At 38.2% G+C, this 576,716-nt stretch overlaps 1 protein-coding gene across 2 annotated transcripts; it reads right to left on the bottom strand.

Moving 5' to 3' along the window:
• Window positions 1-140,802: 140,802 nt before the first annotated feature.
• Window positions 140,803-495,564, bottom strand: FAM135B (family with sequence similarity 135 member B). 2 transcript variants are annotated; one of them, XM_055126148.1, is made up of 21 exons: window positions 495,487-495,564; window positions 428,958-429,100; window positions 367,140-367,235; window positions 323,124-323,203; window positions 258,488-258,627; window positions 249,953-250,023; window positions 241,803-241,976; window positions 234,323-234,449; window positions 195,126-195,279; window positions 192,243-192,292; window positions 179,765-179,920; window positions 178,905-178,978; window positions 170,570-170,724; window positions 164,924-166,883; window positions 162,447-162,613; window positions 159,755-159,846; window positions 157,607-157,704; window positions 156,127-156,278; window positions 152,019-152,129; window positions 150,468-150,581; window positions 140,803-147,712 (listed from the first exon to the last, which is right to left on the bottom strand). In XM_055126148.1, the coding sequence occupies exons 3-21, from the start codon at window positions 367,214-367,216 to the stop codon at window positions 147,507-147,509; spliced, it is 4,158 nt and encodes a 1,385-aa protein (XP_054982123.1). In that variant the 5' UTR covers window positions 367,217-367,235; window positions 428,958-429,100; window positions 495,487-495,564; the 3' UTR covers window positions 140,803-147,506. The 2 variants fall into 2 exon arrangements, with proteins under 2 accessions (XP_054982123.1, XP_054982122.1); XM_055126147.1 differs by having other exon boundaries at window positions 495,058-495,527.
• Window positions 495,565-576,716: the final 81,152 nt, after the last annotated feature.

Genomic DNA, 576,716 nt, shown 5'->3' with positions numbered 1-576,716 from the left:
TCTAAGAATGATATTATTTCTAACTTCTTAAAGTAAAAATTCTCACCATCAACTGTAGGTGTAACTCCCTATCTCTTCCTTTTATATTAAAACTTGGTCTCTTCTCATTCATTTTTTATTGTACTTCTGGGCTATGTGTTAAAAATACTAATTTAAAGATATGTACATGGATCCGTATTTATTTAAATATTATTTACAATAGCCAAGAACTAGAAATAATCTTTACTCTTAGCAATCATGAGTGAATGAAAAAACATAGTATATATGTCAAGTTGAATACTATGTGGTCACAAAGAAAGATGCATGTATTACACTCATAACAATATAGATTTATTCCATTTGGCACAATGCCCTAAAGTTCCATATATTTTTTTTTCTTAACCCCATTTATGATGAATTAACTAAGATAAATTAATTAAACTAGTTCAAACCAAAACCAATGAAGCATTAAATATAACTTATTCTGTCCTGAATTTCACATCTATTCATACCCACAGTAGCAATAAAAATTGGATAATGATAATAGTGATCTTCTCTATTTACATCAACTTTTTTAACAAATGTGGAATGTGCCTGTCTTTAAATTCTTTGGCCATCTTTCCAAGGATTATCCCATTAGTATCTCATTTTCCTTCAATCTAGTATGTAAACATTTCATGGTGTATAGGAAAACATGGATAAAGAAAGGAGTATAACATTTAGTAATCACGTTTTTTTTATAAGCTTATTTAGTTTCAAACCAGAATATTTTTCTGTACGTCCTGCACAAAATAAGCTCTGGCAAATATGAGAAAAAGAAAGATAATATTAAGATTACTGAGAGGAAACGGGTTGGTTTAAAACTTGAAGGCAGTTCTCACAAATAAATTCATGTAGGAAGTAATAATTCATTTGTAAGCATCACTGTATCACTGTCATACTATTGTTAATTGATTTACTTAAGTGGGCACCAGTAATGCTTCTATTCCTCCCAGCCCTGAGACTTTTGCAACCTCTCCTTACTGTCTTTCCCAATGATTGGAGGCTCTTTCAGGGTCAGGGAAATGAGACCTATCATTACTTTTTTTTTTAAATTTTATTGAGTCACTGTGAGATAGAGAGACTATCGTTACTATTTTGGCATATCAAATACACCACGAGTAGCTTGCTAGGCTCTACCCGTGCAGGTGGGATACTCTTGGTAGCTTGCCGGGCTCTCCAAGAAATATATATATGCATATATATATACACATATATATATACATGTATATGCATATATGCTGCATCTCGGCAGCAGGGCAAAGCCTGGCAAGCTACCTATGGTGTATTTGATATGTCAAAAAACAGTAACAAGTCTCACAATGGAGACGTTACTGGTGCCTGCTCAAGCAAATCGATGAGCAATGAGGTGACAGTAATGCAGCAATATATATATACACACACACACACACACACACATATATATATATTGCTGTATTACTCTCTATCACTTTCTATGATTTATTGCCTACTGTCTGAATCAAGTATGGTGTGGTAATTATGGAAAATGGGTAAAAAATGTCTTATAATGTGTGTGACCGGAAAGCGGCCTAGAGCATGGCGGTATTTGGGTAGTGGATGTTGGCTGCCAGGGCTGGGTCCCTTGGGGCAGGAAGGATTCCCACCCACCTCGTTCTGGGGCACCCCTAGTGAAAAAAGCCTGGTGTGGAGTCTGGTGGCATGGGTTTGAGGGCCACATTTTATACTCCCATCTGGGAGGAGCACCCTGAGATCTGGAGGGTGGCTGATGAGGACATTATCTGGTGCCAGCAGAGTGTGGTGGGGTGTGGCTTATGGGTGTGATACCTGGGTCACCAGAGATTGGAGGATAGCAGGCAGAGGATCTCTGCTTTCAATTCCATTGAGTCCAAAGTCCAAGGTCACAAATTTTTGCATTTTCTGAGTTCTGCGGGACTTCATTTATGCGTGAAGCTTGGCCGAAGCATCAGGAAAGTGGCCTGGATTGTGGCAGCGGTTGGGTAGTTGAGGTCGTCTGCTGGGTCCCTTGGGGCAGGGAGGGTTCCCGCATACATAAGCACACATAAGACATTTCAAGTAGCATCTGGCATTCCATACGAAATATGAAAGTGCTGGTAAATAAAATAACCAAATCAAGGCCCAGACCAGATGAGTTTGGAATTTGACATAAAAGAGATTGAAAGAGATTAAATACCTTTTTACTCATATGGCCAAAATCCTGGGGCAGTCTTTCTATCCCACTATAGATGACAATGCATCCCATCTCCTAGCATGTGGAACCATATGGGATGCTGGGAATCAGGGGACCATATGGGATGCTGGGAATCGAACCTGGGTCAGCCGCGTGCAAGGCAAATGCCCTACCTGCTTACCTGCTGTGCTATTGCTCCAGCCCCAGTACAGGAATCTTGATTGACATCCCAAGCAAGACTACATCTTTAGACTGTAGAGGTGATGTCCCAAGGTAAATTGGCAGTGCGTTTCTACATAGAGGATCTGAAATTTGTACAGTCTAAATGGTATTTTACATATGTTTTATATTCCAGTTCATTCACAGATACTAGGGACTAACAACAGATTTTGAAAGACAGCTCCCAATGAGGAAGACTGGTTTGTAATCATTATCATTATGTCACAGCATATGGGGTTTTAAATCATAAAATAAGAGATCAGAAAATAATCACCTTAGTGATTTGGAAATTGATTCCTAAAACAAAAGATGTTTAAAGCCAGTTAGAAATAACTGTAAGCATTCAATCAAAGTCAACTTTTTTAATTTGTCATGACTCTTTGGAAAAATTTTAACAATTTATTGAGTGTCAGTCCTCCCTCCTTAAAATAAAAGCAAAAACATATATCCTGCAGAATTGCAATAATGGTATTAGATATGTGAGGAGGAAAGTTTGTAACAAAGTATGCTTAATAAATTATATGAAAATAATTATCACCATAATTATTGACACATTATTAAAAAGGTCTAGCTCATTCATTTTATAGACTATTTTGTTGCCATTTAACTATATCTACAAATATGAATATTGGTTATAAATTGGAAAAGGCATGGATCGCACCCCTCTTACTTAATTGTACACATTGTAGTTTGCTTCTTCAAAGTGTCCTTTGGTATAATTGGTGGAAGAACACAGTTCTCACAGTGATCCCTAATCTGTCTTCCAAAATGTCCTCTAATGGGATTTGTTTTCAGAGAGGCATACTGAATTTTGACAGTGGCTGAATTTCTAGATTTCTAGATTCTTATAAGGAAGTATTCAGCAAAAGAGGTACAGTTCCCCACAGGTAAATGATGTTCTTCAATTCCACCACTGAAGTGTCAATAGAACTCAAATAATTAAAGATATTTGCAGCAGGTGTAGAAATCCAACAGCTATAAATTATCACTATATTGGCATCAAACAGAGCAGTATTTCTAAATAATTCTTTTATGCCTGTCATAAGGACTTGGCATGCAATTCTATGCTACAAATACATGTCATAAATACAATAATTTGTGGTTTGTTTCTACCAAGTAGCGCAAAGTGTCGTACTAAACTTGGGAACAAGCACAATTAGAACTATAATCAGTTGTGACATTTTTGAAATGTTTTTATTTAATTATTTTTTTTTACCGAAGACTGACATTAATAGCTCTTTTTTTCAAAGACAAATCATAATAATTATTGCAGAGAAATGACAAAGATAAATGAAATTTATGCAAAAGACAGGATTTATCCACAGACTATGGTTCACTAGGATAGAAGATGCAAGTTAGGGCATTTTAGTTTGTTCCGTGGTTCACGTTATTGAAAGTACAAACAGCAAGTTAAGATACTTAGTATCGAACTTCTCTTCATTCATTCACAACCTACATGTCTTCATGGCATGTAGTTTTCTGGATGGTAGAAACCCCGGGAAAGGAATACTTCACTAGCTAATGACTTTCTAACAATAAAACTGAAGGCTTGGGATTTCCACCTCTCTCCTTGTCTTACACAAATTTGTTAAGAACTGTTTGGGGTATTTTTAATACAATTTAAATATGCAATTAAGAAGCAAAAGTGTTTTTTAATGACCTGCAGAATCAAATCATTTGAATTCAGTAAGATATCTACTGACTACTTTTACTTAGACTCGTTAAATATGACTGAAGCAATTCTATGAAAAAATAATAATATGGGAGGTATCTCTTTCCACAACTTCAGGACAGACTCCGATTAGTGGAAAAAAATTAAATCTTGAGACAGAGTCTCAAGTACCTGGTTAATTCATCTTTAATATAAACAAAAATATGAAATGTAATAAGAAAATCCTCTCCAAAAATTGGTTCTGTGAAAACTGGTCAGTCACAGGCAAAAATCATAAATTCAGACCCCTCCCTAACACCAGGCACACAAGTCAAATCAAAACTATAGAAGGCTTGAATCCATTATATATTCTGAGAAAAAAGTAAACAGATCACTCTGCAACATTAAAATTGGAGATATTTTCAAGGAGTTAATGTCATTGACCAACTCCTTAAAAGCAAAGATAAACAGCTATGACTACATTAAAATAAGAAGCTTCTGCACTGCAATAGAAACAAGAAACAAAATTTAAAAGCATGCTATACTGGAAGAAAGTATTTGCCTACCACTCATTTGACAGAGGTTTAATATCCAAAACATATAATGCACTTGTAGAACTTTATACGAACAAAATAATCAACCCCATAAAAATGGGGGGAAGAGGTGAACATAAGACTCCTCAAGGGGCTGGAGCGATAGCACAGTGGGTAGGGCATTTGCCTTGCACGCAGCTGACCCATGTTAGATTCCCAGCATCCCATATGGTCCCCTGAGCACCGCTAGGGGTGATTTCTGAGCGAAGAGCCAGGAGTGATTCCTGTGCATCACCAGGTGTGATCCAAAAAGAAGAAAAAAAAAAAGACTCCACAAAAAAGTCATATAGATGGCATGTAGGCACATGAAAAAAAATGTTCTGCATCATTTAACATCAGAGGAATGAATAAACAGTAATAAGATTCATCTCACACTGGCTAGATTGACAAACATCGATGACAAAGAACAAAAACAATGAGTGTTGGCATGATGTGGGGAAATGGGGGGTCTCATTCAGTGTTAGAGGAAACGTCAACTGTCTAGTCTTTCCAGAAACAGTTGGACACTTCTCAGAAAAAAAAATGAGGAATTAAGCTTCCATATGACTTAGCAGTTTCACACATTGGAAAATACCCTAAGGAACAAAATACACAACACAATACAATACAATACACATTCACATTCCTATGCTCATTGCAGCACTATTCATAACGACCGAATTCTGGAAACAACCCAAGTGCCCAAGAACAGATGATTAGATATAGACACAATGGAAAATTGCTCAATCAAAAGAAAAGATAAGGGGGGTGGAACAATAGCACAGCAAGTAGGTTGTTTGCTTTGCATGCAGCCAGCCAGGGTTCAAATCCCAGCATCCCATATGGTCCCCTGAGCACCAACAGGAGTAATTCCTGAGTGCAGAGCCAGAAGTAACCCCTGTGCATTGTAAGGTGTAACCCTAAAAGAAAAATAAAAGATGAAATGATGCAATTTGCTACTATGTGAATGTATATGGAAAGTATCATGCTACTTGAAGTTATTCAGAGGGAGAGTAATGGGCACAGGATTTCTCTCAAATTCAGGCTATAAAGAAACATAGTAGATGAACAACAAATGCCCAGAGGTTGTATAAAGGATGAACACAGGAACTGGTCTTCAGTAGGTGACCTCTATTTAAGAGTGCATGCATTCTCTGCTCACAATCAGTACTTTGTCATACAGCATTTTTCATATCAGAACAAGCCTAAACAAATTCTGCAGAAATGTGCTAAGATCTTGACATCTTTTATGAAGACATAGTATTACCTCCAAATATATTTTTCTTTTATTTTACAAGCATAAACCCAAACACAAGCTACAATCACATACATACTCTCATATTTATATTCATTCTAGTATTCATACACTGGTGAACACATAGCACTAAAATCATTACACATTCACTGAAGAAAATAATAATTTTTCTTAAAATTTATCTTTGTTAGGATTCTCAAATACCTAAAGTAATAATCCCAAGGTGAAAACTATTTGCTTTTGGTCTTCTGGCTTTACTTCCAAGTCCATAGTAACAAATACCTCTGTGTTCACTATTCCTGGTAGCTGTGCTTGATCTTAGAATAAAAAGCTGTCAATTTCTAATGTTGTTTATAGTCACTGTTATTTCCCAAAAACCTATACTTTAAAAAAAACAATACGAACAGTAATAAACATTAGCTGTTTGTTTTGTGATTTTCTGTGTGTGAATACCAGTATTTTCACTGACAGTATTATGTTCTTCTTGAAATAATTCCGTTTCACACCTGAAAACTTAGACATGTGCTGATACTATTTATACAATACCATATAGTCAGTAAGTGAAATGTCTACATTAAGACAGAACATCCGAGCCACACTTATTATATTTTATTAACCCAAAGAACTAAGAATTCAGTCTGTTGGCTACAACCTCTCTCTATATATATATCTACAGATATATATTTTGATCTCAATATTGGATATATATATTGAGATCAAAATATATATCTATATACACTGAGATAAAAAAGTATATATATCTATATATAATATATTGATCAAGATGAAAATATATGGACTAGAATTTTAATACTTATTCCTGCATTTAAAAAGATATTGGGAGGAGGAGCTTGTACCAGGTAATGTAGTTCTTTTTTTTTTTTTTTTGCTTTTTGGGCCACACCCAGTGATGCACAGGGGTTATTCCTGGCTCTGCACTCAGGAAATATACCTGGAAGTGCTCGGGGAACCATATGGGATGCTTAGAATTGAACCCGGGTCAATTGCATGCAAGGCAAATGCCCTACCCACTGTATTATCACTCCAGCCCCTACAAGTTCATTTAAAATCTTACCAATATAAGGGATAACTAGCCATAGAGATAAAAAGGAAAAAAAAAGTACCTAGGGGCAGGAACAGTAAGACATAAAATGGGAAAAGTGGCCATACAATTGTCTCTGACACTTTTCTTGTGCCAGAACTAGGGCAGTGCCTCTTGGACTCCTCACCTACGTCTGGGACACAGAGCAGGATTATATCATTTCTCATCTATGTAGCCTGAGAAAAAGGAAGACCCAAAGACAAACAACTTCTGGGATAGAGACCTTGAGGGGCAGGTCAAGAAGCCAAGAAACAGGTTACAGAGCATCAGGAACAGGGGTGAACTTCGAGAGACAGAACTGGTGAGAGCCTAGTATGGATTCCGAGTAACAGAAGGAGCCAGACTGTCACATAAACTAAAGGACAGTGGGAGTAATTGAGGAACCAGTGTGAGGTTAAGCCAAAGAGCACTGGAGAATGCAACATTATCTTCTTGGAGCCGTTAAATGAAGTTCAAATGTATCAGGGGTTTTATATGTTAATATTACATACAAAATTCAAGGACCCATATAGGAAATAGGTACAATACTAAGTATGGTGTGTCAACTTGGTTGATTAAAAAGCAACAAAGGCCCTTGACCCACCCTCAGCGCCATCTTGCCACATTCAACAGAGAAGAAGCCAGGTGTTCTGGTGAGCAACGTGGCCGGAGAATGCTCCGGACCTGAGTCCGGGCAAGCAACACCAGGGATCCAGACGGAGGAGGTGCAGCCACCACACCCTCTCCAGATGGAGCCCTGGTGACACTGAGCAGCAAATAACATGGCTCTGGGATGCGGGACTGGGACAACTCCGAAGCGTGCGGCAGTCCTTTTCTAAGAACTGAAAACATACAATCTTTACAATCTTTTAATGGAAAACTAATTATCAAATGCTTCCTTGATAGTAGGGCTGTCTTTCTTGTGGGAAACTCCAACAATAGTGAGTTTTGTGTTGAAATATGGAACGTATGGCATTAGTTTAATTGGTCTGTTTATGAATCCATGACCTCAAAATGTTGTGAGGTATTGTACTTTTTTGTTTTCAGCCACTAATTTATAATTATTAGTTATAGTAAAGAGAGAAAAACATATTTCAGTTCCAAGCATACTCTTGTCCGGAATGAAGGAGTTTTAAGTCATGTTGTTCCAAAGGGAAGGGACCAAGGATCATTTAAAGTAGAATTTAATCTCATTCCCTTTTATTATGTATAAAACCTCATGAGACCAAGGGAAAAAATGTTGTAATATTTTTTGTACTTTAAATATTGTGCTTTATTTCCATTTTTAGGGAAAGATTTTATCTATTTTATATGGTGAAATAAAATGGGTGATTAGAGATTTAATGTGTGCTGCTGATTACTGTCCTGTATCTAATTTTGAATTATTTTATCTCATTAAGTGGTCTGATTTTTTTTAAAGAATATAATGTTCTGGTTTGTCTCAGTATCTTCATCAGCTTCTCCCAGTACCATTCTGTTACTTTTATTCTCATTCATTTTTATCTTCCGTGAATTTTTTTTTTTGGGGGGGGAAGCTGGTAGAGCTCTATCTATCCACAACTCTTTTCCAGAGTAAAAGGGGAAAGGGAAGTGGACAATCCAAGGACTGTAGGTCAAACAGCTTTCCAACCTTGTCTCCTATCCTATGCCATGGTGATGAGAGCTCTTCCCTGGCAAGCAATTAACATTTCAGGCTCATTTTCTCAACTTCAGAAAGCCTTTCACTCCCGATCTTTTATTTGGGCCATGTTTTACTTTTCATAATACATTTTTCATAATTTATCATTCATTTACATTTCAATTAAGGGCGCTAGCTGTTTGCAAAAGCCACCCTGATGGGGGAGTGTGAAATAAATTATTGAAGTTGCTATAATCTGCACTTCCATTACCACCTCATTTACCCTAATGACACTAAAAAGATTGTCGCCCTCAATATAGCTCATCCCAGTAATAGAAATCCCTTTGGCGTCCGGCACACACCACGGCTGTAGTTATTTCCATGCAGAGCTGGATATGTTAATGAGGATGTTGATGTTTGGACTTCACCCTAGGAATCTCCCCCCATCCAGGAGAGTTTCAAATTGAAATGAAACTATATCTCGAGTCTTTCAAAAAGATACCCATGAACTTGAATAATGAACATTTAACAAGTAAGCTATTCAATTACCACCATCATATCTGAATTCCCTGGTCTTTCTTAATACCCATTTTTACATATTATATTTTTAAATTGGGTATAGAACATAGAAAAGACACTAAAATATTGGTCTACTGAATGTTACGGATGATTTTTATGAGGACTTTAAATATATCAGCCCCCCACCACACACACACACATTTCAAAGTCAAGGAGGGGAAAGTGGCAATAATTAAAATACAAGGAAGGCACAAATTATAAAGGGGAACCGACAGAAGGTTAGAAATAGTTATTGAGGGCCTGGACCAATAGTACAGCAGGTAGGGCATTTGCTTTGTAAGCGGCCGACCCAGGCTCGATTCCCAGCATCCCTTGGTGTCCTGAGAACCGCCAGGAGTAATTCCTGAGTGCATGAGTGCAAAGCCAGGAGTAAATCCCTGTGCATCGCCGGGTGTGACCCAAAAAACAAATATATATATATATATATATATATATATATATATATATAGTTCTTTAATGTGTTTTATATAAACTTGTTTATATAAACTCATCTTTTTTCTATTAGCCCTTGCTTAACTGAACCCCTATATTTTATTAACAGTAGATATAAATTAGCAGCCTCTCCTTACTAAGGAGAGGCTGCTAAAATCTCAGGGCTGAGTGTAATAGAGATGTTACTGGTGCTCGCTCGAGTAAACTGATGAACAATGGGATGTCAGTGATACAGTAATACAGATACATATTATATATAATTGTCACTGCTAATGGAGCATGGATTGGAATGTCAGACGCTGTTGGTTGTCATCTTATATCATCTTGTCATCACCATGCCACTATAAAATGACCAATCTTGCAACTGTAGTTATTACTACATTTCTGTTGCCTATGTGATGTACATATTTAGTTACCAAAATCACTTGCCACTTGTCACTCAGAATAGTTTGCCCAACTGAATAACAAGACACACAATCAGTGTGGTTCTCCCCAACTAACATCTGACAGAAGGTGGTGGATAAATAACCTTTTCTTAATATCTCAGTAAAGCTAACCCTGATGCATATTCTATATGAACTAGATCAAGATCCCTTAATTAAAGTTAAATTCCATTTATATACAATATTAATAATATAGTAACTGACTTGGATCATATCAGTTATATCTCTGCCTTACTTATATTCAGTTGTAGGTACTTTGCTTTGTCACAAGTCAATAAATTATCTGATTGTCATTTATAGCTTTTAAACTAAGACAGGGGTGTAGGTTTGCTCTTTAGATATACTTCATGAAAAATTCAGTTCAGTGCATGAACTGAGACCCAAGATTCATGGTCTTAAGTTATATTCAGTCACACTATAAAAGTATTCTGTGAATAAAGTTCTGTTTTGTGTTTTATTTCTTTCAATATCAGCTTATTGTTTATACTTTCAGAATGCTAGAGAAAGTTGAATTCTGATCTCTCAGAGACTCTAACCAGAAATTCTAAATACAGCTTATTTATACAAATGAGTTTTGTAATACAATTATTGTAAAGAACTAGAAATACGATTTTCCTATATAATATTTAGGTCTAAACTTATATAGAAGCAAAAAATCTTGATACTCAGAGAGTAAAGTCACGTGTAGGCAGAGGCACAAATGAGAGTTATGTTGCCATATTAATAGGATTACTATGTCCCAGGATCACAATATATTTTGGGATAAGAATAGCAAGCACTTTATATTTGTTTGAGAATTTTAGTAGTTACGTGTCTAACAAAAACACATATAATGCTTACTAAGGGGCAATCACTTCTATTATTTAAAAATTGTCTTTATGATAAATTTGTCAGAAATGTATGATAATTACTGTCATTGTTACTGTTTTTGGCATATCAAGTACACCACAGGTATCTTGCCAGGCTCTGCTGTGTGGGCGGGATACTCTCTGTAGCTTAATGAGATTAATGTATTTGCCTGTGGATAAGGACTAGAATAAAAATGGGACTAAGGGTGGAGTTAGCTCAAAGGATTGGAGCTCATTCCCCTGATCCTGAAAGAACCCCCCATACACCATCAGGCTGCACTAGCATGCAACAGGGGCGAATGTAGACGATGTTACTGGTGCCAGCTTGAGCAAATCAATGAACAAGAGGATGACAGTGATACAGTGATACAGTACCATAATTGTCTCAATTTTAAAGATGAGAAAATCAAGGTTTAAGAAGTAATGTTTCAGAGTCACACAATTACAACTGGCAGAGTCTGTCTTCAAACACAGATTGCTCTCTAGTTCTAGATTTCAGGCATTTGTTTTGTTCCAAAATCACTCTCAGTGTTACTTCAGAAATATATTACAATAGCAAAGTGTTGAGTACTATCTCAGACTGATAATTCAACATTCAGAAAATGTGAGCCATCGACTAGAGTGATAATGAGTTCTGTGTGTAATCCTGTCATATGTGCAGGTATACATGCATGTATAAGGACCACTAGCTTTTAATTTGTTGCCTTTGCAAACACAAATACACACAACAAACCTGCTCCTTGCTAACCACCAAGTCATGCAGCAATTTACTCTATTTGAAAAAGAAATTTAATGATTTTATTAAATAAAATTTTCCACTTGAGTTAAATTGAGTTTCAAGAGAACAGAAAATAAGCCCTTTAAAAACACAAAGAACGGACCCACATACATGAGTCTTGGAACCGAGGGGCTTGCTGCAGAGATGCCTCCAGATTTTGCAATAGGCCACTTTAGCCAGGCCACTCCAGATGGGTACAGTGCCATCCCTCCCCCTGGCCCTTAGGAATCCCAGTGGCCTCCATTGTCTAGAACTCAACGAAAGCTCCAGGTACGTGATGGCAGATGGCCAGACCTTATGGAACAGGGGAGGAGCCTGTCCTTCTCCATCCCCCTCCCTGATGGGACTCTGAGATGATGCCCACTAACTGCCAGTGGCTACTTAAGCTCCCACACGACTATGATTCAGAGACACAACACACGAATCTCGAAACCAAGCAGGTCCTTGCAGAGATTTCTTCAGGCCCTAATTATTAAAATTCTAGAATCCCTAGACATTATTTTTTTATCCGTAACAAGCAATATAAAACAAGTTGTATAGCACTGCCTTTTCAGCCGATTTAAGTGGTAGTGGGACTGGTGTGAAAATATTGAATGTAACCAAAGTAGAGTCTCATGCCCGCATGCCTGGAAGTCTTCCCCAGGGCCCCTCGGAGGGGATGGGCTCCAGCTTCCCTCCCCTCTTTGGCATAAGACAGCCATAACCATGCTCAAGGCCCCTCTCCACACGTTCGGAAAAGCCTGACGCATGAAGGTTCCAGCAGGGGAACCCATGTATGTGTAATCCCATCAATGACCAACATTCAGAGACTTAAAAACAAGCTCCCAGAAGTGACATCTTATAACCTATTTCTCCTTCTGGGAGAACCTGGCAAGCTACCAAGAGTTTCCTACCCACATGGGAGAGCCTCTCAAGCTTTCCATGGTGTATTCATATGCTAAAGCCAGTAACAAGCTGGATCTCATTCCCCTGACCCTGAAAGAGCCTCCAATGCGGCATCGTTGGGATGGACGGGTGAAGAGAGGCTTCTAAAATCTCAGGATAGGATGTATGAAGAGGTTACTGAGACTGCTCAAGAAATTGTCGATCAATGGGATTTCGTGATTCGTGATTCGTGAACCAAAGTAGAGAGAGTATTGTCCAAATTGCCACACAGGCAGGGGAAGCAGTGGAATGGAAGGGATACTGGGGACTTTGGTGGTGGAAAATGTGCACTGGTGAAGGGGTGGGTGTTTGATGATTGTATGATTGAAGCTCAAACATGAAAGCTTTGTAACTGTATCTCACACTGAATCAATAAAAAGGGGGGGGACACAAAGAACTATACAAATAAAATGTCAATGCATTCTATATTTAAAGAATGAGACATGAAGATTTTGTAAATCACAATGTAACTGTAACCTGTACCATTAAACAAGCCTCCAACCACTTAACATTCAAGATAATATTAAAATTTAGTCCCTGAAATAAGACAGAAGGTATTCAAGGGGGACACATACTAGGAAGGCTGCGAAGGTAAATGGGGAAAAATGAAGAAAAAGTGAGTAAATAGAGCTTCTCCTTATGATGAATATAGTGCATATGAACAGTCTGGTGATAGAACAAATTCAGAGCATGTGGATCTGATATTTTCTGATAATATCTAATAGTTCACTTACAAATGGTTACTTACAATAATAACTTACAAAAATTAAGTGAACAAAACTTTCTTTTGTTCACTATCTTTTTCTCATTCTTATTAATACATCCATTTACCAATAGCTGCTCAATCAAAGTTTAGAAGGCTCTTAGCTAACTGGTCATTTTTATACTCCCCAGGGACAAAAACTGAAAAAAATACATCGAACATAAATATGTTTGTTAACTTTGCTGAAGAAATGAACCATAATAATGTAGTAACTTCTAGTTAGTAGTCATAATAGCTGAATGGCAATTTTCTCCATCCGCTTGTTTCATCAGAGCTCTTTAAAAATATCTATTTAGAAATCCCTGTCCTATCCTCAATTCTAGAACTCCTACCCGCACCATAGAGAGTATGACAATGTCACATATACTTCTTTTGACATGATAAGTCATCTTTCTCCACTCTCTTGGTATTTAATAACCTGGCGATTTCCTCTTTCCACTATATATGTATCCTTAACATTTCTTATACTTAACTCTAATAAGATCTTGACCCTTTCGATGTTTCTTCTCCTGTTTCATCAAATCATAAGACGTACTCCATACCAATTCTGATATCACATTTATAATGTAACTATTCTTTATCTTAGCATATCTGAGCATTAATTTTGAGTTATATTTCTTCCCACGTGTATGTTTTGGTCTTACAATATTTAAGAGCATGTTCAGTCATATAGTCAAATTATTTGTGTCTTGTTTATAGGTCTAATGTCCTGTTTTATGTGGATTTGAAAGAAAAATCTACTTCTATTGCTATCTCTGACAGATTACCTCTCAGTGTCTGTGTTGCAAGCTGTAATGCCCAAAATTAGAGAGGGAGTATGGGGAATATTGTCTGTCATGGAGGCAGGGGAGGGTAGAAAAGGGGGGATATACCGGGGATATTGGTGGTGGGGAATGTGCACTGGTGGAGGGATGGGTGTTGGATCATTGTGTGATCATAACCCAAACCTGAAAGCTTGTAATTACCTTATGGTGATTCCATAAAATTAAAACATAAATTAAAATAAGAGTTCAAGCCTATGAATTGAATGTGTTTAGGAAGAGTTACTGCTGAGACACAGCCCTACTTTTTACTTCAGATCCACAGACAACGGGGCTGTCTGCAGTTCACATTCAGAGAAGAACATTCCACACTTTGCTTGTGATTTATATATCTAATATTTTTAATGGTGTTCCCTCATCCTCATCCAAATGGCAGATTTGCTTTCTTTGCATTAAGTAAGTCAGAGGTGAAAGAAGCAAACAAGGGATATTTTTCAGCAGGTGGCTGAGATTCTGCAACTACATCATTGCTTATCTAGGAGACTAACATTTTTGTAACACAAGATAAGTATCAAATTATATGCAAATGGCACTTCAGAACACATAAACCGTAGTAGATTATCAGACATAAACTGAATTGTTTCTTTTTTGTAATTGTTGTTTCTTGGGATGTATAGCATTGACAGCAAACATTTGAAATATTTTACAAACAATACTCATTCAATCATTGCAATAACCAAAAATAAATTCTCATTCAGATACACCAGTAGAGAAAAATGTCATGTTAGTGTCATAATGTGTCAGAATTGGGGGGAAAGGACAAATTAGGGGCATGAAAGAAATGGATTCTAAACTACAAAACAATTATTAATTTGTAAAAGGAGTTTTAACAAGTAGCAATGCATCTCTCCCATAGTTGACAAACCTGGAAAATTGAACCAGCAAGCATTTACTACACACAGAATGTGAGAGTGGATGAAAAAAATCTATGAGTGGAAATAGTTAAGCACTCTTGATTTTATTAAAATTTCAAAGGGAATTAAGTGTTTCTCAAAACAAACTCAAGAATAGTAGTCATCCATAGCTTTTATAGTGTGACACTAGATATTTCAGAAAAGGTGATACTTCGGTGAAGCGAAGATGTGAGTGCCCTGTGCTTTTACAGGATGATTAGCCCTGCACTATTCCTTACCCCTTCCACTAGCAATCACACCTTCCCCAGTCATAGAAATTTAACCTAGAATATTAATTGACATTTCCAAATATTTCTGTGGAATTTCTTTTTCAAGAACACTTCAATTAGTTCCCATTGATTCTTTTTTTTTTTTTTTTTTTTTGCTTTTTGGGTCACCCAGCAATGCACAGGGATTACTCCTGGCTCATGCACTCAGAAATCACCCCTGGCGGTGCTCAGGGGACCATATGGGATGCTGGGATTTGAACCCGGGTCGACGGCGTGCAAGGCAAACGCCCTACCCGCTGTGCTATCACTCCAGTCCCAGTTCCCATTGATTCTGAAGCGTGGCTTTCAGCTCTTTAGGTATTATTCTTGATTTTTTTTTTTTTTTGCTTTTTGGGTTACACTCAGAGGTTATTCCTGGCTCTGAACTCAGGAATTACTCCTGGTGGTGATCAGGGGACCACATGGGATGCTGGGAATCAAACCCGGGTCAGCCATGTGCGAGGCAAACGCCCTGCCCACTGTACTTTCTCTCCAGCCCCTATTCTTGATTTTTAAAATATTAAAATTTAGTCATTCTCAGAAACAGGAATAGTACAGTGAATAAGAAAATTTGCCTTAAGTATGACAGACCCTGGTTAATCCTCCAGAACCTCATTCAATCCCCTGAGCACTGCTAGAAGTGATTCCTGAGTACAGAATCAAATTAAACCCTGAGCACAGCCAAGCATGGCCTTCCAAAAATGTAATCATTGGCAAGAATGCTAATAAAGAGTGATCAAACTTCTGTAGGACATGTGGAGAAATCAAAAGTCAAACTAATATTTAGAGTGAAGAAAAATTAAATGAAAACTAGACTACTAGAATTCTCATGCAGATTATGTTATCCCATTGAGTTTATACAATTAACTTAATTATTATTAATTTGTATGATTAAAAGATTAAGTAAAGTAGAAGAAAAGTGAACTAGATCATTTATTTTCCATCTTTATGGGGTCAAAAGACTGGAACATGTATTTAATGTACCTAGCCTCTGATCAATGCTAAAGCCATACTGAAAAATTCTTTCTATATGACTTTCAAAATAAATTTCTTTTCAAATAATGACCTCTTTACCTATTTTTCAAGAGACTGTGGTCCCTTTCTATATAAAATAATGAATGTGGACATTAAAAGGAATTTCAGATAGAAAGATAGATTTTTGATAGAAATATGATAGATAGATAGATAGATAGATAGATAGACAGATAGATGATAGATAATATCCCTGCACATCTTCTCTACTCCTTAGCTTGTTTTAGCATTTCTTTATTAAAATTTTTCCATGCCCACCATATTCAAGGGCCATTGCAGGTATACCCAGTAGTACTGGTGGGCCAAGTGGGACCAGGAATTAACCTAGGGGCTCACACATGCAAGAGATCTGATCTATTAGTTGAAATGCATTTGTTGACCCTATTATTTACTTTAACACTTCCAACACATCTTAACAATATATTGTGCTTATTTCTTTATTCCTCTGAATCTACTTATTGATAATCACTACTGTATAAATACACTCGCATTTTCCCAAGACGTTCCAAGCTTTCCTTCTCTTTACCAAGATATATATCAGGATTTGTTAATAAAATCTGAAAACTTTTATAGGCTTACAAATATTTTTCATCCTGAATTTTATGTAACTCTGGATTCCTGGCACACTCACACTCATGGGATAGTCCATAAAAATTTGGTTTTATAATAGCAAGTTTGCTTTACCTCTATTTTACCAAATTTATTGTTAGACGATTGCATTTAGACTAATGACCAAACCGCTCACCTAGTTTATCCTAATCTGGAAAGCTACCTTTTAACTATAACTATTTTCTCTGCCTTGAGATTGATTTGTAAATAATTTACATAAGTCAAAAAGAAGTGTTTTTAAATTTTATTTAAACATTTATAATGACTCTTATTTTCTAGAAATAAGAGTCAAACTTTAGCATAGCCAAATCTTTAGAATATGTTCTAATTTCTATAATCTAAATTTTGAAATTCTCAGATTGGTGAGACCAAATATTTGCATATTCTGTCATGCTGAGAGGCTTCCTACACTCATCTCCTACCATATCTTTCAGTGCTGTATATACAACAGGAATTATTTCAATAAAGTTCAGAAGAAAACTCAGACTCCTTTACTTACACCCTAGGATCCTTTCAGTGAAGAGCACCCATGTAGCATTTGTCTTGATGATTTTTATTTACCCATAAGGAGTTATTTCTTTCTAACTTAATGAAACATACCTTTCTAAGTTCTAGATAAATATTTTGTTTAAGTACTTTCATCACATTTATTTATTTTGCTTTTTGCGATGCACAGGGGTTACTCCTGGATTTGCACTGAGGAATTATACCTGGCAATGCTCAGGGGACCATATGGAATTCTGGGAATCGAACCTGGGTCGGCTGCATGCAAGGCAAATGCCCTACCTGCTGTGCTATTGCTCCAGCCCCAGGACTTTCATCACATTTTAAGAGGACATATATTTCAGAGAATAAACTGAGTTTGACTGAGTATGAATGTTAACCTTGTGGTGTCTCTGATCTGTAACCTGATTTTAAACAGACTTTCTTCTTATACCTCAAATTTCTCATCATAAAACATAGTTAACAATACTAGATGTTTTATAGACTTATTGTGAGGCAATTAGTTTATATGTGCACAAGACAAATAAACATTATTATCTAGATCTTCACACTTCTTTCAAGAACAAAAAGCGGTTCCTATTCTGAAATATTTGTATATTAACCTAAAATCAATAGGTAGCTGGGAGTGTATTTTAAGTATGTCTGTACTTAAAGATATAACCAAAAGCCCAAGTAAGAGAAACATATGGAGGCATTGTACTTATTAACTTTGAATTATACTATAAAACTATTATAATTAAAAACTCATAGCAGTAGAATATAGACCTGAAAAAAAAATGGAACAGAATTGAGAGTCCTTAGTTAGACTCTCCCCCTCCCCATTTTGTAGACTGTTCATCTAAAGAGCTAAATAAATGCAGTGAAGCCGAAAAAAATTCTTCAAATGATTGTGCTGGGTAAACTGGAGAACCACATGCAAAACAAACCAAACTACCTGGAACTGTACTTCACACTATTCACCAAATTAAATTAATGTGAATGAAATATTTTAATATTAGACCCAAATGTATAGAATACATTGCAGAAAACATTATAGAACTCTCTAGGAAATTAATTGCAAAGGTGTGTTCAATGAGATTACTGCTGTGGCAAACACAATAAAACAAACACATGGAACAGATAAAATTATAAAATTTTTGAACAGTAAATGAAATTGAAGCTCAAAAAGTGGCACTCTACTGAATGGAAGGAAATATTTCCATCATAAAAAAGGCTAACATTCTATATTTGTAATGTACTCACAAAACTCAACTGTAGGATAACATGGGGTTTGTCCTTTTAGCCTTGCCTTAGGGAACATAGTTTACCTTAAAGCAATGTCCTTTCTGTATGGACACAGGAAGACAATTAATATTGTACTTGTAACTTGGGAGTTGATTGAGTCCAATAATATTTACTCCTGAATGTCTGCTTTCTCAAATCAGTTGCCTTTAATTCCTAACACCCCTAAATCAGGGTCCCGATGAGGGACAAAATGGACCCAGGGCAAGCTGTGAGCTATCCTGGCATTGAAATGGGCCAGGGCAAAGCTCCATAATACTCAACTATAAGTTGAGATCATGGTCATAGACAAATGCTGTCATGATCCAAAAGTAACTACGAGACTAGGACTGTCCTGGGGTTAGGAAGATTAACCTGGACTGAGGACTGTGGTCTGGAATGTATTGTGAGATGTCCTCAGGAAGAACCAAACTTATATCTCTTACTGTGCTCATACAGAATGACATTGCTAGAAATATTAGAAGTAGATTTACTATAACTATTTAAGCAGATTACTAGCTCACACCCTGATTCACCCTTGTTTGGAATCACACCCTTGAGTGGATCTCCTTAGATAAAATTTCCTTAGATGAGATTTTGTTAATCTCCTCAAGAAATGGTCTTACCCTTCTTTGTTGATTTGTTGATGTTAAACCCAGCTTTGTGCTACTGCCGTATGTAATTTGCTATATAAACTAAGACTGTGGGGCACAGAGAGGAAGACAGAAAACAGGAGAGACAGAAGAAGGAGATATAAGAATATCCAGAGAGAGATCCAGAACCGGGAGAGAAGCAGAGAGAGACAACGAAACTAACTGATCGAGCAACCAGTTTGGCCTTCTTCCTTCCGTCGCCTGCCCTTGACAAACAGCCACATACAGAGGTTCCAGAACACCGAACATGGGCGGTGAGACAGAGCCACTCGGAGAGCCCGAGAGTGCACACGCCCGTCGGCATGCCTTAGTTTTTTACACTCAACAACAAAAAAATTCAATGACCCCCATCCATAAATGAGATGATCAGATGATCAGTCTTCCAAAGAAGGCACATGGATGATCAGTAGTTATATCAAAAAGTGTTCATTTCACTCATAATTAGAGAAATGCAAACCAAAATAACATTAAGATATCATCTCATTGGGGCCGGAGTGATAGTACAGAGGATAGGGTGATTGCCTTGCAGATGGCGGACTTGGGTTCAATCCCTGGTATCCCATATGGTCCCCCAGCACTGCCAGGAATAATTCCTGAGTGCAGAACCATGAGTTAACCCCTGAGCATCACTGGATGTGACCCCCCCAAAAAAAAGTTATCATCTTGTGCCAGTGATAATAGCATCTATCAAAAATTCTCGAAACAGCTAGAGTTGGTAGGATTGTGGTGAGAGAAGGAGCTTCATTCACTATTGTGAATATCTTCTGGTTCAGAGTCTATGGAAATAAATGTGAAGATGTGTAAAAAAAATAGAAATGTAATTCCCATATATTGAGTGATACTACTTCTTGTTATCTACCCTAAAACAGAAAATCATTACTTTGAAAGGATATAGGTGCAACTATGTTCATCACAGTACTTAGCATGATCGCTGAGATATGTAAACAACACCAATGCTCAACTACACACAAGTGTATTAAAAAGTTGCAGTATTTATACATAATGAAATACTTTTTATCCCTGAAAAAGAACAAAATCATGCAATTTGCCACAACATTGATGGAACTTGAGGATATCATGGTGAAGTAAGTGAATAAGGAATAAAGGATAGACAGGGAATGACTTCTCTCACACATTGGACTTAAAGATGAAGAGCAAGATAGCAACAAGGGGCAAATGGAGAATTGATCCACATAACTGAATTGGGGAAGGGGAGAAAGGAAGGGATGTGAGGGTTTCTGGGGCTAGGAGGTAGGAACACTGGCGAGAGGTGTTGGAATTATATGCATGGGAATCCATGATTGATAGTATTGTAATTGTAGAAACTTCAATCAATAAAAAAAGCTTTAAATGTAAAAAATGAAATAGGAAAAAATTATTAATAAGTAATTTATTAATAAAATTAATAAAGTATGTCTGATCTTGGAAGTCAAAGTGAAAAGACAGTAACATGAAAAAATTATTAAAAACCATGAGAAAAATCAAACTTTAGTAATCTTAAATATTTATCCTCCTAATTCCCTTCAGTAACAAAATACCACATTTGTGATCATTTATAAAAGAATGGCTAATTAATTTTTTGAAATTTATAAACAAGGCACAAAATCATGACTTGCTAATAAAATCAAGTTAGTTAAATTGCAATTTAATTAAAATCAAACAAAGTAATCAAATATGTATATAAATATATGTACATAGTACATATATGTATAAAACCTATTTTGGTGGTGAATTTTTATGTTATATGGTGTGTGAGAAAGACCAAAGTGGTGATCTGGTATGTCTTCCAGATAACAGCATATTGATAATGAGTTCATGCCCAAAGTTTTTATTTATATTCTTTCAGACTCAGTTTCCACATATGTTAACTTTGGAAAATATTTTTCCTACAAATTTCATTGGATTCTTAAAATAATAAGACAAGATAATGGATTCAGCACCACTCTGCAAAATGAAAAATATTATGCAAATGTGAGGGACTACTGTTAGAGAAAAATTGGAGTAAATTGTAGGAACTCTTGAACTCTGTATGTCTTAGGTCAAGAATGTATATGTTAAAGTTTTGAACCAAGGCAGTAGTGATTCATGGGTACAAAGCTTTCCCGTGTCTCACATTTTCTTTCATTTTTTTTCGTTCTTGTCTTGCAGAGCCTAACTAAGACAGTGCTGACAGGAAAAGAAATGCTTAACCCCTCCATTCCTCTGAATACAGATTGATGGCTAGAATCTAAGAATGACTTCAGCCGCTGGCAAGATCATTTCATACTGTTCAGAAACTGCTCTACCCCCTGCAGGGCAGAGGAAAAAATAGCTCTTTCTGTTTTTCCCTCAAGGTAAGAAATCATAAAATGAAGATAGAGACAGAATAGCACGACTGGAAAAATACAGCCAAGAGCTCAGGGAGTTTTAGGCTGTCAGTTTAGCTTTAGAAATGAAGTAGAGGAAAATGCTAAGGTCTGGGCTATCCCAGAGCAAAAGATGAACAGGTGTCTGTTGACAAAGTAGGGTGTCTGAAAACTCTAAAGTTTGTCCAAATGTGTTTTGCTTAGATTCAGTTAACATGCATTGTAATAGCTGCACAGCCTTGAATAGGATTTGGTGTGGGGGGGGAGGGGTGCGGTGGTGTATGGTAAGCTACAACCCACATTGATTCAGGCACTGTGCTTGCCCCAGTGGCATCCAGGATCAACCCGAGGTTGGGTAAACTACAGGGCAACACCTGTACTGTGTCTCCCATTTATTTCAGTATAGAATTTCTAATTCTGGAATTTACCATATTAGGTTGAGTCTTGTTGAAACAAGAGAATAGATAGCAATAATTAAAATACCAAAGGCCTTAAAGACTTTAATAATGGGTTATTTTACGCATTCAGCAAACATTTACTGGACATTGATTGATCAGGAATTATGGGAAGTGCTAGAGAATGTATAATTCAACATTAATAGCTCTATGATATAAAAAATACAAAGTTGGGGCTGGAACAATAGGACAGTGTATAGAGCACCTGCCTTGCTTGTGGCCCACCAAAGTTTCATACCTGACTTGCTATATGGATCCTTGAGCATTTCAGGAATGTTCCCTGAGAGCAAAGCCAGGAGTAAGCCAAGAGCACCTAAAGGTGTCCTCCCCCTGCTCAAAAAAAAAAACCTACCAAGTGTCCTGGGAAGTTTATTTTACATCCAACTGATGGTAATACAGTGGGAATAACAGTTAAGGTAGGTCAGAATGTACAAATTGAGTGGGAGGGTATATAACTTTCAAGGATGAGAAATGTATGTATGCATTCATAAGATCCTTCATGGAGAACCTAATCCAAAACAGTGCTGTTCAGAGATGGCAGATATACAAATGATCCCCAAACCATTTTCCCCAAATACTGCCCTTGTTGTTTCCAATTCAGGTAATGGTACTGTCATTCTGCTATCCAAAACCGAGTGTCACTGGGACGCCTTAAACCTGGATTCCTTTCTTCTGATGTATCCTGTATTAAAGAATAAATCTATAGTTTGGACCCCAGCAGAGACAGGTGATAGAAAGTGGAGGATGGTGTCTGTCTCAGAGAGTCATGGAGGGCGGGTTCTAAGTCAGGGTAATATGTAAATTTTAATCAAAGTTTGTTATTTTCTCTTATATGCACTCAGGATCCTCATCATATAGTCAACCTGACCAAAAGAATGTTTCAACTGCCAAGTCCTCCAGAACCTATCAGAAAGGAGAAAGTAAAGAAGAAACAAAAGTCTACAAAGATAATGGGAACAAAAGCAACGCATGAGAGTCTAGATTTTTATGTGTGACATTTTTTTTTGTATTTTAATGTATGGTATGCCTCTCAGCAGCCCTGGAAACAGATAATGTTGGTGTTTCATTTCACCTCCCCATATGTTTGGGGTCACTGACTGTCAAAGAACTTGGGCCTGAAAGACATAGATATCTATGTAATTCTCATCATACATTAAAATATATTCTCCAAGTATTATGTTAAGTGAAATGAGTCAGAAAGAGAGGGAAGACATAGAATGACTGCACTTATTTGTGGACTATAAAGCAACAAAATGGGAGACTAGCACCCAAGGATAGTAGCAATAAGGACCAGTAGGATTCCTGTACAGCTTGGAAGCCGGCCTCACATCTGGGGGAAAATGCAGCTGAAATAGAGAAGGGAACACTAGGCAAAGGGTAATTGGAGGGCTTGCTCAGAATGGGAGATGCATGCTGAAAGTAGACTATAGACGGAACATGATGGCCACTTAATACCTGCATTGCAAACCATAATACTCAAAAGGACAGAGAGAGAGAGAGAGAGAGAGAGAGAGAGAGCAACAGGGAATGTGCCTGCCACAGAGGCTGGAGGGGTGGGATGGGGGTAGTGAGAGGGATACTGGGAACACTGGTGGTGGAGAATGGGCACTCGGGATGGGTACTCGACTGCTGTATGACTGTAACGTAATCACAAAAGTGTGTAATTGTACCTCATGGTGTTTCATTTAAAAATAAATAAATAAATAAATAAATAAATAAAATAAAACATATTCTCCAGCTTCCTGATTTGCATCATTGCCTTAGAAGACATCATACCATCTACCATGTGTGAAAGCACTTGCAAAGAGTTTATTTTTGGTATACAAATAACAAATCCTTGATGCAATGCTCATTTGAAAATTAAGCAGAAAAGGAGAGGGAGCAGGATAGGATGAAACTTGAAGAGCTTGTAACTGCTTAAGCTTATACTTATGGTAGAACACAATGAATCCTGTGGTCTTAAACAATAAAGGATGCCACCAAGTAGTGCATAATATTAAGAACATCCTGTATCAACAATCCTATTATAGAGAACATGTGTCTACCAAAGTTTGCATTATAGCTGAATTTTGACCACTCATCTTCTATAGCTAAAGTATATTTGGAAACACAATGATGTAGTTTTAATTTTTTTTTTAAATCATCTTCCTAGCTTCCCTCTCTCAACAATCTGAATCATTCTGAATCTCAGTTTCTCGGTAAAGAAGAAGGTTGGTAAGTCCTTATTACTAGAATTGTCAAGATTAGATCACTATCACTATCACTATCACCCCGTTGATCATCGATTTGTTTGAGCAGGTCTAATAACATCTCCATTCATCCTAGCCCTCAGATTTTAGCAGGTTGACTATTGAATGAGGATCCTGAGTGTGTATAAGAGAAAATAGCAAACTTTGATTGGAATTTAGCATTAAAGCCTCTAATACGGCACCATTGGGAAGGATGAGTAAAGACAGGCTGCAAGATTAGATAAGATTGTATAAATTGTAGATTCATTATAGATTGTAGATTATATTAATATATGTAGATTACATTAGTGTAGGTAAAATATTCCAAATCACAGTGTACTTTTTAAAAATCATTTCCTTCCTCTCTTCTGAACTCCTTCCGTCCTTCACCCATCCTCCTCCCCTTCCTCCTATACTCCTCTCTCCTTCTTCCCTTCCTTCCTTCCTTCCTTCCATCCTCCTTCCCTTCCTTCCTTCCTTCCTTCCTTCCTTCCTTCCTTCCTTCCTTCCTTCCTTCCTTCCTTCCTTCCTTCCTTCCTTCCTCCCTTCTTTCTCTTTCTTTCTTTTTCTTTCTTTCTTTCTTTCTTTCTTTCTTTCTTTCTTTCTTTCTTTCTTTCTTTCTTTCTTTCTTTCTTTCTTTCTTTCTTTCTTTCTTTCTTTCTTTCTTTCTTTCTTTCTTTCTTTCTTTCTTTCTCTCTTTCTTTCTCTCTCTCTTTCTTTTTCTCTTTCTTTTTCTTTCTTTCCTTCTTTCTTTCCTTCTTTCTTTCTCTTCCATTCTTTCCTCATTTGTCCTTCATTCTTTTCTTTGTTTTGTTCTTTATTTTTCTTTCTTCCTTTCTTTCTCTCAGCATCCACATACATCTTTTTTTTCAGGATTGGAATCCAGACCCTCACACATGTAAATGCAAAGCATGTGCTTTACCATTATCTGACTTCCCCAGTCCCTGGCTTTGATTTCTACCCTTGTTACCCTGTTACACATTTTCTGTTAGAATTTTGCATAAGCAAATGCTTAGAAGGTAATTAATATGCATATATTAACATACATATTAATATGCCTGACTGGGAACACCTGTAAAGTTGATTAGAGGTCACCCCAAAAGCCTCCATTCCTTTTCGAGAACCCGGCAAGCTACCCGTGGCATACTCGATATGCCAAAAACAGTACCAATGATAGTCCTCTTTCCACTGACCCTGAAAGAGCCCCCAATTCGCCATTGGAATACACTAGCATGCAACAGGGGCAAATGGCGACATTACTGGTGCCCTCAAATCAATGAACAATGGGATGACAGTGATACAGTGATGCAGTGATATGTATATTATAGAATAGTAAAGAAATAGATTATATATATATATACACACACATGAGTATAAAACCAACATGTTACTTGGTAACAGTATCACTGTATCACTCTCATCCCATTGCTCACTGATTTGCTTGAGAAGGCACCAGTAACGTCTCCATTGTGAGGCTTGCTGTACTGTTATTGGCATATAAAATACGCCACAGATAACTTGCCAGGCTCTGCTGTGATGGCGGGATACTCTCGGTAGTTTGCCAGGCTCCCCGAAAGGGACGGAGGAATTGAACTGGGGTCAGCTGCGTGCAAGGCAAATGCCCTACCAGTTGTGCTATTGCTCTATCCCTTGGTAACAGTACATGTTAAAATTTGATATTTTTTATAATTAATTCAGAAATTCATTTTTCCTTTGATTAGATACCCCAAAATGTGTTAGCATTCTTTAGTGTTGTTTATACCTCTTACGTGTTGTTTATTATTAAACAATCAAATTATTAAATATAAGAAGCGATATTTTTTGTCAGTTAAAAACATTAAATTTTCAACTCACAAAATCAAAACCTACAATCATCAATTATGCATCTCACATTTAATATAACTGAAATGAAAGGCATAGAGTGATTTTTATTCATCTTTTCAGGCTGTAGGAAATAATATTATATCATAAAATTATAATTAAAAACTAAGAAGTACTTTTAACATTTGGTATCTGTTTCAAATATATTATTTTACCTTTCTCCTCAGAAGTAAACAAAAAAATTATGTGACATTATCTATTATCAAGGAGCAAAAATTCCTATCCAAACTTGGAGAACTATATTAAAATTCTGCAGGAGAAGAACCAAGACCTTCATATTTGAGACCTTTCCCTTTTTATGAGCATGCCTTTTCCCCCAGGCTTACTATTCAAAAGGCAAAAATAAAATACACAGCAGAGGAAGTAAAAGTGGGCAAAGTTTGCTAGTTCTCTGTCAATGTAAGATGTCCATGGATGAAGGGGGAACAGTTGAATGGGGAGTTAAGGAAAGGAAAGCATCAGAATCTGGAAATAAAATATTATTCATTGGGATTCATTTAGATCATCTTTACTGAAGATGTCTCATATGCCTGATTCTTGGGCTACAGAAGCAGAAACTCTTTTCTTTCAAGGAGTCCTCTTTTTGAATTCAAAGACAATTACAATGCATTGCAGAAAATTCAATCATGGGTCTGATTGGGCTGCCCCTGTTCAGTATTTAAGGATGATTAGGTTTTGTTAAGAAAAACTCAGTTTAAAAGACAATTCCAGAAAAAATAAAGTCATGACATTAAGAAACAGCTTAGTAAGAGAGAAACAAACTAGATTTTCACTGCTGAAAAAGTATATGGCAGAGAAAGTGATGCAAGAAAACTGAATATTAGGATTAAGCTTAACTACTACAAAATATTTCATTTGATTTTTTATAGTGTATTTTCTTCCTTGTTTCAATGCCCTTTTCTTAAATCCCTTTCTACATTAGTCTTTATATTTGGAATGCAGGTTGGCGGAGTTTGAGTCACACCTGGAAGTGTGCAGGAATAATTTCTATCTCTGTACTCAGTGATCACTCCTGGCCATGTTCAGTAGACATATGTGGTACTAAGAATCAAACTAGGCATGGTTGCATGCAAGGCAAAGGTCATAACATTTGTACTATATCTCTAGACCCTCTCAATTACAATTTTAGTGGAGAAATGAGAGACAGAATGAAAAGAATATAATTTCTTTCCAGTTCATTTCAGGAATCAACTGCTGAGTGCACAAAAATATGGACTTATAATAATTTTGACAAGAATTTTATTCTAGTTGAGTTGTCACATTCCACAGCTTCTGTGGAAGCCACACCTTGTAGATTAATAAAAAAATGACATCTGTTGCAGTTTTTACTTTCATTCTACACTTGGCTGCTGGCATCACTTCTAATATTTTATTCTAGTCACTTCAGAAATTACAAGATGTATTAAATTAAGGACAATTACTTTCTGCTTTTAGCTTCTAGGTTGCACTTTCCTTATTTTAAATGAAAATTACTGAACACTTTAATGAAAAATGTCCCAAATAACAGATTTGGTATATATATATATATATATATATATATATATATATATATATATATACTTAGAGCTGGCTAATTTGTGACAATCATCATTAAGTTTAAATTTTAAAACTTTAAACATTTGATCTTATATATTTTTGTATTTTGCAATGAAATTGAGAAGAGAAACTTGCATTTTTATTACTCTTGTTTTATTTTTTTCCCTTAGTGCTATTAAAAACAAAACTCAGCGACACAGTCTGTCTTAAGTAAAAGGTGTTTTGGATTTACTTTCATTTCACTCTTTTTTTTTTCAGAATCAGCCCCCACATTCATAACTGCCATATTCATTTCTCACCTCAACATTTGAAAAGTATCAGAGAATATCCACTACTTATTTCACACATAAAGTTGTTTATGGCAACAAGCCCTGCTGTTTCTTGGAACTTAGTTATGATTCACTCTTCTGAAAGTTATCCAAAAGTACTGAAAATATTCAAAAGTTATGGTCTAGAGTCGTTTAGGAATAGACCCACTATGGTATAACTGTGTTTGCTACCGTTATCAGGGTCAAACAGACTTTGAAATTCTGGGAGGAGGGGGCTTGTTTTTTTTCAATACTGTATTTTCTAAATCCAGATAGACTTTGAACTGTTATGTACTAACAAATACCTGTCAAGTGTTATACTTACATATCTTTCATCAGAGAAATCTGTCAACAGAGAAGAAGCCTGAATATCAAAGAGGGTACAGGATATTATTCTAAGCATTAGATCTATGAAGCTCTACCCAGGTAATTTACATTTGGCTCAGCTAGAAAATGTAGGAAACTCTCCTGTAGTTCCAGAAACCAAGGAAGAGATAGAAGAGAAGACGAAGGTCATGTTGTTGGTGAAATGTAGTGGGGGGTTACAGAGCAATAAGAAGAAAATAATGCCTGGTTCCTTTCAGTTCATAAACTTGACTGAAATATCTTTAATGGACTATATGGTGTTGATAATTCAATATTGAACAAAATGGAAGTCCCCTGAATTCTAGCATTTACATCATTTATGTTTAAATGGATCCATGACCAATGTGGCTTTGTATAATGTCTAAAGAAGAAAAAAATTGCTTGCTTATTGAAAATTTAGTGATTAAATTTATCTCTGTAGGTCTTGGACAGATGATACCAGCATACCCAAAGCTGTTAATTAATATCATGGGAGGGTTAACAAACCAAAAGATGTATAATTTGTGTAAAAATAAAACTCTCTGGGTAATACAGAGGTTAAAATTCTTCTCTTACATGCAGTCAACTTAGATTAAATTTCTGTCACTGTCTATGGTCCTCCATGCATAGCAAGGACTAATCCCTTAGCAAAGACTCAGACTTAACCTCTGAGCACAAATAGTGCCCATATCCCCACCCCCCCACCTCCATAAGGAAGAGCTTGACTTCTTCCTTTCCTATCCAAATACCCTTGATATTTTTTTAATACTTAAATGCTATGGCAAGTATTTCTAGTACTATATTGAATAGAAGTGTGAGAGTGGGCAACCTTGTCTTATTCCTGATCTTAGAGGGAAGACTTTTAGTTTTTCCCCATTGAGAATAATACTTGCTCTGAGCTTAATGGCTTTGACTATACTGAATACAGTTCCTTCAACTGCCATTTTGTTGAGAGTCTTTATCATAAATGGATGCTGGATCTTGTCAGATGATTTGTGTGCATCTACTGATATATATGATTATGTTTTTAATCTTTTATCTGTGTCTATTAATATGATTAAATGTTTTTTATCTTTCTTTTATTGAAATAGTATATTATGTTGATTGATTTGTTAGTGTTAAACCATTCATGTGTCTCCAGAATTAATCCTATTTGTTCATGCACGGTGTGTGATTTTTCTGATGAGTCTTTGGATTCTACTTGCTAGTATTTTGTTGAGGATCTTTGCATCTGTGTTCATCAAGGATATCAACCTGTAATTCTCTTTTTTTTGTGGTACCTCTGTCTGCTTTTGGCAACAAGATGACATTTGCCTCAAAGAAACTGTTCTGAAGTGTTTTTGCTTCTTCAATTTCCTGGAAAATATTGAACAGGATTGGGAGTAAGTCTTCTTTAAAGGTTTGGAAAAATTCATTGGTGAATCCATCTGGGCCAGACTTTTGTTTTGGGGAAGACTTTTTACTATTTCAATTTCCTCGATAGTGATATGTCTGTTCAGGTATTCCAAATCTTCTTGGATTAACCTTGGAAAACCTGTACAAAGAAAACTACAGAACATCAGGAAATAAAGCAATTAATATCATCAAAACGGCAATACTCCCCAAAACATTAGATTCAGTAATAGTCCCTATAAGATACCAATGGCATTTTTCAAAGAAACAGACAAAAGACTCCTCAATTTCATATGAAACAAAAACCCCTCACAAATAGCTAAAGCAATCCTGTAATTCTTGGGTAAAAGAAGATAGAAGGCATTACCTTCCCCAATGTCAAATCAGTAGGAAATAAAACAGCATGGTATTGGCATAGAGATAGACCCATAGACCAATGCAATAGAATTGAATATACTGGTACAGAACCTCAACTATATGATCACTTAATCTTTCACAAAAGAACAAGAAATGTAAAATGGAACAAGCAAAATCTCTTCAACAAATGGTGCTTGTAAAAATGTACAGCTACAAGCAAACAGACAAACTTGTTTGTGGGATATGGGAAAAAAAAACATAATATGATACTAATACTCAAGGGCAATAGAAACAAGGGCAGGATGAATGGTCCATGGTTAGAAGCCTGCCTCAAGAGCTGGGGGAGATGAGATAGAAAAGCGACCATTATGACAGAGCGCTCTGGATAGGAGGTGGTGCTGGAAGTGGTTAAAGGAACAAACGTGATGGCCTATCAATATCTGTATTACAATGCATAATGCCCAAAAGAAGAGAGAGATATGACAGAGAGAGAGGGAGAGAGAGAGAGAGAAAAGAGAGAAAAGAAAAGTGCCTACCATAGAGGCAGCTGGTGGAGAGAGTGGCTGGTGACTGGAGGGATATGGGTGTTATTGGTTATGGGAAATTTACACTGGCACAGGGATGGGTGTTGGAATATTGTATGACTGTAACCTGATCAAGAAAGCTTTGAAGCTCTATTTCATGGTGATTAAATTAAAAATAAAATAAAATTTAAGAAAAGAATGCCAAAATTGTCAACAGCCAGAAGGTTTTCCCCTTTCCTCAAATACAAACAATTGAAGGTGTTAAGAACACATAGAGATTTTGAAAAACATTGTGGATTTACTGGGATCTCTATAAGCTAACCTGGAAAGTGTGATGGGTAAATGATGTTCAAAGCATAATACCAGGTAGTCTAAATATATGTCAGCTCTCATTTTTTTTAAGAATCATTAAAATTAGTGTGGATAGGTTGAGCTATTCATCCTACTTTACAATCATAATTCTCTCGGTGAGTATTCTCTCTAAGAGATGGAAGAGACAGAAACCAATATTATAAAAGTGCTCTGAAGTGTTGAGAACATAGCCTGCACAAAAGTAACAGAATATACTATGTCTCACTTCTTTATGTTCTACTGTCTATCTTAAAAGATCCACAAACGATATGAATAAGTTCATTTTCTAAAGAAAATAAAATTTCTAATTGCATAAAGAAGATGCATTACTATAGATTAATAGTGCTTCAAAGCCATCAAAAGTTTAGAGAAATCAGAAAGAGACGACTTTGTACCAGGTAACAGTCTAACTGTCCTGTTTGGTTCCTTCTAGTCCAAATACCAATAACTATTTTCCTCTATGCAATGGAAACATAACGGCAGTGCTTATCTTTGGGATCACTAACTGGTTTTGCAGTGTATAAAAAGTATAAAATCTTTGACTTGCAATAAAAATGTAGCACTGTAGCACTGTAGTCCCATTGTTCATTGATTTGCTCCACGGGAGCCAGTAACGTCTCCATTGTGAAACTTGACGTTATTGTTTCTGGAATATCGAATACACCACAAGTAGCTTGCCAGGCTCTGACATGCAGGCCGAATACGCTAGGTAGCTTGCTGGGCTGTCCTAGAGGGGCGAAGGAATTGAACCTGGGTAGGCCTCGTGCAAGGCAAACACTCTACCTGCTGCTGTGATATCACTCCCAGCCCAATAAAAGTGCATTCACATCAAATTAAAATGAATGGAACTATTGTGTATATTCAACAACCACACAGTTTTTTTTAATTGAAACAACACTGGTATAAACGGCTCTATAGATTTTATAGTTTTTATTGAGATACCACTGTCATATAAGGCTCTATATACTTTAGGGCTAAATCCACCCCACTTCAAAATATTTTACAATACCACACATATACTCACAAAGTACCCTTCCACCATTATCACTTGATTTGTTTTTGTATTTTATTCTTTTGCTTTTTGGGTCATACCTGATGATGCACAGGGGTCACTCCTGGCTCTGAACTCAGGAATTACCCCTGGCAGTTCTCAGGAGACCATATGGGATGCTGGGAATTGAACGCCGGTTGGCCGAGTGCAAGGCAAACGCCCTACCCACTGTGCTATCGCTCCAGCCCCCCCACCCATTATCCCTTGAACCCTCTTCTCTCTTCACACATCTGTCCTACTACCCTTTTGACAATCCAAATTGTGCAAAAAAATCACAAGGTTTTTTTTTCTTTTATTTTGTTGGGGGGGGGGAGTTTATTTTATCTTCTCCTTTACTTTATTCTTAGGTGTTAGATCACACAACAGTCCAGTACATGAGGGAAGCACACCATCAGTACTCAGGACTCACTCCTTGTTCTGTAAATAGGGGTCACTCTTGGCAGGGTTAGGGGGACCAGATGTCATAAGAGGGATCAAACCCAGGTAAGGGAGAGATGGTACAGTGGGTAGGGCATTTGTATTGCATGTGGTCAATCCAGGTTTGGTCCTCAGCATCCCATATACTCCCCTGAGCACCACGAGGAGTACTTCCGTATGCAAAGCCATCAGTAATCTCTGAGTATTACCAGGTATCGCCTTAAAGCAAAACAAACAAAAACAGGTAGTTTCTTTCATATATGGCAAACAATCTAGCAACTGAACTATCTTTCTGGCCTTTGGACAGTATTTTAAGCATGTCAATCCTTTTCTTCTGTGTACACAACATGTATTTCTAACTTCTGTGTCTTTTCTATTTAAGTCCATTCAAGATGCAGGTCTTTCACCACCTTGGTTAAAACTATCCCTAGGTACTAACTTGTTATGACACCATTATAAATGGCTTTTAAAAATATATTCATTTTCTATTTTGCTTCTTACACATAGAAATGCAACTGATTTTTGTGCACTGATTGTGAGTCTATCGTCTTACTGTATTGTTTTTAACTTATTCTAATTAAAATATTCTGATCTGCAAATTATTATAGTTTTGTTTGTTTTCTAATTTGGATCCCTTTTGTTTTAATTGATTATTGTGAATAGGACTTTCAAAATCATGTTGAATGATAGTTTTGATGTTTACATACTCTTGTGACTCATCTCCTAGGAAAAAATATTTACTTTTAATTTTTGTTATTAAGTATGATATTGGACTGGAATGATAGCACAGCGGATAGGGTGTTTGCCTTGCATGAGGCCAACTCTGGTTTGATTCCCCCGTCCCTCTCGTAGATCCTGGCAAGCAATAAAGAGTATCCAGCCCATACGGCAGAGTGTGGCAAGCTACCTATGGCATATTCGATATGCCAAAACCAGTAACAACAAGGCTCACAATGGAGACGTTACTGGTGCCAGCTCAAGCAAATCGATGAACAACGGGGTGACAGTGACAGTGACAGTGAAGAATGATTATCAGCTTATGTATTCTACATATAGTGTTTACTCTCCTTTTAGCTTACACTTTATGTGTATGTATGTGTATAATTAAGGAATTTTTCTACCTCTAGCATCATTTTTTCCCCTAAATTTTATCGAAGTCTTATGTATCTCTCAAATGGTAGGTCCAGTAATGAAGGTTTTAGAATTACTATATGAAAAATTCTTTATGCCTTTATGAATGTAAGAAATAATCTAGTCATGCAGAGGGTCTTTTACATTCAGTTCTTGAGAACATCATGCTATTTTCTTCTGGTCTATAAACTTTCTAAGGATAACGCTGCTTGTCATAAAGCATTAATTTGACATGACTTTTTGCTTTCATCCTGATACTTTTAGGACCCTTTTTTTTTATTTTTCTTTCTATGCAAATTCCAATGTATTTTAAATTGTATACATCTGGGTGTATTTTGTCTAAAATTCTTTGTTTTCTGAATGTGAGCATCTAGTTACTTTCTCAATTTTTGGTTAATATTTCCTAAAGTAAGACATACTTAGCCATTTGCTCTTTTTTTGTTTTCTTTCTAGAACTCAATGTAAATGTCGTTTCCTTAATTGTGTCTAGTGAGGTTCCTATGTTGCATTTATTATTTTTGATTACTTCAGATTTGCTAGTGTTGAGCTTACTGATTCAACTTTTATGTCTTCCATTCTGCTCTTGAAATTCTGTGATGTATATATGTTTTTAGTTTAGAAAATAGTAGAAAATGGCATTTTTAGCTCAGTTTTGCATTTTGGACTTGCCGTAGCAAGTTCCTGGCACCAGCTATGACACTAAAGTTGGACCATCATGGGCAAAATTAGATTTTATGGTCAAGTGCTTGATATTTACTGTGGCACTAAATTACATTGGGTCTGGTCAAAACACAAGTGATTCATATTTGCAATTTGCATCACATGGTGCCAAATTAAAGTGGGCTTGGGAAGTACACAGGAGCTGATGCTTTTAAGTATCTGGTATCGGCTCAAGTACCACAGTCAGCAGGACTAGCCAATGAGCAGGGCACTCACAAAAATTAGTGTCTGGTCCTAGAGAGGTCAAATTGAGTTGGCCAACAGTCACAAGTTTTGCAATCATCAATGCCTGGCATATGCTCAAGTCCTGCCTTCCCAGAGACTTGGCAGTTACCAGGGAGCTTGTGCTGATGCAGTTCTTGTGGAGAACGGGGCCTCAGCTGAGGATGGAGGGTGAACTTGGGAGCTGACTGACAACAGTGTGTTCCACCAAAGCAGTGAGGGAGCACAGCGGGAGCCCGGGACGCTTTGTAGTCTGGCTACTCTTAGAAGAATTGTAAGATTGCTCCTAAAGTACCTCACTTTCCTGTTAGCATTTACACCAGAACTGGTAGAGGCAAGGTCTCTTTCTCTGCCAGGAGTATGTACTGTTGACAGTTGTCTCTCTGCCCCGAGCTTGCTCTAGTACTGGGTAGAGATAAGAGGAGCTCTCAGGAATTTGCCCTGGGGCTCAGTCTGGAGAGTGGGTTCCAGTATTACATTCTACAATGTCACTCTCAGCAAGGTCGTAGAGAGATCACATAATATGGTGCCTGCAGCAACTCCAAACCAGTTATACACTATAATTTCTTTTATTCTTTCCCTATTAGTAAGTAGCACTGTAGCACTGTCTTCCCGTTGCTCATCAATTTGCTCGAATGGGCACCAGTAACGTCTCCATTCTGAGACTTGTTACTGTTTTTGGCATATTGATATGCCACGGGTAGCTTGCTAGGCTCTGCCCACGTGGGCGGGATACTCTCAGTGGCCTGCCTTGCTCTCTGAGAGGGAGGAGGAATCGAACCTGGGTCAGCCGCGTGCAAAACAAAATGCCTTACCAACTGTGCTATTGCTCCAGTCCATTACTAAGTATCTATATAATTTCTTTTCTCCTACACCCACTAGTAAGTAGAAAGTGGTGAATCAGATGGCAGGTGTTTCACACAGAGTCCCTTGTTTGCTGGGATAAAGTTCCAGATATTAGTAGTGTTCCAGATGAAAATATGTGCCTCTTATAAAGATTGTCTTACTTGGTGAAGGCAACTTTGTGTGTTCTTTCTGTGTTTCCCTTATTTCCATGTTTTCCTTGCTATAGAATCTCTGTCTGTGCAGGTTTCAGGTTGGTTTCTATGCAAAACAAATGATAGTTGGGCATAGACTTGTTATGATCACAGGAGGTAGTTAATGCAGATTTTCTAATCTTTTGTCTTTTTTGTTTCCTTTTTCCTTCCTTCCTTCCTTCCTTCCTTCCTTCCTTCCTTCCTTCCTTCCTTCCTTCCTTCCTTCCTTCCTTCCTTCCTTCTCACCTTCCTTCCTTTCTTCCTTGCTTGCTTCCTTCCTTTTCCTCCTTCCTTCCTTCCTTCCTTCCTTCCTTCCTTCCTTCCTTCCTTCCTTCCTTCCTTCTCACCTTCCTTCCTTCCTTGCTTGCTTCCTTCCTCTTCCTCCTTCCTTCCTTCCCTCCTTTCTTCATTTCTTCCTTCTTTCATTTTTTCACTACCTGCTATACTTATGCTTCACTTCCAGTTTCCTTTTTCAGACATCATGGCCATGCCCTCTCTTTTTTATGAATTTTTAATGTAATGCTTTTTTTATTTTTGCTTTTTGGGTCACACCTAGGAATGCTCAGGGGTTAATCCTGGTTCTGCACTTAGGAATTATTCCTAACAGTGCTCAGGAGACCATATGGGATGCTGGGAATTGAACTGGAGTCCGCTGCATGCACGGAAAATGCCTTACCCGCTGTGCTATCACTCCAGCCCCCAATGTGTAATGATATTAAGATATGAAAGTCCCCCAAAATTATGTATTTTCAAAGAGTGGTGGTAATTGTATATCCTCAACTACAGTATACAGAGAAGAAAAAGTAAAAAAATAAAATTTATTACATTGAATTACATGCTTTGTATGAGAAAGTGTGTACAGGAATGGAGATATACTAGAAAAAAAGCATAGAGTTTGAACCTGGGCCCTACTATCTATTTAGTGTTTTGCCTCAAGAGGCAAACCTCCTAAACTACATTTTGTGCACCAGTATTAGTAAACATATTAACAATACAGAGACAAACTCTAAAAAACAAGACCAGCTAAGTACCTTCAGGGTGTTGATATAAATAATTTGTATTCAAATTGTACAACACAAATCAAATTAAGATATTATTTACTTATTTTTCTTTGATTAGATGTATAGTAGTTAATTTAATAGAATGGGCAAAAAATCTGGTATATGGTGAGCACTGAAAGGGTTGTGGATGATTTCACACACTTAATTGTACAGGCCATTTGTTCTTCCATAGAAATAGCTTGATGGAATATTTAACTTTTAATGACTAAGGAAACTTGATACTTTGAGGTGAAAACAATCACAAAAATATCAAATGTTATTAGACAGTTAGTTTCTGTGCTCAGCAGACGAGAAGCCAGAGTGACAACATGTCTTTTTCAACCCAATTTAGAACACTAAAAGTAAAACTGAAATATATTATGAGATCATGATGATTATTCAAATTGTTGTCATGAAATATTACTTCTGTTAACTTTTGCATCTTCTAAGGAATGTTTCCATCATCATTAGTTAAAGAGAATATAGACACATACTCATAAGGTGAGAAATAAATTTGATTCTTGAGTCTTACACAGTGGTTGTCATATAACTAGGGCTCGCAGTGTTAGTGCCATGCTTCTTCCAGGAATTCTCATTATTTTCCAGTTTGTGACAGAATGTTCATGAGTCCACACTCAGGAATGGAGTACATGCTATATATTCTCAAATTCTCTAGTACTTCAGAATGAGAAGAGGAGCCCTCTTTAATCTAGCAAGTTCTCCCTGTTGCATAGGACATTTCATCGGCATGGAAATACCACCACATCCAGAGTCACTTTAGTAGTAATGAGTAATGGGCAAAGTACAACAGCTGGTTACCTATTAATACTGACTCTGAGAGCAAGAAAGATTATTTATGGCAGGGAGCAGATGTGGAAAAGAGAGACTGTATTTCTTTCTTAAGAATTTTAAGCATAAAATTCTTCTTTTTTACCCTAAGTAAATGAATATGACGTGACCAGCTTTGAATTAAAGATAGCATATGCAAAAAACAGTAACAGGTCTCACAATGGAGATGTAACAAGTCTCACAATGGAAACGTTACTGGTGCCCACACAAGCACATCAATGAGCAAGGGGAGGACAGTGCTACAGTGCTATGCTTATAGAGTGAAACTATAATTTCTACAATTTAAGGTAGAGACGTAGACAATAAAAACTAGAAACTATATGCAATACATATCAGGTTGTTGGCATCATCTAACATGTTTCAACTTTTAGGTCATTTAACGAAATAATTCCATTTGAGCATGCCAGAAACAGTCTTGCAATGGATACATTACTGGTGCCTGCTCAAATAAATTGATGAACAACTGGACGACAGTGCTACTGTGCAGTGGTACTCTATGAGCATATGCATTTGTATATACTCCTAGATAATGGAAAATATGCATTTGAAGAGTGTTAAGTTTAAAGAAAGAGATAAATTTAAGAAGCAAACACTTAATGACCCATGTTTTGTTTTAGAGATCCACTTTGTTAAGATCTGTTGATCTCTGGAGTGTCTTTTCAGAATTAAATTTTCGATCCAAACTCTTCAACAACTCAATGAAAACCTATATTGTTTTATTAGCTAACAAAATAAAATAAAAAAGTAATGGAATATAATTTTTAATCTTGAGTTAAAACATATAGATTCAAATATTTTTGCGATATTTTTACAGAATATCACATTAATTTTGACCATGCTCTGGTCAATTGCATTCAGAATGTTCTTTCTGTATAAACAGAGCACCAAGTGAACCATAGTTTTTTAAATGAAACATTCATTTCATTAAGGCAAAGTGGAAACATAAAGTCACCTGGTAGTTAAGTTGAGGGTGTTATATATATTTTTTATCTAACTTATTGTCCCTCAATATTTTAAACAATGTCTACTTCAATAAATATTGAGTGCATTGTGTGTGTGTGTGTGTGTGTGTGTGCATGCATAGTACTTTTCAAATCAAATATTTAACTCTACAGCTTTTGGATAGCATTCAATTAACTTTCCCTAGAACATTAAAGCATTCCCAATTTTATGCTCACTTTTAACTAATTTACAGCATAATTAGATTACATCATAAGTTGTTGTTCAAACAAAATGGGCCCTGTTCACCGTGTGTCAGATATGTGAAAAAAACTTCAAACTTTAAGCAGTTATCAAAGTTAGGTTTCAAGTATGTGAAACATTATTTTCACAGAAAATGGCCATAAGCCTGTTTCATGATTCTTAAACCCCTTAAACATTTGGAGAGCATAAAACTATGCTTAAATATGGAGCAGGGAATTAGTCATTAGTCAGAAAATTAAGGCCTCTATGAATTTCCTATAATGCTGTCATAGCAACAAAACACAAGCTAGTTTACAAATCAGGATATCTGGTGTTCTGTATAATCTCTGGAGGCTAGCGACGGCCCGGGAAGCTCTCCCCCTTACCACTTGCGTTGGGTGGTCTCGGGCTGCTCCCCAACCCAGGGCGGCCCATGTCATGGAGGATACAAGGGCCAGGCTGGTTGGTGATCAGTTGTCGTTTATTCCATTCTCCCCATGCACCTGTTCCAGTCTCACTAACTCCCCATTCTAGTCTCACGCTGCCCCTCATTCCCGTCTGCTCCTGTCTCTCCTGCCCATCGTCTCTCCACGTGCCTGCTCCTGCATTCTTCCCCTACATTCTTCTCCCTCTGTCCCCCTTGCTAGTCTCTCCACTCCATCTTGCCGCCCTGCTCTCTCTCTCTCATCTCTCTCCAAGTCTCTCATTTCTCTCCAGCTTCCCAGCACTGGGGGTAGATGCTACAGGCAGTCTGTGGTAGGTAGCAAAATCAACGTAAGAAAGCTCTTCCTTGGGCTGGAGTGATAGCACAGCGGGTAGGGCATTTGCCTTGCACCGGGCCAACTGGGGTTCAAATCCCAGCATTCCATATGGTCCCCTGAGCACCGACAGGTGTGACCCAAAAAAGGAAAAAAAAAAAGCCCTTCCTTTGCTCATGGGCAAAATGCCATTTAAAGTGTTTTTCTCCTTTCCTTAGACCAATAACTTAAGTATCATCTTAACTCTACTTTTTAATATTAGTTATTTTGTATGGACACAGTAAGAGATAGATTGAGCTTGTAGGGTGGCTTTCCTGGGCACATCTTGCCACAGACTCTGACTGTGGTGCTCAAGCCAGATTAATCTTTTCTAATTTTAGCAGGGTCCGAATCTAGTTATTATTTTTTGAATCATGACAGAATTTGTCCATGACCATGCTCTTAACTTATATGGCGCTTTTGGCTTAACTTATTATGGCGCTTTGGCCAGGCCCATTTTGATGCCAGGGTAGCACAGAGCTCAGAGCTTGCCCTGGGTTCATCCAGTCCCTTGTAAGGACTGGCTTTTGTGGTGTTAGGAAGTAAGGCCAACTGAGGCTTGAGTTGAGAGAACAGATGTCCAGGAGGTAAATATCATTCAGAGTCAATTAACTGCCAAGCATAGCATTAACTGTCTTCTTGTTTCCATACCAAAAGGACATTGCTCTGAATTAACTATGCAAAGGACTTAAGGAGAAGAGAAAAGCAATTACAAAGAAAGCACAAAGCACAAAGAAAGAAGTCACAAATAAACACAGAGGAATCGGAGCACTGTGATGGGAATAGCCCAATCAACCTAAGCTCCCTGTGGCAAGGCGGAAAGGACAAACCAGTGTTATCCTACAGTGTTCTAGAACCTGATTTTGCAGTTAATGTTTGGTTCTTTCTGAAAGTTGTGAGAAAGGAGACAGATGGGTCTGAGAGGAAAAAAGAAGGTGAAAGAAGGAGGGGCATGGTTCTGTATGAGAGAACTTGATTGGTACTAAGACAGACTCATTTTTCTGGGCCAGAGTGCCTGCAGAAGAGAGGACCAGGAGAAAGTTGGGGAGGGAAAGACTCTAGCAGATTAAGCACCTATTCCAATATTTTGGGGGCATGGGGAACAGACAGGAGTCATCACGCGAGTCCAAATTTTTTTCATTTCCCCCACCACCTCCGGTAGCAGAAGTTGAGACGTGGGAGTGGGGAAATAGAAAGAAAGGGTGAAGAAGGGATCTAGACACCATCTGAACTAAGGCACATGGGAAACATTTAAATGCCAATCAAATTGTGACATAACCAACCTGTGTCTGTTACAAGTAGGAATAAATGAAAGACAGAAAATTTTAACCCAGACAAATTTAACCCCAAGTTTAGTTATTCTCAAATGCTGCTAAGTCTAGGTATTCTTTTTCTTTTATTTAAGGCAATTTCTGCTAGGACTTTGGTAAACTGTATGCTTTCTTCATAGGACTGACTTGATAATGGAAGCTTTATTGATAAGGCAAGGTTGTACCAAGATTACTATCCCATGTTCTTTATCATGGTGCTTCTCTCAGTATCACTAACTGACTTCATTCCTACTAGAGGTCTACTGAACTCTTTTCAACACGTTGTCTCACTATTGCAAAAATATTTCTATTATTTCATAATCCTAGTTGATAATGGTATAGAGTACTTATATTTAAATGAACAGAATATGTCATGGGGTGAAAAAATAAGAATATTCTACAATAACAAGAAAATGTTTTAAATAGCTATCAAAAGCCACTTAATCTTTCAATCAAGGAAGCATTCTTCTTTAATTTATTCAACCAATCAGTCATTTAGCAGTGTTTATTTGGCACATTAGCACAATAGACAGTGTTCTGGGGTGGTACTCATATATTTATCTTTTCAATTCTCTAAAGCAGGGAATAAGATAACAGGCAACCATAACATGAATGCCAAGTTAGAGGATGTAAAATAAATAAATTGCCACTTATGAGCAAGTTAAAGAATCATATACATATATAAAAATTATTTTACAAATATTTAAATGAACTTACATTTTAAATGTAGTTATATTTCCCAAGGAGTCAGATTAAATATTCATTTTCCAATGAGCTAAATGTGACCCAAACGATGAGCAGTGAGCAATATTTTTTCCTCATTCATATGCAAGCAATATAATCTCTTTTTCATGCCAACTCAAAGTGTTGTGATTGTTGTTTGCTTTTGATAGTGGTCCCAGAAACTGAACCCAGCATAAGCAAGACAGATACTCCACCACTGAACTATATCCCTTGGTACAATGTTAAGTCAAAAAAATTTTAAAGGAAATGTGATTTGCTTACACCCTGTTTGAAATTATAAAAAGTGCCTGGCTATAGAGAAATTATATCTTTTTTCAATTAATTAAAGTATGAAGGAGCACTATGAAACTTATAGAGTAGTGGAAATATTTTGTATTTGGGTTGAAATGGTGTGACAGGGTATGTTTGTCCAAATTCGTTAAATTTTCACCTATAAAAGTGAATTGGTTTAGTCTATTCCTTTATGGAGAGGTCTTTACTACCTCTTGTACATGTAATTTCCTCTACCCCTTTATAATTATCTAAATAAACTTACTTTACTAAGATATTTTCAAGGCCGAGTAAAATTCGAATTGATGTAGGTATATATATAGACTTTCCACTGTATTTATGCATATTTTCACTCTAGTTTCAAGGAAAAAAAGTAGGCTTTCAGGAAAAAAAGTAGGCTTTAAACTAGATCTTTCTGAATAACAATTGAAGAAACAGGGGGAAACTTTCAGGCTAAAAATCACAAAAGAATGAAGAAGGCTCTGAAGATGAGAAAACGCATGATCCGCAAAGATAGTAAGCAACCAATCCAGCAAGGGAATTGATATGAAGAAGGAGGTGATGAATACAGGAGAAATAATAATAATTTCAAAAGGCCAGAGTGACAGGAAAGTGGGCAGGGCATTTTCCTTGCTAGATGGCAGTCCTGGTTAAGATCCTGGGCATCACATATGGTCCCCTGAGCCCCACCAGGAGTAATACCTAAGTGCAAAGCCAGAAATAACCCCTAAGCATCACCAATGTGACCCAAAAGGCAAAAAAAAAAAAAAACCAATGATAGCTTTAAGACAGCACGTATCAGCCACCATCCCAAGCGCTTAACAGATGCTGACTAATTTTACTCTGGCACTATTCTTTGTTATTGTCCCTAATGTTTTTACGTGAAGGTGGTGAAGGTAATGTTTTTATGTGAAGCATTAGAGATATTCAGAAACTTGATTAATGTATATATGCCCTCTCTGCCCCCTGATGCAAGACCCAGGGTACAGAAACTCCACTTAATTTCAACCAGAAAGTGTCTAAGAGTAAAATACCTCACCATCTGGAAAGGTCTATGCTTTTTGCCTAACTTCCCTGAAGACTACACAGGATCAGCAGGAAGGCATTTGGACAGAAAACACCTTTGCACCAGCTAAACAATTGCAACCCAATGGTATTCAATCAAGTTTGCTTCCTTCCAGATGGACTGTACCCAAAATTCTCCAAGAAGCTGCTGGATCTGGCAGCAGGTAGGTGTTTGCAGTGCTAACACATTATTAGTAGCATTAGTGTCTTGTCATCTCTAACCTTTGCCACCTCAAGCACCACCTTTGCTCCCATGTCCTAATAATAATGAACCACCTATATCTAAAGGGTATAGCATCTTTGCACATTCACTACAGATTGATGGGAATGTAAGGACAGCTCAAAGTCAGCACAACCCCCTGACATCAAAATACTAGTTTGAAATAAACACAGGTACTTAGGACACAAAATTGTGTTGACTGATAGCATCTGCTTTTTTCTCTTCCTCAGTGATCTTATGCTTCTTTCCCTAAAATGAAAGGAGAACTTTGTTTTTGTTTGTTTTTTTTCTAATAGTATATCATTGCAGAGCATGACACCATGTGTATGTATAACCATTTTATTTATCATCATTATTACCAGAAAGAATTTCCAATTTTTAAGGAATATATTAAATATTAATATCTTATTTAATTTAAAGTGTGACATTGGGATAAATTTAGTAGGAAATAGTAAAAATTCTATTATTATGACATACTAGATATAGGATGAGGAAGGGACAAAGCAATTAAGAAAAAACTATCTTTAATAATTAGCTCAGCCATCTAATACTTTAAAAGAATACGTGTCTATATACAGATATAGATATATGCATATATATCATCTATTTAGGGTAGACTTTTCCTAGTACAAATGTTCTAGATAGTCTGCTTGCCTTGAATTTGATTTTACACAAATCCCTGTATGTATTTTCTGCTCTTTGAGATTATAAGTGCCTGAATATCAAAAATTGGGTCTTATTTGGTTCTACACCTTGTATTCAAATAAGGTTGGCCCCGTCTAGAAATTATACCTGCATTATTCATCATAACATGTGAGAAGTCATCCCAACACTTCAAGTGAATAATTTAACTTACCTCAAGTGGCTTGTTACTGTCCCAACTTTTACATATGGAGAAACACCCTCAGAAGGACAAAGTGAGGACTAGAAACCAGGCAATCTCCCTTAACCCAAGTTTCTACAGTACTGATGTCTACTAAGCTCAAGAAACATTTACTTGATAAAGAAAAGTTGGATCATCATTTCAATCTAAATGAAAACATAATTTGGTAGTGAGGGTGTGATGGAAAAAGAGTTGCCTCTGAAGGGTGACTTTACAGTGAAGGGATAAATTTAGATTTAATAAGCTGCTGGGAAATAAAAAAGAAAAGCTAATTAGTTCATCATCATCATCATCACCATCCCATTGACCATTAACTTTCTTGAGCGATCTCAGTAATGTCTCCATTCGTCCTAACCCTGAGATTTTAGAAGACTCTCTTTACTTGTCCTTTTCAACGGTGCCACATTGGAGGCTCTTTCAGGGTCAGGGGAATGAGATCTTTGGCATATGAATATGCCAGGGGGAGCTTACCAGGCTTTCCCATATGGGCAGGAAATTCTTGGTAGTTTGCCAGTTTCTCCAAAGGAGAGAATTAGGCTATAAGATGTTGCAAGGCCGAGAAACGGCCACGGCCACGCACTTCTGGGAGCTTGGTTTTATAGTCTCTGGATGTTGGCTGTTGATGGATTACACGTGTTGGGGCCAGTTTCTGGGTGTGTTCTTAGTTCTTTAGTGTGTGTTCATTAGTTCTTGGGGATACTAATTTTTCAAAAACAAAACAAAAATAAACTGCTGCAAGTCAGAAATGTCTATTAAACAATGAGTCAAGCAAGAAGTGTTGAAATGTATGATCCTGTAAACATCAGTACGATTTTGAAAGCAAACCTTGTCAGGTACCCTGCAGAGGCATTCACATCCCTGGAAGAGGTTGAAGAGAGGAACTCTGAGATTTTTAGGCAACCTACTTTGTCCCAATGTTCATGAACCTGCAGTCCCTTGATAAAGTCGCTATCTGCCCTGAATAGTCAGCTCCAGGACCACTTCATAGAAGAAATCTCCCTCCATGAAATTTCCAACCATGTACATGAACCCCATTTCCCCAAATTGCAGTTATCATAGGGGCTGTGTGTATTCTCAGAAAGCACATTGAGAACACCCCTAGAATATCTAGCAATGTGAATAACATAATAGCTTTCTAAAAAATATTTGATAAGCAAATACTGTTGAATGAATGAAGGAGTCTGATAAAATGATCAGATTGCATCCTCTAGGATTGGAAATTCTGAAATCTGTTCATATGTGGGGCTCTGCATTTTTCTAACTCTGATGACTTGTATTTCCAAAAAAGCCATTCATCAATGGCTGTGATAGAAATAACAATAGCTATGTTCATGACGGGTGCTGGGTATTTACTGAACCATTTGAGTTTTCTCTCTTCATTTAATATACAAGATAAAAGGAACCTGAGGTAGGGCACTGATCCAAGATAACATAACTAATAACTGGAGAATCAAAACCTAAAGTGACATTGTATCCACAGGTCTGTGCTTATACCCACTTCACTATAGAAATAAATGTTATGATTGATTAATCAGTTGCTTAATCAGTAGGAACTAGGCAAAATATTTTGAAAAAGCTGATATCTAATTGCCACATAAAACCTCTAAGATACATGGCATTTCACTGTCACTGTCATTGTCATCCCATTGCTTATCAATTTGCTTGAGCAGGCACCAGTAACGTCTCCATTGTGAGAATTGTAACTGTTTTTGGCATATCCAATACACCACGGGTAGCTTGCCAGGCTCTGCTGTGCGGGCAAGATACTCTCAGTAGCTTGCCTGGCACTCTGAGAGGGACGGAGAAATCGAACCCGGGTCAGCCGAGTGCAAGGCAAATGCCCTACCACTTCACTATCACTCACTCCAGTCCAAATGACATTTATTGAATCTAAAAGATTGAACATTCAAATGATTAGGCCAAATGAAATAATTAAAACCCCCTTCCAGGAGAACTTTCTTTTGTGTGATGTCCAAGCCTATTCCAATTCTTACTGTAACTAAGCATTTTGAAAAGCGGTCTTGGTTGTACATCAGTTTTACCCTCTCTGAGCTTTGTCAATATTTAATCCTGTCTACCTACCCCTAAAACCTCAAGTGAATAACACCATAAGTTAAAACTTTTAAATCCTTTTGTCAAATTTAAAATAGTTCTTTTTCTACCCCAGTAGACTATTTCATAATTTTAAAACTGTACTTACAGCTCTTTACGGAGTTTTTCCCAATGTATCCAAGCAGGTCGGATTTGTGTTTGCTTCTTCTGAAAACTTAGGACTTTCAGGGAAGAACTCTAATAGGTCATTTATTTTGCGTTCTTAACAAAGGATAGTACATAATGTGGTACCGGTCACACTGCAGATATTCAAAAATGTACCTGAATAAATCAATCTCTGCTAGTCCTGAAGGGAAGTCAGCTGCAAACAATTCATGGAGAAGTCATAACCTTTTGCTTAGGATAAATGTGTGTGTGTTTCTCCAATAACATAATTCTATAATTAACTCAGTTTCATTGTTCGAAGCTTTAGCATTTGAGTCAAACTTCCTGGAAAGCATTTTATGAGACTGTCATCTTATTCTGCTTACTACATATGCAGACCATTTCTTTTTATTTGTTTACATGATTCTTCAATTCTTCCTTTTCTAAGAAAAAGAAATCCATTGCCAAAATGTACAGATGATATATCTTCAGTATCTTAGCTTCAACAAGCCATAATTTTTCCTCTCCATTTGGACTCAAGCCAGTCTCTAGGTACAGGTGTGTGCTAGTGTTCATTTAAAATGTCATGGACCCTTTGGAAAAAAAAATAATACTGCTTACATATTTTGCATATATTTTGGGCATATAATTTCCAAGGGCTATAATATCCACTGTTTTTACTTATCACTTCACATTTGTTGCAAAATATTCTACAACATGGGTACTTGGTTATATGTTCCCAGGCCTCCCCAAATTATTAATTCATCAGTTTATTATAAGAATAGCTAACATTTATGGAATATTTGCCATCTGCCAGACATTGTGCTAAAAGCCTTACATATGGTAAATTATTTAATTCTCACTAGAGTGTTGTAAGGTAGATATCTTTATGGTGAGCAAACAGTCTCAAATTAATTTTAGAATTTTGTTAGATAGTAGGTTGAGGAAATTCAATTCTGAAGACTAGAACCAAAGATGCATGATTTTGTGTTTTATTCTTTTCTTTTTTTTTTCTTTTTCTTTTTAGAGTTTGAAAAGGAAAGTATGATTGAGTCAAACCTAACTGTGCTCAGGGCTTGCTCTTGTCTCTGAACTTATGGGTTGGGTTGGAGGGACCATAGGTGGTACCAGGAATCAAACTCAGATCAGTTATGTGCAAGGCAAAAGCCCTACCTGCTATACTCTTGATTCAACCTCTAGTGTTCATATTATTTTTTTTTATTTTTTAACATCTTAAAACTTTATTTTTGAGCAGTTTTGGGTTTACAGCAAAACTGAGGTAAAGCATAGAGATTTCCCATATATATTCTATATTGGACATGCATATCCACCCCCTCTACCAATATCTTCCATCACAGGGACATACTTTTTATAATTGATGAACCTACACTGATATAATCACCCAGAATTCTTATTTTTGCTTAGGATGCTCTCAGGTATCAATGATTTTATTTTTTTTAATTTTTTTTTAATTTTTATTAAATCACCATGTGGAAAGTTACAAAGTTCCCAGGTTTATATGTCAGTCACACAATATTCAAACACCCATCCCCTCACCAGTGCCCACAGTCCACCACCAGAAACCCCAGCATACCCCCCGCCCCCACCCCCTACCCCCTACTGTATAACTAATGAATTTCACTTCATTTTTTCTTTACCTTGATTACATTCCATAATTCAACACAAAACTCACTATAGTTGACATAACTCTCTCTCTCTTTTTTTTTCTTTTTCCTTTTCCCTTTTTTTTTTTTCTTTCTCCCCCTCATCCCCCTTCCTGCGCCTCACAGTATGGTGTACGCCACGCCACGTCGGCCAGCGTGGGGTTTTTGCTTAGTTCACAGTCCAGAGGTGGCTGCTATATTAAAAACCTTCAATATTTTCAACAAAAACTTACTGTTATTATTTGGAGTTTCCCCGCCAAGTCAGACCTGTTCAAATGGAACCGATTCACATTGCTGACAATTATAAAAGTTAAGTCGCGCGGACGCAGCAGCATCCGCGCGGTTTTGGATTTCTGTATAAAGTCCAGGGAAAATTCTGCCAGAAATTACATAGCCCAGCTCACAGTCCCAGTGCATTGCTGTAAGAAGTCTCTGAATTCAAAGTCTTTAGGCGCAGAGGGTCGGATTCGCGCTCAGTGGCTCCATGTTTATCTGGGCCGAGGGCGTGCCGGTTACGCCCCCTTCCCATGAGTTCCTGGGAGCCCCCAAAGTAAAATCCGAATACCTGTGGGTCTGGAGTTACAGAAGATGGCGCCTGCCACATGGTGCCGCCAGCCCGCCGCTTTCCATGCAGGAAGACAGGGTGGGGAGGAAAAAAAAATCCACCCCCAGCAGCACCGAGTTGTAGCCCAGTTTGGTGTCCCAGTGCATCGCTCTCGGGTGCTGCACTGGATGCCCGAATGTGTTACATCTTTGGAATCAAAGTCTTTAGGCGCAGAGGGTCCCTCAGGTATCAATGATTTTAATATCAGATAAAGTACTTTAGTCCTCAACAAGTCCTCTGAGCTTTGCCAAGATTTTCTTAAAAAAAAAAATTAATTACCATGAGATAGATACAGTTACAAAGCTCTTCATGATCAGGTTCCAGTTATACAATGTTCTATCACCCACTGATCCACCAGTGTACATTTCCCACAACTAATGTCCCCAGTATCCCTCTTATCAACCCTCACCTACCTCTATGGCTGCACTTTTGTTTTCCCTCTCTGCTCATATTCTTAAGTGGTACATAGTCTGTAACTATTTCTTTCTGTCTTTCTGTTTTATTTATTTATTTGTTTGTTTGTTTTTGCTTTTGGGTTTTTGTTTGTTTGTCTGCTTTTTGGGTCACACACCGAGATGCTCAGGGTTACTGAATTTTATTCATAAACTATAAGTGAATTATCAGAAATGTCTAGTAGGGTCAGAGAATTAGTACACAGGGTTAAGCACTTTTCTTATATGCAGTCACTCCCAACCATCCTAGTTCAATCACAGGCACCACAAATGGTACCCTAAGTACCACAATGCCATAGTGTCTGAGCATAATGCCAAAATTTAGCTTACAGTACTGCCAGATGTGGTCCAAACCCCTTGATTGCCCATAATAAATGTGTAGCATAGTTCCTGGTGTATGGTGGATTCGCAATCAAACTCATTTGTCATAATGCAACAGCAAAAACAAGTGAAAACATAAACAAATTGACCATGGTGATGGCGAAAAGTCACAGAAACTAAAATTCTTTGGAATCCAGTTTGCTATCCTGTAAGATTAAAACAAAATAAAGGGGATGGAGTGATAGCACAGAGGGTAGGGCAATTGCCTTGCATGCGAGTTTGATTCCCAGCATCCCATAAGATGCCCCAAGCACCGCTGGGAGTAATTCCTGATTAAGTCAGGAGTAACCAATTGCTGTGCATCCCTAGATGTGACACACAAAAAAGTGTGTATCACAGTTATCCCACTATTCATGGATTTGCTCGAGCAGGCACCAGTAACGTCTCCATTGTGAGACTTGTTGTTACTGCTTTTGGCGTATCAAATCTGCCACGGGTAGCTTGCAGAGCTCTCCAAGAGGAATGGAGGAATCAAACACAGGTCGGCCACATGAAAGTCAAATACCCTATCTCCTGTAAAAGGGAAAAAATTAAAATTAAATAAACATATAATTTGAAATTAACAAAAGACGTAATTGCAAAAATAAAATCTCTGATAGATATTGTTAATAATGTTGCTTTATCAAAAAATATTATTTGAGTAATCAATAGTTGACTGTTGATTCAAAATTATTTTTACCTTTTCGTTCTCCAAAGCACTAATTTCTATTGAACTCCAAACTTATCTACTAATATTTTATCTTAAGAAGGTGGGGATTTCATTAGCTACCTGGAACCATAAAAAGAGCCAATCCTTTTGTTCTCTCTCCTTTTGGGTTTTGTAGTTTGCAATAGAGGTATTGAGTGGCCTTCATGTTTGGTCTATAGTCTACTTTCAGTTTGCATCTTCCAACCCGAATGGGTCCTCCCAACATCCTCTACTTGGTGTTCCCTTCTCTATCTGAGCTGCCTTTTCCCCCAGCATGTGAGGCCAGTTTCCAAGCTGTGGGGCAGACCTCCTTGTCCTTATCTCTACTACTCTTGGATGTTAGTCTCCCACTCTGTTATTTTATATTCCACAGATGAGTGCACTCTTTCTATGTCTGTCTCTTTTTGTCTGACTCATTTCACTTAGCATGATACTTTCCATGTTGATCCACTTATATGCAAATTTCATGACTTCAACTTTTCTAATATCTGCATAGTATTCCATTGTGTAGATGTACCAAAGTTTCTTTAACCAGTCATCTGTTTTGGGGCACTCCATTTTTTCCAGAATTTGTTCGTTGTAAACAGTGCTGCAATGAACATACAAATGAAGATGTCATTTATACTACATGTTTTTGCCTCTCTGGGTTATATTCACTGTATGAGTGAAATGCAAACAAAAAGTTCCTAAGTTTGTAACTGTACATCACAGTGATTCTCTAATAAAAAATTAAAAAAAAAAAGAAAACTATTCTAAAAAAAAAGAGTCAATCCTAGTGTAGTAGCTCTCAAGGATGTATGGTTCCTTTTTATGCTCTGTATGGTCTTCTAAATATAAAACAAAACAGTTAATAAATAGGGGACATATACATCTTATGTATCACTCAGATTCTTATCATGACTTCTTCAACTTGCAGTGATTCTCTGTCTGTCTTAAAACAGGTCTCATTTCAATCTAAAAGAGATCATTCTTCTGCATGCTATCACTGTCACATTTAATCTTTTTGTCATGTGATTTTGTGATTCCGTGGAAAACCTTTAAGAAATTCAATGCAGTTTCTAATACAACATATGAGTCAAACAGTAAAACATCTGTCATCCCGTTGCTCATCGATTTGTTCGAGGGGGCACCAGTAATGTCTCTCATTGAGAAACTTATTGTTCCTGTTTTTGGCATATCCAGTACGCACAGGTAGCTTGCCAGGCTCTGCTGAGAGGGCTCAATACTCTCATAACTTGCTGGGCTCTCCGAGAGGGGCGGAGCAATCGAACTCCGGTCGGTCGCATAAAAGGCGAACGCCCAACCGCTGTGCTATCGCTCCAGCCCATCAAACAGCAAAAGACCACCAACTTCCTTCTCAAGCTCACGGATACTAAGTGAAAGAATTCAAATACTCCAGATCTTAATTTCATGAAGATTATTATTTGCATTCAAATGAACAAAGTCCAAACTTTTCCATTGACAAATATGTTAATTTTTCCCCCACCCCAACATGATGTTAATTTTCTAGTATGTAAAAAGAAAAATGTTTGACTTGGATATCATAGTACCTTGAGCTTCAGTGTATTGTAGGCCTTCAACAAGCTAGAATGTACTAATAAAATCATTATTTTTATTTTACTTATTTTATTCTTTTCCTCTCAGATTTAGTCCCTCTGCTTTAAATTTGAGATAATTACTGATTCTCACATATATAATAATGATTAATATTGATGGGTAAAGTCAGTATCTGTGTTACAAAAAATGATGTTAGGTATGGAACATAAGTCCACATAGTAGAAAAAAATCTGGAAAATAACATTGTAGGGCCCTGGTACATAACCGGACCAACGACATATACTTCTCACATCAGCTGCCCATGGCTTGTCTGCTATATTTTATGTCCCTCAAATGATGCTGTAAATATACAAATTACCCTTGGTCGAAAAAAGGTTTCTACCTCTAGATGACATAATAAATATTGACTGCTTGTCACTCCACTATGATTCTGTTCTATTCTTTCTGAATTTTGTACCCATTTAGCTTTCCTTTAGAATTTAGTTTGACTTTTAATTGGGACCATTCTGACATTATGTCTTCACTATTAGTATTTATAGAAGTGACCCATGTTATGTCACATAGTGAAAATTAACGACCATGAAGTTTTATTTTCTGGGGGGGAACACACCCAGCGATACACAGGGCTTACTCCTAGCTTTGCATTCAGGAATTACCCCTGGTGCTGCTCAGGGGACCATATGGGATGCTGGGAATCGAACCTGGGTCGGCCACATGCAAGGCAAATGCCCTACCTGCTTTGCTATTGCTCCAGCCCCAATGACCATGAGTTTTTAATGATAAAAGTCTAGGTTACAGTTGTTACTTCCATGGATACTTTCCATTTGTAAGTTCTTTAAAATCTGAAAAGTAAAAAGGTCAATAGTGATTTATTCAAGTGACAGCAAACTCAATGGCAATCTTGTACAAACAATCCTTCTGCCTTGACCTTCAGTAAGACTAATACTTCATACAACTAATTTCCTAAGGCACTGAATTACCTATTTTTTTTTGGTTAAAACATAAACCTATATTTTTAAAAAGTATATTCCCAAGGCCTTCCACCTAGCTGAAAATAGAAAATAGGAGCAGCATGAAATTAGTTGACAACTTTATTGATTACTCCATACCCCAGAATCTAGAGCACTGATGTATTTGTCTCTGAGCCATGTGAATGATCCACACACTAGAGCTTTATAATTATTTTGTAAATTGTAGGGAAAAATAAAATTAGAACATGAGAGACAGAACAGGAGTTAAAGGGCTGGCCTTGCATGAAGCCAATGCTGGTTTGATCCTCAGCACCATATGTGTTTTCTTGGACACTTCTATGAACGAACCTTGAGCAAAGAGCTAAGAGTAAGCCCTGATCACTTGCCAGGTGATCCAAAGCCCCCCTCCTCCTGAAAAAAATAAAAAGAATAAAACAAAATAGCTTGCAGTTAGTTAATTCATGTGACAATAGGTAGATGGTAGAACAGAAGATAAGCATTTCACCATTACAATGTAATGAGAAAGAAAGATGCTGATAAAAGGTGCATAGAGATTCAGTTACTGGCCTCACTTTCCAATTGTATGAAAGAAAAAGGCCGTGGTATTGAGCCAAGGGTTGGCTTCTTGGGTGTTATAGTTTGTAGTGATTACAGGCTAGATGAGAGATCTTTAAAGTGTTCTTCAAGCCCTTGTTCTCCATTGAACACTTACCTCACTTGCTCCTCTCTATGTCTGTTTGCTTGGCTATTTCTACTCTGGTAAGCCTGTTTTCTTTCAGACACACACATCTCTCTTTCTCTCTCCTCAGATGCTTCTAAATAAATTTCTATAAAAATTATCTAGCTTGACCAAAACAAAAAAAATTCAGCTTCAAACATAGATGTTCTCATAATCTTATGTAAGCTGACAAATGTTTTGTCTAACTAGTTCTTCTTTGAACTATTTTTTTTAGTTCAAACAAGAACTAGTTAGACACATGAAAATTTAACACACAAAAAAAGTGAGAAAAAATCAATTTGGCATTTGGAAGTTTGTTTCATCTCTCTTTCCCTCATCATTTTTCTCTACACGATAGAAACGTTCTTCCCTCTATCCCTCATTCTCTTATCTGTCATACTCTCCATTGCTGCTATTTCTTATTTGCTTTATTCTCTTATTGATTTCTCTTCTTTCATCTTTTTTTTCTTCTTCCTCTCCTCTCAACTCACTATTATTTTCTTATTACTTTAGTAATGTACATAGAATTCTACTAGCTATTAGGCATTGGGGAATATAATAGTAAACAAGGAACACATCTTCTATTATTTCAAAATTTCAAATTATAATGAGCTTATCAATGACAACAGGAGGAAGATAAATAGTATAAAATGAGCATAATAAGCAACACAAAGGAGATTGTGGCAGAGGACAATCAGAGTGAAAGTCACTTTCAATTAGACAGTCTAGCCAGATCTCTTTGAAAGTAATAATAACTGAACTAAGACTTAAAATATTGAAAATAACAAGTAACATAATAAGAAAGGAACTAAGATTATAGGTAGCACTGCACTGCACTGTCGTCCCATTGTTAATCAATTGCTCGAGTGGGCACTAGTAATGTCTCCATTGTGAGATTTGTTGTTACTGTTTTTGGCATATCAAATATGCCACGTATAGCTTCCCAGTGGATAAATATGGAAATTATCTTTAAAAAAGAAAATATTAAATTAAAATAAATTAATAATTAGGAACAAAATATTGAAGTAAATAAGACTATTCAAAACACAGATTGTGGGTCATATAACATTACACAATATCTTAGACCAGAGAAAAAAATACACCCATACAAAATCACTGTCACTGTCATTCCGTTGCTCATTGATTTGTTCCAGCGGGCACCAGTAACATCTCTCGTTGAGAGACTTATTGTTACTGTCTTTGGCATATCCAATACGCAAAAAGCCTTAATTTGAAAACATTGGCATATAGAAGTTATTAGGAAACAGAATGTTGATCATTTATGTCTTGTGTTTACTGCAGATTTGGGATTTTGCTACACAGTTAAGAATGAGAGAAGTAGATGCTAATAATGCGAGGAATTAATGAAAAGGAGCACAGTTCAGGTGAATACCCTCCCTCAGGCATCTGAAACAGAGCAGGATGAAAAAAATATGAGTCTAGGAGGAGCCATTTAAATAGGAGATATTCTAGAAAGAAGTAAATCAATGAATAGTTGTCCTGAGTATCTTATTGCTGGTGTCTGGCTAACAGAGACCAGGACAGATAAAGGTTATGCTCAGGTAGGAGGATGTTTGTTTAATTCCTAGTATTCAGCAATCCTAGATCACAACAGATTTTAAGGTGTAAGAAAGATACAATTTTAATACAAATCAAAGTAAAATGTTAGAATTGAGACTGTCAGAGAACTTAGAGGTAAAGCCAGAGGAACACATATGCCACATGTGTAGAGCAAAGATTCAAAAGGGTGTTCTCAGTCAGTGATGATGTCCTTTCATGGTTTGTTGAAGGAATATCTATGGAAGTAATATAGATAGAACCAGGCAACAATCTTTGGAATATATCATTTTGGGGGTGGTGAGTATTCCCTTAGCTCTTATGTATAAGTGTGCAGTGACAATTTCTTGTAGAAATGAATTTATACATCATTTTTTATAAATCTCAGTCTCAGTATTGAGACATGTACCTTTATTTCTTTTTTTTTTAAATTAATCAATTAAAGTCTTTTAGAGAATTTCCTGGTAGTCATTCCACTAGTTATTTACCCTGGTCCAGACTCTATAATTGAAAACTTATTTAGCTCCAACATTTGTCCATAGTACTAGTTTGTTAGGTATTCCATAATAAATTATCTTAAGTCCATTAAGTCCAAGGCAGAATCTCCTGCCCCCATGCTAGACTGTCTTCACCAGGACCCCTTAAAGGGGGGTGGGTTGAGTTTCCCTCCCCTCCCCAAGCAGAATCCCAGCAGCCAAAAACTTCCAGAACCCAACCACAGCCATGCCCAAGGCCTCTCTCTACATGTTCAGATGAGCCTCACACATGAAGGAACCAACAGAGGAACCCAGGTATGTGGGACCCATGGCTGAGATCTCAAAGCCTGCTCAGATTGGGATTGGGTTTTCTTTACCCAGATCCCCAGTTTTCCAGCAGCTTGGCAGTTATACCCACAAACTGTCCCTGGAGCCGTGTAATCTCATCAGCGGCCAAGATCCAGAAACTATAAAACAAAGCTCCCAGAAGAGAGTGATGCACAATCTTGCATGGCAGAGCCTGGCAAGCTACTCATGGCGTATTTGATATGCCAAAGGCAGTAACAATAATGCTCCTCATTCCTCTGGCCCTGAACGAGACAGTGACAAATGGAGAAGTTACTGGCATCTGCTCGAGAAAATCGATGAGCAACAGGAAGCCAGTGATATAGTGATACAGTGAAGTTCATTATATCTAAAATCAGAAATTTATATTCTCAAAGATCTAGAGATCTATTTCTCCTCAGGTTTATTTGACTTACAGTTGACCACTTTCTTGGCCTGGCAATTCTGACTTCATTCTGTTCCCATCATTTCTGGTATCCATTCATCTTTTTATTATATCAAAATGCTGTTTGATGTGGATATACATACTATGACTTCATTTAACTTTATCTCCCTAAAGGTTCTGTCTCTAAATGCTTTGGTAGTTAGGAATAAATCATGTAAATTTGCAAAGAGGAAAGAATTCAGCTCATGGTATGCAAGATTTAGACCTTCAATGATACCTTTAATTTGTTTATTTACTCATCCAATCTAGCAGGGGAGAAAATATATTAAGCATCTGATTAGCACAAGACACTGGACATGAAAATTGTATTGAATTATAAATAATCAAATACATATAAACAGTAAAAATGTAATGGATATTTCACTGTCCATAACATAAAAACTACCTTTTCAGATCCAAGTATTATTTTACTTCAACTGGCAACATAAATACTCTCTAGAAAAAAAGCCCTCTGTACCACGAGTCATTTCCCCCCCTCCCTTTATTATTTTTTGTTCCTGCGGTTGTTGTTATTATAATTGTTTGGGCTCTGGTCCTGGCTATGATCAGGGCTTATTTTTGACTCTGCTCAAGAATGATTCCTATCAGTGTTTCAGGAACCACATGCTGTGTGAGATTAAACCAGAATTTGTTGTATGCAAGATAAGTACCTTTATCCCTGTACTATCTCTCTGTCACCACTTTCTCTCTTTGAATCACATGCACCAAAAGCAAATACTCAATGCTAAATATATCAAAGCTGTATTCTGAAATTTCATGTGGGATTTAAAGTCTGTCACAGACGATACAATTGAAAACTTGTTCATGATAGAAGTAAAGGAAACGAGTTAAAACAATATTTTTTATTTTCACATTCATATAGTGGTGTTTATTTTTATTCATTTATTTTGGTTTGAGGGCCAAACCCAGTAGTGTTTGGGGCTTACTCCTAGATCTGTACTCAGGGATCATTTCTAGTGGGATTCTGGGAGCCATAGAGGCTGTCAGGAATTGACCTCAAGTCTGCCTCATGCAAGGCCCACTATACTCTCTCTCTGAGCCCAATCAGCTACCACTTACTTGTTTCTTATAGGAGATCACTGCATAATAGCTAAAGTGACTTTAATCTCATTAGCATTCCTGTATCTGTTTATATATGAGTGCTTTTCTCATTTCTAATAGGCTATTATAACCAGAATATTTTGAGGACATTTTCAAAGACTTTGAAAGCACTACATAAAATCTAATGGAACACAAATATTATCATCCATTGCTTACAAACCCAAACTGCAGTAATAAACTCAAGTATTATTTCCTCACCTCATTACCAATTAATTGAATTAAAGCTACATTTGTATTTATGCTGCATAATTAGGAATTACAGGTAAGGGACAAAAACGTTCTCGGCCATCTGTTTGTAAAGAAGTAGCAGGAGCAAAATTCTAAGGTTTTACAACAGAATGAATATTAGTGCTGAAAAAATAACCTTTCATTGTTTAAATTAAAATGTAATGGCATAATCGCTTCATAATAATATTATGAAGGCACAGAATCAGGTAGTAATAAACCTGGGCTAGAACCCTGTGTTACCAGCAACCTTACTTGAAATGTATTTTTTTGTCTCTAAAATTATTTCTTCACAGTACTCAAATAGATCTCTGTATATTTGGTGCACTCAGTAAATGACTTATAAGAGAGAAACCAGGGTGACTAAAATGATATGTGAACGTCAAAGAGGAACCAGAAAAACTGACTCATTACCAATTCCTTCTAGAGAATACCAATTATATAACTGGTCTTTCCAGGATCAAGTGGTTACCCAATTCTACTCAAAAAAAGCAAAACTTCTCTTTTGGTTGAGAAACATAGTATAGCAGGTAAGGCTCTTGCTTTGTATTTGGCTGGTCTGGTTCAATGCTGGTCACCCCATATGCTTCCCCAAACATTCCAGAATTGATTCCTGTACACAGAGCCAGTAGTAAACCTCGAATGCTGCCTGCCATATATGAACCCCACACAAACAATCTCTTCTTTGATGAACATTAAAAAACCTTTTCACTCCCTCTCTTATTTTTTCATCTTGACATTTTCCATGTTATTGGCATAGTATTACATAGCTATGATTATGTACTAATCATCAGATTAGCATCTCAGTGACTCCCCTTTATTAGTAATTGAGAAATGTAAACTTTTTAGGAGGCAAAAGAGTTGCTGAAGTTTTTTCCTAGAACTGAAATCCAACAAAGAGATAGGATCTTATGGACTCATGTTAACAGAACAAGAAATGTAAATAGGAATAAAAATCACTGTTTGGAAGCGTGGTGATAAGCTGTATCATCACAAGAAAGAGTCAATAAAATATTCCTATTACTATTCACCATTTCTTAATTGTATTTTAAACACCCAGAGTTTAAAGGCTTATTGGTAGACTTGAGCCCGTCAAGTGTTGTGATATTTGTGGAGTCAGAATGTGAGCTGCCCCTGCCCTGCTACCCATTCGTTAAGACCTTGGGTCAAATATTTAATATGCACAGGTTTTGTTCTCTGTCCCTGAAGAAAAAAAAATGATAATATTTACATTTTAGAATCACAGCGGTGATTACATTACTACAATATTTCACAAATTCATTGATGTCACATTTTTTAAAGAGGCCACTGTTTGCAATGTGTATAAAACCAATGTATATATTACATTAGTCAATGCATAAAGATGATTTATCATTATGCAAGCTAAAAATGTAAGCTTTATGATCTCAAGAAATATAATATTATAAGAGTGAAGCAGTGATGCCCATATATATAAGAAAATAACATGAAAATTGTCATTATAATTTTATTATCAATTTATTTTAATTCAATTATAATTATCATACTGTTAGGTTTGCTAGGATAATCCTGCCCCCACTCTTCTCAAGGAAGACAGAATTATATACCAGGCTGCATTCCATCTGCTCTCCCGTGAGTAAAGAAATGTCAGTCTAAAACCAAACCATCCTCTACCTCTCTCCTGCCAAAGAGCACACCTTCCTGCCAGAGAAAAAGAGCACTGTGACCCCTTTGTGCCAAAGGGACTTTAAAAAACCCTCTGAGTCTCTCCCAGGTGCAGCCTTGCCCAACCTCTCCAGAGGTGACTAGGGCCAAGAGTGCAGCCCAATAAATCTTTCTGTTTCTTAACCTAACTTGTCTCTGTCCTTCTATCTACACCAGGTAGGGTTCTCAGACCTTTTGTGATGGTGACGAAAACCTGCCCTTACTCTGTTCTTTACTTACGCAGGTCCAAGCATCAATAACTATGATTTCTCCGATTTTTGACTTGGTAAGTTTACCTTAATGGCCCTCCAAAATGACTGCCAGCACATTGACCAGTGGAGGTCTTCTCTTGTGCTTCTGCCCTTTTCTCTGGAAAACTTATCACGCCTTCCAAGTCTCTGCACCCTCTTCTGCCCTTCTGATCTTCCCTGCTTCCTCTCCCCACCCCTCCATCATCAAGCCCTTTCTCACTTTCCAAGTTTTCTTCACTTGTGACACTCTGGTTGCTGCCCACTCTCCACCCCCCCTCCCCGCTCACCACCACCCATACCACCCATCTCTCTGCTCCCTACCCACACCCTCCCATTGATGTCTTCTGTGGCAAATCCTTCCTAGACTGGGGTTTCTATCTAGGCTCTGGGATTGGAGTATTTTTAGGATAAATTACTTAAATTACATGTCATGAGAACACAAGAAAGAGGTCTGGAGCTATAGCACAGCGGGTACGGTGTTTGCCTTGCATACAGCCAACCCGGGTTCGATTCCTCCGCCTCTCTCTCGAAGAGCCCTACAATCTACTGAGAGTATCTCACCTGCCTGGCAGAGCCTGACAAGCTACCTGTAGCATATTCGATATGCCAAAAACAGAAACAACAAGTCTCACAATGGAGACATTACTGGTGCCCGCTCAAGGAAATCGATGGTCAACGGGATGACAGTGATTATTTGAAAAGCCTTTGAAAGATCTCAGGTAATATCCTGAAAGATACGTAGGATATTCATTGGCAGGGGACAGTTAAAGCAGGCAACAGGCATGAAATTTATTATAAACACAGGCAAAGGAATGAGAAACAAAGCCACAGGAATGAGAGGGTATTGACAAATTAACAAGACTCATTAGGACAGATTATGCATCAAAGGGGGTTGATGTTAAGTCTGGAGCAGGTCAGGTGCAGAACAGACATTCACTCCTGTTGACAGAGGCAAAAACCCTGTCTACCAGGCCTGCGGGTGAAACGGAGCATTGTTCACACACTTCATTTCCACCTCCATTCCTTTCCTGCAGTGGCAGCTGGCTAGAGGTAAATTGTGTTTGGGGTCCTGTGTCTCGTTTTTATGATTTATTCGAGAAGTCTTTCAGCAGGGTGAGAATATAAAGTGTGCTGGATGGCACATGCTTGGGGAATTTATGTTGCATAGCTAAACATCATGTCTGTCTATCTCTTCCCAGTAATCTCTGATAATACCCAAATGGGCTTTTTATTTTAAACATCTGGACAGCCTTATGGTGGTTGAGAATTAAGGTGCTGAGTGAAGAAAACAGCATAGTCATAAAGTCTGTCAGATAAACAAAGCTTTCTCTGGAACATTAACTCCTTTACTGAGAAATCTTCTCTTTTCCTCAAAATGCACTTAGTAACTTTACATCTGCATCTCCAGGTACCACTTTTCTCTTGCAAATACTCTCATGGCATTTAATGGGACCATTAAGGTAGGAACTAGGAGATATTTGCATAAAAAGAACATTTCCAGAAAAGAGATGCAAAAGCCTTAGCCTCACACTCATTCTTTCTCCAAGCTTTGCCTTTCCCTATTGTTTTATAACATTAGAGATTCCATTCGTGGGTGGTGGTAATTTTAGCAAAATAATAACTCTGTTGACACTGTCCTGAGTTGGCATAAGGTGTGTAAACTCAGAAATGAAAGGAAAAAAAAGGAGACTAATCAAGCATTTCTATTTATTCTTAGTATACACAACTATTAAAAATATAGGTTTTATGATTCCTTTGTCCATTCAGGGACCTGTATTTTCCTTTTTACCAGAAAGTGATAAAGAAATTCTGGAAGTCAGTCTTTGATAAGTGTGAGACTTTGCATATCTGCTTTGTTCAATGCCCTCACCATCGTGCAGTTTCTGGAAATCAACTTTTTTGCACACTCCATAGCTCAGTTGACAAAGTTTCTCTATAGCATCAGCCTGTCTGAACATACACAGCAGCACTAGATGCTCCCTTCTTGGGTTACCATCAAAATACCAATACTTCTAACGTAGTTTTGATGTAGGCAGATAGACAGCAAAAGGCTCTGAGCAATGAAATTTAGGTCAACAAAAATTCTAAGGCTGATCCACCCTGTGGATATGGAAAACAGACCTGTTAAGACCTTCAGCAGTGGACCCTGAGGAGATTGGACCCCTCCCAGTGAAATTCCTCAAACCCTCTGACCTCTCCCTTAATCCGATTAATTTTAGTGATTCAGCCCCAAGAAGACTCCAGAAGGTTCCTAACCAAGACAACCAAGAAGAGCCTATAAAAGCCACCTTGAACAAAGGAAGGGCAGGCATATGCTGCCCGAGCCCATGTGCTGCTTGTGCCCATGCGACCGAGTACAACTGGCACCCACGTCTCCCCTCTTGAGATGTGTACGTTCATGCTTTTGTGTCTAATGCTGGGGTGTGTGTATGGGCTCTCTCCGCCCTTGGAGAAGCCCACATTCCCTCTTGAGTGTGTTACTCTCTTTCTTTCACTCTCTGTCTCTTTCACTCTCTCTCTCTCTCTCTCTCTCTCTCTCTCTCTCTCTCTCTCTCTCTCTCTCTCTCTCTCTCTCTCTCTCTCTCTCTCTCTCTCTCTCTCTTTCTCAGTCTCTCCCCCACCACTCTTCAAAAATCCTCCAAACAGGGGCTGGAGAGATAGCACAGCGGGTAGGGTGTTTGCCTTGCATGTGGCCGACCCGGGTTCAAATCCCAGCATCCCATATGGTCCCCTGAGCACGGCCAGGGGTAATTCCTGAGTGCAGAGCCAGGAGTAACCCCTGTGCATCGCCAGGCGTGACCCAAAAAGCAAAAAAAAAAAAAAAAAAAAAAAAAAAAGTAAAAAAAAAAAAATCCTCCAAACAAAATCTATTTACTTCACTGCTTGTCTACTCCTGAAATTCCTTTTTTCGAGGCAAGGCAAGAACCTAGTAACCCTGGGTCCCGGATGGCAGAGGTGGATGGTGAGAAAGTGACCGTTCTCCTCCCCGCTCTACATAAGTCACCCATGGGGTCCACGGACATGAGTTTTGGCATTGAATTTACAAGTACAGGGCTCCTTAAGTGTCTATGAGAGACAAGGGCTGGAATATGTTGGGTGGGGATTCTTGAATTAATGGTCAGTGGTTTCTTTTCCACCGTACATGCTTAACACAGAATTATACATTAGCATGCTTGTATGTGTTTTTTTATAACATCATAAATTGCCATGCATTTTGATGTTTAAGGTTACACACATTACCCTTCAGTTTCTGTGATCAGGAATCCCAGCAGGCCTACGTGAGCCTTGCTATGATTTTCCAAATGTGTATTTTCTGGATTCTCATCAGAAGCCAAACTGGACAAGGTCCTTTTCCAAGCTTCCTCAGGTTATTGGCCAAATTCGTTCTCTGTAGCTTTAGGAATTGTAACAACTTTTGTCCTCAAATATGACAAAAAGAACAAGGCTCCAGAGCCTTATGTAACAGAGCAATCACAGAATGGCACCTCAGATCTTTATATATTCTATTGCTTAAAAGTAAGTCACGATTCTCACTTTTTGAAAGGAATCATTTCCAGGCAGAATACCACAAAGTACAAATGCAGAGATACCGTTATTATCTATTTCTATACATTTTTGGTGGAAGAAGCACACCCAGCAGAGCTCAGGACTTACTCCTGATTCTGCTCTCACGGAGAACTTTTGGTGGTGCTTGGGCAACCATATGGGGTGCTAGGCATCGATCTTTTACCCAACCTAGTGTACAATCACTTTGGAACTCACAGTGTTCTCATAAACCAAGCCCATGAGCTGAAATAATAATAGAGCAGGTAGAACTCTTGTCTTGAATCTGGCTGACCTGAGTTTGATCTCCAGTATCCCATATGGTTCCTGGACCACTGACAGGAGTAATTATTGAGCACAGAGCTGGGAATAAGCCTTGAACATCACTGAGTGTGTCCCCCAAACAAGACAAAACAAAACAAAAAAAACAAAACCACAAATATAACCAACAAACTGCTTCGTTTCCTGTGTTATGATGTTACAAACAGAAAGATGGAGGAAGGGTCTGGGAGAAAAGCACTATCAGTAACCTAAACTAGCCCAAAGGGATAAAGGTCTTTGAGTTGATGTACCCATCTGAGAAGATCCAGAAAGCCATTGACTTTAGAATTCCAGGACGGAGCTTGGTTGAAACACCTAAGGGTGGATAGGCTCTACTGATGAAACAATGGCCAAGCTAAGTATTAAAAAAGACATATCAGCAGCTCCAAACTCCCTCCAGTTGGCAACCACCTTAGCAATAGACTTTGGGAGGCACTTTTAGAAAACTATATAAAGGTATCTTGGCAAAGGAAAAGATACACATTTGCCCACATCTCCCTGAGATGTGTATTTTCTTTCTTTTACCTTATAGCACATTAGCCAGCACCTTCCTTTGAGAGGAACTTTCTTACCATATGGCTGTTTTGGCCTGCATACCCTATGTAATAATGTATGTTAGGGCACATTTCTGCAGAATGGATAAATGGTCCTCAATTGCCACAGATGTGTACTTTACTTTCCACTCTGAAGATGGCTGTTTTCTCTTGAATACCCCTTCTCTCTCTCTCTCAGTCCTGGCTCTCTCACTTTTTTTACTCTCCTGCTCTCTGTCTCTTCCTCAACACATTTTTTTTTTTGCCAAATAACACTAAAAGTGTTTTTACTTCACTTTTAATCTTCTAAAATTGATTTCTCTAGGGGAAGGTGATTTTGGATTGATTTTTCTTTCCTGTAAAGAGTATTTTCTTACTCCAAGCTGAGTTCTATGATTCCCTTAGAAAGCAGATGGCAAGATAATTTCACAAGTGGAATTCGGGTGAGATTTGAAGACCATCTCATGCATGATGCAGGTGCTTAAAGAAGACTTTTCTCTTTCTAAACAGGGAAGATTTACCACCAGCACAAGCTGGAAACAGCTTCAAAGAGAGGCAGTAAGGTGTCCTAGGGCTTGAATCAGGGTCAGTTGTGTGCAGGCCACATGTCTTACCCAGTCTACTATCTATATGGTCCATGGTCCCAAGAAAAAGCAATAAGTGAGAAACTGTGTTTAGCTATATAAGCTTTTCTGCTGCCCTCCTAATAGGTTCTTCTACAACAAGGTCTCTAAAACATCTTCCATTTGTGATCTTTATATGCCCAAGGAATGCAACACTGGCAATGTAGTCAGAACTTCCTCGTATCCATTACATGATTGATTGTGAGGTTTTGTTTTGTTGTGTGTTTTTTTTCCGGTTATCTAGCATTCAGAAAGCTTTTACTGTTGCCACATTTTTTATGATCCCAAATTCAGTTAGGTGACTACCCAAGGGGTCATGGAAAGAAACTAAACTCTAGAATACCATCATCTTCTTTAACTAATTTCCATATAGATACCAATGTCTTTTAATTGGCATTACGTTTTAAGTAAACGTATTTAAGTTCATGTGTGTAAAATATATACCATATACCAAGAAACAATAAGCCTGCAGTACCCTACAATACCAGATAAATTATACTTATGAAACAGAACATTAAGGGATAAGTTAAAAAGCTGTGTGAAAGAGGCAAGGGATAGCATCATCATCATATCTGTGTGATGATGAGAAAACTGAGAAATGCATAGATGAGTTTTATTTATTAATGTTATGAGCCATAGAGGCAGGCAAGGGGTGGGGGGCAGGGTGATGGGAGAGAACCTGTGGACACTGGTGCCTGGAAATGTGCGCTGGTAGAGGGATGGGTATTAGAATACAGTGTGGCTGAAACCCAGTCATGAATTACTTTGGAAGGGTCTATCTCAAGAGTGTTTTTCAATCATTTTTTAAAAATTTTATGAGTTAGAGAGTTAGCTCAATGGACTAGAACATATGATTCACATGAAATTGCCAAGGTTTGATCCACAAGACTACCTGATCCCCCACTTGTTATCAGGAATAACCACAAACATGGAGCAGGGAATAATTCGAGCGCACAAAACCAAAACAAAAAGAAGGCTGAACTAAGTTAAGGGAGCTAAGGTGATGGCTCAAATGTCAGAGTGTACATTTGTGGAATGTAAAATAACATGATATTAGACTAACAACCAAGGAGAACAGACATAAGGGTCAGGAAGAGAACTCCATGGTTGGAAGCCTGCCTCATGAGCTGGGCCAGAAGGCAACCGGGATAGAGAAGGGATCACTAATTCAATGATGGTTGGAGGGATAGCTTGGGAAGGAAGGTGTGTGCTAAAAGTAGGTAAAGGACCAAATATGAAGGTCTCTCAGCATCAGTATTGCAAACCATAAGGACCAAAAGTAGAGAGTAAGCAGGAAATTGTCTGCCGTAGAGGCAGGGGGTGGGGTGTGGTGGGGGTGACAGCAGGGATACTGGGGACATTGGTGGTAGAAAATGTACAATGGTGGAGGGATGGGTGTTCAATCATTATATGGCTGAATATCAATCATGAAAGCTTTGTAGCTACATATCATGGTGATTCATTAAAATTATTTTTTAAAAGTAGGAGTGTATTGGGGCTGGCGTGATAGCACAGCGGGTAGGGCGTTTGCCTTGCATGCGGCCGACCCGGGTTTGAATCCCAGCATCCCATATGGTCCCCTGAGCACCGCCAGGAGTAATTCCTGAGTGCAGAGCCAGGAGTAACCCCTGTGCATCGCCGGGTGTGACCCAAAAAGCAAAAAATAAAAAATAAATAAAAGTAGGAGTGTATTAACTATGTTCACTTGTTCAAATTCAGTCCCTCAGAATAGGGTTGGGAATTAACTACAGAGCACTAAACGGGAAACAGCCCAGGTGGACTTCCAGGTGGCATGACAGGTGGAAAATATAACATTAGAATGTTATATTCTAATATAACTAATGTTAAATTAAAAATGGAACGATATATCAGTGGTGGCCTAACTCCCAGTAGAAACCTAGAAGTTAACAGATAACTGGAAACTGCGTGTAACCAGATCTTAAGTATTGTGAATAGAGGACTCGTAATCTGTCTCCTCCATTTGATCATTTGATCATTGCTTCAGCATGGGAGCCTGCCTCCACACCTCTGTTTACCAGATCTATGTGTTCCTGTGTTTAGCAAATATATATGTTGCTTCATCCTGACATGCTTGAGAATATCGCTCACTCTGCCATGTGTAACCCTTGACCCTGCACATTTCCCACTCCAGCTACAAGTGCAGACCCCTACAAAAGTATGAAAAAAAGCTTCAAAAGGTGTTCAGCCTTCTTAGTGTAAACCCAGCTGAGCCCAGTGGCATAAAATAAGACCATTCTCTTTTCCATCTTCTCTAAGTGCCCTCTGGTTTCTTTTGGAGGTTCACTTTGCCACAGCAAAAGGCATGGTTAAACAAATAAATGGTTTACTAGTTTCCTGAAGTTAAATGATCTATCTTATACTTTTATAGTCTCTGTTCAAATTAGTGGTAATATACCACAATTGAATATTCAGTGAATTATCAGTGGCCAGGTCATAACAAATCAAATTAAATCAATTTTCCAAATTGACTTGCAAAGCATAATGTGAAAAAAAAATTCTAATATACCAATTTATGGGCACCTCTCTAAGGACTTCCTTCTTCTTAAAATGATACCCATTCAATCAGCCATATAGATACTGTAAACTTCTGTGTCTGCCAAGTGACATGCATACCATAGCCTCAGTTTACTTAGACTTGTGTTCATGGTACAAAAGGATTCTGGAGATTTCATTTATTCCTGGTTATTATACTAAAACAGGGCAAAAATCATTGTGTACCTGAAGATATATGTATAAAGTTCAAGTATTGTTTATTGCCATGAATCTCTAAATTTGATTTGAAACTTGCAGAAAGCTATTCAATAAAAACATAAAAAAAAATCAGGGGGACAAAAAAATTGAGCGAAGGAAAAGTATTTGAATGGGCTCAAGCCCCCAATCACATCTGATGGCTGAGATCTATCTGGATTCCCATTATTGGGTCCTATATAAACCTTGAATATTTTTCAAATGATACTCTTTTAGGGTTATGTTGATTGAAGCTGTTTATCATGCTAAAAATAAAAATGTTAACAAATACAATCAGTTGTGTTATCGTTTTTTGAAATCAGAATTGTCTCTCCTATATATAATCATTTTTAAATGCAAGATTATAAGAAAAACATTTTAAGCAACAGTGCACTGCATACTGCTGTCAGAGATATTTTGGGAGAAGGAAATAACTTTACATTATTTCTCAGATTTCACTGGGTTGCCAGCTGCCTGCTCCCTCTACACAGTAAGCAGTTTTGGTTTGGTGCATTGTTGGGTCTGTAGCAAAGATCCACAGCAGCAAAGGCGGTGCATCTTCCAATGATATGATCTACTGTTTCGTTAGTCACCCTACATTGGCTGCACCTGCCACCCAGCCTGCTTGCCTTCATTCTTACTTGCAAACACGCCATCTCCTGTATACAACACAATTGTGAACACATCTGAACCAGCCTTAATTTCATTAGTCTCAGTAGACAATGTCTCTTTTCAATAACATGTCTTTTAAGCACCCATTTTAACCATTTTACTAAGATTTTTGGATAGTGAGAGTGAATTACAAAACAGGAAATCTCTTTGTTAGCAGTGAGGTAGTGTACTTTACTCATGGAATATGAAAAGATAAGACTCCTTAATCCCTTCTCTTTATTGGGAGTTCTGGTATAGAAACTGTTGGGTTCAGGAGATGCTCAGTGTCTTGGATGAGTGAGGGAAGGTCCCTCAGCAATTGAGGGTCACTCTTTTCTCTCTAATGGTTTTGTTGGGGCTGATGGTCCTTGGGGTTCTTTCTTTATTTTTTTAATTTTTAAGTCACACCCGGTGATTCACAGGGGTCACTCCTGCATCAGGAACTACTCTTGGTGGTGCTCAGGGGACCATATGGGATTCTGGGAATTGAACCTGGGTGTGCCGCATGCAAGGCAAAAACTCCCTACTCTCTGTGCTATCACTCCAGGCCAAGGGTTCTTTCTTCTTAAGGACCAGGTAGACCATAAGGTCAAAGTCCCTATTATGTATGCAAACCCATTGATATACCAGGAACTTATCTTGATAATATAATCATTAAGGGCCAACAATCAAAGTGGAAGAGTAGGTTTCACTCATAATGTCTCATAAGACAACCTAGTTCACAGATGTATTCCAGGATGTCCTTTAAAGAGCTGGGCAATGCCTTCTTCACCAACTTTATGATATCATGGTATTTGGAAACACTCTCAAACCAATCAACACAGTAGGAGTAGGGGAGCAGAGAACATCAAGTCAGTCAGCTTCATTGTTTAGTTCAAGATGGCCATGCTCATGGCCTCGGCAGCTTTAATGCTAATAGCAATCATATTCGGGACCAACACTCAGTCATAGCTTTTCTTTTTTTTTTGACCAATTACATCTTTATTATTTTAAATTATTTTAAAAATTCACATAACATTTAAAATATAAGGCATTGCAATTTACATAGTTATGAGTTTTGGGTATATAATGTTCCTACAACATCCCCACCACCAGTGCCGGCTACCTGCTATGTCCCAGGTTCCCTCTTACCCCCAGCCGGCCCCCTTGACAAATATATTCTTAAGTTTGGTTGCTGCAGTTTGGTTCTCAGGCTTGCAGTATTGCTGGTTCTATAGTTTAGATCTATATGTATACCACATCTCTACGCTACCAATGTGCCCGAGGCCCCTGTCCCCTGCCTACATCTTCATTTTTAATTAAAAACCTCTGTGTGTGTGTGTGTTATTAGTGATTATACCCAGGTCTCTTGCATAAAAGGCATGTGTTCTACCAGTCACAGCCAGCTGCTAGACACATCGTTACAGGTGCACACAGCTCTAAACCTAGTGTTATATCTTTTTATTATTATTATTATTATTAGTGAATCACCGTGAGGTACAGTTACAGACTTACAAACTTCCATGCTTGCATTTCAGTCATACAATGGTAGGATATCCATCCTTCCACCAGTGCCCATTTTCCACCACCAACGGTCCCAGCATCCCTCCCACCACTCCCACCCCGTCACCCCCACCCCCCCACCTCTGTGGTGGGGCATTCCCTTTTGCTTTCTCTCTTATTTTGGGTGTTGTGGTTTGCAATAGAGGTATTAAGTGGCCATCATGTTTGGTCTAGAGTCTACCTTCAGCATGTGTCTTCCATCCCTAGCACCCTTTACTTGGTGGTCCCTTCTATATCCGGACTTCCTTCTCCCCCAGCATGTGAGGCCAGCTTCTAAGCTGTGGAGTAATCCTCCTGGTACTTATCTCTACTATTCTTGAGTGTCAATCTCCTATTCTGTTATTTTATATTCCACAAATGAGTGCAATCTTTTTATGTCTGTCTCTCTCTTTCTGACTCATTTCACTTAACATGATACTTTCCATGTTGATCCTAGTGTTATATCTTCCCGAGGGCTCTCCCAGGCTCCTGAGAGGATTTGAGCTCTAGCAGAGGTGGCACTCTGGGAGAAAAGTCAATTACACACCAGCAGCTACAAAAAAAAAAATGTGTGCTTTGAACTTGAAACAGCCTCGGGATACCGGGGCAGTCCCAACCGGGGCCAGTGCTTGGCTCCGGCCGGGTGCCCGTGCCTCTGCACAGCCGGTGGATGTGGAACGAGTGGGAACCAGAGACAGCTTTAGGATTTGGGGTTCCAGCAAGTGCTTGCACCCATGTATGGAGACTGTGAACTAAGCTTTTGCCCCACGCCGGCTAACGAGGAAATATCCTTCCTTCTTGGTCTCTCTCCCCTCAGGGAGAAGGCGTGGTGTCCAACATTTTGTGGGTCCTTTGAAAAGGTATGAACTTTTGGCGCGAAAAAAAAAAAATGTGTGCTTTGAACTTGAAACAGCCGCGGGATACCGGGGCAGTCCCAACCGGGGCAGGTGCTTGGCTCCGGCCGGGTGCCCGTGCCTCTGCACAGCCGGTGGATGTGGAACGAGCGGGAACCAGAGTCATAGCTTTTCACAGGGGCTGTCCACAGATGGCATGGACTGTGATATGGGACCCTCTAACATACTGAAAATGTGACAAAAGAAATTCACCATAGGAGATCAAGCAGTTTGTGGTTCGGGGGCGTTGAATATATTCTTGAAGGATGTGTAATATTTCTCATGCTTCATCATTATCATCACACAAATTAGAAGCCCCTTGGAATTTCTTATGGTAAAGTAAGATTAGCCAATGTCCCTCCTAATCCTCACCCAAGTAACAGTGATTTAATGCTGAAAACCTAGTTGTAAAACAAGACGAAGGATGAGAATAGCAAAGAAAAAAAAAAATTCACCAAATCTAAGCAAAGTACAATGTAAGCAAATGTAACTCCTTGATAAAAGGAAGTCTTCCTGGATTCTACACTTTCTGTAAGTAACTTATTTTACTGTAACAGGATAGTAAAAGAGCTTACAGAGGACTGAGGAGATAGTATAGCAGGGAAGGTGCTTACTTTGCATAAAGCGCATCCAAGTTTGATCCTGGCACCTCATATGATTCTGATAATATTGTGGAATAATCCCTGAGTTTAGAGCCAGAGGTAAATTCTTAACACAATTCTGTGCATCCCAAAAAACAAAATAAATAAAATAAAAGGAGCATGTGGGGTCCATACTGGTACTACAGGGATTAAGGCACTTGCCTTGCATGTAATTTATCCATTTATTCTATGACATCGCATATAGTTATCTGAGCACTACTAGGAGTGACCCCAAGCACAGAGCCAGGAGTAAAATGAGATCACAGAAGTAGGTGGACCAAAAAGAAAAAAGAGGAGCATTTTATTGCTATTTTCTGTTAAGAGGGTAGTACTGCACTGTAGCACTATTATCCCATTGTTCATCGATTTGCTTGAGCGGGCACCAGTAACTTCTCCATTATAAGACTTGTTGATACTGTTTTTTGGCATATTGAATATGCCACGGGTAGCTTGCCAGGCTCTGCCGTGTGGTGGGATACTCCCGGTAGCTTGCTGGGCTCTCCGAGAGGGACAGAGTTATTGAACCCGGGTTGTCTGCATGCAAAGCAAAGGCTCTACCCGCGGTGCTATCACTCCAGTCCTATTAAGAGGCTGTAGGAAGAGATATTTTGAAGCAAATCTCCAGATTATTGAATGTATTAGATAAAACATTTCTATTATTTATATGCCTATATATCTAACTAAATGGTTAGATTTAGTCAGTTATCTGGAACTCAGGTATGAGACCATTTGGAGAATGGGGGAGGGAAGGGAGCATATGTGATTTGGGGGGCATACTCAGCTGTGCCCAGAGATTACTTCTGGTTCTGTGCCAGGAAACTCCTGGCAGGACTCAGGAAACCATATGGAATGCTGGTAATAGAACTTTATATGGCTGCATGCAAGGCAAGAGCCCTACCGACTGTACTATCTCTCTGGTCTTTGCAGGTGATAGCAATTGCAGATTTATCAGCCTCTTTAGTATTTTGGATGAAAGGGTGGTGTTGGCTGTGCTCAGGTTTTAAGTCCTGGCTCTGTGCTCAGGAGTCATGTCCAGTGGTGATGCTTGGAAGACTTTATATACAGTGCCCAGTGGACCTATATGATAGCAGGGCTAGAAACAGGGCTAGCCATATATGCAAGGTAACACACCTACGCTGTGTATTCAATTGTCCTTTGTTTTTTCAAAGCCATGACATTGAATGAAATCACCAATTGAGTTAAAATTGATGGATAGGAGAAAGAAATTGTGATTTGACTTTCTAAGACACATCAAGGCTTGCATTGTATGCTTTATGAAGAGTCAGCAAAAAAGAATTATATAAATTGAAAACAAAATCTACGTTCCTTTAAAAGCAAACTTAAAAATAGTTTGATGTAGAATGATTAACAATATTCTTTCTATTTTGGGGGGGCACACATCCAGCAGTGCCCAGGTATTACTCCTGCCTCTGTGCTCAGCAATCACTTTTGGTGGAGCTCAGGGGACCATTTCTGATGCCAGGTATTGAAAGCAGATTAGACATGTGTAAGACAAGTACCCTTCCCACTGAACTCTTATTCCCAAATTATATTTCTTGTATCATTCAGGGTCCATGAGGAGAGAGAAATCTAACTAAAAGTTTAAAGGCAGTAAATTTTATACAGAAGCTCAATAAAGGTCATTTGATTAAAGATCATGAAACATTATTTGATATAAAAGGTCATTCACTGAAGGACATTTCAATTGAAATGGAAAATGAATTTCACTAATTAATCAAAGGGGCAGAAGTTGAGAAAGCTGTTGCCACTCCAGGATTGAGGCTAAAACAAGAATCTCAGGCATGAAGAACTTAACTGAGTAAAGTTGACTTATACATACTCAGGACACGGCTTTAGTGTGTTGAAGCTGGGTCCTTAACTAATTCATAAGTAACAGTGAACAGCTAAAGCTGGTACATTGAGAAGACATGATAAAGCTGACTGCAGTATTTACACGTACCATTTGGAATGATATTCTTACAAAATGAATGTCCATTGCCTAATGAATAAGAATTATTAGGTTGATCATAATAAGAATAAAGGCAAAAGTTGGCACAAAGAGCAAACAGCCAGGTGTTTTTCCTTTATCACTGTCTTTAAAATTTTTTTGACTGGTGAACTATATTACTTCTATCATGAGTACTGACTCCCTAACTTCAATCTGAAAGAAGTCAAAAATAGAAAAATGATAGTTCTGCACCACAACAAAGCTTTTCTTATCAATAATTAAATGACAAACTTTTATGTAATTTCAGAGAATTATAAACTATAATGCTCACTTTTTAGATCACTTAAAATTATGAAAAAGTTCTCATCTCACGGGACTGTAGGCAACAAGTAGGTTGTTCCTGTAGGAGTAATTTGATGATTCTATGTTTCCACTCCTGCCTATCTTTAGAATATGTGACAACCTGAAGATAATAAGACACAGGCATTACAATGTCCTATTAGAGGCAGAAAATATGAATAAGATTTTATAAGGATATGTGAAAATCCTCTGCACGTTCATGAATTTAGGGATTCTATGAAGGAAATAAAATATAAGAGCTCATAATGACTTAGAAACTGCTGAATGAGCCATAGATAAAACAAACAAAGAAATGATCAAGTAGTGAACTAGTATGCACACTAATTCTCACTCTGCAGGACAGGTGTTCTTGTTTGTGAATCACTGTGCTTTACTCTTCATATCCAGAAGTCTGTTGCTATTTTATGCAAACTGGCCAAAACAGCAGGTTGGAAATCATCATTTTCCTAGAGTTAACATTTTCAAACCTTCTCTGTCTTTTTAAATCAAGCTAATACTCGACGTGAAAGAAATCTGAGATGACAGAGAGGAAATATCCAAATCCTGATAGACAAAACACTATTTATCACGTCTGAGTTACTTTTTAAAAGAAACATCAGGAGGGCTTATACAAAATATAGAGAAAGAAATTGAACTATCCTGAAGAAATTAGTTTTTGGCCAATTGGGAACCTCTTGGACTCCTTGACTGATGTGATTTGGAATCTGAATGTACGTAGACCACATTCTTCAACACTGCACTTCAAATCAATTTAAAACCACTGTGACCCAGTAATATGATGCTTTAATCCCCCTCCCCAAACACAACACCCAGTTACCAGCACACACACACACACATACACACACAAATTCCCATTCTCCAAATTATATCAACAAAGAGGAATGTCAACATCAGCAACAAAGAAGAATAAAATAATTAAGGGTATCTAGGGTCTAGAGTGGAAACTCTGTGTCCAACTGAGATATGGTTCATTGGTACATATGACTCATTGGTAAAATGTACAAGCTACATTGGTACCTTGCCCATGTGAGAGCCTAATGTGTGAGGACCAATTCCCCTTCATCACAGGAGAATGGAGTGAAAGAAAGAGGAATGGTGTTGCAGAGGGGAGCAGGAGATAGCAATTGAGTGCAAAGGTTACTGGGAGAACTTTTCAAGAGTGATAGAAATGTTCTAAAGTTGATATTGCTGGTAACCAAACTCATCTGTTTGGAGAGACGGTACAAGGCTCAAGACACTTGCCTTGCATGTGGCTGACCCAATTCAAATACCACCATTGCCACAAAGGCCCCTGAGCAAGGAGCTGGGGGCAGGGAGGAGACTGCTTCTGCTACAGACCCCTGAAGAGGCCAGAAAGAGCATCCTGGGACTGTTAGTTGAGATTGCTGTGATGGCCAGAGTTCCCTAAAACAGCAGGAATGTGACTATAAGTGTGACTATAAGAAAGAGCTATGAGAACCACAAGACTGCTAAGGAGTAAAATGGGGGCTATATTTAAATGGCTGGATTGTGCAAGACTTTAGTGGAAAATGTTAGGTTCCCTATTGCCACCCCTCACTACTTACCGTCCACGGTTTTTTCCCCTCTGCTGAACCTCTTTAATTCCCCATGGCCTGAAACTGGATGTTAACAAGTGGTAAAGACAGAGCAGAACTCACTCAGTCCCTCGCACTGCTGAACGTGACCGTAAATTTGATCAAATCCTTCTCTTAAACTATATTGTTTAACCACTTGCATTAGACAAATATGATTTTGTTAGATTGCCATAAAATTTTTTCTCGATTTCAAAACTAGTCAATTAGTGTTTAATATAAAATGTTGCATTACCAGAGAGGACTGAGTCTATGTTTTTGTTTTTGTTTTTTTTTAAATCTTTTCTTTTCTCTTTTCTCTTTTATGGGTCATTCCTCACTGCACTCAGGAATTACTCCTGGTGGTGCTCAAGGGACCAAATAGGATGCCTGGGGTCAAACCCGGGTCCACCACATACAAGGCAAATTTCTTACCTGCTGTACTCCCTCTCAGGCTCCCTATAAGTTTTATTAATTTATTTAAACTTTTATCCAATGCTGTGAGATGACTAATGTGTCATTTTATTTTGTCACTAATGTGACATTTTATTATGTGTCTTTTATAGATGAAGGGAACTGAAACACTTGAAGGTTAAAGTTATATAGTAATTAATAAAAAAAAAACTGAGATACCAACCTTTTAGCACCTTGGAAAACTGTGATGTTCTGACTGCACTGTCAAATTACTGAATGGGCTTAGAGAGAGAAAGATTTTGTATCCATAATCTAAAACTCAGTGTTTAAAGTTTACTAATTGCTATCTGATTTTACATATGATAATAGTTTATTGTATTGACAGTTAGAAATTTTTTAAGTCACTCTATCACTATCATCCCATTGATCATCAATTTTCTTGAGCGGTCTCAGTAACATCTCCATTTGTCCTAGCCCTAAAATTTTAGAAGCCTCTCTTTACTCATCCTTCCCAACAGTGCCACATTGGAGGCTCTCAAAGGGTCAGGGGAATGAGACCCAGCATTGTTACTGGTTTTGGCATATGAATACACCATGGGGAGTTTGCGAGGTTCTCCCATGTGGGTAGGGAACTCTCGATAGCTTGCCAGGTTCTCCGAGAGAGAGAACTAGGCTACAAGATGTCACGCGGCCAAAAAATATTTTAAGGACATTCTAAACATAAAGTTTTAACAGAGAAGTTGATCTCTGCAATGTGAGACAGATTTTTGAAAAAAAAAGTAGCCAATAATTCTCCCATAGAGTATAATTTAATATGACAAAACAAGAGGCATGCCTTTGAAGAAGGTTTTGGAAAAATAATGAGATAGTTAGAGGAAGTACCCTTGGATCTCACTTTCCCCATATGCATCTAATTATAATCTCTCAATAATTACATATTTAAAAAAGCAAAGAAATTAGAATGGAAAATTTGATGATTTTCTGAAGAAAAGTTAGGTACTTTTTTAATTTTAAGAGAAAATATTACAAAGCAAAGTTGGTAGTTTTGAATACATAATGGTTTAAAATATTTCTTGAAAAAAATATAAACAAAATTTAAAAGACAAATGTGAAGCCTGGAGGTGATAAGGACATTGCCTTGCATGCAAGTGACAGAAGTTCCATCCTCCACTTACATATGGTCACCTGGGAACTGCTATAAGTGATCCCTGACTACTGCAGAGTATAAGCCATGGATCAAATAAACAAAAGTAAAACATGAACTGATAGTTTCTAGAAATAAATTTTCAAAGATAATAAATTTATTAAAATACCAAGCAGTAGCAAATAAATTAATAGACAAATATACAAATGTATCAATATTCATTTATGTATTTGTTAACTTTAATATTTTTAATGAATCACTGTGAGATACAGTTACAGACTTATAAACTTTCATGATTACCTTTCAGTCAGACAGTGGTCGAGTATTCATCCCTCCACCAGTGTCCATTCTCCTTCTCCACCAATATTCTTAGTATCCCTCCCATCACCCCCTCATTGCTCCCTCCTGCCTCTGTAGCAGGCACATTCCCCTTTACTCTCTCTCTCCTTTTGGATTTATGGTTTGCAATATAGGTAGTAAGTGGCCATCACATTTGCTCCATAGTCTACTTTCAGCACGTACCTCCCAGTATGAGCAAGCCTCCAAGCAGCATTCACTTAGTGATCCCTTCTCTATCCAAGCTGCATTTCCCCCCAGCATGTGAGGCCTGCTTCCAAGCCCTGAAGCAATCCTCCTTGCCCTTATCTCTATTATCCTTGGGTGCTAGTCTCCCATTCTGTTACTTTATATTCCACAAACGAGTTCAGTCATTCTATGTCTGCCCCTCTCTCTCTGACTTATATAACTTAGCATGATACTCTTCATGTTGATCCACTTATATGCGAATTTCATGATTTCATTTTTTTCTAACAGCTGCATAGTATTTCATTGTGTATATGTACCAAAGTTTGTTTAACCAGTCATCTGTTTTCACGTGTGGGATAACATATAACACAGCCTCTGTTAACCATAGTTAAGGTTTATTGGGTTGTTCCCATCATGGTGTTTCCTTTCCTCTGTGTTTATTTGCAACTTCTCTCTTTGTGCTCTGTTGACTTGTAAATATTGTTTTTCTCTTCTCCTTAAATTCTTTGTATAGAACTTGAGAGCAATGTCTTCTTGTATGGGCACAGGAAGGCAGTAGTAAATTGCTATGCTTTTGTTATGTGGAAATCATTTGACTCTAAATGATACTTTGCTCCTGGACTTCTGTTTTCTCAACCTAAACCTCAGCTGCCCTTACTTCCTAGCACCCCCAGAACAGGGTCCCAACGAGGAACTGTATGGACTCAGGGCAAGCAGTGAACTATGTTCTACCCTGGCATCGAGATGGGCTTGGTCAAAGTGCCTAATGCTTAACTATAAGTTAAGAGCTTGGTCATGGACAGATGCTGTCATGATTCAAAAAGTAATAACTAGATTCAGAAACTGCTAGGTTTAGGAATAATTGATCTGGCCTGAGCTCTGTAGTCTGAGTCTGTGGCAAGATGTTCCCAGGAGAGTTGCCCTACAAGTTTCAATGCATTTCTTATTGTTTCCATTCAAAAATAACTAAAAGAGACAAACACCTCAAGTGGTATTTTGCCAACGGCTGTCAGGAAGGACTTCCTTATGTTGTTTTTGCTTCCAGACCAGTAGTTTCTAAAGGCAATTGCAAAATGTATAAGAAAAATGAAATCATGAATCTTATATGTGAATGGTTAGTATTACCATGCCTAATTTTATTGTTTTTAGATTGGCAAGTCATCCGATGTCAATTATGATTTTTCTTTAAAAATAGATCATTCTAATTATGTAGTTAAAAATTTGAGCCCTGATAATTTATGTTCTCATATGGGCTAGAGCGATTGCACAGTGGGGAGGGCATTTGCCTTGCATGCGGCTGACCCAGATTCAATTCCCAGCATCCCATATGGTCCCCTGAGCACCGCCAGGAGTAATTCCTCGTGCAAAGCCAGGAGTAACTCCTGTGCATCAGAGGGTGTGACCCAAAAAGCCAAAACAAAAAATATGTTCTCAAAATGAGGAAGAGAAAAATAAACTCTATTGTAGTTTCTTATAGCCTTTATATCTTCCTGTTAATTTTAATCATACAACATGTTTGAAGGAGAACAAAAAAGAATAAATGTCCCTTAGTGTTGAAGCAGTTCAGATTTTCCACATATTTTCTTGTTTTAATTTCTTTAAGACTTTTTGTTCTCACATTTCCATTTCATCGGTTAAATTTCAAGTTCCAGTTATTATTAGCTATAAAATACTAGTCAGTGATTATTTAAGACACAATATTACAGATTAATCAATAACTGATTATTGTCAAAATTGATGTCCATAATATTTGAAGAATAAAAATTAATGTTTTAAGTCAATACAAATTAATTTAATTTAGTAGTTATTGCTAATTAGTTATTATTGTTAATTATTAGTACACTTATTAAGTAAATACATTTGTCGTTAAAATTAATAATTTAAGTTAGTACAGTAGAAGCTATAAAACTAACTTTAATATTCTGATCACATTTATCTTTGCAAACATTATACCAGTAATCTGCATGTTTATAAATACTTACTTCTGTATTAATAACTAAATTTAATAACCACTATTTAAAAAAATAGTGCAAGCTTTGATACATCTAATTTACATGTAATTTTTATTATTCTTATTTTAGAAGGGGCTATATTTACTCTTGATGAAGCTCTCTTTATATATTATTGTACCTACAGTGGACTATGTGTTTCATATCTCAGAAATTCATTGTCAAGAATTGAATGTCATTAGGTAACCGGTCCTGGGGCACCCCCCCCCCCCCGGTGGGAAAAAGTGCCGTCCCTCCACAGATTCTCCCTGGTGACTTGGTGGTCGCCATTTTCCAGAGGCCAATGAACAACCAGGTACGGGCCTGCAGTGAGGAGACACGCGGGGCCTCTTGGGTATGACGGTGGACCCAGCCCTTTCCTACCCTGCCCCAATGAGACCCCAAGTCGCAGCCCACGAATGGGCCCTCTGGCTACTGATCAAGTGACTTAAGCCATGATCCCAGAGACTCAGAAACAAATCTCAGAACCCAGTGGCTTTTGGCAGGAATCTCTCCAGATTTAATTATTAAAATTTCAGAATCCCAAAATCGCTAATCATATGCTATTCATAATCAGCAATAGAATACAAATTGTCTAATGTTGCCTTTTTGGCAGATCTTAAGTGCTGGGGTAAAAATCCCCAAAAATAATGGTGGGTCTGGTGTTGAAATATTGAATGTAATGAAAGTAAAGAGAGAGTAATGTGGAAATCATCTGCCACACAGGTAGGGGAGGGTGTGGGATGGTGGGTATACTGGGGTTTTTGGTGGTGGGAAATGTGCACTGGTGAAGGGACAGGTGTTTCATCATTATATGACCGAGACTTAAACCCGAAAGCTTTGTAACTGCTCTCCCAGTGATTCGATAAATAAACTTATTTTTTTTTTAAAGAATTGGATGTTGACTAAAAGTTTTCCATGACTAGAACATGAATTTTAAGGGAGCATAAAAGGGTAAAAAAACATATAAATAAAGATTAGTTGTCCATATCAAATACTTATAGCCAAACAATAGTTTAAGAACTATCACAGGCAGTTCACAAATCATCGTACCATTAATGGAATTGATCCTCTTTACTCATTCTCATTATAGACCTGATAAGGAAGTGTTAAATGTGATCTCAGATCCCACAAAAAAGATGTGTACAGAAAACCACAGGTGGAATAATGACTGGAATGCAAATTTGGGCCCTCAGGGCCAGTAATTCAACTTCTTAAACCTCAATTACAAGTCTTACACAAAATAGATAACCTTTGGTCAACTATCAGAGCTATGATAAATGTCAAATAACAAACTGAATAAAAAGTGCTTTGTAGAAATATTCAGCAAAACTAGTTTCCTCTTAATTTGGATACAGAATGGAAAGACCATTAGGAAAAATTCGTTGATTTGGTGCATACTAATCAAGTACTTTCTATTCTATGGAGACAATTCAAGGAACTTTAGATTAACTCTTACTTTTTGATATCTGAGAAGGAATTGTGTCTATGTATTCATTTGTGAAGGCAACCATTAAAATTTACCAGAGACTGTGTGTTTTAACAATAAGAATATATATTTCATCAAGTATCTGAGGTTAGACGTCTAAGATTAAGGTATGACTACTTGAGGACGTCCTCCTTTGTTTGCAGAAAGCCACCTTTTTGTTGTATCTTCAGATTGACTTTTCTTTGTGGAGGTGAAAGAGAGGGAGAGAAAGAGAGAGACAGAGACAGAGAGACAGACAGAGACAGACAGAGACAGAAAGGCTGAGACAGGAAGAAACAGAGAAACATATCAGGTGTGTGTTTTTCATCTTATGTAAAGAAAGTAAATTAGTCTCCATCCTGAACTCATTACTACCTATCTCCCTACCCTTAATACCTCCCTATTCCCATATAGGTAAAATAGATTTATTTATTCACATTGGAGATTAAGGATTCAACAGTGTTGATGACACAATTCATAAACAATGTAGGGGGCAAGTGACAAGGTATCTTAGAAGGAGTTCTGAGAATTAAGATTTGCAACAGACTAATATATCCAACTGCTATTAGAGACTTTAAAAAGTAGCTCCTTCCGCGCGGACGCTGCCGCGTCCACGTGACTTAACATTTATAATTGCCAGCAATGTGAAACGGTTCCTTTTGAACAGGTCTGACTTGAGGGGGAAACTCCAAATAATAACAGTAAGTTTTTGTTGAAATATTGAATGTTTTTAATGTAGCAGCCAGCTCTCTGGACTGTGAACTAAGCAAAAGCCCATGCTGGCCGACGCGGCGTGGCGTACACCATAGTATGAGGCGCTGGAAAGAGGATGAGGGGGAAAAAGGGAAAAAAAAAAGGGAAAAGGAAAAAGGGAAAAAAAGAGAGAGAGAGAGAGAGAGAGAGTTATGTACTTGTAGCAGTGGGGCTACATATCTCTTCATTTCCAGTAATGAAAAACTAATTATCAAATGTAGTAGGTCTGTCTCTCTTGCTTGGAAACTCTAACAACTATAGTGAGTTTTGTGTTGAATTATGGAATGTAATCCAGGTAAAGAAAAAATGAAGTGAAATTCATTAGTTATACAGTAGGGGGTAGGGGGTGGGGGCGGGGGGTATACTGGGGTTTCTGGTGGTGGAATATGGGCACTGGTGAAGGGATGGGTGTTTGAATATTGTATAACTGACATATAAACCTGCGAACTTTGTAACTTTCCACATGGTGATTTAATAAAAAGTTTTAAAAAAATAAAATAAAAAAAAATAAAAAGTAGCTCCTAAAACTGGTACTGTGGTAGCTTTTTCCTGATTTTTTTGCCAAAATTAAGCAGTATAGCACACATATCATTTACCCAATAGCAATTGCTCAATTTTTATTATTTTCTGAAGCGTATCTTCAAAGTGTGTTATTTTAAAATTACTGATCTTATATGAAGTAAATCTTACACATAATTTTAATGTTGTATCACTTGATTATATTTTTGAATCTAAAATAAAAAGGGTTGAGTTTCCTAGCAACAATTTAAAAGCCCAAATATATGTATTATATGTACAATTTTGTTTAAAAATAGGCTTTATATGCACAGTGAGAAAACTTTATTTTCAGAAATATGCATGGACTATTAAGTTTGTTATGACCTGAGATGTCATTTCTATTCTTTCAAGTATTCATCACTCCAATATTTTGACAGAGAATAGGTAGCAAAATACAGATGTGTTAATTTTGATAAAATATATACTCTTGCTTTCTGAGGGGGCAGTGTATTTTTGTTTATTCCCAAAGACTATATAATTAATTAAATTTTTCATTGCCAAGGTCTAATTGTTACTAATTTTAAAAAAAATGAATAGTTAACACAATGAATAAATGTAGACATTAATTTAAACTTAAATGATTTCATGACAAATCTATAAATATTATGGACAAAGATATTTTCAGTACTTTGAATATGTGTTGGAATGATGGGTCTTTAACAGCTTCACTAAAAGTAATAGTTGAAAATAGACGATATTAATAAATGAAAAATATTTTAAATTGGGACCTACCTGTTCACTAGATTACTGAGAACATTTATGGCTTACATGCAAGCAAGTGCTGTCCTAATTCATTTCAAGTTTGGTACAGACTGTTCTGATTCTATTCTGGCCACACTATCATTGAGTTTATTTCTGCTCAGCTGAAATCACTGTAGAGTTGGCAGGTGGGCTGTTAACTCCTCCTTCTCCCAGTTTGCATACTATTATGAGCAGAGAGAGACAAACATGGCCCTTCCCATATAAGAGATGAAAATCTCTCTAGATTCCTTCCCGACTCACCATGTTCCCAACATAGGCAGTGTGTCTCACTATAGTAGTATGTGTTAACACTCTGCCTAGATTTTGTTTTTTCACAATCTCTCCTTTTGGCCACAAAATAGAGAATATTCTTTTAAAAATATGTTTGATCCATAGGTACGAGAGGTACTTTAATATTTTCATCACTGTATCACTGTATCACTGTCATTCTATTCGTCTATTTACTTGAGCGGGCACCAGTAACATCTCTATTACACTCAGCCCTGAGATTTTAGCAGCCTCTCCTTACTCATCATTCCCAACTATTGGAAGCTCTTTCAGGGTCAGCGGAATGAGACCTATTATTACTGTGTATTATTATTATAATAATAATTATTGTCATAATATTTTCATGACATATCTAAAATAAGTACTGCCTTATATTCAATGGCATGATTGACAGATTTTTTATTTTTACAGTACATAAAATTATGGAATTTTTTGTACTTCATAAGAGTATTTCACGCTCTTAACTTATTGTAAGTTTTATGGCACTTGGCTTGTCCCGTTTTAATGCCAGAGTAGCTTACAGGTAGCTACAAGTAGCTTACATCTAGTTCCTTTGTTAAGATCATGCTTTTGGGGTGCTAGGCACTAAGGGCAACTGAGGCAAGATGAGTAAATATGACAAATGCCCAGTAATAAATATTACTCAGAGTCAATTAACTCCCAAGTTACAGAAGCATAGTATTAACCGTCTCCTTGTCTATACAAAAAGATATTGCTCTAAATTAATGCAAAAGACATACAGGAAAGAGAAAAGCAATATTACACTTAATTGTATCACTGTATCACTGTCATCCTGTTGTTCATCGATTTGCTATAGCAGGTGTCTCCATTTGCCCCAGCCCTAAGAGTTTAGCAGCCTCTCTTTACTCGTCCTACCCAATGGTGCCACATTGGAGGCTCTTTCAGGGTCAGGGGAATGAAACCCATCATTGTTACTGATTTTGCATGTTGAATATGCCATGGGGAGCTTGCCTGGCTCTGCCATGCAGGCAGGATATTCTCAGTAGCTTGCCAGGTTCTCTGAGAGGGAGAACTAGACAATAAGTCTTGGGAGCTTTGTTTTATAGTCTCTGTATCATGGCCGTTGACAGGATTACACAGCTGCTGGGGGCAGTTTGTGGGTGAGACTGCCTAGCTACTAGAAAATTAGGTATCTGGGTAGAGGAGGTCCAGTCCCTATCCGAGCAGTCTTGGAGGTCTCAGCCACGGGTCCCGTACACCTGGGTTCCTCTGTCTGTTCCTTCATGGGTGAGTGTCATTTGAGCATGTGGAGAGTGGCCTTGAGCACGGTTGTGGCTGGGTTCTGGAGGTCTTTGGCTGCTGGTGCTCTGCTCAGGATGGGTAGAGAAACTCAACCTGCCCCCCTCTGAGGGGCCCCAGTGAAGACAGCCAGGTGAAGGGGCAGGAGACTCTGCTGCCAATGTATTACACTTACAAATACAAAATTCAGAGTTCTTAGAAGGATCTGACCCTATAAGTTGCAGGATGTCATTTGGGGATATCGGTGATTAACAAGGGAAGCAGAGCTCAGAGAAGTCAAAGATAAAGTCAGAGGAATTGGAGTGCCTCAAGGGCTCTGTGTTGAGTGTAACCCAATAAACCTAAGCTCCCTGCAAAAAGGGAGAAAGGACAAAGCGATGTTATCCTATACTTTAGCATTAATTATCAAATGTGAATGGAAAAAATTCAGTTTTATAATACTTCAAAGCATTAAGCAAATAAATTATAAAGAAATAAAGATAAAAATCCTAGTAAATCTGCTTCCACTTGAGAATGACATTTTCCCCTTTCATTCAAGAAATATTATCTATTAATTTGGAGAAAATTAACCTATTTATGATAGTGGAACTTCTTAAAACACTTATTAATGAAAATAAACTGGTTTTCATTTCCTTAGTTTAGTGTTTCTCTGTTGAATTGGGCTACTGTATTTTGGTGGGATGGTCAATTTTTAATAAAAAATTCCTGGTAATTTATTGTATTCTTGTACCTTGAATTAAGGTACCAGCACTTCCAGTTATCATGACAACTTAATTGTCTTTCCATTTGTAGGATGTTATAACTAAAAATAATGTTGAGTATTATTTCACATTTTCTTTCTACATCTTTTAGTTTTGCTTCAATGAAGCTTTCAGTCTTGTTTGCTGTGACTAATAAGGAATTTTCATTTCATTTCCTTCCCTTTTAATTTTTAAATTGGCTTTTCTAGACTGAGTTCCAGTTATGTAAACTATGATCTTAGAAATTATATTACATTCTTTTATGAGATATAATTATTTATATGTCACTTGCAGAAATCATGAATACTTAGGGTAGTTTTTAATCTTTTCTTAAAATTTTTGTCTTATTTTAATGGCTTGGATTTATCAATAGAATTACCAATAAAATTGGTGACAATGGTCATTCTCAATATTACTGAATTTTAAAATATCAAAACATTATTTAAATGTCATGAATGAGGATCATGGATGAAGACCAGATTTTTTCAAATTATTTACCTACATATGTTGACATGATTACAAAATTGTCAGTTTAATATAGCTAGTTATGTTATTGCATTTTTGGAACACACTTGGCAGAGTTCAATACTTATCTTGGATCTGTGCTCAGAAATCACTTCTGGTGCAACTCAGGAGACCATATGTGATGCTGGATATTGAACCTGAGTCAGCTGTATGTACACAAGAACCCTACCTGTATATTGCTGTATTTTGCTATTTGGTCATACTGTGCATGTTTGTGTGTGTTTGTGTATTTCATACAGTTTTATATTTATTTTAATGATCACCTAGTAATTTCTATGACCTCTACTATTCATGGCCAGAAGCTAGAATGAATTATAGACAGTGTTCAGCCCTTATTTCTTCCATCCAAATGGGTACATCAATGATAGGCATCCTCAGTAACTTTGTACACAACACCAGATGCTTGAACACTGTTGTAGCTCTATCACCCAAACTATAATGATCTAAAAACTAAAGACACAAAAAGATGTGAGATACTGCAAAAAAATTCTTAAAAATGAAAAATGACCATACTTAAATATGAGTTTTACCAGGATACAGTTTTACAACTTAGATAATATTTGAGTAATAAATTCTAGGTTCTTTTTTTAATTTTTAGTGAGAGCAGCATTTTCAGTCATTACTACTGTACTATTATTAGTTACTAGTAAGAGAAGAAGCAAAAGAGCTCAGATGCACGTGCTGCCAGTAGTTGAGGTAGACTATTTAGTTTGTGCTCGTGATTTTCTTAATTGAACATTTTTTCTGTTTCCTGTCATCTCATGGGCCAAAATGATAAGCATATTTTACAAGATCAACGGTGGGGAAAGAATTTGGAAATAGAGATTCCTGATTTTCATGAAATGTGTCTGTAGTGCTGCTGGGTATACCCCTTGCAGTGCCTTAGTTTATCCCCTATTGCTTGCACCGCAGGCAGCACACAGGTAAACTGATCGTGTACTTCCCATGAATGTTGAAGTCACCTGATCACCGACTTTACCTTATTTAACTACGAGAAAAACAATAAAATGTGTTATCATCCCCACTCTATAGATGGGAACTCTGTGTTAGGATGTTGAGGAATTTACTAAATCTCACTTATATTCATAACGGTGGCGCTCCAACATGAATTCAGAGTCTACGTTTGATTCTAAAATTGATACATATTTCACCATAGCACATGCCTTTACGGGAGGAGCTTTAAAAGCAAAGGGATCTTAGAAGCAGTGCAACTTGCTCTGCTGCGGGGGAAAAAGAAGTGTAAAGCTGTGAAGTGACTTTCTTCACCCCAAGATCACGTAGACAAAAAGCGACAGAGCCAGGATGAGAACTCCGATGCCTTCTGAGGCCTCCTTCTGTGTGGCTGCTACTGCCACTGCGTTTTTCTCAGTGAGGTGGGTGAGGCTCTCCTTTGGAGCCAGCGAGCTCTTTCCTGTGAGCTCATTCCAGCACTCAGGTGACAGACTTCGCTTTTGATCTCGGGACCCCACGCAACCTGCCCAATAGCTGCGCTGAAGTGCATTGCCCCCTTCTTTTGAAAGGGTCGGTTTAAGTGGAGCAACTTGAAGCAAGGAGGTCAGGAAACGAACCACAAGGATTTTAGCAGCTCTTCAAATAGGACAGTGGAACTCCTGAAAGCTACAGAGCTCTCCACAGCAGCAAAGAAACAGCCTCAGTGAGAGGAAGAAAGCAGGACCAGGCCCGCTCTAGCTAGCAGGCGACACAGAGAAAACTGCTGCTCACCGCGAGGCTTTGAAGCACACGTGTCCTCTGAGGAGGGAGGTTGTGGGGCAGGGCCCCCTCCTCTGCATTGAGAGAGAGAATCAAATCACACTTTCTCGTTGTGTATCTCTTGTGGCATCACCAATAAGGCATTACTGGTTTTACTCCCCAGAGGAACAATGAACACGACCAGAACGAGATTCCATGTGTCTGCATTTTCCACCTTCACAGGTATTTTCCAAACCCAGGTGGACTCCATCTTCCTTGGTCAAGATTTCCTTTATTTATTTATTTATTTACTTTTCTCTTTGGGTCACACCTGGCAATGCACAGGAGTTACTCCTGGCTTAGGCACTCAGGAATCACTCCTGGTGCTCAGGAGACCATATGGGATGCTGGGGATCGAACCCGGGTTGGCCTCCTGCAAGGTAAACTCTCTACCTGCTGTGCTATGGCTCCAGCCCCTGGTAGGGATTTTCTTTGCTTCCTCTACTTGGTTGAACTTACTTTCACTCAAACACACCCTATTGGCCCCCAAACTCACTCATCAAGACATTTTCAATTCTCAAACATTTTTTCAATCTTTCCCATTTTTTCTATGTCCTTTTTATCAATACAAATAACACTTGTGAGAATAATATTTTTCAATTTATCTTCCTAAGAGTAATAGAAGATGTCATCTGGATACTACCTCAAATTCCTGCAACACTCAAAACACATAAATTTAAATCTAATCTTTTTTCTTTTTTTCTCTTTTTCTGTGATTTAGAGGTTTCCCTCCTGCTATCTTGATTAGTCTCTCATACTGGTCATAGTTTAGGCTCTTCCCCTTGATTTTCTTTCTGGGGCTTAAAGGACACAAAATGGAACCACTAGTTTCCCAAATTACTCCAAACCTAATTGTGTAGCTCCTTCTGAAATTGGTCCCTTACTATACTGCACAAAGTCTTTACATTAACAATCAAATCTAGCAAGTTAATTCTAAAGGGGAAAAAATAAAAAGGCTTGCCCTCCCTTCTCAGGCCTAGATTTCTGAGAATCTATAACAGTAGACGTGGATATGCTTCTGCAAGCCGGATACTGATGATTTAGGATGTGAAAGGAGGTTGTGGTTAGGGTTCTCTGCAGCCCGGTATCTCACAAATCTAAATTAGCAACTTGATCAAGGATAAATTTTCCTCAATAGGCTGTATTTTCTAGGTCCTGGAATACTCTACTTTAATAGGTCTTTTTTTAAAAAAAATCTATAAATTATTTTAAATTATTTTTGTAATATTTATTGCTGCTTGATCCTGAGTGAGCTTTATTACATGAAAAAAATTTTAAAATCCTCAGTTTATTCTTAACAATAATATATCAGAGTTGACAGGAGTTAAACATTTATTTTCCTGGGCAATATTTTACAGCTGGTATAAATTTACTTTATTTCACATTAAATGTACCAATAATGTATTAATTATCCCCATTGTATACATGAATAAATGAATGTTTACATAGCCAAAAAAAAGTTCAGTGGCAATGAGTGAAATGCCATTTTATAGATGAGAAAACTGAGCCCAAAGAAGTTTAAGCAGCTTCTCCAAATGCAAATGGAACAAGTGGAGGTTTAGTTAGCCTCTGTTTGGAACAGATACTTTTATTGGATGCATAATAAAGCTATCATTGCACCAACTCTCCAATATTGTGGTCAATTGCTAGGGGTTTGACTCAGTTAATTCAATTTCTTGAAGAAACAAATGCTAATGCAAGAGAAAGGTAATGCATGTGAAAAGACCCACAGGGTTGCAGCTGAGTCCAAAAGTCAAAATCTTGTAAGGAAAAAACATGTAGAAGAGGAAAAGAAGAGAAAGCGGTCCTTAGAAGAACTATTAGGAATATCAACTGGGGTTCTGACTGCTTTAGTTGGTAATTACTATATCAGGTTGGTTATGAATGAAACGAACAAGTTGGAGAATCCCACTATGGACAACTGAGAAAACCACAGGGGAAAAAAAAGGTTGAAATTTTGCTCTCAGAAATTATAACACAAATTTGAAATTTGCTTTTAAATGTGTCAACTTATTGAACCTTACTTTTATATCTGCTATACCAGGCAGTGCTCAGAAGTTACACTGGGATATGAACTCAGGAATTATACCTGGCTGGCTTGAGGGACAATAGGGGATGCCAAGGACTGAACCTGGGTCAGCTATGAGCAAGGCAAATGGCCCACCCAATGAACTAAACCTCAGGCTCAATGTACTAATTTTAAAGTAAATCACAATTCCTATAGCCTTTCTTCACTATATTAAATGTAAATTTGAAGGAAACAATTCAAGTCCTGAAATTGATAACCTCATCAGTAAAACTCTCAACAAACAAAAAATTTTTTGAACCTTGGTCTGCATATGTCAGATATTGTGGGATCACCTAGCTCTTCCCTTTTCAGTTAGCCTCAAGAGACTACCAACTCACAGAACTTACAATTCTATACTGGAAAAATAAGAACCACAAGCCAAGTGTTGAAACTGACAAGTTATGTTTGACAGATCATTTTATATTTCATAGAGTTCCTCCCACCCTTCGTAATCCCTACTCTTTCTACCAGCACAGTTTTGTATTCTGGTCTGCCTGTCTCATGGTCTTCAAATCAATCCTGATTTTTTGCTTGAAATGGAAACAAGAACAGAGGCTTTTGAAAAAGAGATTTTTAATATTTAAGTGTCCTCAAAGGTTCCGGAGCATATTTCAAAATAGAAACTGATAAATGATGGTAACTGGCAGGGATTTTTCATTCAGGGAAAGTATTAAATTTCCCTTGGTTTTTATGCTGGTCTCCAGCCAAGCATGGAACAGATGAGGACAATCACTGTCTTAGAAATGAGAATGTACTAAACTTTGTAGAAAATTTGTCCATCCCTCTGAAGAGAGGGGAATAATTTAAGTCATGGCAAGACAATTTTCATTTTAAAAACAATACTCTCTTATTATAAGCACCCTTGGAAAATTCCAGAGTGCACTCTGGGATAGCCAAATAATTATGCTTTTCTTTTTTATAGGAATAGCTGGGACTTAATGAGTGGATACATTGTGCCTCTGTTAGGTGGGTATAGCTCAGTATCCCTTGTATAAAGGTAGAGTGTACCTTTATTTCTCAATACCAGGAAAGCCATCAGCTTCTATCCCTCCCTCATCTCTATGGCAGTAATACAACTTTTGTTTTGTTTTATTTTTGGGTCACACTTGGCAATGCACAGGGGTTACTCCTGGCTCTGCACTCAGGAATTACCCATGGCAGTGCTCAGGGGACTATATGGGATGCTGGGATTCGAACCCGGGTTGGTCACATGCAAGGTAAACACCCTACCCACTGTGCTATCGCTCCAGCCCCAGTAATACAACTTTTTAATAGCATCATTCTGACTGTTGGCTTTATACTCAGGGTACAACACTTTCCCATTCACACACAAATCTCTGGGGGAAGCTTGGGAGATGTAGAATCCAAGGATGTTGGCGTAACTAAAGAGTTTGTCTTTGAGTCAAGTTGGATAGGCCAGGATGGATGTTGATGATATGAAGAAGTTTCTAATCAACAGTACATTTTTCAGAAAATGATAAACTAATTACTGGCACAAAGAGTTTTGAATTTTTATCTCATTGTAATCAAAGGGATCAGAGCACCATTTTTGCTTCAAGAGGGATGCCATGCTTCGTGTAGGGACAGTGCTTAAAGTGACCATCACATCTTATTCTACGGAACAGGCAAAGGAGAAGGATTTAGTTGTGTTTCCCTTAGGCATATTTCAGACATGGAGATATACTTTATAATTCCAGCTTAAATTTTATTTTCTCTATTTACTGGTATAACAAGGAAACCATTTTTCTTCTTTGACACAACCAAGCAGCCTATTATTCAGAAAGCAACTTTCAACAATGAAATAAACTGTGAGTTTCAAATATTAAAAAAAAGTTCAAACACTTAAAAACTAGAATGGAAATCTCCTCTAGTGAAATGACTCATTTATGATTCATCCTCTTTAGAACAGACATGTTTTACTGTCTAATTTTTAAGCCAACGTCTTCCATTTATGTTAAAATGCTAAGGGTTGGGAGTGGGGGGAAAAAGGACTCTGAATTTGTCATCTATGAAAAGACCACCTTGCTTGCTCATTTCTCTGCCTTTGGGGAATGTTATTATAGACTTGTATGTCAGACACTGGAAACTTCTTCAATAATCTTTCTGAAATTTCTGAAATTTGCTCCAATTAAATTGTCAGAGGAAGAGACATATCTGACAAATGTCTTCTAGTAGAAGATCTTTAGACAATATCACATTTATCATATCCACTTGCTTCTGGCTTTGGTAAGTAGAAGTAAAGGAAATAGGGAAAGAACCATCAGCCTTGATTAGCTAACTGATACATTCCTTGTGTCACCTCAGATGATCAAGAATATCCCCTCAACTCTCTGCAGACATCTAATCAGAGATATGGCAGTAAGGTAAGGACTATCTCTCATTCTCCTTTAGTTTGACTACCAAATACATGTATGATTAACCAGTGAAATGTAATGATTATAAGAATGGTCTTTTATTTTAAAGTACTGTTCTGTGAAATGGTTTAGGTCAGGGAAACTTGTGATGTTCCCTGCCCATAGTTCTCCTAGTTCTTAGTTCTCCCTAGCTGGAATGAACATGAATTGAGTGTTTCTTTTCATGTTATGTTCTTCTTTCTTCTACTCCTCCTCTTCTTTTTTCTTCTCTTCCTCCTCCTCTTTTTCTTCCTTATCCTTCTCCTCTTCCTCCTTCTCCTCCTCTTTCTTCTTCTCTTCTGTTTTATCCTCCTCTTCATCTTCCAACTAAATATGTTACTAAGAACTGAAATTTCTCTCTATAGGTGTGTGCCAAAGCCCAGGGTTATTGTGAGTTCTGAGATATCTCATTTTTAATTAAAATATATTTTCACATTAATAAAAATAATTGTATTTTGGTATAACTTTTTGGATCAAGCCACACCCACTCAAAACTTATGATCTGGGAGGAGACTGAAACATTAGACACCACCAGGCTTCCAGTTTATGTGTAAGAAGTATTAGATCAGTAAGATATCCAAGACTATCAACTTGTAAGTGAACAGAGCCCTCTAAAATTTTTTATTCTACAACTAAATTTGATTTATTTGCTCATTCTTCAGTCCACTTTAAAAAGTTCTGTTTCTCAGTCAAGCTACAAAAAATAATTTATTTTCATCAGATATCTATTTTGCCTTAATAATGAAATTACCTTGAAAGATATAGAGAAAAATATAACATATTTTCTGTCATCAGAGAAGATGAGGGTAAATATAAAGTGAAATGTCCTGAATCTAATACTCATAAACAATGTATTCATTGCTTGAGATTTTGTTTGACTGGAAAAGCTAAGGACTAGAAACAGTGGATATTTTTAGTAACATCAGTAGCAATGCCTCTGTCTAATAAGATTTGATAACTCTCTTTAGGCAGTAGTGTAACCAGAATGTACTCACAATAGGTCTAAGATTATAAATTTTGTGAGATAAAGTGTTTGATGCTTATCCATATGCTTTGAAAACTATTGCTACAGAGGGTACCAGAATAAATGAATTTTGGTCCAGGAATAAATATTCATATTAATATACATATTTACATATAGAGTATATAACATTTAAATGACTATATAAACTAACTATTGTAGAAGATAAATTGCATCTATCATGTGAGAAAATTGTCTATAATATACATCCTGTGTCTCTACTTCTGTTGTATGTATAGCTAAGATTAAGACTCAATAGTACATACTGTGGACTGGAGCGATAGCACAGCGGGTAGGGCATTTGCCTTGCGTATAGCCAATCCAGGTTCAATTCCTCCATCCCTCCCAGAGAGCCCGGCAAGCTTCTGAGAGTATCTCGCCTGCATGGCAGAGCTTGGCAAGCTACCTGTGGCATATTCTATATGCCAAAAACAGTAACAAGTCTCACAATGGAGATGTTACTGGTGACTGCTCGAGCAAATTGATGAGCAGTGGGATGACAGTGATACAGTGATACAGTATGTACAACACAGACATCTAGTCCTACTAGAGAGCTCCAAATGCCCTGAATTCAATTGTTCACTTTCATTTTCTCCCAGAGATAAACTCTACTAAACAAATACTATCCAGAAGAAAGAGATAAGGCACCATTCCTAACACCTGAGAAATTGGTTTTAATGCTCTGACAGCTTGAATAAGTTTTCAAGCAAAACAATCACATCTTCCAACAGGATAAAAAGGGCATGCTTTCTTGCTACCGAAAAGCCTGGTTCCTTCAGTCCATAATTGGCTGGGTTATCAAGTGCAAGCTTTGTGGCATGTGGTATGCCCTGGGTGGCACGCAGTGTTCTCATCCTGGCATGGGTTCATGCCATTAATAAGCTGCTATTGGTATCATCTGTCCCTTGCTGTGTATTATTGTTTGGCCATCTCTAAACACTGTAATTGGAAAATTTTCCTTAACAATGGAGCATATGGGAGGAACAAAAATTACAGCTCCTTGGTGGTTTTATTTTTCTGCATTTCATGAAATTCCCCGCTTCTAAAAATAATTACATTTTCTTTGTAAACCTGAATATCTGCTTGTTTAAAAGTCTGGAATCAGGAAAATTGAAAATAGGAATTTGTGCTTCAAAAATAAATATATGGCTATCCCTCATTGCCATAAGCCTGTTTGTTCATGTGAAACCAAAAGTATATGTTGGCAAATATGAGATATTTTAGTGTTGTACTGCTAACAGTTTTATTGTTATTAAAATATTTTTCAAAGACAATCAAATGTCTAGCATTTAATCTTTTAAAAAGAGCATGTTTTACCAATAATTTCACATAGTATTCTGCTGAAATTAGACTCTTTTTAACTAATCATTTTGAGATGGCAGGAAGCCCACTCCTTATTTTTCTAAATTAAGTAACAGAATCACAAAGTTACAGAGGTATTCCTATTTGAGTACTAAACATATGATATCCCAAAACCAATCACTTTGCCAGCGTCCACACCCCCCTCCGAGCCTGCCTCTGGCCAGCACCATTTCCCTCCACCAATTATTCTTGTGTTCCCTTTCATAGCTTCTGCCCCCTTACCTCACCCCATTAAGAAACTTTCTATGAAGATTACCTCACATGCTCTTCGTTTCCATTGTTCTGAAAAGTCCACATTTTATACCTGAGAGTTTCTTTCTCATATATAAAGTGTCGCTAAAATAAGTTTAATCTTTATTTCTACTGAAAACTAACATTTGACTAAACTAAAGAGTTTATTCGAACTTCTCAAGCATATTCGACTCTGATTTTTTCCCAAAAGTCCATAAGCCACCCATAACTCAATCTCGACAGAGCATAGTTTGAAATGAAAAAGGGTTAAGTGAGCTATTTCTAAGTAATGTGCCCCACCATCCTATTTATAAATATATTTACCTTCATATAGGCATTTTTATTTGTAGAAAAGTTTGACAGGGCCTATGGTATGTTAAAAATTCAATTTATCAAGAATAACAGCTAAGGATCACACAAGAAAAATAACTAATAATACTACCTTGAATTTGAGTGTGATTTAAAACGGTAACTGAGCCATCCCTGACATTTGCTTCTCATTGGTTGTCTTGGAGGATAACCTTAACCATCATATGATTCTCACCATTTGTTATGTTTATATATTTATTTAAATATATGTATTTAAGTAGCCACTACACATTTAATATGATTTTAATGGTGAAAAGTGTAGTAGTAGTGGCTGAGCAATAGTACAGCAGGCACTTGTCTGCCTTTCATGCAGCCAACCCTGGTTCAATTCTGACACTCCATACGGTCCCTTGACGACCACCAGAAGTAATCCTTGGGTTCAAAACCAGGAGTAATCCCTGAACACTACCAGGTGTTACCCATAAATAAAAAAAAAAAGTATTGAAATAACCAAAGTGTCCTTTTTATCACTTTTTGGTGTAGAATAAAGTTAGTGTTTTTATTTGTTTATTCAGTTGGTTGATTGATTTTTTTATATTTTTTTAACAATTTTGCTTTTTATAAAGAGACAAGACTTAATCTTTCCCAAAGCTAAAAAGTTTATTATTTATTTATTTATTTATTTTGTTCTGCAGGCTTCTTCCTCGAGCCTAAGGAATCTATGGAGCTTTACATTTTTTAAAAAATCATCTCATCAATTGCCTTAAAAATAGAGATGAATCAGTCTATAGAGCTATCACACTTTGGTTCCTGCTAAGTCTCCCAAGTCACCATTGTAAACATGAGAGTCTGATATTGATGTGAACGCCTTATACCATGTGTTGTGGCTTTATGTTTCCTCTGACACTTCTGTGGGCAAATAAATTATCTTACACCTCACCACTGTGTGCAATGAAGATTGACTTATGAATGTTATAAATAAAATTTTCCCATTGTCCACTTATTGAGGAAGATAATGCCTTAGTATTAGAAGGGGGGGAAAGTTTGAACTTTTGAATCTTCAGTCTTCCTTGCTTATACCTTTGAAATCTTAGGTATTTTCACCCTCTGTTACAAAGCTGGTAACTCTCAGTCCAAAATCTAGTCATCTCACTTGATTTGTTATCTGTACTTGGATTTTGGTGTTTTAGATCAGATAACATTTTTTCAAGAAACACTTGAGAGTCTCTTCCATGTCAGGGGGAAAAAAACAAACAAAAATAAATCATTATGTGTCCTCTGATTTATTGTCAGATTGTATAAATCTTTTGTGCTTTAAATGAACTTGGGCATGAATATCAGTTGGTTTGGCTTTGGAAGCTCTATCTCAATTAGGGATTCTAAATTTGGTTTCATGTCCTAAAATTTATGTCCAAAAATTCTTCAGAGCTCTGGTCATGACCCAACTGTCAGTAGGATAAAAATTTTCATCTTTTTCATCTTAAAATTCTTCAGTTTGCTTAAGAGCATGATACAAAGTGAGACTCATCAAATCTGAGATTCTCTGGACAACGCAGGGTTAAACTGCTTGAAAAAAATGCCTATCACTAGAAATCAAAACCAGTAATTTCTTCATTACCTTTATGAAAAAAAAAATTCACTCACTGAAACAAAAATCCCTCCAAATTGAGTTTTTTATAATGTGTATGATGAAAATACATAATAAAATCTGATCTACATGACAGAAATTTGTTGAAAACTTTTAAATCTATAGCATATTTAATGTTATTTAAAATATTTTTAAGTACAATCAACTCTTTGTACTTAAAGATATATTCGGTATTGTGTCTATTTTTGGCTAATTACATGATAAATATCAAAACCCAAGAAGCCCAACCTTTCATTTTTAGTATTTTTCTCTGTAGAATCTACTATATTAACTGCATTAGCCTGACTGACCTTTGGCAAATATTGATTGAATCAAATTAAATTGAAAGACAGCTTCAGTCCAAATGTGATTTTAGAATTAAAAACAGTGTCTACACAGTGAACTCGGGGGCACATTTCCAGGGATCAGTGTGCCAGTTTGAGAATGGTGGATTTCATCCATTTGCGGGTTTAGTAATTGAATAGCATTACTTATCTAGTAATGAAGGGATGTGAAGCAGAAGAGCACTATTTCCAGACACCACTCCCCAAGACATTAATGAGTGTCACTATTGACTTCATTTTATTAGAGTTCAGATATGATTTTTAATTGGGTATATCCATGTGTACACCCTGTAGACACATATTTCTCAGTGAGTTCAAGATGTGCTTTCTCTGTTGTCTTACCAAGTCTACACCCTCCTCCTTTCCTGGGGTTCATTCTGATTAATTGTCACTATTAACTCTTGCTCCTTCTGAGGCTTTCTTCTCCCTTACTGTATACTCATGTGCAGTGCATAATAGCACACCCCCGGTTTACCATGACAATAAGATGGTTTATGCCATCACTTCTAGATCCCTCATAAACAGCGCTCAGACTTCCTGATTAGTATCCTCTCCATCCCCTATATCAACACCAATTGTACGCATCTGCAGGCATTTCTATAAGGTCTCTGACACTTCTCTACGTTTGTACATGTTGATTTTTTTAGTGGATCGCCCAGTCCATGATTGTCTGCCAAAATTGATCTTTCACAGTGACAAAAAAATTAGTTACCTTGGGCAGTCACTTGTTTGATACCAGGCAGTAAAATACTGAAAAAAAAAAAACCTTACCTATAGTTTCTGCGTGGTGCTTATAACATTGCTGAACACTCCATTGAATGTGTTACAGTATGTATTGCTTTCCTGTTTGCCCTAGACGTATTAAAAGTGGTGATTTCAGGTTTCTTCTTGATCTTTTAAATTGTCTTGTGAGCTTTCACTGTACTGGGGGTCTGGTGTTTGGATCTTTTGTGCTTCATTTACCAACCAATGTTCCCCTCATTATGAATGCATCAGCTATTAATTAGAGAAGGCAAGTGACTTAACCTCTTTGAGTTCTGGCTTTCCCATCTCTTAAATGAAATTACTAATAACTTTCAGCATGTTATGATGAAATATAAAAATAAGTAACTAATAAATTTTCTACCACTCTTAAATTATAAATGCTTGCTATTTCATTATAATGTTCAACAAAAAGTTATTATCTGTATATTCCATTAAGGCAAATAAGACCCAGGTCATGAAATCATTAGATTTTAGCTTTCTGTAAGACATAATCAGCATTTATATAATTATAGCTACACACTACACATATATGCACAATTATAAAAGAGAGGCTGTCTTAGGTGTATAATTATAAAAAGGATGATCCAGACCCACATTTGGTTCAAACAAGACTTCTCCAGAGAATCTTATGGGTAACAAAAATATTCTAAAGGAACAGCCTAATAATGAGCACATTTCTCTTTTCTTTGGTTGTTATTTTCGTTTTTTTATAGTAAAGTAATATGTAAAATGGAAGGAGAAAGATAAATAAAAATATGTTATCCAGATAAACCACATGCTTCTCCAGAATACAGAAAGCCCAGCGTAGCATTTTGGGGAAGAATAAGTACAAGTATGGGTATTCTCTATAACCACCTTTGTCCTAACTAGGAGTTGATGGGGTTTCTCTTAGGAAAAATCATTGAACTTCTGGTGTTACATTCTTGATTTCCACCACAGTCTTCATTCATTCCTGTTACTCCTGGCAATTTCTTTCCCTTGCATTTCTAGGGCTTAGGCCTGGGATTCTACAGCTCACTAGTTATCAAGGCTCCTGAGTTAGGTCTTTTGTGAGAAAGGTCTCGATGCCTTTTGTCTGGTTTGGGTCTCATACACTAATTTCCCCAACATATATTACCAGGTGCCCCTATCTTCCTGGCAGCTGCAAACCCAACCTATATGTAACAATATGAGATTGCATACTATTTTAGTATGAATGGGCCCAGACAATGATTTATTGGGTTTTGGAGTTGTCAGTCAGAAAGAGAAAAGATGATTAGAACTAGAGATGTAAAAAGGTCTTTCCTCTGTCCTTGGGAGGGCAGAAGTTTTAACAAGACAATGGCTATAGCAGGAGTTTTGGTGTCCTTCTTTTGCCACTGGTAAATGTGTATTTTTTTTTAGTGGTAGTTACTGATTTCACTGTTTACTTGTAAAATCATGTTCACTTGAAAATCATGTTCAAAGACATAAATTTTTTATTCCTATTATTTTTCATGAAAACACATCAACATGTACACTCATGCAGCCTCTCTACCCAACTCTATCCAAACTAAGTTTGTAACAATAGCAGTTTTATATGTAGACTTTACAACAAACAATGCACAGTTCTTATTTTTCTTAAGATTCCTTTCTATATTAAAAAGTCTTAAATGTTAAGGCACCATGGTTCACATAGTTATCCATGGCTGAGTTTGAGGTATACAATGTTCTGCACGAATGCCGCCAGTGACAACTTCCTTCCACCATTATCTCTAGGTGTCCTCTCTTCTCAGTCTGCCTCTTTACAAGTGCATTTTTAAGCATGGTTGTTCTCGTTTGTAGGTTCCAGTGTTGCAGGTTCAGTGGCTTAGGCTTATACATATACCATATTTCTACAACACAGTTGTACTCAAGGCCCCTAACCTTATCCTGATCCTCGTCCATCTCATCTTACTCCCTACCCTTGCCTCCCCTGTCATTCTTGTATAAGTAATCTAGGGTCAAAGGTAATCTGAGTATCCCCTATTCATGCTTTGTGTTCCTTTTTATTAATCTTCTATATCCACATAAAAGTGAGATCATCTGCTATTTGTCCTTTTTTTTAAAAACTTCTCTTAACATGATTTTAAGTTCCATTCCAAGTTGCAGTGAATTGTGTGGTTTCATTTTTTCTTGCAGCGTCATAAGATTCCATTGTTTACATATACCACAATTTTACTATCCACTTTATTTGGGGGCAGCTAAACTGAGAATGCAGGGCTCTTTATGGTTATTGAGCCCCTGAAATCTGAATGGTGAGGGGTAGGATTGAAACTATTTAAAATTTATCTTAGTTAATTTTTACTTGAACTGAAATAGCAGCATGTAGCCAGTGACTACCATCGTAGACTGTGTTATTCCAAATTCTATATTCATATATTATCCCCAAGTCAACTTGATTCATGATGAATACACAAGCATATTAACTTAGGTCTGTTTGGAGAAATACACTGTCAGATAGTTGTCTTGGCATCTTTTATTCAGAGTGACAATGACATAGAAGATGCAAATAAATCCTAACTGATTCATCTTTCTGGAACAAGTTGTCATGCCAGAGGACAGGTTCATCCCTATGAAGCCTCAATAAGAAGCTAAAATATGCTATGATGCTTTACATTAAATAAATATTAAAGTTATTTTGAATAAAAAACAGAATTTTTGTGCTTAGATCATTAATATTTTCGTGGCTTTTGGTTTGGTCTTTGGGTCATACTCTGTGATGCTCAGGGATGGCTCCTGGCAGTGCTCAGGAAATCATATGGGGTGCCAGAATCTAATCCACTTTGGCTGTGTATGAGCTAAGGGCCCTACTGACTGTACTATCTCTCTGGCCCTTACTGTATTAAAATTATCAAGATTACAAAGGCAAACAACTAAACCAGAGATTGGATGAACTGTAACTAAGGAAATCTTCTGCAGTGACTACTTGGAAAGAATTATTCAGGAATTAGGAAGTGAATACATCATTTCCCTTGTTACAAATGTGTCACTCATCACCCCAAGAATTGTGCATCTTATGCTTGCTTCCAGAGTCCTGTGGAATTAAGTCTGATTTTTCAGTTTGATGACTCATCCATTTACACACTCCCTACTGACTGCCTCTCACCTATTGACTGATTCCCCTGATGTGATCACTCCCAACTCTTATAAGTGTTTCATAACTTACTTTGTGAATGTACCAGTGGAACGCAAATCCTTTTGGGGTTTTGCTTTGCAGTAGAATTTAGAATGACCCTACATTAATACCAGAATGACCTATTTCCATTGATGACTTAGGGCTGTTATCATAAATCATGGATGCTTTTACCAATTGTCCAACATGACTAAGTTTTATTTTGGATTGTGGTTTTGAGGTATTTTAAATAAGCAAAAATTATTTGAAAATATTGGGCACCATTGCATCCTTGGGCTTGAGGAGCCTTCAGAAAATACAACCATTTTCTAACCACTGGTAGGATTCAGACTAGCATATTCTACAAAAGTAAAACTCCAAAGAAATATATACCTGTCTTACACCTGTCTATATCACTATCATCCCGTTGCTCATCGATTTGCTCAAGCAGGCACCAGTAACATCTCCACTGAGAGACTTATTACTGTTTTTTGCATATCTAATACACCATGGGTAGCTTTCCAGGCTCTGCTGTGTGGGTGAGATACTCTCGTTAGCTTGCTAGGCTCTCCAAGAGGTGAACAACTTTATTATAAAAAACTAAAGCACACCGAGGGGTGCGTGCACTCTCGAGCTCTCCGGGCGGCTCTGTCTCACCGCCCGCGTTCGGTGCTCTGGAACCGCTGTGTAGGGGCTGGATTGGGATGGCCATTGGCCAAGGACAGGCGAAGGAAGAACAAGGACCAAGCTGGTTGCTGATTAGTTACCGTTTTTTCAATCTTTCATCTTTCTCATCTCCCGCACTCCCAGCTCAGTCCTCTCTCTCTCGATCTACTCCAGCCTCTCTCATCTCTCCTCCTACTTGTCTCTCCCACCTTTTCCTCTAGGCTACACCCAGCCAGGTAGTAAAATCAACATAAGAAAACCCTTCCTGAGGGCAGGGCATTCCAAAGCCCTTCCTGACTCTTAAGGTTTTTTTCCTTTCTTTAGTCCAAACACTTATTAACATCTTACTACTAGTTATTTTTGTATGGACATAGCAAGAGATACATTGAGGTTTGTGAGGCAGCTCTCCTGGCAGCATCTTGCCACAGGCTCAGACCACAGCACTCAGGCCAGATCAATAACTCCTAACACTAGCAGGGTCCAAATCCAGTTATCACTGTTTGGATCATGACAAGATTTGTCCATGATCATGTTCTTAACTTATAGTTAAGCATTAAGCACTTTGGCCAGGCCCATCTCGATACCAGGGTAGCACACAACTCACCGGCTTGCTCTGGGTCCGTCTCATCCCTCATCGGGACCCTGCTTTTGGGGGAGCTAGGAAGTAAGGGCAGCTGAGTCTTAGGTTGAGAGAACAGATGCCCAGGAGGAAAATATCATGTAGAGTCAAATGACTCCCAGGTATAAAAGCATAGCATTTGCTAAGTCTTCCTGTGTCCATACAAAAAGGTCATTGCTCTGAATAAACTATGCAAAGGACTCAAGGAGAAGAGAAAAACAGTATTTACAAGTCAACAGAACACTAAGAAAGAGCTACAAATAAACAAAGAGGAATGGGAGCACTGTGAGGGGAGTAACCCAATAAATCTAAACTACCTGAGGCTATGTTATCCTACATATTAACTACCTGAGGCTATGTTATCCTACACTTTATAGAAATAAAAGTCTTACACCAAACAGTGGTAAGTATGTTAAATATGGTTGCACTTATATATTGTATGATAAAATGTTTTAGATGCATGACAGCCACAGAATATATGAAATAAAATGAAGATGCATTTATCTGAAGAAAGATTGCATGGTCTCTGAGGTCAGCCTACAGGCACTCACCAATGACAGTTATGTTACAGAGCTGTGCTTCTCTTCCTGCCCTCTGATGCTACTTTATGATTCTTAGTGATCTGTTATTACTTTTTGCAGAAGGTCAGAGGAAGGAGTGGGTCACATTTAGAAGTAATAGTGGGCAATTCCTGGCTATGTACACTCTTTCTGTTTTTATTTCTTTTTTCATAGCCCAAACCTCAGAATCAATGTTGCATAATTCCATAAAGTATAAAAAAAATACATGAATAACACATTTTCTACAGAACTTGCTTAATCATTTTTAATAATCATTTTTAACAGATACTGAACACAAAGACTGCCAGCTTGAAAAATAATAAGAAGGGGACAGGGGCAGTAGTATAGAGATAGGGCATTTGATGTTGACCAGGGTTCAGTCCCCAGAACCACATATGTCCCCTGAGCCCAGCAGGAGGGATTCCTTAGTACAGAACCAGGAGTAAGTTCTGAGCACTGGTGAGTGTGACTCCAAAACATAGCTAAACAAGATAAATAAAAAATAAAAGAGAAAGAATGTGCCTCTTAAGAAGGAACTGTACTCATTTGTGGAGTATAGAATAACATCACATGAGGCTAACACCCAAGGACAGTAGATACAAGGACCAGGGGGATTGCCCCAGAGCTGGAAGCCTGCTTCATGAGCGAAGGGGAGAAGGCAGATGGAATAGAGAAGGGATCACTAAGAAAATGATGGCTGGAGGAATCTGTTGGGATGGGAGATGTGTGCCGAAAGTAGATAATGAACCAAACATGACGACCTTTCACTGTGTTGCAAGCTATAATTCCCAAAAGTAGAGAGAGAGTATTGGGAATATGGTCTGCCATGGAGGCACGAGGAGGGTGGGAAAGGGGGGATATTGGTGGTGGGGAATGTGCACTGGTGGTGGAATGGGTGTTAGATCATTGTGTGATTATTACCCAAACATGAAAGCTTATAACTATCTCACAGTATTTCAATAAAATTTAAAAAATATATAACCATTCGATGACTACTCTTAATGAATCTCTGAAACTACTTTTCTTCATACTTGAAAAACTCAACCTTGAAGGATAGAAGGAAAATTCAAAATCTTATTACCTAACCCCCAGATGAACAGAGGAGTTTCTTCCTAAGGGGTAGAACACTGTAATAAAGTTAATTCAAACCAAAGTAATATCCTGTGATTAATTATTTTTGCAGATTGATGGTGGATTCTGAATAAGATCTCAGCTCGTGTTATATCCAAATCATTTCTACTGAACCATGACATCATGCTCAGTAACTTGGGTTCTCCATTACTCTCTCTACTTCATGAATTGTATAATTAATCTTCTATTTGTGGTTGTCTAATTCCTCTTCAATTTGTCCCATGCAGAAAACTATTAAGTAATAGTACCTGCAAGTACTTGTCTATGTATACCTGACTTTTAACACAGTGACTGATGCAGAAACTTAAGTTATTTGTTGAATGAATTCAGAAATGATATGGAAGATACTTTTTTTGTCTCTCTCTCTTCCCACACCTTTTTGTTTCTTTCCTTCTCCCCTGCCTATTTTGTTTCCCATCTATTTTAACATAGTACACAAATTTTCTATCAAAATGCCTGAGTCAAGGAACATGTATGAACCTTTACTTATCAGAGAATACTGAAACCTCTCAGTTAGAACCCTATAATTAACTAGAAACTTTTCTGCCATTACATTTTTTTGCAACCTGGAATGAGAGAGATATTTGGTATCAAGAAATGACCTAAGAAAATATATAATAATTTTGAAACTTTTCTCCAAATATTCCCAAAAGCTGTGACTTCTACTGTGTCATTTTATTATCCCTGTTTGTGGGAAGAGAGTGTATTAATGGATTAAGATTGCTAATATAAAGCAAAGTAGAACAAATTCAGTGTGACCTTTTGTGTAATACACTTGCATAGTCAGGATAAATGAGCATTGCCATAATTCTTTGTTTAGTTCATTCATTTAGTTCAAAGAATATCCCTAACTAATGTATTTCACATTGGCTAGGGATTAATGTGTTCCTTTGATTCAAAATAAATCCAAAGAAAGCTGCACATAGATTTCAATAAAAACACCCAGTATGAGGATGATATGGAAGTAGAATTCCTGTCCCCACCAAACCCCCACCCCTGGTGTGCCATTTATAATTTTTGGACACCTCTGACATGTCACCATACACAACAAAAAGGAATTTATAGATGTGATTAAAATGAATAAACTTGTATGGAAAAACTTCAGAGGAGCCCATCTAATCACATGAACCCTCAAAAGCTAATCACCTTTTCTGGATGTGATCAGGAATAGAAGTAGACACAAAATCATAGTCAGAGTGATACAATGTTGGTGATTTTGAATATGGAAAAAGGTGTCATGACCAAAGAATAATACTTAAATTTGAAATTTGTGAGCCTGATTTGATAATAATCATCATTACTCTGTGTCTCAGGTGGGAGCGATAGCACAGTGGGTAGGGCACTTGCCTTGCATACAGCCAACCTGGGTTTGATTCTTCTGTCCCTCTCAGAGAGCCTGGCAGGCTACCGAGAGTATCCTGCCTGCATGGCAGAGCCTGGCAAGCTACCTGTGGTGTATTCAATATGCCAAAAATAGTAACAACAAATCTCACAATGGAGACGTTACTGGTGCCCACTCGAGCAAATCAATGAGCAACAGAAGTGCGAGTGAACCAAAGAATATACAAGTGACCTCTAGAAACACTGAAGGGCAAAGTAATGTTTCTCCTTCAGCCCATAACAATGAAGAGTCCCCTCAAACCACAGACTGTGAGAACTGTCCAACATCTAAACAGTTGCTGAATACACTGTGTCATTTTAGACTACTAAAATTTTGGCATTTTTTTAAATATAGCATCTTATAGAAAAGTAATACAGTGAAATAATGCAAAAAATAGAGTATACCTTTCACCATGACAAAGTATCCTGAAATTAGGCTGGAGAAGAGTCCTGGATTATAAGCGCCTATGATCACCCAGCTTATGTTAAAAACCATTTCACTGCCAGGATGTTCATCTCTAGGTTGTAACATAATTAAGCACCAGGAAGGAGGAATCCTGTTCACTTAACTGAACTCTCTAAGTTGAGGTCAGTGGCATAAGTAAATGTTTGGGTTTCATTTTAATGAATTATAATTATTTTGATAGTGCAGTTTACTGGTAAAAATGAAAATATAAAACTCTTAGTGGTCATGGACAAGCAATATCCTGACATTGTTATACTTGTTAATAAAAATCAAAGAATATTTACATCCAGAAAAAGGAACTAGCCTAACTTGTCACAAAATCAACATAAGGAAATTCTTCCAAAGTGTATGGTTTCTTGAAGTTATCTAGTAAAATATAGAGCAAAAAGGACAATGACAGTTCTCTAATTATTTGTCTACTCCTGTCTGCATTATCGTAATCTGCATAAAAATCTAAGAAATCTATTAATGAAATAGAAGCACAAACCTACACCTATGCATTGCATAGAATATTATTTAGAGCAACAAAATAGTAATTTCAATACATAAATCTACATGAACCAAGTTGTATATGATGAACATTTTACAGATTCTTCAGATAAATTTATGAGTTACTAACTCTATCCTCTACCTCCCATGCTATAAAAGTAAGACTCTTCAGGCAGCTGGCCTATTCGACAGGATAATTTCATTCTGTGAGAAGGTAAGGCATAGAATTTTGTTGATATCAGATAAACGTTTAAAGAGAACTGCAGACTTGGAATTTGGAAAAGATAATATCCGTATCTTGATTTGGCAGAATATTTATCAAAAGTAGGCAAGCTTTCACCAGTAGAATCACTCTCCGGAATCCTCAGTTTGTTCATTACAAAACAGGAATGCTATTTCATGTTTTGCAAAGTAATTGTAAAAATTTATTCATTCAGTAAACCATGAAATGAAATTATATAAATTCATGGGATGTCATATAGTATTCTGTAAAAACTGGTTCTCACTGAACTTTATTGAGTTTTCACTTACATATGAGAAGAATCCTTGACAAAACATTGTCATGTTTTGTTGTTAACATTAACATGTTAACAACATGTTAATTAACATGTTGTTCGAGAGGTCAGCTCTGTATGTGCTGCAGAGGGTCTAACCGTCTCACGTCCCCTCCTTCAAAGGTGCAGGTATGCCACCTAAAATGTCTCTAGTAGGGTCTCAGTCTGACTTTTTCTTTTCTAGAATTTCATTTTACTGAGATTGTGGACTCATGGCACCATCTTGTGGGCATCTGTGAACTATCTTTTTATGAACTGAAAAATCCTTCATTAAACGTATACTTCACTTCTGCTAGTTATGAGTATTTCAAGCAAAATCCTCCTTGAAATGATGTACATGACAACAGTAACTTAAAAGAGAAGCAGAAGTCCATGCAGTCTTCCATGAAAACCTCTCCAGGAGTATTTACAAAGTCTTTCAATGAGCATTTAACTCTGCTGAAGCTTTGATTTCAATAATTGCTTTATGTGCTAAAAGTCATTAAAAAAAAAAAACCTGACAGCATAGAGAGAAACCTGACATTTCCAAAAAAGTGAATGTCAGTTTTGGATTCCCAAATGTCCATTCCAAACTTGCCAATAAATGCTAATTATCACCCACAAGTTAAAAGTTTGCACTTCAAGTATGGAATACGGCTACATTGGAACCACATCCAAATTCCTTGCTTTATGCCTATAGAAAACTACTTTTGTCCAATTGAGACACAGCCATTCTTCAGGTTTATAAAAGTTCTCAATGATAATAGACAGTGACGTGATTGGGATCAGGTGGTTGGACATTTCAAGAGAAAGAAGTAGTTTGGGTGAAGTATGACATTCAATATTAAATGCAGCTGATTAAAATGTTGCCTGTAGGGTTTTTTTAAAAAGTTTTTGCACAATAAACTTAACTAGAACAAAACCAAAAAGTGTCATCTGGTAATTTGTTGATCATTGCACATCGTACTTTTAGGGATGGCAAATTTTTTGTGTGAGGACATAAGAACATGATAATGGAGATTGGAATGGAGAAGAGAAAGCACTGGAGCACTGGACAGCCCAGGAGCAAAGCTCCGAGTCTTGCATCAGTCCTAAATTACAGTAGGACTGTAATTTCACTAGATATTCTTCACTAGAAACTTCACTAGATATTTACGCCCCAACTCAAGATATCTCCTATTATTACAGCCAGGAGAAGCAAGCCAAGATCAATTCTGTGTGACCTCTAACTCATAATATGATTATAACATTTGAACATATAAAGATCATGTTCACTATCACCCTGGCAGTGCCATGACAATTACTGCAGAGATGGAGACAAAAGGGGAACAGGCGGCAAGAAATTTGAAATTTGGCCCTTACAACAAAGAGTCACCTGTTATGAAAGGTCACAGTGGAGGCCCAGGTGGTTCCTAATAATCTGGATGCCCAAAGTAAGGAGACCAGAAGGGAATCTTCTCAGTGTGGCCTCCACTTTGTTAATGGACTGCATTCTTCGAGCATGATAAAAAAAAATGCACCCCCCACTCACCTTGCTAGCTAGTTATAAAAAGGATTCCTTTCCTGGAATTCTGTTCTAGGCGATACATTCAGCAGTCTGGGATTGTCCTTGCCTTACTTTCCCTTCTTTTGTCTTTCCCTAACTAAAGTATTTTACTAAATTCTGCCACTTGCTCTTCAGTCACTTGTTTTCCTTTTTGACTGCTTGAGGACAGAAACCTGAATGTCATCGCCCACTTGTGCCCGTCTGTTGCTGCTGAGTGTTGAGCATATGTGTTGTCTGCATGTCCCCTCAAGACGTGTATTTTCATGCCATCATACTTTGATATTGAGATGTATACTAGGGCTCTCTCCACTCTGGAAAACTGAAGAAGCCTATGTTGTTGTTTTTTTGGTTGTTTTTGTTTTATTTTTTGTTTTTCTTTTTGGGTCACACTTGGCTATGCACAGGGGTTACTCCTGGCTCTGCACTTAGGAATTACTACTGGTGGTGCTCAGGGAACCACATGGGATGCTGGGAATCGAACCCGGGTCAGCCGTGTGCAAGGCAAACACCCTGCCCGCTGTGCTATTGCTCCAGCCCCAGCCTATGTTCTTTCTTGAGGGTCTCTCTTTCTGTTTTTACTCTCTCCCTTCCTCTCTCTGTCTCTGCCTCTGACTCTGTCTCTGTCTCTCTCTCTGTCTCTTCCCATCCCCCTCTCTCTTCTACAATCCTCAGAACTTCCCAATAAAACCTGATTTTACTTCACTGCTTGTCTCCTCCTTAAATTCTTTCCTGGGAGCTAAAGGCAAGAACTTAGAAGGCCTGAGTAAAAACTAGGACTAACTTTCTTTCAAGTAGCAAGGCTCATAGCAGAATCTTACCAGTTCTAGATTTCCCCAGCCATTCTCCAGTTTTTAGAGGCAAAAAGAGAGAAAACTTCAGATTCCCTTCTCAAGCAGCCACCTTTCTCCTCCCTACTTCACATAAGATACCTGGGAACCCCCACCCCATCAGCAGGAAACTATAAAAAGAGGTCCATTAAGCAAACAGACCTGGTGGCGTGGGAATGGGAAATAAGGGGAAAAATTAGGTACATGGACCAGCGGGACGCTGGTGATATCTCGAGCCGGAGCCGATATCAGCGCAAGAGCTTTGGTTCCAGAAACTGCTTCCAGACACTCTACTAGACTATCAACTAAGCCAGAGCCCCACACCGGCTGATGACGGGAAATAACCATCCTCTCCGGTTTTTTCCCTTTGTCAGACAGCGTGGCGATTACTAAACAGGCGTGAACTCGGTGGCGCGGGGCAAGGGGGAAAAAGAAAAGTTATGTAACAAACAGCAGGACTTAATATCTCTATATGCTTAGTAATGGAGAATTATCAAATGCCTCATTGGCAATAGGACTGTCTTTTTCTTTTTGGGGGGAAACCCCAGCAACGGTAGTGAGTTGTGTGTTGAAACATGGAATGTAATCGAGATAAGCGCAAATGAAGTGAAACTTATCACGTACAAGGGTGGGGACTAGGGAGGTGGGAGGGGGCGGCAGATATACTGGGGGGGTTGGGGATGGAAGATGGGCACTGGTGAAGGGAGGGGTGTTTGAATATTGTATAACTGACATAATCCTGAGAACTTTGTAACCCTCCACTTGGTGATTCAATAAAAAAAAAAAAAAGAGGTGAAATGAAGAAACACATGTGATATTTAAAAAACATAGTATGTGTTATACTCTTGAACCCTACGTCCCTCTGCTGGTGGTAGTGTTACTTCTCTTTATTAAGTCGAGCAATTTATCACAGCTGGGTGTAAGTTTCCTTCACTTGCTCTCTCTATATTTTTAAATAAATGCTTGCTTTAATTACTTTTTGCTTTCCATGAAATATTTCTTGGGGAGCACAAGAACCAGGGATCTGGTTTGTGTGTGCTGGGACTCTGGCCTTCCTCATCATTTATCAATATGTCTCAAAAGAGGGCAGTATGTAAACTATATAGATAACACAAATTTATAAAAATCAAGAAAGTTCATTTTAAAAATTGTTCAAATGTTCTATATCTACATTTCTTGAGAGGCTACAGACAGACCACAGGTACATTGAAAAGTAATTTACAGCATCACCTATTAAGAGAAACTAAAAACCATGAGGAGCTAGTAGAGTTTACCAGTGAGAATACCTATCATGCAAAAAACAAAACAAAACAAAACATGGAAGCTAGTATTCACAAAGATGTAGAAAACTGGTAAACTGTTGCTCTAAGTTTGTGTGGTCTCTATGAAAAGTATTTCTTCAAATCTCATATCTATTTCTTCACAATTAAAATAATGAAAATACCATGTGATGCATTAATACCAGCCCAAAATATTTACTTAAAGCATCCAAGCACAGTAATTTAAGATATTTATACCTTGATGTGTGTAGTAGCAGCTTTTTCTACAATATAGAATCAAACTAAATGATTATTGACAAATGACTGGATAACCTGTGGTAAGTATACTCAATGAAGGACTGCCAAGCCAAAATAATTTAACTGTGTATTTGAGAACAATATAGATAGAACTTAAGGTGATTATGCTAAACAAAATAAATAAGAATGTGAAGTACAGCTACCAGATGGTTTCATTCATAAGTGGGATGCAAGTGAATCACTAAAGCAAACACATTGGCATAATTTGACAAAGTCAACCTCTGTATTCTGTAAAAATAATTTGGATTTCTGAAAGAAAATCTGGTGTGAGGAACATGTAATTATTTTGGCAGTGAATGACACTAGAACTTCGGTGGTTATGAAGACATATTTCTGAAATTCTAGAGTATTCTATTTTAGCTTGTTGGGGCCTATATCTTGCTATACCTAGGGTTAAATTCTGGCTCTGCACTAGTTAACCACTCTGGGTCTATTCACGGGACCATATGAAGTGCTGAGAATCGAAATCTAAGACAAATGCCCTACCACTGTTCTATTGCTCCAGCCCCAATTCTATAGTATTTTCAAGGACAGATACACATATTAAAACAAAAAAGTGAGCAGAATAACATAAAGACTCAAAAATAAAAAGATGTAGTAATACTGAGAATGACAAGAGACCAAAAGTCATAGATTTCAAAGAATAAACAGAAAAAATATATAAATAACAAGTTTTAAATCATAATTAATTGGTGTTTACAATAAATATAAATAAATCAATTCAAGATAAAATTAATAATGCCAATAATATAAATAAGATGAATTGCTGAAACTAAGGAGATATATCAAAGGTCTGAGACACATGGCTTTTACCTGCAACAGAGCTGATCCTTGTACAGCATACTTTCCCCTCCCCACACACACACTCATACACCTGGGTACCACCTAATTTATCCCAAGAGTTCCTCAGAGCACCACAGACGTGATCCTGCTGACTTCCTGTGTTACTTGGTGTGAGCAATGTTTCACTGCTGGACCTAAGTGCTCAATTGTCTGATGTTGGTGCAAAGTTTCCTGAGCACTGTTTGGAAGGCTAACCCACCAAAAAGATAAATAAAGCAGTTTAATTTATATAATTTCTTTAAGAAACTCACTGATACACAGTAAGTATATTTGCAATAAAATATAGGAAATGTATACAATTATACAATGCAAATGCTAATCAAAAGAAATCTGGGGTATTTAAATATGAGATAAAGTAGGATTCAGAAAGCTTTCTAGAAATAATAAGGAATATTTACATAATAGTGGAAGGCTCAATATACAATGAAGACATATTATCACTAAATGTTTATGTACCTAAGAACAGAGCACTGAATACAGAAACAAAATTAAGAGAAAGTTACAGAATTGCAATTGTAATTTAATTATTTTTATATTGATAACCAAAGATTTAATAGGTAAAACAATAAAATGAATCTAAAAAGACTAAACAAAAGCAACAGCTGATTGACTCTAAATGAAATGTATTTAGATGTTCCACACAACAACAGTGAAAACCACATTAGTTTTTAACAGTGTTATTAAATTCACACACCATATGGCTCACAAATGTAAAGTGTATAATCCAATGACTTTTAGTATCCACATTGTTGTGCTATCATCATCTTCTAACTTTAGAGCAGTTTTTCCAATCCAAAAGATAGTAAAGCAACAACATTAAGTCAAAGAACAATTATCCTCATTTTTTTACAACCCCAAATATAGGTAATTAGTTTTACCAATTCTGAACATTTCATATAAATGGGATAATATGAATGTTTCTACTCTATTCTTCAATTTTAGATTTTTTCAAGTTTATTTACATTATACCTTGTAGTTGCATTTCATTAGTTACTGTTTTCCAGGGGGCTATACCCAGCTGTGCTCAGGGCATACTCCTGACTGCCCTCAGGGATCACTTCTGGTGGGCTGAGACTAATGGGGTACCAGGGATCGAACACAGATCTAGCACATATAAGTCAAGTGCCTATCTTGTCAACCCTTTGAGATTTTAAACCTATTTTCCAGATTTTACTTTATTATCACTAAAGCATAATGATTACAAACTCATGAGTTATCAAAATTCATCTTATATGATAAATGTTCTGACAAAGATGAATTGGTATTTCCTTCAAAAATGGACCTGAAAGTCATCCTCCCCCTCACTGAGAACAAACTGTTCCTAACAGCAGACTCCGGAGATAGGACAGAACAATCAAATGGAAGCCAGTTCCTCCAAGTACTCAGCCATGGAAGGTCTTGGTACACATAACGTGAAAAGTCTCTCATCCCCTTAGAGACATCCATTAGTCTGACATGAGAATAAAGAATACACCTTACAAAGCCTCATATAACCCCTGGAAGGAGCTCTGGGTGATCTGATACATCAGATAATCCAAAGACAAAAAATATCATTTAGATCTTTAAAATGTAAACAGTCATTGGAACCACTGATCACTATCACTATCACTATCATCCCATTGATCATTATTTTGCTCGAGCAGGCCCAGTAATGTCTCCATTCATCCTAGCCCTGAGATTTTAGCAGCCTCTCTTTACTCGTCCTTCCCAACGGTGCCATATTGGAGGCTTTTTCAGGGTCAGGAGAATGAGACCTATCATTGTCACTGTATTTGGCATATGAATACGCCACGAGGAGCTTGCCAGGCTCTCCTATGCAGGCAGGAAGCTCTTGGTAGCTTGCCAGGTTCTCCGAGAGGGAGAACTAGGCAAAAAGATGTCAGGAGCTTGATTTTATAGTCTCTGGATGTTGGCTGGAGAGTTCTGGAGGTCTTTGGCTGACGGGGCTCTGCTCGAGGTGGGGAGGGAGACTCAATCCACTTCCTCTGACGGGCCCCGGTGAAGACAGCCAGGAACAGGGATGAGACTCTGATCATCAAGGGGAATAGGAACCTGCTCAACACAGCTAAATATAATCACTTCTAAAATTTATTATTTATTATTATTTTAAATCATAAGTGGTAAAAAAACAAAGCAATCCAGAAAGCCAATTTAGACTAATAATGCAGAACCACTTTTCCTAGATTTTTCACTTAAATATAAATTCATCCCTTTACATGTAGCTCTGAGCAGCATAGAAATACTGTGAAGTGCAAATAAGTCCATATAACTTGAAACTTAAGTAACTTTGCAAAGGTAAGTTCTTATGTTTTCCTATAGATTTACATATTTCTACTTTTGTGGTGGTAAAATTAAATATGAACTACATTAGAATAAATATAAACACTAATGTATCATGTATCTAAACTACAATCTTAATAATAATGAAATAAAGATATATAATAAAAATAAAAATTAGAAAGACATTGACCAAATGAAATAAAAAAAGGTCTAAAGGGAAAAGAAATAATGGAGCATTTTGATAAATTACAAAATGTACTAAATGTACTATATTAATATGTTGATAGAACAGGGATCATTAAAGAAAAATAAGACCAAATCCTACGTAGAGTCTAGGATTTTGTGTAGGTTATTCTTTGTGTTTAGGTATACATATTTTCTAAAAAGCAACAAGAAGCTAGTCAAGATATTCATGTGTGTGTACAATTAATCTATTAAAAACAAGTGCATGGGGGCTGGAGCAATAGTAAAGTGGTAGGGCATTTGCCTTGTGTGCAGCCAACCTGGCTTAGATTCCCAGCATCCCATATGGTCCCCCATGCACTGCCAGGAGTAATTCCTGAGTACAAGGTAGGAGTAACCCCTGTGCATCGCCAGGCGTGATAAAAAAAAATGCATGAAGTTGAGCATACAACACCTCTACCAAAATGCCACAAACATAATTGTTTTCTTTTTAATGTAATATTTAATTTGGTTAGCTTAGTTTTTTTTTTTTTTGAGGGGATTGGAGTGATAGTACAGCATGCATGCGCCTGGCTTGGGTTTGATCCCTGGCATCCCATATGATCCATGAGCACCTCCAGGAGTAATTCCCAAGTACAGAGCCAGGAGCAACCTCTAAGAATAATAGGGTGTGACTCCAAAACCAAAGAAAAGAAAAAGAATTTATTTAAGGCTTTTTATATTTATGGTCATAAATTATATCTGCGAATAATATTTTGGTGATGTTTCTATAGCACATGGTTATCGTAGTAATGCTGCCCTTATAGATTCTATTTGGAACATTTTCTTTTTTAATTGTTTTGAATTTCTTAAGGAGAGTAGATAAAAGGCCATCTTTCATATTTTTCTAGAAAGTGTTAGAAAAACATGGATTTCTTTGGAGACCAAATCCAGCTGTGTGCAGGATTTTTTCCTAATCTGTGCTTAGGAATCACTCCTGGACATTACTTGAAGGGTGATATATGGTGCTAGGGATGGTGCTAGAGATCAAACATGCGTCAGTCTTATACAGGGCAAGAACCTTACTCAAGGTATTATCTCTCCAGTCCTGGTAGATTAAATATATATATATGTAACATATATAATATGCTATATTTAATATATATATTTATGTATGTGTGTATATATATATACAGCACTATAGCACTGTTGTCCCGTTGTTCATCGATTTGCTATAGCAGGCACCAAGAACATCTCCATTGTGAGACTTGTTGTTACTGTTCTTGGCATATCGAATACGCTACAGGTAGCTTGCCAGGCTCTGCTGTTCAGGCAGGATACTTTTGGTAGCTTGTCAATCTGTCTGAGAGGGACAGAGGAATCAAACCTGGGTCGGCCATGTGCAAGGCAAATGCCCTAAGCACTGTGCTATCTATAATTTCTTTTTTGGAAGAAGATTTTTGATCATTATTTCATCCACTCACTTACAATTGGCCTGTTCTTGTATTCTATTTTAACCTAACTTGAACTTGGCATATTGTAAGACTCACTCCTATAAATTCTTCAATTTAGCAGTATAGATTGCTTATCATTGTTTCTAAACATAATTGTATTTCTGTGGTATATTTTAAATGTCTTCCTATTTACTTATTATCTTTTTTAAGGTTTTCCTCATTTTTATGAATCTAGCTAAAAATATCTTTTTATTTCCTGATGTAAGCTTACATTTCTTTTGTTTCCTTTTACTTAAGGCTTTTGTTATGTCTGAGATGTTCTGATAGCTCAGGTCTTTGTTTTCATTTGTTTCCAGGATCTTTTAAATTCTCCTTTGATTTACTAATTAATAATGAACTTTACAGGAAGATATTTGTTTAGTCTCCAGATGTTCAAGTTTTCCCAGTTATCTTTTCAGGGTTAAGTTCAAACTTTATAGCACTGTGATGTGAATAGATATTGGATATAACTTTAGTCTTCTTGGTTATTTGTTTTGTGGACCAGTATGTAACCTATCCTGGTAAATGTCCACATGCAATAAAGAAGAATGTATATTTAGCTTCTGGAAGGTGGAAAAGCAAACCTAGGTCTATTAGTTTTAGTTCTTCTAATTCTTGTTTAAGGTTGTGTCTTCCTTATTAAGTTCCTGTTTAGAAGGCATAGGATCCTATACGGATCTATTAGTTTATGCACTACCAATTCTTATTTAAGGCTTTTAGTTCCACATTAGTTTTTTTTTCTTTTTGGGTCACACCCAGCAATGCACAGGGGTCACTCCTGGCTCATGCACTCAGGAACTACTCCTGGCGGTGCTCAGGGAACCATATGGGATGCTGGGAATTGAACCCAGGTCAGCTGCTTGCAAGGCAACCGCGCTACCCGCTGTGCTATTGGTCCAGCCCCTCAACATTAGTTTTGTTGTTGTTGTTGTTCCATTAATCTAACCAATGATAAAAATGGAGAGAAAATATCTCCTGTATGTTTTGATATTTAAAAAACATAGTATGTGGGAATGAGAGTAATAATGAGGTCCCTTTGAATCAACTCAAATTTTTGTCTAAATTAATTTACAGATAAGTCAGTGCCTGTAGAAGACCTCAAGGAACAATGCAAAGGATTATCTCTGAAATGAGCAAATCAATATAAGGAAACTTAACAAAGATAGAAAAAACATGGGACTATAAAAAAATCCAAGCAGAAATCAAATTAAATAATAAAGTATGCTAACATTAGAGAAGTAGAACAGACTCGAAGGCATAAGTCTTACATGTGGTCATCCCCAGATGAATCCTCAGCACCACATGATATTTCGAGTATCCCAGTGTACAATTCTGGACATTTCTGATTGCCACTGGGATGACCCAAATTACCCTGACACTGCGGGATTTACACTGCATTGCATTGAACTGCTCTGTTACTCACAGTGAACTGCTGACTTGGTTGGCTGAGGATGCCCTAGAGGGGAGGCCGAGGCCTTCTGAGCAACTTGAAGAAGTGCAAACCTATTTGAGCTGAAAAATTATAAAGGAAACTCAATAACAAATTCAATCATGAATTTGAAGATGTCATAGAGAAAATCATCACAAAAGAGAATATGGTAAGAAATAAAATTAAAAACAAATAAAATATAAGGTATTTATGGATAACGTCAAGGGGTACATCAGAGTGGTTCTACAAATAAACAAGAAATAAAGAAAGGGGAAAATGCATGGTTGAGAAATAACAGACAAGAATTCTCTGAGTCTATGCAAAGAGACATATACAGAAATACAAGGTGTGTAATGAGTTCCAAACACAATCCATTCAGATGAACACCAAAACACACTGTGATTAAAATTTTAAAAATTCAAAGATAGAAACAAAATCTGAAAAGCAGCTAGAAAAATTGCCATAATCACAGATAAGGCAACTTTTATAAGATCCATGGCATATTTCTCAATGGAAACTCTACAGGTCATTGGGAGGCAACAATAATATTTATCCAAAGCCCTGACTACCAAGAACTCTGGATAAAAATACTCTCCTAAGCTAACTTATATTTCAAATTTAAAGAAGTTATATAAATATATTTTCAGATAATCCAGAATTAAAAATTAATGGTAATTAAAAGAATCCTGTAAGAAATAATAAATGATTTATATGTTAAGGTTACTGTGGCATGAGTAGGGATTATGATACTATATAAACCTTTATGATCTTGGGATCTGTAAAGAAAGTACAGTGAGAAAAGAGTTTGCCTTTCATGCCATCAAAGCAGATTGAATTCATGGTACCCAAGTACTGCCAAAAGTGATCTTTCAGCACAGAAACAGGAGTGAACCCTGAGCACTTCCAGGACTGCCACAGACACTCAAAAACTTTTATGCTCTTATAAATCAAACTTATCTCAAAAATAACTTTAAAGATTGAATTATACATTTCTAAGAACCATGAAAAGATAATTCTATAATGAATAACCTTTGCTAATAGGGAAATTAATTCATTTCCAATAGCATTAGGGACAAAAACAGGAGGGCTAGAAATAGATTGTAGAAATTGACTACTAATTAAGCATGAGATTCTCAGGCAAACATTTCTGACAGGCTGGAATTTGTTTCTCTTTAATCTTATTCTTATTCTTTTAAGTCATGGTTAGAATTATCCTCTATATATTTTTAAACATATTATCTGTGACCTCCTGAAAATATACATAATAAAATTCAGCCTAAAGTATGTTCATATATGCACACACAGGAAGTTTTAAAATAAAGAAATAGGATGCAATATTTAATCTTTGAAACTCGGGTGCTATCGTTTATTCTCATTTATCTCATTCTCATTCTCATTCTATCCTTCTTCTGTGCACCAGAATTCCAGTGTGCTGAATTAAAAACAATGTTTGAAGCTAAACACACTTCATTATACACTGAACAGTATAATTTTTTATTCATAGCTTGAAGAATCCTGCTGAACGCAATACCCATATGCATTATGAACCTTAATCAGTGTGTGAGCTTTAAAACAACCTGCCAAGTGTGTTCCAGCTACTTCACTGCTTCTTTCAGAATAAATTGCTTCAGCTTTTGAGAATTTTGATATATTTATAAGGTGGCAGGGGAATAACTTTTCACATCTCCACTGGGATTTAGGATATTTTCTCCCACCAATAATTTTTTTCACTGATTTTCATATGATGAACACAATAAAGAAACACACTGCATATGCAATGATTATTTTTTTAAAAAGTCTGTATGCATAAAAACATTTTTCCCTTTTTTATAATGAAACAGTGAATTTGGGGGACATATAATTATTAGGACTCCATTATGTGTTTATTTGCCAGCATATCTCAAAACATGTTCTTTGGGAATAGAGACTCCCAGTTCGTGCATATCTACTATCATAAGAAAACAAGTTTTGTAGACAAATTGTTTTTGGAAACCCTGGACTACATAATAATAAAGTGGTTTATTTTATTGCAAAGCTTCTTCAAAATTTTATTAGGCTATATATACATTTATGTGTATTATTTCTTCTTTAAATTTTCCATATCTAATTTGAACTTTATCTGAATATTTAATAAGCATCTAGAGATTAACATGGAAAAACATAAATTTCTAATCTTCCTTCTCAATACTACATTTGAATTCTTCCTATATCATCAGTTTTAGATATTTAGGTAAAAATACTAATGTTATGGAGAACTGACTTCTTTCTGAGTCAGTTTTCTGAGTCAGTGATCAAAGCAATCACCAGTTTCTGCCAATGTGTAATTTATATAAACCTCAAGCTCATCTCAACTGTACCTGTTCAAGTCACCATTATATTTTGGTGTATTTTTCAACGCTGAATACAGCTTCCACCAGTGTCTGGACTGCAGAGGATGCCACTGACCTGTCTGTGGCCCAAGGACCTTACTCTACTGACCACTGGATCTAAAGGGACCCAGAGGCCACTCTGAGACATAACTCTTCTCCTCTCACTTTACTAACTCAGAGGGCTGGAGGTAGCTTCGGGTTCTGGTATTGTCCTGGAGTATCTCTTTAATAATGCTGATAAGGAAATTAAAATAACTAGAACTTCATTTGCTCAATCACTGAAATACCATCTCAAGAACACAGAACTTTTTAGAATAATAATCATAATAGTAGCTCCTTAGTGTAAAATAACAAATCAGATCAGAATTCAGTTTACTGGAAATCTAAAGGTCAACTGTGAGCATCCATAGAACTCTAAAAGCAATAGGGAAACAAATGAATTCACCTGCATTTGAAGGCATGGACAGATGTCTGGGAAAATCATTAAGCTCAAGGAAAAGTTCAAGCCTCTTGGTGTAAGATTTCAAATCAACCCTCCAGGAAATGTCATTGAAAAGAAGATAATCACTGGAAGAACTAATCCAAGGTAATCAATAGCCCATACAAACGGAAATGAAGCAGTTAAAGAATACAATAAGAAGCCACCAGAATTTTGCATGTGAGGGAGAACTTGGTTGAAGGCAAAATACAAGTCATTAATAATAATTAAGTAGTAAAAAGAAAGAGAAGTTAAAGAGTAAAGTATAAAAGAGATTGTTGGTGTGTGTGTGTGTGTAAAGTATAAAAGAGATTGTTGGTGTGTGTGTGTGTGTGTGTGTGTGTGTGTGTGTGTGTGTGTGTGTGTGTGTGTGTGTGTGTGTGTGTGTGTTTGGAGGAGTTGTGACCAATCCCTGTAGTCCTCAAACTTAATCCTGGCTCCGGGTTTAGGGATCAGTCCCGGTGAAGTTGGGGAACATATGTGGTGCCTGGGATTAAACCCAGGTTGGTTGTATGCAAGGCAAGTACTATTACTATAGTTCTGAGAATGTAAGATGCTAAAGGAATAATCTCCAAATTATAAGAAAAAGAAATGAATAGAGATAGAGTAAGAACAACTGGTATAAGAAATAATAACTGTGAACTTTGCCATTCTCTGGAAGGATGCTACTGCACAGATCCAAGAGGCAGAAAAAGTACCAAACAAAATAAAGTGGAGTCTTTTAAAATGTAAATCATCACAGAAGGTTTTATCTTTCTTTGATTGGAACTTTCCATTGTCTTATTTTTTATATTTGGTATGTATTACAACCAACTGTCTGGCCCAAACAATAATATAACTTTTAAAAAATGAAAATAAATAAAATAAAAAATATGTACTGTATTTAAAATTTACCTCTAAGTTCTTCAAAAACCATCAGCTGGACCCTAACTACTTTTCTCACATAATTTCCTATAGATTTTACTATAAGATATTCTTATAAAAGTTTAAGACATTATCATATGAGTCTACTTTTTGCATTATCTGAAATGACCTTATCCTCAGTCTAAGTCAATATACCCTGTATTCATTTATGTAAAATGCCCTAAGATAACACTATAAGCAAATAAAGCCCAATATCTTTTTTCTTTGTGTTGAGACAGTAATTTTCAAGAGTGTAAATGTTTATTTTAAGGTACAACATTTCCATACTGTACAATCACTAAGTAAACAATATCCTCCACTGCCACCCACAGCTTAGTTTGTTCAGCTAATACCTGATACAGTTTACATGTCTTTCTGTCTTATAGGGAAAACATATCAGGATGGATATTTATTATCAACTTTTATGTAATAAAGCATTTTCATAAGCACTTTACATTCATGATTCCCTGCAATTGTTACAAAAATCATAAAATTGTAGCAATGATTCATGTTTTAAAGATCAAGTAAGTGGGGCTCCTAAATTCTAATAAAATTGCTAAAATCTATCAGATTAATAAGTAGTAGATGGTGAATCAAAACTCAGATCAGTACTGAAGCTATCACCTGGTTATATACAAAACAGTCTCTAAATCACAGCTGATCTTTTGGAAAAGCATACCTTTTAAAACATTCTTACTGAAAATTTTAGATAAATTGTTGTAGACCATTTCCATATTTCACTATTTTTTTACTTACAATCTTATAAAGAGAGGAAAGAAATTCAGATAAATAAATATGATGCCTTTAAGACAGAACTTAATAGATAAATCACTTGGATCTTTGTACTGAGAATTATGCTTTTCCAATATATTTAATCATTCATTACCACATTGCTATAATTCTTGGTGGTCCCAAGCAGTTTCTCCACTTAGTTTGTATACTTCACACAAAAATTGAGGTCCCTTTTTATTAGCAAGCAGCAAAGAGAATCTAAATAAAGTTGCATTAGGGACAAAAGAACACATTTTTCTTTCTGAAGTTTAAGTTCCATTGTTCAGTCTTTACAGCACATATTCAATAGAATTGCAAGGCCTTTCAATAAACTGTATGCCCAAATCTTTTAGAAAAAGAGTGGTGTCCACCTTATGACCATCTTATATGGATGATGCATTTAGGAAAACCAAACCACGTTGATAAAGACTGTTTTCTTCTAATCTCTATAATTTTTATAACTTGTGAATAAAAGAAATTTAATAATCTGTAAAGGTTCTAGCTCATTTTAGGCGCTAGATAATCACTACACATTTTCTTTATCTTAAATCTATAAGGCAGAATAAAACACCCTTTTTGGGTATAAAATATATCTCCATATTTATTCACATATCTCAAATTGCTGCATAAATTGCAATATTTATTGTTCCTTCAAAAATGTTACTATTTAGCTTTTTGTTCTGACCAAACTTGTCTGAGACAAATGCATTGTAGCTCTAATACCTAAGTTACTAGCAAAAACACAAAGGTTAAGGGTTACCAAAACATTTCCTGAGAGCAAATCTGTCAGAGTAGGAATGTGTAGGATACTAAATGATTTAACACTCATACTCAACTGGAATATGGAAGAATGAAAGTTCAATTATTTTTCCCAGACTCCTTTGCAACTAGTGCTCAGGGATTTAGAATCAGAGACATTAAAACATACTTGAAGTTAGATTGGAATTGACTCCTGAGAAGATAGGTTATGAAAGCAAGTCATTATGTACCTGCAAGGAAAAGACAAAGAATCTGTAATTTTTTTATCATGAGGGTCAGGTGGTGCTTCAATATTTATCAATTTTATAACCTTTGCAATGGCAGTAGCTCCCTTTATAGCTTTATTCTTCATTAGATTTGGTAAGTTGTTCTATTACTCTCATGTTGAGCCCCTTTTTTTCAAACTTCCTGCTGATTCATAATTATATCTGCATTTTATTGATTTTTTTCTTTTTTTTTTCCTTTTTTTTTTTCGCATAGGAGCCTAAAGGGATTTATTTTATTCTGAACCTAAAAACCAAGTCTGGAACTTATGGTAAAGTCAATGACTAAATGCAGATTTTATTGATAAAGGAAAAATATATTTTACATAATAAATTGTAAGGAATTTGGATGCCATATTTTTATTTATTTTTTTATTTTACTTTGCTTTTTGGGTCACACCCGGCAATGCTCAGGTGTTACTCCTGGCTTTACACTCAGGAATCACTCCTGGCAGTGCTCAAGGGACCATGTGGGATGCTGGGAATTGAACCCATGTCAGTGGCCTGCAAGGCAAATGCCCTACCAGCTGTGCTACTGCTACAGCCCCATGGATGCCATATTTTTAATTAGACTTTTAGACTACAGGTAACTAGAGTTACATTTATCTCTACTGCTTGTGCACAAAGGAGAGAGCAATATAGATAGTAAACAATGGGCACATAAGACTCATTGAATTTGAGTCATATGGTAGATGAAAGCAAGCTAAGAGGGTTAAGTTATTCATTTGGGATATGGATATTCACATAAAGGCACAGAATTTTAACAAAACTTTGCAATAAAACCTTGCAAACAATATTCTATAAGTCAGGAAAAAATATACACTAATTATGGTGAGAAGAGCAGCTGTGGTGTTATAAATGCTTCAATAAAAAGAGTATTTTGGATATGAAGTTATAATAATGTAGAGAGTGTTTGCCTCACATGTGGCCAACTCAGCTTTGATTCCTGGCTTCACATTTGGTTCTTCAAATCCCACCAGGAGTAATCTCCGAGTTCAGTGAGAAGTAAACACTGTGAACCACTAAATGTGGCCTCAAAGTCTAACAATGATAATAATCTAATTTAATGACCAGAATCTAAAAACAGTTGAGATGGTCAAAAGTTAACGTGTGAATAAAGGAATTGTACTTCTGCACACAGTGTACTGATAGTTACTGGAAAATAAAGACATGCATTTTGCTGTGTCTGGTACTAAAGGCTGTCACGTTAAGTGAAATATGTTAGGAGAACACAAGTGCCACACAAGTGTATTCTATGTGCTATATAAAGAAAAAAAATGGGAGGAAATAGACAATATCCAATGAAAACACTTAATACTTTTTTTTTCCTTTTTGGGTCACAGCCAGCGATGCTCAGGAGTTCAGGAGTTGCTCCTGGTTTTGCACTCAAAAACTACCCCTGGCGGTGCTCGGGTGACCATGTGGGATGCTTGGAATCGAACCCGGATCGACCGCATGCAAGGCAAACACTCTACACGTTGTGCTATCGCTCCAGCCCCAGACATACTTAGACTCTTAAGAGGAACTGAGTTTACTAGAGAGTGAAGTTAATAGAAAAGACCCTTTGGTCAATGCTAAGGAGGCTATTTGCTCTTTGGCTGTTAAATGTGGTATGGTAGATGTGGTAAGGTAACACTCTTTTAAACAAAGCATTCTTATCACAGGTGGTGATGGGCATGGTGGAAATTGCATTAAAAAACAGACTATAAAAATAGTATGAGAAATAGTAGCGCTAGTAATTATTTTGGTTTATCATAAAATTGCATACACGTTGAGGCAAGTATAATGTGCTAGAGGGGCCAATTGTGGACCAATAACTCCAGGAGCACTGCTGGACACAACTGCAGCAGTTCAAAGTGACTTTGTATCCTTTTGTTGGTTTCCATACTATTTATCTGATTTCCTTAAAAGAGGACAGAATGCATTAGGAGAACTTGCCTTAACTCCTTTTCCAGTAAGACCAAATCAGAAGATCCTTTCATGTGAGAGCTCTTCAATAAATTAAAGATAATTTATTCTGTAGAATAAAACGATCTTTTTTTTCCCGTAAATCATTTAACACCCTTAAGAGTTAGTGTTAGCACATATAGAAACATCCCTGTTTTTCTACTTTCTATATATTTTACATTTGTAATTTTCTTTCAGAATAAGCTTTTGAAAAATATTTAGATTAGATTCGCATATTCCACTGAATCATACCAAAAGGGAGGAAGAAATATCAGCTCTGTTGCAAACAGTTCACATTGGACCTAGAACTTCATGGCTTTTCATACTTTTCCTCTTGTACTTCAGAGTTTCTGAGATAAGTATTGGTCTCTATTTCTTAAGCCTTATGCTGTTACAAAACACAGGAATCATTTGGTCTACCTGAATTCTGAAACTTTACAACTATATGAAAACATTTCTTATAATCTTGGAGGAGAAAATGGTATTACATAATGGAAATATTTAAAATGTACCAAGACAGTAGTCAATATCCTTTGAAAGACTATTAGTTCTTCACCTATTTTATTTTTCATTTTTCTTTATGGACTTCAAGCTACATTTCATTGGTCAAAGTCCCCCGTAGTTAGATATTACAACACATCAGAATTTTTTGTAGGCAGAAGAAATTTTTTCTATTTTAGGTCTTCTGTATATACTAAAGTCTCTGATTTTATCTAAGTTCTGCCTTGCTCCTTGATCCTGTTATCAATATGTAATGTGATGACAGAAGTCAAGCATTGAATATAGGGAAGATGTCATTATCCACAGTCCCTGAATAATGGAGAGGTGCTATGTTCCTCATCTTTATATTCTGTTGCATGAGAAACAAAATAAGTTTATTAACATGCTGGATCCCAATGTGTGATTATACTTCTCTATCATACTGTAAGTTGACTTTGTCAATGAAAAAAAAGACATTAAAATTTAGATTTTCACAAAGAAATATAAAGTCATTTAGGAAATAAGGATATATAAATATATTTTTACTAAAAAAACTGATTCTGGGGGATAGAGATAGTACAGTTAGTAAGGTACATGCCTTGAACACAACTGACCGGGTTTGATCCCCCACATCCCATATGATACCCTGAGCACTACTAGGAGTGATTCCAAAGTGCAGAGCAAGGAGTAATTCCTGAACGTTGCTGACTGTGACCCGAAAGCAAAACAAAAAGTGAGTTTAGGGTCGGAGGTATAGATAAAAGTGTTGAGTACTTGCTAAACATGCCAGAAGCCTAAGTTGAATCACTGACACCTTACAGTACATATACAGAAGCTCAAAACTGACAAACCCACACTCGTCATTAGATATCCTAATACTCCTTTCTCAATAATTAGAACAACAGGAAAGCATAAAGATATCAAAGTTAAACTTCCAGTAAATTTATAGTTTAGTTATAAAAATACAGTCACCATCTTGCTTTATTTGACAGTAAGAGTACATCTGACAATATTTTTTTCAGGTACAGAGATCATTCACAAATACATCTTCCGTGCATTTTAATACTCAGGGATCAGTTCTGGCAGAAAATGATTACGGTCAGAGGAATCATTTCCATATTCTGCATATTCTGGGAATGTTAGGAAGGAATAAATTTAAAATTATTTGGATACAAGGATCTATTTTTCATTCATTTAATTCAAGTTAGATAATATACCCCACAGCTATATTAATGTCATTGTTTTATGCTTACAAAACACTACAGCCTATGAGAGTGTCACTGTCCCTTCACCAATATCCTAAGGCTTCTTCTTCCCCACTTCTAGAGCTTCATGAATTTAATAAAAAATATAACAGTGAGGTCTGTAGGAGGAAAACCCCATCCAATATTTAGAAATCAATATATAAAATCAAATATATTTATTCAGAAGACTTTCTTAATGTAAGGAATTGAAAATACATCACCAAATATGTGGAGTAGCTACAGCTGAATAAAAAAGATATATATTACTAACTTATTGATATGTGAAAAGTTTGGTATCGTTATCAAGACCTTGCCTTAAGAAAACATGTATAAAGTAACTAAGAACAAAGTAAAGCAACAGACAGGAAATGATACAGTGCAAAAATCAATGAAACTTCTGTGGAAAAAAAATCAATGTGAAGTGAATCTCAGAAAAGATCAATGAAAATTATAGTTATGAACATCTTTTTGGTCTAAAACAGAATAAGGAAGATAAACCAGTGGTTCCTAATATCAGAAACATAGGTAATAGCACTGTAGCACTGTTGTCCTATTGTTCATCGATTTGTTCAAGTGGGCACCAGTAACATCTCCAATGTGAGATTTGTTACTGCTTTTTTTTAAATTTTAATTTTTTAAAACTGTCATTGAATCACCGTGAAATAAGTTACAAGCTTTCATGTTTGGTTACAGTCACACTATGATCAAACAGCCATCCCACCACCAGTGCACATTCCCCATCACCAATATCCCATGAAATTTGCTTATAAATGGGTAGACCTGGAGAATATCATGCTAAGGGAAATGAGTCAGAAAGAAAGGGACAAACATAGAAGGACAGCACTCATTTGTGGAGTATAGAATGACATTACATGAGGTTGTTGTTACTGTTTTTGGCATATCAAATACGCCACAGGTGGCTTGCCAGGCTCTGCCGTGCAATCTGAATACTCTCTGTAGCTTGCCAGGCTCTCCGAGAGTGACGGAGGAATCAAACCCAGGTCAGCCAGGTGCAAGGCAAATGCCCTACATGCTGTGCTATTGCTCCAGCCCAGTTAATATCTCAATAAATCCTTTAGAAACAAAAGATATGAAATAGTAAACCCAGAGTTACTAAACATTAAGTCACTGACACTGTCACTGTCAATCCATTGCTCATTGATTTGCTCGAGTGGGCATCAGTAACGTCTCCATTGTGAGACTTGTTACTGTTTTTGGCATATTAAACATTAAGTTATATATATAAAAGATAAAGTCTACAAAAGTTCAATCAAAAAAATAAAATCCTGAATAAATAAAATCCTTTAATAGATTTTAGTAAAATCTATTAAAATAATCAATTTTATACTCACTTTGTCTACATAAAATAAATGCAGAAGTATCAAAATCTAGCAGTATAGATATCAGTATAATTTGAAAAGAGGAGCCAACAAAATATATTCAAAGAAAACGGGGAAAAGAAAATATAAAAATAGGGCTGGAGCTATAGTACAGAGGGTAGGGCTTTTACCTTGCACACAGCCAACCTGAGTTCTATTCCCAGTATCCCATACAGTCCTCTGTGCAACGCCAGAAGTATTTCCTGAATGCAGAGCTAGGAGTAACCCCTGTGCATCACCAAGTGTGACCCAAAAAGCAATAAATAAATTAAAAAATGTCAAAATAGGAGCACAGTTAAAATAAATAGAAAATAATTTTCATCTATGAAAAACCAACATAGCATAGAGAAGGTTGTTGAAAAGTTCCATAAAATTGAATAATAATAATAGAATAGGCTTATTCTTTATAAGACTATTTTGATTTTTTCTTAAAATTACTTAATTCTACTCACCTCACTTCTTCTAAATTGTGTATTTATAGGACTATTTCATGTAAAATTTTAAGTATATTTGCATAGAATTATTGATACTTTTATTTTTTAATTTTTTAATAATATATTTCCGCTTATAAGGGAAGGACACCATTTAGACAAAAGTATCAACTTTTCACTGCTTTACAATTTTGTGGAATTTCAGGAGTTTAGATCTACTCAGCTATAAAATTCTCTTCTATATATGGAATATAAAGAAACATAAGAGAAAAACAAATGTACAAAGTCATAGGAACTGGACATTTTGTACATGGAGAAGTGATTTGGGGGAAGTGGTCCAGGAGGTTATTTTGGACACTGGTGTGGGAAAGCAACACTCTGGTGATGAGTGTAGCATCGAAGTGATGCATCCATGAATTAACTATTAAAAGAATGATTAAAAATATTGTAAATCTCAATGCCACAGTTTTAGAAAGTAAAATAAAGTTAAAAGTAAATAAAAATTAAAAAAAAATATCGAATGGTGTGGGCTAATTTTTCTTAAGAGTTTGTAGCTATAGGAAAAAGGACATGGATTGATATTCTACTTCTTCAAAATTATTGTTTATAACTATGGAAAGATAATTCTTACAAATATAGGAAACATTATTTGTGCTATTTGCTCATCATTTGTGATCAATCCCATACATATATTATGCTGTATGCAATCATTCTCTTTATTTGTCTGACGTCATATATACCCCACAAGTTTTAATGTCTGTTATACAATTATAATAACTATGACATGTAATCAATAATAACAGTCAATATTATGATGCTCTTTTAAAAATATTTTTATTAAGGAACAAAGATTTATAAAATTATTCATAATTTACCCTCAGGCATGCAATGTTCAAACACCAATCCCTTCACCAGTGTCAACTTCCCTTCACCTATTTTATTTTTAGTATCAGTAAAACTAATATATACATTAGTATAGCCTAGTTCCTAACAAATATATTTCCTTTTCTTGAAAAGATTTGTGCATTAATGTTTTAGAGGGACCCTGTGAATGTTTTAGAGGGACCCTGTGATTTCTCTAGATCTGTTTGTTTATTTTTTAACTATATGGTGTGTAGAAAATGGGAAAAATTAAAACAGCTCTCTTGTAATTATCTCTGAAGTACAGGAGCCATGTTGATAATAACTAAAAACTACAGTTGGAGGAATTTCCTCATAGTGCCTTTGGGAAACATCACCCTGGTTTCACTACAAGAGACTTTAGCCATTTTCAATCTGTGCCTTATTGGATAATAGTATGTGCAACCTATGGAGATATTTTAGAAATTAGCTCCTTAAAAAATAATCCTACTAATTCTTCCCAAATATTTCTAGTGGAAAGTGTCTTTTCTCCAATAGCCAAAGTACACAAAAAAGATTTTTGAGGCTGAGCCATTCCATATCTGAGACATGGCACACATTTTTTTAAAATTTAATTTGTGTTCTACTGGGAAAAATATAATAAGAGATACTTGCTATTTAATTAAATGATAAATTACTTATGAAGTTTTCTTGACCAGAAACGCAGATGACCCAAGACTTCTAATACCTGGAACAAATGCAAAATATTTCTCTTACCACTCACCTGCCCTTAATCTCTCTATGGCTTGGTTTAAGTTTCTAAAACATGAGAAAGGTCAAGTTTCTGCCTGGTCAGTTTTAAAGATTGAGTGAAACCTAGAGTCATCAGCTTTTCACATTTACCTCTTTAGGTTTGGACCCCAGGAATTTGCTCAACACACTATTAGCCTTTTCCAATTACATCATGTTTTGGCATAGTTCTCATTCAAATTCCTCAAGTCTCTACACTCCAGGTCTCTTTATTCAACAAATTATTCCTTCCAGATGTGAACATAATTCTGGACGGGAACATGGGAGTGAAGCACAGCTTTCTGAGTCAGGTTGAGTTATCTTGTTATCCCAGTTAGAATGAACCACATTTGAGTCCAGTTCTTCTCAGATAGTAGTATGGGCAATCTATGGAGATATTTTAGAAATTAGCTAAAATATCTAAAGTGTAGTAATAAAAAATGTAAAATAGCTAAAATGTAGTAATGAGAGGGTTATTTCTCCCACCATCCCAGGTAACATTTTGCAATACCTAGGAATATTTTTGACAGATTGGCATATCACCCTGAGGGTAGAGAAAAGTGGTGCTATTAAATGTTCTGCATGTGTAGGGTACTTTACCAAAGCAAACGCTGAACAAAATGTAACGTGACTAAGGCCTCCACTTTGCTGGAGTTTATTATCCCGGCATCTTTCTCCATCATAGATAGTGAGTTGGGAGGGACCCCGATAACATTTTATCTATTGTCTCCAATACCAATTTCAGGATCTGTCACTGTCCTCTGAATTTTAAAAAATACACCAAAAGTTTTGATTTTGTCTAATCAGTTTAATCAAACTAAATTCAGTTGGATTTAATTTGTATAGTCAAAATTCAACATCAGCTACTCCCTCCTCTCCCCCAGAATATTCTAGGTCCAGTTATATTAAAAGGATGAAAGAAGAGATGTCAGTGTAAAGTCCAGGTTGTTAAACTTAATTTTTCCTCACCCCCACCATAAAAATGCAATAATCTAAACAAAGAAAGCTGCATCAGCAAGAAGGGTGTGGTAACCCAAAGTTGATTGTTTCAGGAACATGATAATTACCAGATGGAGTTGTAGGTGATTGGTGGTAGGGAAGCAGTTATAAATATTGTGTTTCTTCAGAGTTAAATACATTTGGGGAACTGAATCTGGCTAACTGGACACAGGGAAGCATGAGAAAACATAGATGAAGTAAATCTGAAGAAAAGAGGACTAAGAATATATCTTAGAATATAGTCAGCTAGATATTTTGAAGTGCAGCAGTGTTTGATGACATGTGGACATTAGTTTCTTTTTTGAGATGGAGTTCTAACCTTCTATTACTAATGTTTTTTTGTGGTAATGAAAGGCTTAAGGGAGCTTAAGTCACCTATTTTCCAGGATTCATCTTTCCAGCTTGTTAAAGGGATAAAGAGTATATGGACTATTAACAGACATTTATGGGTGTTGCGTGAACGTTCATGCAATGGGAGGCGTGAGATAGGAACACGGAAGAAATGCATTGATTGGAGGACTAAGGCTCGCTCTGGCTCTTAGCAAAGGCAGAGGGCCTCGTGGACCTCCTTTTATTGATCATGGTAGCTCTAAAGGACGCAATATAGTGACTTCACCAAAGGCATCAAAAATTGTTACAGGGAGAACATTGAGACAATGGAAACATATTGTTTCCTTGTATGGGTAGGCCTATAGCCTCGGGAAAAGAATACAGAACTGAGAAGGAAAAGATACAAAACCGAAACTGAAACCTTCTACAGGCACCTGGATACAAAACCAAAACTGAAACCTTCAGGCACCTGGAATCTGCATCCCAAAGACTATGCTGGGCCAGAGCCTACAATTTACAATATCAAAGGTCAGGCCTGGCTAACACCACTGCCTGTCAAAGACCAGCCAGGCTTCTGTGAAAGAAGGAAAAACTGCTCTTTTCAGTATGCTGAAATTATTTTTCTGAAGGCAGCTTGAAGGGGGAAAATGTTCAGCTTCATCCAAACCAGTCAGGACACACGAGAAGTCTCGCCCATTTTCATGGGTCCCTATGTTCCTGTCCGTAGTACGGTACAGTCTACATGGGCTCGCCCTGGTAGCTCAGTCCAGCCCCAACATATGGGATGTTAAATGTAACAGTTAGTTGATTGGCAATCTCTTGTTATTTTAGAAGCAGTGGATGACCCTAAAGCAGTGCCATCAATCACTAGATATTTCACTTAAGAAGCACAATCCATAGCTAACTTTGTGCCATTTTATTCCTGTGCCTTTCAGGTTGTTGTTATATTTTACCTTTTTTTTGTGAAGAGAAAGCCGTAGCAATGAGTAATTGCTATAGCTTTTATGGACCTCTGAGAACACTGTAATGGGCATTAAGTCTTGGAAGTTCTATAAAATGCATCTGTAAAGTGTTTCTGCTTTTCATTTTTCTCTTATATATTCTGTTTGCCTTTGGAACATCTGTGAAACACCTTCCAAAGACAGCGAAAAACAGTGCTTTCTGACATAAATGTAAGGACTTGCATCTCTTCTGTTAGGTCAGATGTGATTTTGGCCACGGCCCCTACATCATCTTACCCACACCATCTCATATCTCAACAAAATGCATCACTTTCTAAGAATCAACAGAAATTGAGTCTGAAGATGTTTGCTTCTGAGAGGCCTGTGCTAACTATGGCAAATGTGGGAAATATAAGAGAAATGATGTCTTTCCCCAAAAGCATATATAGAACATTTGTAATTATTTGTGTGACAAATGTAGCTGTTTGCTAAGAAGGGTATTGGTATTTTTATGGAGTGGTATAGCATAATCCTATGTAGTAAACATCATTGTTCTTGCACTTGTTAAAACCCCTCACTGTATAACAGTTTTATCAGTTGGATACAATTTTGTCCTGATGTCAGTGTTTTTTAGCCAGGGGGCGTATGATTTCCTGTGGGGCCCTGGGGTTCTTATCACAAAGGGGCACAGGTGAAAAATTGCATACTTGTGTGTGTGGGGGATGTGTTTAATACAAGATTTGGGGCCAACCCTTAGAATTGCTTCTCTTAATGATATTCAGCAACATTTATAGATAGTTTTGCTTGTCATAATCAGAGGAATGTGTGATTGGCATTTAGTTGACAGAGGTCAGAAATGCTGCTAAAAATTTGCAGTGGAAAGCTGCAAGCTTGGACAGTTTTCACAGCAAGAAATTATTCAATCCGATGTCAATAGCACTGTGGTTTAGCAGCTTCATTTCTAACTGGCATCAAAACTCCCTAGCTGTCACTCAAATTTTCATATAATCTGGCTTTTGATATATCAACCCCATTTAATTGCCCCCACCCTCTCACATTTTAAAGACCTTTGATATATCCATGATTCCTAAAACAGTAGAGATATGAAAACCAATAGGATAATTAAAAAAATGGACCAGAATTTTTTTCTATATTATTCAACATTGCATCTTCTGGGCTAAATAAATGGATACCAAACAAGTGGGTAAAGTAAAATGTAATACAGTTAGTACCCCCCAGAGTCTTTCATGAGCTATTTCTTCTTCCTTGAATGTCTTTTTCCCTCTTTGCTCAAATGAGAACAAAGAATAGACATCATTCAACACTCCAGCATCACCTCCTCAAAATGATCCTCCTTGTCTGGAGAGTCTTCTACCTCCTTTAGCACTGTAGCACTGTCTTCAAACTGTTCATTGATTTGCTCGAGCAGGCACCAGTAACATCTCCATTGTGAGACTTGTTGTTACTGTTTTTAGCTTATCGAATACGCCACGGGTAGCTTGCCAGGCTCTGCCGTGCGGGCGGGATAGTCTCCGTAGCTTGCTGGGATCTCTGAGAGGGACAGAGGAATGGAACACAGGTCGGCTGAGTGCAAGGCAAATACCCTACCTGCTGTGCTATGGCTCCACCTCCTGACCCTTGTTAATTTAGAATGATGTTTGATATTTATATTTTGTTTTGATGAAACCTCTCTATAACTTACCACCCCTTGAATTATTGTTTCTAGCTCTCTGGTTTGTCAAGATAGAGCTCAATATTGTTTGAATGACCCCCACACACCATTTACACTATCCGATGCTGAGGAATTTCATAATACGTATGTCAGTAATTAGGAACTGAAAAGAAATCAGCTGGATTCTCACCATGTGATAGGATGATATGGGGATTATGGGTTCAACAGTCAGTTTAGCTCATTAACAAGTGGTAGCTCATTAGCTATTCTTCAGCACTCTTTTTAACAGATCTTCAAGATGCTCCTTAACACCAAGGAAGAAACAAAACCCTCCTGGATTGTATAAACTGCTAACTACTCTCTATTAGAGATGTAAGTTGGGTCTGTTAAAATATTAATGCAGCACTGCTGTCACTGTCATCCCATTGCTCATCGATTTGTTTGAGCGGGCACCAGTAACATCTCTCATTGTGAGACTTACTGTTACTGGTTTTTGGTATATCGAATACACCACAGGTAGCTTGCCAGGCTCTGTCGTGTGGGCGCGATACTCTCGGTAGCTTGCCAGGCTCTTTGAGAGCGGCAGAGGAACTGAACATGGGTCAGCCGCATGAAAGGTGAATGCCCTACCACTGTGCTATTGCTCCAGCCCAATGCAGCACTATATAAGGATTTATAAGAAAAAGGGATATAGAGGCCAGAACAGCAGGTAGAGTGCTAGCTTTGTAAACAGCTGACCCTGATTGCATTCCCAGGATCTAAATTACCCTCCAATTCCGAACCACCACCAGGATTGATCTCTGGACATGGAGTCAGGGGGAACTGAGCATTTTCAGGTGTTCCCCTGAACCAAAAATAAATAGACATGAAATAAAATTTAAAATTGAAGGTGTAATTCCACAGAGGGACATATGGACTAGGCTATGGAAAGATAAATATTTTGGTAGCCTTGCTCAAGGTCAAACCTGTTGGGAGTTTGAGTTATGTGAAACCTGTAAAATGTAGTGTGACTTAGCAATGATATAGAATAAAAACTGTTATTTTACACTCTTCTCTGCCAGGACAGAGGAACTTTACGTCCATGGGTTCTTGCAATGAGCTTTTTGGTGGTCAACCAAACATCCCTGGGAGTTGTACCCAGGTCACCCAGAAAACCTCTTGGGAAACCATCTCAAGAGCAAATATGCATCATCCTAATGATTTAGGGAGAGGAAAATTTATTAAGATTTTCTTAAAGTTCCAGGATAATATTAATAGACAACCACACTTAAGAACAATTTGACTAGGAAATAAGATACTTTTATATTTTGCTGCTATGACAGCAATTTGTAAAAAAAAAAATATTAAACAGAAAATGTTCATTTTTGGTTTTGAATAGGTTTGAATAGGTTGGTTTGGATAGGTTTTCAAGCGCTGGCAGGCAGGATGTCAACTTATATTAAACAATTTATTTCATGGATATTGAAAACCCGATCTGTATTCTTCTTTGTGTACTAAATGCTGTCTTGTATTGTTTAGGTTTTGTGCCCAGCCCTTTGAAAAAAAAATAATAAATAAAATGAATCAGTGAACTCTGCCCTCTTGTGGACAAATATAGTTGCAGAGACTGGCATACAGCACATTCCAGGGGAAAATCTGAATGGCCAAGGGAGTTGCCATCTAAAATTAGAAATGTTTGATCCTTTACCTGTTTTCAGCACTCAGTTCTTAGCCAGAATGATCATTTCCAACAGTTAAAGGAACAAACATGAGTATCTGCATTGCAAACTATAAAGCGTGAAGGGTAGAGAAAGACAGAGATAGAGAGACAAGGAAGGACAGTGCTTGCTATAGAGAGAGGCTAGGGGAAGGGTGGTGGGAGGGAAACCGGGGACATTGGTGATGGGAAATGTACAGTGGCTGGCGGAGGGATGGGTGTTGGAACACTGTATGAATGAAACCATGATCAGCTTTGTAACACTATAACTCACAATGGCTCAAAATTTTTTAAAAAATAATAATTTAAAAAGGTTAGAAATGGCTTCAGTGTTTTCTAAGTTGCTGCAGCATAAAGTGGAAGGATAAAATTGAGCCCCCAAATATCAAAGCATTGCCTAAGGACCACATTACAGAGACCCATAAACCCAGTATGAAGGACATTACTCTAGCTGAATGGTAAAAATCAAACAAACTCTTAAGAAGGAGAAAGTTGAAGTGGCACGACTTGAAATTACTTTGGGAGAATAGACAATGTTTTGGAATTTCAGCGGGAAAGGTGGGGGAATTGAAGAAGGCGTCGTTTTTAAAGTCATGCTAGTCTGAACTAGAGAGGACTCATGAAAAGGTTGTGAAGTGGTTACCTTTGGGAGATTTTTTGGTGGAACTATCATCAGTAATTTATAAAGTGATGACCAGGGAACAGTGAGCTAGAGAAATGTGAAAGATTATGCCTGAGTTTGAGATTAAACGTGTAAGTTTATGATGATGATTCCATTCACTCTAATGGTAAACACTAGAAGCAGAATAAGGAAGAATTCCAGAATTCTTATCGACAGAAATGGCATTCTATAAAGAAGTACAGAAGAAGTAAAACTAATATAGACAAGGAATATCATTCTACTAAACAATGCACTAGATACCTATTTACAATTTAATAAAGATATGGTTGTTGAGGGTGCCAGAGTTATCATAGCTAGTAGGATACTTAACTTAAATATGGCCAAAGGTTCAATAACTGGCATCCCATATAGTCCCCAAAGGCCTGCCAGAAGTGATCCCTGAGCACAGAGCAAGGAGTCAACCCTGAGCACTGACAGGTGTGCCCCCCCAAAGAAACACGTCATTTTATTTGAGATGTATCTCATATATATGATTGCAACTATTTGAAGTTGTATCTTATTTTTTTTCAACTTTTTTCACATTGGACCACAACCAGCTGTGCCCAGGAATCATTCCTGCAAGTACTTTAGGTACCATATACAATTCTTTGAATTAAACCAGACTGGACTCCAGTAAAGGAAGTGCCTTAACCTCTCCTTGTACTATCTCTATTGCCCTTGCAGTTGTCGGCATTATTGTGGAGTGAGGGTTCATTCCACGCTGTGCACGCCTGTGTAAAAAACAACTTTTATTATTTTTCTGGTCACAGAGATAGGAAAGTCCCTTGAATATATGCTTGCCTTCCCTTTGTTTTAAGGGAATATTCATCAGGTCAGAATAACAAAGAAGCATAGAAATTTCAACTCCATGACATTTATTGCTTCTGTCCATCTGTCTTGACAGAGGGACATTGAAGGAACCATACTTTATCTGGCTATAAGAATGTGAGAGTAGGAATGAAGGGGCTCCACTTGGTGATAAAATTACTTTGTCTTAATTTAAATTTGTACAAATAAAGAATTTCTTTGTTTGCTTTTGTACCACACCCAACAGTACTCAAGACTTACTCCTCGTTGTGCACTCAGGAATTGACTTTGATGGACTTGGGGATGCTCGAGACTTAATCTGGGTCAACCTAATATGAGGCAAGTACCCAACTCACTGTATTATTTTTCTTTGGCTCTCAGTGAAGGACATTTATACTTTCTCATTTACAAGTTACTTTTAGATGCTGAGGTTCAGGAAGGAGACACGTGGAAATGTTTCATAGAAGATATTTTGCCTAATGAGCCCCAGAGAATGGCTGGAAGGAAGGATTCTCGTCCTGCAACCCCATGCCTCCTCTGGAGCATTGGGTGACTTAGGACTAGACAGTCTTAGCTCCTTATCTGAATACAGATCAGCAGGGACCTCAGAGGGAAAACAACAAGGGAATCAGGTTAAGGGCATAGGATTAAAACCAATTAATTTGTTTTTCTGCAATCCTGTGAAGGATCCAACATTTACAGAGCTATGGCTGCTATCCTACAGATAAGAAAGTGTCTTTATTTTTACTTACAATATATGATAATCATTCTTTCCAGAAGATTCCAATATGATGGGGGTGGGGAAATTGTCAAATAACAAAGAGGCATCAATAATATTAGTAAATACTATAAATTTTATCATAAGTGGGTAAATGTTTCATATAAAGTGTGACTCAAAGAAGGATAGAAAACTCTAAGTAGTGGATATAATGGAATTGTTTCCAACTCTGGGCCATAGGGAAAACTTTGTGAGGAAGGTTGTAATAAACAAGTGTTCTCTTTCCTCATAGATTATGTTTTATTGAAGCTGCATGATTCTCTCATTAGGTGGAAGCTTCATTAAAACAGAGGTCTTATCTGTTTGGAGAGTTATTTCAGGTTCTTAAAAAAGAAAATGAATCATTGTATGTTCAATAAATATTGTAAAATGAGGACTGAAGTGTTCCCAGCAGCTTTCTAATGACTCCTTTGCTCTGAAGGCTTCATGAGCTTCTTTGATATGGGAATCTGGGCATCTCTCTATGAAAACAACTTTTTTGGCTAATAACTGAATATGCCAGAGCCATTAAAGAGAGCATTTCTTCTCACATTGATTTTTCCCATCATTTCTCCCATATACAGAATACTCTATGTTACATCATAATAGTCAGAGATTTTTTATCAACATATTTTTGCCAAAAAATAGTTGGCTATGACCATTAATAAATATTTTTTTCAAATCAATACATTTCTTTTCTTTATGACAGTGTAGCAAATGACTTTTGATACTTAAAAGGAAAGCAAACTGATCTTTTTCATTAGAGTTGAAATATCATCCTGGAGAAAGTTTACTGCAATATTGTGAAGTATGACTTACCAAATTAAATATTTGGTGTCCAAAGATTCTTCACTGCTACCCTTGTTTTTTTGTATGATCTACTGTTCTTATCATCATGCATATGATATCGTTTACTTTGTCATGACATAGAGCCTCATCTTTAGATCCATGTATGCACTCACTCTCTATGTCTTTGTGAACCTTTTGATAACTGCTTCATGTGACATAAGGTTCTAACTCTTAATTACCCACACCCATAGCAGTTTCAAGGATGGGCTCTTACTATTTCTAACAGTACAACCACCCATTTCACTGGCTGCAGAAACAGTGGAATTGGTCTTGAAAGGTTCTATTCATATACACTGACAACACACAAGAACTAAGGTTTCGAGGTTCACATCTGACAGTGGATTGCAAGAAATACGTGGACTTATATGTCATTTGATGAATACATTGCCACTTTATATTTTAAGCAGTGTGATGAACAGTATTATATCCTTTAACAATCAAATAATGAAAGGTTACAACCCATATGTACTGAGCCAGGGCCGGTGCTTGGCTCCGGCCGGCCGGGTTTTCGGCCCGGGTGCCCATGCCTCTGCAGAGCCGGTGGATGTGGAACGAGCGGAAACCAGAGACAGCTTTAGGAATTGGGGTTCCAGCAAGTGCTTGCACCCGCACCCATGTATGGAGACTGTGAACTAAGCTTTTGCCCCACGCCGGCTAACAGAGGAAATAATCTTCCTTCTTGGTCTCTCTCCCCTCCGGGAGAAGGCGTGGTGTCCGACATTTTGTGGGTCCATTGAGAAGGTATGAACTTGTGGCGCGAAAAAAAAAAAAAAAATGTGTGCTTTGAACTTGAAACAGCCGCGGGATACAGGGCCAGCCCCAGCCGGGGCCGGTGCTCGACTCCGGCCGGCCGGGTTTTCGGCCCGGGTGCCCATGCCTCTGCAGAGCCGGTGGATGTGGAACAAGCGGGAACCAGAGACAGCTTTAGGAATAGGGGTTCCAGCAAGTGCTTGCACCCATGTATGGAGACTGTGAACTAACTTTGGCTACATGCTGTTCCAGGAAGGGAAATGATTCATTTTCAAACTTAAATCTTCTCGGACTTAATTACTATAATACAGAAATTGTAAACCGCGGTAGCGGCCGCGCGACATTTTATCTCTTCATTCTCATCAGTGGAAAACTTATTATCAAATATTTCCTTGTTAATAGAGCTGTATTCTTAGGGGATAAATTCCAAAAAAAATAGTGAGTCTGTTTTGAAACTCTAACAACAATAGTGAGCTATGTGTTGAAATCTGGAATGTAATCAAGGTAAAGAGAAAAGGAAGTGAAATTATCACTCACGTACGGGGTGGGTTGGGGGGTGAGGGGTGGGGCGTATACTTTTTTTTTGTTGTTTGTTTGTTTTGTTTTTGCTTTTGTTTTTGTTTTTATTGGTGGTGGAATATGGGCACTGGTGAAGGGATGGGTGTTTGAGCATTGTGTAACTGAGATATAAGCCTGAGAACTTTGTAACTTTCCACTTGGTGATTCAATAAAATAAATTAAAAAAAATAAATAAAATGAAAAAAAAACAACCCATATGTACTGAAAACAGACAGTTATGCAGTAAAATATAGTGATGTGATTAAGTGCTCCTTTTATTTGGAGGGTGCACCTTTAGCAGTGCTTAGGGCTTATTTCTGCCTCTCCATTCTGGGATCACTCATGGTGATGCTCAGGGATCAACCCAGGTCTGGGGCATGCAAGTTAAATTTCCCTGTACATTGTATTTTTTTCTGACTCCTGGCACTTCTGAATTGAACTGGAATTTGTTCTTCTCTTACTTCCAGAAACAAATTCCACCTTTTATTTTTCTTGCTCAGATTTTAAGCAAACTCTTGGAAACAGGAGCTTCCGTCCCAGCTCTGTAGGTTGGCGGGCTTTGGAAACCTTCTGTAGCTTTTCTCTACTGCTTACTCACTACAAGCAAGTCAGAAAGAAGTCTATCCTACAAACTCAGCATCGCCTGCTTCTCCAGCAGAGGAGACCCTAATGGGGCACTTCAGAGGACTGATCCACTTGAACACAACTGGTAAAGAACGGCTCAGAAAAGTGACGTTATAGCAGAAGACATTCCAGCTAAGAATCGCATAAACCAATATCCATTCAGCCACTAGGATGAGTCAATGATCCATTCACTCGTTCACCAAAAATTTAGTTTAGTTTTGTTTTCTGCACCACACCTGGAGTTAGCCAGGGCTAATTCCTGGCTCCGTGCTCAGGGATCGCTTTTGGGGGAGAGGCAGTCAGGGGACCAGGTGTGGTGCTGGGGATCAAACTCAGGTCCGCTGTGTAGAAGGCAAATGCCTACCTGCTCTAGTACCATTTCAGTCCTCAAATAAAATAATTTTAGATCCTGTTCAAACTAATAGCTTCAACAGTTTTCATTCTGAGATTCACAATTTTGTACTCCCTTGCTCCAGATCCCTGAACCTGATTTGAAAGCAGAATGCCTGCTGTCTTATGCTGAGACACAGCGCTGACTTCCTGTGATCTCACAGAAACTTGAACTAAGAATTTAACAATTCTAGGAATTTAGTTACACTGTTTCCTCCTCTTCAATCAATCTCACTCTCACTTTTCCATGACAAAACAGCATGTATATTCTAAGCCTCTTTCTCTTCTACCTACTCAAAAGCTTGACGCTCACTATATTATCTTTGCCTCATTTTTGACATATTCTTGTTGACTAGCTAATTTTCTTCTTTTCTTCTATCAGAGGTCGCTGACCAATCCTCAATATTGTTTTTGACTCTTAATCATCCTTTTCCCTAGAAACTATGGCTAGTGGTATTAAGGTTCAGTGGTGTAGACATAATGCCATGCTATCTACACAATTCTCCTCCTGGAATATTTTTTTAAGCAAAGATTATGTCTATGGAAAGTTGATATTAGAAATAAACAGTGGGATTAGTTAGCCCTCATTACAACCAATCTGTTAATAGAGAAAACAATGAATACACAACCCCATAACATGCAACTTTGAATACTGCAGACATACTCAACTAACCTTCTCCTAGAGATCAAAAATAGCACCCACAGAGGCATTTGGAATGAGAAGCTACAGTACTAGCTGTTTAAGTAATTGGGAGTATATTAACTGAGGCATGAAGAACCACATCTTCTCTGCACTCAATGGCACATCCCGTTCCCTGATATAATCATCCTAGTATCAAGCTTAGAGTTCCCTCATAGAGTTCAGCCACCTGGGATAGCTTAGACATTTCCTGAATTTTATATCTTATGAATTACAATCACAACAGAGTTCTCAGAACAAATATAGACATCATCGTTCTTAAATGAATTTCTGATGAGTGGCTACTGAATAATCCATAAATAATTCCTGGTCCCAAAAAGGTCATATAATTTTTATTATTGTTATAATTTATATACAACACAAGCTACACAAAATGCCAACCAGAAAGCAAATGTAGAAAAATAGTAGAATTATATTGGCACTAATGACTTTGTTATACTAGTAATGTTGTTACAGACAATTGGTAAGGGTATGCAGGAGTTTGTAGTTATTGTATACAGATAATGTAACCAGAAATAATACACATTAGAGATTCACAGTGGTATCAAGCTATACATTCAGGTTCTTTTCAGAGAAGGGGATCATGCCAAAGACCCTCCTCTCTTTACCTACTACAATACAGTGGGTCACATTTAAAAAATAAATTAAATAAAGCTCAGAGCTCAGTGGTATGTGATAAATGCAACCTAAAGACTGAATTCTCTCTGACAAACCTGAGTGTGGTAAAACATGGATATTGTTGGTGTAACTTTTATGTATTAATGATTTTTTATCATCTACTAATTTTAAAAGAATACAAAAACTAATTGTGGGTATTATCCAAAACTTAGTTTTACAGATAGGTGATATGCCTGTGAAAGGGTGGTGCTTTTTCATAGTATGAACAATCAAAAGCATCATATAGTCTTTCCTTTTGAAAACTTCCTACCCTATACTGATGAGGGACTTGCAGTCACAAGACATTGTGACACCTTTACACTGTCACAGCTTGTATTCCTGTGACATGTTAACTGGGTTGCTCTTCTTCCCAACTGATAGGATTCTGAGATTCTCTGATCAAACTGTGGTTTAGTCTAACAAGTGCTGGGATAGTGAAATTTTCAGTGTCTTACAAATACCTTGTTCACAAGTCTATCTTTGTAGATATTGTACTATTTATGTGGGAGCCCATATCCTACGCTATATTTATGTTCTTTAAGGATGAGGATCCTTCTGACTAATGTATGCAACCATCAGGGCTTAACATGGAACCTGACAGTCTAAATAATATGTTTTAAAAATGCACTCAAGTCAAAGTTGTAGAAAAATTGTAACAAAACAACATCAAAGAACTCCAGATTAAGTTACATACAAAGACAGTTTGTGGGACATAGTGAGGTGCAAAAGCATATGCATAGGTTTTCTAATGTGTGTTCCTGGATTTTATTAAACATTTTTAGAGAAAAAGAATGAAGCAGGGGATTTTGCTATACATGGTAAGTTTAACCTTGGGCTAAAAGACATTTCAAGATACATTTACAATGTGATACAATAATAAAATTCTGAGTTACAGTTATAGAATTCAAACACCTTTATTGTATGCAATGATACTCGCATGTATGTGTTAAATTTAAGCCTGCTCTTAACTGTCGATAGTGTTTTACACCATACTGTGAGAAGTAAAATAGCTATATTACATAGTTCATCTAATCATGCACTGGGTGAAGCTTGGAACTTTCAGTTTGGGAGCTCTTGATATCCTAACAAACAGATCAAAATACTGAAATATTAAGTCAAGAGTTTTAGACAAGTTAATCTCCCTTAAATAACATAAAAAATACTTTAGAAAATTTCCTAAATTATTGAAAAGAAAATTTTGCATAAAAATTTGCTTTAAAATATTCCTTAGCTAGAACACCAAAAATTTAAGATCCCTATTGTATCCAGACACTATTATAGGCTCTGCTTTTCTTCAATCCATATTATACAACTGCTTTTCAAAGTGGACAATTACAATCTATTTTATAGATAAGAAAATTTTGTCCCTCATCGCTTTAAAGCATGTTCCAGGGAAGGAGTGACTGTTCTTTCTGCAGATAACTACCAGTATGATGTCCTCTCACAAATTCAGAAACTTAGTGGGTAATCAGAATATCAGTTTCTTTGGAGTATTATGGGTCTAGAGAAGAACTCATCAGTTTTCAAAGATCTCTCCATGAAGGCTCATAGTTTTACATTGTAGGTCCATTCCGTATAGTGTGAGGAATCAATCATTCCAATGTAAGAACAACAGAAAGTGATGTGTTAGTTATTTTTAAATTCATTACCTTAAAAACTGGTAGTATCCAATGGGAGGCAGGGAGATATCCCAAAGGCTGAAACACTTGGCTTGCATGTGTGAGGCCCTTAGTTTAATATCTGATATGTCATGGCCCTCTGAGCACTTCCGGAAGATAACTACCTCTATGATATCCTCTCACTAATTCAGAAACACATGCATCAGCAAGTGGCCCTAGGGATCCCCAGAAAGATTGGCCATGAATAGGATCACATACTTGAGACTGGTTAGGCCTTTAAGACTTCGCTAAGCGTATCACTTGGAATGTATCCTAAACATCCTGTGTGATTTTTCCAAATACCCAAATGGTAAGTCTATTTGATTGATTCTGTGCATGAAACAAAAAGAATGAAGAAAAATAGAGAAAAAGATCAATAAAAATATTAATAAAAATGGTACTGATAATTTAAAAAATGTGTTACTTCCTTGACTTGACTTGCTTTTGTGAACTTATCTATTTTAGATTTGAAGTCCAGTAGACACATATTGATAGGTTCCTTAGAGAGAAATGTCAAAGATTGTCATACAGAACTAATTCCAGTGATAGATGTAATAACATAAGGCTAAGGAATTGACCTATGGCCCTCTCCACTGATAATTTCCTTCTAATACAAACAATATTAATTGGTTCCCGATGTATAAGAAAGATCTGCACGGTGACTGGTTTTCATAATCCCTTTGTCACTTGTACCCATGCATAGTCTCCGTCTGCTTTTCTAGTATACCAAAGATTTTGATTTACTCTCACTCACCTGGAGCTTTTTCCTGTTTGTTCGTTTCTGTTTGTTTTTATTGTTTTTGTTTCTGTTTTTAGGACCAAAATCAGCTGCTGCGCTTAGGGATCACTGCTGTCAGCGCTAGTAAGACCGTATAGTACACCAGCATTAGAACCCAGGTTGATCACATGCAAGGCAAATGTCCTACCCACTTTACTATCTCTTCGCCCTCTTACTTAGAGTCTTTGAACTGGTCTATTCCCTCTAATCTGCACAAATAGCATTCAGACTTTGAACCTGGGCTTCAAGGGTTCCAGTCAATTCTTGTTGACCACATACTACCCATCATCAGCATAGATTGATGTCCTTTCACTGATACCCACAGTATCCCTACCACTTCCATGGTGCCTAGTGATTTTTTTAAAATATCTCTGATTGATTTTGCTCTTTGTTAGATAATATAAACCTTAAGTGTATCAATACATCTCTGCACAGAATAAGTCCTTAGTATTTGATGAAAAAATGCTTAAATAAAATTTATGGCTTGATTAGTGCACCTGAGAGTGATCGGATGTGCAAGGAAAAATCACTCAGTTCTCGATCTTTCATTCACGGTATCTTTCTCAGACTTCACTGAATAATGAAGACTGGGGTTCAAGTTGTGCAATCCATACCTCTTCAAATACAATATCATTACATCACATTAATTTAACAAGGTTGTGTTCCTTGAGTTTCTCAAGGACAAGGGTTTTGAATTTTATACCAGTTGTCCCATCTGGAATAAATGGTTCAATAAATATCTCTGGACTATAGAAATAAATGAAAGGCCCATTTCTCTGTAGTTTTCCTGTATCCATAGTACTCTAGGTACTTTTAACCTGTCATTGAGGTTTTCTCTTGTCCAAGAAAACTTTAGTTTCACACCTGCTTCATTGCATGTGTTTGACTTGGGAACAAGAAATTCCAATTAATTTCACTATTAGTAAGTTTTATTTCTAGCTAGTTCTGAAAATAGTGGGAAAAAAAACAAAGACAAAAATCCAAAAGTGTTGAGAGAATGAAGACATACTAGACCATTATCTTAGACAGGCATATTTTTATCTTTTTTATAATCATAGTAGAATTTCCCCATTTAACATTACATATTATATATATATATATATTTAGATATCTATACTTCAATATAAAGAGACATAAAAAAGCCTTTCAAATGAGGCATGATAGCAACACTTGACACCCTTATTTACAATATAAGATGTATTTTCTACATAATCATTAATAGATGTCCATAGGCCAGAGAGGGTTTACAAGGACATCAGAACACCTCTATGAAAAAGAAACGTATACTGTGTAGCTGGACATTTATTGCCATTAGTTCTCACTATGTCCAGACAACATATAGAAGTTAAAAATGGCATATAGTTATGGGAAAATACAATGTTGTTTGAATTCTCCCTGGCTCCATAAGTGCTGGCTACGCAGTCTATTCAGACAATGACACATGTTCTAATGGGAATTGAAACACAAAATTAAAAATGCTCATTGGAGATGCAGGGTTTATTATTTGGTGAGAAGGAGACATGGCTATAAATGTGTGGTCCTGCACAGAGCATGGACAGTTGTCTAGAACAGGAATACTGCATCCTGGTTGGCACTCCTAGGAATTAAACTCTTCTTGAGTCATACAGTAGATAGGTATGGTTCATGAGTAACCAGTGGTACAAGAGGATCCAGGAACGGCGATGGTCACTAGAGGAGTTACAATCCATGGTGTTAACACTGTTATACAATGACATTTTGGAGAAGATCAACAGAGAAATCCTACATTTAATGAGTGGAAATTGAACTCTGTAGAATCTTCAACTTCATCTCACCTGTTTTTTTTTTTATTATTATTCTTAAGAATTTCTTGTCACCTCACTCTCAGGCTCCCTATCTGCACTTATGCCCCATGACCTGCATTTGATTCCAAAGTCTTATTATTATTATTATGTGAGACATACATTTCTTTTAGATGAACCTGTGTATTTTCTTGGTGTGCTTACCATTGATCACTCAGAATCACAGTACAAGTGCTAGGACCAAGAATCCACTTCAAGATGAGCTTCTAAACGTCAGAAGGCAATTCTGAAGAAATAGAATATTTGGCCTTCAAGTGACTAGTTCTTGTATTAGACATACCAAGTGTCTTATTGTTTTTTTTTTGAACTATCGAGGGGAAGCATCTGACTGTGCTCAATCTTATTCCTGACTCTGGAATCAGGGGTTACAACTGGCAATGCTCAAGGGACAATACGGGTCTTACCAGCTGTACTACATCTCTACCCCACCACCCAAGTCATAATTCACGAACGCTTTAGTCCAGCTAAGTGAATCTTCAGTTTTCCTCTAGCCTACGCAGTACTACATCTTTGAGAGCATTTTGATTATCTTTTTTTTAATTGAATCACTGTGAGATATAGTTACAAATGTTTGCTGATTGAGTTTTAGTCATAAAATGAGAGAACATGCATCCCTCCACCAGTGTACATTTTCCATGACCTATGTCCCCGGTACACTTCCTGCCACCCCCACAACAAACCCATGCCCTGTCTCTATGGTAGGAAATTTACTTTCTACTCTCTCTCTACTTTGGGGCATTATGGCTTACAATACAGATACTGAGAAGCCATCATGTTCGGGCCTTCATCTACTTTCAGCACACATCACCCTCCTAAGCGATTCCCCCCAACCCTCATTGACTTGCTGGTCTCTTCTGTATCCCAGCTGCCTTTTTTGAACCACCCCCATTGAGTCATTTATCAATAACTATTTCACAAGAGTCTTCAATCTAGCTGCTCTTGCTATCTATTTTTGAAAAATAAATTATGACCTTTCCTAGCCCTTTATTTTCCTAAGGCAAAAAAGACATTTCTATTGAAAGATAACCAGCACCCTTCTTAGAGCTCCCCTGAGGTTTTTGTTTTATATCAAGAATTCCTCCATTTAGATGCCATTCTCCTTCCATGGAGATGAGCAGCTGGCTATATTAATGGTGGAGTTTTTTTTGTTTGTTTGTTTTCAATTGCATCAAATGCTAGCATAGCATTTCTTTGGAAGTGTGTCAGCAGGAGCACCTCACACATGCGCTTCAATCTCAATTTCCACTTCTGCTAGGTTTAGTCTATGTCAAGTTTCCTTACAACAGGCAGATTTAAGCAACCAGAAAAATAATTTGTGAATTATGTCTGTGCATAGAAAAAGTCTAACATAGTAGGTGGAGGAAGTCCACATACTTTCTATAGGTATTTGTCTTTATAATAAACATATTTACCAATAGCATCACCTCTATCCCCCTGCACTTTAAACACCTGGACCATTGCTGTTATAAAATAAACTTGGATTTATAAAGCATTCCTTTGTCCCTTACTGACAAAACATGAGGAGGGAATGAGAGAACGGGCATCACATAGTATTGAACAGGTGGTAGATTAGAATATATTAAGGGTTAATTTACACAAAATATGTTCCACTTCTGCACAGAGATTAACCTGAGATCTGAAATGCTTGTGTGCACTTAATTTAATCAAAATGATAAAGCTATAAGCTAGTCGCATACTGAACAAATCTAGTAAAATTAGAGCAATTTCTGTGAACCAGTGTTTTAAACTGCGGGCTCACTGACTCCAACTATTCTTCATGTGTATACATATATATATATATATGTATATATATATTTTTTATTTTTAGAAAATTTCTAGAGTGAGACTCCAGCTAGTTATACAGGTCAGGCAAAGTCTTTGTCATATTTTACACTATTGATACAGCTTTCTCTATTTTCAAAAATAAAAGCACCTCAAATGTCTGGTTCCATTCCTCTAGACCTTCCTTTTTGAGCTCCAACTTGGAATGGCTGAGGTCTAAAAAGAATGACCCAGCTAAGACTCTCAATAGATCTTCAACATTTCCAGCAAGCTACCATATCCTACACTGTCAAAGACACTATTTGAAGTAGTTGAGTCCTGCCACCAAGAAGAACTTCTCTAGGAAGAGTTCAGAATCCAGAACTGCAATGTGAGCTGCTCGGCCAATGAGGGTGTTGGCAGTGTTGGGCAAGGCATGGAACACATTGTGTCGGATTAAAGTGCAGTCCTTTGCTTCCACCAGAGGACGAAGAAGGTTGTCAATCATTTCTGCATACACCGGCCCTGCAAATAGGAATAAAAGAGTGTGAAGTTAGGCAGAATATAGCAGAGAATCCAGAGTGGTGGGGGAAACCTGGGTTTGCTTGGGATTACTATTCTTGGACACACCAATTATAAAACAATTTTCAAGATCTTCGTGACATTTGCAAAATGAAACTGAAGACAAGAAACTGAAGTTTTATTTTGTTCAGTTAGATAAGAAATAGTGAGGAGTGGTGATGGTGTTGGTGCTGGTAGCTTTGTTTTGAGTTTTCCTGCAGATGCCATAATGATCTATACTATGTGGATACCACTTCTACCAACACACATAAACCAGTCTGGTTTCCGTTCATCTATCTCAAGCATAATTTCTACACTTCTCCACATCCTTCATGTTTTCTCTTAGTCCTACTTCATTTAAAAACAAAGGCATAATAGACATCTTATTTCTAAACTTGGAAGCGAAATTCAGATGAGAAAAATAAATGAACAGAAAAGCAATTAAATGGAACTATTAGGCTTTCTGATCTGGTCTCAAAGCTGCAGAAAGGAAAGACCTGTAATAAGTGACATCCAGGATTTGAGTCTTTGTACCTCACCCAGTCATTTTCATTTTTTTGTAGTGGGGGCAAGCATGTTGAGACTTCCTTTAACTCAGAAGTCTTAATAAGAATTGCTTGCTTCTGCAATCAAGGAACAGGCAACTTTATGGAGGTATTTTGTGCCAGGGTGCAGGAAAAACTAGGAACAGCCAGGGATCCTGTTAAAGCCTGCACTTCATATAGGCTTCATAAAAACATCAAATATGACTTAGAGAGTTTTAGGACCACTGAGGCTCCAGGGCAGCTTGAAAGACACCAAAAGGTCTCCTGGATTCTATACATTCCACTTTGGCTTTGGGGCCTGTATACCAGAAGATTTGTAGAACTGGAGGTGAGGGGCAGGGACTCTAGATGATTATGTCTTTCAGCAAAGGGCAGAAAGGAAGAAAGACAAAAATCGGAAAGATCATCAGAAACTCAAGATCATTTCTGCAACTTGAAAATCTTCATATCTGATTTATATTTCATCCTCTCCTAGACTAGTTTACTTTTATGCAGCACTTTTTATCAGGGCGATTTTATTATATTTTACTTTATACCTCTGGAATGGTATGGTACTTCTGAGGTTAGAATAGCATATTTATTTATTTATTTTAATATATTAGCAGATGGTCAGCTGAGTTACTGAAAGATCTGTTTTAAATATTCAGGTCTGTATTTATGAAGCTGAAGTTTCTTCCAGTTCGGATGATGAGAACTCCTTTTAAGATAAACTTGCTGTTATTTTATTTTATTTTGGTTTGTTTTTTTATATTTTTATTATTTTATTTTACTTGGGGTCACATCAGTGATGTTCAGGGGTCACTTCTGGCTCTGCACTCAGGAATTACTCCTGGTGGTCCTCGAAGGACTACATAAGATACTAAAGATCTAATACAGAGTAGCTGTGTGTAAGGTAGACGCTCTACCCACGGTACTATTGCTCTGACCCCTGGCAACTTATTTATTACTTACACTGCTCTATTCACTGACCTAACCCACATAGTTCCCTTTCTCTAAAAACATCAACTTTTAGTATGAAGCTCCTATGGAACTACGATTTTCATGGGTGAAAAGAAGATGGATTCTCTCAATGCTAAAAACATATTTTCTTTCATTTTTTCCTTTTCATCCCTTCCTTCCTTCCTTCCTTCCTTCCTTCCTTCCTTCCTTCCTTCCTTCCTTCCTTCCTTCCTTCCTTCCTTCCTTCCTTCCTTCCTTTTTTCCTCCCTTTGTGGAATTATTCCTCAATGTAAAATATTATATTAATATTTTAATTTTGTAAAATATTATATTAATATTTTACATTGAGGAATAATTCCACAATGCTTAGACAAAATATACTTAAAAACTGTAACTTTAAAAATGACACACATATCAAAAAACTAGAAGCAAAATATGAAAAGTTAGTCAAATAAAGATCTAATATCCCCTGGTAGAATTGAGTATTTTTCAATCAGGAAAATGTATAATTTTGTAGTATGCATCATATTACTTTTCAGATACATAAATGGTAGTTAAAAGAGCAATGTATTTTGTGTATTAAAATGTGTTGAAAAATTTTAGGTTAGAAATTCAAAAATGCACATTTATTTATTAGTACTGACTGTTTAGACTTCAGATGGAACATTTTAAAATTAAATAAATTCAACAAAGATGTTATTTGATTGGAAAAAAATTTAAAATGCTTGATATAGAAATAGACTGATTAATGTAATAGTGTTAGATCATTTCCCTATCTAGGTTGCGAAAAAAAAACACTTGGCAAAAGATAAAAAAAAAATTCATTAAATCCTGGCTACAATGTGTTTATATCCACTAACATGCCATCTTCCTAGATTTTTTTTCCTTACTGTACCCTTTGCTCTTTCCATATCAGTGCTATCACAATGCATTATTTACTTTTCTATGATTTGAAAAATTGCAATGCACTATCAATTCTATGATTTTTCAGACCTGAATTAAACAATGCTTCTCTGGGGAGTAGAACATTCAGAATTCTATATGGCTTACATGAAATTGAATGAGGTTTCTATTGTCACATATACATCTCAGACCCTCCCATAACTCAGTAAAGGATGAAATAAAGCACTCTGCCCTGATGGGATCAGTTGCCTCAAATAGGCATAGTGAATTTCAGAAATTTACTTTTGCCGTATAACTTAAACTGATTAAAAATAAAGTTAAGTATGGCTCACCTGTGTGTCTGTCTTTGAGGGCCGTTTTACACATTTCAATCCTGGCTGAATGAAATGGCACATACCGGTCTTGGGGAGAAGCAACGAGCACAACATTTTTAAAATACTGCAGCCCTACAAGAACCCAGATGGACATTTTTCATGAAGACGGTTTCAGCTTCACTCTCTTACTTGCATGCATTTTATACAAGTTGCCCCAGAGAAAGGGGAAGTGTAATTGTGTCATTGCATGAAGAACTTTCAGCTTGAAACTTAGAAAGGAATCTACTACCCTGGGACTTTTGTATATTAGTAGAATACAGGCTGTTCTCAAGGACCACAGAAGCTAAGACACACAGTAAAATATTCTGAACTGTGAGAGGAGAGGTAAGCAACCTGGATGTGGCACGGGAATGGGACCAGAATATGAAGGAATCACAAAGGAAGTAATTCTAATGTTCTGTCCATCCCTCTGATACATGACTGCTATCTTTATTTCACCCTTCTAATCATCTGCTGCAGTGACGCATTCTTGGGACTCACCCCGCAGTTCTGACTCACTGAAGCCAGCATCCCAAACTGGCTTGGAGACAGAGCATCTCCCAGTGAAACCTCACTGTGTATTCCTGCAGCTTAAGAGTCAAACACCTCAAGTACTGCCCTTGTCTCAACCCAGTGTACCTGCAGGAGGCCTCCTCTGAGACAAATGCCTCATCTAAGACATCACTCTCATGCCAGACTATCTCAGACTTTTCACCCAGGGTGAACAAATGGAAAGGTAGAGACCATTACTTTCGCTACATTGAGACAAGCCCAGCTCCTGCATGTCACAGGGGTGCTACTTGCTGGGATTTCTGCATTGCAAGATGACTTCCCTCATTGTCTAATTCTGCTTCCTTCATTTTCCCATGGACTGGTACACTATAGCTCAATAGAACATACAGGGAGTTTGGTGGTAAAGGAAACTGCAAACAGTTATACATCAGTCTATTCACATGGCTTTCACACTCAGAGAGAGGTCTTAACAACAGCAGTGTTTATTGGCTGATGAAAGATAGACCTACAGTGCTTATATCGCTCAGTAGGATTGAGGAGGCCCATTTTTGCTTCCTCACTGGGTATAAACATCAGTGTAGCCCTTTCTGCTCAGTAAGTCCCCTTTACTCCGTAAGGATTATTGAGTGAAGACTTACTATATGGGATACATGAGAAAGACACCAAATTCTTACTGCCTTCTCAACAAAATTAACCTTTCCTTTCTGTAAGTAGACTGGCTAAAAGTCTGTGAGATCAGAACAGTAAAAGATTTGTGGGAAGAAGGGAATACATCTTTTTTGTATGAAGATGTTCTTCTACTCAAACTTAGTTTTCTACTCTGATATTGTAGAGAAGGTCATCCAGAAATGGTCAATTCCCCAGCTAGGTGTTGACCTTCCAATGCTGTGCATGCGGTATTTTTGGATTACGCCCTCTGTGATGTAATTGAGAGTCATGCTGATGCTAGTCTGTGCCACAATGGTTGGGTGTTCTGTCCACCTTTAGGATCAAAAGATGCCTGCTCAAAGAAGTCACCTGTTTTCTGACTGAGCTGGTAGAGGAAACATTTGCGCAGATCAGCATTATCCCTGAAGGTCAACTGTAAAAGGGATCCGGATTTCTTCAATTTTTGCATGAGCCACAGACCTACATGGACAGAACAAGGCTCAAGTCAAAATATGAGACTAAATTTACACATCTGTTAAAATTAAATTTTTGTTAATTTAAAAGCCTAAATGATTTTTAATAAAAGTTTGAAAAAAGTGAAGGGCAATTTTATATTAGTTTTCATAAATTCATTCTATATCATGATATATCTACAGTCTAAAGAGTCTTAAGGCCCTTTTCCCTCAACCCATTTAAATTGTTACAGTAAATTAACCTATGAAATCAATTCCATATAACAAAAACAAATGTAGGAACATTTCTAATAGTTTCATTTAGGATTTTTAAAAACAAATTAACCTTACATTTTGATGAGTTCATCCACTGATATGTTTATACAGACCCTAACAATGATAAAATATTCTGCCACAACAAAATATACATTTATAAAAATGCAGAAATAAATAAGCTATAGCAAATACACATTTATATTAGGTTATCATGGAAATTCATGAATGAAAAAAATAAGCAAAATGAATTAAAACATTACTCCTGATAATGTGCATTGCAAGAATAACAAGTAATAATTCTTTTCAAAAGTATTTTCTGATATTGCAAGTGTGAAACTGAAAAAACTTAAATGTGTTTTAAATAATTTGTTTCTGCACATTGATGGCTTTCCTGTTGTGTGAGGGAAAAAGGAGTGGCAAAAGAAAATATATACATTTGTATTGTACCAATGGGCTGGAGCGATAGCACAGCGGTAGGACGTTCTCCTTCCATGTAGTCAACCCGTGTCCAATTCCTTGTTCCCTCTCAGAGAGCCAGGCAAACTACCGAGAGTATTGCACCCGCACAGCAAAGCCTGGCAAGCTACCGGTGGCATATTGGATATGCCAAAAACAGTAACAATAAGTTTCACAATGAGAGACATTACTGGTGCCCACTTGAACAAATCAATGAGCAACGGGATGACAATGACAATGATAATGACAATTGTACCAATACATCAAATAACTCATGTTCACAAAAAATGTGCTGAAAGTAATAAAAATGAAAACAAACATGACTCATTGGAAGGAAAGCAAGCAATCCAGGTTATTCTGAAAGTATAGCTAATGTAGGGGAGGTGTAGTTGCAGAGGGTGGGCAGATAGACATAGAAGAAACGTCACTGTCACTGTCATCCCATTGCTCATCAATTTGCTCAATGGGCACCAGTAATGTCTCCATTGTGAGACTTGTTACTGTTTTTTGGCATATCAAATACACCATGGGTAGCTTGCCAGGCTCTGTTCTGCGGGTGGGATACTCTCGGTAGCTTGCTGGGCTCTTTTAGAGGGACCAAGAAATCGAACCTGGGTCGACTACGTGCAAGGCAAATGCCCTACCCTCTGTGTTATCACTCCAAGAAACTTATTAACTGTAACACAAAAACTCACAAAAAATATTGGGACTATCAGGGGCTATTTTATGACTAATTTGAGTGATCCTAAATCTTTCTAAGTTTTTGTGAATTTCTTTATAACCTACTTAAACTTGGAGTTGTCAGCAGTATCACAGGTTATTGAATAGTTTGAGGTTTTAGTGAATAATTTGTGTGAGGTTTTATTAATACTATATGTTTAGTAGGGGGCTGGAAAGATAGCACAGTGGGTAGGGTGTTTGCCTTGCATGCGGATGACTTGGGTTCGATTCCTCTGCCCCTTTGGAGAACCCAGTAAGCTACCAAGAGTATCTTACCAGCACATCAGATCCTGGCAAGCTCCCCGTGGCATATTCAATATGCCAAAAACAGTAACAACAAATCTCACAATGGAGATGTTACTGGTGCCCACTCGAGCAAACCGATGAGAAACAGAATGGCAGTGACAGTGATAAATGTATTTTACTAAATATCCCAATGGTCTTTTGGACTATTATATATCAGTTACGTCAATTTCACAGCTACAGTACAAATACTGTGGTATTTCTAAGGCCTCATTGTAAGCCTGACACCAAACACTACATTATCTGGTGTTATCTGATGAAGACACTAAATTACCTGGCTTGTTCTGAGAACTTTATCACTATCTTTTGCCTCTCTAGGTCATTCTACATTTCGGTCTTGTAGTGGACTGGAGCAATAGCACAGCAGGTAGGACTTGCCTTGCACGCGTTTGCCTTGCACATGGCCGACCTGGGTTCGATTCCTCTGTCCCTCTTTGAGAGTCCGGCAAGCTACCTCAGAGTATCCCACCCACACGACGGAGCCTTGCAAGCTACCTGTGGCATATTTGATATGCCAAAACAATAACAACAAGTCTCACAATGGATACAGCAGTGCAGAGCCATCTTCAGTTTGTTGATTGCACCATATCCATTGCTAACACATACACACACACACAACACACACACAGACACTATATTCTGCAATATAAATTAATCCTACTATTCATTCTGAAATTCTCTCTTGGAATTTTAAACTAAGATCCAATAATACATTTATTTATTTATTTATTTACTTATTTATTTATTTAAACACATATGATATGTCATTCCCCAACATAGAAAAAACCTAGAAATTCAATTATGGAGACTTTGTGTTCAATGTCCACCAAGTACAGAATTTAAATACAGCCATTCTTCCATTCATGACACTCAACTTCCATTTTTACATGCTTGTTTAATGTCAAACAGTTCTATGATACATACATGTACACACATAATAGAGACAACAGATTGATTCACGCATATATTCCTATTTATAAATGTACAGCTCTTATTGTCTAGTTCTCCCTCTCAGAGAACCCAGCAAGCTACTGAGAGTATCCTGCCCGCACAGCAGAACCTGGCAAGCTCCTAATGGCGGATTAGATATGTCAAACAGTAACAATGATAGGTCTCATTCCCTTGACCCTGAAAGAGGCTCCAATGTGGCACCACTGGGAAGGAAGAGTAAAGAGAGGTTGCTAAAATCTCAGGGCTAGGACAAATGGAGACGTTACTGTTGCCTGCTCAAGCAAATCAATGAACAATGGGATGACAGTGATACAGTGATAAATGTATACTATAAATTTACTAATGCAAATATGAAAATATACATCCCGCAGCTAATTCATTATAGACATTAGGAAAGTAAATAGAATAGACATTGAATGTCTTGGGGAGAGTCTTCCCTAAGGGTTTGACTTAGAACTTAACCATAATCCTGTTATAAAAGCATCCTTATTAAAAGCCTATAGATGGAGACTGAATGTTTGCATCCCTTTCAAACCCCTGTGTTGAAAGTTACACTCTACTCCATCCCAAATGTGATGATTTGGGGGGGATGAAATCCTTGTGAGAGGATTAGATCATGAATAGGGATCCATCACAAAGGGTATTAGTGCAGCTCTAAAAGAGACCCTGGAATATCCGAGTCTGCCCGCTTGCAAGAACACTGAAAAGATGATTATCTGTGAAGCAGAAAGTGGGCTCCTCTCAGACATCAATAGATCTGCTGCTACCTTCATCTTGGATTTACAGTTTCTATATCTATAAGATTTTTTTTAATTTTAGAGAGAGACAGGAGGTAAGGTGCTGTGGTGCATCTGGCTGATCCCAAATCTATCCTTGGACTTCCCCTAGTTTCCTGAGCAATTACAGGGGTCATTCATTAGCACAGAGCCAGGAATATCCCTTTAGTACTGGTGGATGTGACACATATAAGTCATTGAAAACCAAATGGAGTGCAATGTTAGTTAATACCCTCCTTACCATTAAGCTTCTTCAACCTTTCCACTGGGATGCTACTTATTAGAGTTTATACAACATTGTTTATTTAGTTTTCACAAAACACTAAAGCAAAAGTGATATTGGAATGCAGTACAACTTTTCGCAGTTCTCAGGGGCAAAAATTCATTTGTCTTTCTACTTTTATATAATTCAGCTATCTTTCTACCATTTTCTAATAAAAAAAAGTTGCACAAAAATGCCATTAAGAAGGAAGGTTGCCTCTGTATACATCTTCTCTAGTCAAAATGAATTCTGAGGATTGATGGAGCATAGAAAAGTCTTACCTGTACTAACCAGAGTGCTGTTGTTATACAAGGTCCCTAGGTGAGGCCCAGACAGTGACAAGAATGTGTGAAGTTTGTTGAGGTAATACCGGAATCGGGGCCTTGTGAGGACTGATCTTATGATGATGTTGCCAAGGGAATGACCAATAAAGCTGTTCAGAGACAAAAATGACAAAGGTGAGTGGCAGCTGCCAGCAAATGGTTGCATTGAGAGTAGCAGGTATCAGTCACTTTCCACATACAACTAAATCCAATATAATAGCAAAAACCTTTTTTAAAAATGTGTGCCACTAAGTCACTCTCATCGGGTTTCCAAACTCTGACCATATCAAGCATGAGTGTTATGAATGGGATCTTCTGTGCCTAATGTGGTCAGAAATGTAGGAACTTTCCCAGCATTGAATGTTTAGAGTGAATGATTAGAGTAGCTTCCCCAAATAACTCTGTGTACCCTCTTAGTACACCCGGGGGTCCTTTTGAATTATAGAGCTGGGCACTGAACTGTCATTATTACTCACAGGGTAAAATCCCAACTACCTATCCTGGCTTATAAGGCCTTTTGTAATAACTTTTGGCAACCTATCCACATATTTCATCACTAATCCATCCATTATTACTGAGTTGTCTGCTTTCAACCCACCCTGCACCTGATACACTCCTACATTCTCTATTCCAGTAGTATTGCTACTGAACTACGTATGAAGCCAAGAAACTCAAATTAAACAATCACTGATAAAATCCCTAGAGTTTCTAATGATATCATAAAACATGCAAAGGGAAAAAAATGTTATTTACAGAATTGCATTACCTGATACATATTGTTTCATTTTTACTTAATCTTTGTCCTCTGAATCCTCATTTGTGAAAAATGTGATAATCTGTTTCTGAGGCCTAAATAGAATAATTTATGCTAAATGGTTTACCACTATGCCTACATAATATAAGTGCACAAAAAATGTTAGTTATGTACTTACCAAGGTCATTTGAACACATAAATTACATTATATATTATAATGGAAAGATAGCATATGATTAGACATGATTAACATCTCTTTCTGGGTAGGCAATCAAGTCAATTAACAGAAAAAATTCAGAGATAGCCCACTTAATTCCTAGAGACATAGTATTATGAAAAATGCTCATGCTTATAAAATGTTACATAACAGCATGTAGATTCTAACATGAGTAGTATAAGAAGATTTCAAACCAAGATATTTTGTGTGTGTCTCATTCTCTTCCTCTAAGTTACATATGACTATTTTCCCACACTAAAACTATAACATATACATATATATACATATATATGTATAAACTATCATAATACTCATTTCTGATCAGAGAATAATATTCTCCACTTAAAACTATAAGTTGAATCCTCTCAGTAGTGTATGAAAAGCATTTGGATTTGAAATAATATACATAAAACAGTCAAAAATATCACCTTCTTCCCCTAGTATCAAGTACCTCTATTTTCTTTTACCTAATTCGAGATATGGAAAGGTTGTACAACTGAATGTGCTGAATGATTTCATCCAGTAACCTATCTGTCATGGTGTCAAAATCTGCAAATGTGTCCATCTGAAAGAAAAGAGAGGATATAGGAGTTGGGCAGTCATCACAAGAATAAGTTGGTGCATAATCTCATTTTCTTCCACTGTGCAGCATAAATAAATCTAGTGGTGTTTCTAATATTTATACAATGATAATATTATACATTGAGATACAAACTTAGGGGTAAAGGCTCATAAGCTGAGTCTCCCAACGAAGAAATTCAAGAACGTTTAAAAACCATACAAGGAATAATAACAAACTAAGAGAAGAGAAGATGGAGAAGTGTTAATTTGCAGTTGTGACTGCAATATTACATCCCAGGTGTCTTACACAGATCGTTGCTTGTCTACCACAGAAGATAAGTGAGTACTGAGCATTAAAGTAACACCTGACTCAGATTGACATCTATGCTCATCTGACTCAGAATTTGCTCATTCCTTAGCTTATTCTTAGCAATGTCCTTAATCTGGTCTTTTAGGCCCTATTCACAATGCCACAATGAATTGATTCTTGAATGAACCCCAAAGTCCTGAATCTCAAGAAAGAATGGTAGGGAGCTAGAGCAATAGCATAGTGGGTAGGGCGTTTGCCTTGCATGCGGGCAACCTGAGTTCAATTCTCCCCTGAGCACTGCCAGGGGTAATTCATAAATATAGAGCCAGGAGTAAACCCTGAGCATGGCCAGCTGTGACCCCAAAATAAAAAAAAAATAAAGAATGGTAGTTGAATTATGCAGGAGGATACAAGGAAGGAAACAGATATTGCACATATATGTGAGTACCTGAAAGGCAGACATGATGAATGTTAATTGTTTTAAATAATTTCAAAGATCAACATTTGGAAACATCTAAGAGCCATGGGGTTGGGGGTGTGTGTCATTTAAACATTAAAAGAATGTGTAATCTCATTTGTGGAATATAAAATAACATATGAGACTGACACCCAAGAACAATAGACACAAGGGCCAGGAATATTGCCCCATAGTTGGAAGACTATCTCATGAGCTGTAGGAGAAATCAGTTAGCACAGAGAAGGGATCACTAAGACAATGATGGTTGGAAAAATCTTCTGGGAAGCAAAATGTGTGCTGAAAGTAGATAAAGGACCAAATGTGATAACCTATCAGTATCTGTATTGAAAATCATAATGCCCAAAAGTGGAGAGAGAATATAGGGGTGAAATTGTCTGCCATGGAGGCAAGGGGAGGGTTGGAAAGGGGGAGTATACTGGGGACATTGATCGTGGAGAATGTGCACTGGTAGGGGGATGGGAGATTGATCATTGTATGATTGAAACTCAAACAATAAAGTTTGCAACTGTATCTCATGGTTATTCAATTAAAAAATGATTTAAAAAAATTTGCCACATAAGTCCTGAACTTTAGTCCATAAGTAAAAAAACTAGCAACTCAGCAGTATTCATAATGGTGGGAGAGAGGCATCACTTTCGATAGAAAGGAGAGGAAGAAATATCTAAGGTCACTGTCACTTGGCACTCAATCAACCTTAAGCAAGGGAGGATGAAACATAGGGTCAAATTATTGGCATTCATATAAGAAGAAAAAGCAATATTTGTGAGCCAGCACTCCTCTTATAGGATCTGAAATTGGATTTTTTCTTCAACAATCTGAACCTAAATCTGTCTTTTTAGAGAAAGATAATATAGCCTGAACATTGGGATTAATTTTTTAAATCAGACAAAATAAAAGAAACCCATCTAAGACAGATTCTGTGCTCATTACATTCTGAGAACCTTTTAGGCCATAAACCCACCTTATTAATTTTACTAATGATCACCTTTTACCCCATTGCAAATATGCAAATCATCATACTATAGATGTGCTGACCTGTCACTTCCCAACTATACTACATGATCATAAGTCACCTGCTATTCATTCTGACTTCTTACTATTTCACCAAAGAAAAGAATGAGGCTTTTCTCTATAGGCGAGGTGGCAAACTATTCTTTTTGATGAAAGTTCCCTTCTACTGTGTTTTCAAGAACCATCGTGGTGACTGTGGGAGGTGTCTAAGACGTAGCTTAAATTATTTCATTTCCAATAATTTTGTCATCATACCTGATTTTTCTCAGACATCAAAAAGTCCAGTTTTCCTCCAGGAAGACCCAGTTCTATAAATGTCTTTACCAGTCTTAGGTCTGCACTGTTCCCTAAAAATGATAGATAACCCCAAATCAGTTCCATAATTAATTTTTATTCAAAAACTGAACCAGATATATTCCCTGTGACCTGTGTATTTATAAATATTTATTCCCAAATCTTTCTTCCTTTCTCCCTCCTTTTTTTATTTTACTTCCTTCTTTTATATTTTTTATTAAGCAGATTTAAAAAATAATAAGCTAACTTGTGTGCTACTGTCCACATCAAAATCAGACTCTCTGCACAAAAATCAGATTCTTCTAGATAGTCCAACTCTTCAAAAATAAGCCCTAGTACAAAAGAATGGGGGGGGGAGAAAGAGAGAGAGAGAGAGAGAGAGAGGGGAAGAGAGGGAGAGAGAGAAAGAGAGAGATGGAAATAAAAGTATATGGCTTACAATCATTCTATACATAGAAACAAGTTGAAGGGAATTCCACCTTCCTCATTAATTTAATTTACTAAAGCAAATTTGCAAAGCATGCCTCTTAATGAATTTTACATCATGCCACAACACAATGTGTCATCGATACTTCTCTTAAATGTCTTCTTTGATAGAAATACTATGGAATTCTTATTTTTAGGCATAGATTTCATGAAAATTTGGGTTCCAATTATATCAGAATAAATTTAAACCTAACCTTCCTAGGCATCCCTTAGAGCTGAAGATTAGAAACTATTAATCTGGATATATAAGTCACATAGTTTAATGTAGTGTAAAAACTATAAGCAACATAGTTTATAATAAATTTGCATTATTCTTTGTGAAATTATGAAACTATTTAAATAGAGTGAAGCTACCACATGGCATTTGGTAAAAGTGAATATAGTTAAGAGAAAAAAATCCCTAAACTTTTAGAATGACCCAATATACCTAAACAGTACCCCTATTGGTGGCCTTTAATAACATATGTTCATATATTCAGGGTCAGAGCTACAAAATAGTCATTTTTTTAGGACATGTTTCTACTTTGTTAACAAATTTTATTTATTCACTATGTCATATTTGAAAATAAAATTGGCTTCTGCATTGCTTTTATTTTTTAAAGCTACCTATATTCCAGCGCCTAGCCTAAAATGGGTTTTCTGCTTAGCATAAAGTTCTAAATACCCACCTTCCACTCCTTAAATTGAGAGAAAGTGAAATTTATAGAACTTAAAGCATTATCAGGAAAAACAACTTGGTAAGATAGTACAGAGAACATTCAAAATAATCTAAATCTGAAGGCTTTATCACAACATGAAAATTATGTGAATTTTAATAAATTTTCTCCAGTTCTTCAGTTATCTATTAATACAAATATACCCTTAAAATTGAATTTGAACAAAGATATCCATAAAACTCTGCATATCTTACACATTTTTACCTTAAACTAGAGATGCTACCTTCAGTAGGAACATTAGCTGTTAATTGTCTTTTTTTTTCCCCCTGATGTTTTTATGGTCTGGTGAAAATATTCAAGCTCACAGCTTGGTTTTATGATCAAGTACAAACACTAGTGAAGACATCTGTACTTCTTTTTTCTCACATGTGTGATGGTAATTAAAATTTTGGAATGGCTAGATGTCTTATTATAACAAATAGTAAAAAGATTGATTCATTTTAATTTCATATCAGGTACGAAGTATACATGCTGGTCTTTCACAACATGAGCCTAATTTGTTCATAGGTCTTGTGTTACCACAAATTTATCATCAGAGTGAGAGAGTTATTCTTGATCTTGATATATTTTTATTAGAAACTTCAATTAAAAACAAGCATGTCTATATATGCTTAGTTTTTTTTTTTTAGAAGAGTGACAGAGAGGGGCTGGAGCGATAGCTCAGTGGTTAGGGCATTTGCCTTGCACTCGGCCGACCCGGGTTCAATCCCCGGCATCCCATATGGTCCCTCAAGCACCGCCAGGAGTAATTCCTGAGTGCAAAGCCAGGAGTAACCCCTGAGCATCGCTGGGTGTAACCCAAAAAGAAAAAAAAAATGAGTGACAGAGAGTCAGTCTTAGTTGACAGTCTACTGACAAAGGAACTGCCAAATTTAAATGCAATCATTTTATTTTTATGACAACTTCATTTAGCATTATTCTTTGTGTGTAACAAATGCCTCCAATACTTGATTTTTGATAGTGAAATGTGTTTTCTTTTCCTAAGCAAGTATTTTCAAATATTGTTGTTTCACTTTCTATGGAGACTGGGTCATTCTTCTGTCTGACTCAATTATATACACATGTACAATACCATTTAAGCAATCTTTATGCCAATTTACTGTTCTCATCTCTATGTCTCCCTGTTATACTATGAGCATTATAATAGAATAACTCTAGAAAAAACATATCTTTATGTAATTGTCAAACTGATTATTTTTATTGAAATAATGAACTTTTATTGAAATTGTATGTTGTGGTACTTGTGTAGAGTGAAATGGGATATTGATGTCAAGTGAACAGATAAAATTTAATAACAAGCACTGAAATCAATGTAGAAAAAGGAAATATCACTAGCTAAAAAGTCTGACATGGGTGAAGGCACAGTGAAACAACTTATTGTAAATGGATTCATAAATATTAGCAGAGGTTAAAAGTGTAGAATTTAAGGACAGAACATTTTAATAACTCACCATCCAGCCCATGGACACAGACAACCAGATGAATCCCATCTTCCAAATTTTCCTCCTCTTCCTCTGGTGGGAAATATGGTACATCAGAAGCCAGTACAGATAAGTCACTGTACAAAAATCCATCAATCTTCAGTTCTTTTTTAAATTTTTCTTTGGCCTGATAAAAACTGGAGAATAAACTAATTAATGGTAAACCAAGCTGCATATTCCATGTTGAATGGGAGATGAGCTGCTGAGATCGGATGTAGGAGTTGTGAGTATCTACACTAAAGTATCTGCTGAGAGCCTCAGGTTAAAAATGAGATCTCGGGGCTGGAGCAATAGCACAGCGGGTAGGGCGTTTGCCTTGCATGCGGCCGACCCGGGTTTGATTCCCAGCATCCCGTATGGTCCCCTGAGCACCGCCAGGAGTAATTCCTGAGTGCAGAGCCAGGAGTAGCCCCTGTGCATTGCCGGGTGTGACCGAAAAAGCAACAAAAGTAAAAAAATTTAAAAAATTAAAAAAATGAGATCTCAACAGGGTTGAGATCAGAACAAAGAGAAGCTTTGTTCTGAATAAAGATTCAAGATATCACTTGAGAAAACAAAAGACTAATGGTTTCATATGTACATATTTTCTATACGGCGCCTGCACTAAATAACACTTCAAATTCTATCCTACTAGCAGGATACATCCTGCTAGAAGGATACATCCTGCTAGAAGGATACATACACTCTTGAAAAGGTTTTCCCCAGAGAAAAAAATTCTGAACCTAGTTTATAAGGTCACATAGCTCACCTACACCTACTTCTCCAGTCTCCAAAAAGACACATTTCTCAAAGTTTCCTGCATGGCTTATGTTGCTTAACTTGTTAAAGCACTTGTGTTTATACGGGTTAGTTTGAATAAAATGTCATTGCCAAATAATTATTATGCCATTTGCCTGCTTATCTGCAGTGGTGAACCAATGAAGAAAATAAGTTCTATGTTCTCATCGCCAAAGTCAAAATATTATTTTTGGCAATTACTAACTCAAAGTCAACTTCTTAACCTCTCTGTCCTGAATTTACTCATCTGTAAAAGAAAAATAACACTACTGGGACTGGAGTGCTATAACATGCTTGCCTTGCATGTGACCAACCAGAATTCAATGCTGGGCATGCTAGATGGTTTCCTGAGCCCCATTACGAGTGATCCCTGAGAGTCAGGACATAAGCCGTGAGTACACTCGATGTGGCCCCCAAGCCCCATTTTATTGGTTCGTAACTTTTTTTGGTACTAAGTCATGTATTTGTGCAAAATTTATGAGACTAACATTTGAAAAACTACAAGTAAATTATCTTTTGTATGACAACATCATTATCATTGTCATCATGAGCATCTCTTTTATAATTTTTCCTCAGCCTAGGTATTATCACTAAAATATATCTGCTGTTCACCATCTCTATTCATGGTCACTTTCAATGGAGACTGGGTCACCCTTCTGTCTGACTCAATTATATACACATGTACAATCCCATTTAAGGAATCTTTATGCCAGTTTACTATCCTCATCTCTATGTCTCCCTGTTAGACTGTGAACATAATAATAGGATAAATGTAGAAAAAACCATATCTTTATATATTTGTTATACTGATGCTGGCAAGCTACCCGTGGCGTATTCGATATACCAAAAACAGTAAGAACAAGTCTCACAATAGAGATATTACTGGTGCCCGCTTGAGCAAGGGGAAGACAGTGCTACAGTGCTTTATTATAGAATATGGGAGTCAAATTTTTTAATGTCTGAAAAATTTCTGTTGAAGCATTATCAATATGTACTTCAACAGTTTTAAAAAAGTAAGAGTGATTGTTTTGAAAAATATAAATCAATACCGTGTTTTCTCAAATATTTAATTTATAGGCTATGCATAAATATGCCTATTAATTCAACACAGGGATGAAGGGCTGTATCCTGCCACTATAAGAGCAAAATTAAGTTATTAAACTTGATTTTAATATTAGACTTGATTAGAATGTGGCAATATAGTCACAAAAATATCTTAAGGGAACTTAAGGAATGGTTCTCTAAAAATGTGAGGGCTACAATATCATTCCTAAGTGACACAAAGATGAAATTGAAAGGTAAACTTAAATCATGATATATCTATATAATAAAACACTATTTAAATATTACAATAATAATGAAAAATAAACTTATACAATAGAAATTGTTCCTAGTATAGAAATTAAGACATTTTGTACAAAACAACACTATTTTTGCTAAAAATTTTAGGATACACATAAAAAGGTATTAAGAAGTTATTTGGAATATTATTTGCCCATATTTAAATGTAGGCTTATTTACTGATCTCATTTTTATGATATGAATACATTACATTATTTAAATTAGAAAATGACTAATATCTCACTTTTGAAATAGTCTACATGAGAGAAATATGTGGAGGAATGTAAAGATTGTGCTGGGTCAGGCAAGCCATCAATCAGTAAGCTCACCTAAACATCCGTTCACTGACTTCTTCCTCCAGCGAGCTAGAATGGGTAGAAACTACTCCAAAGGAACCCAAAGGTTGATGAGTGATGGGAAATGGGGTCTGTTTGGAAGAGAACCCAGCCCTGGCAGGAGTCTCCTTGGGTACAGATGAGAAAGGGAGACACGTGGCAGTGCAATACACAGATAAATTGATGACCTCCACGGTCTTCAGGCTGTCCAGAGTGAAGGTCTCTGAAGAGTTCTGCTGTGACACTGTGATGGAATTGCATGCCCTTGGCTCTTGGTTTTCCAAAACTTGGGAGGGGAGGGAAGGAGTCACAGTGGGGCACACAGTGCCTGCTTTAAGTCCAAGTTCCATGAAGGTGTCAGCTCTTCTGCTATAAGTGGTAGTAGCATCAACAGTGCCAGCTGAGCCATTTTTCACAACGGACTCAGCAGCTGACATACAGTTCAATTCAGGCACCTGGTGGTGGTTGGTTGCCTCATTTCCTATGATGGTGCTTTGGGACTGAGAACTATTCCCCGAATTCAAGTCTTTGGCCATGTCCTTTGGAATTTCCGTAAGTTCTCTAGTAACAGATCTGTTCATAGGGCTTCCAATTGCTATATTATGTGGTATTTCAAAATTGTGACCTTTGGCTTCAACACCTGGAGAATTTTCAGTCCTGTCATCGAGACAACAGGATGCTTGGAGGTCAAACTGGCTTTCTTTACTTTGGGGTATGTCTATATAACCGGGGTCTTGCTGATTGTCAGCATCTAAAATCACCTCTACAAAGGAATCTTCTGCCCCATTATCCTGGATTCTGGAGACTTTACAAAGTTGTGGGCAGTGTTCTGGGGAATCTTTGCTCTTGATATGTTCAACTGAAGCTTCAGTAACAATTTCATCTTGAAGTACCGCTTCTGTATCTTCAGAAGACTCCTCTGGGCTACTGATTTGGGGTGCAGATAAAGACTTGGTCAGTTTGGTGAGTGCCAACTCCTTCTCCTCCTCCTCAAAAGGCAAAGAGCTAATAGAGGTAAGTGATGCTTGAATGCCACTTGGCAAACTCGTGTTGCTCTCGGTGTGTCCACCCTCTAAGGAGTTTCTGTGCAGAGCATGTCGTCGAACCAGCTGGTGTAAGACTTCCCGATCATTAGGTGGCTCAAGGGCCCTGCTTCGAGCCTCAGACCAGGCAACTGAGCTTGGTTCACTCTCAATGCCTGAATCAGAGATGAGGGAAGAAGATCTCTTGATGACCCCAGAGAGCAGTGACATATCTTCCTGTTCTTTGTGAGGGTCCTTTGGGGAAGCCCTCGTGTCCAAAGGATCCCTTAGGGTAGAATTTACGGTGACGCAAGGTTCAGACGGCATGAGCTTCAGACTCAGTAGCACAAGTTTACCCTCCTGGTCAGCTCCTTTCCCTGTAACACGTAACTCATGCGGCATAGATTTTTCTGATGAGATGGCATTTTGATGACCTCTACCTACTTCCTCTTGGCTTATCACGGTTCCATCTGAGTCAGAGTTTGCTGCAGAGCACCCACTCTCATACTGAGTGCTAATGACCACTGTCGGCTCATTTCTGCAGGGGTTCTTATTGCTCGGTTTCACATCAATGTAAGTCAGTGTTGAGGCCTGGGCATCCTCTGGGCCTGGACTCCTTCTGGGCCAGTCCACTTCTGCAACAGAATGTGCTCCAACCTCAAACCTTTGGTCAGATTGTGACTCATCTTTAGGAAAATCTGTTTTGTTCTGGAATTCGCCAATTGTCAGATATACCTGAGATTCTGAGAGTTCGCCAGTATGATTTGGAGTGGTTGCAGTCTCATCTGGCTCTGAACACCTAATGAGCTCTCCAGAGTCCATTTGGGGTTGTTTTATGTTGGACAAAACAAGGTCTTCCCTGATAGATGGTTTTTTGTTTATAATATGGCCCTCTTCTTGAACTTTGAGATTCGTTATGGTGGTACCTGCCTCTGAAACAGCAAAATTAGGGTAAAAAGTTAAATTGTGCCCTAAAATAAAAAAGAAAATATAACATAATTTATAAATTTGTGTTCAAAATGTATTCATATGACTAATTTTATGTTAAAAACTTTGGTTAGCCTTTGTTTCTGGTTTCCAGTAGGTAATCTTTAAATTCTTGGAATTTCCCAAGTGAGATTAATGTGGTTTTGTTTGTTTGTGTGTGTGTGTGTGTGCGTGTGTGTGTGTTGTTTTGCTATTGGTTTTACTCAGGTTGACCATAATAGCTTGTACCAGATGTCTAAGGATGGTGACTTGCCATTACATTAAAACTAAAGATAAAATGTAGGTAGGGTGGAACTCTGAGCCCCAGGATACACAGCAAAATCTATGAGGAGGGGAGTAGAGAATTGGCTTTAGTATTGTGATCAGTGACTCAATCATAATTACTTTATAAATCTTCAATTAAAATCTCTGGTCACTGAGTCTCCAAGTCACCTTTAGTGCTGGGCAAACACACTGATTCATCAAGAGAGGCACTTCTGAAAGCATGGAAGCTCCAATGCATGGCATCCTTTAATATAATTCTTTTTTTCAGGGTTATTATTTATATGCTTAAATAGTGAATATATAATCATAAGCATAGCACCGCCCTGCATTTTGTGAATTATTCTAGCAAGTATTTAACCTGAGATGATGTGGATATCCCTTATTTGATAATCAGCTGGTCAGAATTGTAGGTGAACTGGAAACACCCAAGTCAGTGACTGTTATCTGAAGTGATGAAAGTCTTATCAGGGACAGTGACTTTAATTTCTGAAGTTTGGCCTAATACCAAGTAATTAATGTCAGACTTTCACTGAAGAAACATAAAGCTGCCAGATATAATTATTTTAAATTTATCTTTTACTAATCCAAATATCCTTACGTTTGCCCTGCACGCGGCCAACTCGAGTTCGATTCTTCTGTTCCTCTCGGACAGACTGGCAAGCTACCCATGGCATATTCGATATGCCAAATATAGTAACAAGTCCCACAATGGAGACGTTACTGGTGCCCACTTGAGCAAATCGATGAACCATAGGACGACTGTGCTAACAGTGCTAAATATCAAAAACAATTACCTATCTTACATGTACTGATTATAAAATCAAATGTGCTTCAGAATCAGGGAAACAATTTTTCTACCCTGATACTCTGACAGTTGTAAAATCATTGAAAGTTATGAAATGAAGCATTATTTTTACTTTTTAAATTTCTTTTCTTCAATCTCATCAACTCATAGTAGCCAGTGAGCCTCAGGGACATAGCTCATAACAGAGTAAAATGTTGCAAACAGGGAGAAATATTTCCCTTGTTAGGGAAAGGGAAAATGGAGTTAAACTATAGTAATGAATTAGTTCCTGATGTTAAGGAATTTTTAAAATCTTGGGAAACATTGCCACACACAGGCATCTCTAGGTTGCCTAGAAAAATAATAATGACTATATCCAGAATTGAGCTTCGTCAGGAGGAGAGTTAATGAATCAAATCAGGGAAGCTGCAAGAATAAAGCCCCAGGAGTTGACTTCACATTCTAGGTTCCACGATGGGGTTCAGATAAAAGAGGTCATTTAAAATACTTAATGCTCGAAAGAAAACGGCACATATTAATTGGGTGAGTAGGTTGCATAGTCACTAAAGAATCTTCTAATGTGTTTAGGACAGAAAAAATTAGAAGACAATCTAAAAAAATTTTTAACAGTCTAATATTGGGCACTTATTTTACATTTCCCTAATTCTTAAAATTTCATGTATCTAAATTAAATAACTCTAATCAATATAAACATGACTTTGTGCATGTGTGTGTGTGTGTGTGTGTGTATGTGTGGACACAGAGTCTCAATGCAATATTTTAGGTTTTATTGGCCAACTGGGTTGGTGCCATTTCTGTAGTTGGTACACATCTTAACTGTCATTCACTCTATTGACACTAGATGTCAGGGGACAACTGCGAATAAGCTAATAGTGTTTTTGCAAGGTGGCAGTGTCCTTGGAAATCATTAGGATTTGAAATAACATGAAAATCTCAGATTGCAGGAACTCTTGAATTTAAATAGACACTCATTTAAACCATAAGGGACATCAATCACAAAGAGATTGTAGGCAGACTATGGGATTGGGAGATGAAGTGAACTGTTTTTAAACATTGATTTGTATAAACTATATTGTGTATCACTGTATCACTGTCATCCCATTGCTCATCGATTTGCTCGAATGGGCACCAGTAATGTCTCCACTGTGAGACTTGTTGTTACTGATTTTGGCATATCTAATACACCATGGTTAGCTTGACCAGGCTCTACCATGGGGATGGGATACTCTGGGTAGCTTGCTGGGCTCTTCGAGAGGGACAGAGGAATTGAACCCAGGTCGGCTGTGTGCAAGGCAAATGCCTGACCACCTGTGCTATTGCTCCAGTCCAGAGAGAAAGTAAAAATGGAAATTTTCTGCCATAGAGGCAGGGGGTGGGGTGGTCTGGGAGTGGAGGGAGAGATACTGGGAACATTGGTACAAAATGTACACTGGTGGAGGGGTGGGTGTTTTATCATTTCATGACTGAAACTTGCCAGGTTCTCCAAGAGGAATAGAGGAATTGAACCCCAATCAGCAGTGTGCAAAGCAAATGCCCTACCCTCTGTGCTATCACTCCAGCCCTAACTATTTTGTGATCTTTAGTAAATTTACATTGGTCATTCCTCAAGTTCTAGCTGTAAAATCAAGTTTGTAAGATTTTTTTATTAGAGGAATAAAGCACTTAAAGATCAGTATAGGTCCTAAATTTTTGTTTTAAGCTATCATTCTAATAGCATGATAAGGGTTTTGAAAGGGCAAGAGAATTGACATTTTCTGAATGCCCAGTCAGAACCAGGTTCTTTCCAACTGATGTTTTGCTTCATTAACAAACTGTGCAGCACAAGCAAAACGCTGCAATCTGGGAATTACCCACAAACAAACATGCATGGATATGCTTCTTTTCTTCCCGAAATGAACCACTCATTCAAAAATCTATTTGTGTGATATACTTTTTTAAGCATTTTTCTGCATAATGGTAAAAAGTAGAAACTCCACAGAATTCTGAAATGAATGCCATTAAAGTTCAACTAGAAAATACCTTATATTTGAATTGCATATTTGATAAAAGAAAAAAATCACCATCACACTTGTATTCTGGTGACAGAGAGAATTTGATTTACATTTTTTAAAGTGAAAAAAATTGAGGCACTAAATACAGTTCTACCCATGGAGTCAGGACATTTATAAAATTGTACTCTTGGGGGCCGGAGCGACAGCACAGCGGGTAGGGCATTTGCCTTGCACGCGGCCGACCCGGGTTCGATCCCCAGCATCCCATATGGTCCCCCAAGCATCGCCAGGAGTAATTCCTGAGCGCAAAGCCAGGAGTAACCCCTGAGCATCGCTGGGTGTGACCCAAAAAGCAAAAAAAAAAAAATTGTACTCTTGTTATATTGATTTGTCAATGTCATGGAAATTATGTAACATTGATACATTTATTAACCTTAGTTCTTGCTTCTTTTCTATGATCTCACCAAATACTTCATTAATCTTATTCGGATGCCATTGTCATACATTCTGGACACCTGATGACCACTGATGAGCCTTATTCTTGAGTCTTTCTATAACAAAACAGACAAACCTGTAGCAGGGCAATCCACATATCTGTCCTCAAAGATAACTGGCAGTGTGTTCCAGTCACCATCAATTTCCAGGCACTCTGCTGGCAGTGGGGGCATGGTGGTGAGGTACTCTGAGTTTCTAACATCCAGAGACAGTTGACTGTGGGACTGGATCCTATGGAATACAAGGACCGGGTAAGAATCCAAAGATAAATATACGTATCTACATACATCAAATTCTGACAATTGCCATCCTCCTTTCAATTCTGCCCCATTTTCTACTTATCCCCAGGTGCCTAGAATGATTTGTATTGGAACTGGTCTGAATGCTGGAGTTAGAGAATATACATTGTTTGATTGGATGAAAACATTGAGAGATTCATGACATATGTTTGTAAATTGTTTGTTACTTGTGGCACACATTGGTGCTGAGATCTTAATTCTGGTGGGGCCCTGGAACCATATGAGGTGCCAGGAATTGAGAACTGGAAGATCATGTGCAAGATAAGCACCTTTCCCAATGTCAGATCGCTCCAGCACCATCACATACAATTTTAATGCAATTTGAGCTGAACTTCTAAATGGATGGAAATCTGATATTAGTACTTTTGAGGAATGATATATTACTAATGGTATATAGCTAAATGTGCATATATTTTATTTCAATGTCTTTAATTTGATGTAGTATTAAGGGTTCAAAGTTTATTTTGTTACATTTCCACTAAGAACCACATAAAATAGCTTCTTTATGATATATTACATGAGCACCAGTTTCCTTCATTAGGGGTAAAAACGTCTTCCTAACTTGGAACCATACTTTACTTTTTTTTTATTTTTTGTTTCATGATGGATAAACAAAAAAACTGGTCTCTTTTCAGGAGCTCATTCATTGCTTTTAATAATGAGAAAATCTAATTCCAACTAGGAAACAGAAATGTTTATTCCGTAATTCTCAGCCTATGCAAAAGGGATTTTTAATGCATGAAAATATCAATATTCATTAATTTTCTCCATGCCAACTGTCATCCTTTCATAAGGAAAGAAGAGGGACTTACTGGTCAGTGATTTGGGGAAAGAATTACATACTTAATGGTCAGTTTTTCTCTCTGATCATTGCTTAGTTTTTAGAAATCTGACTTCTGGAAGCTTCCACTTTAACTCCCTAACTATTAGCTCATCTACTTCTATAGGACAACTGTGTAACTGTAGAATTCAAAATAATAATGTCTCTAAATCTAGCATACTCAGTATCAAATATAAGTAAGTATATGTATAACAATTTTTGCATGTTTCATATTTCTACATATCTAGAAGTAATGAATGAACATTGGTAGAGGTTCTCAGACACAATGGTGATGGTATGTTATTGTGAGATAACAATGTATATCATGAGCATAAAGACTAACACTTCTGGATGAGAGAGGCAGTAGGGAGATTAGGACATTTGCCGTGCATGTGACCTACGCCAATTCTGTTTCTGGCAGCATATATGGTCCCCTGAGCACAGCCATAAGTGATCCCTAGCATTGAGCCAAATGTAAACCCTGAGAACAGCTAACTATGGCTCTCCCTGCTTCTTTACAAATTAAAAGAGTTTAATCATGCTACCTAGTCTTATTTATAGAATTTTGATTTAAATTATTAAAGAAGTAATTATTACATTATTGCTATATTATTATTGGGCTGGAGCAATAGCATAACAGTAGGGTGTTTGCCTTACACGTGACAGACCTGGGTTCAATTCCTCCGCCCGTCTTGGAGACCCTGGCAAGCTACCGAGAGTATCTCATCCACACTGCAGAGCTGGCAAGCTACCCATGGTGTATTATGCCAAAAACAGTAACAACAAGTCTCACAATGGAGACATTACTGATGCCTGCTTGAGCAAACCGATTAGCAATGGGATGACAGTGACATATTTCTACTAACAGGGTATTTTATATTCTGATTTATGAGTTATAGTTTAATAACACGTTTAGAGTTTGATAACGATAAAGAGAAAGGATGAAGAATTTATTCTCAGGGCTGGAAAGATCATATGATGGTAGGGTACTAGCCTTGCATGCACTGACCTGGGTTTGATCCCTGGCATCCCATTTGGTTCTCTAAGCTCTGCTAGAATTGATCTCTAAGCACAGAGCCAGGAGTAAACCCTGAACACAGCCTGGAGTGGCGTTAACCTGCCACACCCGAAGAAGAATTTATTCTCTTCCTCAAAGCCCTAAGATGGCTGCAATTCGCAGAACCTTACCTTAAGTATTTAAATGGATGTTTGTTGAAATTAATTCCACACTTATTTTTTTTTTTAATTTTTGGTTTTCAGCTGTACTCAGGAATAACATCTGGTGGAGTTTGGGGGACCAAATATGGTACCACTGTATGCAGCGCAAGAACCTTACCACTAAACTATCTCTCCAGCCTCAAATTCTACACTTCTTATGTGTTATCTGATCTTAAAACTTATGGTTCAGTTTATAACTGATTTTAAATGTATGTCTAAGCCTGAGGATGAGGTTTAATGTCTGCTTGTTATGCTTTTGAGACATGGACTTTGATGCTCAGCAAGGCTAATACGTCTGCAGTTAATACCATGCAGTTCAGACTCTGGTCTGATGCCACATGTTAATCTGTTGATTCTAAAACTATACAAATCTACTGCACATTGCTGGCACCGCAAGTCCATCTCTTAATCCTTGTCTCCTCTCTCTCTCTCTCTCTCTCTCTCTCTCTCTCTTTCTCTCTCACACATATACACACATGCACACAAACACATACACATTGTTGCAGCAGCAATATCTTGATTGAATTCCAAGATACTTAAGGACAATGTAGACAAATCATACTTCAAGCATTTGATTTCAGACTCAAGGAGTTTATAATGAATAAAGCATGTGATAAACAAAGTCGTTAATATATACAGGATAAAAGGAGCTAAAGTTTCATATCTAAATTATTTTATGCAGGCTGGTTTTACTCCTTGCTTAAATGTAGCTCCATGAGCTTAAGGGGCTTTTGGGTCAGAAAAAAATTACTTAAATCAGTGCTTCATATGATTTAAATTTTCTAAAAAATGTATTTTACATATACATACATAATGAGGTACCACTTTGTACCCGTTCAGATGCCTATTTCCAAGATAAAGAAAAGCAAGAAAAACCAAGGGAGGATGTAGAAAATTTGGAACCCTTGAACACCATTACTGTAAATGCAAAATTGTGCATTACTAAAGGAAACATCCTGAGTATTCCTCAAATTAATTAATCATAGGAATATTATATGATTCAGAAATCTCACTTCTGGATATTTATACTCAAAGTAGGCAAAATATGGAAACAAGTATAATGTCCATGGGTAGCTAAGTGGATAAGAAAATTTTGCTGCAATGGGAAATAATTAGTCTTAAAATTAAGAAAATTCTGTAATACATAACAGTGAAGAAATTTCAAGTAAAGTATCCTATGTGAAATAAAGGTAGTCATAAGAGGACAAATATTGAACAATTTCGCTTAAATTAAATATCTAAAATAGTACTAGAAACTAAAATTTCTAGTACTGAAAGTAGGAGTTGTGTTTCCCAGGAGGGAGGAGGGAAATGGGAACTGCTTACCAAAGTGCATAAAATTTTATTGATGCAAGAGGAGTAATTTTAAGAGAACTAACGTATAGTACAATTAGGCCCTAGTTATTGCCAATTTATTTTAATGTCAAATTTACCCTGACTGCAGGATTACATCCCAACAGCATATAGATATTACCCTATCCTACCTATCCTATCCTATCCTATCCTATCCTATCCTATCCTATCCTATCCTATCCTATCCTATCCTATCCTATCCTATCCTATCCTATCCTATCCTATCCTATCCTGTTTTATCCTGTCCTATCCTGTCCTATCCTATCCTATCCTATCCTATCCTATCCTATCCTATCCTATCCTATCCTATCCTATCCTATCCTATTCTATCCTATCCTATCCTATCCTACCCTATCCAATCCTATCCAATCCTATCCTACCTGTCATGTCATGTCATGTCATGTCCTGTCTATTCTATTCTGTCCTGTCCTGTCCTGTCCTGTCCTATCCTATCCTGTCTTATCCTACCCTACACTACCTTATCTTATTCTACCCTATCCTAGCCTACCTCATTCTATCCTTTTTCTAAAAGTGAGGTTCTGGAGCCACTACTGCTCCCACAGTCAACTAAATGACTGTGACTCACTGTTTAAGAAACACAATCTTGCTTGACCTTGAACAAGATGAGCCTTTACAGTTGACTACTACCTAAGACAATTTGCCTTTCCAAATGTCCATCCTAATTTCAGAGGGTTCTACTTCATATGTGAGCAGAATGTTATCACTGTAAACTTTTATCTTCTTTCGCCAGCCTTGATTTCCAAGTTATCATGTGTATTGCTGGTACTGCATAGTAACTGCCCATCATCTCAGTTGAAGATTCATTTGTGTGCACAGCACCTTGTTCCTTTTTAAATAGTAACTTTCTCAGCCAAAAATGAAACTCTCCTCTCTAGCTCAATAGTTCTTATTTTTAATGACTTAATTAAAGCTTACTTCCTCCCGAATCATATTATTTCTATTTTACTCTGGCCTTTATAGAATAGGTTACTGTCTACTTTAAGGTGAACAGTAGCCCATCTGCATAATCTCTATAATTAATGTGTGATAAAAATTATAATTCCCTAAATATGTACATGACTCAACCTCTCCCTTACTCTATATCTTTGTTAAAATGTATACTTGGGAATCCATTCTCTAGTAACTCAATAAAATACTCTTTTCATTTTACACTGATATATAATGTATTTTATATCTTATATATTAGTATATATTATATATTAGGATAATATTTATATGACTTCTAGTATTAAAAATATAAGGTCCATGGTTATTGAAGTTGCCTATTTTGTTCACTGCTGAATTTGCAACCCTCCAAGTGGTGTCTGGCTCATTGTTCACCCTAAACAGATACTAGATAAAAGAGGGGATCTCCTTATTACATTCATGTAGTAGTCCAGGAGACTAGTCAGTGGCTAGTTTAATGCATAAGCATTATGTTACAAAATTAATGTTTAAACTATGTATAGGAGATTTGAAATCTGTGATCTTTTAATGGCTTATTTGCCAGTTAAAACCAAAATCATTAATCATATCACAATACAAAGTAAAAATTATGTATATTAACCCGTAGAATTCCAAATATATTGAGCCCATTACTTCCTCTCTTGCTGCTCACTTAATTCTAATCAAACTTGATTTATTGCTATTCTTTAAACATTTTACACTCCCACAAGAACCTTTATAAACATAAGAACCTTTTCCATTTCTTCCATATCATGATATAGTCAAAGCTGTAGTGAGTCTTTCCCAAGCATCACATCTTTACATGACTTTCTCTTATCACTGAGAACAAAAATCTTCTTAGTTTATGGCCAGATTTGTGTTGATGCCAGTTAAGATGACTGACAAGATCTAACTGTGTATATCTCTTCCCAACTACTTGTTTAAGGATACCTCATTAGGATCTTGAAAGTTACCATTGTAGAAACACTCACACTATGAAAATCAGTCAGTGTAATAGATCGGCATTCTTGTTTGATTGTTTTTGTTGCTTTAAGAAATAATTGAACATTGATGATGATATTTTCCAGGATCTTGATAACTTTCCTTGTCCTTTCTTCAATTTGTTTTTTATTTACTTTCATTACCTAAAATTAAATCATTTACCTATTTATCCCATATAGAGACCCATGAGGATGCATCTTTTTGGAGATATAAAGGGTGATTGGGTCTATACCTATAAGTTCTCAGGGATGATTCCTAGTTCGGTGCTCAGAAAATCACTCTGGAAGGTATTTAGAGCAATATATGCAGCATCAGGATTGAACTGGGATCAGCTATATGCAAGGTGCTTACCTTAACCCCTGTACTATCTCTCTAGCCTGAGGGACAGTATTTTAGCTTTATTCTTCATTGTCCATTCAGAGCTGATATTTATGACACTTGTTGAACTATCAGCCAACATCTAACATTTTCTGAACATAATGTGTGGCTTATATTATGATTTCTGTGTATAAATATTCCTATTATTCTATCTATTTAATTCCTTAAAGACATGACAAAGCTAAAATTTATGCATGATATGCTTTCAACAACAGTACTGTACAACACAGTGACTGAGGAGGGAACAAATCAGCTACCACTCAGGGCAGTAGAGGTGAGAGGGAAACTGGGCACATTGGTTGGTGGAAGTCATCATGGGTAAAGGAACAGTGTTGGAACATCATACATACTGGATAACTTTACAATTGCTGGTGACGGAATTAATATTAAAAAAGAAGAAAACAATAGCATTGTAACTTTCTCAGGGAATCAATGCATCAGTGAAAGATTAGGATTGTGAATACAAGTTAGCTAAAAACCGTAGAATCTTTACTTTCCAGGTTGCTCATGCTTTGCCAAAATTGTTCAAGAGTATGTAAGTGTCTGCCATCTCATGCATTCATATTTCCTGAGAACATAGTATGTGAATATTTAAAGTATGACTTGTTGTGGTTCAAAATGCTACTTTCTCAAGTCATATGTTTTGCTCTATGGCAATTATGTCTATATAGGTCAGATAAACTCTTCTGATTTTAGTTTTAAAAATTATATTTTTGGAATGTCAATTTATTGATTTTTGAGGAATGCCTATATTGCTTTCCTAAAAGGCCGAACCAGCAGGCATTCCCACCAACAATGAATGAGAGTCCCTTTCTCCCCACATCTACATCAGCACTGGTTGTTCTTGTTCTTTTGGATGTGTGCCAGTCTCTGTGGTGTGAGATGATATCTCATTGCTGTTTTGATTTGCAACTCCCTGATGATTAGTGGTGTAGGTATTTTTTCATGTTTCTTTTGGCCATTTGCTTTTCTTTTTTGAGGAAGTTTCTGTTCGTTTCTTCTCCCCACTTTTTGATGGGGTTAGAGGTGTGTTTTTTTTCCCCATATATAGTTCTATTAAAGACTTGTATATCCTGGACAATAACCCATTAACTGATGGGTATTGGGTGAATAGTTTTTCCCATTCAATGGGATCTTTCTTTATTTTGGTCACTGTTTCTTTTGAGGTGCAGAAGTTTCTTAGTTGAATGTAGTCCAATTTGTTTATAGTTGGATAGTTGGAGGGAACATCAGGATGGGAGATCTGTGCTGAGAGTAGGCAAAGAACCAAACATGATGGTCTCTCGGTATCTGTATTGCAAACATAATGCTCCAAAGTACAGAGAAAGTAAAAAATGGAAATTTTCTGCCATAGAGGCAGGGAGTGGGGTGAGCTGGTGGTGAAGAGAGAGATACTGGGTACATTGGTGGTGGAAAATGTACATTGGTGGAGAAATGAGTGTTTTATCATTTTATGACTGAAACTCAATCATGAAAGCTTTGTAACTGCATCTCATAGTGATTGCTGGCTAAGATTGGTATAAATGAAATATTGAAATACCATATATTTCTACATAGGCTGTTTGAAAATTCAGATGTGTTCTAAAAGTGCCCTTCGCACTTTTAGAACCTATTAGGTGAACCATAAATGTCATTATGTTATCCAAACAGAATAAAGTATGGGGAGAAAATATGACAATGGGAATATTTTCTAGGTCTGTCTTTGACTGATGAATGAATCTTTAGAGTTTCACCTGCTAAACTTGCTAGGCGTTGCAAACACTACTCCACTGACTTAAATTTTATGAAACAAAAAGGAATCCTTGGATTTATGCAGCAAAGACCATAACCTCTTGTAGACAGCGTCCACTCACTAAGATATCCACTCACTCAGGACATCTATCACAGGGAACATCCTCCTCCTCTTTGGTTAACCTCTCACTTTTAATTTTTCCTAGAAGAAGAAAAACTTAGAAATTTATGTCTTCATAATTAAGCACTTGAGTCTAAATTCTTACGCTCAATGAATTTTGGAGCTCCTGTAACTCTCAGAGAAATGGTATTGCTGTTTTGTTGTTATTTCTGACATAGTTTACAGCCAACCCCAACTTGAAATTCTTTTTTCAAAGTGGACTCAGTAAAATTTGTCTTTGATAACCTGAGAAATTTCGATCCCATCAATACAACCATAATGACAATCAACAAAAGAAAACTTGGGTTATCGACCCTCTCTGCCACCTGCTAGTTTCTGCCTCTGCGATGTGTCTTACTTTCCTGCAGAGAAAATGCATCCTGAATGTGCAGGGGTGGCAAGCTTCTTTCCTTCACAGTCAGAACTGAAAGGAAGTGACTTTGTATTAGAATGTATTGGGTGGCTAATTTTAGGATATGACGTGGGCACACAATGAGTTACTTACAGATTTTCTTGAAAGGTCAGGACTGCAAGCTTTTGGTGCTCCATGTAAAAGAAAGCTTCAGAAAACCTTCGGACCTAATAATAACACATAAAATGGAATAACTTGTTTAGTGCATATCGTCTCAATTTTGAGTTAATTGAGATTCTTGTAGTTGTGATACTTATTAACAAGGCAGAATTGTTTTAATACTCAGGGGTTTGCGAACAATGTATTTCTACCCTTTTGTAGCTCCTTTCTCTCAGAAGGCTAGAAGGTAATATCTAGTTCCTCGAAACAATTTTATATGTTAATAAATCTGTCCTTGCACTGCTTTCTATTATTTTTTTCTAGTTAGTCTATTTCTCCTAGTCAAATATAAGATACTCAGACATAGAGTCATGATTAAATGTAGACAAAATGGAATTAGTAAAGTCAGTCATGAGTACTTTCTAAGCTCTTTATGGATTCAGATATTTTTGCCTTCTTGTTATAAATGTCAAGACCATCACTTTTTCATTGTGTTTTAACAACTAACAGCCTACACTCAAACTGATGACAAAGAAATATTCTAAACTTCATGGCTGACATAGACATGTAACTTTTAAAAACACTTTGAAGTCATTTATAATATACACCTTAAGATGGACTCTTTTAGCATCAGAGAAAAACAAGGTAGATACTGTACACAAATAGAGGAAAACTTTGGTAGGCTCCATAAGTTCATAAAAACATTAAAGTAGATTCATAGTAGAAAAAGAAATTTAACCCTCTCTACTAAAATCAATCTCAATCCCTATTTTTCTCACAGCATATAAACTGTTGTTAAGCTTCCTTGAGAAATTACTGGCATGTAATTAGAGAATTTATACCTAACCTCTTACCCGCAATGAGTGATGTTCCTGGGTGAGATAAGTGGTGACTTGAGAATGTAAAGTTACTGTATCTAGAAATTGGGTCCAAAGTGCCATAAGATGGGAGGTGAGCCAGGTAAGATCTTTACTTATGTGTTCCGCTATCTTCTCTGGATTGCTTAATATCTGGAGAGGCAAGAGATCAAAGTTACTAATACTCCATGAAGCACCGTAGCATTCTTCCTGAAGTCTTCTCTGATGGTTATGTTTTAAACAAGTCTTTTTCATGACTGAGTTTCAGTCATACTATGTTCCAACATCCATTTCTCCACCACTGTACCTGCACATTTCCCACCACCAATATCCCCTATAACCCTCCTGCCACTTCCCCGCACAGCATCTGCCTCTATGGCAGGCACTTCTCTCTCCCTCCCTCTCTCTCTCCCTCTCTCTCTCTCTCTCTCTCTCTCTCTCTCTCTCTTTCTCTCTCTCTCTCTCCTTTTGGGCATAATGGTTTGCAATACAGATACTGATCAGCTATTTTGCAAGTTTACCAGGACTGGAGCGATATCACAGAGGATAGGGCGTTTGCCTTGCACGCGGCTGACCCGAGTTCGATTCCTCTGTCCTTTTTGGAGAGCAAGGCAAGTTACCGAGAATATCCCGCCTGCATGGCAGAGCCTGGCATGCTACCCATGGTGTATTTGATATGCCAAAAACAGTAAAAAACAAGTATCACAATGGAGATCTTACTAGTGCCTGCTTGAACAAATCGATGAACAATGGGACTACAGTGCTACCAGGATTCTAATAACTAATGAGATCACTGGAAATGTTTTGAAACCTCAGATTAAACAAACTTGAACTCTTTTCTGGACTCATGATAGCCCCTTTCTGAAAAGGCCACTGATAACAAGCACTACAAATTGGAACCATCTGGTTATGTAAACTTACAGGAGGTCGGAAGGGAAAATAATGTCTGGAAAGAGACTAGAGGGTTAGTACAGTGGGTAGGGTGCTTGCCTTGCATGCGGACAACATGGGTTAGATCCCTGGTATCCCATATGGTCCCTTGTGCACTTCCAGGAGTAATTCCTGACTGTAGATCCAGGAGTAAGTAAGCTCTGAGCACGGCTGAAAGTAAGCACCTCCCCCAACTCCTTCAAAGAGTAAGGGTGGAAAATGTACACTAGTGGAGGGATGGGTGTTCGATCACTGTATAACTGAAACTGAAACATGAAAGTTTTGTAACTGTAGCTCACGGTGATACAGTAATAAAAAAAGTCTAGAATAAAAAAAAATGCGTGGAATTGAAAGTGAAATAAATGTCTAGAAGAAAATTCTTGTCTTAAGGTTTGAGTCTTACTGTTTTCTTTTCTTTACATTAAAATCATCTTTATTTATTTATTTATTTTAATGATAAAAAGTCCTTTTTATTTTTCTCATTTCAACAATACGTTCCATTGCATTTTAAACTTGGAACTCTGCAATCATTATAGCTTTTATTTTTTAAAATCTACTTGGTAGGTAGAAATTTTTAAATAGACTCTTCCTTTAAAATCCCTGCAATAACCATTTGCAGTTATTGTACTCTTTATTTAATGGAAAAATAAAATGAGACTCAGAGGGACTACATAGCAACATCAGTTAACACAGAGCGAGGAATCAGCTACAGGAATTCAGCCACAAAGCCACAGTACTATCTTCTACAAAGTAGGTGTTAGAAAAGCATCTAAGCGTTGTTGGTAAAGTTTGTACAAATTCATGGTAATTAACTAGTCAGATGGTTTCCTTATTCATTCAATTTTTTCTTAAAGAAATTTAAAATGTGACCTGGAACTTTACAAGGAAATCTTTAGATGGATTCAGGTTAGCCCTGGAGATATTTCTAGTGGCAAATAATTCTGGAAAATAAAATCAGAAAGATCAAATCTCTGAGGAAACATAGGGATACAGTTGTCAGAACCTGATAATTGATGTCTCGGCTTTATGGTTTATTCCACAAGCATCCAATAAGCATCTTCTATGTCCCAGACATATGGTTAGACTAGAAATATACCACTAAATAAAAGCGTATCTCTACCTCTTCCTAAAGGATCCTCATTCATTGTAGGGGATAGAAAGGTAAACAGTTGAAAGCTATAGGGGCCTCTGTCATGAATTAAGCAGAAGAATATATCATGTAAGTCATCCCTGCCAGAACTCTATGCATGATTCCTGACGGACATTGCTGGGTGTTTTGCAAGATTCAGACAGAATGGTGTTGGCGAGACATGGAGAAACCATGGCAGCGGCCACAGAGTTGCCGCCTGCCCGGACCCATCAATGTCAAGAAGATCAACCAGAGTCTGCAGATGTCCCTGGTGCTGCCCAGAGATGCAGGCAGGTGCGTGTATGTCAGTGTTCAGAAACTTTCAACATGCCAGTCGACCAAAAGCTTATATTGGGTAGACTGGAAACACGTGTAAAGGTGGTTAGACACCTCCCCAAAAGCCTCTGTTCATCTCAGAGAGCCCGACAAGCTACCGAGAGTATCCCGCCCGCACAGCAGAGACTGGCAAGCTACCCATGGCTTACTCAATATGCCAAAAACTGTAACAACGATGGTCCTCATTTCCCTGACCCTGAAAGAGCCCCCAATATGCCATCAGGCTACACTAACACGTGACAGGGACGAATGGAGACGTTACTGCCACCTGCTAGAGCAAATTGGTGAACAATGGGATGACAGTGATGCAGTGATACAGAAGTCATTTAAAACCCACCTCTCACTTCTCTTAATGCTATGCCTCCACTTATAAATCTGAAAAATCAGTATTCAAAATAAAAAAGAACATTTGTATATGCTCTGTGGTGCTTGTCTTGTCATTATGACATGATTCTTTGGCCAACAATAGACTGTGCATATATTAGTGATCCCTAAATCTGGCCTAGATAAGTAGGAGAGTGCAACATTTATGTTTGTATAAATTCACCTTGTGATGATTGCACACTGATAGCATCCCTGAAGGATGTGATAGGACATAACTAATATGTAGAACAAAGCAGGACTCTAATGGCTATTTTCCAGGTGCTGCACATTAGTCAGCTACAGCATCTATGGGCTGCTTTTCCCAAGAGGAAAGGTCAGTCTTTGATGACTGCATAAGGTATAAATCTCCATAGAGAACGAATGGCCTTTACTTCCTTTCAGTGAAAGTATTATTTCCAGCAGCAACTTTTTTGGAGATTCAAAAATAAAACAGGGGAAAGAAAGGTGTCCATTCAGTCCAGTTCAAAATCCAGGATGAAAAGGATTGAAAGAGAAAACTAAGAATTAGATTTGAGTACAGAGAATATGCTCAGCCAGAAGACAGCATACAGGATAGAGAATTTGGCTTTGTGTTTGACCAGAAACGACTAATCTTTAAATGAAGATCTATAGATTGCTTATCTATAGATAAACAGTTATCCTCACCAAAAATAAGTGTTAAACTCTTAAACTGAGCCCCAGTTCCATTCCGTAGCTCAAATCTCCAGACTTTTCTCTGACTACTTCACATTCTGTTCCAGTGCATATATACTATTCTAGGTATTTCTACTTTTCTCCAGTACACCTGCATTATTCTAGGCACTCTATGCTGGATAAAGGGATCTGGGTATGCCCAGTTCTTTCCAAGAACCATATTTTTGATCAGGCTACACGTTTCCTAAGGATATGTTTTCTCATTTTCGAATATCCATTATCCCTCTCTTCACCACGGTAGATTCGTCTGTTCTATCCTAGAGAATTGTTGAAATGCAGTGCCCAGGTTCACGATTCTTTGGAAATGTGTTTTCTGGTCTACAAGTCGAATCACCTCCTGGTCCTTGAACTGTTCTTGCTCTGTATAGCCCACTATCCTGGCTTCCCTGGTCAGGTGTTGCTTCCTTTTGCTCGAGGACTAACACCAAAGAATAGTAGAGATAAGGACCAGGAGGTCTAGTGGAATCCAGCCTCAAATGCTGCAGGGAAAAACAGCTCAGATAGAGAAGGGAATACCAAGTAACAGGTATTTGGAGGACCAACTCGGGTTGAGAGATGCAAGCCGAACATAGACTATAGATCAAACACAATGGCCATTCAATGCCTCTAGTGCAAACTATGACACCCAAAAGGAAAGAAAGAACAAAAGGGAATGCCCTGCCACAGAGGTGGTGTGGGGATGGGGGGGAAGTGGGGTGGTGGGAGGGATACTGGGATCACTGGTGGTGGAGAATGGGCACTGGTAGAGGGATGGGTACTCGATCATTGTATGACTGAAACGCAAGCACGAGAGTTTGTAAGTATGTAACTGTACGCCACAATGATTCACTAATAATTTTTTTTAATTTAAATTTTTTTTAAAAAAGAGTATCTTTGTCTTTAAAACTGTGCCTAGCATATGAAAAGGAATGGAAAATAAATGAAAAAACATCAAAGAAGTATGTAACTGTACGCCACAATGATTCACTAATAATTTTTTTAATTTAAATTTTTTTTAAAAAAGAGTATCTTTGTCTTTAAAACTGTGCCTAGCATATGAAAAGGAATGGAAAATAAATGAAAAAAACATCAAAGAAGTATACAGCTGTATTTTTTTAAAAAATGAAAATTCTACTACTAATGTCCTGGCTATGAAAATCATGAAATCAAGTGGAAAGTGTCATTCTTTACAATAAACATGTTTCTCCTCTAAAACAAAACAAAACAAACAAACAAACAACAAAAGAAACACCTCCTTTTCTGGCATTTTGAGATTCAGCCCTCTGTTGTTCCTTGTTTCCGAAATGTTTATTTTTTGTTTGCATATTTGTTTTATTTTCCTTTTCTGCCCCTTAATCCTTTCATGCAAGATTGTGAACTTAACTAAGAGTGGGCTTTCCCCTCCATTCAATTTATTTCATGACCAGGTAATTAGATAGTAATTATATGATTATTCAATAAATATTATAATTGTGTTAGTTGGATCTCTCAAAAATGTTTGGGAACATCAGGAAAGGGATTTTGCATGAAAAAAATCTGTTTCAATGTCTTTTTTAAAGAAGAAAACTGACAATTGTTTTCCAGATGGTGCCCAGCATGTGTCGAATGTGTTGAACCTGTTTGCTTCATTAAATCTTGTGGCTGAGTTTCATTAGAAACTTTCCATCCACAGCAGAGAACACGCTCCATCCCCATATCTGTCTTAATCAGGCATCACAGCAGGACCCTTTCCTCTGTTCCAATCCACTTTTACAGCTGTCCTCCTTCCCTCAGCCCACGCTAGCAGCTTCATTACCACTGGGATAGAACCATAGTGACCCCAAGTTCCCTGAATTGAATAGATTTCTACTCTGTTTTTTTTTTCCTGATTGTGTCTCCTTACCATCTGTCTTATTTCCATTCCTTCAAATAGAGCCCGATGCCCCCTACCTGTGTTTTCACAGCCCTAACCTTGCCCCTGCTAACAGCATCTACCTTGTGTGTGAACAAATCTGTTTCACAGGAGGCAAAGCTGCTAGACCCACAGAAGTCTCTTCCACCTTCAGATTACCAACAAAATGAAGAAGGGATGGCACATAATGGGTGCTTAATAATATTTGTAAGATTTACATGGAATAAGTACACACATTGGTAGCTCCTTTGAGGTAGTTTTCAGGCACATGCCCACCCTTTACTGGGTGTACACCCTGTCCACTGTGATTAGTCACTAGATGGCAATACGCTGCCTCTTTACCCATGTGAATCCATGGAGAAGCAATGGGTTGCTCTCTTACATTGGTGTCAAGGTCCAAATTGCAGGGATGGGCCCTGATTTGGAGAACTGTGTTGCCCTGGGCTTTATTTTGAATTAACCATATTAGTCAACTGTTTCAGAAGTGTGGTTAGGTAACAGAAGAGAGGGAGTGTGGGTATCTATTAGTTTTGTCCAGTTATTTGCTAGAGGGCTGACATGGCACCTCAAGAAACAAAACCCTGTCCTCAACGTCTTTAGCAAACAACTGGAGAAAGTCATTAGACACTGTTTCTTCATGGGATTTATTGATAGAGTCAATGTGGCCTGATTTCCCACCTGAAGTTAGAGTCACCAGGTATAACAACTTTGCAGGGAGCTGCTTGAAGACCCTGGAGTACACTCTTACTTATTCAAGGATTTTAAAATAAAAATTAATAGGGATTTTTGTTTTGATTAAATATTAAAACATTAAAACAACTCTGCACTCTTACTCTCTGGAGTCCTCTCCTGCATAGCTATTATAACACTGAGTTTTACACATTGCATAAGTAATATCATATAGTATTAAACTGTGCAGTATAAAGATTATAGTCATACTATATAACTTTTTAATTACTATACAAGTAAAGCCATACATCATTCTTCTTAATTGCCTAAAATAGAAATTCTTGACATAGTTGCACATTACAATTAACCTGGCATGCACTTTTTTCTGTTTTCTTTACTTACATATATATTGAAACACAAGAGGCCCATAATACTGCATTTTAGCTACACTTGATTTATTTTTAAGATATTTAAGGTATACTTGATTATTTTTGTTTCTATAACCTGGCAAGCTACCCATGCATATTTGATATGCCAAAAACAGTAACAGCAAGTCTCACAATGGAGACGTTACTGCTGCCCACTCAAGCAAATGGATGAGCAACGGGATGACAGTGCCAGTGATATTGTGATATGATAAATACCCTATTTACTTAATACTCATCTTGTAACGCTTTTTTTAATTACTGCACCATATTTGATGGGGTTCAAATATGGTGTGAACCATTGGAACACCTATAATGGCGATTGTAGACCACCCTAAAAGCCTCCAACCGTCTTGAAGAGCTTGGCAAGCTACCAAGAGTATCCCGCCTGCACAGCTGAGCCTGACTGTCTACCCGTGGTGTATTCAATATGCCAAAAACAGTACCAAAAATGGGTTTCATTCCCCTGACCCTGTTAGAGCCCCTAATATGGCAGCATTAAGAAGGACCAACAAGGAGAGGCTGATAAAATCTCAGGGCCAAACTCACCTGCCAAAACGAAGAAGGACTAAAATGACTGCACTTTTAATGCACGTACGCTGGCATCAAAAGCTTCCATCAAGGACTGGCTGGAGCAAGCACGAAAGAACAACTACAACATCATTGGATTGACCAAGATGAGAAGGCATCGAACACATGACGCCATTTTGACACTGGAAAAGAACTGTTCCTCGGAACATGCTACAGTAGAGGTGGCGGTGTTGTTGGTTTCCTTGTCAAGACAAACTTGGCCTTGAGCATTGACTCATTTGAATGCCTAACAACCCAAATTGGACACTTTGTTTAAATAGATGTGGCTCGTTGCCAGCAGTCTCTATCTTCGTCATCTATGCACCAACATCCAACTACGACAAAGAAGAAATTGAGAAGTTCTACATTGAGCTGGAGAAGATCTATAAAGAAGACCATACCTTCTACAAGTTCATTGTCGGAGATTTTAACACCAAGATAGGACCTAGAAGGTTACCCGAAGAACCTACGGTCTAGAATAGAACAAACCAGGTGAAAGACTGTCTGAGTTCATCATGTAGACCAAGACAATCATCCATGGTAAATTGCAGTTTCAGAAGGCTGAATCTAAACGCTGGACATGGGAGTCTCCTGGTGGACAGTTCCACAACAAAATCAACCACATCATATTTAATTCATGGTTTTGCCTGACTGAAGTTGCCTGTCTATGGAAACTCTTGAGCTCAATCCCCAGTGTGGTCTGGCACGAGCCTCAGGCAATCACAAGCTAATGTCTGAGCTCACAAAGATGTGCAGAGAAGCGATAAAGGAAGAGCTCAAAGAGAGAAGAGCAGCAGTGTTGGACGATGTGGCAGAAGTTGTAAAAGCATTGGCAACACCTGCCTGTCCTTCGCCAACTATAATACCAAGATGACTGCCTTCCAACTTCCTGATGGATCTATCACATCTTCCAGAAAGGCAATGGAAAAGGTTATCCACAACTTCTATCTCTTTGATAGCCATGTCCACTTGTCCACATATCAAATTCCGCAGGATAGATATGTCTTTCCCAGTGTTCTCCCTTCCAAAATCAAACACACCATTTCATCAGTAAAGAAGTGTACAGCATCTGGTCTAGACAAGGTCAGACCCGAACACCTGAAGAATCTGTGGACAGTACTCATCAATACACTGGCTCGGCTCTTCACATGCTACCTGTCTGAATGCAAGGTTCCATCCCAATGGAAAACCAGCAGGACCGTCCTGTTGTACAGGAAGGGAGACATCCACGACACCGGCAACTATTGTTCGATCTACCTATTGTCCGTCGTCTACAAGTTATTTACTCGAGTCATGCTGAATAGTATTGGCAGAACACTAGATGAAGGACAACAATTTGAGCAAGCTGGGTTTTGAAAAGGTTTCAGCACTATTGGACATATTCACAAGGTTACCAAGTTCATTGAGGTTTTGCAAGAGTTCACAATGCTGCTCTGTCTAACGTTCATTGATTTAAAGAAGCCCATTGATTATGTTGATACTGAAGTAGTCATCAAAGCCCTTGCCAAACAGGGTGTTCAAACTCAATACATCAGGATCCTTTGTGAGCTGTATTATGGATTCACCACCAGGATCTCACCATTCTACATCATCAATGTAAAGAGAGGGGTTCAGCAGGGTGACATCATTTCACTGACATTCTTCAGTGCCACCCTTGAGAACATCATGTCATGGCTAGAATGGGGAGGAATGGGACTGAAGATAGACGGCCAGCAACTTCACCACCTCCGCTTCACTGATGACATCGTTCTCATAACACCAAATATCAGCCAAGCAGCACAAATGTGGAAAGGTCGGACTACAGCTGAATCTCACAAAGACAATGCTCATGAGAAATGGACTAGTTCCTGATGTTCCATTTGACCTCAATGGAATGAACATCTCCAAATGCAGCAGTTATGTGTACCTAGGTCTAGAACTCAACATGACAAATGACCTGGTACCTGAACTGTGCAGGAGGAAGAGAGCAGCATGGAACGCCTTTCAGAGTGTTGAAGAAGTGGATAAGAGGATGAAGAACTTCCCATTCTGGGCACATCTTTTCGACTCTATCATTCTTACTGCACTAATATATGCCTCAGAGACCTGGGCCCTATGAAAACAGGATGAGAATGCTATTCAGGTCTCCCAAAGGGGAATCAAAAGAGCTATACTTGGAATATCACATTTCAATCAAGTGAAAGAAGGAATCTGGAGTTCTGACCTCCATCGATGATCAAGAATCACAGATGCTGTCTTGTTTGCCAAAGCATCAAAAATCATATGGGCCAGATATGTAATGTGATTTAGAGACGATTGCTGGACTAGAGCTGTTACTGACTGGATTCTACGGGACGTCAAAAGACAGCATGACTGCCCACCTACAACATGGTCAGACTTCTTCATCAGGACCCTGAATAAATGATTTGAGGCTCTTCGTGTTCCTGGAGTGAGCAGATGCCATTGGGCTACACTAGCACTTGACAGGGATGAATGGAGACGTTACTGGTGCCCGCTCAAACAAATCGACGAGCAACGGGATGACAAGTGATACAAGTGAATGCTTTTTTATTATAGTAAAGTTATAATGTTCTTGTTGCAATTAGAACTTTTAATAGTTACTATATTAGGAAACTTCCAATTTTTTCTAAAAAATATTAAAACACTTTGATTTACAAACATACATAGTTGAGTTTTAGACATATAATATTGCAGTGCTGATCCTGCTATCCATGAGTGGTAACTTCCCTCTACCAATGTTCCTAGGTTCTCTCCCATATCTGCCACCTGATCCTCACCCCAGCCTGTCCTTTTGACAGGCACATTTCTATGTTTGGTTGTTACAGTGTGTATCTCTCAATTTCAGTGTTGTTAATTCTGTGACCTGGATATTTGTTTCTATTATTCCTTAACCTCCGATATTTTTAATGTCACTATTCCATACATTACGTCCCCAGGATGTACTCATGGTATAACAGAAAGTTTGTTTGTACATTAAAATCACATATAATATCCCACTGACCATCACCCCTTATTGCAGGTAACCACCAATATATTCTCTTCCTTTATGAGTTTGTCATTTTGTATGGTTTTCAGATTCCATAAACAAGTGAGACAATGTAACATCTGTCTTTATCTGAATTATCTCCAGGGCATAAGGCCCTCAAGTCCTTTCCAATTTTTGCCCAAAACTGTAGAATTTGCTTTCTTTTTAAGATGGCACAAAAACCTATTCTACATAAATCACTGTCACTGTTACTGTCATTCCATTGTTCATTGATTTGCTTGAGCAGTTACCAGTAATGTCTCAATTGTGAGACTTGTTGTTACTGTTTTATTTATTTATTTATTTATTTATTTTGGCATATCGAATATGCCATGGGTAGCTTGCCATGCTCTGCCATGTGGGCGAGATACTCTCAGTAGTTTGCTGGACTCTCCAAGAGGGGCAGAGAAATCAAACCTGGGCTGGCCACGTGCAAGGCAAAGGCCTACGCACTGTGCTATCACTCCAGCATATTCTACTATATACATTTAAAAATTTATTTGTACATTTTAAATACTTACATCATTTTATGTGTTGGTTATTTTAATGAATGCTGCAATAAGTCTGGGAAGGCAGATATGTCATTACTTATTTTAATAATGACTTAATTTCATTCTAATATATATCTAGAAGTGATATTGCTGAATAATATGATGGATCAATTCTTAATATTTTGAGGAATTTCATGTTTTCCATAGTAGCTGATGTCATTCTTAAATATCAGTGCAAAACTATTTCCTCATCTGAGCATCCTCATCATGTCTTTTGTATTTCTGATTACAGTCACTCTAATATATGGAAAGTGAAAGCTAATTGTGGTTTTGATTGATCTGGGGAAATATTTGAATAGAGAGCTCCATTCCTGGATATTCTGTCAATCAAATAATGTGCAAACTAAAGAAAGGAACATCTTTAAAATTCCAAATGGGATTCTACGGTGGTACTAAAGTCATGAAACACTGGTGGGGAGGGTGGGTGGACAGCTTTCAATGATACCATATTTTTTTTGCTTTTAATTTTGTTTTTGTTTTGGAGAAAGACTCTTGCCCCCACTCCTGGCTGTCTTCACTGGGACCCCGTGGAGGGGATGGATTGAGTCTCCCTCCCTGCCCTGAACAGAGCCCCAACAGCTGAAGACCTCCAGAATCCAGCCACAGCCATGCTCAAGGCTACTCTCCACATGCTTGGATGAGCCTCACACATGAAAGAACCAGCAGAAGAACCCAGGTGTGCGGAACCTAGGGCTGAGATCTCCAAGCCTGCTTGGATTGGGACTGGGTCTCTTCCACCCACCCAGATAGTCACATCCACAAACTGCTCCTTCCCATTACCATCCCCCCGTGGCTCCCATCAATGGCCAACATCCAAAGACTATAAAACCAAGCTCCGAGAAGCGTGTGGCCACTTTGCAGCTATGCAACATCTAATAGCCTAGTTCTCCCTCTTGGAGAACCTGGCAAGCTACCAAGAGTTTCTTGCCTGCACAGGCAAGTTTTGCCAGCTCCCTGTGGTGTATTCATATGCCAAATACAGTGACAATGATGGGTCTCATTCTCCTGACCCTGAAAGAGCCTCTAATGTGGCATCATTGGGAAGGACAAGTAAAAAGAGACTGCCAAAATCTCAGGGCTAGGATGAATAGAGATGTTACTGGGCCCGCTTGAGCAAATCAACGATCAATGGGATGACAGTGATACAGTGACAGTGATTTTTTTCGGAACATACCCAGTGATGTTCAGGGATTATTCCTGGCCCTGCTACTCCGGAATCATTCTTGGCAGTGCTCAGAGGACTGTATGAGATGCCAGGGATCAAATCAGGGTTGACTGTATGCAAGGCAAGTGCCTTACCACTGTACCCTTTCTCTGGAACCCGAGATCATCTTTTAAGTGCTGCTCCTAGCAACAATTAGTTGTGTCTCAAACCCTGAACTGTTGACTGTCAAGTTTACTTGCATCTTTATTTACTGTTTTTATATAGGAAATATACAATGCAGCAGGATCCAAAAATTCTCCAAAGATTCTGAAAACAATAAAATGCAGTAGAAGTAATGTTGAAGCATGTCATCATACTGTTTTTCTTCATCATTTCTATCATTAATGTTACCTACCTGCCATGCCTGAGGTCATCTGAGCATAGATTCAAGGTCTCTATAATCTCTTTGTGGAACTTGTCGTCAGGGGTCAATAAAAAATTGCTTAATAGAGATAAATATAGTGTGAGATCTAGGGAAGATCCAAGATCTTACTTGCTTTGTTTTTCCAAAATGTAGACCACACATCTAGCCGTACAATAATGATTGACGGTAATAGAATATGAGTAGTTTCTTAGTTCAAATCTAGATTAGGGTGGTAAGTCCTGTCTTTCTATCTCTGATTTCCATATTGGTCTGTTTACCTATGTAAATACAGCTATTCAAGTTGGAGAATTTTGTTTCCACCTACCTGCAAATCTGAGCATAGCTGAGCAAGTGTTTCTTCGACAGCAAGGGACTCTGGGAACAAAAATATCCATATACAATTAGACATAAGTTGAAATAAAAGCCATTGCTAACTGAATCTAAGAAGCACAGGCGTCAAGTTGGCACTGAAGTCACAGAAAGGAACACGATTTTAGACTTTCCAATCTATTACAATGTGGGTGTTAGCAGACTATAAACTTGACTTTCAATCAAAGGCAAAAATTGTTTGATGGGTGAAATTCTGGAAATAGGTAATTCCACATTTGTATACAAACTTAAGTCTCTCAAATTAATTTCAAACTGTTTATGCTGAAAACTGCCCATGAACACACAATGCACATATATATGTAATATATGTATTACATATATATGTGTATATATAAATATACTTTCTCACACTTCCCTCTCTCTCCTCTTCCCCTTCTCTCTTTGTCTCCCTCTTTCCCTATCTCACACACAAAATTATATATATATTTATATGGAACATAAAAGTATAAATTTATATTACAGAAAAATGTGAGAATTCCTAGAAAATTAGAGCTAACTTCACAAACTCTGAATCCAATTAGTACTACAACACCCACACCATCAACAGAGGAACCAGAGAACTAATCATCTATAGCAACAACATCTATAGCAGCAACCAGGTGAATATCTAGCATTTTGTAATTTAGTCACAATTTTGCCTATTTTTGAACTCTTCCCTAATATAATAATCTCAATATTAGTTACTTGTACTTGTTATGTATTTTAATGAAAACATTGTTGCCTGGGCATATGGGGACCAACTTTCAGCAGTTAAATTAATCTCTCATGGTACAAGAGAAAAAAACCTATATTCTCAGATCTGTGGTCCCAATCACACATAATATATAGTTTTGTATTATCATGGTTAAATTCTTGGATTCTGATACCAGATATGATGCACACAGTGTAGCACTGTAGCACTGTTGTCCCGTTGTTCATGGATTTGCTTGAGTGGGCACCAGTAACATCTCCATTGTGACACTTGTTATTCTTTTTGGCATATCAAATACGCTATGGGTAGCTTTCTAGGCTCTGCCATGTTGGCGGAATACTCTTGGTAGCTTGCCGGGCTCTCCGAGAGGGATGGAGGAGTCGAACCTGGTTGGCTGTGTGCAAAACAAATGCCCTACCTGCGGTGGTATCACTCCAGGCCACACACAATGCGCTCTTAAGATATAATAATGAATGAAGGAGTAATAATTGCTACTGCATTGTGCCAATTCGCCATTATAAATGGATGTATAGCACTGTGGCACTGTCATCCCATTGTTCATCAATTTGTTCGAGCGGGCACCAGTAACATCTCCATTGTGAGACTTGTTACTGTTTTTGGCCTATCGAATACACCACAGGTAGTTTGCCAGGCTCTGCCGTGCAGGCAGGATACTCTCAGTAGCTTGCCAGGCTCTCTGAGAGGGGCGGAGGAATTGAACCTGGGTTTGCCGTATACAAGACAAACGCCCTACCTGCTGTGCTATTGCTCCAGCCCCGATGGATATAACAAATGGTTAAATTCTCTCCAAGTATTTATTGCATATGCAACGTATGGAACTGTTAAAAAACATCTTTATTACAATATTTTTCAGAGAAGCACCTGAAACACTTCTGGTAGTATTAGAGAAAATAAAATTAGATTATAAGATGCATCAGAATTGAGTTAGCTACAACTCTACTATAACTTCAGCCTATAAACCAGGCACTATACATGAGTAAAATGAGGAGACTGCTACATTAAGAACCCCAAATCTGTATTTCTTTAGTTTTATTTACTTTTTCAGTTTGGGCACAGCCTGAAGTTTTCAGGTATTACTTCTGGGTCTGTGGTATATGAAATGGAACCTCAGTCGGCTGTGTGCAAGACAAGTGATATATTGCTCCTATCTCTTATATTTCTTTGAGAAAGGATTTGTTCAAGACTTTTGCCAATTTGGGGGGCAAAACATAGAACCAAGCATATGTATGTTTCAATTAGGAGAAGTTTCTATTTAGATAAATGTAAATAAATATTTGTTATGAGATTTGTTCAGTGTGATAAAGTACAATGAATAAGGATCTAAATCTTACCAAAGCCATGATTACTTCAGTAGATGAGTTTCAGAGATATCAGGAAGAATGATAAGGTACCCAGCAGATTGCTATTAACCTTGAATATCAGGCTAAGGACTTGTTCTCTGTTCTAGAAGCAAAGGGGTTATGGCTAGAGAACTCTTAGCTGCAAGTAAGCATGGCATTATATACACAATCCTGCTCAAAAGTCACAATAGGATCCCCACGCTCTATCCACAGTTTTGTCAAACAGTGCAGCATAACCCTAAGCGATCATTTTACCTCTATGCACTCTGGATCCACCATCTATGTCTACCAAGGGACTCTCAGCTTCAATATGGCATTCCCAGCAGACAAAATATGATAGTTACTCAGAGACTTCTATGAGCACCAAGATGTTTAAATATATAATAAACATATTATATATGTTTAAACATAATTATATATAATTCTTAGTATGGTGTTACTTTCTAGTAAATTTGGAAACCTGCAGCTACAGCATTAGATAATATTTTGAAATCATATAGTAATAGCTCCAGGTGTGGCGTAGGTACTCCATAGAGGCTCAGTGGGTCAATGGCTGAGTGAGCAAATATGCCTGGGGATGTTCTTGGCTTCCCTCCATTCCTTTGCATATCCAGGACTGTCCTCTGCTACAAAGAACAGAATGCACAAAAACCTATGAGACAATTCGCCACTGTGGTGTTTACAAAAGCCTGCAGACTTCTCAGGAGCCCTGGTAAGGCAAAACGTGGGCTGCTGGGATATTGTTCCCCTGTGATCGGACTCTTACCTAGCTCTGTGTGAGGCAACTCCGGGATGTCCCTCATGATGACCAAGAAGTAGGCACGGAGTCCTCGGTAGGCATGCAAGAGCAGAAAGCACAGTTCCCGGTGCCACTTGTAAGCACGCTGCATGCAGTTTTCTGAGGGCACATAGAAACTCCCCTGCCGGAAAACAAAAAAATGTTGAAGATCACTCTGCAGACCCACCCCAGAAGAAAATAGGTTAAAGGAGAGTTTGAAACTTCCCCTGATATCTCTGGAAAACCCATAAAATCCACAAGTCTCATTGATTAACATAACAAAAATGATGACAATAATAATAAAAACAATGATGATTGTAAATGAAAAATATGACGTGAAGACACCACTGACTTCACAGGCTATGACAACTCAATCCTAACTATTTGTAAGACCCATTTGCATGTCTCTGCTTTTTCAGAGAAAGAGGCATATTGGAAATATCTTCATACTAGGTGACAAAAGTGCATTACTAAAAAGAAAAAAGTGCATTATTGTACAGTAGGAAGAATTTATGAGGTTAAACAGTCAATGTATACAGTTCACTTTTCCAAAAGTATCATAAATAAAATTTAAAAATAAATCAAGGGCCTTTTGTAAGATACTCTGAATTCCAGGATTAAGTGTCTGAATACATCTATTTTGTTTACAGTGCCATATGCATTAAAATGCACTAAATGATACATGCATGTTGTTTGTCCGATGAGGAAATGGGGGTGAATGTGACAATCCAGAGATTCAGACATTATGAAAATGGAGAAGGTGGTTCTGGTTTTGTTGCACAATCAAGAGAGAAGAATGTTATAGCATTGATTTCAGGAGATATTTGACTTGACAGTAGAGAAAGGAATCCCCTAAAAAAGAACTTGAGCAGAAGGAAGAGGGGGTTCTGACTACTGTACTGGGAAAGTCCATAGTCAGAGGAACTGCCTGTTTGCTACTCAGGTGTCTCCAATGACTGAAGCAAATAACTCTTGTAACCAACTGCTGTGTTTCAAAGTTGGTTAAAAAAAATTAAAGTAGTCCCATTTTATTTATCTCTGTTTTCACTTGCATGGCCAGTGGTGTGTCATCTTTGAAGATACTGTTGACTACAATGTCATGGCGGGTTTTGCCGACCTTGTCTTCAATGTACCTTAGGGATTCTGGTCTGATGTTGAGGTCTTTAATCCATTTTGATATGACTTTTGTACATTGTGATAGGTGGAGATCTGAGTCCAATTTTTTGCATATAGCTGTCCAGTTTTGCCAGCACAATTTGTTAAATATGTTTTCTTTGCTTCACTTCACATTTCTTACTCCCTTATCAAAGATTAGATGATCATATATTTGGGGGGGGGTGTCAGAATATTCAATACTCTTCCATTGGCCTGCGGCTCTGCCTTTGTTCCAGAACCATGCTGTTTTAATTACTACTGCTTTGTAGTAGAGTTTGAAGTTGGGGAGTTTGATTACTCCCATTTTCTTTTTCCCAAGAATTGATTTAGCTACTCGTGGGGGCTTATTGTTCCATATGAATTTCAGGAGCGCTTGCTCCATTTCTTTGTAGAATGTCAAGGGTATCCTTCGAGGGATCACATTGAATTTGTACAATGCTTTAAACTAAGACGCTTCTGCACCTCAAAAGATACAGTGACCAAAGTACAAAGAGAACCTACAGAATGGGAAAGGATATTTACCCAATACCCATCTGATAAGGGGTTGATATCAAGGATATACAAGGCACTGGTTGAACTCCACAAGAAGAAAACTGCCGACCGAATCAAAAAAATGGGGTGATGAAATGAACAGAAACTTCCCCAAAGAAGCAATACGAATGGCTGAGAGGCACATGAGAAAATGTCAACCATCACTAATCTTCAGGGAGATGCAGATCAAAACAACAATGAGATATCATCTCACACCACAGAGACTGGCTCACATCCAAAAAAACAAAAGCAACCAGTGTTGGCGTGAATGTGTGGAGAAAGGGACTCTTCTTCACTGCTGGTGGGAATGCCGATTGGTTCTGCCCTTTTGGAAAACAATATGGACGATTCTCAAAAAATTAGAAATTGAGCTCCCATTTGACCCAGTAATATCACTCCTGGGAATATATCCCGGAAAGGCAAAAAAGGCATAGTAAAAATGACATCTGAATTTCTATGCTTATTGCAGCACTATTTACAATAGCCAAAATCTGGAAAAAACCGGAGTGCCCATAAACAGATGACTGGTTAAAGAAACTTTGGTACATCTACACAATGGAATACTATGCAGCTGTTGGAAAAGATGAAGTCATGAAATTTTCATATAAGAGAATCAACATGGAAAATATCATGTTGGAGTGAAATGAGTCAGAAAGAAAGAAACAGGCATAGAAAGATTGCACTCATATGTGGAATATAAAGTAGCAGAGAGGTACGAGCTTGCAATGATGCAACTTTTGGCAGAAATTTCTCTGGACTTAGTTACTAAAATACTAAAATGCAGAAATCCAAAACCGCACAGCCGCTATTTTGGCCACACGACCTCATATCTCTTCATTCTTGGCAATGGAAAACAAATTATCAAATGCTTCCTTTCCAGCAGGTCCGACTTTGGGGAGTGGGGGAACTCCAAACAATAATAGTGAGAATTTTTGTTGAAATATTGAATGTAATCAAAGTAAATAGAAAGTAAAGTGAAATATGTCAGCTAAACAGGTGGGGTTGAGGGATGGGTGGTGGGGGGTGGGGGGAGGTATACTGTGGTTCTTGGTGGTGGAATATGTGCACTGGTGAAGGAATGGGTGTTCGAGCATTGTATAACTGAGACTTAAGCCTGAAAGCCTTGTAACTTTCCACATGGTGATTCAATAAAATAAATTTTTAAAAAACCCTACAGATAAAACTCCTGGTAAAATCTGAACCTTTTGGTCTTTTGTGAGTTTACTTGCAGAGCTGGTGATATGGCAGTTTGCTGTACATATATTCCTTTATTTTTGGTCTGGTTAAAGCAGGAGTATAAGGAGAAGAAAAGTTCCTGCCATAGAGTCTGGGGAGGGGGTGGAGGGTGGCAGGAGGGAATCTGGGGACAATGGTGGTGGGAAATGTACAGTGGTGATGAAGAGACAGGTGTTGGAACATGGTATGACTGAAACTGAATCATGAACAAATTTGTAACTGTGATACCATTAAAAAGAAAGGAAAAGAAAAGAGATGTAAGTGAGTAAATTTTTAAAAAGAAAGAAAAAGCACAGAAAATGGAATAAAAAGTATTGTATAATCTCCTAAATGCAAAAAAAAAGTTTCATTCCCAAGCACAGCCCTCAGCAATCTGGAAAAGAAAAACTCTTAAGTATGTAGTAATAGAGTAAGTATGAAGAAGCAGAGGCTATTTTGCACGGGTTCCACAAGTGATTTATAATAAATGGTACCATCATTTGTAAAGAGGTAATTGGTATGATGTGGCATCCTGGGTTGCTGCTAGGAATGAAACAAGTTAAACCAGTTAAAACTATGACCAAATTTATCCCAACGTAATGTTCGGCGCTCTAAAATAATCCTTTATTGATCCACGGCTTACTCTTTGATGACTTCTGTGAATATGTCCACAGATTATGCAATTCAAACATCAACAAGGATTAGCTTACTGAAAAATCTAAAAATAGAGATGACCCTAATTTAAATATTTTAGAAGGTCTGCTGGGACAGGATTTGGACACAGAATCTGAAGTCAAACAGGCCTGTTAACTTGCTTGTGAATGTGCTGCTAACTAGGTAGGTGATTGTGTTAGTCCCACAATCTCTGAAGTATGTGTGTGTAAGTTTCCTAACATAGAGTGTGAAGATAATAGTAAAATAAACTGCAAGTGGAGCACCTACTTTTACATTAAGTTCTTACTGTTAGGAAGCTGTGCTCTATATATCATTTATTACCTAATAGAGATATCTAAGCCTGTGAGCAACTGTTATATAGCTGCCTTTTGAAACTATATCCTTATTCTAATTTCTGCTCTGAGCTATAGGTCTTTTAGCCCTGATTGCTGATTGGAAAGGCAACCTACTATTGCAAAGACATCTTTGAAGGAGTTAATTATTATACCCTATCCCCGATTTTTCTCCATCCTCTGATCTGTGTAAATGAACCCACCTTTTTCAACACGCAAGAAAGCCAAGGAATTATCAGAAATCCAAAACATTTTTGTTCTCACCTCCCTAATGTCATAGTTGGAAGTTTCAGTCAGTAAAATGCTCTTGTCTCTGCCTTAGATGGAATCATCTTGGAGGCATGTTGAATACGTGAGTTGCTAAAACATCCTTCTAATCAGTAACAGTGCCTTGCCTTTAAATTTCACTAGAGTATTCAGGTGGGTTTATAGTATGTCCTGCAGTTTACAAGTCAAGTACAAATTCCTGCATGTGTAATTCAAAGCAGAAACCCTTACTTATATTTCCATCCCCTTGTTTCATTCCAAAGCTCTCAGTATTCCCTAAATACCTACATACCCCTTTGCTGACTGAAACTCACCACTAGATTCAAATGGATTCTCATCTGTGAAGATTCTCCAACGCTTTACCCTCTCCAGTTGCTCAAACAAACTGCTCTAGACTATAGCTATTTCTGTCTATTTTTATCAAAAGCCTAACACAGGAACATTGTGTATTTCTCTCTGTGCCTAAAAATGCATTTAATAACACAAAGAAGTTAAATTAATGTATGAATGAGTGAACTGCAGCATCTCCCATGATCTTAATGACATCCCCACAACATGGATTTGATGAAAACAGAGTTACATTAAGGATTCAATTTATACTCATTTGCTCCTTCTGTAGAAAGCCTATTGAACAATAAGAAATTAGGAATAGGTTTTGCTAGATTATCACAATTATCTTTATTCATATTTTAATACAGAGAATACATTTAGTTAAATTGAATATAAATATGCACTCAGTTTGCTTTTCTTTTGTTTGGTTTGTGGTAAGAATTGATGAATTTTCATTTAATTCAAATGTGCCCATAAAAGGACAAGTTTTTGTGTAGAAATATCAGTGTGTGTTTTTGTGTGTTATAATTATAGAGTATATAAATTGAATTGGCTTTTAATATTCTGGATGTTTATTTGAAGAAGGATGGCAAACTCAATCAAATCTCAAGGTCAAGAATTCTAATAGTAGCTACTGTTGATTAAATGCCAGCTGGTGTGCCTGGTTCTATATTTTGGTTGCTAAATTCATCCTCTTGGCAACTCACTGAATTTTGCATTATTAACCCTTTTTTGGACTGAAGTGATAGAACAGTGGGTAGGGCATTTGCCTTGCATGTGGCCGACCCGGGTTCGATTACTTTGTCCCTCTCAGAGAGCCTGGCAAACTACCATGGCATATTCGATATGCCAAAAACAGTAACAAGTCTCACAATGGAGATGTTACTGGTGCCCGCTCCAGCAAATTGATGAACAGCGGGACTACAGTGCCACAGTGCTACCCACTTTTACCAATAAGGGAAATTATAATAGCTACAGTAGCATCAATAAATAGCTCAGACACAGTATTTGAACTAAGGGTCAGGATTTTAAAAATGTGCATGTGGAAAATATTTAATGCTTTTCAGAATCCCTGGGTACACATCCAGGAAATCTTGATCCAGCAGTAGGGACCTGAGTACTTGGTGCTCAGGTCTGGTGATGTGGTAGTGAAGTACAGCAGTGGAGGGGTCGCCAAGACTACATTTAGTGGTACTTAAGACACAAGGATTATATATTAATGAGGTTTATGCCCACAGCTTGGCATAAACTGCAAAATGTTTTATCATTGACTCATGTCCCTGACCCTGAATGGCAGGCAGTTTTAAGAGCTTTGATGTGTTTCTAACATTTAGCACAGTGGCACAGTTTTTCCATTGTTCATCGATTTGCTCGTGCGGGCACCAGTAACATCTCACAATGGAGTTTTTAGACTTCTTGTCACTGTTTTTGGCATATGGAATATGCCACGAGTAGCTTGCCAGGCTCTGCTGTAGCGGAGGAGATACTCTCGGTAGCTTGCTGGGCTCTCCGAGAGGGGCGGAAGAATCGAACCCAGGTTGGCCGCGTGCAAGGCAAATGCCCTACCCACTGTGCCATTGCTTCAACCCTTTCTAACATTTATTGTGTTGAATTCAATGAAATGAATATAATAATTTTCTTCATATTAAAGACTGTTACACAAGCCTAGAGACAAGATAATGATAATCGTAATAAATCAATAATAATGATTATAATGACAATTGGCTTCCATGTCTGAAGGTAAGCAAGAGGAGAAAATATTCCAATATGGTTTAGTGCTTGGGAGTGTATACATTGTGTCCTAATTTTTATTTTAATCTCTGAACTGAGCTTCAAAAAATTCAAGTAATTCACCTATGTTTACACATATAGGTAGCAGAATAGTTAAACTTCTAATTCAGATTAAAGCCTAGATTATAAAAGATAACCAGTCCCAGAAACTATAAAAGGTATTGAAACCCTTATGTAGCCTAAGCTTTGAAGTTAGCTGTGAACTGTGATCAAGGAATTTTAACTTTGTGGATTTTCATTTTATTTTTAGCAGCAAATCATTGTTATTTTAGCAGTTTCAAAATGCTACATCCTAAGATATCAAGGGGTGATTAGCTATTGAGTTGAACTACAAGAACTTCTTGTCAAAACAAGTTAACCTACAGAACAACAATTTCAAATTAACGACTCAAATAAATTTCATTATTTTGGCCTTACTGATACCCCGCAGAGCTTATTTGAGCGGGAGATAAAATGGGTGAGCACTATTAGCATTCGACCAATGAGAGGGCAGGGTTGTTGTAAATAGAGGATGTAGCTAACAGTTTGAGGCCTAAATTATATTGCTTATGACTCTCTTTCTTCGTCTTTGCCTTCTTCTCTCTCTCTATATATATATATTTATAGAGAGAGATCTAAATATATATATATTCTTGCTATATATATATCTATATATTCAATATATAGAGATCTATATCTATCTATATAGAGAGAGTGATCTACATCTATTATATATAGAGAGAGAAAGAGAGAGAGAATGGACATAAAAGTGAATATGAGGTTCATAATACTTACATGTGACTAAAACTTTTTAAGTTTTATGAATCTTTTTCTCTACGTTTCCAGTCACCCACAACTTTGCTCCTAGAGATCAAGACTATAATATAATTCACTTTTAAATCCAGTTACTATTACAAAGTGGGCAATTCACTAATGTTGTTGACTAAATTAATAGACATGATAGAATATTCATGCAAAATGCTGGAACTGCCTTATCTAGAAATACAAGATATGGAGGGGAAGTAATGACTTTTTTGCTTAAGGACATAATAAGTGAAGCTAGATAAAAAAGAATGAAAGTTTTAGGAAGGTGAATGTCAGGTTAAAATACCACTTCTCAACACCTGAAGATGACTATGAAGCAGACACATCCCTTAATAATAGATATATTAAGGAAACAGCTTTGGATAAGAGAATGGACTCTTAACTATCATTCTTTCTTGGGATCAAGCCCAATGTAAATGAGTCAGAAAGAGAGGGACAGACTGCACTCATTTGTGGAGTATAGAATAACAACATGAGGCTGACACCCAAGGACAGGAGGATTGCCACATAGCTGGAAGACGACTTCATGAGCGGAGGGGAGAAGGCAAATGGAATAAAGAAGGGATCACTAAGAAAATGATGCCTGGAGGAACCAATTGGGATGGGAGATGTGTGCAGAAAGTAGAGAATGGACCAAACATAATGACCTATCAGTGTCTGTGCTGCAAGCCATATTGTCTGCCATGGAGGCAGGGGGAGGGTGGGAAAGGGAGGTAATCCAGAGATATTGGTGGTGGGGAATATGCACTGGTAGAGGAATGGGTGTTTGATCATTGTGTGATTGTAACCCAAACATGAAAGATTCTAACTATCTCATGGTAATACAATAAAATTTTTAAAAAAGAAATATATATCACCCTCCCCACAGTTCTCAGAAGTTAGTGCTTTACAAAGGAGGTCTACATTTATCCTGCATTGCTCAGGTAAGTGAATAGTTGAGTAAGTGAATAGTTCACTGTACAGTTCAACCTTTGGGAGTCTAAATTCATAAAATAAATGATTTTATGCCCTAACTCCGAACTGCTTCACTATTTGATTCTCATCTAATTAGTTCAATATGAAGGTGGGAAGAAACTATATTGTGAATCATTCCCCTTCACATCCTATAGTATAATTGATCACTAATAATAACATCATGATATTAATGCTGCTCAACTGCATAATATTGATCAGAAATACTATATTACATGATGTGTTGGGAGAAAATTATGTGAGTTATTCAATACTGCATAAAGTTAGAATAGACTAGAACATTTCAATCAATATTTTGAATATCTAAAGGGACAGGGTAGTTGAAGGTCCCACTTCAAGATATTTTCTTATGGTAATTTACATGATGGATACAAATGTTATGACTAACAAACACCACAAAATATTTTTTCATCCATTTATTCCTGAATCCCTATATTGTTTCCCTTATATCTAATTAGGAAAATGTTTAGATAGCCATATTTTATAAACTTGTTTCAAAAATAGTTTCAATATAGATTTTACCTCTGTAAGTAAAACAGAGATCTATAAAATAACAGTCAACTTATAATCACATAAATGACAAGTAGAAATGGGGTCAAATCTATAGTGTACTACTAACCTGCTTGAGCTCTTTGAAAAAGAGCCACAACATCCATCATTGAGAATAAAAAATAAAGAAGAGCCATGTTTTGTGAGCCATAAGCCTCAATGTTGTAGATATATAACTATATCATTAAACAATATTGTAAACCACAGTGCTTAAAACAGCAGAAATTGTAATTGTCCATTATTCTTATGATTCTTTTTGGTAGAAAACATATGTACAAATTCCCACTAATTAATTTAATGGAATTTTCTTTTGAAAAGCATTCCATTCCTACATTTTAAGATACTCTGACTTACTTAGAACCCTGTAGGAGATAAGCACTATAAGTTACATAACTATATATTTTGATTTTAAATGACTCATGACCATCTTCTAAATTATTTTAGTGACAATGATGCATTTTGATAAATGAGTGCATTATTTTTGTTCATCCAATTTACCTTAAGACATATATTTTTCTGTTATAAACAATATGATATAAAGTCCCATTCAGTACTTTATAATTTCTCCAGAAATTCAATGGGGTAAGTAAAATTCCGTTAAACAATGATGGTGCTAATTGTTTTATGTAATTAACAGTTCCTGTGTGCCTGTCACTATAGTGAATATCTGAGCTATAACTATTAATGTACACTATGCTTATTTGGAAAAAGCATTCAAGTACTATGACATCCAATGACATCAATACATGGTTGCAGTATAATACAGAAAGCACACCAGGGAAACATTAATAGGTTAGAGTGTGATGAAGCACAAACAGCCACTGGAAAGGTGTGTAAGGGATGTCCACTGCAGTTGAAACTTGAATAATGAGTAGAGAGAGAAGAAATAAAGGTAATAACAATCTCTATAACAGTTATAAAGGAAAACACAGAATCAATAAAATAATCAAGTAGAGGTTAATATAATAAGTGGTATGGTTATAAGGTAAATAAGATATGGGTAAATGAATCAGATGATGATGTAGATAGATAGGAGTCAAGTTACATAAAGTGAAAATACTTTGTCAACAATCAACTCCCAGAGGCAAACAAGAAATATGTCTATATGCCAATGTGTCTGCCAATGGGAGATTAGAAGTACATGTGGGAGATATCCCCAACTAGTAATCACATTTAGTTTTACAAACATTCATGCAACTTGAAGTCATGATGCATATTTACAAAACTAACATAATTTACAAGTAAATATGATGCATATTTACAAAACTAACATAATTTACAAGTAAATAGACCATATACCAGAATTACTAAGACACAGGTTAGAATTCCAAGATGCACAGAATTACTTGTTATCTCACATTAAGTAGTTGAGAATTCACCAGAATTAAAGTATTTCCAACTAGGGAAAGATATTAAAATAGGGCTAGTGAAAAAAATAGCCAGAATAAGAAAGTCTGGCCAGCAGATATACTGGATTAATTATGCAATGTTCAAAGGTCAGGAGATTATTATCCCACCCCAAGAGGTCATCCCAAGATCACAAACTCAGGGAAATTTGCAGAATAAGTGAGCTGTGAGTTCCAAGCTGTGGGGCATTGGGACCACTATAAAACTCTATTTTGGAAGCGGGAGAGGTTCATTATGGTGTTTTAAATATGTAACAGTTGAGCACGAATGGTTCCACTGGCTCCTGAATGGCCATAATCCCAGAGGCACACAAACCAATCTTGGAACCCAGAGACTTTTGGCAGAAATGCTCCTGGATTATGAATTAAAGTATGTCCACATGCCACCTGAGGTGGGAAAGGGCATTGTTCCTTCTGCCTTTCCCCCTGGGCGGCAGCATGGTGACAACCATCTTTCAGAGCATATTGGACAGAGGTATGAGCTTGCAGTGATGAGATGTGCGGGGCGTCTCCGGATGTGGGATGTAACCAGCCCCTCTCCCTGTCCTGACAAGACCCCAACCTGCTGCCTACAAATGGCTCTACCTGCTCTTGAATGGCCATGATCCCAGAGGCACACAAACCAATCTTGGAACCTAGCAGTTTTTCGCAGAAATCCCTCCAGATTTACTTACTTAAATACCAGAAATCCAAAATAATATGCTCTTTATTATCAGCAATAGAAAACAAATTGTCTAATGATGATTTTTTGGCAGGTTCAATTGTTGGGGGAAAATTCCAAATAATAATGGTGCATCTTCTGTCGAAAAATTGAATGCAACCAAAGTAGACAAAGTAGAGAGAGATTAAAGTGGAAATTATCTGCCACAGTGGCAGGGGAAGGGGTGGGATGGGGTGTACATTGGGCTACTTGGTGGTGGAACATGTGCACTGGTGAAGGGATGGGTGTTTGATCATTGTATGACCAAGACTTAAACCTGAAAGCTTTGTAACTGTTCTCACAGTGATTCAAAAAATATGTAACAGTTGATGCTTTTATAAATATGTTTGCTTTTGTAAATATAAATATGTATAAATATGTAACAGTTGATGCTATTGCAACTATAAAATGCATAAAATTTTCTCGACTGACTCTAGGGCAGACCTCAAGTCAGCATCTCTAATGAGAATTCTACTACAAGTGCTGAAATCTCTGGTAAGAATTTGTCATGCCTCTACCTGTGGAACTTCTGGTAGACTTTCTATCAAAGCTCACAAAGAACCTGGATAGTAGACCAGTATTTTCAATGGCAGACATATTCTGTGCTCTGACAGAGAGCATAAATGTTTTCATGTAGCTCTGTATAATCAGCCTGATGTGTACAACTCTCACAGCACTCACAATTATTTCTAGATAAAAGTGGTGGCCAGTAGTAACTCTTATCAAAATGTATAAATATGGACATGGGTATAACTTGAATGAGATGTGCCTAATATTAGACAGCACATTTCAATTCACTGCAAATTCCTGCCTCTCTATAGTAGATGATTAATGGGTATTGGCTCTCTTAGCCTCTACATAAAACAGATCAATCCGTACTGATATTAATGAAGCAATGGGAATCTACTACATTACATTGTCACATTAGGGAGTTCAGTTATATTAAAACTGAATAGAGTTCAAAGTCTGGTGTATGGGGGTATGGTGCCACCAACAGTTCAACCTGTACCTGTGGGGCAAGTGCATCAGCATCCTGATGGTGTTTTCAGGCTTCCTGATACCCCAAAATTGCCGCTGTGTCTTTGGCTAGACCCCAACAACTTGGGACCAAGTTTACCAAGAAATTAAATGGCCAAAAGTTAGGTATGTGGGAGCTACACCCACAAATCACTTTTGGCTTAGCTATACAAGCTCATGGGATGGGCTACCTACCCCCATTTCTCAATACACAAGGAAGCACTGGCAGTCACCCTCATGAACCAATTCCAGTGCTACCCTGTAAGCTCTACTACCACCTTGCTTCAAAGACCCCTAAATAAAGCTCGAAAGAGATCAAAAGCCACTGTTAAGCTTGGACCCATGTATGGCTGAACAGACCAAAGTAAGTTGGAGGGAGCGGGTTGGCCTGTGCCCGCCCAAGCAGAGTCACCGGCAGCCACTTGCTTCCACAATCTAAAATCACTGCCATACTCCGAGCCTGACTCCACAGTCTTTAAGATATATCTCACCATGATATAATCTGCTGAAAATTTTGTAATGTGGATCTTAACGCACCAACAGCCCTGTCCCAGAGACAGAGAGGCAAGTCCCGTAAGACATAACAGTGCCAGAGATCTTTCTTGGCCCCATACTGAGCCAATATCACCACCAGGGCACCCCAGATGGAGCAACTGCAGTCTCCCTGCCTACTCCAGATGGAATTTTGGTGACCAAGAGCTTCCACAATCAAGGCTCAGGTATGCGGGTTCTAGGACTAAATCTCCAGGTCACATGGTGGCAGAGGACCTGGGTTGTCCTTCCCCGGGTTCCCATCCACCCAGAAGATTGGCTGTCATGTCCACAATTTGCCTCTGGGCATCATTTTAGCATACCAACATATGGTCTCCTGAGTACCATCCGGAGTGATTTATCAATCAGAACCAATAGTAAACCTGGTTACTTATCATACCAGGCTTACTACTTGTTGTATTTGAATATGTCACCACCAGGTGTGATCCCTAAAAATAAACAAAAAGAAAAATAAGTAAAAATGTGTTTACAATGCATTGAAACTTTTCTTAATTGAGGCTAGATTATGACTTCTTCATAATGCTGGTATGCATTTTGACTACTGTTTGCTGACATTTTGTTAAACACAAAACTTTCTACAAAACAGACTACTAAACATGAATCTGTGGTTATTTATCTTCTCATACAAAAATTTTAAAAATAATGGAAATTACATCAAAGTATAGGAGCAACAAGAAGGGCTGTTAGGCACTTAGAAGACTATATATCATAGGATGAGCATTAGACAAACAAAAGACACATATGGGGATATAGAAAGAAGACATGCAAGCTAGTTTGCAAATATTCAAAGAGAGATTACCAAGTTCTATATTATAAAAGAAAGCAGGTCTGGGGCATTAGCAAATGGAGAGATGTTTCTGTAAACCATATTGTAAATTTCAACTATAAAGATTGGTTTAATTTTTTCTAGTTCAAAGAAATCCTGACACAGGAAAAATCAAGTGTTGTAGGGAGAATCCCATTTCCTCATCTTCCAAACAAATATATGCCTCCAAACAGAGATATTATTGTCATTACTGTAACAGAATCTTCAGCTGACATGAATGACCATTTCACGCCTATCTCTTGAGGAGTCTGTAGGCAGTATTTTTTTTTTTACACAGAGCTGGGACTGGGTTGGGAGGGGCATCCACAACAGAGTTCAGGACTGCTCCCAACAAAACTAATTCTGGCAATATGATGGTTCAGTACTGGGATTTAGAATTGCAGTAATACTAGGTCCCAGCAGTGCTGAAAATCTTCAGTGCCACCCCAGAAGTGCTCATGGGTCACTAGACTCATAACTGGTAGTGTTTGGGACACAATTTCCTGCAGTGTGAAAGAAGAGTCTTGAACATGCAAGGTAAGGACTCCAGCCCTTTGAATTAATTCCTGGCCGCTCTCTATATAGTGTCTTCTTTAATTAACAGACTAGATTCAATACATTAGTCTCAAAAACCCTTAATATTCTATAATTTTAAATGCTGACCATAGTAAAACATGTATAGCTTTCGCACTTTAACTTTCTAGTATTTTAATTCCATTTGTTCTTCATTAAAGGCAATTCCCTAAACTGTATGCAATGTTCAACAATTTTGTAAGCAGCTGGCAAATTGGATTCTTAATATTTAATCTAATTGAGAATATCATTACACAACTCAAAATGAACAAGCAATTTAGATTCAAATCATCATAGAACTCTAAACACCTTTCTGATGAATATCTTCATTTCTATAGTTTAATTTGATGGAAGACTTTAATTTAAATAAAAAATACTCTTAAATTCAATGAGAGAAATGTGTGCTTCTAAAATTACCATTCTTGGGGCTGGAGTGATAGCACAGCAGGTAGGGCGTTTGCCTTGCATGTGGTCAACCCGGGTTTGATGATTCCCAGCATCCCATATGGTCCCCGAGCACTGCCAGGAGTAATTCCTGAGTGCAGAGCCAGGAGTAACCACTGAACATCACCAGGTGTGACCCCAAAATCAAATATATATATATATATATATATATGTACATATATATAATTACCATTCTTATTTTGTGGGGTATAACAAAACATGAGAAGTCGTACAGTGTACAACAGTATACCTGTATTCCAATACTGGCTTCACAAATTGTAAATTCTGAGATCATAGGTAAGAAATGCAACACTGAAAGACATCAACCAACATGTAAAACACTTAAATTTATCTATTCAAAGCAATTTTTTGGTGGAATGAAGAGATAGTACAATGGGGAAGGTGATTTTTTTTGCACACACTAAACCTGGATTTTATCCCTAGCATCCATATTGCCCTCTGAACCTGCTAAGAGTAGTCTCTGAGCACAGATCCAGGAGTAAGCTCTGAGTACAGCAGGGTGAGGCCCAAACACAAAGAGGAAAAATCAGTCTGAGAATAAGACACCATCTATATAATATAATTACTGATATAATTCAGTGTATTATGATGTACCTGGTGGATATTGAATGTAGCATACAGTCATTACATTAATATAACCAAGTGAAAAATGATAACAATTACTCCTGATGTAAGTATATGTTTCAATATTCCTTTAGTGTTAGTAGAATGTCATATCAAAATTTTAATACTAATTTGATAATGGCTATGATTTAGCAGATAGAAAAAGAGGAGAGGCTGCAAAAACAGATGCCAGGTTAAAGAAACTCTGGTATATCTACACAATGGAATACTATGTAGCTGTCATAAAACATGAAGTCATGAAATTTGCATATAAGTGGATCAACATGGAGAGTGTCATGTTGAGTGAAATGAGTTAGAAAGAAAGAGACAGACATAGAAAGATTGCACTCATATGTGGAATATAAAGTAGCTGAGAGGTTCAAGCTTGCAATGATATAATTTCTGGCAGATATTTCTCTGGATTTAGTTACTAAAATACTAAAATACAGAAATCCAAAACCGTGTGGCTGATACTGTGGCCGCTTGACCTCATATCTGTTCATTCTCAGCAATGGAAAACAAATTATCAAATGCTTCCTTTTCAGCAAGTCTGACTTTAGGGGGAGAAACTCCAAATAATAATAGTGAGGGTTTTTTGTTGAAATATTGAATGTAATCAAAGTAAAGTGAAAGAAAAGTGAAATTTATCGGCTGGGAAGAGGTATAATATGATTCTTGGTGGTGGAATATGTGCACTGGTGAAGGGATGGGTGTTCAAGCATTGTATAACTGAGACTTAAACCTGAAAGTTTTATAACTTTCCACATGGTGATTCAATAAAAGAATAAATTAAAAAAATAAAAAATAAGAATAAAAAAATACAAAAAAAAGAAAAAGAGGAGAGGCTGTTAACCTCTCTGCATTGCTTTTAATTTCATTTTTTTTTTGCCATACTTGTTCTTGAGTAATTTAAACTTTGGCTTTCATCTCTCAGAATGCCTTTTGTGATGGTAGTCTAGCTTGTTGCACATTAAAAAAATGTTACCTCCCTTGAAAATTGGTATTTGTCTACTGAAGCAAGCAAAGAATGGACAGCAAAGTGAAAATAAAAGAAACTGAAATAGAGATGTGTCTAAGGAGGGGCATTCTCCAATTTTTTGTACAACACTGTAGAATTGAATTTTATGTAGAGATTGACACATTCAGTGACTGCAAAGAATAGAAAGGGCTGGTGGGTACAAGCAGCTCAACTTTTGTACATTTATTCTTCACATGAATCAGAGTCATGTGGACTCATTGTTTCCTTTTGGATACCCTGCTATTATAGAAACTAAAAGCTGGTATGTGGTTTCTCTGTGACTGACTTTAATTTACCCAATATCAATATTCTCTGACCTTAAAGACAGTTTCTCTTGACAACCTGCTGGTATATATGCTCATATATACTCCATGCTTTGCTCTGATCAAATTCATGTCACACATGATCCTGTGATAGACTCATGCTGTTCCTCAATCCCAGTAATTAATTTTTTCACACTTGACAGTGATTCTGTCATTTCTCTCAACTCAAAAGCTACCCTTAATAATACTTTTATACAAAAGCAATTAAAACTTTTTTCAAGGAAAGTTTTATTTAATTGTAATTATGGTTATTAATGTAAAGAGTAGCCATACTTTTATAATTCAGTAGAATAGACATGCACAAAAAGCTTGATATTTTACACAGGACACTTACTAAAGTGTTGTTAATTAAAGGATCATTTATTGGGTGTTCTTTATTGGCTGAGCACTAAGAAGAGTGAGAATAGGAAATTTTAAAAGTACATGATTTCATTATTCAACTTTCTTTTTTGAATTTCTAATATAGATTAATAAGTTCTATGAAGAATAAAAACAGTAATGAAAATGCAGCACAAAGAAGGTTTCTTTGTTATTCTTGAGCCAATCAAGAAAAATCACATAAGAAATAAAGCCATTTATTACTTATAAGTGAAATATTTCATTTATTTATGGTTTTAGACCACATCCACTGGGTTCAAGGTTTACTCCTGGGTCTGTGCTCAGAATTACTTCAGGTGGTGCTCAAAGGACAATATGAGATTCTGGGGATTGAAAGTGGGCTGGCTGCATGCAGAACAAGTGCCCTTTCCACTATACTATCACTCTGGCTCCTAAAAGTAATCAGTTTTTAAAGGAGTAAGAAAATAAAGTGGAGGATAAGCAAACAATCAAAGTTAAACAATTCTAGTATAGTACAAGTGTTGGGATAAGGTTCAAATAAACTTGGATTTAGAAGATAAGGCAGGCTGAATGGGGTTGGAGCAATAGCACAGCGGGTAGGGCATTTGCCTTGCACGTGGCCGACCCAGGTTCAATTCCCAGCATCTCATTTGGTCCCCTGAGCATCGCCAGGAGTAATTCCTGAGTGCAGAGCCAGGAATAACACCTGTGCATTGCCGGGAGTGACCCAAAAAGAAAAAAAAAAAAGGCAGGCTGAAGACTTCTTTGCTTTGTCATGATTATAAAGGCCCATCTTCTCAAATTAGCCTTATATAAGATGTAGCAGAAAGAAAAGAATCTGAATAAGTGGCAATCTTGAAAGATGTTCACTGTCTGGATAAAGAATGAAAGACATGTGATTTGTCATTAAAGAGGGAGTAGGAATGGCATATAAACAAGATATTTGTGCGTTGGAAGAATAAGTCACCAATGTGTATGTATAAGGCATACAGTTAGAAAAAGTTTGATGATTTACTTAACTTTTTGAGTATTTCCTGGGACTGAAGCAATAGTGCAGTGGGTAAGGCAAATGCCTTACACATCGCTAACCAGATTTTATCACTGACATCACATATGATACACTAAGCCCACCAGGAGTGACTACAGAGTGCAAAGCCAGGAGTAAGTTTATATATCTTATATTTATGTTATTGTGATATATGTAGAGTATAATTTAGAATAATTTAAATTTTGACCTTTATATCTGAAAGACATGTGTATGATGCATCCATACATATTAATTTATAATTATGAATACTACTAATATAGCATTTCTAAATTGATTTATACAGAAGTTTTAAAAGACATTTTTATAAAATTTTCCTTTGCAACTATTTTTTTTTATTTAACCATAATTTGAAATGTGGAGTTGCATTGCCTTCATCTAAATATATTCTAGATTAATGCATTTTTGTTTAATTTAGAAAAACTAACAGAGGAAAAAAAACAGGGGTCCAATGAAGGTGATTCTATCTAACTCAATATATTGAGTGAGTAGGATAAATGTTTTGAATCCAACTGCTTGGGTCAAAAATCCTAACATTATAATCAGTAATATACCATATCTTGGCCTATTTACTCATCTCTTTATGGCATTTTTCTTATCTAAGTGAATTATTTTAAATTTTTTATCCATTCATTCAAACAGAAAATAAACCAGATAATGTCTATAAGGACTTTGATTAGGGGCTAGAAATAAGGATTAGAGAGATTTTAGCTAATATCATATTATTAATTAAATGATTAAAGTTTGATCTGAACATTATCTATGGAACAACATTGCTTATATTTCCATGAGTTTTCTGCCTTAAACTGCAAAGTTAGCAGTTATGCTTCACATACAACACAGGGTTTGTCATCTTAAATCCAGCACCTAAGTTTATCAGATGCACTATGTCTGAAAGTCAACTGACGGTTGGTCTGCAAGCCTTGGGAACTCCTTCTACGAGAAATGCACAAATCATAGAGTATTTCCTGAGACCATAGAAATAGTACAGGGGTAGGCACTTGCCTTGCATGAAGCCAACCCAGATTTGGGATAGCATCACAGGGATACTATGATTATGGAATGAATAAGAGTGAAAGGACGTTATGATGGAGAAGTCTCTAACAGATATTCTGATAGCCAGGGGAATATTTCCCAATAGTTTCTTGGAAAGTTTAGTTAAGAAGAATGGAATTGATGTGGAACAGCATTCTCTGTTCTTCTCTAAGAAAGCTTCTGGTAGGAAAGATGATGGCAAAAGGAGAGAAATGTATCCCTTTCCAAAGTAGAACACGGAGCAGGCTATGGTAAAGTGAAAGATATGGTCAACAGACAATATACCAGTTGGGTCCAAAGAAATCATTCTCTCCCTGGGGGATTCTGAGGACATGATTCCAATAGTATTTCATTGTATATCAACTTTAGAAACGGGGTACTAAAAATATAATTGACTAAACTGCTTACCCCTAAACATGATTTGTAATGATGGGGTGATAGAATAGAATAGAATATGCCTTATAAATCCAGACTATTTTATATTTGGGACTCTGTGCCAGGCTGTTTTCACTCGGGGTGCCCCAGAGGGGGGCAGGCGAGAACCCTCCCTGCCCCCAGGGACCCAGCCCCAGTAGCCGACCTCCACTACCCAGTCTTCACCACACTCCAGGCAGTTTTCCATACTGAGCTTCCGCTTCCCAACAGCGTGACACTTCCTACACATTTTGTATAATTACCACACCATATTTGATGGAGTTCAGACATACCTCTTGGAGAGCCAGCCAAGATACTGAGAATATCCTGCCCGCACAGACAGAGCCTGACAAGCTACCCATGGTATATTCGATATGCCAAAAACAGTAACGATAGGTCGATAGGTCTCATTCCCCTGACCCTGAAAGAGCCTCCAATCGTTGGGAAAGACGAGTAAGGAGAGCTGCTAAAAATCTCAGGGCTGGCAGGAATAGAGACGTTACTGAAGCCCGCTGAAGTAAATCGATGAGCAATGGGATGACAGTGATACAGTGGCAGTGATTTTATATTTACCTTCAATAAATGCATAAGTATTGTGTCTTGTGCTTACACAGATAAAACTTACATGAGCAAGTGCAAAAAGGCACATAGACTCTTCACATGGAGTCCTCAATATGGTAGTGAATTCCAGTAAGATGGATGCTTCATCCATCCAAGAAGGGGAAAAGAGAGCAACACGGGTTTGTGTCTAGTCTGAACTGTCAGGTAAACACATCCTTAGAGAATAACATTCACTCTGAGTCCTGAATGATCAGGTGAAAATAAACAAAACCTAAAAATCTCTTTCCCCTTTCATGTTTGTGAACAAGAAGACACTTGAACATTTTTGTTATTTTTATAATAGCAGAAATAATAATGATGTAATAGATTATAGAGAGTAAGAATCAACTCCACTTATTCTGATCTTCTCACAGCATCCATTGATTTTGGATACTTCAGTGAGTATGTTCACAGAACAAAAAATCACACTTAAAAAACTTTCCAATTGTAATATTTTTATAAGGGAGAAATTTTTGTATAAGATCACATACTTGATAGGTTACAGAGCTTATACAGACACTTGGATAAGGCATCTACCAGTTTCTGAATTTCCAGTTGTATGAACCTGGGCAAGTAAATCCAGCCTTCCATGTGCCTTAGTGTTCTGAAGTGGATCATTGATATATTGATGGAGATTGCATCGGTATATTGGCTGTTAAATGATGCTACCTACTTAAGTACTTCATCAATATCACTAAGATTATAAAGATTGTCATCAATATGAAGTGTCTTAAAAATGGCAAATTAGGGGCCGGAGCGATAGCACAGCGGGTAGGCGTTTGCCTTGCACGCGGCTGACCCGGGTTCGATCCCCGGCATCCCATATGGTCCCCCAAGCACTTCCAGGAGTAATTCCTGAGTGCAGAACCAGGAGTAACCCCTGAGCATCGCTGGGTGTGACCCAAAAAGCAAAAAAAAAGGCAAATTAAGTCAATTCGAGAAAATATTTCCCAAAATATTTATCTATATAAATTATTACTAGGTAGAAATGTAAGCTTCGTTGCTATAATTGTCTATATAGGTCCAGATATTCCCATATGGACAAGAAAAGTCATCATTGAAGATATCTTAGTGAAGATTAAGAAAGAAATAATTTTGTAATAACAATACTATCATCTATAAAGAGGGAGTCTTTCCTCAGGAAGTGACATACACTCCCTCATTCATTCTTTTATACAACAATGATATATATTTTCTCATGCCAATGCATAATATTGAGCATTGTTTAAAAAATATTCCTCAGAATCTTTGTACTAATGGGGAATATATAAGAGGTAGAATGTGGCTATGAAATAATGATGAGAAGAGGAGTTCATTATTAAATCGGAGAAACTCCCATTTCTATCACCAAAATTCATGCAAACATCTTCAAGATTTTATTGGAGAACATGTTTGACTGTCACTACTCCATAGTTCATATAACTAATATACTTTCATTGGTAAATAGTGTGTTATAGAATATGTGATCCCATAATAGTTCCAAATATGTGTGAGATGAACTTTTGGTAGAAAATAAAACTGAATTCATGTGAATGAAGTTCTGAGTTTACCAAAGTTCCGCACATATCAGCAAAAAAGGTAATAGTAGGATATCATTGGTTTGTCCTTTCTCCCTTCCCATAGAGAGTTTAGGTTTATCTGGAAATAATCTCTAAACATTTTAAGACAACATTGGTATGTCCTGTTCCCCTTGCCACAAGGAGCTTAGGTTTATCGGGTCACACCCATCAAAGTGCTCCCGAGTCACTCCCATTCCTTTGTCTATCTGTAACCACTTCTCTATACTCTCTTCCCCAACCAGTTAATCAGCTTTCCCCCTAATCAGACTCTGTTAATTTGTGAGGTCAGACATGTCTAGGACACTGAACTTGTAAGTTAATATTGCCTTTCTCCTCTCCTTGTGTCTCTTGAATAGTTTAAAGCAATGTCCTTTTTGTATCGACAAAGAAAGACAGTTATTAATATGTTTTTGTAACATGGGATTTAATTGGCTTTGAATATTATTCATTCCTGGACATCTGCTTTATCAACTTAAGCCTCAGCTGCCCTTACTTCCTAGCACCTCCAAAAGCAGGGTCCCGATGAGGGATGGGACGGACCCAGGGCAAGTGATGACTTATGTGCTACAATAGCATTGAGATGGGCCTGGCCCAAGTGCTTAATGCTTAACTATAAGTTAAGAGCTTGATCATGGACAAATGCTGTCATGATACAAAAGTAATGACAAGACTAGGACCCTGCTAGGTATAGGAAAGACTAATCTGGCCTGAGCACTGTAGTCTGAGATTGAGATGACCCCAGGAGAGCAATTCTATAAGCTTAATGCATCTCTTGCTGTGTCCGTACAAAATTATTGATATTATGAATGCTTATATGGAGTTGGACAAGGAGATGAGAAACACACCCATGGGATTCTGCTCTTGGGCGGGTGTCCTGCTGAAAGAGAATCTGTCCTAGAAGCAGCATCCCTGAGGGAAAGAACTTTATTGATTGTGACCACACCTATGTGTAAGCCCCAACCCCTCATGCTGGGGAATTTAGCTAGGCTGTAAGAGTGGGCTGGGGGCCAGTGCGAGATCTGGAGAAGCCAATCGGGATCCAGATCCAGAGTAGAAGGAGAATGAAGTAGGATGGGGGAGAAAGAGGCAGGAGGAGAATCAGAGGAGAATGGAGATGGGAATGGAATAAACTGCAACTGAGACCAACCAGCCTGGTCCTCATTCCTTCCGTCACCTGCCTCATCATCGCCATCAACCTCCCCGGGGTGGGGGAAATGGCTTGAGACTACCGAACACGGGCGGTGAGAGAGATAGAGTGCCGCTGCCCTGTGCCCGGTGTGCTCCTTTTGTGTGTGTGTTTACACAGGTAATCACTCCATTTCTATTCCTTCTAAAAGCAGCAATGCTAAAAATAATAAAATAATAAGAGAAGTAGGATGAGTGCTACTACTTAGTCCATATGTATCATGTACCGGTCACTAAATATATTAACCATGAAAACAGTCCATGGAGCTAACATCATGTTCTGTTCAGAACCACAAATTAACAATAAAGTACATAAAAGCACAAACACTTCTGAATTATGTAGAGGTTGATTATAATTTCATTTTAATTCTTTTCCCATATGAAAGATGTGTGGCCCCCTCAGAGTCTTGGTCCTCCAAGTAACAGGAAGTGGAATTGACATTAGATGTGGATGTAACTCTTATTCCAACCATCTAAAAATTAAATATATAAGTTCTCCATACTTCTCAATATAGAGTGGTAGAAGTGGGAGAGACAATTGTATAAGCACTTCTATTTCTAATAAGGAAATGGGAAACTCATAGACTATGCCTTTAACAATTCTAAAATTCATCTGGATAGACAAAGTAAAGAATTTTTTCTAGGGTCAGAAAAGCATCTTGATTTGATATCAGATGAAACTTCTTCAATCCCTTTGGGTCTTAACCTAATCCTCTGGTTCCACCTTCTGGGAGGTTGAAAGGAATTGTAGGAAACAGAATTTCTTGAGGGAACAGGCGTCAACTAAAGCCTACCACTCTCTATATCGTCTTGGAGGCTCAAAGTTGATATAATCCCTGAGCAAAGACTTTTTTGGACTAATCAGCAAAATATGATCCTTAAAATATAGCTATATGTTGATATAACTAAAACCTGAGCCCCACTGGAGTGACTCTGGAGGTTCCGATCAGTTCCAGGCCCAAGCTCCTCGCCACACAGATCTGAGGCTGAGCGTCACTTTCTCCAGGACTCTATAGCAACTAAATGGAAGCATATCTGATACATCCTCTGTTGATATAAAAGAATTTTTGGAGGGACATAGGTCTGTTTGTCTCTAGTATCACTTTACTTAGCTGAGATTTTACTAGGTTTTAAATATGATTTTAGTAGTTTTTAAGACAAAGGTTTTATTGGATTTTGAGGTGGGAGGTTGGGGGCACAGCCAGCATTGCTCAGGGCTTATTCTTGACTCTGTACTGAGGGATCACAATTAGCAGTGCTCAGAGCACCAGATGGAATGCGGGTGAGCTCCATGCAAGGAAATTGCCCTGATGACCATACTATCATTCCAGCTCCCCATTTTTAATAATTGTAATGTTTGTTTTCAGAATAAAATTGGTTCTCCAACTCAGCTAGTTTCTGAATTCCTTCAGTCTGTGTCTGTTTAATTTAATGTCTGTGTGGAAGACATCAATTTCTTGTCTGAGCTTGCTGATTTCTCATAGAACATACAAATCACAACCATGAGTAGCAGACACAAACTGTTAAACTATTTTCCAACCTTTTCCTCGACGCAGTTGTGTTCTGTTTCCCAAGAGACATCTGTCTACGTAGAGAGATATTTTTTGCTGAACAAAGAGTGATACTTTCAACACGTTGGTCAAATCATTTAAGAAACCACTTCCAAGATTCCATTATCTCCCCTCATATAAGCTTGAAACACATGGTGGACCCACTCATATTCCAGGTAAGTAGCATGATACAAATACAAGGCAAGATAGTGATGCAATTTACAATTAATACTTATTAAATAAGCAAATATTGCAAGACCTCAATAGAGTTGTTCTTAGGATCCAAAATGTAAGAATTTTCTCCCCGTTACATCCATTATTTTGGCAATATTACCACATTGCTGATTCTTGAAATAGTGAGTGCTAAGTCCAAATGTGGAAGTAAATAATCCAACATGATGATACTGTGTGGAGGAAGAGAGCCTGGACCAACCCAGAAAAACAATCTCTGTCTCTGTCTCTGCCTTTGTCTCTTGTCTCTGTCTCTCTGTCTCTGTCTCTGTCTGTCTGTCTCTGTCTCTGTCATCTCTGTCTCTCTCTTTCTCCCCATATGATATATGAGAGTTCTATCTCTTTTCTTTTTCCTTAGGTCACACCCGGCAATGCACAGGGGTCACTCCTGGCTCAGGCACTCAGGAATCACTCCTGGTGGTACTCAGGGGTCCATATGGGATGCTAGGAATCGAACCTAGGTCGGCGGTGTGCAAGACAAATGCCCTACCCGCTGTGCTATCACTCCAGCCCAAGTTCTATTTATTTTTACCAATTAATTTTCCTAACACAAATTTGTATTTGACATGTCTGGCATCTACAGAGAGAGCAAATTTAGTTAACTGACAAAGAAGTCTATAAATTTGCTCCAGGGTTCCTAAGCCCTTGCCTTGTTAAACTTTGGTATCTGGCAAAATGTGTCCTTTATTTTTTCAAAAGGGCAACAGTGGTTCACCCTGGAAAAGGAAGCAAAAATGTCCTTGAATTGCTTTAATTGTGAACATTGAAATAAATGAATATGCCTCATGGAAGGCTTTCAAGGGGAACAAAGAGACCCATTAAATAATCATTATATTCATATAAGATCATGAAGCATGTCCCAAGTACAAATGTAGGACAGATAAAATAGTGACAGAGTACTCGAGGTGGTCAAAGAAGGCTTCACAGAAGAGGTGATGGCTGAAATATATATATATATATACATATATATATATATATATATATATATATATGCTTTTTGGGTCACACCCTGCATGCGATGACAGGGGTTACTCCTGGCCTCTTGGCTTATGCACTCAAGAATTACTCCTGACGGGGGCCGGAGCGATAGCACAGCGGGTAGGGCGTTTGCCTTGCACGCGGCCGACCCAGGTTCGATCCCCGGCATCCCATATGGTCCAAGCACCACCAGGAGTAATTCCTGAGTGCAAAGCCAGGAGTAACCCCTGAGCATCGCTGGGTGTGACCCAAAAAGCAAAAAAAAAAAAAAAAAAAGAATTACTCCTGACGGTGCTCAGGGTACCATATGGGATGCTGGGAATCGAACCCAGGTTGGCCGCGTGCAAGGCAAACGCTCTATGCACTGTGCTATCGCTCCAGCCCCTGAACTAGATTTGGAAGGATAAGTAGGAGAAATTTTTTGCATTCAAAGAGTAATGGATATCAGAGAAGGATATATCGGTCAGAGAAAATAGAACACTATACATTTCCTGCTTTGATTTATATGTTCATTTTTGAAAGGCAAATGGTTAAATTAGCCCCAAGTTAAACACTTAAGCCACTCACATTTTAGTGTAAATCATGTTTGTCAAATTCCCCTTATTAAAACATTTTTTATAGACAAACTCTTGGAAGAAAACTACCACATGCACTTAAGTTCTCAGTCCCACTTTATTTGAAAATCTAGCACCAATTTATATTACTCCTCTGTTTATCTCACCTCCCATTTGTCAAGACAACTACTTGGTTCTTCCTTGGACCATAGCAGTAGCCTTTCTCTTGGCCCTAGGCTCACTCAAGTTAAGTCAATTTTTTACATTAAAGTAAAAAAGGCAATGCTTAATAACATGACACTTTCATGCTTGACTTTTGTATGCATATGTGGTTTATAAGGCTTAACTGGCTTATAAAGTTCCTAATAATCAGCAACTGGTGACCTTCCCAGACACCTTTCATATATGCATGATGAAAGCCTGGAGCTCCAAATACACTGAACTCTCTCATCTTGCCCTTTTCCTATGAAGATGCTTTCTTCACCTCTTCTCTTTCCTTTTCCATCAATCATTATTTAGTTTGACTCATATTAGAGACCTTCATTCTGAAAATGCTTTTAGTCTGTGTTCAAGTATAGAACTGTCCCTCTTGTGCCTCACTAGAATTTTATATCAAATAACTTATCTTTTGAAATGTTAGCTTCTATCTCATGTTTATATCTCTAGGCTTTATTTTGCTTGTCTATATCGCAAGGATGATGAAAAGAGGTCGTCTATAAAACATGGTAGAATGAAATATAATTCTGCACGAAAAAGATATTTTCTCTAAAAACAAAACAGACTGAATAACCTTAAAAGTCTAGCTTTAAAAGATATACTAGTTCAAAGCAAGTGATGAATCTGAGTCCCATATTTTCCTGAATAAGGTTAATAATCTTCAGTTATTTTCCTCAGATATACCCTATCTCAGTGAACTCAATATGCGTAATAGCCATCTTATATATTCCAGCAGAATTTTAGCACTGGAAGCTATTCATAATTTTTACCTCAATTAAATTACTTCTTAAATAATTTCCTCTTTAAATTAAAAACCATATGGTAATAAATATGAGGAATACTTATTCATTATTACTTTACTCATCTCATGCTTAAATATTAAATATAACCATGCTTAAGTGAGGGTCTAAGGAATTACTTGGATAACATTCAGTTTAATTATGTGGATAAACTAAAAGAAAACTAATTCCATCAGTGGATTTTATTGAAGACTTTTATACCAGACTCTAAAATCCAAGGCTTTTATACGATTATTTCCGCTAATCTGCATAACCCTGGGAGGCAGTCACTAGTACAAGGTGAGAGAGGGCAGGAGTGGGTCTGGGAATAATTCCCACAGGACAGAATTGCTGACTAAGAGTTACAGAAAAAATTATTAGTTTCCTGCTGCTGATGACTGGGTGCGAGGCACTGAATGTAGTGAACTTGGCCCCATACTAACTGAGTGGATAAAAGCAGATGAGCATTTGAAATGTGATTCAAAGTACAAAGCAGGCTATGCTAGACACAGTAGGACCTGGTATTCTATCCCAGCTGCCAGACACCAGAAAATTTGTTGACATTATTTTCTCAACTCTGTGATGTGGATCTATTCAGGGAGTTGTGAACGAGCATATTAAAAATATCCAGGATAGAGTCTAACAAATCCAGAATACATCTAGCTGATCTAATTGTGTGTGAAGGTAAATGAGGGGTCAGAGCTGTAGTACAGCAGGTAACATGCTTGCCTTCACGGGGCAAACTGAGTTTGATGCTGGCATGCTCCATGGTCTACCAAGCACTGCCAGGACCAGAAGTATTTCTAAGCACAGCCAAGTATGGTCCATGACTATTCCCCACCAGAAGATCAATGAAACCAAGAGCTGGTTCTTCGAGAAAATAAACAAGATTGATCTTATTTTTAGATGATTGCTGGACACTTTGTACTACAACATCATTTGGTCACAAGGATACAATCCTGAGGAAAATACAACCAGACACCAAAGGCAGTGGAAATAAACTTTGCAGGCTATTGAGAGGTAATATTATACAATTTAATCCTGAAACTCAATCATATTTTGTTCTGAAAGCATTGCTTTGCAGTTATATTGAAAAGATTTATGTTATGATTCCCATGCTAAGAGATTTTCATTATTTCTTATATTTAATATATATATAATATACAATATATATTATATATTAATTTTACTGAATATATATATAAATTTTATTGAATCACCGTGAGATAGTTACAAGCTTTCATGTTTGGGTTACAATCATATAATGGTCAAATACCCATCCCTCCACCAGTGCATATTCCCCACCACCAATATTCCCAGTATACCCTGCCTTTCCCACCCTCTCCCTGACTCCATGGAAGAGAATATTCCCCATACTCTCTCTCTACTTTTGGGCATTATGGCATGCAACACATACACTGAGAGCTCATCATGTTTGGTCCATTATCTACTTTCTGCATGCATCTCCCATCCTGATTGATTCCTCCAGCCATCATTTCCTAATGATTTATAAAATCATAGCCATGCCGGAGCCCCACTTGCACTAACTTCTGACTCTGACCCTTCTGCTCTTACAGTCTTTGTTTATATAGCAATCACATAGGGTGGTGATACAAAAGTGGGTTAAACATTAACAAATCAACACAGAGGGGTAAGACCACTCCTCCAGGAGATTAATTTAAGGATAAAATCTCATCTAAGGAGATTACTCCAGATTACTAGGAGATCCGCTTAAGGGTGAGATCCCATCCAGAGTGTGTTGCTTTCTTTGCCCCTCAGCTAGTAATCCATTTAATTTACTGTATCACTGTATCATTATCATCTCATTGATCATTGATTTGCCTGAGAGGGCTCCAGTAATGTCTACATTCATCCTAGCCCTGAGATTTTAGCAACCCCTCTTTACTTCCCAGCGGTGCCACATTGGAGGCTCTTTCAGGGTAAGGGGAATGAGACCCATCATTGTTACTGTATTAGGCATATTGAATATGCCACAGAGAGTTTGCCAGGCTCTGTCGTGCGGGCAGGATGCTCTCGGTACCTTGCCAGATTCTATGAGAGAGAGAACTAGGCTATAAGAGGTCACGCAGCCTCCAGTGCAGCCGTGCACTTCTGGAAGCGTTGTTTTAGTCTCTGGATCTTGGCTGTTGATGGGATTACATGGTGCCAGGGGCAGTTTGTGGGTGTGGCTGCCAAGCTACTGGAAAATGGCAGGCCTGAATGGAGGAGGCCCAGTCCAAATCCGAGCAGGCTTGTAGATCTCAGCCCCAGGTCCCACACATCTGGGTTCCTCTGCCAGTTCCTTCATGCATGATGCTCGTCCAAACATATGGAGAGGGGCCTTGAACATGGCTGTGGCTGGGTTCTGGAGGTCTTCAGCTGCCAGGGCTCTGCTCGGGTGGGGAGGGAGATCTCAGTCCCAGATCACACACACCTGGCTTCTTCTGCCAGTTCCTTCACACCCACAAACTTCCCCCCACACCATGTAATCACAAGAATGGCCAAGATCCAGAGACTATAAAACAAGGCCCCTCTCCTCACGCATGAAGGAACCGGCAGAGGAACCCAGGTGTGCGGGACCCGGAGCTGAGATCTACAAGCCTGCTCGGATTGGGATTGGGCTTCCTTCACCAAGATCCCCCATTTTCCAGTAGTTTGGCAAGGACACCCACAAACTGCCCCTGGCGCCATGTAATTGCATCAATAGTCAAGATCCAGAGACTATAAAACAATACTCTTGGAAGAAAGCAACACAGAGTCTCTTGCCCCTGTGCCTGGCTATCTTCACTGGGGCCCCTGAGAGCAGAGCAAGTTGAGTTTCCCTCCCTGCCCTGAGCAGAGCCCCGGCAGCTGAAGACCTCCGGAACCTAGCCACAGCCATGCTCAAGGTCCCTCTCCACACGTTCGGACAAGCCTCACTCATGAATCCACTTAATTCATTGTAGTAAATCTACTTCAAGTATTTCTAGCAATTTCATTCTGTATGAGCACAGTAAGAGATATATCAAACTTAAAGTTTGGTTCTTCCTGAGGACATCTCACTATATATTCCAGACCACAGTCCTCAGGCCAGGTTAGTCCTCCTAGCCCCAGCAGGGTCCTAGTCTCGTCGTTACTTTTGGATCATGACAGCATTTGTCTACGACCATGCTCTCAACTTATAGTTGAGTATGGTGGCAGTTTGGCCTGGCCCATTTTGATGTCAGGGTAGCTCACAGCTCGCCCTGGGTCCATTCAGTCCCTAGTCAGGACTCTGCTTTAGGGGTGCTAAGAACTAAGGACAACTGAGTTGAGAAAGCAGATGCCAAGGAGTAAATATTATTGGAGTCAATCAACTCCCAAGTTACAAAGCATAATATTAACTGTCTCCCTGTATCTATACAGAAAGGACATTGCTTTAAGGTAAACTAAGTTCCCTGTGGCAAGGATGAAAAGACAAACCCCATGATATCCTACATATTGGCTCATTTTTTCTTCCTGAGGAATGCTCTTAGAGTTATAAAGTTTCCTTTTAACACAGCTTTTGTCATGTGCCATAAGATTTGGTAACTCATATATTCATTCTCCTTTGTTTCTAGGAATCCTTTGATTTCCTTTTGGATTTACTTTCTAAGCCACTCATTTTTCCATTGTGAGCTGTTTAAAACATGTTTGATTTGATTTTCTGTTTGTGTGCATGACTCACTTCTATTTTCAGTGCATCACAGTCTGAGAAGATTGTTGATACAATTGCTATCTTCTCAATTTCATGGAGGTATGTTTTGTGGCCTAGCGTGTGTCTGTTGTAGAGAAGGTCCCATGTGCACTTGAGAAGAATGTTCATTCAACTCTGGGGAGATGAAGTGTCCTGTATATATCTACTAAGCCCCTTTCTTCTATTTCTTCCTTCAATTAAAGTATGTCCTTACTAAGCTTGAGTCTGGCTGACCTATCCAAAGGTGATAAAGTCATGTTGAAATCTCCCACTCATATTGTGTTGTTATTGATGTTTTTCTCCAGGTCTATGAGTAGTTGTTTTAAGTATTTGGCTGGTCCCTCATTAAGCGCATATATATTTAGGGGTGTGAGTTCTTCCTGATGTACAGATCCCTTGATCAATAGGAAATGACCTTCACTATCTCCTGTGACCATTTTCAGTCTGAAATCAGTGTGGTCTGATATTAGAATGGCCAACTCGGCTTTTGTGAGGGAGTTGTTTGCCTGTATAATTCTTTTCGAGCCCTTGACTTTTATTTGTGTTTTCTCTGAAGGTTCAGATGTTTCTAGCAGGCAGCAGAATGCTGAGTTCAATTTTTCGATCCATCCTGCCACTCTGTGTCTTTTAATTGGTGTGTTTAGCCCATTGATGTTGAGAGAGATATTGTTATAGGGTTTTGTCCCAATGTTCTACCAAACTTTCTTGTATTGAGGGGCTTGTCCTGTCTTAAAGTAACCCATTTAGTTGTTCTTATCACCATGCTTTTCTTTCCCTAATTTTTCCTTTTTTTTATAATTTAATTAATTTATTTTTTAATTAGTGAGTCACCATGAGGGTACAGTTACAGATTTACACATTTTTATGCTTGTGTTTCCCTCATACAATGTTCGAGAGCCCATCCCTCCACCAGTGTCCATTCTCCACTACCAATGATTTTGAGTCTATAAAGTCTCCGAATTGTTGTTTGTCTGTGAAGCTGTGTGTTGTTCCTTCTTATATGCATGAGAGTCTAGCTGGGTAAAGTATTCTTGGTGAGGAGTTTATTTCATTGAGTTTTTTTTTTTTTTCCACTATATCTCACTACTGTCTTTGGGCCCTGAAGGTTTCATCAGATAACTCAGCTGTAAATCTTAAGGATGCTCCATTAAGGTAATTTCCTTCTTTGATCTTACTGCTTTCAGAATTTTCTCTTTGTTCATGTTTTTGTCATTCTGATCAGGATGTGTCTTGGAGTATTTTTATTTGGATTTCTTTTAGCCGGTACCCTTCCAGCCTCCTGAATCTGCTTGCATGTGCTCTTCAGCTCTGGGAACATCTCAGCAATGATGTCTTTGACAGTTTCTTCTTCATCAGAGTTTTCTTCCTGTCCCTCTGAGACTCCAGTGATTCTTACATTATTCCCCTTGGTTTCATCCCAATTTTCTCTTGACATCTGTCTGTTTATTTGGAGGCTCTTTTCCATTTCCTTCTATTGTCTAGAGATTCTCTGCACCTCCTATTGGAGCACACCGATTCTATCCTCAGCAGCTGTTACTCTGATGCTAAGGCCTCCCACTGAGTTTTTCAATTCACCTACCAGATTTTTCAGATCTTTCATTTCTGCTTGTAATTTTGTTTGCATTTTCCTTACTTCTTTTCTTAAAATCCTCTTGGTGCATTCCATTGCTTCTTTTAGCTCCCTATGCATCTTCAGAAACACTCTTCTAAATTCCTTGTCAGAGCTTTTATCTAACTCGCTATTACTGGATGGGTCTTCTGTGTTGTTTTACCATTGTAACCTGTGCAATTTGGACTTTTATGCTCGCTGTTACTATTGTGTTTTTGGTGTAATATTAATTGAAGTAGGGCTAGTGAATATTGGCCTAATATGTTTTTGATGGACAGACGGCCTTAGCAAAAGTTTCACATAAGAGGCTAATGTATGGTTCTTATGGGATATGGAGGGGGAGAAAAACTCATGGCCATATTAATGGCCATGGCTCCTTATACCAGACCACCAGGCCTCTTACCTGGATTAGGAGAGCTTAGGTCCTGAAGCTTAGGTCCTAGAGGTGGTGGCCACACCTACAATATAGTTGTAGCTCAAAAGGGCACAAAAATCTATTAAAATGATATCAAACAGGTGGGAATAAATCTGCCATTTCCAAAGTGTTGTGCACCTAACTCTTGGGCATGACTTATATAATGTCATTGCTCTTTATTACACATTTATTTGATTGCGAATGAACCAATGACCATGTATGTACATGTAGATCTGGATACCACTGGCCAGAGACATTAAATGATACGTCTGTTTATATCAATAATAAACAAATGCTTTTGTATTATAAGCATAATTTTCAATTCCATTAAAAGGAATTAAATGATCATGGTGAACAAGCAAGGGTATATAGTAAGTAAGTAATACAGTAAGAATGGAGTCAAAGGGTAAAATTAAGTGCATATCTGGGAAAACAAACATTACTATCTGAAAGTCATTCCTGTTCCTCAGCTTCTATGTCCTCAAAGCACATGTCAGATAGACACCACCTCTTTGGGAAGGAGGAAGTGTTGTGTTTGGAGACTCAGTATGGACATAAGTACCCTGCAGAATGCGGTATAAGCAACACTCCCTTCAAAGAAGATATTTTACAATTCTCTAAATGTGAATGAAAAGAAGATAACTCTGGAGTAGCAACCTGAAAGATAATCTTAAGGACATGGTCCTCAATCTCAGAAATCATGTTCAGAATCAAAGAGAGGACAGAGGAACTTCATCTTATTTGAAAACATAATTATTGCAAACAGATTTATCTAGTCCACAGAGCGTATTTCCCCATAGAGTAATCTATGTTATCTCCACAGATGAGAAAATGTACTGGGTGGTACACAGTAATGAATGGAGTGATGCCTAACATATAAAGACCTTTGTCATCTTTCATTTAGATTTTCTCACCTTGAATCATTTCTGACTCCCTTTAAAGGCTCATTGAATCATGCCGTGACCAAGTGCACAACTAAATAAATCAGACACAATGTGCCCTGCTCTGGCAGGAAGAGTCTCTCTCTCCCCTATAGGTAACCATTAACCTAGTGGGTAATGATGGGGGAAGAAAGATGGTTGAAAGTCAACTGAGTTAAAACTCCATTTTAGTTCATGCCAGCTGTGTGACTGCTGAGAAAATTTAACCTCTGTCTCAGTTTCAACACCTTAGGAAATATAAAACTGTAGCTTTGGGACTTAATATAGTGTGTATCAATGCTAATGATTTCATGGCACAGAGTATTTTTCAAAGACATGTTTTTTTTAATAATCACCATCTATAGATAGCTGTGTGTGCATCTCTGTGTGCGTGTGTGGGATGTGTGCATGCGTGGTTCTGCATGCATGCGTGCACATACATGTGTGTGTACAAATATACATATCTTGTCTGGGGAAACTGAACTAACACTATAAATATAAATCAGTGTTCCAAATATCACCAGCCAGTTTCAGGAATATGGCAGTTTAAAAGTATGAAAAGAAATCAGAATACTTCAAAAACTTGTCCAATCATCTTTCTGTGTGTTAGGAAACTGAGAGCCAGAGAGAGTGAGTGGCTGGCTCATAAGAGGAGACTGATGAGGCTCAAAATAAAAACAACTAAGACTTCACTCAGTTCGTTCTTTGTACTATTCATGAGAATAAACTCATGCTCGTTGAATAACACTCAGTTTAATTGTGTGCAAATACTGGCACTGTAGCACTGTCCTCCCATTGTTCATGGATTTGCTAGAGCGGGCACCAGTAACGTTTTAATTGTGAGACATCTTGTTACTGTTTTTGGCATATCGAATACACCATGGGTAGCTTACCATACTCTGACATAGGGGCAGGATACTCTTGGTAGCTTCCCGGGCTCTCCGAGAGGGACAGAGGAAACAAATCCGGGTCGGCTGCCTACAAGGCAAATGCATCTCTGTGTGCGTGTGTGGGATGTGTGCATGCGTGGTTCTGCATGCATGTGTGCACATACGTGTGTGTGTACAAATATACAGCTGTGCTATGGCTCCAGTCCAAGCATATACTGTAGGAAACTAATTCCAGCAGTGGATTTTATTGAAGACTTTCACACCACACTGTAAAATCAAGACATTTTTTAATATGACTATTTCCTCTTCTGTGCATAACCCCGTGAAACAGGCTTTAGTATCCTCTGTGACAGAGCAGCCACTAGTACAGGGTGAGGGGGGCCTGGAGTGGGTATGGCAATAATCCTGACAGGACAGAGTTGCTGGCTTGTGAAGAGAGAGTTCAAAAATGTGAGATCCCCCTAAAGTTAGGTCTGAAGCCTGCTGCAAAAGTGTGCTACAGGACAAAGGGTCTGGCTAACAAGATGGTACTATGGGTTGCAAGATCAACCCTCACCTGTTATGATTTGTCATGACCATCAGCTAATTTTTCTATGAAACTGGTTTATTCAAATGTCTCTGTAGGGAAAGGCTTATTTTGAAGGAAATAGCTGTTCTCAAATCCATCCAGTTGATGCTACAATCCGTGTGGATTCTGTAGTGCATTTACGAATGCACTGGACTTCAGGGGGCAGGGATGGGGGTTGGTGTACAATTCTCAGGGAAAGGAAGAGGAATGGATTTTATCCTTTGCTTGGCACCCCTTGCATGGTGAGAAGGCACAGGGTGGGTAAGCAGCACTGAGCCTGCATAATTGGCTGGGGCCCAAGTGAAAAATGCACAGGAAAAGAATCAGGTCCATAGAATAACCCACTGAGCTGAGATCTGTGAGCAAGTCCAATTCTAAGCATTGACAAATAAGTCAATTTTTCTGACTCTGATAAATGACAGGGATGCTTTCTTTCACACTCATCCCAAAAGTAGCCAACAAAAAAAAAAACAATATCAGGTCCTTGCTATGATTCTATTTCTGTACTTTCATAAATTTATTAACTTCTAAAATTTCCCCTAAGGATAGACATTTTCACATTTTATATTTGAGAAACTTTAATTATCACACATGTGAATACATTCTCTCAAGTCACATAGCACATATTAAAGCAGGTATTTGAAACCAAAATTTTCTCTGTTCTGCTTCACAATAGTCTCAGGGGTAAAGACTTCCTCAAACATCATAGAGTCAGGGGGCATACACACACACACATATGAAACTCAACATACATTTCTTGAGCACCTATCATGTGAACCAGGAAGGCTTCTTGGCCATGGGGGTGTACAGCCAATGAGATCCCCCTGTCCATAATCTATTAGAGGCCAATGGAGGAAAAGTAGAGATGCTGAGCTGAGACTTGACAGCAGATAAAGCATTTAGGAACAAGAATATTTTCTTAAGAACTAAGAAAGAGCTTCACAGATGTGCTGGCCTAATAATGAAAACTTGTAGGATTGCATCAGGAGCCACACATACTTTAGAGATCCTTCAGGACAAACATCATACCATAATCAAGCAATTGTGCTCTGTGGCACCAGCAGTGGGATAAAAGGTGAAATATTTTTAATTAACCTGTAACCTCCTCTATTCCCTAATATCCCATGCCAGGTTACTTGGAAAACCTAATCTAAGCAGGATATTCTTAAATCAGGAATGTACTGGGGAGTCTTATGAGACCAGCAAACAAGGTATGGTTGGGGGAAAGAAATGAGAAAAAAATCTATAATATGATCATAACAAAAGTTTCAATAGACCTACAGGGAGATTTCCCAGGAGTGACCCACAGCAAAAGGATCAGAGTAATGTAGGGGATGTACATAGCATCATCAAATGATGAGGACTCCATGTTTCCATGTTTGTCTTTGCTTTACAGAGGGAGCTAAAGTCCCTGACTACTAATTATTTATTTGGGAGGGAATTTGGAGCAGCACCTTGCTGTGCACAGGGATTTTTCCTGTTTCTGAACTTAGAAATCACTCTTGGAAGTGCTCAGTGATCACATGTGGGGCTTTAATTGAATAAGAGCTGACCATATGCAAGACTCAAATCCAAGTCTCTGATTTTTATCCATTCTCATTCCCATGTCAAAGTCCTGAAGCCATCCAGGGGCACAAGGTAATAAATAATCACCCATCAGCTTTGGTTGACTATCTTTCCAGTTTCAATTCTTTGACACAGTCAGGGACTGTGTCATCTCTAAAAACCTGAAGACTGAACCTTTTCAACCTCTTGCATTGAAAAGTCACTGGAATCCCTCTTTCAATTAATTTTCAGTTACACTAATGTCTGTTTATTCTTTGGCACAAGCCCCCACCATACATTCAGGTACCATGTCCTTTTTTCCCTAATGACATGCGCCGGGCACTGGGTTCCAGCTCGGGGTCTGGGGCCACATGGAGCAGTGCTGCGCCGGCCCATCTGGGTGCCCATGTGCCCGGTGTCCATCCCCTCATCCGGGGAGGTTCCAGAAGCAGAGGAAGCAGCTTATAAAGCGAGTGTAGGACGACCCAGCCAGCTCCCATTCCCCACTTGCCAACTCCTTACACGAGAACAGGATCGTAGGTTAGATTTATTGTTGACTTGAGTCAGAATGTTGGTAAAATGCTCATTTAGCCCTACAGATAAACAAAATCGGATTGTTTCCAAAGGATGGTTTTGGGGATGACTGTCCTAGTTATTTCCAGCCAAAGGACAAATAAGTAAGTGTAAAGGGGGGTGTGGGGTTCGGGGAAATAGTATAGGGAAAAATAATATTAAACAGGAAAGAAGATCTTTGGGAGGATCACGTCATTCGGGTTTTGTTAATTAGACTTTGTTTTTATATATGGTTCAAAGGGTTTTGACTATCATTCATATGGCATGTTTTCCCTGGGTTGCTGATAAGTTACTGTTTGTAGACTGGAGCGATAGCCCAGCAGGTAGAGCATTTGCCTTGCATGAGGCCAACCTGGATTCGATTCCTTCGTCCCTCTCGGAGAGCCGGGCAAGCTACCAGAGTATCCTGCCCGCACGGCAGAGCCTGGCAAGCTACCTTTGGCATATTCAATATGCCAAAACCAGTAACAACAAGTCTCACAATGAAGATGTTACTGGTGCCCGCTTCAGCAAATCGATGAACAATGGGATGACAGTACTACACTGTTATTGTTTAGGGGTTTCAGCAGCAATTATTAGCAGCTCCCACAAAATACATATAACACAGAAACCGAGACAAGACAGAGGCCAAACTTAGGCAGTTATGGAGGTCATATTCCTGACTGGGGCACAGAGTATGGGAAGTGGAAAGCATAGAAACACTAACCCACTGCATATAATGACTCTGTGGACCATCTGGGTGGGCATATTGCTCACCAGAAGATGCAAGCTTCTCCTTTGGCGGCTACTTGAGTACAGACAACCTTTCACACTTACACTGCCGGTTCTGTGATGGGTAATCATTAATGTCAAATTAACACAGAGTGCCCATATTATTAGTCAAACAGTACATGGTATGTCTATAACAGTGATTCTGGGTGATATTAACCTTTAAATTAAGATACTGGACAGAGCAAACTGCCCTCCTCACTTGGGTGAGCATCTTACACTATATTGAGGTCCTAGAAAGAACAAAACAAAAATAGAGAAATTTTTCCCTCTGGACCTGTCTTAAAACATATATATATATATATATATGTATATATATATATATATATACATTTCTTCCTGTCTTAAAATTCAGACTCAGGCTGGAATTTATATAACTACCTCTCCTAGGTTTCCAATTTGCAGATGACAGACTGTAAGGCTCATCAGTTTTCAGACTTATATGAGCTGAGTTCTTATGATTAATTTCTATGTCTATCTAACATGTATGTTTGTATATGCATATATTTACATATATAATCTCCAATTCATAAACAACATAAGAGTTAATAATGTTCCTGAGAGAAGTTGGAAACTGCATCATACTTTGACTCACAAAATTCAAGTTAATTACCCTAACTAGTTGGTAATTAGCTCCTAATTATACCATGCCTTCTGTTGACTAGAAGACTTGCCAACAACATATAGAGCTAATATATTCTTTCTGGTATTGGTACTGTGCTATATTCTAGAATAAAACAAGCCAAGCATAAAAAAAGTTTAATAAAATACAATAGCAGAGCATCACCCTTGTTATCTTCATGTTGAGTAGGCTCTGGAAGAGAGGGGAGAAAAGGAGCTAGAAAGAACTGAATGTAATTAATGTACAATTCATGATGTTCAAGGTCAATTATATGTTTCATATATAAAATCATACATATGCATACACATATCATCTATATCTTTAATAATCTATATAAAATTATCCAATCAATCAAAGCTATTGGTCAATTTATCTGATAAACCCCAAATACCATGAATTTGTTAGTTCTGAGTTAGTACCTAAAAAAGCAAATAATATATTTGGTCACTTTATATATAAACTGAGTAATTTCATGTTGGAAAACAACCTGGACATAGCAGAAGATTAATGATTCATGTTACTGGAGCAGATTTAACAAAAGGAAGGGCAAAGGATGCATGCTTATTGAGTACTTATTAAGTACCAGCTACTGGACTGAGCCTTTTCCACTGATCATAGTACTAAAATTACATACTGACCCATGAGAAATTTACATGTTAGTAATTGAGAGAGAAGGACAGAGAGAGTGAAAGAGAGAGAGGTTTTGGAGTTACCTTAACTATAATATGTTTTCAAAGATACCATGCTGAATGAACAGGTCTCTCAACATTCTCCAGAACCTTCAGTGAATCATACTTTTCATCAAACTAAATCTAAGAGGAACTATATTATATGTATCTAAGAACCTGTTTAATCACCCTAGAGGCAGATAAAAGAAAACTGGATAACTAGATAAGGGACACGCATATTAAAGAATCTCTAAATGAGGTATTTGAGAAAAGGAAGATTCTCAGCACACATATACCTTACAACGCAATTTTTATTTTGGTGCCCTTTTCCCAGGTAGAGATTACCTCTGAAGATGTTGGCTTGCAGTATCCAGCTCCAAAGACCAGATTCTCCAAAGAAAGGCTAGATTGTTCTGGTCCCAGTTCTGAGCCACCTTTACCAAGCCAGGAGCCTCTTCTTGGACGAGTAAAACTGAAATGAAGGAAATTAAAGTAGGATATAAGGGTGGGAAGTGAGGGTATTGTTATTGATTCAGCCATCTGGGGGATGTTATCAGTCACTTTATGAGTTATCATAGTAAAGAAGTAGTTCATATCCCTGAAAATTTTAGTTGGGGCATTTTTTTTAAATAATAAAAGTGACAAAACTGGCATATGAGCTTGGAAGCTAAACATGACAAACATCCAATACATTTACAAAAATATGCCCCTCGGTGCCTGAAAGATCTTTTCACACTGAGAGATCTTGACACAGCAGCCTCAAGAGGAGGACTGTCCTTAGGAGGATGGTCCTCTTACCAAGAATATAGACTGAATTCACCATGGTGTGGATCCTGCTTCTGCTCTTACAGGGGCTCAGTCAAGATTCAGCTTCCCCAATTCCTGTCCCTCCTTGAGCCTCTATGTGTTCTTATGTGAAGAAAACTTAAATATTATCTCACTTACCTATGCAGAAGTATAATATATTCCTGAACACTTACCTATGCAAAAGTCGAATAAGTTCCTGGCACTTTCATATCTAATATTATCATGGCAATGCTACCCGAGGCAATGCTCATCTGCTTAGTACCTATTCAGATCCTGTCCACTCTATGAGCTATCAAAAGAACAATGACAGAAATTGATTCCCTGGCAGAGTCTTGGCCTTATAATACAAATTGAAATATATAAATCAGTGGTAGCAGGAGATGGTTGGCAAAAAGGTAAGACTAGAGATGACACAGGGGTACTTCTGAGCACCTTGGTAGTGAGGAATTGTAGAAAACTTGTACTTTGACCCAATAAACTTTTATTGCAGTTACCTAAATTATAAAATAATAAATTTAGAGTCATAGTATTAATTCATCTTCTTTGGATTTTTATAACCTCTTTTACTAATTACCTCTGTCCATTGATATATCAGAAAAAATGTAATTAGATTTGCTTTACCTTTCTTTCAAATTTAGTCCATTACATAGACTGCCAGATTGTAAATATTTTATAGACTTAATTATTCCAAAGGCATTCAAAGTCTTTAATTACAAATATAGCTTATTGACAGAGAATGCCATAAGACATCATCTCTAAAAAGTAATGAAAAATTTCATCAATGACAAACAGGTTTGCTTTATTTATTGACAGAAATAAAGTTAGCATGACATTTTCAAATATTTTAATAGTTACATGACTCATGGACCTCACAGTGTGTAGGGCATTTGCCTTGCATGTGGCTGACCGGGTTCAATTTCTCTGCCCCTCTTGGAGAGCCTGACAAGCTACTGAGAGTACTTGCCCACACGGCAGATCCTGGCAAGCTACCTGTGGCATATTCGATATGCCAAAATCAGTAACAACAAGTCTCACAATGGAGATGTTACTGGTGCCCTTTCAAGCAAGTCGATGAGCAACAGGATGACAATGATACAGTGATTCATGACTCATGCCTGGCAGTACGCTAGTTTCTAGTGTGGGAATGTGGTTAACACACAGCTTGCACCTTGTTTTGGTCTAGAGATGGACACAGATATTCCAGATAAACATGAAATCTTCCACATAGCAGAAAAGAACAATGTATAAGTTAAACTGGCTGAATGAGATGAACAGTTTCAGGCAAAAGCAAGAAGAATATGGATAAATGGTTCAGTGGCACCAATAAAACCTATTTTCCAAGATTCATCTCCTGTCCCTGCCACCAGGTCAACACCTATAAACTCTATGACATGGAGAAATTTTTAACCTCCTAGTGCCTCTTTTCCCTCATATGTTAAAAAGACTGATATTAATTCTTTCAACCTGGGTTATGAGGATTCAATGAAATAAGTTGGGAATACCTTGAAGAAGAATAATTGGCAAGTAGCAATAATAATAAATGTCAGTGATCATTGTTGATGAAATCACAATATAATAAACTCAAGTTGCTTTTTAAATATAGCTATTAAAATAAAACCAAAATTCAAGCATAATATAATATCTATTCTCATTGGTTTTGATCTCAGAGCTGAAGCAATTCTAGGTTAGCTAGAAAAGGGATTCAGAATAATTGTAGATTTTGAGAATAGAGGTGCTTATCATGCATTCAGGATATGGACTGAAAATTAGTAAAGATAATATTTTGTTATTTGAATTAAGTGTGAAATTTATTAATAATTCGGGTGGATCTGAATATCAAGAGAAATTAAGTTAGATTTAGCTGAAGGTTAAAAGTTAGATTTCTCTTTTTAAGTCTGTTTTAGGATGGTGAAGGTTAAAATTAAATTTCACACTTGATTCTTCTAGGTTGGCTTTCAGTGATACAACAAAACCTATTTTTCTAGAAAACTAGAGCTTTCCTTAGTTGATGGGTATTTCCCATAGCTTTAAAGGATTTCCATTGTTTCTAGTCACTGTGAGCTAAGAAATTCTTCCTGCAAAATTCAGAGAACAGAAGACAGGACTATTTTTATCTCCATACCTGGGAGGCCCAGGTTCAAATTCTAAATTTCTAATTTTGCTGCTCTCTGGCAGGGTTGCTGCAGACAGATATATAAAAGACTGTTTCTAAAGGAACCTTATATTAAGAATTCCCAGATTTGGGTCCAGAGAGATAGAATAGCAGGCAGAGTGCTTGTCTTGCATGTGGCAGAACTAGGTTAAATTACAGTACCACGTATGGTCCTCCGAGAATGCTAGGAGTGATCTCTGTGCACAGAGCGAGGAGTAAGGCCCACAAATAGCTAGATGTGGGCCCCAAACAAACAAATAGCTACAAGAAAAGAATTTCTAGGTATAAATCATTAAAAATAGCAGCGATCCCAGTAAGAGCAGAAGTCATACCTATTTTCACCATTATGTCAAATCCTGGAAGTTGATTTCTAGTCTTTTAGTTGGACATTTTCCTCTGCTAACTAATCTTCCTGCTCCCAGTTTAACTTCCACTCTGATGCACTCACAGCTGCAAGAGTTACCCTTTCAAAATCATAGGTGTGCTCTACTCAAAGCCTTTACCACCTACTCCTTTCAACATAGATGCATTCTCAAGTCCTTAATGTGTTATTAGTTACACACATTGCTCAATAAGACTCAAATTCATCCCCCAATGTAATTTTCATTGTCATAATCACTTATCTCTGAGTCAACCTTATAAAGTTATTCCTTCTATAAACTCTCCCCTGATTTTACTTAAACAGAATTCCTTCTTTCCCATGATTAAAGTTATTTAGTGAGTAGTATGTGCTGTATCAAAGGCTAAGATAAGAGCATGGGATAGAAGGTGTTAAATAATTCATAACTGATTGACCCAGAGTTATATGAAAAATATCTAATTTAACTCTTTTACCAAACCTTCATAATGTACTCCATTAAAAGCTCAGAAAGCTTAATTTACACTCTCAGTCTAACAGGCTTATCCAGCAGAATGTTCAGAAAGGCAACCTGATTCCAGAGCCCACAGCTTTAACCCTGATCCTGCATCTTGTTTCCAGGGGAATTTGTACACCACATCAGAATTTACAACTCTTTTTTTATTTATTCCCTACTACACTAAGCCTTTCAGGGTCCTTATGAATTATTTTTGTAGCTTGAGCTTTTAGAAGAAAAGACTAAACTTTATACTAAACTTTATGCTAAAGTTTAGTGTCCTCTCCTATTAGATACCAAATGCTCACCAAATATATATAGACTATATTCTTCATCTCATTGAATCCTCACATTATCTATGTTGTTATACTACTACCATTCCCTTGTAATATCCATACACATATATATACATATATGTGTGTGATTATGTATTGGCCTACACATGCATAATATATGTTCTGAGAAGTTAGGGGAGTCATTGAATACTTCCTAGAAATTAAAAATTGGTCCTAGACATAACATATTTCTGATTCCAGGTGGTCCTCACCACCTGAGTCTCAGAAGCACAGAAATACTTGGTTTGGTTTTCTACCTAAGACTTTTTTTCAAGAGCAGCTAATTCTAGGTCCTAATCACTTGCCATCAATTCTTCCTTAATGATGAAAAAAGGTCATGTTCTCGATTGAAACCATGGTTTGCCAAGCCTCATAAGAAATACAACATAGCAAAGGAATATTGTGTTCAGGATCATAATTCTACTATTTCTGGATTCAATTTCTCATGCAACTCCCAAAGTTCAAGTCTGCTCTCTTTGATTTGTACATCTATAGATCTTTTAACATTTTCTGTCATACTCTGAGACAGTGTTTGATATTTTATAAATTGAAAATAAAAATTTGTGCATTCTACTCAATTTTGCACTTGAAGGAAAAGTAAATTCCAATACTTTTCAATCTCACAGTAGGTTATATTTTTCTTCCCCTAAGACTGCTGCATGAGTACAGCAGGCCTTTAATAAGAATCTGTTAAATGAAGGATACTCATGGTCTCATCGACAGTGTCTTTTGTATCTTACAACATAGTTGATAGTAGAGAATTGTAAAATGTAAATGTCCCAAAATCACAGAAAGCCATCATCTATGTGCTTCAACCTAGAACCCAGATTGGAGTTATGCCTTGCCAGCAATCACAATCCTCGTGGCCCTAATGTTCTTAGCCCTTTCAATATCATGTAACTTAACTTCTCATAGGATTTCTCTCTGTGAAATGCAGCTTTGTTCCAGACATTCCTGTATACCTTGCCAGTAATTTTTCATAAAAATCATCTCACCTGTGTCTTCAATCCCTCTTAGTTTTTAATCTCTGGAAGAAATATCTTAGGGTTTAAATTTTTATCACTGTCACTGTCATCTCATTGCTCATCGATTTGTTTGAGCGGGCACCAGTAACATTTCTCATTGAGAGACTTATTGTTACTGTTTTGGGCATATCCAATGTGCCATGGGTAGCTTGCCAGGCTCTGCCATGCGGGCACGATATTCTCGGTAGCTTGCCGGGCACTGCGAGAGGGGCAGAGGAATCGAACAGGAGTCAGCCGAGTGAAAGGCGAACACCCTACCACTCTGCTATCACTCCAGCCCTTAAATTTTTATAACATTCATTATTAAATATTTTGATCATTGATACTGTCACTTTCTAATATTTTCAGTCAATATTTTCAATAGGCCTACTTGCCAGTACTGCTGGAGCAGGTGGACTCAATGGGCATGGAAAGGCCTCTAGGAACATCTCATTGCATTGCGTGACCAAACTTGCATATTTCATTGCCTAACTACTGATGCCGGTGTGGAACTGAAACCATTAATACTATGTCTGAAAGTAAGGAGAAGTCTGAATTCCTTTGCATATGAACTTAAACTCCCAACACTGAGATATTGCCCTGAAAAGGAAGCTTTTCAAAAATTCCAGGTTGCAAGATTCTGTACACAGATACACATGATTTTGTAGTAATTTGATACACTTCACTGACCTTACTGAGTGCATGCATGAAAATGGTTCTGCACAGTATAATATGCTAAGTGTTGGTAGCATTTGCTTCTCCACCTACAGATTTCAAAAGTTCTCAGTGGTTCAGAATCCTTGGAGAAACTCTGCCACAATTCATTTAAAGGCACATAGGAGGCACAAAGATCATTCTGCTTTTCAGTAAATAGAAACTTAGGCTGGTAAGAGGAAACAGAGCCTCAGTTATAGGTCTAGATATAATCTTTATTTGGTAGTCACTAAAATATTATATCTACACTGTTTTCCTGTCTTAAAGATAAATGTTTCATTAGACCACAAACCATAAGGTACATTGAAGACAAGGTCGGCGAAACCCTCCACGATATTGAAGATAAAGGTATCTTCAAAGGTGACACGGAAGTAAGCAATCTAGTAAAAACAGAGATCAACAAATGGGACTACATTAAACTAAAAAGCTTCTGCACCGCAAGAGATACAGTGACCAGAATACAAAGACTATCCACAGAATGGGAAAGGATATTTACACAATACCCATCAGATAAGGGGTTGATATCAATGGTATATAAAGCACTGGTTGAACTCTACAAGAAGAAAACATCCAACCCCATCAAAAAATGGGGCGAAGAAATGAACAGAAACTTTACCAAGGAAGAAATACGAATGGCCAAAAGGCACATGAAAAAGTGCTCTGCATCACTAATCATCAGAGAGATGCAGATCAAAACAACTTTGAGATACCACCTCACACCACAGAGACTAGCACACATCCAAAAGAACAAAAGCAACCGCTGTTGGAGAGGATGTGGGGAGAAAGGGACCCTTCTTCACTGCTGGTGGGAATGCCGACTGGTTCAGCCCTTCTGGAAAACAATTTGGACGACTCTCAAAAAATTAGATATTGAATTCCCATTTGACCCAGCAATACCACTGCTGGGAATATATCCCAGAGAGGCAAAAAAGTACAATCGAAACAACATCTGCACATGTATGTTCATCGCAGCACTGTTTACAATAGCCAGAATCTGGAAAAAACCCGAATGCCCCAGAACGGATGACTGGTTGAGGAAACTTTGGTACATCTATACAATGGAATACTATGCAGCTGTTAGAAAAAAAGGAGGTCAAGAATTTTGTAGTCAAGTGGATGGGCATGAAAAGTTTCATGTTGAGTGAAATGAGTCAGAAAGAGAGAGACAGACATAGAAAGATTGCACTCATCTATGGTATATAGAATAACAGAGTGGGAGACTAACACCCAAGAACTGTAGAAATAAGTACCAGGAGGTTGACTCCATGGCTTCGAGGCTGGCCTCACGTTCCGGGGAAAGGGCAACTCAGAGAAGCGATCACCAACTACATTGTAGTCGAAGGCCATGTGGGGGAAGGGAGTTGCGGGCTGAATGAGGGCTAGAGACTGAGCACAGCGGCCACTCAACACCTTTATTGCAAACCACAACAGCTAATTAGAGAGAGAAAACAGAAGGGAATGCCTTGCCACAGTGGCAGGGTGGGGTGGGGGGGAGATGGGATTGGGGAGGGTGGGAGGGACACTGGGTTTACGGGTGGTGGAGAATGGGCACTGGTGAAGGGATGGGTTCCCAAACTTTGTATGAGGGAAGTATAAGCACAAAAATGTATAAATCTGTAACTGTACCCTCACGGTGATTCTCTAATTAAAAATAAATAAATTTAAAAAAAAGATAAATGTTTTATTCTGAGGAATGTGCTGTGAGTTTGCAAGTAAGGTAAACTAAGAAAAAAACTAAGAAAAATAGCCAAGTCAAAGTAGAAGTGTTCAGGTATAATCTATTGTGTGCAGAAGTTTAGTCCTGCATCTCTGTCAATTTTCCTTTTCTGAAACATAGAGCCTAACCCTTCAGTATAGAAGTCTTCTCTGATCTCTCCTGTGCTTCCGATCTGTGTATCTCGGCCACATCTGAGGTGAAAGTACAACAAATAAGGCAAAGTGATTCCCTACATCTCTTACCTGATCAAGGGCTGCTGCAGAGCAACCAGGGCTGCATGGATGGTCACAGAGATAACTGATAGGTGGAAGTAGTCAAACATCACTGGAACTTGATGGTGTAGTCCTCTTCGGGGATGGAAGTGAAGACCAAGGGTGCGACTGCTGATCATGGGTGCCCCAGCCACATCCCTCAGTCTGGAAGGCAAGAGTGAAATCATATGAGTCACAGTGGGTTGCACCTGCTATGCCTAGGGGACCCGACAACAGAGTACCATCTCATGTCAACCACCAAGCACATGTGTTCTACTGGAAAGAGAAATACTCTCTCCTGTAGAGATTTTTTGCTCCCAAAATTCCAGATGAAGAAATTCAGGTATGAAGTGAAAGAAGAACCCAGGATATATCGCATACTGCAATTGATAGATCTGGGACTCTTCACTCTTTTTTCACTGACACCAAGCCAACCTTCGCAATGGATCTATATCTACACTTCACAAGACTCACAACTTATTTGCCCTCTCTTCATTTCTCATTTTATTGACTTTTGTCCGGCCCAATGCTTCCTTATAAGTCTGTGATTCTACGAGATTTCCACTTCCTTATGGTAAAAATGTGCTAAAACATAGCTGCAACACTTAGCAAATATCTAGCACACTGTAGAAATTGATTAAATGCTCATTCTTAAAAAGAATAATTGATTGAATGGATGATTTCCAAAGCATTAAATAGTTATAATAATTTTTTAGAAAAGATGTATCTGCTTTATGATCTACTAATTTTCAGCTGATATATAGATACATATATAACTTATTTTCAAGACATAATTTACAAGGCAAAAACTAATAGATGCTTTGTTATAAAAGTGGAACAGCAACTGACAAACCAAGTGGAAAAAGAGGTAAACAAATGGGACTATATTAAACTAAGAAGATTCTGCACAGCAAAAGATGCAGTGACCAGAATACAAAGACAATCTACAGAATGGGAAAAGATATTCACCCAATACCCATCTGATAAGGGGTTGATATTAAGGATATATAAGGCACTGGTTGAACTCTACAAGAAGAAAACATCCAACCCCATCAGAAAATGAGGAGAAGAAATGAACAGAAATTTTCTCAAGGAAGAACATGAATGGCCAAAAGGCACATGAAAAAATGCTCTTCATCACTAATCATCAGGGAGATGCAGATCAAAATAACTATGAGATACCACCTCACACCACAGAGACTGGCACACATCCAAAAGAACAAAAGGAATCGGTGTTGGTGTGGAAGTGGGGAGAATGGCACCCTCCTACACTGCTGGTGGGAATGCCGACTGGTTCAGCCCTTTTGGAAAACAATACGGACGCTTCTAAAAAAAATTAGAAATTGAGCTCCAATTTGACCCAGCAATACCACTTCTGGGAACATATCCTGGAGAGGCAAAAAAGTATAGTAAAAGTGACATCTGCACTTTTATGTTCATTGAAGCACTGTTTACAATAGGCAGAATCTGGAAAAAACCCAAGTGCCCAAGAACAGATGACTGGTTACAGAAACTTTGGTACATCAACACAATGGAATGCTATACAGCTATTTGAAAAGATGAAGTCATGAACTTTGCATATAAGTGGATCAACATGGACAGTATCATGCTAAGTGAAATGTGTCAGAAAGAGAGAGACAGACATAGAAATATTGCACTCATCTGTGGAATATAAAATAACAAAATGGGAGACTAACACCCAAGAATAGTAGAAATAAGTACCAGGAGGTTTGCTCCACGACTTGGAAGCTGGCCTCACATGCTGGGGGAAAAGGCAGATCAGATAGAGAAGGGAACACCAAGGAAACTGTGATTGGAAGACCTGCTTAGAATAGGAGATGCGTGTTGAAAGTAGACTATAGATTGAATATGATCGCCACTCAATACCTCTATTGCAAACCACAACAGCCAAAAGGAGAGAGAGGAAAAAAGGGATTGCCCTGTCACAGAGGCAGGGTGGAGTGGGGGGGAATGGAGTGGGGGTGGGTGGGAGGGATACTGGGATCATTGGGGTGTAAATAAGCACTGTTGGAGGGATGGGTACTCGACCATTGTATGAGTGAAACATGAGAATGATAATATGTAAATCTGGTACTGTACACTCATGGCGATTCACTAATTAAAAAAAAAAGAAAAGAAAAGTGGGACAGATGGACTAAAAACACTTTACAGGAATAAAATATTTGCCTTGCAGGCTGCAGACACTGGTTTTATTCCCAGGATCAAAAACTGTCCCACAAACATAGCCAGGAAGGATTTCTGACCAGAGGGATTTCAGACCCAAGATAAAGTCCAGAAAACCATTTGGTATCTCCACAAAATAAAGTAGAACAAACAAAATAACAAGACTATTTTTTTGGAAATAAATGTATCAATGTTGGATTAAAATATTCTACATAATAATCCTACATTCTCAAAGTTCATCTGAACCAGAGCACTTAGAGGGACCTGGAGGAACCATTTTTTCACTGGCTGGAAAGAGTACTGAGAAGACTCAGAAGTGATGCCTATACTTTGTCCATGTATGAGAAAATGAGACACAGAACAATAAGAAATGGAGGGTGGGCCCTTGCAAGACAAAGTCCAGAGGGTTTTGCTTTCTTGAAATCCCTGTTGCTGAGACCTTGTACACAAAGAAAAAGTCTAATAAATGAGTTAAGTTTATCACTGGAGCAACTTTAACTCTTTATATTGACCGAAAATAATGGTGTCTTGTTTTTCCAAGAAGAACCTGATAGGGAAGGTAACAAAATCCTTCCCCTAAGCCTCAGAAACTTATTACCATTTATATTCGGTTAAATTCTTGCACTAATTTACTGAGACCTACCCATGAACTGAGCATGGTGCAATTTCCCTTAATCAGCATGGTCATTATATGAAGCTATATTAGAATTATGCTATTAATAGATGAGGAAGGAAGACTACCATGAGTTAATTAACTTGAAATAATGGGGACTGGATCGATAGCACAGCAAGTAGGGCATTTGCCTTGCATGAGGGCCACCTGGGGTTTGATTCCTCCTCCCCTCTCAGAGAGCCCAGCAAGCTACAGAGCGTATCCCGCCCTCATGGCGAGCCTGGCAAGCTACTCATGGCGTATTCAATATGCCAAAACCAGTAACAACTCTCACAATGGACACGTTACTGGTCTCCACTTGAGAAAATCGATGAATAACAGGACAACAGTGCAACAGTGCAAAAATAACAAGGCAAAGTGAAAAGTAGACCTAGATCAACTAGCACCAGAGTCTGTTTGCCCTGACTACACATTATCACCTTGAATCCACTCATGCACAATCTCTAGTGAATTATAAATATGCCCTTAGAACTAAACAATAGGTGGAGGAAGCACTTCAGGGAAACAAAGATGTTCAAACACTGACAAGAGTTTAAACCATTTTAATGGGAATGAAAACTTAAGAATGAAGTAGGGTATGGGGATTTCTCTGAAACACATATAATTAATGGAGATTAAGAACAACTTTGGGGGCTGGAGTGATAGCACAGTGAGTAGTGCGTTTGCCTTGCACGCAGCCGACCCGGGTTCGAATCCCAGCATCTCATATGGTCCCCTGAGCACTGCCAGGGGTAATTCCTGAGTGCATGAGCCAGGAATGACCCCAGTACATTGCTGGGTGTGACCCAAAAAGCAAAAAAAACAAAACAAAACAAAACGAACAACTTTGTTCTTGAGAGTAGGGATGTTTCAATTTACAAAAGAAAGAGAAAAACCTAATGCATAAATATGGTCCACAGAGAAAATGTCTCAGATGATTATAAATTAATAGTAAATATTAAACAAAATCATTTATCAAGTGCTGATGTTTATTTAGTTGGAGATGAAGAATTACTAAAAGTGTCCTTTTTTTCTGAACTTTAATCCAGTTTGAGAATGTTTCTGTGTATTTCACAGATTAAAGCTGAAGCCAATAATGGGTAGGCCTGGAACTCAATCATGTATAACTTTGTAAATTACAATGCCTCAATTAAAAAAATGGAAAAATATAACAAAGAATGACTGCTCTGTGAAGTAAAAAAGAGTTTACTAGCATGCTGAAGTTTTTGTAGTAGAGAATCACTGTCATCCCGTTGCTCATCGATTTGTTCGAGCGGGCACCACCAACATCTCTCATTGAGAGACTTATTGTTACCGTTTTTTGCATATCCAATACGAACCGGAAGCTTGCCAGGCTCTGCCGCGCGGGCTTGATACTCTCGGTAGCTTGCCGGGCTCTCCGAGAGGGGCAGAGGAATCGAACTCGGGTCAGCCTCATGAAAGGCGAACGCCCAACCGCTGTGCTATCGCTCCAGCCCGTGGTAGAGAATATAAGTGAAAATAGTGATGGCCCTGTACCTGTGAAGTTTTCAGGTAGAGACTATAAGAGAAAATAGCAATGGCCTTGTCTAGGATTATTAAGCTTTTTGTTGCTTCAGGAGTTGATGCACAGTCCAGATCAGGCACATCTAGGAATCCATGAAAAAGGAAGAACTACATTAACTTAGCAGGTATTTTTGATGTAGCAGGAATTTTCACACATTGTGTGTGTGTGTTTGTGCAAGTATATGTATGTGGTTTGAACACTGTAATTAGGCTGGAGAAATTGTACAGGGTAAAGGTGTCTCCCTTTCATGCTGCTGACTGTGATGTGAGCCTCTGTATCAAATATAATCTTCTAAACAACACCAGGAGTGTTCCCTGAGAACAAAGTCAGGAAGAAACCCTAAGCAAAGGGGAATATGGACCAAAAGCAAATAGGATAGTTTGAAGATTGGTAATATTCTTGACTGGATCTTTCAATATGCACAAAATAATAAATAAAATTAATTTATAATATATATGCATTATTAATTTTCAAAAAATCTTTGCGTTTGAGTTATAGTCTACAATAATGACTTCTTTCCAAAGTTACTGAAGTCTAGAAAAATGGAGGAAATTTGCCAGTATTTTAAGTTTAATTTGAGTGCTCTGTTGGAGTTTCTGTACTTTATATACTTCATTCACAGTGTCATCAATAACTACTATTTAATGATGATGAAATCCTATTTCCTATGTTAACTATGATATTTCATAAAATATCCCTAAAAGATGGTTTAAAAATAAATATTTGGCTGAGTTCTAGGAATCAATGATAAGCTTCTGTGATGAACTGCAATTGGGTACCATAAAGCTATAAACAAAATCTCTGAAGAAAATTAGAGGACACTACAGGGTTGGATTAATAGAAATATAAATGAATGATAAAAATACCCAGGTGCTTGTGTCATGTAAGAACAAAAGAGTAGCATTTATTTCTGATTTTATAAGTTTAGAAGAGCAACACCTTATAGGGGCCCTGAGGTTAATGTGGTTCTAGATCAAATCATGGGAGCGTATAATGCTGCTAACAATTCTCAAGCATCTACTAGCACATCAAGAGTTAAGTAGACATAACAACTTGGAGCAAGTGATCAAATGGATTAAGGGTCCAGATGAATAAGAGTGTGAACTTGAATATTGAGTCCAGACACCACAGCAAAGCTATTGATAGATATTCCTGCTACCCCAGAGATTACACATGACCTTCTACACATCACTCAATCCCCCTTCTCAGTGCGCAAACACTGTTATGTCTCTGGTACCCCAGTAGTGCTTTTCCTGTATTTCAGATTTCCTTCAAAAGAATTCTTCATGGTATAAAAACTCGTCAAAAAATACTGTATGCATATATAAATATACATATATATACAGTATTTTATATATATCTGAGTTCGATTCCTCCACCCTTCTTGGAGAGCCTGGCAAGCTACCGAGAGTATCGAGCCCGCATGGCAGAGCCTGGCATGCTACCCGTGCGTACTGGATATGCCAAAAAACAGTAACAATAAGTCTCTCAATGAGAGACATTACTGGTGCCCTCTTGAACAAATAGATGAGCAATGGGATTATATATATGTGTATATATATATATATATATATATATATATATATATATATATATGGTGGGGAAGTCTACAAGAAAGGGTACAAAGTTCTGAGAGGGTGTCTGAAGTCCGAAGAGATTAGAGAACCATTCTGCTAGCATTTGACTAATTATCTCCTAATTCTCTGTTCTCTAAAAATAGAAGGTGAAACACTAGATGAAGAGGTTGTAGAGACCAGAGTAAGAAATAATTTGGAGAGTGGTGAGTAAGCAATAAAATTATAACAGAACAAAGGAGAAAGAAGAGCCCCAAATTACCCTTAAACCTAATGAGGTGGGTCTGTAAGTGTGCTTTCTCCATTTCCTCTAGAATTATGAAACAGGTTCTTGTGTCTGTCTGATCATGTAGCAGCCCTCAGGACTTGATTCATCAAAATAACACAGAAGGCTTATCTAGCAACAACCACTTAGTTAACCCTCAGACAAGGACTTAATGTCCCCATGGTGAGATTCAACAATTTTCAGAAATTTAATGTTACTGATTTTCTTTTGATAAATTCATTAGCCATTTAGTAGTAATAATAAGCAATATAAAATAAACAATTGTGGGCCTGTCATAAGGTCAGGCTTGAGGGGTGATTGGGAAAATTGAGACAATGGTGGAGGGAAGGTGACAGTAGAGGTGAGACTGGTATTGGGTATGAATGACTGTTAAAAAAAAATCATCATGAACAACTTTGTAAACTATGGTGTTTAAATAACATGGGGAGAAAAGTATTGAACTTGGAAAAAAAATAAAAACAATATTCAGATAAGAAGCTTCAGCAATTTGATTGGCCAAAGGAACACTGAGAATCTTTGGAAGAAGGGTTTCTACCAGTAATGGGATATACACTACAATTCTCAGTGGCCAATGTAGGTTCTTTTTGTGAAGTATCTGCCAAAACATTTTCCGGCAAAGGGTGAATAACTTTAACAATAGAAAGTGCAATTAAGGCAAAGGACTTCAAGTGGGATGAGGAAGAAAGCCACTTAAGAAATATATCCCAAAGGATGCCCATAAAAGCTCCAAAACAAAATAATCTCTGATACAGAATCTGTATATGAAGAAATATTAAGATATAACCGTGCAACTGGAAATGTTGGCTATGACTTCCTGCCCCTCTGCCAACTCCTCCCTTCTCACTGATCTTGAGCTTAAAGACTTCTAATTGCAGTGGGGAAAGATGTGGTGAGAATCATAAAACAAGTCTCTGTACTTTTCTCCTACATTGATTTTTCCCAAGTGATAAATACTAGAAGTAGAGGTATATGGTAGAAAGGAGGCTGTAGAAAACGCAAAGGATTTACAAATATGAAATGAGCCTGGAATTTGATAATATACTTACTGGACCTCCTAATGCCTGAAAAAAAAAAGGATATTAATCATAAGAAAGAAAAGTAAGCTCTACCCTAGAAATTTAATAGTCTACCATAGAAGAGAAGGGTCACAGAATTTGATGATGGGAAGACTGAGGAAGACTTTACTCTTCTGAGGCCAGAGTACAGTGGATAGGGAACTTGCTTTACACTTGGCCAAGTGGGTTTGATTCTCAGCAACCCATATGGGTCCCCTGAGCCCACCAGGAGTAATTATGGAATACAGAGCCAGGAATAAACCCTGAGCATCACCAGGTGTGGCCCAAAGAAACAAAAGAAAAGAAAGAGAGAGACAGAGACAGAGATACAGAAACAGAGACAGAGAGAGACAGAGAGTTGACTCCTCTTACTTTACTGAGCAGGTTGCATATAGCTGTTTTTATTATTTTTTTCTTAATTTTGAGACCATTGGAGCTCAGAAGTAGATAGTTGAAAATTCTGAGCATAGATATATGAAAATTCTGGCAGAATTTCCTTTCAAATTTCAAAGTAATTGATCCAAATAGCTAAGTAATGTTATGCTGAAAATGTACAGAAGTGTCTGAAATGGTACGTGCAAAAATTAAAAAGCCAGAAAACAGTGAGTGAGCTTGCATGAGCAGCATTTGAGCAACCCGACTAAAGTTTTGGTAGTTGGTATTACCACACAGACATTTACCTACGCTGCAGGGAAAGGTGGGAGGGTGTTGGGACACTGCAGCTAATCAAAAGTTGGATTTCAAGATGATTTGAGGCTTGTTATCACGAGAATCCCAGAGTGGGAAAGGGCTGGGGTGGAAGAAAAGTCACACTATCGGAATTTACAAATCTCACAATACTTACTGTTGTTCGCTATCCGTAAAATGCAGGTCCACCTTGAGTTGAAAATCAATTTCACTTAGTGCCTCTTCCACCTACAAGAGAAGCGAAATTCTTGGGATTTCAGAGTTTAAATTTAGTCCACATAAAATATTTAACTAATTAATTACCAGAAAGTTAGATCTAAATAATTTCAAGAAAAATTAGAAACATTTGTACTTAAAGAATTTTCATGCATATTCTATCTACTTCTGGTTGAAGTCGTATCTGTGCAGAGAAAATAGGAAGGTTCTGTAGTAATATTTGGAGAAAGGCCAAATTGCATTAATAAATGTATAGCACATTTTCTATAGTCAGGGCTTTTGAGAAGCTTGTTTCCCAAACAGATTGGACCTGGAATTCATCTAAGCAGACAATCCTAGAAGGGGCTGGAGTGATAGCACAATAGGTAGGGCATTTGTCTTGCACTCAGCTGATCTGGGTTCAATCCTTGGCATGTCATATGGTCCCCCAAGCACTCTAAGGAGTAATTCCTGAGTGCAGAGCCAGGAGTAACCCCTGTGCATAGCCAGGAGTGTCCCAAAAAGAAAAAAAAAGAATCTACAAAACCTACTCTGGACAGGGAGGGACAGTGACTTGGATAGAGTGAGGGAGCAACGTGGATGACAGTAATGGTTTTTCTCCCCCACTCCTCAGGCATTCTCATACAAAGATGCACACTTTAGGTGTACAGGGAAAGAGCTCTGCTCAAAGATATGAAGCCATTTCCCAAGGTGGCTGTTTCCTCAGAATGAACGTTCTTCAGTTTTATCATGGGATCTGTTACACTTAACCATTTAGGCTTTATGACATTAGCATCTCATGTTTTTCATTTGGGATATTTTTATTCTTAGTCGTTAAAATAAAATGCTTTGCAATTTTTAGTCTTGTTCTCCATGCCAGTTTCTCACATATATTGAAAGAATAACCCTGTTTTGTTTTCTTTTGTTTTTCCTTTTCCAGTAAATTCAACCACTTCCATTACAAGGGCAGTCATCTATGAATGACAGATCATACCAAGGCCCTTCCTTAGCTCAGGGACTAAGTTAAGTACTCTGCACTGGTGCTACTCCCAGGCTAATAGAGTCTTTCTCCTTCGAAATCAACAAAACTCTATTTTTCCTATCTTAATATATAATGCTCACTATTTAAATTATCTCAGGTTTACACTCTTCAAATCTGTAAACTACATTTCACCTGCATACATAGTTTATTTGCTCATCAATAGCAGTTAACTTCTCAATTTCCCATTTCCATGACAAGTTTCCACATTTGGGGGAAAAATCTCTCGGTCTAGCTATAATAAATTACTTTATATAACTTGGATCAAACGATTGTTCTCCTGAGTGTAGTAGTACTCACTAAAGTCACTAAAATACTCCATTTGACCTGGACTAAAATAATTCCGTTGTGCAATTTCCTTTTTTCCTATGCTCTGTCACTGGTATCATTATGGAAGAGACTGGTCGGAATTAAATCTGGGTCCCCACTCCAAGCAGAGAGTTGCTGTGGAGAAACTACTAATACATCCTGAGGAATAACGGAACTTCTCAGTCCCTCCTGTTTGTTTTTGTTTTGTTTTTCTGTCTTTGTAAGAATGTCCTCATCCTGCAGAAACGGAAAGCTCTTATCCAAAGGGCTTTTTGTAAATATGTTTCTTGTTAAACATATCTCAGGGAGAGGCATATGGATCAAATTATCTTTAGGTCTCCAAGGTTTTAAAACTTTGTTTTTAAAAAAATGTTTAAATGTTAGCATTTTGATGAATCCAAGTGCCATGAATAATTTCCTCTTCTAGCTTTGTTTTGCATAATCATGGGCCTGCTTCATACACACAACCCAAGTATCACACAATCTTGTCACCAGTTCCTGGGACGTGAGAATGGCAAAATAAGCCCCCTAACTAGTTTTTTTTTTCCTGTGCATACACTTTTTCTGATGAATAAAAATTCACTGTAAGCTGTAGTTCGAAACTTGTTGCAGTTCCTTGGAACTAGCAGAGAAATCCTCAGCCAGAGTGAGATGAGGCTAGATAGAGTCTGGCTATGACTTCACTAAGCGTCTTAGCAAATCTTTCACTGAAATATACTTCAGAAGCAATTGACTTTTCTAGTAATTTGTTTCATCCCTACTGTTCTCTATCTCCCTTTTTCTACTCCAGATATAGATGTTTCTCTCCCAATGAGCATAGAGTACCATTTTCAAATCATTTCCCAATCTATTATCCATGCACAATCCTTAATTTAAACCCCATTTTAACTTTGCAACTATATTATATATGCAGCGGCTGTGCGAGCTCATAGAGTCTTCATTCTCAGCAATGAAAAGAAATTATTAAATGATGCCTTTTCAGCAGGCCTGATTGTTGGGAGGGAAATTCCAGATAATAATAGTGAGTTTTCTATTGAAATATTGAATGTATTCAAAGTATAGAGAGAATAAAGTGAAGAACATTAGCTACCTAGGTGGGGGATGGGGGGAGGGGGTATATTGGGATTCTTGGTGGTGGAACATGTGTACTGGTGAAGGGATGGGGGTTTAATAATTGTATGACTGAAACTTAAACCTGAATGCTTTGTATTTTTTTCATGGTGATTCAACAAAATAATTTTTTTAAATAGTGAAGTATATATAAATATATAACATATCACTGTATCACTGTCACTGTCATCCCCTTGCTCATTGATTTGCTCAAGTGGGCACCAGTAACGTCTCCATTGTGAGACTTCTTATTACTGTTTTTGGCATATTGAATACTCCACAGTTAGCTTGCCAGGCTCTGTCATGCGGGCGAGATACTCTTGGTAGCTTGTTGGGCTCTCCGAGATGAGATAGAATATATATATATATATATATATATATATATATATATATATATACACACACACATATATATATGTGTGTGTGTGACTGCATGTTATATATATACATATATATATATATATATATATATATTCCCATCTCCTATGCTTAACCTAGGCCAAGTTCTGTGGGTCACCCTATGCTGTACTGAAGCTCATCTTTGTCATTCCCACCACCATTAGTTCTGCAAATTAGCACAGCTGCCTACATGTGCTTAGATATTTTTAACTAAGTAGACATGTTTTCTATGATCTTCCTGTTAACTTCTATAAATCCCAAATTTCCCTCCTCCCTCTGACTTATTAAGGGACCCTTTAACTTCACAACCTAGAAAACCTGTGGTGATTTTCAGGACCTTCGTAGTTTGCAACTATGTCTTCACTATCCTTTCCAATGTGGCATCAAGACATCTATAGGAACTATACTCTCTCCACTAAATCTGTCTTTGATTTATTGCATCTCATTCCCTTTGCTATCTTCTATCTCAAAATTTCTTAACTACCTCCTGTATATATCCATGTAAACAAAATAAAAGCAAATAGTCTAAACTTATTCACATCTATTGCTCCACCACCTCCTACCCAAAGAAAAAATGTAACTCTTCCTGAAAACATACTAATTTGAAAGCAGACTTAAGAGCATACATATTTCCACTGAATCTTGATGTGAAACACTGAGGAATCACATTTTGTGAATTTCTTTCCTTTTTTGTTTATTTTTTGCTTTTGGGTTGCATGCAGCTATAACAAGTATTTCTCCTGGCTCTGTATTGAGAGCTTACTCCTGGTTCTGTGCTCAGGACTTACTACTATCTCTTTGCTCAGGAGTAATTTCTATAAGTGCTCAGAGGAGCATATGTGGTGCCAGGGATAGACACCAGGTTGGTAGTATATAAGGCAAATATCTTGTCTTCTTTATTTCTTCCTTTCAGAGCCTGGCAAGCTACCCGTGGCATAATTCAATATGCCAAAAACAGTAGCAAGTCTCACAATGAGACGTTACTAGTGCCTGCTTGAGCAAATCAATGAGCAATGAGACAGTGAGAGTGACAGTGGCAGAGTCTTGCCTTCTTTCTATCTCTTCCTTCCTGAGAAATCTTTTTCTTAAAACCATCTTGTCCACAAAATCTTTTTGATCTGATCTTCCCTCTCCTTTTCCTCCCCCATCTTTGCCTTGTCTTCTGAGAAGCTGTTAACTGAATTCTGAGTTATAATTATCCGGTATCTATAGCTCTCATTGTGCATTTTTAGTCTATTACATTTGTCCCATTTCTTGTAGTTTTACTTTACTCTGGATAATTTTATGGCCACTTTTCCTTTTGCTATTTTATGTATTTGTCAAATACCCGTTCTACTTCCATACTCACTTATTCCAGAAACCTATTAATATACCTGACCTTAAGCCTTTGATATTATTAGTTCTGTCTGTGGTCATCTTTAGTACTTACTTATACCCTCATTATAAGAATGGATCTGCCAAGGCATATGAAATAGCATAATTTATGTGTGATGTGTAGGATTGTATCAATATCTGTAGTTCACTATGATGGTGGTATGCATGCATGAGCATAAATTATGATTACCTAGGTATAAGAAAATATGGGGTTATCATAAGTAAACTAATATTGGATTGAAAAATGTTAATTTTATCCTTTCCACACATAAATATTTATATGCATATGCAATTGACTTTAATCATCCTAATTTTGCTGTAGTGATTATTATAACATTGTGCTGAGCAAATTTTCATTTTTTGTAAAAGTAATTACTTTCATATGCAGAAGGAAACAAAAGAAAACACTAAATCTAGGTGTTAGGGAAAATTGAACTTGAAAGTCTTCAGTCTTTAGGGAAAAATGTGAGACGCGTACGGAATTAAGATGTACTAATGATCAAGATATATGAGTTAATACCTCACCCAGTCTCCAATTATAACAACTTTACCAGAGGTGGTTTTTGACATCAACATACCAAAAGAATGACCCCCATTAGATCTAAAGACACGTTTTTTTATTAGGTTTTAGAGATGTTGACATTGAGCAAGCATTATTCCTACTCATTTCTCACCACTTAAACATCTGTAGGGTGTCTTTTTTAAAAGCAGCTACATCTAGCAGGGTCAAGGAAGAAGCAGATAATATATTTATAGTTATGAATCCAGGTAGAGTTCATTTAAAGGAATTTTTACTAAAGGTGTGAGGAGTATTTAGAGAAAACAAGGAATAAAGTACTCAACAGCTCTGGCACAGTAACCACAGCACTTCCTTAACAGCTGCAATCTGATTAATTAAGAAGAGGGAATGCTTATCTCACTGAAGACAGCACTATGAGGAATGAGCCCCTGATTTGAGTTGAAAGCCTGGTAGAAGCATATAGCCAGTGACATGCTGGCAAGTGCTTAACAACTGACTCTCTGAAGGAAAAAAAAAATTTAAATCCTGCTTTGTAGATTACTGACCCATCAAAATTGATTTCAAGTATCAATGTGGCATCACTAAATACAGAGTTGGAATCAGTCACGGTAACTCTCAAGAGCTACAGAAGCAAACCAGAGCCTCCTGCTAGACACTGCCAGCTCCCTCTAACCTGTCACTGAAGAATCTAGGAGATGCATATTCTCTAGGCCCAATTTCTCTCTTTCTGTTGTAACCAGCCATGCTTTTCATTGTTGAACACATATCAAACCCAAAGTTAGGATATGACACATATGGCATGCAGGGATACAAAGCTGATTTGGGAGGTTGAAATTAGTGTTAGGTAAGCAGTCAAGTGATAAGCCAACTTTACTAATATATTTTTTTTTGTTTTTAAATCTAGATCTTCTAAAACCTAGAAGCAGTTGAATAATTCATAGTCAGTATGATATCGTAAGAAAGACATGGATAAGTATAACTGAAACTAAGAAGTTATCTTAGTTAGTAGATAGCAAATTTTGTTGGCAAAGAAAGAATTACAAAAGTATAAAAAGAAAGGATTTCAAAACTCTTTTGTTTACTTATCAACTAAGTTACCTGCTTATTATTTTTGTTGTTTAGTACCTCAAATCTAATCTTACAGCAGGTAAAAATATGTCAAGTAGAAATAAGAAACACTATCATTGAGTTTGCAAATGAATAAGAGGGTGGTGAAATTGTATATATTTTTATAATCATATATGATGTCATTCTATCTTTCTCATAAAACATGATTTCTCATTAAGATTAAGTAAAAGATTGTTTACTCTGGCCCACACTGCTCTATAAATCTATTCCCATGTACTTCTCCAACTTTATCTCCTCTCATCCACTGGGGATGTCACCTTGACCTCCCGCTGCTATTTCTGTAATACAAGAACCTCATTATTGTTTTAGGCCTTTGTCTTTGTTGTACACTCTACCTGGGAAGCAGTCTTTAGCATATGGATCTCACTCAATGTAGACATCCCAGAAAGACCTCTCTTATCTATTATTTGCTCCCCAGAGAATATTCTCCATCTGTGTGAAGGTTGGGTTGAATTTGAGCTCTCATTATCTAAACATTCTCATTATGTAAACAACCAAAAGTCTTGCAGAGAGAACCTTACCTGAGATATATTTTCTCATTGAACCCGAAGGTAGGTTTTTTTTTTTGTGGTAACAAACTTTTATTTATTTATTTATTTATTTATTTTAATTTTAAAACTTTTATTGAATCACCGTGAGATAGTTACAAGCTTTTATGTTTGGGTTACAATCTCACAATGATCAAACGCCCATCCCTCCACCAGTGCACATTCCCTACCACCAATATCCCAGGTATACCCCCCCCTTTCCCACTCTCCCCCTGCCTCTAAGGCAGACAATATTCTCCATACTCTCTCTCTACTTTTGGGCATTATAGCTGGCTCAGCAGCAGAGTAACAGTTGCTGAGGACAGAATTAGTGAGCTCGAAGATGAAGTCCAGAGACTTGACCCTCTAGAAAACAACAGAAAATGGAGAAGAACCCGAATGTAGTTTTACAGAACCTATAAGAAGGTCAAACTCCTATTCTGATGATCTTTTAAAATGTCTCACATAGATGAGATACAGTGAGAAACAGCAATAGGAAGACTCAAAAATAAAATGTTTATCATTTACCTGTCTAATCACATTGTAATCTACTAAATTAATATTAAAGTATAAGAACCATGACATCGGGGATAATTTTGTTCACTAATCTTTAGTGTGTATTAGGTGCCTAGTGAGTGCTCAATAAATCTATATTGTATGGATGGATTAATGAGTGAATTAGTGATGGATTATGGATTTTCTCTTTAAGCAAAATGAAAATACAAAACCTCCCCAATACCTAGAATGTAAAAAATGAGATTAAAATTACTGAACTGGAAGGAGTTTGGGTAAGAGATAGACTGGAAATAACATAAAGTCATTGGTGGAGGGTATTGTATATGTTGGTGGTGGTGAATTGCAATAACTGTGTGGTACATCAAGACCTTAAATGTTGGGGCTGGAGCCATAGCACAGCAGGTAAGGCATCTGCCTTGCATGTGGCCAATCTGGGTTCCATTTCCAGAATCCCATATGGTCCCTCAAGCACCACCAGGAGTAATTCCTGAGTATAGAGCCAGGAGTAACCCCTGTGCATCGATGGGTATTACTCAAAAGGGAAAAAAAAAGACCTTAAATGTTATCACTATTATAATCACTGTGACAATGATAAAAGTGCATTTTTAAGAATGAGAATAAAAAGGCCTGAGGTATCAGAGAAAAACACTATCAGGTGGAAAGCAGAAGATGTTATGCCCACCATATGTGGATCTGAAGGAGAGATGTGCCTGTTCTTGTTTTTTTTTTTTTCTAAAAGAGGAAAACACTTTATATTCAAGGGTACACTAGCAGGAAATAATCTGCTGGAATGTGGCAAAGATCTGAGGTAAGACCAGATAAGGGTGAGCAATGACTTAGAGTTTTGATAGTCTTTTGACACATTTTAATCTGATGTATAGAGGATTTTAAATCCACTATCTTCAAGTGGAGTATATTTCTAAGACTGAGCTTTGACTCTTGCTGTTCTTCCTGCAAATCAGATCTTTCTTCTCTCTGTGTGATAAACTCCACAGCTACATCTCAAGGGCAAGTGTTCAGTGAAAGTATTCAGGCCCTTCAATAGAGTCATCTCTCCATTCTTCTGCTCATTTGTACATAGAGCTAGAATGCTGCATACCATCTAGCAGAGGGATGGATTTGTGTGTCTGTGCGTATGTGTTTTCTTGGTACATTATCAGTCTCTTTTGGTAGAGCCCTGCTCCAAGCCTCAGCTGTCCTTATTTAAAGATTCAACACAGAGATCTGTAGAGAACAGATTTTCAATTAACGTCTGTAAAGGTTATCAATGGTAGAATGGCTTCTAGATAAACAAATGAGAAAATGAGTTCAGAAGAGAATATTTTAGTCATTGGGAACTGTTTGAACATGGGCCGAGCAATTGTATGAGTGAAATAAGTGATAACCCATGTACGTAAACGAGTACACATGTTATCATTTAAATCATGATTCCCATTCATTCAGATTCCCTCTTATTTCTTTGAGATTTCTCAACAATTCTAGTTCTACTTTCACTCACTGTTTACCTAACAAGGCATACACAAAGCACAAAGAAGGAAGAGTAAACTTTGGTGGCAGGAATATCCCATGACTTACTTTTTCACCATCTAAGAGCAAGTGAACTCGAAAGAGCACAGCATCATTTATGGTCACCTCTTCATTCCTGTATAATATCTGAAAGACGCGGCTGTGCACGATGTTTTCGTGGACACACGCTGAATTCAAACTGCTGCTCTCTGTAAAAAAAAAGAACCAGTAGAGGCATATGAAAGCCAATGCTGTCCACTACCTACAGCCTGCTCCACTGCTAGTGTAGCTGAAGTCTAGTAGTGGCACAAACCATGACGATTTTCAAATAACAAAATAACAGATGAATAACATAAATACTTCTATTACAACAGTGTAAATACATCACGAAAATATAACTGGTAAGTAGATTGGACTGGCGAATCAGAAAAACCTTATTCAGTTTTGTACATGCCATCTGACCTTGGCTAAATCAATTGTCATGCTGGGAGCAGTGCTCTTTAGCTAGAAATCATGCTTACTATATCCCTCACCTACTTACGTGTTCCCTTCTCTTGACATATTCAATAATTCTCATATTCTGGTAGCAGAGTATTGAATAATGGAACTAAGAACAGTACTTTCCTTTACTTATACAAACACTCCCTAAGGTTCTCAATATTTTGGTAAAGTGGTACTTGTTCACATCACAAATGATATTTAGAATATTCTCAGGGCTGGAGCAATAGCACAATGTATAGGGAGTTTGTTTTGCACCTGGACGACCCAGGTTTGATTCCCAGCATCCCACATGATCCCCTGAGCACTGCCAGAGGTAATTCCTGAGTTCAGAGCCAGGAGTAACCTCTGTGCATCTACAGATGTGACCCAAAAAGCAAAACAAAAAGAATATTATAATATTCTATCTTGAGTTTTTAGTAAATGTGTTAACTCTAATTATACTAAAGCATTAGGTTTTTAAGGAAATTATTCTACTATCTGCCTCTCAAACATCCTAAGAAACCCATCATTTCTAAACATTGTTTTAAAATTAAGGTAACTCCAGGAATGCAAATAATTTAATGAAGTTTAGTTTGAATAGGTTTGTTTTTACTGGAACCAACAACCATGGTTATTATGGCTAACGAATATTAAACTTCTCAAAATTAATTATTATACCACTATACATTCAAAATACTACAGAAATATTCTAACATAGGTAATGTTAATATTTATGTGAGGCAAACATTACCTAATCAAAATAATGTTGAATAATACTGCAAATGAGCTTCCAAAGTGTTTTCCAATACATTACTTACCTTAATCCTTACAGAAAAATGATGTAGGCTAAAAGAATCAAAGGAGAGACACTATCCTGACATGTTCTATATGACAATATGTTGTGTACAGTTATACTAGCATCCATTTAACTATTGAATAAAGAAATGTTGAATAAATGAAACAAAACCAACGCTTAGCAAATGGTAGTTTCTTTGAAAGCACAACTGAAAGAATGAAATAGCAAGTTTGTAGAGGGAGTCACAAATGTAACAAGAATAATCAGTCTAACTAGCAAGAGAAAAGATAGCAAGTGCCTTTTTATTGTCCTCCAAGTATTGAGTGAGTCCCAGGAAATGGATGGAAACAAAGAATGACACTTAAACTAATATCTGACAGGCTTTGCTGAGTAGAAAGATAAAATGCAAAATCCTAAGTTATTTCCAAGACTGCTAATATGCACTTGCTCTAATTTTACTTCATTATGTAGAAAATAAATTTTCTGGTCTAATGCTGCCCTACTTTATAAACTTGTTGCATTCACATTGATATGATATTTAAATAGAGGTGTAGGTCCATTTCTGTTTTTTTGTTTAACACACCAGATATTTCTCTGTCACCGTGAAGGTTTGGCTCACCTATAAAGGAAACCGACAGCATAGTATGGAATACATGGAGTAAATTCTGCAAAAGTCAGTTCCACATTGAGCTCTCTGCAGTCTGGAGGGACAGTCAGCAAAACAGTTTAGTCACTCACTTCTTGGGTAAACTGACATCACCTTTTGTAATAGCAGTTTTTTGCTTGGAAAAAAATAGGTTTATCCACACTGACTTTCTTGGGGTCATTGAAGACATATTTATGTCTTTACACATTTTAGAATAACATTAATTAAGTTCTGAGCATCAGATAATAACTGACTATTCAATATTCCGTAGTGTATAATCTTTGGGTGGCTGGGGGAGCCCCGGTGCCTCTTCCCCTCGCTGTGTTGGGGGGGTCTCGGGCCCCTCGCCCAGACATGGTGGCCCAGGCCATGGGGCAGACAGAGGAGGAAACGAGGGCCAAGACTGTTGGTTGATCAGTTTCCATTTATTCTATTCTTCCCAAGGGACTTTTCCAGTCTCTCCGAGCCTCCCACTCTAGGCCCCTCATTCCGGTCTCCTCCTGTCTCTCCTGCTCATCTTGCTCCCTGCTCTCCCTCCCAGCTCCTCCAACTCCCTCTTCTCTCCACTCCCCAGCACTCTGGGCCTACACTACACCCAGTTGTTCAGCAAAATCAACATAAGAAAACCCTTCCTTTGCTCTAGGGCAAAATACCACTTAAGGTGTTTTTTTCCTTTCCACAGTCCAATAACTTAATTAACATTTTAATTAACATCTTAATTCTACTTCTTAATATAAGTTATTTTTGTATGGACACAATAAGAGATACAGTGAGGCTTGTAGGACAGCTCTCCTGAGAACAGCTTGCCACAGACTCAGACTACAGTGCTCAGGCAAGATTAATCTTTCCTAACCCTAGAAGGGTTAGAATCTAGTTATTGCTTTTTGGATGATGGCCAAGCTCTTAACTTATAGTTAAGCATTATGGTACTTTGGCCAGGCCCATTTCGATGTCAGGGTAGTACATAGCTCAACGCTTACCCTAGTTCCATCCATCCCTCATCGAAGCCCTGCTTTTGAGGGTGCTAGGAAGTTAGGGCAACTGAGGCTTAAGTCAACAGAACAGATGCCCAGGAGATAAATATCGCTGAGTTCATAAACTCCTAAGTCACAAAAGCATAGCATTAACTGTCTTCTTGTGCCCATAGGAAAAGGACATTGTTCTGTGTAGGATATCATTGGTTTGCCCTTTCTCCCTTGCCACAGATAGTTTAGGTTTATCTGGTAATAATCTCTAAACATTTTAAGACAACATTGGTATGTCCTGTTCCCCATGCGACAGGAATCTTAGGTTTATCACAGTGCTCCTGAGGCACTTCCATTCCACTACATTTATCTGTAAACTCCTCTCCATGCTTTCTTTGCCAACTGATCTATCACCTTTCCCCCCTAATCAGACTCTGTTAACTTGTAAGGTCAGATTCCTCAGAAATCTATTATTTTATATGTATGAGTGAAATATTGCCTTCCTCCTCTTCTTATGTCTTTCAAATAGTTTACTTTAAAGCAATGTCCTTTTTGTATGGACAAAGGAAAACAGTAAATATTATGCTTTATAACTTGGGATTTAATTGGCTTTGAATATTATTCATTCCTGGGCATCTGTTTTCTCAACTTAAGCCTCAGTTGCCCTTAGTTCCTAGCACCCCAAAAGTAGGGTCCTGGTGAGGGACTGAAAAGACCCAGGGCAAGCTGTGAGATACCCCGGTATTGATATGGGCCTGGCCAAAGTGCCATGATTCTTAACTATAAGTTAAAAGTTTGATCATGGACAAATGCTGTCATGATCCAAAACAACAACGAGACTAGGACCCTGCTCAGGATAGGAAAGACTAATCTGGCCTGAGCACTGTAGTCTGAGATCAAGATGGCCCCAGGAGAGCAATTCTATGAAGCTTAATGTATCTCTTACTGTGTCCATACAAAGTGATTAATATTATGAATGCTTGTATTTTAGTTAGACAAGGAGAAGAGAAACACACTCATGGGATTCCAGTCTTGGGTGGGTGTCCTGCTGAAAGAATCTGTCATAGAAGCAGCATCCCCTGAGGAAAAGAACTTTACCCCTATTTATTATGACCACATTTATGTGTAAGCCCCAACCCCTCACGCTTGGGGATTTTACTAAGCTGTAAGAGTAGGCTGGGGGTTTCAGTGCCGAATCCAGATCCAGATCCAGAGGAGAAGGAGAATGAAGTAGCATGGGGGAAGAAGAAGCAGGAGGAGAATCAGAGGAGAATGGATATGGGAATGGAATAAACTGCAACTGAGACCAACCATCCTGGCCCTCGTTACGTCCTTCGCCTCCTCATCACCATCAGCCTCCCCAGGGTGGGGGAAGCAGCATGAGACTATCTTACGTGAACGTGGGTGGTGGGAGAGAGATAGAGCACTGCTGCCCACTGCCCCCTTTTTTGTGTTTACACAGCTCTGAATTGACTATGCAAAGGACTTAAGGAGAAGATAAAAACAATATTTACAAGTTAGCAGAGCACAAAGAAAGAAATTACAAATAAACATAGAGGAATGGGAGCACTGTGATGAGAGTAACCCAAATAAATCTAAGCTCCCTGGGGCAAGGTAGAAAAGACAAATCAATGTTATCCTACACAGTGGGGTATTTTGTTTAGAAAGTGACCTGTTTCCAGCTAAGTACTTTACTTTTGGCCACATAACTATGAGAGATTATACTCTGATTTTGAGCAGAATAACAAAAAAGAGCAAATCTCAAGATACCTCATTAAGCTCAGTTTGAAGCATTTCACAAGCCCTATGGGACTTCCTGTGACATTTTCTCATCACCATTAAGTAAGGCACAATACAGGAGTCTTTTCAATGAAGGAACTTCACTGGTTGCTAGATATCATGTGGCCCGTGGTCAGTCCACCTGTTCTGTTTCCTTTGGGATTTTATTCTCTTTGCCAGTGCTGTACAATGGAAAGCCCTGTATATTTCACTTATTCTCTCTTCCTAACACTGTGAATAAAATCCTATGCTCTTTTTCTTGGCAAAATCACTCCATAAAATTGCCAGTTCTGCCTCTCCTGCCCATTTTTCAGTTCCCTTTGGTACACAGAAGGCATTTGCTCATATCACACACAGCCCTTCCTCCCTCTCTCTGTACACCACAGAAAAATGTTAATATTCTACCTATGCTAAGCGACCTAATTTATACTCTGGGATGTGAACCTTTCCTAGATTATCATTAAAGGGTTATGCTTAAATTTTGGAGACCAGATATCTACACAAGTGTTTAAAAGTGAAAATGTAAACTATCATCCTTCCTAATATCTCTTACTCAGCTGTTATGTATCAGTCATGTACATGTATCATGTATATGGTACATGTACATGTATGTATCATTCTCCGCTAGTTGGAACTCTTAGAAGAAAAAGAAAAAAGTCATTTGGAGTAGAAAAAACAACAGAATGGGGAAAACAAAATGGATACATAAAATAAAACAAATATTGGATGCTTTCCAATGTATTCCAGTGTCCAAAGAAAATATGCTAAAGGGCTTGTAATTTAAGTCCAGAAGACAAGGCAAATTGTTTTACAAATTCTACTGTTTCTTTTACCACTTTCAAATTAAGTGCTCTTTATTTTATATATTGATAGCTATGTTCCTATAAATGTTTATAACCTGAACATTGACCAGCCCAAAGATGAGAAATCCAGGGTGTATGCTGAAAGTGGATTATGAAGTATGGGTGCTGGTTTTATAGCAATGTCTTGCCCCAAAGTCCGAGCTGACAGCACTCTCACAGACATATCAATGTGCTTTGAACCCCACTTCCATTCCAGAAACATGACTATAGCTCTGCCTACATTCTAGATCTCTTGAGAAAACAGGTTTATACTAAACAACACAAACTTTGTAAGTCTGCCTCTAACCCTCCTTATCTGAAGACAGCTGAGTGAGATCTGGGCAGTTTGAAAAATAAATGATCCAAAAGAACAAAAGTGACCAGTGTTGGCGTGGATGTGGGGAAAAGGGGACTCTTCTTCACTGCTGGTGGGAATGCCGACTTGTTCAGCCCTTTTGGAAAACAGTATGGACGCTTCTCAAAAAATTAGATGTTGAGCTCCCATTTGACCCAGCAATACCACTTCTGGGAATATATCCCAGAGATACAAAAAAAGTATAGTAAAAGTGACATCTGCACCTATATCTTCATTGCAGCACTGTTCACAATAGCCAGAATCTGGAAAAAAAACGAGTGCCCGAGAACAGATGACTGGCTAAAGAAACTTTGGTACATCTACACAATGCAATACTATGCAGATGTTAGAAAAGATGAAGTCATGAAATTTGCATATAGGTAGATTAACATGGAAAGTTAATCATGTTAAGTGAAATGAGTCAGAAAGAGAGGGATAGACATAGAAAGATTGCACTCATTTGTGGAATATAAAGTAACAGAATGGGAGACTAACACCCAAGAATAGTAGAGATAAGTATCAAGAGGAGTACTCCACAGCTTGGAAGCTGACGTCACAAGCTAGGTGAAGAAGCAGCTCTGATAGAGAAGGGATCATGAGCAAAGAGTGCTAGGCGTGGTGAGCCTTCTAGGAAGACACAAGATGAATATAAAAGAATTTTCAGTGAGAAAACCTGGCACCATTTGACCAACATAATATTGACAATATTAATTAAAATACACAATAAAAACAAGCATCAACTCTGATAGAGAAGGGATCACCAAGCAAAGGGTGCTAGGCGGGCCCACTAGGGATGGGAGATACAGGCTGAAAATAGACTATAGACTGAACAAGATGCTTACTTAATACCTCTGCAGCAAACCACAACACGCAAAAAGAGAGAGTGAGCAAATTGGAATGCCCTACCACAGAGCTAGGGTGGGGTGAAGGGGATAGGATGGGGGTGGTGGAAGGGATGCTGGGACCATTGGTGGTGGAAAATGGGCACTGGTGGAGGGATGGGCACTCGATCATTGTATGACTGAAATGTAAGCATGAAAACCTGTAAGTCTGTAACTTTGTCTTACAGTGATTCACTAATAAAAAATAAAATAAATTTAAAAAAAGAAAAATAAGATGATGAGAAGCTAATATTGTATCCTGTAAACCTAGACCACATTCATATGAGAGAATTTTCTGACACAAATCAGAGATACAAAAATGAAAAACTTACATCAAATTGCAGTTTAGAAAAGGACCACATTCAGAAATAAAAGATATAGATGGTTTTTGCTATTCTCTCCGTGGAAGACCATGTATTTCTAGTTACATGAGGTAAGAATCATTTCCTGCCTAATTCCCTCACATAATGAATGTGAGACAAAAAAGAAAAAGAGAATTTGTTTAGCTGTAAAACTGGTAATGTCCAAACAAATTTCCTGGTAATAGGAAGCTAATAATGATGATGGTTCTTTATACCAGAACATTATCTTGATTATTTCTAGGAACAGGAAGGGCATACAGTCAACCAATAATAAATTTTACTATATTCTCCAATCATTTTAAAGAACATTCAGAGAAGAATGCAAATGGATGCATATGTTCAGTGTTTTAGCCACAAAGGAACATAATGACTTTCCAGTTCACAATAAATGTTATCTGGCTTGCAGAGACAATGAGCACTTTGCTGTCAAGTTAGTGAAGTAGGACATGACTTATGCAGCTCTATCAAAGATGATATTTTCCCTGGAGAAGCAATCACAAGAGTACACACGGATCAAAGCACTTGAGACAGAAGAAACTCCAGGGAGCAAAGTATCTAAGGTGTTGATAATATTTTCTGGAATTTAAAAGTCAAGAAAATCTGTGGACATTGATAAAATCTTCTTAGTAAAGAAGGTGTGAACACACTGTGTATCAACCAAAAACAAACTGTTCCCAAAATAGAGGTGACATGAGGAAAGCTGGAGCCCAGAACGATAGTGATATTCAGAAATAGAAGCTACATTTGGTGACATTTTCTTGGGTTCTGTGAATCCACTTAAAATGGTGCATAGGGCAGGGGTCTAAATGATAGTACAGTGGGTAGGGTATTTGCCTGGCTTGTGGCCAACTCAATTTCAATCCCCAGCATCGCATAGAGACCTAAGCACCACCAGGTGTAATTTCTGAGTGCAGAGCCAGGAACAACTCCTGAGAATGGCCAAGTATGACACCAAAAGCCAAATTTAAAAAGTCCAGGCATAATACAAAATAATGAAAAGGTTTTGTTTTGAATACAGTGACAAAATATTTTATATGAAGATTCCTAAATAGCCTGAAATCCCATACCATGGGACACTAAGTCCTGAGCAAATACATACATCAGAAACAATTTTATCATAGACAATATGAACCTTCTGGGAACTATACAATACCAACTCCAGCAGAACTAATTTTGTCCAGGAGAAGTCCCAGTAGCACAGAGCCAATCTGAGTCAATTCTCTCTAATCTACTAAGAAGAACAGGACCCGTTGATGTGTTATGAATCTTTGATTGTAGAAAATAGTTGAACTGCATTGGCATTTCTGTTAATAGAGCTTTTACATATACAAACACAAGTTTATGGAATATCTGAAGAGACAAAAAAGTGGTGGAGTCTTCAAATTTTCAAGCACATCAGGTTGGTAGCACATAAATAATAGACATTTTTTATCATTTTATTTATGTTTTGCATAATGTCATGCCTCTTATTTTGTATTCCATTATACTGGGAGTATTGAAAACTCTGCATTTTGCTTCCTGTGGCTCTGCCTGGGAGAGGGCTGAGAGCACTATGTCCAACTGTGAAGGAGGCAAGAAGAAGCCCCTATGAAACCCAAGAAGCAGGTGCAAGAGATGGATGAGGAAGATGGAGCATCAAGCAGAAACAGAAGACAGAGCAGAAGAAACTCGATAAATGAAAAGTCCACACCTTGGGGAGGGACTCCCTGGTTACTTGTGGAGTTAAGAAATTTGGAAAAAAGTAAACTATTCCTTGTGCTGAGGCAATTATGGGCTTTAATTATATTACTGGTTAAATATCTGGATTCCCTGAAGAGTCTATTTGCAGCAGTAGATAGAATGAAGTGTTTTGGAACTGTTTTACATTGGAAGAAGGAGGAGAAAAAGGAGAAGGAGGAGAAGGAGGAGAAGAAGAAGGAGGAAAAGGAAGAGGATGTTGCTTATTTCTAGGATCTCCACTTATTTTTCTTTTTTCCTTATTTTTGCTTTTTGGGTCACACCTGGCGATACACAGGGGTTACTCCTGGCTCTGCACTCAGGAATTACTCCTGGCGGTGCTTGGAGGACCATATGGGATACTGGGAATCGAACCTGGGTCGGCCGCGTGCAAGGCAAAAACCCTACCCTCTGTGCTATCGCTCCAGCCTGACTCCACTTATTTTTCTTAACCATAGCTGTCAGGTCAGTAAACCTAGGCAGAACCCTGAAAAAGTGCCCTCTCTCACCTGTTTGGTCTTACCATATTCTGTACCATATGGAATTAAACCTACTCATTTGAAACAAACAAAAAGAATTCTTTCCATTAATGCCAGATTGGCATGGTTTATGGAGTTTTCAATGAAATATTTTCATTACTTAATTAGATAATTACTAATTTGCTAAGTGTCATGTCCTTGTCAAAACCAAGACTCAATAATAAATAATCAGAAGGACACAGGCATTATGGAGTATGTCTACATCACAACTCTATTGTAGATTAGGAAATTATCCCATTGTTCATCTCCACAGATGCATCTTTATTGAAGGAATCTCTCATCTCTTCAAATACATTATATTATTTTCAGTGTCTTGTGCTTACTACAAAAACTATATTATTTAAGGTAGAAAATCTTGTAAGATTATTATTTAATCAACTTAAGAATAGAGTTTAGTTCTTAATTATGTGATTCAGAAAATTACTTCTCTATAATACATAATACAAAACTCTCACAATTCTTGAAAATTGTTTTGCAAAAATCAGGGATATTTGATACTTCACTCTGCACCCTTACAATCATTATGACTAATATGGCCATTGGTGTAAGAGTTTCCATTACATACATGAGGAAACATATCATAAAGGCTGTTTCCTTAGCATCAACTTAGGCAGAATGTGGATTTTAAATCTTATGTTTGTTTTTTCATTGTTTCTTTCTTCAGTACAGCAATTCATTTATTTTGGACCCAACGTTTACAGTCAATATGTTAGACATAATTATAGTTAATGGTGATGAAAAAACAATGACAAAGAGAGCAACACAGAATGTCCTGACCTCTCGCCAGGCTGTCTTCACCGGAGGGGGGCGGGTTGAGTTTCCTTCCCTGACCCAACCAGAACCCCAGCAGCTGAAAACCTCCAGAACTCAACTGCACCCATGCTCAAGACTGCTCTCCACAAGCTTGGACAAGCCTCTATCAGGTAACCTGCAGAAAAACCCAGGTATGCGGGACCAGTGACTGAGATCTCCAAGCTCAATCAAGTGAGACTGGGCCTCCTCAACCCAGCTCCCCAGTTTTCCAGTAGCTTGGCAGTCACACCCACAAACTCGCCCTGTCACTGTATAATCTCATCAACAGCCAAGATCCAGAGACTATGAAATAAAAGTCCCGGAAGAGAGTTTCAGTAACACAGAACAGCCTGGAGCACATGATAGGAACCTCCTACACTATAATCCACTGTATACATTTGTTTAACATATATGTTTGTAATCTCTTATATAAGGTCTTAAATGGCTCCAGGATGAAATACAACACTTTCCTTTCATGGTGGTGGGAAAGGTACATGATGATGGAATTGGTGTTTCAATATTATCTGTACTGAACTATTGTGAACAACTTTGTAAAAACAAAATATATGCACATGCATATGTATAAACAATGACAATGAGTATTCTATTCCTGGTCTAATATTACTACATTTTTTTCTCTCCTTGACACAATTATGTTTTTCACTTGTTATACAGAAAATGAATGAAAGTTCTGGAATCATAAAACTGCCAGCTTTGGATATGAAGGATATGAAATTTACACACTGATTCCCCGAGTCAGCAATCATTTATGAATGCAAGAGTAATGGGAATTTATTTGCATAAGTTTCCCAAAATTTTTGGTAGTTTTAGTGTCCAGAACATTGGACTTCTGTTCTAAACCACAGGACACAATTTATAAAGAAAATACCATGTCCTAGAAGAAATTCATATTTATTGCAGGAGGGCAAATGAACAAGCAATATAGGCCAAGGAAAAAATGTCATTTTCCTGCTGATATCAAACAAGTACTATTGCAACAATTCAATAGTGAACATTCTCCCATCAGCACCAAGTGGGTTTAATTACTTAATTATAAACCATTGTCACCTCCCTAGTAATGTGGCCCAGTAAGGCCAGCACTTGATAATCTTTTATCAACAAGTACTGTGCATTTGTGTATAATCTCAAAACTAAAAGGCCAGCATGGTACCATAGCCTACTCCAGTTCCCAGCAGTTCATCTGTGGGGCTTCAGATTCGTCCTAACTGCTCAGCAGTCTCAGGCATCTGAATTTGTTTTTCAGTTACAGAGCTCAGCGCATGGCCTTGCAGCTCATGCTTTTTTTTTTTTTAATTCTTTTATTGATTCACCATGTGGAAACTTACATAGCTTTCAGGTTAAAGTCTCAGTTATACAATGCTCAAACACCCATCCCTTCACCAGTGCACATATTCCACCACCAAGAATCACGATATACCTCCCCCCTTCCCCCCACCTCCCCAGCCCCCCACCCCGCATGTGTAACTGGTAAATTTCATTTTACTTTCACTTTCATTCTCAGCAATGGAAAACAAATTACCAAATGCTTTCTTTTCATCAGATCGACTTTAGGGGGGAGAAACTCCAAATAAATAATAGTGAATTTTTTTGTTTAAATATTGAATGTAATCAAAGTAAAGTGAAAGCAGCTCATGCTTTTGTAAGAACAAAAACAACAACAAATGGATCTCACTTAAAAGATGTGTACTTAATCTGGGCTTTGCTACTGTAATTGTTTATACTTGTGAAAAAGCATTTCACCTAGTCTGAATCTTGGTTTCCTTTACCTATGACCTGGTAAAGGCAGAAAATATCTGCTAATAGATTAAAAGATGTTAAAGGAGGGGATCATAGGAGTCCTATTCACAGAGCCTCACACTGAAAATGTGTCCAGAGAAATTACAGCAAATAAATATACTGCTGAGTATATATATATATATATATATATATATATATAAATATACTGAGTAGCAGTATATTTATTTGCTGAATAAATTATTTGAGGCTCTTCCTGTTCCTGGAGCAAGCAGATATCATTGGGCTGCACTAGCTCGCGACAGGGACAAATGGAGACGTTACTGTTGCCCGCTCGAGCAAATCGAAGATCAACGGCACTACAAGTGATACAAGTGAAATATACTGCTAGATAAACCGGCGTATGTAGCTAGTTGGTTATTAACATTACCACAGAATCATAGCATATATTAAGAGGGTGTGAGGCGGTATTCCTCAAACAATAACAGTGGTGCAAAACAATGTTGTCACTTGTATCACTTATCATCCCATTGATCTTTGATTTGCTCTAGTGGGCACCAGTAATGTCTCCATTTGTCCCTGTCACATGCGAGTGTAGCCCAACAATATCGCAAAACAATTTTACTTTGATAAAATAAAAAACTAATTAAAATTATATAGAAATAAATATATCCACCCCAGATTCTGCAAGTTACCTTTAAACTTCTCGATTCTCCTTCAGCACTGAGAGAGTAGGCTTTCAGCCAAGACAGTAGGTATAACTTGGAATGGCAGTGTATGCAGGAGGCCCTGCTTACTAGCTTGTAAGGTAGTTTAGGTATGACATTCTATATTCAATTTTTTCCCAGGCAAAAATTGCATTACCATGACACTATCAGATTGCAAGAGGATCCTTTTTTTCTATCTTGGTCTGTCAATGGAAAGAAATTCCTATGATGTCTTCTGTTTTTCTGTCATAGACTTTCCAAGAATGGGTCTATTCCTTTTTCTCCTTTAAAATATTTTCTCACTCTCCAAGGAACCCAAGATGTTTTCAATCATTTTTATACCATATTTAAGCTGAGAACTCTTTGCTGTACAGATATAACTCCCTTTCCCCTGGGGCAGGATTCTTCACCCACTAGACACTCTCTCTTTAATGTCAAATACATTCTTAAAAGCTTCTGCACCTCAAGAGAAACAGTGACCAAAGTACAAAGACAATCTACAGAATGGGAAAGGATATTTATGCAGTACCCAACTGATAAAGGGTTGATATCAAGGATATACAATGCACTGATTGAACTCCACAAGAAGAAAACTGCCAACCTGATCAAAAAATGAGGTGATGAAATGAACAGAAATTTTCCCAAAGAAGAAATCCGAATGGCTCAGAGGCACATGAGAAAATGTTCAACATCACTAATCATCAGGGAGATGCAGATCAAAACAACCATGAGATATCATCTCACACCACAGAGACTGGCCCATATCTCCAAAAACAAAAACAACCGGTGTTGGCGTGGATGTGGGAGAAAGGGACTCTTCTTCACTGCTGGTGGGAATGCCAACTCGTTCAGCCCTTTTGGAAAACAATATGGACAATTCTCAAAAAATTAGAAATTGAGCTTCCATTTGACCCAGCAATACCACTCGGGAATATATCCCGGAGATGCAAAAAGGTATAGTAGAGATGGCATCTGCACTTCTATGTTCATTACAGCACTGTTTACAATAGCCAGAATCTGGAAAAAACCAGAGTGCCCCAAAACAGATGACTGGTTAAAGAAACTCTGGTACATATACAAAATGGAATACTATGTAGCTGTCAGAAAACACGAAGTCATGAAATTTGCATATAAATGGATCAACATGGAAAGTATCATGTTGAGTGAAATGAGTCAGAAAGAAAGAGACAGACATAGAAAGATTGCACTCATATGTGGAATATAATATAATTGAGAAGTGCAAGTTTGTAGTGATGCAACTTCTGGCAGATATTTCTCTGGACTTAGTTACTAAAATACTAAAATACAAAAACCCCAAACCTGAGGCCACTACGTGCGTGTGGTCACTCGACCTCATACCTCTCCATTCTCAGCAATAGAAAACAAATTGCCAAATGCTTCCTTTTCAGCAGGTCTGACTTTAGGGGAGAGACTCTCCAAACTATAATAGTGAGTTTTGTTGAAATATTGAATGCAATCAAAGTGAAATTTATTAGTTACACAGGCAAGGGGGGGGCTAGGGGTGGTGGGAGTGCTAGGGGTGTGGGGGGACGGGGTGGAGATATACTGTGACTCTTGGTGATGGAATATGTGCACTGGTGAAGGGATGGGTGTTCGAGCATTGTATAAGTGAGACTTAAACCTGAAAACTTTGTAACTTTCCACGTGGTGACTCAATAAAAAAATTTTTAAAAAAACCAAATACATTCTTAAACTAAGAAATTCAGATTCATCAGTTAGAATTTTCAATCAGAACTCCCAAGTGTGTTCCTTCCTAAATGTCTTTTTTTTTCTAAATGTCTTAATAGTAAATTTTTCTTGACAATGCTTGATCTTTTCTTGCCCCTCACTCTTTTCCTGATCAGTCGAAAGAAAATCCTTTGGATTCACATTTAAAATGTTGTTCTTACTAATCTCACCATTTCTGTATGCTTCTAAAATTTTCCTCAAGAGTGATTATTGAAAACTTTTCATTCTGCCTCTACTATAACTATGCCTTAATCTTTTAATATAAAATAAAACTCAGATTTCAATGTACTTAGAATAAATAAATATTCAATACTGTCATTAGTTTGGAGTGGAATAATCAGTATGAAAGCTACAGTCAAGGTGATTTCTCAACACGGTGTGGGTACCTTGTGCAGAGTCCAGGTCAGGTAAATATTTATAGAACACTTGGCTGACCAAGGCTCCAAGTGACCGAAACACTGAAAAATTGGCTGCAGTGTTTAATAAACATTTGCGGATGTGAACTGCATTTCAGCTCAAGCAGCTAGCTTGCTGTGCCTGGCTCTGTTTCCTTCTGGGTCCTCACCATGGCTCAATACCTACACAGGTCCCTGTTCCCCTGCAAATAGTCAGCATGAAAGATGCTGGAAATGTACAAGATGGGATTTTCTGAGAAAGGAAACAACTGAGGCTCCATCTTCTAAACCTGAAAGTCGTTCTGTTAATAAATCATTAAGGGACACAGAAAATGGGAGGCAAAGAGGACTGTTTATGTGATTCAGATTTTTCTGAGCCATCTGCTTTAGCCATATGCTTCCCCAAAAGAACTAAGTATAGCATCAATTGCAGCTAATCAAATATTTGTAAGAGCAGCAGCATCCCTGCCCAATCACTCTCTCTAATATATTTCAAGGAGCCCAGAGGCAAAGTAACTCTCTAGTTTAAGGTAACCTTTAATTTAATGGGAGACTAGAGAATGTAGAATGAATTTGTGACTTTCTGCCAAAAAAATAAATAATTAGCCAGGAGATAGGGGCAGAAACACCGCCAAGTGAATGAGAATAGAGATTGCTCTACCCTAATTTTTCAGAAAGATGGGAGGTCTATATGGAGGGCCAGCTACACTGCTAATCAGGCTGAACTATCAGCAAGCAGAAACCATCAGCACCCACAGTACCATCCTCATTTAAGGGTTGACTTACCACCTGCCCTAATTTCTCAAGCCCAGAAGGAATATAGCTTTCACTTAGGACATTCTCATATGAACTGTCTTCTCCTAAATTTCCTTCTTCATCCATTTCACTCCACCTCCCTGTCCAGCAGGGCATATGCTGGACTGTCATTGTCACTGTCATCCGTTGCTCATCAATTTGTTCGAGCAGGCACCAGTAACGTCTCTTGATTGTGAGACTTATTTGTTACTGTTTTTGGCAAATCCAATACACCACGGGTAGCTTGCCAGGCTCTGCTGTGCAGGCTCAATACTCTTGGTAGTTTGCCAGGCTCTCCGAGGAGGGCAGAGGATTCGAACACAGGTCAGCCGTGTGAAAGGCAAAAGCCCTACCACTGTGCTATGCTGGACGGTATCTATAATTGAGAGAGGAGGCAAGGTATTCCAAGTGTGTGAGCACAGGTAACAACTAATCAGAATGCATGTCTGGCATGTTGATGAGCAGGATTCTTTAGGCCATCTGCTACAGTGGGTATAAACATCGTATTAGTGAATTGTAGGGAATGTGAGTATCTAGGGGATGGATTAGTGGGAGGAAGCCTTGGGAAGCTCATAGAAGTGACTACTATGACCATTGTTATTCTTTGGCTGTAGATTGCCTATACTTAAAATCTAAATGTCTGCAAATCACGTTCATGTCAATGCAGCCATCCTTACTAAGATGCATCTGCAGATAGGTTTTGTCTTAAATATAGTCCTCCCCTTTGTAAATTCCAAATATGACCCAGAGTGACCAAAACGTTCATCTTTCAGACACTTGACAGTTTATGGCTTACATTTTCCCCTCTACTCAACAGCTCCTCTTTTTTGTTTGTTTGATACATGTATCAAAGGATAAAGATGCAAGTTTTGTCATGAATGGACTAGGAAATGACTCTGGCCAGTTCCTCTCTCTTCCACTCAAATGTCCTTTATGTACTATGCTTCCAGGCTTTTCCATTTAAATTGAACATCTTAGGAGTCTCAGTTCAATTAGTGACCAGGGATCTGGATTCTTGTGAGTCATCATGAGCCAATAATGGTTCCACCACTGACTATTCTCTAGGATACTTCTCTATTTAAATTTTGCACCATTTCTTCATCCTACAATTACTCCAAGATTGGACATAAGTACATGAAAATACAATTCACTTGGAGCTAACTCACCAAGGAGTAGTATGTTATAAACCTGAGCCCATGTTTATGTGTTGTACCTTTCAACAAGATTTCTCTGACAGAGAGCTCACTGAATGGGAAAAATTATTTACCCAATACTTATCAGATATATACTGGTTAATATCTAGTATATTACCTCACATGCTGGGGGAAAAGGCAGCTCAGATAGAGGGAACACCAAGTAGAGGATGTGAGGAGAACCCATTTGGGTTGGAAGATGGGAGCTGAAAGTAGACTATAGACCAAACATGATGGCCACTACAACACCCAAAAGGAGAGAGAACAAATGGGAATGCCCTGCCACAGAGGCAGGGTGGGGTGGTGGGAGATGGGGTGGGGGTGGTGAGAGGGATACTGGGATCATTGGTGGAGAAGAATGGGCACTGGTGGAGGGATGGGTAAATGATCATTGTATGAGTAAAATGCAAACACAAACGTTCATAAGTATGTAAATGTACATCACAGTGATTCTCTAATAAAAAATTTTTAAAAAGACATTAGTAGAATTGTACAAAAAAAACAACTCCAATCCCATAAAAAATTGGGAGAAGAAATAAACAGAAACGTCCTTAAAAAAAAAGAAATACAAATAGTCTTGAGGGACATGAAAAAATGCTCTACATCCCTAACTGTAGGATATCATTGGGTTCTCCTTTCCCCCTTACTACAAGGAGCTTAGGTTTTGGGGTCACACCCATCACAGTGCTCCCAAGTCACTCCCATTCTTTTGTTTATCTGTAACCATTTCTCTATGCTCTCTTCACCAACCAGTTAATCAGCTTTCCCCCCTAATCAGACTCTGTTAATTTGCAAGGTTAGATCTTTGTAGGACACTAAACTTGTATTGTAAGTTAATATTGCCTTTTCCTTCTCCTATGTCTTTTGAACAGTTTACTTTAAAGCAATATACTTTTTGTATGGACAAAGAAAGACAATATTATGCTTTTGTAATTTGGGATTTAATTGGCTTCAAAAATTATTCATTCCTGGGCATCTGCTTTCTCAATGTAAGCCTCAGTTGCCCTTAGTTCCTAGCATCCCAAAAGCAGGGTCCTGACAAGGGACTGAAGTGACCCAGGGCAAGCTGTGAGCTACCCTGGCATCAATATGGGGGAGGCCAAAGTGCCATGATTCTTAACTATAAGTTAAGAGTTTGATCATGGACAAATGCTGTCATGATCCAAAAGTAAGGACGAGACTAGGTTCCTGCTAGGGATACGAAAGGCCAATCTGGCCTGAGCACTGTAGTCTGAGATCAAGATGGCCCCAGGAGAGCAATTCTATAATTTTAATGTATCTCTTATGTGTCCATACAAAATGATTAATATTATGAATGTTTATATGCTAGTTGGACAAGGAAAGGAGAAACGCACCCATGGGATTCTGCCCTTGGGTGGGTCATCCTGCTGAAAGAGAATCTTTCCCAGAAGCAGCATCCCCTGAGAGAAAGAACTTTACCCCTATTGATTGTGACCACACCTATGTGTAAGCCCCAACCCCTCATGCTGGGGGATTTAACTAAGCTGTGAGAGTGGGCAGGGGGTGTCCCAGATCTGGACAAGCCAAGTCCAGATCCAGTCCCAGAGTGAAAAGGAGAATGAAATAGCATGGGGGTGGAAGAAGCAGGAGGAGAATCAGAGGAGAATGGATACGGGAATGGAATAAACTTTAACTGAAACCAACCAGCCTGGCCCTCATTCCTTCCTCCACCTCCTCATCACCATCAACCTTCCCCAGGGTGGGGAAGTGGCTTGAGACTACGAACGTGGGTGGAGAGAGAGAGACAGAGCCCCATGGTCACCCTGTTTTGTATTTGCACACCTAACCCTCAGGGAGATGCAAATTAAAACAAGAATGAGATATAATCTAACAACACAGAGACTTGAACATATCAAAAAGAATAAGAACAACCCGTGTCTGCCCAGATGTAGGAAGAAAGGGGCTATTTTTCATTGTTGGTGGGAATGTCAACTGGTCTAGCATTTCTAGAAAGCAATATAGACATTCATAAAAAAAAAACAACTAGAAATTGTGCTTCCATATGACCCAGCAATACCAATTTTGGGAATATGTGCTGGGGGTACAAAAAGGCAGAGTATAAATGACATCTGCACCTGTATGTTCATTGCAACACTATTCACAATAGCCAGAATTTGGAAACAACCTGAGTGCCCCAAAACAGAGTGGTTAAAAAAACTATGGTACATCTTCACAATGAACTACTATGCAACTGTTAGTAAAGTTGAATTCATGAAATTTGCTTATAAGTGGGTGGACATGAAGAGTATTATGTTAAGTGAAATGAATCAGAAAGAGAGGGACAGGAAGAATGACTGCACTCATTTGTGGAATATAGAATGGCATAATATGATATTGACACCAAAGGACAGTAGAGACAAGGGCCAGGAAAATTGCTCCATGGTTGGAAGCCTCATAATCTGGGGAAGAAGGCAGCTGGGATAAAGATGGGATCACAATGTTCATCATGGAGGGATTTCTCGGGATTGGAGATGTGTGCTGAAAGTAGATGAGATACAAAATATGATGAACTCTCAGTATCTGTACTGCAAATCAAAATGCCCAAAAGTAGAGAGAAAGAAGAAAATTGTCTGCCATAGAGAAAGTGGGTGGGGTGGAGGTGGCAGGAGGAATACTAGGGACATTAGTGGTGGTAAGGGTACACTGGTGGAGGGATGGGTATTCAATCATTGTATGATTGAAATTGAAATTACATAAAAGCTTTGTAACTACCTCACAGTGATTCAATAAAAAAATAATTCTCCGACTGATGTAATTTTAATGAATTCTCATGTCACTTGATCTTATACATTATTCACTGATAAGCATTCAAAATAACCTGTTGATTGAACCTATATCCCCACTTACTCTTACCCTAATCATCCAACATTCTGAATATTTCAAGACTCACACAGATCTGTAGACTTAAGATAACCTTGCTTTTTAAAATCAAATCTCATTGTCATTCCTTTCAGCAAATAAATTATGTTATTTGCTGTAATACTGTTGAAATGTATACTTCTAACCTATAGCAGGTGATTAGAATAAGTTTTCTCGAATACACATATATGACAATATGATTTAAGGATATTACAGAAATTCTTAGGTCACTGAGATATAGAGAGGAAGTGAAAGCTTTGGGTTAGTGACTACATAGTATGGGGATAACAAATTATCAAAAAGAACAGAACCTGGAAACTAGTCTACAGAACCGACCTTACTGAGCATTGCATGCAGGGGGTAGATGAGAATACACCCTGAAAAAGTGGCAGATGTGGATACAGTGGAAGAGAATATGATGTGGAAAATCCTAAGAATGAAAGACAACAAAATGAACAGTATTTTAAATCATGGTGCCTCAAGTTAAAAAAAAGATATGTTCATTGAACTTCTTTGTATTCTCTAAAACAGAGGTACAATCTAAACTTCCAATGTTGCAATCAAATAAAATCAGATCATGGAAACTGGGTGTTTATGATTCACAATAAAAACTGATGTGCACTATATTAGTGTGTTTCATAATTTTTTCCTCAAAGGTGATTAGCTAATAGTGACTTAAACCATGCCAACTACAACTTAACTTTCTGATTTGACATCAATATTTATTGAATGCTTTCAGAGGTTCTTGAATAAGGCTTTTATAAAAATGAACAATACACCAGCCGCCCCAGCCCGTGTCCTCTGCGCCCCGGCTCCTCCCCGGGCCCCCTAACTGCGGCCGGCCCTCGCAGGTACCTTCCCGGACCCTCGGCCACGCCCTCCCGCGCCCCGCTTCCCGCCGCCTGGAGACCCCTAGACCTTCCAGCCGCCCCAGCCCGTGTCCTCTGCGCCCCGGCTCCTCCCCGGGCCCCCTAACTGCGGCCCGCCCTCGCAGGAAGACACTGGGGGCGTGTCCTGTATGTTAGTGGGCGTGGTCTAAAAGTGGGCGTGGCCTCCTCTCGGAGCGGCCAACGCTAACGCGGCCGCAGTTATTCTTTGTTACCTTAGCTCAATCAGTACTTGTATGTTTTTGAAAATTCACTTTTGCGATCTCTAACACACAAAATAGCCATTAGCTTAGTCTGACACTATAAAAGCTCTCAGTTAATAAGGGAAGTTTAGCACGATCAGAAAACCTTCTTTCCACAAGAAGGAAAAAGGAACAAATAACTACAGAGCTCCAACTCTATACTTCCGTAACAATATGAAGAAGCAGCGAAAATCCCCTCCACCAAGAGAGGGAGAAGAAAAAATTCCAGAAACATCAATGGGGGCTACTCACATCTATGACCTCTCAGATAAACAATTTAGAGAGGAGATCTGGAGGAGAGTCGACCTACTCCAAGCAACCATGGAACAGACATCCAATAAACTAAGGGAGGAGATGAATGGAGCGCTGGAACGGTCTACCAAGAAAATTCAGGAAGAAATGAGAGCAGAAATGAGAGCAGAAATTTCAAATCTTCGAACGGAAATCTCACAAATAAAGGAATCGGTAGATGAAATAAAAATCTCACTAGATGCCCTCAACAGTAGAATGACTACAGCTGAAGAAAGAATCAGCGACCTGGAAGATGAGCTGCAGAAAGCTTATAGACAACAACAAATCATGGCCAAAGACCTCAAAATGGCTATAGAGCGAATCAGAGCCCTGGGGGATGACTTCAAGAGAAACAACATAAGAATCATTGGAGTACCAGAACCACAGGGAAGTAACCCCAATGAAAAAAACACAGTCAAAGACATCATTGCTAAGAAATTCCCAGAGCTGGAGAAGGCAGGCATCCAGATACAAGGAGTCCGAAGAGTACCAGCAAAAAGAGACCCGAATAAAAAGACTCCAAGGCATATCATAGTCAGAATGACGGATGCTATGGATAGAGACACAATCCTGCAAGCAGCAAGGTCAAAGAAGGAAATTACATACAAAGGAGCACCCCTCAGATTTACAGCAGACCTGTCAGAGGAAACCCTCCGAGCCCGAAGACAATGGTGGGACATAGTGAAAAGACTTAACGAAATGAATGCCTCACCAAGAATACTTTATCCGGCTAAACTCTCACTCAAACTCGAAGGAACCATACACTACTTCTCGGATAAACAACAGCTCAGGTCCTTCATAGACTCAAAACCAAACTTGAAAGAAGGTCTAAAGGGGCTACTGTAAGACAAGGTGGAGCCACATAAAAACAACAAATACCACAGAAATATGACACAAAATCCTATCACAATAATCTCTCTCAACGTCAACGGCCTAAATGCACCCATCAAGAGACACAGAGTGGCAAAATGGATCCAGAAATTAAACCCATCATTCTGCTGCCTGCAAGAAACACACCTGAACAAACAGAGTAAACATAGACTCAAAGTCAAAGGATGGAAAACAATCCTGCAAGCAAGCAACCCCCGTAAAAAAGCTGGAGTGGCCATCCTAATATCCGACAACATAGATTTCAGGTTGAAAAAGATTAAAAGGGACAGCGAAGGTCATTTTCTGTTTATCAAGGGATGTGTTCAACAGGAAGAAATCACACTCTTAAACATATATGCACCTATTGAGCGACCAGCTAAATATTTAAAACAACTCCTAGCAGACTTCAAAGAGGACATCACTAACAGCACAATAGTAGTCGGAGACTTCAATATGGCCTTAGCGCCTCTAGATAGATCAACAAGAACAAAACTCAACAAGGAAACACTGACTCTGAAAGAAGAAATTGAAGAGAGAGGCCTAATAGACCTATACAGGGCCTTACACCCCAAAAAGAAAGAATACACATTCTTTTCCAGTGCACACGGAACATTTTCTAAAATAGACCATGTACTGGGCCCCAGAACATACCTCAATCGAATCGGAAAAATAGAAATTGTATCAACCATCTTTTCAGACCACGATGCGCTGAAGATAGAAGCTAACCACTCACTGACACGGAGAATCAAGTCAAACACTTGGAAATTAAACAATTCAATGTTGAACAATGAGTGGGTCAGGAAGGAAATCAAGGAAGAAATCAAAAAATACTTAGAAACAAATGAGAATGAAGACACGAGCTGCCAAAACCTATGGGACGCAGCTAAAGCCGTGTTAAGGGGAAAATTTATAGCTCTCCAAGCATTCCTCAGGAAGGAAGAAAGGGCCCACATAGACAGCTTGACTTCACGACTCAAGACCTTAGAAAAGGACCAGAAAAGGGAACCCAAACCAGATCGAAGGAAAGAAATAATAAAAATTAGAGCAGAAATTAATGACATGGAAACCAAAAAGACAATCCGAAAGATCAATGAAACAAAGAGCTGGTTCTTCGAGAAAATAAACAAGATTGATAAACTGCTAGCAAGACTCACAAAGAAAGAAAGAGAAAGAACCCTAATAAATCGAATCAGAAATGAAAAGGGGGACATCATAACAGAAACCAGTGAGATTCAAAAGATCATTAGAGACTACTTCGAAAGTCTATATGCCACAAAGCAGGAGAACCTAAAAGAAATGGATGGATTCCTCGATTCTTACAATCTCCCAAGACTGAAAAAAGAAGACTTGGAATACCTGAATAGACCCATCAATGTTAAGGAAATTGAAGCTGTGATCAAAAACCTCCCCAAAAACAAAAGCCCAGGCCCAGATGGCTTCACTGGCGAATTCTTCCAAACATTTAAAGAAGACCTGCTGCCTGTTTTCCTCAAACTTTTCCAGGAAATTGAAAAAACAGGAAATCTCCCAAACAGTTTCTATGAAGCACACATCTCCCTAATACCAAAAGCAAACAAAGACACCACTAAGAAAGAAAATTACAGACCAATATCCCTGATGAACACCGATGCGAAGATCCTCAACAAAATACTGGCAAATAGGATCCAACAACTCATCAAAAAGATCATACATCACGACCAAGTGGGATTCATCCCAGGGATGCAAGGATGGTTTAACATTCGGAAATCAATCAACATAATCCAGCATATCAACAAAAGTAAAGATAAAAACCATATGATCATATCAATAGATGCAGAGAAAGCATTTGACAAGATCCAACATCCTTTCATGATGAAAACCCTTGCCAAAATGGGGTTTGGAGGAACTTTCCTCAAGATAGTCGAAGCCATCTATCACAAGCCTACGGCAAGCATTATCCTCAACGGGGAAAAACTAAGGGCCTTTCCTCTGAGATCAGGCACAAGACAAGGATGCCCACTCTCACCACTCCTCTTCAATATAGTACTGGAAGTACTTGCGATAGCTATTAGACAAGAAAAAGAGATTAAGGGCATCCAGATAGGAAGGGAAGAAATCAAACTCTCACTATTTGCAGACGACATGATACTATATCTAGAGAAGCCTAAAACCTCTACTAAGAAACTCTTAGAAACAATAGACTTATACAGTAAAGTTGCAGGCTACAAAATCAATACCCAAAAATCCATGGCCTTCATATATGCAAACAATGAGGCAGAGGAAAGGGACATGAAAAAAGCAATCCCATTCACAATCGTGCCCCAGAAAATCAAGTACCTCGGAATCAGCTTAACCAAGGAAGTAAAAGACCTTTACAAAGAAAACTACATAACGCTACTCCATGAAATCAAAGAGGACATGAGGAAATGGAAACATATACCCTGCTCGTGGATAGGGAGAATCAATGTTGTCAAAATGGCAATACTCCCTAAAGCATTATACAGATTCAATGCGATCCCTATAAATATACCCATGACACTCTTCAAAGAAATGGATCAAGCAATCCTAAAATTCATATGGAATAACAAACGTCCAAGGATAGCTAAAACAATTCTTGGGAAAAAGATGATGGGAGGCATCACCATCCCCAACCTCAAACTTTACTACAATGCAGTAACAATTAAAACAGCATGGTACTGGAACAAAGGCAGAGCCGTAGACCAATGGAACAGGGTGGAATATCCCTACACACAACCCCAAATGTATGACCATCTAATCTTTGATAAGGGAGCAAGAGATGTGAAGTGGAGCAAGGAAAGCCTCTTTAACAAATGGTGCTGGCACAACTGGACAACCACATGCAAAAAAATGGGTTTAGACCTTGACCTGACACCATGCACAAAAGTCAGATCAAAATGGATTAAAGACCTCAACATTAGACCACAAACCATAAGGTACATTGAAGACAATATCAGCGAAACCCTCCACGATATTGAAGATAAAGGTATCTTCAAAGGTGGCACGGAACTAAGCAATCTAGTAAAAACAGAGATCAACAAATGGGACTACATTAAACTAAAAAGCTTCTGCACCGCAAGAGATACATTGACCAGAATCCAAAGACTATGCACAGAATGGGAAAGGATATTTACACAATACCCATCAGATAAGGGGTTGATATCAATGGTATATAAAGCACTGGTTGAACTCTACAAGAAGAAAACATCCAACCCCATCAAAAATGGGGCGAAGAAATGAACAGAAACTTTACCAAGGAAGAAATACGAATGGCCAAAAGGCACATGAAAAAGTGCTCTGCATCACTAATCATCAGAGAGATGCAGATCAAAACAACCATGAGATACCACCTCACACCACAGAGACTAGCACACATCCAAAAGAACAAAAGCAACCGCTGTTGGAGAGGATGTGGGGAGAAAGGGACCCTTCTTCACTGCTGGTGGGAATGCCGACTGGTTCAGCCCTTCTGGAAAACAATTTGGACGATTCTCAAAAAATTAGATATTGAATTCCCATTTGACCCAGCAATACCACTGCTGGGAATATATCCCAGAGAGGCAAAAAAGTACAATCGAAACAACATCTGCACATGTATGTTCATCGCAGCACTGTTTACAATAGCCAGAATCTGGAAAAAACCCGAATGCCCCAGAACGGATGACTGGTTGAGGAAACTTTGGTACATCTATACAATGGAATACTATGCAGCTGTTAGAAAAAAGGAGGTCAAGAATTTTGTAGTTAAGTGGATGGGCATGAAAAGTTTCATGCTGAGTGAAATGAGTCAGAAAGAGAGAGACAGACATAGAAAGATTGCACTCATCTATGGTATATAGAATAACAGAGTGGGAGACTATCACCCAAGAACTGTAGAAATAAGTACCAGGAGGTTGACTCCATGGCTTCGAGGCTGGCCTCACGTTCCGGGGAAAGGTCAACTCAGAGAAGCGATCACCAACTACATTGTAGTCGAAGGCCATGTGGGGGAAGGGAGTTGCGGGCTGAATGAGGGCTAGAGACTGAGCACAGCGGCCACTCATCACCTTTATTGCAAACCACAACAGCTAATTAGAGAGAGAGAACAGAAGGGAATGCGTTGCCACAGTGGCAGGGTGGGGTGGGGGGGAGATGGGATTGGGGAGGGTGGGAGGGACGCTGGGTTTACGGGTGGTGGAGAATGGACACTGGTGAAGGGATGGGTTCCCGAACTTTGTATGAGGGAAGTATAAGCACAAAAGTGTATAAATCTGTAACTGTACCCTCACGGTGATTCTCTAATTAAAAATAAATAAATTTAAAAATAATGAACAATACATAATTAGCTTTTAGTATTTTAGCATTTAGTGTTTAGTTTTACTATTCAGTTTTAGTTTTAGTATTTTTAGTACATTTAGTATTTTTAGTGTTTAGTTTTAGTATTTTCCTCTGACATTTTTTTCCTGATTAACTTCCTTCTTCTCAATCATGTCTTTTATGACTCCAGAGGGTGGCAAAATCACCCCCTATACCCAGGACTCTGCTACTTCTGTCCCTTCTGTCAAGAATCCAGGTAGAGCTCATTGTTCCCTCCTCTGTTCACAGAGCAGTTTGCACAACTTGCTTACAGCTCTTCTCATACAGTTTTAGTTATATATGCTTCTCTCTAACTGGAGAAATATATACTCTAAGCTTGCAGAATATATCACTCACTAATGTATTCTCAGATTCTATCAAGGTGTCTGGCATGGGAGGTGTAAAATTCATATTTTTTCATTTTATTTTATTTTATTTTATTTTGCTTTTTGGCTCACACCCAGCGATGCACAGGGTTACTCCTGGCTCTGCACTCAGGAATTACCCCTGGAGGTGCTCAGGGGACCATATGGGATGCTGAGAATCGAACCTGGGTCAGCCGCGTGCAAGGCAAATGCCCTACCTGCTGTGCTATTGCTCCAGCCCCAAATTCATATTTTTAAATGAATCAATTGGTAAGGCCTGAGCTCAAATCCCTGCTGGAGTCTCAGTGAGTGATCAAATAAAAATGTCCTGTGATGTATTTCCAAGCAGCATAGGTACTGGAATCAGGTCTGTATTCAAATCTGTATTTGTTTTTACTTGAAAATTGATTGCTAGTTTAATATTCTTCAACCACACTAATTATGATGATTTCACTTCTGAAAAGTCATATAAAAACTAGATAAGACAATTTCCGGTATTATTTTTATTACAAATAATCATCTATTTCCACTTTATTATATATCTTTACACCTTTGTAAATATAATTCACCTTTCTTTTTCTAATTTTGGAATCAGTTATACCCACCCATATACTTCTTCTCTCCTCTGTTGGTTCAATAAGCTCAAGATTCTAAGTCTCAGGCTTCACTTGACAACCGAAAGAAAATTGCATAATTCTTTTTTTTTGTTTGTTTTTGGGTCACACCCGGCGATGCACAGGATTACTCCTGGCTCTTCACTCAGGAATTACCCCTGGCGGTGCTCAGGGGACCATATGGGATGCTGGGATTAGAACCTGGGTCGGCTGCGTGCAAGGCAAATGCCCTACCCGCTGTGCTATTGCTCCAGACCCGAAAATTGCATAATTCTTTTAACGTATCTCAAATACATACACTAGGTGCTTGGAGTGATACACACACACACACACACACACACACACACACACACACACACACATATATATATATATATATATATATATATATATATATATATACACAGTCCTAGGAGAGAATCAACAGTGAAGCAGTGAAGTCCAAGTTCAATGCTACAGTAAGGGCTATTCCTCTTGCACAATGCTAAATTTAATACCAATGAAAGATTTTTCCAAGCCTCTTTCAATCACTTTATGTCATAACAAATTTTATAACTAACATCTGAAAGTCACAGTAGTACCTGGCTGCGGGTCAGCCAATGCAGTCATTTAGCTCCAAAATCAATGAATGCCAAGGCTTATATCCTCAGAATCAATACATAGATACCATCACCAGATGGCATGTTCTGCCAGGCTCATTTATCTTCACATCTCCACTTCATTCCAAGGAAATTATGCAAACTTACTTTATGAGGCCACTATGGTTTGGCTAATGTAAATTGTCATATTTGGGAGGTAGGAATTTGACACAGGTATAACCTTCCTGAAAAGACCAAACTTAGTGAGCTATACCCAACCTTTGGTCACCACAGCACATTGATATATATTTCTCAGGATTACATTTCTCAGGATTCCAATGATATGGTTCCTATCTTACATATGTTTCTTGTGGTTCAGTTATATATGCCTTATCTCAGTAGCCACTGGGACTGAGAACAAGTATTTTGATGATTTAGTACCTTTCCATGGTTTTCCTTTGTTTATTTTAAATACCTATCTTCTAAAGGTTTCCCACTGGTTTGTAATTGTTGTCAACTTTATCATTCATAAAACTTTATAGAATCCAAAAGTCTAAGAATCTCCAGATACTATCAATCTTCTTTCTTGCCTTTGTACTGATACCTATCCTAGGAATGTCTTTTCTATCCTTTCTCTATCCTTTTCAATTTTTCATCCACCCAAATATGTTTTTTGTGATGCAAGATAGTCTTTATTAAATGAAACTTGCCTAGAAAGATGTGAGAAGAAAGGGAGAGAGAGAGGAAAATGTTTTCCAAAAGAGAACACAGGCTTCTACATAGTGAAAAGCAAGCAAGGAAGAAACAAAGACAAGCAATTGAATCGTGTTCAAGAAAGAACATAGGCTTGAAGAACAAGTGAAAAATATGGTTTTTTGATCACCACCCTATCACCACCAGAAGAATTCTCATCAAGGTGACTCATGCCCAATATGTCACTAAAAACTCAAGGACATTTTGAATCTATGCAGGAGGCTACTAAAAATTATTTATTATTTCCAGTAATCTTCTGCAGTGTTTGCCAACCCCATTTTTTTAGATAGTCTCTTTACTGTAGTCTATGAAGTAAAGATACAATCATTTTCCTCTAGACTCTGGAATTTTTTTCTGCCTCCTTACTAAAGCCAGTTTTGTGCTAGTCAGCAAATCTCACAATAGTTTGTTTTCCTTCATAGCACACATTATTGCCGCGAGTATATTGATTGTCTTCTCTTTCAACCAGAACTTCAAACCGATGAGAGTAACACATTTTTGTGTTTTATGAATTCTCCAGGGCATGTGCACAAAACGGAACCTAGTAAATATTCACTAAATAAAAGTCATATATCTAACACTAACTTTGCATTTCCTCTCAACATATGTCATTTGCTTGAAATGTTCTGCATGTATTTTTAAAGACACCAAACATTTAACATGTTTAAATGTAACATACTCCCCCTTGCCACTATGGTGTATGGGTGGGCTGAAAGTCTGTTTATTTCTTCCAATATTTATTATTTTAATATTTCTTGCATAAGGCAGAACTATAAGATGTATACTCAATAAGTTCTCCCTCAGCCACCACATGTAATTATCCCTATAACGTGATCCCAGTCCTCTGTCTCTGGATGAATAAGAACCTAGACATGCTCTCATATATATATATATATATTATATATATATGAGTAAACTTAATTCAGTCCTTAAGAATGAGTATCCCTCCAACATCTGTTCTGTCTCAATTCAGGCTCTGTTCTCAGTCTTTTTCAGCCCACACAAAGCCCCAGTACCTCCTTCCTACATCACCTGTGTCCATGTTGTTCCTTCATCTCAAAGCAAATAAAATCTTATTTGCTTTTAATAGCAAATTAGCAAATAATAGCAAATAAAAGCTTATTTGCTATCCCTATAGGCCAAGTTGCTTCCTTCTCATCTTTCAGCTCCTAGCTCAGGAAACCATTTTCTAATCTCTACATGGTTACATCCATAACAAGTACTCAGAACATCATGCATCTCTCCCTGCATCATTATAGTAGTTGGTATAAAATGAGTGCATGATTATTTTAGTAATAACAACTGTCTCAGCCTTCTTCAAAAAATTAAGTTCTTTATGGTGCATCAGCTCTAATAAACTAGATAATGCCTAGTGGCTCAATATATATTTTGAGTATAGAATTAAAATTCATTATCTGAATAAAGTATAAGATAAAGTACAAAGTTAATACTTATTGATCATTTTTACCTATAAAGCATTCCCTTCTCATTTTATCATTAATATCATATTCATAAAAGAGAAGAAATCAGGTTTCTTTACTTGCTGAGACAAAATTAATAACTGAATTATAGTTCTAATTTAAAAAGTACCCAACTCATTAATTCTACTCAATTATGACATCAGAAATTAATTTATTGTTTTAAAAACTAGAATAGACATAATTTTACCTAAATATTCTTGTGAGTTTAAAATAATATTTTATAATACCTAACACAGTATGTTATGCTTAATTACACAACAAGAAATATTTGTAAGCACTATTGAAATCAAAACATGAAAATATGGGTCAACCATTGACATATTTTTCAGAATCTGAAGCTAAGTACATTTACTTCAGCAAAGATTAACAAAAACATTCGTTTTCAAAAATCAGATTTTGATTGTGCTTTAAACTTTAACAATATTGACCTGAACTGCTCTAAAAAAATGCAATCAATCTTGAGGAATATATGCACAGATGAAGCTTTCATGAAGGATTCAGGGGGAATGGAAAGAGTCTATTGAAGTCTGGAAGTTATGTGAAATTATTTTCGTTCATATCTTCCTCCTCTTACTACTTAACAATTCATATAAGCCACACCTAACAAATATGTGATGCCAATACTTCAGTTAATGGCAGTGAAAAGGATAAGAGTGTTTGTACTCAAAGATTTATGCGATCTGAAGAGAAGGCTGGAGCGATAGCAAAGCGGTTGGGCGTTCGCCTTTCATGAGGCGGACCTGAGTTCAATTCCTCCGCCCCTCTCGGAGAGCCCAGCAAGCTACCGAGAGTATGGAGCCCGCGCGGCAGAGCCTGGCAAGCTACCCGTGCGTATTGGATATGCCAGAAACAGTAACAATAAGTCTCTCAATGAGAGATGTTACTAGTGCCCACTCGGACAAATAGATGAGCAACAGGATGAGAGTGACAGTACTCAAAGAATTTATAATATCACATTAGATGGAGAAGGAAGAAAGGACTTTGGAGAGAACATATGTATATGTGTATATATATATATATATACATATATATATGCAGCTGTTTGTAGAGTTGCTATGAAGTCAGTCTTTATTAAGATCACTTCCAGCAGAAAAAAGAAAAGACGTGACTTTTTAATTCTACCACATAGCACCTACTCAAAGAAAATGATATGGATCCCCACAGTCTGGTAAACAGCAGACCTGTTCTGGTATATCTTCAGAAATTTAAAGCCACAATAGCCATCAGGATAGAGGTTAATTTATTGGAATTTTATAGAACTTATATTAGATAAGAAAAAGAGACATTCTTTTTTTAAATTTTTTATTGAGTCACCATGTGGAAAGTTACAAAGTTTTCAGGTTTAAATCTCAGTTATACAATGCTCGAATACCCATCCCTTCACCAGTGCTCATATTCCACCACCAAGAATCCCAGTATAGCTCCACCCCGCCCCCTCACACCCCTAACCCCCCCATGCCCCTAGCCCCTCCACCCTAAGCCCCCCCCGCCTGTGTAACTAATAAATTTCACTTTACTTTCACTTTGATTGCATACAATATTTCAACAAAACTCACTATTATTGTTTGGAGAGTCTCTCCCCTAAAGTCAGACATGCTGAAAAGGAAGCATTAGATAATTTGTTTTCCATTGCTGAGGATGAAGAGGTATGAGGTCGAGTGACCACACTTAGCGGCCTCTCAGTTTTGGGTTTCTGTAATTTAGTATTTTAGTAACTAAGTCCAGAGAGATATCTGCCAGAAGTTGCATCATTGCCAACTTGTACTTCTCAGTTACATTATATTCCACATATGAGTGCAATCTTTCTATGTCAAGAGACATTCTTTGTGTACCAGAGACAAGACAAGTTTGGGAAAGAGAGCCACCATGGTGCCATTTCCAGGTTAGTGCCAAAGTGTTATTTGGTGGATCAAGAATACACAAGGAGAAATCTGAGAAAATGATAGACATCAAAGAATGAGATGAGAAACACAATATACTGAATCAACAAATAGGGGGTTGCTAAGAGGTGATCCCAGGTCACATGACAATAGCACTAATAGAGCAATGGCAAAACAGAAAAATGAAAAAGGTGCCAAGCATATACAGGTGCAGACCTGAGTCCTGGCCTGTAACTTCTTAAGTCTTTATTTACTTAATAACGGGGATCATATTAATTTAAATCTCAAGTTCTTGGGATGAATAGATCCCTTATATACTAGGAAAGCACATATAAATCTAGTAGGCAAAGTGTGTTGATAAATTAGGCACCAAAATCTAACCACCCATATGACAAAAATAATTTTAGAAATGAATTATACTCTAAAGACTATAATATTACATTTTAAAGAATACCAAAAATATACTAGTCAGGTGTCTGGAAATATCACTACAGAGGGAATTATCTAAGCACAAAGAAACAAAGCTGTAAATTAGACATTTACAAAAGGGGGGAAATATATAAGCCATAAGTAAGTGAAAAACCCTTAGTAGTTAGGAAATGCAAACTGAAACAACATAATAGACATTACCCTTTGAGAATTAGGGGAGAGTTTCTCAAAATGTTCTGGGAATTTAAATTAGCATTTTTAAACCTACTTTAGTAGTCATTATTTTCAATGTAAATATTAATACTATATGACCGATTCAGCAAATTGGCTCCTTGTTAAAAACCCAAGAGAAGCTCAGCTCACATTTGCATATAGAGGCTTGCTGAGACATCATTTTTGACAACATCCCACAACTCCATTACCTCTTCCTCTCTCTGGTCCAGCGACTGGCACATGTTTTAACAACTGGCATTCTAAAACATACCTAGTTTATAGTGCATACTGATTTCCTGGAAGAAATGGTCCTATTCACGACAAATGTCAAGCTACAAAAGTGAAGTTCCTAAATCCAGGAAGAAATCTGCACAGTCAGCTCTCAGGGTTTGGTGCAAGCACAGGACTGACATAATTAAATATGTGAACAGATCTCTTAACAGTAAGAAAACAGAGAGTTGGTGGGGAGCATGACCCCCCACCAGGAGCAAGCAGCCACACCACAGTGTACTCAAAGAATCTCCTTAACTAATGTGCCCATTTGAGTACTTAGGCCAGAGGGGACCCCTGTGGATTTAGCAGTGTGCCAGAGGTAGAACTCTAACCCAGGACCAGCACCAATGTGGGCCCTTCCCCAAAGTACAGGGCTGGTGGGGTGGGTGGCCTATAACTGAGGGAGGGGGCTGGGCATGTTTCCCCTTTCATAGCACTTTGGACTCATATCTCAACCTCCGTTACCTAATTCAGACTCGGACAGACTGGCTATGCCAAACACATTAGGTGAATTGTCCACTAGCCGGTTCCAATCATAATACTCCCAAAACTCACCAAATAATGGTGAACACAAGAATCTGACTAAGGTTAATATCAAAGAACATATCCTGAAAGCTGCACTAGAGACCCCACATACATCACACAGGAGCACCAAAGAGGAAGTTAGTATTCTTGAAGGAGAAAAAGGAGACCATCATCAACCGAGCTCATTCAGAATCCTGCCTTACAGGAAGAGGAGGACACTGATAGTTAACTGGAGGGATCCACCTCCATCCTCCGAGAACAACAAGGGAAACAGCACAAATTCCCACCACGATTAGTGGATGAATAAAAGAGACCTAAAATCTCAACAGAAAAATACCCACATATACAATCTCTCTGATAAAGAATTCACAGTTGAAATGATTAGGATGGTCAATGAGCTCAAATAAATGGTGGAATGGACATCCAGTAATTTGAAGTAGGATATGAAAGAAACAGTGAAATGGACAGACAATAAAATGCAGAAAGAAATGAGAGCAGAATTAAGAAAGCTACAAACAGAAGTGACACTAATAAAGAATAGAGTAGATGAAATTAAAAAGTCAGTGGCTGACCTCAAAGAAGAATGACAATAGCCAAAGAAAGAATAAGTGAGCTTGGAGATAAGCTGCAGAAAGCATATAGGCAACTATAAATAATGGAAAAAGACCTCAAGATAGTGCAAGGGCAAATAAGAGAATAAGGGGATGAATTCCAGAGGAACAATATAAGAATAATCAGAGTACCAGAAGAATGAAAAGGCACCCCCAATGAAGGAATAACAGTAAAAGGTATCATTGCTGAGAAGTTCCCAGAGCTGGAGAATGCAGGTATCCAGATTCAAGGAGCCTAAGGGTACCAGCTAAAAGAGACTACAACCAGAAGTGACACTAATAAAGAATAGAATAGAAGAAATTAAAAAGTCAGTGGGTGACCTCAACAGAAGAATAACAACAGCCAAAGACAGAATCAGTGAGCTAAAAGAGACCCTAATAAAATGATTCCAAGACATATCATAATCAGAAAGCAAACACCTCAGATAGGGACACAGTACTGCAAGCAGCAAGATCAAAGAAGAAATTCACGTACAAAAGGAGTACCCCTTAGATTTATGCCAGACTTATCAGATGAAACCATTGGAGCCCAAACACAGTGGTGGGATAGAGTGAAAAAAGTCAATGAAATGAACACCGCACCAAGAATACCCTATCTGGCTTGATTCTTACTCAGACTCGAAAGAACGTTATTTCATGAAGAAACTACAGCTCAAGAACTTCATAGACTCAAAACAAACCTTTTAAAGGACTGCAGGGACTATTGTAAGACAAGACAAACCCCACAAGCACAATAAACCTCTACAGAAAAATGGCACAAACCCCATGACAATAATCTCTCTCAATGGCAATGGTCTAAATGCACCAATTAAGCGACAGAGTGGCAAAAATCTCAGAATACAACATTCTGTCGCCTAAAAGAAACACATCTGAACAGTAAGAGCAAACACAGACTCAAAGTCAAAGGATAAAAAACGATCCTTCAAACAGTTCCCTCAAAAAATCTGTCATGGCCATACTAGCATCCAATAACATAGATTTCAGGCTAAGAAAGATTAGAAGGGACAGTGAAGGCCAGTTTTTTAGTAATCAAGGGATATATACACTAGGAAGAAATGACTCCTAAACATACATGTACCCAATGAAGGATCAGCAAAATACATTTAAAAAAAAAAGCTAACAGACTTCAAGGAGGACATTGGTAGCAACAAATTAGTAGTCAGACTCTTCAACATTGCCGTATCACCTCTTGATAGATCAACAAGAGTAAACTAATCAAGGAAGTACTAGCTCTGAAGGAATAAATGGAAGAGAGAATGCTAATAGATGTATACAGGGATTTGCATCTACAAAGAACTGAATACACATTCATTTCCAGTGTACTTTGAACATTCTCCAAGATAGACCATATGCTGGCCACAAATCATAGCTCAATAGAATCAGAAAGACAGAAATTGTATCAACTATCTTTTCAGACCACAATGCACTGAAGATACAAGTTAATCACATACAGAAATTAAGAGAATCAGATCAAACACCTGGAAATTAAATAGCTTAATGTTGAACAATTAGTGGCTTAGAGAGGAAATCAAGCAAGAAATCAAAAGATTCCTGAAAACAAATGAGATTGAAGTCACGAGCTAGCTACCAGAACTTGTGGGACACAGTAAAACAGCATTAAGGGGAAAATATATAGCTCTGCAAGCATTTATCAGAAAGGAAAAAAGGACCCACATAAACAACTTGAGTTCACAGCATTAGATCTTAGAAAATGACCAACAAAAGGAGCCCAAACCAGAAGGAAAGAAATAATAAAACTTAGAGAAGAAATCAAAGAGCTGGATTCCCAAAAAACAATTTAAAAGAGCAATGAAACCAAGAGCTGGTTCTTGAAAAAAGTAAACAAGATTGATAAGCCACTAGCAAGACTCAAAAAGAAATAGAGAACTGTAACGTCAAATCAGAAATGAAAGGCGGGACATCACAACAGAAACCAGAGAATTTCAAAAGATCATCAGAGACTACACTGCAATTCTGTATGCCACAAAAGAAGAGAACCTAGAAGAAATGGATAAATTCCTGGATAATTATAATCTCCCAAGGCTGACCCAAGAAGATTTGGAATACCTGAGTAGACCTATGACTATCAAGGAAATTGAAACAGTAATCAAAATTCTTAAACCTAAATTTAAGTTTAAACGTAAAACAAAAGTCCCTGTCCAGATGGATTCACTAGTGAATTCTTTCAAACATTTAAAGAGGACTTATTGCATGTCCTCTTCAAGCATTTCCAGGAAATTGAAGAAACAGAAACACTTCTGAACATTTTCTAAGAGGCACATATTACCCTTATACTAAAGCAGGCAGAGACACCACAAAAAATAAAAATTACAGGCCAATATCTCTGATGAACATGTATGCTAAGATTCTCAACAAAATATTAGCAAATATAATACACCAACTCATCAAAAAGATCATACATCATGATCAAGTGGAATTCATTGCAGAATTGCAAATATGTTTAACATATGCAATTAAATCAACATAATTCTTCACATCAATAAAAGAAAAGATAAAAAATATGATGATATCAATAGACACAACTAAAGCACATGACAAGATGCAGCACCCATTTATGATGAAAACTTTCAGCAAAATGGGTATTGAAGGAACTTTCCTCAAAATAGTCAAAGCCATCTTCCACAAGTCCATGATAAGCTTTATGCTCAATAGGAAAAAAGTAAAAGCCTTCCCTTTATAATTAGGGACAAAACAAGGATGCCCATTCTTGCTACTTCTCTTCAATATAGTACTGGAAGCACTGGAAATAGCCATTAGACAAGAAAAAGATAGTAAGGGAATCCAGATAGGAAAGGAAGAAATCAAGCTCTCACTATTTGTAGATGATATGATACTATATTTAGAGAACTCTAAAGCTTCTATCAATCTATCAAGAACTCCTAGAAAAAAACAGACTTGTAAAGTAGCAGGCTGCAAAATCAATACGCAAAAGTCCATGTATTTCTGATATGCAAATAATGAAAGAGAAGAAAATTATATGAAAAGCAATCCCATTCACAATCCTGCCTCAAAATATCAAGTACCTCAGAATCAGCTTAACTAAGGAGGGAAAGGACCTGTACAAAGAAAACAACAAAAACGCTACTTCAAGAAATAAACTAGACATGAGGAAATAAAAACACTTCTCCTATTCAAGGATTGGGATAATTAATATTTTCAAAATGTCAATACTCTCCAAAGCAATATACAGATTCAATGCAGTCCCTCTAAAGATACCCATGACATTCTTCAACAAAGTTGACCAAGCACTCTTGAAATTCATCTAGAACAATAAGCCCCCACGAATAGCCAAAGCAATTCTTGTGGGGAAAAAAAAGATGGAAGACACCACTTCCCCAACTTCAGACTGTACTATAAAGTGGCAATATTTAAAACAGCATGGTATTGCAATAAAAACAGATCCACGACCAATGGAATAGGGTTGAAATCCTTGCATACACCTTCAAATATATGATTATTTCATCTTTCATAAGGCAGTAGGAACTATGAAGTGGAGCACAAAAAGTCTTTATAACAAGTGGTGCTGGCAAAATTGCTCAGCTATATGAAAAAAAAATCGACTCACACCTCTAATCACATGTAAAAAGTCAGATCAAAATGGATTAGACCTCAACATCATCCCATAATACATAAGGTACATTGAAAAAAAGGTTGGCAAAACGCTCTATGAGATTGAAGCTAAAGGTATCTTCAAAGATGAAATGCTACTGACCAAGCAACTGGAAGCAGAGATAAACAAATGGGACTATCTTAATTTAAGCTTCTGCACCTGAAAATAAACAGTGACCAGAATACAAAGACAGCTTGTGGATTGGTAAAGGATATTCACCCAATACCCTTCTGATAAGGGGTTAATATAAAAAATATACAAGGCACTGGTTGAAGTCTACAAGAAGATAACATTCAATTCCATCAGAAAATGGGGTGATGAAATGATGAAACTTTCTCAAAGAAGAGATTGGAATGACCAAGAGGCACAAGAAAATTGCTTTTCATCACTAATTACCAGAGAAATTCAGATCAAAACAATACCATCTCACACCAAAGAGACTGGCACACATCCTAAAGAACAAAAGCAACCAGGGTTAGCATGGATGTGGGAAGAAAGGGACTCTCCTTCACTGTTGGTGGGAATGCTGATTGGTCCAGCCTTTTGGGAAAACAACAAGGACATTTCTCAAAAAAACTAGAAATTGAATTCCCATTTGATTCAGCAATACTACTTTTGGAAATATACTCTTGGGCCCAAACATGGACAGCAAAAACACCCTCTGTACTCGCATGTTCATTGCACCACTATTCACCATAGCCAGAATCTGGAAACAACCCAAGTTCCCAAGAAATAACAAATGAATTAAAAAAAATAAGCAAGCAAACAAACAAAAAACTATGGCACATCTGTCACTGTCACTGTCATCCCATTGCTCATCGGTTTTGCTTGAGTGGGCACCAGTAATGTCTCTATGGTGAGACTTGTTGTTACTGTTTTTGGCATATCGGATACGCCATGGATAGCTTGCCAGGCTCTGCTGTGCAGGCAAGATACTCTCGGTAGCTTGCCGGGCTTTCCGAGAGGGGCAGAGGAATCGAACCCCGGGTGAACTGCGTGCAAGGCAAACACCCTACTGCTGTGCTATAGCTCCAGCTCACGGCACATCTACACAATGGAATACTATATAGCTGTCAGGAAAAATTAAGGCATGAAATTTGCCTATATATAAATGGACATGGAGAGTATCATGCTGAGTGAAATAAGTCAGAAGAGAGGGGCATATATAGAATGATTTTATTCACTTGTGGTATAGAAATATATATATATATATACATATATATAGTAGAATAATATCCATGGCCAAGGAAAACAGGGGATAGGAGGACTGGTCAATTGTGTGGGGAACTGAGGGCAGGTAAAATAGGGAAGAGGCCACTATGACAATAATAGCTGAGAATGATTACGCTGGACAAGATCTAAGGCTTAAATGTAGGTAAAGGGATATTCTTGATAAACTTTCAGTATCAATATTGCAAATCACAACAACCAAAATTAGAGAGACAGAGACAGAGAAAATCAGACAGACAGACAGACTGAGAGAAGAAAAGTGCCTGCCAAAGAGGTAGGCAAGAGGTGGGGTTGGGTTTTGACGGGAGGAAACCTGGGGACACTTGTGCTGGGAAATATGCATTGGTGGAGGGATGGGTGTTGGGATACTGTATGATTGAAATCTAATCATGTACCACTTTGTATGTGTCTACCTCACACTGAATCAATGAGAAAGTAAAAAAATAAAGGAGAGAGAGAGAGAGAGAGTGGGAAAACAGAGAATCTATGTATTACCTGGATAGGGACCATACAAATTAATTCAGAGAATATTTATCAAGAGTAGAAATTATTTGAGGAAATATGGGATCTTGCATTTGAATAGTAGTCGAAGAAACGTTTAAACTAAGTCTGGGTTAAGTTCATAGAAGTAAGATAAGGCTTCAGAGAAAAATAGTATTTCAATGCTAGTCAGCATCCTGAAGGTTCTGGAACCAAAACAAGCAGAGAAAGCAGAGCAAAGAGTAGAGAGAGGAGAAGCAATAACAGCATGAAGAAATATTACATCAAGGTGAAAAGTTATAAAAGTATGGGTTCTGAGAGAGTGGGGTAGAGATGGGGGTATCACTAGAGCTTGGAAGTATATATCAGGAACAAATGAAAAGTAAAATGCCTTTAAAACAATCTACCAAAACAGACAACTTCTTGAATAGATTTTCTACATAAGTCTAAGACTTTTCGCATTGTGGGACTTTTGCATCACATTAGATCTGCCATCTATATGAATTTCCTTCCTATTCCAGTACTCGTCTATACAGGCTGAAATAACATCTTCACTTGTATCACTTGTCATCCTGTTGATCTTTGATTTGCTCAAGCGGGGACCAGTAATGTCTCCATTTGTCCCTGACACGTGCGAGTGTAGCCCAATGATATCTGCTTGCTCCAGGAGCAAGAAGAGCCTCAAACCGTTCATTCAGAGTTTTGAAGAAGAAATCTGACCATCTCATTGGTAGGTGGCCACATGGTCTTTTCACGTCCCGTGGAATCCAGTCCATAACAGCTCTAGTCCAGTGGTCATCTCTGAATCGCGTTACGTGTCTGGGCGATTTGATTTTTGATGCCTTGGCAAATGAGACAGCATCCCTGATTCGTGATCATTGACAGAGGTGGGAACTCAGGATTCCCTCTCTCACTTGATTGAAACATGATACTCCTAGCATTGCTCTTTCGATTCCTCTTTGGGATACCTGAAAAGTGTTCTCATCCTGTTTACATAGGGCCCAGGTCTCTGAGGCATATGTTAGTGCAGGAAGAATGGTGGAGTCGAAAAGATGTGCCCGGAGTGGGAGGTTCTTCATCCTCTTAACCTCTTCTTTGATGCTCTTGATGGCTTTCTACTCTGCTCTCTTCCTCCTGTGCAGTTCCGGTGTCAAGTCATTACTCATGTTGTGGTCTCAACCCAGGTACACATAGCTATTGCATTCGGGATGTTTGTTCCGTTGAGAGCAAATGGAATGTCAGGGACTAGCTTGTTTTTCATAAACATCATTGAGAGTCAGCTGCACTCCAACCATTCCACACCCGAGGTCGAAGTCAGCCAGCATTTGTGCCGCTTGGCTAATGTGTGGCATTATGAGAACGATGTCATCAGCAAAGCAGAGCTGGTATAGTTGCCGGCTGTCTATCTTCACTCCCATTCCTTCCCATTCCAGTCATTGCATGATGTTCTCGAGAGGGCACTGAAGAGTTTCAGTGAAACGGTATCACCCTTCCTAACCCCTCTCTTTACATCAATGATCACTTCCTTGTAGAATGGTGAGATCCTGGTGGTGAATCCATAATACAGGTCGTGGGGGAACTTGATGTACTGAGTTTTAACACCCTGTTTGGCTAGGGCTTAGATGACCACTTCAGTCTCAACAGAATTGAAGGTCTTCTTTAAATCAATGAATGTTAGACAGAGCGGCATCTTGAGCTCTAGCGAAACTTCAATGAGTTTGGTCACTGTGTGTATATGGTCAATCGTGCTGAATCCTTTTCTGAACCCAGCTTACTGGCATAGTTGTCCTTCGTCTAGTGTCCTGCCTATTCTATTCAGGATGACTGGAGTGAACAACATGTGGACGACGGATAACAGGCAGATTGGACGACAGATGCCGATATGACATCTTAAGTACCGATTAATTATTTAAGGGGAAGATTGACTTGAGGGCAGCCACATGCAAGGCAAGTAACTTAGTATCTACACTCTTTCTGGCCCCCGAAATACCAATTCTTTATTAAAATAGTCATACGTGCATTTGTTCAACACCCCCCCACCACCATTTCTGCACTTTCTTTAAGTGTTCAGCTTTGTCCTTTTAAATATTATTTTTATCTTGACTTCAATAAACAGAATCTACTTAATAAATTCACTGATAAGGGCTAGAAAGATAGTACAAATAGTACAGAGGTTAAAGCACTTGTCTTGCACACACACACACACACACACACACACACACACGCACACACGTTGACTCCCAGAACTACATATGCTTCTAAGCACTGTCAGGAATAATCCCTGAGCTCTGAGCCAGGAGTAAGTCCTGAACAACATTAGGTATGACCCCAAAATTAAAAAGAAAAATATCAAAGTTGGTTAAGGAAACCCAATTTCATTTCTCTTTAATTAATTTGATTTTTCCTTTTCGTAGCTTGTATTTCCATTACAGAGGGTCCACTCAGAGCATAGGAAATCACTTCTGTTATTTCCAACAGGGGTCTCTCTGCAGTAATCGGGCTACAAAGCAAGCTACTGAAATTTAAAAAGATGGGGGCATGCATATACTGATGCAGATTTGTGAAAGAGTGAATTCGGGAGCTAATGCTAGTAGCTGGAAAATTTTCTAGGTCTACTTGTCCATTGGAAAATTTCTGCAAAGCTAGATGTGGGAGAAAACACTGTAGACATGTGTGGGACACCCTAGTGCCCCAAATGTGCAAGGCATCATTAGAAGTGACAGAGGAAACAAACATGTTGTTCCTTCTGTCTTCTGACTTCCGATCTTCTACCAGTGTCTTCCATAAATAGATGTGACTTTGATCATAGCTGGTAATGAAGACTTACACAACACAGGAACATATGCACATATGCAAGAACAGGGATGGAGCCCAGAGTCAACAGATAAAAACAAGGTGTATCCATGTGTTCGGAATATGGTCTCCGAGAGATTGCAGTTGGTTGACATTGGCTGTGGGAGTCTTGATGGTATGAACGTAGGATGTTCTCCTCCAGAAAGCATTGTGTGTGTTCCTGGTGAATGACTGTGGTTTCACTAAGTGGAATTTTTCTACTTCCCATTCAGTACTGGTGACTAACAGTGTGCGCAGGCCTGTAGGAGTTTGAAAGTCACCTACTCTGCCTAGGCCGCTCTCATTGGCAAAGTAATACTAAGAATTCTCAGAACTGCTTGTTTGTTACTGATACTTCTTGAAGTCATTGATTTCTCCCTTCTCACCTTTCCTCAACTGATTTGGGGAGAATAGTTTCCTTTCTTTGTTTCTGTAATATAGATGTTGACTGTGGCTTATCTGAGATCTTCTTGTATCATACCAGAAGGTGTTTATGAAATATTTAATCCTCTACACAAGATGTTCTATTTTTAGTTGAATGCACTAACTCTTATTTAGTTCAGATTTCCCAAGGAGTTTAGAGATCCAATCCTCTGCAGCTTGTTTCCCCTGCTCTTTCCACACATCTGCTTTATCCATAGCCAACATTCAGGTCAAGGTCCCTGATTCTCTAGGTCACGTTTCTCAGGGAAAAGTTACTAGCTCCAGAGCAAGGAGCACCCCTGAACTTCTCCATTTTCTAAGGATTTGGGGTTTTAGAGAATGTACTCAGGGACAAATTTAGCCTCTAACTAAACACTTTGATCTGACTTACCTGCTCTGAACATTTCTCATTTATGGGCATTTACATTGTGAGAGCCAGTTTCAGAGGAGTTTGACTATTTCACTTAGTCACCATAACTACAAGAAAAGTGTTCATCATTGGCGTTAGACAGAAATTGCATGAGGTGATTGATATTATTTTGGGAATACAGTTTCTGTCTTTGCTTTATTTTGAAAACACCACATGAACAGTTTTTATGATTCCTTGATTGGAAAACCAAGTGTGCAAATATTGTTTTTTTATCACTTAGCATCCCTAAGTATCAGACACTGTAGATCATTATCTGTATCTACTGTTAGATATGTGCAAGGCAACTAAAAGCTTGATACAACTCACAGTCAGTATTCAGGAATCCAAATGGCTCTGTCTCATCTTCCTTTATCTCAATAAATTAATAATTTTTAAATATCCTTAAAAGATTCATCAAGGAAATAGATTATGTAATTTACTGAAGCTCATGCCTTTCCTAGGACATGCACTTTTGTTAGCTTTTTTTCCTTTTCTCTCAAAGTTTCCAATACTTTGTCCTTTCATCAACCCCATGTACACTGGTTACTAACTTTTCTACTTTACAGAGAAAATGCATGGATGAGAGCAAAAACGTGGCTCTTTTAAACCTATCACTCTTGCTACCCTGAACTCTAAAATCAAATCAAAGGAAACAAATGTGCACAACTACTGGAGTTGAGCCACGATTTGAACTCAATATGCTGCCTCCACCCCATTTTTCATCACGCCATGCTGCATTGAAGAGGCAACAATCATTCAATCATTTAGGACATGTCAGACATCCACACCTTGGGTCTGTTCTCTATGTTCTAATGATCTTCAAATATATCAAATATCAGCTACTTTCTACTTGGAATTTTTCACAAAATGACAAGTGCAGAATCAACTGCCTTTACTTAAAATTAATCCAAACAAATAGCCTAAAAAACACCCTGGGTCAAGATAGCTCTATCTCTGAGGAGTTAAATTGAAACTTCTAAAGGTCATATATAGGTATACCTGTTATAGTAACGTTATACTTCTGAAAAAATTTCTAAGACTGCACACCTGGATCTGATGTTTATGAGAGTATCATTTAAAATGAATGGCTTGACACTAAGGGAAATAGTGCAAAGAGGTAGAATGCATGCCTTAAATGGGCAAGGTTCAAGTTCAATCGTTGGTTCTCTATGCCCTCCACCACCCCCAGTCACTGTGGGATATGGCCCTGATGATCTCCAACACCATCAGATCTGAGCAGCACTGCATGATCAAGCATTCAACTTTCAGCCTGAGGATCACCCACTCACCTATCATTGCTCCCCAGGCTCCTGACCAACAATTCATTGGGCTTACATAAAGTTTAGATAGCAACATCATTGAATTATTTTTATTTCTGTAATTTTTGTTTTAAAGTCATTGTGCATGCTTTTCTAATCAGATAAAACTCATCCAAAGAATTTGCCAGCCAAAGGAGAAGAAACAGAAGCACTGATGCAAAAATTCTGGTACTACTGCAGTCCCCCATGAAAAGTCTGAGAAATGAGCCCACACAGAAGCAGCATAGTAATGATTCCACAAATACCCCTTAACCTTGCCTCTGGGGAAGTGAAAGAAGCTGTTTGGTAAGTGAATTCATGCAAATTAAAAACCTTTGTAAATAAATTTAGCCTGAAGGAAGTCTGGCAGACCCTTATAAAAATTAAATCAGTGATTTTTAAATTAAGGTGAATGCTGAAAAATCATACAGCCTATAAAGACATTTACATTAAACTGAAGGGGCAGTTAGGTAATTATTATTTATTAAATATCTGCATATTTGCAAAAAAGCTCAACAGCCATTAAGTTCAACTCATTCTGTCTTTCACAAGAAACAGTATTTAGTTCAACTCATTCTGTCTTTCACAAGAAACAGTATTTCTGAAACCAACTCAATCATCAGCTAAGGATTAATTTATTGATTAAGAACCAAATAAACTTCAATATTTCTGGTTTTCCACTCTCTCACTCACTTTGATTTTTCTGTGAAGGAAAAAAAAATATTATAATAGAATGGTTACAGTGATATCAGAGCTTACAATCTAGAGCCCTCAATATTCCAAAGAATAGAGACAAAAAACAGGACACTGTTGCTTAAAAATAAATGAACAAAACAGAAGAAAAAAATCTAAATGTTAGAAATCAGCTTCTAGGACAGAGACCTTGAGCTATACTGGGAGCTCGTGACATTTGATTCGTTAGTACTTTTCTTTTTGTTTGGGGTCCATACCTGGCAGTGCTCAGGGCTTATTCCTGACTGCAATCAGGAATAAATTCTGGCAGCCTCCAAGGAACATATGATAAAGGATGTCAGGGACAAAAACAGGTCTGCTGCATCTAACATGAGTCCAAAATATGCAAGGTAAGCCTCTATCCACTGTGGGATTTTTTCTGCTCCTGATTCATTTATTTGAGTAACACAAGGCCTCTTCTTTTTCAGGGGTATTTGATTAAAAGCCAGGAATCTTAAACACATCTTAAACACTAGCATTGAAACCGAAAGAAATGCCTCCCTCATCACTGTATCACTGTCATCCCATTGCTCATCGATTTGCTTGAGCGGGCACCAGTAATGTCTCCATTGTGAGACTTGTTACTGTTATTGGCATATTGAATACACCACAGTAGCTTGCCAGGCTCTGCTGTGTGGGCAAGATACTCTTGGTAGCTTGCCCGGCTCTCCGAGAGGGGCAAAGGAATCGAACTCAGGTTGGCCTCGTGCAAGGCAAACGCCCTACTAACCATTAGGCTATCACTCCAGCCTCTCATCATTGAACTTAAAACAATTCAAGGTGAAAAGGTCAATCAGATTTCAAGCCTTCAACTAAAATATCAGTTTGCCATTGACCAGAAGTCAATGAAGGGCTATGAATGGTATGTTCACTTATTGACTAGGCCTGTGAGGTTTCAGCTTCCCCTTGTGAGTCAGTGTTGGTTTGGTTCAGTTTGTTGGCTTTACATCCCCATTGTGCTCAGGGCCTCAGCGCTCACTCCTATCTCTGCACTCAGGGATCTCTCAGGGGGTGAAAGAGGAAGCCTCAGTTTCTCTCTACCAGCTGCTGCAAGCAGCTGCAATGTAGCAGTCCTACATTTTAAAGCATTCCTGAAAATTCTTGGGCTCCTTCTGAAAATGAGTTTACAACTTCCTAGGAACATAAATTTTGCCAGACCTTGGCCTAGAAGGAGAGTAAGAGATGACAGGGACATTCCAGGACACAATGAAATATAGAACCTAAAAGGCCTTAAATAAACAGTCCCACCAATCAAAATGGGGATGAAATATTCGAATCTTAAACAACACAGGTGAGCTGTAACTTAAAAAGACATCTCTGGAAACCAAGAATCCTCTGAGTCTTTGATAACACAAAGACCCGGTTTTCCTGTAAAAATCCCACGAAAGAGTCATACAGAAGTACAAACTAAGTTGCTCCCTTGGTGGTGAATGTCTTTCTCTTCTACTTTCCAATAAATTTTTTCAACTTTATAAATCTGGATTAAAACCTGGAAACTGTGGGCAAACACAGAGACACAGTCACCACTCCTATATCAGCAGGACCTGGTGATATAAGTCCCTGGTCTGAGGACCATATGCTGTGCCAGGGATCAAACTTGGGTAGGCTGTGTGCAAGACAGGTGCCTTATCTGCTCTATTCTCCCTCTCCCTCTCTCTCTCCCACCCTCTCCCCTCTCTCTCTTTCTCTCTCTCTCTTTTGTAGGCTTGCGGTCGCTCTCATGCTCCTCGCTCTCTCTCTCCAGAAGAAAGTCTTTTTGTTTGTTTCATTGAGTTTTGTTTGAAAATCAACATTGTTCCTTTTACATTGTTTATAATATACATTATATTATAAACATTATACATTATATAACAATATAATAAGCATTGTTTTCTAGTTGTTGTTGTTTGCCTTAAAACTGCACTGTATAGAAACAAAGAGGTAGAGATAGTACTACGGTGAAAATGCCTGCCTTGCAACTGCTACAATCCCCATAAGCATATGGTCTTCCCATGCATCTCTGGACATGGTTCTGGATTATGTCAAGTACAATCACAGAGCCCAGGCAGTACAAAGTCTTCATGCCCTTGCACTGCACCTTGCACTCCCCCTGAGGCCATCACTGGAAACCCTTCCCCATCAATACCTCTTGAGCTTTTAAAGATAGTTCCCCCACATATGAGTGCAATCTTTCTATGTCTGTCTCTTTCTTTCTGACTCATTTCACTCAGCATGATACTTTCCATGTTGATCCACTTACATGAAAATTTTATGACTTCATGTTTTCTGATAGCTGCGTAGTATTCCATTGTATAGATATACCAGAGTTTCTTTTACCAGTCATCTGTTTTTGGGCACTCTGGTTTTTTCCATATTGTGGCTATTGTAAACAGTGTGGCAATGAATATAGAAATGCAGATGTCATCTCTACTATACCTTTTTGCCTCTCCGGGATAAATTCCCAGGAGTGGTATTGCTGGGTCAAATGGAAGCTCAATTCTAACTTTTTGAGAATCGTCCATATCAAATGCTTTCTTTTCAGCATGACTTTAGGGGGGAGAAACTCAAAATCAATAATAGTGAGTTTTTTGTTGAAATATTGAATGTAATCAAAGTAAAGTGAAAGTAAAGTAAAATTATCAGTCACACATGCAGGGTGGGGGGCTGGGGAGGTGGGGGGGAAGGGGGAGGTATACTGTGATTCTTGGTGGTGGAATATGTGCACTGGTGAAGGAATGGGTGTTCGAGCATTGTTTAACTGAGACTTAAACCTGAAAGCTTTGTAACTTTCCACATGATGATTCAATAAAAGAATAAATTTTAAAAAATAAAAATAAAGATAGTTCCCCCAAAATAAGTAAATAAAACTTCTGTACTCGGCATTTAAGTCTATTTATCTCCGGTTTCTATTTCAAATATGTGGAGCTAATTATCTTTAGAGACTTTTTTCAGTGAAAGTAAATTCAGGGCTTGAATCATAGCATAGTGGGTAGGGCATTTGCCTTGCAGACGACTGACCCGGGCTCGATTTCCAGCATCTCATATGGTTCCCCAAGCACTGTCAGGACTAATTCCTGAGTGCATGAGCGAGGAGTAACCTGTGCATCACCAGGTATGATACAAAAAGAAAAAATTAAATAGAAAAGGAAATTTAGAGTAAGATCATGATAGTTCCACTCTAAAATTCCTAATTGCATATGAATTCTTTAGCCTCATCTCACATGCACAAGTCTGAGGAGGAAGAGTACAAGATAGTCAATGCTCTCAGGGATGAGATGCTTGAGATAATGCTCCTAGCACAGGGCAAATAACATGTCCTTAGAGTAGGACACTGGTCTAGAGTTGGCATGCAGCTTCCATAGAGGCTTTGCCATGACTCAAAGTAGTATATTACTTTGGAGAGAGAGAAAAATAATAATAATAATAATAATAATAATAATAATTCTGTAGGAAACATGGTTGTAGCACTGTGAGTAGGGCGTTTGCCTTGCACGCGGCTGACCCAGGTTTGATTCCTTCATCCCTCTCGAAGAGCCCAGCAAGCTACCGAGAAATCTCTCGCCCACACTGTGGAGCCTGGCAAGCTACCCGTGGCATATTTGATATGCCAAAAACAGTAACAACAAGTCTCACAATGGAGACGTTACTGGTGCCCGCTCAAGGAAATCGATGAGCAACAGGATGACAGTGATAACAGTGATAGGAAATATGGTTGCTAGCTTAGGTTGGCGCCAGCAACACTGGGTGCTAGATCATATTTTAATGATTATAAGGATTACAAATATCAAGTTCCCTATCTTTAAAGATTATAAGATGAGAGCGAAGAATATATTTTTCCTCTCATAACCACATCTATGCAGTGATGAAAGGCAAAAAGTCAAGCCCCCTTGACTAGGTGGGATGGGGGAGTGTTTCCTAGGGAAAGTAACTTTTGAGCAAAGTTAGGAATGAGTTGGAATAAAGAGGAGAGTAGACAGAGTAGATACATATAAATGTCCCATCTTGTAGGTGTCACACCTTAGTGGTGATGTTAAGAATATACTATATTGCTCCACCCGGATGAGCTCTAGAGCAGCCGCACACGAAAATGCTCCTTAAAGACTATGATCCTAGAGGCTACTAACCACGTTTGGCACCCAGCGGCTTCTTATAGAAATGCATCTAGACTGTGAACTGAGCTACAACCCCATGCCCCCCTGGGAGGGGAAAGGTTTATCTCTTTCGGAAGGGGTGGCAGCAGTGGCAGCCGAGGCACCCACATGGTGACCGCCATCTTCTAGAACCCACTACCTAGAGGCACGAGGTTGCAGTGACATGGCGCGCAGGAGATCTTGGGATGGGGGGTGTTACCAGCACACTCTCTGCCCAGATGAGATCCAGAGCAGCCGCACGCGAAACTTTGAACTGAGCTAAAATATCAGAAATCCAAAACCACACGGCTGCTATTGCGGCCATGTGAGCTCATATATTCTTCATTCTCAGCAATGGAAAACAAATTATCAAATGATATCTTTTCTGCAGGATTGATTGTTGGGGGAAAATTCTAAATAATAATAGTTTTCTGTTGAAATATTGAATGTATTCAAAGTATAGAGAGAATAAAATGAAGACCATTAGCCATACAGGTCAGGGGATGAGAGGGGGGTATACTGGGGTTCTTGGTGGTGGAACATGTGTACTGGCGAAGGGATGGGGATCTGATCATTGAGTGACTGAGACTTGAACCTGAAAGCTTTGTAATTTTTCTCACGGTGATTCAATACAAAAATAAAAATTTAATAAATAAATAAATAAATAAAGAGAATATACTATACTAACACATAAAAATAATGATAATCATATAGGATGTGCAGATTAGATATTCTAGAAATATCATATGCTAGATTACTCATATGTGTTGTAAAAATATTTTGTATTAGTGAGTAAGAAAAATTGAGCCAGAGAATTTAATTCTCTAATAAGATGTAAATAACAAAAAAAAGAAAACAGAGTTGGTAAAGTACAGGTGGTGAGTGTCCTACAAGGAACAAAGAACTATTTTTATAAGAAATTATCTCAATTCAGGCTGAGCTCAAGGCATGTGCCAAAGAATACATAACTTGATGACTTTTATATCAAAAACCTTGAATACAATTGCTAGAAATATGATGTTTATGGATGATTTCCACTTTACATCATAAAGCTTTCCATGACTATTCATTTCATAGGCTGAGATTTCCTCTTTTTCTTTTTTGCTTTTTAGGTCACACCCAGCAATGCACAGGGGCTACTCCTGGCTCTGCACTCAGGAATTACCCCTGCGCTGCTCAGGGGACCATATGGGATGCTGGGAATCGAACTCGGGTCGGCCACGTGCAAGGCAAATGCCCTACCCGCTGTGCTATCACTCCAGCCCTGAGATTTCCTCTTTGAAATCCTCAAACATCCTTATCCTTTCGTCCCTTTAATTTTCTAGCTATACTCAGGTCTTCATGCATTTCTTCTCATCTGCCCACCTGGATGTCCACTGGACTCTGGCAGGTCTTGGTTGAATTATTTTCAAAATTCTCAGAATTCTCATGTTTAAACTTACCTCCAACAGTGACTTCATTACTGAGTATTTATTGGTTCATGACTATACTAACCTCAGCTCAGCTCTTCCTTGGAATCAGCTCTGACTTCCTCAGGCTGGTCAATTTATGTATTTCATCATAGTGAATTATGCTAAAGCAACTGACATTCTTCTTCCATCCAACAAAATTCTCCCAACCCAATCTTCTTCTATATAAGAATAATCTGTCTAAGGGCTATTTTTTTAGCATAACAAGTTTTTGTTTCAAATGTATAAAATTTGCATTTATAAAAATGTTTGAGTAAAATCAATGGGGAAAAAAAGACTATTCTGATTGACAATAGTTTTTTTTTTTTTTTTTTTTTTTGCTTTTTGGGTCACACACAGCAATGCTTGGGAGTTATTCCTGGCTTTGCACTCAGGAATTACTCCTGGCAATGCTCAGGGGACCATATGGGATGCCTGGGATCGAACCTGGGTCGGCCGAGTGCAAGGAAAACGCCCTACCCACTATGCTATCACTCCGGCCCCTTGACAATAGTTTTAAATCAAGAATTATGGGTCAAGAATATTTTTGTTTTTGCCACTCTTATACTACTGTTTGAGTCCTATTTTCATATTAACCAGGTTATCTACTTGCTATATAATTAAAGAGATCTGAAACTGATTTAAAAGAAAAAATTTTTCATCAACTTTTGTTTGAAAATTCTATCTCTAATTATATCTAACAAATGCTCACTTTCTTCTTTATGAATCTAAAAGTCACTTACAAAGCAGGGATCTTAGAGTAAGTGCAGAAATCACACTTAACACAGTATTCTCCTGACCTGGGATGCCATCTGTTCTCTTGTCCTTGCATAACTCTGTGCTGAGCAGATGCATCAGTCAGGCCTGGCATCAGGGCTCCTCGTGTGTGGGTGCCAAGGAAGGGCGTGCCTGCCTGTACAATGTCATGTGATTGGACATGTGCATGCTGGGAGTGAGATGAGGGCATATGCTAAGTCACTCCCACAATGGCATAAGTTCAATGATAAATAGAGAAGAGAAAATATCTAGAACAAGTTGATGATGGCGAGAATGAAGAGGAGAGCAACTGCCATTAGACTGCTATTGCTGCTTTGGAACTATGCATCGTATAAATGAATTTTGAACACAAACTTGTGAGATAGGTTCTGTTCTTTCTCTTTGTATTTGTCTAACAGAGAAAGCAGACATACTACTATTTTAAAGAGGTAGGTCAGAGTTTGAAACTTGCTTAACTCTAGAGTATATTAATATGCTCTTAAGTGGGTATTCAATGTGTAAAAAATATTTAGGGGAATTATATAAACATGTATGTTTTTGTTTAAAATTTAAAACACTTACATAGTGCAAATTGGGAGATGATATGTTTAATACTAAAAAATTACATCCATTAAACAAATTGGCATGAGGCTTCTGAGCATCGTCTTCAGCATCTTATTCTGACAGCATCCACTAATGAGGACTGGGCCTTAAAGCGAGAAGGGGTGGTTATGAGGCTAAGCCCAACAAAGAAGAGTGTGAGCTTGAATCAGAATGATGTCAATAGGAATTAATGATATAAAGAGACTGCATGTAAAGGAGACAGTTCTAAAGTATAGCAATTAATATGTAATTCTATGTAGTGAAGGTGTGTATAGGTTTCAAAAGGTTAGGTTCATCCTGCTAGACAAAATAAGTGACAGGGCCATTTATCAGCACATTCATTACTTTATTTGTTGCTTATCACTATATCTAGCACTGAGACTAGATGGCCTAGATTTCCCGAAGCCCTGAGGCTAGACTCATTGGTCTGAATAGTGATTCTTAACAGACTATCTGGAACATTGAACAAGACAATGAACCTCTAAGCTTAAATGGTCTCTTTATAACAATGCAAAATTTGTCAATTATGGAAAGCTGAGGTAATTTAAATATAGCCATACTCACAATGCATTTAAAATATTTATTTTATAAATATATTTAAACATTTCCACAATCACAATAGATTTAAAATAACAACATCCTATTTCTTAGAATACTGAAACCAGTCTGTTATTACATACAAAAAGTTATTATTACTAAAATTTAGGATACATATGATAGGAAAACCAGGAGACATCAGAAGGAAATTAAAGCAGAATGAGGATTTTACTGACAATGGAAATCTATTACTGAACATAGCCAGGATACCTCTTCGTGGAGGTAATATCTCAGAAGACAACTAAATTTGATGAGGATGCAAGCAAGCTAAGTAAAGATTAAGAGAGAAGTAATCATGTTCTAGGAAAGGTCTTCAAGTTAAAAAACTTTTAAGTGCCAATAATGATTATGGTACATTTATGAAAGTGTGACATGATAGATAAGATAGTAGAAAGTGAGTAGTAAATTCGAGCATCAGATCGTACAGGACCATTCAAGATATGCTAAGGAATTTACACATGGTTTAAGGAAAACAAGAAGCAATGCAGTGAAAGATAATTAAGCAGACTGACTAGGCCTGAATATTGATACCATCTCCTACTGGGTATGTCCCTCAATATCTTAAAATGTAAGATATGCATTATCATAGTACCTGTAGCGATACTATGAAAAGTAAGAATAGTCATTACTCATGAAGAGCTTACAACAGTAACTGTTGCATATTTGTGTTTATATAAACATGATCTATTTTTGCCATTATCATCATGGTCACATCATCACCAGAGAATTTTAATAGAGGTTCTTCAACATAATTTGCATTATCTGAAAGAAATATCACTCTCGCATCTGTAGAAGGTGACATAGGTTGGAATTGGTCAGCAGTGAACTAAAAGGAGTATACTTTAATAGGGGTTGAGAGCAATCAGTGAATTGGATGGGGAGTGAATAAACAAACTCCCCAGACTGAATCAGTATATCTAGACTTCAAGATTTCTCTGAGAATATGTGTGTGCTGTGCTCCATTAAGGTAGCACTGTATCACTGTTATCCCATTGTTCATCGATTTGCTTGAGCAGACACCAGTAACGGCTACATTGTGAGACTTATTACTGGTTTTGTTATATTGAATATATCATGTGTAGCTTGCCAGGCTCTGCTGTGCAGGCGGGATACTCTAATTAGCTTGCCGGGCTCTCCAAGAGTGATGGAAGAATTGGATCCAGGTCAGCCTTGTACAAGGCAAACTCCCTACCTGCTGTGTTATCTCTCTAGTCTCTAAAAATGCATTGCATACTTAATATGAAGAAGGAAGGAAGGAAAGAAAGAAGGAAGGAAGGAAGGAAGGAAGGAAGGAAGGAAGGAAGGAAGGAAGGAAGGAAGGAAGGAAGGAAGGAAGGAAGGAAGGAAGGAAGGAAGGAAGAAATCAAGGAAAGAAGGAAGGAGGGAGGGAGGGAGGGAGAGAGGGAGGGAGGGAGGGAGGGAGGGAGGGAGGGAGGGAGGGAGGGAGGGAGGGAGGGAGAAAAAGAATAAATTGCTATGTTCATACTTCAAGGCATTCAAAGTAAAAGCAATCTCTTCAATGATAATGTGTTCAAATGCTCCTCGGATGTATTCCTGAGTTTCAATTATTTATGACAAATAGAAATGGATTATGTTTCTGTAATTTTCCAAAAACAATATAGATAAAAAAATGGGCCTTTTCGGTTAATTTTGTTATATTGCATTAGTTTTCATGTAAACCTATCCTTTTATTTCTGGTTGTCATTGGGAAGAATTATTTGACAGATTCAATGACAGTCAGTATATGAATATTCTGAGTTAGTAAACTGATACTCCAGCACAACAAAATATGGTTCAATATACACTTTGTTTAGGGTTCCAGACTTAGTAAATGCACCCAAGCTAGCTTTAATTTCTGGAAGCACCTGGTCTGCTGAGCATTACTGGCTGTAGCTCTGGAAGGGCCCAGTACTATTGGGTTATCCCAAGGATGCCACATAGCATCCTCTGACCCTTGTGTTTAACTGCTGGCCTGCTTACAGCAGAATCATTGTCGGGGAGCCCAGGTCTTCTGAGAAATGCCTCAGAGTTCCAAAAATAAACAAAGTATTTTTTACTAGGTCAGAGTGATAGTACAATAGGCAAGATGCTTGATAGCACCCTATTTGATCCCCTGAGCCTCTAGTATTGATCAGTGAGCACAGAGTCAGAAGTAAGCCCTTGAGCACAGAGAGGAATGAGACAAAAACCAAAAGACAAAAACAATAAATGCACATTTTATGTAAAAACAAATTGGGTTATTCATCAACAATTTTCTGACCATGAGTCCCATCCCCTTGCTTCTTTCCTATGCCCTGAACCCCTATCCTACCATCTGCCCCCCTACTCTGTGTCAGGAACCCAAATTAATGGGACTTTTTCACCTTGCCCTCCTTGGAATATAAATACAACCCAGTTTAGAAAAACTGAATTAGACCATTCTTGTGAAATATGGTTAGAGAAATTGGTCTGCAAGTGTGTGTATATATACATTCCAAGACATGTACATTCCAGTGTGACAGATAATCTATTAAATACTCATATACAATACCTTAGACCCCCAACAAACTGAAGCAATGACTTCTTACTATCACAATTTCTTCCATGTACAGAGGGTATCAAAGAACCTTACACTGTCAAAGATCTCAACCAGAACCCATCATCTTTATGGACATAAGAGCAAACCAAAATTGAATCACAGCTGATCTAGTACTGTTTGGAGTCTTCACACTAAAATTTCAAATATTTTGCAAACAGAAGAATAAATGAAAGTGACTGGAGTAATAGCACAGTAGGTAGGGTGTTTGCCTTGCACGTGGCTGACCTGAGTTTGATTCCCAGCATCCCATATGGTCCCCCGAGCACGGCCAGGATTCCTGAGTGCATGAGCCAGGAGTAATCCCTATGCATCGATGGGTGTGGCTCAAAAGAAGAAGAAGAAGAAGGAGAAGGAGGAGGAGGAGGAGGGAGGAAGAAGAAGAAGAAGAAGAAGAAGAAGAAGAAGAAGAAGAAGAAGAAGAAGAAGAAGAAGAAGAAGAAGAAGAAGAAGAAGAAGAAGAGGAAGAAGAAGAGGAAGAAGAAGAAGAAGAAGAAGAAGAAGAAGAAGAAGAAGAAGAAGAAGAAGAAGAAGAAGAAGAAGAAGAAGAAGAAGAAGAAGAAGAAGAAGAAGAAGAAGAAGAAGAAGAAGAAGAAGAAGAAGAAGAAGAAGAAGAAGAAGAAGAAGAAGAAGAAGAAGAAGAAGAAGAAGAAGAAGAAGAAGAAGAAGAAGAAGAAGAAGAAGAAGAAGAAGAAGAAGAAGAAGAAGAAGAAGAAGATGTTAAAGATACAAAATCAGACTGAGCCTTTATCATCAAAGACCTACCTGAAAAGGGAAGTGAATCCATGATATTTAAACCCCAGTTTCCAGAAGAAGAGATTAACAGGTCAGATACGAAATAAAAAAAGATTTCTTAATGTTCACATAACACTAGGATAGTAGACTGCTGATGAACAAACTCACTCTATTTTGTAAGATGTCTAAAAATATTTACTGCAATCTCCCCTCAGTATGTACAGAATATAGTATCTTGACACCAGAGCCCAATGTTCAGAGCAGCTCTCTGAAAGAGATCCGGAGATTCCTTGGAGGTTTAGTCATAAACTGAGTGACAATCAAAGCAAATGTGTTCAGTTGAGAAGGGTTAAAATAAAGCACAAAGGTTGCTGGCTTAAAGCCCCAAGAAATTCAGATGAACTCAAGTCTGCCTCACTTCTAACCAAACTGGGTCATAACCAACTGCTACAACATTTCTAGGGCTTCTGAATACAGAAAATAAAAGAGTAGATCCCTGGCTAGGACCCTGAGTGTGAGCAATTTATGATGATGTGTTCTGAATGAGAGCAGCACGGGGTAACGAGCACAGATGAGGAAAATCAAGGAAGACAGACCTGGGCACATTCCAATAGAGCTTCCTGAGAAAGAGAGTTGCATGACGGTACATGGGGCTCTGGGCCAAGAGTTACATTTCAGCTGGCTTCATCCCAAAACAAGAATCTTGTTATCTGCACCGCTGCTCTCATAATACTGATGCATAGCAGAGGGTGGGGCCTGACGTAGGACAGAGAGGCTCAAATTTGAATGTAGAATCAAATCTGGGACCAAGTGCTTCCAAGAGTCTCCGAAGCAGAGTTCTCTGCTGACCCCAGAGATATAGCCGGAGCTTGCTAACTGCAATGCTTTACCTGTTACGTATTCTCCACAGAAAGAGACATATTTAATATTTAGGTATACATTAATAAACCCTGAAAAGAAACTAAATTGATTCATTTGATTGCTTGTTTGTTTGTTTTTGCTTTTTGGGTCACACCCGGCGATGCTCAGGGGTTACTCCTGGCTCTGCACTCAGGAAGTACTCCTGGCGGTGCTCAGGGGACCATATGGGATGCTGGGAATCGAACCCAGGTTGGCCACATGCGAGGCAAACGCCCTACCCGCTGTGCTATCACTCCAGCCCCTAAATTGGTTCATTTGAAAGATAGATGTCTCTCCCCACACTGTACATGGTGAAACTCTTAAATGCTTCCACTTAATGAAACAAGGAATTTCCTCTCAAAACATTACTAAAACTAATCACCGCTATATATATGTATATTATATATGTGTGTATGTATGTATATATGTACATATATATATATATTCACAGTTGCCTGTGCTATCTTTTCTCTTGTTTTGACTAACAGATGCCTGTTTTGTGTCCTAATCATTTAGCACAACCTATGCATGTCTTAATGATTCCCATTCTAATCCCAAATATGACTTAATTGATCAACCCCCTTAGGGAAAATAAAATTATTTAACTTCTCCATGTAGGAAAATACTACTATATCTATTAATAATTTAATTTTGGTAGAAGAAAAAAGCCACATCTAAGTATACTTGACATTTATTCAAAGTGTATGCAGCCAATTACTCATAACTCTAACATCAGGAGGAAAAACAAATAAGTTTTGAGAGCTGAGTAATGTAAATAAATCTTTTTAGCAATTCCAATTACATTTTCTATTTTTTAATGTGTTACTTCTGGTTCCTTTTCCTGGAGTGCCTTCACCCCCATATTTAACTATCTTTCATTCTTTATCACTCAAGATCTATGTGACATGATGATTTATAAAAAGAAACATATTTTTGGTTTTTATCCCATTTCCTGACACCCCTAGAATTTCCTCAGTGATAAGAGGAGAAAACGTGTCTTTTGTTAAGTTAATGAGATGACTTCTGGAAAATCCCTAGTTAACCTGAGGATGAGGGCTGGTTGCCAGGGGAACACAAACAGTCTAGAAGTTCTCATAGGATTGGGATATTCAACTGCATCCTTGAATTTCAGAGGAGGAGAGTAAGGAATAAGGTCTATTTAATCACTATTGACCAGTAACTTGACCAATTATGCCAACATAATAAAATTTCCATACTATAAAACTAAAAAAGCAAAATTAGGGACTGGTGAGCTAGTAAAGCAGGTAGGGCACAGCCTTGGAAGCAGTCAACATGGGTTCAAACTCTGCTACTGCATCCTTCTCCTGAGCACCACCAGGAGTGTTCCATGAGTGCAAGAGCTGGAGTGAGCCCTGAGCACTTCAGGGTGAGGCACAAATAGCAGCAACAACAACAACAACAAAATAGATTTGAAAACTAAACAGAAATACAGGGTTCAGGAGATTCTGGATTGATGAATGCCTAGAGACAGGAAGACAATTGTGTCTGGAGAGAGCTAGCTTCTCTGCCTTTTGCACAATGCCCTCTCTACTTCTTCCTCTGTCCTATGATCAAGTTAAGTAAATGTTTCCTGAATTCTGTGAGCTTCTCTACCAAGTGAATTGGAGCAAAGAAGGGCTCTCAGGTGAACTTGCCCTCGATAGTCAGTCCACTAAAAAAGCAGGTGTGGACTTAGATATTCAACTGTTGTCCAAAGGGGGGACGGGGCCACTGCAGCAGAACTAAGCCCATAGCTTACAGATGCCGACGCTACCTCCAGGTAGACAATCTCAAACCCCACTGAACTATAGGACATCCAGAGGTTTTAGGGAACTGCTTGATGGCACTACGTTGAAAAAAAAAATCACTACAAAATTAGTGTCTGAATTAGTGTCTGAAAATTAGTGTCTGAATTTTATCTAAACTCTTTGGCTCATATACAGTCTCTAAAAAAGTTTAGTGAACCAACATTAAAGAAATGTAAAATGCATTTGATGCTTTGTTACAGTGCTGTAGGTTCTAAAAAATAGAGTTATTAGGGTCATGCTTCATGCATGTGGGCAGCCAGCACCAGGATTAAACTTAGTCTCTTGGTTGCAAAGCAGGTAGATTAGTCACTAAGCCATCCCAGTCTGGTAAGTACATCAATTCTACAAGTTCATTCATGTGGTCTCTCTCTTTCTCTCTCTCTGTCTCTCTCTGTCTCTGTCTCTCTCTCTCTCTCAAAAATGGTAAGGTTTATCTTATCATGATTTACAACTCTGGCTAATATTTTCAAATCTTTTAAGGCGCAGACTATGACAAGCCTTTTAAAAGTTGTGCTGTTCCTTAAGGCTGAAGGGCTCACGGGCACTGTCAAACCCAGGTATTTTTTTGGGGGGTCACATGCGGTGATGCACAGGGGTTACTCCTGGCTCATGCACTCAGGAACTATTCCTGGTGGTGCTCCGGGGAAGACATGCGATACTGGGAATTAAACCTGGGTCAGCAGCGTGCAAGGCAGATGCCCTACCCGCTGTGCTATCACTCCAGCCCCCCTGTCAAACCCAGGGAACAGCAACCTCTGCTGCTCCCCGCATTGGCCCTGGCCAGATCACTCAGCCAGTCAGGTCTCCCAATCTCTGGCTTCCATTAGTGTCCATCTCTCATTACACCTTCAGACAATGTGCAAAGAGCCCTTTCACTCAGCCTCAACTTCCCTTGTTCATTCCTTGGGGGTTCTGTTTTCTGGAGTATGTTAAATCACCATGTGTAAGCCTGTGAACCCTCTGGACAAGTGCTCATCTGTAGGACACTTCATATATTGGCTTCATTTGTGGAGGGTTGGTGGGGATGTTGCAATTGTGCCACACTCAGTGGCGCTCGGAGGATATTCCTGTATTCCTGGTTCTGTCCATAGGAATAACCCCAGTAGTGCTCAGGCCACAATATGTGGTGCCTGGGATTCAAATCAGTGTCAATGGACTGCAAAGCAGACACTTGAACCTAATGCACTTGGCTCCATTTATAATTTGAGGAAAAACAAGGGCTTCAGCCTTAAGCCCTCAACTCCCAACAACCATACCTAAAGATACTAATGATTCCACAAAAGTGAATGACAGACTATGACAAGCCTTTTAAAAGTTGTGTTGTTCCAGGCTCAAAGTTCAAAATATTGCCTGAAAACTTCTAAAATGGACAGTTGTTGCTTTCATTTAATTATCCGATTCCGGGGACCAACTTTCCACAGGGCCTGCTTCCCTGATAACTAGATTACTCAATCTAGCACTGCCCTAGTTTCCTCTGAAGTTGCAGTGGAACAAAAGGAAGACACCACAGGTATTTTCTTTTACTTTTACATTGTAGAACTACTGAAAGATATTTTGGCCTCCGTGACTCATTAGAAAATTATCTGCAATTTATGCTTTGTTATTTTTGGTAATGACAAAAGCCCTGTGCCCTTTAGTTTTATACTGAGCATAAGGCAGAACCCATTCTCCACGTACTGTCTCTGTTTCCATCTGTGCCCTGTACTCAGGTTCACAAACAGATCTGAAACTCTCAAGATGGAAGCTCAGGTGCTCATTCCTTCCATAGTTCTGAGATCTTTAAAATGCCCAGGGGGAGTATTGTTCCAAATAGGTTTAAACTCAAAGCCTGTCAAAGTCTTTTCTGAGATACACAAGCTAACTCAGGCAAGACAAAAATCTTTATTTTTATCCCCAGAGAAGCCATCCTCTCAATTTAGAAGGTATTGGATAAAGAAAATAGAATAAAATCTAGGTTATAGCTACATGTCAAACTCATAAGATTATTTTTACTTACCCATTCCAGGATATGCCCATCTTAGAAAATTCAACAATAAATTGTTCATATATCTTTAGGCCATACAGCAGTCATCTAAATAGCTGAAATGTGTTTCAATATAATATGGGCACCAAATAATGGATACATTTTTAAATGAACAAAACTGCCTAATTATGTACCATAATTTATGAAGAAACATCTTGTGCTTGAACAGCATTGGATTTATGGCATCAAAGTGCTTTGATTTCATCTGCCTGTGCCTTTGAAACAAAATCAATCTGCTCAATATGGCATAACAGGGCCTCTAAATCTGGTAACAGTAAGTTCACTTATTCCCTTTGTCTGGATTTTGGAACCTGCATGCCAGATTTCTCCTTAACCCCAAAATTACCTATTCTCTTCAGGTCCCAGGAAAAGGGAAAGAAAATATTTGGTTATGTGTACTTAAATGTTCTTTCTTGTCTTTGTGGTCCTTCTAATTTCCAGCTCATTAATCCAGGTCAAATCTGACACACCATCTCTAATATATTTGTGTCCTGTCTGTCATTCTTCCCATGAGAATATTCTAGTCCATGGCAGAAAGGCAGCATGGAACCCTAGGAGCTGTGTTCTTTGGGAACATAATACTATTAAGAAAATAGCTGGAAATAGCAACAATTATTCTACCTAAAGTTTCTTATTATATCTTATGCACTATTGGAATAATTTACTTGCATAATTCTCTTTATCCTAACTGCAAACCTACCAGGTCGGTACCGCCCACATTTTTATAGATGAAAAACCCCTCCTGCGCTCTCCGCACCTAGTGCTGGCTAAGTAAGTTTTCTAAATGCACATGTGTTTGAAGCAGGATTTTAACCTAGAAATTCTAGACTCTACTATTCCTGGCACCACTGAATACTCTAACTAGAGAGTAAAAACTGTGTTTTTTATTATTTAGAAAGAAATACAACAAGAGCAAACAAATATTTTATCACACACACACTCAATTGATACATGTTAGTCATCCCTTAGATTCCAAATTTTCTCATACTTTTATTTTATTCAATATACCATATTTCAATATTTAAACTCTTTTTTCAACCAGAAATTCACGTTGAAAGTAGGAAATGTCCCTGACTTATTGAAAAAACTTATCTTCTAAAAACTTCTTCCCTCTGCAATATACACAAAGGTCTCAGTAAAAGATTCGAGTTTGTTGCCCATAGAAACAATGTTCGCTGTGCCCCTGGCCTTTAAAATAGAATGTCAGGAGAAGATTTTGTGTCACTATAAGGACCCTGGAATCTTTCATTGTCTCTCTAGAGGATGAGCCAGCATAAGAGCATTCAGTTCAGGGCTAGAGAGACAATATAATGGTCTGGGTTCCTTGCCTTGCAATTGGCTAACCTGAGTTTGGTCCCAGCTGTGCATCTGGTCCCCTGAGGATGGCCAGTAGTGATTTTTGAGCACAGAGCCAGAATTGCACTACTGAGTTTGCCCCCGAATACCTCCCTATTAAGAAAACATTTTAAAAGCCATCAGTCTGCTCAATTACAGATATATGCTCAGCCTCAAATGGAAACACAAACTCAGCCATCTCTTTACACTGAAAATAACACCCAATTGCAAGAGGAAACAGAAGTGAAGTCGTGTCTTAAGTCAGAATCTCCACTATGCCATCCTGTGCTGAGATCTTAGATGAAAGCAGTGCATATAGGAGCTAGCTAAATGCTGTCAGCTCTAAATATAAAGAGAGAACAAACCATCACTTTAAGCCAGTAACTTTTAAAGCGCTTCCACAATTGCTAACTGAAAAAATGACATGTCTGGGAAACTCACCTTGAGAGAACAATCACCAACTGATCTACTCTTCCTCATGGTGAAATTCTTATTATAATTATTGCTGGCTTCTGCATTAGCAACTTGTTCTAAATATTATGACCATGTAAAACTCAAGGGCACACCAAGTGCATCATAATTAACCCTGCATCAAAGGAGACCAAAGAAGAAATTGGCTTTTTAAAATAATTTGCATTTGATTTTTCTTTGCTTTGTCTCAGCATGATACCATCACAAGTCCTGCTTCTTAGAGCTAAATCCAGGTATCGGATGCCCTACAATCCACTCTGCCATGTAGTGTAGCAGTCAACTCTGACAGGAGGCTCAACAAACATCATCATGAATGTCATGGGTCTTACTATTATCTCGGTGACAACTTCTATTAGAGGAGAGTCCACTATATTTTTTTTGGCCCAATCATACAAAACCTCACACAAAAGATTCATTGTACACTCACTGTGTAAAAGATCCAGTATGTTAAGCCAGATAAGCTTATACAAAATCTATCTTATTTAACAACAATCTTAAAACAACAATATACAGAGGATGAATGTTTGCTTTTTTCTTTTTTTCATTTTATCATTTGATTTTTCAGGTGAAGAAATGAAGCTAAAACTGTCAATGCCAGATGTCATATGTGAGTTTGTACCCTGCCAGGATTCAAATATCCTCCCTCTCTCACCTCCATGAACCTGCATGAAATCAGGATAGGGTGGGCACAGGTGGTATTAAAGTACCTTTTCTTTTTGCATGAGAGAGTAGATAGGAAGAGATGATGGTAGCATTATGGTAGTATAGAAAATTCATTAATAAAACTTAATACTGGTCAGAGTCGGAGGACAGCAAACAGCCAGTAGCATCTTTATTTCTCAATTCACAAGCTTCAGACAACCTCTATTTTTATTTTTTAACAATAGCTATTGACTTCTCTGTCATGTCCTCATACAGGTTCTGAGCAGCCTTCTCTGTCCCCTGCTCTTCACATCTCCACCCCAGCAGAGTTAAGCATACTACAACAGCTACACTTATAGCTTGTGAATATTCAATTGTGAATTGCATTCAATTTCACTTACCATAAAATCATTGCCAGCAATATACTGCCCTTATTGCCAGGGTTGTTCAAATGAATTTAAAAGATTAGCTATCCCCATGACACAAAATTTACAGCTGTGCAACACATCATCAGAGGAAACTCAGAGAGCCCGGCAAGTTAATGAGAGTATCCTGCCTGCACGGTAGAGCTGGCAAGCTCCCCATGGCATACTCAAATGCTAAAAACAGTAACAATGACAGGTTTCATTCCCCTGGCCCTGAAAGAAGCTCCAATCATTGGGAAAAACGAGTAAGGAGAGTCTGCTAAAATCTCAGGGCTGGGACAAATGAAGAGGGCTGGGACGAGTGGAGACATTACTGGTGCCCACATGAGTAAATCGATGAACAATGGGATGAAGTGATCAGTGAATATTTCTGGATACCTCCATTTGTGTAGTTCACGTCTAACTGATTTACAAAAAATTATGTTTTCTTAACATATCTCTCTACATCTTCTTTCTAAGACCTGTCTTAGCTACACTCTCTTCCAAATGTACACATTTTACTGATCAATTTACATGGCTCTATTTCTTATGAAATACATCATACGTTTCTGACTCATTATTATATTTCACTGAATACCTGCTCTGGCTACCGACTAATCTTCTAACTTTTAGCTCTGGCTACCGACTAATCTTCTAACTTCCTCAAGTTCAGAACTGACGTGCTGGATTGATCCGGCAGTTGATAGGGCACTTGTCTTATATGTGGCTGACCCAGATTTAATCCTTAGCATCCAGCCACCTGTGCTACACCTGGTATCATCCCTGAGTGCACAGCCAAGAGTAAGCCTTGAGTATAGCTGGATGTGTTCTTAAAACAAAAATAGATCAGAACTGAGCTATACTGGGTCGTCCTTCCTTTAAAGCACCAGTGCTACATTTGGTTCTTCATTGTGCATAAAAAGTGATACCCTTGTTCCTTATTTATCTGGTCTGTTACACCTTACTTATTATCACAATTACAAGAAAATTTCTCAGCCTAATTGTTGGATGACATTTCCAATACCTTTCTTCCTTGACTTGATTGTGGCAAATTCCCCACAGCTATGTTTGTCACAAGTACTGGTTAGAGAGTCATTTTTATTGGCAAATTCTCCTTGTAACAATAAACACTCCAGTCAGTCAGTCTCCTCCTCATCATCATCATCCAACATTTAACAACTATCTGTTTGGTGAGTACCTTTCTGTACGTGGCACTATGTTATGCCCTGACATCAGAGATAAATGAAGGAATTAGAAGTGGAAACAAGTATCCACTGCCACTCTCATGCTCACCTGTTTGTCCGACGATGGAGGCACTCAGCCTGTGGGGAATCCGCGAGGACACCTTCAAGGTCACTCGGATTTGGTAATACCTAGGAAAGACCAAAGGATAGCTTGCTGACAATCATCCTTCTTGTTTGGGTGTATTGAAGAATACTGAGATTCAATCTTGAATGCCAAGAAATTTCTATGCAGCATGCATTAGTATCTTAAAACAAAAATAAATGTATTCCAAGGCCAGAGAGATAGTGTATAGGGGGTAAGACACTTGCCTTACAAGCTACCAACACAGGTTTGTCTCTGGCACTGCACGTGGTCTCCTTAGCATCACCAGGAGTGATCCCTGAAGACAGAGTCAGGAATCAGCCCTGAAAACAGCTGGGTATGGCACAACCCCATATATCTCTCTGAGGAGGGGAGGCAGCATTTTGCAAGAAAAACAGGAAGTGGCATGATGGGGTCAAGTTGGATAAAAGAAAATCTCACTTGAGATTGTACAAGAATGATATAAGCTGTTGGTGACAAAAATAGAGAAAAAGAATAGATGAACCTTGGGACACAGATATATTTCAGGTGTGATTTTCCTTTTCAGAAAAGTGCATTTTTACAAAATAGGAGCTTCACCCATTTGACCCAGCACTACCACTGCTGGGAATATATCCCAGAAAAGCCAAAAAGCATAGTCGAAATGACATCTGCACTTATATGTTCATCGCAGCACTGTTTACAATAGCCAGAATCTGGAAAAAACCCGAGTGCCCTAGAACAGATGACTGGTTGAAGAAACTCTGGTACATCTATACAATGGAATACTATGCAGCTGTTAGAAAGAATGAGGTCATGACATTTGCATATAAGTGGATCAGCATGGAAAGTATTATGCTAAGTGAAATGAGTCAGAAAGAGAGAGACAGACATAGAAAGATTGCACTCATCTGTGGAATATAGAATAATAGACTATAAGACTAACACCCAAGAATAGTGGAAATAAGTACCAGGAGGTTGTCACCATGGCTTGGAGGCTGGTCTCTCATTCTGGGCAACTCAGAGAAGGGAACACCAAGTAAAATGTGGTTGGAGGTCATGTGGGGGAAAGATGATGGATGCGTGCCGAATATAGACTAGAGACTGAACACAATGGCCACTCAACACCTTTATTGCAAACCACAACACCTAATCAGAGAGAGAGAACAAAAGGGAATACCCTGCCATAGTGGCAGTGTGGGGTGGGGGGAGACGGGACTGGGGAGGGGGGGAGGGATGTTGGGTTTACTGGTGGTGGAGAATGGGCACTGGTGAAGGGATGGGTGATCAAACTTTGTAAGGGAGAAACATGAGCACAAAAATGTATAAATCTGTAACTGTGCCCTCACGTTGACTCACTAATTAAAAATAAACTATTAATTAAAAAAATAAAAAATATATAATAAATTAAAAAAAAACAAAATAGGAGCTTCAATGGTAGAAATTAAATCCTATGTTTATTTCTGATGCTGTCACAAAGAATTTCTTTAAAAAAAAGCAATGGAGTTTCTACTTCTGGTTGTACTGTCACTTTTCCTAGTTTATATCTGTAGCCTTATTTCAATATTTTGCTCCATTCCTATATTCCATAAGTTTGAGACATTATGAATAGTTCAACACTATCAGTAACACTCTGATCTGTCCTCTTTTGCCACAGGTACACCGGTAAACTTCGAAATTCTATGACTTGCATTAAATGGCCCCTTTTACTTGCAAGCACTTGGGAATAATTATAGATCATAATTGTTCTCTGTTTCCATTGTGAAATGAAATGTGACTAAATTGATTCAGACTGAAGTAAAATGGGCTTGAAATATGTCAGTATCCCATAGCTCACTGGGTACACAGTGGGGGTTTCTCTGGTACTGAGTCCATTGCACTATACATATGATCACAGGACATTTTTTTTTAAATATTGAGAATATGAGTCTATGGTGAACTAAAACGTAGTGCAAAAACACAGACATTATTCGTAAAGTTGTAGCTTACATGACAGCTTTTGAGAGTTGTGTGGACCACAGCTTTGGACCACATCATGCAAATTCTTCCAACTGCTTTTATTATTATTTTGATATTTTATTATTATTATTATTTTTTTTTTAATTTATTTATTTTTAATTAGAGAATCACCGTGAGGGTACAGTTACAGATTTATACACTTCTGTGCTCACACTTCCCTCATACAAAGTTTGGGAACCCATCCCTTCACCAGTGCCCATTCTCCACCACCCGTAAACCCAGTGTCCCTCCCACCCTCCCCAATCCCATCTCCCCCCCACCCCACCCTGCCACTGTGGCAAGGCATTCCCTTCTGCTTTCTCTCTCTAATTAGCTGTTGTGGTTTGCAACAAAGGTGTTGAGTGGCCGCTGTGCTCAGTCTCTAGCCCTCATTCAGCCCGCAACTCCCTTCCCCCACATGGCCTTCGACTGCAATGTAGTTGGTGATCACTTCTCTGAGTTGACCTTTCCCCGGAACGTGAGGCCAGCCTCGAAGCCATGGAGTCAACCTCCTGGTACTTATTTCTACAGTTCTTGGGTGTTAGTCTCCCACTCTGTTATTCTATATACCATAGATGAGTGCAATCTTTCTATGTCTGTCTCTCTCTTTCTGACTCATTTCACTCAGCATGAAACTTTTCATGCCCATCCACTTAACTACAAAATTCTTGACCTCCTTTTTTCTAACAGCTGCATAGTATTCCATTGTATAGATGTGCCAAAGTTTCCTCAACCAGTCATCCATTCTGGGGCATTCGGGTTTTTTCCAGATTCTGGCTATTGTAAACAGTGCTGCGATGAACATACATGTGCAGATGTTGTTTCGATTGTACTTTTTTGATTCTCTGGGATATATTCCCAGCAGTGGTATTGCTGGGTCAAATGGGAATTCAATATCTAATTTTTTGAGAGTCGTCCAAATTGTTTTCCAGAAGGGCTGAACCAGTCGGCATTCCCACCAGCAGTGAAGAAGGGTCCCTTTCTCCCCACATCCTCTCCAACAGCGGTTGCTTTTGTTCTTTTGGATGTGTGCTAGTCTCTGTGGTGTGAGGTGGTATCTCATGGTTGTTTTGATCTGCATCTCTCTGATGATTAGTGATGTAGAGCACTTTTTCATGTGCCTTTTGGCCATTCGTATTTCTTCCTTGGTAAAGTTTCTGTTCATTTCTAAGCCCCATTTTTTGATGGGGTTGGATGTTTTCTTCTTGTAGAGCTCAACCAGTGCTTTATATACCATTGATATCAACCCCTTATCTGATGGGTATTGTGTAAATATCCTTTCCCATTCTGTGGATAGTCTTTGGATTCTGGTCAATGTATCTCTTGCGGTGCAGAAGCTTTTTAGTTTAATGTAGTCCCATTTGTTGATCTCTGTTTTTACTAGATTGCTTAGTTCCGTGTCACCTTTGAAGATACCCTTATCTTCAATATCGTGGAGGGTTTCGCCGACCTTGTCTTCAATGTACCTTATGGTTTGTGGTCTAATGTTGAGGTCTTTAATCCATTTTGATCTGACTTTTGTGCATGGTGTCAGGTCAAGGTCTAAACCCATTTTTTTGCATGTGGTTGTCCAGTTGTGCCAGCACCATTTGTTAAAGAGGCTTTCCTTGCTCCACTTCACTTCTCTTGCTCCCTTATCAAAGATTAGATGGTCATACATTTGGGGTTGTGTGTAGGGATATTCCACCCTGTTCCATTGGTCTACGGCTCTGCCTTTGTTCCAGTACCATGCTGTTTTAATTGTTACTGCTTTGTAGTAAAGTTTGAGGTTGGGGATGGTGATGCCTCCCATCATCTTTTTCCCAAGAATTGTTTTAGCTATCCTTGGACGTTTGTTATTCCATATGAATTTTAGGATTGCTTGATCCATTTCTTTGAAGAATGTCATGGGTATATTTATAGGGATCGCATTGAATCTGTATAATGCTTTAGGGAGTATTGCCATTTTGACAACATTGATTCTCCCTATCCACGAGCAGGGTATATGTTTCCATTTCCTCATGTCCTCTTTGATTTCATGGAGTAGCGTTATGTAGTTTTCTTTGTAAAGGTCTTTTACTTCCTTGGTTAAGCTGATTCCGAGGTACCTGATTTTCTGGGGCACGATTGTGAATGGGATTGCTTTTTTCATGTCCCTTTCCTCTGCCTCATTGTTTGCATATATGAAGGCCATGGATTTTTGGGTATTGATTTTGTAGCCTGCAACTTTACTGTATAAGTCTATTGTTTCTAAGAGTTTCTTAGTAGAGGTTTTAGGCTTCTCTAGATATAGTATCATGTCGTCTGCAAATAGTGAGAGTTTGATTTCTTCCCTTCCTATCTGGATGCCCTTAATCTCTTTTTCTTGTCTAATAGCTATCGCAAGTACTTCCAGTACTATATTGAAGAGGAGTGGTGAGAGTGGGCATCCTTGTCTTGTGCCTGATCTCAGAGGAAAGGCCCTTAGTTTTTCCCCGTTGAGGATAATGCTTGCCGTAGGCTTGTGATAGATGGCTTCGACTATCTTGAGGAAAGTTCCTCCTTATTATTATTATTTAATGAAGATTTTAAAATAAATTAAGAAGAACAACAAAACAAAGGTAACTTTCTTGATATCTGCCTCCAAAAAAACATAATGTATATTTACTTCTTTTAGTCTTCCCACTAAATAGAATGGAAAAGACTCAACTGTATGTATGAAACCAACATGGTTAAAGGTCTTCTTTCTTTCTTTCTTTCTTTCTTTCTTTCTTTCTTTCTTTCTTTCTTTCTTTCTTTCTTTCTTTCTTTCTTTCCTTTCTTATTGACTCACCTCCAATCAAATATTATGGAAAATGAGCAGGGAGTGTCTTATGATGTCTTGCACGGCCACTTTCGTGGCCGCACAATTTAGGAATATGTTCACTCATATGTGAAGCTCAGCCCGAGCATGTGGAAAGCTGCCTGGAGCGTGGCGACGATTGGGTTGTGAGGGTCGGCTGCCGTGGCTTTACTGGATAAAACTGCGTGGGTGGTTGTGCAAGAGCACCAGCAATTCTGAACCCCTCACACTCTCCCAAACCTGGCTCACCATCTCACCTTAGAAAACACGTGGCTCAGCACGCCAGGCATGGAACTCTATGCGTGACCCCTGCTGGAACTCTACACATGATTCCTGATGGACATTGCCAGCTGTTTTGCAAGATTCAGACAGAATGGCATCGGCGGGGCACGAAGAAACCATGGCAGTGGCCACAGCATCACCACCTGCCCTGGACGTGCAGTCGCAGCACCATCAGACATAGAGCCATGGCGGCAGTGCACGCAGTGGCTCATCCACTGTGGGGTGCTGTCTGCCAACCCCCAGGTGACCTGGGATTCTGCACAGGTGTTCAACCTGGCACAGACCCTCCGAGATAGGGTCTTGCTCTGCCAACTGCTCAACAACCTCAGGGCACACTCCATTAACCACAAGGAGATAAACCCGAGGCCACAGACGTCCCAGTTGCTGCCCAGAGATGTAGGCAGGTGCATATTTGTCAGTGTGTAGATCATTACAACATGCCAGTTGACCAAAAGCTTACATTCAGTAGACTGGGAACACCCATAAGACGTTTCTGGCTTTGGAGACATTACTGCACCCGCTCGAGCAAATCGATGAACAACGGGATGACAATGATACAGTGATTGACTCACCATGAGGCACACAGTTACAAAGTTTTCCATAATTGGGTTTAGTCACAGAATGTTCCAGTACTCATCCCTTCACTAGTGTACATTTCCCACCAATGTCCCCAGTTTCCTTCCTGCCACTCTCTCTGCCTCACACCTGAATGCCTATGCCCCATTTTGCCTGTATGGCAGGGACTGTCTGTCTGTCTGTCTGTCTCTCTTTCTCGTCCCCCCAAAAAAGAAGTTCCTCAATGCAAAGAACATTAGCAGATAGGGACCTCAGGATCTAAAGAATGACAGGGATGGTGATTTTATAGTTTTTTGATGACTTTTTGCCTCATATACCTCAGACACAAGAAGTCAATAAACCAGAAATGTTAAAGGCTAACAAAACAAGCAGACAAACAAAAGAAATGGCTTTCTCTAGCCAAGGGATAGATAGAAGCAACCTAGCAAAGAGAATAACATTCCATTCCAGCCAACTGATACAGAAAAAAAAACAACAATAAAACCAGCCTCAGCTCCAGCAATGTTTGTAAGTTCAAGGGAGAGAGCATTGATATATATCTACGTTGCCAAAAAATGATCTAACACAGTATGTTTTACATGTTCTCAGTGTTACTGAATCTAACTTCAAGTACTATGTAATCATTTTGAATTTATATATATATATATTCATATATAAGAATATGCTGGGATTGGGGATGGAGTGATAGCACAGTGGGTAGGGCATTTGCCTTGCATGCGGCCGGCCCGAGTTTGATTGCCAGCATCCCATATGATCCCCTGAGCACCGCCAGGAGTAATTGTAATTCTTGAGTGCAAATCCAGGAATGACCCCTCCTGTGCATCACCAGGTGTGACCCAAAAAGAAAAAAAAATAATATGCTGGGAAAAATTTTCACTTACGTTTCATTTTGTCCTAATTAAACAGAAAACTTAAACTTAACCTTTACTAATTCCCTTCTCTGACACAAAATTTTGGCTAGATCCCAAATTAAAATCTAAAATATATTGCAGGAACGTGGCATCTGGAACAGCAAGCTGAGCAGGCAGCTGCGGGGAAATGGAACATCTCCTCCTTGACCAAGGTGCCCGAATGAGCACCTAAACCAGAGGGTACCCCTGTGGGTTTAGAAGTGCGCCTGACATAGAATAATAATCCAGGATCTGAAGCAATGCCGCCCCCACGGGTACAGCAGCAGTGAGGGGTATGTCCCCTTTCCCAGCATGTTGGACTCATATCTCCATTTTCTCCATTACCTAATTTTTACGAGGACAGCCTGGCTATCCCAAACACATCAGCCAAATAGTCCACTAGCCTATTCCAATCAAAATATTCCCCAAACTCACCAAAATAACAGAGAACATATGAATCTGACCTATTCTAATATCAAAGAACACATCCCCTGAAGCTGCACTAAAGGCCCCACATAAGACACAGAGGAGCATGAAAAAGGAAGTTTGTATTCTACAAGAGTAAAAAGGAGATCAGCATCATCCGAGCTCATCCAGAATCCTCCCTCACAGAAAGAGTGGGACACTAATAATGAACTGGAAGGGATCCACCTCCATCCTATGAGAACAAGGGAAACACCACAAATTCCCACCATGAGGAATGGATGAAGAAAAAAAGGCCTGAAGTTTCAACAGGGAATACCCACATCTACAATATTTCTGATAAAGAATTCAGAGATGAAATGTTGAAGGTAGTCAATGAGCTCAAAAAAACAATGGAATGGACATCCAGGATGAAGGAACCGGCAGAGGAACCCAGGTATGCAGGACCGGGGGCTGAGATCTCCATGCCTGCTCAAATCGAGACTGGGCCTCCTCCACCCAAAACCCCCATTTTCCAGTAGCTAGGCAGTCACACCCACAAACTGCCCCCAGTGCCGTGTAATCCATCAATGGCCAAGATCCAGAGACTATAAAACCAAGCTCCCAGAAGCACGTGGCCGCATTTGCAGCTGTGCAACCTCTTATAGCCTAGTTCTCCCTCTTGGAGAACCTGGCAAGCTACTGAGAGTTTCCTGCCCGCAAGGGAGAGCCTGGTAAGCTCCCCATGGCATGTTCATATGCCAAAAACAGTAACAATGATGGGTCTCATTCCCCTGACCCTGAAAGAGCCTCTAATGCAGCACCGTTGGGAAGGATGAGTAAAGAGAGGCTGCCAAAATCTCAGGGCTAGGATGAACAGAGACATTACTGGGCCTGCTCGAGCAAATCAACAATCAACAGGATGACAGTTATACATATGTGTGTGTAAAAATATTTCCATCTAAGACTGGTTACCTCCTACTTTAAACCCTATTAAATGTGGTACTGTACTTTTGGAGTATGGGTGGTGTGAGGTATGAGTGTGGCCTTGGGTCCAGGAATTCACTTGTGGGTAAAGCTTGGCCCAAGCTTTTGGACAGTGCCCTTGAGCATGCTGGCAGTTGATTTTTGGAGGTTTTCAGCTGACGGGGGTGGGTTCTTTGGGGTGGGGAGTGGCCTTATCCACCTCCCTCCCGGGTGCACTGGATGAAACCACCTGGCATGTGGTCTGGCAGCATGGTTATGAAGTAGTCTTTTGTAGTTTTCTTTGTATATGTCCTTTACCTCCTCAATAAATCTGCTGTAAGTATAAGAATTGCTCCTTTGTATGTGATTTCCTTCTTTGACCTTGTTGCTTGCAGTATTGTGTCTCTATCTGTTGTATTCGTCATTCTAATTATGATATATCTTGGAGTCATTTTATTAGGAAATAAAATGTAAATTAAAGGAGGTTATGAAAGAAACAGTGGAATGGACAACCAATAAAATACAGGAAGAAATGAGAGCAGAAATAAGAAAGCTACAAACAAAAGTGATACTAATAAAGAATTCAGTGAATGAAGTGGTTTGTAGCTGAAACAACCTCCACAGGAAAGAAAACTGGAGTGCTTGCTCATCCAACAAAAGAACAGACTCCCAAACTTGAAGCCTACTGTCCCATCAACCCTGAACAGGGTTCAAGTATAAATTCACAGGTGGAAAGGAGGGTGCAATCAAATCTCAGGGAGTTAACAGCTGGTACACACCCAGAAAAGTACTGAGATGCTTGTGGCATTAGTAGTTCATTTTAAAAAAAAGAAATTTACTTTCAGCACACGAACATGATGGCCACTCAATACCTCTATCGCAAACCACAACACCCCAAAAAAGACAGAGAACAAAATGGAATACCCTGCCACAGAGGCGGGGTGGGGTGGGGGGACGAAATTGGAGGGTGGGAGGGATACTGGGTTCATTGGTGGTGGAGAATGGACACTGGTGGAGGGATGGGTTCTTGAATATTGTATGAGGGAAACACAAGCATGAAGATGGGTAAATTTGTAACTGTATCCTCAGGGAGACTCACTAATTAAAAAAATAAATAAAATTAAAAAAAATAAAAAAGCAAACACAAATAAACAAGAACGCACGTTAAACCATTATTTAAAAAAAAAGAAATGGCAAAATTCAATTTGTGACATGTTAATGTTATATAATGGTGTCCACATGAGTGGAAATTAATATCACCCCTTTGCCTCTAAGGCAATATAGTATAGGAGATAAAAATCTGAATTTTGAAATTTAACCTATAGGTACATGACCCTGAAAATATTCTAATATCCATGAACTTGATTTCCTCATACATAAATCAGATGATCACTGTCATCCCTTTGCTTATCGATTTGCTGGAGAGGGTACCAGTAACATCCCCATTGTGAAACTCGTTGTTACTGTTTTTGGCATATTGAATATGCCATGGTAGCTTGCCAGGCTCTGCCATGGGGGTGAGATACTCCCCATAGCTTGCTGGGCACTCTGAGAGGGGTGGAAGAATTGAACCTAGACCGGCCGCATGCAAGGCGAACAACATACTCACTGTGCTGTCGATCCAGCCCAAATCAGATAATAGTAAGACTAATGTACATCAGACACTTGTGATGATAGTCAAGTGACTACAAATATGTTGCTTATGTGTTGGAGTATGGATCAATTGTGGAGTACATGCAAATGTGTAGCTTATATGTTGGAGTATGGGTCAATTGTAGAGTACATGCCTTGCAAGTATGTCAATCTGTGTTCAAACCCTGACACCACACACACACACACACACACACACACACAGAGTAAAATGAAAAATAAGTAAACCAATCAGTCTTACAGTTCTCAAAGACATGTAAAGAGTTTAATGTTTGTTTGTTCTTAATATGTGCAAGATGGGGCTGGAGCAATAGGACAGCTGCTAGGATGTTTTCTTTGCATGAGGCAGACTCAAATTAAACCTCTAGCATCTTGTTTAGTCACCAGACCCACCGCCAGTAACTTCTGAGTGCAGACCCAGGAGTAAACCCTGAGCATCACCAGGTGTGGCACAAAAACAAAAACAAAAACAAAGACAAAATGGAGCCACATTTTGTGGGGGTGGAGAGATAGTACTGAAGGGAAGGCACTTGCCTTACACACAGCTGATGTGGGTTTAATCATTGACGTCCCATATAGTCCCCTGAGCCCTCCAGGAATGACTGTTGAGTGTCGAGTGAGGAGTAAACCTTAAGCACCACCAGAGAAAGTAACATAATAATATTATTGATATATATATATATTGATTTGGAGGTCATATATACATAACTATGATATATGTGTATATGCATGTGAAACATTTGTAATGTGCATGCCAAATATTAAGTATAAGTGCATGTTTTAAATGAAAATAACAATGATGAAGGTAATCATTGAAAGTAATGAAAGCAATAATTTAATCATGAAAGAATCAAAATCATGATAATAACGTGATAATGATGATGATGCCTTGGGCACTTTGGTTACTCATTTAAGAAAATAATTTACCTATCAAACTCATTCTCTTTTTCATGTAGATATCTAAGGAGCCAATAAACTGGTTGCTTCCTTTTATCTCAGGTAATCCTCAAGAATTCAATACTTTAAGGACAGCCAAAATTACAAAGATGAAGGGATGCTTAGGTCCTTCAGTATATGGGATTACCCCGGCCACCCCAATAGTGCTGGGTCTCCAGGGTTACACAAGTCTAGCTCAGAAACCTCTGTGAATGGGACCAGTGATCCAGTCAAGTATCATACCGGGCTTTGTCACCTGCAAGGCATGTGATTTATCTTCTATACTATTTTCCACTATCTCTTTTTAGAAGAAACATAACATGAATGTGAAAACAACTTTATTGCAAACAATTGATATAAAACATTCAGTAATGCATAGAGGGGGGTCATTATTTTTAGCTGCATAAGTTTTGTAATTTAAAACTCAAAATAGGTTGCTATGTCCTCAGCTGTCAAGTGGAGTTATGAGAGCATAATTAAGAACACATAGCAAATTAGAAATGGTCTAAGGACTTCTAAGGAATTCACCAAACTCAACAACAAATAATAAATAAGTTCATCAAAAGTGGGAAATAACATGGTGATATTTTTTAAAAAAACCTTAAATAGATGATGAACAAAAACATAAAAAATGTTCAATTATCACTTGAAGTTGAATTATCACTAGGGAAATTCATATCAAAACAGTGACGAGGTATCACTTTATACCAGTGAGGGCAACATATAAAAAATCTAAAAGTAAATGCTGTTAAGAATGTAGAGAAAAGGAACTCTTATTCACTGTTGGTAGAAAACTAAATTTAACCAGTCTTATGAAAAACAGTATTGAGATTTCTTAAAATTCTGAAAATAGAATTAGCATATGACCTAGCAATTTCACTTCTAAGTATCTATCTAGACACAAAAATATCGATTCAAAAGGATAAGAAGATACCTATGTTCATTGCAAAATCATTTACAAATAGCCAAGAATTGAAAACAAATGAAATGTTCAACAACAGATGAGCAAATAAAGATATAGTCTATATATGAAATGGCATATATAAGAAAGTTGAAATAGGGGCGGAAAGTGTATGGGGGCGGAAAGTGTATAGGTCGGGGAGAGTGTATAGAGAGAAGATTGGAATAAACTGCAAGTGAGACCAAAAAAAAAAAGTTGAAATATATGTGTGGGCTATAAGAAAAGAAGAAATATCTCCTTTTTTGCATAACATAGACATGATTGGAGACAGACAAGCTAAGTGAGAAAAGGCAGGACAAAGACAAATACTGAATGATTTCACTCACACGTAGTATATAAAGAATCAAACAAGGGAAACGACTGACTAATACAAACAAATTCTAGGAACTTTCTAAAAATCTTGTATTACCAAGGTGGAAGGTAGCTGAAAGGGTCCAATAAATTCTGGTGGAGGAATATTGGCACTTGATAGTGACTGTAGTATGATAACATTGTACCCCTAAGACCTCTATATAAAATTTACACTCATGTAAACCACTAGTATGTCAGTAAAAAAAATTAAAAATAGAAGATTCCTAGGGTTGGAGGAGGGAATTTTCTTCTCTCACCCATTAAAATAAGAAATCTAATTATCTTAGTCAACTCTTTCATTAGCTTGTTTGGCACTCAAAGTTTCTAAAGTGAGCTCAGAAAAGCTTTTTTCAAATATTGTTGATTCTTTCCTTAGCTCACTTTAGTCTTGATCCTGGAAACTATTGCAGAAGTGGAAAAAATATAAAGGACTATTGTTTTCCAGTTTATTGAGATGTATTTGAATTAAACAAAGTGTGAGTTGAAGGTACATAATGAAGTGGTATATAATGTAGTAAATTTATACATACATATGTTGTGAAATTAGGCAATTTTTTACTCTACCACACCATTGTTAACTGTTCTTTATTTAACTTGACTTTGACATGTTTTAATATTGTTTTGTTTGCAAGTCTAAATCACTGTCCACCTGCATGGCAAAGCCTGGCAAGCTATCCATGGCATACTCAATATGCCCAAAACAGTAACAACAAGTCTCACAATGGAGGCGTTACTGGTGCCCGCTCAAACAAATCGATGAACAACGGGATGACAGTGTTACAGTGCTACAGTCCATATAATCACTGGTGGTGCTCAGGATTACTCCTGGCTCTGCACTCAGGGATCACTCCTAGAGGAGTTCAGGGGACTACACGTGGCATCAGGGATCAAACTCAAGTTCAGCATGCAAGAGAAGCACCCAACCCTCTGCACTCTCTCTCCACCCCCTCGTTTGTTTCTTTTCTTTTTTTCTTTTTAGTTTAATGTTGCAAGAGCTAATTGCAACATTATGATATTCATAATCACTGTATCACTGTATCACTAACATCCTGCTGTTCATTGATTTGCTCGAGCGGGCACCAGTAACATCTCCAGATATTCAGAAAAGTTTTATAAATACGGAATGGCAGAATAATGTGAGTAAAGCTAATCATATGTAACATACACTTCACTTCCATTCTATCACAAATTTTGATTTGCTTGTATCTCAGCTAGGGAGCTTTCCTACTGCCTTTTCCAGCAGGCCACCTGGCACTCTATGGAACTTTCAACTTATAACTGGTTTACTTTGAAAGTGAGAACCTGTTGCCCTTGGGTAAAACTCTCTAGCCTCACTGGGAAAGCAATCAATCATGCTAGTTTAAAAAAAATGGTGTGTCGAAAAAAATCTGAAAAAAAAAAAAACAAAGGAAAACCTACAAGGGGAAAAAGAAATAGTTGACACTTTTTAGTATTCATACTAAACTGAATTATCTTTCTGTTAATTTCCATCCACCCAAACAGGAATACAAACCATCGTTTGTGTACAAAACATTGTACAGTGGGTCGGTTACTTTTCTGGCATGTGGCTGACCTCGATTAGATACCTGGCATCCCATAAGGTCCCCCCAGGCACCCAGGATTGATTCTTAAGTGCAGATCCAGGAGTATCTCCTGAACACCAGAAAGTGTTGTTCCAAAACAAACAAAATAATAGTATATAATGCCACATTCCTTGATCTCAAGTTAGTATCTTCAAATTAGCCACAGTAGGTGTATTTACAACATGAAAGTCAACAAATGCTATGCATTAATTTTATCAAGAAACAGTTTGAAAACATTTATCAGGACATCATGGCTCCCTCAATACCATCTCTCAATACCTTCACTCGGTACATCAACTCCATTCTTTTACAAAAGGGGAATCTAAAACTCAGGCAGAATACACTAATGCACATTCTGAAACAAGTTTAAAAAGCCACTGTTATATGGGGCTTTGAAGAAAATATTTTTATTGCTCAGAAATACCTCATTGAATTATATCTTAATTATACTCATGGAATACCTTTTTACAAGCTGTAGGGAACGGTAATTCTCTACTACACATTTAGAAAACAGATGGAGAAATATTTTTTTGTTTGTTTTTTTGCTTTTTGGGCTCAGGGGTTACTCATGGCTCTGTACTCAGGAATTACTCCTGGCGGTGCTCAGGAGACCATACGGGATGCTGGAAATCGAACCTGGGTCTGCCGCATGCAAGGCAAATGCTCTACCCTCTGTACTTTCGCTCCAGCGCCAAGAGATCTATTTTAAAAAGAATAACATTCACTTGAAAACATTAAGGAAAACTTCAGCAGAACTAATAACAATATGCTTTGGGGAACAATTTTTACTCTTTAATTTCTGAATAAACATTTTCTCATTTGTAAGAACCATATTAATTACCTCAGGGACAGATATAAAATAAATCAAAATCAATGTGCAGGAGAATATCTGGCTTCAATAAATGATGGTCGTAATTGTTGGCTTTTTAATTTCAGGTCTCATTTTATATTTCAACGCCAATATGGTAGTAATAAAGCACCCCTATTTATATAAGCAGGCACCTTAAGGAACTCAGGTAAGCAAAACAAATCGTGACATTGGAAATGCTATCTATTAAAATGCAAGTTGTCAAGGTGATTAAGTACTAAAAAGAACCTCCCCATCTCTGCTTCTCCCCCTGAAATTTTTATTGCACTGGCAGGTGGACCTGTTGTTCCCATATAATGAGTCAGTCCAGATGGCGTTTTAATTTATTTGATTGGCCATGCATCTATTTTGCTAAAAAATGGTGGTCACACCAGTCTCAATATCACTTAGAAATATTTCAAGTAAAATGAAATATTTTTCCTCTAAAAAAAAAACACAAAAAATCGGCACAGTACAAATCCCTTAGAAGATATGTGGTGTATAGTGCATACCCAACAGGTATCTATTCACTTTCTATTCATTGTAATAATTTTTAATTTTCTTTGCATTTGTGTTGCTTAATTAAGTGAATCTAAATTAAGGCAGATCATTCAAGCTCTCACACTGCTTTAAATGGCAAAATAATTTAAAATCTCAGACCAGAAATTATGCTATGTAGTATCACACTGTGAAAGGACTTCTGCAGAAAAACTGTTCTAATTGGCAAGTCCAAATCCAGCAGTAGGTCTGAGCAATCAAGGTTGGGGACTGGGCTGGAGAGCAAATCAACTCAAAGGTCTTTATGAACAGCAATAAAAATTATGACATAAATGTATCCAAGAGTTCTGGACTTCATCTCAGACAGGAGGGTGCTAAGTAGTGGGTTTGTAACTTGCTAGTATTATGCTACTGTGAGCAATTCATTTTACATCTCTGAGAATTATCATAGATATCAGATGCTAGCAGAAATAAATGGGAAACTATACATACAGCAAATGGCATGAAACAGTGTAAGCAATATAGTTTAGTACTATAATATATTACATATAGGTATAAAAATAGGTAAATAATTGGGAATCACTATTACATATTACAAATTTATTTTTCAATAACTATAATTACACTAATCATTGTCACTGTCACTGTCCCTGTCATCCCATTGCTCATCGATTTGCTCTAGCAGGCACCAGTAATGTCTCCATTGTAAGACTTGTTGTTACTGTTTTGGGCATATTGAAAATGCCACAGGTAGCTTGCCAGGCTCTGTCATGCAGGTGAGATACTCTTGGTAGCTTGCCGGGTTCTCCAAGAGGGATGGAGGAATCAAACCCAGGTCAGTTGCGTACAAGGCAAATGCCCTACCCACTGTGCTATCGCTCCAGCCCCTACTCATCATCATATTTACTTATTTTCATATATTACTTACGGGTGGTAAACATAGGAAAAAGGAAGAAGATTCCAAAGGATACTCTACTGATCTAGTTTACATGATAATCCACTGCTCCTTCTGATTCATTATCTAATCTATAGTAACACTATTTTAGGCATAATTTAATTTTAATAAATTATTATTACTATTGAAAAATTAGAAAGACCATTAACAATTAAGGCAATACATCATTGTACTGTTGCTTTTATATAATGCATGTATATCAATGAAAACAACCATACTGTCAGAATAAGTCACCATACTAGGCATTTTACAAGCAGCATCATATTCTACCTGCAAAACGTTCATAAAATATGAAAATAACCTTCTCCTTTCTTCCTTTATATGAATTTCAAAAAAAGAGCATCTTGGAAAGAGACTTATGGCTTATAAGCAGATAGAATATAAGCTCATTTCAATGAAGCTCAAAACTTACCAAAAGTATTCTTAAAATTGAGGTCAACTCAGACAACCATAAAATGTTACTAGCTACAGAGGGTGGAGTGATAGTGTTGTGGGCAGGGCACTTGTCTCACACATGACTGACCTGAGTTCTTTCTAGGCAACCCATACAGTGCCTTGAGCCTGCCAGGAGTGACCCCTGAGTGCAAAACTAGGAGTAAGACCTGAGCACCACTGGGTGTGGCCAAAACCCAAAAAATGTGGCTAGGGAGAGTCTGATCAGCCTTGTGCAGGTCCTTGTGCAGCTTTTTATCTCTTTTAAGATTTATTTATGGGATTCTGAAGCAAGGCTGAAAAATGAGCTTATATAGTTGAGCCGGAGTCGATTTGTGAGCATGACTCCCAGATACCTAACTTTTGGCAATTAAATTTCTCAGGAAATTTGGCAGCACTGTACCCCATAATGTCAACCATTTTTAGCAGTGCATTATGATATGTTGGCCAGAGTGGACAAAACTGGCATCTATCTATACTTCCCAAAGAATCACTGAACTTTTCCAGTATTCAAGTGCACACTTTGAGCCGGGATATGATGCTGTGTAATGAAATTTTGTGCATGTTATCTATTGCTGTACATGATTACACTCGCCTTTCTCAGTGTTTGACCCATTTTCAAATGCCAGCAAGTATTGTTGAAGTCTACATGTCATGCTGACTCACTACACTCTGAAAAAGAAAATGCTCTTAGTCACGTTAGGAAAGAAGAAAAAGCATTCAAGTTGGGAGAACATCTCAGAATACATAATGTCATAGCCTGGTGAGTGTGTGAAGGCGGATGGGGAGTTGAATTTAATAGAAGTCCAGGACAAAAAAATCAGAAGCTACAGATAAATATGTATTTCTGTAATCTTTATTCTAGCATCTGCTACTATAAAAACAAATGGGTCAAGTGCCCCCTTCATGGTATAAGTTTAATTGTTAAAAGCAGCAACTAGAAAACGAGTAGGGTTTAAATAACTATATACATCAACACCTTGCAAATTAATACTAGTGCAAGCACATAGCACCAACTAGAGGCAACAATTTTTTTTAATTGAGTTTGCTAAGGAAATGGGCAGAGGGAGGAAGGGAAACTTGGGTCATTGGTGGAAGGATGCTGGTGTTGGTGTGTTTGGAGTTGGAACACTGAATGCTAAAACTATGATATTGACACTTTTTTAATCACATGAATAAAATATAATAGTAAATACATGGGGCTGGAGCGATAGCACAGTGGTTGGGCGTTCGCCTTTCACTCGGCCAACCCGTGTTTGATTCCTCCGCCCCTCTCGGAGAGCCCGGCAAGCTACCGAGAGTATCGAGCCTGCAGGGCAGAGCCTGGCAAGCTACCCGTAGCGTATTGGATATGCCAAAAACAGTAACAATAAGTCTCTCAATGAGAGACATTACTGGTGGCTGCTCGAACAAATTGATGAGCAATGGGATGACAGTGACAGTGATTAAATACATGCAAGAACCATCATCTCCCTGCTAAGTGAGCTTTTCTGAAACATGATCGATTTTAAAATACAAGTTCTTTTTTTGGAGTATGTATAGAAACAATGAGTACCACTAATACAGTTAAGTGAGGGTGACATTAAGAAGTTTTGAATTATTTTAAATTATGTATTGTTATGTGAATCCTAATAAAGTCTTCATGTGAGGCACTAGACTACATCGATCTGTTAAACAGGTTTAGTAATAATCACCTATATCAAAGGGTGAAATATGCCTATAAATTATAGACGCTTTTCCCCAAAGCTTGTGGTATTTTAAATGTTACTTATAATTTCCCTTTATATACAAACAAAAAACATGAGTGTGATGTAGTGTGCATGGTGTGTTATGAATAACAATTACTTGTTAAGAGGTAGGGGAAACCACTTCTGAAACACTTAATATTATTAACTTCAATTTAAAAATACGCTAATAGCAAGGACCATTTTTTTCCAAAAATAATAAGTAAAACACTATACTGAATTAATTATTTTTGTTTTACTAAATATGATTTCTAGTATATTGAACAATGCCTTCAATAAAAATGAAAATTATAAAACTAATTCATTTTAAATTACTTTATTTTAAAGTCTTCTATTTCAACATTATTTTTTAAATGAAATAAGTAGAAAATAACATTGAAACTCTAAGGAATTATAGTTCATGCATGAGGCTTGATGATAGGCAGGTTAATAACTTTGTATTAAAATCAGACTGATATATGGTATATATATTATATAATGCAATATATGTATATATATTATATAATGCAAATAGATGACATAAATGAGAGTGAAACAAAACACAACTGCCAAAGGTTCTGTCAAGAGAAGAATTACTAATTTTTTTCCCTTCCATCAGATGTCTTCTTTCAGAAGAAACTCTTTCCTACCCTAAGTAATTTATGGAAGACTTGCAAGCAGCACTCAGGAGACTCAGGAACCTCTTGGGAGTTTTGGTCAACCTGGTGGACAGATCAGTGAGGACACAATACTACTCGGGACCTGTGTGGTTCTGGCAGTGCTCAAGGACTTCCGGCCCTGCGCCCAACAATGCTGTAAGATTCCATAATGCCAAAACTTACATCTGAGTTGGGTGTATGCATAACATGCGCCCCAAAACCCTGTTATCTCTCTGGCTCCTATTGATCATATTTTGATAAAGAAACTACTAGAAACTTAAAGTTAATCTGATTATTTCAAGATATTTCTTTGTGCAAAAATTCTCATTGCCTTGTAAATCAGATATTTATCTCTTCCAAACTGTGCTGACAGAAAAACAGTAATCCCTTTGCTCTACTAAAAGCTGCAGTCTGTAGTTAGAGTGGGAAAGCGTGACTAAACCCAAATGATCACTATATGAGAGAAATCATTTTTGTATAATGTCTCCCCTGCTGCCATGGCTGAAGTGAGAGGCAGGGAAGAGAGCAAGAATCTGAGGTCAGAGGGACTTGGCGAGGCAGACAGCAGCTATGCTGAGTCCTAGACTCAACGTGAGCAGAGCTGAATCATAGTTTCACAGATCAATGACACTATCTACATGGCAAGTGAATTTAAAGTGAAGGAAGAAAGAAAAAATTCCTGACTCTGAGTGAAAAATTCAGACTATTTACAAAGCGTTGTTGAATTGACTAAAGAGGGCCCTCTTAAATCTCAGTATGGCCCCCACCAGGGTCAGTAGGAAGTTGACGGGCTTGAGTTTTACTCAAAATACTCCTGAATCAAATCAGTATATTTGAGTTCCTTCTTCCACCTCTCTTTTTAAATTTCTTATTTTTTTTTGTTACAAAGATGTTCACAATTGGATTTTAGTCATATAGTATTCCAACACTCATTACTTCACCAGTGCACATATCACATCACCAGTGTCCCCCCCGGTTATCTTTCTATCACTCCTCACCTCGTTCCTAGCCCCTATGACTGGCACTTTTCTTCTCTCTCTTTCTCTGTTTGTCTCTGTCTGTCTGCCTGTCTGTCTGTCTGTCTGTCTGTCTCTCCTTTTGGGCATTGTGATTTGCAATATTGATACTGAAAGGTTATCAAGAATATCCCTTACCTAATTTTAATCCCCAGATCTTGTCCAGCATGATCATTCCTAGGTATTACTGTCATATTATTGTCTCTTCTCTATCTTACCTAACCTCAGCTCCACACATGCTTGTGATTAGTTCCAACCATTGACCAGTCCTCGCAGCCCCTGTTTTCCCTGGCTATGGATAAGATTTTCCTAGTATACATATATACTCTCCATGATACTCTCTGTGTCCATCCATTTATAGGCAAATTTCATGACTTCATTTTTCCTGACAGCATAATATTCCATCATGTAGATATGCCATATTTTCTTTATCCATTCATCTGTTCCTGGGTACTCATGTTGTTTCCAGATTCTGGCTATGTTGAATAGTGCTACAATATACGTAATAGTGCAGATGGTATTTCTGATGGTGTTTTTTGGGGGCCCCAGTGTATATTCCTGGAAGTGATATTGCTAGGTCAAATGGGAGTGCAATTTCTAGTTTTTTGAGAAACGTCCATATCGTTTTCCAAAAAGGCTGGAGGAGTCGGCATTCCCAGCCTTTTTGGAGAGTCCCTCTCTCCCCACATCCACGCCAACACTGGGTGATTTTGTTCTTTTGGATGTGCGCCAGTCTCTCCCCTCACACACACTTATACACACACACACACACACACACACACACACATGCATATACATATACTTCTTTTCATAAAGCCAGGGAATCTGATCTCATTTCTGTAGAGCTCTTATGCTCCTCATATATTATCATCAGTCACTTTTAAAATATATATTTCTTAATCTGTAATCAAGGTGCCCTGAATATAGAACTGCTTTAAATAGCTTAGAAAAGTGGCAGTTAATAGCAACAGTTCACTAATTTTTACCCCAGCCCACTTGGCTGTGTTCTCATTCTAGGCTACTGGACCCAACCCCTAACTATCACTTTTACTAAGGCACTGCCTGGAGCTTCAGACATTTGCGCATCCATAGAGCAGAAACAAGTACAGGAGAATACCACCAAATGAAAATAATTTCATATTTTAATGCTCAAAAATCCCAAGATATTCAATAAAATACAAGTACCAGCTATCATGCATTGCTCCTGCTTTGTGTTCTTTCTCATTCCAGGAGGTTATGTTTTGTTCCAGGTCACAGTAAAACTTCTAAATATGGTTATATTCATTTTCATAATAACTGACTTAAGACCTCTGAGGTTTAAGTGGCTTTCCCCAGGCTCTTTGCTGCTAATTAGGCCAGCAGGAATTCCAAGAAGCTCTATCCAGCCTCTAATAACCCTCACACGTACTGTTCTAAACAGGCTTCACATCCTGCAAACTCTCTCCACTTTTGGTAATCTACTAGAGGGTAATCTATCAAATGTTTCTTAGATAAATTTGTCATTTTTATTACTGTTACTGTCATGGCACACATAGTAGGAGGTAGGAAATATTTCCTGACTTTAATGTGGAGTCTTCGAGAGATAAGTGCCTAATAATAAATGAATGAAACTATGACTGATCTATATTTAAAAAAAGAAATATAAATATACTTTACCTTCTTTTGTACACATTTTGTCATTAACTCAGGCAAATAAGGATTGAATGAGGGTCACTGGATCATTTTATATCACATGTACCACAAAAACCACAAAAAAAATCAGCTACAGTAGTTGGAAAGATATTGCATCACATAGGGCACTGGCCTTGCATGAGACCAATTCGAATTTGAACCCTAGTCCCACATATGGTCCCTCAAGAACACCTGGAGTGATCCCTGAGTGCCGAGTCAGGAGTAAACCCTGAGCACTGCTAGTGTGGCCCAGAAATAAACATAAAAATAGAAAGAAAGATATTTAATAATTGAATGAACATATGAAGATTAGACCACCACAGTCACTCAATGAAGATGGCACCTTATTGCAAGTCCATCCCAATTCTATTTCACTTTCCTCTGAATAAACTGGGTACCCACCTCCTATCTCTGTCTTCTTTCTGCTCCCAAAGGATAAATATGTCTTAGTCCTGTATTTAAGCTTTTTTTCTGCAGAAAGCTTATTGATATTTTCAAGGAAACAATGGAAATCTGGGCTTGATCCCCAATATCCCACATGGTTCCCCTGAGCCCACCAGGAGTGATCCCTGAGTGCAGAGCCAGGAGTAAACCTGAGCACTTCCAATTGTATCCTCAAAACAAAAAACAATCAAAAAAGAAAAACTGATTTATATACACCAAGAAACAGTTGTGCTAAGATGTCCAAATTGTTTTATCTTTTGATCACTGCAAAAAAAAGGATTTAGATTAAATGAGATGAATTAAGCAAGTCTACTTAGGCAGAGTCACATTTCAATGCCAGACCAATGACAAGGGTACTGATTTGATGCACAACAAATAGTGAAAGTGTGAGTCAAAGAATTCTGTCTGAGAAATTGAGGACCTATCTCAGAATTTCCTTACACCCTGGGAATCCAAGATTACTTTGATTTGATCAGGGTGGTTGGGATGGGGCAGACCAAAGATGACCAGGGAGGGTAGTAAAGAATTTTTGGAACTTTGGTGTTGGTCAAATTTCTTCTCTTCTATGAATAGAGACATGAGGATTAAACTATAACACTATACTGAGGAAGAATATTCTACATCGGTGTTTCAAAACTAAGGAATACTATTTCCCAGCGGACAGTGCAACTATCTAGGGGAGGCAGAAATAGCTGGAAGGGGGCAATTGGAGAGTGCTTTTTGCTTATTGACTTAAAGAAGGTACAGTTTGAGGGGGAGGGGAGGCTGGGTGATTTTTAAAGAGCATTGTAAACCGAATAAAATATATCTGGTGGCTTCTGTCTAGATGGAGGGAGACGTTCCCAAAGACTCAAAGAGGTATGTTTTGTGGAAGAGAGTTATGTTAGAGGAACAGGCATTTTGGGTGGTTAGAATATCAGGAAAGTTAGAATAAAACTGTGTAAAAGCAATCACAGGCATCCTGTGAATAACGACCATGATTCAGATTGGGAGGGCAGCTATGAAAGTGGAGTAAGGAGTAACTGAGCGTACGTTATCATGTGAATGCAAATTAAAGGTATTGTCTCAGCAATAAAAACTGAGTAATGGACATCACAAGAAAAGTGCCAATAACTCTGGGCTCAACAGGACCCGGGAACAGACATCCTCTGCCTCTTTCCCCAGTCTCTAGCAGCCCAGGAATCATACTCATAAGCCACCTCCTGCTGGTGCCAGATAATCTCCTCATTGGCCACCCTCCAGAACTCTCGGCTGCTTCTCCCAAAAGGGAGCATAAAATGAAGGCCCTATAACCACGCCACTGGACTTCACTTTGCGCCAGGCTGTTTTCACTTTGGACACCCAAGAGAGCCCTCCCCGCCCCAAGGGACCCAGCCCCGGCAGCCGATCTCCACAACTCAACTGCCACCACACTCCAGGATGCTTTCCATACGTCAAGACTCACATATGTGTGAACCTATTGTTGGATACATCATAAGACACTCCTTACTCATTTTCCATAATTACCATATTTGATGGGGTTCAAACAGTAGGCAACAAATCAACAGGGAAATATATGTATATATATGTACATATATATATACATGTGCTTATATACATATTTTCAGAAATATATACCAAAACTCACATCACCCACATTTTAACAACATGTTAGTGATATCCTATAGAATGTCTTAATGGCTCCTGCCAAAATAGAACAATTTTCACACTGTTTTCCATATGAACACTCTTTTGTAAGCATGTTCAGCAGTTCTACATAACAAACAATACAAAATATATTCTTTTGTTTGTGTTTTGGGACAGGGGTTGGGGCTTTGGATAGAAACATCCCGAATTTGGTGATGGGAAGGTGTAATGGTGGTGGGATTGGTGTTTGAATATTAATTGCAATCAAATATTGTGAAGTAACTTATAAAAGCCATTAATTAATTAAAAAGAAAAATGCCAATAATAAATCTGAAGTTTGGTGCTGCATGGCTTCCCATAATTCTCAAAGGTAGGCTGTGAAATCAGCACAGTGCAAATACCTCAGTAAAATATCAAAACATAGTCTTGCACTAATTCCCTTTTCCAAGTTAACAGTGGTTTGACTTTATTTTCTGGAATAAGCTTTTTCTGTCTGGGGACTCATGTTGCCCTTCCTTCAACCTCTTTCTTCCTACTTGAACTTAGCTATTTTTAATTAACCTTCAAATCTCCTCTTAAATGTTACTTCCTACAATAAATCTTTCCTGAGCCCTCAATCTAAATTAGGAGTCTCCTGTCATGTTTCCTAAGGCCTCTGCACTTTATGTCAGAGCATGAATTTCAAAAACAATTATCTGCTGTAAAAAGGAGTTTTGGTCTCTCCCACTGGACTATCATCACTCTTTGACAGCAGGCGGTGTTCTGCTTGGAACATAACAATGAAAGTTGCATAAAGAAAAGGTCATGTACACAATAGACACTCAATAAATATGGCTCTATTGTTCAATAAATGGATGAGGTCCATCAAAATACTTGCACCCAAGTTATCCACACATCAACAAGCTGGTGGGAGTTCCAAATTGCAAGCCTGATGACAGCAATGGATGAGGCCTTTGTAGTTATTGTGGAGGTGGGTAGCATAAGGTACAGAACAAAGCAAATCTAGAAGAGGAGGCTCTTGACCCAGACAAGTCAACAAAGCATTTCCTGTGATAAGTGACATCTTAGAAGAGAACAAACACTTGAAACGAGTGAGTGAAAGAACACTGCCAATGGAGAAGTTGCTCATAGCAGAATTAGGGACAGGAGCAAAGCTTAAAGGAAAGAGAATATTTACGCCTTATGTCGTTTTGATAGATCATGGTCGATGGTGACTGAGCAACCTGAATCATCAGGTGAATCTGTGGTTGAAATAGTAGGACCCCTAACTTAGTCGTCTAAGTCCCTTGGTGTGGCCTTAAAGACTTGAAGAACTTCAATCTAGTCACATGTCTGTATCGATCTGGTACCACGCCTTGTACCAGACCATCAAGTCGTTGTATTGCAGCATGATATATACACCAAAAGACAAACACAACTCTGATTTGCCTCTCAGCATGGTCAAATTCTGCACAATCTCTATGGACACAGATCCCTCATTCCAGAATGCAAGTTTCTCAGTTTCTGTAACTATAAAGTGAGACCATATAAAGGACTTACCAGAGACCCAAACAAACAATAAAAGGTTGCAAATATTTAAAGTGATCACATGAGAAAGTGTGTCTGTTTCTTCCACAGATTCAGTAAACACACGAAAAGGATCTTGTGCTTGTTGCTTCTGGGTCCCTCGTATCCAGAACACTGACCATCTGAATGGTATCACTGACCATCTGAATGGTATGGCATATATTTTGAAGAATTAGTAAGAAAATGCTTAAAATAATGAATGAAGGGGGTAAAGGCAACTCTTCAGTAGGAAGATGTCTTCTATAAGAAGACGTGACTGATAACTTGAGACATGGGATCTTTCAGAACAAGCACCCTCCAATACAGTCCAGACAGATGACCAGAAGTGAGGTTCAGCTATAAAGTAACAGAGTGGGAGACTAACACCCAAGAGTAGTAGAGATAATGACCAGGAGGTCTGCCACACAGCTTGGAAACTGGCCTCACATGCTGGGGGAAAAGGCATCTGAGAGAGAGAATGGAACACCAAGTAAAGGATGGTGGGAGGACCCATTTGGGTTGAAAGATGTGTGCCAAAAGTAGACTATATACCGAACATGATTAGTCAATACTTCTATTGCAAACTACAACACCTAAAAGGAGAGAGAACAAAAGGGAATGCCCTGCCACAGAGGCAGGGTGGAGTGGTGGGGGATGGGGTGAGGGTGGTGAGAGGGATACTGGGACCATTGGTGGAGAAGAATGGGCACTGGTGGAGGGATGCGTAAATGATCATTGTATGACTGAAATGCAAACACTAAAGTTCCTAAGTTTGTAACTGTACCTCACGGTGATTCACTAATAAACTTTTTTTTAAAAAAAGAAATGAGATTTCTGTGCTACTGAAGATATATAAGCCCACAATTGACTTGGCCTCAAAATGAGCGAACAATATGATGATATAGTTATAGAAATCTGAAGTGCTGTCTCCCTACACCAGAAATCACCACTAATACACCTAGAAGTTTCAGGAGTATTCTCTACATGAGCTTAGGGCATAAAAGACCATGCATTCAATAGATTATAACTGTGTGTATGCAAAGAAATGTGCCATTAAGATTACACTGATGAAAAGTGGCAGCCACAGAGGAAAAGTCTTCTTGCACTCTCCTGAGATTTTTTTGTTCGAGTTTTTTGGAGATACCTGCTAGTGCTCAGTGCTTACTCCTGTCTCTATAGGAGTAAGCATTTTAGGGATCCCTCCTGGAAAGCTTGGGTAAACATAGATGATTCTGGAGATTGAACCTGGAGAACCGGCTGGAGATCTTATTTGCATGAGAAGTAAGTGTTGTACTATCTCTCCAGCCCCATCTCCTGAGATTGTTTAATTTCAGTGTCCAATCAGCAGCATTTTATCATTCATACATGTTTTTCTTGTACTTCTTCAGGAATTGGCTAGTCAGAACTTGGTCCCAAAACACCTAATTTGGAGGACATAACAATTGGCACAATCTTAGAGATTTTATCTAATGAGTTGTAACCCACAGCTCTACCTCACACTATTGATGTTATTGGTGTTATCTTCAATGAGTCATGTAGCATGTGAGGACTAAGAGCCTTCCTTCTTCATGCTGGAGATAGAATCACAGTGGTGACCTTCATAAGGTTGTTTAAAAAATTAAATTACATCATTAACATGGAGCCAATCAATTTAAATAATTATTCATAGCAAATTAGAGAACTATTGGGGAATTAGAACACAGGACCATCATCACTTATGCTTTTGTGTCAAAAAGTCTATTGGGATTTTGTTTTGTGAGGACCAAGGTATGAGTAAGGACAGCATTGAATAAACCAGATATGGGAAACAGCTAAGGCATTAATATAGGATATAATGGTGACTGGAACTGAAGAAGTTTTAATAGAAATGATAACTGCCATATTATGGACACATTTTTCAAAATAGAATCAACAGTAGTTTCAGTTAACTCGATGTGAGTTGTGAGACAGAGAAGTCAAGAATTGTTGGCCTCAACAAACAGAAGGATGAAAGTTTCATGGAGACATTGACTGAGATGGAGATGCTTATGGGAGAAGTTTGGGGGGTAGGAGATGAAGTTTTGAAGTTTTAAATTTGGATACATCAAATTTAAAATGACTTTTAGGAAGAAAGTTGACAATTAGTCATATCCCTACTAGATAAGTATAAATTTATAAGAGAGGCTGAGTTAAATATATAAATTGAGAAGTTAATGGCACATTGATGACATGCAAATGATAGTACTGTGAGACCAGGATATCAGTGTAGAGTGAATCTCTGCTGATTTTATTGGTTAAAATCTGAGTTCACAGTCACTGTATCACTGTCACCCCTTTGCTTATTGATTTGCTTGAGTGGGCACCAGTAACATTTCCATTGAGACCTGTTGTTACTGTTTTTTGGCACACTGAATAAGTCATGGGTAGCTTGGCATTCTCTGCCGTGAGGGCAAGATACTCTCCATAGCTTGTCGGGCTCTCTGAGAGGGGTGGAGGTATTGAACCTGGGTCGGCCACGTGCAAGGCAAATGCCCTACCCACTGTGCTATCGCTCCAGCCCAATTTTAAGAATAGACTGGGTTGCTCTGCATTAAATACCATTTATATGGCTTCTAGCTTCATTTTATTACTTGCATTCAATAAGTACAGATCAACTGATTTACTCAGATACCCTACTGAGCCCCAGGTAGCCATTCATCTCTCTTTCCATCTTCCTTTTTTAAACATTTGAGTATAAAGTTTTATTTTTATTCCTTTGATACTTTATATATTTGGTGTGGGAAGAAACAGGGAAAATTCCATTTTGGCATTCTTTCAAATGTATACTATTTATTGTACAATTTATCTCATCTGCACTCTAGTACTAAGTGCATTACAAACTTCCCTAACTACAAATAAGTACATTGGTTTTAATTTTATTTATTTTTCTTATGGTTTTATAATTCACTGCATTATGAAATAAAAATATGAGAGGTGGAATATGAAATGTACAGAAAATATACATCAATAGGAATTGGGGAACAATAAGAAAATTGTTACACTGCCCAGTAGATGTTTTCAGCAATACCATCCATTAACATCAGGAAGCACAGCTGATGACTATTAATTTAAATATGTGTGTAAAAACCATCTACTTTAGTAAAGCACTGCTCTCCATGAGAAATTCCATATACACACTTCCAAATAATTTGCAACCAAGTCTTTATTCCCCTATTTAAAGCATCCCATATTGCATGGCCACACAGATAGTACAGCAGACAGGATGCTTGCTTAGAATTGAAGCCCCGTTCAATTCTAGGTGTTACCCAGAGCCCCACAAGAGTGATCACTAAGTGAAGAGCCAGGAGTAAGCCTTGAACACTGCTGGGTGTGGCTCAAAAGATAAGCAAACAAAATAGGATCCCAGAATCACCCCTACACTACCACCCTGAGGAGAACACTGTTTAATAGTCCTTGGTATGCTCTTCTGTATCACTCTTCCTCTCTAGAAATATAAGTTTTCAGTTATAAATTGTAATTAAGTGTGAAGGATGGTGTCCCTTAACTCTGCTTTGACCAATTATAGTGAGAACAAAATCCAATTCTAATTATTTAAAACTGATTAGCAAAATTCTTCAAGGTCCTCTGTAGGAAAAGTTCACATTGTAATTTTCAATCCAGAGTCCCTGACTCCTTAGTGTCATCATAAAGGCAAATTACTTTTGACAAAATCTACTTCTGCCCACCTGAGGCCAAATGCAATATAATTTGAGGTTCTAATAGTTTTAATAATTTTGCCTTATTTCTACTGGGGATGATGTAACCTTCAGGCTCTCATATATCTTTCTTAATTTCTGTTTTAATCTTCTATTTCATGATGCTTCTAGAAACTACTCCTGCAAATCTAGTGTAAAAAACTGGTCCATGAATATCCAACCTCATATGTATTTAAATCATGAATCTATTCCTTATCAAAATCTATTCTTGTCAGCAAAATAAAGAAAAATATTGAAAATACTGGCTTTGTGGAAGCCATTAATTCAATTAGCCATTAATTCAAACTTGACTCTGCAGTGGAATATCTACGATTCTCTGGGCCTGTTTACCCATGTACATAATGTAAACAAGATCCAGCTCTTAGGCCTTGAAATAATAGATCCTTTATTTTTAAATAGACGTAACGAAGGTCTTGGGACATCATTTGAGCTCACAAAGTGTCTCATATATCACAGAGTAATTTCAGGCAGGCCAATTTTTCCCATGAGCCAATGAATCTCAGTCTGTATTATATGGCCTCTGGATTCAAGATACTCCATAGCCTGCTCATCTCTAGACTTACATTATCTCCTCAATAAACTGCTTGAGGAATAGCTCAAGCAATTTATTCCTCCTCTCCAGAGCCTAGATTTGCTAACTTACTCGAAAGAACAAATGATGATCACTACCGTTGTTCTTTACCCTTCAACCTTAGGTAAAATCACAATACCTGAGTTGTTTATTAACTACTATCTCATCATTTTTCCCACTCCACTAATTGCTACTATAGTGTCTATATTTCTACAATATATAATCAAGTAATCACAGACTTAGATAATTTAGCCTTTCTTTATCTACCAGGTGAAATTCTAGTTCCAGAAAACAAAACCAAAAAAAAAAAAAAAACAAAAAACCCTTCAAACTTGATAATTAACCTCACTGAAATATGACTAGTCCCATCTCTCCTATTAATCAAAAATGTCATCTGAATGCCGCATTCAGAACACCATGGCTGCTCAGGGAGTCCCATGCTCATCTTCATTTCCAGGTATGTTATTATCAATGCCTGAGATTATCTTTCAGCCTTAACTTTCAATTAACTTCTCTTGATACCTCTCAGGAAAGGAAGTGGCTCACTACATCCTTCTTTTTACCCTGTTCTTGCTTCCGCTTTTCAATTACTGACATCAATTTTTTACTATTTTGTCCCGAATTCCTTGCACAGAGCATGTAAGAATAAGATCTCCATATTTCCCAAATCAGCAAATAAATACAAGTAAATATGAAGACATGTACTCTTATAAACCAAAATTCACTCAATCACTGTATCACTGTCATCACTGTCATCCTGTTGTTTGTTGATTTACTCAAGCAGGCACCAGTAACGTCTCTATTCCTCCCAGCCCTGAGATTTTGGCAGCCTCTTCTTACTCGTCTTTTGCAATGATTGGAGGCTCGTTCAGGGTCAGGAGAATGAGACCTATTGTTAACTGTTTTTGGCATACCGAATACACCATGGGTAGCTTGTCAGGCTCTATCCCTGTGGGTAGGATACTCTCGGTATATATTATACTATATTATATATTATATAATTTATATAATTATGTATATAATTACTCTCTATGATTTATTGCCTACTGTCTGAACTCCATCAAACTTAGTGTGGTGATTATGGAAAGTGGGCAGGAAGTGTTCAGAAAGTGGCCTGAAGCATGGTGGGGGTTGGGTCATGGACATGGGCTTCCAGGTCTGGGTCCCTTGGGGCAGGAAGGACTCTCACCTGCTCCCCTCTGGAGAGCCCTGAGTGAAAACAGCCTGGTGCGAAGTCCTGTATTCACTCATTAAACATTTAAAATATTATTTTGAGTAATATATGGTAATATAAATGAATAGAACTAATACAAATAAATAATAATACAATTAAATAATATAAATAAATAATACAAATAAATGGGCTGGAGCGATAGCACAGCGGTAGGGCATTTGCTTTGCATGCGACTGACCAGCATTTGATTCCTCTGCCCCTCTTGGAGAACCTGGCAAGCTATGGAGAATATCTCATCCTCACGGCAGAGCCTGGCAAGCTACCCATGGCATATTCGATATGCCAAAAACAGTAACAAGTCTCACAATGGAGACATTACTGGTGCCCACTAGAGCAAATCGATGAGCAACAGGATGATGGTGATACAGACAGTGATATAAATAAAATAAAGGCAGTTCAGTACTTCATTTATAACTTTTATTTGCTTCTGTTTTAATTTTGGGGCCACATCCAAATGCACTCAGGCCCTATCTCTGGCTTTGTAGTCAGATATCATTCTGATGAAAGAGAGATCAGAGGGGGTGCTGGGGAATTGAATGCTGTGCAGAAGCATTCAAAGCAAGGGCCTTATTCTCTTTACTATTTTTCTATCCCCCTATTTTTATTTTGCTTATAAAAAATAATTAGGCCACATTCATAGGGACTTAGCGCTTACTCCTAGCTCTGTGCTTAGGGATCTCTCCTGGAAGTGCTCAAGGGGCCATTTGTGGTGTCAAGGATCCAACAGGCAGGGATCAGTCACATACAAAAGGATAACACCTTATCCAATTTTTAAATTTTTCTCTGGCCTCTTTTATACTTTGTACACCTACTCAAGGCACACTGAAACAATCTTTTACAAAGAAAAAAATATTGTTGCATAGTATAACTCTGTTGACTATATTTTAGTAGTGTCTCTACAACTAATTGAAAGTCTATTATAATAAAATTATTATAAATAAATTTATAAAGGTGCTAAGAAAGTGCATCTCAAAAGTCCTTACCACAATAAACAGGAACAATTTAAGATAAATGTGTTAACTAATCTTACTGTTATCTAGTATCGATATGAAACATTGAATCTTTATATTCTATACCTAAGCTTATACAATATAATATACAGCTATATCACAATAACAGGGGGAAAGAAATATGCATACTTTAAAAAACTTTTCTTGCAATGCTGACAATTAATCTCTGAACCTCATACTTGCACGTAAGCAAAATAAGTACTAAACCACTGAGATCTACCACTGGCCTCAAAGGGTAGAAAGCTTTTCTGTACTATTTGTTGTTGTATCTCTGAAATCAGGCCAAGGTCTAATACATGTAGGTATCTGGTAAGTATATGTGTGTGGATAATTCTGTTTCCTTAACACTGTTTTAAACCATGTCACCTCAATAATAAAATGTTGTAAGGTCAGACAGATTACACAGCAGGTAAGGCATTTATGTTGTATATGGTTTAATCCTCAGTACTGCAAATGGTCCCCTGAGCACTGCCATGAGTAATCACTGAACATGGGGGGGGTCAGAAATAAGCCCTAAGGAGAGGCAGGTATGACTCCAATGTCAAATAATGAAAACAATAATGATATATTGTGAAGAAAGATGGTATTTTCACTTTGAAGATTTGAAATCTGAGATAACAAAAATTGGGATTCACCCCCTTGAAATCCAACAGAAATCAAGCATAGAGTCTATTAGATTCCAGGTGGCAAATAGAGAATATATTCCTAGGGAATTAGGAATGGTGCATAGAAAATCCCAGTTTATACATGAAAGCATGGGATTAACAGTCTGTTCTAGCAGTCAAACTAGCTGAGGACAATTCAGCCAGAGTTATAATTGTAATTAATAGGAAAAACAGACTGCAGTGGGCTTAGGCAATCTGGTTATAATTAGTGTCTGGCCCTTTATTTAATAGGTGACTAAAATATTACCACAGCTAATAGCAATCCTTCAAAACAAGGAGGGAAAATGATCCTAGAGGGTTCTTAACTTGTCCAGTTAATCAGCTGATGGTAGAAGGAACAAATTAGAATTAAAATGAATGCTTCTAACCATAATGCCCAAAAAAGGCAGAGGGGGGAGGGAGGGACAGAAAGAGGGAGAGGGAGAGAGAGAGAAGGAGAGGGACAGAGAGAGAGGGAGGAAGAGAGAGGGAGGGAGAGAGAGAGGGAGGGAGAGAGAGAGAGAGAGGGAGGGAGAGAGAGGGAAAGAGAGAGAGGCGCTGGTGAGTGTGGGCGGCAGAAGAGAAACTGGGGACATTGGTGGTGGGAAATGGTTGAGGGATGGGGTTTAGAACATTATGTTACTGAAATACGACCATGAACATCTTTGTAACTGTGTATATCATGGCAATTCAATTAAAAATAAAAACAAATAAAATGAATGCTTCTTAGATGGCCGCCTAATCCGTTCTTCCCATATTACTGTCTTCATGGCAACCTGCCCTCTTTCACTCTCCTTGAGAAGGCTGAATGGGAATCATATTTGCACACAACACTAAAAGGACCAGGCTCTCCATTATCATTCTTTGATTCCATCAGGATGTAATTTACCCTGTGGGTGGTTCTGAGCTTCTGTGAGGCATTTAAAATCTCTGCAGGGCAATGTTCAACCCCCTGGAAGGGTCTTTTCTCTACATCTTTCTGTGGACTCCTGAGCCAGGGATTAAGAGGATAAAAGTATTAAAGCAACAGGCTCAAACAAGTTGTAGATTCAAAGGTAAGAGAAAACATGGTAGCAGGCAATTGTTAATAGGAATGTGAATTCGCTAGGAAAATGTTACAGACATTTGCATTCATATTTACATAAGAACTCTTCACATGAACAAGTACAAAAAAACATTTTATAGGGAGTAGTGACATTTCTGTTAAAGTAGTAATTATGGACTATTAGAGACACTCAAAATGATCAGTGAACCTAAAAGCACTCCTTATAATTGATGGTATTCTTGAATACAAGTGATAAAATTCCTAAATCAAATCTACTAAAATAAAATTAAAGAAAAGATATTGTCTGCAAAAAGCATAAAGTCATAACTAAAACACTGAATTAGACCCATGGCTCTTGTACTATTTTTTATTTAAAATTTTTACTTTTATTTATTTATTTTTTTAAAATTCTTTTATTTATACACCATGTGGAAAGTTACAAAGTTTTCAGGTTTAAGTCTCAGTTATACAATGCTCAAACACCCATCCCTTCACCAGTGCACATATTCCACCACCAAAAAACACCCCCTCCCCCCCACCTCCCCAGCCCCCACCCCGCATGTGTAACTGGTAAATTTCACATTACTTTCACTTTACTTTGATTACATTCAATATTTAAACAAAAAAATTCACTATCATTGATTTGGAGTTTCTCCCCCCTAAAGTCAATCTGCTGAAAAGAAAGCATTTGGTAATTTGTTTTCCATTGCTGAGAATGAAGAGATATGAGGTCAGGAGGCCCCACTAGCAGCAGCATAGTTTTGGATTTCTGTATTTTAGTATTTTAGTAACTAAGTCCAGAGAAATGTCTGCCAGGAACCGCAACATTGTAAGCTTGTACCTCTCAGCTACTTTATATTCCACATCTTGTACTATTTAAACCATACTCCCTGACCATCCATCCATCAGGGTGGATACTTTTTCTGTGTTGCAAGCCATGATGACCCAAAGTAGAGAGAAAGTATGGGGAATCTTGTCTCTCATGGAAGCAGGGGGATGGTGGGAAAGGGGGAGTATACTGGGAAGATTGGTGGTGGGGAATGTGCACTGGTGGAGGGATTGGTGTTTGATCATTGTGTGATTGTAACTCAAACATGAAAGCTTGTAACTATCTCATGGTGATTCAATAAAATTTAAAAAAATATATAAACAAATTAAAAAATAAAGTCTCTCTAAAACCCTCGTGGAGTCCTCCCTTCATAGATTCACCTCTACCTTGATCTTCACCTTTAGCTACCATGCTCTTTAGCTTCTTTACTATGAAACGGTGAACAATCAATGGGCTCTCAAATATGTATCATTTCCTTCCCTTTTCAAAAGCATAGGAATGAGTGGAAATGAATTTAACATATTTTAATAAGCAAAGTGAATAGAAAATGATTGTTCCTCCCAAAAGGAGAGAGAGCAAAAGGGAATGCTCTACTACAGAGGCGGGGTGTGGGGGGGAACGGGTTGGGGATGGTGGGAGGGATGCTGGGACCATTGGTGGTGGAAAATGGGCATTGGTGGAGGGATGGTACTTGACCATTGTATGACTGAAATGTAAACACGGAAGTTTATAAATCTGTAACTGTACCTCACACTGATAAAAAATAAAATAAAATAAAATAAAATAAAAAATATTCTATTGAGAAAAAAAAGAAAGAAAAGGATTGTTCCTGATAGAATCATACAAATCAATTAACTGTAACCTGTCAAGCAACAATAATTTTATTTCTGAATCTATTAAGGCACACCAGGGCTGGTTAGCTCATTTCAAGGGAGCCAAATGTTGCCAGGCATTATTCTATGTTAGGGAATGTCAGAGCATGAGGGCAAGATGACATTTCACTCTAATAGAGAAAACGAAGGTGATTTTTTTCAAAGGGATTTCAATTCTACCATTTCCATGAATATTGAAACTTTTTCATTAGATCTGATAATACTGAGCCTTAGATATTTTGTTTGTTATTTGTTTCTATACTATTAGGAAATAATTTATTGATAAAAATTATCTAAAATTTCTGGGTAAAAAATCTTCAAAATTATATAGTAAATAATAGAGAAAAAGAGGAGTAAAAACAACAGGTTAATCTAAAAATTAAACCATGGAAATTAATTAAATGGAGAACCTTGTCTCTATTAAGTTTGAAAATAAAATTTAAATATTTTCCAAAAAAAATTTACTCAATTCAGCTAAAATATTAAAAAGTAATGCCCATGCTCTCATAAGTGTATATAAATATTATTTTGTCAAAGGATAAATAACAGTATAGTAAGTTTTAGATGTGTTTGATTATTTCCTTATGAGGAGATTATAGAAATGAGATAAAAGTGTCTCTTTGTTTTTTTCATGCTCAGAATTTATATGAGAAAGTTATAGGATCTCTATAGATTCTTGAACTGCATGCAATTATGGAGGGTTGTATGACCCGGTCTCATTAGAGACTAGATCACACATTTCTATTATGAGAAACAATATGGTGGGTATAGTTTTTCTTATGATAAAAATGGTTATCAAAGAAAGCAGAGGTTACACGGCATGTGGAATTTTTTCTAATTCAGTCATTGTAACCTTGTAAGAGTGTGGGAACATTTAGAATGTGCTGATGCCGGGCTCCCATCTCAGACATTATTTTTCCTTAATTGGTTTAGAAGGTGGATGTTTTTTCAGCTCTCACACTATTCTAGTACACAGCCTAGGATGATATTTCCAGTCATCTCTCAAAAAAAGTGCTTCCTGTGCTTTTAAAACAAAACATCTTCTGGAAAACTTGTTAAAAATATGGTTTTCTGATTCTGACCCAACAGGTCTAAGAAACCAAGAATTTGAGTGTCTATAGTTTCCCAGATAATTCTAATTCTGTCTTTTCAAAGCTACAATTTGAACAAAAGTATTGGTTTAAATAGTATGTAGCAAAATTGACAACAATGTTCCTTTTTAGTATTATGACTTCATAATAATCCAGTTGGCCACCATATGGATTTCAAAAACGTTTTCAAAGCTGGAGATTCAGCCTAATAAAACTATTGAGCTCCTGGAAATGCACCAGTCTCTACACAGTGCCAGTCTCAACTTTAAGGATTATAAATACACTGGAAAAGAAAGCAAAGCTACATATGATATTTCATTCATTACCATTTGCAACCCAGCTCTCAACAAATAAATGTAACTTTTGCAATCTGAGAAAACCTGGGACAGTCAGTATTAACATTTTTTCATAATCACAAGACTAATGGAAGATACAATATGACTCCTAGGGTCCTCCAGTCTCTTTCCCATTTTTGCTCTTGACTCTGAGTCAGTCTTCTAGCTGGGTTCTATTCCTAAAACTATTGATCCACCTGGGCCATTGTTGGGAATAAAGTTTTAGGATAGGATAAGGAGAAAGGCAGAAGGGTGAGAAACTGGAAACTGCTATCTGGAAAACTTAAACCAATGCAGAAAACCATTGAGCAAGGGCCCTGTGTCTGCTCAATCTCTTCCTAAAGGAAACACCCCTTAAAGAAGCCCACTTTATAGGAGTTTGGTGCCATGAGTAGATCAACTTGTACCTGAGGTGTAAGTGCATCTAAAGGATGATGGTGCCTTCAGGCTTTCTGATATCCCAAAATTGTTGCTGTGCCTTTGGCCAGACCTCAACAGCTTGGGGCCACATTTACAAGAAATTAGATGGCCAAAAGTTAGGTATATGAGAACCATGCCCACAAACTACCTCTGGCTCAGCTGTACAAGGTCATTTAATGGCCTTGCCTCAGAGACCTACAAACAAATCTCTACAGAGATCAAAAGTCAAAGTTAATCTTGGACCTGCATAAGGCTGAACAGACCAGGGAAAATAGAGGGGGCAGGTTGACCTGGTGCCTGCCCCAGCAGAGCCCCCAGTAGCTGCTTGCTCCCACAATGCAAAATTACTGCCATCCCCCCAGCCTGACTTCACCATCCCAGGATGGATCTCAACAAGACAGAATCTACTGAAAATTTTTGGCATGCGGCTTTTGTGACTGAAATCCCCAGGCTTCTTCAGGGCCAAAATGGGCTACCTCCTCCCACCTCTCTGTACTTCTAGAAGCCTCAGCAGTCACAGTCATACACCAAAGCTACCACCCAATTAAAAAGCTACTTCAGTCTTACTATCCTGATAAAAATACTGAACACCCTGAACAAATATCATGACCTCTTAGCATCTATATTGCAAACCGTAATGCACAGAAGGAAAAGGGGAGTGCAAGAAGAAAAGTACCTCCCATAGAGGGAAGATAGGGGTAGGGAGTGGGATGTTATAGTGGATGGTGGTAGTTAAAATTGGTGGTGGGAAAAATACACTGGTGCAGTGATGGGTTCTGGACTATTGTATGACTGAAACCAAATTATGAACAACTTTGTAATGGTTTATCTCACAGGTGTTCAATTAAAAAAGTTTAAATATAATGTAGAGTTCATGCCCAATTCAATCAGCCTAGTCAATGGCTGATTAAATAGCAGTACTCCTACACTAAAATTTAAAAGTATATTAAATTAAAAAAATTCTAAGGCCCACTTTAGAGACTTTTATCCTGATATGAAAAGATCCTTTGATATGTAAAACATCAGACCTTTTTGATAAGCAGAGTCAATTGACTCTAGATACCTCCCTAATTCTTCTAATGATTGTTGATTTAAAACAGCTGTTAGAAAATATGAAGTCATGAAATTTGCATACAGGTGGCTAAACATGGGAAGTATAATGTTAAGTGAAATGAGTTAGAAAGAGAGGGACAGACAGAAAGATTGCACTCATTTGTGGAATATAAAGTAACAGAATGGGAGACTTACATCCAAGAATAGTAGAGATAAGTACCAGGAGGATTACTCCACAGCTTAGAAGCCGCCTCACATGCTGGGGGAAGAGGCAGCTCAGATAGAGAAGAGACCACCAAGTAAAGAGTGCTAGGAAGGCCTGCTTGGGATGGGAGATTGTGTCTGAAAGTAGACTATAGACTGAACATGATAACCACTTAATACCTGTATTGCAAACCACAACACCCAAAAATAGAGAGAGAGCAAAAGGGAATGCCCTGCCACACAGGCGGGGTAGGGTGGAGGGGACGGGGTGAGGGTGGTGGGAGCGATGCTGGGACCATTGGTAGTGGAATATGGGCACTGGTGGAGGGATGGGTACTCAATCGTTGTATGACTGAAACACAAGCATAAAAATTTGTAAGTCTGTACCTGTACCTCACAGTTTTTCGCTAATAAAAATTTAAATAAATAAATACATAAAACAATATTTAGTTCTCTGACCCCATGATTTTTTTCTTATTTCTCTTTCATTGTCTTATTTTTTCTTATTTCTCTTTCATTGTCTTATATGTGGACCCTGCTTGTACTCTTGTTTCCCTGGGCTAGTTCCCTGAACTTCCTACCTTTACAGGTCCTGGGCACAGCAAACGCCTACCCACGTTCTAAATGATTGCTAGTACATTGCTAGTACTATCTCTTCCCAGGCAGCATTCTCTGATATATAGATTGAATCTTCCCAACCTGTCTTTGTTCTAGACTATATCAGACATCATAGTCATTTTCCATCTGTGTCATTAGCTGGCTAACAGTTTTGGACAGTTTGTTCCATCTTTGCATTTCTAGAGCCTAAGGCAATAACATATGCCTGTCGGTGTTTATAGTAATAAACATGTGAATCAGCCACAGGACAAGCCATATAAGAGATACACTTTAGAATTATGGAAAATAGAAATTTACAAATTCCACCAGAATTCAATAGATAAATTTTAATATACTAAGATGTTTTGGAGAGGAAGTTATAATTGGAGAGGGGATCATATAGGTAGGATTTTTGTCAGCAGACAGATCTAGGAAGTATAATGGTTAGAAAACGTCTGAGCAAAGCACTACACTGTAGCACTGTCCTCCTGATGTTCATCGATTTGCTCAAGCAGGCACCAGAAACGTCTCAATTGTGAGGCTTGTTACTGTTTTTGGCATATTGAATACACCCCGGGTAGCTTGCCAGGCTCTGCCATGCAGGCTATATACTCTCGGTAGCTTACCAGGCTCTCAGAGAAGGACAGAGGAATCAAACCCGGGTCGGACACATGCAAGGCAAATGCCCTACCTGCTGTGCTATCACTCTAGCTCATCTGAGCAACGAGAAATAGAGAACATTTAAAGTTAAAATAGATCTATGAGAGAGAAAGACTCTACAGAGAGATCAGGGAAACAATCCAGTATAACGAAACTTTTTGAGTAATAACTCTACTAATGCTAAAAAGATTGGAAATAAGAATTCAGTAGTAGTGATATAATAGTGACAACTGAAATGGTGTCTATTTATATCAGCTACATGATAGTTTCTCTGTATTAACTTCAACCAATGGCATACTTTTCAAACAAAAAATTGAAGACTTTGTCATCATTATCATAAGTGATGATTCCAAGGACTTTAAACAGACATACTTATGTCCCTGCATTTATAAGTAGCAGGGTCTAATTTAAATTTTAGTTTTGCCACAAACTAGACTCTCCAGTCTGCTCCTACTTTTTGGGAAAGATAAAGCTTGCTGCCATGTATGAGGGTGACCATTCACGAAACTAATTGACAGGTTGGGGGAGATGCTTTTCCTTTGAAAATTTACCTCAGGAAATATACACTTTGGATAAATTCAGGTTAACTATTTGTTCAAAGCAAATATCCCCAAAAGGCAATTTGTATGCTTACGCTAGAAAAATCCACCCATGAATATGAATGTGCTGAAAGCTTTAACAAAGGCAAATTCTTGTGCATTAAGTTCTATATCAAAGTTCTATATCTAAGTTCTATATCTACATGGTTCTGCTATAACTACTCTTGGTAAATCAAGAGGTAAGTTCTCTCTGGCCTCACTGATTATTTATAAACTTAGACATATGAATTAAGATATAATGAGTATATTTATCACCAACTGTGACACGAATTGCAGCTTACGTGAGCCCCAGTCAAACTTGGTCTGAGGAAGAATGAACACTCTCCTAATTTGCAATTCCAACTCCAATATCTAGCATATCTCACACTCTATTTACAAATATCCTCACATCAAAATATGAGCCATCCTACCAAAATTCTACTTTTCTGCTCTTTGATGACATTAGAAAATCAGCTATTATCGCCCGAAACCACTGTGTCCACTAGTCTCTGGGTTTAAGCATCATTTCCCCAGAGAGGACTTGTTAAGAAGACAAATTCTATTTTATGATAAACTTTGCTCCTGTGGAATCAGGGTAGAAAATTCCTCAGGACTTATACATCATTAACTGTGACTATAGCAATTTCCCTGGAAGATGCAGAATCTCTTATCGAACATTGCATTTACCTTTGTAGAGCTTACTTTTACAAATGAGATCCCAGGAACTCAATAATAATCCCCCAGTTCATCTCTAAGAGGTCCATTCTGCAATGACACAGCTGTCATAAAACTTACCTTCAAGAATGGTAGATAGTGAGAGTAAACTTTTGGAGCTAGAGAAATAGTAATGTGGTTGGGTGCTGGCCTTGTATGCAGCAACCAAAGTTCATTCTCCAACACCACATATGGTCTCCTGAGCATCACTAGGAGAATTTTTTGAGTGGAGGGCCCAGAGTCTTTCCTGAGCATCACTGGGTGTGTCTGCCACCCCACCCCCCAAAAAGAAAGAAAAAGTAGGCCCTCATATGTATTAGTATATGTCTAAATGTCCACACTTCACAACACCAAGAAATATTAACTTTTAGAAGATAGTTGTAAGGGTCCTGTTCTATTTGTTCTGCTAAGTGGAACAGTCTCTAACCATTAATGATTTGATATTTAGCAGGAGAAAACATGTTTTCACATGCAGTATGTGTGAAACAATTGGACATTTTCACTTTAAAACATGCATATATACAATTCTGCGTAACTGCAGTATGCACCATACAGAGAAACTATTTTGAAAGAATAAGGAATATAATAATCATGCTTTAAAATAATTTATGTATTCATAAAGCATATTTTGTTATGTTTATATATGTCATATACATATATATCTTTTCCTTTCAATATAATTTACATCTATAGCTTTATCTACATCTATGTTTATATTTAACAGTGATTTGAAGTTTTGCTTTAAGTTTAGTTCAGTATTAGACTATAGTGAGCAACTGTATAAGTAAGATGCGTCACAAGACCACGTAGATATAAAAGAAATGTCAGAGGCTTGCTAAGGAAGTCACAGGTTCTATACCAATTTTCAATGTCCTTAGTGTTTTAGATGTGTCATGGAAAATAACTTGATTCCTCACACAAATTTTCATCAATATCAGATCCCCAATTATACAGTTAGGATGAGGCATACTATGAATAATTAGGGTAGCAAATCCATACATCATATAGCTTTTAAAGTAAGTTTAAATTCTTCAGCCTACTTATTGTTGATTCTATTAATTTGTATTTCATTTCAGTGTGGACAGCAATGGCTATATAAGAGAGAAGTATGGGTTAGAATTTCTTGATATTTGTTGTACTTTAATGTTAAATTCACCTTAAATTAATGAAATTTCAGCATTGAAGACAAATTAATCTTAATAATACTAGTGCAAGAGCTGAATATGCCTGGACAGTTACAACTATATTATTTCATAAAATGAAGATGATCCTCTTAAGCTATATGGCACTCTCTTTTATTCTGATAGCTGAGTTGCTGTTTATTATGCAAAGCTGCATGGAAAATTGAATATAATTAGTTTTCTAGGTAAATCTTATTTTCAATTATTAATGAATATTAGTTATTTCTTCTTTTAGGTTAAAACAATTGTCAACAAAATTGTTATAATTGTCTTCCTTTATCTAATGGGTTATGTTATAAGGTCCTTGAAGAATGAAGCTAACCTCAGAGACCATTCTTGCATAAAAGAATAAGAAAACAAACTAGAAGAATCAAAAAGATCCTGGATTGCATTACTTCATTCTGCTAGGTTAAGCTGTGTATTTCTTTAGTTCCTTAATCCCCAAATCAAGATAGCACTTTTATGATTGGTTATAAAAATTCAGAAGATTGTAAATTCTATATTTAATGCTATAACTAATACTATTACAAACATGAGTATGTGATATTGATATTATAATAAATGATTTTTTATATAAATGTGGTTTCTGAGGCATCGAACTGAGTAAACCCTTGGATAAAAGGTAACTTCAAGGAATGAAGACAAAGTTAGGAAATAAGAGTTCACAAGTCTGGGCTCTTTACACTCAAATTATAATTTAGTGACATAGGATAGATCAAGGATTAAAGGGTACCTAGGGTTTGCACATATACACTAATACACAGCCCAGAATCCTGAAGTCTTCAGGTGCTTCCTCATGTTCTTTGAAAAACACTTTTGGTCCCTAATCAGTCCCATTTTCCCTATCTATTACAAACCACTGATCAAGATGAATCACCCCACTAAATTTCATGTTTTGTAAGAAAGTGCCAAAATTACGAGTCATTTAACCATTACTTTGAAACTGGAGAGTAATATTGAGTGACTTATAAAATAAATTACTTATAAAATAAGTCACTCAAAAATTGTTTCTCTTTTGTCAAGAGATTGCACCTTTTTCTCTAACTTGAATCTAGATGGTGTTTGTACTGACTAATTAGCTAGTAGAAGACGAGGAAAATAACTTTTGCCTAGGTCTGCTAGGTCTGAAGTTCAGAAGCAAGAGGATTTGTTTATTTCCACTCTTGCTCTTGGGTTCTAGATTCAAAGTTGCAGATCTACTGCCATAGATCCAGTCTATTGAATTTAGTTTCAGTGGCTATCTTCACAACCCAGAGCTAAATTAGAAGTTAGTGAAAAAATCCTAAATTCTATGGCACCAGATGCAAACCAGTCGGTACTTATTTTATGCAATATTAGCTGAACACATTATAGTTTCTATGAACTTGGGTTACCTCATCCATAACATGTGAAGGGAATTGTTTTTACTATGAGTACATATACTCTTTTTTGGTCTTTAGATATTTTACATAATCACTTTATATCTTTATTATTTCCAGTGACTCTAAGAGATAATTATCAAGAGATCAAATTTATAAAATGTGAAATTAAAAACTACCTCCTCAATATCAGGAGGAAGCTATATTTTAATTATGCATTTAAATAAGATATTATACATTTTTATTTTTAACACCTTTGGCATAGACTGTGTGTATGTGCATGCGTGTGTGTGTGTGTGCATGTGTTTCTGTGTTTCACATGGAGTAGTGCTCAGGGCTTATTCCTGACTCTTGTTCAGGTATCACTTCTGGGTAGGCTTGGCGTACCAAATGAGGTTCCATGGATAAAGCCAATTACTTATGCTAGTTAAGTAACCTACATGTTATAGTATCTCTCTGTTATTTAGGCATTGATTATTTTTGATGTGTTTTTTGGGAAATAGTCTCTACAGTTATAGCTTTTAATCAGAGATATACACACAAGTTTCATTCCCAATAAATTTACATTTCTTAAAAACTGACTGACATATTTAATGAAAAGAGCAACTAAGGAAACAGCGGATAGCAGAGGGTACAGAACAGAAATGAACACTTTCTAGTCTTTTACTACATATGGTTCTTCTTTAAATACACTAAAGGTTCTGGTTTATCTACTTGATGGGGAAAGTGATAAAAATCCTCTCTTCAGGAGCCAGAGAGCTACCACAGTCAGTTGGGCACTTGTGGTGCACACGGTAGACCAAGTTTGATTTCTAGCACCTCACATGGTCTCCTGAGCACTGCCAGGAGTGATCCACAAACACAGACCCAGGAGTAAACCCTGAGTAGAGGCAGGTTTGGTTTGCCCAAAATATAAAACAAAATAAAAAAACTTTAATAAAGAGAAACTAATGTTTCTATAATCTGTCCTTACCACCTTCACCCACACACATACACACACATACACACACACACATACACACACACATACACACACACTCACAAAGAGAAATGTGTACTTACCCTCTCTGAAAGAGATCCACATTATAAAACTTGTGTAGCTCTATAGAAAACTCAACAGTTCCTTGTACTTCAGTCATGATCCTTTTGGTGCATTACCTGAAAAATAAATCAATACTTTTAAATCATACCAGAAAAATACAGAGTATAGTCACTAAACAGGAAATCCGATTTGTGCTAACTTAAATGGACAAGAGTGTCTGAACAACCAAGTCCAAGATGTGCTTGGGGAATGTCATTACTCAAGAATTCCTTTTTGAGGGTGGGACTGGGCTACTCCCAGCAAAGCTTGGAGTTACAACACTCACGTATTGCTCCTGGCAGAGCCAGGCGGACCTCAGATTAGCCACATGCAAGATTACTGCCCTATAACTATAGTATCTCTCCAGCTCCCAATTTAGGGATTCCTTTAACAGAAAAAGACTCAGGGAGATGAGATTGTTTCATTCATCTCGCGCTGAAATAACTTGGACTTTGATCCAGATATCCTTTTTGTGAATCTGGGCTAGGCTACTGTCCTACCTTATTTGTCAGTAATAAAGAAACAATAGCATCTCAATTATTGAAAGTGGTTTATGGAAAATTTACTAAGAATCCCTTCCCCTTTATGCCTGTGTGACTTTGGGTGGGAAAAGTGGGAGGAGGGAAAAATCAAGACAGTCCAAGTATAGAATGAGATGCAAACCAAAAGGGAGATTCAAGACAGATTGGATTTGTCTAAGGAAATGAAATTATATAGTGGGAGCCAGAGACATAGTACAGTAATCCAAGAGTGTTCCTTGCATACTGATATCCAGATAAAATCCCCAGCACCTCCTATGGCTCCCCGAGATCTGCCAGGAGATATTTCTAACCACAGAACAAGGAGTAATCCTTGAGCACTGTGAATGGCCCCCAAACAACTAAACAAACAAAAAACAAAATAAAAGTATAACAATATCAGGGCTTGAAGGGAAAGAAAATAAATCATTTTATTTTACCACCTTTTATATTCACTGTCACTGTCACTGTCATCCCGTTGCTCATCATTTTGAGGGCACCAGTAATGTCTCTCATTGAGAGACTTATTGTTACTGTTTTTGGCATATCCAATATGCATGGGTAGCTTGCCAGGCTCTGCCGTGCGGGTATTTTATATAAGCTCATTGAGTTTGCCCAAAAAGAATTTCAAAGTAAGGGTCCTGGACCATGTTGAACATCAGCGAAATAAATGATTAGAGAAGCTCTGAACAGAAACAATTTTCTGACTCCATGATATTCTCATAGCATGTACTTTGTTAAGTATGTCTCCTTACTTTCTCCAAATTTTGGTGTACTTCTCTGAGTAATAGTAGGTTCTCGTTAGGAGGCAGGTAAAATAATGAGGTGTGGAGTGATGGGGAGAAGAGAAGGGCAGGAGAAAAGACAAAAAAATTGGTGATTGGAATGTAGGGTTCCTTTAAACCTTTTACATTCTCCTCAATAAGATTCCTCAAGGGCCCAGCCCTCATCCCAGTGGTTCAGAACTCAGTCTTACTTGTCATTTATGGAATCAGACTAGACTAATTCCCAAAATAAGAGCATAGGTATTTACACTCTTATCAGGCTTCAATTCTGCTTCTCAGTGAAATATAAATGTCAATCAGAGAAACATTTCTGATGACAAAAAATTCCAAAAACTAAATCACAATGTAACAAGTCCTAGGACCCATTTGCTATAAATTCTGCACCTTAGAATTTCAGACTGAGTAGCTTAGAAAGCAAGATTCACAAAATGTGCTGAAACTCTGTTTCTTTAATGGAATGTATCCTGCCCAACACACAAGTCAATCAAGGTCAGAATCCGATGTTCAGATGAATTTCAAGGCATTTTAAGAAAATGCTAGATGGAAGGGACAAGCAAATAGTGCCATTCTGCATTTCATTTTGTTGTCACATTAAATATGACAGCTGCATCTTCCACACTTTCTGATCAACCCATTCAAAATATTTCAGAGTCAACAAAGCCACCGGATTCTTTGCTTATGGTTTTCTGCTTCAATATTTTCTACACTATCTGCTTCTGGAGGGAAATTATATAAATATGGAAGAAATGAAGAGGCATTTAATATCCTAACCTACTTACATGCCATGCAATGTTCAGGGAATTCCACAAACTATTTCATGCACAACTTGAAACTCTCTGAGATCAGAAGTACTTACTTCAGTTAACACAAGATCCTTAAATGTCCATCCAGGGGATTGATAACAACCAACAGTTCCAAATATGTGACTTTCATCTTACTGTCAGATGTACTTTACTGGTACTTACTGTCAGATGTACTAGACTAAGAACTATGCTTTATAAGGATGTTAACATTGAAAAGAAAATATTTAATGTCTTTCTTCTCAGAAGATACACCCTGCCTTCCTGTCACTGTCACTGTCACTGTCATCCCATTGCTCATCTATTTGCTCAAGCAGGCACCAGTAACATCTCCATTTTGAGACTGGTTGTTACTGTTTTTGGCATATTGAATACGCCAGGGGTAACTTGCCAGGCTCTGCCATGCGGGCGAGATACTCTTGGTAGCTTGCCGGGCTCTCCAAGAGGGGCGGAGGAATCAAACCCGGGTCAGCAGCGTGCAAGGTCAATGCCCTGCCGCTGTGCTATCGATGTTATTGAGTTAATATAGAATGGAAGTTTGGAACTGGCATATACAAACACAACTGACTGAGAAACTGCCTTTTCTTCTTTAACACCACATGATTCATTATAATTAAACAACTTATTCAATGAGGAAGATGATGTCAAACCTAGAATACCAGTAATGCTATATTCATTTTGCTGAAAAACATACTCAGTTTAACTTATATGAATTTCAGGAATCTTTAGGACTTCAAAACCATAGACTTTGCTACAAGTCATTCATACCCTCTCTGTTAGTTGTCAATTTTTGTCATCATTACCTCCTCAAATATCTCCTCTCCATAGTCAGTTACCACCTAGTTCTCTATTGCTGAACAATACCGACTTCTAGACATAAGGACTTATGCTCTCCTTCTATGCCAGAGCTGATCTGAACCCATTCTCCTTTGAGCTCACAATGAAATTCTGGGAGATTGTCTCTCGACAGGCATGGGGGAGACATCAGCATATCTCTGTGGTACTAGGGATTAAAGAGTTTTACTGGCATGAAGATTACAGATATTAGCCAGCAAACTGTCAATAGTCATCAGCAGTGGCAGTTGTTTTTATAATTTGCCTGCACTGCTGTTGACAGAAAAATTTAAAATGTCATTTATGCAATCCTTAAAGGGCTAGTATTCTCTTTTGGATGTTAAAGGTTCCAGGCCCCTGGAGGCCCAGCTGTCATGGCAGTTAACACTGAGGATTTGCACTTCCCATGGCAATGTTTCTAAACTATTTAATTAGTTATTTACATTTTTTAAATATTACACAAATTCTTAGTGTATGGTTAGAAAATTTGTTAAAAATATTGACCTATTCAAATTCTGGAATGCTTTCCCAAAAGCATTTCTTAAAAACTAAGCATTGAGCTTGTATGAAATCCAACAATTCCACTTCCCAATATCTACCCAAAGGGCCAAAAGGATAATTTGAAAAAAACTTCTCCATGTGTATGCCTGCTAAAATAATATTTAGAAGAAAATTGTGACAGTATATCAACAGCATTACATTTTGAGCTGGAGTCAAAATTGAAAATGTAACATATGTTTTTTGATCTTGTCCTTTCCCTCCAAAACCTCAAGGAAGACCTTGATAATATATATTGGGAAAAACATTGACCAAAACTTAAATAATCCAACCCAAAGGCATGAAGGCCTTTTACACAAAAGACTCATCTCAGCAGCCCTAAAACCATTGAGATATTAAAATGCACATAGTTTATCTACATTTTTCCTCCCTTCCTTTATTTCTAAAATAAACTTGCATAATTTACTAAAAAAATAAAAAAAAGGGAAAAAATTATGCCCCTATTTTCATTACAGCACTCTTTAATGAAGTCAAACTGGAAACAAATCAAGTGCCCCAAAATAGGTGAGTGTATAAAGAATTTCTTACACACACACACACACACACACACACACACACACACACACAGTGGAATACTACTCAGCTAAATCCTTCAATTTTCTATTAAAGGGACTGGTTTGGAGAGTATCATGCTGATAAGTCTGTTAGAGAGAGACAAGTGTAGAATGTCGAATGATCTCTCACATAAGTAGGCTATAAAGGAACACAATAAGAGAGCAACAAATAGTTTATGGCAACAGAACTATTGAGTTTTCTTACAGAACTGAATTTACTTGGGTGGTAGAGTGGTAGAAGTTTTCCTAAGGACATTGGTGGAGGGAGGCAGACACTTAGGTACCAGGAGGGGGTGTGGTATTAGAATGATATATGCATGAAACAAGCATTGGCAGACTTATAAATCACAGGACCTCAATAAAAGTGAGAGAAAATATTAATATCATTTTGATGGAAAAGCTACAATTCTCTCATTAGATAGTGCATGGATATAAATCCTTTCACAAACACATTTTCCTTTAAACACTATTTTACTTTTAAAGCATCATGCCTGTGGCCTTTGAAAGATTAAGTGAAAATAAAATCAAATAAAAAAACCAACAACATACACTGATCTTAATACAAGCCAGCATTTACTTTATGAAAAGGGCATGTAAAGTTGATTTGCTATAAAGATTATAGGCCATAGAATTGCTATATATACAATGAGGAGAGTGTAAGAAAGGGCCTCTCACACTAAAGAGGAGAATGGTAAGGGGAATGGAGAAAGGATTCCAGAATAAAAAGAGAAAGCTCAAATGTGAGTCACACAACCCTTAATTCAATACCAAACTCTCTTCCCCACCGCCAGTAATCTCTCTGATCAGCTAAGGCTACTTTTAGTAGAAGTCTTTACACTAGTATTCTTCCCCTGTGTATTTGCTTTAAGTAGTCACTCTTCTGACTCCTTTATATATGCTCAGAAAGGAGATAGTTATGATGTACTTGAGGAAAATAGGTCCTATTACCAAAAACCTGTGTTCCTTTACCAAGGAGGGAAGGTCACCTAACAGCAGTATTTGTGGAATGGCGACTGTGTCTCATCTGCATTAGTCAAAACACTGGGCCTACCCTCTGGATGGCACCTTGGGCAAATCATGGAACATTTCTGATGCTCAACATTCACAGATGGGATATGAAACAACAAAACTGCAGTCTAGGCAGTTGTGAAGGGGCTATGATGGAGAGATTCTTTCAAAACATTGGGAGCATTCACAGAGAATAATCAAATCACCAATAGAGAAAATTTAGTCACCAAACTTCATATCATTGCACACCCATCAGAAAGGAAACAGTGAGGGTGCAGTCATTGATCACAGAAATAAATCCTGTGATATCATGATCCACAGAGAAGGCAAGATTGTCCCGGCTTAATGTCACTGGCCCACCAGAGCAACCTGTCAGTCAGGACACTCTGAGGGATACGTAGTGCAGACACTTAGCAGCTGTATCACCTCAGACAAAATCTCCTGTACTTTTCCCCAACTGAAAATTGGAGCCTAATATATAAGAAGCTAATAAGTATAAGCTTTTAGAACAAGCAAGAAGAACCGAAACGTAATCATGTGAATATGATGTGATTCACAGGAGAGAACTGCTGACTCATTTCATTTTTGATTTGTCAAAACACAAGAGAGGATGAACTTCCCCATGGTCTCGGGCTGGTACAGTCCAAATATAATTTGTTTGACTCTCACTCTTCATAAAAAATGAAGATCCAGATAATTTCCTTCCTGATACTTAAAGCACTTTTCCTAAAACCTCTAACCCCATCAAAAAATGGGGAGAAGAATCAAACAGAAACTTCCTCAAAAAAAGAAATTCAAGAGGTCAAAAGGCACATGAAAAAAATGCTCTACATCACTAATCATCAGGAAGGTGTAAATCAAAACAACAATGAGGTATCATCTAACAGCACGGAACCTATCACACATCAATAAGAACAAGAACAACCAGTGCTGGTGCAGATACAGGGAGAAAGGGACTCTCATTGTTGGTGGAAATGCTGAATGGTCCAGTCTTTTTAGAAAACAATATGGAAATTCCTCCAAAAATTAAAAATTGAGCTTCCATATGACCCAGCAACACCACACCTGGGAATATATCCCGGAGATTTAAAAAAAAACAATAAAAATGACATCTGTATTTGTATGTTTGTTACAGCACTCTTTGCAACAGCTAGAATTTAGGATAAAAAGGAGTGCCTGAGAACAGATGACTGGTTAAAGAAACTCTCGTACATCTAAACAATGGGACACTATACAGCCGTTAGAAGAGATTAAATCATTAAATTTGCATATAAGTCGATGGACATGGAGTGTAGCATGCTAAGTGAAATTAGTCAGAAAGAGAAGGACAGATATAGAATGACTGCACTCATGTGGAATATAAAGTAACATAATATGAGACTAACACCTAAGGACAGTAGAGAAGGACAGTAGATATAAGTATAAGAGCCAGGAGGATCATGCCAAGGTTTGGAAGCTAGCCCCACATGCTGGGGGAAAAGGCAGTTGGGATGTAGAAGGAACCACTAAGTAAACAATGATTGGAGGGATCGCCTTGGATGGGAGATATGTGCTGAAAATAGACCAAGGACCAAACATGATGGTTTATTTGTATCTGTACTGCAAATCATAATGCCCCAAATTAGAGAGAGAGTAAGACAGACTGTACCTGCCACAGAGGCAGGGAGTGAGATGGGGTGAGGGGTGGGGGGAGAGACACTGAGAACAATGGTGGTGGAAAATGTGCACTGGTGGAGGAATGGGTGCCTGAGCACTGTATGACTGAAAAATAATCATGCAAGTTTGTTACTGCACCATATGGTGATCCAATAAAATTTATTTTTTTAAATAAAGCATTTTTCTCTTTATCATAGATATCAAAACGGGTTTATGTTTGTTTATATTTTTCCATACCTAAAAGCAGTGTAAATAGAAGCATCCCATCCAATGCCAAGTCCTAGCTTTCCTCCCCTTATCACCAAAGCTGGACGCTCCAGGGCAGCACTCAGAAAGTAAGCATGCATGTGGTGGGTGGCGATCTATATCTCCTTCCAGCTATAAACTGCATAGAAACCAACACCTAAGTACACACACACACACACACACACACACACACACACACTTTATCTTTTGATGAAACCTCTAGCACAGATAGCACAAAATCTGAAAGACAAGCAGCTTTAGTTCTCCCAAATATGGGACACACTCTGGCTATTTTAGGATTATCTGGGTTATGTTAGACCAGATTTAGCCCTCCGAGCCTCCACTTTTGTGAAGACACTGTAACACAATAGTAGCTTCTACCTTGCAAGGATTTTTAAAAACAGAATGACACTAATGGATACTTTCAGTAACATTATGAATGTTCAGCAAATAGCAGATGATTCTAAAATTAGAATACTAATAATAAAGTTACAAGGAAAAAGATTACAGATAGCAAATTTGAACTTATATACCCTAAAAACTCCAAACTGGAGGGCTGGGACGAGCAGAAGACCTTGGCTTGTACCAGGAAAATAATAGCATTAATGAGCCACACAAAGACCCTAACAGCGTCCAGTTACCTATGCCCAAAGCAGCTTCAGAAGCTGAAGAGGGGGATTCCTATTTGGAGAGCAAGCATGGAGTAGGGTCTGTGCAGCCTAGCATCTCAGATCTAAGCATATCACAGCATCTAACGCTGCGGTCCTGCTTTCATCATGTTTCTAAAAGTATTTGTTTTCTAAATGACAATTCATCCTATTCAGGTCAAGTCACATGAAGACCCCAGTAGTCTTAACATCTTGGTATAATCCTTTGAGGTCATAAGCATTATATGGTATTAATACCTCATTTGACAAAACATAACAATTCTAGGGCCAGAGAGATAAGACAGAGGGTAAAGCACTTGTCTTGCAATTGGTTGCCCTAGGTTTGAGATCCCCAATATTACATATGATTCCCTAATCACCACCAGGTAAATTCGTGAGCACAGTTTAAGGTAGTGAAAATTAAAGAACCAAAAAGATCCCAGTGAGATCCGGAGCTGCCGCTCGTGAAATGGACCCTCTGCTCCTAAAGACTATGATCCGAGAGGTCTTCTAACCCATTTTGGCACCCAGAGCGGCTTATTACAAAAATGTATCTAAACTTTTAGCTGAGCTAAAATATCAGAAATCCAAAACCTCATATAGTCTTCATTCTCAGCAATGAAATTATTAAATGATGCCTTTTCAACAGGCCTGATTGTTAGGGGAAAATTCCAAACAATAATAGTGAGTTCTCTATTGAAATATTGAATGTATTCAAAGTATAGGGAGAATAAAGTGAAGATCATTAGCTATTTAGACTGGGGGTGGATGGGAGGGGCTATATTGGGGTTCTTGGCGGTGGAACATGTGCACTGGTGAAGGGATGGGGGGTTAATCATTATATGACTGAGACTTAAACCTGAAAGCTTTGTATTTTTTTCTCACGGTGATTCAATAAAATAAAAACTTAAAAAAAAAAGAGCCCAGCGATAGGGTGGGCCCTATAATAGTATTGCCTACCCTTCATAACACAGTTCTAAATGCCTAGGGAGGGAAGTGACTTGCCTGCTCTTCCCAAGTAAGCATCCTCAGGACCCCATGTCTTGATTTCTAGTTCAGAGATTATGACATTCCTGATGGTCAAAGTTTTTGCATTCTCAACTGAGTCATAATATAGTAGGTACGGCGCTGACCTTGCACATGGTTAATCCAGATTTGATCCCCAACACACCATATGGTCCCATGAGCCCTGCCAGGAATGATCCTTGAGTATAGAGTGACGAGTAAATCTAAGCATTGCAGAATGTGACCCCCAATTTATTTATTTTTAATTGAATCACCTTGAGGTACAGAGTTATAAAGCTGTTCATGATCAGGTTTCAGTCCTACAATGTTCCAACACTCATCCCTCCATCAGTGTACATTCCCTGTCACCCCAGTATGCCTCTAACCACCCCACTACCCCGTCAGCCTGACTCTATGGCAGGCACTTTTCTCATTGCTTTTTCTCTCTACTTTTGGATACTAAATTTACAGGTTAGAGAACCTGTGGGAGGAGCTTCCTGAATGGCCATGAGTTATTCCCCCTAACACCACATCCTATAAGAACCATAAATTAGCCTTCTACAGAACTGGCACTGTGGCAGCCTGACTACCCCAACCACTTTAGACCAATAGTCCATTAGCTCCTACTCCAAGTAAGGTTTTCCAATTTGTTTAATCTGCATTGCTGATCATCAAATGTGCCCCAAGATAAATAGAACAGATGTGGCATTCCTAACATCTGTATGGGAAGAGGAGAGGAAGTGGATGTAACCAACATTCACTAGAATCTCAGAAGTTTAGAAAAACATCAAAGATCACAACTAGCTTACATGACAAAGTAAGAAATCTGTGTCACTTCAGGGATGTGAGAGTCATAGCCGCCTGAGACAGAAAAAAAAATACAAAAAAGAAAAAAAGGACCGGTTCCCAGATTTCCAGATTCTTAAGTGAAGTAATCTAAAATTTTGCAGAAAGCTTCCTCTGCTAAAGGGACTTCCAACTGGTATGGATTTAACCTCAGCACATCCAAATTCTTAGCAGTAAAACAGGTGCTTCAAACCCTGGGTCACCCCTGTCTTACTGTCCATCTTCTCTTACTATATCTCTCCCAGCCCAACCAGAATTCTGCATAAATAAACTGATTGAAATCTTTGATCTCCTCTGAAAATAGCTTATCGCTGCTCAAGCTATAAATCTACTGGAAAGTTCCAGCTTTCACCTGTGTGCCTGTTGAACTTTCCCTGCTTAACAAGACTTCCCCAGGAAGCCCTTTTGAATGACCACTTTGAATCACATTTTCAAAACACAAGTACTCCATCTCACTATAGGCATGTAAAAATGGCCACGCATTGTTCATATGTCTATCACTAACTTCACAAGTGCCACAATGACTGATTCCCACAATGACTACAAGACACGTGAGCCCTCACCTTCTACCTACTCACATATCCATGGCCTGCCACGCTCCTATCCAACCTTCTATTTAAAATACAGAGATGAGTAGGGCAAAGGTAAGGGAGACCTTAACAACACTATGAGACAATGTTTTCTATAGTCCCCAGGGTGCCAAAAGGAATGGAAAATCTCTCCACCCTTTGTTCTGTGGAGATTAGGCAGATGTTGAGGCTTTATCTTCTCCAGCTCCACAGGGTCCTCCAGATGTAGAAGACCCCACTGGATTTTGCCTCTCTTGAGGCCCCAGCTGTGGTCTCACAGACTCACCATCCTAGCAGCAGGGGTGAGTAAACTTCCCTCCCTCTGTATAAAGAGGAGCAGTGAGACCACAAGATTTAGAGAGGCAGCTGGAGGAAAGAAATCACATAATTTGATACCAAATGCTGTGGCTATTAATCCTGTCTTTATTTGTTCCTGATTTGTGAGCGGTGTCTTTGTTCTTCTCATTCAAAATTATCTCTTCTATAAAGAGGGGGAGCATTCACACCTGCTTATAGTCTCATTCTTTCTCTTGGAGAACCAGACAAGCTATCGAGAGTATGACCGCACGGCAGAGCCTGGAAAGCTCCCAGTGACATACTAGATATGACCAAAACAGTAACAATAATGGGTCTCATTCCCCTGATCCTGAAAGAGCCTCCAATGTGGCACAGTTGGGAAGTATGAGTTAAGAGAAGCTACTAAAGTCTCAGGTCCACAGAGAGGTACGAGCTAACAATGATGTAACTTCTGGCAGAAATTTCTCTGGATTTAGTTACTAAACTACAAAACTATAGAAATCCAAAACCTCGCGGCTGCTATTGTGCCCACACGACCTCATATCTCTTCATTCTCAGCAATGGAAAACAAATTATCAAATGCTTCCTTTCCAGCAGGTCCAACTATGCAGGGGGAAACTCCAAACAATAATAGTGAGTTCTTTGTTGAAATATTGAATGTAATCAAAATAAAGAGAAAGCAAAGTGAAATTTATCAGCTACAGAGGCGGGGTGGGGGGCTGGGGGGGGGGCGGGGGGATTTACTGTGGTTCTTGGTGGTGGAATATGTGCATTGGTGAAGGGATGGGTGTTAGAGCATTGTGTAACTGAGACTTAAGCTTGAAAGCTTTGTAACTTTCCACATGGTGATTCAATAAAAAAAAATAGAAAAAGAAAAAAATAAAATAAAATCTCAGGTCCAGGACGAATGGAGATGTTACTGGCGCCCGCTCGAGCAAATTGATGAACATGGGATGACAATGATACAGTAATAAAGAGGGGGATAGTAATACCTTCTAAGAGGGTTAGTGTGAGAAATTGAAAATTGTATGTGTAAATTACAGAGCACAGCACCTAATAAACAGAAAGCTCTTGAAGTAGTTTCCACTTTTATTGAAATCTTTTTTTTGGGGGGGGGTCACGCCCGGCAATGCACAGAGGTCACTCCTGGCTCTGCACTCAGGAATTACCCCTGGGGGTATTGGGGGACCTTATGGGATGCTGGGAATCGAACCCGGGTCGGTCGCATGCAAGGCAAACACCCTACCCGCTGTGCTATCACTCCATCCCCTTAAAATCATTTTAGGGGTTTAACGAGTACTCAATGATGTGTAATTTTGTAGAACAATAATTTTATTTAAGGTTGGAAATGTGTTATTTTTAAATAAATGGAGAGGCTTCATTTTATGTTTAATAACCCCCCAACTTTACAACCTTGAACTAGCAAGAAGTTATTCCTGGTTGATAGGAACACTGCAAGAGGAGACCTAGTGGATATAGAGAATAAACATAAATTCTAATCTGGCTTGGAGATATCCACTCCAAGACAGCTCATGAAAGAGCAAAATTGGCAAATTTCATTTGTGGAATTACCTCAACAAGAATCTTCACTTCTCCTAACAATAAAAGTTTGCCTTCTTGCCAGTGATTTGCTCATCTTAATGACAATGAAGCAGATGGTCTTCAGAAATGACCAAAACTTAGAGATAGGAGCCCTAAGACCAGAGATATACCAAATTCATTGTGCCATGTGAACTTTCTGCTAGGGAACTTTAAATCAGATATCCTTGTTCAGATTTCAATTTGAACATGTATTTTTATGTAACGCTATGGCCAGTGACTTAATATTGTAGGACTTGGCTTCCTTCTTGGATGAAGAGTAGAGATTATTCTATTGTCACAGTTATTTACATAACTATGAGACTAGGTGTATTAAAGAAGAAAGTAATTACAAATGCAAAAATGCTTGAGCACACCATCCTAAGGATATATATATATTTCTCTTTTTTTCATTTTTATTTTCATAGAGTTGTTTATAGTAATTGATTACATGCAATATTTCAACACAAATCTCACCACCATTACACCTACCTACCACCATTATCTTAAATTTTCCCAACCACCACCCAAGCCTGCCCTGAAGGCAGATGCGAAACAATTAATTTTGTATTGTTTATTATGAATAATTGACTGGGTCCAAAAAGTTTTGCTTAGAGGAAATTGTATGAAAATTGTTATATTTCATCTGGGAGCCATTAATCCCCTGTACTAGAGATCAATAACATGTTGTGTATAGCCTTGTATAGACATTTCCTTAATTTAATCTGCAAAAATCAATATAACAGTTCATCAAAATAATGATTTTGATATTTTAGTTTTAGTTATTTGGTGGTAATTATGCCTATAGGAAGGCAACTATAGTGACATTTACCTCCATAAAAACTGATATGTGTTTTGGGGCTGGAGCAAGAGCACAGTGGGTAGGGCATTTGCCTTGCACGCAGCAGATCCGGATTCGATTCCCAGCATCCCATATGGTCGCCCGAGCACCACCAGGAGTAATTCCTGAGTGCATGAGCCAGGAGTAACCTCTGTGCATCACTGGGTGACCCAAAAAGCCAAAACAAAAAAAAAACACAAAAACTAATATGTGTTTGTCAGTTTGTTTTCTGTGTTAAGTTGTCCACTATTTATTTCTATGAACATTTTTCCAGTTGAGGTAGGATCCTTGTGTATCAAAGAAAACTTGATGGTGACCCTTTGCTTTGGTGCCCATTATTTTGTCACAAACTTCCTGCCTCTTCATCTCTTTCCAGGCATCTGGAGAGCTGTTTTTCTCATTAGCCTTCACACTTTTCTATAGCTCAATTTCTCCTTCCTTGTTTTATCTTCATTTATTTATTCTTTAACCAGTACATGCACTTGTACAGAATACCCCAGGCACTGCACTGTACTAATGAACTAAGACACAGAAGTGAGTTACGTGGCTACTATCTCAGGCTTCAAGTTGTCTGTGGGTTTGACTCACAACACTATCTATCTACACTAGCACTAATATCTGCCATAGATCTTGGTTCATGTCTGACTCAAACTGGGTTAATTCTGCAAACTGTAAAGGGTATTGGTGACCAATAACCTCTTATTTCTTTCCCATTGGGAAGACTTGACTGCCTAATGATTACACATGCATTTATTTAGTTTTGTTGAATATCTGTACTGTGAATGGACTATGCACCATACTTTTAGTATGCTATGTAGCCAACCAATTCAGAGAAAATAAATTCTAATCACCAGCCTCACATAGCTCTCAGTCCTGTGAGGAAACCAGACATGCAAAGGCACTGAGACGCCTGTACAATGGAGGGTGATCTCCTCGTACTGCACACCCAATGACTTGAGAGACTTAATTCTTTGAGGTCGCGTCTGTTTCTCTTTTACTTATTTAATTTTTTTAAAACTCCACACTGGTACCCCTCCTCTTTTCCTATTCCCTTGATCCAGTTGTCCTTTCTTTATTCATTAGAACAAGCAATGAATTACTTTCTAGAAAGTAATTTTGACCAGACCAGGTTCTAATGATTTCCTATCATCTTAGGTGAAGCCTATACTTTCGCCACAACCTAGGAAGAACCAGAAGACAGCGCATGCCTCTGTGCGTGGTGCTGGAAGTATGTGCATGTGAAACCATCATTAACAGTACTGTAAATCACAAAATCTCAGCGAATAAAATAGAACACTCATTGCGCATAAATTGCAGAAGGAGAATTAAAATAAATTCATTTGTTAAATTTAGTAACAGTTTATAACAGTTTCCATATGATTATGTTAAATTTGCAGTGCTTTTTCCCCACACTCTCGACCATACAGTCAGCAACCCACCACCACTGCCCAGACAGCCCACCACCTACTCTAGTTGTTGCCACAGATCACTGTTCTGTTGACACTATTTTAAACATTGTTTTTATGGAAACTGTAGCCCAGGGGCAAAGAGGAAAACCTAAATGAAATCTAAATAAAAGCTTCATAAATCTTGCTTCTGTTTTCTTATTATGATCCTTGTTATTCCATACATACATGTGTTTTTCTTATTGTTTTCCTTATTATTCTGTATATAGAATAATATATTCTCTATATATAATAATAATTATATAATAATAATATATATTCTCTATATATAATAATAATATATAGAGAGTTTCTTGCTCACATGCCTGGCTGTCTTCCCTGGGGCCCCTCGGAGGGGATGGGCTCCAACTTCCCTCTCCAACCCGAGCAGAGCTCCCAACGGCTGAAGACCACCAGAACCTAGCCACAGCCATGCTCGAGGCCCCTCTCCACACGTTCAAACAGGCTTCATGCATGAAGGTACCGGCAGAGGAACCCAGGTGTTTGTAATCCCATCAGCGGCCAAGATCTAGAGACTTAAAAGCAAGCTCCCAGAAGTGTGCAGCTGTTTTTCATGGCCGCGCAATGTCTTGTAGCCTATTTCTCCCTCTGGGAGAAACTGGCAGGCTTCTGGGAGTTTCCTGCCCACATGGGACAGGTTTGCAAGCTTCCCATGGTGTATTCATATGCTAAATCCAGTAATAAGCTGGATCTCATTCCCCTGACCCTGAAAGAGCATCCAGTGTGACATCATTGGGAGGGCCGAGTCTAGAGACTTCTAAGATCCTAGGGAAAGGATGAATGAGAGGTTACTGAGCCCACTCGAGAAATTGACGATTAATGGGATTTCGTGATTATTCTGTATATATATATATATTTCAACATATGGGATGATTATATATATGCATATATAAAAGAAGTAATACAGAGGATGGTCACTAGTTGATTCTCTACCCCTGCCTCCCCAAGTCTCAGTGAAGGACAAGACTCCACATGGGTGCCCTTCCTTCCTTTTTGTTCCCTTGATCCAGTGTTCTTTCTTCACTCAGCACAATGAGTAACATATATCTTTCTAGAAAGTAACTCTGATCATGTGAGGTTCTAATGTCTTCCTATCTTCTTAGGTGAAAACTATCCCCTCACCATAGCCTAGGGGGAATGGGGGGACAGGTACATGTCTGTGAGTATGGTGTTGGAATTACTTTGCATTTTAAACCATCATTAGCAGTACTGCAAGTCACAGGATCTCGATGAATGAAACAGAATACTCCTCATGCAGAAATTGCAGAAGGAGAAGTGAAATTAGGTGAGCACGATGGAAAAATCTGCTTTTATTTTTATCTCCATCCGCAACACCCGCTAGTATTGCTAGAAATAGAGATAAGTACTGAAGATAACAAGCAATTTCGGAGCCTTTACCCTTCAGAAATTTGCAGTTTGAGGGTATGAATATGGAAATAACTATAGGAAGAACCAGGGCACTGCAAAGGCTGCCCGTGGAAGGAGAAGCCCTTCTGGACTCAGGGAGGATACAGTGACTTTCCAAGGAGAGAGATTCCCCAGCAGAGAGTTGGAAGAGTCAGACTGTATGTAGCAACATACAAAAGGGCTGCTGCCTCCCAGGCTGCAGAAGTCTCCATTCCTGCCTATGTCCCCAAACCCTCCCTGGGGTCCTGCAGCTCTTTCTTGTGTTCTTGTTGATCTTGATGCTTTAAGATGGTCAAAATGCCAGCCCAACAGTCCCTTTTCATTTATAGGGGCCTACCTGTGAGAGTCCTTCTCCCCATTTGATGCGTGAAGACCCAGACCACAAGATTGGCATGCTGCTATCAACCACCAGTTCTGTTCCCACTCATCAACAACTCTCGACTGAGAGAGAGCACTCCAGAGAGAGCCCACTGGTTTTCAGTACATTCAGGCCACTTATAAGTCTCACATGCTTAGCTCTGCACAAAGGATTCCTGGGCCTTGACTTGACATTTCCAACCGAGCAATCTCCCCCTTTTCAACTCAAATGTAAATTCACATGCTAACTGCCCAGAATGCCAAGAAGATATGATCTTTAGCACTCTAGGATAACATTGGTTTGTCCTTTCGGCCTTGTCTCAGGGACCTTAGGTTTATTTGGTTACTCCGATCACAGTGCTCTCATTCCTGTGTTTATTTGTAACTTCTTTCTTTGTGCTCTATTTCTTCAACCTATCAATTACCTTTGTCTCTGATCAGAGTCTGTTGACTTGTAAATATTGTTTTTCTCTTCTCCTTTGCATAGTTAATTCAAAGCAATGTACTTTTTGTATGGACACAGGAAGACAGTTAATGCTATGCATTTGTAACTTGGGAGTTAATTGACTCCAGAAAATATTACCTCCGGGACATCTGTTCTGTTGACCTAAGTCTCAATTGCCCTTACTTCCTAGCACCCCAAAATCAGGGTCCTGACGAGGGACTGGATGGACCCAGGGCAAGCCGTGAGCTACCCTGGCATTGAAATGGGCCTGGCCAAAGCGCCATAATGCTTAACTATAAGTTAAGAGCATGGTCATGGACAAACTCTGTCATGATCCAAAGAGTAAGAACTAGATTCAGGCCTTGCTAGGGTTTGAAAGGATTAATCTGCTCTGAGCATTGTAGTCTGAATCTGTGGCAAGATGTCCCCAGGAGAGCCACCCTACAACTCAATGTATCTCCTACTGTGTCCATACAAAATTACTAATATTAAGAAGTAGAATTAAGTTTTAATTAAGTTATTAGACAAAGGAAAGGAACAAAGGAAGGGCTTTTGATATGTTGATTTCGTTGATTTTGATATGTTAATGGGGTGTGGTCACTCATACCCCCCCCCCCATACACACACACCCCATAGGGGGAGTTGGAGAGAGATGGGAGAGAGACCTGGGCAGCAAGATGGAGCATGGAGAAACTAGCAAGGGGGACAGAAGGAGAAGAATGTAGGGGAAGAATGCAGGAGCAGGCGTGTGGAGAGACAAGAGACACAGAAAGATGAGCAGAAGAGACAGGAGGAGATGGGAATGAGGGGCAGTGTGAGACTAGAATGGGGAGCTTAGTGAGACTGACACAGACACGTGGGGAGAATGGAAAAAACAGCAACTAATCATCAACCAGCCCGACCCTCCTCTCCTCCTTTGTCAGCCCATGGCATTGGCCTTTCCGGGTGGGTGAGTGGCCTGAGTTCACTGAATGCGGGTGGCAAGAGGGAGAGTTGGTGGGGTTCTCCTAGCTGCCCATAGAATACACACCCCAGTACCTGTCCCATAAGTCAAATCTGCTCCTAGTCAATACCCTTGTCCTGTTCTCCTGAAATGATCACTTTAGTACCTGTAAGCACTCCATGTGTCTGAGGCCCCAACCACAGGCTTTTCTATAATTATTGTCATGCTCTCAACAATTCTCAAAGAGAATAGAAGATGCCACCCAAAAATATGACTGTGGCTTAAGGATAATGGTGTATTCATTATTAAGAAATAATACTAGAGGTGCTCTAAAAGCGGCCCCTTTCATAAGAGATGATCTTATTTATAAGACCTATCTCTATTTAGAAGTTTATGTCTCTCACTGAACCAGGAAGAAAACAGCAAAATATCTAGAAATTCTTATAAATGGAAAAGAAATTGTCTTAAGTCTGCATTGGCAAGGCCCAAAGAGGTGGCTAAAAGGATTGGGGTAAATGCATTTCATGAGTGAGGCCCTGAATCCAATCCCTGTACCAAATAGCCGCTGGAGCATAGCCAAGTGTAGCCCTGGAGGCCTTTGAACTGCTGCATCGCCACATCACTGCCCCACTGGGCCTAGCACTGAACCACCAAGCCCATACTATCCATCATATTGTCACTGGAATTGACCCCCAGCCCCCAGGACTGTTGGGAGATGTCCCCCAAATATCTGAACAGCAATTGTCTGCTGTGTGTGTTTATTCCCCCACAATCTTATTTAAGTGGTCTTCTAATTTGCAGTTTTGTGTACCCTACACATATTACCTTCCTTTATCCATAGCTAGAAGTGGTATTTAGAGTCATTCCTGGAATGACTTGTTTCCCTGGGATGCACCATTTAGTCAGGGGGCATACCTGTTTGCAAACAGATTAGTTTTTCTCCTGTCACTATCTTTCCTTAAGAGGATGCTAGTCAAGAACCCGAGGGGGTAGAGGGCCAGAGGAGTAGTAGAGCCGGTGGGGCATTTGCCTTGCATGCTCCTGCCCTGAATTCCATCCTGCCACCCTATATGGTCCTCCACACCAACCAGGTGCAAGTTCTGAACACTGATGTGTGTGGGAAAAAAATATATAAAAGGGTCACTGTCACTGTCCTCCTGTTGCTCATCGATTTGTTCGAGCAGGCACCAGTTAAGTCTCTCATTGAGAGACTTATTGTTACTGTTTTTGGCATATCCAATATGCACGGGTAGCTTGCCAGGCTCTGCCGCACGGGCTCGATACTCTAGGTAGCTTGCAGGGCTCTCCGAGAGGGGCAGAGGAATAGAACTCGGGTCAGCCAAGTGAAAGGCAAATACCAAACCACTGTGCTATCGCTCCAGCCCCCCATATAAAAGGGTGAAAAGGTAAATTAGAATTACTCCTCTGCAACTTCGTGTGTTAAATGCCTTTATTACGCTTTGATTATCATTTCCATCTGTCAGAAGAGGCAACATAAGTTAAGTTACACAGGGATATTAGCAGCAAACCCAGACTAGAGGCAAAGTAATGTGGCAGTGGGCTGTCAAATGGCCTTCCTCCTGCAGGCCTTGGGGACATGCACAGGGAGGAAGATTTCCCTGTCTCACCTCTCCAGCACCTAGCCCAGGAGGTAGCACAGGGTGTGAGATAAATAACTCTGGGTATTAATTTGTTAATTGAAAGGAACTGGAAAACAGAGAAAACACCTTGCATACTAAATGTCTCACATGCAAATAAGGTTTGTCATGTAACCACCTCATCTGAATATATGCTTGCCTTTCTTGTCTTTGCAATCTGTTCTTTCACCCTCTCCTTGCTTGTCCAAGAGCTTCTCCACCCATCTTGTCTGTGCTTCCTTCTCTCCTACTTCAGGAAATGCTTTAGACTAGAATAAGTAGAACTGTGCTGCATATGCAACACATTAACTAATAAAAGCAATTCACACTAAAGTGTGAATGAAGCTAGCAGTTAGAGCCTGGGGAATGCATTTGAGAGCATGAGCTGTGTAAGTCCTATATTTGTTGCACAAGCCTTGTTTTTTCTAGCACTCAGGTGCACATTCCCAATCCAGTTTTCCTTTATTTCATTCCCTCTTTCATCTCACAGAGCCAAACTCCTCTGCTGTTCACCAGCATTTTATTTTCTAATTCAAAACGAGTAGAAAAAGAGTACTCTGAAACTTCTTCATTTTCTAGATTTCTGATGACAGGGAAAGTCACTTAGTGTCATCAGAACTTTAAGGCTGTAATCCATAAAGTGGACTTGGGGGTGTTAGATTAATTTAACACAATTCCTTCACTATCAGGAAACTGTGCTAGGAATTAGTTCTCTCTTTCAGCACAAAAACCTCTTTCTTTCTCGTCTGTCTCAGGAAAGGAGAAAAGAATTGAAATTACTTCCTACCTGGGTCATGAAAGTGTTTTGGATTTTGCTCTTTTTCCTGATGCTGATGCTGTGTTCTTTGGGGTGGGAGTTGCCCTACACTCTACTGTGCTCAGGGGCTTAGGGCTTAGGGATTAGGGGTCACTCCGGACAGTGGCACAGGACTGGATGTCATGCCAGAGACGAAACCTGGGTTAACCACAAGTAAGAGAGTGATTTCCTAATCCTTCAATTAGCTCTCTGGGCCCTGTAAATGTTTAATAGATGTCGCTCCCCCTCCAAAATATCTTAGACATATAAGTTTGGTGGTAACCAAATTAAACAAGCTTAACCTTTGATCCTTATATGATTTGTCAGACTTACCCATAATTTAACATACTTTAGCATTTCAACATTTGATGAATCTCTAAGGAATGAATACTCTCTCACCCTCAGGATGGAAAGTTATTCCAAATCATACATTTTAAGAGTGTGCTGTATGTCATTATCAGTGCATTTCTATGGATAATAAACTCAGTTCCAGAAATTGAGTTTCCTCCAGGCTTGAAAGGCAGATGCAATATCAGAAAAATCCAATTTTGCCAAAAAGAGTGATGTGGTGGGGAGTGGGGCATGGAGAGGTATCTCCATAGACGTGTCGTCACAAACTACACTTCATACAGGTGGAGCCTTCATACAGGTAAACTTCATGACACACAGCAACCACGTGTTTAACACTCCGTTTGCATCCTAGTCTTTGTTCCTTTCATTCTCTCTTTGTGTGTCTCTCTGGGAGATTCTAGAGACCTGGCAACGGGTTCCTGTCTCATAAAATACTAATTGTTGAATAGATTGATGGGGGCATAGGTGAATGGATGGTCAGACAGACAAGAAGAATGATATAAGAACCAAGTTTATTTAAGTGCTATTGTGTAACCAAACCTTCTACAGACATTACAACTAGCTATGAAACTAGCTATGAACCCTCTGGCCATCATATTCTCCATTTATATTAAGGAGGCTTAAGATGAATCAGGGTCACAGAGGTGACATTTATGAGATATTAAAGTTTGTGAGTCATGTGATGAAGCCTAGAACAGCCTCAGTAACCTTGGAACTCTAAAGCATAGCAAATCTAGAGTTTCCAGATCCACTGTAGTACTATAGCACTGTAGCAATGAAGTCCTGTTGTTCATCAATTTGTTCGAGCAGGCACCAGTAACGTCTCCATTGTGAGACTTGTTGTTACTGTTTTTGGCATATCGAATACACCACGGGTAGCTTGCCAGGCTCTGCCGGGGTCTACTGTAGAGGTTGATAAATTTTCAACCTAAGATGAGATGGTGTTTTGCTTTGTAGGTTAAATCTCCCAGTATCAGTAGAAGAAAATGAATTTGCTACACTTCCAAACCCATTGCAACACTCCCCTCCTCAATAAAAAGCATACTCATGGAGAATGTTTGTCCCAAAGGCCACTAACTAAGGAGCTGAGGTCCAAAATAAGCTGGTATTGATTCAGTTGTCATGCATCAAGAATCAGGCTCTGAATTTTGTCATGTAAGTTTCATTAAAAAATCCCACTGATTCTGAGAGTAAAGGCTGTTACTATTCCCATTTTGCAGATTAAGCAATAAAGGTTCTGGAGGGTATTTCTGTTATCAGAGGACAGAGTTGAAGTTGCTTGACCTTGAAGAAACTGTTTCTACAAGTATCCTGATTTTTACAGTTCCAATCATAGCCCAAGTCCCTCTAAGGGGTTTTCACTTTACCTCAGAGACTCCTTCTGAGGCGTACTCTCTCCTAATACTGAAGGAGTCACTCAGTTTCAGACTGACTAGCTCCTCCACACCCAGCTCCACTGACTGGGGAGACGGAAGTTAAGTCAGGTCTATGTTACTACAATCAGCAGATTGGCATTAGACTGCCTGCTGTGTAGCTTCAACAAAGCTCATACTTCAGGCAATCTTCAAGGATATTTTGGCGTGTGGAGAGATAGCATAGCAATAGGGCATTCGCCTTGCATGCGGCCAACCTGTATTCGATTCCTCCGCCCCTCTCAGAGAGCCTGGGAAGCTACCGAAAGTATTGCGCTCGCACGGCAGAGCCTGGCAAGCCACCCATGATGTATTTGATATGCCAAAAACAGTAGCAATAAGTCTCACAATGAGAGACGTTACTGGTGCTCGTTCGAGCAAATCGATGAGCAATGGGATGACAGTGACAGTGACAGGGGAGAGATAGAGTATGCCTAACAATGCAAGGTAGTTCAACAGGTATACGCACAACTAGGTCAACTGTATCTAGTCTCAAGACCCTGATTTGACATTGTCTGCCCTTCTCCAGATGCACATTTTAAGGGCATCTTTTGTTGACCTAGCAGGATGTTTCTGATGTAATGAGTTAATGCCTTTGCTTCTCTCTATGCTGTTTGTGCCTATAAGGGAACATGCTCCGAATCCCAAGTGTTATTTATCTAATAAGACTGCAGTTACATTAATTATATTTAAATCTCGCCACTTGTACAATAAATATGCCTGCACAGCTCTACCATTATCTCTGCTCTCTAGCCCCCCTCATGGTCTCTGGCTTCTCGGAGGAATTCCCAGCAGAACTGCCAACCCCAAAATAGAATGAGCAGGGCGATGCTGCACCTGCTTCGTAAGCATTAGCACAGAAGGTCTTCTAGTTTGCATTGCAGATGTTGCCACTCTGAGTCTCACAGAGAGCACTGAAAAGACAGTGCAGCGGTAAAGGGAGTGGAACACTGAGGTCAAATGCACCTGCTTTCACTTTAAGACACTACCACTATCATCTGGGTGTTATTTTTTAGACCATAGGATTGAGATCTGGGCATGAAGGAGGATGAATCTCATACTCCTGGGTCTCAGGCGAGTTGCCATGGGAAAATGTCCCTTTTTTGCTGTCAACATTTACTGAGCATGTATTTAGTGCCAAATAGCATACATGGTTCTTGGCATTCAAATATAAAAATGAATTGTCGACCTTTGTGTTATGGGGGAAGAAAGCAGAAAAAATATGGACTCAAAAACCCCAGTTTAGGGAGATACAGTAGGTATGGCGTTTGACTTGCACCTGGGTTCCATTCCCAGCATCCCATATCATTCCCCGAGCACTGCCAGGAGTAATTCCTGAGTTGCAAAGCCAGGAATAAGCCCTGTGCATTGCCAGGTGTGATCAAAAAAAAAAGTCTGAAACACATTTTTACAGCTTAATGAGGATTATGGAAAGATTATTAACTCTATGATCTCACTTTAGTTATCTGCTAAATGTGAATTGTAGGTATTTTTCTCATCCATCTTTGATGATTCAGTTCATATATACTAAACCTCTCTAATAGTCTCTGGGTCATAGATTAATGCAGTCACTACATTTATGTCCTAGGAACAGGGAATCAGGATTGTCAAATTATCTGTACTGGTATGAATTTATGTCACATGTTTTCCTGTTTATGAAACTGATTTTATCAAAGAAAGGGCAAGTCTGCCTCCAGTAAAGATCTTTGTAGTCTGTCTTGAAGACTTGTGACTGGTGTGACCTCAGATTATAAATTTTTAAGTGCTCTTTTTCTGTGGCCCCCACTATCCTGCCCCACCCCCACACAGGTACAAAGCCCATACACAAGCCCAAGTCCTTGCCCATGTAGACATGAAAGAAGCATGGGGTCTACGTGTGTAGATCTCCTATAAGTTTCAAGGCAAACAGATAGGAAAGGCTGGAGAGAGAAGTCTGCCGGCCTCACCACAGCTTTGCTGTGAAGACCATACGAAATATCAAATAATCTTGATTGTACTTAGGCTCACTTGATGCTCTGAGTCTTCACGAGTGATGGATGGGGTTAGAAAGAATGAAGTACAAGCATCCAGCATAATTCATTATATACTAATAGTGATAACTAGTGAATATATGCAGTATTTCATTTAGTCAAATATGATGACAACTGAGCTATTAGAAATATCTATTACAATAATTATTTACAATAGTGGACAAATTGTCACTATTACTGTCACTGTCATCCATTTGCTCAAGCGGCACCAGTAACATCTCCATCCTGAGACCTGTTGTTACTGTTTTTTTTTTTTTTTTGGCATATTGAATACGACACAGGTAGCTCGCCAGGTTTTGCCATGTGAGCGAGATATTCTCGGTAGCTTGCCGGGCTCTCTGAGAGGGGCAGAGGAATTGAACCCGGGTCAGTTGCATGCAAGGCAAACTCCCTACCGCTGTGCTATGGCTCCAGCCCGGAGAAATTGAGGCTATGGAAATTGAGGCTATGGAAATTGAAGTTATGGAGATTGGGACACAGGTCTCCCAAAGCTTCCATGTACATAAAATACTTGTCCATGTGCATAAAATACTCATCCCAAGCTCCAGAGCACCTGGCGCTGACTCTGCAGGCCTCCTAGTCAAAGCAGCTGTGACTCAGGACAGGAGACTCTCCAGGTGTTCTTTCCCTGGATCGACACTTTGTGGTTTCCAAAACCAGGAAGTTAAGAGTGAGTGATTCCTTACTGACATGAGCTTTCCTTTTTGATGATGACAAAGTAATAGGTCTCAGTTAAGATGATGGTAGTGCATACTGTGAATGGTCGAAATGTCAATGAATTGAACTAAAAGTTAAATTGTTTGTGCATTTCATCAGAATAAAAAAAATTTCAACATCACAACTTTGTATCACATTAGTTAGATATTCCATAGCTCAGGTAAAAATACTTTCATTAAAAAAAAAACAAACTTTTTATTTGATTCCATTTTACAGCTCAGAACTAACTCCAAGTTTCATGTCACCCCATTGCACCCACTTCTTGGCTGATACTTCCCAGACTGATTTCTTGTATTACAAAAATAAAGCTCCAGGAGTGGCATCAAAATGCATATCCCAGAAACACTTCCTTTGAAAATTGCACATGCTTGTCCTTTAACCATACAGGGGAAGGATGCTCTGACACCCTTGCCAATAGAAGTTCTGACATAGCTAGAAAACAGGCCTACTGGTCCTCTGAGAATTACTATCTTTCCCATCTGTGTCTATTGCTGTAGCTTAAGGAAGTGCAGTGCACACTAGCTTCCAGCCTTTCGCATATCTTTAGCAAAGGTAGTGGAATTCTCCTGAATGTAAAGTCAAGTTCACTTCTCTGCATTAGCTCACAAGCAGTGCAGATACAGAGCAGGCTATGGTTCTCTCTGGAAGATGCGTCACCCATCACTGCTCCATCTCAAAGGAGCTGCACCACAGCTGAGACATTCTCTGCCAGAGTGCCTGATGCCACGTGGGGCTCTTATGTTCCTCACAGATTAGGGGACGCAAAGCAGAGGAGATATGGGCTGGATTTCCAAAGGTGTGATGGTGCTTATATAGCCAAAAGGATGCTATTTTAAAAAGCATTTCTTTTATGAATATATCTTATTACTCCCTAAATTTATGTTTTGAACCTCTACTACTTTCTTCCCCCAGTCCTGCAGGCTGCAACAGGAAACAGATGTAACAAGGCATGAAAAAAATTAGCAGAAACTCTTGTGTGTTTAATAGAAATCAGCCAAAATCAGAGACCCCAAAAGGTTAGAATCTGGCTCATCAATGACAAACTATCCTCATGGTCTAGAATGATAGACTGAGCTGTGGATAACACAGACATTAGAGGTTTCTGAATAGGAAAAGAAAGGGTTCATGTCAGGAGCAGAGAATGGGTGGAGAATATTCCTTCACAGTGGCTATCTTTCATTAATTTTATAGCAGTAACTTGACACACAATTTTAAGCTTCAGATAAAAAATAATGGAAGCAGCCATAAGAACACACAACTAAAGCATCAGTAGACATCAGTAGACAGACTCCATAGTAAGTGTTAAGAATGTACCTTTTTTTTTTTTTTTTTTTTTTGCTTTTTGGGTCACACCCAGCGATGCTCAGGGGTTACTCCTGGCTCTGCACTCAGGAATCACTCCTGGCAGTGCTCAGGGAGTCAGAGACCATATGGGATGCTGGGAATCGAACCCGGGTCGACCACGTGCAAGGCAAATGCCCTACCTGCTGTGCTATCGCTCCAGCGCCCAAGAACGTACCTTTTCATTCATTCAAATAATATGAATTCTGCCCCCCACACAATATTAGACTCACAATATTAGACTGACCTCCTCTCTTTCTCTCTCTCTCTCCCTTTCCCTCTATCTCTCTCTCTTTCTTTCTGTCCCTTATACTTTACTTATCTATGTGTTTAATGTGACAATTCAAAAATTCAAAATCTGGTAAATGACTTTGCAGACTCTTACACAAAAATCAATATAAGTATATATATTTGTAATTATGAATTCCCCTAGTCCTCCAAACCAGTTTACTATAGCACCTTATTTAATAATATTTTAAATCTTCTCATTAATGAATCAATAAAAGGAACAGCAATATCCGTATTCAAAGACCAATGGAGTGGGAGCCAGAGTGATAATAGAGCCAAGGCACAGTGCTCCACTCTGCATGGTGTCAGCTCTGGTTGAACCCCAGTACCGCGTGGCCCAACTCAGCAGAAAATAAAATTTAAAAGATGCTAATTTATGATCTCTACCTATGCATTTTATCTAATGCAATTTAGTTCATGTTCTTTCATCTCCAGAGTATGAGAAAAGCATTAGGATCCAAGAACAGAGCACAGGAAAAAGTAAAGGTTGAGGTGCAGAGATTCTACAGCAAGAGCAATCCCTTCTACATATTTTTAGGAAGAGGGAATCTTTAGAATTTCTTGAAAAAGAAAATAAAAGTATTAAATGTTTAACAAACTGGTAAATGAGTTAATGAAAGCATTTTCGTTATGGACTGGAGTGACAGCACAGCAGGTAGGGTGTTTGCCTTGCATGTGGCCAACCCAGGTTCGATTCCTCTGTCTCTTTAAGAGAGCCCAGCAAGCGAATGAGAGCTACCTGGCAAGCTACCCATAGCATATTTGATATGCCAAAAACAGTAACAACAAGTCTCACAATGGAGACATTACTGGTGCCCGCTCAAGCAAATCAACAAACAAGGGGATGACAGTGCTACAGCGCTATAGCGCTACAGTGCTACCTATTAAAGTGCCAGGCTGATAGTAACTTTGAATATTACTGACAAAGTTTTCTGGTGATCAAATTTACTCACAGCACATTTCACTACCAAAGTATTCATGTCAGAACCATCAACATCAGCCTGAGTATAAGGGGGCGTAACATGGAAGTACAATAAATACTCCGAGTCATGGGAGGAGTTGTTGAACTTACAGTCTTGAAGGTAAACAGCTGTACCCTTGGTCAGGATATAAAGAGAAACTACCAGTGTATATTATCATCATCATGTAATGAAATTCTCTAGCAGCCACATGCTTTTTATATTCTATCAATGGGCTTTTAATTAGCTTGTCTTTTTTTCTGAACCCTCACTGTGTGTGTACATCCAGTGCATAGATACTTCTTCATTAACTTGATTTTATTTTCTTTAGTGCCAGAACGCTCAGAAATTCTTATTCCTATCTATTCACCATGGTCCCTAACAGAGAACTTAATACTATATAAAGACTCAATTAGCATCTAATAGATGAATGGATAGGTCTAGGGTGAAGACGTCCTTTTTGCTAGGGATTTCTTAAACCTGGGTTCTGGGTGTTATGAAGCACAACAGTGCTTGACTGACATCTGGCTGGGGAGGTGTGTGTGTGTGTGTGTGTGTGTGTGTGTGAGTGTGTGTGTTTGTGTGTGTGTGTGGGGGGGGGGTTAGGAATCCCTGTTCCTGCTGGAGCTAGAGCCCAGCCCAGCTACAATGGAAAAACGTGAGGGTACTAGAGCAGGAGACTTGAAGCAAATATCTCTGCCACTCACCCAAGCCCAGTATGAAATGACATGAGACAATACTAATTTCTTGAATGGCTGAGTAGTATAGTGCAGCACCAGGCACTAAGAAGAGGTGATAGACAGAAGCCTGGCCATTCCCATAAGCTGGTGTGTCAGTGTCTACCCAGGTTTATCCCAGTCTCACCTTCTACCCACTGACTTTGGATAGAAGCAAGAAGAAGGTAAGAATGAGAGGAGGAGGACTCAGAGAGATGAGTCAGGGAAAAGTAGGTCAGCCACCTACACCCCAGCAAAACCCCAAATGTGGAAGCACTGCCTGATGTAACCTGAGGAATCCCACTTAATTCTTCAGCACACTGTTAAAATTGCTTGGCACTTGTTTAATCCCATACGAAATGAAAGAATGACTTTTTTCTAGGCAGCCGCAACCTTCAAATCAGTGGGTTACTTGCCTATAGCCTCACTCCACTCTTTCCGGAAGTGATATTTCCCCTAAATTTAGACAATTCTGACCCCAAAGTAATATGCCCAATTCTATAGGGCTGTGTTTCACTAAATTGGCATGTTTGATAATTATATTCTTAGACAAAGAATTAAAACACTCATTTTTTTGCTATTTATTTTATAACAATTAAGGACTTTGAAGAAACAAAGTCATCAACCATTCTAATATCTCTGAAATATTTTACAGAATAAAAAGCTTAAAATGCAACTAAAAATTTCAGAAAGGAAAAAAATATTTGGCATTGAATGGGAGAGTTCTTAAAAACAGTCTATTTGATAAATTATTTTCAAAATTATGAAACTGGATTTTTTAATATCAAACACTAACTGGTACAGAGCAAAGGAAGATTTTAATTTAAGTGAATTTGGGGAGAATTGTGTTGAAGGATTTGAGAATGCAAAAGTTCTCAAGTCCCTCAATACAATAATCTTCACTCTGAAACTTCACTCAGATTAGTGTAGAATATCTCTCTGCCTCCCCTGATTGTTACAGAAGTTTTAATATGTGGGTTATTAGGTGGACCAACAGACTATGACCACTATTCAAGAAAAGTTCGTCGAACAGAATAACTTCTACCACACGTGAGATTTAAAGATACACAGCAAGGTAGCAACAGAGACTCAAAGGCATTATAATGAGAGAACTGAGTCACATAACTGAGTTAAGAAGGCTGGCGGCAGGGGCTTCAGGGTCTTTGGGAAAGGTGGGAATTACACTGGTGATGGGTGTGGTGTTGGTGTTATATGCATGAGGAATTAACATTAATATCATAATAACTAAAGAAAACACACACACACAAAGTAAAAATAACTGATCATGTCCTAGTAAATGATGTCATCCCATTAACCATGTCCAGAACCTTGAAACATCATCGAAACTTTATAAACCTTGGTTCCTTCTTTACCTTTTCCACCTCACAGCTGAAGACAGAAGTGGTCTAACTGCGGAAATATTGTGTGAGGATACAGAAAAGTAGGTTCCTTCAGCCTGGAATAATTCCGTTTTCTCTCATCTACTTGCAGCCCCACCCAAATGCCTCTGTGTCCACACAAATATTGTTCAGTTTGTGAAGCTTTTGTGACCACCTTTCTATTTGTTAGGTGCGATACTTCCTCTTTCATAAATTTTTTGATGAAGCAAATTAAATCTTTAAAGCTAGCTTGTCAGAGTTCTGTTAAGAATAACACAGTTTAAACTGAAGTCCATGGAGACAGGAGAAAATATTTCCATCTCTCATATTATCATTCAGCAAAACTTAATGATGATACTATGAAAAATCTCCGTAAGTTTTCTTTGTCAGCAAGATCAATCATTTTCCTTCCCCACTCAATCTGCTAAAGATTGAGACAGATGTCTTTCACTTCAAATGAAAAACTAGGTTAGCAGAAGCAATTTTTACCTCCTGGAAGACTGACCTGGAAATCACTCATAATCAGAGGCCCAGCAAGTTGTTGACTCAACAATAAAACCCATTGCTTTTAGATAAAGTCTGCTGCAATTAAAATAGTTTATTTTGTTATACAATTATTATTTGATGTAATTCTTATAACAAACTAAAAACAGGTATTTAAAAATTAGCGATAGCAAAGCGGGTAATGTATTTGCCTTGTACATGGCCGGCCCAGGTTCAATTCCCAGCATCCCATATGGTCTCCCTGAGCACTGCCAGGAGTAATTCCTGAGTGCAGAGCCAGGAGTAACCCCTGTGCATTGGCAGGTGTGACCCAAAAAGAAAATAATTAAATAAACAAAAATTTAAAAATATATGTGAACTGTGGGGGCCAGATAAGCAGTATAGAGGTTAAGATGTTTTCTGATTCTGGGGCTGGAGCAATAGCACAGCAGGTAGGGCATTTGCCTTGCACACGGCCGACCTGGGTTCAATTCCCAGCATTCCATGTGGTACCCTGAGCACTGCTAGCGGTAATTCCTGAGTGCAGGGCCAGGAGTGACCCCTGAGCATCGCCGGGTGTGACCCAAAAAGCAAAAAAAAAAAATGTTTTCTGATTATGGGTTTGGCCCCATTTTAACTCTAGCCACTATGTATGGTTCTGAGCATTACCAGGAGTAGCCTCTAAGCACAGAGCTAAGAGTAATCTCTGAGCACCAATGGATGTAGCCCAATCACAAAGGAAAACAATTGATACAATTGATTAAGTACGTATCTGTCCTATGGAAGAGAAAACTGAATTCCCAGTGAGTTCACCAGCATCCAATACCAATAGAAGTAGTATGGACCTCAACCATGCATTCAAAGCACTGTGACCTTGAAATTGTGCCCCCTTAAAGTCATTCCTCACACTCTTCTGGGACTCTAATCATTCCCTTCTCTGAGGCCATACACCACTCAACAATTAATCAGTCATATCCAACAACAACCACTTGTTGAACTTTTGAAATTGTGATTGGTACAGAGCAGGTATTGTCAACCAGGGCATGCATTTTTGAAATAACTGGAGTCATTTTTGGTCTTCACAGCTGTCATCCAGTTGTTCATCGATTGCTCGAGCAGGCCCCAGTAACGTCTCCATTGTGAGACTTGTTACCTTTTTTTGGCATATTGAATATACCACGGGGAGCTTGCCAGGCTCTGCCCTGCAGGTGGGATACTCTTGATAACTTGCCGGGCTCTCGGAGAGGAACAGAGGAATCAAACCTGGGTGGTCTGCATGCAGGGCAAATGCCCTACCTGCTGCGCTATCACTCCAGTTCATTTAAAAAATACTTAGATAAAAACAGAAATTCATTTCCAAGGAGCGAGAGCAGAGGCTCTGCTGAGAGCAACCGTGGGTGGGGCTGAATGGACCCTCCTAGGCCCTGCCATGCATGGGGCCACTGTGGGGGGCTGTCCCAGCAGAGGGTGCTCCAGTGGACTCACAGGTGGTGCTCTTCAGAGAACACTGCTTTGTGGCCCTGGACTTCGGGTTTCTCAGGTCGGCCAGTGAAGGACTCCGGCTCACTCAGCTGAAAACATAGTGGCCTTGTTCAGAAAGATGACTACTTTCTCTGCCATCACAGTAAGTCCTGGACCCAAAGGGTCATGACAATCACTAGCCTACCGCCCTCGGCACCCATGCCAGGCAGCAATCACAGGAGGCCTGGTGATGCCGTTCACTACATTTTTACTAAAGAAGTAGGACTTGTTCCCCAAGTCTGATTAGAGCTTTATCAAATGAACTGCAGTTAATTCTAAAGGGGACTGCAGCCTATGGGAATGCATTTGCATTTGGATTACATTTAGTGGCAGCCTGGGCAGGTCATTTGGTTAAGTTACACAGGGATGCCTGACCCACTGGCACCACGAGATTCTAAATATGGCGTTAAGCTGATAACCTTTGAGGGAATCTGTAACACAGCATACACAACTGCCAGAGTAGGCTGTTGTTTTATAAGGACCTACTCAGATCTTTTGGATTTTATCTGACTTTGATCCCAGTTGTTCCAGAGGTTACTCCTTCTGCATGGGCTTCCAGACCACCGTAAAAGAGTTGCATACTATAAGTTTCCCCCATCTCCTTAACAACCACACATGTCCAATTTGAAAGCATGGGTAATCAACTTCCTGTGAACCTAGATCTGATCAAGGGGGACAGTGACAATACAATCAATGATCTCCCCATTTTTACCACAGGATAGATATCTGCCATGCATTTTGTGCTGCTTCTGAGGTGTTGTGTTATGGCACCTCTATTTGATCTCTGCGAGGAGTAACTGGTGTCACTGAAGTTGGGCAGCTAGAAATTCTAAATATACAACTACAGAGATGGTCTTGGGGTCACAATTGAATCATCTCACTTTCTTTCTTGGTCTTTTCTCTTGACCTAGGACTACATCCTCTGCACAGATAGGTCTCCGTCTTAATAAGCTATTTTCTGAACCAGATAACACTGGTATAAATGATTTTCTACATCAGTGATACTCAGTCCATGGCAAATATGAAATCTTTACCTCTATCTGGGTGATACCAACCATTTAAAATATATGTTCTTGGGTCTGGAGTGATAGTATAGGAATAGGGCATTTGACTTGCATGTGGCAAACCAGATAACCTCCAGGAGTAATTTTTTTTTTCTTTTTGGGTCACACCTGGCGATGCACAGGGGTTATTCCTGGCTCATGCACTCAGGAATTACTCCTGGAAGTGCTCAGGAGACCATATGGAATACTGGGAATCGAATTCGGGTTAGGTCGCATGCAAGGTAAACGCCCTATCCACTGTGCTATCACACCAGCCCCTCCAGGAGTAATTTTTGAGTGCAGAAGCAGGAGTGCTGAGCATTGCTGAGTGTGATCCGAAAAGCCAAAATAAAATAAAAAATGAAATAAAAAAATAAACTCTATGTTCTTACAGTTAAAAAAATAATAACTACTCTTTGTAAACTTTGTGCTCACAGTGTTCATCAAGATAAATAGCAAAAAATAACACAAAACACAAAATAACAATGACAATGTGTGAACTAGAGTCACAATGACAATGTGTGAACTAGAAATGGCATAAGAACTATGTTGGAGAGTCTGCAATCTCGGTTTTTATGGAAGTGCAGTGAATTCATATCTGAGTGTACAAACAGTAACACTCTTGTCACCATGCTACTCAATGACAATAACATCTTTTTTTAAGTTTTGTCTCAACTCTCTTCTGTATTTATAATGTCTTCTACCACTCCCTCCCTCTACTTCCACCCTTGTTGATACTTTAGCCTAGGTTTTCCCCATCTCACCATCTGTTGTTATATATTTTCAAGACTGTGCTCTTCTTTTTCTTCCCCCTTGAACAGCCTCTCTCCTACTTTCTTTCTAGTTGACTGAACATTCTTAGTACAACACTTTAAAGTTCACCTTATTTAGTGATCTTGAAAGTCTTCTCCAAAGATTACTGCTTTATTCAAATGCTATATGCATATACTATCATCTTAATATTGTAAGTAATATGGTATAGTATAGTTAGACTATACTATACCAAATCCATATTTTGATTGTTGCTATTATATTGGTTTTGGGATAACAATGGCTATACTCAGGGCTTACTACTTGTTCTGTGCTGAGGAATCATTCCTCCTGGTGCTTGGGAAGACCATTTTTAGTACCAAAGATCGAACTGGGTCGGCTCAGTTCAAGAAAATTGCCTTACCCAACTGTAGAATCTTTCTAGCTCTAGGTCATTATTTGATCTAAATGCTCTTTCTCCATGAATTTGGAAACTCCTTGAGCATAAATCTGGTTTAAAGTATCGTTCTTTTCTTAAACAGAATGGATGTTTGTTCACACCTGAATATGCTCAGGATTTAGTCCTGGTTCTACTGGTGGTGCTTGAGGATATATGATACCATGGAGAAAACTGGTTTCTTTCATATGCAAGGCAAATGCCTTACTCCTTGGACTATTTTTCCCATTACAAAATTGGTTTTCACTTTTTTTGCAAAATAAACACAGCAAGTATAACTTGTATGGAAATGACAGTTTTTCAATGGGTACATAACTGCTTCACTAACCTACTGAATGGACACATAAAGGTATGACAAAAGTAAGTTTTCTCTTGAACAATACATAACACAGACAATTTCAGTGCAAGCCTTAAAGCTACTCATTTGTTTTTCTTAAGAGGCTTTAGAATGGTTATATGTATGCATATATATGGATCTCCAAGGAGTGTATTCGAGTGTTTTTGAAATAACAAGATAAAACACAGAGGGAAAATTATGAAAGAAAGAAGACAAGCATATTTCAACTCATTTTCACTTCAGATTGATCACCAACCCTCACTTTCCAACACTCCTCCTTCAAAGCTGATTTGATTTTCAAGAGTATGATCACAAAGTATCCAAAGTTTTAATTCTGAGAAATGTGTCTAGAAATTATGAAGGAACATCTTTAATAAGTGAATAATCAGGCTAGGTGAAATGTTTAGGCACAGAAATATGTACGCACAGAAATGAGTATGCACACCTCAGTATGAGTACACACACATAAGATGGAAAGTTCATTACCACATGAGAGGGATCATTAAGTTTCCACCTAGGTAATGAATAGAGAGGATTTTTATAGTTCTGTTCTAGCATTGTAATCTATAGTTAGTAACCTAGCTACTGGATCTCAGTTTCCTCATCAAAACCATATGGACTGGTATAGATTTACACAAAATGATGGTTGTGACAAGGACAGAAAATAACATATATTTTAAAACTCTAACATGTAAATAGATATGTGTATGTGACCCTTTACTACATTCCACTGGAAATAAGAAGGCTTTCTGCATCCCCAAATCCAGAAGAAAAATGATACATTAGAACTGCAGAGATAAAAAAAAGAGAAAAATACTATTTATTTGTATTAAATGAATTGGAAAGTTTGTAAGTTTACAGCAAAAACCCAAAAGTCTAGCAAATTGTAAAACAATGAAAGTCTTAAAGTATTACCTGATCGATCCTTCTCTTGATAATCTGAAATTACATAAAATGTTATCAGATTAGGGTTGTTCAATCTTATGAACAGAGATGTTAAGAGTTCCTGACGTTCTTCCCCAACCTCAAAAACAGATGAATGTCTTTCTTCTAATGAGAGAAGTAGAATTCCTCAGATAATAATGATGAATCTGTGAAGAGGATGCCTTTGTCCCTATGTTGAGCTTGGCTACATAGCCATCGTGCTCTATGAGCCAACAGGTGTTCCAATCAGGAAACGTAAGTATCTATTCCAAGCAGATGTAAAATAGGTAGGTATTGCTAATGTTGAACTAAACCTGACATTCCTGAAATTCTTCTTGGCCCCAATATAGCTCGTTTCTAGAGATTTTGAGAATGAATGCCATCTTAGAATATTTGTTTACGAGGGGAATATGCCAGGAAAACCTCTCAACATAGTTTGAGAACTGAAACTCACAAAGCTGAAGAACCATACTGACACAGCAGCACATATGCAACTGAGATCTGAGTCTCACCAGTTCATGCCAGAACCCTTTCCATTTCCCATGAAGCTTTTCAGAAACAAAGTTGCCAATGACACTGAAGAAGATCATCAGTGATTTAAATGATTGAAGACAAAAGGAATAGAGATGGTTAATTTAATGCCATGTGCCAATTAAAAGAACTTCCCTCAAGGGGAATCCGATTACTCTCCAGAGTCTGAGAATGAAAGACAATAAAACAGTAACTTGATGTAATCCTTCAGATGCTTTCAGGTTCTTTTTGTATTACAGGGTTGTATCTGCATACCCTTTATTAAATATCCCCATCGTTTTCCCCACCTCTGACAACTAGTTTAGATCATTGGTATAACAATCAAGCCCCTCTCTTATTCAGTTCACCATTCTTTCTTATCCTTATCACTCATTTTTTCCTATCCTTGGTGTCTATCTCTTGCCCAGATTATACCACTTCCACTCTTTTTCCATGCCAGAACACACCAAAATTCAAACGATAGACAATAGTTAGAAAGCACATTCTACCTCCCAGGAAAAAATGAATCTTTCTCTATGTCTTGAAAATGTACAGCTAAGAGGAGTAGCAGAGCAGTGGAAAAATTCCAGCAGAGGAGATTAAGTGAGATTATTGAGACACACTACTTGCTTCATAGTTTTGTGATCTTAACTTTCCTGAATCTTTATTTTGTAAATAAGATATTAATGTAAATACCTTCTAAGGACAAGTGGTTTTATATAATACATATTGCTATAGCAATGCTCAGGACAATATCTCGTATACGTTTTGTTCCATGCACTCTTATAAAGTAAGATATAATATTCATAATCACATTTTAATGTCACCTGTTTTAATTTTCTAACATCACTGCTTTGTCTCTTTTTTCATTATCCTTAATATAAATTTTTTTTTTAGTATAAGTTTGCAGGCAGAGAGTTTCTTGCCCACGGGTCTGGCTGTCTTCCCCGAGGGCCTCCTCAGAGGGGATGGGCTCCAGCTTCCCTCCCCACCCTGAGCAGAGCTCCCAGTGGCCGAAGACCTCTGGAGCCTAGCCACAGCCATGCTCAAGGCCCCTCTCCACATGTTCGGACAAGCCTCACGCATGAAGGAACCGGCAGAGGAACCCAGGTGTGTTGGCACCCGGGGCTGAGACCTCCAAGGCTGCTCAGATAGGGACTGGGCCTCCTCTGCCCAAAAATCCCATCTCCCAGTAGCTAGGTGGTCACACCCAGGGATTGCCCCCAGCGCCATGTAATCCTGTCAACAGCCAGCATCCAGAGACTTAAAAACCAGCTCCCGGAAGCACTCGGCCTCAAAGCAGCCACTCAATATCTTATAGCCTACTTCTCCCTCTGGGAGAACCTGGCAAGCTACTGGGAGTTTCCTGCCCACATGGGAAAGCCTGGCAAGGTGCCCGTGGTGTATTAATATGCCAAAACCAGTAACAAACTGGGTCTCATTCCTCTGACCCTGAAAGAACCTCCAGTACAGCATTCTTGGAAGGACGAGTAGAGAGAGGCTTCTAAAATCTCAGGGCTTGGATAAATGGAGATATTACTGAGACTGCTTGAGAAATTCGACAATCAACAGAATAATGATCAGGATGATGATGATGATGATGATGATGATGATGATGATAATGATAAATTTGCAGGACAACCACTGATGTAACAAGCTTTGGGGGGCACAATTAGGGATTTGGGTTAGAAACATTCAAAATATGGTAGTGGGAAGGTGCAATGGTGGTGGGATTGGTGTTTGAATATTAAATTTAATGAAATATTGTGAAGAATCATAAAAATTTTTAGATTAAAATAAATAAGTAAATTTGCAGGATAATCATATCTTATTTTCTACATGTACTCATTCAAATATCAGTTATTAAGCATCATTCTATATCAGATGTTCTTCTATGCACCAGAATATTTTTCTGAAAAAGAAAAAAAATAACATATGTTCCTAAGGATTGTAGTAATAAGGAAAGAAAGATATGTTGATGTGTTCAATCTTGATACCTTTTTAGACTAGCACATTGACTTATACAAAAATGTATTTAAAAATAGCTTTCTTTCAATAAATTACTTTAATTCCCAGTGGTAAATATGACAGACTATGTATTAGAAGGGCCACTGTTCAGACATTATCCTTTCATTTGGAATGACTCTGGCATAGTGGAAAAAGAAAGATGAACACAGCATGAAATTGCCTTCTTTGTGTTTGATAATTTATTTATTCATTTAATTTGTATCATTCTATACATACATAGTGCTTGGGACAGAACCTGGGGTTACACAAATATAAGAGATGCTCTACCACTGAGCTACATCCCAAATCTTTATTTTCTCTCTTTAAAGGTGATAAAACATTTTGTTTGGCACTGTCTTTGTATGCTGAAGTTATACAAAGAATGTGGCTCAAAAAAAAAATACATGGCTCACTTTATTCTATCTAAGAATTCACAGAAATTGAAGACTGTACCATGGAGTAAGCAGAGCAAGAAAGAAAATAATGCTCAAATTACTCATTAAAATATTGTTTACAAAGACTAATATTCATATGTAGAGATGTTCAATTTAACTTACAATCTTATAACTGCAAGTAAAATTCATAATATGATCAGAATACACAATGGTCAGAATGGTCAACATTTTTGAAGTGGAAGATGATAAGTATGTGAGAATGTAAAACAACTGAAGTCTTTGAGTATTGCTGTCATACATGTGAAATTATATAAACACTAGTGAAAGCTACTCAGAAGCATCCATTAAAAGTAAACATGCATATATATCCTAAAACATACATATGCTATTATTAATAATAAACTAAAACTTCATGGTACAAAAATTGGGGCGGTGGCACAGGTGGGGGTGCTTAGAGACTACTCCTAGTTCTGTACGCAAAAACGTCATGTGTAGTGCTCAGGGGATATCAGCAGTACCAGGGAATAAATCTGGGTCAGCTGCATGAAAGGCATGTATCTTCCTTCTGATATTACCTTATTAGCCCCAAGAATATTTTTATAATATTTATAATCTTGTAACACCTGAAAATATATAAATATTAATGAGTAAATGACATATTAGGTACAAAATGACAATGAGTTGCAAATGACAACAATTAAACTTAAATATTTATCTGTCAAGAACTCAAGGTGGGATAGAGGAAGGAAACATAGAATACGGCTGGAGGGATCGGGTCATAGGTTAGAGGTGATGGGAGCATTTTATGTCTGAAACCCTCTCATAAACAACTTTGTAAATAATTGTTTCTAAATATTGTTAAATAAATAAATGAAATATAAAACAAAATTTCCAAGTTCTACAGAAAAAGAGTTATTGTTCTTGTTCCTCGGCAATTATATTTTGGGGTGGAGGATTCACAAGCATAGCTTATATTTCCAATCTTGGCTGGGTTTATGAATGACAATTAAGGATATATTTAATAGTGAAGCACTGGGTCTTGTCTGGAGGTGGTAGAAGACATTCAGTTCTTCAGGCAGAGTTCATTAACCTGGAAATTCGCACTTTCTGTGTTTGCACTCATTGCACTATAATTTACTGTTCTGTTCTCATTATAATCCATGAGCAATCTTAGGATAGGACCATGTCTATTTATACCTTGATCCCACACTCTAAATGACTCACATGACCAGTTCAAAGAAATGAATTGACAGCTCTCTTCAATTGGTTGTTATTTCATTACCATTATTTTTGCAATCTTTTTTTGTCTAGATGTAAACATTGTTGGTAAAAAGATTTTAAAAGCTGTCTCAGTAAATGGAAGCTCCATGTGATGAACTTCATTTCAATTGTAATTTTTTTCACACCTAAATGAAAAAAAGTAAAAATTTGTTGATGATGAAATGAAAGGCTGACTAACTTATCCATTTCTCTGGAATGCTAATGTGTGTTCTGAGTCTCCTGTCCGGCTCCTTTGCATCACAAATACAAGTCTGGAATAGAGGCAGCTTTCTATAAGAAGCTATTTGCAAACCACATGTGATAGCTGTGTTTTTGGTGAAGATTGGCTAGATAGAGAGATAACTTCAGGCCAGAGAAGAGATTTCAGAGGCAGTTATGTTATGAGAGAAGATTTGTCCCTAGACACTTTAAATAATTAAGCTGTGTTTTTATATGCTTGTTTTTACATCTTGAAACCCCCCTTCCAACAATCCCCTTCAATCACTATAAATGGGCAGAGATGGACACCCTAGAAGATAAATTTCAGTACATACAGAAAGCAAGAGACAAAACAGAAAACTGGGTCCTTGTCAGTAAATTTGTAATCAATATTTTATTTGTTTTATTTTCTTTTTCATTTTTTTTGTTTGCTTTGGTTTTGATTTTAGGGCCACACTTTGCTCTGCTCAGGGTTTACTCCTGACTCAGCACTAAGGGATCACTCCAGACTGGGCTCAGGGGAGCACCTGGGATGCTGGTGATAAACTACAGGTTGAATATTTGTAAAGCAAGTGCCATGTTACACACATACCTCCTGTACTATCTCCCTGGCTGACTGGTATGCAAGATGCCTCCTGCTGTGGTTACTCTTTTTTTACTTCTGTACTTCATGGATAATTTGAATATTTTTTAATTTAAGAATACTGAATAGGACATTCATCCTATTAACAGAAATTTAAGTGTATAATACAGAACTGTCAATACTGATAGGAAGTCGTAGAGCAACACACTTTTAAAGTTTTCATCTAGTACAACTGAAATGTTATATCCATTGCACCTAAGTCACTTTCCAGAGAAGAGAGGTTATGTACACTGCACATTCAGTCTAAATGTTTCGCTATTGCATGGAGTCCCTCCAATCCCTTTGCTGCCCCACACACCGCATTTACCAAATGCTGATCTTTGTTTCACATCTTTTTTTCACATAAGCAAATCTACTTTCACCACTGAAAGAAAATCTTCATATTTTACGTCTGAGTCACATCAATTAAGACACATAACCCTTCTACTAATGCTTCTAGTGCTCTGAAGAAAGTTGCAAGAACACGTAGATGAGTTTGGGATCTTTGAAGCATAACAAAGTCATAATTATGCTCACTGAGATACACCACAGATGATTTTGTCTCAAATTCTCTGAATCAGTGATGGTAGCACACAGCTAAGCTAAACACACTACATATCCAGAACTGGGAGTTCACAGTTGTAGCTAGAATGTTCAAAAGGGTGCCTGATCTCTCTAGACTTGGTCCTTCTCCTTTAGAGCAGTTTTAACACAAGTTAGTGCTGGTTCCAGGACTTAAAAAAATTTCAGATTTTTAAAAGTTGAACTTCCATTGATTTACCAAAATGTCCATAATGGTGTTTCATGTACAGTCTTGGAAGGCAAACAAACAACATTTCATTCACAATCTAATTTGTCAAGGCATATGAGGAGACAGGCCTTGGTTCCAGGAGAAAGAATTCTGTCTCTCCCCAAGTGGGAGTTGTTAGGTCATTGTGCAAACGGGCATGTGGGGTGGTATAGGGACCATCATTACAGTAATCTCTGGAAACATATCGGATTGTATTTCACGATGTTGTTTGTTGCTTGTCAAGGCATACAAGGAGACCAGCTGTGCTTTCAAGAGAAAGACATCCACCTAAATTTAATGTCATCATTAACCTTTGAAATAGGGGGCCAGAGAGATCCTTCAGGGCTAGTTAAGGCACACACTTTGCATGCTGTTTATGTAAATTGGTATAATTTCAGCCATGACATGGTTGCCATGTATTGCCAGGTACAGCCCTGGCGTGATTTGGCACTGCCAGGATAGATCACATGATCCCCAACACTTTAGGGGGCAAGCAGCACCACATCCTTGAACCTTTATATTTAACTATGGACCCTGTTGGTTGAGACTTGCAGGGAGTGGCCTCCAGGCACACGGAGCAGGCCCCCAAGTGGAATAAAAACAAACAAAAATCATTGGAAATGGGGGAAATCAAACTCAAACAGAAACTTAAATAAATAAATTTAATAATGACTCAAGAGTAAGAGGGAATGAGTCTGTCACAGAGGCAAGGGGAGGAAAGGGATGGGATGGCGAGAGGGACACTGGGCACAATGGTGGTGGAGAAAGGGCACTGGTGGAGGGATAAGTACTTGAACATTGAACACTGTTTGATTGAAGCGTAATCATGAAAATTTGTAAGTCTGTAACTATCTCATGGTGATTAACTAAAATAAAAAATAAGTAAAATAAAATAAAATAAAAGAATGACTCTCAAAACCTGAAGATACACAGGAAGATGCTGTCAGGTACCAGTCACTGCACAGTACCAGTCACTGTACCAGTCACTGCTCTCAGATAGGTGTTGGGCTCCTCTCCTGTTTTCCTTCAGTGGATTCCATTCATGTCATGGATTTACACATGACTGAATATCTTAAGCAGCTTCATGCACTTCAGCATTACATTGGCATGATATTAAGGTGAAAGGAGACATCGCTTTGAAAATTTACTGCTAATTATGATTTCATGTCTACATAATTCCAACAATGCGCCCATCATGAGAGTGCCCAACACTCTACACCAAGATCCCCACATTCCCTCCCATTCAACCACCCACCATCCCCTGCAAATTCAGTTCTGTCTTATTCTGTTACCTTTGGACCTTGTTTCTTCCTTTCTGACTAACTTTTACTACTACATATGAGGGAGAACATTCTATATCTGATCATTTCCTTCTGATTGACTTCACTCAGCATGATATCCTCTAGTTCTAGTTATGATCTTCAAAAAGCTATGGTTTCTGATGAAATCATAGTAGTTCATAAACAGATTCTGAAATCATGGTCTTCCTGGAAATTGTTGATCACACACTTCTGGTGAGTAGTTATTTCTTCTTTATTCAACTGCTCACTGCAATCAATCTTAGTATATTCCTCTTTCTCCTTGGCATATTCTTAAATGTGGATTATCTTTTCTTTCTCTGCTGTTACAATGTCAACTTCTTCAGGCCAGTAACTATATCTGAGTCAAATCTGTGTCTGCCATAGTAGTAGCTGACCCTAAACTCACCCAAGAACACAGAGTAAATTCTGAATGAATGTCCACTCATTTAGGCCCAGTTGTGTAATTATGATAATGTATTTCTATATATAGAATATGAATGTTCCCTGAAGACCTCAATTTTCTTGAAACAGCTTAGGTACCCAATCAAATGCACATAGGAAGGAAAGATAATAAAGTGCTAACCTGGGGCTGGAGCGATAGCACAGTGGGTAGGGTGTTTGCCTTGCATGCGGCCAACCCGAGTTCGACTCCCAGCATCCCATATGGTTCCCTGAGCGCCGTCAGGAGTAATTCCTGAGTGCAGAGCCAGGAGTAACCCCTGTGCATCACCAGGTGTGACCCAAAAAGAAAATATACCAAGGGGATGGAGGGGAGAGTATAGTGAAAAAAACTGTTTAGTGGAAACACAGTGGGTAGGGCATTTGCCTTGCATGTGGCCGACCTGGATTAAATTCCCAGTATCCCATATGGTCCCCCAAGCACTGCCCGGAGTAATTTCTGAGTGCAGAACCAGGAATAATCCCTGAGCACCGCTGGGTGTGACCCAAAAATAAAAAAGAAAAAAAAAGTGTTAACCTATGTAATCATAAATGACTGAAAGATTATAATGGCAAAAAAGAACGAGGAAGTAGCATGCTATGTCAGAGTGGAGAATGGAGTAGGAAACACAAGAAGACCTCGTATGCCAATTTTTTTTAAATGGTATGATCGTTCATCCATAAATAGTCACTAAAAAGTAGAGAAAATCTACTTATCACCTATTGCATATCAGGAACTATGTAATCTATCATAGGTACATTTAATCATCATATAGAGACTACATGCAATTTCCATTTATAGATAAAATTCATGCTCATCAAGGCTAGGGGCCTGAGTGCAAAATATTGTGAAAATGTCGAATTCTGAGGTTTCTGAACTTCACAGCTACATAGTGGCCACATTTAAGAATTCACTTGAGTAACAACAGAGATAAAACATCAGCTGAAAAGGTGTAGATATTATAGATTGAGACACACATTAGGAGCTATTATAATAATTGATAATGGAGAGGATAATCCCTGGCATTGTTATAAAGAAAATCAATATTTGGAAACTAAGTAAAAGGGAGTATCTACAGATTATACAAATGTGTCTTTTGGGGAAATAGGAAATGAGATAACAACTATTTTGTTGTTTTTGTCTATGTGTACTCTATTGTTAAACCAAAGCAGTAGCATGATTGCCCTTGGGGTTCTTTGCTCCAACTCTGGGTTAAGACAGTCTAAGCTTAGACAGCTTTAGTCACAAGGACAAAGTATTATTAGTTTAGCTGTGTTTTAGCTCCAGCTTTCTCTATGAATCATGTGTGCATGAATCATAATCACCATGTTTCACATTTTAGAATAGATAGATTTTCTTATCCAAGGAAATAAATCAATTTCTGCCTAAATACAATTTTAATGTTATTGCTGAAGCTCTTGGATTTATTCATTCTGACCCTTCATTTTCTTTAGTACTGAAAATAATCACAATAACTATAAGAAAGAAAACAACAAAAGGTAAGATTATCTACACTGTGGCTCTGTTCTGATTTCAGAGAAAAGGCAGATATAAACCTATTTCATAGATAAATATTAAAAAATTATATAAGAAATTATTGAATCAATATCACATAATAAGACTCCCAAGTCTAGTATTCTAATTAAACTGTTAACACTAAGTACCATACTTCCGATGCTCTGACCCCATCAGTCTAAGAGCTTATGGTAGAAGCATCAAATAATTTCTTATACCCAGAGCCCAAAACTTACCGGGTTTCATTCCTCCGTTCCTCTCAGAGAGCCCGACAAGCTACCAAGAGTGTCCCACCCGCACACGGCAGAGCCTGGTAAGCTACCCGTGGCATATTCAATATGCCAAAAACAGTAACAACAAGTCTCATAATGAAGACGGTACTGGTGCCTGCTCGAGCAAATAAATGAACAATGGGATGACAGTGCTACAGTGCTACTACAGGATTGACTCAATATGACATTTATTTTGGAAATGATATTCCAAGTGTTTTCTTCTAATGACTATGAAGTGTTTTTCTACCATATCAGTACAAACACTAGCGGTTGGAAAGTAGATCTTTGCATCAGCTGACTTTACACGGCACAGTGATAGTGACCAAGGCAAATTCTTACAACTGACATAAAAGGCAAAATCTATATTGGGGTGAGGGATCTCTATGCCTGTCCCGCATAATTACCAAATAGTGGTGCCAGTCAGACTTTTGGCCTCTCAGTTCCTGACCATGTCCTAAGCAATCCAACCCTGCCTACACCAGCTATAAGTCTCAGCAACAAAATCCATAGACTTCTAGTCTTCCAAGCCTGGCTGCAACCATATGCCAGATCTCAGACTTGTAGTCCCATTATTGTCATCCAATCTCACACAAAGCTTATGACATTTCTATTTAATAGATATACATTTGCATCCCCACTGAACTAAAATTTAAGATATATCTGCATATTACTTGAAATGTTCAATAACAGCATTGCTATTTTAAGAAACACCAAGCAAAATGTCCTATAAAATAAAAGTATCTATAAAATTAATGAAGTTTTATATTATCTTATCAGGTTTTTAATTTTCTCACAATAAATTCTGCAATAAGCATTTCTGAATAAACACATTCAAGTGCATCAATGCACATTGCTGAAGGTCATTAACATCTGATAGGTTAACAACATTATCTTTATAAATCAGTTTTGACCACTGCATCCCTTTCATTTAAAATTTCAGTTTTATGATAATTATCATAAATAAATAATAAATTTAATCATTTATAATTAAAAAAACTCACATACTTCAAATGGGATTCTCTATTGAAATACATATAAAATTTTATAAAACATACCTCATTTATTTAGTCGAAAGCAAGAGGTCTGGATTCAGAAGATATTTCAAAATCACCTTTTTTTGCATTGCTTGTGGACCAAGAGTATTTCAGCTTACTAACAACTTATATTTCCTGACCTTTGCACTCTATTAACCGGGATACCTAGCTATGCTGCCAGAGCAGATTTTGTCCTATTTACAGTGCTGTTAATATGATGACTCTGGATTTCTCCTTTAACACTGTGATATACAAGGAGGATTTAGTTGAATTTGAATCTCAGATGTGGCAGTTGGGTGTTTTGGCAACAATGACTCTAAAAAACACAATGACTAGAGCACCTGAATTCACAACATGAGAAACATATAGGTATGATTAGTGGGACCAATATAACTTCATTCTCTTCAGTTTTGGTAAAAAGATCACACTAATGCAGTCATTTCTTCCCATTTATTGGAAGGAGCCCTATGTTGTCTTTCATGTGAAGTGCAGTGTGAGTAAATTGAATAAAGTCCTTGCTCAAAAAGCAGTGGCTCACTTCATAAAAACACATGGTAAATACATCCACTTGAGTTCAACAACAGACGTCAAAATACTTGACTGTTTTTTCCAAAGAATACCATGACTGAAATAGTCTTCTGTAAAATGTAAAAGAAAGCAAGGCCTTTGCTCCTATTACATAAACCTGTTCTTTATGGAATCCAAGACTTATGTGTATGAAGTGTCTTGGCATATCAACTATTTTATGAACAATACAGAAATAACGACAGCAAAAGAACACTTCTATTTTATCTCTGGATAAGTTTTCCATCCACATAAGCATGTTAGTAAGGGTAGGATGGAGAGAGAACTTTTGTATTTTGCTGTTATGGCTGTCTGGAAATCATAATAGTCTCTGAATGGAAACTCATTCATCTGGAGAAGAGAAGTCATGTTTTACACAGATGGAATATATATAAGTGAGATTAATATGATTATACAATGATTCCTTAAAACATGAAAGAGTTTTAGAAACATGTCTCAGAATTAAACATACTGTTTTCTATGTGATTTATGTGATCTACGTCATATGTGAACTGTGGCATACCACATATAACCTTAGACACAATGTTTTACTTTCTGTTCTTTTAAAAAAGATAACTATAACATATTTACTAAGTGTCTGCCCATACTGCATGTTCAAGTAAATAGAAGTCTTCAATCATTTGCTTCTGGAACTGCTGATGGATTTGTGCATATTAACATCAGCAGCAGAGATACTGAATACTCCAATATAGCGTTCAAATACCTTAGCTTATTTCACAGTTCTAAGCTTGTGCCTCACATTTGGTTTTGGTAACACACTTTCACCCTAATGCCTTGAAAATATATTTTCCGTTTACTTGGTTCTTTTCTAGGATGCATCTTTCTTGTGGTACCATATAAACAATACTCTGGGCACTTGTGTATGACTCCTTGTGATACTTTGCCATCTGGGCCAGGAAATTCAATGCAAGATCCTGAGGATGTGGAAAATCTGTCCTAATCTTCATCTGTTCTAACCTTCATGAACAGTTTGTCTTCATCTACTCTAATTTTGAGTATTATAATCCCATTTGAAGTCAGGTGTGTGATGTTTTTCAATTTTTCACAAGAATGTGTTACATATTAGAAATTGAGAGTGAGAAAGAGGTAATGATATCTTGATTACAAGAAAGAGGCATGGGATAGAAACATATTAGTTCCCAAGACCCCAACTCTACTAATTTGTGATGAAGAACCTATTATAAGCCATTTAAGTACTTTGAATCCAGTTTACTAGGCCACAAAATGAAGGCAAAGTACATCTTAGAGGGATCTGAGATATAGCTTATATGTCAGTGCCTTAGTCTCAGTGATTAGGGTTCTTTCTTTGTATGCACCAGAACATGAATTTGAACCCTAATCCCACCTATCTTCCTGAGAAACACTGGGTGTAGCTCTGGAATCCCTTGCCGACCACAAGGTTTAGCCTTGGATGTCTTTAGCAGACTTCTATACCACAGGCCCTGAGATTCTCCAAATCTTCAGGATCTTGCATTGAAATTCCTGGCCCAGATGGCAAAGTATCAAAAGGAGTGGTCCACAAGTGCTCAGAGCATTGTTTATATGGTACCACAAGAAAGATGCTAGAGCAACACCAAGGAAGTGGAAAATATATTTTCAAAGTCATTGGGAGGAAACTGTGCTACCAAAAACCAAATGTGAGGCACAGTGCTTGGATTATTATAACAATTTGATAAATAGTATCACAAATATTCTTTAGTAAACACCAATATCTGTGAGTCAATCAGCCAAATTTCATCAGCAAAATTGGCAATAATGATTGATCTGTTCCAGCTGAATTCACCTATTCTGAGAGCATCATGATTTTACTCCATTAAAAAACTTAACTGAATTCACTCACTTGTAAAAAAAAAGACCCCAAAGTACGAAAACTGCTACCTTCTTTGTGTGGAAAATCTGCTCATTTTAATTAACCTAAAAGGTTTCTAGCAATTCATGTTTGTGAAGCACTTTGACATCCTAAGAATAAGAGGTAATTTAAATGCAAAGTTTTACTATAATATCCTTTTATGAATATTACCCCAGGGGCTCTCAAGAAAGGAGTTCCTTGAATCTCAAACCACACTTGGGAGAAGATATGCCATCATCTACTGCAGGGCCTAGGATCCCTTGGATTTGCCAAGAGTTCCGAGGAATTAAGAACAGTTGGGGAGAGCATATTTTCTATGCAGGGTAGAAATATATCAAATGATAGTTAAAAGATGGGGAATTTGAGTGCCTCAGGCACTCCTTAAAATCTCACTTCTTCTAAATGCAGAAGCCAAGCTCAAACTGCACTCCTATTTTAATTCCAATGTTCTAATTAGGCTTTCTGCATTAGTTGCCACACCTATAAAAGTATATATATATATATATATGTGTGTGTGTGTATATATATTTATATATATGTGTGTGTTATATAAAGTATATATGGATATGTATATATGCATATATACCCATACTTTATATATATAACACATATATATACCCATACTTTATATATATTACATATATATATATATATACATAGTTTTTTTGGCCCACAGGACAGAGGACAGAATTCAGAGTAGTTTAAGTCTTTGGAAAGTGTAAGGCAAACCTAAAGTGAAACAGAAATGGAAGTTACACATTCTGTGTATACAATCTAACCCAATATTTGTCTCTACCACCAACTAAAGAGTGCAGTAAACTCTTAAAAGCCAGACTGAGGAAACAAGGACTAAACTGAGATTTGAACTAATGTCCAAAGAGCAGAAGTGAAGCGTGAATTAAACCAAATTAGTTGTCCAAGAAAAAAAGCAACAAATAACAAAAACAATAATATGAACATCAAAATATAAATAGTTAAAGTATAGAATCTAGAGAATCTATAACATTTACAAATCCAGGAGAGTGTCCAAAAATTTTCAATGAGAGATTTGAATATATGACCCATATTTGAAAAAAAATGAAGAATAAACTCCATGATCATCCAGATGCTGAAATTAGTAGACATAAATATTCCCAATAACATAATAGAAAATATGCTCAAATTAGATGCAAATTAATCAGTGGAGGGGAATATGCACTGGTGGAAGGATGGGTGTCTAACCATTGTGAGATTGTTTTTTTGTTTTTGTTTTTGTTTTTGTTTTGCTGTTTGGGCCATACCCAGCGACGCACAGGGGTCACTCCTGGCTCTGCACTCAGGAATTACCCCTGGCGGTGCTCAGGGGACCATGTGGGATGCTGGGAATGGAACCCGGGTCAGCCTCGTGAAAGGCAAACACCCCACCCGCTGTGCTATCACTCCAGCCCCAATCATTGTGAGATTGTAACCCAAATATGAAAGCTTGTAACTATCTCATGATGATTCAATAAAATCTTAAAAATGTAAAAAAAAAGCACTTAATCATGCATATTCCACAAACTTCAGATTAAAAAAATGAATTCAAAGACTTATCTCACAAAGATAATTTTTGAAAAGTTAGTATTTTTCTCCTGGACTCAGTGAAAATGCTGATGATTACTGGTGGGAATGGGGGTGGGGGGGGCGGGAGGATGGAACAGAGCGGTATTTTGGTGGTCAGAGTGGAACAATCACATCCAGGGGAGGTTTCAAAATAACCCCCTGAAAATCCAAAAGTAAGTCAGTTTAACGATGAACCAGGGGCGGGGGGCAAAAGGCTGGATCACATGCTTGGCTTGTGGTGGCCTCAGGGTCAATTCTGTGCTTTGCACAGACACCTTAGTCTTGTTGGGGTGGCCCTGATGTAGCCAGGCTACTAATTATAAAGATTATGGGGTTCAATACTACCTGGAGTGGCCCAAGTCCCTTCTGCTTAATATGCTTTGGAAGACCCCCTAACCACTCACCAATAGAAAAAACAAAATAATAATAAAAGAAAATCTGAGTATAAATTTTTGACTTCCCCCAAATATGTTACTGACAAAAAAACTTACAGTCCACATGTGTGCAAATTTATTTTGATAAATTTTAACTCTTTTAATTTTTTTTTTTAATTTTTGGTGTGGGCCACAATCTGGCAATGCTCAGGGGGTTACTCCCGGCATTACTCAGGGGACCATATGGGATACTGGGGATTGAATCTGCATCAGCTACATGCAAAGCAAGTGCAATGCCTTACCTGCATCTCTGGTTCCAAATTTTAATTTTTAAAATATATTTATGTACATATATTTTATGCATTTGTGTAAATATGTAATATTTTCCTAACGTTATACATACCTGTATATCTGTATCTGCCTCCAGTGGTACCAAGGTTTTCCTTTTGCCTCTGTGCTCAGGATTCAGTCCTGGCACTGTTTGGGGGACCATACAGGTACCAGGGATTGAACCAGGGTGAGCAATGTGCAAGACAAGCACCTAACTGCTGTATTATCTCCCTGCCCCCCACTTTTTAATTATGTCTAGGCATGGTCTAGACATAATGCATCTACAATATGCAGTTTTTAAAAATTGTTGCAACTCTTCAAAAATTTCCCAACTCTAGGACTGAAGCAATAGCACAGAAGGTAAGGTGTTTGACTTGCACGCAGGCCAACCAGGGTTCGATTCCTCCATCCCTCTTGGAGAGCCCAGCAAGTTACCGAGAGTACCCTGCCTGCAAGGCAGAACCTGGCAAGCTACCTGTGGCACATTTGATATGCCAAAAACAGTAACAAGTCTAACAATGGAGACATTACTGGTGCCCGCTCGAGCAAATCGATGAACAAAGGAACGGCAGTGCTACAGTACTAGTATTTTCCTGGGGACAAGATATTTGGCTAGGCACATTCAAGAGTTTATAAACTTGATATAATCATTAATTTATTTGCTAATTAGGTAACTTTTAACACATTCTGGTTTCTCAAGTGGTTATAAGATCAGTTGATGTGAGTCATCACTTTCCTTACATTTGTTTTGCTCCATATTTATTACTGTATATATTGTGAGAGGAAATGAGAGGAAGGAAAGAAGGGGATGGGAGGGGAAGAGAAGATGGAGAGAGAGAGAGAGAGGAACAGGAAGAAGAGGGAGAGGCAAAAGGGAGGCGGAGGGAGAGAAAGAAAGGAGGGGAGGGGAGCAGAAAGGAGAGGAGACAAGAAAGTTATTTTGAATACTGATAAGAGATATGAAGATAAATAAAAGAAGAAAGTGCCCAGGGTAATGGGGGGGATAAATTTCTTGCTTTCATCTATATTTATATTCCACAAATATTCACTTTATTTAGACAGATATGAATAAATAAAGATACTGAATAAAAGTTAACCCCTCCAAATAATTCTCATTATGCTGAGTACAAATAAATCGACAAACAAGGGGGATGACAGTGAGACAGTGATGCTGAGTACGCATATGGGGCTCGAGACCACATGCTGCTTGTGCTGAGGTGGTCAAACACATGTGTTGCCCACATCTCCCCTCCTGATATGTGGACTTTCATGCTGTCCTGTTTAATGCTGGGATGTGTGGAGGGGCTCTCTCCGCCCTTGGAGAAGCCTGGGTTCACTCCTGAGCACATTACTTTCCACACTCTCCACTTTCTGTCCCTTCTTGCCTTCAAAGCCTCCAAATAAAATATGTTTAACTTCAAAAAAAATTAAAAATATCACTCGTCATTTGTCATCCGGTTGATCTTTGATTTGCTCCAGCGGGTGCCAGTAACATCTCCATTTGTTCCTGTCGCATGCTAGTGTAGCCCAATGGCCAATGGCATCTGCTCGCTCCAGGAACACGAAGAGCCTCAAACCATTCATTCAGGGTTTTGATGAAGAGGTCTGACCATCTCATAGGTGGCCGGCCACATGGTCTTTTGACTTCCTGTGAGATCCAGTCGGTAACAGCTCTAGTCCAGCGGTCATCTCTAAATTGCATTACATGTCCAGCCCATCTGATTTTTGACACCTTGGCAAATGAGACAGCATCCCTGATTCTTGATCATCGACGGAGGTCGGAACTCTGGATTCCTTCTCTCACTGTGTGAAATGTGATATTCCAAACATAGCTCTTTCCATTCCTTTTTGGGATACCCAAATATCATTCTTGTCCTTTTTTCCTAGGGCCAGAGTCTCTCAGGTGTATGTTAGTGCAGGAAGAATGGTAAACGGTGGAGTCGAAAAGATGTGCCCAGAGCCGAGGTTCTTCATCTTCTTAACAACTTCTTTGACGCTCCTTAAGGCATTCCACATACTCTCCTCATTTTGTGCAGTTCTGGCACCAAGTCATTCCTCATGTTGAGTTCTAGAACCAGGTACACATAGCTGCTGCATTCAGAGATGTTCTTTCCATTGAGAGTAAATGGAGCTTCAGGGACCAGTTCATTTTTCATGAACATTGTCTTGATGAGATTCAGTTGCAGTCCGAACTTTCTACAATCACGGTTGAAGTCGGTCAGCATTTGTGCCACTTGGCTAATATTTAGTGTTATTAGAATGATGTCAATCAGCGAAGTGGAGGTGGTGTAGTGGCTGTCTATCTTCACTCCCATTCCTTCCCATTCCAGTTGTCACATGACGTTCTTGAGGGTGACACTGAAGAGTTTCAATGAAATGGAAACCTCTCTTTACGTCAATGATCACTTCCTTGTAGAATGGCAAGATCCTGATGGTGAATCCGTAATACAGCTCACGGAGGATCCTGATGTAATGAGTTTGAATGTAATGAGTTTGAATGCCCTGTTTGGCTAGGGCTTCAACAGAATCAAAGGCCTTCTTTGAATCCATGAATGTTATACAGAGTGGCAATTTGAACTCTGGCAAAACTTCAATGAGCATGGTAACTGTGTGGATATGGTCGATCATGCTGAATCATTTTCAGAACCTGACTTGCTCACATGGTTGTCCTTCATCTAGTGTTCTGCCAATCCTATTCAGGATGACTTGAGTGAATAACTTATATACGACAGACAACAGGCAGATGAGGTGATAGTTACCAATGTCATGAATGTCTCCCTTCTTGTACAACAGAATGGTCCTGCTGGTTTTCCACTGAGACTGAATCTTGCATCCAGACAGATACCGTGTGAAGAGCCAAGCCAGTGTATTGATGAGTACTGGTGGCAGATTCTTTAGGTGTTTGGGCCTGACCTTGTCTGGACTGGGTACTGTACACGTTTTTATGATGAAATGGCATGTCAGATTTCAGAAGGGAGGACATTGGGAACTACATATCCATCCTGTGGAATTTGGTGGTCAGGTAGACGTGGCTATTGAAGAGATCCAAGTAGAAGTCATGAATTATCCTCTCCATTGCCCTTCTGGAAGATGTGATAGATCCATCAGGACGTCGGAGGGCAGTCATCTTGGTCTTGTAGTTGGCGAAGAACAGGTGAGCTTTGTGAATACTTTTCCAGGCTTCTGCCGCATTGGTCAACACTGCTGCCCTTCTCTCTTTGAGGTCTTCCTTTATCGCTTCTCTGCACAGCTTTGTGAGCTCTGATGTTAGCTTGCAGTTGCCTGAGGCTCGTGCCAAATCATATTGGTGAATGAGCTTGAGAGTTTCTGAAGACCAAAATATGTTTGTGGCTTTCCTACTCTCGGCATTTCTCATGCAGTCATGGAGGTGCTTAACCAATTGATCATATCCCTCATCGATGTTTTCAACACTGCATCTTCCAAGTTGCCGCAATAGTGCCAAAGAGCTCCCATTTTCGGCCATTCTGGGAGTTCTCTTCTTAAACTTAAACTGTGCAGTCCTTTCTTCCCGCTCTGTGAAGTAGAATTTTGCACGAAGGAGCTGTTGGTTCAATCCCGTTGGGAATTTTGGGACAACAGCAACATCGGTAAGGCAAAACTGTCGATTGAATATGATGTGGTCAATTTCATTGTGGAACTGTCCACCGGGAGACTCCATGTCCAAAGTTTAGATTTGGCCTTCTGGAACTGTGAGTTACCATGGATGGTCTTGGTCAACATGATGAAATCAGACAGTCTCTCACCCTGTTCTTTACATTGTAGGCCATGGAACCCAATGTGGAGTTCTTCAGTCGACCTTCTTGGGTCCTATCTTGGCATTAAAATCACTGACAATGACCTTATGGAAGGTGTGGTCTTCTTTATAGTACTTCCCAGCTCCATGTAGAACTTCTCAACTTCTTCGACGTAGTTGGATGTTGGTGCATAGACGATGGAGATAGGAAATGCCGGCAGTGAGCCACATCTATTCAAGCATAATCATCTGATTCAGGTTGTTAGACATTTGAATGAATCAATGCTCATGGCCAAGTTCTTGTTGACAAGGACACCTACGCCACCGATGCCTCTGTTGTCATATGTTCTGAGAAACAGTTCTTCTCCAGTGTCAAAAATGGTGTGATGTGATTGATGCCTTCTTATCAAGGTCAGACCAATGATATTGTACTTGATCTTCTGCGCTTGCACCATCAGGTCCTCGAATGATACTTCTGATGCCAGTGTACGTGCAATGAAAATACAGACAGTCATTTTGGTCTATCTTCGTTTTAGCAGTCTAGTTTGCCCCTGAGATTTTATCAGTCTCTCCTTGCTCATCCTTCTTAACGCTGCCATATTAGGGGCTCTTTCAGTGTCAGGGGAATGAAACCCATTGTTATTACTGGTTTTGGCATATCAAATATACCATGAGTAGCTTGCCAGGCTTTGCCATGTGGATGGGATACTCGGTAGTTTGTCGGGCTGTCTGAGAGGGATGGATGGAGGCTTTTAGGGCGGCCTCTAATAGCTCTTACAGGTGTTCCCATGGTTCACATCATATTTGATCTTCATCATATATGCTGCGGTAATCATGAAAAATGGGTATTAAGTATCTTATGATGCCTGTGGCTGTGTGGTCTGGAAAGCAGCCTGGAGCATGGCAGTGGCTGGGTAGTGGAGATAGTGGAGGCCGGCCGATGAGGTATTTATATGCTGACCTCCACTACCCAGTCACCTTCACACTCCAGGCTGCTCTCCAGACACGTGGGCCAAGCCTCACACATGATTGAAGCCCCACAGAACCAGATAAAGCAGAACTTTGTGACCTTGAACTCCAGGCTTAACGGGACCTGGAAACAGAGATCCTCTGCCTGCTTCCCCCAATCTCTGGTGCCTCCGGTATCACACCGAGACGACTCACCCTACCGGCACCTCAATAAATACCTCATTGGCCAAAAAATAATAAGTGAATAAATAAATAATGTCTCAGCCTTCACCAAGCAAAATTTGTATTGAACCATAGCCTCTATTATTCACTGACCCTTTAAATTAAAATACAACCCTCAACCCTACACACACACACACACACACACACACACACACACACACACACACACACACAATACCACCACAAGAAATGGCACTTCCTCTGGGCATGATGCTCACAACTTTTCCAAGAGACCGTTTAATCTGATGCAGAGTAGTCCTAAGCCAATACCACTTAGGCTGCTTAATAATATTTTTCAATAAATATAACCTAGCTTCCTAGTGGTTTTATTGTGTTCTGAGTTTTCTGTCTCTCAGTTTGATGATCCACTCTCCTTATAATGCCCTGAAGACTTTGTGGTGGTGTGTGAAAGGCTAGTGTGCCTGTAGCTTAATGGTGACAGTGACAGATGTGATTTCTGTTAAATAATTGGCACCTGAGAAAACAAGAGGGTCATCACATTAGCTTGACTCAGGATGTCTCTCATTAGACTATTAGCCTTTAGAAAATACAGATCTTAATTAACTTCCATGAAAATTAGATTATTTCCTTCCCATTCAATGGTCTTCATTTATCCACCAAGCCTTACCAGAAAAAAGTTCCAGTGCAAGTGTCCATAGAAATCTTTGCTGAAAGTCAGCACAATGATACTATTCCAAGTTACAAAATATGCTCACCTGGACATTATTTCCTAATAATTCTATATGATCAGTATGCTTGGGAGTCAGATATATTACTATTGGGCTGAGCCCAGGAAGGCCAAATCATAAACACCAGGGTCACTCTATTGTACCATGACTCCAGTAGACCTGAGGTAGCAAGTGACCATCTCATTTTCAATGCTAAAGGAAATGGTTCAGAAAAAAAAAAAAGATAAGCATAACATTCAATGGAGACAACATCTTGGGGGTAAAAGCTTTCTATTGATTGGAAGTCAACAAAAGATATTTCTTATATGATGAATGGGGCACAGCATATTAACACAAAGTGAATTTACTTTTGTTCAAATTTGCCATTCTTCACAGTCATTCTAAAATTATATCCTCACTCTGCTGATAGCTATAGATTAATTTGCTTCAACTATACTGTCTCCAAGGAATAGCACTGACAACAAAGTTCATCAAGTACAAGGAATGCATTCTTTCTCCTAAAACTATGTTTACATTTTTAAATCTGTTTTGTGGTAAACACTGTCATAGGATTTGTAGAACTTTGACAATAAACTTTCTCTTGACTTCAAAAGAATTAGGTTCTCATAAGAATTAAATTTGTTTACAGTCAAATGAAATATACAGCAATTTTTTAAAACACACACTTCTCTTAGAAATAAATAAAATTCAAAACAAAAGGAAGAGAAATTAATGAATTTTCTATTTCTATTCTTTTTAGTGGGGGGGGGTCACATCCAGCAATGCTCAGGGGTTACTCCTGGATCTACACTTAAATTACTCCTTGGAAGTGCCTGGGGTACCATATGGAATGCCAGGGATCAACCCCGGGTTGACCAAACTCAAGACAAGCATTCTAAACCCTATGCTATCTCTCTGGAGGAATTCTGATATTTTTAATTATAAAAACATTGTTTCATTTCAGAAGTAGTGATTTATTCTATTTTTATATTTTAACACCTCAGATTATTTTCAATTTTAAATCCTTTTGAAAATGTTTATCCTTGAGATATTACAGCAACAATAATGTTCACAATAATCCTCTTGTACAATTTTATTGAAACTTCATCCACCAGTGCCAAAGACCCATGTCCACTGTCCTTACAAAGTGATGTTTGTACATTTAATGTACATTGTTTTACAATGCTTATGAAATAATTTCATTATTTTACCTAATGACCCAATGAGTCATCAATGGCGTTTTACTTATTAGATGAAGCACTTGGGATTCAATGTCTTTAGGTAACTATAAAAAATTAATTTAATGGGACTGAAGTTATAGCACAGCGGGTAGGGCATTTGCCTTGCATTTGGTCAACCCAGGTTTGATTCCCAGCATCCCATGTGGTCCCCTGAGCACCACCAGGGGTAATTCCTGAGTGTAAAGCCAGGAGTAACCCCTGTGCATCACTGGTGTGACCCCCCAAAAAATTTAATTTAATGTTTAATGGTTAAACCTTTAATCAAGTCTCAAAACTATCCAACACCAAAATATACGTTATTTTCCTTCCAACTACATATAAAGTATATTTATTTTTTAAAATGAGGTCAGAACAGAAATACTTTCCTTATGAAATATGCCTTGTATACATATACATTGGACAGGAGCCATAGCACATTGTGTAGGGCTTTTGCCTTGCACGTGGCTGACCCGGGTTTGAATCCTCCATCTCTCTCAGAGAGCCCAGCAAGCTACGGTGAGTATCCCACCCGCATAGCAGAGCCTGGCAAGCTACCTGTGGTGTATTTGATATGCCAAAAACTGTAACAATAAGTCTTACAGTGGAAACATTACTGGTGCTCTCTCGAGCAAATCTATGAACAAAAGGACGGCAGTGCTCCAGTGAAGTGCCACATAAACATTGAGTTGAAAATGAAAAATAAGATAACGTAGGGATTTACAGAAGAGGTGGAATTGATGAGACTTTCATGTATATGGATTATGCACAGACACCGAGGGACAAGGTATAACATAAGTCCATGCAAATGTGAGAGCATGTATAATAGCAAGGACACATATGAGCAATATGTAAGAATAAATTAAGTTGATAAATGAGCATGTAATTCAATGCAAATGAAGATTAGATTTATCCTAAATGTCATGGCAATTCATTAAATAGGCATAGCTGAAGGAAGAATGCAATTCTGGGGAAGAATTGCTATCTGGAAGCTATATAATATACTTGAAATGAAGTCCATCAGGGAAGTTCAACAGTAATAAAAGTGAAATAATTTTGAACTTAATGGAGGCAAAGAAATCAACTGACAAAATATTCCAGTGATAACTACCCAGACTTGATAAGATTAATTGAGAATGAAGAAGATAAAATAAAATAATAGCAGTTAAATGAGATTAGGCTGGTAAGAACATACACTTAAGAAAATCAATTAAAATGAGAATTATGAGTTTGTGTCATGATAATTATTACTATGTAACATATCTATATGCTTCCTAGTATTCAGCAGACATTTTGGGATGAAATGGCATAAAGTTTGCTTTTCTGCTCCTCTTTTGGCATCACTTCTGTTTTCTCTTACGAGTTTGAATCTGTCTCATTATGGAAAGCCATTTTAAAGCTGGAACTCTGCAAACCACATTACAGACTCACAAACAAGTTGATTTCTGTTAGATATTTATTAAAAATAGAATATACACAGAATAAGAATTGGAAATCAAGGCAAACAGGTTTCTTCCACCTTTTCAGTTTCTGTCTGGGCATTCTAGAAACAAAGAACACACAGCTCCACTTCAAACATGAGTTTCCCTCCCCCTCAAAGCAACAAAAAATGCATTTTCCTGTTCATCAAGATATCCCCTAGAAGAGCTCCTCAGTGGGCCGAGCAATAGCTTTGCAGCTAGCAGCTTTTCAGATTCAAGCACTTCTACCTGAAGTTTTTCCCCAAAGATGTTAGCTTTTAAAACGAAGTGATTGCAATTTATCTTTTCACTTCACCTAGACCTAAAAATTATTTCTCTTCTTTCAATGATGAGAAATAACTTTTGAAAACTATTTATTGAGTAACCAATAAGCATTATTAAATATCAAAGATTAATACTTGTTGAATCATCTCAACATCCCCTTCTTTCTCTGCCAAGCTTCTAGCATATCTATAATCAAGTTCCTACATTAAATACTCTCTTTTAAATACTTTATGTTAATTCAGACTGACTGGAGCTGGAGCTATAGCACAGGGGGTAGGGCATTTGCCTTGCACGTGGCCAACCTGGGTTTGATTCCTCCATCTCTCTCAGAGAGCCCAGCAAGCTACGGTGAGTATCCCACCCGCATAGCAGAGCCTGGCAAGCTACCTGTGGTGTATTTGATATGCCAAAAACAGTAACAATAAGTCTCACGATGAAGACATTACTGGTGACCGTTTGAGCAAATCGACAAACAATGGGATGACAGTGCTACAGTGCTATAGTTCTGACTAGGCTTTAAGACACCGTTTTGGTAGCTGGTACCAGATGCACACTCAGAAACAATCAAAGATACAATTCAAAGACTGTTTCTGTCTTTGAAGATAAATGCATGCTGAGATCTTTGACAGTATAAAATTGAATTCTAATAATCTATGAAAAGAAACAGGGGCTGGAGCGATAGCAGAGTAGGTAGGGCCTTGCACATGGCCGACCCAGATTTGATTCCCAACATCCCATATGGCTCCCCAGCACCTCCAAAGGTAATTCTTGAGCGTAGAGCTAGAAGTAACCCCTGAACAATGCTGGGTGTGACCCAAAAAGGGAAAAAAAAAGAAATAGTGGACTCTCATGTTAAGGGAAATGCAAATCAGTACAACAATGATATTATCATCTCATACCTATGAAAACTACACAAACCAAAATGTCTGGAAACAGTCAGTACTGGCAGGGTTGTGATGAGAAATGAACCTTCATCCATTGTTGCTGGAGATGTCATATGATTCAGAATTCTATGGAAATCAATATGGATTTGCATCCTAAAAAACAGAAATAGAACTACCATATGACCCAGTAATACCACATCTTGGTATCTGCTGCCAGAAGAAAAAAAAGCATTAATTTGAAAGGATATAAGCAAACCTATGCTCATTGCCACACGTGGAACAATAGCCAATATATGAAAAAAAAACACCAAATATCCAAATACAGATAAATGAATCAAGAAGCTATGGTGAGGGTCAGCGTCAGGGTTAAGGTCATTCACACATATAAAGGAATACTGTGCATCTTTAAGAAAGAAGAAATTTGTGCTATTTCAGAAACATGGATGGAATAAGAGAATATCTCGCTAAATGAACTCAGAAGGAAAGTACTAGATACAGAATGACCATGATCATATGTTGGACTTAAAATACACAGCCAAGTAGCAGCAAAGGAAAAATGTAGCATAATAGGAAAACTGAACCAGTCAATTGAGCTGGCAGGTGGTGCTGGAAAAGGAAGTCACAATGGACTTTACTGCTATAGATGTGGTTGGATTAATGAAAATAAATCATCATTATTAACGGTATTGTAAGTCACAAAAAATCAATAAATAAATGTTTCTTCAAAACATTAAAGATGGAGCCAAAGTGGCAATACAGTGGGTAGGATGCTTGCCTTGCATGTAGCCCATCCAAGTTCAATCCCTGGCATCCCGTTTGGTCCCCTTAGATCTACCAAGAGTGATTCCTGATCACAGGACCAGGAATAATATCTGACCACTGTTGAATGTGGTTAAATATTAAAAAATATATATTTTTAAGGGAACAGTGTGGCAAATAATTAATGTATTGCTCATGTATTCTTAATTATAAGTTGTCCTTTTAGTTAGAATTTCTGAGGATCAAGTGGCTGATAAATGAGTTCACGATTTCAGTGATGATTGACAAAGTGGAAGAATGCTTCTTACTGCATTGCAAAGACAATGGGGAAAAATATCAGGTTCTTAAACAGACATATCAACTCAAATATAATTAAAACACATACAAACAAGAGTGTTATTGGAGTAGCATTAAGCAGATTCTTAGGATATGCCTACAAAGGTACTTAGAACATAACTTAAAAGGCTAGAGCATTTTCTTTGCATGTGGGATCCTCACCTCCATATAGAGCCCACACCCTGCCCAAAAAAGACCTCTAGGAGTTGCATGCATTCTGAGCACCAAGCTAGGAACCATTTCCAAGTTCTGCCAAATGTAGAAGTAAATGCCAAATCTATATGCAGGTCACATAGTCACAGAAAAAGTAAAGTCCCACACTTATAAAGTCTCTTCTATGAACTTTATGCTATTAACTGTGAAAAAGTAAGAAACTGACACTTTATAAGACAACATGCTTGGTTTCAAACCAAACTGAAATCTGTTATTATTCAGTAAAGGTAAACAAAGTATTTAGTAGGGTATGAAACACTATTTACTTTATTCTTTAAATAAATTTTTATCTCTACTAGTTAATGTATCCTTTGACAACAAAAATATTTTTCTAAAATGGTACCTTCACAAAATAAATACTGAATAATGATAAACAAGGAAGAGAAAGATAAACCAAGGGAGATGAAAGTAAGATGAGAAATAAGGAGAATTCTGGGAAAATATATGTGATGACATATGTATGTGTATGTGTATGTGTTGTTAGAGAGAGAGTATATGGAGACTAAAATGAATCTGCAAAGCATATAAATATAATTAAAATGGTATATAAATTCCAATTGAATAAATATCTTCTTACAATGGAAAATATTGATAAAATGATTTAATTATCCCCTCCTTCCATTTTACAGATGAGAAAATAATGTCCTAAAAATATGGCATAACTTATAAGATGCACAAACAAGCAAATCTAGAATCCATCTTTGCTTTAGTTTCTTTAGTTTACAAAAGATAAAAATTAAGAAGTAAAATATGGTACTTATGAAAACTCTGAGAGGTGAGTTATAGGTATAGGTAGTATAATTATAGCTGTTGTCATAGTATATATAATATGTAATATATGTATGCTATTTCTTTGTTCATTGCTTCATTTGCTCAACACATATTTACTGAGTGTATACTAGTGTGAGGTATATACAACATGTATTTAGCATACTATTTCAACAGATTTAACATCTAAATGACAGTTTGTAGCTGCCACTCAGATTTTTCCTCTCATACACCTAATTTATACATATTTGCACTCTGTTATCTCTACTTAATGTCTACCACTAAATAGAAAGCAAATTAAAGTAAAGATTAAAAAAATTTGGAAACACAAAGGCAATCACAAAGATTCTGAGAGTAGCCAGAATATAATGCCAAATATACCCTAAAATGTAATTTTTTAAAAAAAAGAAATAGATTTTTACTTCACCAAGTCCACTGAGAAATGAATTCTAAGCAAACCATATTGTGTCAAAGGGCTTTCCTGTGTACAGAAGTTCACACTTGCAAAGTGAAGGGCTGCAGCTAGATCTCTAATTTGATAAGAAAAGAACAGCACTGCAGTTTGTGAAATGGATCGATTTTAATGCAATGCCACTGACAAACCAGAAAGAACTAAAAACAGTTCTCAAGAGAAAAGTGTCATCTGTGTCCTCTCATGGTTTAACTTGAGGATCCTTTACCTTTTATAAAATAAGTGGATTACAATCAGTTGGCAGCTTCTTCTTTGGGCAGCTTCCCAGGACTCTTCCTAGGCATTCATTAAGCAGATCAAAACAAATCCACGAGGCTCTTTCTCCAGACAGAACTGATTGTTTGCTGAATTCTGTGTGAGACAAAAAGAGTTCATGTTCTACTACAATGCCGTGTTCTACTACAATGCAGTAAACGCCTAAATTTTCATTGTATTGGGGTTAAGTAGACTCTGTCAATTCCAAATAATAGAACAGAAAACAAATGTTACAGAACCGCAAGAGACTCAGACAGTCTAGAATTTAGTATTTTTGACTCAAATTGATATACTTAATTTATCATACTTCAAATAGATAGCCAAGATCAAGAAGGGAAATGGGACAGGAGTTTTATTTTATTGAAATAAGCATAGGGATTCCAATGGGTCATGGAACTCCAAAGCACTGGATAATTATATAAAACTGAGGTTGCATTTATACTCTAAAACTGCATTTGAAAGTGAAAGTTGGGTAATGTAAAATCAACTAGGACTACCTTGTCTACAGTTTAAAAGCATTTTGAAAGCATGTTTCCCACATATCCTGATGAGAATCAGGACATAACTGCAAGCCATACATCAAGAGGATAATAGTTTCTTTACATAGCTCAGGGTTAGAATAAACATATTCTATTATTTAGCACAGAGTTATTTGATCAGCACAGATAAGCCATACATCCTAGGAACTTGATACTTTCAAGCCTTTAACCTTTAACTGAGCTGGCAGCATGCGGGTGATGCTGTTAACAAGTTTAATCACACTTGGCATGTAACTAGTCTAACATATTGACATGCAACAAATTCATCTTTCATTTTAATGCTAGGTTTCATATTTTTTCCAAAGAAATTCTTTAAAAAGGATCTAGAAAACAAACTCTCAATAAAATCAGTTCTACACAGTGTCCACCTCAGCACCTAAGGCTTTTAGTATAAAGAACACAAATAGGAGAAAAAGAAATAAATAAAACTGTATGATCTTCTAAAATCTTAACTCAAATCAGGGGCCACAAAAATAAAACTATTATTTAGGGGCTGGAGCGATAGCATAGCGGGTAGGGCGTTTGTCTTGCACGTGGGCAACCTGGGATCCATTTCCAGGATCCCATATGGTCCCCTGAGCACCACCAGGAGTAATTCCTGAGTGCAGAGTCAGGAGTAACTCCTGTGCATTGCGAGGTGTGACCCAAAAAGCAAAAAATAAAATAAAATAAAATAAAACTATTATTTAATGTGATTACTTTTTATATTAAAAAAAATTCATCTTATTTTTTATTGTTGTTGAGAGAGCCACACTCAGAGTGCTTGAGAATATCCGGTATTCAGTACGCAGGAACATATGTGATGATGGGGATTAAGAATAGGGCTTCTTTTTTTTCCCTGGAAGGGAGCATAACATGAAGCCTGCGATAGCCATGCCACCGGACTCTGCACCAGGCTGTTTCACTCTAGGCACCCCAGAAGGGGCAGGTGAGAGCCCTCCCAGTCCCAAGGACCCAGCCCCGGCAGCTGAAAAACTCCAGATCCCAACAGCCACCACGCTCAAGGCTGCTCCCCACACACTCAGGCCAAGCCTCACACATAAGTGAATATATTCTTGGACCCTTCAGCCGCATTCGCAACTGTGCAACACATCATAAGACACTCCCTACCCATTCTTCATAAGTACCACACCGCATTTGATGGAGTTCAGATACTAGGCAACAAATCATAGAGGGATATATATATACATATATATATGTACACATACATATTTTCACATATATAGATGAACGTTCACATCATTCAACATTTAATAACATGTTAGCGATATCCTAAAGAATGTCTTAATGGCCCATTGCCCAAATAGAAAAATCTTCACACTGTTTCCTATATGAATACTTTTTTATAAGCATTTTCAGCCGTTCTTCATAACAAACAATACAAAATATATTATTTCAGTTGTGCTTTGGGACAAGGATTGTGGCTTGAGTTGGAAACATCCCAAATTTGGTGATGGGAAGGTGTAATGGTGGTGGAATTGGTGTTTTAATACTAAATGTAATCAAATAATGTGAACTACCTTATAAAATTAAAAAAGAAATAAAGGAATGGGGCTTCAAATGTACCAAGAATATACTTTACACCTTGAGTCAGAATCCCAGTGCTAGGGACATTAATTTATTACATTAAGTCATGGAATAATTATTTACTAAACACTGACAACAGAAAAATTTAAGTCACTAGAAGTTGACAGAAGGAGCATAAAAACCAAGTGGGGAGAAATATAGCAACAGTAACCAAAGCACAGCTGAGAAATCTATTGCGAGTCAGGTAATAACATCCAGGTTATATAAAGAACAGGGAACAGAAAACAGGAAATGCTATTCAGAACATCAGTCATCACAGAGCACATTCAGTATTGTAAGGCTGTCTCCCTCCCTTTCTTCCTGCCTCGCCTGAGGTGAAACTATATTTATTGAAGAGTGTACTCCTGTGTACTATGTTGTTCATCAATTTGCTCAAGCAGGCACCAGTAATATCTCCATTGTGAGACTTGCTGTTACTCTTTTTGGCATATCAAATATACCACGGGTAGCTTGCCAAGCTGTGCCACGTGGGCGGGATACTCTTGGTAGCTTACCGGGCTCTTTGAGAGGGATGGAGGAATAAAACCTGGGGCGGCCGCGTGCAAAGCAAATGCCCTACCCGCTGTGCTATCGCTCCAGCCCACAGGTGCAGTGGTGCAGTCAGTTAGCATGCTATGTATTGGGCTGAATTAGACTCCTGGATATTCAATACAGAAGATAAAAATCAGAGCAGAAAAATAATATAATAAATGGCATAATTTGGGGAGGGAGACCAGAGGTGTGAAAACTACTTGAGGCATATGTCAAAATGGTTTAAGGAATGGAGGAACTAGGAATCTGAGAGCAAACTCTTGAGACACAGACACAGTTCATATGGAGATCACTGAGTTGAGCAGGGAGGAAATAAGGATTTTAAATAGAGTTCCTTATACTTTAAAGAGATCATTCCTTTTGATGCACTCATTCTAATTCGGGGATCTTTACTCAAGAAATTAAATACAATAGGGAACATTATGTAGAGAGTAATGGGCACTAGTTAAGGGTTTGGTATTGGGACAATAAACACCTGAAACTCAATAAAACAGATGTTTATAACTGTAACTCAATATTCAATTCAATAAAAGGGGAAATAAATTAATCAATTTATACCTATGTTAATTTGTTTCATTTTGTTTTGGGCATTGATCCATTAACATTTATTTTAAAAAATAATCTAATATAATTATTCTGAATAAATTGTGGCTGTATGAGAACCCACTTTATTCAAAGGACAAAGTTATATTGGTTCTCAAAGGATATATTATATACAAAAGTTTACAATCTAATGGGTCAAAGGATAGTCTTCACATAAAAATTTAACTCACCCAATAAAAATTGTGTAGAATAAAACAAATGTAAGCCACTACATTTGAGGATCTACATTGGGACAATGAATATAATTTAGAGGGTCACTAAGGGACTTAGTGTAGGTAGTAAGGGACCAATGATTGACCTAGATTAATACTGCCATTAGGGGAAAGGTGAAGATAAAGGCGCATTCTAGAGAGACCAGAGAGATTGTACAGCAGTGCAGGGACATTCATACATGTACCCAAACCTGGTTCAATCCTCCATCTCCAAGCATTTCAGGATGCAGTCCTGAGGCCCCAAAACAACATCCAGGTAAAATCTAGCAGCACTGGGTCTGAGCAGCACTACATGCTTAGGTCCTCAAATTAAGCCACTGTATGTATGACTAAGAATTAATGGGTTGCAGGAGGAAAGGAGATACTGGACTTCCTGAGCACTGTTGGAGAGACACCCTTCACCCACTCCCCATAAAAGATCAGTCTAGAAACTTATGTCAGAGAAGAAAAATCTCTGAGGCAGAATGGAGCCTGACTTCATCAAAGGGAATGACAGTGGTGGGAATGTGAAGGGGGCTTGGAAAATTGGAAGCCATCTGAATTATAGACTTCAGGGTCAAGGGCACATCAAAATGTCAAAAATTTAACTGCACTAGAAATTAGTGACTGCTTAAGTTTGAAGACATCTGGTAAAACACCTGATTAGAATTATAGTTTCTAAATATTATGTCATTTAAACACAATGCCTATATTTGAGAACATAAATATGATCGTGACAAAGATGAGTATATAGGGAACTGTAAGGAAGCACCAACAGTCTTCTTTCTGGGTAAATAATAACAGTGATTTAGAGCACTGATATACTGTATAAAATGGTATTGTGTAAAAACTACAGTCAAGTGGACATATGTTGGAAATATGTAGATGGAGAGTGGACAAGATTCAATGGATAAACATGAAGGTTAAAGAGGGAAAGTGCATGTATGATGTTTGGGTATCTATAAGTGAAATATGAACAACCAGAGTCTTTAAATACTAATTAGAAAATAATTACACATATTTACTAACAGTTTACCACGTACCTTATCTCTATAACATCCTGGAAAGAAGCACTGTGCCAACATCTTGAAATGAAAAAAAATGGCATCTAAGTAGTTACATACCATTTATTGGTAGAACTATATTATGTGATATCAAATGTATATATCCTTGACTCCCAGTCTGTGTTTGTTCTCATTGTCCATGATCACTAAGGCATTATACTAAATTTATCCATCTTCACATTAAAACATTTTCAAAATTTATCACTCCATCCTTTTTTCCAAAGTTAGTGCTCTTCAGTTCTACTCAATTTTCTGCTCGGACTGTTATAAATACACTTAAATTAATATCACTCTCTTTTATCCTTTAGTCTTCTAGTGTGGTTCCATGGGCCTCAATTTTATTTTTCAAATATTCAAAGCATTTTTCTTACATTGAAGTACAATTATCAAGTGATTTTATATTACTTATGTTGTCATATCTAAATTCTCCAAAACTGACTTTGAGTGACTCAATTTACTTTTACTAAGTGCTACCACTTTACTAACTTGATTCTTTCATGAGTTCAGCCAACTCTGCCATTCATCATAATCCAGGGAGAAGCAGGTACATTCACTATTGAAAATAGCAAAGTAACACCATGTCAGACAGAGGGAGGAAATTGCTTTTTAAAATTTAAAGTTATAGAATGCCAGTGCTGAACATCAAAAGTAGAGAAACAGTTCACATTTTTTATTTGGATGCTAACAAGAAAAGTTTCATCCCTAATCTCCATTTTGAAGATTATTTTCTTGTTCAAAGTCCTAATTGAATTGAACACATTACTTCCTTTCCACTAAGGACACCAAAATTCTTACTCCTTCCAAATTTACACTTGCATATTAGCAGTTTACCTAGATTCAGTCATCATTGTAAATTTTGGAGGTGATATAATATTTTTTTAATTTCATTTTATTTTTATAAAGTTCTTCACACAAATTTTTTATATTTAATATTCCAACACCAATTCCACTACCATTTCACCTACCCACCACCATATTTCGAATGTTTACACCCTGCCCTCCAAACCCTGCACTCAAAGCAGGCTGTAAATTATTTTGTATTGCTTGTTATGAATAATCCACTAAAAATTATGTCCAAAAGATTTCCATAGAGAAAAGTGTGTGAAGAGTGTTGTTTTTAACCCTGGAGCCAGTAAGCCCTTGTATAAGAGATTACTAACATGTTTGTTAAAGGCCGAGACTTGTGTACTTATACAGATATATATTTTTTTCTCCCGGAGAGGTGTTGCCTTGTACTTTACACCCCATCAAATGTGGTGTAGTACTCTTGCTACATCTGTGGTGTAGAGTATGAATTGATGCTTCAGGAATGAAGGTTAACTTAATTTTTTTTAACTGGATGGTGACTTCGGGGTCTGGAGGCATCTCTATGGCATATCATCCTGTGTTTCTCACTTCTGGGAGATTTATTTGGGAGTCTCTGGATCATGGCCACTAATGAGCTTTTATGGCACCAGAGGCAGCTCCTGGGCATGACTGCCAGGCTACTGGAAACACAGGGAGATGTGGGGGGGAGGTCACCCATTCCCAACTCTGTGTGAGCCTGGAGATTTCAGTCACAAGTCCTACATACCTGGATTTTTCAGCAATTTTACTCATGGATGAGCCTCCCCCAAGCCTGTGGGAGATTGGATGGGAGCATGGCAGCAATTGAGTTCTGAAGTTTTTCAGCTGCCAGGGCTCTGTTGGAGCAGGGAGGAGAACTCACCCGCCCCGCCCCCCATAAGGTGTGCCTGGGTGAGACAGTCTGGCACGGTGTCCAGAGGCATCTCTATGGTGTGCTGTTCTGTGTTGCTGTCTTCTGAGAGATTTATTTGGGAGTCTCTGGATCATGGCCATTATTGAGCATATATGGTATGGCTGCCAAGCTATTGGAAACACAGGGAGACTGGGGGGAGGTTGCCCACTCCTGACTCCATGCAACCCTGGAAATTTCAGTTCACAAGTCCTGCATATCTGGTATAATAACTATTTTTTAAAGCTGATATTTCTGGAGTACTTTCTATGTGCTAGACACTAAGTGAAATCATCATGTGGGTTTATCTTCTTTGTTATGCACTTCACCTGATGAAATGTGTACTGTTATTAGCACTTCTGCACACTTTCTGAAATAAGGTATATAATAACGTTTAAGTAACAAGACAAGTATCACAAACAAATGAGAACTACTGCAATTAAACCCAGAATGTTTGGCTTCAGGATAAGCCCTCTAGATCACCCTACTCTACTACCTATAAAAAGAGAGATCAGAATCATGAATAAATCATACTTGTCTCAAGGAATGAAAATTACCAGGAGCTCTGCTCTCAATCCTGGGGGCTATATGGATTTTGTTCATTTGGGGGAATAATTGTCTACCTTTTAATCAATAATTCTGCAAAAACATTTCAATTCATTCCATTTTTTAGTTAAGAGAGCCAGAATATGTTTTTTTTGCCTTCTACTGGTATCTTAAGTGATAAAAATACCCATATATACCTCTATCGTTATTATAGCATTAGTTTACATTCTAGTAGATTAAAGGAAACTTATAACGGCATTAAGAAAATGCTTGCATGGAGAAGGTATTGAAAGATGAAAAGGGGGAAAAGAAGATACAAGTTTTGAGTTATTTGGGGATGTTTAGCATAAAGGTCCAAGTCCCAGATGAAGTAGTATTTCCTACATCTTGAATGGTAAAAAATCTATGAAATCAAACAAACACAGAGACTCGGGTTATATAATACACAGAAAATTAACTTCTTCATCGCCTAAGTGGATAATTTGACTGTCAGTATCATTGAATATCATATAATAGTGTCTTTTTTGTCTTGAACTATGTATGCTGTCCCTGCACACAAATAATCCACACAGAGAGTCACTGTAACCCTGAATTACTAAAAAATGCCTGCTAAATATATAAACTGTTAACTATATTTAAAAAATAATTGATGGAAGAATGGACTGACACATAGATGAAAAATAATTATCTACTATTATTATTCATTACTATATAGTAATGACAGTAATGAATTATGTTTCAGAACATCTGGTACAGAATTAGAGATTTTATACCTTATGAATATTAAGACGTATGCCCTTATTTTGTCCTCTATTATTTTTCATATTATCCATATTTTTACAATTAGCATAAATAGCATGTAAGCAGGTAGCAATGCTATTTTAAATTAAGTCAATTGCTTTGTGGACATAATGCTATAAATTCTATCATGATATATTCCACTATTTTTTATTTTATCCACTCAATATATTTTAAAGAAGAGATAACCATTACTGTAAATTAAAGAAGAGGACAAAGACGCCCAAGAGTATTAAATGTGACTATAACCAAGAAAAAAGTGACAATATAGTTTTCTTTTGATTAGAAATTCTAGTTTTTTGCCATGCCAATATAGAAAATGGCATTGTATGTGACCAATCTTGCATAACAAATTTTCTCAAGACCACCTTGTAAGTAACTATAACTTCCACCGATTCATATACAGAAATCCAAAACAGTTTGGCTAGATTGCCCTAACTCTGGATCTCCCAAGAGGTCATACTTATGATGATAATTTGGTATACAGCCAAGTGAAGGCTCAACTGAAGCTGAAAAATCCATGTCCAAGATAGCATAATCATAATTTCTGCATTATTAGATTTGACTGTTTACAGAGGACCCTGATTATTTTCACTACTGGTACATCTACAGGAATATTTAAGTGTCTTCTTAATATTAGTTGTCTTTTACAGAGTACATTATTAAAAAACACAATAAGGCAACTTAAATATATTCTAAAATCTACCATACCCTTAGAAGCAAAGCTCTATCATTTCTGCCATATCCCACTTGCTCCATGTATCAGTGCAGTGTAGAAGACTCATAAATACATGAATGAACTATCAGCAAGTAAGAATCATTAGGGACCATCAAGGAACCTGGATACCAAATAACTGCATTATAAAAATAAGTTTTGAAATGAGATGATGAATTATATAAGTCTGCCAAATAGGACGTCAATAAACTCCCAGAACTAAATCCCATAACATCTTTCCCCATCATGGTGCATGATATTCCTTCACTCATGTTTAGAATCCTACATATAGGAAGTCTAAATTAGGAATACAGACATCAGGTATATAACATAATACATGTGTTACATAGTCAATATATGATATACACATCTATACATATCTGCATATGTGATTCTAATTATTCCTATTTCCTACCTTTTCATTTTCTATTTAGATGAAAGTGGAAAAAATTAGAAGTAGCATTATGTTCTTCATTTATCCCTTATTCTCTGTGGTGTCCAGACCCTTTATTTTGTTTTCAATAGTAGCACTGAACTGTTGTCCCATTGTTCATTGATTTGCTTGAGCGGGCACCAGTAACATCTCCATTGTGTGAGACTTGTTTTACTGTTTTTTGCATATAGAATATACCATGGGTAGCTTGCCAGGCTCTCCTGTGCAGGCGGGATACTCTCGGTAGCTTAACAGGCTCTCTGAGAGGGACGAAGGAATCAAAACCCGGGTCAGCCATGTGTAAGGCAAACACCCTAACCACTGTGCAATCGCTTCAGTAATTCCTTCTGTGGTTTTGGATTTAGACAGTTATCCAAATGGTTAAGGTTATGTTAGAAAATGGATTAGGAACAATATGAAGACAGGGGTTGGAGTCCATAGTCAAGTTATTCCACTTCAAATAAAAAAATCCAAAAAAAAATCCATGCATTTCTCTTCTTTCCCCACTTAGAAGCAGTGGAGTGTGATTGTCCAGACCTGATGAGGACCGCCTTGGACCAGCTGCCAGTATTCCATGTATAAACCTAGTGAAATCAGCCAACCAGCCTCAATTTTAGTGCAGTGGAGATAAAATAAATTTTATAATAAATAATGGGATTTTTTGTACTCTTGTCAATCTTACACACAAAATCAAAGAAAAACTTTACCCCCAAAGTAGGGTAGGTGTTTCTTAGCCATGGTGATTAAGATGGTAGAGGGAAACTATAAATTCATGTATTTTAACAAGTGTGGAAAAGGCACTGAATGATTCCAGACAGCTAACAGAAGAGAAAGATAAGTCTGATCTTCAGTAGAAAAGGAAATTGCTTGAATGAGAGTTCCTTTTAACAACATTGACTTGGAAATTGCAAAGAATATCTTTTAAGTTTATTTTGCAAGAAGCTTAAGTATTTAAGTCACGGACTTGGCCAAGGTTCTCTCCAAAGGCTAATTCTCAGGGTTGAAAAATAGGCTCAACTTGAAATGAAATGGATTACTGGCACATAGCCATGCTCCAGTGCCTCATATTCTCCATAATCTATTAAATGGAAAATAACTTCCCTCAATTTATCCCTTGAATGATGATATTTGAGATATGTATAATTTTAGTGTAACTGACAACGGTTATAAAATGACTGTCAAGTTAAGCATCTTTATACCAAGGTACCAGTTTATGTATCTCAACCATCTCATTAAAAGGAGGAAGAAACAAAGAACAGATATAAATCTGTCTTGATATTAGCAAGCTAACATTATATTAGGAAAAGTTCTAGACAAATTGCATTTATTTTTGCTCTCTTGCTCAATACTTAATTACAGTAATAATAAATAAACAAAAAGTTTCTTGTAGCCATAGATATAGTATATATTCATCAGACAAGCTTACATCGATGTAGTTTTATCCACATCACAGAAAACATTATTGAATTTGGACTAGCTATTTGTCAGTTACTCTGCTATGTGACACATACATAGCCTGTGTTGTCCACAGACTATAGAGTCCATGATAAATATGATTTAATCCTCAGCCAAAGGCTTGGTACATAACAGGAATTCAACAAAAATATCAACTTAATGAACGATCTCAATTAAAATTTTAAGAAATGAGATGAAACCTGTGTTATAAATGAGAAAATGGATTAGGCACAATTACAGGTAATAATTTGCCCAATTTTTTCAGTGTGCAAATGTAAAAATGAGAACTAAGTATATGGCATTCAAAAAGGAATTCCTTAGGAGAATGGTTTATCACATTATTATTATTATTATTATTATCATTATTATTATTGTCATTAAGGTAACTTGTTTATATGGGGGAGTATTTTAATATAGAAATAATATTGTGTTTAATTTAAGGAATGCATTATTGTCAGTTCTAAGTTCCTTTTGAAGCATTTAAGAAGCTAAAATGTTTACCAATAACACTCTTTTTTGCATGTTTGCTGAGCAAATTATTTAATCACAGATAGGAGTAAAGTAAACAGCAGTGGGACCTCTATCTGTGATGCTCAAATACACTTCAAAGCCTAAAGTAACCAGATTGACTCATATTTCATATGGTTGTTCCAAGAGCATCTCAGTAAATTCTATCCCACTATGTAAGGTTAAACATTATATAGCTTAAATAGTAATAACAGCAATAGCAATAATAACTATTACTATTAATGGAGAAAATTTTGACCTTTACATGTTCCAAAAGCCTTAAATGTTTTACCTAATATAATCTTTGCTGAAAGAAAAAACACTAGCAGATAAGTTGTTATCATTGCTATCATAATCTCTATTTTATAGGTGGGGAAACTGAGGAAGAATCATATCCAAGTGCAAAACACCCACTACATCTAATTAATGATAATTTTTTTTTATTGTCTGTTATTATGCTCTTTGCAAATAGGGGGAAAAGTCAGTACATAGAACATGATAGACAGATGGATAAATAAGGGAATGGAGGGACCCAGCCTGCTCCGCGGCCCTGAGCACCCCGCGCTTCCCTCCCCTGCGGACTGCCAGCCGAGTGGCCGGTACGCCGACTCCAAGCGCCGCCGCCATTCTGTCTTCCGGCAAAGGTCTGTGACGCTCCCTTGAGCCGCCCTTCCGGACCCAGCCTGCTCCGAGGCCCTGAGCACCCCGCCGCTGCCGGGTCGTGGGAAAGGGGCGTGGCCTAATAGTCAGGGCGTGTCTTAATGAAAGTGGGCGTGGCATCATTATGGTGGCCAAAGCTCACGCGGCAGCAGATAGTTTCCTCAACGTCCTATCCAAGACTAACATCCTAGCTATTCGCAAGCAGTAGGACAATAAAACACAAGACTTCACATAAGAATTGAAGGAAACATCTCAGTAGGAGACCAGGTTCTACAACCGGCAAGTAAAAAGCCATCCACTATTAACTGAGACTATCCACAATCCTTTTTCGCAACAAAAGGAAACAGGGCCCTCTTTCATACCACAACAACAACATGAAGAAACAGCGAAAATCCCCACTGCAAGCAGAGGACGATCAAAGGAGTCCGGAAACCTCAATGGGTGTTTCCTACAAACTTGACCTCTCTGAGAAAGAATTCAGAGTTGAAATCCTCAACATGTCAATGAACTCAATGCAAAGATGGACAACTTCAAGGAAGACCTGGCAGAAACAATACATCAGACAGCCGACAAAATACGGGAAGAAATGAGAGCAGAAATAAAAAACCTTCAAAAAGAAATGAAGGATTCGGTACATGAACTCAAAAACTCTCTGACTGCCCTCAACAATAGGATGACTGCAGCCGAAGACAGAATCAGTATGCTTGAAGATGAGCTGCGAGAAGCCTACAGGCAACAACAAACCATGGCAAGAGACCTCAAAATAGCTCTAGCCAGAATCAGAGTCCTAGGGGATGATTTCAAGAGGAACAACATTATAATCACTGAACTACCAGAAACACACGGAACCAACCCCAACGAAAAAGACACAGTCAAACAAATCATTGCGGAAAACTTCCCACAGCTAGACAATGTGGACATCCAGATTCAAGGCGCCCGAAGGGTGCCAGCTAAAAGAGATTCTAACAGAAAAACCCCAAGACATATCATAGTTACAATGATGGACATCGTTCAGAGAGACACAATACTGCAAACAGCAAGGTCCAAGAAGGAAATTGCATACAAAGGAGCACCCCTTAGACTCACAGCAGACCTATCAGAGGAAACCCTCCAAGCTCAAAGGCAATGGTGGGATATAGTGAAAAAACTCAATGAAATCAATGCTTCACCAAGAATACTTTATCCGGCTAAACTCTCATTCAAACTAGAAGGAATCATACACTACTTTGGGGATAAACAACAGCTCAGGAACTTCATAGACTCAAAACCAAACCAAAAAGAAGCACTAAAGGGGCTACTGTAAGACAAGAACAACCCCTACAAGCACAACAAACCCTTGCACAAAGATGGCACAAAATCCCATAACAATAATCTCCCTTAATGTCAATGGTCTGAATTCACCAATTAAGAGACACAGACTGGCAAAATGGATTCAGAGACTCAACCCAACATTCTGCTGCCTGCAAGAAACACATCTGAATAGCCAGAACAAACACAGACTCAAAGTCAAAGGATGGAAACCAAACCTGTAGGCAAACAACTCCCTCAAGAAAGCTGGGGTGGCGTTACTAGTATCAGACAACATAGACTTCAGGTTGAAAAAGATTAGAAGGGATAGTGAAGGCCACTTTTTATTAATCACGGGATGTGTACATCAGGAAGAAATCACACTCCTAAATGTCTACTCACCCAATGAGGGACCAGCTAAATACCTACAACAGCTGCTAAGAGACCTTAAGAAGGACATATCAAGCAACACAATAGTAGTTGGAGACTTCAACACTGCACTGTCTCCTCTGGGCAGATCAAGAAGATTAAAACTCACCAAGGAAATACTGGCTTTGAAGGAAGAAATAGAAGAGAGAGGACTAATAGATCTATATAGGGCTTTATATCCCCCAAAAAAGGAATACACATTCTTTTCCAGTGCACATGGAACATTTTCCAGAATAGACCATGTGCTAGGCCACACAGCATACCTCAACAGAATCAAAAAGATAGACATTGTACCAGCTATCTTTTCAGACCATGATGCACTGAAGATAAAATTTAATCATGGACAGATGCAGAAAACCAAATCAAACACCTGGAAATTAAATAGCTCGATATTGAACAATGAGTGGGTCAGGAAGGAAATCAAGGAAGAAATCAAGAGGTACCTGGAAACAAATGAGAATGAAGACACGAGCTACCAGAACCTGTGGGATGCAACTAAAGCCGTTTTAAGGGGAAAATGTATAGCTCTGCAAGCATATCTCAGGAAGGAAGAAAGGGCCCACATAAATAACTTGACTTCACAGCTCAAGACCTTAGAAAAAGACCAACAAAAGGTGCCCAAACCAAGCAGAAGGAAAGAGATAATAAAACTTAGAGCAGAAATTAACGACATGGAGACCCAAAAGACAATCTGAAAGATCAATGAAACCAAGAGCTGGTTCTTCGAGAAAATAAACAAGATTGATAAACCACTAGCAAGACTCACAAAGAAAGAGAGAGAGAGAACCTTTATAAGCCGAATCAGAAATGAAAAGGGGGACATCACAACAGAAACCAATGAAATTCAAAAGATCATCAGAGACTACTTTGAAAATCTCTATGCCACTAAACAAGAGAACCTAGAAGAAATGGATAAATTCCTTGACTCCTATAATCTCCCAAGGCTGAACCAAGAAGACCTGGAGTACCTGAATAGTCCAATTAACATCAAGGAAATTGAAATGGTAATCAAAAGTCTTCCCCAAAACAAAAGCCCAGGTCCAGACAGATTCACTAGCGAGTTGTGAGGGAACTATAGAATATGGAGGCCTGCTTCTTTCTGTCCTTTCTGTGACCCCCTGTGCCTACGTGCCAGCTGGCAGGGAAGCTGGAAAGCTTCCCGTGTACATTGACTCAAGGAATCCGGGAGGCGTCCTTGGAGGAGATGTCGCCAAAGTACATCTGAAGAAGGAGAAACAGATATCTCGTAGTACGTCAGAAGAAGGAATTCTTCTGACTACTGTGAGACCAGATAAGAGACAGAACAGACCCTCCTCTGTAATCCCTCGTGCCTTCCCCCCCTAAGCACAACCGACATACCACAGAAATTTATGACTAACCTTCTCGGGCTAAGATAACAGTGCCTACGTGACTAGCTATGTATATAAACCCCTTGCTAACTGAATAAAGTTGCCTTCAGCCCTCAAGCCGCAAGCTTGCTGTTGGCCCCTCAGAACTCCTGTCTCGGCTGCATTCTTGGGGGGCTGGACCCCGACAGCGAGTTCTTCCAAACATTTAAAGAGGACCTTTTGCCAGTCCTTCTCAAGCTCTTCCAGGAAATTGAAGAAACAGAAACCCTCCCTAACAGTTTCTATGAGGCTCATATCTCCCTAATACCAAAAGCAAACAAAGACACCACAAAAAAAGAAAACTACAGGCCAATATCCCTGATGAACACAGATGCGAAGATCCTCAACAAAATATTAGCAAATAGAATTCAACAACTCATCAAAAAGATCATACACCACGACCAAGTGGGATTCATCCCGGGGATGCAAGGATGGTTTAACATCCGGAAATCAATCAACATAATCCAGCATATCAACAAAAGAAAACATAAAAATCATATAATCATATCAATAGATGCAGTGAAAGCATTTGACAAAATCCAGCATCCGTTTATGATGAAAACACTCGCCAAAATGGGTATAGAAGGGACCTTCCTCAATATAGTCAAAGCCATTTATCACAAGCCAATGGCAAGCATTGTTCTCAATGGGGAAAAACTAAGAGCCTTCCCTCTGAGAACAGGGACGAGACAAGGATGCCCACTCTCTCCACTTCTGTTCAATATAGTACTGGAAGTACTTGCAACAGCGATTAGGCAAGAAAAAGATATTAAGGGCATTCAGGTAGGAAAGGAAGAAATCAAGTTCTCACTATTCACAGATGATATGATACTATACCTAGAGAACCCTAAAACCTCTACCAAGAAACTCCTAGAAACAATAGACTCGTATAGTAAAGTTGTAGGCTATAGAATCAATACTCAAAAGTCCATGGCTTTCCTATATGCAAATAATGAGAGAGAAGAAAGTGACCTGAGAAAAGCAATCCCATTCACAATTGCACCTCAAAAAATCAAGTACCTCAGAATCAGCTTAACAAAGGAGGTAAAGGACTTGTATAATGAAAACTATAAAACACTACTTCAGGAAATAAAAGCGTCACGAGGAAATGGAAAGACATCCCTTGCTCATGGATTGGGAGAATTAATATTGTCAAAATGGCAATTTTCCCCAAAGCATTGTACAAATTCAATGCGATCCCTATAGGAATACCCTTGACATTCTTCAAAGAAATGGAGCAAGCGCTCCTGAAATTCATATGGAACAATAAGCCCCCATGAATAGCTAAAGCAATCCTTGGGAAAAAGAAAATGGGAGGAATCAAACTCCCCAACTTCCAACTCTAATACAAAGCGGTTGTCATTAAAACAGCATGGTATTGGAACAAAGGCAGAGCTGCAGACCAATGGAATAGGGTTGAATACTCTGACATACACCCCCAAATATATGATCATCTAATCTTTGATAAGGGAGCAAGAAATGTGAAGTGGAGCAAGGAAAGCATGTTTAACAAATTGTGCTGGCAAAACTGGACGGCTACATGCAAAAAAATGGGCTTAGACCTCCATCTATCACCATGTACAAAAATCAGATCAAACTGGATTAAAGACCTCAACATCAGACCAGAATCCCTAAGGTACATTGAAGATAAGGTCGGCAAAACCCTCCACGACATTGAAGCCAAAGGTATCTTCAAAGCTGACACGCCACTGGCTAAGCTAGTGAAAACAAAGATAAATAAATGGGACTATCTCAAACTAAGAAGCTTTTGCAACTCAAAAGAAACAGTGACCAAAATACAAAGACAATCTACAGAATGGGAAAGGATATTTATGCAGTACCCATCTGATAAAGGGTTGATAACAAGGATATACAATGCACTGGTTGAACTCCACAAGAAGAAAACTGCCAACCCGATCAAAAAATGGGGTGATGAAATGAACAGAAACTTTTCCAAAGAAGAAATTCGAATGGCTGAGAGGCACATGAGAAAATGTTCAACATCACTAATTATCAGGGAGATGCAGATCAAAACAATGAGATATCATCTCACACCACAGAGACTGGCCCACATCCCAAAGAACAAAAGCAACCGGTGTTGGCGTGGATGTGGGGAGAAAGGGACTCTCCTTCACTGCTGGTGGGAATGCCAACTGGTTCAGCCCTTTTGGAAAACAATATGGACGATTCTCAGAAAGTTAGAAATTGAGCTCCCATTTGACCCAGCAATACCACTCCTGGGAATATATCCCGGAGAGGCAAAAAGGTATAGTAGAGATGACATCTGCATTTCCATGTTCGTTGCCGCTCTGTTTACTATAGCCACAATATGGAAAAAACCAGAGTGCCCAAAAACAGATGATTGGCTAAAGAAACTCTGGTATATTTACACAATGGAATACTACGTAGCTGTCAGAAAACATGAAGTCATGAAATTTGCATATAAGTGGATCAACATGGAAAGTATCATGCTGAGTGAAATGAGTCAGAAAGAAAGAGACAGACATAGAAAGATCGCACTCATATGTAGAATATAAAGTAGCTGAGAGGTACAAGCTTACAATGTTGCGATTCCTGGCAGACATTTCTCTGGACATAGTTACTAAAATACTAAAATACAGAAATCCAAAACTAAAAAAAAAAGTCAATCTTCCCATTTTTCCCATCTAAAAGATTAAAAGAACTGCTAAGTAGTAAAAAAATAAATAAATAAATAGATAAATAAAGGAATGGAAAGGTACACAGAACACAACTAAGAAGTATCAGTTTTGTAAATATGCAGTCTTTCAATGGCCAACTTTTTTCATAATTCACAGTGTGAATAAATTGTTCGGATGAGTCATGCTGGAATTGCTGGGGAAGCTAAGAATGATAATGATTATATGTGGAGCCTTGGAAGTAAGATGTACCCATTTCTATGTCAATTCCACAATTGATGATGCTTATTCTGGAAAATAACTTCTCTGATACATAACTCCATAAAATATAGAAAATAAAATATCTGCTCAAAATATTGTAACAGGTACATTATCACTATACATTATTCTTGCACATAGTAGGTACACCATAAATACAAATAAAAAATGACTAAGTGGTTAAAAAACACTGTCATCCTACATATGAAAACTATTTTAATTTAAAGCAGGCTTCAGAGTCTCCCTTATATATTATTTGAGTTTTTTTGAAAATTATTTGTGACTGTGTAAAGGAAAAAAAATAAAAGAAAACCCAAATGCAAGAAAACTGCAAAAAATCTCAAGATTCATGTTTTAAACCCTCATACATACTATTAGACATGTAGTCAAATGTTCTGTATTCATTTACATTTAAGTTACCAAAGTGAATTAACTTTCTATTGTAATCCACAAAGATTTTTTGTCATTAAGATACAGATATCTATTTTGCCAAAAATAAGTGCATCTTTAAAGAAAGTTATGGGAGTGGTAAATGACATTTTAGTTTCAGTCACTTATATATATATATGTATGTGTATATATATATGTGTGTGTGTGTGTATGTGTGTGTGTGTATTTACTTTTTGGGTCACACCCCGCAATGAACAGGGATTACTCCTGGCTCTACACTCAGTAATCACCCCTGGCGGTGCTCAGGGGACCATATGGGATGCTGGGAATCGAACCCGGATTGCCTTTGTGCAAGGTAAACACCCTACCTGCTGTGCTATTGATCCAACCTCACTATATATATTCTTTGGGTTTGCTACTTCTATTTCATTCATGTACCCAGGGCATCAACAAGAAGCTTCCTGTTTTCAAGGTCATAGAGATTGTGAGTGGTGGATTTCTCATGAGCAGCTTCACTAGCACCAAGGTAATGATTATGTACCAAGCTAGAAAGTAAAGATCTTTGAAATTTTTCTTTGCCTTCATCTTCACTAGAATATACACCAAAAGATGGTTTCCCCAAAGTTCCTTGGAACTCTTTAGAAGCACATCTCTCCATATCAAAGGGAGGATGAAAAGAGTGTTGATGTTGTAAGAGTGAAAGAAAAGGACTCAGCACAGAGCTTCACATAGATCAGTACTTAGCAAGATGAAGAGGAAACTGAATGTTGTAGATGAACCACTTTCCCTTCCACAAATCATCCTCCCATGTCTCTCATTTCTGACATGGCAAGATGAAATAAATGAAAGGTCAGAAAAATTATCCTGGGTACTTTTGGGGAGAATAAAATTGAGACACAATGGCAATGTTCAAAATTAAAATAAAAGGAACAAAAAGAAAGCTATAATATAGAATTTTAAGTGGCATACTGAAAGAATAATCAAAATCTCTGTAAAATAGAGAAGAAAGTACAACTAAATCTCCATGTTAGAATTAGGGAGGTGACTGGAAATTAGACAAAGGGGAGAAAGGCACAGAGTGTGTAAATGTGTGCTGATGTAAGAAGGGACACTAGAATTTGGAAATCTGAGTGGGAGCAAGACAATACGGTTAGCCCTATTACTATACAGGTCTACATCACTGCAGAACAAAGGAAAAACACTTCCGGGTCTGGACAGACCACAGAGGGTGCTGTGAACCATACCTGAGCTTGCCATATTCTTTATGTCAGTTACCCAAAGTATGACACTGACACCAAATATCTCATCAACCCTAAGAGACGGTCAATCAAACATCATATCCTGAGTTCTTTCTAAGCTATAATGGGATGAATGGGCTTGCAATGGATTGTGCCACCTACCCCATTTATATATTAAAATCTTAACTTAATATGATGTTATTTTGAAGTGGGGCCTGTGGAACGTAATTATGTATGGAGTGAGTAAAGGGTACAGAGATCTTTCAGTGTAGCGATACAATGACAAATCAACCACCTGCAATTTGACAGAGAGCATTCACATAACCTTGACTGTGTTGTTACTATGAGCATGACCTTCTGTTGTCCTGACTTGTCAGCAATAAACTTTCCAGACAGACGACCACTACACTTGTAAAATTTTGTAATAGCAATCGAATCTGAAATGGATATTCATCCATAATTCTTAGGCTAATGATTTAGTGACAGAATATGACAGTATTCTAAGATCTGGTATTTATAAAGGCAATTAAGCTAAAATTAAGTTAGTAGCGCCTTGATATAACCTTATTGATAGCTGTATAAGAATAAATTTTGATATGCATGGGCTGGAAATATAGTAGACAATAGGGTGCTATCCTTGCATATGGCTGACCTGAGTTTAAGCCCTTTCCTCCATATGGACTCCTGAGCATGACCAGGAGAGATGCTTGAGCACAGAGTTATGAGTGATCCCTAAGCACAGTTGGTGTGGCCCAAGCCCCCACCCCAATAAAAAAGAAAGGAAAATAACTTTTATATACAACGTGATACAAGGGGTACATTCACACTAAGGAAAGATCATATGTAAAAACTGGGTGAAGAAAAGAAGGCAGAAATCTGTGAGTTAAGATTAAAACTAAATTAAACCAAAACTGTTTAAACCCTGATAAAGAAATATTTTTTACAACTGAGAAAAAAAATACATTGCATTTTCAAACCAGTCTGTGGTGCTTTTCTATCGTGCTACCAAAGTAGACTTAAATCAACACGGGAGAGCACAGATGAGCAGCTCTGATGCTACCAAAGAATAACATCCCTGAGTCTTGTTGGCATTAAATCATGGCTTTCTATCAAATAGTTAGGAACTAATTGAATACTTAAGCAATGCCTTTACATTGAATTTTCTGTCTGTAATAGCTATTGTCTTCTATTCAGCTATTTTAGATTTATATCAATTAATTACAAAAATAAATGACATAGTTTTGCAAGCAAAAAGTGGCTGGCAAGTATGTTTCCTTAGAAGCTCTATGAAGGGTCATTTTCTGTTTATTCCTGAAGACTAGGCAGTAAGCACAACATCAGCTTTTCCTCATTGGCTATCAATGAATAAATGAAACTATGCAGAAAGAATACACTCTGGGGGCTGGAGTAATAGCACAGCGAGTAGGGCATTTGCCTTGTACGCGGCCAATCCAGGTTCGATTCCCAGCATCCCATATGGTCCCCTGAGTACGTACTGCCAGAAGTAATTCCTGACTGCAGAGCCAGGAGTAACCCATGTGCATTGCCGGGTGTGACCAAAAAAATGCAAAAAAAAACCCCCAAAAAACCAAGAATACAGTCTGACAGAAATTTGGCTGATAGATTAGAACAGAACTTTCTATCATTATTTGGCCTATGGAAACTTTTTCAGAAAGAAAAAAATCACTCAATTATCTACAGAAAATCTACCTTCTTTAAGCAAATAGAAAGTGTCTCACCACCCAACTGTGTCCAAAGTTCCTACTAATCCCTGAATCACTAGAGTACCCATGGTGTGTGTGTGTGTGTGTGTGTGTGTGTGTGTGTGTGTGTGTGCATATGGCGGGTCAGGGGTGTGAAACTCATTTTGGGAAGCACTGAATTAGAACATGTGGGTCAGAAACAACATAGGTAAATCTTAGGTAATCTATATGAGAAGGCTATAAACTAAAAAATAACGGCCAAAGTCAATATAAAATAATTTTTTAAAATGTCCTGTATCTGAGAATGAGAATTATATATTTTTTCCTGGCACCAAACTTACTACTAAAAGTTTTGTTGTAGCACAGTTATTAAGTACATATTGTCTATAACTCTTATCTCGCACCAGAACATAACTGAATGGTTTTCACAAAGACTAAATGTCTCAAAAAATCTACAATATTTCCTTTCAATCTAGTTTCTTACAGAAAATTTTTCCTGACCCCATATTTGGGGGCACACATAATGCTTTGCTATTTTAGGACTTATACCAAGATCAGAGAAAGCTATTAAAATGACTTTGTTTTCTAGCACAGTGGTGAATTTAAGCAGAGGAAAATTAAAACAAGATTTTTTTTTTTGACTTGCAAAATTGTCAGTGAAATGCTGACAAAACCCAACTGTGTCCAAGGTTCCTACTAATCCCTTACAGCACATAAGTGTGGAAATTCCTTATACAGAGAGGCCAGGTAAATTCAAACTTTTGAATCTGCAACACCCCTCCTCACACACACATACACACACACACACACACACACACACACACAGTCATGCACAAATATTTACGATTTTACGATTTGCACGGCTCTAACGAAACAGGAAAGTCGTGATTCTATTAGCTCTAAATGTGTGTGATAAAGAAAATCAACAAGGACTCTGCAGAAATAGTTAACTGTAGGAACAAAGACAAAAAGACATTATGGCAATCAAGCTACTTCACCACTAGTATCTGCAGGTTCCAAAAGCTCCGTTTCTCTGGAGTTAAGGCTATTTGTTGATCTTGTTTTTGAAGTGCTTCTCACAGTTGCCCAAAATGTTAAAGGGGTTAAAAAACAGATAAACAAACAAACAAAAAAAAACAGATAAACATGGGACAATGAGCAGGGGAGTGTGGGCAGGATGACAGGCACACGGCTGGGCAGTCAGGACCAGCTGTCAACCTCCAAGACTACAAATGAAGGAATCAGAAAGGTGAAAGGGAATTAAAAAAACAAAAAACAAAAAAAACCCTTCAATTTCTTTTCCAGTCTGTAATCGCACAGGGCGGCCCTCATATTATAAACAGTTATCACATGTCTTAATGTCTATTACTGTCCTTTAGGACAGACCATAGCCAGATAAAATGTGCTGATAAAATACTACAGTTTGGGGGACAGTGATAAAGATCAGTGTCACTGTATCCCATTTTCTTCAAGATTAATCCTATCTGCTTTGGCAAATGAAATGAAGGATATTTAGACTAAGGGTGGATTTTTCTCTTTCTGTTGAAAAAGAATGGACATGGAAGTAAAGTGGCAATGACTGCAACGTCCCTTCCTGTATGCGCTGAATATAGATGTGATGTCTGGAATGGTGTTCGTCATTTTGTTACTGCGAGTCAACAAGTAAATAGTTAGGATGGCAAAAACACAAAATGAAGCAAAGCAAAATAAGAAAACAACATTTGAAAAATACAGTTGATTCTTTCTTATTAATAACTGTGAGGGAAGAAAATCAGAAAACTGATAACCCATAAGTGAACAATGAAGCCATTATTGGTCCATTGTATTATATCTTAGAAGTGAAAACCTAAGGCAGTTCTGATCTACAGAAACATTAAGAATTTATCACAATCTGGGAAATGAACTAAACATCAGGAATGATGTTTAATTTCTTGGGGAAGAACTGTTTCTTGGGGAAGAATTCATCATGTGGGAAACTAATTCTAATCATTGAAAAAGGAAGTGCTATTCAGTTTGCATTTTTTATGATATTTTTGTAATGAAGAACTGCTGAAGTTGTGACATGATAATGGCAGACAAACTACACAACTATTTACCAGAAAAATTTACTTAAAGTGGAATCAGAATCAAAACACTATTCACTCTTGGGTTTTGAATTTATGTAATGATATATAAATAAACTATTAGCAAGTACCCCAGTTTTTCAGGCTACCATATTTAGGCTTTTTGCAGGTATGTCACTTAATCCTTATGAGAATATACTCATTAAATGAGTATAATTATTACCCTGGCTGATCAGTACAATTGGTTAGAGCAAGGTGCTGATAAGCATAAGATTAAAATACAAAATGCTTATGACTGCTTGTGTTCCTAACTGATGGCCTGTATTACTCAAACACAATTATAAAAATTAAAATACTTTAAGATATAAATTTCAGACTTCAGAGGTCCAAGTCAGTCTGAAACCTCAGCCAATGTTGGAATCTAAGACAGACCTGATTCCCTTTATAATTCTTGTACACAATGGCACTAGACTCTGATTCTTCTGAAAACCAGCACATACTCAAAAAAGAAAAAAAGATGATCTTCTCTCCATTCATTGCATTCAATCCACCAGGGTGGGCGAGAGAGCTGCTAATAACCACCCACCTAGAGGAGCATGACTCATGTGGTCGTCATCCTGCTGGGATGACACAGATGCTATTATCATTCCACTGGGCTCCTCACAGGAGCCTGAGTAAGCTCCACGACCAGCTGACTACCCAAGGTTAACCTGACAGATGCAAATAATAATTGCAATAAAAATAGTAATAATAAATTTATCAAATGTGAATGCTTTCAGAATCAAATAAAAATTATATACTATTTCATCTGCCATTCCTTCTTTTCTAGCAATAGATATATCATAGACCCAAGGCCATCTAAGGATAACACATATTGTTGCATTTCTCCGTGTTTATTTATTTTTTGGTAGCTTTGCAGAATACTTTACTATTGGATAGGACAAGTCACATTTAAGTTTTTTTCAAGGATTTAAGAGGGTAGGGTTAAGTTCCCAGTGTTCTGTTGTAAAGTCAGTCATCTCTAGTGGAGGCAGTTTGATGGCTGAGCACATACTTGCAAAGAGAAGCAAGAACAAACTAAACAGCTCTTTGTTCCACCCTTCCTGTAAGTGCTTGTGGAGATAGGATGCCTCCCTAAGACATGGGGGAAATCGGACATTTTAAAAGCCAAGGTAAAAGAGAGGGGCTCTGGAACCCTTTCTCCCCTACACCCAGAATTCAATCAGAAGACCTATACAAGTCTAATGTCTATACAGAGCCTTTTTTTTTCAGCCTCAGTTGAAAAATAGGGAGCTGGTACCTTCTTGTAAATGTAAAAAAGAGAAATGCTAGGGAGGTATCACTTTAGCAAGAACCAGCATGAGATGGCAAAAAAAGTGGGTCCAGACGCAGAAGCAAGTGGACAATTTTAAGGGACTAGACCAGAGGTCCACCCTCAGCCTCTCAGTGGCTCTGAGGAGCCAACAACTATATTTTGCACAACATACTCAACAAAAATTAATGAGCAGTAGACTGTTTTCATTGCATCTCTAAAATAATTTAGGGTAAGCATAATAATAAATTGTATGTTTTTGAAAATAACTCATTTCATATAAACTAGCCCATAAACACCTAACTCTAGGTTAAAATTGAATATCTAATATTTCTGTTTGGTTCTGAGAGGAAATTTTTTTTTCTGCATTTGTTTTGTTTGTTTGTCAGCTTAACTTCACTTATTTAACATGTGCTTTATCAAGCTCTGTTGCTAAGTGGATTGGAAGAAAGAGCAAGAAAAAAGGTAATCATTGGTTTTAAATTCCTTCTAATTGAGTGGGATTGAAAAGGTCAACTATCTAATAACTGTAAGTCAAGGCAGAATACAATTGGAAAGAACTGTGAGAGAAACAAAACATACATAAATCCAGGTAGGAGTGAGAACAGGGAGACACAGTGAAAACAGAGAATCCAAGTAGGTTAGAAGTGAACTGTGAGAGGGGCAAGAGAACTGAGATTCTCGGGTAGAACAAAATCCCTTCATAACAACTTTGTCACAATAAAACAAGATTAATATACACCTTCTCTAGCTCTAGTAATTCCTTGTTGTATGATCTGTACCTCATCTCCATGAACACTGTGTAATGATACCTCTATGTGTTATAAGAATACAGAGGCAAGTTTTCTTACAAGTCTATACCAATAGACAAGCTATGACTCAGAATTATAAGAATAAAAAAGTAGCAGGGATGAGCACCTCTATTTTTTGAAAATGTAGGAGTACTGCTATTTATTCACCCATTGATTAAGCTGATAAGGGCATGAACACCACATTACTTATATTTTTAATTTAAAAAATATCAATTGAACATCCATGAAATATACCATTACAAAGCTGTCCATAATTTGGTTTCAGTCATACAATGATCCAGCACCCATCCCTATCCTAGTGCACATTTTCCACCGCCAATGTTCCCTGTTCCCCAACCACCATCCCCCAACACCCCATTCTCACCCCCAGCCTTCCTCTATGGGAAATACTGTCCTTCTTGCTCTCTCTCTCCTTTTCCATTTGGATGAACACCTCTTTAATGGAGTGAGTTAGCAAAGATAAAGAGAAATATGAAGAAAATCAAAGTATCAAAGTGGCAGCAGAATAGAGAGAAGTATCAGGAAGAAGAAACTCAATAATATAGCAATAGAATAGACATAGTGCACGTGGCGTGCCTTGCACATGGCTGACCCAAGTTTGAACCACAACACCCAATACAACTCCCTGATCATGCCAAGAGTGGCCTCTGAGAGGAGAGCCATGAATAAGCACAAAGCATAACTGAGTGTGACCCAAAAATAAAACAAAAAGAGAAATTTGAGTATAACTCCTCCAAAATTCTGAGCAGCAGGACCCAGAAAACTAAAATGTTAAATGTAAAGTAAGGAAAAAGTAAATGGAAAGCTAAAAAGAATTTCTTATTGGCTAAGAAATTCTGTGAAGGATGAGAAGACCATGATGATAATAATAATAGCCACAACACTTACTTCACACAAAAAAGTAACAATTTTTAATTTATTTTTAATGAATCATCGTGAGGTACAGTTACAGACCTACAACGCTTTGTGATTATTTTCAGTCATATAATGATCGAGTATCCCTCCACCAGTGCCCATTCTCCACCACCAGTTCTCACTACTCACCTCGAGTTCCCAGTACTCACCCCGAGTCCGCACCCACCTCCCGCCTCTGTGGCATGCACAATCCCTTTTACTCTTTCTCTCCTTTTAGGTGTTATAATTTACAATAAGGGTACTAAGTGGTCATCATGTTTGGTCCATAGTCTACTTTCAGCACACACATCTCCCATTCTGGAAACAACCCGAGTGCCTGAGAACAGATGACTGATTAAAGAAACTTGGTACATCTACACAATGGAATACTATGCAGCTGTTAGAAAAGATGAAGTCATGAAACTTGCATATAAGTGGATCAACATGGAGAGTATCGTGCTAAGTGAAATGAGTCAAAGAGAGAGGGATAGACATAGAATGGCTTCATTCATTTGTGAAATATAAAGTAACAGAACGGGAGACTAACACCCAAGGATAGTAGAGATAAGGGCCAGGAGGAAGTAATAACTTTTTTAACCTTTTGTCCTCTTGTGGTTGTGATGACCACATGGTCACTCTTGGCTGCCTGCTTGCACAGTTTTAGCTGCAGTACTCATAAACATCTGGATGTGGCACATCACAGATCATGTAGTCTGTGGTGCCAGGGGTCACAGATGACAGTGCTCCTGAGATCATATTCTACATGTGCAATGGCATTGGAGATCAAACTTGCAGCCTCGTTAACTTTTCCCTGGGTCAACCGATGACATAAGTCTTATGCTCTCCTTGCTCAGTTGTATGGTCTCACTTAATTTGTTCTAAAATTAAATGAAGCATTGTCACTACGGCTATAAGAGCTTGTGTGTGTGAGTGTATGTGTGTGTGTGTGTGTGTGTGTGCGTGCACATATGCATGCGTGCATGCATGTATATTTGAATAGTGGTCACTCCTAGAAGAGCTGTGGGAGGACCCTGTAGCACTCCATGCTATGCTTAGTTTAGAGGCACTTGCCTGACAGCTCATTGCTCAGGCATGGCAATGCAGCTATTCTGCTCAGGCCTGGTGATGCTGGGAGCCACAAGACCCAGAAGTATTTGGGATCAAACTTAGGGCTCGCACATACAAAGCATGTTCTCTACTGCTTCAGCTCTTTTTCCATCCTTTCATCAGATATTTTTTGAAATCAATTTCTTTTTCAGGCACTGTTAGATAACACAAAAAATCATGAAGAATTAGAATGGATGGCAACCTTGACATCAAGCAATTGAGCATGGCAGGGAGACGGGTAGCTAAGATGCCATGAGCTAAGTAAACCAGATTGATGTTGAAGTTGGAAGTGATAATCCAGAGGGTTCTTCACGACCAGAAGAGAATTTCTCAAAAGCTTTCCACATATTGTCCATAGTGTCATTTCCACATAGTGTCCATAGTGTCAGCAGAAAGGAGCAAGTTGCAACCTCATTAGACTATGAGTACTATTTGCATCCCTAAGTCCTCATCCCTCTGGAGCATCCAACCAATTCAGCATGTTTTGAACTCACAGAGACTTAGGTTTAGAATTCTGATTAAGGAGAATGTTCTAAGAGATGAGGGAAATAAAAAGGGAAATTTCAGAAATTACAGTGTGATTCTGAGATGGAAAAACACAGAATGGAAGGCTTTCAAGATTTTCTGCCTCATTCCAAGAGATCTTCAGGACTGGGTGGCCTGCTGCCCAGATGCTAGCAACACAAGTCAATGCACAGACTTGTCATGGAAAATGTATCCAAACATTCTATAACACAGCACAACGTGTCTACATGGCACCATATTCTGTTCTAGGTTCAGCTGTATGAGAACTAAATTGAGAGCAACCTCTTTCTCTACCTTGACACATAGAATTTTCCGGTCACCGTTTAATGCTTTGGCAAATTCAGAAAAACACATTCAGAAGTTGTTGGGGGGAAATTATGGATTGTACTCATTGTTTAAAGAACAATTAATGAGAAAACAGCAACATGCTGGAATCATATGCTTGAGGGCAATTTTGTAATTAAGAAAATTAGAGGCTGTGGTTTCAGGAGACAAACTGTCAAGTGGAAAGTGGAAACAGAAAAGGGTACCCAGACTGAGCCTGACTCTCACAGTCTCCATAGAAACATTGGGGCAATATTTGGGTAGTCTTGAAAGAGAGAGATGAGAACACCATTTATTGATGTTGATATAAAATATTTTATGTTCCAAATGCCATCTGACCATTACTCTTCATGACCCTTTCTTACTGGCTATTTATGAGGTACGATTTCTACACTAGCCCTATACTACATAACTCAGACACATTCCCCCATGTGATAGTTTGCTTCCTCTGATGAACTAATCCCATCACCAATTAACACCGGACAACCCTAAGCCCAAACCTTTGTCTTAAGTTAATACAGTAAAGAATAAGCAGGATTACAAGGGGGTGGGGGGCAGTTCTAGAAACTTCATTATTTTACATGTATTTATTCTTGCACTCTATCTCATGGCTTCACTGAAACCCTGCATTTTGCTCATGGATTTATTCCAACAACCAACAAATGCCACTGTGATTCTTCTTCCTGTCTTATTATTGTCACCAGGTGTGACTGTCCAACCACTCTTCACTTCAACAGCCACAGGAAAAGCCATGGAAAGTTCCAGGAGCCCAGGTTTAGACCTTTCTTCTCTATTTTGAAGCTAGCTTTGTTCATAACGTTCCCACATCCCTAAATTAATCTGAATAGTGGAGGCTAAAGTCTATTACAAGAGGGAAAATTCTTGTGGGCCCCTGCACATGTCACTCTGAGAAAGTGAACTGTACTATGACCCAATTAAAATGAGTGGGTCAGAATCTCGGTCAGGAGTGAGAAATAGGTCAGTGTCAGGCTGAGAGGGAAGAGAGACAGAAGAAAAATGCAATAAAATTCTTCTTGTAAGAGCTGAACATAATATATGAGACAGGGCAACATGACCGGGTTGGTAATTAGGTGGAAAATTTGTGTAAGTGTTGCAGAGTGGGAGCCATTAAAATGTTCAAATCTGATGCTTTTGTGCAAGAGCAGAAATGTGGCTCTATAATCTGTCCATTAATGTTTGATCTAAGAAAAAATGACTAACAAAATAAAAATTAAAAAGAAAAAAATGATACTTAAGGGATAAGTAGTAAAGGCAGATTAATAGAGGAGAGAATAAAGAGTAACTTAATGAAAATCTCTTTATTTGGAAAAATCCCAGTTCACATTTCACAGGGATGTGATGTTCTGTTTAATTTAATTCTTGTCTAATTCAAGAGGTGAGAGACATCACTTTTACTTCATCTTCCTTGCTAACATTTTTTTTATTTCTTTAATACGCATGGCATGGTAATTTTATGTAAGTCCTGCTTTGATGATTCAGGTTCAGGCAGTTGTGTCATCAATGACACACTGCCTATTAGTACTAAATGTGTATTAAGGAGGTGTGACAAAGTGGGAAGAACAGAAGCACGTCCCAGAACTTATATATACACACATATATACATATATATACATATATACATATATATAACCTTCCTGAATGTTTTCAATAATTTGTCTCTTTGGGCTGGAGCGATAGCACAGTGGGTAGGGCATGTGCCTTGCACACGGCCGCCGACCCGGGTTCAATTTCCAGCCCAAATCACATATGATCCCCTGAGCACTGCCAGGGGTGATTCCTGAGTGCAGAGCCAGAAGTAACCCCTGTGTATTGCCAGGTGTGACACCCTCAAAGTAATAATAATAATAATAATAATAATAATAATAATGATAATTTGTCTCTTCTCTCAAAAATAAATTACAAATAATCCCTTGATTATAAAGGTTCTGGTTTTCACCAAATATTGATCAAAGAGTTCATCCAGACTGGTGCAATAGTAGAGCAGATAGAGCACTTGCTGTATGCAGTGAAACCTGGCCCAATCCCTGGCACCCCACAAGGCCCCTAGAGAACTTCCAGGAGTGATCTCTAAGTACATAGCAAGAAGTAAGCCCTGAGCACTGCTAAGGTGAACCACAAAAAAAAAAATAGTTCACCCAGCTTATGCTATAAAACCTGTGAAAAAATAAAGAACACAGCCTGTGATTGACTCTGCTACCTTAGAGAATGATGGATTTAATGGTATCTTTATCACAGGGTGAGAAAAATAAAATGCTAAAAAATCAACCAAAATCTGACAGAGTATTCAATATATGAAACACACTTTTAAAACTTAACAACAGAAACAATCTCATTAAAAAATGGAGAGAAGAGTTGAATAGACACTTTCTCAAATAACAAGTCCAGAGGGCCAATATGTATATGGAAAAATTATCTCCATCTCTTCTCATGAGGGAAATGATAATCTAAAACAATAATAAGATATCACTCACACCAGTGAGATAGGGACACATCCAAAAAACAAAGAACAACCAGTGTTTGTTGGTGTAGATATGGGGCCATTGCTGGTAGGAATGTCCATTGGTTCAAACCCTTTGGAAAACAACATGAAAACTTTTCAAAAAAAGGATAGAGTTTTCATCAACCCAGAAATTTAATTTTTTGACAACTACCCTAAGAGCTTGCAAACTCCATTTCCAAAAAGCATCTATGCTCTTATGTACACTGCAGCTCTATTTATGGCAGTCAAAATCTTGAGCAATAGTACAGCAGATAAGGCATTTGTTTGCTGACCCCAGTTTGATCCTCGGCATCTCATATGGTTTCTTGAGCACTGCCAGGAGTAATTCCTGAGTGGAGGACAAGGATTAATCCCTGAGCATTGCTGGGTGTGACCCCAAAATCCAAGAAATAAGATATCTGGAAATGACTCAAGAGTCCAAGAACAGATGACTGGATAAAGAATCTATGGCATATATACATATATACATTATTGAATACTACTCAGCTATAAGAAAATGTGAAATCGTGAAATTTACTGCTACGTGGATGGAACTGGAGAGTATTGTGCTGAGAGAAATCAGTAAAGGAGACAGATATATAGAACTATCTCTCACATATATGGAACATAAAGAAACATAATAATAGGGTGTGTTAGAGAAATAGTACAGTGGAGTTGATGCTTGCTTGCATTGTGTGCTGATGACTCCAGTTTGATCCTCCACCAAGAGAAGATCCCCAGACAGAGCCAGGAGTAATAGCTGAGCACAGCCCAATATGACCTAAACACACAAATAAAGTAAATAAAAATAAACAGAAACAAAATAACAGGAGTCCAAATAAAATAAAGAAAAAGAATAAAACTGAGCTTACCAATGGAGAAATGTAGGGAGGGGATATAAATGGACACTGGAGGAGGTGTGTGTTAAAATTTGTGTGCATGAAACCCTAACACTATCAGTCTTGTAAATCAAGAAACCTGAAATATAAATAAACAACTGAAAAAAAAAACACCAGCTCTGAGACATCATTACTGCTGGCAGATTGTTATCTCTGGCCACAGCAACCAATAATTGGAAGCAAATGAAAAGTAGAATTTAAGTAGATTTTTTTTTAGGAAATAAATGGAAAATTCCAAAATTGGAAGGTGTCTCAGAATACAGAATAGGGTACCGTGGTAGGGGAAGAGATCACTTTTCCTTTTCATAGCTTCCTAGGTAGAGAAGTGAACCAACATATTTTTATCTTCTCTTTAATCCTAAATGCAACCCAGTCTCCTATACTCAGGTCCCTCTCACTTTGATGTCAAAACACAGGCAGAATGTAAAGGTGATGCTCATCTGGCCATCTGGAACATTAGCTCTAGCCTTGTCACATTTCATTAACTCTATCCTTTCCCCTTGTCTTATCCCACCTGGTTCCCCTATTTCAACATAATTGTTGAGTACTGAATCTGGCACAGCAGGTAGGGTGTTTGCCTTGCATAGGGCCGACCCGAGTTTGATTCCTCCTCTCCTCTCAGAGAGCCCGGCACGCTGCCAAGAGTATCCAGCCCACATGGCATAGACTGGCAAGCTACTCATGGCGTATTCGATATGCTAAAAACAGTAACAACAAGTCGCACAATGGAGACGTTACTGGTGCCCGCTCAAGCAAATCGATGAACAACTGGATGACAGTGACAGTGACTGAATCAGTCTTAATTCACATCCCTACATAATGGCACTCACTATTATGGTCATTATATACATGTGATTACTTAGTTAAAGTGAAAAAGCTATGTATTTTATTGTAGCACTGCACTGTAGCACTGTCGTCCCGTTGTTCATCAATTTGCTCAAGCGGGCACCAATAATGTCTTCATTGTAAGACTTGTTGTTACTGTTTCTGGCATATTGAATACATCACGGGTAGCTTGCCAGGCTCTGCCGTGCAGGCTGGATACTCTCAGTAGCTTGCCAGGCTCTCCGAGAGCGGTGGAGGAATCAAACCCGGTCAGCCGTGTGCAAGGCAAATGTCCTACCTGCTGTGCTATCGTTCCAGTTATGTCAGAGTATATACAGTATATTTCTATCACCACAAAAAGTCATATAGACCTTTATTTTAAACCAAATTTCTTAGTGCTTATGGAAATCAAAGAAAGAGATCTAAGGTCAGTAACATGATAAAAAAGCAACCAGACAAAACTTATGTGTGACCTATGCTTTCAGTCAATGTTATGGTGAAATGTTGAGAGAAAAGCTTCAGGGAAGAAAAGCTTCATTCATACTAGCCATACGTGTATCAATGTCAAGTTTAGAATCAAACTATATGGTATAACTTGTTAGTATCAAGAAGAGGTGTCACTCCCTGTGAGTTGATATTACAATCTCTCATAGAGAGAAAAAAACTGTGTGTCAGAGGCAGGCTAGAGGTTGGGTTGGGGTGGCAGGAGGGAAACTGGGATCATTGGTGGTCGGAAATATAGACTGGGGGAGGTATGGGTGTTGGAATATTGTATGAACATCATGAATATCTTTGTAACTGAGTATATCATGAGGACTCCATAACATTTTTTGAAAAATTAAATTAAAAATTCTTCAATAAAGTGGTATGTGAACTACAATCTTGATTTTTCTTTTTTTTAAATAGTCTGATGTTTTATAATTTTTTTAACTTGAAACACAAAATAGTTTGTTGCTAGTACTCATGTGCTGTCTTATACCACAATTTTTACATAGCCACCACTAAAACACTTTTGGCTTGTGTTGCTTGGGGCTACACCTGTTAGCACTCAGGGATTACTCCTGACTCTGTGCTTAGGAGTGACTTACAGTATCACAGCGGGACCATATGCAGTGCTTGGGGTCAAATTAGACTTGATTGTGTACAAGGCTGACACTCCAGCCCTTGGTCTGACTCTTGAACTTCCACCATTGGGCCACTTTCATTTTTAATTTCAGAATTTCATTCAGCAAGAAAAATTGAGTTGAGTATCCAGTATTGTCAATCATCTGTTTCCAACCAGTTAATTGATTCACTTTTCCATCATACTACCATATTTGAGTTACAATGAAATAATATTTAAGGAGAAATTGAAATTGTTTGTTACCCTTATTGCACTGCTTAGTATAAATGAGTAAAATTAATTAGCTAATACTGAATGTAATATAGGTAAGACAAATACATAGAATGAACTAGACACATTTCTTTAGTCTATTTGAGGAGTATTTTGTTAGTTAGCTATTGGTGACTTGTTTAATCCTGAATCACTGTATCACTGTCATCCCGTAGCTCATCCATTTGCTCGAGTGGGCACCAGTAACGTCTCCACTGTGAGACTTGTTACTGTTTTTCTCTCGTCGACAATGCCACAGGGAGCTTGCCAGGCTCTTCCGTGGCGAGATACTCTCAGTAGTTTGCGGGTTCTCCGAGAGGGCCAAGGAATTGAACCCAGGTCTGCCGGGTGCAAGGCAAACACCCTACCCGCTGTGCTATCACTCCAACCCATTTAACACAGCGGGTAGGATGTTTGCCTTACACGCAGACAATCCGGGTTTGTACACTGGTGAAGGGATGGGTGTCAGAACATTAATCCTGAATGAAAAGAATAAATTAAAAATCTCTCATATGGGTTCAAAATGATGGTACAGTGAGTAGGGTTTTGGCCTTTCATGCGGCCAATCTGGGTTTGAACCTCAGATCCTATACTGTCAGGAACAAATCATGAGTGCAGAGCCAGGAGTAACCCCTGAGCATTGCTGGGTATGACCCGCCATACAAAAAAAACACAAAAATCTCTCACTGCTGGTAAAATATTACTGAAGATAGTATACATACATTTTGAAGTACTATAATAAATAAGATAGATGTTTATAAAGTTATAGTTTTTTTAAAAATAGCAGTAAAATGTTTCAGTGGACTTGTAACAATTTTATAGTCATACATTACCTTATGATATAGCCTTTTTCAGACTAGCAATCAAAAGATTAAAAGACTAGACAACTTATCTCTTCCCAACTAAAATAAAATTTTTATAGAGAAGGAATCAGAAACACTGGGGAAAAAATCAATGAGACCAAATCTAGTTCTTTGGAAAAATCAATAAATTCTTCAAGCCTCTAGCCAAGCTAAGAGAAAAAGAGGACAAAAGTTAATAATATGAGAAATGAAAGCATGAATCACTCCACATTCCAAAGACATAAAATATATAGTAAAGGAACTTATGAACAATCCTATGCCCACAAATCCAAGAACCTAGTTCAAATGAAGCTAGGTATATACAGTGAAAGACACAATCTTAAAAAAAAAAAGTCAGAGTTAAAAAAAAAAATACAGGATTTCCATGTCTATTAAAGATATTGACTCAGTAACCAGTAAAGTTCATGTCAGAAAGCTAGGTTCAGTTTTGTTTACAGGTGAATTTTAACAAAATATTTTAGAAAAGAATAAAGGACAGACTACTTCCTTGAGATTATCTACTCATTTATTGTTAAACAAAAACCCAAACAAGAAAGGTAAATTTAAGCAAAATAACTGACTCTCTTGCCCCTGCACCTGGCTGTCTTCACCTGGGCCTCTCGGAGGGAGGCGGGTTGAGTTTCCCTCCCCATCCTGAGCAAAGCCCCAGCAGCCTAAGACCTCCAGAATCCAGCCACAGCCATGCTCAAGTCCCCTCTCCACATGTTCAGACGAGCCTCAGACATGAAGGAACTGGCAGAGGAACCCAGGTGTGCGGGACCCGGGACTGAGATCTCTGACTATAAAATAAAGCTCCAAAAGCGCCTGCAATGTGGCTGGACAGCCTCTTATTGTCTAGTTCTCCCTCTTGGAGAACCTGACCAGCTACCGAGAATATCCTTCCCACATAGCAGAGCCTCGCAAGCTCCCCGTGGCATACTCGATATGCCAAAACAGTAACAATGATGGGTCTCATTCCCCAGACCCTGAAAGATCTCCAATGCAGCACTGTTGAGAAGGAAGGGTAAAGAGAGGCCACTAAAATCTCAAGGCTAGGACGAATAGAGATGTTACTGGACACACTCGAGCAAACTGATGAACAATGGGATGACAGTGATACAATGATACTATGAACTGACTCTATAAATATTTAAATATATACATATTTATTTTTATGTATTCATAAACTAATATACCACCATCAAGCAGAATTTATCCCTGTTTGCAAGGCTGGTTCAACATTTGGAAATTAATTAATGTAATCCATCACCAAGGTAACAAAAAAATCGCAGATATATATCTATAGATGCATAAAAACTACTTGATAATATCTGGTATCTATTGATGAAAATGAAAACTCAGTAAGCTAATAATACAAGATAATTCCCTTAACAAAACTATCTATGCTCACACACAAAAATTCATCATACTTTCTTGATTAGGAAGAGGCTATCAATTAACCATTAATTAAAATTGTTCAATTTTCGAGTTTATACTTAAAGTCCTGGACTGGAGTGATAGCACAGTGGGTAGGGCGTTTGCCTTGCACGCGGCCAACCCGAGTTCGATTCCTCCATCCTTCTCGGAGAGCCCGGCAACTACCGAGAGTATCCCGCCTGCACGGCAGAGCCTGGCAAGCTACCTGTGGTGTATTCAATATGCCAAAAACTGCAACGAGTCTTACAATGGAGACATTACTGGTGCCCAATGGAGCAAATCAATAAACAATGGGATGACAGTGCTGCGGTGCTACAGTGCTACTTAAAGTCCTAAGAACACAAAAAGACAAGGAAATAAAATGTAAAGTACATTAGGTCCTTAAATATCATTTTGTTCAAGCTTTCTTGTTATAAAATTGAAAACATTATAACATTGCAGCATTAAAATAGGGAATTTTTGTTTTTGTTATAAGAATTTGTTTAAAATTACAATGTACATAAATCTCTCCAAAATGTCAAGTTAAAAATCAATGCACATGAATTTATAATGATGTCTTTGTTTTCAAATATGATTTTGCTTACAGATAATACCATTATCTATGTAAAAGTTTAGAAGTAACTGACAAAAAACATTTATGAATCTACTAAGCTTTTATATAGTAAAGCTGTAGGTTATAATGCTGACATAAAAGGTCATTTCCCACTTAAACTAGCAATAAACACCTGAAATTTAAACCATAATATATTTTAGCACTGCTAAAATCAAATATTTAGGTACAAATTTAACAAAATCTGTAAAATATCTGTAAAATGTTTTACTCTATAGAGTAAAATATCTCTATATAGTATATTTCTATAGTATTATACTATAAAATACTATAGAAAGAAATTCAAAAAACCAAAATTCACTATTCAAGGATACTAATATTGCTAACTACAGAATATTATAAATTTGCCTAGTCAATATACCCAACGACTAGAATAAACCCTATTAAAAGTGATAAATTTAAAGTGATAAAGATGTATTCATTTTGTTTCATCAAGTATAAAACACACTCCACTGTAGTGAGGGATGTTGGTTATTGAGGAGGCTAAGGATGTGGAAAGCAGGTGGTCTGGATGAAATCTCTCTACCGTCTCTTACTTTGTTCATACCTAACACTTCTCTAAACCTGGAGTTTATTTTGTAAACGAATGTACACACGTTGATTAGGTTCTGTTTCAAAAGGTATTAGCAGCTTCCTTGAATAATGGAGACATGGGTATGAGCATGTATACTGAATGGTATTATGGATAATACAAACATTTCAAAGTGTTCATAATTATTATATCTACATAGAGGGAATATCAGCATTCATTACACCTTTCTTCAAATTTTATGGATGATTGAATATTTCTATAATACATTTTTTGCAATATAACTTCCCTATGAAATTTATAGAATCTGACATATGTCAAAACTTTAAAGCATTTTGTATTTGAAAGCCTTTTTGTTTTCTTTACTTGACAATAAACTATTTCCGTTCCTCTAATAATGTTTAATTTACATGTGTTAAGAAGATCAAATGAGAGTAAAACCTGTAGTATGTCTTCTGACTCACCAGCTTTTAGCTTTCCGTGACTCATTATCCATGAAAAGAAGAAAGCCTGCACATTTTACTGACAATAAATTGTCAATATGTTTCTTTCAGTTCCAAAGAAACTGATTTTATTAAGTTTCCACATCATTTCCTTTTCCTTTCTCTACTCCTGCCTCTTTCATTTTAATAGGTTATTGAAATTTTCATGGAACATTTACATTTACCTATTAAATATAACACACTTCACTTCCTTTTCATCTATCACAATTCACTTTTGATGCATCCAGTTCTAAAAGAAAGCCTTGTCTAAATTCCAAAATTTGAAGTAAAAATTTGAAATAGTAAATAAAATATATCAATTGCAAATGAGAAGAATTTTCCTCATTACAGGAAGCAAAGAGGAAAACAAAGGAAAGATTTGAAGGTGATGAACACAATAGCATCCGGGTACTAGAATATGTAGAACGTAAAAAGATAAAATAAATGTTTTAAGTTTTATTGTGATTTAGATAACATAGTGACAGCATTGTTAGCATGTATAGTTTTGATGTGCTGTCACTATATTTTCACTGTCACCAAAATGCTAGACACTCTCACCATCACTTCTAGTTCTTTGCTTCTCCTTTCTTCACTATTTCTTGGTTATCTAACTTTCACCATCAAATGTCAAGGATTTGCAAATTCAGTGCTATCTGTTTTGCTGTCTTATTTCTCTATGTATCACAGATGAGTGAGAGGAACTGGTGTTTGTCCTTCTCCTTTGACTTACTACATTTAATATGCTACCCTCCAGTTCCATCCAAGTTGCCTCAAAAAACAATATTTAACTTTTTATTTTAGCTGCATATTATTCATTTTGGATATATGCAACAATACTTTATAAATTTATCTGTTGTTGGACACTTGGGTAGTTTCATACCCTGACTAAAATGACTATAAGTGTATGCATATTATGCATATCTTTTTGAGTTAATTTTTAGGGGGAGAATATCATTAAGTGAAATTGCTAGACTATATGGGAGATACAAGATCTTCTTCATGAGAACATTATGATATATTTTCATATATTTTTGAGGTAATGTATCATGGTAGGATAAAATATCCAAAAAATATGTATATGATTATTTGGATCTTCACAATAATGTCTTCCAATACAATTGTGGAAAGGGTCAGAGAAATTTTTCATACACTTATTAAATGACTTTGGTGTTAGTTTTTAGCAGCATCCTAAGCCTATCTTATAAGTTAAAAGATTGCACTGCACTGTAGCACTGTCATCCCATTGTTCATTGATTTGCTCGAGCGGGTACCAGTAACATCTCCATTATGAGACTTGTTATTACTGTTTTTGGCATATCAAATGCGCCACGGGTAGCATGCCAGGCTCTGCTGTGCAGGCGGGATACTCTTGGTAGCTTGCCAGGCTCTCCAAAAGGGAAGGAGGAATGAGCCCAGGTTGGCCGTGTGTAAGGGAAACACTCTACCCACTGAGCTATATATTCATAATATCTGGTAAGTACAACTTAATTATTAATTCACTTGTTATGAATTAAACATTCAGGATGTGGTCATCAGCACATTATTGGTAATAATGTCAAAGGCTACAATTAATAGACATTGTTTCTTCTACATGGAATATGTTCCTAGATAAGGAATAATGGAATAATTATAGACACAAATGTAAGTTTTCAAATAAGGATAACTGCTATGAAAAATATAATATTTCAACAGAACTGTGAAAGGCCTATGTGGGGAGCTGTCAGCTGTACCTCAGGCAAAAGTCATAAGAAAATAAAAATCATAGTGTTTTTAATATTCAAGAATTGACATCAAATAAGAAGACAACACATGTACAAATGTGCAAAAGTGTATTTAATACTCATGTATATGCAGTACAAATATATCAAAAAATGTATCAAATCTATAGGCTCAAACTTTTTTTGGATATACTTATCAATATTTTGAATAAACCTGATAATATTTTGATTGCTATATTACCTTGTTGGATCATTTATTTAACTTTTAGTTTCTTTTAATTATTAGTAGTGTCTTAAATCTGTGCTTTCCTCTCATATTTTTAAGTTACTTGTTGATTTTGTGTGGGCCACTTAATTAAAACTGACACAATAGTCTACAAATGTGACTGAACCCTGTAGAAGACGTACTGTCACAATGAAAGAAATACGAAAGGGCAAATAGAACAGCACTCCAAATATGTAATTATTACTCTGCCTCTCTCGTAAAGTCAGCCATGCAATCTGTGACCCTCTTGTAGGTAATTCCAAAGACTTTCAGAATACTAAAAAAATATGTTTTGACTTTAATATGCAAATAAATGCTAAAACCCTAGCTTTCTCCATATACACTGAAAAGAATTTTGATAAGCACAACCTGAATTGTTTATCTCTTACTAGGAAACACTGCATTGAGAAACTGAAAAGAGTAAATTAAAAGTGGGGCTACAAGTAGAAGGAGAGTCATAGGCACGATGTTGAAGCATGAGTCCCTTTGAAGGATTCCTAGTAAGCAATGGGAAGGAAGATTTCACATCTGCATTTTGAAAATTTTATATGGTTCTTTACCATGGGATAGAGTGTGGCTGGCATCATGGGGAAATCAAATAAGAGTCAAGCACTGAAATTCAACCAAAAGATGGAACTGAACCGCCAGAATCATGACAAAGAAAGATATAGGAGGATAGAGACGGACAATTAATGAGGTGGTGATTGGAAGCATACCCTAGTCAGGTGAATATCTTCTTCTGGTTCAGGAAAGTCAATGGACAAAGGTACCCTTTATCAATTGAGAGGGAACCATGAATATGGTAGAGGAAAATGAAAGTCTGGAGTAAATTCTGTGCTTGGTGGCTTTAAGGTACTTTTAAATCATGTTCTTGGAGAGGTTTACCAGGACATATGGTTGTGTAGAAAGTGATCAAGCAGGGCCTGGAGAGACTGGAGTAACCCCTGAGCATTGCTATGTGTGACACAAAGAGAAAAAAGAAAAAAAGAAGAGAAAAAGAAAGTGAACAAGCAAAATCTGAGTCATATTTCTTATAGACTGCAATTGGATCTTTTAAAATAGAGGACATTCAGGATCTGGGTTTATCATAAAATATCAGAACACCAATTGTTCTGCCAGAAAGGTAAATGGCATTTATGGAGTAACTTATACCACATGGAAAACTGAACTATTGAGAAAGAGGTAGCAAGAAAATATTGGTGTTAGAGCTGAGTAAAGTCACATTAAAAAGACTGAGGGGAACTGTCACTGTTACTGTCATCCCGTTGCTCATCAATTTGTTCGAACGGGCACCAGTAACGTCTCTCATTGTGAGACTTGTTCTTACTGTTTTTGGCATATTGAATACACCACGGGTAGCTTTCCAGGGGAACTAACTCACAAAAAATAAATAGAAGGTGAAGTTGGTCAAAAGTATCTCCTTCCAAGAACTTAAGAGGTGACATGTTTCCAATAAGTATGTCAATAAAAAGACTAGTAATTTTCAATGCAATAGTATAAAAAAGAGTATTTGAGAAATGAGGAATGGTGACAATGAGTCAGACTACCTCATAAAGATTGGCTGGCATAGGAGTCAGAGAGAGAGAGAGAGAGAGAGAAAAGGTGGACAGGAATAGGGACTTTATAATTGTGTGTGCATGTGTGTGTGAATACATACTTCCTTTTTGAGAAATAAGTGCATATATTTTAAAAAGAAGGGATCTTTCAGTTATGGACACATGTAAATAAGATAATTGACAAAGAAGGATCAGAAGAGAGGAGGAGGATGACTAAAGTAAGAAAGAAAGAATACCTAAAAGAAGAAGGATATGTGTGTGTGTGTGTGTGGAGAGAGAGAGAGAGAGAGAGAGAGAGAGAGAGAGAAGAAAAGTGCCTGCAATGGGGGGGAGGGGGTTGTAACTGGGGACTCTGGTGGTGGGAAGTGGGAAATGTGCATTGGTGTTGGAACATTGTATGACGGAAACCCAATCATGAACAACCTTGTAACTGTGTATCTCACTGTGATTCAATTTAAAAAAACAATAAAAAGTTAAAAAAAAAATAAATAAAAGGAAGCTCATTATTTCTAGGAAATAATGTGTGGAAATAGAGTGATTTTTGACTAAAGGAGGATTCATTAGGAAATTTCAGCTTGTTCCTGTTTCTTAACAAGTTGGTAGTTATTTGTGGATACTTTTTATTTTAGTCTACTAAAATAGAGAGAGGGAGGGAAGGAGAGAAAAAAAAGATAGAGAAATAAAGGGTCAAGTGATAGTCCTGAAGGTGGGCATTTGCCTTGTAAGCAAATAACTCGGGTTGGATCTCTGGCATCCACATGGTCCCCTTAGCCTACCAGGAATGATCACTGAGCACAAAGCGAGGGGTAAGTCCCAAGCTAGACAGAGATAGAGACAGAGGGCAGAGAAGCAAAAAAAAAAAAAAACACACACACACCTTTCTATTCAATTTTAACTATATTATCTTAGTTTAGTCCGAGCATTGTATAAACGAGCATAGAACTATAGGCAGAGCTCCTTCAACCTCAAACAACAAGCTGCCTCTGGGGATTACTGCACAACAAACAGTTCCCTGGGATAAATTTGTTATGCACATTATATAAAGATCAGTATTTCAAAATTTATTTGACGTGGAAAAAACCTTAAACTTGCCTTGGACAAAACCTTATATGGATTCAGCGATTCTAAGCTTTGCAAAGCATTGTAGAGTCAGCCAATCAACAGAAAACAAATATAGTTCTGGTCCCTTCCTTCTAGTGCATAGAGAGCTAAAGTCCCCACCTGCAGACCCTTACCCCTCACCACCCTGCAGGAATTGCATAGTGGACAGTGTTGCCGGGGCTATTTGTTCATGGTGGTATACAAAGCTGAACAAAGAGTAAGGACTGTGAAACCACGCAGGCTTTCAGTTACATTCTATTCATTAGCCATGTAACCTTGATAAAATTATTCTCTAAACTGTAGTTCATCTTCCAGAAAATTAGAATAGTGCTACCTATCCTATATGCCAATTGGAAAATATGTCGAGTGGTAAGAACAAAGATCATCACGTATGAGAACTCAACCATAGATTCCTATTTTTTGTGCTAGCTTTCCTGTGCTAGCTTTCAACTACATTGAGGATTTGGGTATGACCCTGAATATGTCACTGTGTCAGTAAATGTCCTTTGCACAGGCAGAAAGCTTGTATCCTCTCTTCATTTAGATCTTTGTTCAGATACCCTAATACCACAGAGAATATTTCTGAATATTGTGTCACAAAGAGAAAGTCTCTGCTTTATTTTACTATGTTTTTTTTTCTGAAGTATTTTTATTACATTCATTCATTCACTTTTTAGTTTACTTATTGTTTGACTTCTTCAATTAGATCTGAGGTCCTGTTACAGTGGATATTTGATCTGGATTATTTGTTTTCTATTCAAAATGTATTGAGAGGTGTTCATCCTTCTAGCCATAAAAGTATGAAATGAACTTAGTCACATATTACTAATTATGCATACCATGTTGATTCCAACTATATGCTATTATGGAAGAATCAAAATTATGGAGGCACTAAAAAAGGTCAGTAGGCTGCTCTCCACCCAGATGTGACCGAAAGCACACACGAACGGCTCCTCCATCCCTGAACGCCCATGATCCCGGAGGCCCACTAACTACTTTTGGCACCCAGCGGCTTCTTGATGAAATGCCTCTAGTCTGTGAACTAAGCTACGGCCCCATGCTGCCCCGGGAGGGGAAAGGTTTTCTCTCTCAGCCTTTCCTTTTGCCTGTGGCATGACAACCACCATCTTATAAGGCCCACTAAACAGAGGTAGGAACTTGCAATGACACAACTTCTGGCAGAAATTTGGCTGGGCTTAGTTACTAAAATACCAGAAATCCAAAACCTCATATGATTTTCATTCTCAGCAATGGAAAACAAATTATCAAATGATACCTTTTTGGCAGGTCTGATTATTAGGGGGGAAATCCAAATAATAATAGTGAGTTTTCTGTTGAAATATTGAATGTAATCAAAGTAAAGAGAAAGTAAAGTGAAAATCATCAGCCACACATGTGGGGGTGGAGGGCGGTGGCGGAAGTTGGGATGGGAGGTATACTGGGGTTCTTGGTTGTGGAACATGTGCACTGGTTAAGGGATGGGTGTTTGGTCATTGTATGATTGAGACTTAAACTTGAAAGCTTTGTAACTTTTCACAAGGTGATTCAATAAAAAAAATTATTATTTTTTAAAAAGGTCAGTAGTAGCCAAGGGTTGGTGAAGAGATGAATGTAAACTTGGAACATGAAGAATTTTTAGGGTAATAAAATTAGTCTGCTAAATAAAATGGTAGATCCATACCTTTATAAATTTGTTTAAACCCACATTTCTGGGAGACAACCTTAACATAAATGGCAGGCTTTCTGTGATAATAATGTCAGTTCAAGTTGATCATTTTCACATATGCACCTGTGGTACAAGTTTTTGAAAGTGGGAGAGTTTGCGTAAGGTGGTGGGGAGACAGGTACTATGTGGAAACTCTCTGCATTTTCTCATTAAATTTTTTGACAAATATAAAATGCCTCTTAAATGTAAATACTATTAAAAATAAATAATTACAAACAGGCAAAACAGAGAGACTCAAACATATTTTTGTGGGCCTATCATGTCCTATATAGTTAGCCCACAGGTGAATCTTGGATATATTATTAAATAAAAATATGATAGTTATCCCACAACCAAAACTAATCCTCATGCTTTTTTCAATAGGCTACAAGTTAAAAGAATAACACTGCAACACTGTCGTCCCATTGTTCGATTTGCTCTAGTGGACACCAGTAACGTCTACATTGTGAGACTTATTACTGTTTTTGGCATATCAAATACGCCACGCATAGCTTGCCAGGCTCTGCCATGTGGACAGGATACTCTTGGTAGCTTGCCAGGCTCTCTGAGAGGGATAGAGGAATCAAACCCTGGTTGGCCAGGTGCAAGGCAAACGCTCTACCCGCTGTGCTATCACTCCAGTCTGTGCTATCATTCCAGGATAAAAATTAAAAGAATATGGAAAATATTTTAGCAAACAACATTTCCTGTATCAAATATCAAATACCACTATAGCTGAAGAGATAACTCAATGGGATAATTGCATGTAGGAGATGATTTAATCCCAATCACCCTATGGTCCCAGAGATCCAGGAGGAGTGACTTCCGAGCACAAAACTTATAGTCCTGAGCCCTGCTGGTTGCAGCCTAACAACAACAAAAAATGATCTTGCCATTGTATAAAGTCTGAATGTCTATTTCCTAGAAACATTAATAATGATATGTAATTCCTTTAGAAAGATAAAATATTCACAGTCCTATAATTATTTTAGAAAAATAAAACATTTGAACTCTATCACTTAAAAGAACTGTCATTACTATTTATTGACCAATGGCCCCATTCCATGGACTTTATCTGAACTAGAAAATCTAATCTATGAATAGTTATGCAGGTGCCTGACTTTGAACTTAGCAGAATGTGGAGACTGGGTGCAGTGCATGTGCCTTCAAGGCTCTGAGAGCCAGTGGAATTTTACAAGTAGAAATGATGCAAGGAAGACTTAAGGCACTTAACGAGTAGTGGAAACTGCACTACCCATTTTTTTCTCTGTGCCTGAGCTATGTAGTAGATGACTATTACAAAAATTCCTGATGAAGAGAAAGGAATGAGCTCCTGAGGGTAGGGAGGTGCAGGTGTGATCTCCGGTTATCCTATGAATCTGAATGTCTCGTTTAGATTATGAAGGCCCCTGATTGGTCACTGACACTCTCCCGAGCCTCATATCCCTTCAGCATTTTCAATTTTACTCTACTTAAATTAATCACTTATGTTTGCCAGCAAAAATTTCAAGGAGTGCTCAGGAAGACTAGGGGCCACTCTGGCTATACGCAGCCAGTTGCATTGACAATTCAACAATAAGAACTTGTGGATGCATAACTGCTCAGCTCCTGGGTTCCAGGGATTGACAGAATCACATCAGTTGTGCTTGTGAAATTTTAGGGCTACACCTAGCAGTGCCCCAGGGACCCATATGGTCTGAGGATTTTAATTAAGGTCCTATTGCATAGAGAACAGGTGCCCCTGGCCACTGAGGTATTTCCCTATCAGTCCAAAACCATGCATTTAAATAGAAGCTGAGCATGTCCTTCACTATGGCAGGCACTGTTAGCTTTTAATATAGCATATAACCTTCCTCTCTTATGAATCATAATTCTGATTTGATCTGGAAGAGACAGATCTCCACTAAGGCATCTTCTCCAGAATCACTGGCAGTCATGAAACCAAATTCTGAGCAGTGGTGAATTACTGAGGTATACTTTGTGGGAATAGTATAGAGAAAGCTATTATTTTTATGATCAAGAATATAAATCTGGCTCATACAAGCCTTTTGTTCTTAATTCTCTCTGGCTTCTGTACATCTGGAGTATGGATCCCCAGTCTAATCAACCTGATATATTAAAGAGATCGCAAAACCATCAATTTCTACATGCTAGTGGTGAAAGTATAGAAAGTATAGAAAGATAAACAGAATTCTTAATAACTTCCTGCAAACAACATAATATCCAGCCCTGTAATTACTTTAGAAAAAATAAAACTCAATTTGGGTAAATCATTATTGACACAACTAAACATAAGTATTTTCCAACAAGGTAAATTTAAATCCATTTTCATGATAACTCTATTGTGGAGCATGATGCATTATCACTCTTACATCATACCACTTCCTTTCTTGAAGCAATCTCAGTACAACTGAAATATTAAAATTCCCCCAAAAATCATTTTTCTACAAGTCCCTATATTTTCATTTATTCTTATTCTGCATTCAAAAGAATTCTGCCCACAAATTTCACCCACGGACATTTAACTGGTCTATCAAGGTAGGAATGCATCATCTTTTCTGTGAAGTCTTTCTAAATCACAAACTTCATCTTTCTCTGTGAACTTTCACAAAGTATCTATGGCTGTTCTCACAAGTAATGATTTATCTTTTAAATCTGTTTAATCATCTGCCTGCTTCTCCACATTTTGAAACCCAGAAAGCAGTGATTTTGTTTTTTCAGGCATTCAATAATGTTTAAGCAAATTTCTAAATCTACTACTCTGACTTATTAAAGTTGTGACCTTTATATACTCCATTTATTTGTAAAATACAAACAACTGCAGGGATGAACTCACTAAATTCCATAAAATATCATAGTATAGTCTTTGACAAACAAGTCTCCTACTGTGAGGTATTGCAGAGAGTAATGGTGTCCATGGAGTTGATCACCTTAGTTATGGTCATTAATTCAGACTTTAACATAATTCCTGTTAAAATATTAAACATTCGATAGGTGAGCTTATAATATTATACTCTGGAACAGCTTATTACTTATTTTCTGCACTAAATTTGGTCCAAATTATGAGTTCAGTAATACCTTTAGATGACTAAACTGAATTTGAAATTTTTTGTTGTTATTCATGGCTCTACATTATAGATCACTTTAAAGTGACATAAAATCAAATTGCACCCCAGTGTACCTAATTTTCTCACCAAAATAATTCCTGTTTTTTTATCCCCCAAAGCTTAGCCTATTAGACCGTCTCCATTCCTACTTGAGACAGTCTGTTCCTGAGTATAGTGAAACCCTGGAGCAGGAATTCTGAGAAGGTTCTCAGTGGGACTAATCATGTGGGCATGACTAGGAGAAAAATAAAGGAGGCAAACGGTGTGGTGCTAGTTTGATCTGAATACACACGGACTTCTGGGAACTTAGTGCTGGGTGTATAATTCTTGAACAAATGAAATTGTATGCAGTTTCCATAGGGTTTATTTGGTTCACAAGAATGGGGTAAAATGAGAAACTACTGACAACCTCATGCTCAGCTAGGGGAACTGGTTTGTATGAAATTTCCAGCCTATTCCAAATATCTGAAGGAAAAGATTCAAAGTCTCAGTAATTTTGATCAAATTAGGTCCCAAGCCTTGGAGGTCTCAGCCCCGGGTCTCATACACCTGGGTTCCTCTGCGGGTTCCTGAAGCTCCTCCGAATGTGTGGAGAGGGGCCTTGAGCATGGCTGTGGCTAGACTCCAGAGGTCTTCGGTTGCCGGGATCTCTGCTTGGGGTGGGGAGGAAGCTGGAGCCCATCCCTTCAGAGGAGGCCCCGGGGGGAAGACAGCCAGGCACGCAGGCAAGAGACTGTCAGCATCACGCTCTCTTCCCAGAGCTAGCTTTTAAGTCTCTGGATGCTGGCCATTGACGGGATTATATGGCGCTGGGGGCAGTCCCTGGGTATGACCGCCTAGCTACTGAGAGATGGGAAATCTGGGCAGAGGAGGCCCAGACCCGATATCGTATAGCCTACTTCTCCCTCTGGGAGAACCTGGCAAACTACTGGGATTTTCCTGCCCACATGGGAGAGCCTGGCAATAACAAGCTGGGTCTCATTCCTCTGACCCTGAAAAAGCCTCCAGTACAGCATCGTTGTAAGGACGAGTAGAGGGAGGCTTCTAAAGTCTCAGGGCTTGGACGAATGGAGATGTTCCTGAGACTGCTCAGGAAATTTGACGATCAACAGGATGATGATGATGATGAGGAGGAGGAGGATGATGATGATGATGATGATGATGATAGGTCCCAAACCTCTGTACCTTGAAATAATGGAGAAACCTAGTTTCTGTGGGGTTGTCATATTCATATTATTATTATAATCAAGACTAAACTGGATAATTGTGGCACTGTAGCACTGTTGTCCCATTGTTCAGCAATTATCTCAAGTGGGCAGCAGTAACATCTCAATTGTGACACTTGTTACTGTTTTTTACATATCAAATACACCACGGGTAGCTTGCCAGACTCTGCCGAGTGGGCGGGATACTCTGGGTAGCTTGCCTGGCTCTCCAAGAGGGACGAAGGAGTGGAGCCAGAGTCAGCCGCATTCAGCATGCAAAGCAAACACCCTACCCACTGTGCTATCACTCCAATTATTACACAATTAAGTTATAGTGTGCATATATAATATGAGCATGTTTTAGATAAACTTGGAGAATAAAATAGACTCAGTCTTCAAATTGTCTACATTTTAACAGGAAACATTTATTCTGTATATGCTTCTTCTGATAAATAAAAAAGAGAATGGGGAGAATGAAAGAGAAGGGACATATTTAGATGTAAGAGAAATAATTTATAAATATATGATGGTCAAGCAAAAAGAATGCTAGTTTATCAATCCATCCCCTTTGAATTTTGAAAATAAAGGAGGTCATGATTATCATGGAGGCCATGGAGTGCTTTGGGGGGATGGCTAGACCAGCAAGAAGTTAACAATTTCCAACGCTTATAAGTGTAAATTAAGGCTCCGATTCTCTTAACCGCCAGGCCACTCTTTCCTCCTGCAGCTCAGGAGAGGGGCTGTTCCCTACAAGTTCTTGGAATGTCCTCTGGTCCTTGTGTTCTCCCAGTGCTTTTCTCCCTTCCATAGTTTCCTGTCCCCCCCCCCCTCAAATCTAGCTGGATTGCAGAGTTGTTTGTGATTATAAAATAAAAAGTAGGTAAAAAAAAAAAAAAGAAAATGGGATACAGTCTAATAAAAGCAAGTAAACTTCTGCAATTTCACACTGTCATATTGTTTCATGAACACTCTGAGTACATCTTAGTATTTTAATTTGGTGCATGAAAGAGCTTTGGGATCAGATGGCCCCGTGTTGGAATGTGCTTCTGAGACTTATTATCTGTGTGATTTTTTGCAAGATTTTCAATCTTTATGAGCTTTTGTATCTTCACTGTGAAAAAAGATTAAGAAGGAACACTTTGGTCTCATAAAACTGCTGTGAAGATTATACGAGAAAATCCAAGTCAAGTAAACTGGCTTGGAGAAATAGTTCAAATATTTGCTGAATTAATATACATATGCATGTATCATAAATAAATAAAGGGATATTGGAATGTATGAATTAATGAAGGGATGATTATGTAAATGGTTTCTGTATTAATCAATGATTATTAAATTACCTGGAAGATGAATAAAAGAGAAACTACTTCATGTTATTTCTGGCTCCTCCCTACTTTACAGAAATATATAAATTTAGTATACAACCAAATTCATCTTTATATTGTTAACTTCTTAAGAAATGGCATAAACTTTGGCACATAATATCTACTTTTACGAATGAAATCAATATTTTTCTCTTTGGGTACTTTATAAGTACTGTGCACAGGTAGGTATGTCACATATTTAAAAACAAAATGTGGTCTATCTATTATCCCTACTTTACAAATGAAGACCAAAGAACAGATCCACAAAATAAATTATAAGGATTTTTAAAATCAGAACTAGGGAGTAGGAAATTAGAAAGTCATATACTTGATTGATATAAATATTTTCCTTATATTCTTTACGTAAATTTGTTTTCAACTGAGTATGTCAGTGAGGTGTTAAACAATGATGTCAGTCCGCATGACAGGAGTCAGTCTGATAACATTTTGTTTGATGAACCAGTACCTAGACTGGGTGTACTTACAAATAGCTACATTTCATCATTCAAGGTTACTTCCACACAGCCTACCAGGCAGTACATTTTTAACTTCGCAGTCTATGTTGATGTGCTATTCAAAGTTGAATAGTAGTTCCTCCACTATTTTTCAACCTCTCTTTTCATAACGTGGTTATGCTTTAGATGAACAAAATTACTGCATCTTAACCAACACTAAAGTCCCAAAACATTAACTGCTGACATAATTTTATGAAAAAGGCCCTAACCAGACATGACTTTACAAGTACATAGCATAGGCAAGTAGTAAGTTTCTTCACTATGCAATATTTTTAGCTTTCTGCATCTACCCACTATCCAACCTTCCATCTACTTCCCATGAACCTGTTATCTATCCATTAATCCCACAGCCACCCACCAAATCATCAGCACGTGTCCTGGGGGTGGGAGGGAGGATGGAGACACATATTTGGGCTACACATCTTCTATTCCTATGCCCATTTACCTACTGACCTAGTCGTCCACTCATTCCATCCAGCCATTCCATCACATACTTCCATTTTCCTGCCAAACCATTCTAACCAGTACCTGGATAGATACTGTTTACGTTTGGTTCAGTAAGCTAATAACAATGTGCTTCGCTTTCCATAAATAAATACTTAATTACCATTGATGGGTCTATTCGGGTATTCCAGGTCTTCTTTCTTCAGTGTTGGGAGATTGTAGGAATCAAGGAATCCATCCATTTATTTTAGGTTCTCCTTTTTTGTGGCGTAAAGACCTTCAAAGTAGTCTCTAATGATCTTTTGAATCTCACTGGTTTCTGTTATGATGTCCCCCTTTTCATCCATGAAATCAAAGAGGACATGAGGAAATGGAAACATATACCCTGCTCGTGGATAGGGAGAATCAATGTTGTCAAAATGGCAATACTCCCTAAAGCATTATACAGATTCAATGCGATCCCTATAAGTATACCCATGACATTCTTCAAAGAAATGGATCAAGCAATCCTAAAATTCATATGGAATAACAAACGTCCAAGGATAGCTAAAACAATTCTTGGGAAAAAGATGATGGGAGGCATCACCCTCCCCAACCTTAATCTTTACTACAAAGCAGTAACAGTTAAAACAGCATGGTACTGGAACAAAGGCAGAGCCGTAGACCAATGGAACAGGGTGGAATATCCCTACACACAACCCCAAATGTATGATCATCTAATCTTTGATAAGGGAGCAAGAGATGTGAAGTGGAGCAAGGAAAGCCTCTTTAACAAATGGTGCTGGCACAACTGGACAACCACATGCAAAAAAATGGGTTTAGACCTTGACCTGACACCATGCACAAAAGTCAGATCAAAATGGATGAAAGACCTCAACATTAGACCACAAACCATAAGGTACATTGAAGACAAGGTCGGCGAAACCCTCCACGATATTGAAGATAAAGGTATCTTCAAAGGTGACATGGAACTAAGCAATCTAGTAAAAACAGAGATAAACAAATGGGACTACATTAAACTAAAAAGCTTCTGCACCACAAGAGATACAGTGACCAGAATCCAAAGACTATCCACAGAATGGGAAAGGATATTTACACAATACCCATCAGATAAGGGGTTGATATCAATGGTATATAAAGCACTGGTTGAACTCTACAAGAAGAAAACATCCAACCCCATCAAAAAATGGGGAGAAGAAATGAACAGAAACTTTACCAAGGAAGAAATACGAATGGCCAAAAGGCACATGAAAAAGTGCTCTGCATCACTAATCATCAGAGAGATGCAGATCAAAACAACCATGAGATACCACCTCACACCACAGAGACTGGCACACATCCAAAAGAACAAAAGCAACCGCTGTTGGAGAGGATGTGGGGAGAAAGGGACCCTTCTACACTGCTGGTGGGAATGCCGGCTAGTTCAGCCCTTTTGGAAAACAATTTGGACGATTCTCAGAAAACTAGAGGTTGAGCTCCCATTTGACCCAGCAATACCACTGCTGGGAATATATCCCAGAGAATCAAAAAAGTACAATCGAAACAACATCTGCACATGTATGTTCATCGCAGCACTGTTTACAATAGCCAGAATCTGGAAAAAACCCGAATGCCCCAAAACGGATGACTGGTTGAGGAAACTTTGGTACATCTATACAATGGAATACTATGCAGCTGTTAGAAAAAAGGAAGTCAAGAATTTTGTAGTTAAGTGGATGGGCATGAAAAGTTTCATGCTGAGTGAAATGAGTCAGAAAGAGAGAGACAGACATAGAAAGACTGCACTCATCTATGGTATATAGAATATCAGAGTGGGAGACTAATACCCAAGAACCGTACAAATAAGTACCAGGAGGTTGACCCCATGGCTTCGCGGCTGGCCTCACGTTCCGGGGAAAGGGCAACTCAGAGAAGCGATCACCAACTACATTGTAGTTGAAGGCCATGTGGGGGAAGGGAGTTGCGGGCTGAATGAGGGCTAGAGACTGAGCACAGCGGCCACACAACACCTTTATTGCAAACCACAACAGCTAATTAGAGAGAGAGAACAGAAGGGAATTCCCTGCCACAGTGGCAGGGTGGGGTGGGGGGGAGATGGGAGTGGGGAGGGTGGGAGGGACGCCGGGTTTACGGGTGGTGGAGAATGGGCACTGGTGAAGGGATGGGTTCCCGAACTTTGTATGAGGGAAGTATAAGCACAAAAGTGTATAAATCTGTAACTGTACCCTCACGGTGATTCTCTAATTAAAAATAAATAAATTATAAAAAAAAATACTTAATTACCCAAGAAAAGACAGGAAAGGACTTAAATGAATGTTATGGGAGACTCAATTTATTGCATCTTACTCTCTTCCACTCACCATTCACATCTTTTCACTTGTATTTGTTCTTCAATCCTCAAAACTCCACTGATAACATTATTTTAAAGAGAATTTTATAAATAATTAATTGAACTTCAGAACAATTGAAGTGACCATGAGCACACAGACACATAAGTGGCTGGTAGAAAAGTGGACTTGGAGAAAATCATAATAACCCTCACCCTCAGTACTTCAATAATTATAATCTTCATACACAATTGCTTCAATAATAATATACACTATTAATCCTTTCTTCAACACATGACAAATCATATTATATACCATTAGGTGCCAACTAAAACTCAGTTTTTACTTAAAATGAGATATATCTAAAAGTAACATATTTATTTTAAGTTTAAATGTATATAATATGTTACATGAATATCCCAGAAGTTTTAACACATATTAATCACTGAAATTGAATAATATACAGAAAACTCATTTAAAATGTATACACAGCAAAAGGCAGATAGGCTATTGCAATAGCACATTTACTTTCATTTCAGTTCAAGATAGTCAAAAAGATTAATACTTAAATTCTGACAGTTTATCAATACAACTAAGAAGCACAGAAACATAAATTTAACATAAGTAGGCTATTAATGGAATAAGCTGTTTTTCCAACATGCTTGAAACTCTATGGGATGTATTCCAGAATTAAAAGTTGTTGGAAGCAGACCTAAAATTGGGGATCCTCAAACAATCCCCTTATATATACCCTTCATATTCCTAGTCAAACAAAAGTTACATTAATTTCTCAGAATTCAAAAAATAACCTGAGAAGTTATATTTCAAATATTTTAACTGGTGAGTTTCTAAATTTTGTTTGTAACGTGTTGCTTTAGTTTATGAATTTTAAACACTTTTCTTAGGTTATCTTAAAAAAAACACAGAACCAAACCAATTTAAATGGTCAGAAAATGAGATTTGCTTATTCTGCTAGCTATGTGACTGTGAATAAATTATTTTTCCTCATCAGGCTTCTATCTTAAAAAAAGTTAGGGACAGCTCTGGTAATAATAAATAAAATTTCACCAGGAAAATTATTTACTAGTCACCATCACCACCTTAATAGATGTTTTGCAAAAACCTCCTTTTCCTCTCATTTCTACTATCAACATAAATCCAATCTGTCATCTAAAGATAATGTGTGATAAATTGCATTTCCAATATTCATAAGATTTTGGAAAGAAAAAAGGAGATGAATGAAAATAAGTAAATCTTATTTTATTGTTCAAATGTAATTATAATAATTTCATTTTATTCTCACAATAGGCCAACATAAGTCAACATGTTGCACTGCAGAGTTTGATAAATTCTACCTTGGGCACAAGACTATGAAGATAATCTTATCTTCAAACATTCCCTATAAATAAACTAAAATGGCAATTTATTCTTCAGCACATTTCATATTCTGATTTAAAATCAATTAGAGTTCACAAAGCTACCAGTTCAGATTCCCTTTGCTTTCATAGCAGTAATCTCAGCTAAGATGATGTGTTCCCATATATTAATTTTCCAGATAACTTATACTAAGTATTTTAATCACAAAACACTTTCATATTTAACTTTAACAATTTGTGATGTAACTCATTTTAGAAATTATACTCCTCTGCCTTATTTAAGCAGTTTATAGACTCTAATTTAGTTTTTCTTTGATGACTCACTGTCACAGTTCTTAGCATAAGTTATTGATTAGTGCAATGACAACTCTGTGACCTCAAAAACTTCTAATGCATGACTATTCCAAAATTTTCTTCAGTCAGTATTCCAAGGTTCAATAAATGGATGCTCCTGCATCCACCTTATAGAGGTGAGCTCCATTCCAGGTTCCTTCACTGAAATAATAAAACAAAATTTACCATACTTCTTTTTGGTAATAAAACAAACAAATTAGATTTTAGATGGAATAAGAACTAATTAATCACCTACTGTGTGTATCATTTCAAATATTTTATTTTGTTTTATTTTCCATCTAATGATCATTAAAATACCTGTGTGTTTCCTATTATCGTTTTAGAGTTAAAAAAACTATGGTCAATACAATTAAAGTAACATGCACATTCTCAAAAATTTATGATCAAGTTATTGCAAAGAGTATTATATATCATAGATCCAAAGTTGAATAAGTGGGAAGTTACAGGAATCTAAGAGACCAATAAATTAGGAAAAATATAGGATATTATTGACCATCAGTAGGGTTAATGGCCTTTGTCAAAACCCTGAATGAACTATTTGAGGCTCTTCCTCTTCCTGGAGAGAGCAGATATCATTGGCTACACTCAAATGTGACAGGGACAAATGGAGACGTTACTGGTGCTCGCTCGAGCAAATAAGAGATCAACGGGATGACAAGTGATACAAGTGATTATTGGCCATAAGTTTGCATAACATTAAAGTAAAATAATAATATAATAATTAGAAAGCAAACTAGGACAGGAGATTGTGTTTAATAGATTATTTGGCATTCAGTAGACTATCCTTATGTGCAGTTCCCTACCATTTTAGTCATACAAGCTCAACTACATTTCAAAAATATTATGTACACTAAATATTTTGAAATGCATAGCACATTGTATAAGCTTTGCTACAGTGCATTGTTATGCACACATATATTATTTTGTTATAATCTATGATTGTATTTAACTTAAAAATCAAACTGTCACAGGTATGTGTGCATAGGGGAATAAAACATATAAATATGGTCTTGTGCTGTACACATTTGTAGGCCTCTATGGCAGGTCTTAGAGTGTACTTTCCTATCATTAAAGGGGGAATATTACATTTTTGCAGTGTATTACTTGACTTTCTTTTTTAATTTATTGAGATTCTGTGGCTTACAATGTTATCAATGGTGGTTTCTCATGAACATAATTCCAACACCACACCCATCACTAATATTACTTACAAATTTATAAATAACAAGTATTATTAGCATGTGGACTACTTAATCAAAGTAGAAAACAGCCTATCCAAGCATAAAAGGTACAGTCTCAGTAGTCACTGGGCAGGCTTTAGGATACTAACAGAAACCAAGATTTGGGTGCCAGAACGATGAGTGACTAAGAGTAGTGTTTGAACGAGACTAGCAGATGACGAGACTTTTCACATACCAGAGTAGCTAACATTACACTAAAATTTGCCCTGACCTTTTAATATGTCCTTAAGATGATGTATTTAAGAGATAAATAGGTCCATAGAGAGGTAGTGTACATGTTACAGCACTTTACTTGCCCGATATATCCAAACCACCTCAATCTCTGGTACTGCATATGATTTCCCGTGCATCACAAAGAGTAATCCCTGACACAGAGCCAGTAGTGGGTCCTTAGTATCTCTGGGTATGACCCATATATCAACCCCTCCAAAACGAGCAGAAGACGAGCAGAAGAAGCTAGAGAAATGACTCAAGGGTTGGAGTGGAAGTTTTTCACATGGGCGTCCCAAGTTTGATCCCTTAACCCTGTATTATTTTCAGAGAGAAGAGAGAGAGAGAGAAACAGAAGGAGGTGTAACTAAAGCATGAAGAGCATCCATGGGAGAGATTCTTGTGCTGTGAGCATTGTTAATTTAGAGGTATACTTTACACTATGATTTGACTCCTTCAGGACGAAGTCATTCTGACAGAACCAAAGGGTAATTATGGCTGAATTTCACAAGCCAAGGAAGCGCAGTTCCGTGTACATTTGTTTGTCTTAAAAGAAGGTGTGTGTGTGTGTCTGTGTGTCTGTGTGTGTCTGTGTCTGTGTCTGTGTGTGGTGGGGGGGGTAGGGAAGCTAGGGGAAAGGTTCTTATTAAACTATCAATTATTGGTGTTTGTTCGAGGTACTTAATCCTGAACCCCTACTTCAGACTAGTGTGCCCATCACTCAGGTTTTGTGTTGGCTGATAACATCTGTAGAACTCCCAAGACTTTTCCTCATATGACTGAATTTTCTCAGAAAGAGCTGTATATGTCTCCTATATTTGAACTCATGGAAATGACTTTGCTTTAAGATTTAAAACATCATAGGGCCCTGTTTGATCAGGCTGAAATGAAGTGAGACTACACACATATCAATGGCTTTTCCCCTCAAACTTATTTATCTCTCTCATTACATTTAAAGTGTCAATTGAGAAAGATTCTCCAACTACAGGTATGTTAGCTATGTTAGGGCCCATATTTCACGATGCAAATATAGACCTCAAGCAGAAAATAGCTGGGGCCATTTCACTGAAATCAAATAACTGTCCACTGTCATCTTACAGCACAAGTCAGAAATAAGAGAACCAACCAACTTTACAATTGCAGGAATAGGAGCATCCTTGAAATACAAACCTTTGGGGTTTCAAATTGGAATAATTCTAGGGAAAAACAAACAACTCGGTCACTAATCAGAGTGAAGCTTCAAAGCCAAGTCTGCATCTCTCTGATATGTGTCTCACTCCGGAAAACTTTCTCTCATTTGCATGGGCACCTGTTGTGCCCGAGTTCACCAAGGAATACACTGCAATGTGATATCAAGGAAGTTTTCAAGTTTCAAGAAGTCTTGAAACAATTTCTTTTGTCTGTAGTCCATGGGAGGACTTTTGTTCCATAACTCCAGATAGTGTTGGGATTCCTTTCCCTCACACTGAGAATGAGGATAGTTCCTCAGATATTCAAAGTACTCCCCACATGATTGAGATTATGAGCAAGAGCCTGAGAACACAGTGTTCCCAGTGTTTGTCTCTCCAGATTAAGTTAAACAGTAGGTGCTGCATTTCTGTCTCCTACTTAGTGGCCTCAAGCAGAAATCTTTTTTAGTAAATAGTTCAACACTAATCTCTGCATTTACTAAGAAATAATGGGGAAGATATCCTCTACATTCTTCAAATGTTCCTTGTTCTAGTGTGTTGGTGCAGGTGTGGGGAGAAAGGGACTCTCCTTCACTGTTGGTGGGAATGCCGACTGGTTCAGTCCTTTTGGAAAACAATATGGACGATTCTCAAAACATTAGAAATTGAGCTCCCCTTTGATCCAGCAATACCACTCCTGGGAATATATCCCAGAGAGGCAAAAAGGTAGATTAGAAATGACATCTGCATTTGTATGTTCTTTGCAGCACTGTTTACAATAGCCAAAATCTGGAAAAAAACGGAGTGCCCCAAAACAGATGACCGGTTAAAGAAACTTTGGTACATCTACACAATGGAATACTATGCAGCTGTTAGAAAAGATGAAGTCATGAAATTTGCATATAAGTGGATCAACATGGAAAGTATCATGTTAAGTGAAATGAGTCATAAAGAGAGAGATAGACATAGAAAGATTGCATTCATCTGTGGAATATAAAGTAACAGAATGGGAGACTAACACCCAAGAGCAGTAGAGATAAGAACCAGGAGGTCTGCCTCACAGCTTGGAAACTGGCCTCACATGCTGGGGGAAAAGGCAGCTGAGATAGAGAAGGGAACATCAAGTAAAGGATGTTGGGAGAACCCACTCGGGTTGAAAGATGCGTGCCGAAAGTAGACTGTAGACTGAACATGATGGCCACTCAATAACTCTATTGCAAACTACAACACCCTAAAGGAGAGAGAACAAAAGGGAACGCCCTGCTGCAGAGGCAGGGTGAGGTGGTGGGAGATGGGGTGGGGTGGGTGTAGGGATACTGGGATCATTGGTGGTGTAGAATGGGCACTGGTGGGTTAACAATCACTGTATGACTGAAATGCAAACACGAAAGTTCCTAACTTTGTAACTGTACCTCACGATGATTCACTAATAATAATTTTAATAAAGACTTTATGTTCAAAAAAAAGGAAATTTAGCTTTCATTTACACTAACAAAAACTGTCAGGGTAAACTCAGGAGAAGCACCAGCAGTGGCAAAGTAGCAGGCTTCAGTGCACCTCAACTAAAGGTCTACATGGGCCAGGAGTTCTAAATCACATGGATCTTTAGGTTAGCAGTCTTATTTTAATTAAAACGTATAATTCCATTTTATAAGATTTCTGGTAATAATCTTCTAAATGTTTCCTGTTACATGTTAGTTCCATGCTAGTTTCCAGGAACTGTTCTAAGTGATCAGAGCAGCAATAAACATGCTATATCATGACATTTAGCATCTTGCAGAGAATGCTGTGAATAAAACGTAAATCACTCACTGCATCTATAATAATGTTTTAAACAATTATTAATGCTTTGAATAAAAGTGAAACACTTTCTTTGACTAGAAACAATAATGGAATATTTGACTAGGGTGGTCTCGATACACTTAGTAAAGACTTTGGGGCTATAGGTACAATAGGTAGGGCATTTGCCTTGCACGTGGGCTAGCAATGTTTGATCTCTGGCACTCCATATGATCCCCTGAGGCCTATCAGGAGTGCTCCCTGAGCACAGAGCCAGAAGTAAGCTCTGAGAATCACCACTGGGTTGGCCTCAAAAACAACAGCAACAAAAAATTTAATAAAAATTAAAAAGTAGTAGGGCTGGAACTATAGCACAGCGGTTGAGTGTTCGCCCTTCACGCGGTAGACCCATGTTCAATTCCTCTGCCCCTCTCGGAGAGCCCGGCAAGCTACCAAGAGTATTGAGCCTGCACGGCAGAGCCTGGCAAGCTACCTGTGCATATTGGATATGCCAAAAACAATAACAATAAGTCTCTCAATGAGAGACGTTACTGGTGCCCGCTCGGACAAATCAATGAGCAACAGGAAATTCTACCATAAAATAAAAAAAAATAAAATAATTTAAAAATAAAATAAAATAAAATAAAATAGAAAGTAACAGGAGTTAGTGAGAATTTGAGAAAAAATAGGGATTCTGGACCACAGAGAATAAAAATGTAAATCAGTATACTGATTATAAAAAAACAAAATAAAAGTTTCTCCAAAAACTAAGAATAGAATTACTATGATTCAGCAACCCCCACTTCCAGGTATATGTCAAAAAATTTAAAATTATAAATATATCCTATGTTAACTGCAGTGTTAGTCACAATAGACAAAATACAGAAATGACTTAACTGTTTATCTTTCAATAGGTTTAGAAAATGTGTATATAATTAAAAAAAACTATTATTTAGTTTCAAGAAATAAAGAGGGTCAGAGAGATGGTATGTGAGTACTATGCTTACTTTACATGCAGCTGGCCTGGGTTCAATCTCTGGCATGACATTTGGTCCCCAGAACCCCACCACAAGTGATCTCTGAGTGCAGAGCCAGAAGTAAGCCCTGAGCACAGTAGGATGCAACACAAAAACCAAACAAAGCAAGATAGAACAAAAGGGAGAAAAAAGGAATGAAAGAATACTCCTGAACTGTGACAAGCAGATATCATGCCAAGTGAAATTCAGAACAGAAAAAAAATGCCAATCTCAATTGACTCTCATAAAATGAGAGAGCACACTGATAGTTTATCCAATGCTAGGTCCTAGCAGAGACAAACATCTTGGTCAAACAGTACAGAAGGTAAATTATACAGGATGCATAAATTCTGAAGGTCTGTGCATAGCATTGCTACTATAGATATTGCAAAATTTACTAAAAGGTAGATCTTAAGAGTTCTCATTACATGATTTTATAAATATCTGAATGGTTGTTGTGTGCAGCAAAGTAGTTCAATGGAACCAGAGATGGAGGTAGAGGCATCAGTTTAGTGTTTAACGTAAGAGCCCAGGTGAGTGATCAAGGAGGCCTGAAAACCAGAGAGATTATTGTAAGGATGAAAATGAACCTGAGTGTTATAACCATTCTTCCATTTGACTTGATCAATGGTGAAAAACTCTAGGATATTCCACTGATACTCCATTTGCTCACTCATCTGACTTCTCCCTCTCTTTCCCTCCCTTTTATTATACCACTTACAATATCCAGTCTACAGCTCCTTTTGATCCAGTCAATGTCAGAATTTAAGCATTTTTGACACTCTGTGAAGTCTTGGTGAGGTCTTCTGATCTGAGAATACATCATAATTAGTAATTGATCCTAACCCTTTACTCTGAAGACAGGGAGGATGTTCTTATAAAATTCAAACTTCATGGCTTTAATGACCTGCACCCTGAAGAAGAAATGTTAGTTTCTTTAGTCTTGCTGACAAGACATCAAAGATATGGCATTTATCTATTTGCTTGAAGAGACACCATTTTATCCCCGATATTTCACCCCTGTCCATTCATTTTCCTATTTTGCTACCAACACTTCCAGGACTTTGCATGTTACTTTTTCTTTTGATTGCCCTTGTCTCCCTTGCCCATTTATAAGTTCATTCAGAGCTCAGTTTAGATGTTGTATCTTCTGCAAAGCCTTCCTTGACAGCCCCTCATAGGAAATGTGTTGCAAAACACCTCTTTGATCTTATAGAGCACCTTATTGTCTGGTTTATTCTTGTCTCTTTCCGTCCTGATCTCTGACCGCGCAGCATAGGTTCTTGTCCTTGTTCCCAGTTGACTCCAAGGCCAGGCATATTGAGTGGCACATGAAAGGCTATGGTGCAGATACAATGTTCTAGGCACACCACAGAGTCTCCCATCTGGACCAACACGCAAAGACCTATTGGAAAGAGTCCCGCCCCATAGTTGTGGTTATCTTTGTGTTGCTAAAAAATCTTCCATAAGAATTCATTCCGAGGGCCCAAAAAATAGGACAGTGGGCAGGGTACTTTCTTTGCAATGCAGCTGACCTGGGTTTGATCTCTGGCACTCCATATGGTCCTCTGAAGCCCACCAGAACTGATTCCTAAATGGAGTCAGGAATAAGTCCTGAGCACCACTTGTGCCACCTCCCACTGCCATAAATAGATAAATAAATAAACAAATAAATAAATAAATAAATAGTTTCTCAGATCGGCGTGTATACATCTGGAAACATTTCTTATTGTTGAACATCCATTATCTGGGAAAATAACAATATTACAGACAAGCTGCAAATACCCATACCTCAACATTCTCAGGTAAAATATGCTTCATATATAAAGGTTTTATAGCATTTTAAATCAAGTTATTTGGGAAATAACAGAACAGTGGAGCATTCTTCCTAATGTCATATAAAAATTAGACTGAAATGAACAAGTGATGACCTTGGGGATACGTAACAATTTGCTTAGTCCCAGAATTATTTTGCCTATTCTAAAGTTTTAGACTAGGGAAAATTGTGAAGGAATAAAATATCATAGGAATAGAGTTCATTTAAATGTATGCTTGAGATAAGAGATACACTTGAACAAAAAGATACAAAACTAATCATGATGAGAAGAAACTTACATTTGTATACATAAATACTAAAATAAGCTAAAGGAGGCCACTGAAATCACCCAGGAAATTTATAGATGAAGAAACTGATGCATGAGGGTGAAAAAGTAAGGTCAGTAGATCCAGAACAGTGTCAGATCTGGAATAAGAATACAGTTTTTAAATCTAATAAATTTAATTTTTAACTTATTTTTCTCACTCTCCTCCACCTTCCTCTTCCTCTCTTCTTTCTCTCTCCTTTCCTTTTTTTCTACTCTCCCACTCCCCTCTCTCTTTCTCTGCACACACAAACATACATGCATATGAATGTAGGTGAAACAGAAAAATATAATGCACTGAGACATTTCATAAAATTCTGAAACTTGTGATTCACAATTACATGGATCATTTGATAGCTACAAATAATATTAAATTCCACGCATTACTTTTTTGAAACCATATAGCTGCCATTGGTCATTGTAAATGGGTGTCACTGTCACTGTCACTGTCATCCCATTGCTCATGGATTTGCTCTAGTGGGCACCAGTAATGTCTCCATTGTGAGTCTTGTTGTTATTGTTTTTGACATATCGAATAGACCACAGGTAGCTTGCCAGGCTCTGTCATTTGGGCAGAGATACTCTCGGTAGCTGGCTGCCGGGCTCTCCAAGAGAGGTGGAGGAACTGAACCTGGGTCAGCAGTGTGCAAGGCAAATGTCCTATTCGCTGTGCTACCATGGGTGTAGTTATGGAAAGTGGCTAGGAGGTTATAACAAGATCACTCAGAGCTGATATACTCAAAAGTAGGATTTAAAGCCTATTTTTTTCTGATGCATTGTAGACATGGGGCTATTGCTCATTTTCCAGAAGCAAAGGGTGGGGGAGGGGGAAAGTAGAGAATTAACTATTGAGTATTTTATATTTATCAAATGCTTTTGATTCACAGCATTCATTTATCCCAAGGATCCAGGATATATGTATACTACTATTTTATATGAGACTTCATATTACTGTTTGGCATATCGAATACACCTGAGTAGTTTGCCCGGCTCTGCCATGTGGGTGGGATACTCTTGGCAGTTTGCTGGGCTCTCCGAGAGGGCTGGAGGAATTGAAGCTGGGTTGGGTGCGTGCAAAGCAAACACCCTACCCGCTGTGCTATCACTCCAGCCCACTTTGGTACCGAAAGTATCTCTCCCCCACGGAAGAGCCTGGCAAACTCTTCGTGGTATATTTGATATGCCAAGAACTGTAACAAGTCTCACAATGGAGACGTTACTGGTGCCCGCTCGAGCAAATCAATGAAGAACGGGACGACAGTGCTACAGACTATTCTATATCAAATATCTGATATGTTTTACAAATGAGTGACTGAGGCCCATGAGAATCAAATGTCTGCTGCTTTCTCTCTTAGAACTAAGATTCAAATATCTGCACTTTTTCAGGATATTAGAAATAAAATTTGAGAAGATAAATACATTTTGATTTAAAATATGCAATAAATTTTCATCATATACACATTCATTTATATATTATAGTTATTCTAAAGTATCCACTTGAAAAAAATGAATTATCTTGAGGCAAAATATGTGTTTCTGTTCTCCTTCACTCTGCTCCAATGTGCTCCTTCTAAATAATGCGCAATAAATCAGTGAGTAGCCTTAAGTCTTGCTGCATATATTAAGATTGTGAAGGCAAATAGAGTCTCTGTGGCAGCCTTTTCCTGTGGTGTGTTAGATATGGCTGCATCATTCCTTCAACAACCACTCACCATGGTCATCACCATGCTGAGCACTGTGACCAAAAGATTATAGAACAGAGAAAGTTCTTTCCTTCAAGGATTATTGAAACTACAAATGGAAGCAGAAATATGTGTAGAAGTGATCAGTTGACATAGCACAGCTTGCATGATGCAAGTGCCAAATGCTATTAAGACGTAAGGGTGAGAGTCGAGGAAGATGGGTTAAGGAGCATTTTTTACCTGAGTTAAAAAGGGAAGAGGAATGTATGATGTAGATGCTAGAGACACTAGTATGAGAAAAATCAGATATATAAAATAATAGTAAATAGAATAAAGCAAGCATTTTGTTTTGTTTTAGAAACTGGAAATCCTGCCAATTTCTTTTGAGATATTCTACTAATTCAATTGGGCTGCAAATATTCAGGACAGATATTTGGTAAAAATCCTGCATTATTAAGAAGCGAGATATATGCAGGTGAATATTTCCCATAATGAGCTCACAATGTGTCCAATGCAATGTGATTACAAACATTTAAATTAGTTCCATTGTGTGAAAATTCTTATTTACACTATAAATGCAAAATTCAATACTGTTGGACAAAACTTAATTTTCCCAAACTAGATGACTAGTGTGTTTAATGGCAAGGTCCTTCACCTTCAGTTGTCATAAGCAAGAATGGATGACATTTTCTGTTTACACCCATAAAGCCCTCCTTGTGTTTATCTGAGTGTGTTTTAGACCAGGTTACAGTATTTTAATTGTGAGTCACAGACCAATGTTTCTAAGTGCATTTTCATAGTTGATGCTTTTTAATGATTTCTTAATTAGAGAAGATGCATTTCTTTAGAAAATGATCATTTTATTTTCATGGCATGTTAGTGTCTTTTATTTCTGTTTTTCAGTGCAATTTATAAAACCCAGGTCTTCACATGGAAGGAAAGTACTCTATGACTGAACTATATCACAAGCCCCATGCTACATTTTTAAAAATACTTCCCCACCCAACCTTTAGATAACCCCACTCTATTGTCACGAGAGTCTGGTATGGTGCAAGAACTACAGGCATTCCATTCTACAGATGAGAAAAGGGAGTTTCAGAAAATTGAATCAATTCAAGGTCACACCACACTGTAAGTATATGATGAAATAAAAGCTTGAATTTGTTTTCTTACTCCCAATTCAAACCCTTTACTTCTCCATCCATTACCATCTGCATGGAATACAGTAATATCATCCTCATTATTACACAAATCCCAGATAAAATGCTGGTCAAATCACATTCCCTCGGGCAACATAAATACAGCATAAATTAAAAGCCCAATTAAATAGAATAGTCTTTTAACTGGGACTTACTATTGTCCCCTGAGGTCAGGGTAAGAGACAGCCCTTCAAAAGTCAATGACTTCCCATCCTGGAAATTATCCAGAGACCCACTTACCCACATGCAAAAGCCTTCAGAACCAAATTATTCATATGACTTTTTCTTATTTCCTTATGGCCTTCCAGAGCCCTGGCTCCCACTCAATTGGGAACTGGGTTTGGAACCATGCCCCAGTCTCTGTACCTCTGGCCTGCAAACTTGATTTTCAGAGTATCACTCCGTGTGCACATCCTGAGTGCCTTATAGCTCTTACGATGGCAAATAGTGCCTCATAGTTCAAACTAATGATTCAAAACAAAATTTTCTAGTTATCTCAAATTGGGATTATTTGCTAGTAAATAGGGCCATTGTGATGACCGAGAGGATACAAGGTGTCAGACTTGATAGAGTCTTGTTTTGTTCAGAGAGGGGAGTTAGGCAGGTAGATAGTAGGTGAAGAGACATTCTTGATTACACACTTTCTTTTTTAGTCTATTCCTACCACCTATCCCCAGTAGTCAATAGCAACAATATAATAAATTCCACAGATACCTCTGGGTCCCCAAATGTTAATAACTACTGTACCATATCGCCCTTATTCCAACCAACCCCCCACCCCCACTTTTAGTTGCCAGATCAGAGCCCGACTTTAGAGATCAAGAGCTGTTGTGTGCTCTGGTTCTTTCCCATGTCGTAGCTCAGCCGCAGTACTGCCCCCACCCCTATTCCCAGCCAAGTCACAACAAGAATGGGTCTCTAGGTCAACCTGGGTCACAGGCAAATGGTTACCGCGATCCTGCTCACCCCGACACAGCCTTCTCACCAACCTGCCTGGGTTTACTTCCTCAGAGGGTCGGACTGCACAAGGATCTGGACGTGCTTCTTCAGCTTCCTTCTGGGACTTCTGCAAAGACCACCTTCTTGACCCAGTATCTCCCCACCAATTCCATCATAACTCCCTTCTTGCCTTCCCAAAGAACTACCCAAATATGCCACGAGCCCAGAGGGCATAGAGATTGGGGGAACCCAAGGAGAAAACCCCATTCCGTGGTGGAATCCCTGTTAAGTAATAGAAAGCTATCCAACTACCAAGCCCGCTCCCTGGCTTCCAAAAAACGTCACCACCACCCAGGAGTTTTGCAGCTGCCGACCCCGAGTTCTCTCTCCTACCTGTCTCTCACTGCAGGGCTCCCCTCTTTCACCTCCTGGGCACACAGCTCCTGGGTCCCTGGCTTTCCTCTCCTTCTCTGGCCGCCTGACACTTGCAGCGGCGGTGGGCGGACCTCGGAGTCGGGGCACCTGCAAGCTGGCTCTCAGGTCCCCTCGGCGATGAAGCCTGGAGGAGGAGCGAGAGGGTGCTGCCCTCACCGCCGCCGCCGCCGCCGCCGCCGCCGCCGCGGTACTGATGAGGTTGCTATGGTTATGGGACTCCGCAGCTGCCCCCCTCTCCGCGCAACAGCTGCCCCGCCGCGGCCTCCGGGCAGCCCCGGCAAGCGGGCGCCAGGAGACGAGGTAGCAAATGCGCTACCGGGAATCGGCCGCCAGCCCCGTGTGCCCGCGCGCCGGCCTCGAGGCTCGCGTCCCCGGAGCTCCGCTCACCTCTGCGCCCTTGCTCCTCCTGCCCGCGCCGGGACGCGGAGAGCCCGCCCCGCCGCCCGCGGCTGGCCCGGCGCCCGCACCACTGCGCAGCGCCCAGCGGCTGCGCGGCGGGCTGCGGGGCGCGGCGCACGCTCGCCAACCGCTGGGCCTCTGCGGGGAGGCTCGGAGCCCGAGCGCGGCGCTGGACGCGCTGATCCGAGGCCGGAGCCCGCCCCCGCGCGCCCGCCAGCCGGTGGAGGGCGCCGGCTGCTGGACCCACCAGCCTCGCAGCCGGCCGGGCCGCGAGCATGCTCAGTCCCCGCCCCGCCGCGGAGTTCCCATCCCGAACTGACTGCACGATTGGGGTTTAGGGGAGAGAAGGGGGTCTCATCCAGATTCCCAGGAGAAAGCGGACCGAGGAACGGCGGGGCTGGGGGAGTAACCCTGCAAGAGGGCACCAGGGACATCCAAACCTTGCATGACCCCAGTAAAAGCAACGGTGGTGTCAACCAAGCAACTAGCCTAACACTAGCTGGTGGTCTCCTTCACACTGGAAGTTCGCAGATCTGTAGGTTGGGCGCAAGGAAGAATAGTGACCAGGGTTGAGCCAATTTATCTCTGCTGTTAGGAGACATTACACTTGGGGAGTCGCCAAGTTTTGCACGTAAGAGATGGAGGCCAGAGAGAACTTTGAAGACCAATCCTCCCTCCATTACTCTGCGATCCACTACTGTGCAAGTCTCAAATGGCCTAGAGATTGGATTATAATCAAATGATTACAACCCGCGTCACTGGGTGCTGACTCTTTTGGGTTGAAAGATGAAACAGGTAGTCAGAGAAAGAAACCCGGGGGAAAGACGGGGACAAAAACAAGAAGGTGGAGCAGTTCGTGGAAGAATGTACCTTTCCAAAAGAAACAAAAATAAATGAGTGTGATGTGGGGATCTATGCTGCTAGAAGGAGGTCTCTGAGCGCAAAATACCTAGATGTGAGACAACATAACTGGTTTCTGATCCACTCCAGGGATCCACTAGAGTTGAAGCAGAACAATCAGAACAGATTGGACATGTAATGAGACTGGAAAAGCAACACTTCACATCAAGACCTTAGATCCTAATAAAGGACTTTGAATTTGACCTTGGTGACAACAGGAACCACTGAGGAGTGGGAAACATACTGATCAACACTAGGGGGAAGGTTGCCTTGATTGAGGTCTGTGTTTTAGAAACTGGTGGGTAATAAGACAAGAAGAAGGGGCTCTGTGAAGAGGGTGTTTCTACAGCTTATCTGGACAGTAGCAGACTGTGTGTCCCCTTAAGCTACTAACAGCACCTGCCAATTCATGGACACAACCTGTGTGTCAGCTCATGCTTGGTTAGTGTTAAATAAATTAACACTTGAGTTTTCCAAAGAGAAAAATGGATGTCTCCCTTACAAGTTTTGCCACAGTGTATAAAAATTGTGTGCTGTTGGGGCTGGAGTGATAGCACAGCGGGTAGGGCGTTTGCCTTGCACGCAGCCGACCTGGGTTTGATTCCCAGCATCCCATATGGTCCCCCGAGCACGGCCAGAAGTAACTCCTGAGTGCATGAGCCAGGAGTAACCCTTGTGCACTGCTGGGTGTGACCCAAAAAGCAAAAAAATAAATAAATAAAAATTGTGTGCTGTTATTTTTTGCTGACATTACATTTTATGCCATTTTTATTTTTGGAGTGTCAATGTAAGTCATCAACATTTTGTCCTACAGTTGCTTTTCCCCAGTAATACAGGTAAGCTTGTAGTATAGAATTTGATGTATTCAGATGTATTTTGGTTGCCTAAATAAGAGCTATACAGGTCAAATTGTCAAATAAAAGGGCAAAGCTAGTTTCAAGAGGATAGTTCTGAAAGTATTGAAACAAGTTTTTGTTTTCTTGCACTGGCATAGAAAATACTAAAAGGATCATGTAAGAAAATTGTGGTGAAATGGACTATTAGCTACAGGAGAGGGGTGGAGTAGAGAAATGTGTAACAAACTATGGTCATTATGTGATGTAAAATACACATTTTTACAAAGCATTTTCATTTCAAACCGAAAATAAACTACATCCTTATGTATGCTCATGTAATATACACATTATATATGTATAGAGATATCTACATAGATATTTATACTCATAGTATGCATTATACATACACTGTAGCACTGTAGCACTGTCGTTCCATTGTTTATCAATTTGCTTAAGCAGGCACCACTAAAGTCTCCATTGTGAGACTTGTTGTTACTGTTTTTGGCATATCGAATATACCATGGGTAGCTTGGCAGACTCTGCCTTGCAGGCAGGATACTCTCGGTAGCTTGCCGAGTTCTCCAAGAGGGACAGAGGACTCAAACCCGGGTTGGCAGTATGCAAGGCAAATACCCTGCCCACTGTGCTATCTCTCTAGTCCATTATACATACAAAGCACTATAATTTGCAATTAGGATGTAATAAATCGTGAGATAATTGAGATAATGCCAAATGTGAAAGTGACCTGCCCCAGTTGGACATTTTCCATGATCTCTAATTCCTACATGCAAATAAGTGCTAATACTTATCACTGAATCTTCTTCCTTCAGAACATTCTGCAAGTTGGAGATGAGGAGAGAGGTAGGGGTATTGTGTAGGAGCTGAGACCTTTGGGAGTCTAGAAGTACCATGGTGAGCACCAGCATGAGAAAACTTTGATATTTAACCTATGTGTCAGGACCCAGGATTCTTCCATATGGCAAGAGTTACTTGTTTATAGCGGCCAGCAGGACCTCTATAGGTTATCCAGCTATAATGATAAACCCCAGAAGTTTCCTCGCCCAACACCCTTCTCTTGGAATCCACCAGGAAATGCCCCACATCACACTGATGCCTGCTTATACCCACAAGCAAGACTCAATAGTGAAGGGTTTCTCAAGGTGTGCAAGAGAAGAACAGTTCCTGCCCCAGTGGTCCCAGGCAGAACTAGTTGAAAAGCAGAAAGATAAATAAAAGCCTTCAAGCTCTTCAAGCTCCTGCCCTTTCCCAGAAAATGACTCACTGCCCATCACACACAGGAGCCAGAAGCGAAGTCACCCTTGCTTGGCTTTTGATCTTTCTGTCCCATTCTCTCTATGTCCCTGTCTCCTACACCTCCAATTATATGCCCATTACTGTCAAGTCCAACATATCAATTAGTTCTCAAAGTCATTTATAACAGGTACAACAAAGGAACTTTTAGAATAATTTTTTAACAAAATGCTATAAATTATGGTACAAAATAAATGGATCTAATCTTACCTTTAAGTTTCAAGGTGTGCGTGCAACTGTAGATTGAACAGGGAGCAGAAAGAAACTGGAGGGCTCTGATGCAGCAGAAGAATGATGATTCATTTGGAAGAGCTTAGCACAGAGACACAGCTAAGCAATTGGTATTTCTCACTGATTACAGTTCTCAGGGATCTTGAGCCCCTTCTCAGGATAGGCAATGAGTCACAGCAGGTGGACCAACATCCCCAAAGGCTGTGGTAGAAGGCAGGTTTTCAGTGGTGACATCATTGGCAACAAGAAGAATCTGTCATGAAATGTGGATTCAATTGCTGGTTCCACATGATGGAGACGAAGAAGGATGAGAAAGTCTTCCATAGGGACTGTGAAAACCCTCTTTGTTTTAGAAGAGCATTAAGATGGAAAGAGAGAAAGTGAACCTCAGTTTCCTGCTAACAGAACACAAATGACAGTGGCTTGCAAATAGACACCTGGATTCATTACTCTAGTACTGTGTGTCCTTCAATACCGTGTTTCATTTCTATAAAATGAGGACTATAATAAAATATACCTCATATGTTTGTTAGATGACTACATGATTTATATGAATTTAAATTTTTTAAATCCCAGAACTCTACTTCATGTGTGGGCTCTTTGTAGATGCATTATTTGTAGTTGCTGAAATATTACTCTCTCTCTCTTATGACCCTTTAGAAGGGATTCTCCCCTTTCAGAATAAGCTCCATGTTCCATTGTATGACTTTCAGAGTCAAATAAATTCTAATTCCTGCTCAACATAAATTTTGTGCCATTTGGTCAAATGGCATAAGCCACTTGTGCTTCCTAGAAAGTCCAGCTATGCAGCACATCCATAAATACTTCCCCATCTGAAACTAGAGATATTCCATCCTCAACTCTGTTTAGATATTTGAGTTAACCACCTCCTTGAGCATCCTTTACTAATGCTCTCAGAGCATATGGCATGACTATTTATATAATATGTATATTCTACAGTATACTGATAACTCTTTTACTATTATCTTCCTTTACCCAACCTATCCCCTTATCGGCCACCCTCCAGAATTCACAGTTGCTTCTCCTGGAAGGGAGCATAAAATGAGGCCCCCATAACCATACCACCGGACTCGTCACAAGGGTTGTCCCAGAGGGGGTCCAGTTAGAGCCCTTCCCTCCCCAAGGGACCCAGTCCCAGCAGTCAAACTCAACTATCCCACCGCCACCCCGCTCCAGGCCACTTTCCACATGCTCAGGCCGAGCCTCACACATGAGTAAACATATTCCTGGACACATCATCATAAAGGGAAATATATCTGTGTGTGTATCTATGTACCTCTTGGAGAGCCCGGCAAGCTACAGAGGCTATCCCGCCCACACAGAAGAACCTGACAAGTTTCCTGTGGCATACTCGATATGCCAAATACAGTAACAGTAACAACAGGTCTCATTCCTCTGACCCAAAGAGCCTCCAATCAATGGGAAAAACGAGTAAGGGAGAGGCTGCTAAAATCTCAGGGCTGGGACAAATGAAGACATTACTAATGCCTGCTCGAGTAATCAATGAACAACAGGATGACAGTTATATAGTGATACAGTGATACCCAACCTATGGGATAGTATCTACAACATATAGAAAACTCTGGCATGGAACAGGATTTTTAAACTTAATTTAAATTAATTTTATTAATTAATTTGACTTTATACTCAAGAATTTATTTGTCATATCCTATGTACCCAAATCCAAAGTTTGCACTCATCATCATTCTTAAATGTCTATAGTCAGTTTAAGTAACTAATAAAGTGATGTATACTGAAGACAGTTTGATTGGTGCAAGAAGAGACATAGGGAAAGGCAACTTTATTGTGCATTAAAATGGCTCTTCAAGAGAAAGACTTCCCAGAAGCACAGCAGTTTCTCACAGATGTCTTTACACTGCATTTTTATCATTCTCCATAATTGCTTAATATATAACAACATCAGGAGCAAGCATTTATGCTATTTAATCCTTATGAGGAACATGTTGCTATTATAGACAATATTTAGTATTTAGTTTCACCCATACAAAATCTCTGTGGTGACCTCCTAGGAAAAAACAGAAGCAAATTTAGAAAACTTGATAAACTCATATAATAAGAATAATGATTAAATTTCTATTGGACACAACCCAAGCTGTTTACTGTGTCTGGAGTCTGTTGTGAGCAGGGCTTCCATTCTCTGTGCAGTTTATAATTGCACACTTTATTTGGATCTTATATGGTAAGAACAAGACTCAATACACTTAGCACTATGACATAGGAGGGCAAATAATTCTTTGTCCTGAGTACTATCCTCTGCATTATGGGAGCTTCAGTAGCATTTCCAAGTTGTGCTATAAGTAGCACCACCATCCAAACACAAGACCAAATGTTTATGGACACAGATAAATGATCCTTGGGAAGAAAAACTCCAGCCTGGGAAATGCTTATCCAAAATAAGATTTAATACAAATTTTTGCAGCACATAATAATGAGTGGAAGGTCAATCTACAGAGAAGTATCTTTGTTTTAAGTAGGCTGGTGCTTTATTTTATTTTATAAGCATTATAAAAATATAATCAACATTATTTTATCTTGGATACTGATGTAACAGCTTTCTTCTTCTAGGAAAGATACTTGCTTAATCCATTTTCCTCCTTCACTTATGTTTTTAAGGTATGTACGTCAATATTTTATCTATGAGTGTGTATATGTGTGTATATTTTCCACAAGGAAAAATATTTGATAAATGTACAAGAAAACATGTTCATAATCTTACACTTAACTTATAAGTACAGATATCCTGGACATTTCTCATTACACTGAGAGCAGAGATCTAGCATATAGTTCTGTTTGCCTTGTGGTACTTGAAATCATTCTTAAGGATCATTAAAGTAAGTACCCTCTGAAATGTGGAACTGATTTATGATTCCATTGTCAATTTGTACACTAAACATTTTTTAAAAATTTAGTAAGTAAAAAAATCATTTGAATATATACACTATATTCTACCTGCACATTGTAAAATATGAAAAATCATGTATTTGCCACCATGCCCACCGACACAGAAATTCAAAATATTCTCATGGAAAGTATTTGAATCATTTGACCCCAAATCCAGCTTTTCTTTACCTATTTCATTTTATACTGTACTGAATCTGCCTGAAGATCAGTTACCTTATTTGAAAGTTTATGTGAGAACTGAATACTTAAGATGGATAATAATTTCTGTACATTTTTAATCACTGTCACTGTCATCACTGTCATCCCATTGTTCATTGATTTACTCGAGCGGGTGCCAGAAATGTCTCCATTTGTCCCAGCCATGAGATTTTAGCAGCCTCTCCTTACTCGTTTTACCCATCGATTGGAGGCTCCTTTCAGGGTCAAGGGAATAGCAATTTATTCTAATTAATGAGATGCAAATACCCAACTATATTTTCCAGCTCTTTTGGGTCTAGATAGATATTAAATAATTAAGTTCTCTATAGTAATCAAATTTTAAAAAGTGTCATTTTGCATGTGAAGACACAAAGTTACATATTACATGCCTTGCACAAGGCTGACCTGGATTCAATTCCACCATCCCACTCCGAGAGCCCTGCAAGCTACTGAGAGTATCCCGCCTGCACGGCAGAGCCTGGCAAGCTACCTGTGGCATATTTGATATGCCAAAACCAGTAACAACAACTCTCACTTAAGTAAATCGGTAAACACCAAGAGGACGGTGCTACAGTGACACACATATACACATTTACTCTGTGCAGCTGAAGACAAAAAAACCTCAAAGTAAAGAAAAAATAATTGTATATGAGAACAAATGACGTCAAAAGACCGTGTGACCTCCCACCAATGAGATGGTCAGACTTCTTCCTCAAAACCTTGAATGAACGACAGAGACAAATGGAGACATTACTGGCACCCGCTTGAGCAAATTGGAGATCAATGTGATGACAAGTGATACAAATGAAGTGATATGATAACACTAAATTACTTTGAATTGGACTTTTCGAAGGGAACTTAAGGTAAAACCATATACATGTCGGTTTCCAGTACATTGAAAATTAATCACTGTATCACTGTCACTGTCATCCCATTGCTCATCGATTTGCTCGAGTGAGCACCAGTAATGTCTCCATTGTGAGATTTCTTGTTACTGTTTTTGGCATATTGGATACACCATGGGTAGCTTGCCAGGCTCTGCTGTGCGGGTGGGATCCTCTCGGTAGCTTGCCAGTCTCTCTGAGAGGGACGAAGGAATTCCCAGGTCAGTCGTGTGAAAGACAAATTCCCTACCCAGTTTCTGTCTCTCCATTCTATCCATAATTGATGCAATGTTATATCATAATAGTACTTGAATAAAGTCTATAAAAATGTTATTAACTTTAAAACTTCTAAGAGTAATTGTCTGATCCCTCTCAGAGGGTTATAAGGCAAAAACAATGAACTCTTACTTATATCACTAATATTTAAGAGTTCCCCTTTTTTATACATTATTGAGTAACCCCAGTTAAATAAGTAAAGACACAAATTTCCCAAACATAATTTGGGATTTCATTACCTAATTAATTACCTAAAAAATACATCAACAGTTCACATCAGACCATGAAAACTGGTATTTTTTCCTAGTTGAGCTAATTCAAATACAGAGAGCTAATTGAACATCTCTGAGTTCAGAAATTGGCAAAACCAAAGGAGTCTCATTCCTTATATTTACACATGAATTCATGCATCTGAAGAAAGATTTGGTTAATGAATTTCTGATAAAATTCTGCACACAAGATTTATTTTTTTTAATTTTTTTATTGAGTCACCATGTGGAAAGTTACAAAGTTTTCAGGTTTAAATCTCAGTTATACAATGCTCGAATACCCATCCCTTCACCAGTGCTCATATTCCACCACCAAGAATCCCAGTATAGCTCCACCCCACCCCCTCACACCCCTAACCCCCCACGCCCCTAGCCCCCCCACCCTAAGCCCCCCCCCGCCTGTGTAACTAATAAATTTCACTTTACTTTCACTTTGATTGCATACAATATTTCAACAAAACTCACTATTATTGTTTGGAGAGTCTCTCCCCTAAAGTCAGACCTGCTCAAAAGGAAGCATTAGATAATTTGTTTTCCATTGCTGAGGATGAAGAGGTATGAGGTCGAGTGACCACACTTATCGGCCTCTCAGTTTTGGGTTTCTGTAATTTAGTATTTTAGTAACTAAGTCCAGAGAGATATCTGCCAGAAGTTGCATCGTTGCCAACTTGTACTTCTCAGTTACATTATATTCCACACATGAGTGCAATCTTTCTATGTCTGTCTCTTTCTTTCTGACTCATTTCACTCAACATGATACTTTCCATGTTGATCCATTTATATGCAAATTTCATGACTTCATGTTTTCTGACAGCTACATAGTATTCCATTGTGCACACAAGATTTATGTTGACTTATCACACCACATTTAATGATACATATTACTGTTGAGAAAAACTGTATTCACTACTGAAGAAACAGATTGCTTGGTAGCAAATATATAATTAGTTTCTTTTAGAAAGTCAGCAATTTTGACAAAAGGGGACTTAAGTTGATAGTGAGGAGGACGAGATTAACATATAACCATCCTCAGCTGATGGATGGAACTACTATTCTAAACTCCGTGTGCGTGTCCTCTCTACATATCTATAGTGATATACCTATGAATATAGATATACTTGTATCACTTATATCACTTGTAGTCCCGTTGATCTTTGATTTGCTAGAGCAGGCGCCAGTAACATCTCCATTTGTCCCTATCCCGAGCTAGTGTAGCCCAGTGATAAATGCTCGCTCCAGGAACAGAAAGACCCTCAAATCGTTCATTCAGAGATTTGACGAAGAAATCTGATCATCTAGTTGGAGGGCGGCCAGGAGGTCTTCTGACATCCCGTGGAATCCAGTCTGTAACAGCTCTAGTCCAACTGTCATCTCTGAATCACATTATGTGACCGGCCCATCTGATTTTTGATGCTTGGCAAAGGAGACAGCATCCCTGATTTTTGACTGTTGATGGAGGTCAGAACTCTCGATTCCTTCTCTCACTTGAGTGAGACATGATATTCCCAGCATAGCTCTTTTGATTCCTCTTTGGGATACACTAATAGCATTCTCATCCTGCTTGCGTAGGGGCCAGGTCTCTGAGGCATATGTTAGTGCAGGAAGAACGGTGGAATCTAAAAGATGTGCCTGGAGTCAGAGGCTCTTCGTTCTCTTAACCACCTCTTCGATGCTCTTGAATGCATTCCATGCTGCTCTCTTCCTCCTTCACAGTTCTGGCACCAAGTCATTCCTCATGTTGAGTTCCCGACCCAGGTACACATAGCTGCTGCATTCAGAGATGTTCGTTCCATTGAGAGCAAATGGAACTTCAGGGACCAGTTTGTTTTTCATGAACATCGTTTTGTTGAGATTCAGCTGCAATCTGACCTTTCCACACTCCAGTCAAAGTTGGCCAGCATTTGTGTCGCTTGGCTAATGTTTGGCATTATGAGAACAATGTCATCAGCGAAGCGAAGGTGGTGTAATTGCCGACCATCTATCGTCACTCCCATTCCTTCCCATGCCAGTCTTCGAATGATGTTCTCAAGGGCGGCACTGAAGAGCTTCGGTGAAATGGTATCACCCTGACGCACCCCTCTCTTTACATCAATGATCACTTCCTTGTAGAATGGTGAGATCCTGGTAGTGAATCCACAATACAGTTCTTGGAGGATTTTGATATACTGAGTTTGAATGCCCTGTTTGGCCAGGGCTTCGATGACTGCCTCAATCTCAACAGAATCGAAGGCCTTCTTTAAGTTGATGAACGTTAGACAGAGCAGCATCTTGAACTCTCATGAAACTTCAATGAGTTTGGTCACTGTGTGGATATGGTCTATCATGCTGAATCCCCTTCGGAACCCGGCTTCCTCTCATGGTTGTCCTTCTTCTAGTGTTCTGCCTATTCTATTCAGGATAACATGAGTGAACAACTTGTAGACGACAAACAGCAAGCAGATTGGGTGATAGTTGACGATGTCGTGTATGTCTCCCTTCTTGTACAACAGAACAGTCCTACTGGTTTTCCACTGAGACAGAACCTTGCATTCAGACAGGTAGCATGTGAAGAGTCGAGCCAGTGTATTGATGAGTACTGGTGGCAGATTCTTCAGGTGTTTGGGTCTGACCTTGTCCAGACCAGGTGCTATATGAGTCTTTACCAACGAAATGGCGTGTTGGATTTCAGAAGGGAGAACGTTGGGAACGACGTATCCATCCTGCGGAATTTGGTGTGTGGGCAGGTAGACATGGCTGTCAAAGAGATCCGAGTAGAAGTCGTGAATAATCCTCTCCATTGCCTTTCTGGAAGATGTGTTAGAACCATCGGGATATCGGAGGGCAGTCATTTTGGTCTTGTAGATGGCGAAGGACAGGTGAGCATTTCGAATACTTTTCCTAGCTTCTGCTGTACTGGCCAACACTGCTGCTCTTTTCTCTTTGAAGTCTTCCTTTATTGCATCTCTGCACAGCTTTGCAACCTTGAACTCTAGGTTCAAGGGGACCTGGAAACAAGATCCTCTGTCTGCCTCCTCCAATCTCCAGCATCTGAGGGAGGGATCCAATCCAGATGCTACACTTTACCCAAGCCAGATAAATACCTCACTGACCGACCCCCACTACATCTACTACCCAGCCACTGCATGCTCCAGGCCGCTCTCCGCACGGCCGCGACACACCATAAAACACTTAATACCCATTATTCACGGACCATATTTGATAGGGTTCAAATTTGGTGTGAACCATGGTAACACCTCTAAGGGCGAATGGAGGCAGCCCTAAAAGCCTCCATCCCTCTCGGGGGTAGCCTAGCAAGCTACCAATCTTGTATTCGATATGCCAACAACAGTAACAACAATTGGCCTTGTTCACCTGTCACCAAAAGAGCCCCCAATATGACAGCATTAAGAATGATGAGCAAAAAGAGGCTGAAAAAATCTCGGGGACGAACTAGACTGCCAAAATGAAGAAAGACTAAAATGATTGTCTGTACTTTCAACGCAGGGACACTGGCATCAGAAGCATCCATTGAGGACCTGATGGTTCAAGTGCAGAAGATCAAGTGCAATGTCATTGGTCTGACCAAAACGAGGAAACAACAATCACATCATGCCAGTTTTGACACTGGATAAGAATTGTTCCTCAGAACATGCAACAACAGAGGCGTTTGTGGCGTTGGTGTCCTTGTCAATGCGAACTTGGCCATGAGCATCGATTCATTCGAATGCCTAACAACCCAAATTGGATGATTATGCTTGAATAGATGTGGCTCACTGCCTGAAGTTTCTATCTTCATTGTCTATGCACCAACTTCCAACTACGATGAAGAAGAAATTGAGAGGTTCTACATGGAACTGGAGAAGTTCTATAAAGAAGACCACACCTTCTACAAGATCATTGGTGGTGATTTTAATGCCAAGATAGGTCTGAGAAGGTCTCCCGAAGAACTCTACATTGGGACACATGGCCTCGAATGGAACAATCAGGGTGAGAGACTGTCTGAATTCATCATGTCAACCAAGACCATCCATGGTAACTCACAGTTCCAGATGGCCAAATCTAAACGCTGGACATGGGAGTCTCCCAGTGGACAGTTCCACAATGAAATTGACCACATCCTATTCAATCGATGGTTTTGTCTGACTGATGTCCCTGTTGTCCCAAAATTCCAAAAGGGATCAGACCCTGTCTCCTTCGTGCAAAATTCTACTTCACAGAGTGGGGAGAAAAGTCTGCAAAATTTAAGTCTAAGAAGGCAACTCCCTAAATGAACACCAACTGGGAGCTCTTTGGCACTATTGCGGCAATGTGGGAAGATGCCGTCCTTGACAACATTGATGAGGAATACAATCGACTGGTTCAGCACCTCCATGTCTGTGCAAAGAATGCCGGGAGTGAGAAAGCCACAAACAGACGCCTGTCTTCGGAAACTCTCGAGCTCATTCGTCAACGTGGTTTGGCGCGAGCCTCAGACAACCACAAGCTAACATCCGAGCTCATAGATATACATCCATATAAATATATATCCATCATTTTACATTGATGAATCATTTAGTTAGATGACTAATATACTTTAGGGACGAATTATTCCCTTTATTAAGTACATGAATTTGGGGCAGGGCCAGGGCACTCTCACTTCTCTTAATCAAAATGTTGGAGACCTCAATATGATTCCTGTCTGTAGAAACTTCAGGCCCAGTTCCAAAATCTTTCTTGATAAATTAATTATAAAGATAAATTATTTATCTTGAGGATAAAACTTCTGTATCGCTATTCTGTAAGACTCTTATCTCTGTGTAAGAGGTTATAAACTGTGCCCCTCTAGGGAAGTCTAGTGCCTACTGACCCTATAGTGTGCAGTGATATATACCAGGGATCTAGAACCCTATTGACATCTACTTTTGTGTCATAGATGCATTCATTTAACTCTCCTGAGTTTTTTTCTCTTCAGATACTTTAGAAAATGCACTTTGAGCCTCTTAACCTCAGTTTACTTAATATCTATAATGGACAAAACTTACAAGAGCAGAATGTCCCTTCCTTTCTAATTTTCAGAATTCCTATATCAAAACATCTAAATATTATTTCCCAATACCTTAGTTGTCTTGCAGGAATAATTGAAAATTCAGCATGAAAATTTCCTTAGTATATTATTTTCTTACATTAACATTTTTGATTACATTAAATTAGTCTAGAGATTATATTAAGCTTTCTCCATTGCTTGAATACATTTATTTTAATATATTTTATGAAATTGATTAAATAAAATAATATATGTAAGTAGAGCAAGAAATGTGGCTTCATTAAAAATAATAAAAATAGTACTAAAATGGACTGGAGAGACAGCACAGTGGGTACGGTGTTTGCCTTGCACCCGGACAACCCGGGTTCAATTCCTCCATCCCTCTTGAAGAGCCCAGCAAGCTACCGAGAGTATCCCGCCAGCATGGCAAAGCCTGGTAAGCTACCTGTGGCATATTTGATATGCTAAAAACAGTAACAAGTTTCACAATGGAGACATTACTGGTACACGCTCGATCAATTCGATAAACAACGGGACTATAGTGCTACAGTATTAAAATACCTTATTTTGGGCTTACTATCCTGTTTAGGATAAAGAACATCATTTATACCACTAAGCCACCATATTGTTCTTTTCTGACAACATGTAATTACTCTCCCCCACCCACTGAACTTATTCTGATTTCTGTATTAAACTCAGTCTCATGTTATCTTTATATTTTATCACATGTGTCACATGTGTGTATGTATCTAATGCATTGCTTAGTTACTTTAGTAAAAGGAATTGGATTCTTTTATTCTGCTTTTATCCTTACTAGTTTTGAAGAGTGAGAATTTTGACACAGGTGATATAAATTTATTTGTTGTCATTAGCGCATAATATTACATGTAAGAATAAAGTGCAATAAAATTTAGAAGACCATAAAGCAGAATGAACACTTTATATGATGGCCTATTAATAAATAAATGAATCTACAGCTGAAATTTGATTGAAATCATACCACTAAAGGAGATTAAGCCCCTGTTTCAACAGCTATTCCGATAGAAAAACTTGGGTCATTTTCTGTTTGTGATGTGATTTACATGGTCTATTTCCAATAAAGACATTAGGAATATTTGTGAAATCATGACTTTTTATGTCTGCCTCATAATACACCTGTGACATTTTTTCCCAAATATAAGGGGACAGTTACTGAGTTATGGAGTATACATAGCTTATAAATTACTATATAGTACTACATTATTTTTTTGGAGAACTAGAGTGATAGCACAGCGGGTAGGGTATTTGCCTTGCACCCAGCCAACCTGGCTTCAATTCCTCCATCCTCTCGCAAAGCCCAGCAAGCTACCAAGATTATCCTGCCCGAGCGGCAGAGCCTGGCAAGCTACCCTGGCATATTCGATATGCCAAAAACAGTACCAACAAGTCTCACAGTGGAGATGTTACTGGTGCCCACTCAAGCAAATCGATGAACAACAGGACGACAGTACTACAGTGCTACTACGTTATTTTACCAAATTGATTGCATCACCTTAGGTTTGTATCAGCAGGAACATGAGTTTCAACAGCTTATATCATTCAATTATCTGTAATGGTAAGACTTTGATTACTCCAATATGATAGACTAGAAATGTCTTCTCATTCAGAGTGATTTAAGTTTGCATTTTTCTAATAAGTAATGGTGCTTGGTATTTAACTATGCATACTGGTCATTCATGTTATTCTTTCTTTTTAAAATGGTAGCTAGTTAGATTATGGGATCATTTATTTTTGTTTATTTTCTTGTGTTTTTAGTTTTTGCATTTTTTTTGTATATTCAGTTTGTTTGAATATCTTCTTATATATTGTAGCTATAGTTTAACCACCTTTTCATGGTGTCTTCTGGGGAATGAACCCTTTCTGTATTAATGCCAATTTTATCCTCTTAATCCTCTTATCCTTCCCTTCTATCTCTCCTTCTGTCTTCACATTACCCCCTCCCCATACACCCACACCCACAACCAATTTTTTGCTATTATTTAAGAGCATTTCTGTATATTTATCTACGTATTTATTTATTGCAGTGTTTACTACAGGCTCTCTACTCAGTGATCACTTCTGGGTCTTGAGATAGTAAGATCTTATCTTATATCAAGAGTTACAGACTTCCAGTTACAAACTAAATAAATCAAGGGCTTATTGTCATACAGGTTCTGATCTGTGAGTGCCTAATATCAGTAGATTAGATTGAGACATCCTAAGAGCCATCCCTGTTTCCTGCATGATGATATTTCTGCTTCAATAAAATCTGAAAAGTTCCATGAACACCTAATCTCACCAAATTTCAGGCACTTCTGCCTTGATGAAGTTTAGACACAGTTTAGAAAGAAGGTTTTCATTGCATGAAAATAGCAGATGATAAATGCTATTTCTTCTCCTTAATGAAATTTGGGGAAAATACATTTGTGGTGTCAAATAAATGATTATATTCACAAATTAGAGAATGCTGATTCACTTTGACCATCTTGAAAGTTATGCATTTTGGGTATCAAATACTTTTGCCATTGCAGGACCTGCTAACCAAAATGTCACCCAGCGTTGTCAGTGAGTTTAGTGAAGAAAGTTTGACTTGCGAAAGGAGACTGGTTGGAGTTCTGTAAGAATAGAAAAGCTACCAGAAACTTACGATAAAGATTCCATATCTAATTTAAGAAACTTTTAAGATGGAAGCAAATTAAACTGAGTCCATCTCTGAAAGCAGACAAGATATGAAGTCACTGACAGTTGTTCTGTAGGTAGTGACTACATTTTGTTCATGAATAACACAAAATTGGATATTGTAGTTGTTTTTCCCCCATTTTTCTCATAAACAATTTAGTCTTTGTAACTAATGAAGGTGAAGAAACCTGAAACTACAGTTTACAACAAATGCTAATGAAGCTCTTTCTTTCTAGTGTAAATGAGTAGAAGAATATGTAAGCCAAGGATATGTAATGTACAAAATGAGAACATTAACAATAGCATGCTATTACAAATTTAAAGGTAAACAATGATTATTCTATAATGTATGCAAATGTAAAATCATTTTTTATGCCTGAAACTAAAATAAGTGTCAATTATACTTAATAAAGATATCATAATCATGTGCACAAAGCAAAGCAAACAAAAAATTAAGGAGTTTTTAAAATTTCTGTAAATAATACAAATTACATTAATATGCTCCATAATATTAATATAACTTTGCATTCCTGGAATAAGCCCAAGTTATTCACAATGTACCAACATTTTATATGCACTGTCCTCTTCAGTCTGCCAATGTTTAATTTAGAATTACTTCATTATGCGCACTCATGAGATTAGAATATAATTTTCCTTACTTTACCAAACTTGCTGGTAAGTTATAGATTCAAGGTTATACCAGCCTCTTAAATATTGTATGTTCCTATCTTTAAGTTATTTCAATTAAGTGTTTCTTGAATACTTACATCAGTTCCAAGATCACAGAGACTGTATTATTTCTTCTATGGTGTGGTTCTTCAACTGGTAGATGAAAGTGTTATTGAAATAAGCAGCAATAATAGAGAAGGGATGTTTTCTTTAGGATTAGCACTTTCAGAAATTATAAAAGTGAGATTGGAGAAAAAGTAAGAAAAAGGATGGGAGCCATGCAGTCAACCCTGGTTCAATCCCTGAGCACTGTCAGGACTAACCCTTCAGTTAAAAAGTCAGTAGGAAGCCTTGAACACCACTGGGTGTGTCCCCCCCAAGACCCACAACTACCCAAAAGAGGGAAGGAAGTACAGCGAGTTGTGGTCATTTCAATGTCCAGTTGGAATTTGAAACAGGGAGGAATTGAAGGAAATGAGAGACAGATAAAAACATCAGAGAGGTGAATCAGAAGACAGAGTTGCCTGCTGAACTTTATTTTCTGTGAGAAATATAAATTAGGCGAGCTAGTCTAGGAAGTATGACTTGTAATTAGGTATTGGGTGCAGCAGAAAATTTGCACTGTAGTAGGAAAAGGATAGATAAGCTGGGATACGTTGTTGACTTGATTGAATATGATGTCGGTTTGAAGTGACAGGATAAAAACAGATCACTTGGAAGACCAGGTCATGGATTCAAAAATGTCAGCAGAAAGAGTGGATTGGAAGGAGCTTGGGTACCAATAAATTAAATGTACTTCCATGAAACTACTTGAGAATATGTGTCATGGTATACTACAAAAGAACTAGAGAGGTCTATGAATTTATAGTAGGAGGGAGAGAGGAACCTGAAAATAAATTTGTGATCAGAAACAACAAGTCTAATGTAAAGTTTGTCAAAATAGAATGCTTCAGGTTGGGAGTTTGTTAGCAGTGTAATAAATCATGAGTGACATCATGGGTGGGAACTTGAAAGTGAGATACAATAAAGCCAGAACCGTGAGTGACTGTAATAACAGATTTCCTTTATTTGCCTTGCAGAATATTATGAAATTTACCAATACTACACAATGTAACTCTCTCCAGAGGATAGTAAGCTGGGTCTTAATATTATTTCCAATTACAGATGAAATGTTGACTCTGAGAGGTGGAGTGCCAAATTCAGAGAGAACATTTCTGAGATGATGTTTGTATTCAGCTATTTCTAATTCAAAAGTCTTTACATTTGATACATATTTCACACTGCTAGAAAGGCAAAATGTTGGACAAGCCAATCCCAAGATATTGAAAACTTAAGAGAAAAGCTAGTCTTGAGTTTAGAGGAAATAACTGATTCAGCAAATATCAGAATAAAGATGAGGGGGGGAGTAAATTAATATATATATATTAAAAATTTGCTCCTGTGCCTTCTCACAGGTCTAAAATATATGCTTTGACAATGGGTGGTCCGGGAATTTAAAATATGTATGTAATCTGTGCAAGGTATAAATATATTGTGGCCTATGAGGCAGTCCAATCTTTCACAAATGAACATATATCATTTGAGAGTGTTTCTCTAACTACATAAACTACAAAAATAAAGATGCAAAATAAATCAGGAAAACAAAACAATAGAATATTTTTATTTTATTTAATCATTTAATTTCTACTACTGTCAAGAAAATTGGTGGAAGCGCCTCACATTTAGCATTTTTCTTGACCCACAATATTACCTATCATAACAGCATCTCCATTTTTTAAATTTAATTTTATTTCTATAAAGTTGTTCACAATAGTTCATTACAGATAATATTCAAACACCAATCCCATCACCATGCACCTTTCCACCACCATAAGAAGAAAGTGTGTGAAGATTGTTGTCTTTCATCCTGGAGCCATTTAATCCCTTGTATAAGAGATTACGAACATATATGTTAAACCCAAACAAATGTGTGCTACTTTTGGTACATCAGTGGGCTAGAGTATAAGAGGTCTTGTGACCTCGTGCCCAGGACGTTCTGTGTTATTCTCTTCCGGGAGCTTTATTTCAGAGTCTCTGAGTCTTGACCATTGATGAGATTATATGGTGCCAGGTAAAGTTTGTGGGTGTGACTGCCAAGCTACTGGGAAACTTGGGACCTGTGAGGAGGAGGTCCAGTCTCATTCTGAGCCAGCTTGGTTATCTCAGGTCCCGAATACCTGGATTTTTCTGCAGGTTCCCCCATAGGTGAGACTCGTCCAAGCCTGTGGAGAGTGCCCTTAAGCATGGCTGGGCAGTTAGGTTCAGCATCTCCATTTTATAAGAGAAACATTGCTTAAATTAAACATAGGAAATTTTTTATATTTTTTATTAAATCACCTTTTATTCATTGACTTGTAACTACCATGAGATAGTTACAAGCTTTCGTGTTTGAGTTACAATCACACAATGATCAAACACCCATCCATCCACCAGTGCACATTCCCCACAACCTATATCCCCAGAAAACCCCACTTCCCCACTCTCCCACTTACTGCCTGCATGGCAGACAATATTCCCCATAGTCTCTACTTTGGGGCATTATGGTTTGCAATACAGATACTGAGAGGTTATCATGTTTGGTCCTTTATCAATATTTTTAATTGAAAATTATATATTAAACATAATTGTGGGGGTCAGAAAGATAGTATAGCAATTATGGTGCTTGCTTTGCATGAGAACAACCTAGGTTTGATCCCCAATGTCATATATGGTATTCTGAGCAATGCCAGGAGAGATTCCTGAGCACAGGGGCTATATGTCTTCCCCCAAGATTTGGTTTTGCTAAAAAATAATAATGATAACACAGACAACTAACTTATGTTTAGAACTCAGTAATTTTCCAAACCCTTCCCTACTTGTCATTTCTTTCACGCCTAATGTCTACAAGCAAACACTAGAGTTATTCCTGATATCAACTACTCAGGAACCAGAGAAAGCAGACAGTTATCAAGTGCACTTTGATATAAGAACAGAAACCTATAATATATCAACATTAATGTAATATTAATCTGACCTCTTGAATAGCTTAAGATATGCAGTTATTTTTCTGAATATGAAATTTATATATTTAATACAAAATTTAGAAGATAGAAAATTATATCCAATAAGAATTCTTCTTTACCCCAACTCCCAACCTCCATGAATTTACTCAAAGACTGGAACTGATACTAGTTTATTTTTGTATATATAAGGACAAGCTCCTTGAATATGTAAATCAAATATGCAAATTTCTTCACCCATATTAATTGAACTTTTAATTTATACACATCACAACAATGTATTAAAAAATTTGCAATTTGCCAAAACAGACTTATTATTCTTCTACTAAATAGTCAACCTTTGTTAAGTATTTTTGTTGGCTCCAGTAATTTTTCAAAACTAATGTCATGCCCAACAAAATTTAAATACAGAGAATGAGATATTAGATTATATACAAAATTCCATGCAACTACAGTCCTCTTTATGAAAAAGAAAGAAATTTTTTTCCAAATAATTTTGCAAGCATCATCTCCCTTTGATTTGATTCTCTCCAAAACCTCCAAGATGGGCAAAACTTGCTATTTTTCTTTACCAGAGAAGTAGTGCCCATTATTCTAAATTTTATTATCAGTAACATCTGAAGCTGGAACTAAGCCCTGACTATTCTCTCTGTGATCTTTGCAGAAAGACAGTGGTGCTTCTTCCAAAACCAGTGATAAAGGTCTAAATTGCCATGTTTGAATGTTAGGCTAATGTTAGGCCACCTAACATGCCTTATTGAGCATGGCATTCAATTGATACTCCATTTCCAGACAGTTTTAATACACATGACCATGAAATAGCCTCAAAGTTTCAGGCAGAACAAAGAGATTATCTGTAGTTTTATCATAGATATTAACTATTGGCCCAATGTTTTTTTTTGTGTGTGAAATTTACTGGGTTTTCTGATATTTTAGCCACTACTTTTTTTTTTCTTTTTGTGTCACACCCAGTGATGCTCAGGGGTTACTCCTGGCTCTGTGTTCAGGAATTACTCTTGGCGGGGCTCAGGGGAACATATGTGATATACTGCTCTTGAATAAAATCTGAACCTCTTTATTGCAGTAGATTTTTTTAATCTACTGCGAGCTGGGCTACAACTCCGCGCTATCCAGGGATGGATCTTTCCTCTCCACCAGGGTTTTCTGCATGGAAAATGGTTGCAGCAGCAACATCCACGTGGTGAGAGCCACCTTCTAAGACTCCTAACCCAGAGGTATACGGTTTTTACACTTTGGGGCTCCTAGGCAATCATGGGAAGTGGGTTTTACTGGCAAGCCCTCGGCCCAGATAAATCCGGAGCTGCTGAGAGCGAAACGGACCCTCTGCTCCCAAAGACTGATTCCAGAGGCCTTGTAACCCATTTTGGCATCCAGAGCAGCTTCTTACAGCAATGCACTGGGACTGTGAGCTGGGCTATGCGATTTCTGGCAGAATTTTCCCTGGACTTTATACAGAATTCCAAAACTTAACATCTCTTAATTGTCAGCAATGTGAAACGATTCCTTTTTAGCAGGTCTGACTTTGGGGGAAAACTCCAAACAATAACAGTGAGTTTTTTGTTGCCACTTCTCTAGACTGTGAACTAAGCAATAGTTCACTCTGGCTGAGAAGAGGAAATATCCCTCTTTCCCAGTTGTTTCCCATTTTCAAGGAGAAACTCAGTGTGGTGTCCACCATACTATGAGGCACAGGAAGGGGGATGAGGAAAAAAAAAAGGAAAAGGAAAAAGAAAAAAAAGAGTTATGTACTTGGAGCAGTGGGGCTACATATCTCTTCATTCTAAACAATGGAAAACTAATTATCAAATGCTTCCTTGGTAGTAGGCCTATCTTTCTTGGGGGGAAACTAACAACAATAGTGAGTTTTGTGTTGAAATATGGAATGTTACCAAGGTAAAGAGAAAATGAAGTGAAATTCATCAGTTATGCAGTTGGGGGGGCGGGGGCGGGAGGTATACTGGAGTTTTTGGTGGTGGAATATGGGCACTGGTGAAGGGATGGGTGTTTGAATATTGTATAACTGAGACATAAGCCTGAGAACTTTGTAACTTTCCACATGGTGATTCAATAAAAAATATATATATATCAGCAGTATCACTGCTGTTACACGGTTGCTGTGGCAAATGTCACTCAAAGACATTATATAATTATACATGTTAATTATATCTGTCATTATATGCATTATTAATTATAATGGTTGTTATTTAAGGAAATGAGAAAATTGATGTTTAGCAAAAATTAAGAGAATCTCCAAGTTCCCACAGAACAGAAGTCACTCACCAGCGTTTTTTCTTCAGCATCTATCCTTCCCTCCCCAGGATGAATTAGAGTAACATGGCAAAGTTCTGTATTGGTAGCGAGAGTTGCCATAAAAAACCACTACAGACTCAAAATATTGGGAAATAAAAGAGAGCAAGCAGAGCAGTGAAGATCAGTACAGGAGTTAGGGTACTTTTCCTGCATAAGACTAACTCCAGTTCATCTCATCTATCCTTCTATATGTAAAAGAAAACAAAACCAGACCAATGAGATCTCAGAAAAATGCCACTTTTTATATACACTTTTTTGAATTTACAGTTCACAATCCTTTGAAACAGTGTATTTTATCTGCCATTGTTCAAGTCCTATTTCCACATTCTTCTCTTCACCCATAATTTCTAGTTAAAGAATGCCATTTCTATCTAAAATAGCCAAGATTTCATTGTACATTTCTTTTTTATCAATTTTAATTTTTTTAATTGAGTCACCATGAGACACATAATTACAAAGCTGTTCGTAATCGGGTTTCAGTCATACAATGATCCATTTCCCTCTATCAGTGTCCATTTCCCATCACCAAAGACCCCGTTTCCCTTCCACCATCTCCACCTCCCCCTACCTGCATCTATGGATCTATGGCAGGCAGTTTGCCCTTCTTGATCTCTCTAACTTTCCTCTCTCTCTCTCTCTCTCTCTCTCTCTCTCTCTCTCTCTCTCTCTCTCTCTCTCTCTCTCTATCTATTTATCTATCTTTCCTTCCTCTCTCTCTCTTTTTCTCTCTGTATATCTATCTGTCTATCTAGCTTTCCTTTTAGGCACTATAAACTGAACATAGATACTGAGAGCTTATTATGTTTGTTCCTTTACCTTCTTTCAGCACAAGTTCCTATCCAGAGTGATCATTTCCAACTATTTTTGTCAAAATGGTCCCTTCTCTATCCCAGTTGCCTTCTACAGCACTTGAGGCAGGCTTCCAATGTTGGAATAATCTGACTTGCCTTTGTTTATACTGTCCTTGGGTATTAGTCTTATATTGTGTGTCTTTTTATATATTCCACAAATGAGTGGAATCATTCTATGTCTGTCCTTCTGACTCATTTCACTCAGCATGACATTCTCCATGTCCATCCTTTCATAAAATAATTTCATGATTTCATTTATCCTAGCTGCTTTATAGTATTTCATTGTGTAGATGTACCATAGTTTCTTTAAAAAGTCATCTGTTATAATTGTATATTTCTTAGTCATTCCTTTAAAAGGGCCTTTATGCCAAAAACTGGAGTTCCTTCTCCAATATATTATGCATGTCCATACTTATATTTTAGTAATAAATTATTCATCCATCACTTTTCAATCCATCCATCCATACATGCATCTATCCATTCACCACATATCCAATCAGTCAGTGACACAACTAACCAGCCAGCCAGCTACACTCCTTTCCATTAATGCACTAATATTTCCCAAGATAAGCTATTTATTATTTTTATTGCTCTCACTCCCTGAAATCCAAAAGTTATAATGGAAGACAGAAGGAAATTTGAAAATCTGCCAATGAAGTTCTAGGAGGTGTCATAACTATATAGTGTCTTCTGCTTTACACTGAGGTCTAAGAGAAAGCCACACAAAAAACAGAAAGCAGTCATTTTTGTTCTTGCAAGTTAGGCAAACAGAAGCCCAAAGCAAGCAAGTGGAATCAATGTGGGAGCAACGACCTGGAGATACACCTGATTAGGTATAAGATGATTTTCTAGCAGAATAAAGTGCTGGGTCTCATAAATCTCTGGTTATCAATGGGAAGATACCTAAACAATGTTCCCAGAAGTGGGTATGGTTGTGATGATGAAAACAACTCTCAAACCGCCTTGCTTAATTGTTTTTGTGAAACCCTCTAACTTGTATTGAGGAGGGTAATAAAACCCAGGGACAACATGTTTCCCAGCATACTGGGAAGCACAACTCTAACAAGGACTTTCATCATTGCATCTTTTTTTCTGGATCCCACTGACTTTAACTGTCACTCACTAGCTTTACAACCTTCAGGCAATCATTTCATCTCTGTCCTCAGTTGTAGCATATGTGATTTGGAACAATAATATTAGTGCTGTCTTTTAGCATTAATTTTAGTAAAAAAAAAAAAGGACAAACAGGTGTAGAAATCCATTCAATGCTCTCCCTACATGTGTGACCTATGATTTTCATTATCTAAGAAGGGTTTAAGATTTCCCACTTCATTTCACAGAAACCCAAACCATCCCACAAACAACAGTTTTCACGCAGTGCATCTTTGAAATTGCAAAGGCTTCAATTATGATTTTGACGGCGAAAAGAAAATGCATACCATTTCTTTTGATGTAAAAGTAATTTACTAACTTCCTACATAAAGGATCCTTTTCATTTAGTGGAAAAGAAATCTTAATAATAGATGATTGCTTTATGAATATGAAAATTATACATTCATTGCATAATCAACCATTTAATTGACACATCATTGCATCTCCTGTGGAGCATGTGGAACAGATTTAAAATCATATGGTTTATTGTTCCAAAGCCTTTTTGAGAAAACAAGAGGCCTGTTAGTAATCTGGGAGTACAAAAAAATATTAAACTCAGATTCTCCATTATTTATTAATCACTCACTATTTGCAAAGAAAGAATGCTATAGAGGTTGAAGTTTTTAGAAAGACACCCCTATTCATAATGAAGAAAAAAATTATGACATTCGTGTGCAAATTATCATTTTTTTCACTTTTTAGCATGAACTGATAACTAGAGTTATAAAGATGAATAACCTGTGGTACTCAAGAGACAATTTAAACACTGAGATGCAAATGCTGACTTTGCCACTTATAATCTGTCTTATTGTTTATTGATCCTAAGTTTCTTCTGTGGAAGCACTGTACCGTAGCACTGTTGTCCCGTTGTTCACAGATTTACTCACGTGGGCACCAGTAACACCGCCATTGTGAGACTTGTTACTGTTTTTGGTATATCGAATATACCACGGGTAGCTTGCCAGTCTCTGCTATGTGGGCGGGATGCTCTCGGTAGCTTGCTGGGCTCTCTGAGAGGGATGGAGGAATCGAACTTGGGTCGGCTGCATGCAAGGCGAATGCCCTACTCACTGTGCTATCGCTCCAGACCCTTCTGTGGAAAATGGATATAATTTTGGTTGCAAATTTAAACCTAAATATGGAGTCCAGAGAGAGGCCCATGAAATAGGTCCCCCATTCTTGATCAGAAGGTATCCAATAGGATAGAAAAATAGAATTACTTTGGGTGACTGCAAGATAATAACTTTCTATGCTTTATTCCAGCTCAGGAGTCAAGCAGATGTCACTCATTCTTGGTGACTTTCTCTAAACAATGTTGTGTAAAGGATTCATTTGAATAAGGTATATACCAGATGCTAGCTGTTCCTCTCTGACCCATCTTCTTTTTCTATCCATGGAGAAAAACAAACCATCTGACAATGACAAAACAAAGTAGAGAAAACAATTTGTATAACAGTTTAGAAGCCCAGAGAAAAGAGCAAATTCCTAAAAGAACTTGGGGCTAGAGGTAACACTCAGTGGTTCTCAGGGCTTACTTCTGACTGCAGTCAGGGATTACTCTTGGCAGTGCTTTGGAACCATATGGGGTAGAGAGTATGAACATGGGTCAACTGAATGTAAGACAAACACCCTATTCACTGTACAATTTCACTAAACAAACTCAAAAAAATTTAAATCTGCTCAGGATTTCTTTCTGTGAAGAGTCACTCCACCTCAGTCCTTAACTTAGGGAATTTGATTTGGGATTTCACTCAAGGCTGAGACAGTAGAGATATCTAATATGGTATATCTATTTTTAATATTTTGTGAAGCTTCCATACCATTTTCTATTGGTCAGAATCCAATTCTACCAATCACAAATAGTTTCTTTTTCTTTACATCCCATCAATACTTGTTTCTAATTTTTGTTTTTATTTACTTTTTTTGAGAGGAAAAAAAAAGGATGGTCTCAATGGAACAAACATCTCCTAATGCAGCTGCTATGTGTACCTGGGTCAAGAAATCAACATGAGGAACAACTTGGTGCCAGAACTGCGCAGGAGGAAGAGAGCAGAGTGGACGCCTTCAAGAGCGTCAAAGAAGTGGTTAAGAGAATGAAGAACTTCCGGCTCCAGGCACATCTTTTTGATTCCACCGTTCTTCCTGCACTAACATATGCCTCAGAGACCTGGGCCCTATGAAAACAGGATGAGAATGCTATACGTGTTTCCCAAAAAGGAATCAAAAGAGCTATGCTAGGAGTATCACATCTCACTCAAGTGAGAGAAGGAATCCGGAGTTCTGACCTCCGTCAATGGTCAAGAATCAGGAACATTGTCTCATTTGCCAAGGCACCAAAAATCAGATAAGCCGGTCATGTAATGCAATTCAGAGACAACCGCTGGACTAGAGCTGTTACCAACTGGATTCCACTGGACGTCAGAAGACCACGTGGCCACCCAACAACTAGATGGTCAGATTTCTTTGTCAAATCTCTGAATGAATAATTTGAAGCTCTTCCTGTTCTTGGAGCAAGCAGATATCATTGGGCTGCACTAGCACACGACAGGGACAAATGGCAATGTTACTGGCATCCGCTCGAGCAAATTGAAGATCAACAGGACGACAAGTGATACAAGTGATTACTTTTTTTTAGTTTTTGGTCTACACTTGCTGTTGCTCTTGCTTACTCTTGGTTCTGAGTTCAGGGATTGCTCCTGGCCAACTCATGGGACTGTATTTAATGTCAGGCATCAACTACTGATCAGCTATATGCAACCAAGTGCCTTATCTCCTTTACTATTATTCCAGTTCAGTGTTTTTGTTTTTATATAGTGTATTCTCTCTGCACGGCAGAGCCTGGCAAGCTACCCTTGGCATATTTGATATACTAAAAACAGTAACAATGATGGTCCTCATTCCCCTGGCCCTGAAAGAGCCCCCAATATGCCATCAGGATACACTAGCATGTGACAGGGACGAATGGAGATGTCACTGGCACCCGCTGAAGCAAATTGATGAACAACAGGATGACAGTGATACAGTGATTGCAAGAACAACTGAAGACAAAAAAAGTCTTACTTCTCTATTATCCTTAACATCCAGGATTGTACAAGGTTAGAATTTTTAGGGACCACTTTGGAGCAACAAAAGAAATGACACTTGAGAATGAAAAGAGACACATAGTGAGATGGCTCAAACCCTTGCAAGCTATCGTTATCCAGATCCACCTCAGCACTTACCCTTTCATTACCCAGTAGAGACTGTTTTTTTTTTTTGTGTGTGTAGGCCAATTGTTCCAGGGTTTTATCATGAAAATTGCATAACTTCCCTACCAGATTGTAGTTTCCATTTACTTCTCAAAATTCATTGTTGCCTAGACTGTCTGATATGTAAAAAAAACTAAATAAAGAAAGAGGCCTCTTGGGGAGAAATAGTCATCAATTTTTTATTAATATTTAAGTGACCATTTCATCAAGAAGTTTAGAACCCAAATGATTATATGGGGAGACATCTCCATTGAGATTTTTTTCTTTTTTTTAAATGATTTTTAAGTGGTATTTTATAAATGGTAATAAATTTCATAACTGGTATATTGGACAATAATAAAAGAGCAAAAGGACAGTAATGGAATATCGAAGATCAGGAGCACATGTTTTTAGTTCCGGAGGAATAGACTTGACCCATGGCCCTGGATGGTCCCCAAGCACTGTTGGGTGCAACCCCTAGAGAATCTATCTTCTAAGTACCTCTGAATGTGCCCCCAAAAGAAGCCAAACACGTGAAAAAATTGCTATTATTTTCAGATAATCATTGAGTTCTAAATTGTGGCAAAATCATGAGGTGATACTTTTGGCTAAATATTTGATGAAAATTGAGGTCAAATGTTCTTTACTTGTTTCACTGTGTCATTAATCATTTACTAAGGATTTTGTTTATTTGTTTCTTAGGAGAGGTCTTCTCAGGATTTTACTCAGGAGATTTCTGGAGGCCAGGAGACTAAAACAACTGGACTGGACAATTCAACAGAACCACCTCAGGATAAGTGATGTTCAAGTCATCTGGAGTCAGAGACCATCAGGGTACACCCAGCATTTATAAAGACCAGGCAGTGCTAGAATTTAACCTGGGCTGGGTCTGGCTTACAAAGTATGTGTCCCTAAACTCAGTAGTGGCCCTCAAAACATTATTTTACTAGACTGGGTAAGATTGTAGTTTTTAATTCTACAGCACTTAATGGTTAGAACTTAATTCTCTTGAAATTTTAAAAATATTAGATATCTGTGCTTATATAAAAGTCCCTTTACTTCAGAAAGCAACCAGGGTAAAGGATTTCAATATATATCATGTTTGCTAATTTGTTAGTACCATTTAGACATATGTACATTTGCAGGTGAAAACATCATCTTTTCACACAATTAGAATTGAAGTTCTTTTAAATTTTCAGACATAGAAACATAGAGAGCTTGAATTCCAATTTTAATCCCAAACCAACAGGCAATCAAATATAAATATCCAAAGGAATTCTTCTTACCATGTGTCAAGATGTTTCATTTATACTGCCCTCAACTAGACAAATAGACACATAAGCAATCAAAACTATTTTTTAAATGATCAATCTGTCATCTCTCACCCAACAAACACTAGTTATCCATTTTCCATAAGGTCATTTATAAAGCTGATTAAATGTAAAGGTCACAAATACAAATTCTTTGGTCCCAGCAATACTTGACTTCATCAACTGCCAATATATCAGAACCTATATATAATTCGAAGAAACAAATGAGTCAGCAAAGTTCTCCTGCTACTTAGAGTTCACCTCTGTAACACTAAAGAGATACATCTGGGCATACTGCATTCTCTGGCAACAAAATTAACTTGGTTCTCTCTGATAATGGGGCACCTTATTAAACTATTGCAAATCTGTAAGAATATTACTTATAAAAGTAATACTCAAAACCACAACTCTTGAGTGCAAGGATGATTTCAATATGTATTCAAGATTTCATTTAATGTATTAAGAAAGAAGCAGGCAGGCATATATTACTGTTCTATTTGTTTTAACTTTACTATATAATCATAGGGCAAAATTGGAAAGTAACAACTGTGACTTGTTAGTATCCATTCTAAGTGAGGAATATGTGACTTGCTCTTTTCATTCCTTGCAGTCAATAACTTTCATCATTCATTTTTATGATGCAATCAGTTAAAAAATGTTCAAGTATGTGGACATCTATAAATGCAGAGGGTGGTACACTGGGAATGCTGGGGAGTGGGGGGTGGTTTGCAACCAAGAGCCCCAACATGATGTATTGGAAATGGTACCTCATCACGCTTGTTTTAGGAATTTTACACTCAATCAAACAATCCCATGAGAGTTTGACATTAAAGTAATAAATTTCTTGAGGTCAGATGAAGCACTTAAAATCAAAATGATCTGCTTTTAAGCAAAAGCTTCTTACCTATCTCCTCAATGAAATGCAACAATGTTTAAACAAGCAAGCAAGCAAATAAGTAAATAAGAATTGAGGGTTGAAAAGTTCTGAGAGGAGGGTACATTGGTATGTGGTATTGATGTCGGTGGGCCCCACGGGTGACTTTCGTGAAGCGGGGAGGAGAAAGACGGTCACTTTCTCTCCAACCGCCTCAAACACCCAGGACCCAGGGTTACTGGGTTCTTGTCTCGCTCGTGGAAAAGAATTTCAGGAGTAGACAGGCAGTGAAGTAGCAGATTTTATTTAGAAGGTCTTAGGGAAGGAGGAAAGGATAAGTGGAAAAGAAAAACCAGTAGGAGAAACGCGCTCAAGAAAGAACGCCGGCTCCTCCGAAGATGAAGAGAGCCTTGAATGGACTATTGGGATGTCTTTTATAGGTTCTTTACAGCTCGTCTCGATCCGGGATGTTCTGGAGTCTCCTTGGAGCTGGGTCACTGAAGTTAATCAGGCTAAGGGAGAGGTCAGAGGGAATGGAGGAACTTCATGGGGAGGGGTCCAACCTCCTCAGGGTCTGCTGAAGGTCTTATCCACAGGGTGGGTCAGTCTCAGGATTCTCCTCCCTGGAGACTTTGATAATCTAAGTTTCATTGCCAAGGACCTTTCCCTATCTACCTGCCTACAACAGTATGACACATGTATTTTGAGTGGATGGATAATTGAACTCCCCATGTACATAAAGGCTAGTAGTCTATGGTTTGAATAAAATATATCTGGTAGAAAAAATACAACACAAATTTAAACTCAGAGTTAAGTCCTTACGAAAAACAATTAGACTTGAACTTGATTAAAATACTTAAATGTTGTAGTCAAGTGGATGGGCATGAAAAGTTTCATGCTGAGTGAAATGAGTCAGAAAGAGAGAGACAGACATAGAAAGATTGCACTCATCTATGGTATATAGAATAACAGAGTGGGAGACTAACACCCAAGAACTGTAGAAATAAGTACCAGGAGGTTGACTCCATGGCTTCGAGGCTGGCCTCACGTTCCGGGGAAAGGTCAACTCAGAGAAGCGATCACCAACTACATTGTAGTCGAAGGCCATGTGGGGGAAGGGAGTTGCGGGCTGAATGAGGGCTAGAGACTGAGCACAGCGGCCACTCAACACCTTTATTGCAAACCACAACAGCTAATTAGAGAGAGAAAACAGAAGGGAATGCCTTGCCACAGTGGCAGGGTGGGGTGGGGGGGAGATGGGATTGGGGAGGGTGGGAGGGACACTGGGTTTACGGGTGGTGGAGAATGGGCACTGGTGAAGGGATGGGTTCCAAACTTTGTATGAGGGAAGTATAAGCACAAAAGTGTATAAATCTGTAACTGTACCCTCACGGTGATTCTCTAATTAAAAATAAATAAATTTTAAAAAAAATAATAATAAATAAAATAAAATAAAATTTACTGGCAAAAAAAAAATAAAAATAAAATAAAATACTTAAATGTCTATGCACATATGCATTTATGTACATATAATTGTTGATATATATTGAAAAGTATATAAAACAATAGGCAATGTGCTATGCTACTATACAGGTACAATGAGCTGAATAGTTTTTGTTGGACATTTAAAGTAAACCAACTATTCAGTAGGTATTCTTTTCAAGTGTATGAAAACTGGCAGTAGAATAATCAAGAGTTTGCTTGCAGTCAGGTATATGTAGGTGTGAAATCTACATGTAATATTGGCAGCTTGTGAGTCCTGATACTAATTTCTCTCTACCTCTTGGTTTTCTCCATTTGGGAGTCAAACTATTGCTTAGAGTTCATGTGTCATCACATTTGTTTGTATCTTATGTTCCTTTGAGACCTAAGAACTGAATTTGTGGAGAAAAAAATGAAAAGAGGAGTCTGGAGAGGTGCTCATAGAATGGTAGAAAGAAAATAGTCTTGTGTTGCCATTCTTCTCTGGAGAATTAGTCAGTCCATGCTCCCTAAGGATTCCCTGTGAAATAAAAGCTCTTTGAAGTTGTGTGTAAACATTAAGAAGCAAAGTGAAGTTTGGAATGATATGTTTGTCAGAATAATGTTTCTCAGCTACTTCTGACTGTGGCCCCCTCCCAACTTTGTTTCCTTCCAGGGTCCCCTTGGGATATCCTGGAAAGCCAGAGGGAACTATATGGCTCCTGGTTGAGATACACTGTATAAGAGGTCCCTACTCCTAAAATTTCTTTCCCCTGTCTTCTCACCTTGCTGATTGTTAGTAATGAATATCTTCTTTTTCTTTCCAAACTGTTTTTCATTTAAAGTTAAAAGCATCTGCCGGTTTCTGTTTCATCTCTTTTCATGCCATTCAGATTCCATTTCCAACAAATTTTGTAAAATAACAGTACTTGAGTGTAGGATAGCATTGGTTTGTCTGTCCTTTCTGCCTTGCCCCAGGGAGCTTAGGTTTATTGGGTTGCTCCCATCATAGTGCTCTCATCCCTCTGTGTTTATTTTTAATCTCTTTCTTGGTGTCCTGTTAACATGTAAATATTGCTTTTCTCTTCTCCTTAAGTCCTTTGCATAGTTAATTTAGAGCAGTGTCCTTTTTGCATAGACACAGGAAGAGAGTTAATACTGTGCTTTTGTAACTTGGGAGTTATTTGTCTCTGAATGATGTTCACCTGGGGAATTTGTTCTCTAGACTTAAGCCTCAGTTTCCCTTACTTTCTAGAACCCCAAAAGCAGGGTCCCAACAAGGGACTGGATAGAACCAGGGTCTATCCAAAGGTCTGGCCAAAGTGCCATAATACTTAACTATAAGTTAAGAACATGGTCATGGAAAATTCTCTCATGATCCAAAAATTAACAACTAGATTCAGACCCTGCTAAGGTTGGGAATGATGGAATGACTAATCTGACCTGAGCACTGTAGTCTGAGTCTATAGTGAGATGTCCCCAGGAGAGTCACCCTACAAGCTCAATATATCTTACTGTGCCCATACAAAATAACTAATATTAAGAAGTAGAATTTAGATGTTAAATTAAGATGTTAATTAAGTTATTGGACTAAGGAAAGGAGAAAAGCACCTTAAGTGGTATTTTGCCCATGAGCAAAGAAAGGGCTTTCTTATCATGATTTTGCTACTGGACCCGGTGTGGTGGTGTGGTGGTTACCCCCAATACAGGGAGTTGGGGGAGAGAGTGGGAGAGACTAGAGAGAGACCAAGGCAGCAAGATGGAGCGTGGAGAAAGTAGCAAGGGGAACAGAGGGAAAAGAATGTAGGGGAAGAATGCAGGGGCAGGCGCGTGGAGAGACGAGAGATGCTGCCCTGAGAGGGAGAGCCGAGAGATGAGCGGGAGAGACAGGAGGAGGCGGGAATGAGGGGCAGTGTGACACTAGAATGGGGAGCTCAGTGAGACTGGAACAGGTGCATGGGGAGAATGGACTACATGGCAACTGGTCATCAACCAGCTTGGCGCTCGTCTCCTCCTTCATTCGCCCACAGCATGGGTGGCCCAGGGTGGGGGAGTGGCCCCAGTTCACCAAACCCAGGTGGTGAGCGAGATAGCCACGTGGGGCTCCCTAGCCGCCCTGGTGATTACACACTTGAGACTAGCAGAAACTCCTTTGTATGCTGAAGAATAGATATTGTCATATTTCTTGTCGTTTTCAGTTATTGCTGCAATATATGCAATTAGAACGTAACCTGATCCGGAATTGAATATTCCAAATATCTAAGAATTTACTTTGGGGGCCTGGGAGAGAATAAAGAGGGTAGGATACTTGCCTCAGTTTCCATCCCCAGCCCTGAACACCACCGGGAGTAATTCCTGAGTGCAGAAACAAGAGTACCCTGAACATTGCCAGATATGCTTCTTCCCCCACCATAAAAAAAAAAAAAAAGGTTTGAAGGGATTTTTAAAATTTGCATATAACATTCAAATGTAGAAATGGTTGAGATCTGGTTAACCACAACCCACAACAAATTTCAAGTACCAGAGATTGCAAGATAAAAGACTGGCCTGTGCTATTTAACAATCTTTGTTCAGTCACTGGATAAACTTCCTGTACCACTCCCTTGGTGTTCCAGGTTTGACAATTATTGCCTATAGTCAGTATTCCCCAAGGCAGATGCTAGAGCAAAGTGACTGATACGAAAGTATTCTTGTGTCAGTCATATGTGTCCATTCTCTGTCATTATATAAATTGCTTAATAAAGCCTCCTCAGATTAACGCAAAACCACTTTTTGAATCTATAAATCTCTGCTGGGAATTTTGCTGCTCCCTCCGTCTGGAACACCACATATCTGCAGTCATCTAACAACCAAGTTCAAAGCTTTGCCTCTGGAACTTCGAATACCAGGTGGTGATAGAAGAAGCCAAGAGAGCTGCGCATCTCTTACAATACATCACCCTGCGCATCTCTTACAATACATGACCCTGAATTTGTTCACTGACATGGGATTCTAAGGGCAAAAAAGAAAGAAAAACAACAACAACAAAAGCTGTCTCAATACACAGGTGCTTTCAAACTCTGTTTATATCAATTTTTCTAATCTTCTTTTGGGTAAAGTAAGATACATACAGGATTCAAATTAACTAAAGGAAGGTTCTACCAAAGAAGATGAAGGAAAGCAAGTAAGATTATGTCCAATATTCGTTTTTTTCCATTACAGGCCCCTCCCGTAAATCCTTGTCACAAGACCACAAGACTTGGTCCTTACCTTTACACAAATTTTATTTTTTCTGTAGGAGCATTATAATTTCCACTCAGTCCCATTAATTGGGGGCCTCATTTACCTGGACTGGTTCCAGAGATAATTGCAATCCTTTTCTTGTTTTTATCTTTGCATAATCTTCCTTTTGCAACAAAGGATTCTTGCTCCATTTGCATTTCTGTGACTCAGGGACTTTTTCCTACATTTGCATTTCTGTGACTCAAAGAGAAGAGGCAAATGGTTCTATACAGAACAATGAGGATCTGATTCAAGGTGACTATCTCTCATAAAACTGATGTGAAGTACTTGATGACTTCCCTGGCTTAGAAAAGTAAAACAATAAAATGTTGTACCATGCTTTAACATCCTCTCTAAAATTACAAAGTCATTATTATAAGCAGTCAACTTAAAACAATTGAGGGGAAAATGATAATACAAATAAATTCATTAAAATATCATGAGACTGCCAGTAGGAAGTTCCACACTAAAGACTTAAATCCAGTTTAGTTCCACCTGGACTGCAGCGATAGCACAGCGGGTAGAGCATTTGCCTTGCACGAGGCCAAACTGCGTTTGATTTTTCCATCCCTTCGGGAAGTCCGTCAATCTACCAAAATATCCTGCTTGCACAGCAGAGCCTGGCAAGCTTCCTGTGGCATATTGGCAAAAACTGTATCAACAAGTCTCACAATAGAGACATTACTGGTGCCCATTCAAGCAAATTGATGAACAACAGGATGACAGTGCTACAGTACATTTTATATAAGAATATATATATTTTATTCATATATATTTTACTTTTCTATTTTTGGGTCACATCTGGGAATGTTCAGGGATATTCCTTGGCTCTGTGCTTAGGTATCACTTCTGTTGGTCCTCAGGGGGCCATATGGGATCAAACCTAGGTCAGCCATGTACATACAGGTAAGTGTCCTACCCACTATACTATCTCTCCAGTATTTTTTGCATATTTTTTCCATATTTTCCATAATTTTATGCATATTTATGCATGCCACCATAATTTATCTTATGTCATATGTTTGTGTTTTTCTAAATAGCTAACAACTCTTTTTTATAAAATATTGTCTAAGTTAGAAACAATAATGTTAAATAACCTATATATTAATAAATCTCTTATTGTTGTGATTGTCTTCTTTATCAAGTAGATATAAATTATATTTTTCGAAGGTAAAATCTACAAATTTTGCAATTTTCTTTAAAGTCTATACTGTTTATAGGAACTGAGGTCTAAAATTTTTTTTTTGATCATTATGAGATAGACTCTTGCAAAGCTGTTCATGATTAGATTTCAGTCATATTATATTCCAACACTCATCCCTCCAAAAGTGTACATTTCCCAGCACCAGCGTCCCCAGGTTCCCTGCCATCCACCCAGTCTCTACCTCCTCAGCCTGTCTTTATGACTGGGGCTTTTCTTTTCTATATTTCTGTCTCAATTTCTGTTTCTGTCTGTCTGTCTGTCTGTCTGTCTGTCTGTCTGTCTCTCTCTCTCTCTCTCTCTCTCTCATATCTCAGACATTGTGGTTTGCAATATTGTTACTGAAAGGTTATCAAGAATATCTATCCCTTACCTACTTTTAACTATCAGATCTTGTCCAGCGTGACCATTCCCAGCTATTATTGTTATACTCTTCTCTTCTCTATCTTATCTACCTTCAGCCCCCTACACACTTGTGGTTGATTCCAACCATTGACCAGTCCTACTAGCCCCTGTTTCCCTAATCATGGATATTAATCTTCTACTATATGTATTTTTAATATACCACAAAGGAATGGAGTCATCCTATATTGTCCCTCTCCTGACTCATTTCACTCAGCCTGCCTGGTATTCTCCATGTCCATTCATTTGTAGGCGAATTTCATGACTTCATTTTTTCCTAACAGCTGCATAATATTCCATTGTGTAGATATGTCATAGTTTCTTAATCCATTCATATGTTCTTGGACATTCTGGTTGTTTCCAGATTCTGGCTCTGGTGAATAGTTCTGCGATGGATGAACATAGCAGTGCAGATGATGTTTCTGCTGTGTGTAGAAACTGAGTTCCTCTTTGACCCAGAAATGCCACTTCTGGAAATATACGTTAGGGGCCTAAAAACAGTATGTCACTGTCACTGTCACCCTGTTGTTTATCGATTTGCTCAACGGGGCACCAGTAATGTCTCCATTGTGAGATTTGTTGTTACTGTTTTTGGCATATCAAATAGGCCATAGGTAGCTTGCCAGGCTCTGCCATGTGGGCAAAATACTCCTGGTAGCTTGCTGGACTCTCCAATAAAAATAAAAATTTAGTCCTGGAGGGAATTAAGTACTACTTAGATGTACCTATTAACATTGTTCAGTATAAGGTTGATAGTGTATATCATTATTTTTGGCATATTTTTAACTATGAGAAATTATTTCCTTAATATGCAATTGAGTTGGGTGAATTTGAGTTGACACGTTTAAATTTTACCAGAGTTTCTTTTGAAAGCTGCCTAAAAGGCTGTAAGAACTAGTTTTAAACATATATTAATGTTATGTGTTTCCTTAATATTGTAGGTAAATGTAAGTAATTTTAGGACACATGGCTCTGAAAATCTATCCTTGTTTCTAATTAGGCTTTTCCTCATTACTCTCCTTTTTTCTTCTTATAAATGATACTTCTTTATTACATTACTGCACTCTGAATAGAAATCAAGGCCATGGGTTTAACTTGGGTTTAAAAAGTTGAAATTACAACTTTTACCAGCTTTTCTACCATGAATAATGACTGGTCCAGTCTTTGATGAATTGTTTATTTTCCAATTTTCTTTTGAGAGGAACAGCAAGTTCTGACAATGTTTAATCACAATGAGTAATGTGGAAAATTGACACAATGATCCCAGTAATATGGGCTAATAGAAGACAATAATTGTGTAGAAAATAAGTCATGTTTCAGCAGACACTATATAAATGAACTATCTCCATTAGTCAAATATATCCTCTAAGTGACATTTGATAAATTGTTTCAAGGGAGTTTCATAGTCAGACTTTTTTTGTTTTTTTTTTTTCTCCTTGGATCACACCTGGCGATGCATTCAGGAATTACCCCTGGCTGTCCTCAGGGGACCATATGGGATGCTGGGAATCGAACCCGGGTCAGCCGCATGCAAGGCAAACGCCCTACCCGCTGTGCTATCACTCCAGCCCCCAGAGGTTTTATAGCACATGACATGTGGGTCAGTTCAATGTCTATTTTCTCAGGAATAGATTCAGGTAAAATCTCTGCACATTTTACATTGTATAAAACAAAGTATATAACCTAATTTGTATAAACTCGGCTCTAATCTCAGATATCTCCTTTCCTAGCTGTGACTCGAGAATAGATATGGTTTCTGTCAATTAAACAAATATAACTGGTGAAATTCCAATTGATTGTGAGAATTAGGTAAAAATTGTTTATATATGTTTGGGTATTCCAAAGACTGCCAGAGCTATCCTCAGCTAGCGCCCAGAGGAGATTGCATGCTGGAGAAGTGAATGTCTGTTACCTAAAGTGACAAAAGATATCCTCTAAACTTGATGGTGCTAAGAAAGCCTGGAGTGCTCTTTAAAATGTGAATAAACATACCTCATCCCAGAACCTCTGACTCAGATTGTCTGGGGGAGAGTCCTAGGCTGAGGAAATGTTCAGTCTACAGAAGACTTCACAAAATTAACTACCCCAAGCCTGTGAATAAGAGACTTTGGTTTACTCAAAGCTGTGGGTAACTTTCTCAATGAACTTTACATGTATATCCCTCCTCTTTTGTTTCCTTTATTGATCTATTTCTTTTTTTTCTAATTTTTTTATTAGAGAATCACAGTGATGTACAGTTACAAATTTATGAACTTTTGTGTTTGCATTTCACTCCTACAGTGACCGTTTGCCCATCCCTCCACCAGTGCCCATTCACCTCCACCAATGATCCCAGTATCCCTCTCACCACCCCCACCCCACCCCCCACCACCCCACCCTGCCTCTGTGGCAGGGCATTCCCCTTTGTTCTCTCTCCTTTTAGGTGTTGTAGTTTGCAATCTATTTCTTTAAATCTAAATTTGCAGTAGGATGCAGGTAATAGAAAAAGTGAGGCTCTCTGGTTTGCTGGTTTGAGTCGGAGCATGAGTGGGAGTTTTTTTTTTTTTTTGTGGTTTATGCACGAACCTACACAGAATAATGGCCCTCCCACAATGATGTTGTGTAGGGGTTCCTGGATTGAATTCCAACTGGGCATGTGGAGGCTTCCCCAAACCAATAATCAATTCTTTTTTATTCTTTTTACTGAGTTATCCACCATGCCCCCCCGGCCCCCCAATCTGCTTACTTTGGGAAATGGTGTTTGCCAAACAATGAAGTTCTTCCGTCCCCTTCCAACAATTCCCCATCACTCAGGCTGAAGGTTCAGGACAACGGCCCAAAGAGGAGGTTCTTCTTGATCTTTTGGTTTTAGTGACCACCAACCTGGCTGCCTAGATGATGCTTGGGGTCCTCCAGGTCTATATCCAAGCGCTTGGGGTACCATACGATATCAAGTATGCAATCAGGGTTAGGGCATATAGGCATATGCTTTTCTTTTTTTCTTTTGTTTTTTTTTGGGTCAAACCCAGTGATGCTCAGGGGTTACTCCTGGTTCTTCACTCAGGAATTATTCCTGGCAGTGCTCAGGGGACCATTTTGAATGCCGGGGATCGAACCCGGGTCAGCAGCGTGCAAGGTAAATGCCCTACCCGCTTTATTATCACTCTGACACCCAGGCATATGCTTTAACTCCTGCTCTAGCTCACTGATGCCCTGAATAAATTTGTATTGTGTGTGATTGTTTATAATAGTACAGATATTATAATTTTATGCTTAGAGTGCTACTATTCCATGCCCACCAACAGAGCGCCAAGCTGACTCCACCATTACACTAAGATCCCTATCCCCACTGTAGTATCCTCAGTTTACAGTTCTGTTGACTCTTTTTCAGAGTTTGCATTGGGTGTTCTCTAATCCCATTCTTTGTCCCTTTATATTAGCCAGTATGCAAGATAAAAGTATTTGTTGGGGAACAGTTATCCCCAAGGCCCCCCAGACATGTTATGCACTGGTCCAGGCAGGATCCTGGATGTGTGATGAAGGAGGACGAGCACTCAGAGAAAACCCTCCAGGAACAGTTGATCACAGTTCACATTATTACCAAATACACATATTTTTGTAGAGTTCTGACTTACAGGAGGTCCAATCACTTAGAGCTGAACCCTATTGGCCTATCACTTCTTCCTCTCACCTTTGTCCCTGGCCAATTCCCCTCAAAGCTATATGTTGTGGTTAGGATGACTTGCTTAAGGCTTATGTGAAAGTTTCTGCATTTTAGGCTCACGTGACTAGGGGGTCGAGTGCGGCTCAAGGCTGGGCACATGATGCAGGCACGCTGCTTTGCTGTCTTTGCCCAGTTACTCCCTCTTGTGAGGTTCCACTTCAGGGCTGCTTTGCAAGTTCGGGTTTTTCCTGATCCAGTGCCTGTCACCCTGCCGCACAAGTATTTATCTTTTTTTCTTTCAGATTCTTCTCATTTATCAAAGTACCCTCCAAATTTTATTCAAGTTGCAGCAAACTGAAAGATTTTATCTTTTCTCATAGATGAAGAATATTCTTTTGTGTATATGTACCACATTTCTTTTTCTTTTCCATTTTTGGTGGGTGCCACAACTGGCTGGGTCTGTGCTCAGAGAACATTTCTAGGGGACCATATGGGGTGCTCACCAGCAGTATGATACTCTCTCTCAGGCCCCAAATATACCACTATTCCATTATTTCCTCATCTGTTGTTGGGCACTTGCATTGTTAACAGATTCTGCCTTTTAAAAAATAATGTTTCAATGAATATAGGTATGCATATGTCCTCTCAAACTAGGACTTTGGAGTCTCTTGGTTGTCCAGGAGTGCAATGCTTAGTCAAATGAAAGTTTTATCCTAAATTTTAAAGAAGTCTCCAAACTGTTTTCCAAAGAGACTGAATCAGAAATAGACTCAACATAGTGAATGAAATTTTCTTTCATTTTTAGATTATTAGTAAGATGTCAGAGAATTAAATTCAATAGTGTCATTAAATTGCATTACTGCAAGTACTTGTGGTATTTGGAATACTTAGACATAGTACTAGATTCCACAGGTAAAGGACTTATTCCCCGAGATTTTATCTCTGCTTTGGGTGTTAGTTGCAATCTCAATCTGTCCCCTGAGATTTTTCTCTATGTAATGGAAATTCAGAGCTTCTGAGAACCCTTCTTCATGATTGGGTTTAGTCTTCCAGAGAAATTAACAGAAATTTTAAAAAATGATTTTGCTTGGTAGAGCATATATTATAAAGAATGTAGTTCATGGGATCAAAGAGATAGTACAATAGCATGCTTGCTTTGCAGGCAGCAGACACAAGTTCTATCCCCAGTCTTCCATATGGTCCACTGAGTTCTGCCAGGAGTAATTCCTTAGCAAAGAGCCAGGAGTAATACTTTAGCACTCCTGGATATGGCCAAAGTTAAAAAAGAAGAAAGAAGAAAGGAGAAGGAAGAAGAGGAAGAAGAAGATGAAGAAGTTGTTTTCTAAAGCGCTTCCTTTCTAGAATTAACAGAAGTTTATTATTTTTATATTATTTATATATTTTATTATTATTTTGTTTATTACTTATGCATGGACTGGAGCAATAGCATAGTGGTTAGGACATTTGCCTTGCACTTGGCTGACCTGGGTTTGATTCCTCCATCCCTCTGGGAGAGCCCGTGAAGCTACGGAGACTGTCCTGCCCGCACAGCAGAGCCTGACAAGCTACCCATGTCGTATCCGATATGCCTAAAACAGTAACAAGTTTCACAATGAGATGTTACTGGTGCCCACTCAAGAAAATCAATGAACAATGGTATGACAGTGCTACCGTGCAGTGCAATCATTTTTGCATGATGAGCAAGATATCATTTTACATTGCCAACTGAACTCAGTCCACAGTCTTTCTTTTCCTGGAGGTCAGAAGTTGGGCCTGGGAGTTCTCAGCCTCTAAAGACATTGTTGGTTCATCTGGCAGAAATGACCTATTATTAGGGACTTTGAAAAGTCACCTCAATTTTACCACTCTCAGCATTTAGGAATTTCTGAAGTTGAGGGGTTAACTTTGGAAGGTAAAGGTTAAGATGTTTGCCCCAAATTGTTCAGTAGTTTGTAAGCATTTTGGAAGCTATGGGTGCTTCCTTCACTTCTCTAAATTGCATTTTGCAACTTTAAGAATATGTAAGTAATATCTAATTGAAAGTTATGAAAATTATATAAACTGAGGGAAATGAGAAATGAGCCTATAGTCTTAGAACTCATAGCATATTTCTCTCTCTCTTTTTTTTTTTTTTTTTTGCTTTTTGGGTCACACCTGGCTATGCACAGGGGTTACTCCTGGCTCTGCACTCAGGAATTACTCCTGTCAGTGCTGAAGGGCACATATGAGATGCTGGGAATCAAACCCTGGTTGGCCGATTGCAAGGCAAACGCCCTACCCGCTACGCTGCTACGCTATTGCTCCAGCCCCCTCATAGCATATTTCTGTGAACAGACAAGTTATGATAACAAAGCATAAACAATTACAGATTAATTCCATGGCCCTCTTCTATAGAACTTTTAGGAATTACCTGGCGCTTTACCATTATCTGTGGACTCCCCGATACATCAGAAAGTCTGTGTCATTTGTATGTTGGGCTAAAATACATAAGAAAAATAACAATTAGATTAATTAGACTAAATTTTGGATTAATCTATGTTTAGTCACTGAATATTATAGTAGCACAAGCCTCATGCTTAGCATACCAGAGGAGATGTTAAAAATAAATTTATAAAAAAAAGCAATTCTGGAAAGATTTTATATCTGAATATTCAAAAATAGAAGCAGAATTAGAACACATGGGACATCTTTCCGTTTATTTTATGGTTTATTACTGTGTCTATTTTAATTCTATTGAGTTACTCTATTTCCAGTAGCAAGAAACTTCCAAGGTCTTTTTTCAGGATTGTGATGAGAATGAATGTCAAAGTACGAGGATTTCACTGATTTTAGGTCTAACAGGGCTAGATCTTGTTGAATTTAGCCAGTAGACCAGGATGATATATGAGAATATATTTAAAAGCTTTATGTATCAAATTTATAGTCATATCTCTCAATAAGTAACCAAATAGCAATAATTAAAACCATAAGAAAACAATGAAGCTAGGAAAATGCATCTTTTTACATTCACTGTATCACTGTACCACAGTCATCCCCGTTCTTCATTGATTTACTCAAGCGGGCGCCAGTAACATCTCCATTTGTCCCAGCCCTGAGATTTTAGCAGACTCTCCTTACTCATTTTGGAGGCTCTTTTCAGGGTCAGGGGAATGAGACCTGTTATTGTTACTGTATTTGGCATATCGAATACGCCACGGAGAGCTTGTAGGCGGGATACTCTCAGTAGCTTGCCATGTTCTCTCAGAGGTGCATATATACATATATATATACACATGTATGATATATATACATATATATATAATGATCACGAATCATGAAATCCTGTTAATTATTGATTTCTCGAGCGGGCTCCGTAACATGTCCACTCATCCTTTCCCTGAGATCTTAGAAGTCTCTCTCAAAGATGTCACACTGGAGGCTCTTTCAGGGTCAGGAGAATGAGATCCGGCTTGTTACTGGATTTAGCATATGAATACACCATGGGGAGCTTGCAGGGCTGTCCCATGTGGGCAGAAACTCTCAGAAGCTTGCCAGTTTCTCCCAGAGGGAGAAGCAGGCTACAAGACACCTTCTGGGAGCTTGCTTTTAAGTCTCTGGATGTTGGCCGCTGATGGGATTACACACACCTGGGTTCCTCTGCCGGTACCTTCATGTGTGAGGCCTGTCCTATGGTGTGGAGAGGGGCCTCGAGCATGGCTGTAGCTAGGTTCTGGTATACATAATGACATATACATATATATATCATCACTGTCATCACTGTCATCCCGTTGCTTATCAATTTTCTCAAGCGGGCACCAGTAACGTCTCCATTGTGAGACTTATTGTTACTGTTTTTGGCATATTGAAAACACCACGGGGAGCTTGCCAGGCTATATATATGATATATATATATGTATATATATATGTATATATATGTATATATATCATATATATTTCCCTTTATGATGCTGTGTCTCGTAGTCCAGAAATATATTCACTCATGGGTGAGGATCGGCCTGAGCGTGTGGAAAGTGGCCTTGAGTGTGGCGGCAGTCGGGTAGTGGAAGTCTGCTGCTGGGGTGGGGGCCCCTTGGAGCGGGGAGGGCTCTCACCCACACCCCTCTGAGGCACCCCTTTTGCAGAGTCCAGAAGCATGATTATGGGACCTCATTTTATGCTCCCTTCCAGGACAAGCAGCCGTGAGTTCTGGAGGGTGGCTGATGAGGAGACCTCCTCATCTTTTTACATTACATCAGGAAATTTTTTAAAAAGAAAATCAGCATGAAGACTGTCCTGGGCTACTTTGAGTGATCTTGACCCTTCAGTAGCCCCAGCCACTGGAGCAGTGAGCACCTGGACTGAAGAGAAATGCAGCTTCCTTAAACTTCGAGATCAGGCCACCAGTACCACACCTGTCCCTACAAAAGATGTGCTCCATTCAGGTCACTTGCCTTTGTTGGCTGAATATTTTCAGGCTGCTGCCTTTAATAAAAAGAGTGAGGAAAAGGCACTTGCCCTGGGCCTAACCACATAGATATGCAGAGGACCTAGTGATGAAACTTCTAAACATCCTGCTCAGTGAATCTAGTTCCCAATTATTTTTTGGGTGGGAGGTCACACCCAGCAATGCACAGAGGTTACTCCTGGCTCATGCACTCAGGAAATTACTCCTGGCGATGCTCTGGAGGACCATATGGGATGCTGGGATTCAAACCCAGGTTGGCCATATGCCAGGTAAATGCCCTACCTGCTGTGCTATCACTCCAGCCCCTAGTTCTCAATTCTAAGGAAGAGCAAGGATCCGGAATTTCCACAACCACAGCATAAACCCCTAAGAATGAATATTGCTAAATTCCAGTCATCGTCAACTCATGAGACTCAAAATCTTTCTAATGAATAACCTCAGCATTTGCTAATTCTACTAAATATATGTTCACAGTTTTATTGTCTATAAGTAAGAATCACTATGCTGGAGTGGTAGTATAGTGGGCAAGGGACTTGCCTTGTACCAGGCTGACCCAACATTTCATTCGGTGCCCCCAAGCACTTCCAGAAAGTATTTCTGAGTGTAGCATCAGGAGTCTCTTGCCCCCGCATGTGGCTTTCTTCATCATGGCCCTCAGAGGGGGTGGGCTGAATTGCCTTCTTCGCCCTGAGCAGAGCCTCCACAGCCGAAGACCTCCAGAACCCAGTTGGAGCCATCCTCTCTCCACATGTTTTGACGAACCTCACGCATGAAGGAACCAGCAGAGGAGCCCAGGTGTGTTGGACTCAGGGCTGAGATCTCCAAACCTACTCAGATCAGGACTGGGCCTCTTCTGCCCAGATCCCCTATTTTCCAGTAGCTTGGCAGTCACACCCATAAAATGCTTCTGGCACCACGTAATCCCATCAACAGCCAACATCCAGAGACTATAAAACCAAGCTCTTCAAAGCGCTTTGCAGCCACACAACATCTTATAGCCTAGTTCTCCCTCTTGGAGAACCTGGCAAGCTACTGAGAGTTTCCTGCCCGCATGGGAGAGCCTGGCAAACTCCCTGTGTCGTATTCATATGCTCAAACCAGTAATAATGATGGGTCTCATTCCTCTGACCCTGAAAGAGCCTCCAATGTGGCACCATTTGGGAAGAACGAGTAGAGAGAGGCTTCTAAAATCTCAGGGCTAGGACAAGTGGAGATGTTACTGAGACTGCTCGAGAAAATTAATGATCAACGGAATGATGATGATTATGATGATGATGAGATTCAGGAGTAAGCTCTAAATAGCCAGTGTACTCACCCCCTATCCCTGCAAAAAAATAGAAACTATCATTTGGTAGAGCCAAATTCTACTTTTACTCGTGAAAACCTCATAGCCTATGCCTAAACAAAGCCAGAAAAGAGGCTTATGTTCCTGGCAATTCATACTACACCCCCTCTTCCAAACTCCTCCACTTCCGTTGAGTAAGTCATTGCTTCACACAGCTCTCAAGGCACTAAGTTTTCAACCCTTTAAATAAGAGAAAAATCCACTATACAGAGGAAATAATGGTGGAAAGTTGTAGGAATTAGTATATTAATTGAATAAGACAAAGGTTTTGGAATTAAATTTTAATTCCTCAACTTTCAGTTAGCAGATTGACACTTTACTACTGTGACCTTAGGTTTTGTTCACCACATACATGGATCTAATTAAAATTTAATAAAACTCAGAAATAATTTTTGACCTAGACCCTGGAACAGGAGAAAGACTCAAAATAAGGTAGCTACTATGGCTAACTTCACTGGGGTTTGGTCACTAAAGTGAAATAATACACGGAACATTTATTAGACAGTGACAAATGCTAGTAAGTAGAATTGTAGTTTAGATGATTATGAGCCTATGACAGGAAGCAAATTTGTTTTCTTGGTAAAAATGTTAGAATCTTCTATGAGTCATCATAGGAACACCAAGAAGAAAAAAATCAAATCACTGTATACACTGTAATAAGAAACATTGCAGAGATCTTAATAGGTTTATTATTTGCTACATTCCAAAAGTAGTACACAGTCATTTGAAAGGATTTGGAAATTAAATCAAAGCATAAAAGAGAAAATAAAATGACTCACTTATCATTCAGAGACATACCCTTTTAACATTGTAATGTGCTTCTCTTGATGCTTTCATTTTTGTTTATAGGTTTAATTTTTAAAAAAGTTTGATTAAAAAATTACCCAGCAGTCAAAATGTAGTAGCTTTGATTTAGTATTACATATATGCATATGTCCATGCATATGAACATATATTTAGTTCATATATAAATATGTATATTCTTTACTTTCTAAGATGGACATTTTCCCATCTTTGGTTTGGGTTTGTGGACTTAATTACTATTTGCTATAAAAATTCTTGAGTGATTAAGCGAAAATATCTTTTTTAAAGTAAGAGATATTTTTGCTTACTCATCACCATTAAGCTGCTCCCATTTTTGGAATTTTCAGTAATAGTGGAACAAATATCTTTACATGTAAAGTTTTCTTTTCCACTTCAGATTAGCCTTTAGAAATTTGCAAATTTGGTTTTATTCCACCATTTAAGAAATATTTATTGAGTGCCTATGACATTTAGACACTGTTCTAAGGACTAGGGATTCCAAAGAGATGGAAGTAAAGGGAGGTGTCTTCCCACCTGAACTCAGGAAACCCTAGGAAGTTTGTACTTAACATCTCTTCAGCAGCTGTTACATAAAACCAGTTATAGGTACTTATTACTACATGCATTATATAGGAACAGTGACTTGAGGATTTAGATGACATATCAGAATGAAATTAAATTGACTTTTGTGGATATAGGTTATGGATACTTCTTGCCTTCCTGTCCTACCTCCTGTCTATAAAAAGAGATATTCCCTAATCTTAACTACAACACTGACACATTACCGAGTTTCTGAGTATAACTGTTGGTCCACTAAACTGAGTTTGTTAAGGGTCAACACATATCTCTATGGCCCTGTGCTCGATTTTCAAGATACTAATAAATTTGAACGAAAAATTTAATAAATTTGTCTCTATTTCTCTTTCCCAGTATCTTTTATAAATGAGGTGCCCACATTGATCTTACTCTCGGTGAAAGCTAGTTCCTATGGTCTGTGAGCAAATCACTGGTGCTGCAAACTCAACCCCAAATCAGCTGTTACCTCTGGGTGGTGTACTGGACAGGAAATTCATACTCAGACTCACTGTTAGCCACACAGGGTTTCTCAAATTTGAGCTGTGTGCCTTGGGTGATGACACCCCAGGAGGTAAGGGTAAGGGATGAAATGAAGTGAGATCTCCGGCAAGAGAAAGAGGGTTTGATGAGAACAGCGGGATGCTTTCCATCTGGGCGTGAAATGGGGTTTTCTCTGTGGTTAATGAGAACAGCCTGTTTCCAATTTGACTAATGCCTTCCATTAAAGCTTTGGCACAGCCCAGCAGAAAAGCACGACTGGGGGCTTTGCTGTCATTTCTTAAAAGCCAGAAACTGCTTTGTCATTCAGAACCTTCCTCTTGATTCTACCCCAGGATCCTGAAGCAGAATCTGAAAAAGTACCCACCTCTCCATTTACAAGCTGGCAGGTGGCATTGACAGGACTCACTTTTGAGCTTTAATTCATCTTTTTTTTTCTGTAAAGATGGAGTGATCCACCTGTCTAGTCTGCTTCTCGGGTTCAGAGTAAGGACTGGAATTGAAACAGCAAATAGTAAGGATTGCTACACACAAAAAAAATCTTTTACTAAAAGCAGGCTTTTAGTATGCACCATATTCTGAATAATATGTATTTTGTTGCCTCAGTGGTTTATGTGAATCTTACAGTGATATAGCAAAATAGTATTTAGCCCCTAAAGATGGTAAAATCCTAATCCTTTGAGCCTATAAATGAGTTCCTATGGCAGGGCAAGTGGGGCATTAAAGCTGCAGACAGAATTATATTTGTTACTCTCCATTCAAGGCAAAAAGATTACCTAGGACTCAATACAATCCAAAGAGTTCTTAAAAGAGAAAGGACCAGAGACCAGAGAAAGAGATACTGCATGAGAGCATGTTCAGGGTAATATGATGCAACAAAGATAACACTTGCAGTTGTTTGTTGGCTTGGGTTATTGGCAGAATTTATGATCTTGTAGCCATAGTAATCACAGAGCTTTGCTTATTTGACAAGAAAGTCACAGACTTCCATCTTCTTTCAAAAGAAGACTTATTGGATTGGGTCATTTGTAACCAGAATAATCTCTATTTGATTTTTTGAAATTGATTAGGAAACCATCATATCTGTGAAATTATTAAGCATTTAACAATATCACAGGCATGTTATATTAATGCTATTGCTATATTTGTTGGTTAGCATCAAGTTTTGGTTTCTTTCACACTCAAGAAGAGTGGGTTACAAAGCGCAAGCATCTGAATGAAGGTAGTCACAGGGTGCAGAATGACATCCACCACAAAGGAATGGGATAAAGTGAGATGGGATATGCCAACTGTAAATTGTCCTAGAAGACATTTTGGTTTGTTTGGGGGCCACACCTGATGGATACTCTTGGCACGACTCAGGGTACCATATGAGGTGCTGGTAGAAGAAAGCTCAGTTGGCTGCATGCAAGTTGAGTACCCTACTAGTTGTAAATTTGCTCCAGCACTCCCAATTCTTTTCTTTTAAAGCAGAGATTATTGGAGTCCAAAAATAAGCACCTGTCCTGTTACAGGTACAATCCTTGGGGCACAAAGCAAAAAGTTATGGACTAGTGTCTGGGGAGAGGCAATGAACTAGCCTGTAAGTCAAAGGTTGGGGACTTGATCTGGAGATTGATCTGGAGAAAGAACACAGGGCTTGGATAGTGACCTATTTGAATTAGGAAGGTTTGCTTGTCCACTAGGCAAGATTTCAACTACACTGCAAATGTCCCAAGTTCTGGAAGACTGCCTTACTTGCACCTTACAGTAGCCTTGAGAGTTGGGTTACAAGTTGCTTGAAGATGTCATATAACCCTGAAACGTAAGAATGTGAGAAGAGTCATGTATGGAGAGCAGAGGGAAGGCTTAGAAGAGACACTCAAAAACATGATCTAAGTTAAGGAAAGAAAAGGAGAGAATAAATAAAGATGTCTCTAAATTCACTAGGAATTTCCAGAGATGTTTAAGCTTCAAGAATTCTTGCAGGATTTTCCTTTGTTAGTCTCAGGATTTCTGAACTTTGTTGCTACTTCATGATCTAATTTTCCTTGCCCTTTTATTTATTCATTAATTTACTTCACCTCATTGCTTCATTCCCTATGCATTCTTCCTTGTTTGATTTTTTTCTTCGTCTGTTTATTTGTTTGTGGATTACACACAGTGGTGCTCAGGGCTTACTCCTAGCACTGCACTTAGGGATCACTTCTGGTAGACTCAGGGGGCTATATGGGGTGCCGTGGATCGAAACTTGTTGGCTGCATGCAAGGCAAGAGCTCTGTATGCTATACTATTGCTCCACACACCCCATACCCATGCCTTCTTAATTGCCTTTTTTCTCTCTACCTCTTGCTGGAGTGATAGCACAACAGTAGGGCGTTTGCCTTGCACGAGGCTGACCTGGGTTCGATTCCTCCACACCTCTTGGAGAGCGCGGCAAGCTACCAAGAGTATCTCACCCACAGTAGAGCCTGGAAAGCTACCCGTGGCAAATTTATATGCCAAAAACAGTAACAAGTCTCACAATGGAGATGTTACTGGTGCCCGCTCGAGCAAATTGATGAGCAATGGGATGACAATGACATTTTTTAAAACTTTGTCTCTCTCCCTTTCATTACTGTTCCTTTCTTTTATCTTATAGACATATAACATTTTTTCTAGGACTTTCACTTAAACTTTCACCATAATTTCCCCTTATAGCCCTTCTATCTTTCGCTTATTTTTCTCTATGTTTCTTCAGTTTGAAAGGAGGAGAAAGGACTTATTTTTTAATTTAATGTGTTTCTCACTTCTGGCACCCTATTTTTTTCACATAACACTCTAAAAATAAGTGTGCATACTGTTTATACAAGTTTCCTCTGTGTGTTCTTCCACACATAGTGCCAGTGATCAGAGTAATCTGGTTCATTTCTTCAATTTTATGAATGGAGTGTTCTTGACACAAAGGTTTTAACCTCCTTACCTTGTTTGTCCAAGGCTCTACCTAATAGAGCATGAACCAATATATGGTTCTCATCCCTGCCTGTAGGACATGAGATGATATTTGGAGCATATCAGGTGCTCTGAAATATTTTAATCTACTGAATAGATAAGAAGACAAATGAACCTATGAACAAATGCACAAATGGGGCAAATTTTAGCAAAACAAAATTAACTGAAAGTGAGGGGAATATCAAACACAGCCATAAAGGAAATCAATAGACACAATCCAAATTGGAATTTCGGTGACTATTGCTGGAATGCATTTCTACTCCCTGTCCACCAGGGTATGTCTGATATTATAATAGTTAAAAGTGAACAAATGGCTGTTTGAAAAGTATCCAGTCTCTACTAAAACTCTTTCAGGGCGACTTATTCTGTGGGTGTGTTGTAAAATAATTCCTAGCTACCTACTATAGCAAAATCATCTACTTAAAGAAGCCTCAAGAACCTACATTCACCAGACTAAAGTCTAACTTGAAAATCAACATGTTTTTATCCCTTTAAAAATTAGTCATGAGTGACTTACAAGGTTACTTATGATTCTTTACCATTTCCTACTTTCCTCCGTCAATGCCCCCCACAGGCGTGCGTGCACACGCGCGCGCGCGCGCACACACACACACACACACACACAACACACACACACACACACACACACACACACACACACACGTTGTTCCCTCTTACCCTCTTACCCACCACTTTGCCTCTACAAGAGGTGATTTTTTTATAACTCTTGGAATTGTGGTTTACAGTATTGAGGTTGATCGGGTTTCATGCATAAAATTTTACTACCTTTCAGCATTTCTTTTGAGAAACACGGAAGTTTCAGAGACATATATTTTGGGGGAATATATGGATATCTTCAAACTTGTTTCAGAGTCAAATTAATCAGAGACATAATAAGAGAGGGAGATATATTTCATTTCTCAAGTTAATGAACAAATGGATTTCTTATTCATTATTCATTCACTTTTGGAGTTTAATGAATAGTTCAGGGATAATCACTAAACTTTGGTATTTATAGAAAATCATCACCATCCATATTCACTATGCATCTAGTATTCAAGTATCAGTTTATTACATGTGATGAATTTTGATTATTATTGTACCTTATCAGCTTTAAAATGTCAATGACATAAAAGTGATAAATTAATCAACAAGGCTATTTTTTCTTCACTTATTAGTTTTATTTCTTTATGAGAACTATACAATAGTTTTCTATAGTTGACACTGACTTTTGTTTGTGTTTTAAATAGTATTTTTGGGAGGGTTGTTTTTGAGAGAACTGATATTTCTCTTGACATTCATCCATTTTTTCACTAATTTCTCTGCTACTGTGAAATTATATTTTTTCTTCAGAAACAAACTCAAATCTGTGTCTAATGATAATGCCAGAAAAGTTGTTTTGAGACTAACAAACACATTTTGATAACTTAAATCCACCAGAAGAAATTATATGAAAAATAGCAAAACATCTCCCAACTCTCATCCTTTTCTCACACTCTACAGCTGTAGATACAGATAATAAACATAAAGATTCATTTTGTTTGTTTTGGGGCCACATCCAACAATGCTCAGGGGTTATTCCTGGCTCTATGCTCCAGAATCACTTCTGGGGGACCTTAGGGGATCACATGGGATGCTGGAGATAGAAATTAGGCTGACCATATGCTTGGCAAGTCCTTACTTGCTGTACTATCTCCTGTCATACTAAAGATAATTTTAAATAAGAAATAAGAACCAGAGGATAGTACAGGAGAGAAGGCACTTGGTTTGCACACAGGTGACCCCAGTTCAATCCTCAGCATCACATATAGTCTTCTGAACACTTTCAGGAGTGATCCATGAGTATAGACCTATGAATAAGCCCTGAATATAGCCAGGACTGCCCACCCCTGGCAACAACAAAAAAGGAATAAAATAAGAGATGCCTCTTACCCAAGAAGTATTTCTTTATTTTATAGTAATATTTATAGTAAATAGTACTATTTCAGTATTACTATTAGTAAATATGTTAGGAAGTATCACAAATCATCATTGTCATAATCATGAAAATAGTTTTATATTTTCCAGTAATGATTTGTTAAAATCTCACTACACCTTTTGTAACAATCACATTAAATTATATATAGTATATAATATATACGTATATATATGTACACACACACACAGAGGAATCTCCTGCCCCTGCATCAGGCCTTCTTCTCAGAGGCCCCCTGGAGGGGGGTGGGTTGAGTTTCCCTCCCTGCCCCAAGCAGAGCCCCAACAGCCTAAAACCTCCTCCAGAACCCAGCCGAAGCCATGCTCAAGGCCACTCTCCACAAGCTCGGACAAGCCTCACGCATGAAGGAACCGACAGAGCAACCCAGGTATGCAGGACTCGTGGCTGAGATCTCCAAGCCTGCTCAGATCGGAACTGGGCATCCTCCATCCAGATCCCGTTTTATTTCCAGTTGCTAGGCAGCCACACCCACAAACCGCCCTGACACCGTGTAATCTCATCAATGGCCAAGATCCAGAGACTGTAAAACAAATCTCCTAGAGGAGAGTGATGCAGGATCTCGCACGGCAGAACATGGCAAGCTACCCGTAGCATATTTGATATGCCCAAACGAGGAACAATAATGGGCCTCATTCCCCTGATCCTGACCACTACTGGGACGAATGGAGACATTACTGGTGCCCGCTTGAGGAAATCGATGAGCAATGCGACAACAGTGGCACAGTGATACAGTGATTTACGTTGTATGCATATCATACATATATACATATATATATTCCAATTTTCAGTTATTGATGACAACTTGTTTAAGCTGTCATCCTGGCGATTTTTGTACATTAATTCAAAATCTAAGCCAAGGTAGCCTACATCTGTTCAGATGGCTCATTTCCTGTTCAAGCTAATTTTTGCACAACTGTAGCACTAGACCCAACAATGTGAGCTAAGAATTTGGTATTGACTCTTCATCTCTCTTTCATCTGTCTTAATCTCTAATTTGGAAAAAATAGCAGGGCTAGGTGTGCTTGATACATGGTAGGTCAATGTTTATGAATTTGATAATATATGTTTGGTCCACTGTATCTTCTTTGTAGTTTGTTCCCATAACTCTCAAATTTATCTACATGCTGACCTCCCAAGGCTGACTTTCTTGATGTACTTCAAGAACGAGTACCTTAAGTCAACATGTTGGAGTTCATGGTCTAACTGATTTCATACCATCATAGACCCAAACTCTGGGGTTTATACATGTGAAGAGTCTACTTATATGATGCCAAGGAATATAAACAGAGTGAAGATGGTCCTTCTCCCTTTTTTTCCTACTTGACCATGTTAGCAGGCCAACCTTCCTCAAAGTTAATGCAAGAAGGTTTGCCAGGTCAGCAAGCCAGTGAATGAGAAGCATTCATTTGGGTAACAATGTAGCTCTTACATAAACCTCCAAATTTGTCCACAGTGTTATCACTGTCTCTTTGGGGGCCTCTATCCCTTTATTTAGGTAAAAAAAACCTGCTCTATGGCTTCCATTCAGTTTCCACCCTTTCCTATAGATATACCTGTTATCACAACACTGCATATCTAGTCACTCCCTTGGAAAGGCAGTCTCCCTTCCCAAACTTTAAGCTAGGCTTTATCTTGCAACAAGCTTGGACCATAGAATCGGTTAGGAGTGTCCTGTTACTTTTGAGTCTAGACGTTAAGAGAATGTGTGGGGTTTTGCTCCCTCTTGAAATTCTCCCAGCATTAGTTGAATTTGCAATTGTATTTCTCCAGTATGTCTTTAATGCCCCTTCCAATATGTTTTAAATTTTTGAGAATAAGAGTTGTCCCTTTTTAAATTTTACTCCATGATCGATCCCTAGCATGGTGTTTGACCTTCAGTGATGCATAAACATATTTGTACTGGGAGAACAATGGATCAAAAAGACACTTGTAAGGGGAAGATTTCCAATAGAGTATTTTATAACTGAAATAACTCCTGTGATTTTTAGTGACATAGAAACAGCATGAGTCCTTTCTGTCATTTCTACCAGTCTTTTCACCCCAGCTCCCCAGTAATATCAAATGATCTGATAAGCTTATTGTTGGTTTGTACCTTTAAATAAAAAAATAGACTTTTGTTTTCATTGGGAAGACAGATGAAGAAAGTATTGTCAAATCTTAATCAATATAGTTTGAAAAAAAGAAATTAACAACTGAATGAAGAAAATTGGAGCTCAAGAGGAAGTTAAAATATAAGAAATTGATAATTTATACTGTAATTTTATAAACTTGGGGGAGATATTTTGAATATTATGGGCTATTTTATTTAGAATATCAGGATAATTTCACTTTGGATTATGAAAAATGCTCCATGAAGTAATTGGATTGTACCTAGTTAGATAAGATGTGGCTATTACTTTTTCCATGTCCAACTCTTCTGGACACACTGCGTTTTCATGGTCAAATACAGAAATATTTGACGATGATACTCCAACTTTATACATTTTACAAGAGGCATCACTGTTCACAGATGAATTGGGAGCCAATGGGCTAGACTATTGACCTCATTTTTTACTCTGAGTCAGCAAATATGCTCAGACAAAGGCCCTCTCCTCTCTGGAATGGTTCAGTTTGCAAGAGTTAATCAATGTCAAGAAATGCTTTCCATGAGGTGAGTTGAATGGGCTAAAATTCATATGGAGTAGTGGTGTTTTCTATTATCCCACTTGATTCATGTTATTCAGTTTTCTTCCAGGGTCATTTAATGATAGCCTTAGATAGCAGAATAAATCATCAATACAGGAAGAACACTTGTATCAAAATGAAATAGACTTCTTCAGAGAGGACTTGCTAATCAATAATGGTTACTGTGGCAGGAATCAGCTTTCTTAATGGAAGATAAAAAGAAGACTTGTGATATTAGGAACATGAACAACTAAATATTTGCTTTTTCTTAAGCAAGAAAGAATGTAGATTGTAATGGCTGAAGACCATTAAAGGGGTAAAAAGGGATAGAAGCTTCAGAGATTACTCTGAAACCCAAAGCATTTGCAACATAAATTTATTAATGTCTAATGGTCAATCTTCACTGATGCTATTTCTGTCTATCCTGCAAGGCAGCCTGTGCAGGGGAATGCCAAGAAAGAATTATTATCAAATATGATCTATGGTAATTTGGAACAGGTAAATAGTAAGCAAATTTTTAAATTCCATTTCTGAATGCTATCTTAATTTAAACATATAAAAGATCCTTGACTAGTTCCTAACACATTAATTCAAAATATGAGTCAATTAATATGCATTGAGTGCTATATGTCAGGGCTGGGTCCTTTAGCAAGGATTGCTTTTATTTCATGCCCATCCAAATGCTCTTTGTGGAGATTAGCAGGCGATTTACAGATGATGAAATTGAGCATTAGTGAAAGAAATGGGCTTGTTCAAGGGCAGACTCAGGGGTGTAGGCCTATGTTTCTAATTCCTACCTAAAATTGTGGATTTGCCACGTATACTGCTTTCTCCTTACTTTTAATTCGCATAGTGTTCCAAATTACAATCCAAAACAAAATGTGTACTCTTTTTCAGTCTAAGTCATCATAAAGCTTCTTTTGTTTGGTTTTTCCCTTGTGCAAAGCATATCATTACACATGGTACCTTATTGCATTATTCCACTTGATGCTTGTTGAATCAGGTATGTAAACCTCTTGAGCATATATAGTCATTAAAAATTTTTTTGACGATGCACCAAATTTCTCTTATTACTTAGACTTTTTTTTTGCTATTTTTGGGTAGAGAGACAAAAAAAAAATAATAGACATTTCCAAATGATGATAAAACCTTGGCCTTGGATTGCAAAACTCCTATTACCAAACTGTGAGAAGATGGATGGCAGGGGTTGAAAAAGGCAGACAAAAGCAGCATATGAACAGTGGAAGAGGGTTTTGGATACTTTGATGGTGGTGGGATGCAGTAAACTTATATATCATTAACTTTAAAATTTTATAACCATATTATCTAAACCAAATATATATATAAATTGTAAAATATACATTTATTAACCATTTTATATCTAAAACTCTGGTACTATTTTGGATAAGTTCCTATAGTTTTATTTTTATGTGTTGCTGATAAAGCTTTTAGTGTTATGTCTTTAGTCTCATTCTCTCATAAATCTTGTAGATATAGTACCTTGATTATAAATAGCACAGCCATTTGTAGGAGCACATATATTGCATAAAAATCTCTGTATACATGTATAAATCATATTAAATATCCAGTCTCTCTACTTCTTAGTAAATTCCAACAAGTAGGCAAGGTGTAAACTAGTTTTCAGATTATAAAGCAGTAATTTCTTTTGCTTTTTAAATTTCTAAACCAAAAATTCAATTTTATTCAAAATTTTATCAGAATAGCAAAGCAACAATAAATAGTGCCTAATAGGATTTTTTTTATAGGGATTAGAGCTTCTTCATCATAGAAGGCCTTGAAATGTTATGCCAACAACAATCATTGTAATTCATTCAGGAAATAGAGTTGAGATGAAATCTAGACCTTAATGAGGGGCAGTGTGAGAAAACTGAAATCTATGACAGCAGATAAGTCCATGAGAGCATTTTTTCCAATTTTGATGATTCAGTGACCTTCAAGAGAGCTGATCAAGGAGGCATCTGAACCAATATTCAAAGAAAGAAAAATATTTGCGGGAATCTAAGGTAGTTTGGGAGCTGGGTTCTGTTTGAAGATCTATGAAAATTTATCAAGTGGCCACAAAACATGGTTTCTGTCCCAACCCTCAGAGCATAAAAATGACTGCTTTTTCAGTTTCACTTCCTAAGGTTGAAGATATCAATTGTTCAAGAAAGTAACATTAGTGAAATATTTCTCAAATTGGAGGACATAGACCCAATAGAAGACATATGCTCATTTTTTGAGATATCCAAATCTCAATAAGAAAATAATTTTTAAAAAGCTAAATGCTATGATTTACCTTCCAGTGCTTGAAATGAATATGAATGCAAATGCAAACTCAGAAAATAATCGATGGTGTTTGATATAAAGTGGTTACCTAGGTAGGTCATATGCATTCAAATTATTTTTTAAACTAGATTCTAAATAAAACATTTAAAATATATCAAAGAGAATTTATAGAATGCTGAACCCATAGTTCTAATTTAAGTAAATCCATGTACAATGTTTAACAATCAAATTTGAAGCCAAAACTGTTTTTGCCACTTAACTTTTGAGCTTGGGTACCATATTTTATTTATTATTATTATGGCTTTTTGGGTTACACCTTCAATGCTCAGGGGTTACAACTGGATCTTCACTAAGAAATTATTCCTGACAGTGCTGGAGGGACCATATGGGATGCCAGAGATTGAACCCAACTCAACCTCGTTCAAGGCAAATGCCCTACCCACTGTACTATCGCTCTGTGACCCACGCCCAACCACATTTAAGTTTTCTGAGATTCTGATACAATCTTTATGAAGTAGGGCAAATAACAGTGATTATCCTTCCAGATTGTGAATGTTCAGCAAGAATTTAGAAGTGTAGTGAAGTATTTAAGCATTTTAATATTTTCAGGAATAAGTGAACTCTTTCCTTTTTCTGCCATCATAATTGTTATCATCATCATTTTCACTGTTACTGTTATTTAGCTAGTCCTTCTGACTGGTATAAGTAACACAGTGATTATGTGAACATTGTTATATAAGATAAAAACCAGAGATTCATGTCACTGAGATATAAACAAGATGAAGGAACTGGTGAACTGGTTCTAAAACCACAGGTATCAAGGCACCAGCATAATACTCTCAACTAACAGAACACTTTGTTGACTTATATTGCAGTCATAAAAATTTTTGATGAAAAATGAAAATATATATGTCATTTGTGGGCTGGAGTGATAGCACAGCGGTAGGGCACTGCCTTTCACTCAGCCGACCCGTGTTCGATTCCTCCAGCCCTCTTGGAGAGCCCTGCAAGCTACTTAGAGTATCGTGCCTACAAGGCAGAGCCTGGCAAGCTACCCATGGTGTATTTGATATGCCAACAACAGTAACAATAAGTCTCACAATAAGAGACGTTACTGGTGCTTGCTCAAACAAATCGATGAGCAATGGGATGGCAGTGACAGTGACAGTGATGACATTTGTGGTTTTCAAAAATAGGAAAAATGTGGAATACTATTGTATTGTACACATGTTACCTTAACTACAATAAAAATAAATCAAATTTAATTTAAATTTTAAAAAAATATATGGGTTATTGGGCATTTCTATTTGTTACACATCTGCTTTTTAGCAGACAATGAGAACCATATCTAACACGATCCTTTCTCCTCTATTGCTTCAATGGCCAGGAGGTTGTCATTGGCATTTGTTATTGTCTTTGCAGGTTTGTTTTCCTTATACAAATAAGGTTTTCTGTATCTGATTTAAATAAAAAGGAAAAATACAAGATGAATCTCCAAAGCTCTTATTTTAAGAAAAATGAGCAAAACAAATTCATTTGTGGAAGAGCATTCTAGTCTTGTCTTCATGCTTGTATGCAGAAGTTATAAAAGCTACAGTTATAAAAGCTACAACTTATGTTGTTTTCAAAACTAAATTACAGAGACCTAGACTGAAAACCATCTCCAGAGTTCATACTTTACTTTTGTTAATAGTAAAAAATCCAAATCTTGAATAAATATGTGATAAACCCCAAAGTGACAATTTTCAATTGATGAAATAACCAGTCTGCTTGTTTTACTCATTATTAACACCACCATCTCAATTGATGGCTCAGTGATGTCTGCACTTCTTTGTGGCATGAGAACAACTCTATTGCCTCCTAAATCATATGTGTAACTCGAATGGAGCAGAGTTTTAAGAGTTTGTTTTGAGATTTGGGGGAGTTTGTCTACCAGAAAGATCACACTTTTTAATATTTGCTGAGCTTACAGCAGCTTTGTTGGTGGGAAGTCTATTCTGGACCAAATGTCCCATTGTCCTGGATAAAAGTGGTATGGAAATAACCAGTTCAGGGCCAAAACTGTAGATAATTTTATCTCTTAGAGAATAAGAATCTAGGTCATTAAATCAGTCCTATCAGATTATCTTCCTATCTTTGTCCCCTCTGCTCTAGCACTTCTAGGATTTGTCACTCCATCTATCATATTCAAGAAGGTTTATATCTTAATCACATTTCTCAAACTTTTCACATTTTATGAAATTGTGTGTGTGTGTTATGATCCCTTAACTCCTGAAAGGGGTCATATTTGAGTGCAGAGCCAGGAGAAAGCCTTGAGTACCTAAATGTGCCCCAAAATAAAAAAATACAAAATGAAATGTTCTATCAATGCCCCCAAATAAGGGGAAACATGAATTAAGAAACATTCTTTACACATCTGCAAATAGTACATAAAGAACAGCAATTCTGGAAGAGTAGGTAACAGTATGAAGAACAGGTACATTGAAATCTTTCAACCTTTGTCATAATCTCAGTGTGTCATGTGTACTTCTATAACCTTGGAAAAGTTAGTCATCTCCCACTCCTAAACACCTGACTACATTCATTTACTTTTTGTTTAATTGCATTCTGTTTTAATTCTTGAAGAGACTGATCATCAGCAACTCTACTGAAATATAACATGGTTTTCATGCTGTCAAACTAACCTTTGTGATTTGAGTTTTAATTCATAAATATTTGTCAGATAGGAATCCTATTCACCTTTGTGTGTCTGTGTGTGCATACTTTTTAATTAGTATTTCACCTTAAACATGTCTTATTTATTTATCTACTTGTTTTTATTTTTTTTAATTTTTTTAAATTTTAAATTTTTTAATTATTATTATTTTTAATTTTTATTGAATCACCATGTGGAAAGTTACAGAGTTCTCAGGTTTATGTCTCAGTTATACAATATTCAAACACCAAAATCTTCACCAGTACCCATATTCCACCACCAAAAACTCCAGTATATCACCCGCCCCTGTCCCCTACCCCCATCTGTATAACTGATGAATTTCACTTCACTTTCTCTTTACCTTGATTACGTTCCATATTTCAACACAAAACTCACTATTGTTGTTTGAGTTTTTCCCCAAGAAAGACAGCCCTACTATCAAGGAAGCATTTGATAATTAGTTTTCCATTAAACGATTGTGTGTTTTCAGTTTTTAGAAAAGGTTGCGTGGCCGCGTTAGTGGCCTCGCGGTTCAGAGCTGTCTCAGTCCTGCATCCCGGAGCTGTGTTAGTTGCTGCTCATTGTCGCCGGGGCTCCATCTGGAGAAGGTGTACCGGCTGTACCTCCTCCGTCTGGATCCCCGGTATTGCTGGCCCGGTCTCAGGTCCGGAGCATTCTCCAACCTCTTGCTCACCAGAACGCCCGGCTTCTTCTCTGTTGAATGTGGCAAGATGCTATCTACTTGTTTTTATTTATTTGTTTATTTATTTATTTTTTCTTTCTATCACAATTTTATTTTATTTTATTTTTTAAAACTTTTTATTAAATCACCATGTGGAAAGTTACAAAGTTCTCAGGTTTATATGTCAGTTATACAATATTCAAACGCCCATCCCTTCACCAGTGCCCATATTCCACTACCAGAAACACCAGTATACCCCCCGCCCCCACCCCCTACCCCCTACTGTATAACTAATGAATTTCACTTCATTTTTTCTTTACCTTGATTACATTCCATAATTCAACACAAAACTCACTATAGTTGTTGGAGTTTCCAACCAAGAGAGACAGACCTACTACATTTGATAATTAGTTTTTCATTGCTGGAAATGAAGAGATTTGTAGCCCCACTGCTACAAGTACATAACTCTCTCTCTCTTTTTTTTTCCTTTTTCCTTTTCCCCTTTTTTTTTCTTTTTCCCCCTCATCCCCCTTCCCGCGCCTCATAGTATGGTGTACGCCACACCGCGTCTGCCAGCGTGGGGCTTTTGCTTAGTTCACAGTCTAGAGAGGTGGCTGCTAAGTTAAAAACCTTCAAAATTTCAACAACAACTTACTGTTATTATTTGGAGTTTCCCCCCCAAGTCAGACCTGTTCAAAAGGAACCGTTTCACATTGCTGACAATTATAAATGTTAAGTCACGGCAGCGTCCGCGCGGTTTTGGATTTCTGTATAAAGTCCAAGGAAAATTCTGCCAGAAATTACATAGCCCAGCTCACAGTCCCAGTGCATTGCTGTAAGAAGTCTCTGAATTCAAAGTCTTTAGGCGCAGAGGGTCCGATTCGCACTCAGCTGCTCCGGATTTATCTGGGCCGAGGGCATGCTGGTTACACCCCCTTCACATGAGTTCCTGGGAGCCCCCAAAGTAAAAACCGAATACCTCTGGGTTTGGAGTCACAGAAGATGGCGCCTGCCACCTGGGTGCCGCCAGGCCGCTGCTTTCCGTGCAGGAAGACAGGGTGGGGAGGAAAAAAATCCACCCCCGGCAGCACAGAGTTGTAGCCCAGTTCGCAGTCCCAGTGCATTGCTATCAGATGCTGCGCTGGATGCCCGAATGTGTTACATCTCTGGAATCAAAGTCTTTAGGCGCAGAGGGTCCTCTACTTGTTTTTAAATGTTTACTCTAAATATCTTGCTAACCTCTATAGTTTGGTTTATTTTAATTTAATTAAGAAAATATAATGTAATTACACAATTGCATGTGAATGCTTTCTGCCTTTCAGAAGCTTTCACTATCCGGGCTAGATTTCTGACTATGCCATTATAAATATGCTGTTATTCTCAGTGACCATGGATAGATATTTACTACCACATTTAAAAATTTTTCTATCTGAGGACATAAATACACATCCTAATTTATGACAAAATCTCACAAAGGCAAAACTGGCCTTCCTACCATTTGCTAGCATCTATGCCTATATTCTCTTCCCACCTTACGTGTCCTCACTTATTTGCTCTTTATTTATTAATTTTAAAAATTAAGACACTGTAATTTTTGTTGAGTTTTAGCCATACTATGTTAAAGCACCAGTTACACTATGTCAACTTCTTTCCACCAGTGACCCCAGGTTCCTAGCTACCCCCTACAACCTCCCAGCCTGCCTCCTTGACATTTTAAAGCTAGATTGTTGGGGTTTGGCTTTCCTGCTTTCAATGATGTTGAGGTTTGAATATATAGCTACAACTACTTCTCTATAACACCAATACACTTAAGCAATCTCCTCCCTAAATATTGCCTCCACCAAGCTGAGTTGACTTCTCTCTCTTTATACTACCACTGGGCATGTGTCTCTCATTTCCGGTGTTAATTTCACGAACATTTATCAAATTCCTTTCAGGTGGCAGACCTATTGCTAATGCTAAGAATACACATAGTTAATAAAATAAACAAGGTGTTCATCTGTTATGCATCGGATAATTTAGTTAGGAAAATAATTAAAATATTAGATAAAAGCATGAGTAGGTCAAGAGCCACAGAAAAGGAAATCGCCTTTAAGTCTTTTACCAGAGAAAATAGTTATGCTATAGTAACTATAGTGATGAAAAGATTTTATATCTATAAATGTGCATATGCATATTTTATGTCATAAATATGTCTCTTTGGTAGCTATCAATCAGGATGACTTGATGACTTTCCACTCTTAGAGGTTTCCACTCAGGTCCTTATCATGTGCCCTTCCAAGAGACCTCTCATGCATTCAATAGTTCACTTTAGGAAAGGCCCCAGTTCCTCTAAGAATTTTCCTGATGAGTTAAGTTCTACCCACTTAAAGAAAGAAAAACTGGTTGTAGAGCCAAATCATATCTGCAAAGTCCTTCACATTAAAGACTAAACTACTGTTTGGTTGAACTCATGGATAAAGTAGTGGAAGAAGGATAGAATTAGTGGAGGGCAAGAACTTAGGGTACATCAGAGAAGTCTGATTTCACAACATTATAACTGCATTTATCACTCATAAGCCTTGTTTTATGTGAGTTCAGAGACCCAGGCTGTAAATGCTTCTTTTCCATATATGTCCCTCCTCTGGAATCACCCAAAATTGCAAAATAAATACTAATTTATATGGACTCTATGTGACATTAGGCAAAAAAATCAAGGATAGGTATTAATTACTGTATTAATGTTTGTCGAAGCCTGGAGGCCTTTGAATAGCCTCACCACACACTGGCTTGCTCCTCTGCTCCTACGGGTAAGCTCCCCTCCTTATAAGGGAGTCAGCTGCAGTAATCACTGACTAGCAAGTATCAGTTCCCTGTCAATATTTAGAAGCAGCCTTACATGTTGACCATATCCTAACAGGAATAGGGAGTACCACTCTTCATATGCTGATACAAGACTTGTATCCCACAATCCCTGATCACTCACTTTGTTCCAAGTGCAGTATCTTTGAATACTATGCAGTTTCCTCACTTGCTGTATTGTGATATGTGACTGATAAATTTCTGTTGTTCTCAGATATCCAATGTTATATTCCATATTTGATGATTTTTTATTTCCTTTGTTGGGAATCCTTCATCACCAATAGGATGAATAGAAATCCATAAAAATGCTGAAAATTGAAGTCTGGAGCAATATTACAAGTGGGCAAGTGGGTTAGGCACTAGCCTTGCACATGGATTACCCCAGTTTTTCATCACCAGCATCCTAAAATGGTTCCCTGAGCAATGCCAGGAGTTGTTTCTGATTACAGAACCAGAAGTAACTCTTGAACATCACAGGCTCTGGCCCCAAAAAGAACAGCAAAAGTACTAAAAATTATCCCCAAAGGAGTTATTTCTCTTCCTATTTCTTTAATCAAAGAGAATCAGATTACAGTAAGTGTAAGAAATTTAGGTACATAAAATTACATTTAATGTCCACAAAGAAGCAAAGCTGCAAGTCATCTGTGAAAGTAATTATGACTACTACACTGAGTCTCCAGTTTCTAAACCTAGAATCTCATTTACTAGCTGGAAGTTTGAACAAACTGCTTAACTTTTTTGTGACTTTGTTTATTCTTTTACTTTATTAGTAAAACCCACATATTTATAATAAAACTTACTTTTAAGATTTATTGTGACAATTGGTTTAATAACTACAATATAAAAGGCTCATCTGTTCAGATTAGTAACTATTCATATTACTCATCACTCATGTCAGATAATGTTAGAATTATCACCTTTGCATTATTAAGTCATGTTAGAATTCTCAACTGTCTATTGCAATACTTCTTAACTCGTTGAGAAAATATTAATCAACTTATAGAGGATAACCAAGTAGTATTTTCATTCTATAAACATTTTTGAGGCCAAATTGTGTAGTTATTGTAGACAGACATAGTAGCTACTGAAGTGGACAGTATTCAGTCTCTTTAGAGTTTACATTCTACATAACAGAGACCAAAAAGCAATAAAAATGCTTTAAATGTCACTTACTGCTATGAAGATGCCAACAAACAAATGCAACAAAAATAGAAACAAGAGATCAGGCCAAAGGTGACATGCATCATATTCACAGGGAATTCCACAGACACAAGTTGACATTTTTGTAGAAAACAAAAAAGGAATATAATTGTTTGACTTCCACTGAAGAGACACACAAAGGTTGACGCATGGCAAAGACTCTATAACTATTTTTCAGCATAGATATTTGAGGCCTGGCAAGGAAGTACAGTGAGCCAAAGCTAGAGTAAATGAGTAATTTGCAATATTGGTAGGAACAGAGACTGAGGATGAAAAGAGGGATGAACTAAGGGGTTAAAATAGATAATGTAATGTTTGAATGGTATCAAGCATTTGAATGTAATATGAATCAACAGAATATTGGAATCAAGTTATTCCATTTTCTGACTTATATTTTATCAGAAAAGATCTTGTACTTTGGGTGTTTTTCTGACTCTAAACTGCAATGTAAAAAAGAAGTCAAAGGGTTATAAACAGAGATGTACTGGGAAGGGAACGAGTGCAATATTCTAAGTGACAGCTGAGGGTGGCCAGGCCAAAAGTGACAATAATGAAGATAAAGGAAAGTTGAAAAGTTTGAATGTGCTTTATAGATAACATCCATGGGATTTTCTGATGAAAAATAGACAAGAAATAGCAGAGGTCAAGAATGAATTTTGATTCAAATCTCTGGATCAAGGAGGATGAAATTGTCCTTTTTGGTGGTGTACACTTAAAAATTTCATGTCCTTTTTTGACATTTTTGACTCTCATTTAGTCTAAAGCTAACTGCAATATTTCTTTTCTCACCATATATTTATCCTCTTTCCACCCAATATGAAAGTCTCCTAAACACAATAGTTCCCTTGTGTTTGTAGCTAAATCAGCTACACTCCACCTAGTCCTCAAACTAATAAGAAATGTTTTATTAAGATGTTGTTTTATCCAAACAATGCTGTCTAATGGAAACTGGGGGAAACCCCACCCTCTTCTCACTAAAAACAGTATTCCACAGTTCCCAGTCACTTATTCTATTTCCAAGTGCAATTTTCCCAAATGGCCCTATACATTACTTAGTCCTATATTCCCCTGTATCATTTCCACAGGCTGTGAATATACACAACTAATAAGGTGCTACCGATAGTATATGCAAATACAGGGGGTCATATGTTGATCATTTGTATTAAAGGCAAAGAAGCTCTCTTCTACTAGTGCATTAAAAGAGGTGGTCAGAGCGCCATGCGAGCTTCCTCCATTAGGCGTGTGAACTCCCCTGGCTGCTGACCCATTTTCCAGCCAGACACTCGGATCCCAACTCCTTCCAGCATCCTGCAGGACCTGCATCCTGCCCCCAGCCACCTCCCATCCAACACCACACTGCCAACTTCCTTCATCAGGTTTGTGGACCCCTATCATTGCCCCCCCCCCCGTCTACTCATCTGAAACACCTTCCTGCGCAAATAACCTATTTTCTCTGCACCCCACATTTGAGATACTAGTTATCCCAGGTCTCTCACATACCTATCAATAAGCCATGGCAACAAATAAATATAACCAAATTGCATGGGGCCATAAAATACAACAATAGGAGATAAAACTCTCTAAAAAACAAAGGTCACTATGGTAAAACCACAGAAACTCACCAAGCCTAATGATTGTAGTTGCTAGCCCAGATGAATCAAGCAATAACAATGAACTCTGTAACCTCTCATAAGGAATTTAAAATAGAATTTTTAAGGAGGCATAAAAAGCTCAAAAAAGCAAGGGAAAATACTGCTGATAAAATACAAGAGAATATGAAAGTGGAGGCAAGGAAGATGCAAACAAAAATACAAACAAATGACAGACCTTAAAAACTTGTTAAATGAAATGAAAAACTCAGCAGAAGGCCTTAGCGACAGAGTAACAGCTGCTGAGGACAGAATCACTGAGCTCCAAGATGTGGTGCAGAGGCTTTCCAGACAACAGCAGAAAATGGAAAAGAACTTCAAAATAAACCAACAGATGTCAAGAAAACATTGAGATGAAACCAAGAGGAAAAACATAAAAAAATATTGGATTCCCAAAGGGACAGGTAGAAAATCCTGACAAAGAAAAAACTGTCAAAGACATAATTGATAAGACATTCCCAGAACTAAAGCCCACTTGCAATCAGATCCGGAAGCCAGAAGGTTGCCAGCTAAAAGAAGTCTAAATAAAAATATTCGAAGACACATCCTGATCAGAATGACAAAAGCCATAGACAGAGATAAAATTCTGAAAAGAGCAAGATCAAAGAAAGAAATTGTTTATAAAGGAGCCTCTTTAAGATTCACAGCAGAACTATCTGATGAAACCTTAAGGGCCCAAAGAAAGTGGTGAATTATAGCGAACAAACTCAATGAGATAAATGCCTCACCTAGAATACTTTATTCACCTAGATTCTCATTCATATCAGAAGGAACAACACACAGCTTCACAGACAAATAACAATTCAGGAACTTCATAGCCTCAAAACCATTGGCCTCAAGAGCTACTAAATAGGCTACTTTAAGATAAGACAAGCCTCACCAATATGTCAAACTTTGGCAGAAAGATGGGACAAAACCTCATCACAATAGTATCTCTCAACATCAATGGCTAAATACACCAATTAAAAGACACAGAGTGGCTGGACGGATCAAAAAACTGAACCCAACATTCTGCTGTCTGAAAGAAACACATCTGAACAGGCAGAGTAAATACAGGTACAAAGTGAAAATATGGAAAACAATCCAACACGCAAACAGCTCCCTCAAAACAGTGGGAGTGACCATACTAATATCAGACCACATAGATTTCAGACTGCAGAAAGTTACAAGAGATAGTGAAGGTCATTTTTTAATGCTCAAAGGATCTCTACACCAGGAAGAACTCACTCTCTTAAATGTATATGCACCTAACAAGGAACCAGCAAAATACTTAAAACGACTGCTCATAGGCTTGAAGAAGACATTGACAACAAAATGATAATAATTGGAGATTTCAATACTGCTTTATCTCCTCTCAGTAGATCAATATGACTCAACTTCAGCAAAGATATACTTTGTCTGAAGGAAGGAATGGAATACAGGGGTCTAGCATATACATATATACACATATATATACTCTTTAAGATTAAGATAGTATATATGTGTGTATGTGTGTATAATATATATATGTATATATATTTATATATGACATTTCTCCCCCCAAAAGCTCCATACACATTCTTCTCAAGTGCACATGGGACATTATTCAAAATGGACCACATACTGGGCCACAAAACATACCTCTATAAAATTTAGAGGATAAAAATTGTGTCGACAATCTTTTCAGATCATGATGCTCTGAAAATTGAAGTAAATCACACCCAGAAACAGAGATGACTGGTTGAAGAATTTCTGATATATCTACACAATGGAATACTATGCAGCTGTTAGAAGAGATGAAAACATGAAATTTGCATAGAATTGGATGGGCATGGAGAGTATCATGCTAAGTGAAATTAGTCAGAAAGAGAAAGACAGACATAAAACGACTGCACTTATTTGTGGAATACAAAATATCATAATATGAGACTAACACCTAAGGACAGTAGAGATATGGGCCAGGAGATCAGCCATGGTTATAAACCGACCTCACGTGCTGGGAGAAAAGGCAGTTGGGACGGAGAAGAAATCACTAAGTAAATGATGATTGGAGAGAATGCTCTGAATGGGAGTTATGTGCTGAAAGCAGACCAAGAACCAAACTCGATGACCTCTTAGTATCTGTATTGCAAATCATAATTCCCCAAACTAGAGAGAGAGTAAGAAGGATTGTACCTGCCTCAGAGGCATGGAATGGGGTGGGTTGGGGGTGGTCAGCGGGACACTGGGAAAAATGGTGGTGGAAAATATGCACTGGTGGAGGGATGGGTGCTAGAGCATTGTTTGACTGAAACATAATCAAGCAAGTCTGTAGTTGCATCTCATTGTTGCGTGAATATTCATGCCATCAGAGGAGCTGAGGTAAGGAACGCAGAAGAAATGTGTCTCATGGAGGTCCAAGGCTCTCTCTGGCTCTTGGCAAAGGAAGAGAGCCTGCTGGTTCTCCTTTTATTGATCATGTTACCTTTAAAGGGTGCAATATGGTGATGTCACCAAAGGCATCAAAAGATGTTACAGGAAGAACATTGAAGCATCATTATTTTCTTGTATCTGCAGGCCAGTAATCTAGGCCTCTGGAAAGAAGATACAAAACCAAAACTGAAACCTTTTTTTGGTCTAAAAGCACTTGGATTTACATCCCAAAGACAAGGCTGGGCTGCCACAGGAAATCTACATGTCAATTACAAACTAGGCAGCACTTGAAATCTACATCCCAAAGACTAGGCTGGGCCAGAGCCTGGAATCTACAATGTCAAAAATCAGGCCTGGCTAGCACCTGAGATCTGCATGTCAAAGACCAGCCAGGCTTCTGTGAGAAAAGGAAAAACTGCTTCTTTCAATATACTGAAATTATCTTCTGAAGGCAGCTTGAAGGGGAAAAAATGTTCCTGTCTGTAGTACAGTCTACGTGGGCTCGTTAAATAAAACTTCTTTAAAAAAAAGGAGGTGGTCAGAACTTATATTTTTATATAAAAGGGAACAGGTTAAAATATTGTTTTAAAACTTGTTAATTTTGAATATCTTACAGCAATATGTCTATAAATTTGTCATGACATTGGATAAAATGTATAAAACTCAAGATTGAAGCCCTTGTTATGTAGTAATCATTAAAGTATATTTACTATGTCAGGTCTTGAAGTAGATGAAATGATAAAAGAAAGATGCAAAGAGTTTTAAGTACACCAATAATTAGAATTGGAGTAAATAGGAAGGGATAAGAAGAAGAATTATAGAAGACAGAATAGAGATGAAGGAGAAATGACCTTCCTTATATTAAGTCATAATTTACATAGTTTTCACTGTGATTCTACCACTCAAAACAGTCTACTGAACTATGAATCAACTCTAAGCATTATTTTTTGCTCTCAAAAGTAATGCATACTAAGATCATTTAATTCTTTCTACATGTAATTATTTGTCAACTAGCTAAAAATAATGTACTATTCTATTAAATTCTTCCTTCTTGTTATGATAAAACGAGCCCATTTATAAAGCTACTATCTGCAATAGCACAGCAGTTGGGTGTTTGCCTTTCATGTGGCCGACCCGAGTTCGATTCCTCCCCTCCTCTCAGAGAGCCCGGCAAGCTACCAAGAGTATCGAACCCGCGTGGCAGAGCCTGGCAAGCTACCCGTGCGTATTGGATATGCCAAAAAACAGTAACAATAAGTCTCTCAATGAGAGCCATTACTGGTGTCCGCTCAAACAAATCGATGAGCAAAGGGATGACAGTGACAGTGACATCTGACATATTGATTTTCAGTACTTTTTGTCTCCCAAGAGCTCTCAGTAGGCATGCCTATGAACACATCGCTCTTATAATGCAGTGAATCAAAGTGGAAGCCATTTCTTGGTGTGAATCGACAGTGATCTAGAGATATAGAAAAAATAACTCTTGTTCTGAATATATTTATAGCTTTCCGTTATAAAAAAAAAAACCTGAAATTTCTTACATTGCTTTTGATTGCCTCATTAAAAAAAAAGAAAAGCCAAGATGTATAAATCATTCAATTAAAAAGTATGTCTTTCCTAATACTTGGGAATTCCCTCTGTTTTCAAGACTGTATATCAATATTCAGGGATCTAGTCTTTGCAGAAATAGAAATAGGCTCTATGTGTCTGGAGCACCCCAAGTTCAAATTCCAAATTTCCAAAATATATAAATATTTCTAAATCAATATTGATAACTATGATACTCAGTTACACAATATAAGAGAAAAAGAAAATGACATATGCTCCTGCTCCAGAGGAATTGACACTAGAAGGTAAAATTACACTGGTTGTATCTAGAATCAACACTAACTTGCTAAGGCAGCAACACAGGCTTCTATTAAATCCTCAATCAAAATTTACAAAATAGGACCAAACTTTCCTATGACATTCAGTGTGTTTTGTGTGTCCTAACATCTAAATGGACTATATGTGTTGATAGCTAATATTTTATTAATATTGGGAATGCCACTTTCTTTGTGATGTAGGCTTACCTTTATATATCCTGTCTAATTCTAATAGGGTCTTTGGAAATTCAGTGAGATATCAAGTGAGAAACATCTGTTGCTAAGCAGAAGAGAGAGATGGTGAGGGAAAGAAGAAAGGAATGAAGACAGGAAAAATCAAGAGGATAGAAAGGAAGGAAAATGAGGACTTAAAAGACATATGTTTGAATAGACGAAGGAGTGAATAGTGGATGGACAAATGGATAAAATAGATATAGATTGACAGTGGACAGAAGATGATGATTATTATGATAGACAAGTATATAGACATATATATGGGACAAGTATAATGTGACACACAAAATTTGAGAGAATGAACTAATACTCAAAAATATGTTCATGGACTGAAAAATTGTTACAGTGGTTTAGGATTTCCCTACACGCAGCTGAACTGTGTTCAATGCCTGCCACCACATACGGTCCCCTGACTTAGCCGGGTGTGGCAAAAGTACACACACACACACACACACACACACGCATGAGTATACGCACACACTCAAAATATATTCACAATTTTATTTATAATTTTTTGAAGAAATTTTCAAGTACAGGAAATAATGAAACATTAAAAAATAAGAAATAGCTGGTGGTTTTTAAATAAATGGATAGGTGGGCAAAGGGGGAAGAATCTCAAGAATATAACAACTTTCTGTGAAGTGCTATAGGATAGTAATGGTGGAGATACTTTACATCCCACCATAACTGAAAAGTGACGGTGAAGGATGATGTCTTATATCTTAAAATTCCATATATTATCTCAAAGCTACAGTAGACTGAATGAAAGGATGCTGGAATCTTCCAAAGAAATGCCAAATAAAGTTTATCTACATGAGAATTTCTTCTCATGTAGATAAACTTCCTACATTCAACACACTTTAAACAGCTTGTCCAAGGCTTTTCTCTATCTAATATAAAATCTATCAGGGTAGAAATAATCAGTTTCCCATTTATCCTTGAGTGCAAACCTCATGCATCATACAGAGTATAAATTTTGTCAATATTTGTTGAAATAAATTACAACAATCTTTTTTGTCATGGCACCTCTGTTTGTCCCGCTGACTGGGCTCTGAACTGCTGCACATCTCTCAAATCAGGAAATATCCAACAGGCTGTTCCATGTAGGATGCTGGACTCCTATTCCTCTCCTTGCTTCAGATTTCACCCCCTCCCACTATATCCTGGCTCAGATATTCTACTACTGTTTCTGAATTAGTAGCTCTGGATAGATAAGGAACCCCAGGAACTTTCTCTGGTTTTTCTCTTCTAGATTACTCTGCACAGGAAAATGTCCCTTTGGCTGAAACAAGAACTATTTGCAAGCCAAGTTTCTCAACAGGGGCTATGAAAAGATACCAAAGCTTTCCACATAAATAGATGTAAAATATCACTGGCTGCTTAAAACTGGAACTATTATAGCAGATGAGTTGGCTTATGAAGCAAATTACATAAGTTATAATGAACACTTGAGAAAGAAGAAAAGAAGAAGTATTAACCATGATTCATACTTCCAATTGAAGGTAGAGACAAGTAGTTCTTGAACATCATGCTTTTGTTTTAACCTTGTTTTAGCAGCAGCAGCTCACATTAATGTTTGTTCAGTACAATAATATCATTTGGATTGACACATAGGTGATTATACTATTTATCTTTCATAAAATTCTCTCAGTTGGGGAACTGATTACTTGGTGCTTGAAAAGCTTCACATAAAAGTCATATTGGCAGGAGAGGAAAGCAAGAAGTCCTTGATAAATATGGTTAGTGTGGAAACTGAAGACAAACTTGTCCAATAAGAAAGGTGATCTCTTTCGTTTTTGTTTTCTTTCTTCTTCCCTCCCTCCCTTCCTTCCTTCCTTCCTTCCTTCCTTCCTCCCTCCCTCCCTTCCTTCCTTCCTTCCTTCCTTCCTTCCTTCCTTCCTTCCTTCCTTCCTTCCTTCCTTCCTCCCTCCCTCCCTCCTTCCTTCCCTCCTTCCTTCCCTCTTCCTTCCTTCCTTCCTTCCTTCCTTCCCTCCTTCCTTCCCTCCTTCCTTCCTTCCTTCCTTCCTTCCCTCCTTCCTTCCCTCCTTCCTTCCCTCCTTCCTTCCTTCCTTCCCTCCTTCCTTCCTTCCTTCCTTCTTTCTTTCATTTGTTCTTTCTTTCTTACTTCCTCTCACACTGATGGACACTGATAGACACTTCCTCTCACACTGATGGACTTACTATATAATGTATTGTTCCATCATGATTCTGACTACCTCTCACATGAGTGTCTTAAGTCTGGTTGATTGCCCTTCAATCTTACTTCCATGATCTACTTTTTCATCTTTTAAAATTAGTATTCCTTTTAATCTAGATATATATTTGAATATATTTACATTGACAGAAAGATCTATATATTTATATTGCTATAGATATTCCACTGTTATATACCTCTCTATTTTTCTCACTACCATTTGTTTTAAGTTTTCTGTATTAAATTCTCCAATTTTTTTACTTCAACTACATTCCCAGGTCAATTAGACATTCATACCTACCTAACATTCTACTGAAAGTCTTTTGAGTCTCATCTGTCTGGCACAAACCAGTAACCCATTTCTCTTCTTTCTCTTTATGTGATCTTTTTTCTTGAGAGGGAGGGTCATACTGGTGGTATTCAGGAGCAATTCCTGTCTCTGTCCTATGAAATGACTTGTCAGTGCTTAGGGTGTTGATTTGAACTAGTCTGAAGAATGCAAGGCAAGGCTTACTTCCTGTGCTCTCTCTCTCTCCAGCCCTCCTAACTTCTTAATGAAAACCTGTTTCTGATGCCATAATAACAGCAAAGGAACTGGCTTCTGCCTCATTTGCTACCTCTTAGTTAAATTTTTCTGTAGATGTCCCTTCTCTAGGAGCTCTAGAAGCTGTTATATACCCACCCTCCTTTCCTGAGGGGTAGGAATGGTATATATATATATATATATATATATATATATATATATATATATATATGTATGTATGTATATATGCTGTGGTGCATGTGTTGCTGTGGCTGTAGATGCTGGATCTTTGCTGTGACTCTCACATTTCCATCCTTAGCTGGATTATCCCCTAAACCCCATATATATATATATATATATACATATATATATGTGTGTGTATCTTGCTCTGTCTATATATATATGTATAGTCAGAGCAAGATAGTTCTCAGAGTTGGATCTAACTCTGAGAAAGTATCTTGCTCTGACTATTAGGATAACCCAAGTTAGCCTTGCTAAAATAAGACCTATAAGTTACCTAATTTAATCCACACCTAACGTTTCCTTAATCGTGATCTCAGCCGTTGTCTCTGTCACCTGTCTAGCATATAACTCTAAGAACTGTCCCCTCGTTAACCCACAATTATTATCCTGTAGAAAAGCCTTCAAAACATCCCGCTAACAGCCTCTGTTCCACCTTTTCCACAGAGGAAATACCAAGTCTACACAGCTCACCTTAATTGATGAAATTCTCCTCTGGTGCCTGGCCTATGTACTTGTTCCTCTAAATCTTTCAGAGGAATGTTTCTAAATACCTTTCTTTTTTTCTTTTGTATTTTTTGGGTCACACCCAGCAATGCACAGGGGTTACTCCTGGCGTTCATGCACTCAGGAATTACTCCTGGCGGTGCTCATGGAACCACATGGGATGCTGGGAATCGAACCCATGTTGGCTGCATGCAAGGCAAATGCCCTACCTGCTGTGCTATTGGTCCAGTCCCATACCTTTCATTCTTTTCTCATTTCTCTTGTACTAAATTTTAAGTTCCTACTGAGTCACCAGTGTTCTCGCTGACCAGTTTCTTATTGATCTCAGCTCTCTCAAATAGAACAGATGGCACTCTGCCAATATATATTTATTCTTACTGTTTCTTCACATTGGGATCTCATCCCTACTGGGATTTTTCATGGATGCCTTCTTCCAAAATTCATATTTAAGGACACTTAAGCATAAATTTTCAGAGACTGTTTCAATCTCAGTGTTATTATTAGGTATCAGAGACTGATTCCATCATATTACCAATTGTACTTTATGTGTAGACCTCTCTATATCTAAACAGTATGTATGTGTGTGTATTTGTGTCTTTAAGAGTTACTTTGCTCTTCTTTGGGCTGCAAAGATATTACAGCAGCTATGGCACTTGCCTTACACAGGCCAACCCTGATTCAATTTCCAGCACACAGTATCCCTTGAGCCACAGGAGACATGATCCCTGAGCACAGAAGTAGAAGTAAGTCCTGAGCACCACTGGGTGTGGCACCAAATCAAACAGAAACTAAAACAAAGTTACTTTGTTTTGGGATGGAGAGATAGTACAGTGGTAGGGCACTTGCTTTGCATGTGGCCTCCCTGGCATCTCATTATAGTCCCCCCAAACATCATGAAAAACGATTCCTGAGAGCCAGGAGTAATGCCTGAGCGTCACCAGGTGTGACCCCAAAAGAAAAATATTTCTTTGTTTTTCCTTATCTCCATTAAATTAAAACTTAAAAAGGTGGGAATTATTCTATTTCAATTTTTCTATTTCAAACTATCTCATGCTTAGAATAGTGCCTTGCTAGGTTGACAATTGCCCTCTGGTAATTTACAGCAATATGTTTTGTTTGGGGCCATATCCAGCAAAACTCAGTGGTTATTCCTGGCTCTGCACTCAAGAATCACTCTTCATGGTACTCAGGGAATCATAATGGATGCTGGGGATCAGACCCGGGTTTGCATGTGCAAGGCTGTAACCACTGTACCATCACTCTGGCCCCAATTTGCAGACAATATGGAGAAATAGAGAAAAGAGAGAGAGCGAGAGTGAGAGCAAGAGCGAGAGAGAGAGAGAGAGAGAGAGAGAGAGAGAGAGAGAGGAGGGAGAGAGAGAGAGAGCAAGCTACAGTCCTAGGACAGTGGCCGTAATACCAGCCACAAGCCTACAGAAAAGCTCATAGCCTTGTGAACAGCAGCATTCAGTGATCCATAAAGAAATGCATCATCTTTATGTGTTACCTTCTAGTTCAAGTGCTTAAACGATTTTCAGTCTCCAACAAATGCTATGAAATAAGGGGAAATTGATTCAAAAGCAACAAATCAGTTATACAAAAAAAGTCACTCTTATAGCCATTTGAATCAGCTACTACCCAAGTGAAAACAAGAAAGGTCTGTCCACTTGAACATTTATCATCTCTGAGCTTCAGTATCAACGTCCATAAAATGTGAAAAACATGCACAGGGTGTGGGTCTGGACTCTAGAGATGCTCTGTGTATGTCATTCAGCTAGTACAGTGTCTTTCCTTTTGCTAGAAAAAGTTTTTCTTTAGTTAAAAAAATGTTGGACTGCTATCTTCCCAAGGCCTTTCCCTTTTGGCATGCACATTTGAGACGATGAGATTTGGTCTGGCAAAAAAGAATGTTTAAGGAGTCCCACTTGATAATGATCCTCAAAGATCTGAAGGATAGCAAATAAGTATTTCAACTAGGAAGGCTGGCTACCATAGGACCCAAGTGAATTCACATTAAAACCAGCCTCTTGATAGAGAAAAAACCCAATATAACAAAGATAGGTGGAAATGATCACTCTGGATAAGAACTGTGTGCTGAAAGTAGGTAAACGCACAAACACGATAACCTCTCAGTATCTGTATTGCAAAGTATAGTGCCCAAAGGAAAGAGAGAAAGAGAGAGAGACAGAGAGAAGAAAAGTGACTGGCCATAGAGGAGGCTGGGGGGAAGGTCCGGGGAAGGTTATTGGGTTCATTGGTGGTGGGAAATGAAGATTGGTGAAGAGAGGAGATCTGAAAAACTCTGTAGCTGTGTGTCTTACAGTGACTAAACAGAGAGAGAGAGAGAGAGAGAGAGAGAGAGAGAGAGAGAGAGAGAGAGAGAGAGAAACAGTTTCTCTAAGGGCATCCAGCCCCTAGAGAACAATTGGTAGGTGTTGACCTTGCACAGAGCTAACAGAGGATTGTGTCCTCCACACCACGTGCAGTCCCCCAGTCTCCACCAGGACTGTTCCTTCAGTGCCAGGCCAGAACTAATCCTTGAGCACCTCTAAATGTGCACCCCCCAAAAAAAAACCCCACAAAAGCAAAGTAGCTTTTCCCCGCACTGGTCTCTTCTGGCAGTAAAGTCTCTGGAGAGACAGAACAGGAGAGAAAGTGCAGTTCTTAGCCAGAGAGATAGACCTAAGAACCAGAGTACAGACCTGGGCTGCATGAAACCTCATATTCAACTTCTAGGAAGGTCTCTTCAGAACCACCAGGTCTGGCCCTGTTGACCCCAGCAGCATCATATTGTAGTTCCAGAACAATTCCTCAACTGCTTGACAGAGGATCTCTGAAAGGGGTCCAGAGTCCCTTGAATACTGATGAAGAGATACTCTGATTCTCCTGCCACCCCTGCACACGCCCTTTAAGCAAAAGTAAGTCCTCCAATATAATGCTCATGCTTCTTGTGGTCAAGCACATTCGTGGACCATAGCCGAAAGAACAATTTAGATCTTGCAGTTGTATTCATAGATCCAGCCCAGAGAGGCCACGGCACTCTCCTTCCCCTGTTAGTACTATCAGTTTCTTTACATCAGAAAACATTTTTGATATTTTCCCTCTGGCATCACTCACAGTTCAGCAGGGAAATAGCAATGTCTGGGTAATTTTTAACCCATCCACAGAGGGGAAAAGAAAGAGAGTGTTGCCTTTCTTTTCCTTATTTTCATCTATCATAAACTAGTCCATACATAGCTTACAGAAACAGCATGTTGAGAAGGCTTCCCTTCCTAGTGGAACAATTTCGGTTCCCTGGATCATGAAAGAATACTGCAACCGGCAGTCAATGCCTGGATTTCATTCCTTTTTTCCCCCCACCAATTTTGTGTCATCTTTGACCTATAGTTTGGCAGAGAGGAGAATGGGGGCCTCTCAAGGGATACTCAGAAGGCTTATGGACTATCTGGAAACTTTTCCCAAGACAGTTGCCCTGTCGATGTCGTTCAGGCACTGCAGTGCACATCCTGAAGGTTCATCCAACCCCAGGCTAAGTGCTATCTCACAACCTCTACAAAGGAAAAGCTCCATGCATTGATCTTTATTGAGCTCCTAGTAAAGCCTGTTAGTCTTCTGGAGTCTTTCATAAATGCAGCTTCATTCGACGATGCACTTTTAAAGGACAAGTTGAAAATACTTGTCTGGAAGGAGGATAGCGGGCATGCCTTACATGTACAAAACTCATGTCCTATTCCTAACTTGGTCATCCAAGCATCAAGGAAAAGTTCTATGACCTGAGGATCAGAATCCATTAAGCAATCAACACACATCCTTGAGCAACACGCTCTGCCTGCTACCTCCAGACATCTCTTATTCTCAGTGTGCTGGAATACCAGAAAGACTCCACAGTCACTGTGAAGCTTGAATGGATTATGAAGAATTAGAGGAATTTTCCTGGAGCTGACAGAGGGTGAGGTGAATGAGTGTGAAGGTGTCCTTTCAGAAGGTATCCCTTTTCAGGAACCAGCAGGGTTCTTGGGAATTCAAAGGTCTTGGGCATAACTACTAAGGAAGGACTTGAAAATTACATAAACCTCAGAACTGGGGCTGGTGGGACAGGCAAGGACAGAAGGTGAAAATCTACCATGCCAGATGGCTACAGATGTGAAAGTGCTGGAAGGAAAAGTCTAGAGTACCAGTCACTACCCTGAAGATTCTGAATCAGGACGTGGGCATGGTCAGAAAAGTGGTACGGGGGGCTCTGCCTTCTTACATTTCTCACATACGACTATGGAGATTGTTTATTTCTTCTGTCTCTGACCCTCAGTCCCACTGGGTGTTTGTATAATCAAATAATTATGGTATAATTATGGTATCAGGCTGAAGGGAGGGCGGGAAGGATTGTCCAAGGGAACACTAGGAAAGGGAAGTTGACACTGGTGGTGGGAGTTGTGCTCAAACATTATGCGCCTAAAACTCACTATCAACACTTTCAATATTTGTTCTTTAGACAAAAATGTATAAAAGAAGAAATGAATCCATCCCATTTAATCTCTGCACATGAAACATGTGCCTGCAATGCCTGTACTTCCTGGGCCTTCCTAAGCAAAGGCGCTAATAAACGAATACTAGCTGTAGGCAAGTAAGTGAGTACTCACACAGCTCTAGCTTTTCTTGGAAGGAAAAGAAATCCATACCTAACCTCAGCGGGCTTCACTTAGGTTTATGGGGGTGAGAAATCTAACGGTGATGCTTCAGGGTAGAGGAGGAGCAGCGTTTGACCTCATTCCTTTGTGTCATGAATGATGATGAGCTGGCAGGTGAGGACAGGGAAGAGGCATCACTTTTCTTTGTGAGAGAGGACTCAGGCTCCAGACAGGCATGGCCCTTCCTTCCTTCTACTGCACAAATCCCGGGCCTCTACCATCTCAGCACAGAGGAGAGAAAGAGCACAAGAATCCAGTTACAGGGGCAACCTCAAAGTGGGACCTGGGGAGGCTACCAGGAATCCTCTGGGATGGATCACCTTAGACAGCCCTTCCTACCTCTGGCACTCAGCATCATCTACTTGTGTGGAGGCAGAAAGAGACCGAATTTCAGGCGTTCTCACATTATGTGTGGAAACCTCAGTCACACTCTCATGTCTCTGCCCGGGGAATCAGGCTGCTCGATGACTGACTTCTGAGTGTGACCTGCCGGTTCTCACCTGGAGCTAACACAGCTCAGTCTTGTGAACAGTCCTATGTTCTTGTCCAGATGGTCTGTCTTAGAGAGAGAGGGAACAGAAGCACTTATACTAGAAAGAGTTTAAAGGGTTCCATGCAATTAAGCAATTTGTATTAAATGCATCTTAATTCAATAGTAATTTAAAGAACAAAATCAATCCCCACCCAAACAATGAACAAAATATCAGAACTTTAAATCAAGCCAAGAACAGTTTTGCTTTGACACAGAACCTTCATTAACCTTGAGTGGACTGAAAATTTTGTCCTTGATATTGTCTAGATCAGTTTTATTTCTGCAAAAGAGTGCAGGGGGTGATGATCATTTGGCCCATTGCCAAGTTAAGATAAACTAAATTAAATCCCTTGGTACTGGAAATGAGCAGGAGACCAGATACACCTGGTTCCACTGCACACACATTTCCAAGGCTGCTCAGAGCCTACGGGGGCCAAAAATGAATGCTTTTATATTTAATGATTTGTATTTCATATTTAATGATTCTGGGCTGGAGCAATAGCACAGCGGTTGGGCGTTCACCTTTCACATGGCTGACCTGTGTTCAATTCCTCCGCCTCTCTCGGAGAGCCGGCAAGCTACCGAGAGTATGGAGCCCGCAAGGCAGAGCCTGGCAAGCTACCCATGCGTATTGGATATGCCAAAACAGTAACAATAAGTCTCTCGATGAGAAATGTTACTAGTACCCACTCGAACAAATTTAATGATTCTATTTTAATTTCAGAAAAATATAAGAAATATAAAAATGTTTTCCTATAAATTTAACTGTAAGTTCATTGGTATTGTTTCTTTTGGTAGAGGTGCAAAAATACTAAATGTGAATACAGAGATGCTGAATTAGGAAAATAAAGGGATTCTTGTAAAATACAACAATCTGGAGTCCTAGGCAACTTTCTGTCTGACCTTGTCAGATCACTTCTCTTTAACATGGAACAATTTCTGGTCTACAAGTTCTAATTTTTTTTTAATTCTGAAAAAATTTCCTAGATTGGTGCTCAGGGATCCCATCTGGTGGCTTCCAGGGAATTATCTGTGGTGATTGGGATCAAACTAGGGCCAGCAATGTATAAGACAAGCTCCCTAACCCCTGTATTATCTTTCTGGCTTCAACACACTCAGTACATTTCTTTAATAGCATTGCTTTCCTTTGGGGGGGTTAGCAGGAGTTTGCAGAGAGGTCACAGTCAGTGCTTGTGGGACAATATAAAGTACCAGGGATTCAACCTGAGTTGGCAGCAAGGAAAACACCTCATCCAATCTACTCTGTCTCTGGGCCAATCTTCTTGTACTTGGGTTCATTTCTGCCTTCATTTCCTCTAAAGAACGCACTGCTACTTGACTCTCTGCAGGCTGTTCTTGTCCCTGGGAAGCTTCTAGCGCTTTTCTTTTCCCCAACTCATTTCTTACTTGAGTCTAGCTCTCTTATCTTTTAAGACAATTAGTTAAGGGGCTGGAGTGATAGCACAGAGCATAGGGCATTTGCCTTGCATGTGGCTCACCCGGATTCGATTCCTAGCATTTCATATGCTCCCCTGAGCACCGCCAAGAGTATTTCCTGAGTGTATGAGCCAGGAATAACCCCTGTGCATTGCCGGGTGTCACCCAAAAGCAAAAAAAAAAAAAAAAAAAAAGAGAATTAGTTAAACCTGTAACAGAATATGCATTCCTCTTGGAAGATGAAAAGGAGCTGGACCTTGTCTTCTCATCTCCTGAAAGCAAGTATTTATTTTTACTTCAGTAGCTCCTGCCCTTGAGGCTGGAGTGATAGTACAACAGTACATTTCCTCTGCACATGGCTGACACAGGTTCGATCTCTGGCACCCCTTAGAGTCCCAGGAGCTTCATCAGGAGTGATTCCTGAGTACAGAACCAGGTGTGACCCAAAAAGCCAAAACATACAAATGAACAAACAAACAAAAAAAACCCAGTAGCTTCTGTCCTTGAATCACGCCCTGGACTAAATGTGTGTAACATCGCTGCACCCTCCTCCCCCGAACCCTCTCCGCCACTCCTTTCCTTTGTTACAATGCCTTGTTCCCAAGTTTTGTATTATTAGGCAGGATCTCTGAATGGTGCAGGTACCAGGGTGGAGTAAACATGAATGGGATTAACGCCCTCAACAAATTCAGACCCCAAAGAGCTAGGCTTATCCTTTGTTCCAAGTGAGGAAGCAAGGAAAAATGGGTTGTCAATCCTGAAGAGGGTCAAACCTTGCTGGCATGCTAATTTGGGTTTCTTTGCTTCAGGATGGTGCAAACTCTGTTATGGGAACATGAGAAAACTATTGTCTAACATTACCAGGTGCTTTGGAGACATCTCCCTGGAATCAGGATTTGGCTGTGTGGTCCCTGGCATTCTCTTTTCCAGCTGAATCAGATCTTTGGCTGCAGACATTACGTCTGAGGCTGCGCTGGGTGATGTGTGCAA

This window comes from Sorex araneus, chromosome 2 (genome assembly GCF_027595985.1).
Source record: "Sorex araneus isolate mSorAra2 chromosome 2, mSorAra2.pri, whole genome shotgun sequence".
NCBI lineage: Eukaryota > Metazoa > Chordata > Mammalia > Eulipotyphla > Soricidae > Sorex > Sorex araneus.
This window is presented reverse-complemented; position numbering and strand designations above follow the sequence as displayed.

Excerpts from the sequence above, each read along its gene's own strand:
- FAM135B (XM_055126148.1), bottom strand. The coding sequence starts at position 367,216 with ATGACTGAAGTACAAGGAACTGTTGAGTTTTCTATAGAGCTACACAAG. Across the intron at positions 170,725-178,904 it reads CTGACCTTTCAAGAAAATCT|GATCCAGTCCCACAGTCAAC; the intron begins GTAAGTAACTCA and ends TGTATTCCATAG. Across the intron at positions 166,884-170,569 it reads TGTGGATTGCCCTGCTACAG|AGGCAGGTACCACCATAACG; the intron begins GTTTGTCTGTTT and ends TTGCTGTTTCAG.